The sequence below is a fragment of the Tinamus guttatus genome, unplaced genomic scaffold (genome assembly GCF_059628265.1).
Source record: "Tinamus guttatus ecotype Peru unplaced genomic scaffold, ASM5962826v1 Tinamus_guttatus_pri_ptg000282l, whole genome shotgun sequence".
Classification (NCBI taxonomy): Eukaryota; Metazoa; Chordata; class Aves; order Tinamiformes; family Tinamidae; genus Tinamus; species Tinamus guttatus.
The window spans coordinates 129,817-695,709 of NW_028288816.1; the positions used below are offsets into that span (position 1 = coordinate 129,817).

At 54.3% G+C, this 565,893-nt stretch overlaps 12 protein-coding genes and 2 pseudogenes across 12 annotated transcripts; 6 read left to right on the forward strand and 8 right to left on the reverse strand.

Annotated features, from left to right (window-relative positions):
- Positions 1-86,114: 86,114 nt before the first annotated feature.
- On the forward strand, positions 86,115-468,400 carry LOC148594213 (antigen WC1.1-like; annotated as a pseudogene).
- On the reverse strand, positions 110,428-113,908 carry LOC148594214 (uncharacterized). The gene is made up of 4 exons (XM_088527359.1): positions 113,453-113,908; positions 112,584-113,288; positions 111,964-112,023; positions 110,428-110,481 (listed from the first exon to the last, which is right to left on the reverse strand). Exons 1-4 carry the CDS (start codon positions 113,906-113,908, stop codon positions 110,428-110,430), a joined length of 1,275 nt encoding a protein of 424 aa, XP_088383485.1.
- Positions 304,151-305,110, reverse strand: LOC148594215 (olfactory receptor 14A16-like). Its single transcript, XM_088527345.1, has one exon. It carries the CDS (start codon positions 305,108-305,110, stop codon positions 304,151-304,153), a length of 960 nt encoding a protein of 319 aa, XP_088383471.1.
- Positions 321,528-322,448, forward strand: LOC148594216 (olfactory receptor 14A16-like). Its single transcript, XM_088527346.1, has one exon. The coding sequence runs from the start codon at positions 321,528-321,530 to the stop codon at positions 322,446-322,448; it is 921 nt and encodes a 306-aa protein (XP_088383472.1).
- LOC148594217 (olfactory receptor 14A16-like) lies at positions 330,281-331,045 on the forward strand. The gene has a single exon (XM_088527347.1). The coding sequence runs from the start codon at positions 330,281-330,283 to the stop codon at positions 331,043-331,045; it is 765 nt and encodes a 254-aa protein (XP_088383473.1).
- Positions 339,540-340,472, reverse strand: LOC148594218 (olfactory receptor 14J1-like). The gene has a single exon (XM_088527349.1). It carries the CDS (start codon positions 340,470-340,472, stop codon positions 339,540-339,542), a length of 933 nt encoding a protein of 310 aa, XP_088383475.1.
- Positions 355,159-356,118, reverse strand: LOC148594219 (olfactory receptor 14A16-like). The gene has a single exon (XM_088527350.1). The coding sequence runs from the start codon at positions 356,116-356,118 to the stop codon at positions 355,159-355,161; it is 960 nt and encodes a 319-aa protein (XP_088383476.1).
- LOC148594220 (olfactory receptor 14C36-like) lies at positions 370,607-371,182 on the forward strand. Its single transcript, XM_088527351.1, has one exon. The coding sequence runs from the start codon at positions 370,607-370,609 to the stop codon at positions 371,180-371,182; it is 576 nt and encodes a 191-aa protein (XP_088383477.1).
- On the reverse strand, positions 384,941-385,864 carry LOC148594221 (olfactory receptor 14C36-like). Its single transcript, XM_088527352.1, has one exon. It carries the CDS (start codon positions 385,862-385,864, stop codon positions 384,941-384,943), a length of 924 nt encoding a protein of 307 aa, XP_088383478.1.
- Positions 403,546-407,448, forward strand: LOC148594222 (uncharacterized). Its single transcript, XM_088527353.1, has 5 exons — positions 403,546-403,554; positions 404,839-405,012; positions 406,027-406,278; positions 406,449-406,745; positions 407,419-407,448. Exons 1-5 carry the CDS (start codon positions 403,546-403,548, stop codon positions 407,446-407,448), a joined length of 762 nt encoding a protein of 253 aa, XP_088383479.1.
- On the reverse strand, positions 439,491-440,451 carry LOC148594223 (olfactory receptor 14A16-like; annotated as a pseudogene).
- On the forward strand, positions 453,031-453,990 carry LOC148594224 (olfactory receptor 14C36-like). Its single transcript, XM_088527344.1, has one exon. It carries the CDS (start codon positions 453,031-453,033, stop codon positions 453,988-453,990), a length of 960 nt encoding a protein of 319 aa, XP_088383470.1.
- Positions 468,401-528,502: 60,102 nt separating the features above from the next.
- Positions 528,503-529,423, reverse strand: LOC148594225 (olfactory receptor 14A16-like). Its single transcript, XM_088527356.1, has one exon. It carries the CDS (start codon positions 529,421-529,423, stop codon positions 528,503-528,505), a length of 921 nt encoding a protein of 306 aa, XP_088383482.1.
- A 7,763-nt stretch (positions 529,424-537,186) lies between these two features.
- Positions 537,187-538,116, reverse strand: LOC148594226 (olfactory receptor 14J1-like). Its single transcript, XM_088527357.1, has one exon. It carries the CDS (start codon positions 538,114-538,116, stop codon positions 537,187-537,189), a length of 930 nt encoding a protein of 309 aa, XP_088383483.1.
- Positions 538,117-565,893: the final 27,777 nt, after the last annotated feature.

Genomic DNA, 565,893 nt, shown 5'->3' on the forward strand with positions numbered 1-565,893 from the left:
GCAGAGCGTGTCACGAGCAGCAGGGACCTCTGCACAATGGGTCCCAGGCAGAGGGTGTCTGGGAAAGGGGGGGACTAACTCTGAGGTATATGTTATATCCAGAGTGAGATCAACGTGCAAACGAGGTCAAACGCTGCCTATCAAGGAAATTTATGGAGCACTTTCACAAACAAAATGTTCATGTGTTGTACTGAGAAAATAGCGATAGCAAAGGGAGGGAAAGAAGGAAATCTAGCAAGCAGTTGGGATAGGATTGCAAGAGATAGGCACCACCATGAATCCAGCAGCGTCCCGTTGGTCCGTAGTCTCTGTGCATGTCAGTGGTGGGGAACTCTGGATCATGGTCTATTATTGCATTGCCCAGTCTTCTGTTGCAGTTCAAATGGCGTGGCAACCTGGTTCAGGGACGGCATGGCGACCATCAGCTCACTGACACCAATGTGGTGGACGGCAAATGGCGTTTATTGATGGGTAACACAGTGTTATATAGCTAAGGTTTACAACGTCACATCCGTCTGCTTACTCATAAACTAAACACTATTGGCTGTTAGGGGCCCTATCTTTCCGTACAGCACGATATCTTCCGGCCGCCGGACCCTAACTATCTGCAACAATTTCCCCCCTCCCTATGCTTAACAAAACTAGCCAAAATACAACTATCTTATTCTTACTTATTCTTATTACTATCTTATTCTATTCTTATAGTTTATACCAATCTTAAAATTATATATCATAAACTTGACATAAAACATAAGGCACAAAAAGAAGGCGCGTAGAAGGTAGGGGATGACAGGTAATACCAGGGTGTAGGAATAGGGTGTACCTTGGGATAACTTGGGGGTAATACTGAGTGGATATATTCTTAAAGCAGTTGTCGGTGTTCTACTAACATGATGTTAACCTTCTCTAGCCGATTCTTGACAAACGGCATGAGCTTATTCAATATACAGGCTCCAAAGATTAGCGTCATCATGATCATTGTGATCGGCCCTATCAAGGTGGATATCAGGGTGGTTAACCACGGCGAACCGGTGAACAAATTTTCGTACCAGCTGCGTTTGGAACAGGGTTCAATGGGTGTTGGTTGGCAAGGCAGGGCACTGAAAACTGGTGACCCTGTAGTTATTTTTGTACTAATTGCTCGAGATTGTTCGATCTGTTCAAGTACCCCATTTAAAGGGCTACCTGTCCTATAGTGACAAGCTGCAAAATTAAGATAACGCAAAGGCATCGCGGCCCCCTCTTGCTGAGGCTGTTTTGTTGTTTTCTGGATTCGGTCAGCGTGGAACTCACGGGCTCGGGCAGGACGCTTGTCACCGGGGCGTACGGGTTACGGGGGTGTCCGATGATCCAGTCCTGTGAACAGAAACTCACAATTTTCATTAGTTTTATTTTGAAGGTAACAGCCACCTGAATTGCGGTCAGATGCTCTTCCTTTGCAACATGTTTAATCATGTCTGCCCCAGCCGGTTTTTCTTTAATTCGAATGTTTACCTTCTTTTTCTCCTTCCTTAAGTTTGAATCAGTTGTGAGCCACTTGTCCTGAGTAGTGTCTGATCCGGAGTCGGAACTCGACTGACTGGTCACTTCCGGGCTCTGGTACCTTTTCGTTGGGCTCCAGCTCCGCCTACTTCCGTCCCACCTACTTCCGTTGCGGGCGGGCTGTTCCCCCCTCTTGGCTCGCCCCGCCTTCTACCCGCGGAGGCGCCTTTTGTGAAATGGCCGCTCTGATCGGTCCTCAGCGCCTCGCTGAGGTGTGCCAGGTGAGGTGAGGGGCCAGGTGTGCATGTCCTCAGCAGAGCCCTTGTGAGTTGGTGGTGTCCTGGGAGCCCCTGGTGCTGCTGGGCTCCTTCTCTTGTCCTGCCGCGCCCCTTGAAGGCACCATGTGCTGTGGCTGAGAGCAGCCTTGGTGCGGCTCCTGCACTGCTGCCCCTGCCACGGCTTCCTAGGGCTGCAGAGGGCAGAGCAGGCACAAATGTGCCCTCAGCAGCAGCAGGGACCTGCAGGTGATGCAGCTCTGCCCAGCACTGGGCTGCAATCCTCACCTGCTAACAGAGGTGAATTCCCGACTTTCAGAGTAGGACACGAAACCCAAGGGCTGGTGGTGCGGGGAATTGTCGGCAGGCATTTGTCTGCTGCCCTGGGAATGCTGGAGGGGCAGTGTGAAGCAGAGCAGTGTTCCCTGCAGGGAGGCACGAGCAGAGGGCTGGGCAGCGAGCTCAGCCCCGTGGCTGTGAGGGCCAGTGCTGGGAGCCCCCTTGCCTGCGCGCGTGACGCCTGCAGAGCCCAGGTGTGCGCAGTGCCCCCGGCGGCAGGAAAGGCGCTGGGAAGCCCTTGCCCCACGCAGGCTGCTTGCAGAGAAGCTGTGGCTCCTCTGCCTCGCGACTTGGGTACATGGGGACTTGCGAGCAACATCTATATCCTCTGTGTAGGTACTGCCCTCGCTCCGCACTGGCATTGCTCTGACTTGTCCATCAGCAGCTTTACACGTGGGGATTTCTTTTACATCTCTCGCTGGGAAAGGGGCTGTGGAGGTGCCATGCAAAGGAGTTGGAGGAGGTGAAGTGATTTGAGCAATTCCTTTTACACAGCTCTTGGCTGCCTCACTTTTTGCCTGCTCTGCTCGCACGACACCTCTGCCTGTTTTGCTGGTCTTGTTGGCTCCTTCTCCAGGTCTGAATATGAGAAATTCTCCTTTGGAGAGGAGGAAGAAAAAGTCCTTGTTCCTGGAGCTCCCTGCATTGTCATGCTTTCTGAGAGACCACTGCCCAGAATGGGGATTTGGAATAGCAGAAGAGAAAATCTTCCCTCAGCATTCCCAGAGGGTGCTTGGGGATGACTTTCCCCCCATTCCCAAATCCTGCACCCTGCATCAGCTCCGCACGGACCCGCACACTCGTTTCCAGGCCACGAGGGCTGTCCGACCAATGCAGCCTTCCATGCTCCTGCAGCTCCTGCCTTGCTGGGAGAAAACAAGGGAAGCCCCAGCCCTCTGCAGCACCAAGCGTCCCTGTGAACCCTGAGCTTTAGCTCCTTGTTGTGGCCCACGTGTCTTGTCGCGCTCTCTCCTGAGCGCGGCCAGGTGCTGCCTGTGCTGGCTGCAGTGGCGCAGGTTGCAGACGCCCCATGGCGAGATGAGGGCAGCAAGGAGGCGGCGCTCGTGGCGCTCCCGCGCAGGCTGCCTTGCCAGGAGGAGCGCTGGCCCCACGGGAGCTGCTCCCCTGCGCGCGCGGCCCTGCCCAGCGCCGGGGGCCTTGGCTCCCAGCACCCAGCACAGAGCCGTGCTCCTCGCTGCGCCGCCTGGCCATGCACCTGCTGCTGCAGCAGCGCCGCACAGCCTCGCAAGAGCAGCTCGCAATGCCCGCAGCGAGCGCTGGGCTCCTCCTGCCCCTGCAGGGACAGCAGCACAGCAGCCCTGCGCCCTGCACGCGCACGGGGCGGCTGCAGCCAGCGCTCTCCCAGCCTCCCCCTCCCACGGAAACTCCTCTGCTCACCCGCACGGACAACCCACTTGACCATCCTTGCTCATGTAGCCTCCTCTCCTCACTCTGTGCAGGTTGTCTTTGTGGTTGGAGTATTCCCACAAATTGGGTCCTGCAGACACTTGTACTCGTTCCTCAGTACCTGACTGGATCGATTCGCAATTTAAAAGTCATCGGATGGCCGGTGAAACTGTAAGATACATTGTACAAGGCAAGATCAGTGTAGAGTGGATGAGGAAATACACCAGGACACTTTGGAGCTTTGTCGGCCCATTGGGCACCGCTCCGCAGGCTCTGAGCTTTAGGATCAGTCCTGGCTCAGCGCTTATTTCAACTCTAATCCATTGGGAATCGTATCCAAAGGAAAACTTATTCTCTTTGGGCGACTCTTTAGCCAAGGAGAATCCCCAGCTCCACAGCTCCCATCTTGCAGACGTGTCTAGAAGGATCCTTGTCCCATTTCCCAAACAGAGAACTCCTGGCATTTACAGCTCTGCAAAGACAGAGCTCTCGAGAAGTTTTCAGTCCCTGCAGAGAGTCTCCCGGGCCTGCATGAGCATCGCTGGCCCTGCTGGAAGGACCCGGTCCCCCGGCCGCCTTGCTGCCTGCTGCACGCAGGGCCCCGCTGCACACTTGTCCAGGGCTGCACGCCAGGCTGCCCTTGGCTCTGCAAGCTCCTGCCCAGGCACAGAGCTGCTCTGGGACCTGCTCTCCCACCTCCTGGACACCACCTGGCTGGGTGACCCTGCTGAAGCAGGAGGATGAAGAAGGTCTCTGAAGGTCCTTTCCAGTCTGAGCCATCCTGGAATGTGTAAAGTCACGCAGGCAACGTGGAACTTCAGTCTTTCAGAGTGAAACTGATATCTGAGCTCCTGTGTTGGTATTTGTCCAGTGTAAGATGGTTATTGCAATCTATCTTATGACCTGGAGTTTCTAATTGTTTTGTTCTTTTATTTATTTATTTATTTTTCTTGGCCACATCTGGCTATGTTGTATGCTCTACCCCTTAGAAAAATCCTTATAGTCCTTGAAAATGCAAACATTAATTTCTAGGGTTTTTCTGTAACATGACAAGATCTACAGTTTTTTCTTTTTTTTTCCTTGCACTGACCAAGAAAGCCTAAAACGTTTTGACTCTTTCCTTTAGGAGGCCAAGGCAGGATGACCCACACTCTCTCCTGAGGAGCTCTCAAATCCACCTGAACTCTCTCCTTATGTCTGCTGTGCAGCCCTTGAGTAGCTACTGCCCAGGAAGCAGCTTGATATTCCTGACAGAGCAGGACATGCCTACATGTCCCAGATGGAACCTGGCTCAGCGGGTGGGTTCACATGCCACGCTTGCCACCACCAGCTCTGCTGGTCACTGACTGCTTGGGAGATGATCTGCAGGTGTCCTCACTACTCCTCTAACCACATCGGGGGGAAAGGAAACAACCGAATTCTACCAAGCAATTAACCTGAGCAAACTCAGGACATTGAACAGCATCAGCTTATCAATAAGGCAGCAGTGCAGTAATGGGAGGGTATGGTGAGAGAGGACACTCTGGCACTTAGCAAAGGCCGGGAATATTGCGCTGCTCTACAATCAAGCACATGTTGATGTGCAGCGTCCAGGGAATCTCACTCCACAGATACCCTGCAGACACGCGCCGTGCTCAGTAACACAGAGGAGAGGGGGAGCGCTGCGAGTGCCCTCTCCTTCCCTGATGAGCTCCGGAGAGGAGCGTCCCCAGCCCATGCCTGAAAACAGGTTGTGGTTGACCCTCTGTGTCCTCTGCTTTGCTGACTAGGCATAAGGTCTTCTGCAGTGCTGGAGAAGCAGATGATGCCTGCAGTGATGATCAGGAAAGTCACCAGAGCACAAGGATCTGCCGTGGTGTGTGGTCTCTGTCCCTTGAGGTGCTGAGGGACAGAGCAGCCTCCATTGTTTTCCCCAGCACGGGGCCCTTCCTGGCAGCAGCCCATTTCTGCACCAGCTGCCTCCAGGGACACTGCCCCCTGTGACGTGGTCCCTGAGTGTGTCCCAGCCCTGCAGGGCCCTGTGTCCCCCAGGGGCTCATGGAGCTCGGCCCTGCATCTCCAGGCCCCATGTCCCTGCGGTGCGACAGCTTCCCTTTGCCTGTGGCTTGGGCATTGCGGGGACACGTTGTGTGCGGCACCCGGAGAGTTGAGAGCTGCCCTGCGGTGGGACTGGGGCTCCTTCCCCTTTGCGCATCCCGTGGGACACTTGTGAAGGTTCTACATTTAGGGATTACTAGCAGGTTGATTTTTAATTGTCTTTGGTAAAAGTATTTAATAAGACACATTTTCAGGATGTCCTGAGTCCTTCCCATGTCTCGTACACAGGATTGCTAACATCAGACGAGAGGGAAGCGCTGCTTGTACATGGTAAATGCTAGGGCATTTCTTCCTGAGTTTGCAGGGGTGTCTCATCCTTGCAAGGAGTTTCCTTAGCACAGTGTGTCAGGTTAAGGGGAAGTGAGGGATTCTCACGGTCCATCCTCAGGAGTTGTTCAGGTGTCATTCCTGATTCTTGCCCAGCTTATCAGTGCTAGGCCCTGTCATTTATAGCATTAGGAGGAAGAAGACATGGCTGTGATATGGTCATCCTCATAAGGTGATTCTTCCAGAATCTTCAAGCAATTTGCATAATATTCTCCGCTCCTTGAACCGCAAGTGAGTTGAGTTGTGCACTGTCAGTGGGTGCCTCTGCAAGACTTCCCAGTTCCCTATTTGAACAGTCCTTGAAAAGTACATGCAATTTCCAACACATGTTTTTGTGGCATCAGCATCTGTTTGTGCTTTTTACACCCCCATTCCATACATATTGTTGGAGGGAGGAAGTGGAGTAGGGCAAGTGATATACCCTAGGCCTGAGGAGACAAGTATGTTGTTATCAGAGATTTTGTGTGCAATGTGTGGGTGTTGGGGACAGCTTTTTAGTAGCGTAATGCCGCTAGGGGAAATATGCGAGTAGCTGTGGTGCATGTGCTGGGAAGGGATGATAGGAAACAGGGGCAATGTTTGGGTCTTCACTAAGCATGCAATGGTTAGTGGTTTTAGCTGTGAGGCCTGTGTTTTCTGAGAGGTGAATGAGCAGAGTGACGCTGCTAATAGCAAGGTATGAGGAGGCCGGTATAATTGTTGGGAGAGAATGAAGCAGGGCAAGCAGGTGTTGTGAGGCTGCCCTCCTCATAGAGAGGGAAGGTTTTGTCCTGAAGCTGTGCTGGAAAGGACACGGTTGTGCAGAATGACACTGTAGGTAGCAAGGAATAGGCAAGTATGGTATAAGATTCAGAAGAAGAAAGAGAGGACAAAGAAAGAAGGAAAGAAAGAAGGAAAGAAAAATGGAAAGAATGAAAGCAGAAAGAAAGAAAAAAGCAAAAGAAGGAAAGAGAGAGAAAGAGAAAGAGAGAAAGAAAGGGGGAGAGAGAAAAAAGGAGAAAGCATGAGAGTGAGAGAGCGAGAAAGAGAAAGAGAGAGAGAAAGAAAAAAGAAAGAATAAAAAAGAAAGAGAGAGAAATAAATAGAGAAAGGAAAAGAAAAAAGAAAGAAAAAGGGAAAAAAGAAGAAAAAGGTGAAGAAGAGGAAGAAGAGAAAGAGAAAAATACTTAAAAAAGAAAAGGAAAAGAGAAAAAGTAGAATAAGCAAAAAGAAAAAGAAAATAGATGAGACAATAGATGAGAAAATAGATGAGATGAGAAAAAAGATAGACAAAGGGACTGTGGCATCCCCACGGCCACATGTGAGGGGAAGTCCTAGAGGGACCATTTCCTGGCCCTCACTTTCCCCTAGGGTCTGAAATCCGAGTGCCACAAACATACATCTTCAGTGGGGATGATTTTAGTGCTGGAGATCGCTTGGAAACAACACGCAACACTTAAGGAATGATACAGGAATATATATTTAAACAACAACAAAAATAACAATATAATAAACACTAACAAGAAAAATTACAGCAATATAATCAACAATAACAACAATAAAACCAACAACAATATTAACAACAATAAATGCTACTATAGAAGTGTATAAAGAAAAACCCAAATAAGAAGTCATTGCTGGTATCTCTGGGCCCAGCACTTCCAGGCAGCAGGCAGGGTGAAGGGGAGCTTGTCCTGCAAGGGAAAAGGAGGCGTGAGCAGGGCTGAGGAGCGGCTCGGGGGCTCCCGTGGAGCAGAGGCTCTTTGGTGGCTGCGCGGGCTCTTTGGCAGCAGCGCTGCCGTCATTGGTGCCCTGGCAGAGGCTTGGCGTGGCCAGCGCAGCCCAGAGGCCGGCAGAGGGGCTGAGGCAGCAGGTGCCCAGGCCTTGGGCGCTCCTGTGCCCTGTGCAGCTCTGCCCCGGCACCACAGCCCGCCAGAGCGCCCGCACACCTGGGCCAGGCTCCCGCGCGGCTGCTCCCCAAAGGCAGCGCGGAGCAGCGCCAAGGGGCCGGGCACAGCCCCAGCTCTGCCCGTGCAGCCGGCAGCAGGGGCCATACCTGGGGGCTGCAGCCGGAGCTCTCCCACTCCATGGGCTCCTCCTGGCTGCAGCCAAACAGGTTGCTGCTCCCCATCATCTGGTAGAGAGCAGAAGACCTTGGTGGGGACAGTGCATGGGGAAGAGGAAGGACACACACGTCCAGGGGATGCGGGGTCTGTACCTGGCTGCTGCCATAGCTCAGTCACTCCATTGGCTCAGGAGGGTCCCCTGAAGGCCCTCCATCTGCACGTGGAGCCTGTAAGAGAGAGGGAGGTGTTTGCAGGGCAGGTAGCAGAACCGGAGGACCCTGGCCCCAGGTCCCCTCTTCCTGCAGAGAGAAGCAGAAAAGTGGGAAGGGGCCAGGAGGAGCTCCAGCTCTCCCCATGCAGCCGGGGCAATACCTGAATGCCACAGTTGGAGACCTCCCACTCCATTGGCTCTTCGTCCTGGCTGCATCCAGCCAGGCTGTGGGTGCTTGGAGTCTGGAAGAGAGCAGGAGAGCTTGTGGGGATGGTCATGGTGGCAGATCTGGCTCTGTGCGTGGGGCCTCGTGTCCCCTGCGTGCGCGGGGCAGGCGGTGCACAGAGCCAGGGCGCCAGGCTCAGGCAGCAGCCCCCGAGGCCTTGGCCGCTCCTGGCCCTGGCGCAGCTCTGCCCCAGCACCCAGGCCTGCCAGAGCTCCCTGGTACCTCTGCCACCAGCCCTGCGGCTGCTCTCGCAGAGCCAAACGCCAGCCGTCCCCACACAGCCTCTGCCGGTGCGCACAGTACCTGTCCGCTGCAGCCATAGCTCTCCCAATCCATCTCTTCAACTTCACATTTGTCCATTTTGTTTCACTCTCCTGAGTCTGCAACGGAATGGAATTGTTTACATTTGCAGCCATGAGCACCAAGTGTCGCGCCGTGGCTTTGTGGCCTCCCCTGGGAGGCATCGCGCAGGCTGCCCTGCAGCCCCGCAGCTCCCCTGCATCTCATGGGCACCACGGGTGGCCCCTGGTGCTGCACGGCCCTGCTGCTCACCTGGCCTTGCTGCTGCGTGGCCAGCACTGGGGCCACTGTGAGGCGCAGCCCTGGGAAGCATCCGTGTTCCCGTGGCGATAACTGCCCCTCTGGGATGTTCCACTGCTCCGTGGGGGGAGGAGGGCAGCGGCAGGGCCAGGGGGGGCCGCTGTGAGGAAGGGTCTGCGTGTGCTGGACTCCCCCTGGCACTGCTGAGCCTGGCGGCAGAGAGCAGTGCGTGGCCTTGGACTTGCTGGGGGCCAAGGAGGGCTCCTCACAAAGCCCCATGGTGCTGCTGGCGGCTGCCTGCCCAGAGGCCGGGCTCCCCTTGGTGCTCTGCTTCCAACCCTGCAAGCAGCCTTGAACACCTTGCTCTTTCTTCCCTGCTCCTCTCCTGCCCTTACAGCCCGATGGACTCAAGAAAGTTTTGTCTTCCATGATTGAGACGTGTTCCTTGATAGCGCAATGAGCGCCAAGGGCAGTTATGCCCTGGGGCCAGGTGTGCATGTCCTCAGCAGAGCCCTTGTGAGTTGGTGGTGGCCTGGGACCTCTTTTTGCAGCTTCATCCACTTTCTGATTTCCTCTGGTTACATTGCTCCTTTCCTTCTAAATGGCCACAAGTGCATGTATTACCCCAAAGGTATATTTCAAGTCACATAGATATTGGCCCACTTTCCTCCAGGTAACTCCAGAGTCTGTGTGAAAGCAAGAAAATCAGCTTTCTGAGGTGACGTATTTACAGTTCATGGTCCTTGGTTCTTTGTTCTTTGTTCACAACATGGAGCTTTTTGTAGATTTTACATTCATTTTGGTGCATTTGCGCCCTGTTGTGGGCCTTCCCCATTCAAAAGCGAGCAGCTTATGACTTTGTTCTTCCCATAGGATACAAAAGAAAGTGTCTTTTAAATCCAAAAGTGTAAGAGAGAGGCTTAACACAATTTTGATTTTAAGAGTATACAAATTAGGTACAACAAGATATATGTCAAACACTCTTTGAATGATAGCACTTAGATCTCATCCTCTGATCGCCTTGCCTTTAATTCCACTCTTCCTGGTGAAATACCACTGGTCACAGGCCTGCAACTAGATTCAGCACCATTGATAACAACTCTTGAGGCTTGGCCATCCAGCCAGTTCTTGATCCACATGCTCTGCACTTAACTACACCAAACTGCCTGAGCTTCCCAGCATCCCTAGAAGGATGTTACAGGAGATGATGGGAACGAGAAGCTTGTTTCATGGGCCAGCTTTTACAAACAAGTATTCCTGGCTGTTTTTAAGAATTTCAGTTCATCACTGCAGTCAATAGCAGCTTCTCCAGCACTGTGAAAGTCACCTTCTCCGTATATCCTCAACTTTGCCTAAGGCAAAATGAGGAAGCAGACAAGACTCTTCCTCTCCATGGCTCAGCATGATTCCAGGCAGCTTGTCTCTCCTGCACCTCCAAACATCACTTCCCAAAGAGGGGCCGAGTGGAGACCCACATGTGTAAAGCTGCTGACGGACAAGCCAGAGCAAGGCGGGTGCTGAGTGAGGGCAGTGCCTGATCAGAGAATAAACACGTTGCTCACAAGGTCGCCAATTCCTCGCGCCACCAGCCCTGTGGCTGCTTGGGAGCCACCCAGAGCCCTCCGCGCACCTCTGGCACCAGCCCCTTCCCAGCAGCTGCGCTCTGCCTCACAGGGGCACTGCGGCATGCCAGCAAGCAAGCTTGGCCAGCAGCAAGATGCTCCTCTGGGCTCCAGCACTTTGGTGGCAGGCCTTGCGCTGCTTGCTTTTCAAGGGTTTTCCTCTTTGCAAGGGCAACACCTGATGGCACCGTGGAGATCCACTTCTCCATCTGCCCTTGCCTTTCCCACCTTACCCAAAGCCTGGGAATACACCTCTGTTAGCAAGTGAGCATTGTAGCCCAGTGCTGGGCAGAGCTGCATCACCTGCAGGTCCCTGCTGCTGCTGAGGGCACATTTGTGCCTGCTCTGCCCTCTGCAGCCCTAGGAAGCCGTGGCAGGGCCAGCAGTGCAGGAGCCGCACCAAGGCTGCTCTCAGCCACAGCACATGGTGCCTTCAAGGGGCGCGGCAGGACAAGAGAAGGAGCCCAGCAGCACCAGGGGCTCCCAGGACACCACCAACTCACAAGGGCTCTGCTGAGGACACGCACGCCTGGCCCCAGGGCACAACTGCCCTTCGTGCTCATTGCACTACCAAGGAACACGTCTCCACCATGGAAACAAAACTTTCTTGAGTCCATGGGGCTGTAAGGGCAGGAGAGGAGCAGGGAAGATCCAGGCCTTCAAGGCTGCTTGCAGTGGTGGAAGCAGAGCCCCAAGTGCAGCCTGGCCTCTGGCAGGCAGCCGCCAGCAGCACCATGGGGCTGCGAGAGGAGCCCTCCTTGGCACCCAGCAAGCCCAAGGCCACGCACTGCTCTCTGCCGCCAGGCTCAGCAGTGCCGGGGGAGTCCAGCACATGCAGACCCTTCCTCACGGCAACCCCCCTGGCCCCTGCCGCTGCCCTCCTCCCCCCACGGAGCAGTGGAACATCCCAGAGGGGCAGTTATCGCCACGGGAACATGGATGCTTCCCAGGGCTGCGCCTCACAGTGGCCCCAGTGCTGGCCACGCAGCAGCAAGGCCAGGTGAGCAGCAGGGCCGCGCAGCACCAGGGGCCACCCGTGGTGCCCATGAGATGCAGGGGAGCTGCGGGGCTGCAGGGCAGCCTGCGCGATGCCTCCCAGGGGAGGCCCCAAAGCCACCGCGCGACACTTGGTGCTCGCACCTCTCACATTGCCCTTTTCTGTCCTCCACATGGCACTGGGCTCCACAACTGCCAAAGGGGCTGCCAGGGGCAAGGAGGCTGCTGCGGGCAGGCCCAGCACTGCCTGCTCCGTGCCCCACCGCTACCGCGCATGGAGACACCAAGAGGCTCCTGGGACAGAGACTTTTGCTCTTGGGCCTGCAAATGACAGTGACTCGCTTTCTCTTGCAGTCTCTGAAGACTAAAAAAAATGGACAACTCTTCAGTTGAAGAAATGGATTGGGAGAGCTCAGGGCAGGTACTGTGCGCACAGGCAGAGGCTGCACAGGGACGGCTGGTGCTTGGCTCTGCGAGAGCAGCCGCAGGGCTGGTGGCAGAGGTGCCAGGGAGCTCTGGCAGGCCTGGGTGCTGGGGCAGAGCTGCGCCAGGGCCAGGAGCGGCCAAGGCCTCGGGGGCTGCTGCCTGAGCCTGGCGCCCTGGCTCTGTGCACTGCCTGCCCCGCGCACGCAGGGGACACGAGGCCCTGCGCACAGAGCCAGATCTGCCACCCTGACCATTCCCACAAGCTCTCCTGCTCTCTTCCAGACTGCAAGCATCCATAACCTGGATGGCTGCAACAATGAGGAGCGTATGGAGTGGGAAAGCTCCTTCTGTGGCCTTCAGGTATTGCCCTTGCAGCTGTCCGCACAGGCAGAGCTGGGGCTGGTCCCAGCCCCTTCCCACTTTCCCGCTTCCTGCTACAGGAAGAGGGGCGCTGGGGCCTGGGACCTCCCGCTCTGTGACTTGCCCTCCCTCTCTATTGCAGGCTCCACGCATGAATGGGGGGCCTACAGGGGACCATCCTGAGCCCATGGAGTGGCAAAGTTATGGCAGCAGCCAGGTACAGTCCGTACAGCCCCTGGACGCACGTATCCTTCCTCTTCCCCACGCACTGTCCCCACCAAGGTCTCCTGCTCTCTTCCAGATGGTGGGGAACAACGGCTTGGTCGGCTGCAGCACGGAGGAGCCCATGGACTGGGAGAGCTCCGGCTGCAGCCCCCAGGTATGGCCCCTGCTGCCGGCTGCACGGGCAGAGCTGGGGCTGTGCCCGGCCCCTTGGCGCTGCTCCGCGCTGCCTTTGGGGAGCAGCCGCGCGGGAGCCTGGCCCAGGTGTGCGGGCGCTCTGGCGGGCCGCGGCGCCGGGGCAGAGCTGCACAGGGCGCAGGAGCGCCCAAGGCCTGGGCACCTGCTGCCTCAGCCCCTCTGCCGGCCTCTGGGCTGCGCTGGCCACGCCAAGCCTCTGCCAGGGCACCAATGACGGCAGCGCTGCTGCCAAAGAGCCCGCGCAGCCGCCAAAGAGCCTCTGCTCCACGGGAGCCCCCGAGCTGCTCCTCGGCCCTGCTCACGCCTCCTTTTCCCTTGCAGGCCAAGCTCCCCTTCACCCTGGCTGCTGCCAAGAAGCGCTGGGCCTGAGGACTCCGGCCATAACATCTTATTTTGATTTTTCTTTGGAGACTTTTATAGTAATATTTGATATTGTTGATATTATTGTTGTTAGTGTTATTGATATTGTTTTTATTGTTGTTGTTAATAGTGTTTATTATAATTTTTTTATTGTTATTGTTTAAATATATATTCCTGTATCATTGTTTAAGTTTTGTGTCGTGTTTCCAAGTGAGGTCAAGCACAGAAATCATCCCCATTGCAGAGGTGTGTGTGTAGCCCTAAGATTCCAGCCCCTAGGGGCAAGGGAGGGTGTTGCAGATACTTAGGGTCCGGCAGCCGGAAGATATCGCGCTGTACGGAAAGATAGGGCCCCTAATAGCCAATAGTGTTTAGTTTATGATGTAAGCAGACGGATGTGACGTTGTAAACCTTAGCTATATAACACCTTGTTACCCATCAATAAACGCCATTTGCCGTCCACCACATTGGTGTCAGCGAGCTGATGGCCCGAGCGGCCTGGGGGTGGTCGCCGTGCCGTTCCTGAACCAGGTCGCCGCGCCGCTTGAACGGCAACAAGTGGTGCCAAAACCCGGCAATCATCGGCTGGACAGGTGAACGGCGGCCAGAGTGGCTGGACCAGCCCAGTGGGGAGGACGCTCCCGGACGAACAAGGAGGATGGAAGCCCTCGTGAAGGTCGTATCGCAATTACATAAGCATTGGGGGATTGATTGTAAGCCAAAAGATTTTACTCTCGCTGTTGCGAGGCTTTTGAAAATTAAGGTTATAGACCAGCCGGTGGATATTCTGAAATCCCTGAAGCGTGTCCCTGAAGTGTGGGACAAACGTACTAAGGCGTTAGCCGAGGAGATGATGTCTTCAGGTTGTGGGAAAAACCTTAAGGGTTGGGGAAAAGCTGTACAAGCCTTGCAGAAAGCTATAAAAGAGCAGGAGAACTGGGTAGCGGTAAGGGACTGTTTGTTGGCCACCCCGAAAATGGGAGTCGGGGCAGCCACACAGACTTTGCACCCCCCAGATGATGGTGATTCTGCTGACCCTAAAGATCTGCAAGAGAGCGACACCTCCCCTCCATCCCCGAACCCCGTCCCGCTTACAGAGGAGCAGAAACAGCCGAAATCTGTTTGGAGCGAGCTAGCCGAGGAAGCTAGGAACATTGAAAAGAAGTCAGAGCTTGGGGACATCTGGGCCAGGCCACCACCCTATGCCCCTCAAAATGGCGCCGAGCCACAAGGGGAAGGGCCGGGCGAGGGTGCCCCCGGCGCGAGTGAGGGGCCGAGAACCAATGGGGGTGACCGGACAGGGGAGGGAGGCCCGAGCGAGGGGCTGAGAACCAATGGGGGTGACCGGACAGGTGAGGGAGGCCCGAGCGAGGGGCCGAGAACCAATGGGAGTGACCGGACAGGTGAGGGAGGCCCGAGCGAGGGGCCGAGAACCAATGGGGGTGACCGGACAGGGGAGGGAGGCCCGAGCGAGGCGCTGAGGACCGATCAGAGCGGCCATTTCACAAAAGGCGCCTCCGCGGGTGGAAGGCGGGGTGAGCCAAGAGGGGGGAACAGCCCGCCCGGAACGGAAGTAGGCGGGACGGAAGTAGGCGGAGCCCAACGGAAAAGTACCGGAGCCCGGAAGTGACCAGTCAGTCGAGTTCCGGTTCCGGATCAGACACTAGTCAGGAGGAGTGGCTCACAACTGATTCAAACTTAAGGAAGGAGAAAAAGAAGGTAAACATCCGAATTAAAGAAAAACCGGCCGGGGCAGACATGATTAAACATGTTGCAAAGGAAGAGCATCTGACCGCAATTCAGGTGGCTGTTACCTTCAAAATAAAACTAATGAAAATTGTGAGTTTCTGTTCCCAGGACCGGATCATCGGACGCCCCCATGACCCGTACGCCCCGGTGACAAGCGTCCTGCCCGAGCCCGTGAGTTCCACGCTGACCGAATCCAGAAAACAACAAAACAGCCTCCGCAAGAGGGGTCCGCGATGCCTTTGCGTGATCTTAATTTTGCAGCTTGTCACTATAAGACAGGTAGAGTCACACCAGCCCTTTGAATGGGTACTTGAACAGATCGAACAATCTCGAGCAATTAGTACAAAAATAACTACAGGGCCACCAGTTTTCAGTGCCCTGCCTTGCCAACTAGCACCCATTGAACCCTGTTCCAAACGCAGCTGGTACGAAAATTTGTCCACCGGTTCGCCGTGGTTAACCACCCTGATATCCACCTTGATAGGGCCGATCACAATGATCATGATGACGCTAATCTTTGGAGCCTGTATATTGAATAAGCTCATGCCGTTTGTCAAGAATCGGCTAGAGAAGTTTAACATCATGTTAGTAGATCACCAACAACTGCTTTAAGAATATATCCACTCAGTATTACCCCCAAGTTATCCCAAGGTGCACCCTATTCCTACACCCCGGTATTACCTGTCATCCACTACCTTCTACGCGCCTTCTTCTTTGTGGCTTATGTTTTATGTCAAGTTTATGATACATAATTTTAAGATTGGTATAACTATAAGAAGAGAATAAGATAGTAATAAGAATAAGTACGAATAAGATAGTTGTATTTTAGCAAGTTTCGTTATGCATAGGGAGGGGGGAATTTGTTGCAGATAGTTAGGGTCCGGCGGCCGGAAGATATCGTGCTGTACGGAAAGATAGGGCCCCTAATAGCCAATAGCGTTTAGTTTATGATGTAAGCAGACGGATGTGACGTTGTAAACCAAGCTATATAACACCTTGTTAGCCATCAATAAACGCCATTTGCCGTCCACCACATTGGTGTCAGCGAGCTGATGGTCCGAGCGGCTTGGGGGTGGTCGCCGTGCCGTTCCTGAACCAGGTCGCCGTGCCATTTGAACGGCAACAGGAACCCGAAGGTCACGCAAGTGGAGCTCCTCAAAGACGCAAGGTGCAAGTGGGAGGTGCTGGAGCGGCTCTATGTCCATGCTCCCAAGAAGGAGTGGCAGGTGAGAAGTGGGAAGAAGGACCTGGGAGCAGAGCAGGATGAGCACATGAGCCAGACTGATGAGGAAGAAGAAGCTGCTGAAGAGGTTTTGCAAGGCCAGGAGGTGGAGGGAAGCATCTCCTTGCCATGGGTCAGACCCAGCCTCCGGAGCCAGTTCACAGACAGGGAGATGACTGACCAGAAGGTGCCCCCTGTGAGTGACAGCCCCACTCCAGAGCAACCATTGCCTGAGGACACGGCACCAGCAGCTCCTCCCCTGGCTGCAGGCCCTGCTCCCCAGGTGAGCAAGCAGCGCCTCACCTGCACCCACCATCCCAGGGAGCTGCCCTGTGAGCTGGGTCTGGGGGGAGCAGAGGGGGTGCCCAGAGCTGCCGAAACCCTTGGGACCCCTCTGCCCATGGCATCCCACTGTCACCCCAGGCATTTGCCCTCTGCCATGTCTCCATGGGGAGATGCCGGCTCCTCTCTGTTTCCAAGTGCCAAAGGCACAGGATGAAGTCTGCTCCAGCCCACGTCACATTCAGCCCTGGGATCTGGATGCCGAGCAAGGAGGGAAGAGGCAGCCCCAGCAGCAGCCCCCTCCACACCAGGGCACGAGCCCCCTTGTGCCACGCAAGCCCCCAGCTGCCTCCGTTCCCCCTGCCCAGCCCTGCTGCTACAGCCCCATAACGAGCCTTGTCTCTGGAGCGGGGCTGGTGCAGAGCGACAGACACTGTGTCCTGGGGGCTACAGAGATGCTGCTGCGTCGTGCCCCATAGCAGCCATGTGCCCACACAAGCCCTAGGTGGAAACAGCCATCGCCGGCTCCAAATAAACCCCTCAGAAGGTTTTTCTCCCCTTGTCAGTTGTTGTCAGAAAATCTCCATGGAAAGACTAGTGGGGCTGTGGGACCCTAAGGCCATGGGTGACTCCTGACTCCACACTGGCCTTGGTGGCTGGGGTGGGAAGCAGATCTAGCCAAACAGGGCTGCTCACGACTGACACGGCTGGCACGTGTCCAGGCTTTTGAATGGTTCTCAGAGTGACCCCTGGGCTCTTGCAAGAGCAGGAGATGTTTTCAGGTGTGCGTTAGCGCCGGCCTGTGGTGTTTCACTGCGAGTGCATGAATCACTCTCCAGTCCTCCTTCCCTGCGCCTCCTGGGTCCCCCCTGCTTCTCCAGGGACTGCCGAGCCCTCCTTTCCCCAGGCATGCCTGCATTTGCTGCGTGGTCTTTGGAGGACTCTACCATGGGCTGCCCCATGTTTGGTGAGACTGCACTCAGTGCCACCCCTAGGCATCCCCGGGGTTCCCCTGAGCTCTCCTGGAGCCTCAGGTTCCCTTCCACAAGGATGGGCATCTGTCATCAGCACTGTCCCCTGTGCGACAGCCCCAGGCATTCAATTCGGAGACCATTCTGCACCTCCAGTGGCAGTGCTCCCAGGGACAAGAACCCCGAATGCAGCCCTTGGTCCCTGAAAGACCACGCTGGGCCTCTGACCTCCTCCCCTGGAGCCCACAGAGCGCACAGGCAGAGCAGAGGCCCTTTCATGCTGCAAGCCCTTGGGTGCATTGGTGTACTGTTGACCCCAGCTTCAGAAGAAAGACACAAAATTAATGTTTTTCTGGAGGCTAAGTCTGGCGTAAGGCTGCCCATTGCCTTGTCCTGCTTTAGTTAGGAAACACATGGAAACACAACCCCACCACCACTCTGTCCCTTCAAAAGTCCAAAGGTGTCTGTGTGTGTCCAGCTGCCACCCTCTCTCTATCCCTGTGGATTACGAGCTTAGACAGGAAGCTCCTATGCAGAGAGACATAAAATTTAGTCAAGGGGAAACCTCCTGTGAACTTGCGGAGCACAGAGGAGGGAACTGAACCCCGCTGCATCCCAGGAGCTTCTCCATGGGCATTTGGTGCATGGATTAACTCCCCGTGAAGAGCCCGTGGAGCAGGAGGAAACGAACCAACTTCCTGCTCCTGGGCAGGTGTCCTGTCCTCTTCCGTGGCGGGAGCAGAGGCTTCTGCAGTGGGACATTTCCAGCCCACAGATGATCATCCCCTGCTGGCACCAGCCGCAGCGCTGGGCTCCAATGTTACCGATGTTATTGAATATTCATTAATCCGCAGCCAATCAGGTGGCGGCGGCGGGGCCCGGGGGCGGGGCAGGTACTGAGCACCGCTGGCAGTTGGGCGGGGCAGCGGCAGAAGCAGCCAATGAGCGCGCGGCGGGAGGCTGGGGGCGTGGCAGTGCGTGCCGTGGGCGGGGCCAGCGCGTGAGGCGGCCGTTGGGCAGCGGCGGCTGCAGGCGGCGGCAGCCCCGGGGCCGCAGCGAGGCGCGCGGCGGGCGGCGGCGACTGCGGGCGGCGCGAGTCCCGCGGGACCGATCCCTGCGCGATCCCTGTGCGGCCAGAGGCGCTCGGGGCCGCGGGAGGCGGCGGCTGGAGGCGGCCCGAGGCGCGAGGGGCCGGCCGGGGCCCCGCGGCCTCGCAGCCGGAGGCTGGGGCCGTTGCCGGCTGTTGTGGGCAGCGGCCGTTGGGCTGTGCGGGAGCGCGCGGCAGGCGGCGGGGCCCGGGAGCTGCGCGCGGCCGCCATGGGGAAGCGGAGCTCGGCCGGCTGCGTGCCGAGGTGAGCGGCGGCGGGAGCCGCCCCGCGGGTGCCGGCCCCGCTGGGCCCCCCTGGGTGCTGCCGTCCCCCGTGGCACCCCCAGAGCCGCCCCCTTGGGGCCGGGTGCCCCCCTGTCCATGGGTTTGTTGGGGTCCCATGGGTGCCCCAAGGAGCAAGCAGGGGGTTCTGATGAGTCTCTGGGGGTTCCATGGGTGCCCCAGGGTGCAGCAGGGGAGTCCCAAAGGATCTGGGTGAGCAAGGGAGTCCCAGGGTACCTGGTGGGGGGTCCCAGTGGGTCTGGAGGGCAACAAGGGTGTCTCAGGGTGCAGGCCTGGGGGTGACAAGAGGGCTGCAGGGGGGCAACGGTGCCCTGTCACCTGCGTTGGGTGACAGACACCCGGGTGCCCCTTCCCCCCTGTGCCTCCTGTGACACATGTGTGCTCATCAGCACACTCACATCCTGCGTGTGCAGGACACGTGTTCTCATGCATATGGTCACGTCACCCGTGTGTGAGACACGTGGGTGCCTGTGGTCACCGTCATGTCACCCGTGTGTGAGACACGCTGGTGCTCGTGCACATGCCCATGACACCTGCTTGCAGCACACACGTGTGCTCGTGCGCACCCTGCCCAGGGTCCCCATGTCTCCTGCTGGGATTATGGGAATGGGCCCAGGCTTCGGGGCCCCCGCTCTGTCCGTTGACTGCCCCCCCATCCTCCCCAGGTTCTTCAGAGCCTTCCTGAAGAGGCTGCGCATTGTGCGGAAAGTGGCCAAGAACCCCGACGCCACCACTGCCGAGCACCAGGTGAGACCCAAGGGGGTCCCGTGGGTGGGAGAGCCAGGACCGAAGGGTTCCTTCTCCCGGGGGGGACACCAGGGTATCTGGGGGGCTCAAAGAGGTCTGTGGGGAAGGTGCCGAAGGGGCCCCTGGCTCCTGAGGTCTGGGGGGTCCCATCGCTGTCGCAGGGCAAAGGTGGTGGGAGGGGGTACCAATGGGATGGATCATCGGGGCTTTTGGTGAGGGTCCCAGAGCACTGCGGGGTCCAAAGGGCACAAGGGTCCTGTCCCGGGGTGCAGGAAGGAGTTGGGAAATGGTTCCAGGTGCTTCCCAAGACGCTCTATGGTGCAAGAGGGGGATTCCGAGGGGCCTGGAGGGGCCCAGGGGTGCCCCAGGCTGCAGGCAGGAGAGTCCCAAGGGGATTCCAAGGGTGCAGCGTTGGGGTAAGACGGATTCGCGGGGGTGTCCCGTAGATGCCCCAGGGTACCACATGGGGGTTTAAATGTGTCTGGGGGGATTCCAGGGTGCAACAGGGGTGTCCTCAGCGGACTGGGACGGGGATGGGGGTTCAGTGGTGCCCTGTGGTACAACAGGGGGAGTCCCAAAGGGACTATGGGTCCTCCAAGGTGCACACAGGGGGTCCCAACAGGTCTTGAGGGGCACAGTGGTACCCTAGAGCATGGGCAGAATGGACCCCAGGGGTCTGGGAGCCGCAAGGATGCCCCAGGGTGAAACAGGGGAGCCCCAAAGGGTCTGGTGGGGCCCATGGGTGCCTCAGGGTATAGGCTGGGGGGTCCCAAGGGACCAGCGGTGTCCTGTGGGTCCCCCAGTTTACAACAGAGGGATTCCAAGGTGTCTGGGGATCCCAAGAGTGTCCCAGGGTCCAACATGGAGGCTCCAAGGAGTCTGGCGTCCCCATGGTGCAACACGGGGATCCCAATGGGTAATGGTGGCCCAGGATGCAGGCAGGGGGGTCCCAAGGGGTTGAAGGGTCCCATGGGTGTCTCAGGGTGCAACAGGAGGGGGGTCCCAGTTGATTGGGGGTGAGGAATGATGCCCCGGGTGCAGGTGGGGGGATCTCAGTGTATCTGGGATGTTCCATGGGTGCCAGAGGGTGCAGCAGGGGAGTCCCAAAGGGTCTGGGTGAGCAAGGGAGTCCCAGGGTACCTGATGGGGGGTCCCAATGGGTCTGGAGCGCAATGAGGGTGTCTCAGAGTGCAGGCCTGGGGGTGACAAGGGGTCTGCACAGGGGCGAGGAGGGCAAAGGTGCCCTGTGCTGCAACAGGGGGTCCCGAAGGATCTGATGGAGTCCCCTGGGTGCCCCAGGGTGCAGGCAGGGGATTGCAAGGGACCGAGGATCCCCAGAGTGCCCTGTGGTGCCACAGGGGGTCTTGAGGGATCTGGGGGTCCCATGGGTGCTTGAGGGTACAGGTGGGGGTACCAAGAAGTCTGGGGAACACCAAGGGTTCCCTAAGGTGCAACGGGGGGATCCCAGTGGGTCTGTGGGGTTCCCACGCTGCTCCAGGGTGCAGGCGGCTCCCAAGGCATCTGGGGCTCCAGTGGTTGCCCTGGGGTGCAGACATGGGTCTGGAGGGGATCCCATAAGTGCCCTGTGGTGCAGCTGGGGGTTCCAGTGGGTCTGGAGAGCTGCCAGGGGCTCCTGGGGCAGGAGGGAAACTCCATGGAGTGGCTGGGGCTCCAGGGGGAAGGGGGCCCTGCCCCCCTGCACTGCTGGGTGCCTCCTGGTGACACCGAGCCCGGCACAGGGCTCCCCGCGGGTGCTGCGCTCCAAGGAGCTGGAGGGGGCCGTGGGGCCCAGCGCCCCCCCCGTGCCGGAGCTGCAGCTGCAGACGGGGCCCGCGGCCCCGCGAGCCCCCACACAGGTGCCCCCGCGCGCGGCGCCCCTCGCCCTGCGGCCCCCGGCACCCAGTGCCCCTGGGGCGCTGCCACCGGGACCTGCCACCCTGGGGGTCCCAGCACGAGGAGCCCTCGCTGTGGGGCCACCTGCACCAGGAGCCCTCCCTGCTGGGTCCCAACCAGCTGGACCCGTCACCTTCGGGCCCTCAACACCAGGGCCCCCCACTCAGGGACACGTCCCACCTGGGCACCTCAACCTCGGGCTCCCAACCCCAGGCCCCTTCATCCCCAAAACGTCTGACCATGTGTATATTGTTATAGAATCCCCACCCACAAGACCCTCCACCCCAGGCCAATGTCCCAGCGACCATTCACCCGTGGGAACAAGTCCCCAGGATCCCTCAGCCGCCTGCTCTAAACATCAGGCTGCTTCAGGCCCACGGCTAGGCCCAGGGGACCCTTCATCCATGGGACGGCCCCCCCAGGACCACTTCACACACGGACCCCCATTCCCAGGAGCCCATCGACCTATGCAACCCATCACCCGTGGGCCCTGGTACCCGACACCCTTCATTTCTGGACCCCCACCTCCCGGCCCCTTCCCCCATGGACCCCCAACTGTCAAACCCTTCTCCCATGGGTCCTGCTTCCCTGGGTCCTCCTTCCGTAGTGCCCCCGGCCCTGGACCCTTCACGCGTGGACCCCCGCCCCCAGTAACCATCCCCCGTGGACCCCAGATCCCAGACCCCACAGCCGGTGTTCCCCAGCCTGCCGGACCCAATTCTCACAGGTGCAAAACTACAGCACCCATCAGCAAGGGTCCCCCCCCATCAGCACCCTTACCCCGTGGGCCCCCACCTCCCAAATACTTCCCCTGTGGGCCCCGTTTCCCTGAACCCATGACCCGTGGTCCCTGGTTCCCTGACCCCTTCATTCATAGACCTCCAACTCTCGAACCCGTCGTCCCTGGACCCTTCTTCCCTGCACCCGTCCTCGGAAGGGTCCCCTCCCCTGAACCCTTCACCCGAAGGCCCCAACCTGCAGGATGCTTTACCCGAAGGCCCTGTTCCCCTCGACCCTTCATTCGTGGACCCCCACCTACCGACCCCTTTCCCCATGGGCCCCCAACTGTCAAACCCTTCTCCCATGGGTCCTGCTTCCCTGGGCCCTGCTTCCGTAGTGCCCCCTGCCCTGGACCCTTCACCCGTGGGCCCCCGCCCCCAGTAACCATCCCCCGTGGACCCCAGATCCCAGACCCCACAGCCGGTGTTCCCCAACCTACAGGACCCAATTCTCACGGGCGCAAAACTCCCGTACCCATCACTAAGGGTCCCCCCCCATCAGCACCCTTACCCCGTGGGCCTCCACCTCCCAAATACTTCCCCCGTGGGCCCCGTTTCCCTGAACCCATGACCCATGGTCCCTGGTTCCCTGACCCCTTCACTCATAGACCCCCAACTCTCGAACCCGTCGTCCCTGGACCCTTCTTCCCTGCACCCGTCCTCGGAAGGGTCCCCTCCCCTGAACCCTTCACCCGTGGGCCTCCACCTCCTGACCCCTTCCCCCGTCAGCCCCCACCTCCTGAGCCCTTTCCCCATGGGCCCCGATCCCCTGCATGCTTCTCCCATAGGGCCCCATCACCTGGACCCTTCCCCCATGGGCTCCCACCTCCACGTCCCTTTATCCATCGACCCCCGCCTATGGAGCCCGTCACCCCTGGGTCCCGGTTCCCGGACCCCTTCATTCGTAGACCCCCGCCTCCTGAAGCCTTCACCCCTGGGTCCCGGTTCCCGGACCCCTTCATTCGTAGACCTCCGCCTCCTGAAGCCTTCACCCCTGGGTCCCGGTTCCCGGACCCCTTCATTCGTAGACCTCCGCCTCCTGAAGCCTTCACCCCTGGGCCCCGGTTCCCTGAACACTTCATTCGTAGACCCCCGCCTCCTGAAGCCTTCACCCCTGGGCCCCGGTTCCCTGAACGCTTCATTCGTAGACCCCCGCCTCCTGAAGCCTTCACCCCTGGGTCCCGGTTCCCTGAACCCTTCCAAAGGGCCCAAACCTCTGGACCCTTCCCCCATGGGCCCCCACCTTGTTCATATAGGACACGAAGACCCCAAGCCCCTCCACCTTTTATTCATAGGGCGCCAGGCCCTGAACACTTCATCCATGGGCCCCCATCCCCTGGGTCCTTCATCCGTAGGTCCCCCTACCCTGGGCCCTTCACTCACGGACCTCCACATCCCCAACACTTTGCCCGTGGACCCCCCTTCCCTGGACCCTTTACCCATGGGCCCCGTTTCCCTATACCCTTTATCCTTGGACCCCCCTTCCCTGGACCCTTTATCCATGGACCCCGCTTCCTTAGATCCTTTATCCATGGACCCCGCTTCCCTAGACCCTTTATCCGTGGACCCCCCTTCCCTAGATCCTTTATCCATGGACCCCGCTTCCCTAGACCCTTTATCCATGGACCCCGCTTCCCTGGACCTTTTATCCACGGGCCCCGCTTCCCTGAACCCTTTACCCATGGAGCCCAACCTCGCGGCCCCTTCCCCCATGGGCCCCCACCTCCCGAGGACTTTCCCTGTGGGTCCCGGCTCCCTGGACCCTTCTTCCATAGGGCCCCGACCCCCTGAACACTTCAGCCAGGGGGTCCCCATCTGCTCGGTTGATCCATAGGCCCTATGAGCCATCCCCCTTGTGCCCCCACCCCCAGGACCGTTGACCCTTGGGTTCCCTTTCCCCAGCCTGATCCTCCCCCCAGCAGCCGCAGGGCCCTGTTGCCAGGACCCCCCCACCCCCAGGACACTTCCCTCCCAGCCCCCGTCCAGGACCCCTCCCCCTTGAGCTGCCCCCAGCCCCCTTCACCCACAGACTCCGGTGCCCAGGACCCTTCCCCGCCTGGCCCTCGCCCCAGCCCCCTTCACCCGCACAGCTCCTGCCCCCAGCGCCCCTCGCTCCCCGCAACAGCCCCCGATCCCTCCTGCCACAGGCGCCCGGGACCCTCCAGCCGCCCTTCCCCTGGCCCCTTCACCCACAGCAGCCTCCCCCGTGCAGCCTGGATGCCCAGAGCTGGTGCCCGAGCCCCTGCAGCCTTCAGGGCAGGGGTGCCCACATTGTCCCTGCGGGGCCGTGTGTCCCGAGTGCCCTGCACCCCTGGGTGCCCACGTGCCGGCGGGTGCTGCCGGCTGCCCCAGCGCGTGCGCCCCTCGGGTGCCCTCAGGCAGGTGCCCCGGTGCCTGGTTCCTGGGGTGCGTGTGGGTGCCGGGACACCTGGGTGCGTGGGGGTGCCTGTCCCCAGTGTGCCTGCAGGCCGGTACCTGCAAGCCCGGGCCCTTGGGTTCATGCGGGCGCCCGGACGCCTGGGCCCTTGGGTGCGTGTGGGCGCCTGCTGGGGGCACCCCGATGCCAGGGTCCTCGGGTGCCTGCGGGTGTCCAGAGTGAGCAGCGAGCTCGCAGACACCCAGGTCTGTGGTGCATGCGGGAGGCCGGAGGCGAGCGTGGAGCTCCTGGGTGCCCAGCGCCCAAGGTTTGCAGGTGCTCGCGCAGAACGTGGCAGTGCCCCTCACCGAGCTTCGGATGAAGTGTCAAGCGGCGCATGGACAACAAGGACAAGAGCAGGATGCCAGGTGAGGCCCCCGAGGCACCCACGGGTGCCCCAAGTCCCCGCTGACACCGCTGGAGTCAGAGGGGAAGAGCAAGGAATGGGGACGGCCAAGGGCACAGGGCAGCTCCCCCAGCAGTGGCAGCACCCGCCGAAAAGGGGCATGGGAGCATCCCCAGGGTGGGCAGCCCAGCCAGGTGCTCACCCATGGGTGCCCCCAGATGACTCTGCTGACATGGCCAACTGTTCAGAGGAGGAGAGCATCTACGTGGAGCAGGAGGGCAGCGACGATGCTCTGCACAGCAGGTGGGTGCTTGACGGGTGTCCCACTGCCTGCACGGCACCCACAGGTGCCCCCAATGGTGCCACCCTGTCACACTGTCCCCCAGGACCTTTTCTACAAGAAAGAGGAGCTGCAGAAAGTGAAGAAGAGGAGGACGCTCCCAGGCTCTGCTTGGACCCAGGTGAGCAGGTGCCTCTCCAGGGTGGAGGTGACAGGATGCCCGGGGGGTCCTGCTGCAGCCTTGGGTGTTGTGGGTGCCGCAGGAGGAGCTGGGGGCAGTACCCAGGATGCTCCCCCACGTGCCAGGGTGCCAGGTCCTAGAGTTGTCCCCAGGATGTCCCCAGCGGTGCTGGGTCCCCAGGCTGCCCCTGCCTCTGCCCTGACCTACCCGCTCTCCGCAACAGCAGCCCAACATCAAGCAGAAATTGTTGGCCTTGCTGAGACACTTCAAAGTTTGGGTGAGGTAGGGTGTCCCCCCAGGCACCCATGGGTAGCCCTGGGCCCCTAGGCTCCCTGTGGAAAATGGGGCTCTGCAGATGGTCCCAAACACCCCCCAGCTCCCTCTACTCCCAATATTGAGGTGTCCCCAACCTCTCCCAGACACCCCTGGTATTGGGGTGAATCCACCTCCCTTCACCCCCACAGTATTTAGTTCCCCCAACCTTTCCCAGACCCTGCCCAGGATTGGGGTGCCCCAAGCTACATTTTCAGCCACTATTGGGGTGTCCCAGTTCCTCCCCAGGATTGCAGTGCCCCCAAAATCCCTTCACCCCCAATACTGAGGTGCCCCAATCCCTTCACATCTAATATTGGGTGCCCTAGGACCCCCAGCACCTTTTAATATGGATATTGGGATGCTCATCTCCCCCCCAATATGAGGTTCCCCTTTATCCAACATTCTGGGGTACCCCAGACTCCCCTCACTATTGAGGTGCCTCCCATCTGCCTCCCCCCAGTACTGGGGTGCCCCAGGATCTTCTAAGTGCTGGGCTGCCCTCTAATGCCTTCCTCCCATATTGGGGTAGCTCAGACTCCCCCAGTATCGGGGTTCCCCCCAGCTCCCTTTAACCCAATAGAAGGGTGAGACCCTCCCATAATGGAGTTCCCCAGGTTCCATCTCCTGATATGGGAGGGAATTGCCCCACTTCCCACTCAGGTTTGGGTTGCTCCCAAATCCCTTCATCCACAATTTTGGGCTACCCTGGGCCACCTCTGTAATGGGATGCCACCAGAAACCTTCATCCCTAATATTAGGAGTCCCCAGAGACCCCAATATTGTTGCCAGACCCCCCAGGTCCTGGTGGTTCCCTCAACTCTTTTCAGCCCTGTTCTGGGTTACCGCAGAGCCCTCCAGTTTGGAGGGTGCCCCCAGGTCCCTTTCCCCTCAGTTGTGGGGTGCCACAGACCCCCCCAGCATTGGTGATCCCCCCCCACTCTGTACACCCCTAGTGTTAGAGTGTCCCCAACTTCTGCCAGGCTCCTCCTAATATGGATCTGCCCCCTGCTCCATTTACACTGGATATTGGAGTGTCCCAGAGCCCTCCCCAGTATTGGGGGTGCCCCAGACTCCCTTCAGCCCAGGTATTGTTGGGCCCAGCTACTTGCACGGCCAATACTGAGGTGCCCCCCACATCTCCCAGACCCCTCCCTGTAGTGCAGGTGCCCACAGCTCCTTTCACCCAAAATCCTGGGGTGCCCCAGATCCCCCCAACATTTGGGTGCCCAAAGCACCCCTGGCTGCCAGTATTGGGGTCCCCTGGAATCTCCCAGTATTGGGGATGCTCCCAGCTGCCTTCACTCAAAAGTTGGGGTGCCCTGACCCTTTTGCCAAGTATGTGGGTGCCCCAAATCCCCCCCACACACATATTGGAGTTGCTCCTAGTTTTTTGAGACCCTACCCAATATTTCTCCCTCAAAACAAACAAACAAACAATACTGGGGTGCCCTAGAGAATTTCACCCATAATATTGGGTTATTCTGGACTCACCACCCCAGGTTTGGGTGCCCCCAGCTCCCTTTTCTCCCCAAATGGGGATGCGTAATTTCCACCCCCATATTGGGGTGCCCCAAGTGACTGCCCTAACCCCCCCCCAATGACCTTTCCCTGCACTTTGCAGGAGGAGGACCATAAAAAGCTCATGGATTCTGGAGGAATCCCCGAAAAGTTGAAGACCCAAGTGAAAAGCAGCCAAGAGGAGCTAACATCAGCCAGGTAAGGGGCAAGCTGGGGTGGAGGGTGCCAGGCAACCGAGGCTGGGGTTTGGGGTAGAGGGGGGATATGGGTTGAGTTGGGGTCCTTGGCTCCTGAGGTGTGGGGACATTGGGGTTGCAGGAGAAATTTGGGGCCCCTAAAGTGGGATTTGGGGTCCCTGAGTGGATAAGGGATTTTGGAGTGCGTAAGAAAGGGAGGAAACTGGGTTCCCAAGAGGGCTTGGGGGTCCCTGTCGAGGAAGCAAGAAGGGATCTGTGGAGTTGGGGGCATTTTGCATCTCAGGACAGGGGTCATCTCAGGCCCCTGCATGTCCTGAGTGGTGCCCTCATTGCCCCAGAGCTGCCAGCACAGGACAGAGGTGCTCCAGGCGGTGGAGGTGGTGGTGGTGGGTGCACAGGGGGGCACAGCCCCCTGTTGCCTTGTTTCCTGCGGCAGCTGCTGCTGGGCACCCGCCGTGCCGAGTGGCCGGGCTGTCTGCGCTGCCTCCTCGTGCTGCAGGTGCGTCACCTTGGTCGGGGACAGTGCAGGGACGCGGGGGGACACAAGGCATTGGGGGCCACGGGATATTGGGTGGACACCTGGGGGATGAGGGACACATGGGATATTGGGAGAACATGGTCAGGGACACAGAGGGGACTGGGGACATGTGGGATCAAGGAGACAGAGGGCAGGGAGAGAAACCTAGAGAACTGGGGACATGCGTGGCATGAAGAGTACAGGACATTAGGAACACATCAGGACCTCGAGGGGACAAGGGCATAGAAGGCACACAAGCCTTTGGGGACACATAGGGCATTGGAGAAACATGGGGAACAGGAGGAGACATAGGAGATCTGGGAACATGCAGGGCATTGAGAGACACAAGAGCTAATGGAGAGTACGGGACATAAGAGGACACAAGACACGTGTGGACACATGGAGCATTGTCAGGACAGAGGCCATGATGGGATGTACAGAGCACTGGGGATATGGAGGACATGAGGCACAGAGCATATTAGGGATACATAGGGAATTGGGAGAATTTGGGTCATAAGGAACACATTGAGACGCTGGGAGCACAAGGATGATGTGGGGCACATGGGCCATCAGGGGGACAGAACATCAGGGGTTCACAGGATATCTGGGGCCAAACGGAGCTTGGGAACACGTTTGCCACCAGGTACATAGCACATTAGGGACACTCAGGGCATGGACAGACACATGGGGAATCAGGGGGACACAGGACATCAGGGGACAGCCAGAGCATGAGGGACATGTGGAGCATTAGGGACACAGGACATTAGGGACACATGGGAGATAGGGGGGACATGGGGCACTGGGGACACATGGAGTATCAGGGACATGTGAGACATTGGTGGGTCACAGAGAACATCGGGGGGACATATGAAGCATTGGGTGGACATATGGTGCATCAAGGAGACATGGCAAGTTAGAGACACGCAGGACATTCAGTGACTTGCCGGGGAAGGGGACACGCCAGGGATGCAGGACGTCACAGCAGGGATCGGGGCAGTGAGTCTGTGACAAGACAGGGACAGGCAGAGTTTCCCCCGTCCCAGCCATGGGCATTATGGTGGTCCCTGGGGTGGTGACACCGGTGTGGGCACAGTGTGGGGACAACCTGGGAGCCACCAGCACTGGCTTCCCGGTTGTCCTCACCTCCCTGGGTGCCCCCGTGGATGCTGAGCATGTTGGGGCCCCCACAGGGCTCCCGCCAGGTGCTCCCTGAGCAGCTCAAGCAGCTCTGGGTGTGAGACAGCCCTTCCCGAGAGCATCGTTGTGGTAGAGACGGCCGAGCGGCAGGGCCAGGTGAGCATCTGGGCACCCCCAGGTCCTGCTGGGAGCAGGGGGACACGGGGACCCTGCCGGGCACGTGCTGACCCCTCTGCACAACCACCCCTGTCTGTCCCCAGCTTGTTGGGGACCTGCTGCAGGAGCAGAAGAAGCCACTGGTGGCTGCTGTCAAGCTGCAGGCCGAGCTCTCGGACGTCCTCACCCGCATCCAGCACCAGTGAGTGTCACCGCTAGGTCCCCAGGATTACTCCAGTCACCCTCAGTAGTTTCCATGTCTCATCTGTGCCAGGCCTGGAGTGCCCATGTTACTCATGTCCCCTCCATGTCATCATTGGGGTGCTCGTTGACCCAAGGTCCCCTCTGTGCCATGTTTTGGGTGCCCATGGTCCCCATGACCCCATTGGGTGACCCCACCCACCCCAACATGCCCCAGCGCTCCACGGGATTCCCAGTGGGTCCCCCCCAACCTGGTACCCCCCCGCACACAGTGGGAGCCACTTTGGGTGCCCACTCCCAACCCAACATGACAACCGCTGGGTTCCCCCGTGACCCTGCTCTGGGCCCAAAGGGGACCCCGACTGTCCCCTGCGTGTCCTGAGTGGTGCCCTCATTGCCCCAGAGCTGCCAGCGCAGGACAGAGGTGCTCCAGGCGGTGGAGGTGGTGGTGGTGGGTGCACAGGGGGGCACAGCCCCCTGTTGCCTTGTTTCCTGCGGCGGCTGCTGCTGGGCACCCGCCGTGCCGAGTGGCCGGGCTGTCTGCGCTGCCTCCTCGTGCTGCAGGTGCGTCACCTTGGTCGGGGACAGTGCAGGGACGCGGGGGGACACAAGGCATTGGGGGCCACGGGATATTGGGTGGACAGCTGGGGCATGAGGGACACATGGGAGATTGGGCACAGATGGGATCAGGGACACAGGGGGCATGTGGGATTAGGGATACAGAGGACAGGGGAGGGAAACATAGAGAACCGAGGACATGCGTGGCATGAAGAACGCAGGACATTAGGAACACAGCAGGACCTCGAGGGGCCAAGGGCATAGAATTCACATAAGACTTTGGGTGTGGGAATATATAGGATAAAAGGTTAATGAAGGGAACCTGTTGAAGATTGCAAAACTAGGACTGAGGAACTGCTGGTGAAGCAGAGGAGATCCAGGATTGGTCACTGGGATGCTGACGCTCCAGGATTGGTGGGTTAAGATGTGTGAAGGTTATATAAATACTCAACCCTGGTTGGGTATTTATACCAACCCTTCGGCCTTTAGCTGAAGACCATTGGCCCATCAATTACTCTACAGTGCTTATAACCTACTTTCCAAAGGAACTTCGTAGCATACGACAGTTTTCCTCTGCCTGAATTTGTGACACTTCTGAGGATCCTCACCTCCCTCAGCATCACAAACCTCAGCTTCTTCTTCTGATGATGATTCTATAAAATGAAATAAAATGGCAGAAAGTGATGTTTCACCTGTTTATAACTCCAGAAAGCAGTTTCAAGTGTCTTTTCTCAATGCATAGTACAAGGGAAACACACAGTAGCTTTTTTCAGGACACAAAGTGACAAGAGGGTAAGAGTACCATGTTGGGTTTATGACTTTTCTTTCAAGGATATGTACATATATCTTTTTATACTTCTCAGTGGAGATCTTTAAATTAAAATCAGTAAGTTTGGATATGGAAATAACAAAACTTAAAGGTTTTTGATAAAATTGTGCAATGAAAGAAAAAAGTCATTATAAACTAAACTACAAGTAGAAACAGATTTATAAAAAGTAGACCTTCTGAAGTGACCCTTTAGCAGCCCATTTGTAATGGGGCATTGACAGAAATGGCAATGGGCAGCTGAAGTGGCAAAGAAATGCAATGTACACAGGTTACATGCATGCAATAAATGCAGCAAAATGCACTTGCAGAAGAAATTTAAATCAAAGCTGAGTGTGTGTGTGTATATAAATATATTCAAGAAATTGTATCTCATTTATATGCAATCATTTAGCCCTGGAGAGTACCTGTGCACATAACCTACTTTCCAAAGGAGCTTGGTAGCATATGACAGTTTTCCTCTGCCTGAGGCCGTAACGCTTCCGAGGATCCTCACCTTCCTCAGCATCACGAACATCAGCTGCTTCTCACAATGATGATGATTCTGTAACTACAGCAGGAGGATACACTTCAGAGGAGCTCTCATGCACATCTCCCTTCCTGAAAATTCTTGCTGTGCTGCACAAAACCAGGAAAACTGCCCCACTATTGCTGTAGCAAGAGCACTGATTCCCATGCTGAGTAATACTGCCCATTTACTTGACTTCCCACCTGTCTGTGGCATCTGTTGCCTTTTATTTGTGTTTGGTCGTGAGCATGTTGTGAATGTGTTCCTTTATTTTTCTGAGCATCTGTCCTGAGCCCAGCCCAGCCCAGCCCTGACATCCATCCCTCTGGCTTGTAACCCCGATGGCAATAGAGAATTCTGCACACATGGAAATTATCCAGTAGTTAGCTCACTTCTGTGAGCAGTAAAGATAGTTTAAAGCCAGAATTAACCTATCACCTGAGTTGCATAAGCTTTTTCAGCAGCTTCATTCTTCTTGCAAGCATACATCAAGTTTCCCTGCTTAAAAGAACCAAGAAAATCAGTCACAAATATGCAGAGCACCTGACATGCACGTACTTTGTGCCTGTATAGAAACTTTATCAAGGCACTGCATATACACAAAAGATCAATTTTTCTGCTCTACTTGAAAAAAAAAGGAATTTGGACCTAAGCAGGAAGCTATGAAGGCAACTTTCTAGCCTGTTCACAAAATGAAGTGTTCAGCATCCCAAACGAAGAATTCCAGTTACCAGCAAAAGGAGGCAATAAGGATTGCTGTGTGCTTCAACAGCACCTCCTCCAGGGGCACAAGACTACTTAAGATGACGTGCAATGCAGGCACAGCAACAAATACATAGAAAGCAGGCACCAGGAAATGTGGTTTAGAAATTAGAAGGCTTCAAAACCCTCAAAAGGTAACTCTGGAAGTGGCTTTTAATCAGTGAATATTCTAAAATGGGCTTTAAGTCGACTTAAGAAAATGCTTACATGCTACATTTGCCTTTCACAGCTGACTAAACTACACGATACAGGACATTATTTGTAAAGTGAGGAGATTTTAAGAAAAAAATACAGGTCATGAGGAATCAAAGTTCAAGTCACGTCACACTGACAAACACACGGAGGCATTCTACAGTGCATTTTATAGGCTGTAACTTAACTGAGCTTTCCAAACTATTTTTTTTTCCCCCCATGATCAGAAACTTAACTTGGGAACGAAGGCTGAAAGGACAGACAGCTTGGTTGTGCCTATGTGATGAGAGGCATCGGGCAGTCTGTTTGCCTCTTTAATCCCCAGTCACAATTTTCAGTAAGTTTTGAAGCGAATACCCAAGTCCTAGTAAGTCTGTAATCAATTTGCCCATTCAAAAGTTGCTAAAAAGCAATTCAGGAAACATGGTGTAAGATGTATATGGTGGCATTTCAGTGCAGCTGATGAAGGCACAGAGTGCTCCCTCAGCAAGTTTGCTGATGACACGAAACTGGGAAAAGTAGCTGATACCCCAGAGGGCTGCGCTGCCATCCAGAGGGACCTGGACAACCGGGCGGTGAAAAAACCTCATGCAATTCAACAAGGCCAAGTGCAAGGTTCTGCACCTGGGGAGGAATAACCCCAGACACCAGTACAGGTTGGGGACTGACCTTCTGGAGAGCAGCTCTGCAGAGAAAGACCTGGGTGTCACGGTGGATGACAAGGTGACCATGAGGCAGCAGTGTGCCCTTCTGGCCAAGAAGGCCAATGGGGTCCTGAGGTGCCTTAAGAAGAGCGTCTCCAGCAGGTCGAGGGAGGTGATCCTGCCCCTCTACTCAGCCCTAGTGACGCCGCATCCGGAGTATTGTGTCCAGTTCCGGGTTACACAGTCTAAGAGGGATGAGGAGCTGCTGGAGAGAGTCCAGCGCAGGGCTACAAGGATGATCAGGGGCCTGGAACATCTGCACTATGAGGAGAGGCTGAGGGAGCTGGGCCTGTTCAGCCTGGAGAGGAGAAGTCTGAAAGGGAATCTGATCAGTGTCTGTCAATACCTCAAGGGAGGGAGTGAGGAGGATGGTGCTGGTCTCTTTTCAGTGGTGGCCACCGACAGAACCAGAGGAAACAGCCAGAAACTAAAGCATTAAAATTTCCACAGGAACTTAAAGAAAAAATTCTTAACAGGGAGGGTGACGGAGCACTGGAACAGGCTGCTCAGAGAGATTGTGGAGTCTCCTTCTCTGGAGATCTTCAAAACCTGCTTGGATGCAGCCCTGAGCCACATGCTCTAGGTGACCCTGCGTGTGCAGGGGGGTTGGACTAGATGACCTCAAGAGGGCCCTTCCAACCTTCAGCATTCTGTGATTCTATGATTCTATGTAAGGGGAAAGCTGGAGGGCGGGAGAGGCTTCGCTGACTGCTGCAAGGAGTAGCAAGTGGTCAGGTTATTGGCTGCAGCCTGCTGCAGAGAGTGCGTACCCATCTCCTCTAAGAGGGGGACCCCAATCCCTTCACAACCTGCGTTTGCTGCTGCTTGGTTTGCCAAAGAAAAGACACAACACACGGTGAAGAGACAGGAACGTTTCTTTAATGAGGCCTGTGCACAGAGCAGCCTGGCATCAGGACGTGGTTGAGCGCCAGCAGCAAAGACTGACACCTTGCAGAGGGCAGTGCAGCCTCTCCCACGCTCTCCTCAGGCGGTTGCACAGGCCTTCCTGGGCGCCCGTGGATGCAGCCCCCTTCCCTGCAGCTCTCAGGATCAGCATGGTTTGGGTGGCCAGGGAAGAGATGGATGGGCTGCTGTCCTCCTGCAGGCCTTTCAGGGCTGAGGGGGGAAGCACGAGCTCAGATGAAGCCCCCATATCCCCGCGGGCCCCAGGCCTCTCCTCCTAACACCACCAGTCCCACCCAGCTCTTGCCACAGCCAGGATGGAGCCAGGGGCTCTAATGGATCAGCTGGCAGCTGCTGCCCAGGAATGTGCCCAAGGTGCCTGAAATGTCTCTCCACTCTCCCCACACCACCCCTGCTCCGCTCCTCTCGGGCAGCAGAGCCCTCCTCACCTACACAGGGATGGGAACTCCTTGGCCAGGGTCTCTCTTTGTCCCCCCAGCCCCGTGTGACCCCCCGCTTGCCCTCACTCACTCTCACAGATGACCTCCACCGTCTCCTTGCTCTGCTCCCCGCTGCGCTGCCCAGCATGCCCTAGGCACACACACAGCGCCCCATTAATCCTGCTCCTCAAAGCTGTCCCCCCCAGTCCTGCCCACCTGGCCAGGCACCCCCGTCCCCTCGGGCAGGGCTCACCCCAGTTCCCTTTCCCCAGTGTAACCTGCAGGGCTCCTGCTCGAGGGACTCCCACCGGCCCCACCGCTGCAGGCAGAGATGGCTGAGGGTGCCCGGCGCTGCCTCAGGCACGGGGGCTGCAGCAGCTATGGGGCTGCTTTTGCTCTCAGCGCAGCCGCCGGGGCTGAGGCCGAGCTGTCCCAGGACAGCGATGGAGCCCAGGGCTCGGGGCTCACCCAGGAACCGCACGGCCGCCTCGCGCAGGGACTCCTGGCTGCTCTCCAGGTAGGACAGGCTCTGGCGCAGGTATTCGTCCGCCCTCCTCCTGCCCCTGCTCCCGGCCAGCTGGGGAGAGCACAGGGCTCAGCGCACACCATCCTCTTGCCGTCCTTCCCCAGGAGCAGCCGCCTCCCCCTGCCACCACACTCAGGACCCCCCGCAGAGGCCGGGCAGCGCCGAGCCAGCGTTGGAGGCAGCGGAGGGCCGGCTGCTGCCCCGCGCGCTGAGGGGCCCTCCTGCTGCAAGGCCCCACTGGGCCAGGGGCAGCTTCAGCATCCCAGGGCTCAGCACAGGGAGAGGAGCCTGCAGGAGAGCCCGCGAGTGCTGCTCCTGCACCTGGAGCCACCAGCCACACGCACTGGGCACGGAGGAGGAAAGAGCTGCTCCAGGCTGGGGCTGCGGTCTGGGGACTGTCCTTACCAGGCACTTGCTGATCAGCCAAGTCTGCTGGCTCTGAGCCAAGCGCCTCAGCTCCTTCCACCTGAGGAGCTTGGCGGCACCAAGGAGGGCTTCCTGAGCAGCCTGCACATGGAAGAAATGGAGAGATGCCACCGTAGCCCATGAGACAAGAGCCTGTGCCCTCCCACCCCCCTCCTCTTGACAAGACTCAAGGCACTTTCTGGCCCTTCATGGCAAGGGGAAGCAGCAGGGCACTGAATCTGCTTTGGGGTCCTTGGCCCCCCTCGCTGGGCAGAAACATGGAGCAAGCACCACCTGAGCCAGCCTGTCCTGAACAGGCAGCACAGCAGAGACTCCCGAGAGCTGCTGAGCTGCAGCCCAGGCCAGCAGGAGGCTGAAGGGCTGCAGCCCCAGAGACATCCAGGCAGGACTCAGCCAGGACCACCTCCCACAGCTATTCCCAACGTGGCTACTGGGCTCCCCAGCGTGCCCCATTGCTCAGCCGTACCTCCACCACGCTGGGGCTCTCATCCTGCAGGTGGAAGAGCAGTGGCAGCGTGCTCGTGTGCACTTGCTGCTTCATCTGCTCCCTGGCGGTGCCCGCTGCTGTCTCCACGAGTTTGCTGAAGAGCTGCATGGAGAGCTTTCGTGTGTGCTCGCGCTCCTGGTGGCAAGGAAGAGAGAGCTCCTCAGCACTGGCACCGCACGTGGCAGCTTCCTGCACAGGCTGCATTGGTGCAATGCAGCCCTGCAGCCAGGACAGCACGGGCAGCACAGGGCAGTATCCCAAGAGCCCCAGGCAGAAAGGCTCCTGGCAGCCTCCCACGCACACCAGCCAGCCCCACGGCTCTGCCCCCCGCCTTACATCCTCAAAGAGTGGCAGGAGCTTCTCAGCCAGCTCTGGAACCATGTCCGTGAGTGTTGGTCTCTCCAGGACACGGACCACACGGCTGAGCACGAGAAGGGCCTGGCTGCTCATGTTCCTGTCCTCGTCCTGCAAGTGTCTCATGAGCAGAGGCATCAGGACATGCATTTTTCTGACCTGTATGTGAGAAATACAAGTTCAATTAAAAAAAAAAAAAACACAAATAAAAGGCTACCCTGGCACCTTATTAGACAGCAGCTTCCCTCAGTCTCACACCCTTTCAGACATGGCTCGCTAGGTGCTGGGCTGAGATCTGCAGCCCCCTCAGCTCCCGAGGCCCAGCAAAGTCCAAGCCAGCCTGTTCCCCGGCACCCAGCCCCAGATCACACAGCTTCCCCCCAGTGATGCCCTGCTCACCATCTCCTGTCTGCTGCACAGCACGAGGAGGCTTCTGAGTCCCAGCTTATGCATTACCCTGCTGTGACTCTTCAGGGACACCACAGAGATTCCCAGGAAGACATCTTCATCTGCCTGAAGGTCACTGCAGGCCATAAGCTGCAATGCACAGCACAGAGAAGGTGGCAATGGCCGCAGCACTGCCTGTGTTGGACACCGCTGGATCCCAGCAGTAGCTCAGGGCAAGGGCAGCGGGCTCAGAGGAAGCCTGGCCAAGGGCAGCAGTGACTGCAGGGAGCCCCCGGGACCCCCTCCCTGCCTGGGGCCTCAGGACACAGCGCAGGGCACAGCCTTGGCCTGCTCCTCCCCTCCCTGCACCAGCCTCCTGTCCTCATGCCCTGGAGGAGCCCTTCAAAAGAGACGCGACACAAAGGAGGCATCAAATACACGTGGGGACAAGAAGGAGCCCGCTGCAGAGGGGTGAAGGCCGAGGGGACTCATGGCAGAACACCCACTGCCCCACTCGCGCTCGTTGCCCTCCATCCCACTGCTGGGGCTAGCAGAGAGCACTGGAGCTAGAAGCAGCCCAGAAGGGCAGTGCCCACACGAGGCTCACCTCCACCAGGAAAGCCATGGCAGGGATCTCTGTGCAGGGCTCCTCGCCCAAGAGCAGCACTGCCAGCTGTTGGAACAGCAGCAGGCGCAGCGCTCTTGGGCTCTTCCTCATCTCTCTGGCGGAGGGAAGAAGGCTCTGTGAGGCCTGAGCAGCCCAGGCAAAGCTCTCCTGAGCCTGCACCCTCACTGCCTCCCATCACATCCCTCGGGCCACCATGCACAGAACAAAGCCACCTTTGCGTGGAGAACTGGGCACCCCCGTGGGCTCTGAGAGTCACCCTGTGCGCAGGGGTGAAATGCTGCAGCAGAGCAGGGAGACAGGGGCTCTCACCTGGCCAGCAAACCCACTCCCTGGTGATGGGTCTCAGCGTGCAGGAGCATATCCCAGCCGCCCTTCCTTGCCATTGCCAGCATCACGTTCTCATAGCCGGCACGGCACAGCAGTGCTTTCATGGTCTGCACTGCAAGCCTGTGTGCAGAGAAAACACCCGCTCACACTCGCACCCCTGGCCCTGCCTGCAGCCCTGCCTGCCAGGGATGGCGGGGACGTGATGGAGCACCTCACGGGGCTGCTGCACGTGGACTCCTCCCTTCGGCATTTCCCCCACAATGCGTCTGACTCGTTCTGCTCCAGCGCTGCCATGAAAGAGCTTTGGAAGAGCAGCGCCAGCAGGAGCTGGGGGAAGAACGCCCCTAGCACGTGCAGGCAGTGAGGCTGGTGGAGGATCTCCTGGAGCGCACGCGTTGCCTGCAGAAAAAGCCCAGAGACAGCCCTTGCTGCTGACATGTCCCTCCTGTGCTGCTGGAGCTCGGGGGTGAAACTCCTAGCAGTGCCCTGCGCCTTGGAGGGGCTGCCTGGCCAGAGCAGAGCCATGGCAGCTCCTGGGGCTCAGCGCCTGGGTGCCACAAAGCCACCATGAGCCTTCCTGGGCAGTGAGGACATCCCCCTGGAGGGCCACACGTAGCCTGGAGGGCACCCTGGTTCCCCTGACTCGGCCCTGATGACGTTTCTGCTGCCTGGAACCCTAACATGGCCCTGGCCCCTAGTCCTGTCCCCAGCGCAGGCTGAGCGCGTGCCACATGAAGCAGGGCGATGCAGAGGCACAGGGAGACAGCCAGCCGCTCAGGCCAGCTCCGTGCGTCCGGGTGTGCAGAGGGCCCAAAGCAGGTCCAGCAGCCCAGCAAGCTGGTGCTGGCCAGGGCCCTGCCAGCCGTAGCCCCCCTCCCACGCTGGGCCTGGGTGTCCCGGGGAGGCCCTGGCCTGGGGCTGCATGGAGAAGGGCAGCAGGAGCCCTGCCTCTCGCCGCAGGGGCAAGGGCAGCCCGAGGGCAGAGCGGGGCTTCCCCCACAAACTCACGGCCAGGGAAGAGGCGGCCGAGGCCGTTTCCTCGGGCAGCCGCCAGTCCTGCAGCGCGCCGAGCAGCTCCTGCAGCACCGGCTCCGCAGCGCCAGGCCTGGACACCAGCACCTTCCACATGGCCCCGGCGGCGCTGCGGGCCCAGAGCGCTTTGTCAGCGGCTGCCGCAGCTGCAGCCCCGTGGCCTGCGAGGCCGCAGCCCTGTCCCTGCCCCTGCCCCGGCCAGCACAGACCTGTCACATGAGGGGCAGCAGCTCAGCAGGCTGGCGACCACCTTGTCCGGGCATGTGCTGCTCAGGAGGAGAAGAGCTCTGTCCAGGCTGAGCCGTGCAGATGCATCTCGCACGGCCAGGATGTTTTCCCATATGTTCTTTACCAGCCTTGGCACCTGCAACCCACATGGCAGAGTGTGAGGCTGCTGCCGCACTGCAGCCCTCTGCACAGCTCCCGTGGAGAATGCCTGCCCTTGCCACCACTCTGGGCTGGCCACAGAGGCAGTTGGGTGTCTGGTACATGAGCACTCAGGGGAAAAACAAGCCCCCAAAGGGGCTGAAACCCAGCCGTGCCACCCGCAGGCTACTCACATGCTCCAAAAGGCACGCGTCGTCCGTGACGAGCTCGTCCAGCATGTGAGCAGCCGCCTGTGGGTCGTAGCTGCTGCAGGCTCTCATGCCCCGGATGGCTACGAGGATGGCCTCTGCCTTCTCGTCTGGATGGAGGTGTTTCCCAAACATCTAGGACAGAAAAGAAGGCAGCCCTGAGGGAGATGTCACAGCCAGGCTCCCAACTGCGTTGCCTGGCTGAGCAGTGCGTGGCCTGGAGAGTGACATGGGGCAGCGTTGGCACAGCGAGTCCCTCCGAGCCAGGAGCTGGGGCTCTGCTGGCTGGGGTGACGGCACTGGGATAGGGCTGGGTGCTTGGGGTTAAGGTCCCCACCCGCTGCTCCTGCAGGGAAGCAGAGCTTGTGGGATGCACACAGGAAGCCCCTGGCTAGTCCTGGCCTAAGGAAAGTGCCAGCCCTCTCCTCAGCCCACCTGGCAGACACCCCTCTCCGCGTCCACGTTGCAGGCTGACACCACAGCTGGAATCCCAGCCAGGGAGGTGCTCCTTACCCTGCTCATTTCCCTGGTGTCCTTGGACCGGGAAAACCTCAAGGTGCCTGCGGTTTCCCACTCCTCTCGGAGCTCCTGCTGCCAGGCACTCTCCTGCGACGGCTCCCGGCCTGCGCGGGAGGGGAAACACAGAACACTCAGCATGAAGGCTGCACAGCTGGACATGGCCCATGGAAGGCATCAGGGACAAACCTCCCCTGGCAGGGGAAAAGGCCCTAGCAGGGAAGAGTGCACAGCAGGACGGCCAGGGAGGCACTGGGCCTATTGCAAGGGGTGGGCGAGGGGAATTGCTTGCAACCACACAGGAATTCTTACTCTCTCCCTGCAGGAGGAACTCATAGAGGTGCCACAGGGCCTCTGCGGCCTCGTCGCTGCGCCCCTCATCCTTGCAGGCACCGCAGAGGGTGAGATGTCCCACCAGCTGCCCCAGGACCGGCACGCTCCTCTCCAAGAAGCTGCCACAGCTGGCACCGCCCACTTGGAAGCATTCCCGGACCTGGGAAAGGGAGGCAGTGCTGCCACGAGGCCGGAGGGCAGCGCTCAGGATCAAAGCCCTGGGCCCACGCTCCTTGCAGGCTTGGATCCCGGCTGAGCCGGAGCCTTGGTGGCTTCCCTTGGAGGCAGCCTGGAGCTCCAGGACACGGCTGCATGCTGACAAGGGACAGGCAGTGGCTGCAGCTTGCCTGCACCATAGGCTCCTTACCGACACCAAAGAAGAGCTGGTCAGGAGATCCCCCAGCTTCACGAGGCGTCCCACAGCCCTCTCGTGCACAGCTGCTTGCTGGCACTCAGCGTAGGGCAGTAGGAGCTGCAAGGAGAAAAGCTGCTGCTCTGTCCTGTGTCCCAGAAAATGCCTGGCCACGTTTGTGCCTTGGAGCACCGGCAGAGAGGGGATCTTGTGTCCAGAGTCCTTTGTGACCTTGGGGCAAATCTCCCAGATGGGCCTGATGTGACAGCAGGAGCCCATGGGGGTTGTACTGAGTGCAGGAGCGGGTTGAGGAAGAGCAGATGCTGGTTGTAGCCAAGGGACACTGGGCTCACACAAGAGAACTGTGGGGATCCCAATTCCCATGCGGGAGCTTGTCCCCTCTCAGCACTGGGCTCTCTCCAGCTGCTGCTGGACAACTCCCCCCTATCCCACCACAGGACCCTGGAGCTGGCAACTCTGCTCCTGGCAAATAGCAGACCTGCAGGATGGTCTTCATGTCCACCACGCTGGAGGAAGGGCTGCCGAGCATCAAGGCCTTCAGCAAGCTGTCCATGGCATCCAGCAGCTGCAAGGGGGACAGAGGGTTGAGGCGCTTCTTCCCCATTGCCCCACAGCTGTCAGAGAGGGCTTTGAATTCCTCCTGTGCCAGCGGGGCATGTAGAGTAGTGCTGAGGGCAGGAGAGCCCCCAGGCCAGGGGAGCTGCTGCTGCTGCTGCACAGGGCGCAGCCTGGGGACACTGCCCATGGCCCCGGGGACCCTGCCCATGGCCCTGGGGACACTGCCCATGGCCCTGTCCAGGGCAAGGGGGACAGGGCAGGGGCGAGGGAGAGGCAAGCTGGGAGCCTGCCCTGAGCCTCACTTCAGCAGCCAGCACCCACCTGGGAGTAGAGAGCAGCATCCAGGTGCTCCCGTGGAGGCAGGGAGAAGACGCTGGAGAAGCAGGCTTCCAGCAGGCTCTCCAGCTCGCTCTCCAGCAGCAGCCCAGCTTTGCTGCAAGCAGAGAGGGACCTTTCAGTCCGTGGGGCTGGCAGCAGCCAGCAACACCCTTATGTGCTTGGAAGGTGGATGCACCCAGGGCTTGGGAGGTCCGTGAGCGATAGCAACGTCAGGTGGGGAGGGAGCCCCATAGAGAGTCACCTCTTCTCGCCAGCATGCTGTCCAGGGACAGAGGACACAGCGGGCAGGGGGGCCCAATCATCTCCCCACCTCCTGGCTCACCCCTGGGGAAAGGCCCGCACCCATGGGAGAGCTCCAGGGCCCTCTCTGCTCTCCCAGCTCCAACCCTCTCTGTCCCACTGGATGCCAATGGGAGACTCCCTCAGGACGAGGGAAGGCTCCCTGCAGGACTGGGGCCCTCTGGGGTATCTGCTGGGGAGGCTGTGGCCAAGCCAGGCTCTGGGGCAGCTACCTCATGGCACTGATGCTGAGCATGACCTGCTGCCGCACGGCCATGCCCAGGTGGTTCCTGGGCTCCTCTTGCAGCAGCACCTGGGGAGCACAAGCGGGAAGGCGCATAGGGAGCTGCCAGGGCCCCACAAGTGGCTGTGCCCACCAGCCAGCACCCCACACCTCCCCGCGCTCACACAAGCCCCTTCTGCTTGCAGAGCTGGGCGGTGCCCTCCCGAGCAGGCCTCTGGGAGCCCCGCGTGCCCTCACCTCCAGCGCCTCTGCCAGCTGGGATTTGCACTGCCACAGCTCCTGGCGCAGCAGCAGAGCAGGCAGGCTAGGCGAGCAGGACGCTGCGCAGAGGGTGCAGATGCAGGCCAGAAACTGCAGCTTCTCGGCCTCTTCCTGCTGCAGGAGCAGAGGGACAAGGAGAGAGCGTAAGAGGGGCCGGCGCGCGGCCAGCAGCACCAGCGCGTGGCAGGGGCTGCAGCGACACGTGGGCGCCTGCGAGGGAGCAGCCCCAGCGCCAGCAGCCCCGTGGGGCCGTCGGAGCACCCCGAGGGAGCCGGCAGGAGAGGCCGGGCAGCCCCGAGCGGGACGGCGACACTCACCTTCCCTCCACGCTGCAGAAAGGTGCGCACGCGCTCCAGGGCTTCCTCTGCCTCCTCTCCGGGCAGATCCGCACCGGGAGCTGATGGGGAAAGAGAGCGGGCAGAGCTGCAGGGCTGGCATGGAGAGGGCAGGAGGCAGCAGAGCGCTCTGCCCTGCGCACGCTGCTGCCGGCCGCACCGCGAGAGCTCGTGGCCCCCGGCGCGGCCAGCGCTGCCCCCGCACTCACCCGACGGCGCCTCCTCGGGCGCACGGCTCGAGTGGGGCTCCAGGTCGCACATGCTCGCTGCAACCGCCCCATCCTCCTCCTCCTCAGCAGCCACCGAGTGGTGGCCGGGGAGTCGCTCCGCCATCCTGGCCGCGTGGCCAAACTCCGCGGAGCTGCCCGGGGGCAACGGGGAAATTCCTGGGTGCTCAGGGGGCTTTTTGGCCAGCACCTTCGCTCCCGTCCTCTCCCGTCGCCGTCGTCCCGAACACTGTGGGCCGAGCCCGCCGGCCAGGATGTCACAGCAGCACAGTCACAAAGGGCCCCGCTGTCACCTGCGGCCACCTGTGACCCCGCTGGGGAGGGGCAGCGGGTGTCCCTTCAGGGCGCACACCTGTGGGGTGGCTGCAGCAGGCTGGAGACCTTCTTGCCCGTGCACATGCTGCTCGGCAGCAGAAAGCTCCGTGCCCGGCCACGCAGACGTGTCCGTGGCAGTGTGGACGTTTCTCCACGCGCGCTGCACCAGCCTTGGCACCTGCAGCCAGGATGGGCTGCTGAGTGTGGGGCTGCCACCAGGCTGCAGCCGTTTGCACAGCTCCCACCACCAGCGGCAGCCCTTGCCACCCCTCTGGGCTGGTCTCGGAGGCTGCTGGGGGCCTGATATTCTGGGCACCAGCTTGAATGTCAAAGTTTCTGAAGAGACAGGTCAAAAAAAAAAAAAAAAAAAAAAAAAGAAAAAAGGGGGTAGGATTGGATTTTCAACCCTGGCAAAATAATCCAAGAAACTGAAGACCCACCAGCTGACTCTTCCATGCATGAGTTGAGAATGCTTTAGAATCACAGAATGCTTAAGGTTGGAAGGGACCTCTCGAGGTCATCTAGTACGAACCCCCTGCACACGCAGGGTCACCTAGAGCATGTGGCACAGGGCTGCGTCCAAGCGGGTTTTGAAGATCTCCAGAGAAGGAGACTCTACATCCTCTCTGGGCAGCCTGTTCTGAACACAGATAAACAGGCATTTATACTACCTACCTGAGTTCTGCATCCCCAGAAGGACCTGCTGCCTGTGAGTCATAGCCAGGTTAGTTGGTGCACTTGTGTACTCGAAATACAGCCAGAGATCAAACACGGCATTCAGGCTGAACAGAGATGCAATTGCAAGTTCTAGAATAAAGAAAAAAAGGTTTTATAATGCTAGATGGTATGACCATGAGTAATAACTTATTTTTAATATTAAAAAACAACTTTAAAATACATAAACAACTGTTCTTGTAAGTGCCAGTCTGAGGACAGAGGTAAGGCTTCTTCAGGGGTTATTTTATACAAGAACCAGTTCAGACCTTTCTACATTAAAATTCACTGATGTGGCTAGAATTCATTTATGGCACTATAATGCCTATTTGTCAAAGTGCAAGGTATTTTCCAGGCAGAACACAAAGCTCTACAAGGAAGTTTCACACTCCTTTGCAAGGCTCTTCCACCAAACCTTCTGTCCCTCATCTTCGCATTTGCCTCACTCCTCCTCCTTTCCATCCTCCAAGAGGATTTGATACAGCTCCTTCGGAGTCTACTCCATTGAAAGGATCTTTCATGACCTGGAAATGTCACGCAGCCTCACAACAGGGCCGCCAAGAGACTCTTCCCTGTCACTACAGTGAGGAAATTCCCACAGCTTTAATGGGGGTAAAAGAAAATAAAATTAAGTTCTGCCTTTCTTTTTCCAAGCTGTCTTTAAAACAACTTCCCCAGGAAGAAAACAGAAGCACGAAATAGTCCCCTCTCCCCAAACTCATTGACGGGCAGCGACAACTCACCAATGAACCAGAGTGGCCAGAAGGGGATATTGTAGTACGTGCTGAGAAGTTTTCCAGTCCTGGTGAGGAAATACAATAAAACAGGAAAAGTTACCAACGGGCAGTAATGGGGTTCTGGGAAGTACCGAGGCCTGCACAAGGCAGGATGTTTTCCGTAACGCAGTCACATTCGCAGCCAACATACATGTCCACGCAGATCATGCCGGCAGTGCAGATATTCAGGAGCCCCCAGGCCCAGAGCACCTTCCGCTCTCCAGCCTCTCTCCTCATCCTCATGCTCCTGTCAACCTGTAAAAGTGACTTCAGCGAAATAATGGGGCTTTGAGGGGAAAAAAGGGAAAAAAACAGCTAAAGATGAGGGAGAAATGGAATAAAAAGGCTGAAAAATGAGGGGGAAGGAAAGAGAAAAGCTGAAAGAGGGAGAAAATGAAGGAAAAAGCTAAAACAACGAAAAATATAAAAGAGGAAAAAAAACATGAAAAAAGATAAAAGGTAGAGCCAAAGAGAAAACTGAAAGAGAGAGAGAAAGGAAAGAAAAAAAGTTAAAAGGGGGCAGAGAATGAAGGAAAAAATAAGCTAAAAGAGGGAAAAAAATAATGAAAACAGTTAAAAGGGGTAAAAACAAAGGAAAAATGTAAAAGGGGTAAAATAAGAAAAAAGGATAAAATGCATGAAAACAAACGAAAAAAATTAAAGAGGGACAACCATAGAAGAAAGCTTATAGAGGAGAAAAAAAGATAAAAATGCAAAAAAAAAAAGGAGAAAAAAAGGCGAAAAACAAACGAGGGGATGGGATGGGATGGCATTGGGCGGGATAAGGTGGGATAGGATGGGACGGAATGGGATGGGCTGGGACAGGACAGGACAGGACAGGACAGGGTCCCCTTGCAGCCACCGCCCTCACGCAGCTGGTGCCAGGGGGCACTTCCAGCTGTTAACTCTTTCCTTCACAGAATCACAGAATCCTTAAGGTTGGACGGGACCTCCAGGGATCACCTAGTCCAACCCCTGCACACGCAGGGTCACCCAGAGCACGTGGCACAGGGCTGCGTCCAGGCGGCCCTTGGAGATCTCCAGAGACGGAGACTCCACGGCCTCTCCGGGCAGCCTGTTCCCGTGCTCCGTCACCCTCACTGCTAATACGTTTTTCCTTAAGTTCCTGCGGAACTTTCGCTGTTTCAGTTTGCGGCCGTTTCCTCTCGCTCTGTCGGTGCCACCGCTGGGCAGAGGCCGCCCCCCGCGCCCCAAGAGCGGCGCCACCACGTGGGGGGGGGTGCGCGCATGCGCAGTGCGCTCTGCCGCGCTCGCTGCTGCCCCCGCGTGTCGGGGCGGAGGCGCTGCAGGAGCGGGGCGCGTGCGCGTGCGCAGTGCGGTCGGCGGCCCCTTGTGGCGCGCGGCGCATGCGCGGGGCCGGCAGGTGCGCGGCGGCGGCGGGAGCGCGCGGGAAGGGCGCGGGGGGGCGGCGCTCGCGGCCCGTGGGGCGGCCGCGGCCGCGTCCTGCCGGCGGGGGAAGCGCCGCGCGGAGGCGGCGGCGGGGCCGGGGGGCCGGGGCGCGGGGCCGGCCTGCCCGTGTGCGGGGTGTCCCGGGAGGGCTGCGGGGGGGGGCCGGGGAGCAGCGAGAGGTGGGGCGGCGGCGGGGCAGGACGTGGCCCCGGCGCTCAGCGTCCGCGGGCCGGGCGGCTCCTGCCGCTGCAGAGCGCTGGGGGCTGGTGACAGGAACCCGAGCCCTCGTTGGGGTGGGTTTGCAGGGCAGCTCCGCGGAGGGGGCCGCGCTGCAGAGAAGCGCCCTGGGTGTCGCGATGCCGTCGCTGCTGCTGCTGGTGGTGGGATCTGGGAGCTGCTGCCTTTGTAGAGGTGTTGGTTGAGCAGACATTGGAAACGGAGCGATGTATTAGCTGGTAAAGTGGCTTTCGTGGAGGCGTTCATGTTCATTTGTGATTCCCAAATGCAGAGGACGGAAGCGTGTCCGAAGAGGATGTCCTGTGTGCAGCGGGTGGGAGCGTTTCTGCCGTTGCCGTTGCCCTGGGCTCAGTGCGGGCTCAGGGCCGACCTGCGGGCAGCCCCGGTGGAGCGGAGTGAGCTCGGCCGTGGGGCCACAAAAGTGGCCACCAAAGTAAGTTTGCTCCAGCAGAGAACGGGGCTGACACAGATCCGAGCAGCAGCTCTGTGGTCAACAGGGCTGTTTTCTGAAAAAAGGCAGAAGGAAACATTTGGGGGGAAACATTCCTTTTCTTAGAAGGCATATTTTTTGAGGGAATTTTTGAACTAGGAATGGGAAAATGGATTTTTTTTTTTTTTTGGAGGGATGTTGGGAGATAATTATTTTGGGATGGGAGGGAAGTTATTTGGGGGAAGAATTTTGGTGGGGATTTTTTTGCGTTTTCCTGAGAATTGGGTCTAAGAAAAAGCTCCTGATGATTGGCCATATAAAGGCAATATAAATGATATAGGCTCTATAAATAATAATTTGAAGCAAAGAGATCAAATTTTAGAGATGGCATTTCTATGGCTTTGTTTAGTATTCCCAACATCTAAAGCAGGCTCCACTTAAGTGAATGTAGCAAAATAATTTTGGAGAAATATATAACTCTCCTTAAAAGTTATTGGTGTGTACTAGGCAAATATCCGAATTTGGGTATTTTTTTTCCCCTTTGGTATTACTCTTATCAAAGAGAAGCCAGTAACTGCTGTTCTTCTTCTTGTGGCCCAAATAAAAGCTTTCTCATGGTTCTTTCTTGCAGTAATAAGGGAGCGGTATGTTCTTGCTGAAGTGAGTGGAATTGTTGGAATGAGTGTCCCGGCAGTGACATTAAGGAGGAGCCCCAATGTGTGATCTGCTGAAATGAGGGCTGGGGGGCAGCATTGCTCTGGTGAGTAAATAGACGGTATTTCCAACCTCCGGAGTTAGTGGAAGAAGTTCCCTGTCCTTGTCCTTGAATTACTAAATCCCATGTCTCAAAAATTCTAATGAAGAAAAAGGTAATGAAGACCTTTTGAGTTTGGACATCCTTCAGTGTTCTTTAAGTGTTTCCTTTAGTAGGTCTGGGTATTACTTTGAAAGAAAAGTAGAAAAAATACCGATGCTTCCTCTTGCAAAGCTGGCACAAGCTGCAACGTTTAAATAGCCATGTTGAGGGTGTTAGTAATCTTAGAGCCTTGAGTCACTTTGTTTTTCCTTTACAGAGCTCCTATAGCCACCAGTAAATTCTGCTGGGAGGATCCGTCGGGGAGATTTCCTTCAGAAGGGATGAGGGCAGACGGCTTTGGGAACGGGAGGAATGCGCCGTTGTGGCCTGCTCAGTGCCAGGACGCAGCTGGGGCCTTCGCTAGCGGCGTTTTCATTTTCGCATGTCCCAGTTTGAGCTGCTCCTGCTGATGCCAAAGGAAGTCGTGCGGGTGGAGCCGCCAGCTCAGCAGGGCCGGTCAAGCAAAGAGCAGGAGAGAGCAGGTGAGAGCCGGGCACGGCTCGGTGGGGGTCAGGCCCCAGCCCGCAGGGAGGTGGTTCTTCCAGGTCTGCAGTGGGCATGGGAGGCAGGGGCTCCCCTTAGAGTGGGCCAAAGAACTGGATGTGTTAATTTTGGAGAATCTCCTGGTGAAAGTCATCTCTCTCTTCCTGTTAAGGTAAGGTGTAAATGGGTGCATGCTTTGGGAAGAGTTCCTGTTAGTGTATTTGGTGAGGGGGCTTAATTTCCCTGCCTAGTCGAGGCGTCCGGCCTCGGGGAATTCTGTGTGCGTGGGCGAGCTCAGCTCAGCACTTAGTGCCCAGCGTGGCCTGCAGCGGTGCCGGCAGGCTGGAGTTAACGCTCCGCTTCCCGCTACTAAGCTAACTCTTACCTGAAAATAAAGTTTCTCTTTTCCTCTTTTGGCTTGCTTACTTTTGAGCTTGACTTGCTTGTGCGAATGACAAGAAGTTCAGCATCATCTGCTTTCTAGCAATTGTCTTTCTCTGTTACAGTATGCAACCTGGACCAATAAGGAGACTCTAGGATTTATGGAGGGATGTCTCTCCAAGTTAAAAGCAGCAGATCCAAGTTTTAATGAGTGTAACCTTCTCTTCTTCAGTTTGATTTTACTGGATGATGCCTTAAAGCCTGGGACTGCTTTCACCTACATGCCATGGCTCATGGTTTGGAGCTGCTTGGCACTGCAAGTTGAGCGCAAGTGCAAAGTTACAGCACAGAGACACCCTAAAAGGGAGGAATAAAAAAAGGAGTATCCCCAGCTGCCTCTGGGTAACAAAGGGAGGACTTTACTTCAAAAAGTGCTTAATAGTGCTGTCCTCCCCCAATACCGAAACTGAGGAAAACCATATGCCAGTGATAAACAGCTTTTCAAGCCTCTCTTGGACTCAAGGTCACCAACCTGTAGGGTACGGCGCTCGGAAGATCTCGCGATGTACGGGAAGAATAGGGAACTAAGGCATATGCCATATTAGGTAAAGAGCAACGCTTATTGGCTATATAGGCATGCTTCCGCCTTCGCTACCTTTATAAGATCCAGCCTGCGTATATTAAACGCCATTTGCAGCATCCTCATATTGGTGTCTGTGCTCTCTGGCCCAGGCACGGGTGGGACGTGCCTGGCCGCCTCGGCAGACGGAGTCGATTGCCAATGTCAGGCAACAAGTGGTGACCCCGACGTGATACTCCGAGGCGGCGGACCGTAGGCGGTCGAGGGATCCGGATCATGGAAGGGATAATCAAGGTCGTATTATCGTGTGCTCGTGAATGGGTGATTTCTATGAAATCGAACGCAGTTAAGAGCTGCATTGAGCGGCTCCTTGAAGAAGGGGCGGTTAACAGTGCCGGGGAAGTTTTATTCCCCCAGCACTGGCAGAGATGTACCACCGCGTTAACGGAATATGGTATATCTAAAGGGAGTGCGAAAGATCTAAAGACATGGGGAGTGATACGGCAGGTCCTCCAGAGAGCAAGGGAGGAGAGGGAGACTTGGAGGGCAGCACGGGAGGCGCTCGGGAAGAGCGAAGCAGTGGGAGTGCAGACAGAGGCTGATGAACAGACCCTCTGCAAGCTTTCGATCTGGTGCAGAGAGAATGGGTTCAAAGCCGAACACCACCTAGTATTCAAACCCGATGTGAAAGCCAAAAGCAAAGTGGCCATCGGAGCCACGGCAGCCTTTGCAAGCACTTCAGGACCGGGACCACCACGCCACTGAAAACCGCTGGTGTTTGGAGATCCATCGCTAACCCCCCCGCCCGTGCCTGCCTCTGTGCCTGCACCTGCGGCGCCTACACTGTCTGTGCCCCTGCTTCCGCTTGTTAGATTGCCTTGAAAAAAGGAGAAAGGGGGGCTGGGGAAGAGAAGGCGAATGAGATCAAGGAAACTTATGTTGCTGAGGGCTTGATGAAAGCCAGGAGGGAGGTGCAGAGGAATTTGATCTGTCTTTAAAAGTGGGGGTTGAAGAACTGTAATGCTTTAAGTGAGGACGGAAACCGTTATTAGGGCTATTATTTCTATTTGCTATGTTCATCTCTATTATGTGTTGTATCCTTTGTATATTGATGCCGACACGAGGTATGGTTGAAAGGTGGAAATTTGTATGATCTGTAGAGTCATAAAACTATTGTGCAAAATAGGATCCAAGACCCTGAGAAAGAAGATGTTTGCCTGCCCGGGCTGAGCGATAAGGAGTGCGGAGGCGGCTGCCCAGCCAGGCTCAGAGCCGACCTCCTCCAAAAGCAGCTGAAGGCGGCTGCTCGACCGGGCTTGTAGCCAACTTAACTGCAAACATCCTCTAAATTAGTTTGAAGGTCAAACACCCGAGAGGGAGGGAGATGAGAAAGGCAGGACCCTCAGACTGACAGCTGGGACCACTTACTGGCATGCGCACTTGCGCACCCAGGAGGGAAGGTTATGTGACTGAAGGCGGAGTTTGTCCGCCCCCTGGTCTGCCTGCTGGCACGTACTGGCCCTACGTGGCAGGATGCACCGGGCATAAACAGACAGTGCAGAGAGAAAGGAGGGGTGAGACTCCTAACACTGAGACCCACGTTGTCCCTGCGGGGACGCCCGCTGAGTTGGGAGCCTGTCAGCAACCCTCTCATCTGCCAACTCAAGAGAATGTTCAGTCTCAGTGTCCTGCCAACAAGTATTACCTCACGAGTAATTAGGCATACTTTGCTTCTTTAACGTGCTTTCACCTGAATAGCCGTAGCCACTTTGTTCTGTGTGATTATTGCCGAATCCCAAACCCATTCGCAACCTAATTGGCAGCGAGGATGGGATTAGGCAATTGAGACAGTGGAACTCACTAGTGGAGTGCACAGCTACGTGAGGTCGTGCCACTGGATGGAAATTGTGTTTGTGCTGTTTGTATCTGTGGTTTTTAGATCTTTATTGTGTAATATATATCAGCAGAGAGGGCTAAATAAGCACAACAAGAAAGTCCAGAATTTGAAAGTGGGAAAGTCAGGAATAACTCAGACTACGGCGTTCCCCCCCACCTCCCCCGCCCACCCACCCCACCGATGGAGGACTGGGAGCCGTACTCTGACTTGTATCCTTGGAAAGAGACAGGGAAGTACTTCAGCATGGGAAACAAGAATGAAGCGATGGCCAAGCTCCAGTGCAACTGACACGGAAGGACCTGCAACAGTCCTTACAAATTGTAAAAGCCTCAATGCTACTGGAGCGGGCGCCTCCTTAATATACAGAAATCCCAAGCAATTTCTGGGGAGGAAACCAAATTGAAGCTATGCAAACATAAATAGAAATGGAAATTGAGAACCTTTCAAAATGATTCGGACATCTTAATAATCGATTTAAAAGATTGTTTTTTCACCATACTATTACATCCTGAGAACCATGACATAGTGGAACATATGAACCAAACGCTGAAACGCCAGCTACGAAAAATGAAAAATTGGCAAGAGCAGAATATGTTTTAAAATTTTGAGATTGCCCCAGGATAGCCTAGTCCCTCTGATGGTCAAACACAGGGCTGGGCTAAAGGGAGGCCTGACAGAAGTAAAGTCGGGTCCGAGTAAGGTGATGCTGAGAGACTGGAACACGGGAAACTGGATGGGACCCTTGGGCTTAATAACCTGGGGAAAAGGGTATGCTTGTATCGTTACAGATACTGGAACCAGATGGGTGCCAGCAAAAATGGGTGAGACCTTGGCTGGAAGCAAACTCGCATACATCAAACGTAGCAGGCAGGCAGCTGGTACCCTAGCTGTGGAAAGTGTGAGCCTGCAGAAGAACAACATGGGAGGAAGAAGTGTTACTGTTATTATTAGCTGTATATTGTGGCTTTTAGGAGGTAATATTACTTTTAACGCTATTATAGAAGCTGATGCTACTTTTAACACTAATGGATATGTTATGCTACTTAGGCGTATTGTTAATTATACCCAAATTAAGAGTTGTTGGCTTTGTGGGACAGCGGATCAATTGATGCACTGGTGTTAGGTATTCCTCAAAGCAACTGGACAGACCTGAATCCATATAGCCTACTCAATACATCATATCAGTGCACACAGGAGAATGTATGGGCGGGCACGCCAATAGCCATCATGCTGGAGGAGGCGCTGCAACAGCGCAGCACCACAGCCTCCATAGTCCATGTGAGAAGTCATGCCAGTATACAGGGATATTATCAGGAAGGCAACAATAAAGCTGATGCAGCAGCCAAGGGTGTATGGACAATAACACAAGCTCGTGCTATACACGAGCACCTCCACATAGGAGCGAGAGCCCTTGCAAAGCATTGCAACATTCCCCTTGCAGCAGCCAGGGATGTGGTAGCCACTTGCCCGTATTGCCAACGATCGACTCTATGGGGTGCTGGGGTGAATCCCCGTGGCCTAAAGGCAAATCAAATCTGGCAGTCAGACTTCACATTATGCCCTTTATTCAGACCACGACCCTGGTTAGCAGTTACAGTGGATACATGCAGTGGACTGATCATAGCCACACAACACCAGAGGGTTACTGCCCGTGCAGCTCACCAGCACTGGATAACAGCTGTAGCATGGTTAGGCGTTCCGCGAATAATCAAAACAGATAACGGCTCCTGCTTCACAGCCCAATCTACGCAAGACTGGGCTGACAAATGGGGAATTCAACTGCAGCACGGAATTCCCCACAATAGCCAAGGACAGGCAATTGTAGAGAGAGCAAATCAAACCCTCAAACAAAAAATCAAGATCCTTGGGGAGGGGGAAGGTCATACCCAAAGAATTCCCAGTATGAAGCAACCAGAAATTTTGATGCGAGCGCTATATTCGCTGAATCATTTCATTCGTGGAGATGAGAACAAGGCACCAGTGGATAAGCATTGGGCGGTCGCAGCTATAGAGGATGGGCCCCCAGTTCTGGTCAGGTTCCCAGAGAAAGGGATATGGGAGTCTGGGTGGAACTTGGTAACCCAGGGAAGGGGCTACGCGGCCGTAAGACAGCAGGAGGTAGTGAAATGGGTACCCGCAAGGTGGATAAGACCGAACCTCAAAACTCATGGCAACTATGAGCTTACCCCTACAGGAACAGCTGATGGGACGACCCCCACAACCCATACACCTCAGTGATGGAGGATTCGACTGGACCCCGACCTCCTAAGAAAGCACCTTGTCCGGTTGAAAAGGAAACAGCAAAACAAACAATCGACATGGCAAGACGAGGAAAGGCTCTCTTTGCATTACCCTGCTGATACAGGTTGTATGGAGTCGACCAGGAAACACAGAATCCTAGGCCCGACAATGGGCGAGAGGCGCATCCCATTATTGCCTCCCCACCGGGGTGGAAAAAGGGGAAAGTCCTGATCTCAACCTGTGTTGAAAATGTTGCAGTTTGAAAGCCGTAGTGGTAATAGTGGTGGTGGGGGGGGGAAGGAGGTATCAAAAAAGGTATCGGATTCACGAACAGTCTGTCAACTGTAGGTCCGATTGCCTCCCCCCAAACAAATAGTCGAGTTCACAAACAGTATGATTTATTCAAGTGCAGCATTTACAAAGCAGGTTTCGGATGTTAGTACAGGAAATTCTCTACTAGAGCATGGGGTTTTTAGCTAGCTCTGATGTACAAATATGCAATCATCACTCACCCCAGAAAATGGGAGAAGACGTCCAGTCTCGAGTCTCCTCGGGCAGCGTCCCGGCGCAGGGGGAGGGAAGGGGGCTCAGCCTCTCGACTGACCCAGGAGTTACGATGAATTCTTCCCTCCAGACTTTTCATCCTTAGTTCACCTTTTATACTTTTCTTTACATTCAGGTGGAGCTTGAGTGACTAAAGTCATACTTAACCTTGTTGTTAATTGGTGGAAAAGTTTCTCGCTTTCATTTAAAGGTACAGTCAACCGAAAATTTAAAGCGCATGCTCAGTGAGGGGTGGTCGTACCTCGGAGGCGGGTAACTTCTGAGATGGAGGTACGGTTTTCACATTATAATGAGCAAAGTTCAAGCAAAGTTCATCATTTGCCACTTTTGCTGGCTCAGCACCGGACATGTTATCGTATATCTCTCATTAGACAGCCACTGTGCAGCTTATCAGCAGCCCAGCAAAGGGAGTGCAACAGAGTTTGGCCGCGGAGCTTTCATCCCGCTCCATCCTCCGTTACTCCCTTTTGCAGCTGCGAGGAGGGCAGATTGCGTTGCCCAGGGAACCGTGGAGGAGCAGAGTCCGTGCATACCAACCATCCTGGAAGTGGCAACTGTGTAGCACCCCAAGCAGGCCTCTGTAATGCCAGAGCTATGTGAGGCCCTAGTTTTCCTCTCAGTTCCTGCTTTCAAACAATTCTTCTACAAACGCTCCTTCCACACAATCCACTAACATGCTTTGCTTTTGTAAGTTTTGCGGCTCCGCTAACAGATAACGCTTTATGCAAATTAATGGCACAAAGAGCAGCAAATCTCACAATACTGCCTAGTGGGACAGTGTATGGGGAATCATGGTCACCATATGGGTCATATGTTAATGTGACATACCGCTCCCATCATGTGAATTTCACAGGGTACCTAGAGATAGTCACTCAGAAGGCTCAGAAATGGGAGAGAAAGATTACATCAGACCCCTCTGCCACCTGTGAAAGTTATAATACAATAAATATAGGCAGAGGTGTGGGAAGATTTAGCTGCGGGGATGATGAAGGAAACAGGGAGTGGATTATACCCGAAGACTTGTTTAGACACTCAGGTACAAGATGGACGAACGGTACTGTAATTCTCCCCACCTGAAACGTTTCCTGCTCTAGCGCGCTATGCTTGCTGGCTGCTGCATACCTACCACCAGACAAAATACCCCCAACCCTTGTAAAATTTTTTGCCCCCATGTCACCTGGTGTCTTTTTACCGGGTAATATGAGCGAGGCACCATTCCTCGTCCTGGTGAATGCTAATATTACTTGCCTCGGCCTGATTTTAGGATCAACAGGGCTATACAAAATTCAAAGCTCGACCTGTCACTTGTTGCGGACGAATAAAGCAGTAAACACGTTGTCTCAACAGATAGCAGCAGGTTTTAGGGATGTCAACAAGATACTCAAAGCACATCACGAGGTCATCAACGTAATCTTCGAGATTCTCCAGGTGGGGGGAGGCCGGTCCAGAACATTCAAAAACCAAAATTTTGTTGCCTGACCACAAAAGACTACGAGAAGATCGACAAGAGGTCGGAGGACATTCAAAACGTAGGATCAGATCTGCTACAGATGATAAGATGTAACCCAGGAAACTGGAGATGGCTTGAGAACATAGGCAACAGTATCTGGACATGATTACTATCCTGGCTCAATTGAATTGATTGTGGAAGCTTGGGTTGATTATCATTATGGTATTGATTGGTGTCTTTTGCAGCATGCCTATTTTGTCATGTATAATCCACTATGTATTGCATCAGCTACGACGCTCACAGAAACAAGGCAGTCACAATGTACGCTATTAGCAGCTTGTTCAAAGTAGTGATATTTAGGATATTTAGATTAACATGGGGGGGGGAGATGTAGGGTACGGCGCTCGGAAGATCTCGCGATGTACGGGAAGAATAGGGAACTAAGGCATATGCCATATTAGGTAAAGAGCAACGCTTATTGGCTATATAGGCATGCTTCCGCCTTCGCTACCTTTATAAGATCCAGCCTGCGTATATTAAACGCCATTTGCAGCATCCTCATATTGGTGTCTGTGCTCTCTGGCCCAGGCACGGGTGGGACGTGCCTGGCCGCCTCGGCAGACGGAGTCGATTGCCAATGTCAGGCAACACCAACCCATGTCTTTCCTGAGTCTGCTGCATGCAGGGGGTTTATATGGCTCATCACAGAAAAAGAAACCCATGAGCTCCCCTCACAACGGGGTTTTATCTCAAACACCCTGAGCATTAGCTCAGGAGCATAAGCACTCCATAGGAAACTAAATCACTGAAATGAATAAAACAAAACAAAACAAAAACAAATTTAAACCCCCCCCCCTTTTTTTTTTCCTCAGATATCACTTTCTCATTAAAATTAAGCTAAGTGCAATCCACCAGCCCTGAATATATTTAATCAAAGAGAGTGTAGCTGAAGATGTTTCTGGCACGCTGCATGACATCCCAGAGGTGTGAGTGCAATGCAGGGTACTGAAAACCTCTGTCAACTACTGTTCATCCTCTGGCTGAATAGCTGACATCATTTATACGGGCTTTGTGCTCATATATAGCACATAAGAGTCGTTTCCATTGTTGTAGCTGAATTATAGATAAACAGTGGAAGGGAATAATAACCTTATAATAATAGAAGATGTGACAAATCTACTGCGGAAAGTCGTTCAGTTACTCTAGCAAGGAGCACAGTTCAAAGCCTGTCTAGAATAGGCTTCTACCTTCCCAATAAATATTCAGAAACTTCTTAAATCTTCAGGAACATAATATTGAACATCTGACATTTAGGAATCTGAACTGATTTTTTAGTGTTTTTAATTACATTTAATGAGAAGAAGATTTCATAATATTTTGTAATAAGCAGGATCTTTGCCAGAAGACACAGAACTCCCTCAGCTAGAGAAGTCATAGGTGGCCTGCAAGTCTGTGAAATAAACACAAGGCCAATTATGATTCAAGTGTAGTATAAGTTATATTCTATTCAGTGAGGAAGAAATGATTTTCCCAGCAGTGTTACTTGCACTATAATGATTATTGCATGTAAGCCGAGTTAAGGAAATGATGGAAAAACAAATTAGATGGGCTGTAGATCTGTGGCTTATCTTGACTGCTCACCTTGAAGGCACAGTTTGGAAAACATAATATACAGGACCAGGAGCCAGGATATTTGAAGCCTCTACTCTCCTTCCTTCCTCCTGATATTTCATATTAAAATTTCTCAACAGAAATAAACATTTCCAGCAGGGATAAACACAAGGCAGCACGTCTTGCCATTCTAAGGATGTTTGCTTAATTAAAAGCAATGATAACTTTGGTTTTAATGATCTTCTGGCAAAGATAATTAAGGAGGTATAAATGATATAAGAACTTACCTTTGTCTGATATTCTCATTTTTATATGCAGCTGTTTATGAGTCATACGAGAAAAAAAAAATTGCCAAGGCTCCTTAGTTTTTATTAGGGGACACTTCAGTACTAATGACCAAGTGCTAAGGCAACGCAATAAAACACAAGGCCCCATATTATGGCACAATCTGATGGAAATCAGTAGGAATTCTTCCACCGAAGAAGTAGGAATTCTTCCAATTCTTCCAGCATGCATTGTGTAAACTTTTTACTGCATGCATAAGCCTGAAAAATGGGAACAGAGGTGAACTATGTGTGACGTAATGATAGTCTCTTTATGCAGAGATGGAACTGTCCTGCTCAGAGCTTTTAACCAAAAAAGATGAGCTGGCCTCACATTCTTGGACTACATCCACAATCCGCAAATGTTCTGTACATTAAGTGCTGCATGTCTTATCTAGCTGATAGAATCCACTACAAGAGACTTAGTTAACTATGTTTGGTTTTGCTTTGGGCCAGTAAAAATGACAGTCAGCGTTACCACCAAAACTGAAACGTCATTACAAAAGGTTTCACACGGACCCTTCCAGAAGCAGGATTTGAAACACTGATGTGTTTCCAAGATCAGTCTTACTTGGCAAAAGGTCACTTAGGTTTCAGAGATGTGTTGGCCTTGCAAGGAATAAGAGACTGCACAATTTTTGTAGTTCATTGCTATGTTGAAAAAGTATGCCATTAATTTACAGCCCTTGAGCTGTAGGGTTAGACGTAGTGCTTGGTATTTCAGCACTTTTGTTTATTACCTTTTAGCCCTCAACCATTTTTCTTTAAGGTAACATCAATATCTGTTCTTGCAAACAGATCATTCAAATATTAGGCATGATACTGGCTATTCTCTCTCCTTTCTCAGAATAAGGCATGCTTTGCAGCAACGAAAAAAATGAGCATTTGCTCAGAGTTTGACAGTTGTAAAGGATGTTTATCTCCTAGGGCTTTGTTTACTGGATTGCAGTTTTTAAAAGATTATTTTATGCTGCAAAAGTAACGGTCTACATAACCGCTCTTCTTGTACTCTAAGGCAATATTCAAGGCACATATATTGAGTTGCAGAAGAGGAAATAATATGCAATGAAAGTACAGCAAGACCCAACTAACTTTGTGCTTGCGTTTTGACTTTTCACACCTCATTTACCCCAGGGTAATCCTCCGAATCACACACACGCTTCCTGTGCTCTCCACTTAATTCAGTGAATCTGTGATCATGCGCACTCACAGTAACTACTGGGCCAGGGAGGACTGGGAGGTGGATATTGAGTGCATCATTTTTCTGCCCGAAAGTCATTCCTTAGATGGAGTCTGCAAGAAGAGACAGCGCTGATGGGAACAACGTCTTTTTGGGAAGCACAGCATTTGGAGACACATCCGTGCAGCCTTTCCCTGCAAGACCAGGACACCAGAGTCCATCATTGCCAGGCAAAGGCCGCAATCTGCACATGGACTTGGCCATGATGGATCTTAGGTGCCTTGGGCTTCTCCTTGCAGTGCTGGGCAGTGTTGGTGTTTGGGTGATGACAATGTCAGCACAGCACAGGGGCATCACTGGGCCCAGGGATGTTGCCGGGACGTCTGCATCACACAACATTCCAAGCCCTCGGGTGGCACCAGAGTCAGGGATGTTGCCATGACGTCAGCATCGCATCAGAACCCCTGCGGTGTGGCCCAGGGCTGTTGCTGTGACACCGCTATTGCATCACAATCCCAGGCCCGTTATAAAGGTGGTGCTGGGGTGGCCTTGGGTCACTTTGCCCGTTCGCGAACGGGCAAAGACTTGACCTTGCGGTCAAGGAGTGAGGCTGTGGGGTAAGAGCCACTCCAGGGCCCCCTCTCCAGCCTCCCTTTGCTCAGTGACCTACCAAGGGCCCCCAGCTGCTGCCTGGTGCCAGGGAGGGCACATGGAGTGAGTACAGGGTGCCTTTCTCTTCCCAGATATCCTCTCGTCGGCCTTGACCTGATTTTATTATTGGATTTATTCTGCTGCGGACGCCAGGCGCAAGGGTGAGCCCAGAGCAGAGGGGCTGGGGCCAGGAGCGGGTGCAGTGGGTGGGAAGGCAGCTGGGCAGGGCTGTGGTGCTGCTGCCCAACCTGGGGCTGGGCTTGCGGGTCACTGCTGGGGCCACTAACATGAGCTGGGCCGTGTTTTCCTCTGCAAACAGGACTTGGGAGAAGAGCTTGGCGCCGGCCGCACGCGAGGCCCTGTCACCTCGGTGACATGGACTCTCGCGTGCGAGCCGCGTGCCAGCTTGTGGCCCTGAGCCTCGTGCTCCTTGCCATCCTGGGCATCCCCTCGGCCTGCCGCGTCCTGGCGTCTTTTTGGATGGCCTTGATGTTCATCCCTGGAGGTGAGCGGCCCTGTCCTGAGCGTAGCCACGGTAGTGGCTCCTGGCCAGCACCCCGGCTGCCAGCACCCACCCCTCTGCTGGCTGGGGTTGCGCAGGGGCTGCCCCATGGCGCTGACGGCCTCTTGCCTTCTCTCCCACAGTCTCCGTGTTCCCCTTTGAGCTCCTGGAGAAGCCTGCCGGGAGGGGGCTGGAAGGGTAAGTGGAGCCCGGCCCTGCCAGGGCTGCCCTGAGGCGCTGGCTTGGTCCCACAAGCAGGAGCAGGGTGGGCCAGGAGGCCAAGAGTTGGGCTGGGTTCCCTCAGACCCGCCAGCGCCAGGGCCTCCTGCTGGGGACACTGGGCAGCCCCGGGCCCCCTCCTGAGCTGCCTTCTCCCTCCCAGGTGCCCAGGCACGGACGGCGGGGTGACCAGGGAGCCTCATGGCCCTTCCCCACCTCGCTGCCGTGTGCAGTTGGGGGCCAGGCAGGTGGTGTTCCTGGGGCCGGGCAAGGAACTCCTTGGCTTCATCCCCAGGGAGCCCCACCTGGATTGGCCCCCAACTGCGGCGCGCAAATCCACCCTGCTGCGCCTCTGGGCACCCATCCTGGTGGTGGAGACCAGCCCATCTGGGTCTCCACCCCAGCCCGAGCCTTCCAGCAGCTCCGGGAGCGAGGAGCCCTCCACTGTCCCAGCGCCGCAGCGCTGGGAAACGGTGGACTCCGGGGACACGGAGGCTCCCTCCCCTCCTGCAGCCGGCTCCGGCTGGCGAGCGGCGCTTCGCTCCCTGCTCTGCCCCGGCTGCTCCTGCGGGGGCTGGCGGGCGCTGGGCAGGGGGCTCCGCCGCCGCGTCGCCGCCCTGAGGAGGAGGAGAGGGCGCAGGGACCGCCGGGCCGCCCATGACACCAGTGGGACGCTGTGAAGCACAGCCCCTGTACAGAGGCTGTGCTGAGCAGCGCCCACCGGCCCGGCGCCCCTGTCCCCCTGGGGTGAACATCTGTGCCCCGCAACAGGGTACCTGAGGCCCTTGTCATCTGGGAGAGGCGCAGCCCATCAGTGCCTCTCCCTGGGCCTCTTGGTACCCTGTCCCCTTGGGCGGTGCACAAAACATCTGTGCACCACAACAGGGTACCTGAGGCCCTTGTCATCTGGGAGAGGCACAGCCCATCAGTGCCTCTCCCTGGGCCTCCTGGTGCCCTGTCCCCTTTTGGGCGGTGCAAAAAACATCTGTGCACGGCGATGGAGAACACGAGGCCCTTGTCATCAGAGAGAGGCACAGGACTCCAGTGCCTCTCCCTGGGCCTCTCCTCTGCCCACAAAACTTCTCATCTTCACCAGACAGCCAGGCAGGGAGCACCAGCACAGAGCCACAGGAAGCCCCCCTGCTCCTGGCCCTGCCAACAGTGACCCCTCCCTGCACACGGGCTCCCATAAAAAGGATCCTCGGCCACCTCAGGAAGCGCGGGCGAGACGAGCAGCCAGAAGATGGCCTGAGAAGTGGCCGAACAGCCGAGCTCAGAGTTGAGCTCAGGACACAGAGACTTGGGGGAGGCCCAGAGCTCATGGGGGCCTCCCCGGCTCCTCCTGGCCTTGGTCCTGTTGAAGTTGATGGAGCTGCCAGGCCAGGAGGAGCAGCTGCGGGACACCGGAGAGCTCAGCGCGGGGCAGAGACACCGCTAACCAGCCCCGCGCTAAGCCGGGTGTCCCTCTCACCGGGGGCAGTGCAGTAAATGTGCAATAAACACTTGTGTGCTGTGTAGCAGGAGTCGAGTGATTCTTCTTCCCCAATCTCACCCTCCCCTTGATCTCAACAGTTGTACAGGCAGGGGACACTGGGATGGAGCAGCAGGAAGGCCCCCTGCTCCTGGCCCTGCTCATGGCAGCAGTGATGCCTCCCTGAGCACTCTGCCCTGCACTGCCTGCGCAGATGCTCTGGCTGCGGGACCAGCTCCTGCCAGGCAAGGCACCGCCATTGGCAACAGCAGGTCCAGCAGCCTCACCTGCAGCCCCGCAGAAGCCCCAGGGCACCCAACAGCTCCGTGGGCATGCCAGCTCCAGCCTGGGAAGAAGGAGCTCAGGGTAGTGACATGCATCCACAAGGGGAAACCATGCTTAACCACTCTTGAGAGCCCTCCATGATGTCTGGGTAGAGGAGGGGAGGGCAGAGCATGTGGTCTACCTCGTCTTCTGCAACACTTTGGACACTATCTCCTTTACTTGGCAGAAAGGCAGAGCTAAGGTTTGTACTTGGGGGCACAAAGTTTAGCTGGAGCCAAGAGATTTTGTGGGCAGAGGGGAGGCACTACTGTTCTGCTGGGCTTTATACTAGCAAAGAAAGACTGGCTGGAGATTTGAAGGTGAGATTGCTGAAGGCCAGTCTTGCCAGGGAAGACAGAGGCAAAAAAGGCACTAAGCATCTCATCCCTTCCCAAGTCTTTTGTCACTATCTTCCCTTTCCCATCTAGCAGAGGGCCTGGTATTTCCTAGTCCACTTTTACCCTGGTTCCTTCCAGAGCTGAGCTGAACTTGGAGGCAACCAGATGAGAATCAGAACAGGAAGCAGCAGCTCCAATCAGATCAATGATGGATGCAGGGGCTTCCACTCTGTGGGTGAGGAGGCAAGTCAGACCTATTCTCCCAGCAGGAGCCTCCCAAAACTCCATGTCCAAGACTGCAAGTCCGGGGCTGCGGTACAGAAAAAAGCATTAGACTGAATGTGCCAAATTAATTGGGAAGCATGCTGTTAGGCAGGCCAATACAAGAAGCATGGCTGTTGGCATCTGCTACAGCAGCAAGCAAAACATAGTTATGCTGAAAAAGGACTTTCCAAGTGACAGAACTCAATGCCATGAAAGCTCCCGTAGTGATGGGAGCAATACTTTATGAGGAAGATGAAATTTAAGTGTCCATACAGTCTAGATATACTTTCCTCAGAGTGCCTTATGAAAAAGAGGGAATATCATGTCAAAGACTAAGACTTCTGAGACTTGCAGACTTTTAGAATCTGAAACACACACAAACATATGGAGTTTGCACCAAACATTCAGCACTTCTACGCAACAGAAGCTGAAGCCTAAGCTGTTATTCATGAACGTACAATATCAGAATAAGGTACTTTACAGAAATGCATTAATTCCTTTGTATGACTGTAGAGACACTAGTAAAGCACTGCTAAAAAAAATAGCAGCTTCCCATCCCTCCAAAGCAAAGGTTAACAAGCTTTCTGTGGAAGGCAGAAAGTCTTCAAGGACACACTCGTGTCTCCTTGAAGTACCCCTTGCCTTATTCCCTGTTTTACCTGATAACCACCACCTTCGGCTTGGAGGACATTAAACAGATGAATCTACACCTAGAACCAAGGACGTTTCCTGTCAGCCTAAAACAAATAAAAAGATCAAAATCTTTCAAAGCCTTGAACAAAGAGCCAGCTCCCTGTTTTCTAGTGCCCTAGTGCATCTCTTCCAGAGCACATTCACATCTCTGACAGACAAGCAAAATGGCAAGTATAAGTTGCTGCTGCTCTTCCCTACCCCTGAAGCTACATGTCTGTCCCTGCTAGACCAGGGCAGCGCCACCTCTTCGACTGACGCTTTGCGGAGACACAGATCCTCACGTTGAGCTTGTGCAGCATTTCAGTGAAGCACTGTGCAAATGTACTCTGTGATGAATGAACTCAACCCAAATTCTGCACTTTAAGCCCACACACTACACAAATACCACCAACATTATGTGGCAGTAAAACCATACAAGTGATGAAAGCCAAAAGAGTAGTATTTGCTATATGTATACACCGCTACACTGTATCTAAAAAAAAAAAAAAAAAAAAGAAAAGAAAAAAGGAGACCTATAGATATATCATTCACATAGTTTTGAAGGAATGGAGATAACTATGGGGACACACACAGATAATAGCTGTATTTGTAAAGAGGTTAAATATTCACCTCAGCTGAGTGTAACACTACTGTAAAATACCTTTCTCCTAATAAAGTATCAGAAACTAATACAAGAGCAGAAATGAAAACAGTGCAAAAGGTGACGATGAAGAGGTACCGCGTCAATAAAGATATGGTATATGGAAATGGTATATGCATGGGAATGGTATATGCATCACTTCAGCATCACAAAATAGTAGAGCTATGATTTTGTACTATATTATTTAGGAGATTCAAAAGAGCAGGCTTGAATTGTGTGCTGCTGAGCACAAAGCCTCTCTGTGATCAGAAATGGATATTGGAAAGGAATATAAATGTGCAAGAGTTTCCCCTCCCACCCCAATATCTCTTTGTTCTTTTGAACATGGAAATTCATTCCCATAGGAGTATGATCTGGTGAATCAGGCCCCCACCTACGACACTGATTTGTGACCCTGTACTCTTAAAAATTGCTTGTCCATTGCATCCCATAAATTAGACTTTTGTGAAATGGATAAATGTATTTACCTACATACCAGGAATGTTACAAGATTTGCTAATACTTTAGAAATGTTTTGATATTCCTAAGAAAACTGAAAGTTTTCCCAATGGTTTATTAAAAAAGTCTCCCTACTAATTTAAACAAAGATGTATTTTATTTGTGCTTTCAGCAACCATTTTATTCTTCTCTGAAGTGGTTTCCTGCCTACTCCAACAGCATAAAGCCCTGAATCTGCACTTATGGATATCTGCACATATGAATCTGTACAGATGGATAGTTTGACACCTATGATCCATCCCACTGGAACTCAATGGAGTTCCTTGGGTGGGCAATTAGGATATGCATGTTTGTGGAACCAAACCCCAGATTTTATTGCGCCATTTTACCTCACAGGGGCCACTACCACTGACTTTGGAGAACTGAAAAATGAGGTTTGGGCTTCATCTGCCATGGCAACAATACACTGCAGAGAGGAAATTATAGCGCCAGGGCTGTGGATACAGCGAGTTTTGCCCAAATCAGTAATTCCACTTAGATAGAGTTGTTGCTCTGACAGGGCATTTCTTGTTTCACTATCATTTTCTGACATAGTCTGTGCTTCTTTTCTGACACTCCAACAGCCAAAAGAAAGAACCAAAACAGAATTTCCACTGCAGTTCTCTGCGCCAAAGATGACATCAGGGACAAAGCAGATTTTTAGTGTCAGCTCTCTGCCCTCACCTAAAATAATGTGGTTTTTTTTGTTTGTTTGTTTGTTTTAACAGCCTCTTTTTTATACCCTGTTTGTTCAGAAATTTTCATATGTCTATGAATAACCTTGCTGGAAGAAAGACTCTTTAAAATCAATCATATCCCCGTAGCTATCAAGAAGGAAATAATGGACTTGGCTCATCAGTTCTCCATTTCCACAGGACAGGAGAGCCTGGAGATGGCAGAGAAATCAGCCCAGACAGTGTTTCACTGCTGGAGCTGCTTTTGCTCTTAGCAGGGTGAGGATCTGCAGGTGTCAAGTGCTCCCTGTCAAATATTGGGCTCTTCAAAAAATATCTTTTCCTGAACATGCCTACTGAAGACCTGAAGGCAGTATCCTAATATATTTATATCATAGAGTGACACAAGTGAAAAAAATAAATCAAAGCTTAGCCTGAAGCCTGATGCTGGAAACTCTTGAGAAAACAACAACATGCTTTCTCTTCCTGTCTTCACAAAGTCGTTCTGGTTCCTTATTAAACACTATTACTTTAAATTCCTGGATTTGCTGACCAGCATTTCCATATTCCACCCTACACAAACTCTCTAGAGGAAGAATACAAAGTGTTCTGGTTCCAGAGAAATTTCATGACTTTTCAGTCTTCCACATCTTATGCAAGTAACCTGAATTTAAACACAATTACAACATGAGGATGTTGTAATGTACTTCCAATGGCAAGCAGCCATTAGCAACCTCCAACATTATTTGAGTGCAGAGATCAGCACAAAGATTTAGATCCAGGCAATTTTGGCCGAACACTGAGATTGATCTCAGGCACTTAGACACGTATTTAGTAAAAGCAGAGAGAAAAGGCAATCTTGTCTCAAATTTTAAACACACAGAACCATGGATCAAGTCTATCTCAAGAAAGTTAAAAGCTAAAGTATCTGATCTGAAAGTTCCTCCTGAGATTGTCACTCCTCAGAGCAGAATCTTCTGGTATCAGGACAGACTAATGTTTGCTTCTAATTTTATACTCCTGTTCAGATCTGGGATTCAAAGCTAGTGCAATTAAAAGTGTTATGAACTTTGGAGGCTATAAGAGAAACCTAATATTCAACAAAGCATAGAAAACATTTTTTTTTTCTCTCACTGCATGTTGTTCATACAATGTCTTCGGAAAAGCCCTGAAGATGCACAGATTAGTTAATACTAGATGACTATATTTGGACAAGAAATTGAATCTGAAATCATATCCTCAGCTACGTTAATTGAAATTTTATGTCAGCAAGAATATTACCAGGGCAGCAGTCACACAATAGCATTTCCAGGCGTAATATCATAAAATGCCGACTGGCAACTGCTGGCATTGGAGGAGAGGTAAGAGTGAATGCAAGGTCAAAACTTCAGCTTGCAGCTCACCCAGCTGAGCAGGTTCATGCTTGAGATCTAGCCTGCCCTGTCTATAACGAGTTTTGAGAATGCTACAAGGAGACCATAGCTAGCATGGGCAATGTTACAGCTTCAGAAAGCTCCAAATCCATGAAAATGTCCTTATATAAACAACTAGTTCATACTTGGTTAGTCTGAATCCTGTTTTCACTTCACTCAAACATCTCTCTGCATATAATAACAGTCTGTAAATTATCCTCTAGCTAACAAGAAGCAAATACACGGAATGGCCTGATAATGCACTGGGAGATAAGTGTGCCTGCCTTGCAGGGTGAGCCCATGGAAACACATCAGGGTGTCTGGAGGAAAACATCGTGTGAAGCAAACAAATTGCAGATTTTTCTAACGGAGACCCCACACGTCAAGGAAACTGCACCTGAATAAAGAGAGCAGCTGGGCTCCTTATTGCAGCTCATGTAAGACAATTAGAAGAAATCATTTTCTATACTCATATGTGAAATTCAGGCTTGACTCTGACCTATAATTTCAAAGACACTCCATTTTAATGACTTAAATTTCACTGCTAATACGAGCAGTCTAATCAAACCACAGGCAAAGAGTGTGAAATAATTTACAGGTTTTGCCTGGAAAGGTCAAGGTCTTAAACAATGAAAAGTGCTTTTGATATCAGACTGCTTGCCCTGCACAGTGTAAAACTAATTGACCATGATGACAAATAATGCAGGTCTTCTGTGCCCAAAGTATCTTGTTTACCACCACGCACGAATTAATTACCAATCAACTGCTATCAAAAGTAACAGCACATGGCTGGCAGAGGTCCCAAATACCAGGCAAAGAAAATGATCTTAGTTCTTTCCACTGAAGATGAGGAAGCCAGGACAATTTAAATTAAATTTTTAAATTTTTAAAATTTTTAAATTAAAAAAAAAAAAGCCTGGCCTGGATTTTGAGGGAGATGTAAGCTCTATTCTCCTGTACTTCAATGGTGATATGGCTTTGCTAAGGGCTAGATATAAGAGATTAATGGATTAAGTGTCATTTCTAAGATGTCATTTATAAATCTTAGTGAGGGGTTGAAAGTGTGTTCATGTTCAGTATAGGTAAATGTGGAATGGGGGAACTGTTCTGGTTTCACATCTCTTAAGAGTACAGCAACTTGTCCTTCCTTGGTGGATAGCTGGCAGTACAGGGATTCCTGCAGATACCTTAAGAAAAAATGAAGAGCTGCAAATGCCCCGATCAAGGAAAAAATTACAATGATTGATAGGAACTTTAGGATATTGGAGAAGCACCTACCTGGATATTCTATCACTGCTCGTCCTTTATATTCGCTCTTAAGGAAAGGCAAACCCTGGAAGTGGGAATTAGAACACAAAGAGGTAGTGAAAATTCCGACTGAAGAAATAGAAAAATTTCAGTCCCTGGGACCAGAACACCCCCACGAACCTCTAATAGCTGCTTGGGATTGCACTGAACATGCCACTTACTGTAAGTTACAGCAAGTAACTTATTGTTACTAAGTTACAGTAACTTCCTGTTGCTTACTGTAACTTACTTACAGGCTGGCCCTGGTGGAACGATGCAGCTTGACTGCATTTAAAGAAAGGGAACTACAACGTTCTGAATGGGAGAAAAAGGACTTTTATCCTTAGTCTGAGCAGTTAAAGAGGCTGAGAAAATACATCAAGGACAACCTGTGCAAACTAGAGGACCAATGGGCCTCCTCACAGGAGTGGAAGGGGTCTCTGGCTTGCTTACAGCAACTAAGTGCAGGAAAGCCAAGGGGCGGATTGTGGTGCAAGGACTGTTGTTTTGGTTCTCACACCTACCTGCTCCTCTTATTATCCAAAGTGATAACGGCTCACATTTCTCATGTAAAAAAGTGGAAGAATGGGCAAAGCAAGAAGGAATCCAGTGGGTATTCCACATCCCATACTATTCCCAATCAAATGGGATGGTAGAAAGAAATACTGGCTTGTTAAAAAAGAGCCTGAACCCACACAAGGCTCAATGGGACAGCCAACTTCCCAAAGTACTCCCTCAATTCAATAATCATTGTGGGCCTGCTGGAAGGCCTGTAAGCCCAGCATTCTTTGTGAAAGCTGAGCTTAGTGCTCAGCCTACAGGTAAAAGAGGATGTCCAACAACATTACAGCTGGACAGCCTGTGGTGGTCAATTTACCATCCATTGGCGCTGTGCCTAGGACTCTAAGTAAAGCTCGTGGCCCACCTGCCTGGGAAGCTACTGATAGCAGTGGTGCAAAACACAGAATTAGTGCATGATGGATTTTTCTTCTTTTTAAATGGGGTAACCTGTTCAGCCTCACCCCACCAAAACAAGTTGTTATTTTCTCTTGCAGCAGCGTGCAAGAGAAATTTTATTTTATTTAATAAAATATTTCCCGTGTAATTTAAAATTGCACATTACTTATCTCTTTATTGGTAAAGTCTTTGCATGGTTCCCTTGCCTGAGCTCTGCTTCGTCCAAGCAGAGCGTGTCACGAGCAGCAGGGACCTCTGCACAATGGGTCCCAGGCAGAGGGTGTCTGGGAAAGGGGGGGACTAACTCTGAGGTATATGTTATATCCAGAGTGAGATCAACGTGCAAACGAGGTCAAACGCTGCCTATCAAGGAAATTTATGGAGCACTTTCACAAACAAAATGTTCATGTGTTGTACTGAGAAAATAGCGATAGCAAAGGGAGGGAAAGAAGGAAATCTAGCAAGCAGTTGGGATAGGATTGCAAGAGATAGGCACCACCATGAATCCAGCAGCGTCCCGTTGGTCCGTAGTCTCTGTGCATGTCAGTGGTGGGGAACTCTGGATCATGGTCTATTATTGCATTGCCCAGTCTTCTGTTGCAGTTCAAATGGCGTGGCAACCTGGTTCAGGGACGGCATGGCGACCATCAGCTCACTGACACCAATGTGGTGGACGGCAAATGGCGTTTATTGATGGGTAACACAGTGTTATATAGCTAAGGTTTACAACGTCACATCCGTCTGCTTACTCATAAACTAAACACTATTGGCTGTTAGGGGCCCTATCTTTCCGTACAGCACGATATCTTCCGGCCGCCGGACCCTAACTATCTGCAACAATTTCCCCCCTCCCTATGCTTAACAAAACTAGCCAAAATACAACTATCTTATTCTTACTTATTCTTATTACTATCTTATTCTATTCTTATAGTTTATAACAATCTTAAAATTATATATCATAAACTTGACATAAAACATAAGGCACAAAAAGAAGGCGCGTAGAAGGTAGGGGATGACAGGTAATACCAGGGTGTAGGAATAGGGTGTACCTTGGGATAACTTGGGGGTAATACTGAGTGGATATATTCTTAAAGCAGTTGTCGGTGTTCTACTAACATGATGTTAACCTTCTCTAGCCAATTCTTGACAAACGGCATGAGCTTATTCAATATACAGGGTCCAAAGATTAGCGTCATCATGATCATTGTGATCGGCCCTATCAAGGTGGATATCAGGGTGGTTAACCACGGCGAACCGGTGAACAAATTTTCGTACCAGCTGCGTTTGGAACAGGGTTCAATGGGTGCTAGTTGGCAAGGCATGGCACTGAAAATTGGTGGCCCTGTAGCTATTTTTGTACTAATTACTCGAGATTGTTCAATCTGTTCAAGTACCCCTTTAAAGGGCTGGTGTGACTCTACCTGTCCTATAGTGACAGGCTGCAAAATTAAGATAACGCAAAGGCATCGCGGCCCCCTCTTGCAGAGGCTGTTTTGTTGTTTTCTGCATTCGGTCAGCGTGGAACTCGCAGGCTCAGGCGGGACGCTTGTCACCGGGGCGTACGGGTTACGGGGGTGTCCGATGATCCGGTCCTGTGAACAGAAACTCACAATTTTCATTAGTTTTATTTTGAAGGTCTGGTTTAATAGACTTAAGCGGGCACCACTTGACTCTGCCATCTTTCCTGACATTGACCTTTGGGTCGATCTTGGCATGGGGGGAGCGCTGCCAGCGAGTCCCCCAGCCAAGGGCAGTTTGCTGCAACGTGGCCGGCCTGGCCACATTTAGAACATGCCATTACGTTGGCTATTGTGGTGTGAACAGCCACCTGAATTGGGGTCAGATGCTCTTCCTTTGCAACATGCTTAATCATGTCTGCGATACTTGCCCCCGCCGGCAATGATCGCAGGATTTCTTTGGTTGCCGAATTGCATTGTTGGTGCAAACATTCCGCTACGACCGGGCCTTTTGCCTCCGTGGGCAGGGACGAAGAGTCGACCGCTGCTTGGAGACGATCTACAAACCGTGTAAAGCTCTCACTTTCACTTTGCTTTATTGTGGACCATTGCGATGGTTTGGCAACAACTCTAGAGGCTGTGTGAACAGCTTCTCTGGCCGCACGAGTAGTTGTCATAACCTCATGGGCCCACAGGCCCTGGGCCTGCGCCTGGGGTGTGATCATTGTTGGATCTGTACCCATTAACCGCTGCAGGCTGCAGCCGTGTAATGGATGATCTGCCCCAGTTACTTGGTCTAAATACTTTGTACAGTTGCCTTCCCATTCTTGTTTGAAAACGATCATCCCTGCTCCATCAAAGATCAGCCTACAAGTTTATTTTATATCGAACGGGAGCATATCGTCCCCCCCGAAGATACCATCTATGAGGGTTGAGACCATGGCAGAATTAATCCCTTTATCCGCAATTGCTTTAACAATCGCTTGTACGTCCTTAGATTTTATCGGCGAGTGGACCCTCTGTCCCCTCTCTGTCACCTGGACCGGGAACGCTAGCGTGGCTGATGGGCCCCAGTCGGCACATACGATCTTTATTTCCTTCCAGTCCGTGAGAGGAGTTTCTCCCCTTTGCGGTTTTTCTTTAATTTGAATGGGAATATCTTGGCTCTTAGTTCTGTTTACCTTCTTTTTCTCCTTCCTCAAGTTTGAATCAGTTGTGAGCCGCTCGTCCTGACTAGTGTCTGATCCGGAGCAGGAACTCGACTGACTGGTCACTTCCGGGCTCCGGTACCTTTTCGTTGGGCTCCGGCTCCGCCTACTTCCGTCCCGCCTACTTCCGTTGCGGGCGGGCTGTTCCCCCCTCTTGGCTCACCCCGCCTCCTACCCGCGGAGGCGCCTTTTGTGAAATGGCCGCTCTGATCGGTCCTCAGCGCCTCGCTCGGGCCTCCCTCACCTGTCCGGTCACCCCCATTGGTTCTCGGCCCCTCGCTCGGGCCTCCCTCCCCTGTCCGGTCACTCCCATTGGTTCTCGGTCCCTCGCTCGGGCCTCCCTCACCTGTCCGGTCACCCCCATTGGTTCTCGGCCCCTCGCTCGGGCCTCCCTCACCTGTCCGGTCACTGCCATTGGTTCTCGGCCCCTCACTCGCGCCGGGGGCACCCTCGCCCGGCCCTTCCCCCTGCGGCTCGGCGCCATTTTGAGGGGCATAGGGTGGTGGCCTGGCCCAGACGTCCCCAAGCTCTGACTTCTTTTCAATGTTCCTAGCTTCCTCGGCTAGCTCGCTCCAAACAGATTTCGGCTGTTTCTGCTCCTCTGTAAGCGGGACGGGGTTCGGGGATGGAGGGGATGTGTCGCTCTCTTGCAGATCTTTAGGGTCAGCAGAATCACCATCATCTGCGGGGTGCAAAGTCTGTGCGGTTGCCCCGACTCCCATTTTCGGGGTGGCCAGCAAACAGTCCCTTACCGCTACCCAGGTCTCCTGCTCTTTTATAGCTTTCTGCAAGGCTTGTACAGCTTTTCCCCAACCCTTAAGTTTTTTCCCACAACCCGAAGGCATCATCTCCTCGGCTAACGCCTTAGTACATTTGTCCCACACTTTAGGGACACACTTCAGGGACTTCAGAATATCCACCGGCTGGTCTATAACCTTAATTTTTAAAAGCCTCGCAACTGCGAGAGTAAAATCTTTTGGCTTACAATCAATCCCCCAATGCTTCTGTAATTGCGATACGACCTTCACAAGGGCTTCCATCCTCCTTGTTCGTCCGGGAGCGTCCTCCCCACCGGGCTGGTCCTGCCGCTCCGGCCGCCGTTCACCCGTCCAGGCGATGATTCCCGGGTTTTGGCACCACTTGTTGCCGTTCAAGCGGCGTGGCGACCTAGTTCAGGAACGGCACGGCGACCACCCCCAAGCCACTTGGGCCATCAGCTCGCTGACACCAATGTGGTGGACGGCAAATGGCGTTTATTGATGGGTAACAAGGTGTTATATAGCTAAGGTTTACAACGTCACATCCATCTGCTTACATCATAAACTAAACGCTATTGGCTATTAGGGGCCCCATCTTTCCGTACAGCACGATATCTTCCGGCTGCCGGACCCTAACTATCTGCAACACCCTCCCTTGCCCCTGGGGGCTGGAATCTTAGGACTACACACACACCTCTGCAATGGGGATGATTTCTGTGCTTGACCTCACTTGGAAACAGGACACAAAACTTAAACAATGATACAGGAATATATATTTAAACAATAACAATAAAAATAACAATATAATAAACACTAACAACAACAACAATAAAAACAATATCAATAACACTAACAAAAGTAATATCAGCAATATCAACAATAACAAATATCACTATAAAAGTCTCCAAAGAAAAATCCAAATAAGATGTTATGGCCGGAGTCCTTGTGCTCAGCACTTGCTGGCAGCAGCCAGGGTGAAGGGGAGCTTGTCCTGCAAGGGAAAAGGAGGCGTGAGCAGGGCCGAGGAGCGGCTCGGGGGCTCCCGTGGAGCAGAGGCTCTTTGGCGGCTGCGCGGGCTCTTTGGCAGCAGCGCTGCCGTCATTGGTGCCCTGGCAGAGGCTTGGCGTGGCCAGCGCAGCCCAGAGGCCGGCAGAGGGGCTGAGGCAGCAGGTGCCCAGGCCTTGGGCGCTCCTGCGCCCTGTGCAGCTCTGCCCCGGCGCCGCGGCCCGCCAGAGCGCCCGCACACCTGGGCCAGGCTCCCGCGCGGCTGCTCCCCAAAGGCAGCGCGGAGCAGCGCCAAGGGGTCGGGCACAGCCCCAGCTCTGCCCGTGCAGCCGGCAGCAGGGGCCAGACCTGGGGGCTGCAGCCGGTGCTCTCCCACTCCATGGGCTCCTCCGTGCTGCAGCCGACCAGGCCATTGGTGCCCCCAGCCTGGAAGAGCGCAGGAGACCTTGGTGGGGACGATGCATGGGGGAGAGGAAAGACGAGCACATGCAGGGGCTGCGGGGGCTCTACCTGGCTGCTGCCATAGCTCAGCCATTCCATGGGCTCTGGTACGTTCTCTGCAGGCCCCCCATTCATGACAGCAGCCTGCAAGAGAAAGGGAGGTGTATGCAGGACAGGTCTCACATCTGAAGAACTCTGGCCCCAGGACCTCTCTTCCTGTATTGGAAAACAGGAAACCAGAAGGGGCCAGGCCTAGGCCCAGCTCCCCTCATGCGGCTGGAAGCAGCAGTAATACCTGTAGGGCACAGCTGGAGCTCTCCCACTCCATAGGCTCCTCTTTGCCCAAGCTAACCAGGCCTTGAATACCGGGAGTCTGGAAGAGAGCAGGAGAGCTTGTGGGGACGGTCATGGTGGCAGCGCTGGCTCTGTGCGCAGGGCCTTGTGTCCCCTGCGTGTGTGGGGCAGCCGGTGCACAGAGCCAGGGCGCCAGGCTCAGGCAGCAGCCCCCGAGGCCTTGGCCGCTCCTGGCCCTGGCGCAGCTCTGCCCCAGCACCCAGGCCTGCCAGAGCTCCCTGCCACCTCTGCCACCAGCCCTGCGGCTGCTCTCGCAGAGCCAAACGCCAGCTGTCCCCGCGCAGCCTCTGCCGGTGCACACAGTACCTGCACCGAGCTCTCCCACTCCATTTCCTCAACTTCAGGGTTAGCCATTTTTTTTCACTCTCTTGACTCTGTAACGGAATGGAATTGTTTACATTTGCAGCCATGAGTGTCACACGGTGGCTTTGTGGCCTCCCCTGGGAGGCATCGCGCAGGCTGCCCTGCAGCCCCGCAGCTCCCCTTCATCTCATGGGCACCACGGGTGGCCCCTGGTGCTGCGCGGCCCTGCTGCTCACCTGGCCTTGCTGCTGCGTGGCCAGCACTGGGGCCACTGTGAGGCGCAGCCCTGGGAAGCATCCGTGTTCCCGTGGTGATAACTGCCCCTCTGGGATGTTCCACTGCTCCGTGGGGGGAGGAGGGCAGCGGCAGGGGCCAGGGGGGCCGCCGTGAGGAAGGGTCTGTGTGTGCTGGACTCCCCCTGGCACTGCTGAGCCTGGCGGCAGAGAGCAGTGCGTGGCCTTGGGCTTGCTGGGTGCCAAGGAGGTCTCCTCACGCAGCCCCATGGTGCTGCTGGCGGCTGCCTGCCCAGAGGCCGGGCTCCACTTGGGGCTCTGCTTCCACCCCTGCAAGCAGCCTTGAATGCCTTGATCTTTCTCCCTTGCACCCCTCCTGCCCTTATAACCCCATGGAATTGAGGAAGTTTTGTTTTCCGTGGTGGAGCCGTGTTGCTTGGTAGTGCAATGAGCGCGAAGGGCAGTTGTGGCCTGGGGCCAGCTGTGCATGTCCTCAGCAGAGCCCTTGTGAGTTGGTGGAGGCCTGGGAGCGCCTGGTGCTGCTTGGCTCCTTCTCTTGTCCTGCCGCGCACCTTGCAGGCGCCATGTGCTGTGGCTGAGAGCAGCCTTGGTGCGGCTCCTGCACTGCTGCCCCTGCCACGGCTTCCTAGGGCTGCAGAGGGCAGAGCAGGCACAAATGTGCCCTCAGCAGCAGCAGGGACCTGCAGGTGATGCAGCTCTGCCCAGCACTGGGCTACAATGCTCACTTGCTAAGGGAAAGAATTCCCGACTTTCAGGGTAGGACATGAAAGCCAAGGGCTGGTGGCACGGGGAATTGTCGGCAGGCATTTGGCTGCTGCCCTGGGAATGCTGGAGGGGAAGTGTGAAGCAGAGCAGTGTTCCCTGCAGGGAGGCGTGAGCAGAGGGCTGGGCAGCGAGCTCAGCCCCGTGGCTGTGAGGGCCAGTGCTGGGAGCCCCCTTGCCTGCGCGCGTGAGGCCTGCAGAGCTCAGGCGTGCGCAGTGCCCCCGGCGGCAGGAAAGGTGCTGGGAAGCCCTTGCCCCACGCAGGCTGCTTGCAGAGAAGCTGCGGCTCGTCTGTCTCACACCTGGGCCACCAGGGCTGTCTTGGACAGTCCCCTCTCTGGGAAGGTGCTTTGCAGCTGCTTGAAGGGACAGGCTGCCTGGAATCCTGCTGACCCCTGGAGGGGAAGGGGTCTCGCCTGCTCCATGGCCTCCATTTAGAGTGTTTTTTTTAACACTGCAGTACAAGGTCTGGTTGTGGGTGGTTGGGGTGAATGGAGGGGCTCCTGCACGCCTTTGGGTGTGCTCTGCGCATCCTGCTCAGAGCTTTGTCGCATGGATACGAACAGGTGAGCTGAATCTTCCCCTGCTGCTTCTTCACCTTTTCTCCATGCTCTGAAAGTCTGGACGTTCCTGGCAGGATGATAGGTGGGAGCTCTGTTCTTGACTTACTCAGCTTGGATTCTCCCAGAGGACTTTTCCTTCCTTGTGGCCTTCCATGGTCCTGCCTTGCATTGCTCCCCTCCCTGGGGATGGGCTCTTTTGCCCCCCACCTTGCACAATTCTCTGCTGAAGCTGCTGCAGGCAGAGGCCGGCCAGGCTGCTCTCCTGGCTGCTGCACTAGCACCCTCTGCGCAGTGCTTTCTGCTGACCTGTTTTGTAAGGCTCTTGCCTTGGAAGAGTGGATGTCGCTGTTCCAAATCCTTCTGCAGGATTTCCAGATCAGCACTGACAAAGGTCTCAGCATGCATGTTTAGATCTGAGTTGAGCTTGCTAAAGGAGCTGAGTTGCCAGCCCTCAGGTAAAGGCAAGGTGGACGGTGTAGGAGATATTCCCAGTGCTGGAGGAGCTGCTAATGTCTGAGCAGGCAGGAAGACAGGCATGGAAAAGCAGGGCTTTAAAGGAAGCTGCTCATTCCCACGGTTGCCCATAACCCTCCTAGTAAAGATCAGCAAGTGTGCTTCAGATGAGTGGACAGTGTGTGAATGGAGAACTGCTTGGATGGCAGAGCTCAGAGGGTTGTACTAATGGGTGCTGAGTCTAGTTGGAGGCCTGTGGCTAGTGGTGTTCCCCAGGGGGTCAGTACTGGGTCCGGTGCTACTCACCTATTTGCTCAGTGTCTTGCAGGAGGTGACAGAGTGCCCCCTCAGCAAGTCTGCACATGAGACAAAGCTGGGCGCAGTGGCCGACACTCCAGAGGGCTGCGCTGCCATTGAGAGGGACCTGCAGAGGCAGGAGAATTGGGCAGAGAGGAACCTCCTGAGACTGAAGAAAGGCAAGTGCAGGGTCCTGCAGTGGGGGAGAAATAACCTTGAGGCTCCAGTTCAGCTTAGGGGTGGAGCTGCTGAAAAGCAGCTCTGTGCAGAGGGGTTTGGGAGATCTGCTTGACAGCAGGTCAAGCAGGAGGCAGCAATGTGCCCTTGTGTCAAGGACGGCCAAAGGGATGCTGGCCTGCATGAAGAGGAGTGTTGGCAGCAGGTGGAGGGGGCTGATCATGCACCTCTCCTCCGCTCTGCTCAGGCCACACCTGGACTCTTGTGTGCAGAAATATTGTGGGCTGCCCAGGACAAGAGGGACGTGGAACTTGTGGAGAGGGACCAGCATAGTGCCACAAAGGTGATGAAGGAACTGGAACATTTGTCTTATGAGGAAAGAGTAAGCGAGCTGGGCCCATTTATCCTGTGGAAGACAAGAGTGAGAGGGGAACTTATCAACAGGTACAAACACTTTAGGGGAGGATGTAAAAAGGACAGGGCCGAACTCTTCTCGGTGGTGCCCAGCAATAGGCCAAGGTCTAAAGGGTGCAAATTGCAAAACAGTTTCAATGGGTACAAATTGCAACACAGTTTCAATGTGCATATGAGGAAGAGCTTTTTGACTGGTAGGGTGACAGAGCACTGTAAGCGGGTGTCCAGCGAGATTGTGCAGGCTCCTTCTTTGGAGCTCTTCCAAACCCTCCTGGGTGTGATCCTGTGCAACATGCTGTAGGGGTCCCTGCTTGTGCAGGGGGGATTGGACTGATGATCTCGAGAGGTCCCTTCCAACGTCAACCCTTGTGTGACTGTGTGACCTGGGAGCGCTCCGGGGCGCCCAGGGCGGCAGCGATGTTGGAAGGGCAGCGGTGGGGTTTTGTCAGGCCGTAAGGCCTCTTCTCCCATGGCACTGAGTTGTCGCCATCAGCAGCTGCAGCAGCTGTGAGACGGCCCTGGGAGGACAGTGGCAGCACCAGTCGTCTCCCTAGTGCTCCGTGTGGCCGGGTGCAGGCCTCAAACAGAGGGCTCTTTGGCAGGCTCCTCCCAGGAAGAAGATTGGGGTGGCTGGAGGCAGGAGCTGCTTGGCAAACTGCTAGACCACCAGAGGAAAGCGCCTGTGCTCCCTTCAGGCAGGGTTTGCATCGTGGTACATAAGGTGTCGCCGTGGGTGGACACGTCGCTGGAGGCTGCAAGCAGGGCCCAGCTGCACAGCGGTGCCAAGGTGCCCCCAGGCAGGCGGGCGCTGTCTCTGGAAGCTGCTGCCTGGCACAGAGCAGCGCTGGGAGACGCTCTGCCCTCGTGCAGCCCTGCAGTGCAGGGCCCTGCTCTTGGCAGCTCCTGCCTCCTCTGCGCGGCAAGGAGCTTGCAGCTTGCTTTGCTGCACTCTGAGCCCTGCGCACAGGGACCGCCCCTTGGCAAGGGCAGCTCCTCCTGTCCAGTGCTCACATGCAGTGCTCAGCATGGGCCTTCCAGGAGCTCTTTGTGCTGGAAATGGCAGGCGGCTCAGGACAGGGAAAGGCTGGGAAAGGCTATAGGCAGCGCAAGGACACGAGTGTCACACAATTTGACCAGAGCAAATGGCCCCTGCACAGAAAATGCCAGAGTCACCGTGGAGCTGCAGGACCTTCCTTGGTGACCTAGTCCCTGTTCCCGAGGCTGCCGAGGGACAGAGCATCCTCCCTCGTGGTCCCCAGCATGGGGCCCTTCCTGGCAGCAGCCCATTTCTGCACCAGCTGCTCCGGGGACACTGCCCCCTGTGACGTGGTCCCTGAGCATGTCCAGCCCTGCAGGGCCCTGTGTCCCCCAGGGGCTCGTGGAGCTCGGCCCTGCATCTCCAGGCCCTGTGTCCCTGGGGCGGGACAGCTTCCCTTTGCCTGTGGCTTGGGCACTGCGGGGACACGTTGTGTGCAGCACCCGGAGAGTTGAGAGCTGCCCCGCGGTGGGGCTGGGGCTTCTTCCCCTTTGCGCATCCCCAGGGCAACGTGTGAATGGAAGTCCCAGAGGGACCTTTTTACTGTCGCCCCCTGCCCCTGGTGCCTGAAATCCTGGGGCTCCACAGACACACCTGCAGTGGGGATATTTTTGCACCTGCGCTCGATTGGAAAAAACACACAACACATGAACAATGATACAGGAATATATATTTAAACAAGAACGAAAAAGAGTATAACAACAATAGAGAAAGAGAATAACAACAATAACAACAATATTAATAACAGTAACAACAACAATATCAATAACAATATAAAAATATCAAAAACAACTAAAACTACTGGGAAACTACATATATAAAAATCCACAAAATAGGCTAGGGCCGGAGTCCTTGTGCTCAGCACTTCCTGGCAGCAGCCAGAGTGAAGGGGAGCTTGGCCTGCAAGGGAAAAGGAGGCGTGAGCAGGGCCGAGGAGCGGCTCGGGGGCTCCCGTGGAGCAGAGGCTCTTTGGCGGCTGCGCGGGCTCTTTGGCAGCAGCGCTGCCGTCATTGGTGCCCTGGCAGAGGCTTGGCGTGGCCAGCGCAGCCCAGAGGCCGGCAGAGGGGCTGAGGCAGCAGGTGCCCAGGCCTTGGGCGCTCCTGCGCCCTGTGCAGCTCTGCCCCGGCGCCGCGGCCCGCCAGAGCGCCCGCACACCTGGGCCAGGCTCCCACGCGGCTGCTCCCCAAAGGCAGCGCGGAGCAGCACCAAGGGGCCGGGCACAGCCCCAGCTCTGCCCGTGCAGCCGGCAGCAGGGGCCATACCTGGGGGCTGCAGCCGGAGCTCTCCCACTCCATGGGCTCCTCCGTGCTGCAGCCGACCAGGCCACTGCTCCCCACAATCTGGAAGAGAGCAGGAGACATTAGTGGGGATGGTGTGTGGGGAAGAGGAAAGACAAGAGCGTCCGGGGGCTGCACGGACCGTACCTGGCTGCTGCCGTAGCTGAGCCACTCCATGGGCTCAGGATGGTCCCCTGTAGGCCCCCCATTCATGCATGGAGCCTGCAATACAGAGAGAGGGCAGGTCACAGAGCGGGAGGTCCCTGGCCCCAGCGCCCCTCTTCCTGCAGCAGGAAGTGGGAAAGTGGGAAGGGGCTGGGACCAGCCCCAGCTCTGCCTGTGTAGACAGCTGCAAGGGCAATACCTGAAGGCCACAGAAGGAGCTTTCCCACTCCATAGGCTCCTCATTGTTGCAGCCATCCAGGCCTTGGATGCTTGGAGTCTGGAAAACAGCAGGAAGCTTGTGGGGACGGTCATGGTGGCAGCGCTGGCTCTGTGAGTGGGACCTCGTGTCCCCTGCGTGCGCGGGGCAGGCAGTGCACAGAGCCAGGGCGCCAGGCTCAGGCAGCAGCTCCCGAGGCCTTGGCCACTCCTGGCCCTGGCGCAGCTCTGCCCCAGCACCCAGGCCTGCCAGAGCCAAGTGGCAGCCGTCCCCGCGCAGCCTCTGCCTGTGCGCACAGTACCTGCACCGAGCTCTCCCACTCCATATCTTCAACTTCACTGTTAGCCATTTTTTCACTCTCCTGAGTCTGCAATGGAATGGAATTGTTTACATTTGCAGCCATGAGTGCCAAGTGTCGCGCGGTGGCTTTGGGGCCTCCCCTGGGAGGAATCGCACAGGCTGCCCTGGAGCCCCGCAGCTCCCCTGCATCTTGTGGGCACCACGGGTGGCCCCTGGTGCTGCGCGGCCCTGCTGCTCACCTGGCCTTGCTGTTGCGTGGCCAGCACTGGGGCCACTGTGAGGCGCAGCCCTGGGAAGCATCCGTGTTCCCGTGGCGATAACTGCCCCTCTGGGATGTTCCACTGCTCCGTGGGGGGAGGAGGGCAGCGGCAGGGCCAGGGGGGCCGCCGTGAGGAAGGGTCTGCGTGTGCTGGACTCCCCCTGGCACTGCTGAGCCTGGCTGCAGAGAGCAGTGCGTGGCCTTGGGCTTGCTGGGTGCCAAGGAGGGCTCCTCACGCAGCCCCATGGTGCTGCTGGCGGCTGCCTGCCCAGAGGCCGGGCTGCACTTGGGGCTCTGCTTCCACCCCCACAAGGAGCCTTGAACACCTTGATCTTTCTTCCCTGCTCCCCTCCTGCCCTTGCAGCCCGATGGACTCGAGAAAGTTGTGTTTTCCATGGTGGAGACGTGTTCCTTGGTAGCGCAATGAGCGCCAAGGGCAGTTGTGGCCTGGGGCCAGGTGTGCATGTCCTCAGCAGAGCCCTTGTGAGTTGGTGGTGGCCTGGGAGCCCCTGGTGCTACTGGGCTCCTTCTCTTGTCCTGCCGCGCACCTTGCAGGCGCCATGTGCTGTGGCTGAGAGCAGCCTTGGTGCGGCTCCTGCACTGCTGCCCCTGCCACGGCTTCCTAGGGCTGCAGAGGGCAGAGCAGGCACAAATGTGCCCTCAGCAGCAGCAGGGACCTGCAGGTGATGCAGCTCTGCCCAGCACTGGGCTGCAATCCTCACCTGCTAACAGAGGTGAATTCCCGACTTTCAGAGTAGGACACGAAACCCAAGGGCTGGTGGTGCGGGGAATTGCCGGCAGGCATTTGTCTGCTGCCCTGGGAATGCTGGAGGGGAAGTGTGAGGCAGAGCAGTGTTCCCTGCAGGGAGGCGCGAGCAGAGGGCTGGGCAGCGAGCTCAGCCCCGTGGCTGTGAGGGCCAGTGCTGGGAGCCCCCTTGCCTGTGCGCATGACGCCTGCAGAGCCCAGGTGTGCGCAGTGCCCCCGGCGGCAGGAAAGGCGCTGGGAAGCCCTTGCCCCACGCAGGCTGCTTGCAGAGAAGCTGCGGCTCATCTACCTCGCGTCTGGGGCGAAAGAGCACCCTTGAGAGCAACATGTTTATTCTCTATGCAGCTACTGTCCTCTCTCAGCACTCGCGTTGCTGTGGCTTTTCTGTCACCAGCTTTACATGTGGGGGTGTCTGCCATGTCCCTCTCTGGGAAGGAGACTTTGGAGGTATCATACAGAGGAGGTGGAGGAGGTGAAGTGATTGGAACAACCCCTTTCCCCTGCTCTTGGCTCCATTACCTGTTGCCTGCTCCGCTCCAATGACACCTCTACCTCTTTTGTTGGTCTTCTTGGCTACTTCTCCAGGCCTGCATGTGCAGAATACTCGTGTGGAGAGGAGGAACAAAAAGTCTTTGTTCCTGGAGCTCCCTGCATTGTCATGGATGCAGAAAAGGCACACCAGGAGAGAAGGTCTTCCCTCAGAAATCCCAGAGGGTGCTTGGGGATGACTTTCCGCCCATTCCCAAATCCTGTACCGTGCCTCAGCTCAGCACGGACCCAAACACTCGTTTCCAGGCCGCAAGGGCTGTCCCGCCAGCGCAGCCTTCCCTGCTCCTGCATCTCCTGCCTTGCTGGGAGAAAACAAGGGAAGCCCCAGCCCTCTGCAGCACCAAGTGTCCCTGTGAACCCTGAGCTTTAGCTCCTTGTTGTGGCCCACGTGTCTTGTCGCACTCTCTCCTGAGCGTGGCCAGGTGCTGCCTGTGCTGGCTGCAGTGGCGCAGCTTGCAGACGCCCCATGGCGAGATGAGGGCAGCAAGGAGGCGGCGCTCGTGGCGCTCCCGCGCAGGCTGCCTTGCCAGGAGGAGCGCTGGCCCCGCGGGAGCTGCTCCCCTGCGCGCGCGGCCCTGCCCAGCGCCGGGGGCCTTGGCTCCCAGCACCCAGCGCGAGGGTGAGAGAGGACACTCTGGCACTTAGCAAAGGCCGGGAATGTTGTTCTGTTCTACAATGAAGCACATGTTCGTGTGCAGTGTCCAGGGGATTTCGCTCCACAGATGCCCTGCAGACACGCGCCGTGCTCAGTAGCACAGAGGAGAGGGGAAGCGCTGCGAGTGCCCTCTCCTTCCCTGATAAGCTCTGGAGAGAAGTGTCCCCAGCCCATGCCTGAAAACAGGTTGTGGTTGACCTTCTGTGTCCTCTGCTTTGCTGACTAGGCATAAGGTCTTCTGCTGTGCTGGAGAAGCAGATGATGCCTGCAGTGATGATGTGGAAAGTCACAAGAGCACCAGGATCTGCTGTGGTGTCTGGTCTTTGTCCCTCGAGGTGCTGAGGGACAGAGCAGCCTCCATCGTGGTCCCCAGCACGGGGCCCTTCCTGGCAGCAGCCCATTTCTGCACCAGCTGCGTCCAGGGACACTGCCCCCTGTGACGTGGTCCCTGAGTGTGTCCCAGCCCTGCAGGGCCCTGTGTCCCCCAGGGGCTCGGGGAGCTCGGCCCTGCATCTCCAGGCCCCATGTCCCTGCGGTGCGACAGCTTCCCTTTGCCTGTGGTTTGGGCACTATGGGGACACGTTGTGTGCGGCACCCGGAGAGTTGAGAGCTGCCCCGTGGTGGGGCTGGGGCTCCTTCCCCTTTGGGCATCCCTTGGGACATGTGTGCAGGTCAGGTGAAGGAAGGTTCTGCACTTAGGGATTACTATCAGGTTGATTTTTAATTGTCCTTTGTATAAGTATTTATTCTGACACATTTTCATGATGCCCTGAGGCCTTCCCACATCTCGTACACAGAATTGCTAACATCAGATGAGAGGGAAGCACTGCTTGTACATGGTAAATGCCAGGACATTTCTTCCTGAGTTTGCAGGGGTGTCTCATCCTTGCAAGGAGTTTCCTTAGCACAGGGTGCCAGGTTAAGGGGAAGTGAGGGATTCTCACGGTCCGTCCTCAGGAGCTGTTCAGGTGTCATTCCCGATTCCTGCCCAGCTTATCAGTGCTAGGCCCTGTCATTTATAGCATTAGGAGGAAGAAGACATGGCTGTGATATGGTCATCCTCATAAGGTGATTCTTCCAGAATCTTCAAGCAATTTGCGTAATATTCTCCGCTCCTTGAACCGCGAGTGAGTTGAGTTGTGCACTGTCAGTGGGTGCCTCTGCATCGCTTCCCAGTTGCCTATTTGAGCAGTCCTTGAAAAGTACATACAATTTCCAACACATGTTTTTGTGACATCAGCATCTGTTTGTGCTTTTTACACCTCCATTCCATACATATTGTTGGAGGGAGGAAGTGGAGTAGGGCAAGTGAATTACCCTAGGCCTGAGGAGACAAGTATGTTGTTGACAGAGATTTTGTGTGCAATGTGTGGGTGTTGGGGGTAGCTTTTTAGTAGCGTAATGCTGCTAGGGGAAATGTGCGAGTAGCCGTGGTACCTGTGCTGGGAAGGGATGAAAGGAAGCAGGGGCAATGTTTGGGTCTTCACTAAGCATGCTGTGGTTAGTGGTTTTAGCTGTGAGGCCTGTATTTTGTGGGAGGTGAATGAGCAGGGTGTCTCTGCTAGTAGCAAGGTGTGAGGAGGCTGGTATAATTGTTGGGAGGGAATGAAGCAGAGCAAGTTGCTGCTGGGAGGCTGCCCTCCTCATAGAGAGGGAAGGTTTTGCTCTGAAGCCATGCTGAACAGGACACGGTTGTGCAGAATGACACTGTAGGTAGCAAGGAATAAGCTGTATGAATAACTGTATGAAGGTGTGCCACAGGAATAAGCAGATATGGAATAAGAGTGAGAAGGAGAAAGAGAGGACAAACAAAGAAGGAAAGAAAGAAGGAAAGAAAAATGGAAAAAACGAAAGCAGAAAGAAAGAAAAAAGGAAAGAAGGAAAGAAAGTGAGAGACAGAAAGAGAGAAAGAAAGAGGGAGAGAAAGAGAGAGAAAGAAAGGGGAAAGAATGAGAGTGAGAGAGAAAAGGAAAGAAAAAGAGAGAGAGAGAAAAAAAAAGAAAGAAAAAAGAAAAAGAAAGAAAAGGAAAAAAGAAAAAAGAGAAAGGAAAAGAAAAAACAAAGAAAAAGGAAAAAAGGGAAGAAAAAGAAAAAGGTGAAGAAGAGGAAGAAGAGAAGGAGAAAAATAATTAAACAAGAAAAGGAAAAGAAAAAGAGAAAAAGTAGAATAAGTGAAAAAAGAAGAAAAAGAAAATAGATGGCAAAGGGACTGTGGCATGGCCAGGGCCACATGTGAGGGGAAGTCCTAGAGGGACCATTTCCTGGCCCTCGCTTGCCCCTAGGGTCTGAAATCTGAGTGCCACAAATGTACATCTTGGGTGGGGATGATTTTAGTGCTGGAGATTGCTTGGAAACAACACACAACACTTAATCAATGATACAGGAATATATATTTAAACAACAACAAAAATAACAGTATAATAAACAATAACAAGAAAAATTACAACAATATAATCAACAATAACAACAATAAAAGCAACAACAATGTTAACAACAATAAATGCTAATAAAAAAGTGTATAGAGAAAAATCCAAATAAGAAGTAATTGCTGGCGTCCCTGGGCCCAGCGTTTCCTGGCAGCAGCCAGGGTGAAGGGGAGCTTGGCCTGCAAAGGAAAAGTTACAGTGAGGTTAATTTATTTCTCAGAGGTTTACAGGCCAGGAGCAAGGATATGGCTATGAAGGTGACTGTGATGACATCTCATTTTGAGTCCCTGATAGACCAGCAGCTTGTATCTGGTGAAGAATTAACTTGGAGAGGTCACCCCTGTCCCAGCAGGCCTGCATATAGGCCTGCAGTGTTAGGAATCCCTGATTTCCAGGGTTTGTGTGCTGTAGGAATGACACCTGTCCAGCAGCAGGGAGCTTGCTTGAGTTGCCTGTGTGGTCTGTACCGGGTTTCTCTTCTCCATATGTACACCTGTTTTAATACCACCTTTGGGTCTGTAGCATGTCAGGAGTTTCCAAGTATGTTCTGACTGGAAATTGGGAGCAATGGCTGTTGGACGAGATAGAGGTAATCTCACTCCCAAGAAAAGACATGAGAAAAGTGTCCACAGAGGCCTCTTTTTGATAACAGAACAGATTCAAGACCAAGATTCAATCAGATGTCCCACCCATGTGCCAGCTTCTGGCCTATCAACTATCCTATGAGGAATGACATGAAAAGCACATGTCCCACCCATGCCCCTGTTGCTGGCCAATCAGGCACTCAGGCAGCAGTGACCTCACAATCAATATCCAAGGGAAGGGAAGGTGAAGGAGTTAAATGCAGACTGCAGTGGAGAGGATAAGGACAGCATCCCCTGGAAGGGTAGCATAACAAAATAATGTGGAAAAAACTACACAATAATATTTGAAGCAGCTCATAAAATGTCCAAACATATCTCAATAAAAAAGCACTCATTTTGTTACCAAAATAAAAAAAAAAGTAAAATACCCAACCATAAGGTTAGAGCCTTAAAGCCTAGAGGCATGGAACTGTATGAAGTTGTGCTACAGCAACAGGTGGGGAGAGATGCAGCATCACTGATGAGAAACTGCACTGCCCTTCTAGGACCTGCACTCAGTACCCATGAGTGCAAAGGCACCAGGAACAGCCCCTGCAGCCCCATCCCTGGGAGCAGGTCCTGGAGCTGCCACAGTGGCTGCATGCAGTGACACTGCTCGGGGAACCAAGGCCAGAGAGAAACCACCGTCTTCCTGGTTCGGTCGCTGCTGCAGGGAGAGCGCGGCACAGGCTGCCGAGGCCACGTGGGCTGTGGTTTGTGCACCTGCAGGCGAGGCTTTGATCTGCCGATCAGCCCCGGCAAGGGAATAACGGGCTCCTGGGTGAACACCCTGAGAGCTGGGGGGCTCTGAGCGCCTGGGCTGCCCTGTCTGCTGTCAGAGGGGTGAAATGTCCCAGCTCCCTGCTCCTGGCCAAGGCACCAGCACCAGGCTGTCCGAGAGGGGTGGACGAGACCGCACTCACAGGATGTGTCTCTGGCTGCGGCTAAGAGACCTTTCACTGCTGCTGCTCCCAGCACAGCGGGGCTGTAGCAGGATCAGGGGCTGTTCCTCTTTCTTTCCCTTCCTGACAGAGCCCATCCCAGGGACAATCCCAGCTCCACAGTTCTCATGGCATGGGGAAAGCTGGACACTTGCACCTTGGGCACTCGGGCAAACACAGCATGTGAGATCCCCAAAGTTCCCAGTCACCCAACTGTAATACAAAGTGTGACAGACCCATTTCCCTCCATGGTCTGCCCTGTTCCACTGGGATGGGCCCCATGATGATGCCCCAGAGCAGTGACCAGGACATCCGCAGTGGAGCCATGCTGCATATATGGTCATGAACGACGCTCGAGAAGTTCATTGGAGGGCTGGGCTGTGACAGAAGGGAGATAACTCCCGATAATGTCTAAAATGGTGCCTGCTGCTTCGATTGGCTCATCTGGGAGCTGGGCCAGCACCTGCAGATATATATTAGCCTCCCATCTTTGTTGTCCCGCACAAGTACCCAGGACCTGTGGCAGGGAGCGGGTGCATCAGGGCAGTGCCATCAGGGCAGGAGTGAATGGAGGCAAAAGGACTCTGCATCTCTTGGGTGCTGTGGCTGCTCGTCTGGGTGCAGCTGTGCTGGGGTAAGTGCCTGTTCCCTAGCCCATGGGCATGGGGCCAACGGGCAGTGGTGAGGTCATTGGGATCCCTCTGGAAATTTTGGATCTTCCCTCAGAGATGTGAGACAAGGGTTAGAAGTGCTCAAGTCAAGACCCTGTTCCCCTCTGGGTGGGAGAAGGGTATTGGTGCTTCCAGGGCTCCTCTGCTTCTGGCAGTCAGTGCCTGGGCGTTATAGGCACCTCGTCCTTGCCACCCTTTGGGGGCATCCTGTTTCCCCAGCTCTATGGCCCTGATGGTGGGTCAGCTGGTGACTGCAGCACTCAGTGATTCCAGGGCACAGCCAACCCCGGGGTTCCCAGGAGGGTTTCAATGCTGTTTGCTGCCCCCGGGTCAGGGTTGCCTGGCCCGAGAAGGGGCAGTTTGTGCCCCACAGAGAGAATGAGACCAGGGTGCCTTTGCTCACCCTCCAGCAGAGGTGCCCTTTGCAAGGGTCCTGGCCAAGGGCAGGGACTGAGCTCTTCCCTGTAAGTGAGGAGGGAATGAGGGTTGGGACAGAAGATGGGGGTCATCTCAATGCTCCCTGGGGACCCATAAAGCCCTGTAGGTGGTGGGTGCATTTGAGTGGTACCCATGGTGGATTGGGGTAAAGGAAATGGGTCCCTGGGCATCCCAAGAGTGCAGAGGGGAGATGTCTCACACCCCAGGGGCTGGGACTCAGCCCTGGGACCCTTCACACAGTCGCTCTGCTGGGGCTCAGTGCCCTCCTAATCGGCCCTGTGTCTGTGTTTGAAGGTGCTGCGGAGGTGAGGCTGGAGGATGGAGACAGCCGCTGTGCTGGGAGAGTGGAGGTGAAACACCAGGGACAATGGGGGACCGTGTGTGGTGATTATTCCTGGGACATGGAAGATGCTGCTGTAGTTTGTAAGCAGCTTGGCTGTGGATTTGCTCTCCATGCCCTTCTGTACGGACATTTTGGGCCAGGATCGGGCCAGATTTGGCTGGACTCTGTAAACTGTCAAGGCACTGAGACTGCCTTGTCTGAGTGCACACATGATGGTTGGGGTAACCATAACTGCATTCATGCCTGGGATGCCGGAGTTGTTTGTTCAGGTAAGGAGTCATCCAGTTCCCCACCTCTGGAGTGGGGCCTGGGATCAGGGGACTAACCAGGCTGTGCCCTGAAGGAGCAGTGCGTGGGTACCAGCTCAGGCCCTGACATTGCCACTTTCACTGCACTACTGCAGCTGCTGCTGTTCCTGGGGAAAGTCCCAGGTGAGCCCACCACGGGGTGCACAGACCCCATCAGGATCCTGGGGGCTCAGCCCACCCTCAGGTGGTGCCTGAGGCTGAGAAATGAATCCCTCGCCCTGTCCTACAGGTTCTAGGTCTCCATCAATCTCCTCAGGTTCTGCCAGGATATTCTGGCAGTGCTGGGTGTCCCTGTGCCTCAGACCTCAGGATGACTTGCTTGGCAGCCCATGGCTGGGGAAATGGTACAAGATGTCTGAGGCTCCTGCAGTCATTTTCCTCACAGACAGGAGTGCCTTGGCTGACCCAAAGGGGCTTTTCAGAGGGGACAAGAGCAAGGCCTGGGGCAGAGAAGCAGGGGGATGAGCAGGGCACCCCTTTTCCAGGGCCACCTCGTAAGGACCAGCCCCCCGCGAGCTCTGGGTTGGTGTCTGTGGAGCTGCTGGCTGCTCCCTCCCACGTCACCACAGGCTCAGGCTGGTCCCGTTGGGTCCCTGTCACTGACCCCTCCGACAGTGCAGGACACCCTGGGAACAGGGAGCATTTTGGGCTGTTCCGAGGCAATTCCCCAGGTTGTCTCTGAGCTCTGCAGGGCTGAACAGGCTGCAGCAACCGTTAGGGCTGCGGTGCTGGGGATCTGTGCTGAGCAGTGGGGCAGGCTGTGGGGCAGCAGCATTTCCATGAGCAGTGCCTGTGGCTATGGGTATGTGATTGAGACAAGCTCCAGAGCGCTGTGTGGGTGTGAGAGGAAGTGCAGAGGATCTTGAAGGGTTTGTGTCATCAGAACCTATTGAGAGCTGCTGTTTGACGTTAATGGGAGCCTATGAATGTGGCTGCCATGGTATGTAACTGCCACAAGCTTGTGGCAACTCCCTGTCATTGTGGGGTTTTTAATTTTTTTTTTTCCCCAGGATTTGTTCGGCTCGTTGGAGGAAACAGCCCCTGTTCAGGACGTGTGGAGATCAGAGATGCAGACCAGTGGAAAACAGTCTGTGACTCACACTTTGATGTGAAAGCTGCTGGCGTGATCTGCAGGGAGTTGCAGTGTGGTGCTGCCCTGTCTGTCCATGGGGGAGCTCACTTTGGAGAGGGGGTCGGTCCCATTTGGGATGGAGAGCTGCAGTGTGTGGGGAATGAGCCCTTCCTCTCCTCCTGCCCCAGGAGGTCCCTCAGCAACCAGACCTGCAGCCATGCCAACCACGCTGGTGTCACCTGCACACGTGAGCATTCAGGGAGGAGGTGTGAAATGCCACTCACAAGCTATATGCTAAGAGACAGGGGAGCAGGAAATTGACCATGCTGAGCATGGTGTGAGTGCGGGAGGGATGGAGTTGTTGTCTGCAATCCTGCAGTGCTGGAAGCAAAGGAAATTGTATCTCTGTGGCATTTCTATCTTGGGATGATGAGCTAGAGCACAAAGTGATCCTCTCCTCACTTTCTTTTGTAATATATCCAGGATTCAGGCTGGTGAATGGCAGCACATCATGTTCCGGGCGAGTGGAGATCGAGATAGAGGGGGCGTGGGGAACCCTCTGTGACTCTGGCTGGGACATCTCCGACGCTCATGTTCTCTGTCATCAACTCAACTGTGGATTTGCTGAGTCCATTCCTGCAGGAGGGCACTTTGGGAGAGGAACAGGCCCTGTCTGGAGAGACACTTTCCACTGTAATGGGACCGAATCCCATTTGGGACAGTGCCCTGTGACTGCTCTTGGGGTGTCCCCATGCTTGCCTGACAACAATGCTGGTGTTTTTTGCTCAGGTGAGTTGAGGGAAAATGGATTAACTCATTTTGCCCCTTTTGTGTGACTTGGAAACACAAAGCAGGGGAGCTCCTGGCAGTGACAAACTGAATTTCCTGCTGGAGAAACTATGGGTTCCCATGGAGGGATTCAGAGAGCTTTACCTGCTCCTGCAGAGCGCGTTTTGTTGGGGGAGATGAGAGCTGAGCAGGGAGCCGGCATCTCTGCTGCTCCAGGGCATCTGGTTCAGGCCTTGGGGCCACCACCAGGCCTGGGCTCCTCTGTTCTCTCCTGGGGCACAGGCCAAGGAGGGAACTGTGGGACACAGCTCCTCTCCCTGCAGCTGTGAAAGATCCTCTGCTCCCTCCTGCAGCCCATACCCCCATCCCAGACCATAACCTGATCCAACAGCCTGCGGGGACTGGACCATGAGTGCACCCAGCAGGAGCAATTCCTGAGGCTGAGCAGCACCTTGGGGCTGGGATTTGCCCTTGCTCCTTGTCAGTATGAACCTCAAACTTGTCCTGTTTTGTAAAGAAGGCCCTCATCCCTCTGCTTCTTGCTAAGGACACAAGCTCCATATCCCAGATCCACAGGGATGTAGAAGGGCAGAGCTGTCCCAGCAGGAGCCAGTCCCAGCTTGAAGATGGAGCAAGGCTACTGCTCACCCTGTCACCCAGGCCTCGTACAGGCCACTACTTCCTGCTGCTGAAGCTGCTCCAGATTCATCCATAAGGACATATCTGGTGGCTCAGGAATTTGGCTTGACCTCCAAAGCTTTCCCATTTCCATCCCTGAGATAATATTAGAGCTCAGAAAGGTTTAGGGCCTGGAAAACGAAATCCCTTGGAGCACTCCCATCCTTGAGCTCCTCACTGTGAGCTGGATATGGATAGGTGAGCTCCAGGATGTCCAAGGGCATGAGAATGGGAAACAAGGCAGCATGCAGGACATTTCCCCTCTCTCCGAGCAGGACTCTCTGGATCCCTGCGTCTGGTTGGTGGAGGGAGCCGCTGTGACGGGCGAGTGGAGATGCCCCTGAATGGGACATGGGTCCGAGTCCTGGATGACCAGTGGGACCTGAACGATGCCAGCGTGGTGTGCCGGCAGCTCCAGTGCGGAGAGGCAGAGCAAGCCTACAACCCGCCGAAGTCTGAGCGAGGGACGGGCCCCGTGGGGCTGAGAAGGGTCCAGTGTGCAGGGAAGGAGACTCGCCTGACCCTCTGCAACACCTCCCTGCCTGCGGCAGCGCCTGCAGGAATTGCCGAGGACGTGGGGGTGGTTTGCTCGGGTGAGTTGCTCTGACGGTCCCCAATGTGCTGTGCTCCCCAGGGCTGCGAGCCCCTCACAGCCGGGTTTCTCCTGGGTGCAGGGAGCCGGCGGGTCCGGCTGGTGCACAGGGCAGGGCGCTGCGCTGGGAGAGTGGAGATCTTCTACAACAGCACCTGGGGGACCGTCTGTGATGACTCCTGGGACCTGCTGGACGCCACCGTTGTTTGCCGCCAGCTGGGCTGCGGGGTGGCTGTGAATTTCACCGGCTCTGCTCATTACGGGGAAGGCTCTGGGCACATCTGGCTGGATGACGTGAACTGCTCCGGGGATGAAGCTGCTCTCTGGGACTGCCCGGCCAGGCCCTGGGGGCAGCACAACTGCAGGCACAAAGAGGATGCAGGAGTCGTCTGCTCAGGTCTGTGTGGGAAGCCGTGGTGGGAGCCTGGTGCTTCATGAGGAGGGGACGAGGGAGAAGCTGGACATGGTGGAACTGCCCCGACTGCCCTGAGCCCCCTTCCTGCCTGGTCCTGGGGACACCCATGCACAGTCCCCACTGGACCTGCTCAGGGCTATAGGGAGAGCACAGGTGTCCCCACAGATCAGGGGGGAGGGTAGTGCTGCACACTGGATGCTTCTCTCTACTCCCTTGGTAAAACAGTGCCTTGCTGGCAGTGCCCTCTGACTATCTGAGCCCTTGCATGTCTAGAAGACTCCCTGCTTCTTGGTGGAGGCACGAGGGCCACGTGGAGGGCAAGAAGGTGCTCAAGAGAAGTCAGGATGGATTTACCAAGGGGAAATCATGCTTGACTAATCTGATGGCCTTCTATGATGGAATGACCAGCTGGATAGATGAGGGGAGAGCAGTGGATGCCATCTATCTTGACTTCACCAAGGGTTTTGACACCATCCCTCACAACACTCTCCTAGACAAGCTCCAGAAGTGTGGGATAGATGAGTGGACAGTGAGGTGGATTAGGAACTGGCTGGATGGCAGAGCTCAGAGGGTGGTGATCAGCAGTGCAGAGTCTGGTTGGAGGCCTGTAGCTAGCGGGGTCCCCCAGGGGTCAGTCCTTGGTCCAGTCCTGTTCAATTTATTCATCAATGACCTGGATGAAGGCACAGAGTGCTCCCTCAGCAAGTTTGCTGATGACACGAAACTGGGAGGAGTAGCCGCTACCCCAGAGGGCTGCGCTGCCATCCAGAGGGACCTGGACAGACTGGACAACTGGGTGGTGAAAAACCTCATGAAATTCAACAAGGCCAAGTGCAAGGTTCTGCACCTGGGGAGGAATAACCGCAGACACCAGTACAGGCTGGGGACTGACCTTCTGGAGAGCAGCTCTGCAGAGAAAGACCTGGGTGTCATGGTGGACGACAAGTTGACCATGAGGCAGCAGTTGCCCTCGTGGCCAAGAAGGCCAATGGGATCCTGGGCTGCATTAAGAAGAGCCTCTCCAGCAGGTCGAGGGAGGTGATCCTGCCCCTCTACTCAGCCCTGGTGAGGCCACATCTGGAGTATTGCGTCCAGTTCTGGACTCCACAGTACAAAAGGGATGTGGAGCTGCTGGAAAGGGTCCAGTGCAGGGCCACAAGGATGATCAGGGGCCTGGAACATCTGCCCTATGAGGAGAGGCTGAGGGAGCTGGGCCAGTTCAGCCGGGAGAAGAGAAGGCTGAGAGGGGACCTGAGCAGTGTCTATAAGTACCTCAAGGGAGGCAGTGAGGAGGATGGTACTGACCTCTTTTCAGTGGTAGCCACTGATAGAACTAGAGGAAATGGCCAACAACTAAAGCATCAAAAGTTCCACAGAAACTTAAGGAAAAATTTATTGGCAGTGAGGGTGACAGAGCACTGGAACAGGCTGCCCAGAGAGGTTGTGGAGTCTCGTTCTCTGGAGATCTTCAAACCCCGCTTGGACGCAGTCCTGTGTCACATGCACAGCTTGCTGAGTCTTCTCACAGACCCCTCGCACGTGCCCTGTGTATGATCTGGAGCTGTGAGCAGACTTTACCCTGCAGCAGCCTCTTAGCAGCAGAATGAACCTGCCCTCACGGGTGTCTGTCTCCCCACGCAGCGCTTCCTCGCAGCGCTGTGGGGAGCACCCTGGGCAGTGCTGCCCCTCGCAGGCTGCAGAGTCACTGTCCCGGGCACACAGCACCCTGGGCCTGGGGGATGATGCTCTCAATCACAGCCTGTGCAGAGCTGGGTGCAGAGTGCAGTTTCAAACTCCTGTGTCTTCCCTGGGAGAAGGGAGCAGGATGCCCTGTCCCTGTGAGCGTGCGGCAGGGAATCCCTGCTCTGAAGCATCTTCTCCTCCTGCCATGTCCTGGATACTCCAGGAGAGAGACCTTTAAAATCTCGATCCATAATTACATGTATTGAGTTCAGAAGAGCCCTCCAGGAAGATCAGCAGCATTGCCCTGCAGCCAGACTCACCGTGTCAAGGGCTGTGAAGGTTGCTCCCACAACAGCTCTGCTCTGTCCTCCCACTCCACACTGCCGTTCCCCTCTCGCTGCCTTCTCTCCTCTGCTGTCCGCAGCAGCAGGCAGTGCCCGCAGCCCTGCTGCTCTTGGCACAGGAGCTGCTCCTGCACTCGGCTGTCTCTGGGCAGTGCTGCCACGAGTTGCATCTTTCTCCAGATGCTGCTCCTGAGCAGGGGTTCAGAAATAGAGTCCCAGCTGAATTCAACAATTTCTCTATCCCTTGTGCTCATTACTCCTGGGAACTTATCACTGGAATAGACTTCAACAGTCCCTGATGTTCCATCTCTAAGTATTGAAGGAAGACTGGTGCTAGAAGGACAATTGATCTCATCAGCAATTTTCCACCTCTTATTTGCAAGAGTTGGAAATATCCTGCTCTGAAAGCCCTCATACACATCTCTTAGCTAGACAGGACACCTAGGTAGGGACAAGAAGGGCGTTCATTTAACCATGGTTCAGATATTGATTCCAATCTGTCTATATGGATATGTCATGCTGGTTTAGAAGCCCCTGGCATGCGGTGGGGTTCAGCTCCCTGCTCCGAACTCCACAAACATAAAGGCTGTGAGATTCCCCTTTCCCAAGCTGAAGGATGAACTCCAACGATGACTGCATGGGAGGTCCTCGTCTAAGCTTCTGCTGTAACCACATCAGATGCAGGGTGGGAGTCAATTGCCTGGTGACACCAGGTGACATCTGAAGAGACAGGGGTGTCCCAGGCACGGGCTAGTGTCTATTGCTCTGATAGAGCAACTGTGATACTCACATCTTTCTAGAATGCCTGGCCAGGGCCCGGTGGGCATCTTCCTTGGCCATCTGAAATAGCACTAGATGCTCACTAGTGTTAGAGCCACACTCACTAGGAAGCTGAGACACATGGAGATGTTGACAATGTAAACTGTGACTGTAATTCATTTTGGACACTTGATTCAGTGACACTGAAGTAGGCCTGCAAGGCCATGATACTTGCCTGGGATTTTTAGCACATCTGCATGGGCAGGAGCTATGAGGAAACTCTGCCTTTCTTTAGTAGTTGCTAGGAAAAGACCCCAGGTTCTCTCAGCTTTTCCTACTTGTGCCCAGACATTCGAACAGTCTATTGGGGCCTGGAGCCAGCTGTGTCCCCCAGGGAGTAGTATTGGGTCCAATCCTATTCAACTTCTCTATCAGTAACCTGGAAGAAGGAACAGAGTGCACTCCTAGCAAATTTTGTGATGATACAAATGCGGGAGGCTTGGCTGATACACCAGAGGGCTGTGCAGCCATGTTCCTGTGTTAGGGAAAGAGGACTGGATTCACGTGCCACTTGTGGGTGTCCAGGCCCCTGGAGAGGGTGAGTGCTCAGGAGGGATCTGCTGAGGACAGTCCCACTCATTACAGAGCTGGGACAGATGCCCGTCCTCCTGGAAGGGGCTATGGAGCCACCATGGAGCACAGGAGACCTCCAGGGGCAGAACATGCCTGGAGTGGGGGTGAGTGCTGTGCTGGGAGAGGGGCTGCCCAGAGGGGCTGTGGAAATGATTAATGTATTCAAGACACAGAAAATATGGGTGCGATCACAGAGATTTCCTCTACAGCCCAATGGAGAGAGCAGGGGACACTAAAAGGCAAGGGCAGATAAATAGTTCTTCACAGCAGATTCAGCAAGTTCCTGAAGATTTCCACTCTTTCATCACTGGAAAACATTGAAAACAGTCCTTCATCTTTGCAGGCAGAGCTCAAGTGTTAGAGCACCAGCACCCAGTGGGACTTGGAGATTTCCCAGTGTCTCTGAGTGACCTGCGTGGGCCTGAGAGCTCTCGCAGGGACCTGCAGGAGAGCAGAGCTCCTTGGAACTGCAGAGGGAGGCTGGGGACAGGGGACCACGGCACCTGGAATGGCACCAGCTGTGCAGGACGCTGGGACTGCATCCCACCCACTTCTGAAAATCCCTTTTCACAAACAAATGCGAAAAGTATAACAAATGATGTTTTTGCTTTAATTCTTTCTCTTAATTTCTTTCTAGATTAGTTTTTAAACGCATTTTCTAAACCTTTCTGTTACCATCAGACCTATACCTGTTAGGTTTCCTTGTCCCACTCAGAGCCCAGCGCTCAGAAAAGCCCTGCCCACAGCTGTCCCTGCCACCCCTCACTCTCTGCACAGAGCACGTTGCACTCGGAGGTGTCATCCTCTCTCGACTGGTTCAGGAAGTTGGGGACCAGCTTCAAGGGAATGCTCTGTTTTGGCATGGCCAACTTTGCGCAAACTAAATCTACCCGAGTTACATCAACGCCCAGAGCCAGGAATAAATGAACCTTCCCCAGAAGAGCTCTCAACTCTTCCCTCATCCCGGCTCCCCTTCAACACCATCCTTGTGCTCCTCGTGTTGGTGCCATCCCCTCTGCCTGCCTCTCCCTTCAGCCCCACTGCCCACCTCGCTCCCGCTCTCCTGCAAGCCTGAGAGCCCGTCTGTGGGCTGGGAACAGCCGTTCGCCTGCCGCTCCTTGTCCATGTTCAGGATACTCTTGTGGGGACCTGACAGTGGCACCAAGGGGAGCTGCTCCCTCCTGATGGAGCTGCTGTCCCCAGAGTGGGGAGCCTGGGGTCTTTGTCCCCAGCAAGGGCATGGTCACCATGGGGCCCGTCCCCTCACAGCGGCCTTATGGACATGAAGCCACTGCCATCACAAAGCCCTGGTGGTTTCCATGGGGATGTTATTCCGATGCCCGGTGGAGACCACCAAGACCCTATCACAATGCCTCTGTGGGGACTATGGAGATCCCATCATGATGCCTTGGTGGAGACCATGGAGAAAGACGCCATCACAATGTCTTGGTGAAGACCCTGGGGACCTCATCATTATTGCTTTTTTTGAGATCTATAGCAGAGATCTTCACAAAGCCATAGCTGGTGCTCTGCCCACTAATCCTCATACCAACAATCCTGACTGGCTCTCTGTCCATCCCTAAGCCTCGCTCCCTGCATCCCACTGCTCTCTCACCTGCACCTTTCCCTATCATTTCAGGCCATCACCTTCTCTCTCTTGCTGGAGTCTTCTTCTCCCCTGACTCACTCCCAATTTAAGGCTCTCCTCACCGGCTTGGCCATCTATTTAATGACCTTCAAGTGGGCAGATGGGAAGAGTCTCCTTCCAAATGAAATGTGACACCCGGTAGCTTTGCTGCCTTGCTGTGGGCTCAGCTCCAGGTCCTCCTCCAAATCCTGTTAAAAAAGAAAAAGTAAAGTAAAAAAAACATCTTTGCTCATTGTTCTCTCAATTTTCAGCTTGTAATAAGCTGGTGTGAGTGTACAATAAAGCAATATGAATTATGATATCTGAAATGCAGAATTAAACCATGAATCCTTAGGACATGTTTCCCCTTGTTGCATGAGTGCATGCCCAGATGTGCAGGGATGCTGCTGCTGGAGGCATGTTCTGTGCATCACTGTGCCAGAGCAAAGGCCACCCCAAGGACACTGGCTGAAGACTCCAAAGCCCATGGAGAGATCAGCAGGTTGTGAGGAAGCTCCAGAAGGGCCTTTGCCCACTCTGCCTGTTGACAGCACCAGCAGCACCTTTGCTGGGCCTATCTCGCCAATAAGCACAAGAAAGGAGATACTCAAGGGGAGCCAGGCACCCAAAGGCCATGCGAATGCCATAGGCACCATGCGTGTATGTGTGCAGGTGCTGTAGGTGGGCACATGGAGCACTTGTGACTGTCACACCTGCATAGCCTGAGGGACAGGGCAGGATGGCAGATTTCTTGAAGCAATCTCTAGAAAAGCGAAAGTGCTACTGAAGAAGTCCCTGTTCATATAACCTAGCAGGGTGAGCAGGAATTCAGGGGAGGGGAGCTAGAAGGGTTTGAGAGTTCAGAGACCAGAGCACAGAGCTTGGAGTGATGTGCCTCCTCTTTTTGCAGCATTCTGCATGTACGTGGGACAGTTCTGCATGTAGGTGGGACAATTTTCCCTGCAGTCAGTGCTGCAATTCATTGGTTAGAGTAGAGGTGGGAAACTCAGCACAGCCTGGGGCACTTGCCCAGCATGCACTGCAATGGGGCATGGTTTTCCTGCAGGTGCCCTACTGTATCTGCTAGAGACATATGGTTTTGCTGGCCACCCCAGGCATCTGACAAGGCCCTGCCAGCATTTTTCTATGCCATCAGATCAAGTATCTGCATTGAATTACCAGAACTGCTGCTTTACGCCAGAATATTTCTATGCCTCATCTTGATATTGAATGGGGCTCCTGTTGTATTTAGCATCTGGGGTCATTTCAGATGGGCAATGCAATTCTCCTGAGGCCCCCACCTTGATGCTCTAGGATGATGCAGGTCTCTGAGGAGCTGCATCAGAGCAAGTGGGCACTGGCACATGCCTTGGACATTCTCAGTCTTTTCAGCTGTCCCCAGGTGTTTGTGCAGGAGCCACTGACTCCCATCCTCCATCTTCAGTTGTTGCAATTGCAGCTTAGACAAGGAGCTCTCTTGCAGACCACTATGTTGTGCTCACTTCAGTTTTGAAAGGGGAATCACTTGACCTGCCTGTGGAGTTTGCAGGATTTTTCTGAATCCCACTTCATGCCAGGGGCTTCTAGACCAGCATGAGATGGGCAGAGTGACTCATCCCCTGAACCTACTGTGAGGGTGACAGAGCCCTGGAACAGGCTGCCCAGAGAGGTTGTGGAGTCTCCTTCTCTGGAAATCTTCAAAACCTGCCTGTATGCCACCCTGTGCCATGTGCTCTAGGTGTCCCTGTTGGAGCAAGGGGGTTGAACTTGATCTCTAGAGATTCCTTCCACCTTAACCATTCTGTGATTCTGTGAAGAGATGAGCATCAGAGGTTCCACAGGAGCACATTTCCATTTCTCATAGGTAGTCATGCTCTGATGAACGGACTTGCAATGTTGGAAATAGTTCCTCTCCACTCAATGGGAAGAGACAACAGGTGATTACTTCAGTCTATTCCAGTGAACATTTCCCAGGAGGAGGGAGCACGAGGGACAGAGAAATTGGTGAGTTCAGCTGTTCCTCTGCTCCTGAGTGGGGCCAGGCTCCTGGGATGGAGGTAGCTCGTGGCAGCCTGTCAGCACTGCCCAGAGACAGCCGAGTGCAGGAGCAGCTCCTGTGCCAAGAGCAGCAGGGCTGCGGGCACTGCCTGCTGCTGCGGACAGCAGAGGAGAGAAGGCAGCGAGAGGGGAACGGCAGTGTGGAGCGGGAGGACAGAGGAGACCTCCACAGCTCTTGACATGGTGAGTTTTTGCTTACAGGACAATGCTATGGAGCTTCTTGAAGGGGACATAAGAACCCATCACACCCCAAGGCTGGCAGCATTTTTTGCTTCTTTCTCATGGCTTTTGCAGTGCGGAGGAAGAGAAGCTGCTTCAGAGCAGGGATTCTCTAACATACCACCTATGAGCAGGGTATCCTGCTGCCTTCCCCAACAGAAACAGCAGTGATGTGAAGTCAGGTTGTGCAGGCAGGGTGAGAGGTCTGCACTTCAGAGCAGGGTCCCTGCACCCAAAGGTGCTGTGTGCCCGCAGCAGTGACTGTGTCGCCTGTGAAGGTCAGCGCTCAGCCTGCCCAGGGAGCTCCCCACAGCACTGAGGGGAGAAGTTCTGGGTGGGAGGATTATCCTCTACCAGGACAGGCTCCTTCTCCTGCTGGGAGGTGCTGCAAGGGTCAGGTCTGCTCACAGGTCTAGCTGTGAGCACATTTCAGGGAACACTTTGCAAAAGGAAAGGCAAGGCAGGCGTTTCCTGAAGAAGAAGTTAGTGAGGTGGTCTTAAAATTTCCTTCCACTTGGTAAGAGGAAAATGGAAACAAATCCGGCAGATTTGGACAACAGATTGAGACTCATTAAGAGATTCAAGGAACAGCCAAAGAGTCTGCCAGGGATGTCTGAATGTCTCCTCACTCATCCCTTAGTCCATAGCCAGCACCAGCTTCTCCTGGGCTACTGTATCAGGGTCTATCTGAGCTGTCCCTTAGCACCTGCAAACCTGGGGGTGCCCCTGGACAGTCCCCTGCTCCTGAGAGGATTCTGCAGGGAGAACTGGGCTCACTTGTGAGTGTTGTCCTTCATTTGACTGAGGTGCAAGTACACGACAGTGAGGGGCAAGGCTCGGTGATGAAGCAGGTCCCATGACAAAGTCCTTTTTCTGCTGTTGGAATGCACAAGGGTTCATGCTGAGAGTGATTGAAATGCCAAAGATTTCTGTTCTATCTAAGAATGCTCCCACACTGAGTAGGCACCTTTGTGTGTTTCTGTGTGTGCCATCATATATATTATATATATGCACATTTCTATACCAACACACTCCTGCAGTGACCCTTTTGCAGAGAACACTGGATTTCTGCATATTGAAGAGCCCTGCCATAGAAGGGGAGGCTGTCGACTCCTGCAGATTTTGTGCAGCAAAGCTACTCCTTCTCTCTGAAGTTTCTGGAATACAGGTGCAGATGGTGAAGTGGCATGAGGACAAGTACTGTCTCTAGACATCTCGATATCTAAGAAGAGGTAAGGTCTTTCCTTGCTTCCATTTGACTGTCCTCCTCCCTGGCTGGAGTCAGATCTGGTGTGACAGATTCAGATACAAATATCTCTGTTGAGGAGGGCAAGATAGATGGGGACAAATCCTTCACAAAGCTCTTCACCTTCAGACACAACCGGTGTGAGCGCTGTATTCAGCTCTCATGCTGGTGAATGGAGAATATTCCCAGCAGGGTTTCAGGGCCAAGTCCCTTCCAAGCAATGCAAGACGCCATTCCCAGGAATCTCCAGAAATACTAATCAAAGAGCAGTTTGACAGTTTCCTCAATGCTCTCCTGCACACTGGGAACACATTTTCCCTACCCTTCTGCCAAGGCAATGTGGTGGAGCAGTTCTTCTGTGAGATCCCCCAGATCCTCAAGCTCTCCTGCTCACACTCCTACCTCAGGGAAGTTGGGTGTCCTGTGTTTAGTATTTGTTTATTCTTTGCATGTTTCGTTTTCATTGTGGTGTCCTATGTGCAGATCTTCAGAGCTGTGCTGAGGATCCCCTCTGAGCAGGGCCAGCACAAAGCCTTTTCCGTGTGCATCCCGCACATGGTCGTGGTCTCCCTGTTTCTCAGCAGTTGCACGTTTGCCTACGGGAAGCCCCCCTCCATTTCCTCCCCATCTCTGAATCTGGTGGTGGCTGTTCTGTATGCAGTGGTGCCTCCAACGGTCAACCACCTCATGTACAGCATGAGGAACAAGGATCTGAAGAACGCCCTAATGAAACCGGCTCAGTTGGTGCTAGAAATAAACTGCCTGTCCTTTCTAACAAGTGGTTCCTAATGCGTCTCAGATAGTTCTGTGCTTTGAGCATTCTCTCTGTGTTTATAATGATTTTTTTACATAAGTTTTTGAATGCATCCTGCTTTGCCAGAAGCATGATCCAGCTCTGTGTAATTGCCATACCTGCTGTAAATATGTCTGTCCTTGCGTTTCTGTGTCAGTCATGGCTTCGCTCAAATAAAAGTGAATTTCCTCACTGCAATACTTGAAGGTTGGCCTCTCCTTCCAAAGTCAGATTCTAAAATGTGCTCAGGGACTTTCGCCATCAAAGTATCTGTTTCTTTCTTAGGGCTTTCCAGGACCTCCAGCAATGATCTCATATATGATGTGTTAGGGAAGGAGGGTTGGTTTCAGTTCTCACTGTGGGTGCTCAGAGCTCCTCCAGATGGTGAATGATCAAGCACTATCTTCCATGTCACAGGGCTGAAGATGGATATGGAGCCTCCAGGAGAGCACAGGGCATCTGCAAGGGCACCATGTTCCTAGCAGTAAATGGACCTTCAGAAACTCAAGGGGAGCCACCCAAAGGGAAAGGGCTAAAGCAATGAATGTGCAGGCTAGGGAGAGCTCTGCAGTCCCACAAGAGGCAGTGGGGACCCAGGAGGCAAAGGGAAGGGAGCCCGGAGAGTCACTGAGGTCACCTTCAGTGTCAGTGTTTGGCTGCCTGGGCAGCTCCTTCCTGCCGCCCTCGTTGCCTGTAGCCAGAGGACCAGGCGGCCCTGCCCAGCCTCCCTGCCAGCTCAGAGCCCAAGGACGGCTATGCACCAACCCCAACGTGGCACAAGGCTGGGGCCAGCAGGGTTTGTGGGGGGACAGGGCAGTGCAGGCTGTCATGGGGACCATGTCAGAGGGACATTTCCCCAGGGCTGAGCACCCTGCCCTGGGTGCTGTCGGCACAGTGGAGCCAGGGAGCCGTGTGCGGGTGCAGGGATGGCACACATGGAAGCCCCTGTGTTCCGCTTGGGAGAAGGGAACCTGCCAGGAGCTCTCCCACCCCTGCCCCATCAGCACCAGTGATGACCAGCCCTGCTGCTGCACCCACACTTTCTCGGAGCTGAACTCGACCACGTCCCCAGGCTGCTCCCTACAGGTGGCTGCAGGGACACCCATGGGGCCTGGCCATTCCTGCTCCTCACAAGCCGCTTGTCCAAGGCAATGCTGGAAGAACAGGCCTGGCGTCATCCTCTTGGCCCTGCACTACCTGTGGCTGAGACAAGTGAGCAGTCCCCTCCAGAGAATGGTTCCTGGGACAGGCACTTGGGAACAAACAGCAGGCAACGTTGATGGGAGTCCATCTGGGACATGTCCTCTGGGTGGACAAGGAGGCCTCAGGCTCATTCAGCCTGTTGGGGAGGAGTTGGTTGCTAGGAGGAGCGCGGGGAGGAAGGACGTGAGTCCTCCTGTGGTTCGCGAGGTGAAGGCGCTGACATGTGGCGGAGACCAGGGCACTGCTGCCTCCTCGGCCCTCTCCCAGCTCCTGGGAGGTCATTGCAGGAGCCAGCCAGTCCCCAAGAACAACTATTCCCACAGCTTTGCAGACAGTGCTGGTAGGCTGTGTGCACATGGGGTGCCCTTTGAGCCGCACTCTTGCTCACATTGCTTAAAGGGGACTGTACCCACCTCCTCACCCTGCCTGGGTGCTTGGTCACTCCCATTGTGGCCTCACCCTTGTCACCTACAAGCTTGAACTCAGGCCCTAGCCCTCATGTTCAAAGAGCTCCACACAGCTGAGCTGCCCCTTCACACTAAGGGCAGCCCCTTTACTCATCTTCCTCCACTCACTCCGGAAGATCTCCTACCCTGCTACTGCATGAGATGTAGAATCATGTGTGAGATTCCACCACACCTCAGCAATATTTCTCAGTCAGATGGGCACCTCCATCTGCTCCTCTCTCTGCTCCAGGCTTTATGCACGTGTGCATGTTTCCATTGCAAAGCCTCAGCTGTGGCGCAGAGAACAGATTGGTGATGATGAGACTTGTTCTACACCAAGGCCCAGGACACAGTATTTCTCGTGGCTGCACTTCAGAGAACGGGCATGCTGTCATGGAGAGCAGGTGGCAACGTGATGGTGAGAGAGGGGTCCCACTAAGAGAGCAAAGCCTGCAGAGTCCAGGGCCAGGGGGAAACAGAGCTGGGTTGCCCAGCCTTGGCAGGAGAGGGTTTTGCTGCCTGAGCTCCCTCTGCAGCACCTTGGTGCCTGGGATAGAGCTGAATTGACCTCCCTGAAGGACAATGCACCAGGGAAGAAGGTCCTGGCTTGGACTGCCATCCAGAGACCCTGTGAACATCACTAACACTGCCCTTGCTCCTGTCATCCAATGGTGGAAAGGGGTCTCTTCTCTAGTAGCCTCATGCTTAAAATCTTGTAGCTCTCCCTCTCTGGAAACTCTTCACACCCTTAGATGAGGGAAATGGGCTAACGATGACCTCCGTGTGGTAAATCACAGCCTGCCCAGGTCCAGGGGCTTCTTCAGTGGCACCTTGTCCTTCCTGGAGAGGGGTTCCCCTCTGTCACAGGCCCAAGTTGCCGTTAATTATCCCTAGGAGGCAAATCCCTCTCCTGCTTCCCCCTGGCCTTGGGCATTCCAGACTTCGCTCTCTTGGTGGGAACCTTCTTTCAGCATAGCCCTGACAAGTGCTCTCTACACGAGCAAGTCACTGCTGTCAAGCGGGGCCGTTGCACACATGGTGTCCTTGGCTCTTGGTAACAGGTTTCTCCATTGCAGATCTCATCTTTGTGCCGCAGCTGAGGCTCTCCACCCCAATATCATACACAAGTGCATGCAGCCTGGGCCACAGAGGAGGACAGATGGAGAGGCACAAGCTGTCACTGCACTGAAACACGGTTGGAATAATTGAGATGCTTTGAGACCACTCACATGACTAGATGGCTGTGATGGCAGAGGACAACCTCCCCAGGCAGGAAGGCTAGCGAGGAAGAACAGGATGGGGTGGATGTCCTTGATGTGAAGAGACAGCTCAGATGGAAGGAGCTCTTGCATGGGATGGATCAAGGTCTAGGGGAGAGCTTGTGTAGGCTCCCTCCTGGTGGGGGAATCCTGCAATCTGAAGGGTGGTGGAGCTTAGGAAAGCCGGCAGGTCTTTAAGGAGCAGAGCCAGCCAGCACAAGGATGGTCCATCCTGATGCTCATTAAAACTAGAAGGGATCAGCTTGGCTACACAGGATAGTATTGTCTACTTTGTAGTGATGGTGTTCCAATAAGGACAAAAACCAGGTCCTGTCCTTGGGATAGACCAAGCCTTGCAGTGATATGGACTGGGGAATGTCCGGCTGGGCAGCAGCTCTTTGGAGAAGGACCTTTGTGGGCAGCAAGCTGCACGTGAGCCAGCAACATGCTCTGGAGGCCACAGTGTCCTGGACTGCATGAACAGGAGTCCCCCTACTCTGTACTCATTAGAGTACCTCTGGCTACTGCATCCAGTTGGGGCTCTTTGTAGAAGAATTCTGCTCATCACATGAAGTGAGTTCAGTGTCAGGCCCCCAAGGTGGTTGGGGGCTGGAGCACCACTTGCCCCTCTGTGAGGAGAGGGTTTGTGTTTGTTCAGTGCAAAGAAGTTACGACTTCTACTGATTTTTTTCCTTTTTTTAAAATTTTTTTGCCTATGGGTCAGTACCCGACCTGGCCTCCCCAGAGTCAGGCCCTTCTACTGGGGTGAGGTTGCTTTTTCAGGCCTGGGCAGCACATGGCCTGCATGGAGAAGCTGAGGACCATGAGCTTCTTTAGCCTGCTGAAGTGCTACAGCTAATGGGAAGAGAGCAGGAGCCTGTGACTGCCTGCAGGGTGGTTTCAGGGATGATGGAAGTTGTGCTGGTAGTGGGAAAGAAATAGAGAAGGGGAAAGAGCCACAAACTACAGCTTGAGGTACAGACTTGACTTGAAGAAAAAAGAAATGTCACCTAAGAGCAGTGCTGTGGTGCAAGAGGTCCCCCAGAGGGGACCTGAGATCAAGCCATGCCTTTGCGTTTCAAAGAACACTCATCAAGGACAGAGAGACATGGGAAAAGACAGAAAGATACTGGGGTGAGAACATGGTGGGGAAGCAGCCTGGGTGTCTACAGGCTTCAGGGAAACAGGCACAGGCATGGGAAAACGTGGGACAGCCGAAGGGGGAGACAGCTGAGCGCAGTGCCACAACCAAAACCTCCTCTAGAACTAGGTCTATGTCCTCTTGGCCGTGGCTAGTGTCTCTGCCATTGAGGCCTAGAAGAAGAAACTTCTTCCTTCTGGCAACAGGGCCTCCTTGCCTGCTTTCCCTCAGGCACACAAGGTGTCCTGGATCAGTGTCCTGCCCTAGGCCTTGAACACTCCCACACACACACTGCTCCAACCAAAAGCCTTGGGCAAAGCATGGTGGAAAGGATGCCTGTACTCAGGGACTGGGCACCTTTATTTGGTCATTCTGCTTGAAAACACACATGAAGGGTTGACTTGGCATCAGAGGAACCTGCACCTTGACTTTTCCTATCTGCAATCACGGCTTCCAACTCTCTGCTCTAATCAGCCCCTGGGGAGGCTTTGCTTGGTAATGAACCACAGTGGGACCCATTAACTCTCCAAGAAACTTGAGGACATGCTTCTGACTTGAACTTCTTGAGAAGTTTCTTCAGTCTCCTCTCAGCCTCAGAGGTTCATGGGCTCAGCACCAACTACTCCCAAAAGGTCAGTCAAATGCAAAACCCCTCAGGAGCCATGATTCTTGCCATAATTTTCTTCAATTTTCAAATCTGCTATAGCGAATTGGAAAGGAGTGTATTTACATTAGACTGATTACAATGAGCACCTGGAAAAGAAACATGGCTAATTTTTTTTTTTGAGCTTTCTTTATTCTTCCATTTCCTGAATCAGCCATATGCACTTTCTCCACTTCCTCGCGTGTCTCCCAACGAAGTCTAGACATGTGTGAAAAGCAGTGTTTTTGAGGGGAGACCTGTATGAAGAACCTCCTTGCTCAGCTCCCCAGCCCTGCCACTTCTCTCATCAGCCACAGAGGACTTGGATCACTCTGGCTAAAATCAAACTGTTTTTCTCACTCCAGTAGCTGAATGTTACAGCTCATGTGCACCAATTCCCACCTGAACTAGCTGCAAACATGTAAAAGTATGAAGTATGATAAAACAAAACAACCTGGATCCTATGTCAATAGGAAACAAAATCCAAACCTCAACTGTAGGTTGAGTCCTGAGTTGCCTCCAAGGAGCTTCACAGCCTACAAGGAATAACCTTCCTTGAACCGCTTTTCACAGACAGTATAGCCTGGATAGACACACGGTGAAGGAGCTGGTTAAGAGACAACAAGAGTCTCCTGAAAGACTCCCTGAAGCTCAAAGCAGCAAGGGAAGAGTTGAGAGGTGTCTGAATGATAAAGAGCAAGGGCAAGAGGAAGACTAAAACCACGGAAAGTGCAGATGTGCAGATCATCTGAATCAAAGCTGACTTTCAAAAAGTCCAAGTTAATCAGACATGCGGAGATATGTGAGGAATTGGTCAAAGTGTGTCTGTGAGCGGGTGGATTCCACCCCATGACAGACTCCATCCACACAGATGTCTCTGTCAAATGCAGTTGTCTGCATTTCCCTTTCTAGTCAATGCAGGGAAAATAGGAGGTCTTAGCTTTTTATTATTATTATTTCAGATATTTTTCCTAATGACAAGCTAAGGGCCTGCAGGAGACACCTCCAAAAATTTCAGCACCACAAGGGAACACAACTAGCCCATGGCACCTCCAACAGCACCAGCCTCTCTACGTGATCAAATTGAATCCATCTCCTAAAGCAGATTATAGTCATAAGTAGGAACATTCTGAAAGAATAACAAAGATGGCACTTTCCAAAACTTCAGGCAGTCTTTAACATTATGAAATACATTTTCATTCTTCTAATTTGGCAGCACCATGTTCTTGTACTACTTTCACCATGGCAATTAAGTAAGGCAGGAACCCTAGATAAAGTTCTCAGGAGGATCTGTGCTAAGGGTTCCTTTGCTATTTTCTGGACTATCATCTCTATCTTAAGTAGCACAGTGCATGAAACCCTGCTGAGGAAGTGAAGAACAGCAAGCTTGCTTTGGTGCCTCCAGGAGGAAGACTGTCTTCTGTCACAGACTGTCGTCCATTCCACTTCTACCCAAAGAGCAGCCCACAGAAGTCATCATGGAGCTGAGGCTCACCCTCATCTCAGCCTGTGCTCAGACTTCGTGCTCTTTCATCCCACAGGACTTTGATCCTGTCTTGTCAAATACCAAACCCTCAAACCAAGCCCCAACCCCAGGCAATCCCACAGGTCTGCCCAGGGCACACCCTTGCCAGGGCAAGGACAGAGAAGTGACCTCTCCGGTTGCCCCTTTCAGACATTTCTCAGGCTTCCTCAGTTCCTTCAGGCTTCCGCAGTTCCTTCACCCTTGTTGGTGAAGGTTGACTGAAGCCAAGCAGGGCTGCACTTGCGAGAATCCCAGTCCCATTCAGCAGTGAGCCCACATTTTATTTCTTCACTCTTTTACTCCCACTGAAACAGGAGCAGGGAGATTTGGCTTTCCCCAAACCATCCTTACTTTGCTGGACAATATTTGTGACTTCCTCCTTTGCAGCCTCTCTCTTCTTCCCCTTTCCACATGCTGCCTTATTGACATGAAGGCCACATGCCAATTCCCTCTTCAGGCTAGGTGGGCTCCATAGATGTTTCCTAATTTTAACAACTGTTTGTATGGAGCATTCTTCTTCTTGACAGATGCTTACTAAATGGCTGCCTTTCCTGAGGTCCCCCACCCTTCAGAGCTGCTTGGAGCTGCTCTCCTCAGAGTGGGGAACCTGGGGCCTTGGCCCCCAACAAGAACATGGTCACCATGGGGACCACCCGCTCACAATGGCCTTATGGGCAGGCTATCACTGCCATCACAAAGCCCTGGTGGTTTCCATGGGGACTCTATCATCATGCCCTGCTGGACACCATGGCAGACCCCATCATGATGCCTTTGTGGGGACTATGGAGGTCCCATCATGATTCCTTGGTGGAGACCATGGAGAAAGATGCCATCACAATGTCTTGTTGAAAACCATGGGGATCCCATCATGAGGTCTTTCTAGAGATCCATAGTAAAGATCTACACAAGGCCAACTCTGTTGCTCTGCCCACTAATCCTCATCCCTACAATCCTGACAGGCTCTCTCTCCGTCCCTAAGCAGAGCTCCCTGCATCCCCCTGCTCTCTCCAGGGGTTCCTTTGTCCACATCAATTGCACCTTTCCCAGCCATCCCAGGCCATCAGTTCCTCACTCTTGCTGGAGTCTTCTCCCCTGCGTCAGTCCTAGTTTAAGGCTCTCATCACCGTCTTGGCCACCTGGTTGATGACCATCAGGCCAGCAGATGGGAAGAGCCTCCACCCAAAGGATATGTGACAACCTGCAGTCTTGGTGCCCTGCTGTGGGCTCAGCTCCAGGTCCTCCTCCAACTCCTACTGAAAAAATAAACTGAAAAAGAAGAGAAAAAAGGGGGGAGAGAGCGGGAAAGACCCATGCTATTTGTCCTCTCCAATTTCATCTTGTAATAAACCAGTATGAGGGTACATGAAAGCAATATGAATTAGGGTATCTGAAATGCAGAATTAAACCATGAATCCTTAGGACATGGTTCTCCTTCTTGCATCAGTGCATGTCCAGATGTGCAGGGATGCTGCTGCTGGAGGCAGGTTCTGTGCATCACTGTGCCACAGCAAAGGCCACCCCAAGGGAACTGGCTGAAGACTCCAAAGCCCATGGAGAGACCAGCAGGTTGTGAGGAAGCTCCAGAAGTGCCTTTGCCCACTCTGGCCTATGGACAGCACCAGCAGCCCCTTTGCTGGCCCCCTGAGTCCACGAAGCAGGGTTAAGGAGATAACGAAGGGATCCTAGGCACCCAAGGGCCATGCCAGTGCCATAGGGACCATGGGTGTGCGTGTGCAGGGATTGTAGGTGGGCACAGGGGCCACTTGTGACTATCACAGCCGCCTAGCCTGCGGGACAGGGCAGGATGGCAGATTTCTTGAAGCAATCTCTGGGAAAGCAAAGGTGCTACTGCAGAAGTCCCTAGGCCTGGGTAGCCAGCGGTCCATCCACACTTAGGCCCTCATTAGCCCAGTCCCTGTTCATATCATCTGGCGGGGTGAGCAGAAATTCAGGGCAGGAGGGCTAGAATGGTGGGAGAGTTCAGAGAGCAGAGCACAGAGCTCAGCATCACAGAGTGTGATGTGTCTCCTATTTTTGCAGCATGCTGCGTACAGGCAGGATGGATTTTCCCTACAGTCAGTGTCGGAATTCATTTATTAGCGTAGAGGTAGGAAACGCAGCACAACCTGGGGCCCAGCAAGCACTGTAGTGGGACATCGTTTTCCTATAGGTGCCCTACTCTATCTGTTCCTGTCCCCACTGCTAACGCTTTCCTGTTTTCTTTCTGTAGAGAGAACTCTGTGGACAGTTCTTGTGTGAAATCCTTCAGACCCTCAAGCTCTCCTGCTCACACTCCTACCTCAGCCATGTTAGGCATCTTATTATTAGTGCCAGTTTAATGTTTGTTTCATTTTCACAGTGTTATCCTACAAGCAGATCTTTGCTGTTGTGCTGAGAGCAGGGCCAGCACGAAGCCTTTTCCATGTGCCTCCCGCACCTGCCCTCTGTCTGCCTTTCTCTTTAGCACTGGCATGTTTGCCTACCTGAGGTCCCCTATGTCTCCTCCCCTGCTCTGGATCTGGTAGTGGCCGTTCTGTACACGGTGGTGCCTGCAGCACTGAACCCCCCTCATCTGCAGCACGAGGAACAAGGCACTCAAGGAAGATGAGGAAAATAATTTCACTGATATTTTTCAGCCTGGGGAAACTGTCATTGCTCTCTAAAAAATGACTCCCTCAGCATCCCATACCAATGCTGAGCATTGTTTCTTCACTATTTTTCCTAATATTTATATTACATTTTTAATAGATTTTCACTTCATTTTTATTAACAGTAGTAGTATTTTATATCCTGTTGCTACCCAAACTGTTGCATATCTTCCACCTTCACTGAGACTTCTCTGTTGCATCTGGTGTCCACACTCCAGAAACCTTACGGCCTGTTTACATCCTGGTCTTTGCCTTTCCAGTGAATGTTAGGGGGATTCAAGAGCCTTCCAACATGTTCTGCCAGTAAGAATCAGGGCCTATGATCCACAGATTTTGTCATGTTGCTTAAAGATGTCATCCACACCATCAGCTTGACTGCATGGTCTGTAGCTCCCAGCATGATGTCACCCTTCATCTGATGCTCACCCACAAGCACATACCCAAACCTTGTCCATGCCATGGAAGTACTTTGTCCATCCGAGCTGCCCCTCCACACAAAGGACCTGCCCCCTCCTCCTCTTCCCTCACAGCCTCCCCTGAAGAGCTTTTACCCCAGCAGCGCAGGCCTCCAGTTGTGTGAGTGATGATAATGCATCTCAGTTATTGCAATGAGGTTGAGGGTCTGTGACAGCTTGTGCTTCTGTCTCCATGCCAGGCTACAGGAATTTGCATATATTTGGGCTGCAAAATATCAGGATGTGGCACAGAAGACAGATTGGTCCTGGTGAAACCTGTTACCAAGATCCAAAGACGCTGTGTGCAATGACCCCACTTGAGAGCAGAGCCATGCTGGCATGGAGAGCAGGGGTCAATGCAATGGTGAGAGGAGGTTCCCACTAAGAGAGTCAAGGCTGCAGTGCCCAAGACCAGGGAGAAACAGAGCTGGGCTGTGAGGGAACAACAGGAGAGGCTTTTGTTGCCAGAGCTGATTTGTAGCACCTTGGGGACTGGGACAGAGGTGAGCCCATGTCCAGGCAGGAGAAGGTGCCCCTGAAGATGTCCTTGGGCTTGAGCCAACTGTGATCCACCAATCCTGGGGTTATCATTAGCCCCATCATATTTTCCAGGGTGCAAAGAGGTTGTGTGGGAACAAAGCGAGAAGCTTTTAGTAGAGCAGAGACCAGTGCAGACCCCTTGGTGTGAGGTGCCTCTCCCAACTTAACAGACAAACGACAAAACTTAACAGACAAATGAGATGTCCCAACTCTGCACATAAGTGACTGTGGATGCATTCCTCTAAGGACTCAGAGTTGAAATGTGAAAGATTTGTCCTTTGGGGAACACTCCCAAGGAGTGACAAGGAGATCTGAAATAAACTAAAAATTACTGTTCCTCAAACCTCTTTGCTTACTTGGGAGTAAAGATGCTGAAAATTTCATCTACATTTTGAATGGATCTCACCTGCCAGAAAAGGTAAAACATCCAGAAGTGTGGCCTCCGTTCCTCACTTCCCACTACTGTCCAGCACAGACAGTTCACGAGTTGAGGTCTCTGCTCCTCACAGCACACACAACCAGTGAAAATGGAGCTCAAGCAAAGGAACTGCACTAAGACACTCTTACTAAAGAGAGGCAGTGGTGGGCAGTGTCATAAAGGAAATGACTTTGGAATTTTATTTCTTGTAAAGTTCCTCCTAACTTTTCATTGTTTTCTGTTCCTTAGACGGGTCCACATAACTGCAGTGAGCTAATGTCCAACAGCAGCTCTCTCAACGAGTTCCTCCTCCTGCCATTCGCAGACACACGGGAGCTGCAGCTCTTGCACTTCTCACTGTTCCTGGCCATCTACCTGGCTGCCCTCCTGGCCAACGGCCTCATCATCACAGTCGTAGCCTGCGACCACCATGTACTTCTTCCTCCTCAACCTCTCCCTCCTCGACCTGGGCTCCATCTCCACAACTATCTCCTAATCCATGCACAATTCCCTGATGGACACCAGAGCCATTTCCTACTTGGGATGTGTTGGGCAGGTCTTAAGTTTTACTATTTTCATGTCAGCTGAGTTTTCTGTCCTCACAGTCATGGCCTATGACCGCTACATTGCCATCTGCAGACCACTGCATTACGGGACCATCATGGACAGCAGAGCTTGCGTCAGAATGGCAGCCACTGCCTGGGCCACTGGTTTCCTCACTGCTCTCCTGCACACTGGGAACACATTTTCCCTGCCCCTCTGCCAAGGCAATGTGGTGGAGCAGTTCTTCTGTGAGATCCCCCAGATCCTCAAGCTCTCCTGCTCAGACTCCTACCTCAGGGAAGTTGGGCTTCTGGTGGTTAGTGTCTGTTTAGCCTTTGGGTGTTTCACGTTCATTGTGCTGTCCGGGGCTCTGGGCCAAGGGACAAAGCGTATTTACCACACACAAACTAAACAACAGGCATATGCAGTAGTACTGTTTCAGCTCTCCAAAATATGTCTGCAAGCTTTTATTTACTCCCATTTTAGATTTCCCCTGGAGTAACAGAGCTGTAGGACATGGTGCGGCCGTGCTGCTGTAGCCGCCCGCAGAGCATCCCCGTCGCTCTGGCTCTCTGCTCGGCGCTGGCCCCGTCTCAGGGCAGCTCTCAGTGCCCCGCGGCTCGGCAGCAGCAAAAGGCTCTGCGCAGGGCTCGCAGCGCTGTCCTGAGCCGCCCCAGCCGTCGCGCAGGAGCCGCAGCAGGCGGGAGGGCGCTGGTGCCTGTGGGGGAAGGAGAGCCGTGGGCGAGGGGCTGCGCAGGGCAGGGCCACCGCCTGCCTGTCCCCCACCCAGGGCTTTCCCGAGGCTCCTGGCCTGCGCATGGCAGCCCCAGGGCGCTGCCTGCTGCCAGCCTCAGCGCCGATCGCTGTCCCGGCACGGGCTCGCCGTGCCCAGGAGGGCTCTGCCCTCGGCTCCGTACCTGCCGCTACCTCTGGCGAGTGCCTGAAGGAAGACGCTGGCATCTCCTGCTCCTGTGGCTCGGGGGCAGCCTGCGTGGGGAGAGCGAGGACACAGAGCCGTGTGGTATGAGCTGGCCATGCTCAGGGTGCTGCTGCCCGGGATGGCCGGGGAAAGGGTTTGGTGCGGGGGCTGCTGCGAACGGCCGCGAGTCCCCAGGGGAGGGAGCAGGGGCTGTTCGGCAAGGGGACAAGGTTGTCTTGGGGCTGTAGCAGCAGGGCTGCGGTGCGGGCCCCAATGGGCGGCAGGAGCGGAGGCGGCCGGCGTGTGACACAAGGGGGCCGGGCGGGTGGGTGTGGAAGGGGCTGCTGCTGGGGCTGCCCCTTCCCTCCTGGCTCCACATCCGTGCCCCAGGATGCAGGGGACAGAGGGCATGGCAGCCCTGCGCCTTTGGCTCCTGCAAAGGGAGGGCAGGCGGTTTGCCCGCAGCAAATGGGCCTGAGGGTAAAGGGCTGGGGGTGGCAGCTTCCGACCACACGCAGGGGGACACGTGGCTGGGGGCAGCTCTGCACAGCCCCCCTGCAGCCCCCCAGCACTGCTCGCACGGCGGCTCCCTTTGGGGGTGGCTGCTGACGACAAGCTCCCCGCTCACCTGCTGAGGAGGCCCTCCGGGCAAGGCAGAGCTGTCTGACCCGGCACCTTCAGGCAGCCGTGTTCCGAGAGGGGGGCTGTCGCTCCCAGCACAAGGGCCCGCGGCCAGGGGAGAGGCCTCTGCCTGCTGCTCTGTGGGAAGTGCTGGACTGGCAGCTGCATTTTCCACAGTATCCTGGGGCTCTCTGAGTGCCAGGGGGGCATCTGCCTTTGTTGTTTCTGAAGTGTTTGATGTGTCTGATGGAGCGACAGGCGCATTTTCTCCCACATTCTGCAAGTCTCCAGCCAGAGGAAATGCTGCTACCTCGGCTCTGTGGGGCAGTGCTGGGGTGAGAGGTGAGCTCTGCAAGTCACCGGCTGCCTCCCTGGAAGCGTTTAGTTCCTGGATGCTGTTGGAGCCAGACAGCTCCCTGTGGCACATTGGCGGGTCTGCCAAAAGGCTCCTGAGGCTCGGTGTGACCCAGTGCATGCACACGGGGTTGTTCCTCTCCGTCTGGTCCCATTGCAACAGCTCTTCCTCAGCCTCCTCTTCCTCATCGCTCCACTCCACTCGCTCATGCTGCTGTGCTCCCACCTCATGATGGCCCTTGGGGGCATGGGCGCACAGCCGCTCCAGCACCTCCCACTTGGACCTCGCGTCCTTGAGGAGCTCCACTCGCGTCAGCTCCGGTTGCCACAGGTTGTGGAAGGAGTTTCTGGCGCACAGCTGAAGGGAGAGAGGGGGACTGGTGAGGGGAGCTGGTTTTCCGCCAGCAAATGCCCCCGTGGCCATGCCAGCCCCAGGACAATGTGGCTGTTGCATCAGGGCACAGTGGCTGGCCTCAGCACAGGGAGTGTTTCCAGGTGCCCCAGCCCATGCCTTGCACTCACCTCCTTGGGTCGAACATTGAGGCATCCTGACACTGTCAGCGAGAAACGTTTCCCCTTGGCCTCCAGTTCCTGGCCCTCGCTCTCCTTTGGGCTCAGCTCCTTCCTTTCGAGGCTGGCCTCTCGCAGCTGCGCCAAGCTCTGTCCAGTGCGTGCCAGGCAGCTCCTCTCAAGCTCCTCCAGCGGCTCCGTTGTGACTGAGAGCACGGACAGGTACTTTGCTGGGTTGCCTCTGTGTATGCGCTGCGGTGCGTCTCGAAGGCAGCAGAGGATTCCCAACGGCTGCTGTTTTGAGGCCCGCCATGCAGGTTGCCCTCGCAGTGGCACCGGCCCATAGCCACTGCCCCAGGAACTTTGTGTACCGGCCGCCAGGACCTTCCTTTCTCCATGGCAGACACTGCTCTCACCACGCTCTGCGCTCTCCCTCTGGGCTGCACTTGCCAGTGCTGCTCGCGCCATGGTGTGCGCCAGTGTCCTCTGCAGCACTGCTCCCCTCAGCTCCCGGCCATGGGCCGCACTCGTGTCCTCAGAAGGCCTCAAGGCTGCAGACACGAGTGCCAGCAGTGCGTCCAGCCATGCTGCGGCAGGGGATACACAGCTGTGCAGGGCAGGGCTGTGTCTCTCGGCACTCATTTCTGTGCAGACCTCTGCGAGAATGTTGTCAGCCAGGGCAGCGGGCTGAGGCGGCGAAGCTGATGTGGACTCCAATGGGGCCATTGCCTGTTGGGAGCTGACAGCGATGGCTCTGGCAGAGCTGGCTGGTCCCTCTGCAATGTGGGGGCTGCTGATCTTTGGATCTTTCAACGCCTCTGAAACCCTTCTAGCCATTGTCTCCCAGCATAGGAGCTGCTCCAGGCCAGAGGAGGATGTTCCTCCTTGGACATTCTCAGAGGTGGCCACTTGCCATTCAGGAGGCTGCAGGTTTCCAGCGTGGGCCACTGACACCTTACTTAAGGACTGAGGCAGAACCTGTGTTCCCAGCACAGAGAAGGAGTGTCCTGGGAGCTGCTGGCTTTTCATAGGAAGAGTTTTCTTCCTGACACCATCTTCTGGCACCATCCTTGTTTTTCCCAGCACGGAAGACCGAAGTCTGGCCTCAAGCAAGCAGTGGTCATGCTCTGGAATTGCCCGGTGGGGAACATCAGCATCTCGCTTGGCTTTTTGAAGGACAGGCAAATCAAGAGGCATGGACTCTTCCAGTCTCTTTCCGCACTCCAGAGACATCACAGCACCCCCAGCAGCCCCTGAGGGTTCCCTGGCAGCAGTTTCCCTGCAAGTTATTGCCACTGTCTCTAATCCCTCCATCACTATGTCCACCAGTCTCCTGGCCACATCTTCCGTATCGATGGCATTGGTCTTGCACCTGGCAGAAGCTCTGCAAGGCTTTTCTGGAGCAGGCAGCTTCTTTTTCCCTGTAGATCCTGGCATTTTGCGTGCAGGAGCCTCCAGGCCTCCATGTGCCTGGCTGGCTGCCCTGGCAGTGCGCGGTGGTTTGGGAGGCAGGTGTGGCACCTCCGCTCTTAGCCCAGCCCTGCTGGGCAGGGTCTCCCTGAGCCTCACAGGAGTCTTCTTGAGAAGGGCAGCAGAGGGATGAACAGCTTGCAGGGTGGAAAGAACATCATTGACAGTGTCCTCTGCCATCTGCAATGAAAGCGCACAGGAGAATTCCCGATGGCCTTTGCTCCACTCTCCAGCCTTCCACATGGGACCTTCCTGTTGCCCCTCATGCCCTTCATGACCGCAGTGCTCTCCCATGCACACGGACAGCTGGAGCCTGTTGCCAAAGGCTGGGAGAGGCCTTTGGAGAGGGGTGGTCACTGTGGGGCAGGCAGAAGATGGGCACATGGAGCAGTACCATGACCCAGCGTGAAGCTTGGCCTTGCAGAGTGCCGTGCAGAGCACGCGCTGCTGCTGCTCTTCCCTCCACTTCCCGCCTGCTTCCTGGCAGCTCCACGCAGTCAGGCAGGGCCTTTGCCAGCCTTGCTGCTCAGCTCTGTACCTTTGCGATGGCCTGATCAGTATCTTCAAAGCCCTGGGGGTCAGACAGCAAAGGCCGCCTGTCCTTTTGTGGGGATGAAGTCGGGGTCCGCCTGCGTCGCCTCACTGCGTGCGGCTCCCACTTGTCCACCTGCAGGGAGAAGGAGGCACATGATGGAGAGGGTTGTGTTGCTACAAGCAGCCCCTGCAGGATGGGAAGCCCCAGCCCCATGTCGAAGGGAAGCTCATGGTCGAGCACAGCCCAGCTACACGTGATTCAAAGAGGCTCTCTGATCCTTCGCACAGGGCTCCCAGGATCCATATGGGCTTTGGAGCATCCCAGTCATGCTTTGTGTTCGAGAAAATCCCCACAGCCAGCAAGAAGCAGCCCCTGGCCAAAGGAAGTGAGGTCTGGCTGGCTTGGCCCCCGCTGCTTGTGCTCTCCATGCAGCTCCCATCCCTGCTGTCAGCCTCCCCCTCCAGCCCCAGCACTCACTTTCCTTGTGCACTTGCACCTGGGAGGATGCCCATTGCTGGACTGGGAGCAGGCATTCGCCTGCCTCTCTTTCTCCATCTCCAGGGCACTCACTGCACCCAGGGACTTGCTGCTCTGGGGACCAACGCGAGCTGCTCCTTCTGCTGGAGCTGCTGTCCTCAGAGTGTGACCCTGAGGGTGGTGCTCTGGCCCAACACAGCCTTGGTTGCCATGGGCACTGCCCCATCACAATGGCCTTGGGGACATGATGCCACCCCCATCACAAAGCCCTGGCCGTTGCCATAGGGACTCCCAGGGGTATGTCCTGGTGGTGGCCAAGGGCACCCACATCTCATCTCAGTGCTTTAGTGGTCAGCAAGGGGAGGCCTTTTGGGTCCCTGTGCCATAGTTTGGCCATCCTCGCAGATTTTTATTTGGGAGAGCACGGCCAGTGGGGCCACATGCGTGTTCTACCGCTCTTTTTGGCACAGTGGACACCATGCCTCTATACCGGATCCCATTTTGGCTCTCCAATTCTGGAAGGAAACAAACAAATGGGAGGGAGTTCAGCACAGGGACAACAAGTTGGTCAGGTGCTGGAGCATGGGGCAGGTAAGGAGACCTGGAAGAGGGATGTTTGTTCAGCCTAGACCAGAGAAGGCCAGGAGGGATCTTCATGCTGCGCTCAAATACCTTGTGGAGGGCACAGAGCAGCAGGATTTTCTTGGAAGGCCACAGGAATTGCATGAGAGGCAGCAGCGAGAAGATGGACAATGGGAAATTTGCAGTGTATGAAGGATTCACAGACTTTGGTGCTGTGAAACCGAGAATCTTTATACACAACTTATAGAGCTCCTGACCCCAGAGACAGCCCCCGCCCTGCCCAGCAGGACGCGAAGCTCCCCACAGGATCGAGGGAGAAAGTTCTGTGTGGGAAGATCATCCTCTACCAGGACAGGCTCCTTCTCCTGCTGGGAAGGTGCTACATGTCTCAGGTCTGCTCACGGGTCTAACTGTGAGCGCATTTCAGAGGGCATTTTTCAAAAGGAAAGGCAGGGCAGGCGTTTCCTGAAAGAGTCGTTTGACACATTCATTTACACCTGCAGCACAGCAGAAAAAACTGCTTTGGAGCCATGGGCAGGGGTCCCTGCTGCACATGACACATTCAACCAGGGCAGAGCAGAGTCACAGAAAAGGGAGGTGAAATAAGGGAGAGAGAGGAAATATGGGTGTTTCCTTGAGAAACGGAAAGGATTTCTCTCCCCAGATCCATGGCCAATTGTGTGTGGAACAGCAGAGCTGTTTCCTACTCAGGATGTGCCGCCCAGGTTTTCCTGGTTGCATTTTTGTTTTCAGCAGAGTTTTCTCTCCTCACAGTTGTGGCCTATGACCGCTACGTTGCCATCTGCAGACCCCTGCACTACGATCCCTCCTAACAAGTGGTTTCTAATGCATTCCAGAGAGTTCTGTGCTTTGGGAATTCTCTCTGTGTTTATATATATATTTTTTTAACATAAGGTTTTTAATTCATGCTACTTTGCCGAGGGGTGAACCCACTCAGTCTAATTGCCATATATGCTGTAAATATGTCTGTCCTTGTGTCTCTGTGTCAGTCGTGGCTTCACTCAAATAAAAATGGATTTCCTCAGGACGGTGCTTAAAGGTTGGCCTCTCCTTCCAAAGCTGGAGTCCATAATGTGCTCAAGGACTTTAACCTTCACAGAGTCTGTTGCTCTTCTGGGACTCTCCAGGGCCTCCTGGCAATGGTGTGTTAGGTAATGTGAGTTGGATTCAGTTTCCAGCTGTGGGTGCTCAGAGCTCCTGTAGGTGGTGAATGGTTAAGCCGTATCTGTCATATGACAGGGCTGGAGATGGATATGGTGCTTCCAGGAGAGCACAGGGCATCTTCAAGGGCACTGTGTTCCTGGGAGTGAATGGAGCTTCAGGAACTCAAGGAGAGCCACCCAAATGGAAAGGGCAAAAACAACAAATGTCTACGCTAGGGAGAGCTCTGCAGTGCTGCAAGAGGCAGTGTGGACCCAGGAGGCCCAGGGAAGGGAGCCTGGAGAGTCACTGAGGTCACCTTCAGTGTCAGTGTTTGGCTGCCTGGGCAGCTCCTTCCTGCCGGCCTCGGTGCCTGTAGCCAGAGGAGCAGCCGGCCCTGCCCAGCCTCCCTCCCAGCTCAGAGGCCAAGGACGGCTCTGCTCCCCAGGGCTGAGCACCCTGCCCTGGGTGCTGTCTGCACAGTGGAGCCAGGGAGCCGTGTGCGGGTGCAGGGATGGGCACACATGGAAGCCCCCGTGTTCCGCTTGGGAGAAGGGAACCTGCCAGGAGCTCTCCCACCCCTGCCCCACCAGCACTAGTGATGACCAGCCCTGCTGCTGCACTCACAGTTTCTCGGTGCTGAACCCGATCACGTCCCCAAGCTGCTCCCTATAGCTGACTGAAGGGGTATCCATGGGGCCTGAGAAATTCCTGCTCCTCACAAGCTGCTTGTTCAAGGCAATGCTGGAAGAAAAGGCCTGGCACAATCCTGGCATGTCCCTTTGGAGTGGTGGCTGGCAAGAGGCCTACAGTGACTCATGTTTCTTACCAGTGTCCAATCAACAGGATGTCACCATTGCCTAAGGCCAAGTCCTCCTTATCTCCAGCCAAGCATGCTTCATAAACGGGAGAGTCACATCACATCAAGGTCTCTACTCTAGTTGCCGCACCCTTATAGCTCTCCCTCGGTGGAAACTCTTCCCACACTTAGATGAGGGAAATGGGCTAATGATGACCTCAGAGTGGCAAATCACAGGCTGCTCAGATCCAGGTACTTCTTCAGTGGCACCTTGTCCTTCCGGAGAGGGGTTCACCTCTGTCACAGGCCCAAGGTGCCATTAATTACCCCTAGGAAGCAAATCCCTCTCCTGTTTCTCCCTGGCCTTGGGCATTACAGATTTTGCTCTCTTTGTGGGAACCTCCTTTCAGCATAACCCTGACAAGTGCTCTCTACACAAGCGTGTCCCTGCTGCCAAGTTGGGCAATTGCACACAGAGTGTCCTTGACTCTTGGTAACAGGTTGCACCATTGCAGATCTCTTCTCTGTGCCACAGCTGAGGCTTTCCAACCCTAATATCCCACACAAGGGCATGCAGCCTGGGTCACAGAGGGGAGCAGATGGAGAGGCACGAGCTGTCACTGCATTGAAAGACGGTTGGAATAATGGAGATGCTTTGAGACCACTCACATGACTGGAGGACTGTGATGGCAGAGGACAAGCTCCGCAGGCAGGAAAGTTAGGGGGGAAGAGCAGGATGGGGTGGATGTCCTTGATGGGATGGGACAGCTCAGATGGAAGGAGCTCTTGCATGGCGTGGATCAAGGTTTGGGTGAGAGCTTGTGTAGGCTCCCTCCGGGTGAGGGAATCTGACAATCTGAAGGGCAATGGAGCTTAGGAAAACTAGAAGGTATTTAAGGACCACAGCCACCCAGCACAAGGATGGTTCATCCCAATGCTCATTAAAACTAGAAGACACCTTGGGAAAGAAGGACAAAAACCAGGTCCTGTCTTAGGACAGATGAACCCTCCCAGTGATATGGGCTGGGGAGCAGCTCTTTGGAGGACCTTTGTGGGCAGTGAGCCAGCAACATGCTTTGGAGGCCACAGTGTCCTGGACTGCATGAACAGGAGTCCCCCTACTCTGTACTCATTAGAGTACCTCTAGATACTGCATCCAACTGGGGCTCTCTGCTCATCACATGAAGTGAGTTCAGTCTCAGGCCTCCAAAAAGGTTGGGGGCTGCAGCATCACTTTCCCAGCCTGTGAGGAGAGGATTCGGGTTTATTCAGTGCAAAGAAGTTAAGGGTTCTGCTGAAAAAATCTTTTTTTTTTTCTTTTAGCCTGTGGGTCAGCACCTGACATGGCCTCCCCAGAGCCAGGCCCTTCTATTGTTGTGAGGCTGCTTTTCAGGCCTGGTAAGCACATGGCCTGCATAGAGAAGATAAGGGCCATGAGCTGCTTTAGCCTGCTCAAGTGCCACAGCTAATTGGAACAGAGCAGGAGCCTGTGACTGGCTGCAGGGTGGTTTCGGGGATGATGGAAGTTGTTCTGGTAGTGGAAAAGAGTTTGAGAAGGGGAAAGAACCACCAACTGCAGCTTGAGGTACCGACTTGACTTGAATAAAAGAGAAATGTCACTTAAGAGCAGTACTGTGGTGCAACAGGTCACCTGGTTTGGACCTGAGATCAAGCCATGCCTTCAAAGAACAGTCACCAAGGACAGAGAGACATGGGAAAAGATAAAGAGATGCTGGGGTGAGAACAAGGTGGGGAAGCAGCTTGGGTGTCTACAGGCTGCAGGGAAACAGGCACAGGCATGGGAAAGTGTAGGAGAGCCCAAGGGAGAGACAGCTGAGAGCAGTGCCAAAAATCTCCTCAAGAACTAGGTCTACGTCCTCTTGGCCATGGCTGGTGTGTCTGCCATTGAGGCCTAGGAGAAGACACTTCTTTCTGGCAACAGGGCCTCTGTGCCTGCTTTCCCCCAGGCACACAAGGTGTCCTGGATCAGTGCCCTGCCCTAGGCCTTGAACACTCCCACCCACACACTGCTCCAACCAAAAGCCTTGGGCAAAGCATGGTGGAAAGGATGTCTGTACTCAGGGACTGGGCACCTCTATTTGGTCATTCTGCTTGTTAACACACATGAAGGGTTGACCTGGCATCAGAGGAACCTGCACATTGCCTTTTCCTATCTGCAATCATGACTTCCAACTCTCTGCTCTAATCAGCCCCTGGGGAGGCTTTGCTTGGTAATGAACCACAGTGGGACCCGTTAACTCTCCAAGAAACTTGGGGATGTGCCTCTGACTTGAACTTCTTGAGAAGTTTCTTCAGTCTCTTCTCAGCATCAGAGGTTCATGGGCTCAGCATCAACTACTCCCAAAGGGTCAGTCAAATGCAAAATCCCTCAGGAGCCATGATTCTTGCCATAATTTTCTTCAATTTTCAGATCTTCTATAGCTAATTAGAAAGGAGTGTATTTACATTAGACTGATTACAATGAGCATCTGGAAAAGAAACATGGCTATTTTTTTTTGAGCTTTATTCTTCCATGTTCTGAATCAGCCATATGCACTTTCTCCACTTCCTAGAGTGTCTCCTAATGAAGTCTGGACATGTGTGAAAAGTAATGTTTTTGAGGAGAGACCTGTATGAAGAACCTTCTTGCTCAGCTCCCCAGCCCTGCCACTTCTCTCATCAGCCACTGGGTCCTCGGATCACTCTGGCTAAAATCAAACTGTTTTTCTCCCTCCAGTAGCTGAATGTTACAGCTCATGTGCACCAATTCCCACCTGAACTAGCTGCAAACATGTAAAAGTATTAAGTATGATAAAACAAAATAACCTGGATCCTATGTCAATAGGAAACAAAATCCAAACCTCAACTGTAGGTTGAATCCTGAGTCGCCTCCAAGGAGCTCCACAGCCTACAAGGAATAACTTCCTTGAACCTCTTTTCACAAACAGTTAGTAAAGGCTGTTAACAAACAGTTAGTAAAGACACATGGTGAAGGAGCTGGTTAAGAGACAACAAGAGTCTCCTGAAAGACTCCCTGAAGCTCAAAGTAGCAAGGGAAGAGTTGAGAGGTATCTGAACGATAAAGAGCAAGGGGAGAAGGAATACTCAAACCATGAAAAGTGCAGATGTGCACTTTCAAAGTGATAAGTGTCAGACCCCATCCATGCAGTTGCCTCTGTCAAATGCGGTTGTCTGGAATTCCCTTTGTAGTAGATGGAGAGGAATAAGTGGTCTAAACAAACACTTGACTTCAGCACCACAGGGGAACACAACCGCCCCAGGGAATCTCCAACAGCAGCAGCCTCTCTATGTGGTCAAATTGAATCCAACCCCTAAAGCAGATTTTAGTCATAAATCAGAACATTCTCATAGAATAACAAAAATTATCCCTTCCAAAACTTTGCGCCATTTTTAACATTATGAAATACATTTTCATTCTTCTTTTTTGGCAGCACCATTTTGGTGAACAACACTGACCATGGCAATGAAGTAAGGCAGGAAGCAGATTCCTAGATAAAGTTCTCAGGAGGATTTGTGCTAAGGGCTCCTTTGCTCTTTTCTGGACTATCATCTCTCTCTTAAGCAGCACAGTGCAAGAAACCCTGCTGAGGAAGTGAAGAACAGCGAGCCTGCTTTGGTGCCTCCAGGAGGAAGACTCTCTTCTGTCACAGACTGTCCTCCATCCCACTTCTACCCAAAGAGCAGCCCACAGCAGTCATCATGGAGCTGAGGCTCACCCTCATCTCAGCCTGTGCTCAGACTTTGTGCTCTTTCATCCCACAGGACTTTGATCCAGTCTTACCAAACGCCAAACCCTCAAACCAAGCCCCAACCCCAGGCAATCCCACAGGTCTGCCAAGGGCACACACTTGCCAGGGCAAGGACAGAGAAGTGACCTCTCCACTTGCACCGTTTAGACATTTCTCGGGCTTCACCTTGTTGGTGAAGGTTGACTGAAGCCAAGCAGGGCTGCACTTGCTAGAATGCCAGTCTCATTCAGCCATGAGCCCACATTTTCCTTCTTCATTATTTTCCTGTCACTGAAGCAGAAGCAGGGAGATTTGGCTTTCCTCAAACCATCCTTACTTTACCAGACAATATTTCTGACTTACTCCTTTGCAGCCTCTCCCTTCTTCCCCTTTCCACATGCTGCCTTACTGACTTGAAGACCACATGCCAGTTCCCTGTTTAGTCAAGCTGGGCTCCAGCGATGTTTCCTAATTTTAACAACTGTTTGTATGGAGCATTCTTCTTCTTGACAGATGCTTACTTAATGGCTGCCTTTCCTGAGGTCCTCCACCCTTCAGAGCTGCTTGGAGCTGCTCTCCTCAGAGTGGGGAACCTGGGGCCTTGGCCCCCAACAAGAACATGGTCACCGTGGGGACCACCCGCTCACAATGGCCTTATGGGCAGGCTACCACTGTCATCACAAAGCCCTGGTGGTTTCCATGGGGACCCTATCATCATGCCCTGCTGGACACCATGGCAGACCCCATCATGATGCCTTTGTGGGTACTATGGAGGTCCCATCATGATTCCTTGGTGGAGACCATGGAGAAAGACGCCATCACAATGTCTTGTTGAAAACCATGGGGATCCCATCATGATGTCTTTCTAGAGGTCCATAGTAGAGATCTACACAAGGCCAGCTCTGTTGCTCTGCCCACTAATCCTCATCCCTACAATCCTGACAGGCTCTCTCTCCGTCCCTAAGCAGAGCTCCCTGCATCCCACTGCTCTCTCCAGGGGTTCCTTTGTCCACATCACTTGCACCTTTCCCTGCCAACCCAGGCCATCAATTCCTCACTCTTGCTGGAGTCTTCTCCCCTGAGTCACTCCCAGTGTAAGGCTCTCATCACCGTCTTGGCCACCTGGTTGATGACCATCAGGCCAGCAGATGGGAAGAGCCTCCATCCAAAGGATATGTGACAACCTGCAGTCTTGGTGCCCTGCTGTGGGCTCAGCTCCAGGTCATCCTCCAACTCCTACTGAAAATATAAACTGAAAAAGAAGAGAAAAAAAAGGGGGAGAGAGCGGGAAAGACCCATGCTATTTATCCTCTCCAGTTTCATCTTGCAATAAACCGGTATGAGGCTACATGTAGGTAATATGAATTAGGGTATCTGAAATGCAGAATTAAACCATGAATCCTTAGGACATGTTTCTCCGTCTTGCATCAGTGCATGCCCAGATGTGCAGGGATGCTGCTGCTGGAGGCATGTTCTGTGCATCACTGTGCCAGAGCAAAGGGCACTCCAAGGACACTGAGTGAAGACTCCAATGACTGAAGACTCCAAAGCCCATGGAGAGATCAGCAGGTTGTGAGGAAGCTCCAGAAGTGCCTTTGCCCACTCTGGCCCATGTACAGCACCAGCAGCCCCTTTGCTGGCCCTCTGAGTCCACAAAGCAGGGTTAAGGAGATAACGAAGGGATCCTAGGCACCCAAGGGCCATGCCAGTGCCATAGGGACCATGGGTGTGCGTGTGCAGGGGTTGTAGGTGGGCACAGGGGCCACTTGTGACTATCACAGCTGCCTAGCCTGCGGGACAGGGCAGGATGGCAGATTTCTTGAAGCAATCTCTGGGAAAGCAAAGGTGCTACTGCAGACGTCCCTAGGCCTGGGTAGCCAGCGGTCCATCCACCCTGAGGCCCTCATTAGCCCAGTCCCTTTTCATATCATCTGGTGGAGTGAGCAGAAATTCAGGAGAGGAGAGCTAGAAGGGTGTGAGAGTTCAGAGACCAGAGCACAGAGCTCAGTGTCATGTGTCTCCTATTTCTGCAGCACGCTGCGTGCAGGCAGGATGGATTTTCCCTACAGTCAGTGTTGGAATTCATTTATTAGCGTAGAGGTAGGAAACCCAGCACAACCTGGGGCACTTGCCCAGCAAGCACTGCAGTGTGACATGGTTTCCTACAGGTGCCCTCCTGTATCTGTTCCTGTCCCCACTGCTAACGCTTTCCTGTTTTCTTTCTGTAGAGAGAACTCTGTGGACAGTTCTTGTGTGAAATCCTTCAGACCCTCAAGCTCTCCTGCTCGCACTCCTACCTCAGCCATGTTAGGCATCTTATTATTAGTGCCAGTTTAATGTTTGATTGTTTCATTTTCACAGTGTTATTCTACGAGCAGATCTTTGCTGTTGAGCTGAGAGCAGGGCCAGCACAGAGCCTTTTCCATGTGCCTCCCGCACCTGCCCGCTGTCTGCCTTTCTCTTTAGCACTGGCATGTTTGCCTACCTGAGGTCCCCTATGTCTCCTCTCCTGCTCTGGATCTGGTAGTGGCCGTTCTGTACACGGTGGTGCCTCCAACAGGGAACCCCCCTCATCTACGGCACGAGGAACAAGGCACTCGAGGCTGAGGAAAACAATTTCACAGATATTTTTCAGCCTGGGGAAATTGTCATTGCTCTCTAAAAAATGACTCCAACAGCATCCCATACCAATGCTGAACATTGTTTCTTCACTATTGTTTTAACATTAATATTATATTTTTTCACTTCATTTTTTATTAACAGTAGTAGTATTTTATATCCTGTTGCTACCCAAACTGTTGCGTATCTTCCACCTTAACTGAGACTTCTCTGTTGCATCTGGTGTCCACGCTCCAGAAACCCCACGGCCTGTTTACATCCTGGTCTTTGCTTTTCCAGGGAATGTTAGGGGGATTCAAGAGCCTCCCAACCTGTTCTGCCAGTAAGAACCAGGGCCTATGATCCACAGACTTTGTCATGTTGCTTAAAGATGTCATCCATCAGCCTGACTGCATGGTCTGTAGCTCCCAGCATGATGTCACCCTTCATCTGATGCTCACCCACAAGCACATACCCAAACCTTGTCCATGCCATGGAAGCACTTTGTACATCCGAGCTGCCCCTCCACACAAAGGACCTGCCCCCTGCTCCTCTTCCCTCACCGCCTCCCCTGAAGAGCTTTTACCCCAGCAGCGCAGGCCTCCAGTTGTGTGAGTGGTGATAATGCATCTCAGTTATTGCAATGATGTTGAGGTCCTGTGACAGCTTGTGCTTCTGTCTCCATGCCAGGCTACAGGCATTTGCATATATTTAGGCTGCAGATCATCAGGATGTGGCACAGAAGACAGATTGGTCCTGGTGAAACCTGTTACCAAGAGCCAAAGACACTGTGTGCAATGGCCCCACTTGAGAGCAGAGCCATGCTGGCATGGAGAGCAGGGGTCAATGCAATGGTGAGAGGAGGTTCCCCCTAAGAGAGTCAAGGCTGCAGTGCCCAAGACCAGGGAGAAACAGAGCTGGGCTGTGAGGGAACGACAGGAGAGGCTTTTGTTGCCGGAGCTGATTTGTAGCACCTTGGGGTCTGGGACAGAGGTGAGCCCATGTCCAGGCAGGAGAAGGTGCCCCTGAAGATGTCCTTGGGCTTGAGCCAACTGTGATCCACCGATCTTGGGGTCATCATTAGCCCCATCATGTTTTCCAGGGTGCAAAGAGGTTGTGTAGGAACAAAACAAGAAGCTTTTAGGAGAGCAGAGACCAGTGCAGACCCCTTGGTGTGAGGTGCCTCTCCCACTTATGAAGCACGCTCAGCTGTAGGAGGGATTGGACATGGTTTGCCATAGATCCCAGGCTGTGCCTCGTAGAGGAGACATCTGGTTATGCTGGACAAGCCAGACATCTATCTTGGCCCTGCAGCCTATTTCTATGTCACTGAATTAAATGTCTGCACTGAATTATATGAACTTTTTGCACTGTAATGATCCGCCAGTGTCTCTACATTATACTGCACTGTATTATGGTGCTCGCGTAGTTCCCCCTTCTTGCCCCTTTTTGGGTGTCCTGCCTATTACGGGCTTCATAACTAGGGCCTTCCAGAGTGGGACACTTCCAGCTTTCGTAGATAGTCATCCTCTGATGAAACAGACGGCAATTTTGGAATTCTTTTTTCTCCATTCATTAGGAAAGGACAACAAGTGTGATTCTTTTAGGTTACTTCATACATATTTCCCAGAAGGAGGGGGCACAAGGGACAGAGAAATTGGTGAGTTCAGCTGGGCCTCTGCTCCTGAGCGGGGCCAGGCTCCTGGGACGGAGGCAGCTCGTGGCAGCCTGGCAGCACTGCCCAGAGACAGCCGAGTGCAGGAGCAGCTAGTGTGCCAAGAGCAGCAGGGCTGCGGGCACTGCCTGCTGCTGCGGACAGCAGAGGAGAGAAGGCAGCGAGAGGGGAACGGCAGTGTGGAGCAGTAGGACAGAGCAGAGCTGTTGTGGGAGAAACCTTTCCAGCCCTTGACACAGTGAGCAGGGCAAAGCTGCTGAGGTTCCTGGAGGTCTCTTCTGAACTCAGTGCATGTAATTAAGGATTGGGATTTTAAAGTTCTCTCTCCTGGAGTATCCAGAGTTTAGCAGGAGGAGGAGATGCTTCAGAGCAGGGATTCCCTGCCACATGCACGAGGGGTCCTTTACTGCAGAAGAGCAAGAGAAGGGCTACTTGAAAGGGAAGGAGATTTTCTTCAGGTCTCTGCTCTCTCAACCTCCTTATTATGGCTGGGAGAAGGTTGAACAAGTTTTCTATTTTGATAAGGAACCGAGAGTACTAAACCTTCACTCTGAAAGATTAAGAGAGAATTAATAGTTCTGTGAGAAACCTCAGCAAGCTGCTTCATCCCCGTCTTAGCCTAGAGGCTGCATCAATATCATCTTTGTGGCCTCATAGGACTTTATGTGACCTACTTCTTAGGACCTGCAACTGCAGAGCTTACTTTGGACATTGCCCAGAGGTTTGTGCAGGGCAGAGCTGAGCACAGATAGGGTCATATGGGATCTGTGAGCAGGGACAAGACCCAGGGACAGAGGAAGGGCTGCCGGCAGGGACAGCTGCAGGCAGCAGAGCTGGGCAGGGAAGGGGCAGGAAGTGCAGGGCAGGAGCCGCCTCCTCTGCAGCCAGACCTGGACAATCTCTCCTGCCACGGGACTATCTCCAGCCTCCCCACCAAGGGACTAAGGTGTGCTCTCTGTGAGGTGACGTACTCATCTGGTAAGGTGAAGGTTTTCCAGAATGCCTCCCTGTCCCTCTCCCTTCCTCCACGCAGCACATTGAAGGTCTTGCTCCTTAATTCTTCTCCTGTCCATGCTGCTCCTGTTCTTGCTCTCAGCTTTCTGCAGCTGGATGTTCTCAGCTGCACTTCAGACATTGATGCTGCAAGGTGTGGAACAGAGGTGTCTGAATGGGAATGAGGTTCTTCCCAAGCCTACCCTGTAGAGCTGCAGGAAAAGCAGTCCCTGGGTCTGGGAATTGAGCTGACTCTCCCTTAAGGAGAGCCCCTCTTCAGTGTTGCCAGTCCTTTGGCTCTTGCCTTGTGGTGTCCTGCCAGGCTGCCCCCTTCCCTCCAGAAAGGCTCTGCTGTCTCATGGCCATTCTGTGATACCTGGATGACCCGTGAGGAAGCTGCAGAGATGCTGAGGGTATGGAGGTGGTGGTGGGAGGCTGTTCAGGAGCAGCTGAAATGAGCCCTGTGTGTCTTTGGCCAGGAGTGTGGAGCCCTCCCTCAGGGCCATGGAGACAGAGTGAGAAAGGTGGAGATGGGCACTTAGAAACTGCACAGCTCTGCTCTCAGCAGGGCCTGTCTCCTTTTAGGTCACCATATGAGCACGATCACGATCTAGCTCAAGGAGACAGGTGCACAGGACATCTGCAACAAAACTTAACAGACAAACGAGATGTCCCGATTCTGCACATAAGTGACTGTGGATGCATTCCTCTAAGGACTCAGAGTTGAAATGTGAAGGATTTGTCCTTTGGGGAACACTCCTGAGGAGTGACAAGGACATCTCAAAGAAAATAAAAATTAGTGTTCCTCACACCTCTTTGCTTACTTGGGAGTAAAGATGCTGAAAAGCTCATCCACATCTTGAATGGATCTCACTTGCCAGAAAAGGTAAAACATCCAAAAGTGTGGCCTCTGTTCTGCCAGAAAAGGTAAAACATCCAAAAGTGTGGCCTCTGTTCCCCACTTCCCACTACTGTTCAGCACAGACAGCTCTTGAGTTGAGGTCTCTGCTCCTCATAGCACACTCAACCAGTGCAAAATGGAACTCAAGCAAAGCAACTGCACGAAGACACTCTTACTAAAGAGAGGCAGTGGTGGGCAGTGTCATAAAAGAAATGACTTTGAAATTTTATTTCTTATAAAGTCCCTCCTAACTTTTCATTGTTTTCTGTTCCTTAGACAGGCCCACATAACTGCAGGGAGCTAATGTCCAACAGCAGCTTCTTCAATGAGTTCCTCCTCTTGGCATTTGCAGACACACGGGAGCTGCAGCTCTTGCACTTCTCGCTCTTCCTGGCCATCTACCTGGCTGCCCTCCTGGCCAACGGCCTCATCATCACAGCCGTAGCCTGCGACCACCGCTTCCACACCCCCATGTACTTCTTCCTCCTCAACCTCTCCCTCCTCGACCTTGGCTGCATCTCCACCACTGTTCCCAAAGCCATGCACAATTCTCTGTGGAAGATGAGGGCCATTTCCTACTGGGGATGTGCTGCACAGGTCTTAACTTTTACCTTTTTCATTTCAGCAGAGTATTCTCTCCTCACAGTCATGGCCTATGACCGCTACATTGCCATCTGCAGACCCCTGCACTACGGGACTCTCATGGACAGCAGAGCTTGTGTCAAAATGGCAGCAGCTGCCTGGGCCAGTGGTTTCCTCAATGCTCTCCTGCACACTGCGAACACATTTTCCCTACCCCTCTGCCAAGGCAATGTGGTGGAGCAGTTCTTCTGTGAGATCCCCCAGATCCTCAAGCTCTCCTGCTCCAATTCCTACCTCAGGGAAGTTGGGCTCATTGGGGTTACTTTCTCTTTGGGCTTTGGGTGTTTTGTTTTCATTGTGGTTTCCTACGTGCAGATCTTCAGAGCTGTGCTGAGGATCCCGTCAGAGCAGGGCCGGCACAAAGCCTTTTCCATGTGCCTCCCACACCTGGCCGTGGTGTCCTTGTTTGTCATTACTGTATTGTTTGCCTACCTGAAGCCCCCCTCCATCTCCTCCCCACTTCTAGATATGGTTGTGTCCATTCTGTACTCAGTGGTGCCTCCAGCCCTGAATCCCCTCATCTACAGCATGAGGAACAAGGAGCTCAAGGGGGCACTGAAGAAACGCATCCAGTGGGTACAAGGTCAGAGGTGACAACTGTTTCATTCACTCACCAGGATATCTGGCATTGAGGCTGTATTTTATCCATTTCTTTCATTTTTACTTCTCTGTTTTACATACATCTTAAAATAATAAATAATAAAATAAAGATACCTAGTTTTTGTCACGTCTGCACAGCAGTCTCTCATTTAGCACTTAAAGACAGACCATGATAAAGCAGGAAGCCAGGCTTCCCCCTTCACTAGCAGAGAGGGGGGATTCTCTGAGCCACTTCTTTGAGCTCCCTTGGATGTGCCCAGTGCAGGGAGGAGAGTTTCCCTCTGCAGCGTCTTTTCCAGCACTGACACCAAGGGACCTCTGGGGTACAGAGTCACGGCGGGACAAGGGCAGGTGGGTTGAGACCAGGGGTCCAGGTGGTTGAGACCAGAGATCTCAGCTCTCATGGCTATGGTTAGAGAGTGATCTCAAATCTCTCTAACATGAGGGAAATGACAACCAAGTGTCAGCACAGGTTTCCATGATTCCATGCAAAGCTCCAACACACAAAACTAAACATGAATGCATCGAAGGAAAGTCTAGAGGCAGCCTTCCCATGGCAGTTCATCTTTCCTGAAGACACATTCCAGGAGGGCAGCAGGACTTTCTCTATTTAGAGTTGGCCTCCTCATTTCCGTGCTGTCCTTCCACACTTTATTCTGCAGATATGGCCCAGGAACTCTCATCACCTGGAAGAGATAGGCTTGTTTTCCCTCATACCCTGGAAGAACAGGCAGGACCAGTCCTTGGGCTCCTTTAAGCCACAGCTGGATTGCAGATTAACATTTCCATAATAAAACGGGATCTGTCCTACGATGGTCCTGAATCTGGCCTCTCTTTAGAAACTGGAATCAAAAAATAAGCCCAAGGGTGTGCAGCCACAAAGGGGCCTGCTCTTCTGCTTGTGAACTCCATGAGATCCAGGGGATGACCTCAGCATTCCAGGGTGATCTGTTGGCCTCAATCCAGGGTTCATCTCTCAGTGACCACTGCAGACAGGCAATGGTCTCTGCATTGCCCGTGCCAGGCTGCCCCACACGTGACTGTGGTGATGAGAGAACCCCCAGGGGATCTCCAGGCACAGGGTTTGCCTGGGAGTGGGCACTGAGTGCAGCTTTAATGAAACAGGGATGACTCACAGTGCAGGGAGCAGAAGGCAGAGCACTAAACCCAGGTGCACATGGGGAAAGGAGGGCTCTGCAATCCCCAGAGAGGCAGTGGGGACCCAGGAGGCCCAGGGAAGGGGCAGTGGAGGGCGATTCCTGCACCCACAGTGAAACACCACAGCCTGGAGCTAGTGGCCACCCAAAGACATCTCCTGCCATTGCAATATTGTGGGGGCACTCTGAGTACTGTCAGACCTCAGCCACCAGTAGCAGTGGCCACAAGGGCACACTGATGGCTCATGCTCAATTTGTTGCCAACCACGATTCCCAGGTCCCTTTTTGTGGAGCTGCTCTCCAACAGGTCAACCCCCAGCCTGTCCTGGTGCATGGGGTTATTCCTCCCTAGCTGCAAGACCCTGCACTTGCCCATGTTGAACTTCATGATGTTCCTCTACCCCTAGCTCTCCAGGCTGTCCAGGTCCCTCTTAAAGCCTGCACAGACCTCTGGACTTTCAGCCATTCCTCCCACTTTTCTATCCTCAGCAAACTTGCTGAGGGTGCACTCTGCCCCTTCAGGTCACTGATTAATAAACTGAACAGGTTTTGACTGACTCCTGATACCAATAGTTGCAGGTCTCCAACTGGGCTCTGCGCCACTGATCACAACCCTAAAGCCTAAACCCCAAACCCAGCTGCTCACATGGAGGTGACCTCACAGGTGCAAACCCACCACATCCCTGCTGCTGCCTGTGGCCTTCAGAGACAGCAGCTTCCTCAACCCCCTTCCCCACACAGGAACCACTGCTGCCCTCTCAGCTCCTCTCACCACAGAGACCCCCCACCCACCGCCCACGCCTGCCTGCCTGCTGCCAGCCAATCAGGCACTCACAAAGACATGACGTCACAGCGCCGCCCCGCCCAGCTCTCTGGCCCTGCCCTCCAGGGCAGCAATGGCCTCCCCAGCCCTTCCCCGCCAGGAGCCCAGCCCGGGCTCAGCAGCTGTGTGGGGGGCTGTGTGAGCTGCTGTGTTGGGCTCAGCCAGCACTGCCCACCCCGGCGTGGGGGAGAAGAGGGGCAGCCAGTGCCAGGGAAACCTGCCCTGGATTCTCTCCTTCTGCCCCCAGCACCCACACAAGGGTTGGAGCTGCCCCACGGGAGCCTTGGGGCTCGGGGAAGCCCCAGCCCCAGGAGTCCTGGCTGCCACATTGTCCCCTGAGCAAGGTGGGACCCTCAGGCAGGACTCTTGTGGCAGCCCCCATCCCTGTGCAGCCACTGCCACAGCCAGGAATCCACAGGTATCTGCAGAGTCCTGGGGACCATTTTAACAAAGAGAAACCCCATGTCCCTGCAGTGCTGTCAGAGATGTGGCTTTCCAGGTCACTGTCAAAGGAAGGACTTCTTTGGGTTGCTTATTCAGTCTGTGGCGGCTCATGAGTGATGCTGTGAGCCCAGCTCTTCATGCTGGGGGTCTTTGCTCATTCTCTCCCCTGTCTCCTGTGCGTCTACCTAAGTCTCCCATTCCCACATGTCCTGTTTAAAGTGACAATTTCAAACATCCTCTTAGGACACCTTGTGGACACATTGTGACTCCTCCCGATACTCTGTTCACTCAGAGACCCAGCGGCTGGTTTGCCCTTTGGGGAGGTTAAAGCTTAGTCTGCCCCATTAGCCAAGTATGGATTGTATGGACTTAGCATACATTCAAAGAGTGTCATTATTTTCTGTGAAACTATACTTTGCTCTTTTTTGTTTCCTTGTAACTAAAACATGATCCTCCTATGGCTGTTTGCAGACAGTTGTCTAAGTAAAGCAGGTGGGAATTGGGGCAGGTGAGCTGTTACATTCAATGCAGACTTTGGTGGACTAAGGCTGGCTTTCAGCAAGAGTGACTTAAATTCCCAAGAGGCTGATGAGAGAAATGGCAGAGCTGGGGAGATGGGGAGGAAGATTGTGCATACTGTGCCTGATCTCTGGGACACGTTTTTTCCTGCCTTTCCTGACTTTATTAGGAGTCGCTCTGGATGGCTGTGAATTGGCAGTGTGCTATCACCTCTTCTTTGGAATAATAATGCAAAACCTTGAAAAGATGTTGTCTTCATCTTTAAGCTACACTCCCCAAACCTCTCCAATTAGCCACGGTCACTTGAAGGAAATTGCCAAGAGAGTCCTAGTTTATCACAGCTTTTTGCTTTTTAATGAGGTCCATGCACTACTTGGAGCTGAGTCCATGAACTGCAGCTATCGAAAGGACATTGAAGAAATCAGTGAAGAAGTCAAAATCAGAAGGAAACCCTAAAGTTTTGTAGAGCATTAATGGATCCCACTGAGGCCATTAACTACAACAACTCACCAGGGGCTGATTAAAGCTAAAAAATATAATCATTGGTAATAGTTAGGTAGAGGAAAAACTCATGTGGCTCTCATGCCGAATACCTTTGATGTGTTTTATCAAGGAAAATGGCAGAGCACAGGCAGAGAAACCCTTGGAAGGGAGATTCTTTCCTCCATGTATTGCCCTTGTCCTCCCTGGCATCAGTGTTTGGGTGAGGGTATGCAGTGCTGAGTGCAGGACAAACACGCAACACCACCCAGGGTCCCCAGAAGGATAAAGGGGGCAAAGAAGTCCTGATGATTCCTGATAGTGACAGACACAACAGCCATAGTCAAGAGCATAAAGACCTCCATTCTGTTGGGGCCTTGGCAGTGCCCTTGGCCATCTCTACCACAGGTCAAACTAGACCTGCTCCTGTGTCCCTGCAGACTATAGACACCCAATCTGCTTCCCCAGCAAGTTCTCACAACAGCTTCTCCTTCCCTTCATTGAGAGCTTTTCCCACCAAGGGGTAAAGGGAAGCAAGCTAACCATCAGGAGGCATGAAAGCAGTGCAAGATGCAGTGCCATAAATGCAGCATTCCAATGTGAGCCCCTTTTTGCATCTATCAGGCGGTGCTCAGAGAGTCTCTGATGTGTGAAGGTCGCTTGCTAAGGGCCAGAGGCACAAGCAGTGTAATTCAAGGGGCTTAATTTCTCCAATTCATGGAGCTCTGTCAGACGTGGGCGCTGAACAGTGCAAGAGAGTCCCCTCAGAGCCCATGGTCTTGTGGGTGTCCAGTTTGCTGAAGTGAGTGCTACTCAGATCCTCCTCCAGCAAGGGAAAGTCTTCCTTTCTCCATTTCTCCATGGTCTCCAGGGCCTAGGATTCCTGAGGGTCACTCTTAGCACTAAAGCCTGTGGCAAAGGTGGCCTTTTCTGTGTCCTATCTCACCAGGGCTCTTGGCCCATTTAGCAGCAGGCCCATATTTTGCCTAGTCAGCCTTTTGTTCCTGCTGTATTGTTGTATTGTATTTTAAATAATTATTTATTATTATTTTATCAGGAAGGTAAGAGTAAACATTGAGAAAGAAAGAAATGAAGCGCACATGTTTCATGCCAAGTACATGGGAATGACACGTGACTGATAGGTGAATTCCCACATCAGCCCTTGGTCTGTGAAAGATCATTACATGATTCTGAGCTCTGTGTTGCTGAAGCCATGGAGAATCCTGTGCAGCAGGCCCTTGAGGAGTGCAGGTCCTTGGGCCTATTCTTGACAGCAGCTTTGGAGGAAAAGCCCAGCTTTCACACACTGTACTCATAGAAATTACTTTATTACAGAGATACTGTTAGGGAGCCAGTCCTTGTCCAGCATTCAACAGAATTTAGGGTATCAGGTGAGACATAGCAGACACCGTAAAAAGCAGAATGAGTAAAAGTAGTTGTGTAACAACACAATAACAATTATTATCACTAGTAAAAGAAATAATAAAAATAACATGAAGAAACAATGCTCAATGCAGTTACGGGATACAGAAAGAGTCATCTGTGGAGAGATGTGGAAAAATTACCACTGCTTAAAAAGGTCCATGAAATCACTTTCCTAATGGCATCCTTGAGCTCCTTGTTCCTCATGCTGTAGATGAGGGGGTTCAGTGCTGGAGGCACCACCGCGTACAGAACAGCCACCACCAAATCCAGAGCTGGGGAGGAGATGGAGGGAGGCTTCAGGTAGGCAAATGCACCTGTGCTGAGAAACAGGGAGACCACGGCCAGGTGTGGGAGGCACATGGAAAAGGCTTTGTGCTGGCCCTGCTCAGAGGGGATCCTCAGCACAGCTCTGAAGATCTGCACGTAGGACACCACAATGAAAGTGAAACACCCAAAGCATAAAGAGATGCTGACCACCAGAAGCCCAACTTCCCTGAGGTAGGAGTGTGAGCAGGAGAGCTTGAGGATCTGGGGGATCTCACAGAAGAACTGCTCCACCTCATTGCCTTGGCAGAGGAGTAGGGAAAATGTGTTCCCAGTGTGCAGGAGAGCATAGAGAAAATTAGATGTCAAGACAGCAGCTGTCATTTTGACACAAGCTCTGCTGTCCATGAGGATTCCATAGTACAGGGGTCTGCAGATGGCAACATAGCGGACATAGGCCATGACTGTGAGGAAAGAATACTCTGCTGAAATGAAAAAGGTAAAAGTTAAGAGCTGCCCAGCACATCCCCAGTAGGAAATCACCCTGGTGTCCCAGAAGGAATTGGCCATGGCTTTGGGAACAGTCGTGGAGATGCAGCCAAGGTCGAGGAGGGAGAGGCTGAGGAGGAAGAAGTACATGGGGGTGTGGAGGCGGTGGTCGCAGGCTACAGCTGTGATGATGAGGCCGTTGGCCAGGAGGGCAGCCAGGTAGATGGCCAGGAAGAGCGAGAAGTGCAAGAGCTGCAGCTCCCGCGTGTCTGAGAACAACATGAGCAGGAACTCATTGAGGGAGCTGCTGTTGGACATTTCCTCCCCATACATATAGGGAATTCACCAAGGGAAAAAACAGACAGAGACAAGTTAGGAGACACTCTTAAAAGGAAAATAAAGAAATTAATGAAGTTTTCTTATCTTTTTGTCTCATTCCCAGATCTCTGAGGCTCACGCCTTTTCTAATAAGGAAATGTTACTCTGAAAAGAGAGCAGCCCCTGCTGAGAGCAGAGTCTGGTTTCAGAGTGCCCATCTCTGACTTTCTCACCCTTTCTGCATGCACCTGAGGGAGGTCTCCACACTCCCCTTCTAGCAAACAACACATAAGACCCTTTTCTGCTGCCCATTTACAGCCTCCCACCATCACTTCCATACTATCAGTATTTGCATAGGTTCCCCATGGGTCGCTGAGATACCACAGATATGCCATGAGACAGCAGAGGCTTTCTGGAGGGCAGATGGCAGCCTGCAGGACACCACAGGGTAACAGCCAAATGATTGTCAGGATTTAAGACGGACTTTCCTTAAGGGGACAGTCAACTCATTTCCCTGTACTGCATTTCCTGGAGATCCACAGGACAGAATGGGGCTGTGGAGACCTCACTCCCCTGGAAATCTTTCTTTTCCACTACTTATAGCTTTGGTGCCTGAACTGCAGCTGAATCCTCCCAGCCACAGGAAGCAGAGAGCAAGAACAGGAGCAGTATGGACAGGAGAAGGATTAAGGAGCAACACCATGACCCTGTTGCCAAGGGAGGCAAGGAGAGGGACAGAGAGGCATTCTGGAAAACCTTTACTTTACCTGCAGGGTATGGCACCTTGCAGAGGGGGACATTGCAGCACTGCCCCTCTCAGCCCCTTGGTGGGGAGGCACCAAAGAGATGCCCCTCTCCTCTGCCACAGCTCTGGCTGCAGAGTTCAGCCAGAGTCTCATGCCCTGCAGTTCCTTCTCCTTCCCTGCCCATCTCTGCTGCCTGGAGCTGTCCCTGCTGGCAGCTCTTTCTCTGTCCCAGTGTCTTGTCCCTGTCACTGCTCAAAGATCCCATGTCACCCTCTGGGTGCTCAGTTCTGCCCTACAGAAACCTCTGGCAATGTCCAGGGGCAGCTCTGTGGTTGCAGGTTGGATTGAGCAGGTCACATAAAGTCCTAGGATGCTGCAAAGAAGATGCTGATGCTGCCTTTAGGCTAAAGTGGCGATGAAGCAGCTCACTGACATTTCTCACAGACCTATCAATCTCTCAGAGTGAAGGTTTACAACTCCCAGCTCATTGTCAAAACAGAAAACTTGTTCCTTCATTCTCCCTGTCAAAATTAGGAAAGTGAAAGCACAGAGACCTGAAGGAAAGCTCCTTCTCCTTCCAGCAGCTCTTCTCTTGCTTTTCCTCTTGAAAGGACCCCTCAGACATGTCCTGCGCATGTGCTGGAGCTGTGAGCAGAACCTGACCCCTGCAGCACCTCTCAAAGGCAGAAAGAACCTGCCCTGCCAGGGATCTCTCTTCCCACCCAAAGCTTCTCCCCACACCACCACAGGGAGCTCCCTGGAGAGGCTGTGTGCTGACCCTCACGGGTGGCAGAGTCACTGCCCTGGGCAAACAGCACCATGAGGTACAGGGACACTGCTCTGAATCACAGCCCCAGGCAGACCTTGGTGCACTCCATTCCGTCACAGCCCTGTGTTCAAGTGGCATACCCAAGAGAAGCAAACCCTGATCCTCTGACCATGTGTCAGGGAATCCCTGCCCTGAAGCATCTCCTCCTCCTGCTATGTCCTGCTTACTCCAGAAGAGAGACAATTAAAAATCCTATGAGCCATGGTTTGGCTGGGATGCAGACACCCCCTCCAGGAACCTCAGCAGCATTGCCCTGCAGACAGAGACTCACTGTTTCAAGGGCTGTGAAGATTTCCCCCACAATGAGCTCTGCTCCCGCTCAACACTGCCGTTCCCCTCTCGCTGCCTTCTCTCCTCTGCTGTCCGCAGCAGCAGGCAGTGCCCGCAGCCCTGCTGCTCTTGGCACAGGAGCTGCTCCTGCACTCGGCTGTCTCTGGCAGTGCTGCCAGGCTGCCATGAGCTGCCCCCGTCCCAGGAGCCTGGCCCCGCTCAGGAGCAGAGGAACAGCTGAACTCACCAATTTCTCTCTGTCCCTTGTGTTCCCTCCTCCTGGGAAATGTGCACGAAGCAACCTAAAAGAATCACACTTGTTGTCCTTTCCTAATGAATGGAGAAAAAAGGATTCCAAAGTTGCCATCTGTTTCATCATAGGATGACTATCTATGAAAGTTAGAAGTGTCCCACTCTGGAAGGCCCTAGTTATGAAGCCCCTAATAGGCAGGACACCCAGAAAGGGGCAAGAAGGGGGCAGTACGTGAGCACCATGTAGTATAATGTAGAGACCCTGGCGGATCATTACAGTGCAAAAAGTTCATATAATTCAGTGCAGACATTTAATTCAGTGACATAGAAATAGGTTGCAGGGCCAAGACAGATGCCTGGCTTGTCCAGCATAACCAGATGTCTCCTCTAGGAGGCACAGCCTGGGGTCTATGGCAAACCATGTCCAATCCCTCCTGCAGCTGAGCATGCTTCATAAGTGGGAGAGGCACCTCACACCAAGGGGTCTGCACTGGTCTCTGCTCTCCTAAAAGCTTCTCGCTTTGTTCCCACACAACCTCTTTGCACCCTGGAAAACATGATGGGGCTAATGCTGACCCCAGGATTGGTGGATCACAGTTGGCTCAAGCCCAAGGACATCTTCAGGGGCACCTTCTCCTGCCTGGACATGGGCCCACCTCTGTCCCAGGCCCCAGGGTGCTACAAAATCAGCTCCGGCAATAAAATCCTCTGCTGTCGTTCCCTCACAGGCCAGCTCTGTTTCTCCCTGGTCTTGGGCACTGCAGCCTTGGCTCTCTTAGTGGGAACCTCCTCTCACCATTGCATTGACCCCTGCTCTCCATGCCAGCATGGCTCTGCTCTCAAGTGGGGCCATTGCACACAGTGTCTTTGGCTCTTGGTAACAGGTTTCACCAGGACCAATCTGTCTTCTGTGCCACATCCTGATGTTTTGCAGCCCAAATATATGCAAATGCCTGTAGCCTGGCATGGAGACAGAAGCACAAGCTGTCACAGGACCTCAACATCATTGCAATAACTGCGATGCATTATCACCACTCACACAACTGGAGGCCTGTGCTGCTGGGGTAAAAGCTCTTCAGGGGAGGCTGTGAGGGAAGAGGAGGAGGGGGCAGGTCCTTTGTGTGGAGGGGCAGCTCGGCTGGACAAAGTGCTTCCATGGCATGGACAAGGTTTGGGTATGTGCTTGTGGGTGGGCATCAGATGAAGGGTGACATCATGCTGGGAGCTACAGACCATGCAGTCAGGCTGATGGCGTGGATGACGTCTTTAAGCAACATGACAAAGTCTGTGGATCATAGGCCCTGGTTCTTACTGACAGAACAGGTTGGAAGGCTCTTGAATCCCCCTAACATTCCCTGGAAAGGCAAAGACCAGGATGTAAACAGGCCGTGAGGTTTCTGGAGTGTGGACACCAGATGCAACAGAGAAGCCTCAGTTAAGGTGGAAGATATGCAACAGTTTGGGTAGCAACAGGACATAAAATACTACTACTGTTAATGAAAAATGAAGTGAAAAAATATTAAAAATATAATATAAATATTTAAAAAATAGTGAAGAAACAATGTTCAGCATTGGTATGGGATGCTGAGGGAGTCATTTTTTAGAGAGCAATGACAATTTCTCCAGGCTGAAAAATATCCGTGAAATTATTTTCCTCAGCCTCCTTGAGCGCCTTGTTCCTCGTGCCGTAGATGAGGGGGGCTCAGTGCTGCAGGCACCACCGTGTACAGAACGGCCACTACCAGATCCAGAGCAGGGGAGGAGACATAGGGGACCTCAGGTAGGCAAACATGACAGTGCTAAAGGCAGACAGCGGGCAGGTGCGGGAGGCACATGGAAAAGGCTTTGTGCTGGCCCTGCTCTCACAGAACAGATCTGCTCATAGGATAAGACTGTGACAATGAAACAATCAAACATCAAACTGGCACTAGTAATAAGATGCCTAACATGGCTGAGGTAGGATTGTGAGCAGGAGAGCTTGAGGGTCTGAAGGATTTCACACAAGAACCGTCCACAGAGTTCTCTCTACAGAAAGAAAACAGGAAAGCGTTAGCATTGGGGACAGGAACAGATACAGTATGGCACCTGTAGGAAAACCATGTCCCACTGCAGTGCTTGCTGGGCAAGTGCCCCAGGTTGTGCTGCGTTTCCTACCTCTATGCTAGTAAATGAATTCCAACACTGACTGTAGGGAAAATCCATCCCGCCTGCACACAGCGTGCTGCAAAAATAGGAGACACATCACACTGAGCTCTGTGCTCTGGTCTCTGAACTCTCACACCCTTCTAGCTCTCCTGCCCTGAATTTCTGCTCACTCCGCCAGATGGTATGAACAGGGACTGGGCTAATGAGGTCCTCAGGGTGGATGGACCGCTGGCTGCCCAGGCCTAGGGACTTCTGCAGTAGCACCTTTGCTTTCCCAGAGATTGCTTCAAGAAATCTGCCATCCTGCCCTGTCCCGCAGGCTAGGCAGCTGTGATAGCCACAAGTGGTCCATGTGCCCACCTACAACCCCTGCACACGCACACCCATGGTCCGTACGGCACTGGCATGGCCCTTGGGTGCCTAAGATCCCTTCGTTATCTCCTTAACACTGCTTCGTGGACTCAGAGGGCTGCTGGTGCTGTACATGGGCCAGAGTGGGCAAAGGCACTTCTGGAGCTTCCTCACAACCTGCTGATCTCTCCATGGGTTTTAGAGTCTTCAGTCATTGGAGTCTTCACTCAGTGTCCTTGGAGTGCCCTTTGCTCTGGCACAGTGATGCACAGAACATGCCTCCAGCAGCAGCATCCCTGCACATCTGGGCATGCACTGATGCAAGAAGGAGAAACATGTCCTAAGGATTCATGGTTTAATTCTGCATTTCAGATACCCTAATTCATATTGCTTTCATGTACCCTCATACCGGTTTATTACAAGATGAAATTGGAGAGGATAAATAGCAACGGTCCTTCCTGCTCTCTCCCCCTTTTTTTTCTCTTCTTTTTCAGTTTATATTTTCAGTAGGAGTTGGAGGAGAACCTGGAGCTGAGCCCACAGCAGGGCACCAAGACTGCAGGTTGTCACATATCCTTTGGATGGAGGCTCTTCCCATCTGCTGGCCTGATGGTCATCAACCAGGTGGCCAAGCCGGTGATGAGAGCCTTACACTGGGAGTGACTCAGGGGAGAAGACTCCAGCAAGAGTGAGGAATTGATGGCCTGGGATGGCAGGGAAAGGTGCAAGTGATGCGGACAAAGGAACACCTGGAGAGAGCAGTGGGATGCAGGGAGCTCTGCTTAGGGACGGAGAGAGAGCCTGTCAGGATTGTAGGGATGAGGATTAGTGGACAGAGCAACAGAGCTGGCCTTGTGTAGATCTCTACTATGGACCTCTAGAAAGACATCATGATGGGAGCCCCATGGTTTTCGCCAAGACATTGTGATGGTGTCTTTCTTCATGGTCTCCACCAAGGAATCATGATGGGACCTCCATAGTCCCCACAAAGGCATCATGATGGGGTCTGCCATGGTGTCCAGCAGGGCATGATGATAGGGTCCCCATGGAAACCACCAGGGCTTTGTGATAGCAGTGGTAGCCTGCCCATAAGGCCATTGTGAGCGGGTGGTCCCCATGGTGACCATGTTCTTGTTGGGGGCTAAGGCCCCAGGTTCCCCACTCTGAGGAGAGCAGCTCCAAGCAGCTCTGAAGGGTGGAGGACCTCAGGAAAGGCAGCCATTAAGTAAGCATCTGTCAAGAAGAAGAATGCTCCATACAAACAGTTGTTAAAATTAGGAAACATCGCTGGAGCCCAGCTTGACTAAACAGGGAACTGGCATGTGGTCTTCAAGTCAGTAAGGCAGCATGTGGAAAGGGGAAGAAGGGAGAGGCTGCAAAGGAGGAAGTCAGAAATATTGTCTGGTAAAGTAAGGATGGTTTGAGGAAAGCCAAATCTCCCTGCTCCTGCTTCAGTGAGAGTAAAAGAATGAAGAAGGAAAATGTGGGCTCATGGCTGAATGGGACTGGGATTCTAGCAAGTGCAGTCCTGCTTGGCTTCAGTCAACCTTCACCAACAAGGTGAAGCCCGAGAAATGTCTAAACGGTGCAAGTGGAGAGGTCACTTCTTTGTCCTTGCCCTGGCAAGTGTGTGCCCTGGGCAGACCATGGGGTTGCCTGAGCTTGGGGCTTGGTTTGGGGGTTTGGTGTTTGGTAAGACAGGATCAAAGTCCTGTGGGATGAAAGAGCACAAAGTCTGAGCACAGGTCGAGATGAGGGTGAGCCTCAGCTCCATGATAACTGCTGCGGGCTGCTCTTTGGGTAGAAGTGGGATGGAGGACAGTCTGTGGCAGAAGACAGTCTTCCTCCTGGAGGCACCAAAGCAGGCTCGCTGTTCTTCACTTCCTCAGCAGGGTTTCATGCACTGTGCTGATTAAGAGAGAGATGATAGTCCAGAAAAGAGCAGAGGTGGCCTTAGCACAGATCCCCCTGAGAACTTTATCTAGGCCTCTGCTTCCTGCCTTGCTTCATGGCCATGGTGAAAGTAGTGCAAGAACATGGTGCTGCCAAATTAGAAGAATGAAAATGTATTTCAAATTGTTAAAGACTGCCTGAAGTTTTGGAAAAGGCCGTCTTTGTTATTCTTTCAGAATGTTCCTACTTATGACTATAATCTGCTTTAGGGGATGGATTCAATTTGATCATGTGGAGAGGCTGGTGCTGCTGGAGATGCCCTGGACTAGTTCCCTTGTGGTGCTGAAATTTTTGGAGGTGGCTCCTGCAGGCCCTTAGCTTGTCATTAGGAAAAATATCTGAAATAAAGAAAAAAAAAAAAGGCTAAGACCTCTTATTTTCCCTCCATTGACTAGAAAGGGAAATGCAGACAACTGCATTTGACAGAGACATCTGCATGAGGCAACTTTCTTTTTCAGGTGCTCATTGTAATCAGTCTAATGTTAAGACACTCCTTTCCAATTAGCTATAGAAGATTTGAAAATTGAAGAAAATTATGAAAAGAATCATGGCTCCTGAGGGGTTTTGCATTTCACTGACCCCTTGGGAGTAGTTGGTGCTGAGTCCATGAACCACCAATGCTGAGAGGAGACTGAAGAAACTTCTCAAGAAGTTCAAGTCAGAAGCACATCCCCAAGTTTCTTGGAGAGTTAATGGGTCCCACTGTGGTTCATTACCAAGCAAAGCCTCCCCAGGGACTGATTAGAGCAGAGACTTGGAAGTCATGATTAAACATAGGAAAAATGCAAAGTGCAGGTTCCTCTGATGCCAAGTCAACCCTACATGTGTGTTTTCAAGCAGATTGACCAAACAGAGGCCCAGTCCCTGAGTAGGGACGTCCTTTCCATCAGGCTTTGCTCAAGGCTTTTGGTTGGAGCAGTGTATAGGTGGGGGTGTTCAAGGCCTAGGGCAGGACACTGATCCAGGGCCTCTTGTGTCCCCGGGGGAAAGCAGGCAAGGAGGCCCTGTTGCCAGAAGGAAGAAGTTTCTTCTTCTAGGCCTCAATGGCAGAGACACCAGTCATGGCCAAGAGGACATAGTCCTAGTTCTTGAGGAGGTTTTGTGGTTGTGGCACTGCTCTCGACTGTCTCCCCTTTGGGCTGTCCCACATTTTCCCATGCCTGTGCCTGTTTCCCTGCAGCTTGTAGACACCCAGGCTGCTTCCTCACCTTGTTCTTGCCCCAGCATCTCTCCAGCTTTTCCCATATTTCTCTGTCCTTGGTGACTCTTCTTTGAAACAATAAGGCATGAGTTGATCTCAGGTCCCCTCCAGGTGACCTCTTGCACCACAGCACTGCTCTTAAGTGACATTTCTCTTTTCTTCAAGTCAAGTCTGTACCTCAAGCTTCAGTTTGTGACTCTTCCCCTTCTCCGTTTCTTTCCCATTATATGAACAAATTCCATCATTTCTGAAACCACCCTGCAGGCAGTCCCAGGCTCCTGCTCTCTTCCCATTAGCTGTAACCATTCAGCAGACTAAAGAAGGTCATGGTCCTCAGCTTCTCCATGCAGCTCATGTGCTGACCAGGCCTGTAAAAGCAACCTCACCCCAGCAGAAGGGCCTGACTCTGGGGCAGCCAGTTCAGGTATTGACCCATAGGACAAAAAAAAAAAAAAAAAAAAAAAAAAAGTCAGGAGAAGCCTTAACTTTGCACTGAACAAACCCAAAACCTCTCCCAACAGGGGGTAAGTGGTACTCCAGCCCCCAGCCACCTTGGAGACCTGACACTGAACTCACTTCATGTGATGAGCAGAGTTCTTCTACAGAGGGTCCTAAATGCAGTTTCTAGAGGTACTCTAACAAGTACAGAGTAGGGACTCCAGTTCATGCAGTCGAGGACACTGTGGCCTCCAGAGCACGTTTCTGGCTCACATGCAACTCTCTGCCCACAAAGGTCCTTCTCCAAAGAGCTGCTGCCCAGCCGGACATTCCCCAGCCCATATCACTGCAAGGCTTGGTCTGTCCTAAGGGCAGGACCTGGTTTTTGTCCTTATTGAAACACCATCCCTACAAAGTAGACACTGCTATCCTGTGTAGCCAAGCTGATCTCCCAAGGCGTGTTCTAGTTTTAATGAGCATCGGAATGGACCATCCTTGTGCTGGGTGGCTGTGCTCCTTAAAGACCTGCCGGATTTCCTAAGCTCCACCACCCTTCAGATAGCCGGATTCCCCCAAGGGGAGGGAGCCTACACAAGCTCTCACCCAGACCTTGATCCATCCCATGCAAGAGCTCCTTCCATCTGAGTTTTCCCTTCACATCAAGGACATCCACCCCATCAGCTTTCTTCCTGCGGAGCTTGTCCTCTGCCATCGCAGCCCTCTAGTCATGTGAGTGGTCTCAAAGCATCTCAATTATTCCAACCGTGTTTCCGTGCAGTGACAGCTTGTGCCTCTCCCTTTGCTCTCCTCTGTGCCCCAGGCTGCATGCACTTGTGTGCGATATAGGGGTTGGAAAGCCTCAACTGAGGCACAAGGAAGAGGTCTGCAATGGAGAAACCTGTTACCACGAGTCAAGGACACCGTGTGTGCAATGGCCCCACTTGACAGCAGTGACTTGCTCGTGTAGAGAGCACTTGTCAGGGCTATGCTGAAAGGAGGTTCCCACAAAGAGAGAAAAGTCTGGAATGCCCAAGGCCAGGGAGAAACAGGAGAGGGATTTGCCTCCTAGGGGTGATTAATGGCAACTTGGTCCTGTGACAGAGGTGAACCCCTCTCCAGGAAGGACAAGGTGCCACTGAAGAAGCCCCTGGACCTGGGCAGGCTGTGATTTACCACACGGAGGTCATCGTTAGCCCATTTCCCTCATGTAAGGGTGTGAAGAGTTTCTGGAGAAGGAGAGCTACAAGATTTTAATGGTGAGGCTACTAGAGCAGAGACCCCTTTTCACCATTGGATGACAAGGAGCAAGGACAACGTTAGTGACGTTCACAGGGTCTCTGGATGGGAGTCCAAGCCAGGACCTTCTTCACTGGTGCATTGTCCTTCAGGGAGGTCAATTCAGCTCTGTCCCAGGCACCAAGGTGCTGCAGAAGGAGCTCAGGCAGAAAAACCCTCTCCTGCCAAGGCTGGGCAACCCAGCTCTGTTTCCCCCTGGCCCTGGGCTCTGCAGGCTTTGCTCTCTTAGTGGGACCCCTCTCTCACCATCTCATTGCCACCTGCTCTCCATGACAGCATGCCCATGCTCTGAAGTGCAGCCACCAGAAACACTGTGTCCTGGCCCTTGGTGTAGAACAAGTCTCACCATCACCAATCTGTTCTCTGCGTCACAGCTGAGGCTTTGCAATGAAAACATGCACAAGTGCATAAAGCCTGGAGCAGAGAGAGGAGCAGATGGAGGTGCCCATCTGACTGAGAAATATTGCTGAGGTGTGCTGGAATCTCACACAGGATTCTACATCTCATACAGTAGCAGGGTAGGAGATCTTCAGGAGTGAGTGGAGGAAGATGAGTAAAGGGGCTGCCCTTAGTGTGAAGGGGCAGCTCAGCTGTGTGGAGCTCTTTGAACATGACGGCTAGGGCCTGAGTTCAAGCTTGTAGGTGACAAGGGTGAGACCACAGTGGGAGTGACCAAGCACCCAGGCAGGGTGAGGAGGTGGGTACAGTCTCCTTTAAGCAATGTGAACAAGTGTGTGGCTTAAAGGGCACCCCATGTGCACACAGCCTGGGCTGTGCACTGGGCTTTGCACTGGCTGCAAAGCTGTGGGAATAGTTGTTCTTGGGGACTGGCTGGCTCCTGCAGTGACCTCCCAGGAGCTGGGAGAGGGCCGAGGAGGCAGCAGTGCCCTGGTCTCCGCCACATGTCAGCGCCTTCACCTCGCAAACCACAGGAGGAGTCACATTCTTCCTCCCTGCACTCCTCCCAGCAGACAACTCCTCCCCAACAGGCTGAGGGAGCCTGAGGCCTCCTTGTCCACCCAGAGGACATGTCCCAGATGGGCTCCCATCAACACTGCCGGCTGCTTGTTCCCAAGCGCCTGTCCCTGGAACCATTCTCCGGATGAGACTGTTCACTTGTGACAGTCACAGGCAGTGCAGGGCCAAGAGGATGGTGCCAGGCCTGTTCTTCCAGCATTGCCTTGGACAAGCAGCTTGTGAGGAGCAGGAATGGCCAGGCCCCATGGGTGTCCCTGCAGCCACCTGTAGGGAGCAGCCTGGGGACGTGGTTGAGTTCAGCACCAAGAAAGTGTGGGTGCAGCAGCAGGGCTGGTCATCACTGGTGCTAGTGGAGCAGAGGTGGGAGAGCTCCTGGCAGGTTCCCTTCTCCCAAGCGGAACATGGAGGCTTCCATGTGTGCCCATCCCTGCACCCGCACACGGCTCCCTGGCTCCACTGTGCAGACAGCACCCAGGGCAGGGTGCTCAGCCCTGGGGAAATGTCCCTCTGACATGGTCCCCATGACAGCCCACACTGCCCTGTCCCCCCACAAACCCTGCTGGCCCCAGCCTTGTACCACGTTGGGGTTGGTGCAGAGCCGTCCTTGGCCTCTGAGCTGGGAGGGAGGCTGGGCAGGGCTGGCTGGTCCTCTGGCTACAGGCACCGAGGCCAGCAGGAAGGAGCTGCCCAGGCAGCCAAACACTGACACTGAAGGCGACCTCAGTGACTCTCCAGGCTCCCTTCCCTGGGCCTCCTGGGTCCCCACTGCCTCTTGTGGGAGTGCAGAGCTCTCCCTAGCGTAGATATTCGTTGCTTTTGCCCCTTCCATTTGGGTGGCTCCCCTCGAGTTCCTGAAGCTCCATTCACTCCCAGGAACACAGTGCCCTTGAAGATGCCCTGTGCTTTCCTGGAAGCACCATATCCATCTCCAGCCCTGTCATATGACAGATACGACTTGACCATTCACCACCTACAGGAGCTCTGAGCACCCACAGCTGGAAACTGAATCCAACCCACATTACCTAACACACCATTGCCAGGAGGCCCTGGAGAGTCCCAGAAGAGCAACAGACTCTGTGAAGGTTAAAGTCCTTGAGCACATTATGGACTCCAGCTTTGGAAGGAGAGGCCAACCTATAAGCATCGTCCTGAGGAAATCCATTTTTATTTGAGTGAAGCCACGACTGACACAGAGACACAAGGACAGACATATTTACAGCAGATATGGCAATTAGACTGAATGGGTTCACCCCTCTGGCAAAGTAGCATGAATTAAAAACCTTATGTTAAAAAATATATATATAAACACAGAGAGAATTCCCAAAGCATAGAACTCTCTGAAACGCATTAGAAACCACTTGTTAGGAGGGATGGGGAGCTTATTTCTAGCACCAACTGTACTAATTGCTTCAATGCATTCTTGAGACTCTTGCATCTCATGCTATAGATGAGGGGGTTGATCATTGGAGGCACCACTGAGTACAGAACAGAGAGCACCAGATCCAGAACTGGGGAGGAGATGGAGGGGGGCTTCAGGTAGGCAAAAACTGTGGTGCTGGTCAAGAGAGAAACCAGGTGCGGGAGACACATGGAAAAGGTTTTCTGCCAGCCCTGCTCAGAGGGGATCCTCACCACAGCAGTGAAGATCTGCACGTAGGACAGCACAATGAAAACAAAACATGCAAAGACCAAAGAGACAGTAACCCCAATGAGCCCAACTTCCCTGAGGTAGGAGACTGAGCAGCAGAGTTTGAGCATCTGAGGGATCTCACAGAAGAACTGCTCCACCCCATTGCCTTGGCAGAGGGGTAGGGAAAATGTGTTCCCGGTGTGCAGGAGGGAATTGAGAAAGCCACTGCCCCAGGCAGCTGCTGCCATTTTGACACAAGCTCTGCTGCCCAGGAGGGTCCCATAGTGCAGGGGTCTGCAGATGGCCACAAAGCGGTCATAGGCCATGACTGTGAGGAGAGAAAACTCTGCTGAAAACAAAAATGCAACCAGGAAAACCTGGGCGGCACATCCTGAGTAGGAAATAGCTCCGCTGTTCCACACACAATTGGCCATGGATTTGGGGAGAGAAATCCTTTCCGTTTCTCAAGGAAACACCCATATTTCCTCTCTCTCCCTTATTTCACCTCCTTTTTCTGCGACTCTGCTCTGCCCTGGTTGAATGTGTCATGTGCAGCAGGGACCCCTGCCCATGGCTCCAAAGCAGTTTTTTTCTGCTGTGCTGCAGGTGTAAATGAATGTGTCAAACGACTCTTTCAGGAAACGCCTGCCCTGCCTTTCCTTTTGAAAAGTGCCCTCTGAAATGCGCTCACAGTTAGTCCCGTGAGCAGACCTGAGCCATGTAGCACCCTTCCAGCAGGAGAAGGAGCCTGTCTTGGTAGAGGATGATCTTCCCACACAGAACTTCCCCCCTCAATCCTGTGGGGACCTTCGTGTCCTGCTGGGCAGGGCAGGGGCTATCTCTGGGGTCAGGAGCTCTATAAGTTGCATTTAAATAAAGGTCTTTGGTTTCACATCACTGAAGTCTGTGAATCCTTCATACGCTGCAAATTTCCCATTGTCCATCTTTTCCCTGCTGCCTCCCATGCAATTAGCATGTCCTTCCAAGAAAAACCTGCTGCTCTGTGCTCTCCACAAGGTATTTGTGCACAGCATGAAGATCTCTCCTGGCCTTCTCTGCTCTAGGCTGAACAAACATCCCTCTTCCAGCTTCTCCTTACCTGCCCCATGCTCCAGCCCCTGACCAACTTGTTGTCCCTGTGCTGAACTCCCTCCCGTTTGTTCGTTTCCTTGCAGAACTGGAGAGCCCAAGTGGGATCTGGTATAGAGGCATGGTGTCCACTGTGCCAAAAAGAGCGGTAGAACACGCATGTGGCCCCACTGGCCGTGCTCTCCCAAATAAAAATCCGTGAGGATGGCCAAACTATGGCACAGGGACCAAAGGGCCTCCCCTTGCTGACCACTAAGGCACTGAGATGAGATGTGGGTGCCCTTGGCCACCACCAGGACATACCCCTGGGAGTCCCTATGGCAACAGCCAGGGCTTTGTGATGGGGGTGGCATCATGTCCCCAAGGCCATTGTGATGGGGGAATGCCCATGGCAACCAAGGCTGTGTTGGGCCAGAGCACCACCCTCGGGGTCGCACTCTGAGGAGAGCAGCTCCAGCAGAAGGAGCAGCTCGCGTTGGTCCCCAGAGCAGCAAGTCCCCAGGTGCAGCGAGTGCCCTGGAGATGGAGAAGGAGAGGCAGGCGAACGCCTGCTCCCAGCCCAGCAATGGGCGTCCTGCCAGGAGCAAGTGCACAAGGAAGGTGAGTGCTGGGGCTGGAGGGGGAGGCTGACAGCAGGGATGGGAGCTGCATGGAGAGCAAAAGCATGGGGGTTCAAGCCAGCCAGGTGTGACCTTCTCTGGCCAGGGGCTGCTTCTTGCTGGCTGTGGGGATTTTCTCGAACACAAAGCATGACTGGGATGCTCCAAAGCGCATATGGATCCTGGGAGCCCTGTGCGAAGGATCAGAGAGCCTCTTTGAATCACGTGTAACTGGGCTGTCCTCGACCATGAGCTTCCCTATGACATGGGGCTGGGGCTTCCTGTGTCTCAGGGGCTGCTTGTAGCAACACAACCCTCTCCATCAGGTGCCTCCTTCTTCCCGCATGTGGGCAAGCGGGAGCCGCACGCAGCGAGGCGACGCAGGCGGACCCTGACTTCGTCCCCACAAAAGGACAGGCGGCCTTTGCTGTCTGACCCCCAGGGCTTTGAAGATGCTGATCAGGCCATCGCAAAGGTACAGAGCTGAGCAGTGAGGCCGGCAAAGGCCCTGCCTGACCGCTGCCCTTCTCAAGACGACTCCTGTGAGGCTCAGGGAGACCCTGCCCAGCAGAGCTGGGCTAAGAGCGGAGGTGCCACATCTGCCTCCCAAACCACCGCGCACTGCCAGGGCAGCCAGCCAGGCACATGGAGGCCTGGAGGCTCCTGCATGTAAAACACCCGGATCTACAGGGAAAAGGAAGCTGCCTGCTCCAGAAAAGCCTTGCAGAGCTTCTGCCAGGTGCAGGACCAATGCCATCGATACGGAAGATGTGGCCAGGAGACTGGTGGACATAGTGATGGAGGGACTAGAGACAGTGGCAATAACTTGCAGGGAAGCTGCTGCCAGGGAAGGGGGCTGCTGGGGGTGCTGTGATGTCTCTGGAGTGCGGGAAGAGACTGGAAGAGTCCATGCCTCTTGATTTGCCTGCCCTTCAAAAAGCCAAGCGAGATGCTGGTGTTCCCCACCAGGCAATTCCAGAGCATGGCCACTGCTTGCCTGAGGCCAGACCTTGCGCTGGGAAAAACAAGGATGGTGCCAGAAGTGTGGTGCTTAGCCCAGTGTGTCCTTGATGCAGAGGCAGGTATAGGCTGAGGACCCTCTGTTTAGGTGTGCAGGTAGTGGTGTGGAGGACTGTTGGTTTCCCTGTTCTCTCCTTGGAGCATCCTGGTGCGACCCAGGGGTTCTCACAGTTTCATGGTTTCTGTCAGCTGATGTTCAGGCTTGCAGTTTCTGATCGTCTTGATGATTACCTGAGTCTTTGGGATTTGAGTCACTCTGATGGAGTAAGTTATCTTCTCACTCCTTTTAAGGCTTTCTGTTGAAGCTGGACCCTCATTACATCTTCCCATCGCAGACCCTAATCCTTTGTGATCCCTCATACAAACTGGTAGTTAAACAAAGCAGTCAGAACCATTTCTGCACTTTGTGGATATGCAGACACTTGCAAACAGAGACATGCCCCCTCACAAGAATCAGGCCTCTCAGGGTGATGGATGGCTCTGCGATACCTGTTCTTGGTCAGTGGTGGAGGCGGCAGTTTGAAATCCACAGGTCCCTTTGGAAAGAGTCTCAGAATAGCAGATTCCTTGAGCCTGCTTTTAGGGAGCCATCTGGAGATAGGGATCCAACACCCTGCTGAAGACACTTCCCAGTAGAGGTGTTGTCTTAAGGCCTTTTCCAGAGAAATTTACATTATCTCTGAGGATAGGAGGATACCTGAGAACCTCTCTGGGTCCCCGTGCCATATTTTGCCCGCGATCCTGGATTTGTATTTGGGAGGACACAACCAGGAGGGCCACTGACACATTCTACCTCTGTTTTTGGCACAGTGGGGACCATGCCTGTAACCAGATCCCATTTGGTCTCTCCAGTTCTGCACAGGCACTAACAAGTGAAAGGGAGTCCAGCACAGGGACAAGAAGATGGTTGGGGGCTGGATTGTGGGGCAGAATAGGAGATGCTGGGAGAGCAAGGTTTGTTCAGAGTAGACCAGAGAAGTCCAAGGAGGATCTTCATGCTGTGCAAATCTCCCTTGTGGAGGACACAGAGCAGTTGGATTTTCTTGGAGGGTCACACAAATGGCATGTTAGGCAACGGTGAGAGAAAAAGAAATGAACAATGGGAAACGCTTCTTAGATACTAAGAACCAATCTTTTTGTCTATGAGCATGACCAAACTCTGGCACAGGATCCAAAGAGATTCTCAGATCTCCATCCTCAGAGATAACCCAAAGTTCACTGGAAAAGGCCCTAAGGACCTGCCTGCTGGGACCTGCCTTCAGCAGGATCCCCTGCTGCAACCTCAAGGAATCTACTCTTCTGAGAAAGGCTCTACAGGCTCTTTGCTTTTGAAAGTCCTCAGGAAGGTTTCTTGATCTGTGATAAGATAGAGATGATATGTCAGAAAAGAGCAAACACATTCTTAACACGTCTTCCCTCCAGAGGGCTTGAGACGGGACATTGGTTCCAACTACGTTCCAAAACCACGGGTCAGGCCAGGTAGAAAATCTGAGGAAGTTTCTTCAAATCCTATGAATTATGCCCAGTTTTCTTTCATCTGACCCTGAGGAAAGCCATTTCTGTTTTGCACCTTACTTATGCTTTGGGGTTTTCCGTTACACCTCCAAGTAGTGTTTCTCCCCTGGGTATAGTTCCTGGCACCTCTCTCTCTTTGGGATCTGTAGAGTCCTGGCACCCTGCATCTCCCACACTTTTGACCCTGGGTGTCTCAGGACAGGCCCACACACTGCATCACTGCTGCCCAGGCTCCTGTATGGAGCCTGTAAGGCACTGCTGTACCTCAGGAGCTGAATTTTGACTTGTTCACAAGTTGGTGAGATGACCATCTCCCCACTCCCCTACTGCTGAAGCTTCCAACAACCAACATTCCTCTTTCCATAGTGTTTGCACAGTCCTGGAGCAAATCTTGCTGAAGGGAGACTGCATCCCTCTTGAAGCTTTCAGATATGTAGCATTGCAGACACTGAAAAGCAAAGCACGCCTTTCCTCCTTTCTTTGGGTTGCGTATTCAGCCTCTAGCATCCTGACTTTGGCACAGGAAGGCATACTCTGCACCCTGGGGTCTCTATCCGTTCTCTCTCCTGTCTCCTCTGTGTCTGCTCAGTCTGTTCTATGCATGGGAAGTATTGGTTTAGGTTGCTCCCCTGAAGCCATGAGAAGCTGCAGAGCTGAGGGCCTGATGGAGGAAGTCTAGGACGTGGCTGTTTCCCCTTCCCCCTCCTGCTCCCATCTTAAGGGTCCAGGAGGGTCCAGTGCTTTTGGTGTTGGGGATTGAGTTTCCTTTGACAGCCCCAAGTCCTTCTTTGGGTTGCTCTGAGCAGCCAGGAAAATCCCTCTTCTCTAGGGTCTTGCATCAGGGCCTTTTCCCTACTTTTGTAGAGAAGAGCGGACAGGTCTGGGATCTCCAAAGCAGCAAGGCCCACATCATGACCCAGGGCCCCCAGGAGCTGTATGGCTCTCCCATTCCCACATGTCCTGCTTAAATTGACAATTTCTGACACCATCTTTACAGGCCACGAGTTGACCATTGTAGAAGCGCAGTTTTGTGACTCCCCCTGTTACTCTCTGTTCACTCTGGGACCCAGCTCCTGGTTTGCACTTCAAGAGTTTAAAGGTTGCTCTGTCTTTCAGGAAGGCTGTTCCTTGTAGCAAGGGAACCTCATTGTTGACATGCTGGACTTAGCCTACACTCAAAGAGCACAATTATTATTTATGAAATTATTTCATGCTTTATTTCTCTTTCTTTGCAATTAAGAAAAACCCTGTGTTTATTTGCAACTAGTTCTCTAAGGAACTCTCTAAGGAAGGTAGCTGGGTTTTGCAGCAGATGAGCTCTAACTTTCAGTTGCTGATTTCAGTAGAACAGAGAAGCTTCTAACAAGAGTGATGGAAGTCCCAGGTGGCTGATGTGAGAAATGGCAGGTTGGGGAGGGAAGGAAGAGTGTCCATACAGTGCTTGAGCTCTGGGACACTGGTTCTCCTAGATGTCCCAACTTCATTAGGAGTCATTCTGGATTGATGACAATTCAAGAATATTGCTGTTGATTACTCTGAAGGCTGGATATAAATAGTAACAATAAAAACCTGTAAAATCAGAAATACTTTTATCTTTTTGATGTCTCCACCTTTCAGCTACAGTCCTCAAGCCTCTCCAATTAGTCATGCAAGCCTAGACAAAAATTGCAGGGGGAGACATGGTTTGTGAGAGCTTTTTGTATTTTAATGGGTCTCGTGGTATATTTGGTGCTGAACCCCAGAAAAACAGTTACTGAGAGGAGAATTCAGAGTCAAGATCAACCCCCAACATTTTGTTGAGTTTTAATGGGTCCCACTGATAGTTGTTAGCAGTAAAGTGTCTCCAGGGGCTGATTAGAGCAGAAAATTGTCATCACTGATAACAGGTAGGCAGAGGGAACGTGCAGGTGGCTCTGATGCCACATTAACCCTTGAGGTGTTTTATCAGGCAAAATGTCCAAGCTCGGCCACTGCGCTTCTGGGAAAGGAGATCCTTTCTCCCACATGTTTTCCAGGTCCTCTTGGGGACAGTGTGTGGGTGGGGGTGTGCAGTGCTCAGTGCAGGACAATGATATGACACCTTTCGGGGTGTCAGCAAGAGGGACACTGAGGCCCAGTGTCTCCTGACAGGCCTTGGTGGCAGGGACAACAGCCATAGCCAAGAAGATGCTGACCTCCTCTGGTGTCTGTGAGCCTTGACAGTGCCTTTGTCTGTCTCCAGCAGAGCCTGTCCTGTGCTGTCTCATGCCTGCAGCTGTGTCCATGCAGCCTGTAGACACCCACCCTGCTTCCCCACTTTGCATGGGATCTCCTTCCCTTCACTGTTGTCTCTGCATCCCCACTGGCTGTTCCTTCCCAAAGCCATGGGATGATCCTTGGCTCCTCCTGGGTGTCCTGTTGCACCACAGCACCAGCCTTCAGGTGTCATTTCTTCATCCTTATGTCCAGTCTGAAATTCTCTAAACTGGGGATTTTGAGGGTTGTTTTGGCTATTCATACTGCCTCCCACTACCAAGTAAAGCTCCTGGCAGTACCACAGTGTGGGGAAGAATATAACCTTGTCTGTCAGTACAGATAGAACCTTGAGGAACTGAGGACAGGGCTGAGGGGAAGGGCCTTGGTGCTACGAGGGATGCCATATGAGGCAGTGGTGCATGGCCATGTGAATAATGCCAGATGCCTGTGGGGCTGCATTAGTAGTAGCATGGCTAACCAGAGGAGGGGAGCTGTTATCTGTCTCCAAGGGGGCCTTTTCCTGAAGGCAGTGGTGGCATTCAACTTTGGAGGAGCATGTATGAAACCCAGGTGTCCTAGGTGGTTGCCAACAAATTTGAAGGGCCTGATTTTCCTTTTAGTTCCCTCATAAATATGCTAGGAATGTGGTGGTTTTGCTGGATACCTCAGGCATCTGACACGGCCAAGTAGACCTGTTTTCCTTGCATGAAATCAAAGTGTCTGCACAGAATCATGCAAGCTCTTTGCAATGGACATGGCTCTCCTCATTGCTCTGTCAGAACAAGTGGACATTTGCACCTGTCTTGGACCAGCTCTGTCCAACATGGACTGCCTCCCCCTTGGAAAAAGCCCAAAGGGTCGAGTGTGTGTGCACAGCTGATTCACTTCTCCCAGTGACTGCAGTGGGAGCTCAGAAAACCAGCTCCCATACAGGCAGCCGTTTTGTGCACCCCAGCAGCTGGACAAAGGGAATCCTCCTCTGAGTTTGTGGAGTACCCAAGAGCAAACTGAATCCTCCTGCGCTCCTGGAGCTTCTCATTGGTCATTAGCTATACTGCTGAACTGCTCTGAATCACCTCCTGAAGCATGAGGGTGTTAACTCCCTTCTTGCCCCTGTGCAAGTGTTCTGAGTTCTTATGGGATGGAAGCAGAGGCTTCAACAGCAGGACATGTCCACTCTCCTAGACAACCATCCTCTGATGAGGCCAGCTGCATGCTGGGTTCGTTCCACGGACTCTCTCTCTTCACATCAGTGGACCTTTGCCAGGGATGACCTTGCTGCCTTGCAGGAACTGTCAGCCCTGGAGCCCCAGACCTGCCTGGAGGCTGCACAGGGGACAGAAAATGTCCCATCTGCAGCTGGGTCCCTGCTCCTGAGCTGGGCCTGGCTCCTGGGACTGCGGGAGCCCATGGCAACCTGACAGGTGCTGCAGAGAGACAGCTCTGCCCAGGAGCAGCTCCTCATAAAGGAGCACCAAGACTCAGGGCACTGCCCGCAGGCACCAGGCTGGGATGAGTCGCTCATAAGTGAAAGACAGTTGGGAATGGGAGGACGGCTGAGCTCACTGCAGGCAGAAACCTCCCCAGCCCTTGACACGGTAAGTCTCTGGCTGCAGGGCTACACTGCTGCGGTTCCTGGAGGGATCTTCTGAACCTGGTGCCTTCAGCAGCTGATTGGATTTGTCAGGGTGGCTCTCCCAGCTTCTCCTGTTTGGAGCTGGTCGTGCTTTAGAGCAGGGACTCCCAGCCACACACTCAGAGGGATTACGGCTGCCTTCGCCCACCCCTCAGCCTGCAGATACAGCCAGCATCCCCTCCCCGGCCTCAGCAAGGTTTGTGTCACCTGCTCTTTTGCACCTGCAAACACGGAGGTGCCCTGGGCAGGGTCCTGCCCCTGGCAGGTGTCTACAGGGCACAGCTGAGCACCCAGCGGGTGCAATGGGGTCCGTGAACATGGACAGGGCAGAGATGTGGAGACAGAGAAGCAGCTCCTGCAGGGAACGCTCCAGTTAATGGAATCATGGTGAGAGGAAACTGCCTCCTGCAGCGCCCCTTCCCACCAGCACAGCCCTCTGCACTCCAGGCCATGGGGGCCAGGGCAGGAGTTGTCCCAGAGCAGCCAGATGTCCAGGAGAGGAGACACATCTGAGTGCCCCTCTGTCCCTGCCAGGCCCTGCCTCCCTCGGCACAGCTATCATGGTGTTACTCCATGATCCCACCTGCCCACGCTGCCCTTCTCCTTCCATTGGACTCTGTGGGCAGGGGGTTTCTGATGCAGGTCAGACACTGGCCCTGTGGGTCCTGCCATGCAGAGGGGTCCTGGACTGTGAGGTGCCCAAGTGCCTTCTAAGCTGCGGGGCTCAGGGCAGTGCAGTTGGAGGAGCTTGGAACCAGCCACCTCTCTCATCAGGACACCCCATCCTTAGGACGTCCTGCCATCTCCCTGGGTGCCTGTCTGGGCTGCAAGCTGCCCTCCAGAAGAGCTCAGTTCCCCCGTTACTGCAGGTGCTGTCTGGGTGCCCCAGGGAGAAGCCTCCTGGAATCTGAGCTCACAGAATCGCTGCAGGGAGGTGGATGTGGGCAACTGGCAGGAGCCCAAGGTGTTGCTGGCTCCAAGGGGAGGGCGGACACCTGCCTGACATCCCCTCCAGAAGAGTGCTGGTGGACATGATGTAAAGGAATCCTCTGCTGTCCATGGGGTCATTTAATTGAGGGGTAACATGAGTGCAAGCATCCTACACCTCCAAGGTGAGAGCACAGGGCAATTGGGACCAATGCAGATGGAGAGGCCAGCTCTGCTCCCCCAGCATCGAGGCCAAGAGCTGAAGCCATAGAGCTCAAGGATGGTCCTCCTAAAATGGGGGGGGGAGGCAATGAGTGTGTGTTTGGGTAAGGATATGAGAAAGTTTTGCTCAGAGAAGTTTTCTCTAACTTGTCCATGTCTTTTCTTCCTCAGATATTGCCCCTATGCTGCAAAGGAACAAATGTCCAACAGCAGCTCATTCAACTAGTTCCTCCTCCTGCCATTCGCAGACACGCGGGAGCTGCAGTTCTTGCACTTCTCGCTCTTCCTGGCCATCTACCTGGCTGCCCTCCTGGCCAACGGCCTCATCATCACAGCCGTAGCCTGCGACTGCCACCTCCACACCCCCATGTACTTCTTCCTCCTCAACCTCTCCCTCATCGACCTTGGATCCATTTCCACCACTGTCCCCAAATCCATGGCCAATTCCTTCTGGGACACCAGGGCCATTTCCTACTTGGGATGTGCTGCACAGGTCTTTATGTTTGTCTTTTTCATGTCAGCAGAGTATTCTCTCCTCACAGTCATGGCCTATGACCGCTACGTTGCCATCTGCAGACCCCTGCACTACGGGACCCTCCTGGGCAGCAGAGCTTGTGTCAAAATGGCAGCAGCTGCCTGGGCTAGTAGCTTTCTCTATGCTCTCCTGCACACTGGGAACACATTTTCCCTGCCCCTCTGCCATGGCAATGTGGTGAAGCAGTTCTTCTGTGAGATCCCCCAGATCCTCAAGCTCTCCTGCTCAGATTCCTACCTCAGGGAAGCTGGGTTTCTTGGGGTTAGCATCTGCTTAGTCTTTGGGTGTTTCATTTTCATTGTGGTGTCCTATGTGCAGATCTTCAGAGCTGTGCTGAGGATCCCCTCAGAGCAGGGCCGGCACAAAGCCTTTTCCATGTGCCTCCCGCACCTGGCCGTGGTCTTTATGGTTGTCAGCACAGCAATGTTTGCCTACCTGAAGCCCCCCTCCATTTCCACCCCATTTCTGGATCTGGTTGTAGCTGTTCTGTACTCAGTTCTGCCTCCAGCACTGAACCCTCTCATATATAGCATGAGGAACAAGGATCTCAGGGATGCACTGAAAAAAATGATTCAATTGGTAATATTTCAGCAGCAGTAAGCTGCCCAACCTCCTATTCAAGTAATATCTAATTTCTCTCAGACAACTCCTGTGATTTCGGCATTCTTTCTTTAATAATGAGGTTTGTGCACAAGTTTCTGAATTCATCCCACTTCTCCAGAGGTGTTAACCACGTCTTTCTGACACAGAGGTCTTCTTTAAATGTGTCTATCATTGTGTCAGAGCTGTTGTTCCCCTAATTAAAGGGTATGTTTTCAGTGCATCTTGTGGACTAGGCTCTTCTTCCAAAGCTGGTGCCAAGAATTCCTCCATGACGTTCAGCCTGAGAGATGCTTGTTGCTTTTCTGGGGCTCTTGATGGGCCCAAGGCAATGATCTCCTGGGGGGATATGTTAGGGAATAAGGACTGGATTGAGTTCTCACTTGTGAGTGCTGGGTGCTCCTGATAGTGATGAATGGCCAAGTAGTATCTGCCTGGGACTGTCCCCCGTATGGTGGCCTATGACCACATTGGAGACCTTGCAGGCACAGGGAAAGGAGCTTCAAGAGCCGCCCATGATAGCTTATACCTGAAGTCATGGTCTGGATTTAGGCACACATGAACACAGCCTGAGCCATTTTATCTGCCCTGTGGTTGCTCAGAGCATCATTCACAGATAGAAGCCCCTTGATATGGTGTTCTCAGGTACAATGATGCCTGTCCAGCTGGGTCTGTGTCCAACCATGAGCACAACAACTGCAGAGTCACCCTGTGACCCCAGAGCACCACAGCCCTCTCACTCTGCAGAGCAGCACCAGCATCTCGGGGTCCTGCAGGGAGCACCGGGGAGGCTCCAGGACCTTCCAGGGAGACCATAACTAAGGAATTAACCTGGGGAAGGGTTTTCCAGGGAGCAGGGATATCCCTGGGGAAGGGGAAAAGGAGCAATTGTGCTCTTAGAAGGAGGAATAAATGGGGAAAAGAAATATGTTTCTGTGCATGTCAGCTAGGGGCTGGCTGCTGTGTCCCTGGCAGCAGGAGGTGCCAGCAGAGCCCCAGGACAGGAGCCTTGTGCTGTGCTGGAGAGAGGGGCTGGCATGGGGGCTGCAGGCAGCCTGGGGTAGAGAAGCTCTGGGATACAGGAACGAGAGGCACAGAGTGTCACTGTCCTCTGTGTCCGTATGGGGGCCAGTTCCAGCTTGGAGCCTGATGGGGCACCTGACACACACGGCCCTGTCCCCTGGAGCTGCTGTGCCCACAGTGGGGCTGGGCTGTGGGGTGAGTGCCCTGCGGGGGGCACTGCTGTGGGGCCACCCCCAGCCTGGTCTGCTCTGCTGGGTGGGCTGGGAGAGGGCAGGGCAGGTGGGGAGAGCTGGAGAGGGGCTGGGCTGGGCTGGAGAGGGTCCGGAGAGGAAAAGGACGTTTGGGGAGCTGGGTGTCCTTGGTTGCATGGCCTGACTGTGAACGGGCCGCAGGGCATTTGTCATGGATTGGTCTCTCACTTTGGCCATTTCCAGCACTCGTCCAACATTGGACATTTGCAGGGCTCAGCAGGGGCAGGTTGCTGAGGGTGGCTGCCCAAGCAGGAGGGCTGTGGTGGGCTGAGACACCACGGGTTGTTGCTGGGTCCATACTGGGGAGACCTTTCCCCATCCTGGAGTGCATCCTGCCCCATGAAGTGTCTGCACAGCAGGACCATGGAACACTTGTGATTCCTTCAGGATCTGAGGCTGCCCTTTTGGTCTGTCTTCCAAAGCAAGAGCCATGCAGAGATGCAGCAGAAGCAGGACATCTTCTTTGGGGGAAGCTGAAGAGAGGGCTAAAGCAGTGAAGCAGGACTGGGGTGAGTGTGTGCGTGAGGGCTGGTCCCTGCAGGTGGTCATTGGCTGCAATAAGCCAGGCTGTTGGGCGCACTCAGCTGCTCCCCGTGTGCCGCGCGACTCCCGCTGGGCCTGGCAGTGCTGCCTTCCAGCTCATCTGCCAACAACCTCCTTGTCTTCTTCCTTGCTTGTCCCGTTTTGCCAGGCACCATACACTCATTCCCAACTGCGTAAGGGAGCAAGAAATCCCACAGCCTGCCACTGGAATGGATACACATTGCTGGAAAAGAACCATTGTTCCTTTGTAGACCTGGCCTTGGAGGCTCCCTTCCTTTCCAGAGAGCAATGCCTGCTCTCCTGAGGATGAGCTTGTCCTCTCTTGGCACTGCTTGAGTGGAGGCATTTAGAAGGGGAGCACCTGAGTGTGGAGCAGAGCTGCGGTCCCTGCTGCCTGTGGGAATGCTCTTTGGCTCCATGATGTCCTACCTGCTTTTTCTCTGCCACAGTTTTCTCCCACAGATACAGCTTGAACAAAATAAATATAAAATAAAGAGGGGAAAACAAGGTATGAGAGTAAATAAAAGGAAAATAAAAGGAAAAGAAAGGAAAAAGGAAAAAAAATAAACAGTGAGAGGAAAAGGAATAGAAGAAAAGGAAAATAAGATAAAAAGAAGGCAAAAGAAGAAGAGAAACAAAGAGATTAAAAAAGAAACAGAAACACACAGGAAAAGAAAAGGAAAAAGAAAAAGAATTAGAAAAAGTAAGCGAAGAAGAGGGAGAAGAAAAAGACCAAAAAGGAATAAAAATGGCGAAGAGGAAAAAAAGAGAAAAAGAAGAAAAAAGAAAAAGAACAGGAAAAAGCAAAAAGATAGGAAAGGGATTGTAGCATTCCCAGGGCCGCGTGTGAAGGGAAGTCGTAGAGGGACAATTTGCTGGCCCTCCCTTGCCCCTAGGGGCTGGAATCTTAGGGCTACACACACACATCTGCAATGGGGATGATTTTTGTCCTTGACCTCACTTGGAAACACGACATAAAACTTAAGCAATGATACAGGAATATATATTTAAACAATAACAATAAAAATAACAATATAATAAACACTAACAACAACAACAATAAAAACAACATCAATAACACTAACAACAATAATATCAACAATATCAACAATAACAAATATTATTATAAAAGTCTCCAAAGAAAAATCCACATAAGAAGTCATTGCTGGTGTCCCTGAGCCCAGCGCTTCCCAGCAGCAGCCAGGGTGAAGGGGAGCTTGGCCTGCAAGGGAAAAGGAGGCGTGAGCAGGGCCGAGGAGCGGCTCGGGGGCTCCCGTGGAGCAGAGGCTCTTTGGCGGCTGCGCGGGCTCTTTGGCAGCAGCGCTGCCGTCATTGGTGCCCTGGCAGAGGCTTGGCGTGGCCAGCGCAGCCCAGAGGCCGGCAGAGGGGCTGAGGCAGCAGGTGCCCAGGCCTTGGGCGCTCCTGCGCCCTGTGCAGCTCTGCCCCGGCGCCGCGGCCCGCCAGAGCGCCCGCACACCTGGGCCAGGCTCCCGCGCGGCTGCTCCCCAAAGGCAGCGCGGAGCAGCGCCAAGGGGCCGGGCACAGCCCCAGCTCTGCCCGTGCAGCCGGCAGCAGGGGCCATACCTGGGGGTGCAGCCGGAGCTCTCCCACTCCATGGGCTCCTCCGTGCTGCAGCCGACCAGGCTGCTGCTCCCCATGGTCTGGAAGAGAGCAGGAGACCTTGGTGCGGACAGTGTGTGGGGAAGAGGAAGGATAAAGGAATCCTCTGGCTGCAAGGGCTGTACCTGGCTGCTGCCAGAACTGAGCCACTCCATTGGCTCTGGCTGGTACCCTGCAGAGCTCCCATTTGTGCATGGAGCCTGCAAGAGAGCAAGAGGCGCTTGCAGGGCAGGTCCCAGAGATGGTGGTCTCTGGTCCAAGGACCTCTCTTCCTGATTTGGGAAACAGGAAAGTGGGAAGGGGCAAGGCCCAGCCCCAGCTCTCATCATGCTGCCAGAAGCAGAGGCAATACCTGGATGCCGCAGCTGGAGCTCTCTCACTCCATAGGTTCCTCCGCGCAACTGCAGCTGCCCAGACCTTGGGTTCCCAGAGTCTGGAAGAGAGCAGGAGAGCTTGTGGGGTCGGTCATGGTGGCAGCGTTGGCTCTGTGCCTGGGGCCTCATGTCCCCTGCGTGCGCGGGGCAGGCGGTGCACAGAGCCAGGGCGCCAGGCTCAGGCAGCAGCCCCCGAGGCCTTGGCCGCTCCTGGCCCTGGCACAGCTCTGCCCCAGCACCCAGGCCTGCCAGAGCTCCCTGCCACCTCTGCCACCAGCCCTGCGGCTGCTCTCGCAGAGCCAAGCGCCAGCCGTCCCCCAGCCTCTGTCTGCGGGCACAGTACCTGCAGTGAGCTCTCCCACTCCATGTCCTCAACTTCACATTTCTCCATTTTTTTTCACTCTCCTGACTCTGCAACAGAATGGATTTGTTTACATTTGCAGGCATGAGCGCCAAGTGGCACACAGTGGCTTTGGGGCATCACACATGCTGCCTTGGAGCCCCACAGCTCTCCTGTATCTTGTGGGCATCACGGGTGGCCGCTGGTGCTGCGCGGCCCTGCTGCTCACCTGGCCTTGCTGCTGCGTGGCCAGCACTGGGGCCACTGTGAGGCGCAGCCCTGGGAAGCATCCGTGTTCCCGTGGCGATAACTGCCCCTCTGGGATGTTCCACTGCTGGCATCCACTGCAGGCACGAGCTCTTCTGGGGTGGGCTCATTTATTCTCAGCCCTTAGTATTTTTTCTCGGACAAAAGACACCAGCCGGGGTCCTCCCAGGGCCACCCAAACCCTGTGAGCTCTGTGCTGAGGCTCAGCGAGCAGCTCTAGACTGAGCTCAGCCAGGCTGTGTGCAGCCACGAGCCTCCCTTGGACACAGGGCTGAGGTTTCTTGTGCATCAGGGGCCACTTGCATCCATGCAGCCACCTCCATCACAGGCCTCCTTCTCCCCACAGGTGGGCCAGCAGCTCAAGGACCACAGCCTGAAGGCAGCGGTGCCGAAGCAGGACTTGTTGCTAAGCACATCCTCAGGGTGCCAAGGGGGAGAGCTGCAGTTTCCTCAAGTAGAAGGGCCACCCGTCAAGGTGTGCCAGGAGGAAAGAGCCTCTTCTGCCCCGCAGGATGCCCAGCAGTGCGCACCGGCAGCCAAGGAGGGATCCCGGGAGGCTGAACTCCCCAGCCTGCCCTTCGCAGAGGCACCACCCGGCTCTGCAGAAGACAGAGCTGCTGCCGGCTCACCCGGTGAAACGGCCTCACTGGAGGCCACGTGCTCATCCCTGCTTGAGCCTGCTGGCTTCGTGGACAGCATCTTTGCGGAGATTGCAGTGGAGCTGAGGGCAGAGAGCCGGAAGGCTGCCCCACCGCGCCGAGCAGGGACAGGACAGGGCCCAAAGCAGCAGCCTGTGGGCATCGTCTGCCACCTGGGAGCAGAGCCGCTGCGTGTGCACCCGGACAACACCGCGCGCTGCCTGTCCGTGCTCAGCATCCGCACGGAGCCGCTGGAGGAGCTCGAGAGCAGCTGCCTGGCGCGCACCAGGCAGAGCTTGGCCCAGCTGCGCGAAGGCGCCTTCCTGAGGAAGCAACAGAGCCTGGAGGAGAGCGAGGATGAGGAAGAGGAGGGCGAGGGGACACGTTTCTCCCTGACAGCCTCGGGATCGCTCAATGTCCGACCCAAACAAGTGAGCACAAGGGAGGGCTGGGGCAGCCATAACCCCACCGGTGCTGGGACAAGCTGCTGCGCTGCATTGTGACATCCCAGTTGTCCCTGTGCTCAGGAGGCCATTTAGGTGGGAAATGAAGCTCTGTTCACAAACCTCCCTCTCTCCTCTAGCTCCTCGCCAGAAACTCCTTCTATGACTTGTGGAACCCGAAGGTCACACAAGTGGAGCTCCTCAAAGATGCAAGGTGCAAGTGGGAGGTGCTGGAGCGGCTCTATGTCCATGCTCCCAAGAAGGAGTGGCAGGTGAGAAGTGGGAAGAAGGACCTGGGAGCAGAGCAGGATGAGCACGCGGACCAGATTGATGAGGAAGAGGAAGATGGTGAAGAGGTTTTGCAAGGCCAGGAGGTGGAGGGAAGCATCTCCTTGCCATGGGTCAGACCCAGCCTCCGCAGCCAGTTCGCAGACAGGGAGATGGCTGACCAGAAGGTGCCCCCTGTGAGTGACAGCCCCACTCCAGAGCAACCACTGTCTGAGGACACGGCACCACCGGCTCCTCCCCCGGCTGCAGGCCCTGCTCCCCAGGTGAGCAAGCAGCGCCTCACCTGCACCCACCATCCCAGGGAGCCACCCTGTGAACTGGGTCTGGAGTGAGCAGAGGGGGTGCCCAGAGCTGCCCAATCCTTTGGGACCCCTCTGCCCATGGTGCCCCACTGTCATCCCCAGGCATTTGCCCTCTGCCATGTCTCCATGGGGAGACGCCGGCTCCTCTCTGTTTCCAAGTGCCAAAGGCACAGCGATGAAGTCTGCTCCAGCCCATGTCGCATTCAGCTCTGGGGCCGAGCAAGGAGGGAGGGGGCAGCCCCAGCAGCAGCCCCCTCCACACCAGGGCACGAGCCCCCTTGTGCCACGCAAACCCCCAGCTGCCTCCATTCCCCCTGCCCAGCCCTGCTGCTACGGCCCCACAACGAGCCTTGTCCCATTGCCGTGCCAGCTGCAGGTCACTTCCCTTGGGACGTGCAGCCATGGGCAGCCTCCTCTGATCCAAACCCTTTGCCATTGTGCATCGTGGGGTACTGGGACCCTCAGCAGGGCCAGCTGATGGCTGACGGGTGCGTGTTCTTGCTCTGCCCATGCAGGTGGCCTTGGAGCCCCAAGAGGAGGAGGAGAAGCCCTCCTCCTGCAGCCCCACACCCGACGCTGAGCCAGGTACGTACCCGAGTGGAGAGCCCTGCTGGGGACAGTGGCCTGTCCTGGCACAGGGGGTGGCACTGAGGCTGGCAGCAGGAAGCGCTCAGGAGTTGCTGTGCCGAGGACAGAACCCCTCGGGAAGCCCTTGGCGGCAGGGACAGGCAGGTGCAGCCCTGCGCCCATGTAGCCCATTGCCCACAGCTCTGCTTCCCACCGCAGGCATCGCTGCCCTCCCGGACGTCGCGGCTCCCCGGCGATGGCGCTTGCAGCTCAGGACGGCGCTTCGGGCTCTGCGCAGAGCGTTCTGCTGCCGCTGCATCACGGGGCAGCGAGAGGAGCGGCGCAGCTGAAAGAGCCCAGCAGGGCCCCGAGAGCGGGGCTGGCGCAGAGCAACAGACACTGTGTCCTGGAGGCTACAGAGATGCTGCTGTGTCGTGTCCCATAGCACCCACACGAGTGCTAGGTGGAAACAGCCATTGCCGGCTCCAAATAAAACTCTTGGAAGTTTTTTCTCTCCATGTCAGTTGTTTTCAGAAAATCTCCATGGAAAGACTAGTGGGGCTGTGGGGCCCTAAGGCCATGGGTGACTCCTGACTCCGCACTGGCCTTGGTGGCTGGGGTGAGAAGCAGATCTTGCCAAACAGGGCTGCTCACGACTGGCACAGCTGGCATGTGTCTATGGTTCTCAGAGTGACCCCTGGGCTCTTGCAAGAGCAGGAGATGTTTGCAGGTGTGCACTAGCTCCGGCCTGTGGTGTTTCACTGCGAGTGCATGAATCACTCTCCAGTTCATCTTCCCTGCTCCTCCTGGGTCCCCCCTGCTTCTCCAGGGACTGCCGAGCCCTCCTTTCCCCAGGCATGCCTGCATTTGCTGCATGGTCTTTGGGGGACTCTACCATGGGCTGCCTCATGTTTGATGAGACTGCACTCACTGCCACTCCTAGGCATCCCCGGGGTTCCCCTGAGCTCTCCTGGAGCCTCAGGTTCCCTTCCACAAGGATGGGCATCTGTCATCAGCGCTGTCACCTGTGCGACAGCCCCAGGCATTCAATTCAGAGACCATTCTGCACCTCCAGTGGCAGTGCTTCCAAGGACATGAACCCCGAATACAGCCCTTGGTCCCTGAAAGACCATGCTGGGCCTCTGACCTCCTCCCCTGGAGCCCACAGAGCGCACAGGCAGAGCAGAGGCCCTTTCATGCTGCAATCCCTTGGGTGCATTGGTGTACTGTTGACCCCAGCTTCAGAAGAAAGACACAAAATTAATGTTTTTCTGGAGGCTAAGTCTGGCGTAAGGCTGCCCATTGCCTTGTCCTGCTTTAGTTAGGAAACACATGGAAACAAAACCCCACCACCACTCTGTCCCTTCAAAAGTCCAAAGGTGTCTGTGTGTGTCCAGCTGCCACCCTCTCTCCATCCCTATGGATTACGAGCTTAGACAGGAAGCTCCTATGAGAGAGACATAAAATTTAGTCAAGGGGAAACCTCCTGTGAACTTGCGGAGCACAGAGGAGGGAACTGAACCCCGCTGCATCCCAGGAGCTTCTCCATGGGCATTTGGTGCATGGATTAACTCCCCGTGAAGAGCCCGTGGAGCAGGAGGAAACGAACCAACTTCCTGCTCCTGGGCAGGTGTCCTGTCCTCTTCCGTGGCGGGAGCAGAGGCTTCTGCAGTGGGACATTTCCAGCCCACAGATGATCGTCCCCTGCTGGCACCAGCCGCAGCGCTGGGCTCCAATGTTACCGATGTTATTGAATATTCATTAATCTGCAGCCAATCAGGTGGCGGTGGCGGGGCCCGGGGGCGGGGCAGGTACTGAGCGCCGCTGGCAGTTGGGCGGGGCAGCGGCAGAAGCAGCCAATGAGCGTGCGGCGGGAGGCTGGGGGCGTGGTGGCGCGTGCCGTGGGCGGGGCCAGCGCGTGAGGCGGCCGTTGGGCAGCGGCGGCTGCAGGCGGCGGCGGCCCCGGGGCCGCAGCGAGGCGCGCGGCGGGCGGCGGTGGCTGCGGGCAGCGCGAGTCCCGCACGACCGATCCCTGCGCGATCCCCGTGCGGCCAGAGGCGCTCGGGACCGCGGGAGGCGGCGGCTGGAGGCGGCCCGAGGCGCGAGGGGCGGCCGGGGCCCCGCGGCCTCGCAGCCGGAGGCTGGGGCCGTTGCTGGCTGTTGTGGGCAGCGGCCGTTGGGCTGTGCGGGAGCGTGCGGCAGGCGGCGGGGCCCGGGAGCTGCGCGCGGCCGCCATGGGGAAGCGGAGCTCGGCCGGCTGCGTGCCGAGGTGAGCGGCGGCGGGAGCCGCCCCGTGGGTGCCGGCCCCGCTGGGCCCCCCTGGGTGCTGCCGTCCCCCGTGGCACCCCCAGAGCCGCCCCCTTGGGGCCGGGTGCCCCCCTGCGTTGGGTGACAGACACCCCGGGTGCCCCTTCCCCCCAGTGCCTTCTGTGACACGTGTGTGCTCGTCAGCACACTCGCATCCTGCGTGTGCAGGACACGTGTTCTCATGCATATGGTCACGTCACCCGTGTGTGAGACACGTGGGTGCCTGTGATCACCGTCACGTCACCCATGTGTGAGACACGCTGGTGCTCGTGCACATGCCCATGACACCTGCTTGCAGCACACACGTGTGCTCGTGCGCACCCTGCCCGGGGTCCCCATGTCTCCTGCTGGGATTATGGGAATGGGCCCAGGCTTCGGGGCCCCCACTCTGTCTGTTGACTGCCCCCCATCCTCCCCAGGTTCTTCAGAGCCTTCCTGAAGAGGCTGCGGATTGTGCGCAAAGTGGCCAAGAACCCCGACGCCACCACTGCCGAGCCCCAGGTGAGACCCAAGGGGGTCCCGTGGGTGGGAGAGCCGGGACCGAAGGGTTCCTTCCCCCGGGGGGGACACCAGGGGATCTGGGGGGCTCCAAGAGGTCTGTGGGGAAGGTGCCGAAGGGGCCCCTGGCACTTGAGGTCTGGGGGGTCCCATCGCTGTCGCAGGGCAGAGCTGGTGGGAGGGGGTACCAATGGGATGGATCATCGGGGCTTTTGGTGAGGGTCCCAGAGCACTGCGGGGTCCAAAGGGCACAAGGGTCCTGTCCCGGGGTGCAGGCAGGGGTTGGGAAATGGTTCCAGGTGCTTCCCAAGACGCCCGATGGTGCAAGAGGGGGATTCCCAGGGGCCTGGAGGGGCCCAGGGGTGCCCCAGGCTGCAGGCAGGAGGGTCCCAAGGGGATTCCAAGGGTGCAACATGGGCATCACAAGGAGTTGGGGGGATGGTGTCCCGTGGGTGCCCCAGGGTACCACATGGGGGTTTAAATGGGTCTGAGGAGATCCCAGGGTGCAACAGGGGTGTCCCAAGTGGTCTGGGGTGGGAGTGGGGGTTCAGTGGTTCCCTATGGTGCAACGGGGGGGTCCCAAAGGGTCCGAAGGGACCACGGGTCCTCCAGGGTGCACACAGGGGGTCCCAACAGGTCTTGAGCGGCACAGTGGTACCCTAGAGCATGGGCAGGATGGACCCAAGGGGTCTGGGAGCCCCAAGGATGCCCCAGGGTGCAACAGGGGAGCCCCGAAGGGTCTGGGGGGCCCATGGGTGTCTCGGGGTGTAGGCTGGGGTGTCCCAAGGGGTCAGCAGTGTCCCGTGGGTACCCGGGTTTACGATACAGGGATTTCAAGGGATCTGGGGATCCCGTGAGTCTCCCAGGGTCCAACATGGGGGTTCCAAGGGGCCTGGGGTTGCCATGGTGCAACATGGGGATCCCAATGGATAATGGTGGCCCGGGATGCAGGCAGGGGGATGTCAGTGTGTCTGGGAGGTTCCAAGGGTGCCCGGGATGCAGGAGTGGGTCCCAATGGGTGTGTGTGGGGCAGGGGGGCAGGTCAAGGGTGCCCAGGACGCAGGCAGGGGGTTACGAGGCATCTGTAGCAGGGGGAGGGTTCCAAAGGTGCCCTGTGGTGCAAGAGGGGAATCCCAAGGGGTTTGTTGGGGTCGCATGAGTGCCGCAAGGTGCAAGCAGGGGGTTCTGATGAGTCTCTGGAGGTTCCATGGGTGCCCCAGGGTGCAGCAGGGGAGTCCCAAAGGGTCTGGGTGAGCAAGGGAGTCCCAGGGTACCTGGTGGGGGGTCCCAGTGGGTCTGGAGGGCAACAAGGGTGTCTCAGGGTGCAGGCCTGGGGGTGACAAGAGGGCTGCAGGGGGGCAAAGGTGCCTTGTGCTGCACAGGGGGTCCCGAAGGATCTGGTGGAGTCCCCTGGGTGCCCCAGGGTACAGGCAGTAGGTTGCAAGGGACCAGGGATCCCCAGAGTGTCCTGTAGTGCCACAGGGGGTCTGAAGGGGCCTGGGGGTCCCATGGAGCCCCAGGGGCAGGTGGGGGTACCAAGAAGTCTGGGCAAGACCAAGGGTTCCCCAAGGTGCAACGGGGGGATCCCAGTGGGTCTGTGGGGTTCCCAGGCTGCTCCAGGGTGCAGGCGGGTCCCAAGGCATCTGGGGCTCCAGTGGTTGCCCTGGGGTGCAGACATGGGTCTGGAGGGGATCCCATAAGTGCCCTGTGGTGCAGCTGGGGGTTCCAGTGGGTCTGGAGAGCTGCCAGGGGCTCCTGGGGCAGGAGGGAAACTCCATGGAGTGGCTGGGGCTCCAGGGGGAAGGGGGCCCTGCCCCCCTGCACTGCTGGGTGCCTCCTGGTGACACCGAGCCCGGCACAGGGCTCCCCGCGGGTGCTGCGCTCCAAGGAGCTGGAGGGGGCCGTGGGGCCCAGCGCCCCCCCCGTGCCGGAGCTGCAGCTGCAGACGGGGCCCGCGGCCCCGCGAGCCCCCACACAGGTGCCCCCGCGCGCGGCGCCCCTCGCCCTGCGGCCCCCGGCACCCAGTGCCCCTGGGGCGCTGCCACCGGGACCTGCCACCCTGGGGGTCCCAGCACGAGGAGCCCTCGCTGTGGGGCCACCTGCACCAGGAGCCCTCCCTGCTGGGTCCCAACCAGCTGGACCCGTCACCTTCGGGCCCTCAACACCAGGGCCCCCCACTCAGGGACACGTCCCACCTGGGCACCTCAACCTCGGGCTCCCAACCCCAGGCCCCTTCATCCCCAAAACTCCCGACCATGTCTGCATCGTTATAGAACCCCCACCCACAAGACCCCCCACCCCAGGCCAATGTCCCAGCGACCATTCACCCCTGGGAACAAGTCCCCAGGATCCCTCAGCCGCCTGCTCTAAACATCAGGCTGCTTCAGGCCCACGGCTAGGCCCAGGGGACCCTTCATCCATGGGACGTCCCCCTCAGTACCATTTCACACATGGACCCCCATTCCCAGGAGCCCATCCACCCCCACCTATGCAACCCGTCACCCGTGGGCCCTGGTACCCGACACCCTTCATTTCTGGACCCCCACCTCCCGGCCCCTTCCCCCATGGGCTCCCAACTGTCAAACCCTTCTCCCGTGGGTCCTGCTTCCCTGGGTCCTTCTTCCATAGTGCCCGCTGCCCTGGACTCTTCACCTGTGGGCCCCCGCCCCCAGTAACCATCCCCCGTGGACCCCAGATCCCAGACCCCACAACCAGTGTTCCCCAACCTGCAGGACCCAATTCTCACGGGTGCAAAACTACAGCACCCATCAGCAAGGGTCCCCCCCCCATCAGCACCCTTACCCCGTGGGCCCCGTTTCCCTGAACCCATGACCCGTGGTCCCTGGTTCCCTGACCCCTTCCTTCATAGACCCCCAACTCTTGAACACGTCGTCCCTGGACCCTTCTTCCCTGCACCCGTCCTCAGAAGGGTCCCCTCCCCTGAACCCTTCACCCGAAGGCCCCAACCTGCAGGATGCTTTACCCGAAGACCCTGTTCCCCTCGACCCTTCATTCGTGGACCCCCGCCTCCCGGCCCCTTTCCCCATGGGCTCCCAACTGTCAAACCCTTCTCCCATGGGTCCTGCTTCCCTGGGTCCTCCTTTCATAGTGCCCGCTGCCCTGGACCCTTCACCCGTGGGCCCCCGCCCCCAGTAACCATCCCCCGTGGACCCCAGGGCCCAGGGCCCACAACTTGTATTCCCCAACCTGCAGGACCCATTTCTCATGGGCGCAAAACTCCCATACCCATCACTAAGGGTCCCCCCCCATCAGCACCCTTACCCCGTGGGCCCCCACCTCCCAAATACTTCCCCCGTGGGCCCCGTTTCCCTGAACCCATGACCCGTGGTCCCTGGTTCCCTGACCCCTTCATTCGCAGACCCCCAACTCTCGAACCCGTCATCCCTGGACCCTTCTTCCCTGCACCCGTCCTCGGAAGGGTCCCCTCCCCTGAACCCTTCACCCGTGGGCCTCCACCTCCCCGACCCTTCCCCCATCAACCTCCACCTCCTGAGCACTTTCCCCATGGGCCCCGATCCCCTGCACGCTTCTCCCATAGGGCCCCATCACCTGGACCCTTCCACCATGGGCTCCCACCTCCACGTCCCTTTATCCATCGACCCCCACCTATGGAGCCCGTCACCCCTGGGTCCCGGTTCCCTGACCCCTTCATTCGTAGACCCCCTCCTCCTGAAGCCTTCACCCCTGGGCCCCGCTTCCCAGAACCCTTCATTCGTAGACCCCCGCCTCCTGAAGCCTTCACCCCTGGGCCCCGCTTCCCTGAACCCTTCCAAAGGGCCCAAACCTCTGGACCCTTCCCCCATGGGCCCCCACCTCGTGGATACAGCACAGGAAGACCCCAAGCCCCTCCACCTTTTATTCATAGGGCCCCAGGCCCTGAACACTTCATCCATGGGCCCCCATCCCCTGGGTCCTTCATCCGTAGGTCCCCCTACCCTGGGCCCTTCACTCATGGACCTCCACATCCCGAACACTTTGCCCGTGGACCCCCCTTCCCTAGACCCTTTATCCATGGACCCCGCTTCCCTGGACCCTTTATCCGTGGACCCCGCTTCCCTGGACCCTTTACCCATGGGCCCCACTTCCCTGGACCCTTTATCCATGGACCCCACTTCCCTGGACCTTTTATCCACGGGCCCCGCTTCCCTGGACCCTTTACCCGTGGGGCCCAACCTCGCGGCCCCTTCCCCCATGGGCCCCCACCTCCTAAGCACTTTCCCCGTGGGTCCCGGCTCCCTGGACCCTTCTTCCGTAGGGCCCCGACTCCCTGAACACTTCAGCCAGGGGGTCCCCATCTGCTCGGTTGATCCATAGGCCCTATGAGCCATCCCCCTTGTGCCCCCACCCCCAGGACCGTTGACCCTTGGGTTCCCTTTCCCCAGCGTGATCCTCCCCCCAGCAGCCGCAGGGCCCTGTTGCCAGGACCCCCCACCCCCAGGACACTTCCCTCCCAGCCCCCGTCCAGGACCCCTCCCCCTTGAGCTGCCCCCAGCCCCCTTCACCCACAGACTCTGGTGCCCAGGACCCTTCCCCGCCTGGCCCTCACCCCAGCACCCTTCACCCGCACAGCTCCTGCCCCCAGCGCCCCTCGCTCCCCGCAACAGCCCCCGATCCCTCCTGCCACAGGCGCCCGGGACCCTCCAGCCGCCCTTCCCCTGGCCCCTTCACCCACAGCAGCCTCCCCCGTGCAGCCTGGATGCCCAGAGCTCGTGCCCGAGCCCCTGCAGCCTTCAGGGCAGGGGTGCCCACATTGTCCCTGCGGGGCCGTGTGTCCCGAGTGCCCTGCACCCCTGGGTGCCCACGTGCCGGCGGGTGCCTGCCGGCTGCCCCAGCACGTGCGCCCCTCGGGTGCCCTCAGGCAGGTGCCCCGGTGCCTGGGTGCTGGGGTGCGTGTGCGTGCCGGGACACCTGGGTGCGTGGGGGTGCCTGTCCCTAATGTGCCTGCAGGCCGGTACCTGCAAGCCTGGGCCCTTGGGTTCATGCGGGCGCCCGGACGCCTGGGCCCTCGGGTGCGTGTGGGCGCCTGCTGGGGGGCACCCCGATGCCAGGGTCCTCGGGTGCCTGCAGATGTCCAGAGCGAGCAGCGAGCTCGCAGACACCCAGGTCTGTGGTGCATGCGGGAGGCCGGAGGCGAGCGTGGAGCTCCTGGGTGCCCAGCGCCCAAGGTTTGCAGGTGCTCGCGCAGAACGTGGCAGTGCCCCTCACCGAGCTTCGGATGAAGTGTCAAGCGGCGCATGGACAACAAGGACAAGAGCAGGATGCCAGGTGAGGCCCCCGAGGCACCCACGGGTGCCCCGAGTCCCTGCTGACACCGCTGGAGTCAGAGAGGAAGGGCAAGGAATGGGGACGGCCAAGGGCACAGGGCAGCTCCCCCAGCAGTGGCAGCACCCGCCGAAAAGGGGCACGGGAGCATCCCCAGGGTGGGCAGCCCAGCCAGGTGCTCACCCGTGGGTGCCCCCAGATGACTCTGCTGACATGGACAACTGTTCAGAGGAGGAGAGCATCTACGTGGAGCAGGAGGGCAGCGACGATGCTCTGCACAGCAGGTGGGTGCTTGACGGGTGTCCCACTGCCTGCACAGCACCCACAGGTGCCCCCGATGGTGCCACCCTGTCACACTGTCCCCCAGGACATTTTCTACAAGAAAGAGGAGCTGCAGAAAGTGAAGAAGAGGAGGAGGACGCTCCCAGGCTCTGCTTGGACCCAGGTGAGCAGGTGCCTCTCCAGGGTGGAGGGGACAGGGTGCCCGGGGGGTCCTGCTGCAGCCTTGGGTGTTGTGGGTGCCGCAGGAGGAGCTGGGGGCAGTACCCAGGATGCTCCCCCACGTGCCCGGGTGCCAGGTCCTCGAGTTGTCCCCAGGATGTCCCCAGCGGTGCTGGGTCCCCAGGGTGCCCCTGCCTCTGCCCTGACCTACCCCATCTCGGCAACAGCAGCCCAACATCAAGCAGAAATTGTTGGCCTTGCTGAGACACTTCAAAGTGTGGGGTGAGGTAGGGTGTCCCCCCAGGCACCCATGGGTGGCCCTGGGCCCCCAGGCTCCCTGTGGAAAATGGGGCTCTTCAGATGGTCCCAAACACCCCCCAGCTCTACTCCCAATATTGAGGTGTCCCCAACCTCTCCCAGACACCCCTGGTATTGGGGTGAATCCACCTCCCTTCACCCCCACAGTATTTAGTTCCCCCAACCTTTCCCAGACCCTGCCCAGGATTGGGGTGCCCCAAGCTACATTTTCAGCTAATATTGGGGTGTCCCAGTTCCTCCCCAGGATTGCAGTGCCCCCAAATCCCTTCACTCCCAATACTGAGGTGCCCCAATCCCTTCACATCTAATATTGGGTGCCCTAGGACCCCCCAGCACCTTTTAATATGGATATTGGGATGCTCATCTCCCCCCCAGTATGAGGTTCCCCTTTATCCAACATTCTGGGGTACCCCAGACTCCCCTCACTATTGAGGTGCCTCCCATCTGCCTCCCCCCAGTACTGGGGTGCCCCAGGATCTTCTAAGTGCTGGGCTGCCCTCTAATGCCTTCCTCCCATATTGGGGTAGCTCAGACTCCCCCAGTATCGGGGTTCCCCCAGCTCCCTTTAACCCAATAGAAGGGTGAGACCCTCCCGTAATGGAGTTCCCCAGGTTCCATCTCCTGATATGGGAGGGAATTGCCCCACTTCCCACTCAGGTTTGGGTTGCTCCCAAATCCCTTCATCCACCATTTTGGGCTACCCTGGGCCACCTCTGTAATGGGATGCCACCAGAAACCTTCATCCCTAATATTAGGAGTCCCCAGAGACCCCAATATTGTTGCCAGACCCCCCAGTCCTGGTGGTTCCCTCAACTCTTTTCACCCCTGTCCTGGGTTACCGCAGAGCCCTCCAGTTTGGAGGGTGCCCCCCAGGTCCCTTTCCCCTCAGTTGTGGGGTGCCACAGACCCCCCCAGCATTGGTGATCCCCCCCCACTCTGTACACCCCTAGTGTTAGGGTGTCCCCAACTTCTGCCAGGCTCCTCCTAATATGGATCTGCCCCCTGCTCCATTTACACTGGATATTGGGGTGTCCCAGAGCCCTCCCCAGTATTGGGGGTGCCCCAGACTCCCTTCAGCCCAGGTATTGTTGGGCCCCAGCTACTTGCACGGCCAATACTGAGGTGCCCCCGACATCTCCCAGACCCCTCCCTGTAGTGCAGGTGCCCACAGCTCCCTTCACCCAAAATCCTGGGGTGCCCCAGATCCCCCCAACATTGGGGTGCCCAAAGCACCCCTGGCTGCCAGTACTGGGGTCCCCTGGAATCCCCCAGTATTGGGGATGCTCCCAGCTGCCTTCGCTCAAAAGTTGGGGTGCCCTGACCCTTTTGCCAAGTATGTGGGTGCCCCAAATTCCCCCCCCACACACATATTGGAGTCGCTCCTAGTTTTTTGAGACCCTACCCAATATTTCTCCCTCAAAACAAACAAACAAACAATATTGGGGTGCCCTAGAGAATTTCACCCATAATATTAGGGTATTGGGGTGCCCTAGAGAATTTCACCCATAATATTAGGGTATTGTGCAGGGAAGAACAAACACCCCAGGTTTGGGTGCCCCCAGCTCCCTTTTCTCCCCAAATGGGGATGCGTAATTTCCCCCTCATATTGGGGTGCCCAAACTGACTGCCCTAACCCCCCCAATGACCTTTCCCTGCACAGGCTGCAGGAGGAGGACCATAAAAAGCTCGTGGATTCTGGAGGAATCCCCAAAAAGATGAAGACCCAAGTGAAAAGCAGCCAAGAGGAGTTGACATCAGCCAGGTAAGGGGCAAGCTGGGGTGGAGGGTGCCAGGCAACCGAGGCTGGGGTTTGGGGTAGAGGAGGGGATATGGGTTGAGTTGGGGTCCTTGGCTCCTGAGGTGTGGGGACATTGGGGTTGCAGGAGAAATTTGGGGTCCCTAAAGTGGGATTTGGGGTCCCCGAGTGGATGAGGGATTTTGGAGTGCAGGAGAAAGGGAGGAAACTGGGTTCCCAAGAGGGCTTGGGGGTCCCTGTCGAGGAAGCAAGAAGGCATCTGTGGGGTTGGGGGGATTTTGCATCTCAGGACAGGGGTCATCTCAGGCCCCTGCGTGTCCTGAGTGGTGCCCTCGTTGCCCCAGAGCTGCCAGCGCAGGACAGAGGTGCTCCAGGCGGTGGAGGTGGTGGTGGTGGGTGCACAGGGGGGCACAGCCCCGTGTTGCCTTGTTTCCTGCGGTGGCTGCTGCTGGGCACCCGCCGTGCCAAGTGGCCGGGCTGTCTGCGCTGCCTCCTCGTGCTGCAGGTGCGTCACCTTGGTCGGGGACAGTGCAGGGACGCGGGGGGACACAAGGCATTGGGGGCCACGGGATACTGGGGGGACACATGGGAGATTGGGAGCACATGGTCAGGGACACAGAGGGGACTGGGGACATGTAGGATCAGGGAGACAGAGGGCAGGGAGGGAAACCTAGAGAACTGGGGACATGCGTGGCATGAAGAGTACAGGACATTAGGAACACACCAGGACCTCGAGGGGACAAGGGCATAGAAGGCACACAAGCCTTTGGGGACACATAGGGCATTGGAGAAACATGGGGAAGAGGAAGAGACATAAGAGATCTGGGAACATGCAGGGCATTGAGAGACACAAGAGCTAATGGAGAGTACGGGACATAAGAGGACACAAGACACATGTGGACACATGGAGCATTGTAGGACAGAGGCCATGATGGGATGTACAGAGCATTGGGGATATGGAGGACATGAGGCACAGAGCATATTAGGGATACATAGGAAATGGGGAGAATTTGGGTCATAAGGAACACATGAGACACTGGGTGCACAAGGATGATGTGGGGCACATGGGCCAGGCGTTCACAGGATATTTGGGGCCACACAGAGCTTGGGAACACGTTTGCTGCCAGGTACATAGCACATTAGGGACACCCAGGGCATGGGCAGACACATGGGGAATCGGGGGACACAGGACATCAGGGGACAGCCAGAGCATGAGGGACATGTGGAGCATTAGGGACACAGGACATTAGGGACACATGGGAGATGCGGGGACATGGGGCACTGGGGACGCATGGAGTATCAGGGACATGTGAGACATTGATGGGTCACAGAGAACATCGGGGGACATAAGAAGCATTGGGTGGACATATGGTGCATCAAGGAGACATGGCAAGTTAGAGACACGCAGGACATTCAATAACTTGCCAGGGGAAGGGGACACGCCAGGGATGCAGGACGTCACAGCAGGGATCGGGGCAGTGAGTCTGTGACAAGACAGGGACAGGCAGAGTTTTCTCCGTCCCAGCCATGGGCACTATGGTGGTCCCTGGGGTGGTGACACCGGTGTGGGCACAGTGTGGGGACACCCTGGGAGCCACCAGCACTGGCTTCCCAGTTGTCCTCACCTCCCTGGGTGCCCCCGCGGATGCTGAGCGTGTTGGGGCCCCCACAGGGCTCCCGCCAGGTGTTCCCTGAGCAGCTCAAGCCGCTCTGGGTGTGAGACAGCCCTTCCCGAGAGCATCGTTGTGGTAGAGACGGCCGAGCGGCAGGGTCAGGTGAGCGTCGGGGCACCCCCAGGTCCTGCTGGGAGCGGGGGGACACGGGGACCCTGCCGGGCACGTGTTGACCCCTCTGCACAACCACCCCTGTCTGTCCCCAGCTTGCTGGGGACCTGCTGCAGGAGCAGAAGAAGCCACTGGTGGCTGCTGTCAAGCTGCAGGCCGAGCTCTCGGACATCCTCACCCGCATCCAGCACCAGTGAGTGTCACCGCTGGGTCCCCAGGATTACTCCAGTCACCCTCAGTAGTTTCCATGTCTCCTCTGTGCCAGGCCTGGGCTGCCCATGTTGCCCATGTCCCCTCCATGTCATCGTTGGGGTGCTCGTGGTCCCGAGGTCCCCCCTGTGCCATGTTTTGGGTGCCCATGGTCCCCATGACCCCATTGGGTGACCCTACCCACCCCAACATGCCCCAACGCTCCATGGGATCCCCAATGGGTCCCCCCCAACCTGGTACCCCCCCGCACACAGTGGGAGCCACCATGGGTGCCCACTCCCAACCCAACATGAGAACCGCTGGGTTCCCCTGTGACCCTGCTCTGGGCCCAAAGGGGACCCAAAGTGTCCCCTGCGTGTCCTGAGTGGTGCCCTCGTTGCCCCAGAGCTGCCAGCGCAGGACAGAGGCCCCCCAGGCGGTGGAGGTGGTGGTGGTGGGTGCACAGGGGGGCACAGCCCCCTGTTGCCTTGTTTCCTGCGGCGGCTGCTGCTGGGCACCCGCCGTGCCGAGTGGCCGGGCTGTCTGCGCTGCCTCCTCGTGCTGCAGGTGCGTCACCTTGGTCGGGGACAGTGCAGGGACGCGGGGGGACACAAGGCATTGGGGGCCACGGGATATTGGGTGGACACCTGGGGGATGAGGGACACATGGGAGATTTGGCACAGATGGGATCAGGGACACAGGGGGCATGTGGGATTAGGGATACAGAGGGCAGGGGAGGGAAACATAGAGAACCGAGGACACGCGTGGCATGAAGAACGCAGGACATTAGGAACACAGCAGGACCTCGAGGGGACACGGGCATAGAAGGCACACAAGGCTTTGGGGACACATGGGGCATTGGAGAAACATGGGGAACAGGAGGAGACATAGGAGATCTGGGAACATGCAGGGCATTGGCAGATGCAGAAGGAAATGGAGATTACAGGACATTGGGGGACACAGGACATGCAGGGACACATTGTCAGGACCAGGACATCAGGGGACACAGAGAATTAAGGACATATGGACATGAGGCACAGAGCACATTAGGGACACACAGGAAAGAGGGGGAATTTGAGGCATAGAGGACACACGGGACACTGGAGAAACATGCAGAATGGGAGGAGATGCAGGAGATCAGGGAACACGCAGGGCATTGAGTGCAAAGAAGTCTTTGGAGAGACATGGGGCACTGCAGTCACATGGAGTATCAGAGCACACCACTGAAGGGTCACAGAGGACATCAGGGGGCACATGGAGCACTTGGTGGACATATGATGCACAGGGGACACAGGATATTAAGGACACATAGGACATTGAGGGGCCTGCCAGAGGAAGGGGACAGCCCAGGGATGCAGGACGTCACAGCAGGGATGGGGGTAGCAGGGCAGTGATAAGACAAGGACAGGCAGAGTTTCCCCCGTCCCTGCCGTGGGCACTATGGTGGTCCCTGGGGTGGTGACACCAGTGTGGGCACAGTGTGGGGACACCCTGGGAGCCACCAGCACTGGCTTCCCGGTTGTCCTCGTCCCCTTGGGTGCCCCCACGGTTGCTGAGCGTGTTGGGGCCCCCACAGGGCTCCCGTCAGGTGCTCCCTGAGCAGCTCAAGCAGCTCTGGGTGTGAGACAGCCCTTCCCGAGAGCATCGTTGTGGTAGAGACAGCCGAGCGGCAGGGCCAGGTGAGCGTCGGGGCACCCCCGGGTCCTGCTGGGAGCAGGGGGACACGGGGACCCTGCCGGGCACGTGCTGACCCCTCTGCACAACCACCCCTGTCTGTCCCCAGCTTGTTGGGGACCTGCTGCAGGAGCAGAAGAAGCCACTGGTGGCTGCTGTCAAGCTGCAGGCCGAGCTCTCGGACGTCCTCACCCGCATCCAGCACCAGTGAGTGTCACCGCTGGATCCCCAGGATTACTCCAGTCACCCTCAATAATTTCCGTGTCTCCTCTGTGCCAGGCCTGGGGTGCCCATATTGCCCATGTCCCCTCCATGTCATCGTTGGGGTGCTCGTGGTCCCCATGTCCCCCCTGTGCCATGTTTTGGGTGCCCATGGTTCCCATGACCCCATTGGGTGACTCCACCCACCCCAACATGCCCCAACGCTCCATGGGATCCCCAGTGGGTCCCCCCCAACCTGGTACCCCCCCGCACACAGTGGGAGCCACTTTGGGTGCCCACTCCCAACCCAACATGAGAACCGCTGGGTTCCCCCGTGACCCTGCTCTGGGCCCAAAGGGGACCCCGAGCGTCCCCTGCGTGTCCTGAGTGGTGCCCTCGTTGCCCCAGAGCTGCCAGCGCAGGACAGAGGTGCTCCAGGCGGTGGAGGTGGTGGTGGTGGGTGCACAGGGCGGCACAGCCCCCTGTTGCCTTGTTTCCTGCGGCGGCTGCTGCTGGGCACCCACCGTGCCGAGTGGCCGGGCTGTCTGCGCTGCCTCCTCGTGCTGCAGGTGGGTCACCTTGGTCGGGGACAGTGCAGGGACGCGGGGGGACACAAGGCATTGGGGGCCACGGGATATTGGGTGGACACCTGGGGGATGAGGGACACATGGGAGATTTGGCACAGATGGGATCAGGGACACAGGGGGCATGTGGGATTAGGGATACAGAGGACAGGGGAGGGAAACATAGAGAACCGAGGACATGCGTGGCATGGAGAACGCAGGACATTAGGAACACAGCAGGACCTTGAGGGGACAGGGGCATAGAATTCACATAAGACTTTGGGTGTGCGAATATATAGGATAAAAGGTTCGTGAAGGGAACCTGTTGAAGATTGCAAAACTAGGACTGAGGAACTGCTGGTGAAGCAGAGGAGATCCAGGATTGGTCACTGGGATGCTGACGCTCCAGGATAGGTGGGTTAAGATGTGTGAAGGTTACATAAATACCCAACCCTGGTTGGGTATTTATACCAACCCTTCAGCCTTTGGCTGAAGACCATTGGCCCATCAAGTACTCTACAGTGCTTATAACCTACTTTCCAAAGGAACTTCGTAGCATACGACAGTTTTCCTCTACCTGAATGCGTGACACTTCCGAGGATCCTCACCTCCCTCAGCATCACAAACCTCAGCTTCTTCTGACAATGATGATTCTATAAAATGAAATAAAATGGCAGAAAGTGATGTTTCACCTGTTTATAACTCCAGAAAGCAGTTTCAAGTGTCTTTTCTCAATGCGTAGTACAAGGGAAACACACACAGTAGCTTTTTTCGGGACACAAAGTGACAAGAGGATAAGAGTACCATGTTGGGTTTATGACTTTTCTTTGAAGGATATGTACATATATCTTTTTATACTTCTCAGTGGAGATCTTTAAAATCAGTAAATTTGGATATGAAAATAACAAAACTTAAAGGTTAAGTTTTTGATAAAACAGTGCAATGAAAGAAAAAAGTCATTATAAACTAAACTACAAGTAGAAACAGATTTATAAAAAGTAGACCTTCTGAAGTGACCCTTTAGCAGCCCATTTGTAATGGGGCATTGACAGAAATGGCAATGAGCAACTGAAGTGGCAAAGAAATGCAATGTACACAGGTTACATGCATGCAATAAATGCAGCAAAATGCACTTGCAAAAGAAATTTAAATCAAAGTTGAGTGTGTGTGTGTATATAAATATATTCAAGAAATTGTATCTCATTTATATGCAATCATTTAGCCCTGGAGAGTACCTGTGCACATAACCTACTTTCCAAAGGAGCTTGGTAGCATATGACAGTTTTCCTCTGCCTGAGGCCGTAACGCTTCCGAGGATCCTCACCTTCCTCAGCATCACGAACATCAGCTGCTTCTGACGATGATGATGATTCTGTAACTACAGCAGGAGGATACACTTCAGAGGAGCTCTCATGCACATCTCCCTTCCTGAAAATTCTTGCTGTGCTGCACAAAACCAGGAAAACTGCCCCACTATTGCTGTAGCAAGAGCACTGTTTCCCGTGCTGAATAATACTGCCCGTTTACTTGACTTCCCACCTGTCTGTGGCATCTGTTGCCTTTTATTTGTGTTTGGTCGTGAGCATGTTGTGAATGTGTTCCTTTATTTTTCTGAGCATCTGTCCCGAGCTCAGCCCAGCCCTGACATCCATCCCTCTGGCTTGTAACCCCGATGGCAATAGAGAATTCTGCACACATGGAACTTATCCAGTAGTTAGCTCACTTCTGTGAGCAGTAAAGATAATTTAAAGCCAGAATTAACCTATCACCTGAGTTGCATAAGCTTTTTCAGCAGCTTCATTCTTCTTGGAAGCATACATCAAGTTTCCCTGCTTAAAAGAACCAAGAAAATCAGTCACAAATATGCAGAGCACCTGACATGCACGTACTTTGTGCCTGTATAGAAACTTTATCAAGGCACTGCATATACACAAAAGATCAATTTTTTTTTGCTCTACTTGAAAAAAAAAGGAATTTGGACCTAAGCAGGAAGCTACGGAGGCAACTTTCTAGCCTGTTCACAAAATGAAGTGTTCAGCATCCCAAACGAAGAATTCCAGTTACCAGCAAAAGGAGGCAATAAGGATTGCTGTGTGCCTCAACAGCAGCTCCTCCAGGGGCACAAGACTACTTAAGATGACGTGCAATGCAGGCACAGCAACAAATACACAGAAAGCAGCCACCAGGAAATGTGGTTTAGAAATTAGAAGGCTTCAAAACCCTAAAAAGGTAACTCTGGAAGTGCCTTTCAATCAGTGAATATTCTAAAATGGGCTTTAAGTCGACTTAAGAAAATGCTTACATGCTACATTTACCTTTCACAGCTGACTAAACTACACCATACAGGACATTCTTTGTAAAGTGAGGAGATTTTAAGAAAAAAATACAGGTCATGAGGAATCAAAGTTCGAGTCACGTCACACTGACAAACACACGGAGGCATTCTACAGCGCATTTTATAGGCTGTAACTTCACTGAGCTTTCCAAACTTTTTTTTTTTCTTTTTCCCCCATGATCAGAAACTTAACTTGGGAACGAAGGCTGAAAGGGCAGACAGCTTGGTTGTGCCTATGTGATGAGAGGCATCGGGCAGTCTGTTTGCCTCTTTAATCCCCAGTCACAATTTTCACTAAGTTTTGAAGTGAATACCCAAGTCCTAGTAAGTCTGTAAACAGTTTGTCCATTCAAAAAAATCGCTAAAAAGCAATTCAGGAAGCATGGTGTAAGATGTATATGGTGGCATTTCAGTGCAGCTTCACATTTTCTAAAGATGAAATTTCCACCACCCTTGGAGAATACTTGTGGGAATACTTGTGTTGTGAATGAAGTTCTTATTCCACTACTATAAAATTGATCTTACTAGTGTTTATTTACATAGGAAGGTTCTTATAATGCATTCAGTTTTAATATCCTTCCCTTTCAGTTTTTGCATTGTAACAAAAATTTACTCAGCTCTGTAATTTCGTTCCACGTTAAACCACTGAAAATCAGTGAAACCTGCCAAACTCCCACGTTTCATTTAACTATCTATTCTCACAACAGCTTCAGCTGACTTTGGCCAGTGAATTCCAAACTTTGGGGGCTAAGTGCAATAGAAGGGCAAGGGTTGACCAAGTGCAACCCTCATCTAGAAGCCAGCCTCAACAGACATCCTGGAGATCCTTCGGGGTTGCTGTTACTCTCACCTTCTTCCGCTTCCTCATTGCTTTTGTCCTCATCTGCTGTCAGGTCTGGGGATTGCGTCCATAAAGAAAGAGGATGGGGAGAGAAGGGAGAAAAGAATCTCTGCATTAGTTTGTCAAGAGTAGTTTATCACTGCAAATGCGTTGGCGTACAGATAAGATCTCAGCAATCAATAGAAGAGGGATCCCAAGACAGGTCGGGAAAGAGGTAGGATTTTTATAAGAGCAGAAGATCTTCTCTGGAAAAGTCAAGGTCATTCCACTTCTAGGGTGCTGACATGAAAGTTAATGTAATCATGGTTCCTTTGTAGAGTTTTAGCTGCAGATTTAGCACAGCACCATTCACTGTATATGCTATTACACTTCCTTTTTAAAGGTATTAATTGACCAGACATAGCAAACATAGGAATATATTTCCTGGAAAAGTTAAATTCCCTGTCTAATGAAAAGGATGGAAGCACATCTGAGGACAATGACACATCTGAAGGTGGTGGAATCATTTCTCCAGCTGACATTGAATTGTCTTCATTGAACTGATGTCTTGAAGAAGATTCCTAAGAAAAGAAGGAAATTCAAATTCTACCCGGAACTGCGGAGACCCGGGATCTGAGCCGTCCAAAGCTGAGTGTCCAAGGCCAGAGCACAGGGACCCAGAGTGCACGTCTGTTTGATCTAGAGGTATATACACATATACACACATAGACACATTGTCTGGATGCATGAAAACCTGCTTGGCTTCAAAACAGAGCCAGGGAAAAAACTTCAGCACCTCCATAGGGCCACCAGGTTCCACCACTCCTGACAAACTTCCAAACAAGGAGCAACATTTAAAGGAGGGGTTTATTTATCAACACACAGCCAATCTAAGCAACTAAAAACCCTCTAGTTCTGCTGTATGAACCACGCAAGCTGGTGATTACCAAGGTTTTGCCCTTAGGTTGTTAAAGAAGAAGAAAAAAAAAACTTTAACCATTTTGGGCTATGCAAATGGGTGACATAATTAAGTACAAAATAAACGATTTCTAAGCGCTACTAGAACTAACTAACAATTTATGTTCGATAGGTCTAGTACCCATGGGTAGTCTTCATACACTCCTGGACTCCCACAGACCCAGCAACCCAGCATTTATTCTGCGGACCCAGTCCCAGCCAGCGGCGGTACAGATCTATGGAGAGTTAGCCGGGGCTTTCCATCCTCTTCCTTCAAGCGAGAAGTCCAGATTTCTGGGCTCCTGGAAATCTTAACTCTGGTATGATGAGTCCATCCATGCTCCGCTGTCTTGATTGATGTTTCTGTGGTTAGTAATACCTGATAAGGTCCACGCCACTTTGCCAGCAGCAGTGCTTCTTTCCATGCTTTGAGCAAGACTCAATCCCCTGGTTGGATATCATGGACTGCAGAATCCAAGGGGAAGGTCTGTGCGAGCTGGCCTTCTGTCAGAGAGACTTCACAAGAGAAAGTATCCTGGCCACATATTGTTTTAAATATATATCACTTATCTCTACCTCCCTGCCAGGTTGGGTGTTAGCAGTGTAGGAAATCCCAAACATGATTTCAAAGGGGGACAGTTGAATGTCTCCCCTAGGTTTTGCTCTTCTTTTTGCTAAAGCTACTGGTAGAAGTCGTGTCTACAGCATCTTAGTTTCTAACACCAATTTCAAAAGATGCTTTATAATGTTCCCATTCATCCTTTCGACTCTACCCGAGCTCTGGGGATGCCAAGGGGTGTGCAAGTCCCACTGAATCCCCAGGGCAGTCATGACACCTTGAAGGACCTTTCCTGTAAAATGAGTGCCTCTGAATCTACTGCCTCGACCAACCCGTATCTTGGCCTCTGTGGGCATTCCCTCCTCCAATGTCCTTCCTCTCTGCTGAGGGCAGGCTAAACTGCATTTTGGCCTGCCTGTGTGTGCTCATCCTCCCATAATTGACAAGCTTTTTGCAAGATTATCCTCTTTCCCTGGGATCCAAAAAGGATTCCTAAAAGAAAATCCCAAACCTGCCAAGTATAATCTGCATTTCTTAGATATTCAGTTATCATTTCCCCAATTCCTATAGGATCCTCTAAATAAGGGGGTAGTTCTTTCTTTAATCCCCTTCTATCTTGGGTGGTCAGTGGCACGATTACAAATCCAAATCCAAATCCAAACCATGCTCCCGCCGATCCTGGCCTCGCAGTGGAACCTGCTATTTGGCTTTGGGGCTTTTGGCACCTTGTACTACTGGCTTCCTTTTCTTGTTTTGAAAGGGACAAAATGTCCCATTCCTCCTCCTCTTCACTGTCACTAGAAGCAGGAGGTGCAGAGGGGACAGGAGCTGTGTGTTGCAGTTCAAACGGCGTGGCAACCTGGTTCAGGGACAGCACAGCGACCACCCCCAAGCCATTCAGACCATCAGCTCGCTGACACCAATGTGGTGGACGGCAAATGGCGTTTATTGATGGCTTACAAGGTGTTATATAGCTTGGTTTACAACGTCACATCCGTCTGCTTACATCATAAACTAAACACTATTGGCTATTAGGGGCCCTATCTTTCCGTACAGCGTGGTATCTTCCGGCCGCTGGACCCTAACTATCTGCAAAAACTTTCCCCCTCCCTATGCATAACAAAACTAGCTAAAATAAAACTATCTTATTCTTACTTATTCTTATTACTATCTTATTCTCTTCTTATAGTTATACCAATCTTAAAATTATATATCATAAACTTGACATAAAACATAAGGCACAAAGAAGAAGGCGTGTAGAAGGTAGGGGATGACAGGTAATACCGGGGTGTAGGAATAGGGTGTACCTTGGGATAACGTGGGGGTAATACTGAGTGGATATATTCTTAAAGCCGTTGTCGGTGTTCTACTAACATGATGTTAAACTTCTCTAGCCGATTCTTGACAAACGGCATGAGCTTATTCAATATACAGGCTCCAAAGATTAGTGTCATCATGATCATTGTGATCAGCCCTATCAAGGTGGATATCAGGGTGGTTAACCACGGCGAACAAGTTCTCGTACCAGCTGCGTTTGGAACAGGGTTCAATGGGTGCTAGTTGGCAAGGCATGGCACTGAAAATTGGTGACCCTGTAGTTATTTTTGTACTAATTGCTCAAGATTGTTCGATCTGTTCAGGTATCCCATTTAAAGGGCTGGTGTGACTCTACCTGTCCTTAGTGACAAGCTGCAAAATTTAGATAACGCAAAGGCATCGCGGCCCCCTCTTGCGGAGGCTGTTTTGTTGTTTTCTGGATTCAGTCGGCGTGGAACTCACAGGCTCGGGCGGGACGCCTGTCACCGGGGCGTCCGATGATCCGGTCCTGTGAACGGAAACTCACAATTTTCGTTAGTTTTATTTTGAAGGTCTGGTTTAATAGACTTAAGCGGGCACCACTTGCCTCTGCCATCTTTCCTGACAGTGACCTTTGGGTCGATCTTGGCGTGGGGGGAGCGCTGCCAGCGAGTCCCCCAGCCAAGGGCAGTTTACTGCAACATGGCCTGCCTGGTCACATTTAGAACAAGCCATTACGTTGGCTATTGCGGTGTGAACAGCCACCTGAATTGGGGTCAGATGCTCTTCCTTTGCAACAAGCTTAATCATGTCTGCGATACTTGCCCCTGCCGGCAATGATCGCAGGATTTCTTTGGTTGCTGAATTGCATTGTTGGTGCAAACATTCCGCTACGACCGGGCTTTTTGCCTCCGCAGGCAGGGACGAAGAGTCGACCGCTGCCTGGAGACGATCTACAAATCGTGTAAAGCTCTCACTTTCACTTTGCTTTATTGAGGACCATGGCGATGGTCTGGCAACAACTCTACAGGCTGTGCGAATGGCTTCTCTGGCCGCACGAGTAGTTGTCATAACCTCATGGGCCCGCATGCCATGGGCCTGCGCCTGGGGGGTGATGATTGTTGGGTCTGTACCCATTAACCGCTGCAGGCTGGAGCCGTGTAATGGATGATCTGCCCCAGTTACTTGGGCTAAACACTTTGTACAGTTGTCTTCCCATTCTTGTCTGAAAACGATCATCCCTGCTGCATCAAAGATCAGCCTACAAGTTTGCTTTATATCAAACGGGAGCATATCGCCCCTCCCGAAGATACCATCTATGAGGGTTGAGACCATGGCAGAATTAATCCCTTTATCCGCAATTGCTTTAACAATCGCTTGTACGTCCTTAGATTTTATCGGCGAGTGGACCCTCTGTCCCCCCTCCGTCACTCGGACCGGGAACGCTAGTGCGGCTGATGGGGCCCAGTCGGCACACGCGATCTTTATTTCCTTCCAGTCCGTGAGAGGGGTTTCTCCCCTTTGCAGTTTTTCTTTAATTCGAATGGGAATATTTTGGCTCTTAATTCTGTTTACCTTCTTTTTCTCCTTCCTTAAGTTTGAATCAGTCGTGAGCCACTCGTCCTGACTAGTGTCTGATCCGGAACCGGAACTCGACTGACTGGTCACTTCCGGGCTCCGGTACCTTTTTGTTGGGCTCAGGCTCCGCCTACTTCCGTCCCGCCTACTTCCGTTCCAGGCGGGCTGTTCCCCCCCTCTTGTCTCGCCCCGCCTTCTACCCGCGGAGGCGCCTTTTGTGAAATGGCCGCTCTGATCGGTCCTCAGCGCCTCGCTCGGGCCTCCCTCACCTGTCCGGTCACCCCCATTGGTTCTCGGCCCCTCGCTCGGGCCTCCCTCACCTGTCCGGTCACCCCCATTGGTTCTCGGCCCCTCGCTCGGGCCTCCCTCACCTGTCCGGTCACTGCCATTGGTTCTCGGCCCCTCACTTGCGCCGGGGGCACCCTCGCCCGGCCCTTCCCCTTGCGGCTCGGCGCCATTTTGAGGGGCATAGGGTGGTGGCCTGGCCCAGACGTCCCCAAGCTCTGACTTCTTTTCAATGTTCCTAGCTTCCTCGGCTAGCTCGCTCCAAACAGATTTCGGCTGTTTCTGCTCCTCTGTAAGCGGGACGGGGTTCGGGGATGGAGGGGATGTGTCGCTCTCTTGCAGATCTTTAGGCTCAGCAGAATTGCCATCATCTGGGGGGTGCAAAGTCTGTGCGGTTGCCCCGACTCCCATTTTCGGGGTGGCCAACAAACAGTCCCTTACCGCTACCCAGGTCTCCTGCTCTTTTATAGCTTTCTGCAAGGCTTGTACAGCTTTTCCCCAACCCTTAAGGTTTTTCCCACAACCCGAAGACATCATCTCCTCGGCTAACGCCTTAGTACATTTGTCCCACACTTTAGGGACACACTTCAGGGACTTCAGAATATCCACCGGCTGGTCTATAACCTTAATTTTCAAAAGCCTTGCAACAGCAAGAGTAAAATCTTTTGGCTTGCAATCAATCCCCCAATGCTTATGTAATTGCGATATGACCTTCACAAGGGCTTCCATCCTCCTTGTTCGTCCGGGAGCGTCCTCCCCACTGGGCTGGTCCTGCCGCTCCGGCCGCCGTTCACCCGTCCAGCCGATGATTCCCGGGTTTTGGCACCACTTGTTGCCATTCACACGGCGCGGCGACCTGGTTCAGGAACAGCACGGCGACCACCCCCAGGCCGCTCGGGCCATCAGCTCGCTGACACCAATGTGGTGGATGGCAAATGGCGTTTATTGATGGCTAACAAGGTGTTATATAGCTAAGGTTTACAATGTCACATCCGTTTGCTTACATCATAAACTAAACGCTATTGGCTATTAGGGGCCCTGTCTTTCCGTACAGCACGATATCTTCCGGCTGCCGGACCCTAAGTATCTGCAACACCTTCCCTTGCCCCTAGGGGCTGGAATCTTAGGGCTACACACACACCTCTGCAATGGGGATGATTTCTGTGCTTGACCTCACTTGGAAACACGACACAAAACTTAAACAATGATACAGGAATATATATTTAAACAATAACAATAAAAATAACAATATAATAAACACTAACAACAACAATAATAAAAAAAAATCAATAACACTAACAACAGTAATATCAACAATATCAACAATAACAAATATCACTATAAAAGTCTCCGAAGAAAAATCCAAATAAGAAGTCATTGCTGGTGTCCCTGGGCCCAGCGCTTCCCAGCAGCAGTCAGGGTGAAGGGGAGCTTGGCCTGCAAGGGAAAAGGAGGCGTGAGCAGGGCCGAGGAGCGGCTCGGGGGCTCCCGTGGAGCAGAGGCTCTTTGGCGGCTGCGCGGGCTCTTTGGCAGCAGCGCTGCCGTCTTTGGTGCCCTGGCAGAGGCTTGGCGTGGCCAGCGCAGCCCAGAGGCCGGCAGAGGGGCTGAGGCAGCAGGTGCCCAGGCCTTGGGCGCTCCTGCGCCCTGTGCAGCTCTGCCCCGGCGCCGCGGCCCGCCAGAGCGCCCGCACACCTGGGCCAGGCTCCCGCGCGGCTGCTCCCCAAAGGCAGCGCGGAGCAGCGCCAAGGGGCCGGGCACAGCCCCAGCTCTGCCCGTGCAGCCGGCAGCAGGGGCCAGACCTGGGGGCTGCAGCGGGAGCTCTCCCACTCCATGGGCTCCTCCGTGCTGCAGCCGACCAGGCCATTGGTGCCCCCAGCCTGGAAGAGCGCAGGAGACCTTGGTGGGGACGATGCATGGGGGAGAGGAAAGACGAGCACATGCAGGGGCTGCGGGGGCTCTACCTGGCTGCTGCCATAGCTCAGCCATTCCATGGGCTCTGGCACGTTCTCTGCAGGCCCCCCATTCATGACAGCAGCCTGCAAGAGAAAGGGAGGTGTATGCAGGACAGGTCTCACATCTGAAGAACTCTGGCCCCAGGACCTCTCTTCCTGTATTGGAAAACAGGAAACCAGAAGGGGCCAGGCCTAGGCCCAGCTCCCCTCATGCGGCTGGAAGCAGCAGTAATACCTGTAGGGCACAGCTGGAGCTCTCCCACTCCATAGGCTCCTCTTTGTCCAAGCTAACCAGGCCTTGAATACCGGGAGTCTGGAAGAGAGCAGGAGAGCTTGTGGGGACGGTCATGGTGGCAGCGCTGGCTCTGTGCGCGGGGCCTCGTGTCCCCTGCGTGCGCGGGGCAGGCGGTGCACAGAGCCAGGGCGCCAGGCTTAGGCAGCAGCCCCCGAGGCCTTGGCCGCTCCTGGCCCTGGTGCAGCTCTGCCCCAGCACCCAGGCCTGCCAGAGCTCCCTGCCACCTCTGCCACCAGCCCTGCGGCTGCTCTCGCACAGCCAAGCGCCAGCCGTCCCTGTGCAGCCTCTGCCTGTGCGCACAGTACCTGCCCTGAGCTCTCCCACTCCATTTCCTCAAATTCAGGGTTAGCCATTTTTTTTCACTCTCTTGACTCTGCAACGGAATGGAATTGTTTACATTTGCAGCCATGAGTGTCACACGGTGGCTTTGTGGCCTCCCCTGGGAGGCATCGCGCAGGCTGCCCTGCAGCCCCGCAGCTCCCCTGCATCTTGTGGGCACCACGGGTGGCCCCTGGTGCTGCGCGGCCCTGCTGCTCACCTGGCCTTGCTGCTGCATGGCCAGCACTGGGGCCACTGTGAGGCGCAGCCCTGGGAAGCATCCGTGTTCCCGTGGCGATAACTGCCCCTCTGGGATGTTCCACTGCTCCGTGGGGGGAGGAGAGCAGCGGCAGGGGCCAGGGGGGCCGCCGTGAGGAAGGATCTGCATGTGCTGGACTCCCCTGGCACTGCTGAGCCTGGCGGCACAGAGCAGTGCGTGGCCTTGGGCTTGCTGGGTGCCAAGGAGGGCTCCTCACGCAGCCCCATGGTGCTGCTGGCGGCTGCCTGCCCAGAGGCCAGGCTCCCCTTGGGACTCTGCTTCCCCCTCTGCAAGCAGCCTTGAATGCCTGGATCTTCCCTGCTCCCCTCATGCCCTTACAGCCTGATGGACTCAAGAAAGTTTTGTTTTCCATGGTCAAGACGTGTTCCTTGGTAGCGCAATGAGCGCGAAGGGCAGTTGTGCCCTGGGGCCAGATGTGCGTGTCCTCAGCAGAGCCCTTGTGAGTTGGTGGTAGCCTGGGAGCCCCTGGTGCGCTGCTGGGCTCCTTCTCTTGTCCTGCCGCGCACCTTGCAGGCGCCATGTGCTGTGGCTGAGAGCAGCCTTGGTGCGGCTCCTGCACTGCTGCCCCTGCCACGGCTTCCTAGGGCTGCAGAGGGTAGAGCAGGCACAAATGTGCCCTCAGCAGCAGCAGCAGGGACCTGCAGCTGCTGCAGCTCTGCCCAGCACTGGGCTACAATGCTCACTTGCTAAGGGAAAGAATTCCCGACTTTCAGGGTAGGACATGAAAGCCGAGGGCTGGTGGCGTGAGGAATTGTCGGCAGGCATTTGGCTACTGCCCTGGGAATGCTGGAGGGGAAGTGTGAAGCAGAGCAGTGTTCCCTGCAGGGAGGCACGAGCAGAGGGCTGGGCAGCGAGCTCAGCCCCGTGGCTGTGAGGGCAAGTGCTGGGAGCCCCCTTGCCTGCGCGCGTGACGCCTGCAGAGCCCAGGTGTGCGCAGTGCCCCGCCGGCAGAAAAGGCGCTGGGAAGCCCTTGCCCCACGCAGGCTGCTTGCAGAGAAGCTGCAGCTCGTCTGCCTCCTGACCTGGGCTCAAGGACCCTTGTGAGCAGTGTGTTTATTCACCGGGCAACTACTGCCCTCTTTCAGGTTGTCTGCTGTTATGCTCCCCTCAGGCTGTCTGAATTATTGAAATGCAACAAGAGTGCAGGTGGATGCAGAGTAACCCCTGTCAGACAGGGTGTCATGACTCCACCAATAATGAGGGAGTTGATGGTACATCCCCCTAAAAACACATCCATGGGGATTGAAGCTGAAGCTGAAACAGTGAAGAGATGCACAGGGGGAATCCATATGATTGCCAGAAGTGTTACCCAATGTCGTGAAATCTGCACAAAGAATAATACCAATGGTCAAAGGAAACTTTCTTCTCGGGAGGTGAAGAGAGGTTCTACACTTGGGGATTACGGGTAGGTTGATTTTTAATTGTCTTGGACATATGGAGTTAACTTGACACATTTTGAGGATGCCCTGATGCCTTCCCATGTCCTGCCAATAACGCAAGGGAGGTGGTAAAAAAAGATCATAGAATCATAGAATCATAGAATGCTTAGGGTTGGAAGGGACCTCTAGAGATCATCTAGTCCAACCCCCCCTGCATACGCAGGGACACCTAAAGCACGTGGCACAGGGCTGCATCCAAGCGGGTTTTGAAGATCTCCAGAGAAGGAGTCTCCACAACCTCTCTGGGCAGCCTGTTCCAGTGCTCTGTCACCCTCACTGTTAAGAAATTTTTCCTTAAGTTCCTATGGAATTTTTGGTGTTTCAGTTTCCGGCCATTTCCTCTAGTCCTATCAGTGGCCACCACTGAAAAGAGATGTCCTTTTAATTAATCATAGCTAGATTTGCATTACTGGAAGAGTAACCCAAGGATTCCTCTTGATCAAGAGCCTCATTTCATGATAAGAATCTGCATCTCCAGGCCCTGTGTCCCTGGGGTGCGGCAGCTTCCCTTTGCCTGTGGCTTGGGCACTGCGGGGACACATTGTGTGCGGCACCCGGAGAGTTGAGAGCTGCCCCGCGCTGGGGCTGGGGCTTCTTCCCCTTTGCTCATCCCCAGGGCCACGTGTGAATGGAAGTCCCAGAGGGACCTTTTTACTGTCGCCCCCTGCCCCTGGTGCCTGAAATCCTGGGGCTCCACAGACACACCTGCAGTGGGGATATTTTTGCACCTGTGCTCGATTGGAAAAAACACGCAACATATGAACAATGATACAGGAATATATATTTAAACAAGAACAAAAAAGAATAACAATAACAACAATAACGACAACAGTATTAATAACAGTAACAACAACAGTATCAATAACAATATAAAAATATCAAAAACAACCAAAACTACTGTGAAACTACATATATAAAAATCCACAAAATAGACTAGGGCTGGAGTCCTTGTGCTCAGCGCTTGCTGGCAGCAGCCAGGGTGAAGGGGAGCTTGTCCTGCAAGGGAAAAGGAGGCGTGAGCAGGGCCGAGGAGCGGCTCGGGGGCTCCCGTGGAGCAGAGGCTCTTTGGCGGCTGCGCGGGCTCTTTGGCAGCAGCGCTGCCGTCTTTGGTGCCCTGGCAGAGGCTTGGCGTGGCCAGCGCAGCCCAGAGGCCGGCAGAGGGGCTGAGGCAGCAGGTGCCCAGGCCTTGGGCGCTCCTGCGCCCTGTGCAGCTCTGCCCCGGCGCCGCGGCCCGCCAGAGCGCCCGCACACCTGGGCCAGGCTCCCGCGCGGCTGCTCCCCAAAGGCAGCGCGGAGCAGCGCCAAGGGGCCGGGCACAGCCCCAGCTCTGCCCGTGCAGCCGGCAGCAGGGGCCATACCTGGGGGCTGCAGCCGGAGCTCTCCCAGTCCATGGGCTCCTCCATGCTGCAGCCGACCAGGCTGCTGCTCCCCATCATCTGGAAGAGAGCAGGAGACACTGGTGGGGATGGTGCGTGGGGAAGAGGAAGGATAAGGGCATCCAGGGGCTGCAAGGACTGTACCTGGCTGCTGCCGTAACTGAGCCACTCCATGGGCTCAGGATGGTCCCCTGAAGGCCCCCCATTCATGCATGGAGCCTGCAATGGAGAGGGAGGGCAGGTCACAGAGCGGGAGGTCCCTGGCCCCAGCGCCCCTCTTCCTGCAGCAGGAAGCAGGAAAGTGGGAAGGGGCTGGGACCAGCCCCAGCTCTGCCTGTGCAGACAGCTGCAAGGGCAATACCTGAAGGCCACAGAAGGAGCTTTCCCACTCCATAGGCTCCTCATTGTTGCAGCCATCCAGGCCTTGACTTCCCAGAGTCTGGAAGAGAGCAGGGAGTTGTGGGGACGGTGATGGTGACAGCGCTGGCTCTGTGCGCGGGGCCTCGTGTCCCCTGCGTGCGTGGGGCAGGCGGTGCACAGAGCCAGGGCGCCAGGCTCAGGCAGCAGCCCCCGAGGCCTTGGCCGCTCCTGGCCCTGGCGCAGCTCTGCCCCAGCACCCAGGCCTGCCAGAGCTCCCTGCCACCTCTGCCACCAGCCCTGCGGCTGCTCTCGCAGAGCCGAGCGCCAGCCGTCCCTGTGCAGCCTCTGCCTGCACGTGCAGTACCTGCCCTGAGCTCTCCCAATCCATTTCTTCAACTGGAGAGTTGTCCATTTTTTTTTAGTCTTCAGAGACTGCAAGAGAAAGTGAATCACTGTCATTTGCAGGCCCAAGAGCAAAAGTCTCTGTCCCAGGAGCCTCTTGGCGTCTTTATGCGTGGGAGTGGTGGGGCACGGAGCAGGCAGTGCTGGGCCTGCCCGCAGCAGCCTCCTTCCCCTGGCAGCCCCTTTTTCAGGCGGGGAGCCCAGTGCCAAGCGGAGGAGAGAAAAGGGCAATGTGAGAGGTGCGAGCACCAAGTGTAGCGCGGTGGCTTTGGGGCCTCCCCTGGGAGGCATCGCGCAGGCTGCCCTGCAGCCCTGCAGCTCCCCTGCATCTTGTGGGCACCACGGGTGGCCCCTGGTGCTGCGCGGCCCTGCTGCTCACCTGGCCTTGCTGCTGCGTGGCCAGCGCTGGGGCCACTGTGAGGCGCAGCCCTGGGAAGCATCCGTGTTCCCGTGGCGATAACTGCCCCTCTGGGATGTTCCACTGCTCTGTGGGGGGAGGAGGGCAGTGGCAGGGGCCAGGGGGGCCGCCGTGAGGAAGGGTCTGCGTGTGCTGGACTCCCCCTGGCACTGCTGAGCCTGGCGGCAGAGAGCAGTGCGTGGCCTTGGGCTTGCTGGGTGCCAAGGAGGGCTCCTCACGCAGCCCCATGGCGCTTCTGGCGGCTGCCTGCCCAGAGGCCGAGCTTCACTTGGGGCTCTGCTTCCACCCCTGCAAGCAGCCTTGAATGTCTTGATCTTCTTCCATGCTCCCCTCCTGCCCTTACAGCCCGATGCACTCAAGAAAGTTTTTTTCCATTATCGAGACGTGTTCCTTGGTAGCACAATGAGCGCAAAGGGCAGTTGTGCCCCAGGGCCAGGTGTGCATGTCCTGAGCAGAGCCCATGTGAGTTGGTGGTGTCCTGGGAGCCCCTGGTGCTGCTGGGCTCCTTCTCTTGTCCTGCCGCGCACCTTGTAGGTACCATGTGCTGTGGCTGAGAGCAGCCTTGGCACCGAGTTGCCGCCATTGGCAGTTCGCAGATGGCCCTGCAGATGGCAGAGGGACAGAGCAGCCTCCATCGTGGTCCCCAGCACGGGGACCTTCCTGGCAGCAGCCCATTTCTGCACCAGCTCCCTCTGGGGACACTGCCCACCATGACACCGTCCCTGAGCATGTCCCAGCCCTGCGGGGTCCTGTGTCCCCCAGGGGCTCATGGAGTTCGGCCCTGCATCTCCAGGCCCCATGTCCCTGGGGTGCGACAGCTTCCCTTTGCCTGTGGCTTGGGCACTGCGGGGACACGTTGTGTGCAGCACCCGGAGAGTTGAGAACTGCCCCATGGTGGGGCTGGGGCTCCTTCCTCTTTGCGCATCCCCTGGGACATGTGTGAATGGAAGTCCCAGAGGGACCTTTTTGCTGGCCCTCCCCTGTCCCTGGTGTGTGAAATCCTGGGACTACACAGACGCACCTGCACTGGGGATGTTTTTTGTGCCTGAGCTCGCTTGGAAACAACACGGAACACTTAGTTAAACAATGATACAGGAATGTATATTTAAACAACAGCAACATTAATAAAAATATCATAATGAAAATAACAAGAATAGCAACAGCAAAAAGATCAGCCATAAATTAACTCCCACGCCATAAATTAACTCTTCATCTACTGCTGAACTGCTGCTGGAGCCAAAGCAACCAGGGTTTGACGTTATCCCAGTTCCCTGTTTCTAAGAATGGGCTCATGGAAGAAGGAGGTAGGGGCAGAGGAGGATAAATTACATTATCAAATCCCCTTTGGTCTAAAAACCCTGGCACATCGCCCTCTATAAAACTGGAAATGGACAATCAAACTGCACTTGCACTCCCAGCTCCAAGCGAGATGAGGGGACAGGCCGCCTTGCCTTCAGCAAGTCCAGCACAGGTTTCCATCCTTGGGAAAGAGAGTCATTGAAAATATATTTACCAAGCTTGGTCCCTGGATAAGGGGAGTCATTCTTTCTGAGCTGGCAATGTCAAAGATGCCAAGAGCCCTTCTGTTGGCATCAGACAGACCAACATGTAGGGAGCAGAATGGAGCCTGCTCCGTCCCTTGGCAGCCCCGGCTCAGGGACCAGGTTCCCAAGGCAGCTCCTCCCGCTCTGCGGAGGCTTCGGGGTTTCTGGGGCCCATTTTGGGAGTGCCTCTCGGCTCTGTGAAATGGAGGGTGAGCAGAGGGTGCTCCCAAGCCAAGCAGGGACCACACACAGGCCACACCGTGTTCAGCCTACTTGTGTTGCCACCCTCCCAAAATGCTGCTGACATATTCCAAGAGAGGAGCACACTTGAAAGGGACAGCGACATTGCCAAAATCATTTCCAAAATTCAGAAGTTCCACTCAGAATTAAAAATCTACGTGGAGAAATTTGTCCATGAGGCTCTGGAAACCCTGAAGGTTTACCCTGGTAAAGCCCTTGAAAGACAGGTCAGAAGACAGCACTATGGAGAGTGGCCCCAAGGAATGGTTAGAAGAGCAGCGTGTTTGGCCTCTGTCTGCAGGAGATACAGGCGTGCATTGCAGAAGACAGGTGGCGAAAGAGCCCAACTGGAGAGATGAGGACGGGAGCAACCTGGGGCAGGTCTTTGCAAAACCAGAAGCAGGGAAAACTCCTACTGGCAAGTTAGTGGAGAGACAACCAAGAACAAAGCTCTCTTCCATTATGATCCCTGGAATGGACGTGCTTTCAGAGCATGAGGCAGAGTCTCAAGAATCTGCAGAGAAACATTCAGCTCATCTGCTTCCATCCATCCACCAAAGCTCTGAGCATCTCGCTCAGAGCACACCCAAAGGCTGCAGAAACCTCTCGCTTTCCCCTCGCCACCTGCATCAAGACCTCGTTCTGCACTGCTGGATATCCAATCAAAAGCGAGGCCCGAGAGCACATGAGCTCCTTGCCCCTCCATGGCTCAGCAGTATTGCAGGCAGCTCCGAAGCCCCTTCCCAGAGTGGAGTCTGCAGGAGACCAATGCAGGTAAAGCTGGTGACGGACAAGCCAGAAGAACATGAATGCTGAGAGAGGGCATTACCAGGACAGAGCATAAAGATGTCACTTCCAAGCACTGCGTGGACGTTCCTGTATTCCTGTGCTGCTCTGGTGATTTACACCTTGTCATGACAAGGACCAACAACTGCTGCGAGAGCTGCACGAGACCTTGTGTCCAAGTCGCGAGGCAGACGAGCCTAAGTTCTCCTCAAGCAGCCTACATGGGGCAAGGGCTCCAGAGTGCCTTTTCTCGGGGCAAGGGACTTGGGGCACTCCTGGGCTGCCTAGGCATAATCTGAGCAGGCTACGGTGTTCCCACTGCTTGCACTCACACGTGTGCTACTGCGCTCGCTTCCCGTCCCTCCCTTAGGGTGTCAGTGGAGGCAAGGCTGCTCTGCTTCAGAGTCCACCTGAAGCTTTTCCACAGCAGCAGCCGAATGCCCGCTGTAAATTCCATGGTGGAGCGGGCTACCTGAATCTATTTCAACTGCACAGGGACTTGGTCAACTGTGAACTCCCTCAAGGGTAATTCCATTCCCTGCTCTAGCCCCAGCTCCATAGTCGTGTACGTACGCTGGTGGGACACAGGTCCCTGCCGAAGCAAGCGCAGTAGTGACCCTCTGGGGCTTAGGGCTTCCTGAGACAGGGGTTCCCCAGCACCAGCATTTTCATAGCTGCCAGTGGACTCACCTTACGTGCCCTTGTCTAATGCCCCCTTCAGCCCCATTTTGCTTCTGCCTGCCATAAGGCCCCCCAAGATTCTGTCACTGGGAGCACCACAGTTCAACAACACTTTGTCCAAAGTATTCATTTAAATGGAGACCTCTTCCTTACCTGGCCACTCTGTGTGCAGGAATCCAGCAACATGAAGCATGGAACAGGTAGCAGTAACAAACACCACGGCGACGCGGTACTTCCTGGGACACCCTGAGCAGCAGACTAAAGACAACAGCCCTCCCCAGCCTAGGTGCTTTATGCCTGTAGTTCAGCGGTGTTGAGAGACTTCTGTGGTCACACCAACCACAAATAGCATGTGCTCAGCAGACAACAAATGACACCTTATGTCCCACAAATGGCTTACCAGTATATGACACCTCAGAAGCCTCGCTGGTCCTCGTAAGAATCCTACCACATGTCACAGGAAGGAAGTTTGTTCACTTGTTGCTCTAGTTCTTCCTAGGGAGCATCGAGGCCCATGCAGAGCACCCATTACAGACAAAATACTTGTTTAGAAGGGATTGAGCAGCTGAAGACTTTCAACAGCCTCTCTTTCCACGTTCCCTTTGGTAACATCATGTAGGGGAAGGGACACGCTAAAGACCCATGGTCATAGCACCCATCTGGATGGACACGTCCTGTCCAACCCATTACAACAGCAGCAATCTCCCCCGCATCGCTGAGGCAGAGGTAGGAACATCTCTGGCACAAAGCGAGCTCTGAAAATGCTGCAGTGAGATTTGCCGTGTGTGCAACCTGAGCTCCAAGGCCAAGTCCTGCCTGCACAAGCCTCTGCCTGGGGAAGACCGACATGGTCTTCTTTTACTATTAATATCTCATAATCCAGGAATGAAATGATACAGCTAAAAAACCAATAATCTTATGATACACAAGGGTTTGGCAACAAACAAAATAAGCAAGGTAATGCACTTAACCGTTACTACACGAGCAAGAGAATAGCTATTAAGGAAAAGATACATCACCAATTGGCTAAATACATTACCATCATCCAGATCCGCAGTTGCTGGGGAGCCCCTCTTGAAGGGAGGATTTGAGAGCAATTGGGAGGTCTTAAATGGCGCGTCCATCCGTAACTGAGGTCTCCAAAGTCACTGCAAGAGTGTCCAGTTTTTACAGAACCAAATCATCAAAACGTGTATTTTCTTTGTGAGTGGTAATATCAGATATGACCTGCTTTCCCTATCATCCAGGACCTGGCCAGAGCCCTGGCCTCGGAGGGGAGAGTTCCCTTCAAGGTCCAAGACACCTTGCAGGCCCACGAGGGGAAGCAGCAGAGCTGCAGTTCGTGGGACGCAGAGCAAAGGGGTGCTGGGGATCTCAGTGCTGGGGCGGGATGTGTGTACGCAGAGCATCTGTCCCGCGGCGGAGGGAGATGGGCGGCAGGAGTCAGCGTGTCCCAGCACAAGGGAAGCCCGGAGGGTTCCGGTGGGCTGAGGGGCGGGAGGGCGGGCGCTGCAGCCCTCTGTGACACGGCCTGGGCTCACAGGGGGACATTGCGCACGGTGTTGCGGACGCTGCCCTGCGAGGCCGCGCTGAGCCCGGGCGCACGGCTGCTCTCGCCAGCTCTCCGCTCTCGGCAGCTGCTTTGCAGCCGGCAGAAGGCAGAGAGAGGCGCTCGCTGCAATAGTGCTGCGGGGCTTGCGGCAGTTGGGCAGGGGAGAAGCGTGTGCCAGGCGCGTGGCACCATGGACTGCTTCTCCTTCAGCTTCTTCCTGTCGCTGTCTCCACACCTGGCAAGGTTTCAGAAGGAAGGTAAGGCCGGGAGGTCCCCACCAGGTGGTGGTGGGCAGAGGACCATCCTCTGGCTGGGGTAGGAATGCACTGGCAGGTTTTGTCCGGACGAGAGTCAGTCAGTTTGTGAGGAGGTCTGAACAGAAAGGAGTCCCACACTTAGAAGAGGCTGGTGCTCCTGTGGGCTCTGCAGAGGCACTCGGCATTGCTTATGTTAGAGATGGATCATTTCCTTTGGAGGATCCTGCAGTGCCTCCTCCTGAGCTTGGCCCCTTGTGGGGCAGTGCAGCCTCTGCACCAGTTTCTGCTGCGCGCAGCCTCTGGAGGGGATGGGAATGGGCTCCGAGCATGGAGACACCTGCCCATTGCGGATGGGAGGCTCCCTCGTCACAAGGCTTCCCTAGGTCTGGAGTTTTGTCTCCATACCCCTGCTGGGATGAGCAGAGGGCTTCTGCTTGCGAGTCCGCTCAAATGTCAGCCCAGCAGGGCCCTCCAGCACAGGGCCCCTGGGGGGTGGTGGTGGTGGGTGCCACCTGCGGCTGCTTGAGCGGGAGCGGACGAGATAGGGGTGATCTTGCTGAATCCCAGCACGGCACGTCTTTCTCTTGCCCCACAGATGTCATTAGAATTTGGGAGAGCGTGTGCGAGTGCTACCGTCAAGCACTCATGCTCAACAAGGTGAGTCTGCATTGCTCTTCCCCGCGAAGAGCTGCCTGCCCCCTTCCATCCTGACGCTGAACATCACCATCCTCCTCCAGCAGCCCTGGAAGCAGGAAAAAAGTCCCCGATGGAGCCTGCAAAGCGCCGCTGCACAAGCAGTGTGTGAGGTTGCTTCTTTGGAGCCTTCTCGAGCTCTCCCCATCACACACAGCCACAGAGGCTGTCACGCTCCTCAAATGTTCCCACATGGTTGTCCCTGCTTGGAGCTGCTGAGGCTGAGGGTGGTTTAATACGCTTGTCCCTCACCAAGTGGCTCCTGGAAGTGAGGAGGAGGTTGAGGGGGAAAAGGGTGGAGTGCCGGGCTCTTCTCCAGAGCTCTCCCCAGTGCTCCATCTTGATGCCCTTTGGAACCTCAGCAGTGGAGAAGCCACCAAGCTCCCATAGCATAAGCTGTCAAGTCACCAGTGCCTTTTTGCGCTTGAAAAATTACCCTGTATGCTCCCTTCTTGCTCCTCTCTTTGCAGACTGTCAAGCTACCAGGTGTGGGTCACCTGTACGTCAAGCAGGACTACTTCTGCTATGTGAACAAGCAGGCGTTCAGTGTTCAGAGACCCATGTTTCACCTGTATGAGACAGTCGTGATGAAGAACAAGCTCCGCTACAGTAATAGGCCGTTTCCTGGTAAGAAGGGAGATTCAAGTGTGTGCTCGGCCTTGTACGGCAGCGGGGTCCGTGCTAACCCGTTTGGTAAAAGCTGAGCAGAGCGGTGAAGCAGAGCTGGGAGGGGTGGTCTCCCCCACGGCCATGCAGGGCTCGAGGACCCCGTTGGTGCTGGGTGTGGGTCAGCTAGGGGTAGGGGCCGTGTTGGGGAAGTTCTTCCCTTGCGCTGAGGCCGTGACCTCTTTGGAGGGAAGAGCCGCGCGTGCGGGGCCGGGGCCATTGCGCCTGCAGGCAGGAGGTTGGCGGCTGCGAGGAGACGGGGTGAAGGGGAAGGGGCCGAGACGCGTCCTGCGGGGGCGGCCGCGGTGCTTGCGCGGGGCTCGCAGCCGGCTGCAGGGCTCTCGAGGTGCTGGTGTTGCTCGCTGCTTTGCTTGCAGGCCCTTTGGAAGGCGCGGAGCTCAACTACGCCCGCATTGCGCTGCTCACGCGCATTCCTGAGCGCGACGTGCGTGCTTGCGTTGACGCAGCCCTGCAGTGGCTTGAGCAGGCTTTGGCTGAGGGAAAGGATTTCGACTTTGTTTTCCCGAACATCGGCGTTCTTGTGTGCCGAAAAAAGAACATCGTCATGAGATTCTTGGAGGAATTTATCCAAGAAGTGGATACGACGGGGAACCTGGCAAAATCCTTCCTCACGGTGCGTTGGGGTTGTTTCCAAGGCTCCCTCTGCTTCTTTGGGAATGGGCTGAGTGTCTAGCCCCTGGGGCTGCCCTTCATTTTGAGGAAGGGCCGGTGCCCGCAGAGCTCTGGCCTGGCCTGGAGGAGCCAGAAAGGCCGGCAGCACTGGCCCCGCTTGGCCGAGCTTTGCTGGGCCGTGGCCATGTGCTGGGCCCGGGGCTGCTGTTGTGGGAGAGCCCTTGGCGAGGGAGCTGCCGAGAGGCAGCTTCTCGTGCGGGCGCTGGGCAGTCGGTGCCGTTGTGAGCAAGGGGCCCGTTGTGTGCAGAGGAGCTCACGCGTCTCTGCGCCTCTTGCAGAAGCGAAAGCTGCGGCCTCTGATCATCAGCAGCGCAGAGAGGGCTGTTTTCCGCATGCCTCTGGAAGGGGTCTTTGTGTTCCCACAGTGAGTATGTTTGCTCGTGCCGGCGCTGACTGCGCAAGCGGCTTCTCCTCTCCCCTTTGTTAGGGCTGGCGAGAGCTGCTGAGGGCCCCATTGCCAGCCCGTGTCTCCTCCCGAAGCTCTGGGAAGACCTGGGTCCTGTGTGGGGTTGTCAGGGCAGTCCGTGCTCCCTCTTGCTTCAGTGGCCCTCCGTGCGTCTCGGGGTGGAATGACGTGTGGGAGGACCTGCTTTCCATTCCCACATGTGCTGTGGGAGAGATGCTTGGGCACTGCCTGGCATACCCACACCTTCATCTGCTGCTTCCCTTTCTCATGGGGAGTCTAAAAACAAGAGCCAACCAGGCAAAGCCTAAGATGTCCCTCCTTCCTGCATGTGTTTTGTCCCCCTGAAAAAGTGGATCCCTGTCTGACCTAGAAAGGGCCCTGGATGGAGCCTCTTGTGCCCACAGCTTCCCCAGCTCCACTGGCATCGTGTTCTGTCCTCTGCTTTGGAAAAGCGGAGGTTTGGGAGCAGCTCTCCACTCCATGTGTGAGCAGCTGCTCAGGGGAGGCCGCAGGGGCTTGTGCTGCCCCTTTCTGAAACTGCTCTCACCTTCTTGCCTCCAGGTTTGTGCGGAAATTCCTGCTTTCTGCAAAGAAAGCATCATCAGAGCGGGCTGGTAGAAAAGGTACTGTAGCACGGCACACACTAGAGGCAGGGTCTGAGGGACTCTGTGTGTGGGTCCCTGGGACACCAGTGGGTCTCCCATACGAAAGAGCCTCTCTCCAGTGGGGCAGGAGTCGAGCCGACCCCATTGCAGAGTGTGGAGTAGAGAAAGGAATGGCCCAAGAAGAGCCCGGGACCAGAGGGCCCTTTAGAAAGAAAGGGTTGGACAAGCTGAGGGGTGGGAGAGGACTGAGGAGTGCCAAGGAAGCCGGGCTGTGAGGCCGGAATAGCCGGTGCTCGGTCAGCCGCAGCCCGTGAGCGTGCAGGCCGGCACGTCCTGCTCGTGGAAGTGTCCCCGAGGGGCAGGTGTGCAGAGCGTCCTTGTTCACTACCCGCAGGGCGCCTTGCTGCCCAAGGCTTCCTTTCCCGCCAAGCTCTTCCTCCAGTGCCGAGAAGGGAGGAGGAGGAGGACATGGCAGAGAGGATGGCCAAGGACTGGCGGGCTGGAGCGCGTCGCGTGAGGTGAGGCTCCTCCAGAGGTGTCTGCGCTCGCGCTGGGCTCCGAGCCTTGTTCAGGGAGCTGTTGTGTTGCGCTCGCTGCCTGGTCTCGTGCTGGGCACTTCTTCTTGTGTCTTGGGGCCTTTAGCCTTCTGCTGCAGGGAGGCATGTGGCCGTTTTCAGAGCCTCCCACGTGAGACAGTTTTGCCTCTGTGCCCTCCTAATTTATAGGTTTGTAGATAAGCAGAAGATCAGAGAAGGCGACGCCAAGGAGAAGGGTGTCCAAAGAGGTGACGTACCCGGTGAGCCCGCTTTGCAGAGGGGGGACACCAGGCAGGGGTGGGAGGAGGAGCCCGTGGGGAGCAACGTGGTGCTCTGGAAAGAGAGGGCTGGGAGCCAGAAAGGGACAAGGGGCTGCTAGGAGGGCTGATTCAATCCCTGGTTGGCCTTGCATGCAGTGGGCAGCCTGTTCTCCTTGTGGGAGGTGTCCTGCAGATGCCCTTGTGAAGAGCTTCTGTGCTCTGTATTTGCAGGACGTCCTGCTGGAAAGCGCCTGCTGTCACGAGCACAGGTTTCTCCAGTGCGCCCCAGGCATGCAGGGGTGATGGGAGCAATGCTGCCCAAAGCAGGGTGTGCAATGGGAGCAGTGAGGTGAGGCTCCTGGCGCCACGGCTTGGGGAAGCCTGTGCTTGCGTTGGGTTGCTTTGTGAGCACAAGCTGCAGAACCTGCTCCTCATGGGAGCTCTGGTGCTTTTGCAGTGTGCTGCCACCAGCAGTGGGGAGCTGTGCACAGAGAGCAGGAGAATTTGTCAAGGAGACATCTCCTGAGGCCACACTCCCTGCTTTGGACAGGCACAAGAGAGACTTGGTAGGTGGTGGGGATTTAAGCAATGCTGGTGACAGCCTGCCGAGTAGAGAAGCAAATCTGTACGGCCAGGGAGGCCTGGAAGGCCCCTTCAGATGCGTTCATTCCCTTAGCTCCTTTGGCCACAGTCTTTGGTCTTGCGAATGGCTCCATTGTTTGTGCCCTTGGCGTTCCTGCTTGCCTGCCCATGGCCATGAGGGAGGGACAGAAGCGATGTTTGTGAAGGGAGCGGTGTTGCCCCTGACCTCCTGTCCGTCTGAAACGGCTCCTGTGTGCTTGTCTGCCACAATAGCTGCGACCTGAAGCAGAGCAGCGGCAGCCACAGCACCGCGGTGCCTTCCAGCAGGGCCACAGGAGGAAGGAAACTGGAGGCCGTCCTGCAGGAACGGTGGATCCTCCTGGCCTTCCATCTATATCGGAGAAGAAAGCGTCACCAGGCCTGGAGATGCCACGGCAGGAGTAAGTGTGTGGCGTGTCCCAGCATGGCCTGGCGTTGCTGAGCGCCCAGGAGCAGCGTGGGGTGCGCGAAGGCTCCTGCTGCCCGGGGAGGAGGTGCCAGGCGCCGCTTTGCCCGGCTCCGGGGTGGCCGGGCTCAGCTCCAGGGAGCGCATGGGGCTGGCGCTGGCTGCAGGGGCTGCGGGCGGCAGTGGGAGCGCGAGTTCAGGGGCTGCGGGCGTGCGGGGGCAGCCAGTGTGCAATTCCTCCCTGTCCTTGCAGCGTGCTGCTGGCGCCAGCCCGCCAGGGTCTGCAGCGGGCGCAGCCCTATGAAGCCTGCCTGGAGGAGTCGAGCTGGCTGCAGGCCCAAGGGCTGTGGAGAACGGGCCAGCAGCCCTTCCTCTGGTAAACGCGTGCCGGTGCCGGCGCCTCTCTCCTGCGGGGCCGCTCCGCTTGTCCCGCCGGTGGTGCCGGAGGAAACGCTGCGCTTGGCTGCGGGCGCCGTGGCCTGTGGAGCGGCGGCTGCAGGGATGGGGGCTGCAGGGGCTCTGCGCCCTGCGGCTGCCGGCACCAATGACTGAGCGGCTTTGGCTTTCCCCCGTAGTGTCGGGAAGAAGATGGAGACCCAGGAAAACAGAGCAAAGCGCGAGGTCTTCCCGGCGCTGCGGCACACGCGGGAGCAGTGCAAGCAGGAGAAACCCCAGAGACCTGCACCACGGCCCTGAGAATGACTCCCGAGGGGCCGTGCGGACACCGCAGCTCCCACTGGGGCCTTGGCAAACGCTTCCGTGCCCGGAGAAATGCAAAATAAAGAGCACTGCTGCCCGCTCCCAGCTGGAGGAACCTCACAGTGTGCGGGTCGGGAGGGTGTTGGAAAGGGAGCTCCGTTAAAGGTCCTGTGCCCTGGGCAATCCTGATGCAGGAGCAGAGCCGTGGGGCAAGGGCAGGGCCCGCGCAGGCCTGGAGGGGAGATGGGGCCACGTGAGGGCAGCTGGGGGCAATAGAGCAGAGCTGAGGCCTTGGCACTGGCCAGGGAGGAGATGGGAGCGCGCACGGAGGGGAAGGGTGATGGAGACTGGCTTGGAAAAGCAGCTCTTGGAGCTGTGTCGCGCACTCAGCTCCATAGGTGCCTCCTGGCCGTGCGGTGGGATTTCCTGTGATCTCAGGGCCCTCAAATGCCTCCTCTCTGTCGCAGTTGTGGTGGCCAAAAACACAAACAAATTGGGTAGATGCAACGCAAACCGCGCTTTATCGGTCTCCAAGTACATTATTTATAGCGAGCCTTCCTCGTCGTGGCTGCTGCTTATTGGTGAGGACTACAAAGGACAGTAGCTAGTAACAGAGTTATGATCGGATGATTCTGAGCTTGGCCAGTTTCTGTTCCGTGGCCAAAACCTCCTTAAACTTGTTAATAACTTTCTGCTGTCTCCGTATGAATTCCGTGTCTCATAGATATGCTCTAATCTTTTTAAGACTAACGTTCTCTGCTAAGGGAGCCAGGGATTCCACAGACTGGCTGTAATCCCTGACAATTCCCCTTTTTGTATCTGTGCTACAAAAATGGCACTAACTATGGATCATGCCGTGGATTGCATCAAGCCTAATTGACTAAGCGCCGAGCTGCCCTGGTGAAAAAAGTGATGAGATAATAAAGCCTGTTGGTGTTTGTTAGGGAGAGGACCCAAGGGCACAGCAGACACAAGGGCATCAGCCCTAGCATTGCCCTCAGTGGAAAAAAAGAAAAAAAGAAAAAAAAAACAGGCAATGCAGTATAGAATGCTTGAGGTTGGAAGGGACTGTAATCCCTGACAGTCCATGACTAGGCAGAAGATACTGTGGGGGCTGGCATGGTGATGGCTTTGGGGTTCCTACTCAGTTCTCTTGTGACCTCCAAAGGGGAACAAAAGTCCTTACAGGAGGAAAGAGAGAGGCCTGCAGGCCCCTCAGGAAGGCCCTCTCGGTGCTGCTCTTCTCCTTGGAAGGAGCATGGAGAAATGGAAGGAGCTGGGGCTCCTGCTCAAGGCAGCGCAGGCCTGGCAGGTTGGCGAGTGCCTGGTAAGGACAGCCCTAAAGCCCCCAAGACCTGCCCTGCAGAAGGGCCATCTACCCTTGTCCTCTCCCTCCTCGCCAGCCTCCCTGGTGCCAGCCCAATGCTGTGGGCTCTGGAGCTGCACATGCGCTCCCCTTCCTCCAGCACGCTGTCCCGGAGGGCTCTTCCCAAGGGCCATGATCTCTCACTGGCTCAAGGATGGGGAAGGAAGCCCTGGCCTAGGACATGACGTGATTAGCGTTGAGGTCCAGAGCGATCCCCCCAAAGCAGCCCGCTCTTCTGACCCGGGTGGCAGCATGGCCTTAGTGCCTGGCACTGTGGGAGCACGGCCAAGCTGCAGCATGGCAGGGCACCAGGAGATGGGGCACCGCAGTGATGCCAGGAGAGACCTCAGCTAATCAGTAGGCTTGGCGTGAAGCAGCGAGGAGGGGGGAAAGGGCCAGGGGTTGGTGGGGATTGACAAGGAACGGGAAAGACGCTCTCCTGCTCTGTGTGGGCTGCAGCTGTGCCAGATGTCCCCTGTGGGCTGTGGTGGATGCCTTTCACCTGGAGCAGGAGCAGGGCACTGCACTCCCCCAGGAGCCTAGACCCCGTGGCCTGTTGCAGAGCCCTGACAGACCCCGTCCTGCCAAAGCCCTTGGCCTTGGCAGTGTGTTGGGGAATTCCTGGGCACCAGTCAGCACCCATCTTGGTCCTTCTGGCCCTCTCTGGAGACCCTTGGGATTCTCCACACCTAAGGGTCAAAGCTGGGTGCAAGGCTTTGTGCTGGAGAAGCTCCTTTTCTGGTGCCGGCTCCTGACCGGAGCTGGAGCTCCATCCACCTCCCAGCCAGCCCAGCAAGCTCTTGAGAGCCTCAGCCTGTGTTTGACTGTGAGGGCTCAAATGGTTGCTCCTGACAGAGAGAGAGAAAGCATGCTAGGGAGAAAGTGGGAAAGAGGGAAAAGGCAAAGGAAAAGAGGGAGGATGGAAGGGAGGAAGGAAGAAGGGAAGAGAAGGAGAGAAGGGGAGAGGGAAAGAATGGGAGAAGGAGAGAAAGAAAGAAGGGAAGAGAAAGTGTAAGTGAATGAAAGCAAGCAGGAGGAGAGCAGCAGAGGGAAAGAGAAGGAGAGAGTGATAGGCAGATAGGAGAGAAAGAAAAGAGAGACTTGAGAGAAAGTGAAGTAGAGAAAGGGAGAGGGAGAAGGAGCGAATGAGAACAAAAAACAACGGAAAGGGCAACATGGGAGGGTTATCTCTGAACAACTAGGAACGCTCCTGTAACTTGCAGAGCTGCCGAAGGGGTAGCACTGGTGGCGGGAGGAATGGCATAAAGGCCTTGAAAGCAGTTCTATTGCTTCCGTCTTTTGGATAATCTGGTGAAGACGAGGAGGTTGTTTGGCAGCAGCTTCAGTGACACTGTTTGAAACTCCTAAACTGGGGCAGAAGGATGGTAACCTTGCCTTGCACCTGCATCAGCCTTTATTCCACGTCCTCCTAATGAATGAATACTGCGCAGGCACGGGTCGTGGCGGGTCACAGTGGTCCCCGTGGTCCCATCACCCTCCCGGGGCTGGCGGTGGCCCAGTGGCTCGTGACTCCTGCGAGAGGAAGTGCTTGCTGATGGAGCAGCGTGTCCATGGAAGGAGTATTGCCACGATGGGGGTGCTGCGAGCACTCCGAAGTGAGGGCCAGCACTGCGCTCGGCACCCTGCGTGCTCCGTGGGGGCGACGGGGACCTCCTGGTGCCTGTGTCCCCAGCTTGGAGAGCGAGGCCCCTGTCCCCAGGTTTCACTGGCCTGTCCTGGCACCCTGAGCTCTGGCTGGGGAGACCTGTCCCCTAAGGTCGAGCCCCTTCCCACAGCTGCTGGAGTGATGCAACCCTCCACTTTTCCTTCCAGGTTTCTTCACTTGCGCGGGTCCCCGGAGTGGATCTGTGCGCAAGGAGGATGGCAGCAGTGTGGCTGGGTCTGTCCCTGTGGCCATCACTACCTTTGCTGCCATGGTGATTTCTCTATTGGACCATCTGCAAGATGCCACTGTGAGTGTGGGCTGTCCCATGGGGCTGGAGGGTTCCCCACAGTGCCCCAGCTTTCCTGATGCCAGGGGAGATCCTGGCTCCACGGCACCTCTGCCCTCCTGCCATGTCTCACCGCAAACGCTGATCCTGCCATGGCGTTGGGCAGTCGCTCCCACATACCCTTCTTTCGTGATGGTGGTGCTGGTCTTGGAGCTTGGGTTGGAGTCAGGAAATCCCAGCACAGGAGTCTCGGCCGCTCCTAACAGCTGCGCTGAGTGGTGCCGACAGCTTGACCACAGCCTCATCATCCCGCAACTGCTGTAGGGCTGCATGTCCCACTGCACGGTGTGTGATGTGTCCGCAAGGCGGCCAAGAAGAGATCTACCGCCAGTTGGAGAGCATCTTGTGTGGCTCTCAGAGCTGTCTGCAGACCTCTGTTGCAGACAGGGTCATAGCAGCGGAGTCTGCAGACCTGCAAGCAGCCCAGGTGAGTTTGTTCTCTCTTAGGGAGATTCCGGATGCCAGTGCCCACCAGGGCTCAGGAGAGGGGCAGGATCCCCAGCCTGTCCTGGTGTACTCTCTCCCTGTAGCCTCTTTGTGGAGGTGTTGGAGCTGCTGCTGGCCAGGAGCCTGGAGTACCAGTGGCTGCAGCTGCTGCGGGAACGTGGGCATGGTTGGCAGCACCCCAGGCTCACATGGCCAGCATGTGTCTCCTGGTGAGGTGAGAGCCCCTGGTGGGGGCCATGCTGGAGAAAGGGCTGCCAGGAGCTGGGGCCTGCCCCGAGCTCTGCTCCTGTGTGAGTGGTGTCTGCACCGGGATGGGCGCAGCTGGGAGCGGTGCCGTGGGGCCATGCTGTGTGAGCACATGGGCGGTGAAAAACCAACAAGGCCAAGTGCAAGGTCCTGCACCTGGGGAGGAATAACCCCAGACACCAGTACAGGCTGGAGAACAACCTTCTGGAGAGCAGCTCTGCAGAGAAAGACCTGGGAGTCATGGTGGATGACAAGCTGACCATGAGGCAGCAGTGTGCCACAAGGATGATCAGGGCCTATGAGGAGAGACTGAGGGAGCTGGGCCTGTTCAGCCTGGAGAAGAGAAGGCTGAGAGGGGATCTGATCAATGTCTGTAAGTACCTCAAGGGAGTGAGGAGGATGGTTCTCACCTCTTTTCAGTGGTGGCCACTGGCAGAACTAGAGGAAATGGCCAGAAACTAAGCTCATTGTGGGGGAATCTTCACAGCCCTTGAAACAGTGAGTCTCTGTCTGCAGGGCAATGCTGCTGAGGTTCCTGGAGGGGGTGTCTGCATCCCAGCCAAACCATGGCTCATAGGATTTTTAATGGTCTCTCTCCTGCCGTAAGCAGGACATAGCAGGAGGAGGAGATGCTTCAGAGCAGGGATTCCCTGACACATGGTCAGAGGATCAGGGTTTGCTTCTCTTGGGTATGCCACTTGAACACAGGGCTGTAGGGCTGTGAAGGCAGGGAGTGCACCAAGGTCTGCCTGGGGCTGTGATTCAGAGCAATGTCCCTGTACCTCATGGTGCTGTTTGCCCAGGGCAGTGACTCTGCCACCTGTGAGGGTCAGCACACAGCCTCTCCAGGGAGCTCCTTGTGGTGCTGTGGGGAGAAGCTTTGGGTGGGAAGAGAGATCCCTGGCAGGGCAGGTTCTTTCTGCCTTTGAGAGGTGCTGCAGGGGTCAGGTTCTGCTCACAGCTCCAGCACATGCGCAGGACATGTCTGAGGGGTCCTTTCAAGAGGAAAAGCAAGAGAAGAGCTGCTTGAAGGAGAAGGAGCTTTCCTTCAGGTCTCTGCACTTTCACTTTCCTCATTTTGATAGGGAGAATGAAGGAACAAGTTTTCTGTTTTGGCAATGAGCTGGGAGTCATAAACCTTCACTCTGAGAGATTAAAAGGTCTGTGAGAAACATCAGTGAGCTGCTTCATCCCCACTTTAGTCTAAAGGCAGCATCAGGATCTTTGCAGCATCCTAGGACTATATGTGACCTGCTCCATTCCAACCTGCAACCACAGAGCTGGCCCTGGACATTGCCAGAGGTTTCTGTAGGGCAGAACTGAGCACCCAGAGGGTGACATGGGATCTTTGAGCAGTGACAGGGACAGGACACTGGGACAGAGAAAGAGCTGCCAGCAGGGACAGCTCCAGGCAGCAGAGATGGGCAGGGAAGGAGAAGGAACTGCAGGGCAGGGGACTCTGGCTGAACTCTGCAGCCAGAGCTGTGGCAGAGGAGAGGGGCATCTCTTTGGTGCCTCCCCACCAAAGGGCTGAGAGGGGCAGTGCTGCAATGTCCCCCTCTGCAAGGTGCCATACCCTGCAGGTAAAGCGAAGGTTTTCCAGAATGCCTCTCTGTCCCTCTCCTTGCCTCCCTTGGCAACAGGGTCATGGTGTTGCTCCTTAATCCTTCTCCTGTCCATGCTGCTCCTGTTCTTACTCTCTGCTTCCTGTGGTTGGGAGTATTCAGCTGCAGTTCAGGCACCAAAGCTACAAGTAGTGGAAAAGAAGGATTTCCAGGGGAGTGAGCTCTCCACAGCCCCATTCTGTCCTGTGGAGCTCCAGGAAATGCAGTACAGGGAAATGAGTTGACTGTCCCTTAAGGAAAGTCCATCTTAAATCCTCACAGTCATTTGGCTGTTACCCCGTGATGCCCTGCAGGCTGCCACCTGCCCTCCAGAAAGCCTCTGCTGTCTCATGGCATATCTGTGGTATCTCAGCGACCCATGGGGAACCTATGGAAATACTGATAGTATGGAAGTGATGGTGGGAGGCTGTAAATGGTCAGCAGAAAAGGATCTTGTGTGTTGTTTGCTAGAAGGGGAGTGTGGAGACCTCCTCAGGTGCATGTAGAAAGGGTGAGAAGGTCAGAGATGGGCACTCTGAAACCAGACTCTGCTCTCAGCAAGGGCTGCTCTCTTTTTAGAGCAACATCATCCTCTAGCTAGAAGAGGCAGGAGCCTCAGAGATCTGGGAATGAGACAAATAGATAGATAAAAAAAAATCATTAATTTGTTTATTTTCCTTTTAAGAGTGTCCTCCTGATTGTCCATGTCTTTTCTTCCTCAGATATTGCCCCTATGCTGCAAAGCAACTAATGTCCAACAGCAGCTCCCTCAACGAGTTCCTCCTTCAGCCATTCTCAGACACGCGGGAGCTGCAGCTCTTGCACTTCTCGCTCTTCCTGGCCATCTACCTGGCTGCCCTCCTGGCCAACGGCCTCATCATCACAGCTGTAGCCTGCGACCACCACCTCCACACCCCCATGTACTTCTTCCTCCTCAACCTCTCCCTCCTTGACCTGGGCTCCATCTCCACCACTGTTCCCAAATCCATGCACAGTTCTCTGTGGAACATCAGGGCCATTTCATACTTGGAATGTACCTCACAGGTCTTTTTCATATTTTTCTTACTTTCAGCAGAGTTTTCTCTCCTCACAGTCATGGCCTATGACCGCTCTGTTGCCATCTGCAGACCCCTGCACTATGGGACCCTCATGGACAGCAGAGCTTGTGTCAGAATGGCCGCAGCTGCCTGGGCCAGTAGCTTTCTCTATGCTTTCTTGCACACTGGGAACACATTTTCCATACCCCTCTGCCAAGGCAATGTGGTGGAGCAGTTCTTCTGTGAGATCCCCCAGATCCTCAAGCTCTCCTGCTCACACTCCTACCTCAGGGAAGTTGGGCTTCTTGTGGTTAGTGTCTGTTTAGCCTTTGGGTGTTTCGTTTTCATTGTGGTGTCGTACGTGCAGATCTTCAGAGCTGTGCTGAGGATCCCCTCTGAGTAGGGCCGGCACAAAGCCTTTTCCATGTGCCTCCCACATCTGGCCGTGGTCTCCCTGTTTCTCAGCACTGGACTGTTTGCCTACCTGAAGCCCCCCTCCATCTCATCCCCAGCACCAGATCTGGTGCTGGCTGTTCTGTACTCGGTGGTGCCTCCAGCAGTGAACCCCCTCATCTACAGCATGAGGAACAAGGAGCTCAAGGATGCCATTAGGAAAGTGATTTCATGGACATTCTTAAGCAGTGGTAATTTTTCCACATCTCTCCACAAATGACTCTTTTTGTATCCCGTAACTGGATTGAGAATTGTTTCTTCATGTTATTTTTATTATGACTTTTACTAGTGATAATATTTTTTATTGTGTTGCTACACAACTACTTGTATTCATTCCCCTTTTTGCGGTATCTGCTATGTCTCACTGATACCCTCAATTGTGTCGAATGCTGGACAAGGACTGGCTCCCTAACAGTGTCTCTGTAATAAAGTAATTTCTCTCAGTACAGTGCGTGAAAGCTGGGCTTTTCCTCCAAAGCTGGTGTCAAGAATAGGCCCAAGGACTTGCACCCCTCAAGGGCCTGCTGCACAGGATTCTCCATGGGTTCAGTAACACAGAGCTCAGAATCATGTAATGATCTTTCAGAGACCAAGGGCTGGTTTGGGAATTCACCTATCAGAGCCCAAGGATAGTGGAGATGCTGAATGGTCATGGATTTACACATGCACAGCTCTCCTATGTATTAAGGCACAGTGTCAGACGGCTGTTCTCATGGAGGGGAAGCTGGAGGTGTCAGGAGAGCACAGAGATCCTCCTGGGACAGCATCTGCCTGGGATGGACTGTGAGTAGAGCCTCATAAAGGGAGAGATCCTCAAAGATGGAGTTTCTTAGAGGTAAAGCACTGGGTATTCGCAGACAAAAGAGGACTCTGCAGTCACTGGAGAGGCAGTGTGGACTCACCTGTCAGGAAGAAGGGAGAATGGAGAGCCCCCTGGGTCACCATCTATGAAATACCACGGGCAGGATGTATAGGCACAACTGGACACAACGAGCACCCTTGGAAATGCTCTGCAGTCCAGGTGCCCTTGACTGTGCAGTCATCTGCAGTCCCCCGGAGGGATTAGAGGTCGTGATACCCATTTGGTTGGGTCTGACTCCCATCCCTGGTCACAGGGGCAGTGAAATGTCACCCTTAGCCACTTTATTCCCCCCTCCCCGCCCTCCATACTCTTCCCAGCTCTGGATCTCTCTGTACTGGCCATTCTGTACTCAGTGGTGCCTCCAGCACTGAACCCCCTTGTCTACAGCATGAGGAACAAGGAGCTCAAGGAGGCACTGAGGAAACTTCCTCAATGGGTACAATGTCAGTGCCAAAACCTGTCCTGTGTGCAGTCACTTGTCATTCCCATGTACTTGGAATGAAACATGTGTGCTTCATTTATTTCTTTCCCAATGTTTACTCTTACCTTCCTGATAAAATAATAAAAAATTATTATTTAAAATACAATACAGCACTACAGCAGGAACAAAAGGCAGACTAGGGAAAATACGGGCCTGCTGCTAAATGGGTCAAGAGCCCTGGTGAGAGAGGACACAGAAAAGGCCACCTTTGCCTCAGGCTTTAGTGCTAAGAGTGACCCTCAGGAATCCTAGGTCCTGGAGACCATGGAGAAATGGAGAAAGGAAGACTTTCCCTTGCTGGAGGAGGATCTGAGTAGGGCTCACTTCAGCAAACTGGACACCCACAAAACCATGGGCTCTGAGGGGACTCTCTTGCACTCTTCAGTGCCCACGTCTGACAGAGCTCCATGAACTGGAAGAAATCGAGTCCCTCCAGTTACACTGCTTGTACCTCTGGTCCTTGGCAAGCAACCTTCACACATCAGAGACTCTCTGATAACCCTCTAATAGATGCAAAAACGGGCTCACATTGGAATACTGCATTTATGGCACTGCTTCTCACACTGCTTTCATGCCTCCTGATGGTTAGCTTGCTTCCCTTTATCCCTTCTCTGTTTGTCACACTGCACCATTGCATGTGTCACGATCACATCTCAAAGTGCACAAGTGGCAGTTTCTCCTCTGGTGTTATTCCTGTGTTTCACACCTCACACAACTTCACCTGCCACCTGCATGGTCAAAGTGACAACTGGGAATAGAAGAAGCTGAGCGCAAGGAAGGACCTTGCTCTACCTTCCTTGGTCTTGTTACAGGCATTGCCTGGTTCAGGCTGGGCTGCTTTTTCTTGGAGAGCAGCAAGAGAAGAGGCATCTTTCCCTTCTTTCAAAAGTCATCAGGCAATAATTTGCATACTGCTTGTAACACACACTTGCTACTCAGGGCCATAAGGGCCCGGGGCTTGAGGCATGCAAAGGAGCACAATGAGAAAGAAGAGCACCGGCACAGCTCTGGGGCACACGAGGCGACGGAAAAAATCAGACACCCCTGGAAAGAATGGTCTTATTTCACTATTAATATTAAGGTGGTACAGAATAATACATTTAACAAAATCAGCTTATTACACACTCAGGTTTAGCAACAGACAAAATAGGCAAGGTAATGCACCTAACCATTACTATATGAGAAAGAGAATAGTGATTAAAAGATACATCACCAGTTGCCAAAATATGTTACTGTCATACAGATTGACAGTCACTGAGGAGGAGTCCTTGTTGTGGCGAGGATTTTGAGAACCTTCCTGGCAACTAGGAGGTCTTAGGTGGCGCATCCACCCGTGAGGTCTCCAAAATCACAGCAAGAGTGTCCATCTTTTATAGAGTAAAATCAGCAAATGATGATAACTTGCATTTTGTTTGTGAGCGGTAACATCTGATGTGGCATACTTTCCCTATCATGTGGGATGGGGATCTGGTCAGAGCCCAGGCCTCGGATGGGAGAGCTCCCTTCAAGGTCAAAACCAGCTGCACAAGAGCTTAAAAAAGCTACAGTTTAATAAGCCTCCGTGCAAGCTGGCATGAGAAATTCTACAGGCGAGTGTTGTGCACTGCAAAGGCAGTGCCGTATTCATCTCTAAGTCAACCCCGACTCAGGCCTGTCATTCAGGCCCTGGCACTTCAGTTCTTCACATTCCACTCTGTCGTGACACACCAGGTTATATTCGTCCCCACATTGTGGGGCTGCCAAGAGATTTCCTTGGTAGTGGGAAGCAGCATGGTAAGAGGAAACAGGACCAAAATACAGCTTGGGAAGCTCAGATTGGGCAATAGGATGAAGAAATATCACTCGAAGGGTAGAGCAGTGGTGCTACAGGGCACCCAGAGCGAGTCTGTCACCACCAATGGTTTTGTGTTTCAAGAAACAGCCACTGAGGATGGAAAAGCCCTCAATGAAGGGAAGGAGAACCTGTTGTGAGAACTTTCTGGGGAAGCAGATTGAGTGTCTATAGTCTGCAGGGACACAGGAACAGGTCTAGTTTGACCTGTGGTAGAGATGGCCAAGGGCACTGCCAAGGCCCCAACAGAATGGAGGGCTTTTTCCTCTTGACTATGGCTGTTGTGTCTGTCACCGAGGCCTACCTCAAATCATTAGGACTTATTTTCCCCATTTATCCTTCTGGGGACCCTGGGAGGTGTCGTGTGTTTGTCCTGCACTCAGCATTGCACACCCTCGCCCAAACACTGATGCCAGGGAGGATGTGGGCAACACGTGGAGGAAAGGATGTCCCTTCCCAGGGTTTCTCTGCCTGTGATTGGCCATTTTCCTTGATAAAACGCATCAATGGTGTATTCAGCATCAGGGTCACCTGAGTATTTCCTCTACCTCTCTATTACCAATGATTATTTTTTTTACCTTTAATCAGCCCCTGGTGAGTTGTCATAGTTAATGGCCTCAGTGGGATCCATTAATGCTCTACAAAACTTTAGGGTTTCCTTCTGACTTTGACTTCTTCACTGATTTCTTCAATCTTCTTTCAATAGCTGCAATTCATGGACTCAGCTCCAAGTACTGCATGGAGCTCATTAAAAAGCAAAAATTCCTGATACACCAGGAATCTCCCTGCTATTTCCTTCAAGAGTCCATGGCTAATTGGAGGGGTTTGGGAAGTGTAGCTGAAAGCTGAAGACAACAATTATATACAAGTATTTCATCTTTTTGAAGTTTTCTATTTTTATTCTAAAGAAGAGCTGACAGCACAGCATCCAAGTCATAGCCATCCAGAGTGACTCCTAATGAACTCAGCACATGTAGGAAAAGCAGTGTCCCAGTCATCAGGCACTGTACGCACAATCTTCCTCCCCACCTCCCCAGCTCTACCATTTCCCTCATCAGCCTCTCAGGAATTTAAGTCACTCGTGTTGAAAGCTAGCCTTAGTCTACCTAAGTCTGCACTCAATGTTATAGCTCACCTGCCCAATTCTCACCTGCTTTACTTAGACAACTGCCTGCCAAGAGGCACAGGGGGATCTTCATTTAGTTACAAGGAAACAAAAAAAAATAAAGCAGAGTATAGTTTCATGGAAAATAATGACACTCTTTGAATGTATGCTAAGTTCATACAATCCGTACATACAGCAAGGACTTGGCTAATGGGGCAGACTGCAGAAAGACAGAGCAAGCTTTAACCTCCCTAAAGGGTAAACCAGCCGCTGGGTCTCTGAGTGAACAGAGTATCAGGAGGTGTCACAATGTGTCCAGAGAGTGCCCTAAAGGGGATGTTAGAAATTGTCACTTTAACAGGACATGTGGGAATGGGAGATTTAGGTAGATGCACAGGAGACAGGGGAGAGAATGGGCCAAGACCCCTGGCATGCAGAGCTGGGCTCACAGCATCACTGATGAGCTGCCACAGACTGAATAAGCAACCCAAAGAAGTCCTTCCTTTGGCAGTGACTTGGAAAGCCACATCTCTGACAGGGTTCCAGGGAGATGGGGGTTCTCTTCTTTAAGATGGTCCCGAGGACTATGCAGAGGTGAGGAAGAGCAGGAACGGAGGTGGCAGGGATATTCGCCAGCTTCATCAGCTGCAGAGCAGGGAGCTGGTCACCTCACAAACTGCTGATGGAGTCAAATGAGATGGGGGACTGATGAGCAAGATGGGGACTGCTGGATTAACACCCGCAGCCTGGACCTCAGTTCTTGTTCCCAGTGATCCTGCTGCTCTCCAACAAGGCTCCCAGCTTCGGGAGCTCCTTCCCGAGGTGTCACACAGAAACTGCCACTGATAGGGCAGAAGGAGAGAATCCAGGGCAGGTTTCCCTGGCACTGGCTGCCCCTCTTCTCCCCCACGCCGGGGTGGGCAGTGCTGGCTGAGCCCAACACAGCAGCTCACACAGCCCCCCAGGCCCCCACACCAGCACCCCCAGCACCCGCAGCCCCGAGCTGGGCTCCCCTCCCTGCCCTGGCCCCACACAGCCCCCAGCACAGCCAGGAGCCCCGCGGGGCCTCACAGCCAATGGCTGCGCTGGGCACGAGGAGGTCACTGCTGCCGCAGCCCCTGATAGGCCAGCTGCAGGGAGAGGGCGTGGCTGCTGCTTGGGAGGTCCCCGCTGCGGGCAGAGCTGATTGGGCAGCAGCAGGGCTGGCTCTGCCTGGTGACTGTGAGGTCACCGCTCCCACAACGCCTCATTGGGCAGCAGCCGGGCCCTGCGGGGCTCTGCGCTGCTGAGATCATCTCCGCGGAGCAGCTGCTGAGCCCGGGCTGGGCTCCTGGCGGGGAAGGGCTGGGGAGGCCATTGCTGCCCTGGAGGGCAGGGCCAGAGAGCTGGGCGGGACGGCGCTGTGACGTCATGTCTTTGGGAGTGCCTGATTGGCCGGCAGCAGGCAGGCAGGCGTGGGCGGTGGGTGGGGGGTCTCTGTGGTGAGAGGAGCAGCAGTGGTTCCTGTGTGGGGAAGGGGGTTCTTCCCTGCCCATCTCTGCTGCCTGCAGCTGTCCCTGCCACCAGGTCTTCCTCTATCCCAGTGTCCTGTCCCTGCCATTGCTCACCGATTCCATATGGTATCACCCTCTGTGTGCTCAGTTCTGCCCTACGGAAACCTCTGGGCCACGTCCAGGGGCAGCTCTGCAGTTGCAGATCCTAAGGAGTTGGACACATAAGGTCCTATGAGTCCACAAAGACGATATGGATGCTACCTGTAGGCTAAGGTGGGCATGAAGCAGCTTGCTGAGTCTACTCACAGACCTATTGATCTCTAGGCATGAAGATCTAGGATTCCCAGTTCCCTGCCAAAACAGAAAACTTGTTCCTTCATTCCCCCTGCAATATTAAGGAGGCTGAAAGAGCAGAGAGAGGAAGGAAAGCTCCTTCCCTTCCAAGTGGCCCTTCTGATCTTGCTCCTGTAAAGGACCCCTCGCACATGCCCTGTGTATGAGCTGGAGCTGTGAGCAGACTTTACTCTGCAGCAGCCTCTTAGCAGCAGAATGAACCTGCCCTCACGGGTGTCTGTCTCCCCATGCAGCACTTCCCCGCAGCGCTGTGGGGAGCACCCTGGGCAGGTGCTGCCCCTCGCAGGCTGCAGAGTCACTGTCCCGGGCACACAGCACCCTGGGCCTGGGGGATGATGCTCTCAATCACAGCCCATGCAGAGCTGGGTGCAGACGGCAGCTTCACACCCCTGCGTCTTCCCTGGGAGCAGGGAGCAGGATGTCCTGTCCCTGTGAGCGTTTGGCAGGGAATCCTTGCTCTGAAGCATCTCCTCCTCCTGCCATGTCCTGGATACTCCAGGAGAGAGACCTTTAAAATCTCGATCCATAATTACATGCATCGAGTTCAGAAGAGACCTCCAGGAACATCAGCAGCTTTGCCCCACTCACCGTGTCAAGGGCTGGAAAGGTTTCTCCCGCAACAAGCTCTCCTCTCTCCTTCACACTGCCGTTCCCCTCTCGCTGCCTTCTCTCCTCTGCTGTCCGCAGCAGCAGGCAGTGCCCTCAGCCCTGCTGCTCTTGGCACAGGAGCTGCTCCTGCACTCGGCTGTCTCTGGGCAGTGCTGACAGGCTGCCACGAGCTGCCTCCGTCCCAGGAGCCTGGCCCCGCTCAGGAGCAGAGGAACAGCTGAACTCACCAATTTCTCTGTCCCTTGTGCCCCCTCCTCCTGGGAAATGTTTGTTAAGTAAACTAAAATAATCACTTGTTGTCTTTTCCTAATTAGTAGAGAAAGAAGGATTTCCAACTTGCCGTCTATTTCATCAAGAGAATGACTTATCTGTGCAAGTTAGAAAAGTCTCACTCTGGAAGTACCTAGTTAGTAAGACCCCGTAAGCAGGAGACTGAGACAGGGGCAAGAAGGGGGCTCATGGATTCAGATGAGTCAATCTGGGCATCCCATGCGGGTTCTGAAGCCCTTGGTCTGGGATGGGATTCAGATTCCTCCCCACACACAGAAGGTGGGATTCTGCTTCCCCATGCTGAAGTGTGCACAGCACTGACATCTCCACGGGAGCTCCTTCTCTAAGCTCCCCTTGTAATCACTGCTGATGGAAGGTGGAAGTCAGCTGGCAACACACAAACACCTGGGGACAGTTGAAGAAACAGTGGAGGTACCAAAAACCTGCCCATGTCTGTCTGCTCTTAAGCAGCAAATCTCAGACCCACATTCTCATGGAGCTCCAGGACAAGACCAGGTGGGGATGTCCTTGGCCATCTCAAATGACCCCAGGTGCCTTCCACTACTATGTGAGCACCATGCAGTATAAAGCAGAGACCCAGGCATATCATCACAGTGCAAAAAGTTAATATAATTCAGTGCAGACATATCATTCAGTGACATCGGAACAGGCTGGCTGGGCCAAGACAGATGCCTGCATTGTCCAGCATAACCAAATGCCTCCTCTAGCATGGGATCTATGAGAAGCCATGTCCCTTTGGAGTTGGAACTGGGCAAGCACCCCAGGACCTCTCGGGTTCGCTACCAGTGCCAAAACAACTGGATCCCACCACTGCCTTTAGGCCAATCCATCCCTCCTACAGCCAAGCGTGCTCCCTAAACGGGAGAGGCACATCACACCAAGGTGTCTGCTCTGGTCTCTGCTCTCTTAACAGCTTCGCGCTTTTATCAAACAGAACCTCCTTTCACCCTGGATGATATGACTGGGCTAATGATGGCCTCAGGATGGCTGGATCATAGACGGCTCCAGCCCAAGAACACCTCAATGATGCCTTCTCCTGCCTGGATATTGGCCCAACTCCATCACAGGCCCCAAGGTGCTACAAATCAGCTCAGGCAACAAAGCCCTCTCCTGCCATTTCCTCACAGTCACACTATGCTTCTCCCTGGCCTTGGGCACTGCAGGCTTTGCTCTCCTAGTGGGAACCTTCTTTCACCATTGCATTGACATCTTCTCTCCATGTCAGCATTTCTCTGCTCTCAAGTGGGGCCATTGCACACATGATGTCCTTGGCTCTTGGTAATAGGGTCTACCATGACCAATCTGTCTTCCGTGCCACATCCTGACCTTTTGCATTCCAGATATATGGAAATATCTGTAGCCTGGCAGGAGAGCTTGAGGATTTGGGGGATTTCACAAAACTACTGTCTGTAGAGCTATCTCTACAGAAAGAAAGCATGAAAGTGTTAGCAGTATGGACCAGGGCATTCAGAAACCCAGAGGCCCAGGCAGCTGCTGCCATTTCAACACAAGTTCTGCTGCTCAGGAGGATCCCATAGTACAGGGATCTGCAGATGGCCTCAAAGTGGTCATAAGCCATGACTGTGTGAAGAAAACATTCTCTTGAACTCAAGAAGACAGAGACCTGTGCAGCACATCCCAGGTAGGAAATGGCCCTGGTGTCTCTAATCACTAGAGAGAGATGGTAGGAGTCAGTAATAACACCTTGTAATGCCTGAGGGGCTGGGGTGGTCCAAGGCAAATGCAAGGGTCTGCAAATTCTCTTGGAACCATCCTGAGAGATGGACATCCTTCCCAAGCACCAGCTGATGCATATAGGGGCAAGGAGGGTATGCTTGACCACCTGAAATGGAACCAGACATGTGCATTTAGGGCATGTGAGCTCAAATCAGAGCAAAGCAAAGTGACACACACACACATCCCTGCATGACAGGCACCCAAGTTCAGTCCAAGGTCTCTAGAGCTGTGCCAGGTGCCTGGTGTGCCCATTACAGCCAGCCATGGCTGGCAAATACAGCACAGCACCTCCAGGAAAGACACAACCTCCTGGAATGGGTGCAGAGGGCAGGAACTCTGAGACCTCTCAAGGTGGTCCAGGGCCTATGGACCAGCAACTGAGCACCAACACATGAAAGGAGGAATCAGTAATGGGAGACACATGACACTGGGGTCTCTTTTCATGAACCTATGTTCTTAAAGGCTGATGAGTCTCCTCTTCCTGAACCTTCCTACTCATGGTGATCCTGACAGTGAGCATGCTACTGATGTCCTCAATGTGGCCACATGAAAGGCTGTCCTCATCCAGAAGGAACAGGAATTTTCTCAGCAGCAACTTGCCCTTCCTGGACATCCTCTTTACCTCTGTCACATGCCTCGAGGTACTTTAGAGTCCCCTGGGGCAGCAACTCCTTCTCCTGTTGGGGCTGCCTTACCCAGCTGGGCCAGTCTAGAAAGTTCCCAGGAGAGGAGGAATGTCACCCACGGTTAACCGTGCCAGGGAAGCACAGGGGAACACAGCAGTGTGCTTCTGGGAGCCGTCCTGCCCTGTCCCTCAGGCTAGTCCAGTGTGACAGATACAAGTGTGCCCACCTAGAGCGCCTGCACATGCACACCCATGGTCCCTACGGCACTGGCAAGGCCTTTGGGTGCCTGGCACCCCTTGGTTATCCCCTTTCCCCTGCTTGGTGACCTGCTGGGGCCAGCAAAGGTGCTGCTGGTGTTGTCAATGGGCAGAGTGGGCGAAGGCACTTTAGGAGCTTCCTCACAACCTGCTGATTTCCCTGTTGGCCTTGGAGTCTTCAGTGAGTGCCCTTGGAGTGGCCTTTGTTGTGGCACAGCACTGCACAGAACTAGCCTGGGCATGCACTGAAACAAGAAGGAGAAACATGTCCGAAGGATTCAGGTTTTAATTCTGCATTTCAGGTACCATAATTCATATTGCTTTCTTGTACCCTCATACCAGCTTAAGACAAGCAAGAAATGGAAAGGACAAAGAGCAAAGGGTCTTTTTTTTTCTTTTCTTTTTGTTATTTTTAGGAAGAGCTGGAGGAGGACCTGGAACTGGGCCCACAGCAACACTGCATGATGCACGTTTCATTTAGAAGGAGACTGTTCCCATCTGCCCACCTGATGGTCATCAACCAGTTGGCCAAGCTGGTGAGGAGAGCCTTAAATTGAGAATGACTCAGAGAAGAAGAAGACTCCAGCAAGAGTGAGGGAGTGATGGGCTGGGATGGCAGGGAAAGGTGCAGGTGACAAAGGAAACCCTGGAGAGCACAGCAACATGCAAGGAACTCTGCCTAGGGACAGAGAGAGAGTCAGTCAGGATTGTAGGGGTGAGGATTAATGGGCAGACCAACAGAGATCGCCTTGTGTGGATCTCTGCTATGCAGCGCCTGAAGAAGTGCAGCCTCTGCAAGGCCTGAGGAGTGCAGAGCTGGAGGGAGGAACATTCATCCTGCTCCCCTCATAGCAGTTCCCAGGCAGGCTCAGAAGCTGGAATCAGGACTTGAAGGTAGCAACATGGTGATGGGCATCCCCATGGAGATGGTCAGGGCATCATGATGGAGTCCCCATGGTCTCCACCAAGGCATCGTGATGGAGTTCCCATGGTCTCCACCAAGGCACCATGATAGAGTCCCCATGGTCTCCACCAAGACATTGTGATGGGGTCCCCATGGTCTCCACCAAGACATCGTCATGGGGTCATCATGGTACTCACCAGGGCTTTGTGATGGCAGTGGCATCGTGCTCACAAGGCCATTGTGAGGGAGTGGTCCCCATGGTGACCATGCCTTTATTGGGGGCAAAGACCCCAGGCTCCCCACTCTGAGGAGAGCAGCTTGATCAGGAGGGAGCAGCTCCCCTTGGTGCCAGTGTCAGGTCCTCACAAGAGGATCCTGAATATGGACAAGGAGCAGCAGGTCAACGCCTGTTCCCAGCCCGCAGACGGGCTCTCAGGCTTGCAGGAGAGCGGGAGCAAGGTGAGCAGTGGGGCTGAAGGGAGAGGCAGGCAGAGGGGATGGGACTGACATGGAGAGCACAAGGGTGGTTTGGAAGGGGAGTTGGGGTGAGGTAGCCAGGCAGGAGCTCTTCCGGGGAGAGCTCATTTATTCTCGGCCCTGGGTATTTTTTCTCGGACAAAAGACGCCAACCAGGGTCCTCCCAGGGCCACCCAAACCCTGTGAGCTCTGTGCTGAGGCTCAGCGAGCAGCTCTAGACTGAGCTCAGCCAGGCTGTGTGCAGCCACGAGCCTCCCTTGGACACAGGGCTGAGGTTTCTTGTGCTTCAGAGGCCGCTTGTATCCATGCACCTCCATCACAGGCCTCCTTCTCCCCGCAGGTGGGCCAGCAGCTCAAGGACCAGCGCCCGGAGGCAACGGTGCCGAACCAGGACTTGGTGCTAAGCACATCCTCAGGGTGCCAAGGGGGAGAGCTGCAGCTTCCTCAAGTGGAAGGGCCACCCGTCAAGGTGTGCCAGGAAGAAAGAGCCTCTTCTGCCCCGCAGGATGCCCAGCAGTGCACGCCGGCAGCCAAGGAGGGTTCCCGGGAGGCTGAACTCCCCAGCCTGCCCTTCACAGATGCACCCCCCGGCTCTGCAGAAGACACGGCTGCTGCCGGCTCACCCGGTGAAACGGCCTCACTGGAGGCCACGTGCTCATCCCTGCTCGAGCCTGCTGGCTTCGTGGACAGCATCTTTGCGGAGATTGCTGTGGAACTGAGGGCAGAGAGCCGGAAGGCTGCCCCACCGCGCCGAGCAGGGACAGGACAGGGCCCAAAGCAGCAGCCTGTGGGCATCGTCTGCCACCTGGGAGCAGAGCCGCTGCGTGTGCACCCGGACAACACCGCGCGCTGCCTGTCAGTGCTCAGCATCCGCACGGAGCCGCTGGAGGAGCTCGAGAGCAGCTGCCTGGCGCGCACCGGGCAGAGCTTGGCCCAGCTGCGAGAAGGCACCTTCCTGAGGAAGCAGCAGAGCCTGGAGGAGAGCGAGGACGAGGAAGAGGAGGGCGAGGGGACACGTTTCTCCCTGACAGCCTCGGGATCGCTCAATGTGCGACCCAAACAAGTGAGCACAAGGGAGGGCTGGGGCAGCCATAACCCCACCGGTGCTGGGACAAGCTGCTGCGCTGCATTGTGACATCCCAGTTGTCCCTGTGCTCAGGAGGCCATTCTAGGTGGAAAATGAAGCTCTGTTCACAAACCTCCCTCTCTCCTCTAGCTCCTCGCCAGAAACTCCTTCTATGACTTGTGGAACCCGAAGGTCACACAAGTGGAGCTCCTCAAAGACGCAAGGTGCAAGTGGGAGGTGCTGGAGCGGCTCTATGTCCATGCTCCCAAGAAGGAGTGGCAGGTGAGAAGTGGGAAGAAGGACCTGGGAGCAGAGCAGGATGAGCACGTGGGCCAGACTGATGAGGAAGAGGAAGATGCTGAAGAGGTTTTGCAAGGCCAGGAGGTGGAGGGAAGCATCTCCTTGCCATGGGTCAGACCCAGCCTCCGCAGCCAGTTTGCGAACAGGGAGATGGCTGACCAGAAGGTGCCCCCTGTGAGTGACAGCCCCACTCCAGAGCAATCACTGCCTGAGGACATGGCACCAGCGGTTCCTCCCCCGGCTGCAGGCCCTGCTCCCCAGGTGAGCAAGCAGCGCCTCACCTGCACCCACCATCCCAGGGAGCTGCCCTGTGAGCTGGGTCTGGGGGGAGCAGAAGGGGTGCCCAGAGCTGCCCAATCCCTTGGGACCCCTCTGCCCATGGCATCCCACTGTCACCCCCAGGCATTTGCCCTCTGCCATGTCTCCATGGGGAGATGCCGGCTCCTCTCTGTTTCCCAGTGCCAAAGACACAGGGATGAAGTCTGCTCCAGCCCACATTGCATTCAGCCCTGGGGTCTGGATGCCGAGCGAGAGGGAAGGGGCAGCCCCAGCAGCAGCCCCCTCCACACCAGGGCACGAGCCCCCTTGTGCCACACACACCCCCGGCTGCCTCCGTTCCCCCTGCCCAGCCCTGCTGCTACGGCCCCACGAGGAGCCTTGTGCCATTGCCGTGCCAGCCGCAGGTCCCTTCCCTTGGGACGTGCAGCCATGGGCAGCCTCCTCTGATCCAAACCCTTTGCCATTGTGCAGCCTGGGGCACTGGGACCCTCAGCAGGGCCAGCTGATGGCTGATGGGTGCATGTTCTTGCTCTGCCCATGCAGGTGGCCTTGGAGCCCCAAGAGGAGGAGGAGAAACCCTCCTCCTGCAGCCCCACACCCAACGTTGAGCCAGGTATGTACCCGAGTGGAGAGCCCTGCTGGGGACAGTGGGTCTGTCCTGGCACAGCGGGTGGCACCGAGGCCGGCAGCACGAAGCGCTCGGGAGTTGCTGTGCCGAGGACAGAACCCCTCGGGAAGCCCTTGGCGGCAGGGACAGGCAGGTGCAGCCCTGCGCCCTGCAGCCCATTGCCCACAGCTCTGCTTCCCACCGCAGGCATCGCTGCCCTCCCGGACGTCGCAGCTCCCCGGCGATGGCGCTCGCGGCTCAGGACGGCGCTTCGGGCTCTGCGCAGAGCGTTCTGCTGCCGCTGCATCGCGGGGCAGCGAGGGGAGCGGCGCAGGTGAAAGAGCCCGGCAGGGCCCCGAGAGCGGGGCTGGCGCAGAGCGATGGACACTGTGTCCTGGGGGCTACAGAGATGCTGCTGCATCGTGTCCCAGAGCAGCCATGTGCCCACACGAGCGCTAGGTGGCAACAGCCATCGCCGGCTCCAAATAAAACTCTTGGAAGTTTTTTCTCTCCATGTCAGTTGTTTTCGGAAAATCTCCATGGAAAGACTAGTGGGGCTGTGGGGCCCTAAGGCCATGGGTGACTCCTGACTCCGCACTGGCCTTGGTGGGTGGCTTGGGCGGCAGACCTGGCCAAACAGGTCTGCTCACGACTGACACAGCTCGCATGTGTCTATGGTTCTCAGGGTGACCCCAGGGCTCTTGCAAGAGCAGGAGATGTTTTCGTTTGTGCCGGCCTGTGGTGTTTCACTGCGAGTGCATGAATCACTCTCCAGTTCTCCTTCCCTGCGCCTCCTGGGTCCCCCCTGCTTCTCCAGGGACTGCCGAGCCCTCCTTTCCCCAGGCATGCCTGCATTTGCTGCATGGTCTTTGGGGGACTCTACCATGGGCTGCCCCATGTTTGGTGAGACTGCACTCACTGCCACCCCTAGGCATCCCCGGGGTTCCCCTGAGCTCTCCTGGAGCCTCAGGTTCCCTTCCACAAGGATGGGCATCTGTCATCAGCACTGTCACCTGTGCGACAGCCCCAGGCATGCGATTCAGAGACCATTCTGCACCTCCAGTGGCAGTGCTCCCAGGGACATGAACCCCGAATGCAGCCCTTGGTCCCTGAAAGACCACACTGGGGCTCTGACCTCCTCCCCTGGAGCCCACAGAGCGCACAGGCAGAGCAGAGGCCCTTTCATGCTGCAATCCCTTGGGTGTGTTGGTGTACTGTTGACCCCAGCTTCAGAAGAAAGACACAAAATTAATGTTTTTCTGGAGGCTAAGTCTGGCGTAAGGCTGCTCATTGCCTTGTCCTGCTTTACTTAGGAAACACATGGAAACAAAACCCCACCACCACTCTGTGCCTTCAAAAGTCCAAAGGTGTCTGTGTGTGTCCAGCTGCCACCCTCTCTCCATCCCTGTGGATTACGAGCTTAGACAGGAAGCTCCTATGCAGAGAGACATAAAATTTAGTCAAGGGGAAACCTCCTGTGAACTTGCGGAGCACAGAGGAGGGAACTGAACCCCGCTGCATCCCAGGAGCTTCTCCATGGGCATTTGGTGCATGGATTAACTCCCCGTGAAGAGCCCGTGGAGCAGGAGGAAACGAACCAACTTCCTGCTCCTGGGCAGGTGTCCTGTCCTCTCACGTGGCGGGAGCAGAGGCTTCTGCAGTGGGACATTTCCAGCCCACAGATGATCGTCCCCTGCTGGCACCAGCCGCAGCGCTGGGCTCCAATGTTACCGATGTTATCGAATATTCATTAATCCGCAGCCAATCAGGCGGCGGCGGCGGGGCCCGGGGGCGGGGCGAGTACTGAGCACCGCTGGCAGGTGGGCGGGGCTGCGGCAGAAGCAGCCAATGAGCGCGCGGCGGGAGGCTGGGGGCGTGGCGGCGCGTGCCGTGGGCGGGGCCAGCGCGTGAGGCAGCCGTTGGGCAGCGGCGGCTGCAGGCGGCGGCGGCCCCGGGGCCGCAGCGAGGCGCGCGGCGGGCGGCGGCGGCTGCGGGCGGCGCGAGTCCCGCACGACCGATCCCTGCACGATCCCCGTGCGGCCAGAGACGCTCGGGACCGCAGGAGGCGGCGGCTGGAGGCAGCCCGAGGCGCGAGGGGCCGGCCGGGGCCCTGCGGCCTCGCAGCCGGAGGCTGGGGCCGTTGCCGGCTGTTGTGGACAGCGGCCGTTGGGCTGTGCGGGAGCGCGCGGCAGGCGGCGGGGCCCGGGAGCTGCGCGCGGCCGCCATGGGGAAGCGGAGCTCGGCCGGCTGCGTGCCGAGGTGAGCGGCAGCGGGAGCCGCCCCGTGGGTGCCGGCCCCGCTGGGCCCCCCTGGGTGCTGCCGTCCCCCGTGGCACCCCCAGAGCCGCCCCCTTGGGGCCGGGTGCCCCCCTGCGTTGGGTGACAGACACCCCGGGTGCCCCTTCCCCCCAGTGCCTTCTGTGACACGTGTGTGCTCGTCAGCACACTCGCATCCTGCGTGTGCAGGACACGTGTTCTCATGCATATGGTCACGTCACCCGTGTGTGAGACACGTGGGTGCCTGCGATCACCGTCACGTCACCCGTGCGTGAGACACGCTGGTGCTCGTGCACATGCCCATGACACCTGCTTGCAGCACACACGTGTGCTCGTGCGCACCCTGCCCGGGGTCCTCATGTCTCCTGCTGGGATTATGGGAATGGGCCCAGGCTTCGGAGCCCCCGCTCTGTCCGTTGACCTGCCCCCATCCTCCCCAGGTTCTTCAGAGCCTTCCTGAAGAGGCTGCGCATTGTGCGCAAAGTGGCCAAGAACCCCGACGCCACCACTGCCGAGCCCCAGGTGAGACCCAAGGGGATCCCGTGGGTGGGAGAGCCGGGACCGAAGGGTTCCTTCCCCCGGGGGGGACACCAGGGGATCTGGGGGGCTCAAAGAGGTCTGTGGGGAAGGTGCCGAAGGGGCCCCTGGCACTTGAGGTCTGGGGGGTCCCATCGCTGTCGCAGGGCAGAGCTGGTGGGAGGGGGTACCAATGGGATGGATCATCGGGGCTTTTGGTGAGGGTCCCAGAGTGCTGCGGGGTCCAAAGGGAACAAGGGTCCTGTCCCGGGGTGCAGGCAGGGGTTGGGAAATGGTTCCAGGGGCTTCCCACGATGCCCGATGGTGCAAGAGGGGGATTCCGAGGGGCCTGGAGGGGCCCAGGGGTGCCCCAGGCTGCAGGCAGGAGGGTCCCAAGGGGATTGCAAGGGTGCAACGTGGGTGTCACAAGGAGTTGGGGGGATGGTGTCCCGTGGGTGCCCCAGGGTACCACATGGGGGTTTAAATGTGTCTGGGGAGATCCCAGGATGCAACAGGGGTGTCCCAAGTGGTCTGGGGTGGCAGTGGGGGTTCAGTGGTTCCCTATGGTGCAACGGGGGGGTCCCAAAGGGTCCGAAGGGACCACGGGTCCTCCAGGGTGCACACAGGGGGTCCCAACAGGTCTTGAGGGGCCCAGTGGCACCCCCGAGCATGGGCAGGATGGACCCAAGGGGTCTGGGAGCCCCAAGGATGTCCCAGGGTGCAACAGGGGAGCTGCAAAGGGTCTGGTGGGGCCCATGGGTGCCTCAGGGTGTAGGCTGGGGTGTCCCAAGGGGTCAGCAGTGTCCCGTGGGTACCCCAGTTTACAATACAGGGATTTCAAGGGATCTGGGGATCCCATGAGTGTCCCAGGGTCCAACATGGGGGCTCCAAGGGGTCTGGCGTCCCCATGGTGCAAAACGGGGATCCCAATGGGTAATGGTGGCCCGGGATGCAGGCAGGGGGATCTCAGTGTGTCTGGGAGGTTCCAAGGGTGCCCAGGGTGCAGGAGTGGGTCCCAGTGGGTGTGTGTGGGGCAGGGGGGGGGCAGGTCAAGGGTGACCAGGATGCAGGCAGGGGGTTACGAGGCATCTGTAGCAGGGGCAGGTTTCCAAAGGTGCCCTGTGGTGCAAGAGGGGAATCCCAAGGGGTTTGTTGGGGTCGCATGAGTGCCGCAAGGTGCAAGCAGGGGGTTCTGATGAGTCTCTGGGCGTTCCATGGGTGCCCCAGGGTGCAGCAGGGGAGCCCCAAGGGTCTGGGTGAGCAAGGGAGTCCCAGGGTACATGGTGGAGGGTCCCAGTGGGTCTGGAGGGCAACAAGGGTGTCTCAGGGTGCAGGCCTGGGGCTGACAAGAGGGCTGCAGGGGGCAAAGGTGCCTTGTGCTGCACAGGGGGTCCCAAAGGATCTGGTGGAGTCCCCTGGGTGCCCTAGGGTGCAGGCAGTAGGTTGCAAGGGACCGGGGATCCCCAGAGTGTCCTGTGGTGCCACAGGGGGTCTGAAGGGGCCTGGGGGTCCCATGGAGCCCCAGGGGCAGGTGGGGGTACCAAGAAGTCTGGGCAAGACCAAGGGTTCCCTAAGGTGCAACGGGGGGATCCCAGTGGGTCTGTGGGGTTCCCAGGCTGCTCCAGGGTGCAGGCAGGTCCCAAGGCATCTGGGGCTCCAGTGGTTGCCCTGGGGTGCAGACATGGGTCTGGAGGGGATCCCATAAGTGCCCTGTGGTGCAGCTGGGGGTTCCAGTGGGTCTGGAGAGCTGCCAGGGGCTCCTGGGACAGGAGGGAAACTCCATGGAGTGGCTGGGGCTCCAGGGGGAAGGGGGCCCTGCCCCCCTGCACTGCTGGGTGCCTCCTGGTGACACCGAGCCCGGCACAGGGCTCCCCGCGGGTGCTGCGCTCCAAGGAGCTGGAGGGGGCCGTGGGGCCCAGCGCCCCCCCCGTGCCGGAGCTGCAGCTGCAGACGGGGCCCGCGGCCCCGCGAGCCCCCGCACAGGTGCCCCCGCGCGCGGCGCCCCTCGCCCTGCGGCCCCCGGCACCCAGTGCTCCTGGGGCGCTGCCACCGGGACCCGCCACCCTGGGGGTCCCAGCACGAGGAGCCCTCGCTGTGGGGCCACCTGCACCAGGAGCCCTCCCTGCTGGGTCCCAACCAGCTGGACCCGTCACCTTCGGGCCCTCAACACCAGGGCCCCCCACTCAGGGACACGTCCCACCTGGGCACCTCAACCTCGGGCTCCCAACCCCAGGCCACTTCATCTGCAAAACTCCCGACCACGTCTGTATTGTTATAGAACCCCCACCCACAAGACCCTCCACCCCAGGCCAAGGTCCCAGTGACCATTCACCCATGGGAACAAGTCCCCAGGATCCCTCAGCCGCCTGCTCTAAACATCAGGCTGCTTCAGGCCCACGGCTAGCCCCAGGGGACCCTTCATCCATGGGACGTCCCCCCCAGGACCACTTCACACATGGACCCCCATTCCCAGGAGCCCATCGACCTATGCAACCCATCACCCGTGGGCCCTGGTACCCGGCACCCTTCACTTCTGGACCCCCACCTCCCGGCCCCTTCCCCCATGGGCTCCCAACTGTCAAACCCTTCTCCCATGGGTCCTGCTTCCCTGGGTCCTCCTTCCGTAGTGCCCGCTGCCCTGGACCCTTCACCCGTGGGCCTGCGCCCCCAGTAACCATCCCCCGTGGACCCCAGATCCCAGACCCCACAGCCGGTGTTCCTCAACCTGCAGGACTCAATTCTCACGGGTGCAAAACTACAGCACCCATCACCAAGGGTCCCCCCCCATCAGCACCCTTACCCCGTGGGCCCCCACCTCCCAAATACTTCCCCCGTGGGCCCCGTTTCCCTGAACCCATGACCCGTGGTCCCTGGTTCCCTGACCCCTTCATTCATAGACCCCCAACTCTCGAACCCGTCGTCCCTGGACCCTTCTTCCCTGCACCCGTCCTCGGAAGGGTCCCCTCCCCTGAACCCTTCACCCGAAGGCCCCAACCTGCAGGATGCTTTACCCAAAGACCCTGTTCCCCTCGACCCTTCATTCGTGGACCCCCGCCTCCCGGCCCCTTTCCCCATGGGCCCCCAACTGTCCAACCCTTCTCCCATGGGTCCTGCTTCCCTGGGTCCTCCTTCCGTAGTGCCCGCTGCCCTGGACCCTTCACCCGTGGGCCCCCGCCCCCAGTAACCATCCCCCGTGGACCCCAGGGCCCAGGGCCCACAACTTGTATTCCCCAACCTACAGGACCCAATTCTCATGGGCGCAAAACTCCCGTACCCATCACTAAGGGTCCCCCCCCACCAGCACCCTTACCCCGTGGGCCTCCACCTCCCAAATACTTCCCCTGTGGGCCCCGTTTCCCTCAACCCATGACCCGTGGTCCCTGGTTCCCTGACCCCTTCATTCGTAGACCCCCAACTCTCGAACCCGTCATCCCTGGACCCTTCTTCCCTGCACCCATCCTCGGAAGGGTCCCCTCCCCTGAACCCTTCACCCATGGGCCTCCACCTCCTGACCCCTTCCCCCATCACCCCCCACTTCCTGAGCACTTTCCGCATGAGCCCCGATCCCCTGCACGCTTCTCCCATAGGGCCCCATCACCTGGACCCTTCCACCATGGGCTCCCACCTCCACGTCCCTTTATCCATCGACCCCCGCCTATGGAGCTCGTCACGCCTGGGCCCCGGTTCCCTGAACCCTTCATTCGTAGACCCCCTCCTCCTGAAGCCTTCACCCCTGGGTCTCGGTTCCCTGAACCCTTCATTCGTAGACCCCCGCCTCCTGAAGCCTTCACCCCTGGGCCCGGGTTCCCTGAACCCTTCCAAAGGGCCCAAACCTCTGGACCCTTCCCCCATGGGCCCCCACCTTGTAGATACAGCACAGGAAGACCCCAAGCCCCTCCACCTTTTATCCGTAGGGCCCCAGGCCCTGAACACTTCATCCATGGGCCCCCATCCCCTGGGTCCTTCATCCGTAGGTCCCCCTACCCTGGGCCCTTCACTCACGGACCTCCACATCCCGAAAACTTTGCCCGTGGACCCCCCTTCCCTGGACCCTTTATCCATGGACCCCCCTTCCCTGGACCCTTTACCCATGGGCCCCGCTTCCCTAGACCCTTTATCCATGGACCCCACTTCCCTGGACCTTTTATCCATGGACCTCGCTTCCCTGGACCCTTTACCCGTGGAGCCCAATCTCGCGGCCCCTTCCCCCATGGGCCCCCAACTCCTAAGCACTTTCCCCGTGGGTCCTGGCTCCCTGGACCCTTCTTCCGTAGGGCCCCGACCCCCTGAACACTTCAGCCAGGGGGTCCCCATCTGCTCGGTTGATCCATAGGCCCTATGAGCCATCCCCCTTGTGCCCCCACCCCCAGGACCGTTGACCCTTGGGTTCCCTTTCCCCAGCGTGATCCTCCCCCCAGCAGCCGCAGGGCCCTGTTGCCAGGACCCCCCACCCCCAGGACACTTCCCTCCCAGCCCCCGTCCAGGACCCCTCCCCCTTGAGCTGCCCCCAGCCCCCTTCACCCACAGACTCCGGTGCCCAGGACCCTTCCCCGCCTGGCCCTCACCCCAGCACCCTTCACCCGCACAGCTCCTGCCCCCAGCGCCCCTCGCTCCCCGCAACAGCCCCCGATCCCTCCTGCCACAGGCGCCCGGGACCCTCCAGCCACCCTTCCCCTGGCCCCTTCACCCACAGCAGCCTCCCCCGTGCAGCCTGGATGCCCAGAGCTGGTGCCCGAGCCCCTGCAGCCTTCAGGGCAGGGGTGCCCACATTGTCCCTGCGGGGCTGTGTGTCCCGAGTGCCCTGCACCCCTGGGTGCCCACGTGCCGGCGGGTGCCTGCCGGCTGCCCCAGCGCGTGCGCCCCTCGGGTGCCCTCAGGCAGGAGCCCCGGTGCCTGGGTGCTGGGGTGCGTGTGGGTGCCGGGACACCTGGGTGCGTGGGGGTGCCTGTCCCCAGTGTGCCTGCAGGCCGGTACCTGCAAGCCTGGGCCCTTGGGTTCATGTGGGCGCCCGGACGCCTGGGCCCTCGGGTGCGTGTGGGCACCTGCTGGGGGGCACCCCGATGTCCTCGGGTGCCTGCGGGTGTCCAGAGCGAGCAGCAAGCTCGCAGACACCCAGGTCTGTGGTGCATGTGGGAGGCCGGAGGCGAGCGTGGAGCTCCTGGGTGCCCAGCGCCCAAGGTTTGCAGGTGCTCGCGCAGAACGTGGCAGTGCCCCTCACCGAGCTTGGGATGAAGTGTCAAGCGGCGCATGGACAACAAGGACAAGAGCAGGATGCCAGGTGAGGCCCCCGAGGCACCCACGGGTGCCCCGAGTCCCTGCTGACACCGCTGGAGTCAGAGGGGAAGAGCAAGGAATGGGGATGGCCAAGGGCACAGGGCAGCTCCCCCAGCAGGGGCAGCACCCGCCGAAGAGGGGCACGGGAGCATCCCCAGGGTGGGCATCCCAGCCAGGTGCTCACCCGTGGGTGCCCCAAGACCGCTCTGCTGACAGGGACAACTGTTCAGAGGAGGAGAGCATCTACTTGGAGCAGGAGGGCAGCGACGATGCTCTGCACAGCAGGTGGGTGCTTGACGGGTGTCCCACTGCCTGCACGGCACCCACAGGTGCCCCCGATGGTGCCACCCTGTCACACTGTCCCCCAGGACCTTTTCTACAAGAAAGAGGAGCTGCAGGAAGTGAAGAAGAGGAGGAGGACGCTCCCAGGCTGTGCTAGGACCCAGGTGAGCAGGTGCCTCTCCAGGGTGGAGGTGACAGGGTGCCCGGGGGGTCCTGCTGCAGCCTTGGGTGTTGTGGGTGCCGCAGGAAGAGCTGGGGGCAGTACCCAGGATGCTCCCCCACGTGCCAGGGTGCCAGGTCCTAGAGTTGTCCCCAGGACGTCCCCAGCAGTGCTGGGTCCCCAGGCTGCCCCTGCCTCTGCCCTGACCTACTCCCTCTCCGCAACAGCAGCCCAACATCAAGCAGAAATTGTTGGCCTTGCTGAGACACTTCAAAGTGTTGGGTGAGGTAGGGTGTCCCCCCAAGCACCCATGGGTGTCCCTGGGCCCCCAGGCTCCCTGTGGAAAATGGGGCTCTGCAGATGGTCCCAAACACCCCCCAGCTCCCTCTACTCCCAATATTGAGGTGTCCCCAACCTCTCCGAGACACCCCTGGTATTGGGGTGAATCCACCTCCCTTCACCCCCACAGTATTTAGTTCCCCCACCTTTTCCCAGACGCTGTCCAGGATTGGGGTGCCCCAAGCTACATTTTCAGCCAATATTGGGGTGTCCCAGTTCCTCCCCAGGATTGCAGTGCCCCCAAATCCCTTCACCCCCAATACTGAGGTGCCCCAATCCCTTCACATCTAATATTGGGTGCCCTAGTACCCCCAGCACCTTTTAATATGGATATTGGTATGCTCATCTCCCCCCCAATATGAGGTTCCCCTTTATCCAACATTCTGGGGTACCCCAGACTCCCCTCACTATTGAGGTGCCTCCCATCTGCCTCCCCCCAGTACTGGGGTTCCCCAGGATCTTCTAAGTGCTGGGCTGCCCTCTAATGCCTTCCTCCCATATTGGGGTAGCTCAGACTCCCCCAGTATCGGGGTTCCCCCAGCTCCCTTTAACCCAATAGAAGGGTGAGACCCTCCCATAATGGAGTTCCCCAGGTTCCATCTCCTGATATGGGAGGGGATTGCCCCACTTCCCACTCGGGTTTGGGTTGCTCCCAAATCCCTTCATCAACAATTTTGGGCTACCCTGGGCCACCTCTGCAATGGGATGCCACCAGAAACCTTCATCCCTAATATTAGGAGTCCCCAGAGACCCCAATATTGTTGCCAGACCCCCCCAGCCCTGGTGGTTCCCTCAACTCTTTTCACCCCTGTCCTGGGTTACCGCAGAGCCCTCCAGTTTGGAGGGTGCCCCCCAGGTCCCTTTCTCCTCAGTTGTGGGGTGCCACAGACCCCCCCAGCATTGGTGATCCCCCCCCACTCTGTACACCCTTAGTGTTAGGGTGTCCCCAACTTCTGCCAGGCTCCTCCTAATATGGATCTGCCCCCTGCTCCATTTACACTGGATATTAGGGTGTCCCAGAGCCCTCCCCAGTATTGGGGGTGCCCCAGACTCCCTTCAGCCCAGGTATTGTTGGGTCCCAGCTACTTGCACGGCCAATACTGAGGTGCCCCCCACATCTCCCAGACCCCTCCCTGTAGTGCAGGTGCCCACAGCTCCCTTCACCCAAAATACTGGGGTGCCGCAGATCCCCCCAACATTGGGGTGCCCAAAGCACCCCTGGCTGCCAGTATTGGGGTCCCCTGGAATCCCCCAGTATTGGGGATGCTCCCAGCTGCCTTCACTCAAAAGTTGGGGTGCCCTGACCCTTTTGCCAAGTATGTGGGGGCCCCAAATTCCGCCCCCCGCCACATATTGGAGTTGCTCCTAGTTTTTTGAGACCCTACCCAATATTTCTCTCTCCAAACAAACAAACAAACAATATTGGGGTGCCCTAGAAAATTTCACCCATAATATTGGGGTATTCTGGACTCACCACCCCAGGTTTGGGTGCCCCCAGCTCCCTTTTCTCCCCAAATGGGGATGCGTAATTTCCCCTCCATATGGGGGTGCCCCAACTGACTGCCCTAACCCCCCCAATGACCTTTCCCTGCACAGGCTGCAGGAGGAGGACCATAAAAAGCTCATGGATTCTGGAGGAATCCCCAAAAAGTTGAGGACCCAAGTGAAAAGCAGGAGCTGACATCAGCCAGGTAAGGGGCAAGCTGGGGTGGAGGGTGCCAGGCAACCGAGGCTGGGGTTTGGGGTAGAGGGGGAATATGGGTTGAGTTGGGGTCCTTGGCTCCTGAGGTGTGAGAACATTGGGGTTGCAGGAGGAATTTTGGGTCCCTAAAGTGGGATTTAGGGTCCCTGAGTGGATGAGGGATTTTGGAGTGCAGGAGAAAGGGAGGAAACTGGGTTCCCAAGAGGGCTTGGGGGTCCCTGTCGAGGAAGCAAGAGGGGATCTGTGGAGTTGGGGGGATTTTGCATCTCAGGACAATGGGTCATCTCAGGCCCCTGCGTGTCCTGAGTGGTGCCCTCGTTGCCCCAGAGCTGCCAGCGCAGGACAGAGGTGCTCCAGGCGGTGGAGGTGGTGGTGGTGGGTGCACAGGGGGGCACAGCCCCCTGTTCCCTTGTTTCCTGCGGCGGCTGCTGCTGGGCACCCGCCGTGCCGAGTGGCCAAGCTGTCTGCGCTGCCTCCTCGTGCTGCAGGTGCGTCACCTTGGTCGGGGACAGTGCAGGGACGCGGGGGGACACAAGGCATTGGGGGCCACGGGATATTGGGTGGACACATGGGGCATGAGGGACACATGGGAGATTGGGCACAGATGGGATCAGGGACACAGGGGGCATGTGGGATTAGGGATACAGAGGACAGGGGAGGGAAACATAGAGAACCGAGGACATGCGTGGCATGAAGAACGCAGGACATTAGGAACACAGCAGGACCTCGAGGGGACACGGGCATAGAAGGCACACAAGACTTTGGGGACACATGGGGCATTGGAGAAACATGGGGAATCAGAGGGGTTACAGGAGATCAGGGAACACGCAGGGCATTGGGAGATGCAGAAGAAAATGGAGATTACAGGACATTGCGGGACACAGGACATGCAGGGACACATTGTCAGGACCAGGACATCAGGGGACACAGAGAATTAAGGACATATGGACATGAGGCACAGAGCACATTAGGGACACACAGGAAAGAGGGGGAATTTGAGGCATAGAGGACACACGGGACACTGGAGAAACATGTGGAATGGGAGGAGATGGAGGAGATCAGGGAACACGCAGGGCATTGAGTGCAAAGAAGTCTTTGGAGAGACATGGGGCACTGCAGTCACATGGAGTATCAGAGCACACCACTGAAGGGTCACAGAGGACATCAGGGGGCATATGGAGCACTGGGTGGGCATATGATGCATAAGGGACACAGGATATTAAGGACACATAGGACATGCGTGGCATGAAGAACGCAGGACATTAGGAACACAGCAGGACCTCGAGGGGACACGGGCATAGAATTCACCTAAGACTTTGGGTGTGGGAATATATAGGATAAAAGTTTCATGAAGGGAACCTGTTGAAGATTGCAAAACTAGGACTGAGGAACTGCTGGTGAAGCAGAGGAGATCCAGGATTGGTCACTGGGATGCTGACGCTCCAGGATTGGTGGGTTAAGATGTGTGAAGGTTATATACTCAACCCTGGTTGGGTATTTATACCAACCCTTCAGCCTTGGCTGAAGACCATTGGCCCATCAAGTACTCTACAGTGCTTATAACCTACTTTCCAAAGGAACTTCGTAGCATACGACAGTTTTCCTCTGCCTGAATTCGTGACACATCCGAGGATCCTCACCTCCCTCAGCCTCACAAACCTCAGCTTCTTCTGACGATGATGATTCTATAAAAAGAAATAAAATGGCAGAAAGTGATGTTTCACCTGTTTATAACTCCAGAAAGCAGTTTCAAGTGTCTTTTCTCAATGCGTAGTACAAGGGAAACACACACAGTAGCTTTTTTCGGGACACAAAGTGACAAGAGGATAAGAGTACCATGTTGGGTTTATGACTTTTCTTTGAAGGATATGTACATATATCTTTTTATACTTCTCAGTGGAGACCTTTAAATTAAAATCAGTAAGTTTGGATATGGAAATAACAAAACTTAAAGGTTAAGTTTTTGATAAAACAGTGCAATGAAAGAAAAAAGTCATTATAAACTAAACTACAAGTAGAAACAGATTTATAAAAAGTAGACCTTCTGAAGTGACCCTTTAGCAGCCCATTTGTAATGGGGCATTGACAGAAATGGCAATGAGCAACTGAAGTGGCAAAGAAATGCAATGTACACAGGTTACATGCATGCAATAAATGCAACAAAATGCACTTGCAGAAGAAATTTAAATCAAAGCTGTGTGTGTGTGTGTATATAAATATATTCAAGAAATTGTATCTCATTTATATGCAATCATTTAGCCCTGGAGAGTACCTGTGCACATAACCTACTTTCCAAAGGAGCTTGGTAGCATATGACAGTTTTCCTCTGCCTGAGGCCGTAACGCTTCTGAGGATCCTCACCTTCCTCAGCATCACAAACATCAGCTGCTTCTGACGATGATGATGATTCTGTAACTACAGCAGGAGGATACACTTCAGAGGAGCTCTCATGCACATCTCTTCCTGAAAATTCCTGCTGTGCTGCACAAAACCAGGAAAACTGCCCCACTATTGCTGTAGCAAGAGCACTGTTTCCCATGCTGAATAATACTGCCCGTTTACTTGACTTCCCACCTGTCTGTGGCATCTGTTGCCTTTTATTTGTGTTTGGTTGTGAGCATGTTGTGAATGTCCTTTATTTTTCTGAGCATCTGTCCCGAGCTCAGCCCAGCCCTGACATCCATCCCTCTGGCTTGTAACCCCGATGGCAATAGAGAATTATGCACACATGGAAATTATCCAGTAGTTAGCTCACTTCTGTGAGCAGTAAAGATAATTTAAAGCCAGAATTAACCTATCACCTGAGTTGCATAAGCTTTTTCAGCAGCTTCATTCTTCTTGGAAGCATACATCAAGTTTCCCTGCTTAAAAGAACCAAGAAAATCAGTCACAAATATGCAGAGCACCTGACATGCACGTACTTTGTGCCTGTATAGATATCAAGGCACTGCATATACACAAAAGATCATTTTTTTTCTGCTCTACTTGAAAAAAAAAGGAATTTGGACCTAAGCAGGAAGCTACGAAGGCAACTTTCTAGCCTGTTCACAAAATGAAGTGTTCAGCATCCCAAACGAAGAATTCCAGTTACCAGCTAAAGGAGGCAATAAGGATTGCTGTGTGCCTCAACAGCAGCTCCTCCAGGGGCACAAGACTACTTAAGATGACGTGCAATGCAGGCACAGCAACAAATACACAGAAAGCAGCCACCAGGAAATGTGGTTTAGAAATTAGAAGGCTTCAAAACCCTAAAAAGGTAACTCTGGAAGTGGCCTTTAATCAGTGAATATTCTAAAATGGCCTTTAAGTCGACTTAAGAAAATGCTTACATGCTACATTTGCCTTTCACAGCTGATTAAACTACACGATAAAGGACATTCTTTGTAAAGTGAGGACATTTTAAGAAAAAAATACAGGTCATGAGGAATCAAAGTTTGAGTCACGTCACACTGCCAAACACACACAGAGGCATTCTACAGTGCATTTTATAGGCGGTAACTTAACTGAGCTTTCCAACCTCCCCCTTCCCCCCGCCATGACCAGAAACTTAGGAACCAAGGCTGGTAGTGGATAAAGTATTTTCTGAGGCCAATAATTATGGGAATAGTTAGGAGGAAAGGTTAATAAGGATCACCTGGTGAAGATAAAGAGATGTGGGGATATAGAGCTCACCTGTAGAAGATTAGGGAGTGCCCTTTTCTGGGATTGGTCACTGGGTTATTGGCACCCCAGGTAAGAAGGTTGCATAAATACTGAAACCCTGTAGTTAGAATGGTCTGCTGAGCTGTTCCTGCTCCTCTGTGATTTCCCCATGGGTTAGGCTGGAAGAAGCAGTGGGAAAGGGCTAGGGCTACAGCTTGGGGCTAAAGAGATAGGAAGAAAGAGTTAGAAATTTAGGCTAAAGGGATAAGGCTAAAGGCTCAGTATAAAGCCCTAGGGCTTTAGGGCAGGAGGGCCTTGGAATGATTAGCTTACTTGTACTTCCCCACATTTACTGCCATTCTCTAATCAGAGGGATGATACTGTGCGTAGATGCACAGCACTCCTGTTTGGTGGTAGCTGGGGGTGATGGGAGCCAGTGCTGCTCCGTTTTCTTTCCTTTGGCGTGTGTGTCTTGTTTTATTTGGATTTCATTATCACAGTATTCATAGACAGTCCCAATGCTGTTCTTGCCATACATCATGCGGCCTCAGCTACTTCCAGCAAACTCTCTTTTTTTAAATTTCTTCTCTTCCCTTTCTAGGTAGTTCCTTATCTTTTCTAAATAAAATGACTGGTGTTGTTCTTAAGTTACACTCTCGTGTGTGTTCCTTCTCGGCTATCGGATACAAAAAAAACTTTTTGCTCCTCTGTGTCGAATGAGTGCAGAAAAAGAGCAAAGGGAAGATAGGTGGCCCTGCAAACCTTGACTCACGTTAATCCTGCCAGATCGGTAACCACAGCCATAACCCTGGTGAGTAACTGATGGAGTGATGAGAGCAGCAGGAACATTTCTGGAGCGTTTCCAGAAAGGCCCAAGGGTAATTCAATGGCATCTTCCTGCCTCTTGAGTCCTGTGTTAGGGAGAGCACAGCTAAAGGGCATGTGCTTTCTTGTGCTTCAATCCTCCTCTCTTTCCCCTGCACACACTGAAGTCCCAGGGTGGCTTCCAGGAAGATGCAGTCCCTGTTTTCCTTCCAGGGCATTTCATACCTAGGGTGGCTTCTCTCTAGCTGAAAGCTAGATAGGTTTCATACAGAATTGTTTTAAGTCAATGAAATATAGTCAATGAAATATGCAAGCACTGAAGCTAAAGGTTAAGCTACCCTTAGACAAGTCCCTTAGACATGGTCAGGCTAACTTTCAGTCCTGCAGTGGGGAGCTGGACTGGCCTTTTGAAACAAAACACAGCAGAGAGCTGTTGTTGCAGAATTGACAGAGGTGCCTTTGGTGGCAAAGCACTTGCTATGGCTGGGAGCAGCCTCCATCCTACTGGAGAGGCCGTTGCTCAGGGATGGCGCATCGCAAAGACACCACACCAATGGCTCTGTGTTTGTGATATCCAAGGCTCAAAGGGCTGCTTGGCCCCCGTAGCTGGTTGCCAGCGGCTCTGGCGGAATGTTTGCTCTGGAACCTGCAGTCTCCCTGGACAGCGCTTGTGCTTCGACACCGTTTCCTCCCTAAGCTGGAGCATCGCTACTTTGCCCTGCCTTCTTTAAAGGATAACTATTCCTTTTCCCTCCCATCTCAACACAGCTAGAGCCTTCCAAGAGACAAGCGGCCTGGCTAAAGCAAGGGCTGAGCAAACGGAGCGCAGCGGCCAAGGTGCAGCAGGCGCCAGCATGCGTGCCTGCCCTGGAGAGCAGGAGCAGGAGCCGGGCGAGAGCTCCTCTGCTCCTCCGCTGACAGCCAGCCAGGCAGCCAGCGGCACCTCCGTGCAAGAGCTGCAGCCAGCACCCGCGCCTGCACCTCTCTGTGCTGCCCATGAGGGGCAGCAGCCCAGCTGCAGCTCCACCACAAGGGCTGACCACTGCCTCCAGGTGCCAGCTCCACAAGGGCCCTGGCATCTGGTGCCCACAGCTTGGCCAGAAGCACCGGGCTCTCCCAAGCACACACATGGAACATTGCCTCCCGAGACACATCCTGATCCCACCGGCAATGCCCCCGTGAACATTGTCTTCAACCGCATTGAGGATTTGGAGGAAATTTCTGAAGAAGAAGCAGAAGAGCCCTGGGATCTGACACCCCCATTTCTTTCAGAAGCACTGGGCTCTCCCAAGCATACAGATGGCTCATCGGCTCACCAGACCGACCCCTTTCCAACAGGCAACAAGCCACTGAACATCCCTTCCTACTGCCATGAGGATTTGCAAGATATCTCCAAGGAAGAATTTAAAGATCCCTTGGAAAAGGAGGAGTTCGTGCAAATCTGCATTACAGATTTGATGCTTGCAACCTCCACCAAGAAGAGGCCAAGGCTGTTACCCCCCCAACAGGAAGATGTATATCGAGGTGCGTTGTGACAAAGAAAGGGCCACAGAAGTGAAAAATAGCACTCTTCTCCCACCAGAGCACTGCTGTCGTGTTGAGGCCACGGGTGCAATGGGAGCTGCTGGCATGTCCAAGGCAGAGGCCTTTCACGGGACATTTCCTCCCTCACCACACACTCAGGACAGCGGCTGCAGCACACCCAATACTGCTGTTCAGCCACACAATGTGCTATGGACCGTGGCCAGCAAAGACACCGACCACCCTCAGCCTGAGCTGGGAGCAGCATCAGGCAGCAGCCACAAGCAGAATCCAAGGGGGAATCGCAAGAGGAGCCTCGCTTCCCCTCCGCCCCACACACCTACAGAGCAGTCTCCAGAGGAAAGGTGTTTTGAACAGCTCCCGCCGAAGAAGTGCTATCGCTCCTGCTGCCAGGAGGGAAGCAAGCGTTTCCCTCTGCTACGGCGAGCTGCCGCTCTCTTGCAGCGTGCCAGCCTCTGAGCATCTGCACCAACCTGCCCTTCCCCAGCACTGCTGCCTCAGTCATCTCCAGAAAACTCTCGTTGTTTTTTTCACTTCCTTTCCAGGTAGTTCCTTATGTTTTCTAAATAAAATGACTGGTGTTGTTTTCAAGTTACCCTCTCGTGTGTGTTCCTTCTCGGCTATCGGCTACGTAAAAACTGCTCCTAAACAAGCTCTTGGGGGAAGGAACAGGAGGCTACAGGGAGGTTCTACTACACCCGGAAGTATGGTATTCCAATTGAATAATTAAGCCATTCTTCACACTATGCTTAAATGACTATGAGGATTAGAGCGAATAATAGGAGAGCATGAATGAGAAGAGAATGCCGTGAAAAGCATTACACAAAATACTAGTTACTAGTGGAGTGGCTAGATTTAATGGATCTTCATTCAACGCTACTCCATCTCCAGCTCTGCCAAGGACAAAAATGTACTCTTACTAGAAGGGGTACAATTGTAATATGAGAACTGATTTCTATATGTCAGGATTAAATTAATTAGAATTGCATTAATTTTTAGAATTAAGGTTAGAATGTTTAAATAGCAGCCTTGTTAGATGAAAAGAACACTGTGCAATGATGCTTGGGTATAGGTAGTATTTCTACAAGCTGATGTCAGAAGAGGATCTGTTGATTCCAGTCCCAAAAGGGGCTCATACAGCTGCCATGAGTCGAGGCGGTGGGAATGCCATCCAAATGAGAGCTCTAACATGGTGAAAGGACCTAAATGAGAGGCCTCTCCATTCTGCAGCCTCGCAGCGTTATTGCAGGAAGCCAAGCTTGCGCAGGTCGGGTCACCTCTTCCTCGTCCTCCTGCCACCACCTATTTCTCTGTTGAGAGCACGAAAGCTGCCTCCAGCACAGCACGGAGACGGCACCAAGGCAGGCACCGTTCTGTCCTCCCACGCCTAAATCTCTCACTCCCATGGGCAGCACAAGGACAGCGTGCTCTCTATCTGCTTTCCTTTGCTCTGCTCTGCTTTGGACAAAGGCTTTGCAGACAGGTCAAGGTTATCGCCAGCAGGAGGGGCACACAAAGTGATTTTGGCCATGCAGCACGGCTGCCACAGTCAGTGGCAGAGGTTTCTCCCCTTCCTACGCTTTGCCAAAGCGGCTTTGCCAAAATAGGTCACGATGGGCTGGAGGCTCTTCAAGGCTCTGAACCCAAGGCACAACTGGAGCCCTCCATGTCCCTTGGTATTCCCATATCTTCTAAACCCAATTTACAATACTGATGCAATTAACTCATCCTATATGTTCCCATATTGGTTGGCCTCGGAAAAACCTTTATCCATCAAGCAATCAGGCCACTGTTTTCACAGCTGGCTACACCTACCTGTCTTCCTACATATTGCTATACTTGATGGTCCGTATAGATCAGCCCATGGAACTTCCTCAGGCTGCCAAGAGAATCTGCAGAGGCTCTCAGAACCAGAGCACTGCGGAGGCTCTCAGCTCAGGAGTGCTACATGCCAAGCAACAGCCCTTACCCTCTTTCTTTACAATTTCCTATCTCACAACACACAGTAAAGCCTAGAAGTGTTCCATGTCCTCAACAGTGCTCCATGTCCCAAGGAAGGAAGGAGACAATTCCATGGGAATGAGAGCCATTCCATAGCTGTCGTCTTCCCCTCCTGTTTGTTTTTTCTCTTCAATATTCAGCCCCAGTAACTGCTGCCATTTCCTACATTTATAGAGCTCAATGGGACTTCAGCACCAGCCTCTGCAGTAATTTTCTTCACCCAGCCATCACTGCCATAGCAGTGTTGCTTGCAAGAGTTCCACTACACATGTGAAAAGCCTTTCTAAGTAAGTGCCCCCTCCACACACTACAGAAGTCTACAGAAGTCCCTCCCAATTCTTGCAAACCCAAGCTGCCCTACATCCAGAGAGACTGCTGATGAAAGAGGCCAGCACAATGCAGAAGAAACGCTGGTAGTGCCTGAGCCCATTGAAGGCAGAGGAAAGGCTCAGGGGGCTTTTACACCCACTTGGACTAAGAGAGCAAGTAGATTGAGGCTTGTCAAGGAAAGGCTTTCGTGGCCAAAATCCAGCCTTTCTGTGGCAGTCAGGCACTGGCTCTGCCCTCACCACTTCTTTGGCTTCTCTTTTGTTTTTTCTCTTTCACACATCTCACCTACCTATTCTTCTCAGAGTGCCGAGGCACCCCACACACACTATACACACCAACAGATACAGAAATCAAGAGCTTCTTCGTGGCCAAGGGACATCTGCATCCTCTTCCAAGTGCAATGGAAACAGGTTGCTTTGATGGAGATGCTCCTCTGTCTTTACTGCTCCTTTCACTTTACTCTTGTTACTTTACTTGATATTTTAGGAAGTATTAGACCAGTAATAAAATAATTCCAAGGGAGAATGTTCTCTTTAGCCCCGCTGCACGCTAACGGCCCCTAAGGCCAGGAGTTCCTCCCTTAGCCCAGGTGCTCTTAGAGTCGTCCCAGGTTCCCCAGTGACCTCGCAATTTTTTGTTGCCACAGACTGGGCGTTCCAGTGAGCAACACCAAGGCCCTGCAGCTGGAAAGCTCTCTAACCCATGTCTCGAGCAAGCAGGAAAAACCTCAATGGAAAAGGACAGAGGAGAAGACGCTGTTTCTTTGCAGACTGCCTTTATTTCACGTTGCTCTCCACCTCCCTTTCCATCTCTCTCTTTCTTCCCTTTCTTTGTTTTTTATGTCTTCGGCCACTGAAGCCCAGAAGATCTTTTTCTCCTCCTTCAGGCAGTGGGTGCACATTTCCTGCAGGGCCACAGAAAGGCAATATCACAGAATATGAGTCTCAGCTTATGACTTTTTTTTTTCTCTTTTCAGAGGGGTAGCTTGTGCTCTTCTGTGCCTCCTCTTTGTCCCTTTCCATCAACAGTATTTTGCTCACAAGGCACAGTGCAGCGGCCCTTTCTGCATTGAATAGAGATCTAAACGATCACTGATCTACAGGGAAACTGCATATTTTCTATCACATAAAAGTTCACAATTAATATTACTAGGAGAAATATTGCCCCAAAAAATGCTCTGAAGCCTTTTCTGAGACTATCTGTAGGAAGAATACTCTGTCCAACTTTGGAGCAAGTGGCAGCTTTGAAAGACAGAGCCAGGAGAAGCTACTGCATGTTCCAGTGGCCTCATAGCAAGGGCTCACTCCTGAGCAGCCAGTCAAGTGTGTTCACAGAGCTGTCTCCAGGCTGACGCAAACATCTACCCATCCATTCAACCAACCTACCTGTCCTGTGGTTGCACATCCTGCACAAACAGGAGTTGCTGCCTGGCCTTGGGCTGCAGGGCCTGTCTGCCCGCGGGAGTTCCTGGGGCACGGTGGCAGTCTGAAAGCACACGAGGAGAGGAGGACATGGGAGTGTGGGGTGAGTTTCTTCTCCTCCTTGCACTCCCGGGCTGCACACCTGCTTCTGCAGCAGGAGGTGCTTCTGCACAAGTGTTTTCCTTAGCCAAAAAGGGGAAGGCAAATGCCCGAGCTGTCACACTCAGCTGTGCCCCAGCACTGCCCACCTACAGTGCAGGTCGTGTAGGCCTGGGCACCCTTTTGAACAGACAGGAGAATAAGAGGAGCAGGGTCAGTACTCAGATACCTGCCCTGTTAAGAAGTTACCCAGAGAACCTTTTGACTTCTTCCCCTGTCATGACCTGCTTCTAGACCCAGCACTCGGGACAGGTGCTCAAGCCCTACCAGAGCTCATATGGCCTCTGAGTGCTGGAGAAACCTCTCCCTCACACAACAGAAAATCCCAGAATCACCCCAAAGTACTTCTGCGGGGGTTCTCACTTGGAAGAAGGCACTGCTTTCTTGGCCACCTCCCTTGCTTCTTCCTGGATGGTTGGCAGCCCAGGAGCTTGTGCCTTCTTTTGAGCATGAAGCCTCCTCTGGGTAATGAGGCACCTTGCAGGACTCCCTGAAAGGATGGATCAGGAGAAAGTGCCACTGCGCAGCTGAAGACAGTCGCACAGGGCTCCCTGCACCGCCAAGGCCCTCTCCTCTGGAGGCTGAACAAACCCACACCTCCCAGCTTCTCCTTGACCAGCACATGTGCCTGTCCCCTAGGGACCTTAGTGGCAGTGCTCCCTTTTGAGGTGGCCTTTACCTTGCGCTGCTGCAGCGTGGAGGAGGCCAGATTTGGAGCCTGCTCTGTTCGGTGCCCTCTCAACCTCACACCTGCAAAGAGGAAGCATATAAGGATGCCTCAGAAAGGAGAGTCTCCAGGAAAGCTGCTCTGCGCTTGCCTGCCCAGCACCAGGAAAAGCCAGGTCATGGTGACAAGGGGGCAATAACCTTCCAGAGCACAGGGAGACTTTGTGTCCCAGCGAAACATCTCTGCCCACGTACAAGCACAGCATTGTCCAAGGCGCTCACCTCTCAGGAGACTCGTCTCTATAGGCAGTCTTGCCCATTTCCTCTGCCACCGCTCTCGCTCGCCGGGCCAGTTCCTCAGGTGTAATCCGCTTGCGAGCGAGGAGCCGCTTGCAGGCACGGGTTAGAGGGAGGCTACCTGGCAGGGGGAAAGAAGAACACTCTTCAGAAAGCCAGGCCAGCTTGGACCAGCGTTTTGGGTTCATGTCCTGCCAAGGGTGCTGTGTCACCAAGGATGGCCCTTGCACTGCCTCTCCTGGCACCCTCATTAAGGGCTGAATCACGCCCCCGTGAATTTCCCTCCTTCGCCTGCTGCTCTTCCTGCAGCTTCTCTCTCTTGCCTCTCCTCTGTTGCCTCTTTTCGCCTAGGTATCCCTGAGAAACCTCTGTCTCTTTCTACTCTATAATGAACCCCAGTGGGTGCAAGGAAGTGTCTGTGTGGGGGTGTCAAAGCAAGCAGTCAAGCCAGCCTCCCTCGGCCTTCCCGTCTCCACACAGAACAAACCGAGCTGCCTCAGGGTCTCCCAGTATGTCAGGCTCTTCCCCGTGTCAAGCTTTGTGGCCGTGTTCTCCCTTTCTGCTTTCTTTTTGTCATGGGAGGAACTTGTCTGAAGAATGGAGCTTTTGTAGGCTGCTCTTCTGGATGTTGTCAACCTGGAAACAAGGAGACAAGGACAAGCACAGCATGCATCACAGAACCACACAATGATTGCCCTTGGAAGAGACCTTTGGAGATCACTGAGTCCAACCCTCCTGCACAGGCAGGGTCAGCTAGAGCACACTGCGCTCGATCGTGTCCACGCGGGTTTTGGTGCTCTTCCTAATGCACCCCAGGACACCACTGGCCGCCTTGGCCACAAGGGCACATTACTGGCTCCTGGTCTACTTGTTGTCCAGCAGGACCCCCATGTCCTTCTCTGCAGAGCTGCTCTCCTGCAGGTCAACCCTCAGGCTGTCCTGGGGCATGGGGTTATTCCTGCCCAGGGGCAGGACCTTGCACTTGCCCTTGTTGAACTTCACAAGGGTCCTTTCCACCCATCTCTACAGCCTGTCCCGCTCCCTCTGAAAGGCTGCACAGCCCTCCGGACTAGTAGCCACAGCCCCAGTTTTCTATCATGAACAAACTTGCTGAGGCTGCACTTAGTCCCTTCAGCCAGCTCATTCAGGAATACACTGGACAGGATTGGACCCAATACTGACCTTTTGGGGACACCTACATCCACAAGCCTCCAAACAGACACTGCACCACTAACCACAAGCCTTTGAGCTCTGCCATTCAGGCAGTTTTCAGTCTAACTCAGTGTCTGCTCATCTAACCCACACTTCCTAAGCTTGCCTATGTTATGGGGGACAGTGTCTGTAGCCTGGCTGAAGTCAAGGCAGACAACATCCACTGCTCTCGCCTCATCTACACAGCCAGTCATTCCATCCTAGAAGGTTTGCAGGTTGATGAAGGATCATTTCCCCTGGGTGAATCCATGCAGACTACTGATCACCTTCTTGTTCCCCACAGGCTTACAGACAACATCCAGGACGAGCTCTTCCATCCCCTTCGAAGGGATGGAGGGGAAATTCACACAAGATGCTGCTAAACACTTGCTATGCACAAGAAAACAGAGGTGGTGCACGGTGGAAGGGGGTAATAAGCTTTCCGAGTCAAGAAGGGCTCTGTGGCCCAGTGACACATCTCTCTCCCGCAGTCAGCCCGCTTGTTGCCTTCTCCCAGGTTCTCACCTCACCGCAGACTTGCTCTCCTCCCTCGCTCTGGACGTCTCCGTGAGCCCAGTTACGCTCCAGGAAGAGCGGCTGTGATGAGGCAAGAGGTGCTTCCCAGGACGGCTCCCTGAAATGGGGATTGGAAGAGAGACCATCGGCTGTTTTAGTCCAGGCATCCTATTTCCCTCTTGCCTACAATTCCCTAGCAAGAAGAACAAAGCGAAAGCGTACCAAATCTAAGGAAGGTCCTGACACGGGTTACTTTACCTTTCTCTAAATTGTCAACACCAGCCTCTTCCTCCACGGTCTTTTTTGGCCTGGGCGTAAGAGGCGGATGGGGCACTCTTGGTGGTGGAGGTCTTGGCACAAGCTTGTATTCGGAGCTGGAAAGAGGAGGAGAAAAATGAGCCTGACGAGAGGCTTGCAATTTCCAGCTACACACTGTTGTGCAGCAAAAAAGCAGCAGGCATGAAGGGAGGAGGGCAACCATCCTTCAGAGGTCACAAAGACTTTGTGTCCGGGAAAACTATCTCCCTCCCACAAGTACCTGAGCACACGATCAGCCCAACTGCCTTCCCCCAGGCTCTCACCTTGCAGGAAACTTGCTGCTCCCTCCCACTTCTGCTCCTGCTGCAATGCCACGAACCCTCCGTGCGCAACGTCTTTCACTGGGAAAGAGGCGCTTTCCAAGAGGACTCCCTGAAAATGGGGACCATGAGAGCTCATCAGCTCTACTAAGCCACACAGAAGCTCTGTGCCTTGGCTAGAATTCCCTAGCAAGAGGAACAAAGCATAGGCCAGCAAAGCTCCAGGAAAATTCCTGTCAGGTTTTACATTACCTTTGTTTGCGGTGTCTTCGCTGCCTTCTTCCCCACTCCTCTTTGGGCTGGGGTTTGCGGGTGCCCGAGGTACTCGTGCTGGGGGAGGTCTAGGACAGAACTTAAACGCGCCCCTGGAATCAAGAAGCACAGATCACGAGCCTGAGAGGAGAGTCCCAAAAGGCCGCTACCTCCTTGCTGTGCAGGAACAAAGCGCCGGGCATGGGGGAAGAGGTAACCACCTTTCTGAATTGAGAAGACTTTGCGTCCGAGTGACCCATCTCCCTCCCGCAAGCACTAGAGCACAGTAATATCCCAAATGCCTTCCCTCTCACCTCGCAGCACCCTTGCTGTTCCCCGCTACTTCTGGCAATGTGACACCGCTTACGCTCTGGCCACAGTGCCTCCCTTGGGAAAACGGGTGCTTCCCAAGAGGACTCTCTGAAATGGGGAATGGGAGAGAGCTCATCAGCTTTACTGCTCCATACACCACCTTGGAGCTAGCAACAAGCAAAAGGACAATAAAGGACCAATAGACCTCTACGAAACTTCTGTTGGGTCTTAAATTACCTTTAGTGGTCTTCTCATTGCCACTCTCTTCTTGCCCGGTCACCTTTGGGCTGGGTCTTAGAGGTGCATGTGCCATTCTTGGCGGGGGCCTCGGATAGAACTTGACTGCACCTCTGAGAACAAGAAGAAGAGAAAAATGAGCCTGAGAAGAGGGTCACAAAAGCCTGCTCCCTCCTTGCTGTGCAGCAAGAAAGCACAGGGCATGGTAGAAGGGGGCAACCACCATGTCTGAATTCGGAAAGTCTTTGTGTCCAGGAAACACAGCTCCCTCCCATAAGTAGCAGAGCACAGTATTCACCCACGTGCTCGAACGCCTTCTCCCAGGCTCTCACCTCTCAGGAGACTTGCTCTTCGGGGCAAGAGCAAGTTCTTCTGCCTGGGATGTGGCCCCACTTACACTCTGGGAGGAATTGCTCTCTTGGGGCAAGAGGCCCTCCCCAGGAACACTCCCTGAATGCAGGATAGGAAAAATGTGATCAGAAGAGCAGCCCACGGTGAGTGTGAACACAAGCCCCATTTTCATCTGCTCCAGGCTCCTAAAACACTGTGCCAGCAATCTGCGTTTCCCCACAGACATGCTTCCAAAGACATTGTTAGTCTCCCTTTCACGTTGCCTGTAGTGACTCTGCCTCCTTTCCTCTTAATTTCTCCATGGCACTACTGCTAGAGTGCTATTATGTACCACAAGTATTTCCTGGGGAATGGACCTTTTCTGGAGCTCACATTCCCTGATGGCTCTAATTCCCGCTCCCAGGCCTGCCCAGACCTCTCCCACATGCACCGGGGTCTTCGTACCAGGTCTCACCCTCACTGCTCTTCACATACACACTAGAAATCGCTGCTGAAAGCCTTACCATCGATGGTGACTTCAGGGACAGTAGGGAACATGTTAGGCTTCGTGCCTTCCATATTTCCACACGCTCCCTCTAGGTGAGGACTGAACGAAGAAGGCGGAAAGGGACCTTCCTCCTCTCCAACCGTCTCTCACCTACACTTCACCAAACGGCCTGGCCCTGCTAGCCCACTGGCTCCCTTTGCCTTCCCCAACTCTCGGGAAAGCAGCTCCAGAGGATGGAAAATCAGCCCAGAGAGCAGCAGCCGGCGACCGGGATCCCACAGGCCTCACAGTGAAGTGTGCGCCGGGGCCAGGGGCACCGTGATATCAGGGGCCTTGTGGCTGTGACACGTGAGGGCCCCACTGTGACCCCACACCTTGTCACACACAGAGGGCTGCAGGGCCCTGACCACCCTCAACGACACCCACCCACATCACGGCCTGCAGCAGACAGGGAGGTGGCACCGCTCTTGTAGGGAGCTGCCCTCCTCCTCCTCTGCCTGTGCCTGGGTCAGGGAATGGAGAAGGAGGGCTGCGCTGTCACCCACGTTCACGCACTGCTGCCAGGGAAGGGCTGGCGCTGGTTGAACTTCCTTAGGCCAGGAGCCTGCAATGACACTGGCTGCCCAAGGAGCACAGCAAAGTCCTCTCTCTGCCCCTGGAGAAGGCTTACTTCCTTCACCACAGCAACGGTCAAAGACCTTGAAGCAAGTCTTACTGTGAACACCTCCAGCCAGAGGAAAAGCCTCTGAAACATCTCAAACAGGACTTGGACAGTTGCTTCCAATCCCTCCGCACAAGCCTTCCCCTGTATGAGGAGCAATGAGAAGGCTTGGGGTGGCAGGGCTTTTTTGGGTTGCCCTTCAGTTGTTAGTTTTTGTCTTAAGTGGTCACAAAAACATATGGAGGAGTCCAAGGAAAACTTGCCCACAGACTGGGATGGTTATGGGAGACAGAACACCAACTTCCGCTGCCAGGTGCTCCTTTTGTGCAAGCAGGACACGACACTCACTTGCAGCCTCCAAGACACCTGTCCCCTGGAGGGCTTCAGGACCCACTCCCATCCCACAGTATGGCAACACAGCACAAGAGACCCAAATGACACATGGAAATAACCTGCATGTGTCACATCATCTGATGATGTACAGCTCTCTCTGGGTACCTCTCCGTCACATAGGGGTCTCTAGCGCCAAGTCTCTAACCCGTGCTGCAGTAAGCAGTTTCTCCCTTGCACACCTCTGCAATTGTTGCATCTCTGGCAGGGAGAAGGAGGGGGAAGTATGAAGAGAAAAGATCTCGTTCTCAGAAGTGTTCAGTAATGTGAACACAAGCTCAAGTTTTGCCGACGGTAACTGCAATGACAAGAGCCTGGAGGAGTCCACCTTCCCAGCCGGTGCTTAGCCTTCCCTTTGAACCCTGGTGCCTTAGAAGATGGCACTGTTGGTTGGTACTTAAGAGAATGGTCCCCCTGACAGCAGTCATGTAAGGTGTTTGAAATTAGAGAAAAAGAACTGTTTATTGCAGTCACCTCCCTCTTAGGCAGAAGAAGCAGCTTCCATGCTCAGTGCAGCAATCATGGTCATGAGGTGGGTCAACACTTCCCAGAGATCCAGATAGTGTTGAAGCTGGACAGGGTGTTTCTGGCTGCAGCAGGGAAGTGACCTCAGCGCTGGGAAAGCCAGCTGCTATTCCCACACAGAAGCCCTAAATAAGGCTCCCCACCTTGGCTGAAAATCTGATTTCCTTCCTACACTGGCAGCCACTCTTTGCAAAATCTGTGTAAGCATAAGCAGATCCCCCACACTATGCATGAATAGCTGGCACACAAGCTATGTGCTCATTCCACATGCTGGGAAGGAAGCATGAGATGACCTTGGTGTCTCTGGGTGCTCTTTTGGTCCCTCTGTCGCTGCTGGAACATCCCAGAGGGGCACTTATCGCCACAGGAACATGGATGCTTCCCAGGGCTCCGTCCCACTCTGCCCCTGGGGCTGGCCAGGCAGCAACAAGGCCACGTGTGGAGCAGGGCCACACAGCACCAGGGGCCACCAGCGCAGTGCTGGTGACTCCCAGGGCCTTGGAGGTTCCCCTAAGGCATCTGGCACCCAAGCTCTGGCCAATGCCGCTCTTGTCTGCAGCTGCTGCTGTCGGGAGCCACAAGTGCCTGAGCAGCCGTGCGGGGCCAGGGGCAGCTGAGGCAGGTGAGGGAGGGCAGCCCTCGCGTCACACGCACACAGCAGCGCTGCTCACTCGTCCTGCGCAGCCCAGCCCACTCTGCTGTCTGGACACACACACAAGGGCTCACACTTGCTGCTGGCTGCAGAGCAAGTCCACAGCATGTGCCTCCCATCACTGGGAACACCCAAAGAAGACCCCTGCTCTCAGGTTTCTCATCACGCAAACATGTATCTGAGAGTGGTGACTGCCTCCCTCATCTTTTGCCCCACCAGCTTCTCAGAAAGAATGAACAGATGGAGATTCGCCAGGCATGAGAAGGTCACATCAGGTAAGAAAAAAAAAAAAGACTCCTACATATATTTTATGAGATGGGAATTGTATTAAAGCAGCTAATTCTGTGCTTGATCTTTAAGGAGGACCGGAGCAGATGGATAGTTATGATGAAGCACATCTCCAGAGCTGCTCTTGCATCTGCAGGGGCAGGAGCCTGCCCAGTCACGAGGGCACAGGGCAACTTCTGGGGCCCCAAGAGAGGGCCTTCAGCTGGCACAGGTGTCCATGGCCTCCACACTGCAGAGTCCTCATAGCCTGAAGGGCCACAAGCAGAGCCCAGTCCTGTTGTGGACGGCACAAGAGGGGCACTCGGCACTCCCCCGTCCCCCTCCCCGCTGCCACCTCACCCCATTGCCAAGGAGCTCCCAGTCACAGAGGAGCTGCTGCAGTCACAATGGAGGGGCTGCTGTGCTGTCGCCCTGGCTCGCGGCGCCTGCCAGTCTGCGCCTCCTGGCCACGGCGGCAGCATGGCGCACGTGCGGAGGCCAGGCCGTGCTGCGGGCAGCGGAGCCAGGGATGCGTCCCAGGCGCTCCCCGAGCCCGCCAGGAACGGGCCGCGCACGCTTGCGCGGCGCCCGGCACCTCCCCTGCTGCGTGCGCCCGACTACCAGAGCCTGGAGCAGGGCGGGCAGCGCAGGAGGAAGCTGGGGGCTCCCCAGGACAGGTGAGCGCTGCTCGTGCTGCACACCCAGCACAGGGCGCTGCCCTCGCGCAGCCTCCCGGCCCCCAGAGCCCCAGACGCCCCGGGCTGAGCTGCCACTTCAGCCTCTGCGGAGGGGCAGCTGCAGCCAGGAGCTGCCTGGGCCACCCCTTGGCCACCAGCTGCCCTTGAGCAGTGTCCTGGGCCCTGCCAAGGGAGCTGCCCGTGCCCATGTGTGCCTGCCCCGCGCTGACCCTCTCCGCGGAGGGCAAAAAGCCCCCGGCAGCTCTCGCACAGCCCTGCTCCAGGGCCAGCCGCACGCTGCGTCGGGGAGCACTTGCCCGCCCAGCTGGGGCGAGCTCAGCAGGCAGCCGGGAGGCCAATGCCAGCCCAGGCTGCTGCTGCCGCCCAGGGCCTGGCTGCCTCTGGGGCCCTGCCAGGTGCCCGGGGCTGCTCTCAGCAAGGACGCTGCCGCCCAACTGCACAACGTCGGGACTCTGTCTGCTCTCTTGCAGCACAGACACCTTCTCCCGCATCTTCCATCGGGAGAGAGAGCCGCGAAACGTCCTGGAGGCAGAGACACGCACCCCCAAGCCACCAGAAAGGCTCCCCGAGCTGCGCAACAGCCCCCATCCCCGCCACATCCGCAGGATCCCGGCCATTGGGCAGGGCGGTGCGCAGTGCGTTTTCCTAGTGGAAACAGAGGGCACCAAGGAAGAGCAGGTAGGAAGCGCTGCCTCGCGGGGCTGGGAGCGAGCAGGGGCCATGGGGAACAAGAGCCCTGGGCAGGCCACAAAGAGCAAGGAGAAGCAGTGGGTGCTCCGTGGCCTCCCATCCAGGCCAGGGGCCACTGCCTGCTGCACCCCCAAAGCTGCCTGCCCCGCGGAAGCCACACAAGCTCCTTCCGACCCTTCTCTTCCTCGGCAGGCTCGCTGGTGGCAGTGGGCGCGCACCTCCAGCCCCAGGGAGCGCTTCAGGAGGCCGGCGGGTAAGTTGTGTCCACCACAAAGAGCCCGCGCAGAACCGCCCTCCCCTTGGGGCTGCTGGGGAAGCCGGGTCCCTCGGCCCGAGCCCCTGCGGCGGGGGCTTCCCCGCTGCCCTGGAGAGGCGCCAACCCTCCCTCCGTCGCAAGGGCTCCAGGCGCTCGGCACCTCTGCTCAGGCAGCCGCGGCGCTGCTGTCTCTGGCTTGTCAGGGCTGCAGCAGGGCAGCCCTTCCTCACACACTGCTGGTCCCTCGGCCAGCCTTCCTGTGGCCCCTGCACGGGTCCCCCTTGCAGCCGCCTTGCTCTGAGCTTCAGCAGCTCTCAGCCTCCTCTGGGGGCCGGGGCTCCACGGTGCCTCCTCCTTGCCCTACAGGGCCCCTCGCAGCTTGACCAGCAAGAGGGAAGCAGCCTGAGACGAGCCTGCTCAACAGGCCCCGCAGCGTTTCTCACCGCTTGCCTTCCTCTCTTTTCCCAGGGCCGCAGGAAGCCTCCGTGGAGGCCGTCAGGTTTCCCAGTCTCTCCTGAGCTGCACGTGTCGTGCAGTCCCTGCCCAGGGGAAGGCAGGAGGCACGGGGACCTGCCCAGGAACACCAGCTTGGAGGGAAGCAGCTGGAGCAGCCCCCGAGTTACCGACTGCCCGTGCACAGCCCAGTCGAGCGGCTGGGAGCCTGCAGAGCCCTGCAAGGGCCAGCACCTCCTTTACCCTTGCAAGCCAAGGCTCTGTTCACGCTGGAGGCTGCAAGGAAGGCCCAGTTCATCAGGGCTCACAGCACTTACCTACTCTTTGTGCTGTTGTTATTGTTGATATTAGTGTTGCTGTTGCTTTTACTGTTGATATTGTTGATATTAGTGTTGCTGTTGCTTTTATTGTTGATATTGTTGATATTAGTGTCTTTATTGTTGTTTTCATTGTTGGTGTTGCTGTTCAAGTACATATTCTTGTGCCATTCTTTGGGTGTTTTGTGTTGTTTCCCAGGGAGCTCAGGCACAAAAGCATCCCCGCTGCAGCTATGTCTGTGCAGAGCCATCTTCTCAGGCTCCAGGTGCAGGGGAGCACCAGCAAAAAGCTCCCTCTAGGATTTCCCTTGGAACGTGGCTCAGGGGATGCCCAAAGAGGAAGGTGCCACAGCCCTAGTGCGGGGTAGCCCTGACGCTCTCAGAGACCTGAGACAACAAGTCCTCGCAGTGCCCAAGCCACGGGCAAAGGGCAGCTCTTGGGTGTCAGGGACACGGGGCCTTGAGATGCAGAGCTGAGTGCCCCAGCCCCTGGGTGCGCACAGGGCCTATCGGGGCTGGGACACGCTCAGGGACGGCAGGAAGGCGGTGTGTGCAGTCTCCCCACAGGAACTGCTGCAGAAATTGCCTCCTGTCAGGAACAGCCCCGTGCTGGGGACCATCATGGAGGCTGCTCTGTCCCTCTGCAGCCCCACGGACAGGGACCACATCACCAAGGCAGGTCCTCCCGCTCCATGGGTACTCTGGGCTTTCCTGTGCAGGGCCCATTTGCTCTACTGGAATTGTGTGACACCCAAGTCCTCGGGCTGCCAACAGCCTTTCCCAGCCTTTCCCTATCCTGGGCTGCCCGCCATTCCCTCTGTCAGGAGCTCGAGGAAGAGCTCAGCGCTGCGTGTGAGCGCTGGGCCAGAGGAGCTGGGCTGGCCAAGGGGCCGTCCCTGTGTGGAGGGCCCAGAGCGCAGCAGCGCAAGCTGCGAGCTCCCTGCTGTGGGGAGAAGGCAGGAGCTGCCCAGAGCAGGGCTCGGCACTGGCCACAGCTGGGAGAGCAGGTGCCACGGCTGCTCTCTGCAATGCACCACTTTGCAGAGGCACCTTTGGCACCAGTGTGCAGTGGTGCCCTGCGTGCAGCAGCCAGGGAGGTGTCCCCATGCTGGGAGAAGGTGTCCTGCCCTCAGCACCACAGGGAAGAGCTTGGCCCCATCCTCTTTACATTCTCCCTCAGCTATTTGGGCCTGTTGATAAAACCTCCTATCAATCTCTTCTTCACCCAAAACAGGCCCGGCCTGTTTAGTCTTTCCTCATAAGAGGGATAATGTGTCCCTCAATCACAAATGCTCACCATTGGGATGGAACTTGTCGGCTGTATGCTGCTGGCTCCGGAGAGCCCAGGAGAGGTGAAACGGCCTCTCCTAGAGCAGAACGAGGGCCTCGGGTGCCTCCTAGGACAGAAGGAGAGAAGCCGGGTGCAGTGTCTTTGGGCTGGAGAGCATTCCCCAGGGCAGCAGGACCTCAGCTCTACCTCAGCTCTACTGCACACCGAGGCACTCCCAGCTGAATGCAAGAGAGGACAAGCTGATCCTCAGGAGAGCACACACTGCTCTCTGCATGGGAAGGGACCTCCCAAGGCCCTGCCTGAAAAGCAAGAACGTCACCAGCGTTTCCTCTGTAGCCAAGTGGATCCATCGCACAGAGGGGCAGTAGAAGGACTCGCTGGGGTCGGGAGATGGGAGGGAGCGGGTGCTGCAGGGCAAAACGGCACAAGCAAGGCAGGAGACCAGGAGGCTGCGGGTAGATGAGCTCTAAGGCAGCACTGCCAGCCCAGCGGCGCACGGCACACAGGGAGCAACCGTGTGCGCGGAGCAGCCTGCGCCACTGCGGGCAACGCTGCAGCGACCACCCCTCAGGAATGAACTGGCCCCCGTTCTTGCTGGACTCATTCAGCCCTCTCTTCAGATTCCCACAACAAAGCTGCCGTGGTTCTTTGGCCTCTGTGCGTGTCTCTTGCTTATGGATTCAGGCCCAGAGGGCAGCCTGACATCCTCCAAAGGCCACATTGTCCTGATGAGGGGCAGGATGTTCTCTCCTTCCAGCAGCCTGGAACACAGGAATAAGGGGCCAGGGAAAGGAGACAGAGGAGAGGATGAGGGCAGCTTTGGCCCAAAGCGCGCTCTCTTGAGATACCCCAGGGCAAGAAAAGGACCCTACGCTCTGCAAAGCTCCAGCCCCAGCTGCGCTTCAGCTGTGAGCTCATTTTGTGCACACTGAGGCCTTGTGCTAGTTTGCCCATGAGCCAGGCCACAAAATGTGCTGTGGGAAAGAGGATGGGCTCTGCCCCCATCCCCTGCAGCCCCTGTCCTGGCCTGCTGGCTCTAGGCTCCCTGCTCTTGGAGGCCTGGGCTCCAACCTGGGGTTCTATTTGCTTCCCAGTTAAGAGCTTCCCATCCACAAAGCCATTGTGTGGCACCAGCCCAGACAGCATAGGAGCCTACACAGACAACCTTGCTCCATTTCGTGTAGCTAAAACTACTGCTCTTAACTCTCCTACTTGGGCACTGCCTTCACTTTCTTCTATTACTTCTTCACCAGTGGTAATATTTAATGCAACAGCCTTTTATAGCCATTTACCATTTAAACTTGTGCAATTCCTTCTGGGGGAGCAGTCCCCTTTAGGATTGCTTCTAGTAAATGAAACGGTTCTCTAGTTTGCACAGGTTGTCTTTGATGTGTTTTCTCAATCTGTTTAACTGCTCAGACTAAGGATAAAAGTCCTTTTTCTCCCATTCAGAATGTTGTAGTTCCCTTTCTTTAAACGCAGTCAAGCTAAACAATAAATATCTTTTTGTTCCATCAGGGCTAGCCTCTAAGTAAGTTACAGTAAGTAACAGTAAGTTACTGTACCTCAGTAACAGTAAGTTATTTACTGTAACTTACAGTAAGTAGCATGTTCAGGGAAACCCCATTCAGCTGTAAGAGGGTTGTGGGGGTGTTCTGGTTCCAGTGACTGAAATGTTTCTAGTTCTCCACTGGGAGTTTTGACTGTCTCTTTGTGTTCTAATTCCCGCTTCCAAGGTTTGTCTTTCCTTAAGAGCGAATATAATGGACGGGCAATGATAGAAAATCCAGGTAGGTGCCTTCTCCACTATCCTAAAGTTCCCATCTATTGTTGCAATTCTTTCCCTGATCGGGGCATTTGCAGCTCTTCAATTTTTCTTAAGGTATCTGCAGGAATCCCTACACTGCCAGCTATCCACCAAGTCCCTAGGAATTTTACCTCTTTGCTTGGTCCCTGGCATTCCTCAGGTGGTACCTCAATGTCAGCTTCAAGTAGGATTTGCCATACTGCTGTGGCTGCTTTCCCAACCTTTTGGGGAAAATCACCCCCAATTAGGATGCCATCTATGTACTGGCATATGCATTGGCATATGTATATGTATTATAAAATATAAATGGTCACATACTACTCTACCAGAAGCAATAACTGAAGGAAATGCTATTGCAGACAAATTGATGATGGCAGCAGTACTGCCGCGCAGTTTGGAGCAAGCCCGATTATCTCACCACTTCTTTTATCAAAATGCCTCTTCCTTACGTAAACAATTTGCTCTGTCCAGAGAACAAGCCACAGAAATTGTCTGTGCGTGCCCTGATTGTCAATGTATTACACCAGTATCATCATACACAGGAGTGAACCCTCAATGTTTACAAGCTAATGAATTGTGGCAGAGTGATGTCACACATATATCAACATTTGGCCGTCTGGGTTATGTGCATGTTAGTGTGGATACCTTCCCAGGGTTTCTGGTAGCCACTGCACATATTGCAGAAAAGGCACGCGATGTGAAACGCCTCTGGTTAAGAGGTTTTGCCACTATGGACATTCCGAAAGGAATTCAAGTTGATGCTGGTCCTGCTAATGTTTCACAAACAGTTTCTGTCTTCCTACAAGACTGTGGTATACAGCACGTTACAGGTATACCGCATTCCCCCACTGGACAAACCATTACTGAACGTGTCCATGGGACTCTCAAGGCTATGTTAAATAAACAAAAAAAGAGGAAATCCTAGGGACAGTGTTACCCCACAGGAACAGTTAGAGAAAGCATTATATGTGCTTAATGTTTTGAATCCTTCTGATCATCTGTTATTTACACCAGCAGCTGACCGACAATTCGAGATGGTGTCTGCAGTTGTGCCCCCATCAAAGGGATGGTATAAAGAATTGGGAGAACCACCAGGGAGAGGCTCCATAGAACTAATAACATGGGGAAGGGGATATGTGTGTGTTCTCCTTCCCACAGGTGCTCACTGGTTACCAGCAAAAGATGCAAAGCCTCAATTGGCGACAGAGCAGTCACAGCCACGGAAGAATTCCAGCCAAGTCCAGGAGCCAAAAACCATTGAGCTGTCGGAGTGAATCATGAATCATTTGTAAACATTTGGTGCAGCAGGGAATAGATGTAGTGATGTTTGCAATTCTATGCTTTTATGTATATTGATCTTAACCTATATAATTAAGAGTTTATGTTTCTATGTACTTTGATCTTCACCTATATCCTCTCTATATATAACCTATATATGTTCACTTTATTCATCAATGTCCTGGATGAAGGCACAGAGTGCTCCCTCAGCAAGTTTGCTGATGATATGAAACTGGGAAAAGTAGCTGATACCCCAGAGGGCTGCGCTGCCATCCAGAGGGACCTGGACAACCGGGCGGTGAAAAACCTCATGCAATTCAACAAGGCCAAGTGCAAGGTTCTGCACCTGAGGAGGAATAACCCCAGACAGCAGTACAGGGTGGGGACTGACCTTCTGGAGAACAGCCCTGAGGAGAAAGACCTGGGTGTCATGGTGGATGACAAGGTGACCATGAGGCAGCAGTGTGCCCTCGTGGCCAAGAAGTCCAGTGGGGTCCTGGGCTGCATTAAGAAGAGCGTCTCCAGCAGGTCGAGGGAGGTGATCCTGCCCCTCTACTCAGCCCTGGTGAGGCCGCATCTGGAGTATTGTGTCCAGTTCTGGGTTACACAGTCTAAGAAGAATGTGGAACTGCTGGAGAGAGTCCAGCGCAGGGCTACAAGGATGATGATCAGGGGCCTGGAACATCTGCCCTATGAGGAGAGGCTGAGGGAGCTGGGCCTGTTCAGCCTGGAGGGGAGAAGGCTGAGAGGGGACCTGAGCAGTGTCTGTCAGTACCTCAAGGGAGGGAGTGAGGAGGATGGTGCTGGTCTCTTTTCAGTGGTGGCCACCGACAGAACTAGAGGAAACAGCCAGAAACTAAAGCATTAAAACTTCCACAGGAACTTAAGAATTTTTTCCTTAACAGGGAGGGTGACGGAGCACTGGAACAGGCTGCCCAGAGAGGTTGTGGAGTCTCCTTCTCTGGAGATCTTCAAAACCTGCTCGGACGCAGCCCTGAGCCATGTGCTCTAGGTGACCCTGCGTGTGCAGGGGGGTTGGACTAGATGACCTCCAGAGGTCCCTTCCAACCTTCAGCATTCTGTGATTCTATGATTCTATGTAAGGGGAAAGCTGGAGGGCGGGAGAGGCTTCGCTGACTGCTGCAAGGAGTAGCAAGTGGTCAGGTTATTGGCTGCAGCTTGCTGCAGAGAGTGCGTACCCATCTCCTCTAAGAGGGGGACCCCAATCCCTTCACAACCTGCGTTTGCTGCTGCTTGGTTTGCCAAAGAAAAGACACGACACACGGTGAAGACACAGGAACGTTTCTTTAATGAGGCCTGTGCACAGAGCAGCCTGGCGTCAGGACGTGGCCGAGCGCCAGCAGCAAAGACTGACACCTTGCAGAGGGCAGTGCAGCCTCTCCCACGCTCTCCTCAGGCGGTTGCACAGGCCTTCCTGGGCGCCCGTGGATGCAGCCCCCTTCCCAGCAGCTCTCAGGATCAGCATGGTTTGGGTGGCCAGGGAAGAGATGGATGGGCTGCTGTCCTCCTGCAGGCCTTTCAGGGCTGACAGGGGAAGCACGAGCTCACATGAAGCCCCCATATCCCCGCAGGCACAAGGCCTCTCCTCCTAACACCACCAGTTCCACCCAGCTCTTGCCACAGCGAAGATGGAGCCAGGGGCTCTAATGGATTAGCTGGCTAATCCAGTTGCCCAGGAATGTGCCCAAGGTGCCTGAAATCTCTCTCTACTCTCCCCACACCACTTCTGCTCCGCTCCTCTCGGGCAGCAGAGCCCTCCTCACCTACGCAGGGATGGGAGCTCCTTGGACAGGGTCTCTCTTTGTCCCCCCAGCCCCGTGTGACACCCCGCTTGCCCTCACTCACTCTCACAGATGACCTCCACCGTCTCCTTGCTCTGCTCCCTGGTGTGCTGCCCAGCATGCCCTAGGCACACACACAGCGCCCCATAAATGCTGCTCCTCAAAGCTGTTCCCCCCAGTGCTGCCCGCCTGGACAGGCACCCACCTCCCCTCGGGCAGGGCTCACCCCAGTTCCCTTTCCCCAGTGTAACCCGCAGGGCTCCTGCTCGAGGGGCTCCCACCAGCCCCACCGCTGCGGGCAGAGATGGCTGAGGGTGGCACGGAGCCTCCAGGCGCCCAGGCGCTGCCTCAGGCACACGGGGCTGCAGCAGTCACAGGGCTGCTTTTGCTGCCAGCGGAGCAGCCGGGGCTGAGGCCGAGCTGTCCCAGGACAGCGATGGAGCCCAGGGCTCGGGGCTCACCCATAAACCTCACGGCCGCCTCGCGCAGGGACTCCTGGCTGCTCTCCAGGTAGGACAGGCTCTGGCGCAGGTATTCGTCCGCCCTCCTCCTGCCCCTCCTCCCGGCCAGCTGGGGAGAGCACAGGGCTCAGCGCACACCGTCCTCTCGCCGTCCTTCCCCCAGGAGCAGCCGCCTCCCCCTGCCACCACACTCAGGACCCCGCAGAGGCCGGGCAGCGCCGAGCCGGCGTTGGAGGCAGCGGAGGGCCGGCTGCTGCTCCGCGTGCTGAGGGGCCCTCCTGCTGCAAGGCCCCGCGGGGCCAGGGGCAGCTTCAGCCTCCCAGGGCTCAGCAAAGGCACAGGAGCCTGCAGAAGAGCCCGCGAGTGCTGCTCCTGCACCTGGAGCCGCCAGCCACACGCACTGGGCACAGAGGAGGAAAGAGCTGCTCCAGGCTGCGGCCTGGGGACTGTCCTTACCAGGCACTTGCTGATCAGCCAAGTCTGCTGGCTCTGAGCCAAGCGCCTCAGCTCCTTCCACTTGAGGAGCTTGGCGGCACCAAGGAGGGCTTCCTGAGCAGCCTGCACATGGGAAAAACGGGGAGATGCCACCGCAGCCCATGGGACAAGAGCCTGTGCTCCCCCACTGCCCTCCTCTTGACAAGACTCAAGGCACTTTCTGGCCCTTCATGGCAAGGGGCAGCAGCAGGGCACTGAATCTGCTTTGGGGTCCTTGGCCCCCCTCGCTGGGCAGAAACACGGAGCAGGCACCACCTGAGCCAGCCTGTCCTGAACAGGCAGCAGAGCAGAGACTCCTGAGAGCTGCTGAGCTGCGGCCCAGGCCAGCAGGAGGCTGAAGGGCTGCAGCCCCAGGGACATGCAGGCAGGACTCGGCCAGGACCACCTCCCACAGTTATTCCCAACGTGGCTACGGGGCTCCCCAGCGTGCCCCATTGCTCAGCCGTACCTCCACCACACTGGGGCTCTCATCCTGCAGGTGGAAGAGCAGTGGCAGCGTGCTCGTGTGCACTTGCTGCTTCATCTGCTCCTTTGCGGTGCCCGCTGCCGTCTCCACGAGCTTGCTGAAGAGCTGCATGGAGAGCTTTCGTGTGTGCTCGCGCTCCTGGTGGCAAGGAAGAGAGAGCTCCTCAGCACTGGCACCGCACGTGGCAGCTTCCTGCACAGGCTGCATTGGTGCAATGCAGCCCTGCAGCCAGGACAGCACGGGCAGCACAGGGCAGTATCCCAATAGCCCTTGGCAGAAAGGCTCCTGGCAGCCTCCCACGCACACCAGCCAGCCCCACGGCTCTGCCCCCCGCCTTACATCCTCAAAGAGTGGCAGGAGCTTCTCAGCCAGCTCTGGAGCCATGTCCGTGAGTGTTGGTCTCTCCAGGACACGGACCACACGGCTGAGCACGAGAAGGGCCTGGCTGCTCATGTTCCTGTCCTCGTCCTGCAAGTGTCTCATGAGCAGAGGCATCAGGACGTGCATTTTTCTGACCTGTATGTGGGAAATACAAGTTCAATTAAAAAAAAAAAAAAAAAAAAAAAACAGAAATAAAAGGCTACCCTGGCACCTTATTAGACAGCAGCTTCCCTCAGTCTCACACCCTTTCAGATATGGCTTGCTAGGTGCTGGGCTGAGATCTGCAGCCCCCTCAGCTCCCGAGGCCCAGCAAAGTCCAAGCCAGCCTGTTCCCTGGCACCCAGCACCCAGCTCACACAGCTTCCCCCAGTGATGCCCTGCTCACCATCTCCTGTCTGCTGCACAGCACGAGGAGGCTTCTGAGTCCCAGCTTATGCATTATCCTGCTGTGACTCTTCAGGGACACCACAGAGATTCCCAGGAAGACATCTTCATCTGCCTGAAGGTCACTGCAGGCCATAAGCTGCAATGCACAGCACAGAGAAGGTGGCAATGGCCGCAGCACTGCCTGTGTCGGACACCACTGGATCCCAGCAGTAGCTCAGGGCAAGGGCAGCGGGCTCAGAGGAAGCCTGGCCAAGGGCAGCAGTGACTGCAGGGAGCCCCCGGGACCCCCTCCCTGCCTGGGGCCTCAGGACACAGCGCAGGGCACAGCCTTGGCCTGCTCCTCCCCTCCCTGCACCAGCCTCCTGTCCTCATGCTCTGGAGGAGCCCTTCAAAAGAGACGCGACACAAAGGAGGCATCAAATACACGTGGGGACAAGAAGGAGCCCGCTGCAGAGGGGTGAAGGCTGAGGGGACTCATGGCAGATCACCCACTGCCCCACTTGCGCTCGTTGCCCTCCATCCCACAGCTGGGGGTCGCAGACAGCACTGGAGCTAGAAGCACCCCAGAAGGGCAGTGCCCACACGAGGCTCACCTCCACCAGGAAAGCCATGGCAGGGATCTCTGTGCAGGGCTCCTCGCCCAAGAGCAGCACTGCCAGCTGTTGGAACAGCAGCAGGCGCAGCGCTCTTGGGCTCTTCCTCATCTCTCTGGCGGAGGGAAGAAGGCTCTGTGAGGCCTGAGCAGCCCAGGCAAAGCTCTCCTGAGCCTGCACCCTCACTGCCTCCCATCACATCCCTCGGGCCACCACGCACAGAACAAAGCCACCTTTGCATGGAGAACTGGGCACCCCCGTGGGCTCTGAGAGCCACCCTGTGCGCAGGGGTGAAATGCTGTGGCAGAGCAGGGAGATGGGGGCTCTCACCTGGCCAGCAAACCCACTCCCTGGTGATGGGTCTCAGCGTGCAGGAGCATATCCCAGCCGCCCTTCCTTGCCATTGCCAGCATCACGTTCTCGTAGCCGGCACGGCACAGCAGTGCTTTCATGGTCTGCACTGCAAGCCTGTGTGCAGAGAAAACACCCGCTCACACTCGCACCCCTGGCCCTGCCTGCAGCCCTGCCTGCCAGGGACAGCGGGGACGTGATGGAGCACCTCACGGGGCTGCTGCACGTGGACTCCTCCCTTCGGCATTTCCCCCACAACGCATCCGACTTGTTCTGCTCCAGCGCTGCCATGAAAGAGCTTTGGAAGAGCAGCGCCAGCAGGAGCTGGGGGAAGAACGCCCCTAGCACGTGCAGGCAGTGAGGCTGGTGGAGGATCTCCTGGAGCGCACGCGTTGCCTGCAGAAAAAGCCCAGAGACAGCCCTTGCTGCGGACATGTCCCTCCTGTGCTGCTGGAGCTCGGGGGTGAAACTCCTAGCAATGCCCTGCGCCTTGGAGGGGCTGCCTGGCCAGAGCAGAGCCACGGCAGCTCCTGGGGCTCGGGTGCCACAAAGCCACCATGAGCCTTCCTGGGCAGTGAGGACATCCCCCTGGAGGGCCACACGTAGCCTGGAGGGCACCCTGGTTCCCCTGACTCGGCCCTGATGACGTTTCTGCTGCCTGGAACCCTAACATGGCCCTGGCCCCTAGTCCTGTCCCCAGCGCAGGCTGAGCGCGTGCCACATGAAGCAGGGCGATGCAGAGGCACAGGGAGACAGCCAGCCGCTTAGGTCAGCTCCGTGCGTCTGGGTGTGCAGAGGGCCCAAAGCAGGCCCAGCAGCCCAGCAAGCTGGCGCTGGCCAGGCCCTGCCAGCCGTAGCCCCCCTCCCACGCTGGGCCTGGGTGTCCCGGTGGAGGCCCCAGCTTGGGGTTGCATGGAGAAGGGCAGCAGGAGCCCTGCCTCTCGCCCGCAGGGGCAAGGGCAGCCCGAGGGCAGAGCGGGGCTTCCCCCACAAACTCACGGCCAGGGAAGAGGCGGCCGAGGCCGCTGCCTCGGGCAGCCGCCAGTCCTGCAGCACGCCGAGCAGCTCCCGCAGCACCGGCTCCGCGGCGCCAGGCCTGGACAGCAGCACCTTCCACATGGCCCCGGCGGCGCTGCGGGCCCAGAGCGCTTTGTCAGCGGCTGCCGCGGCTGCAGCCCCATGGCCTGCGAGGCCGCAGCCCTGTCCCTGCCCCTGGCCAGCACAGACCTGTCACATGAGGGGCAGCAGCTCAGCAGGCTGGCGACCACCTTGTCCGGGCATGTGCTGCTCAGGAGGAGAAGAGCTCTGTCCAGGCTGAGCCGTGCAGATGCATCTCGCACGGCCAGGATGTTTTCCCATATGTTCTTCACGAGCCTTGGCGCCTGCAGCCCACATGGCAGAGTGTGAGGCTGCTGCCGCACTGCAGCCCTCTGCACAGCTCCCGCGGAGAATGCCTGCCCTTGCCACCGCTCTGGGCTGGCCACAGAGGCAGTTGGGTGCCTGGTAGACGTGCACTCAGGGGAAAAACAAGCCCCCAAAGGGCCTGAACCCCGGCCGTGCCACCCGCAGGCTACTCACATGCTCCAAAAGGCACGCGTCGTCCGTGACGAGCTCGTCCAGCATGTGAGCAGCCGCCTGCGTGTCATAGCTGCTGCAGGCTCTCATGCCCCGGATGGCTACAAGGATGGCCTCTGCCTTCTCGTCTGGATGGAGGTGTTTCCCAAACATCTAGGGCACAAAAGAAGGCAGCCCTGAGGGAGATGTCACAGCCAGGCTCCCAACTGCGTTGCCTGGCTGAGCAGTGCGTGGCCCTGAGAGCGACATGGGGCAGCGCTGGCACAGCGAGTCCCTCCGAGCCAGGAGATGGGGCTCTGCTGGCTGGGGTGACGGCACCGGGATGGGGCTGGTGCTTGGGGTTAAGGTCCCCACCCGCTGCTCCTGCAGGGAAGCAGAGCTTGTGGGATGCACACAGGAAGCCCCTGGCTAGTCCTGGCCTAAGGAAAGTGCAAGCCCTCTCCTCAGCCCACCTGGCAGCCGCCCCTCTCTGCGTCCACGTTGCAGGCTGACACCACAGCTGGAAGTCCCAGCCAGGGAGGTGCTCCTTACCCTGCTCATTTCCCTGGTGTCCTTGGACCGGGAAAGCCTCAAGGTGCCTGCGGTTTCCCACTCCTCTCGGAGCTCCTGCTGCCAGGCACTCTCCTGTGATGGCTCCCTGCCTGCACAGGAGGGGAAACACAGAACACTCAGCATGAAGGCTGCAGAGCTGGACATGGCCCATGCAAGGCGTCAGGGACAAATCCCCCCTGGCAGGTGAAAAGGCCCTAGCAGGGAAGAGTGCACAGCAGGACACCCAGGGAGGCGCTGAGCCTATTGCAAGGGGTGGGCGAGGAGAATCGCTTGCAACCACACAGGAATTCTTACTCTCTCCCTGCAGGAGGAACTCATAGAGGTGCCACAGGGCCTCTGCGGCCTCGTCACTGCGCCCCTCGTCCTGGCAGGCGCCGCACAGGGTGAGATGCCCCACCAGCTGCCCCAGGACCGGCACGCTCTTCTCCAAGAAGCTGCCACAGCTGGCACCGCCCACTTGGAAGCATTCCCGGACCTGGGAAAGGGAGGCAGTGCTGACACCAGGCCGGAGGGCAGCGCTCGGGATCAAAGCCCTGGGCCCACGCTCCTTGCAGGCTTGGATCCCGGCTGAGCCGGAGCCTTGGTGGCTTCCCTTGGAGGCAGCCTGGAGTTCCAGGACACGGCTGCATGTGACAAGGGACAGGCAGTGGCTGCAGCTTGCCTGCACCACAGGCTCCTTACCGACACCAAAGAAGAGCTGGTCAGGAGATCCCCCAGCTTCACGAGGCGTCCCACAGCCCTCTCGTGCACAGCTGCTTGCTGGCACTCAGCGTAGGGCAGTAGGAGCTGCAAGGAGAAAAGCTGCTGCTCTGTCCTGTGTCCCAGAAAATGCCTGGCCAGGTTTGTGCCTTGGAGCACCAGCAGAGCCCAGAGAGGGGATCTTGCATCCAGAGTCCTTTGTGACTGTGGGGCAAATCTCCCAGACGGGCCTGATGTGACAGCAGGAGCCCATGGGGGTTGTACTGAGTGCAGGAGCGGGTTGAAGAAGAGGGGATGTTGGCTGTAGCCAAGGGACACTGGGCTCACACAGGAGAACTGTGGGGATCCCCATTCCCATGCGGGAGCTTGTCCCCTCTCAGCACTGGGCTCTCTGCAGTCGCTGCTGGACAACTCCCCCCTGTCCCACCGCAGGGCCCTGGAGCTGGCAGCTCTGCTCCTGGCAAATAGCAGACCTGCAGGATGGTCTTCATATCCACGATGCTGGAGGAAGGACTGCCAAGCATCAAGGCCTTCAGCATGCTGTCCATGGCGTCCAGCAGCTGCAAGGGGGACAGAGGGTTGAGGCGCTTCTTCCCCATTGCCCCACAGCTGTCAGAGAGGGCTTGGAATTCCTCCTGTGCCAGCGGGGCATGTAGAGTAGTGCTGAGGGCAGGAGAGCCCCCAGGCCAGGGGAGCTGCTGCTGCTGCTGCACAGGGCGCAGCCTGGGGACACTGCCCATGGCCCTGGGGACACTGCCCATGGCCCTGTCCAGGGCAAGGGGGACAGGGCAGGGGCGAGGGAGAGGCAAGCGGGGAGCCTGCCCTGAGCCTCACTTCAGCAGCCAGCACCCACCTGGGAGTAGAGAGCAGCATCCAGATGCTCCCTTGGAGGCAGGGAGAAGACGCTGGAGAAGCAGGCTGCCAGCAGGCTCTCCAGCTCGCTCTCCAGCAGCAGCCCAGCTTTGCTGCAAGCAGAGAGAGGGACCTTTCAGTCCGTGGGGCTGGCAGCAGCCAGCAACACCCTTATGTGCTTGGAAGGTGGATGCACCCAGGGCTTGGGAGGCCCATGAGCGATAGCGACGTCAAGTGGGGAGGGAGCCCCATAGAGAGTCACCTCTTCTCGCCAGCATGCTGTCCAGGGACAGAGGACACAGCTGGCAGGTGGGGCCCAATCATCTCCCCACCTCCTGCCTCACCCCTGGGGAAAGGCCCGCACCCATGGGAGAGCTCCAGGGCCCTCTCTGCTCTCTCGCCTCCAACCCTCTCTGTCCCACTGGATGCCAATGGGAGACTCCCTCAGGACGAGGGAAGGCTCCCTGCAGGACTGGGGCCCTCTGGGATATCTGATGGGGAGGCTGTGGCCAAGCCAGGCTCTGGGGCAGCTACCTCATGGCACTGATGCTGAGCATGACCTGCTGCCGCACGGCCGTGCCCAGGTGGTTCCTGGGCTCCTCTTGCAGCAGCACCTGGAGAGCACAAGTGGGAAGGCTCGTAGGGAGCTGCCAGGGCACGACAAGTGGCTGTGCCCACCAGTCAGGACCCCACACCTCCCCGTGCTCACACAAGCCCCTTCTGCTGGGCCGGTGCCCTCCCGAGCAGCCCCCGGAGCCCCGTGTGCCCTCACCTCCAGCGCCTCTGCCAGCTGGGATTTGCACTGCCACAGCTCCTGGCGCAGCAGCAGAGCAGGCAGGCTAGGCGAGCAGGACACTGTGCAGAGGGTGCAGATGCAGGCCAGAAACTGCAGCTTCTCGGCCTCTTCCTGCTGCAGGAGCAGAGGGACAAGGAGAGAGCGTAAGAGGGGCAGGCGCACGGCCAGCAGCACCAGCGCATGGCAGGGGCTGCAGCGACACGTGGGCGCCTGCGAGGGAGCAGCCCCCAGCGCCAGCAGCCCCGTGGGGCCGTCGGAGCGCGGAGCGCCCCGAGGGAGCCGGCAGGAGAGGCCGGGCAGCCCCGAGCGGGACGGCGACACTCACCTTCCCTCCGCGCCGGAGAAAGGCGCGCACGCGCTCCAGGGCTTCCTCTGCCTCCTCTCCGGGCAGATCCGCACCGGGAGCTGATGGGGAAAGAGAGCGGGCAGAGCTGCAGGGCTGGCATGGAGAGGGCAGGAGGCAGCAGAGCGCTCTGCCCTGCGCACGCTGCTGCCGGCCGCACAGCGAGAGCTCGTGGCCCCCGGCGCGGCCAGCGCTGCCCCCGCACTCACCCGACGGCGCCTCCTCGGGCGCACGGCTCGAGTGGGGCTCCAGGTCGCACACGCTCCCTGCAACCGCCCCATCCTCCTCCTCCTCAGCAGCCACCGAGTGGTGGCTGGGGAGTCGCTCCGCCATCCTGGCCGCGTGGCCAAACTCCGCGGAGCTGCCCGGGGGCAACGGGGAAATTCCTGGGTGCTCAGGGGGCTTTTCGGCCAGCACCTTCGCTCCCGTCCTCTCCCGCCGCCGTCGTCCCGAACACTGCGGGCCGAGCCCGCCGGGCCAGGATGTCACAGCAGCACAGTCACAAAGGGCCCCGCTGTCACCTGCGGCCACCTGTGACCCGGTGGGGAGGGGCAGCGGGTGTCCCTTCAGGGCGCACACCTGTGGGGTGGCTGCAGCAGGATGGAGACCTTCTTGCCCGGGCACATGCTGCTCGGCAGCAGAAAGGTCCGTGTCCGGCCACGCAGACGTGTCCGTGGCAGTGTGGATGTTTCTCCACGTGCTGCACCAGCCTTGGCACCTGCAGCCAGGATGGGCTGCTGGGTGTGGGGCTGCCACCAGGCTGCAGCCGTTTGCACAGCTCCCACCGCCAACGGCAGCCCTTGCCACCCCTCTGGGCTGGCCTCGGAGGCTGCTGGGGGCCTGATATTCTGGGCACCAGCTTCAATGTCAAAGTTTCTGAAGAGACAGGTCAAAAAAAAAAAAAAAAAAAAAAGAAAAAAGGGGGGTGTGGAGTGGATTTTCAATCCTGGCAAAATAATCCAAGAAACTGAAGACCCACCAGCTGACTCTTCCATGCATGAGTTGAGAATGCTTTAGAATCACAGAATGCTTAAGGTTGGAAGAGACCTCTAGAGGTCATCTAGTCCAACCCCCCTGCACACGCAGGGTCACCTAGAGCACGTGGCACAGGACTGCGTCCAAGTGGGTTTTGAAGATCTCCAGAGGAGACTCCACAACCTCTCTGGGCAGCCTGTTCTGAACACAGATAAACAGGTATTTATACTACCTACCTGAGTTCTGCATCCCCAGAAGGACCTGCTGCCTGTGAGTCATAACCAGGTTAGTTGGTGTCCTTGTGTACTCGAAATACAGCCAGAGATCAAACACGGCATTCAGGTTGAACAGAGATGCAATTGCAAGTTCTAGAATAAAGAAAAAAGGTTTTATAATGCTAGATGGTATGACCATGAGTAATAACTTATTCTCAATATCAAAAAACAGCTTTAAAATACATAAACAACTGTTCTTGTAAGTGCCAGTCTGAGGACAGAGGTAAGGCTTCTTCAGGGGTTATTTTATACAAGAACCAGTTCAGACCTTTCTACATCAAAATTCATTTATATGGCTAAAACTCATTTATGGCACTATAATGCCTATTTGTCAAAGTGCAAGGTATTTTCCAGGCAGAACACAAACCTCTACAAGGAAGTTTCACACTCCTTTGCAAGGCTCTTCCACCAAACCTTCTGTCCCTCATCTTCACATTTGTCTCACTCCTCCTCCTTTCCATCCTCCAAGAGGATTTGATACAGCTCCTTTGGAGTCTACTCCACTGAAAGGAACTTTCATGACCTGGAAATGTCACGCAGCCTCACAACAGGGCCGCCAAGAGACTCTTCCCTGTCACTACAGTGAGGAAATTCCCACAGCTTTAACAGGGGTAAAATAAAATAAAATTAAGTTCTGCCTTTCTTTTTTTTTTAAAGTTGCCTTTAACACAACTTCCCCAGGAAGAAAACAGGAGCACGAAATATTCCCCCCTCCCAAAACTCACTGATGGGTAGCGACAACTCACCAATGAACCAGAGTGGCCAGAAGGGGATATTGTAGTACGTGCTGAGAAGTTTTCCAGTCCTGGTGAGGAAATACAATAAAACAGGAAAAGTTACCAACGGGCAGCAATGGGGTTCTGGGAAGTACCGAGGCCTGCACAAGGCAGGATGTTTTCCGTAACGCAGTCAGATTCGCAGCCAACATACATGTCCACGCAGATCATGCCGGCAGTGCAGATATTCAGGAGCCCCCAGGCCCAGAGCACCTTCCGCTCTCCAGCCTCTCTCCTCATCCTCATGCTCCTCTCAACCTGTAAAAGTGACTTCAGCGAAATAATGGGGCTTTGAGGGGAAAAAAAGGGAAAAAAACAGCTAAAGATGAGGGGGAAATGGAATAAAAAGGCTGAAAAACAGAGGGGGGAGGAAAGAGAAAAGCTGAAAGAGGGAGAAAATGAAGGAAAAAGCTAAAACAACGAAAAAATATAAAAGAGGAAAAAAACATGAAAAAAAGATAAAAGGTGGAGCCAAAGAGAAAACTAAAAGAGAGAGAGAAAGGAAAGAAAAAAAGTTGAAAAAATAAGCTAAAAGATGGAAAAAATAATGAAAACAGTTAAAAGGGGTAAAAACAAAGGAAAAAATGTAAAACGGGAAAAATAAGAAAAAAGGATAAAATGCATGAAAACAAACGAAAAAGATTAAAGGGGGACAAGGATAGAAGAAAGCTTATAAAGGAGAAAAAAAGATAAAAATGCAAAAAAAAAGGAAAAAAAGGCGAAAAACAAACGAGGGGATGGGATGGGATGGCATTGGGCGGGATAAGGTGGGATAGGATGGGACGGAACGGGATGGGCTGGGACAGGACAGGACAGGACAGGGTCCCCCCGCAGCCGCCGCCCTCACGCAGCTGGTGCCAGGGGGCACTTCCAGCTGTTAACTCTTCCCTTCACAGAATCACAGAATCCTTAAGGTTGGACGGGACCTCCAGGGATCACCTAGTCCAACCCCTGCACACGCAGGGTCACCCAGAGCACGTGGCACAGGGCTGCGTCCAGGCGGCCCTTGGAGATCTCCAGAGACGGAGACTCCACGGCCTCTCCGGGCAGCCTGTTCCTGTGCTCCGTCACCCTCACTGCTAATACGTTTTTCCTTAAGTTCCTGCGGAACTTTCGCTGTTTCAGTTTGCGGCCGTTTCCTCTCGCTCTGTCGGTGCCACCGCTGGGCAGAGGCCGCCCCCTCCCACTCTCCCTCCCCCCGCCGCCCCCCGCGCCCCAGGAGCGGCGCCGCCACGTGGGGGGGGGGGGTGCGCGCATGCGCAGTGCGCTCTGCCGCGCTCGCTGCTGCCCCCGCGTGTCGGGGCGGAGGCGCTGCAGGAGCGGGGCGCGTGCGCAGTGCGGTCGGCGGCCCCGCGTGGCGCGCGGCGCATGCGCGGCGGCCGGCAGGTGCGCGGCGGCGGCGGGAGCGCGCGGGAAGGGCGCGGGGGGGCGGCGCTCGCGGCCCGTGGGGCGGCCGCGGCCGCGTCCTGCCGGCGGGGGCAGCGCCGCGCGGAGGCGGCGGCGGGGCCGGGGGGCCGGGGCGCGGGGCCGGCCTGCCCGTGTGCGGGGTGTCCCGAGAGGGCTGCGCGCAGGGCCGGGGGGCCGGGGGGCCGGGGCCGGTCTGCCGTGTGCGGGGTGTCCCGGGAGGGCTGCGCGCAGGGCCGGGGCTGGGGGAGGCCGGGGAGCAGCGAGAGTGGGGGCGACAGCGGGGGAGGACGTGGCCGCGGCGCTCGGCGTCCTTGGGCCGGGCGGCTCCTGCTGCTGCAGAGCGCTGGGGGCTGGTGACAGGAACCTGAGCCCTCGTTGGGGTGGGTTTGCAGGGCAGCTCCGCGGAGGGGGCCGCGCTGCAGAGAAGCGCCCGGGGCGTCGCGATGCCGTCGCTGCTGCTGCGGATGGCGGGATCTGGGAGCTGCTGCCTTTGTAGAGGTGTTGATTGAGCAGACATTGGAAACGGAGCGATGTATTAGCTGGTAAAGTGGCTTTCGTGGACGTGTTCATGTTCATTTGTGATTCCCAAATGCAGAGGACGGAAGCGTGTCCGAAGAGGATGTCCTGTGTGCAGCGGGTGGGAGCGTTTCTGCCGTTGCCGTTGCCCTGGGCTCAGTGCGGGCTCAGGGCCGACCTGCCGGCAGCCCCAGTGGAGCGGAGTGAGCTCGGCCGTGGGGCCACAAAAGTGGCCACCAAAGTAAGTTTGCTCCAGCAGAGAACGGGGCTGGCACAGATCCGAGCAGCAGCTCCGTGGTCGACAGGACTGTTTTCTGAAAAAAGGCAGAAGGAAACATTTGGGGGGAAACATTCCTTTTCTTAGAAGGCATATTTTTTGAGGGAATTTTTGAACTGGGAATGGGAAAATGGATTTTTTTTTTTGAGGGATGTTGGGAGATAATTATTTTGGGATGGGAGGGAAGTTATTTGGGGGAAGAATTTTGGTGGGGATTTTTTTGCTTTTTCCTGAGAAATGGGTCTAAGAAAAAGCTCCTGATGATTGGCCATATAAAGGCAATATAAATGATATAGGCTCTATAAATAATAATTTGAAGCAAAGAGATCAAATTTTAGAGATGGCATTTCTATGGCTTTGTTTAGTATTCCCAACATCTAAAGCAGGCTCCACTTAAGTGAACCTAGCAAAATATTTTTGGAGAAATGTATAACTCTCCTTAAAAGTTATTGGTGTGTACTAGGCAAATATCCAAATTTGGGTATTTTTTTTCCCCTTTGGTATTACTCTTATCAAAGAGAAGCCAGTAACTGCTGTTCTTCTTCTTGTGGCCCAAATCAAAATAAAAGCTTTCTCATGGTTCTTTCTTGCAGTAGTAAGAGAGCGGTATGTTCTTGCTGAAGTGAGTGGAATTGTTGGAATGAGTGTCCAGGCAGTGACATTAAGGAGGAGACCCAAATGTGTGATCTGCTGAAATGAGGGCTGGGGAGCAGCATTGCTCTGGTGAGTAAGTAGACGGTATTTCCAACCTCTGGAGTTGGTGGAAGAAGTTCCCTGTCCTTGTCCTTTGAATTACTGAATCCCATGTCTCAAAAATGCTAATGAAGAAAAAGGTAATGAAGACCTTTTAAGTTTGGACATCCTTCAGTGTTCTTTAAGTGTTTCCTTTAGTAGGTCTGGGTATTACTTTGAAAGAAAAAGTAGAAAAAATACCAATGCTTCCTCTTGCAAAGCTGGCACAAGCTGCACCGTTTAAATAGTCATGTTGAGGGTGTTAGTAATCTTAGTGCCTTGAGTCACTTTGTTTTTCCTTTACAGAGCTCCTCTAGCCACCAGTAAATTCTGCTGGGAGGCTCCACGGGGGAGATTTCCTACAGAAGGGATGAGGGCAGACGGCTTTGGGAACGGGAGGAATGCGCCGTTGTGGCCTGCTCAGTGCCAGGACGCAGCTGGGGCCTTCGCTAGCGGCGTTTTCATTTTCGCATGGCCCAGTTTGAGCTGCTGCTGCTGATGCCAAAGGAAGTCGTGCGGGTGGAGCCGCCAGCTCAGCAGGGCCGGTCAAGCAAAGAGCAGGAGAGAGCAGGTGAGAGCCGGGCCCGGCTTGGTGCGGGTCAGGCCCCAGCCCACGGGGAAGAGGTTCTTCCAGGTCTGCAGTGGGCATGGGAGGCAGGGGCCCCTTAGAGTGGGCCAAAGAATTGGATGTGTGAATATTGCAGAATCTCTTGGTGAAAGTCATCTCTCTTTTCCTGTTAAGGTAAGGCGTAAAATGGGTGCGTGCTTTGGGAAGAGTTCCTGTTAGTGTATTTGGTGAGGGGGCTTAATTTCCCTGCCTAGCCGAGGCGTCCGGCCTCGGGGAATTCTGTGTGCGTGGGCGAGCTGAGCTCAGCACTTAGTGCCCAGCGTGGCCTGCAGCGGTGCCGGCAGGCTGGAGTTAACGCTCCGCTTCCCGCTACTAAGCTAACTCTTACCTGAAAATAAAGTTTCTCTTTTCCTCTTTTGGCTTGCTTACTTTTGAGCTTGACTTGCTTGTGCGAATGACAAGAAGTTCAGCATCATCTGCTTTCTAGCAATTGTCTTTCTCTGTTACAGTATGCAACCTGGACCAATAAGGAGACTCTAGGATTTATGGAGGGATGTCTCTCCAAGTTAAAAGCAGCAGATCCAAGTTTTAATGAGTGTAACCTTCTCTTCTTCAGTTTGATTTTACTGGATGATGCCTTAAAGCCTGGGACTGCTTTCACCTACATGCCATGGCTCATGGTTTGGAGCTGCTTGGCACTGCAAGTTGAGCGCAAGTGCAGAGTTACAGCACAGAGACACCCTAAAAGGGAGGAATAAAAAAAGGAGTATCCCCAGCTGCCTCTGGGTAACAAAGGGAGGACTTTACTTCAAAAAGTGCTTAATAGTGCTGTCCTCCCCCAATACCGAAACTGAGGAAAACCATATGCCAGTGATAAACAGCTTTTCAAGCCTCTCTTGGACTCAAGGTCACCAACCCATGTCTTTCCTGAGTCTGCTGCATGCAGAGGGTTTATATGGCTCATCACAGAAAAAGAAACCCATGAGCTCCCCTCTCAATGGGATGTTATCGCAAATACCCTGAGCATTAGCTCAGGAGCATAAGCACTCCATAGGAAACTAAATCACTGAAATGAATAAAACAAAACAAAAACAAATTTAAACCCCCCCCTTTTTTTTCCTCAGATATCACTTTCTCATTAAAATTAAGCTAAGTGCAATCCACCAGCCCTGAATATATTTAATCAAAGAGAGTGTAGCTGAAGATGTTTCTGGCACGCTGCATGACATCCCAGAGGTGTGAGTGCAATGCAGGGTACTGATAACCTCTGTCAACTACTGTTCATCCTCTGGCTGAATAGCTGACATCATTTATACGGGCTTGATGCTCATATATAGCACATAAGAGTTGTTTCCATTGTTGTAGCTGAATTATAGATAAACAGTGGAAGGGAATAATAACCTTATAATAATAGAAGATGTGACAAATCTATTGCGGAAAGTCGTTCAGTTACTCTAGCAAGGAGCATAGTTCAAAGCCTGTCTAGAATAGGCTTCCACCTTCCTAATAAATATTCAGAAACTTCTTAAATCTTCAGGAACATAATATTGAACATCTGACATTTAGGAATCTGAACTGATTTTTTAGTGTTTTTAATTACATTTAATGAGAAGAAGATTTCATAATATTTTGTAACAAGCAGGATCTTTGCCAGAAGACACAGAACTCCCTCAGCTAGAGAAGTCATAGGTTGACTGCAAGTCTGTGAAATAAACACAAGGCCAATTATGATTCAAGTGTAGTATAAGTTATATTCTATTCAGTGAGGAAGAAATGATTTTCCCAGCAGTGTTACTTGCACTATAATGATTATGGCATGTAAGCCAAGTTAAGGAAATGATGGAAAAACAAATTAGATGGGCTGTAGATCTGTGGCTTATCTTGACTGCTCACCTTGAAGGCACAGTTTGGAAAACATAATATACAGGACCAGGAGCCAGGATATTTGAAGCCTCTACTCTCCTTCCTTCCTCCTGATATTTCATATTAAAATTTCTCAACAGAAATAAACATTTCCAGCAGGGATAAACACAAGGCAGCACGTCTTGCCATTCTAAGGACGTTTGCTTAATTAAAAGCAATGATAACTTTGGTTTTAATGATCTTCTGGCAAAGATAATTAAGGAGGTATAAATGATATAAGAACTTACCTTTGTCTGATATTCTCATTTTTATATGCAGCTGTTTGTTTATGAGTCATACGAGAAAAAAAAAATTGCCAAGGCTCCTTAGTTTTTATTAGGGGACACTTCAGTACTAATGACCAAGTGCTAAGGCAACGCAATAAAACACAAGGCCCCATATTATGGCACAATCTAATGGAAATCAGTAGGAATTCTTCCACCGATTTCCAGCATGCATTGTGTAAACTTTTTACTGCATGCATAAGCCTGAAAAATGGGAACAGAGGTGAACTATGTGTGACGTAATGATAGTCTCCTTATGCAGAGATGGAACTGTCCTGCTCAGAGCTTTTAACCAAAAAAGATGAGCTGGCCTCACATTCTTGGACTACATCCACAATCAGCAAATGTTCTGTACATTAAGTGCTGCATGTCTTATCTAGCTGATAGAATTCACTACAAGAGACTTAGTTAACTATGTTTGGTTTTGCTTTGGGCCAGTAAAAATGACAGTCAGCATTACCACCAAAACTGAAACGTCATTACAAAAGGTTTCACACGGACCCTTCCAGAAGCAGGATTTGAAACACTGATGTGTTTCCAAGATCAGTCTTACTTGGCAAAAGGTCACTTAGGTTTCAGAGATGTGTTGGCCTTGCAAGGAATAAGAGACTGCACAATTTTTGTAGTTCATTGCTATGTTGAAAAAGTATGCCATTTATTTACAGCCCTTGAGCTGTAGGGTTAGACGTGGTGCTTGGTATTTCAGCACTTTTGTTTATTACCTTTTAGCCCTCAACCATTTTCCTTTAAGGTAACATCAATATCTGTTCTTGCAAACAGATCATTCAAATATTAGGCATGATACTGGCTATTCTCTCTCCTTTCTCAGAATAAGGCATGCTTTGCAGCAATGAAAAAAAATGAGCATTTGCTCAGAGTTTGACAGTTGTAAAGGATGTTTATCTCCTAGGGCTTTGTTTACTGGATTGCAGTTTTTAAAAGATTATTTTATGCTGCAAAAGTAACGGTCTACATAACCGCTCTTATTGTACTCTAAGGCAATATTCAAGGCACATATATTGAGTTGCAGAAGAGGAAATAATATGCAATGAAAGTACAGAAAGACCCAACTAACTTTGTGCTAGCGTTTTGACTTTTCACACCTCCTTTACCCCAGGGTAATCCTCCGCATCACACACACGCTTTCTCTGCTCTCCACTTAATTCAGTGAATCTGTGATCATGCGCACTCACAGTAACTACTGGGCCAGGGAGGACTGGGAGGTGGATATTGAGTGCATCATTTTCCTGCCTGAAAGTCATTCCTTAGATGGAGTCTGCAAGAAGAGACAGCGCTGATGGGAACAAGGTCTTTTTGGGAAGCACAGCATTTGGAGACACATCCGTGCTGCCTTTCCCTGCAAGACCAGGACACCAGAGTCCATCATCACCAGGCAAAGGCCGCAACCTGCACATGGGCTTGGCCGTGATGGATCTTAGGTGCCGCTGGGGATCTGCTGCCAGAGCTGCCTTGGGCTTCTCCTTGCAGTGCTGGGCAGTGTTGGTGTTTGGGTGATGACAGTGTCAGCACAGCACAGGGGCATCACTGGGCCCAGGGATGTTGCCGGGACGTCTGCATCACACAACATCCAAGCCCTCGTGTGTCACCAGAGTCAGGGATGTTGCCATGACGTCGGCATCGCATCAGAACCCCTGCCGTGTGGCCCAGGGCTGTTGCTGTGACACCACTATTGCATCACAATACCAGGCCCGTTATAAAGGTGGTGCTGGGGTGGCCTTGGCTCACTTTGCCTGTTCGCGAACAGGCAAAGACTTGACTTTGCGGTCAAGGAGTGAGGCTGCGGGGTAAGAGCCACTCCAGGGTCCCCTCTCCAGCCTCCCTTTGCTCAGTGACCTCCCAAGGGCCCCCAGCTGCTGCCTGATGCCAGGGAAGGCACATGGAGTGAGTACAGGGTGCCCTTCTCTTCCCAGATATCCTCTCGTCGGCCTTGACCTGATTTTATTATTGGATTTATTCTGCTGCGGACGCCAGGCGCGAGGGTGAGCCCAGAGCAGAGGGGCTGGGGCCAGGAGCAGGTGCAGTGGGTGGGAAGGCAGCTGGGCAGGGCTGTGGTGCCGCTGCCCAGCCTGGGGCTGGTCTTGCGGGTCACTGCTGGGGCCACTAACATGAGCTGGGCCGTGTTTTCCTCTGCAAACAGGACTTGGGAGAAGAGCTCGGCGCCGGCCGCACGCGAGGCCCTGTCACCTTGGTGACATGGACTCTCGCGTGCGAGCCGCGTGCCAGCTTGTGGCCCTGAGCCTCGTGCTCCTTGCCATCCTGGGCATCCCCTCGGCCTGCCGCGTCCTGGCGTCTTTTTGGATGGCCTCGATGTTCATCCCTGGAGGTGAGCGGCCCTGTCCTGAGCGTAGCCACGGTAGTGGCTCCTGGCCAGCACCCCGGCTGCCGGCGCCCACCCCTCTGCTGGCTGGGGTTGCGCAGGGGCTGCCCCACGGCGCTGACAGCCTCTTGCCTTCTCTCCCACAGTCTCCGTGTTCCCCTTTGAGCTCCCGGAGAAGCCTGCTGGGAGGGGGCTGGAAGGGTAAGTGGAGCCCGGCCCTGCCGGGGCTACCCTGAGGCACTGGCTTGGTCCCACGAGCAGGAGCAGGGTAGGCCAGGAGGCCAAGAGTTGGGCTGGGTTCCCTCAGACCCGCCAGCGCCAGGGCCTCCTGCTGGGGACACTGGGCAGCCCCGGGGCCCCTCCTGAGCTGCCTTCTCCCTCCCAGGTGCCCAGGCACGGACGGCGGGGTGACCGGGGAGCCTCATGGCCCTTCCCCACCTCGCCGCCGTGTGCAGTTGGGGGCCAGCCAGGTGGTGTTCCTGAGGCCGGGCAAGGAACTCCTTGGCTTCATCCCCAGGGAGCCCCACCTAGATCGGCCCTCAACTGCGGCGCGCAAATCCACCCTGCTGCGCCTCTGGGCACCCATCCTGTTGGTGGAGACCAGCCCATCTGGGTCTCCACCCCAGCCCGAGCCTTCCAGCAGCTCCGGGAGCGAGGAGCCCTCCACTGCCCCAGCGCCGCAGCGCTGGGAAACGGTGGACTCCGGGGACACGGAGGCTCCCTCCCCTCCTGCAGCCGGCTCCGGCTGGCGAGCGGCGCTTCGCTCCCTGCTCTGCCCCGGCTGCTCCTGCGGGGGCTGGCGGGCGCTGGGCAGGGGGCTCCGCCGCCGCGTCGCCGCCCTGAGGAGGAGGAGAGGGCGCAGGGACCGCCGGGCCGCCCATGACACCAGTGGGACGCTGTGAAGCACAGCCCCTGTACAGAGGCTGTGCTGAGCAGCGCCCACCGGCCCGGCGCCCCTGTCCCCCTGGGGTGAACATCTGTGCCCCACAACAGGGTACCTGAGGCCCTTGTCATCTGGGAGAGGTGCAGCTCATCAGTGCCTCTCCCTGGGCCTCCGGGTGCCCTGTCCCCTTTTGGGCGGTGCAAAAAACATCTGTGCACGGCGATGGAGAACACGAGGCCCTCGTCATCAGGGAGAGGCACAGGACTCCAGTGCCTCTCCCTGGGCCTCTCCTCTGCCCACAAAGCTTCTCACCTTCACCAGACAGCCAGGCAGGGAGCACCAGCACAGAGCCACAGGAAGCCCCCCTGCTCCTGGCCCTGCCAACAGTGACCCCTCCCTGCACACGGGCTCCCACGACAACGATCCTCGGCCACCTCAGGAAGCGCGGGCGAGACGAGCAGCCAGAAGATGGCCTGAGAAGTGGCCGAACAGCCGAGCTCAGAGTTGAGCTCAGGACACAGAGACTTGGGGGAGGCCCAGAGCTCATGGGGGCCTCCCCGGCTCCTCCTGGCCTTAGTCCTGTTGAAGTTGATGGGGCTGCCAGGCCAGGAGGAGCAGCTGCGGGACACCGGAGAGCTCAGCACGGGTCAGAAACACTGCTAACCAGCCCCGTGCTGAGCCAGGTGTCCCTCTGACCGGGGGTCAGTGCAGTAAATGTGCAATAAACACTTGTGTGCTGTGTAGCAGGAGTCGAGTGATTCTTCTTCCCCAATCTCACCCTCCCCTTGATCTCAACAGTCGCACAGACAGGGGACATTGGGATGGAGCGGCAGGAAGGCCCCCTGCTCCTGGCCCTGCTCATGGCAGCAGTGATGCCTCCCTGAGCACTCTGCCCCGCACTGCCTGCGCAGATGCTCTGGCTGCAGGACCAGCTCCTGCCAGGCAAGGCACCGCCATTGGCAACAGCAGGTCCAGCAGCCTCACCTGCAGCCCCGCAGAAGCCCCAGGGCACCCGGTGGCTCCATGGGCACGCCAGCTCCAGCCTGGGAAGAAGGAGCTCAGGGTAGTGACACGCATCCACAAGGGGAAACCATGCTCTCAAGAGTGGTTACTCTTGAGAGCCCTCCATGATGTCTGGGTAGGTGAGGGGAGGGCAGAGCATGTGGTCTACCTCGTCTTCTGCAGCACTTTGGACACTATCTCCTTTACTTGGCAGAAGGCGGAGCTAAGGGTTGTACTCGGGGGCACAAAGTTTAGGTGGAGGCAAGAGATTTCATGGGCAGAGGAGAGGCACTGGTGTTCTGCTGGGCTTTATACTAGCAAAGAAAGACTGGCTGGAGATTTGAAGATGAGATTGCTGAAGGCCAGTCTTGCCAGGGAAGACAGAGGCAAAAAAGGCACTAAGCATCTTGTCCCTTCCCAAGTCCTTTGTCACTATCTCCCCTTTCCCATCTAGCAGAGGGCCTGATATTTCCTAGTCCACTTCTACCCTGCTTCCTTCCAGAGCTGAGCTGAACTTGGAGGCAACCATCCACAGACGAGAATCAGAACAGGAAGGAGCAGCTCCAATCAGATCAATGATGTATTTAGGGGCTTCCACTCTGTGGGTGGGGAGGCAGGTAAGAGCTGTTCTCCCAGCAGGAGCCTCCCAAAACTCCATCTCCAAGACTGCAAGTGCAGGGCTGCAGTACAGAAAAAAGCATCAGACTGAATGTGCCAAATTAATTGGAAGCATGCTGTTAGGCAGGCCAACATGAGAAGCATGGCTGTTGGCATCTGCTACAGCAGCAACCAAAACATAATTATGCTGAAAAAGGACTTTCCAAGTGACTTGACTCAATGCCATGAAAGCTCCCGTAGTGATGGGAGCAATACTTTATGAGGAAGATGAAATTTAAGTGTCCATACAGTCTAGATATACTTTCCTCAGAGTGCCTTATGAAAAAGAGGGAATATCATGTCAAAGACTAAGACTTCTGAGACTTGCAGACTTTTAGAATCTGAAACACACACAAACATATGGAGTTTGCACCAAACATTCAGCACTTCTACGCAACAGAAGCTGAAGCCTAAGCTGTTATTCATGAACGTACAATATCAGAATAAGGTACTTTACAGAAATGCATTAATTCCTTTGTATGACTGTAGAGACACTAGTAAAGCACTGCTAAAAAAAATAGCAGCTTCCCATCCCTCCAAAGCAAAGGTTAACAAGCTTTCTGTGGAAGGCAGAAAGTCTTCAAGGACACACTCGTGTCTCCTTGAAGTACCCCTTGCCTTATTCCCTGTTTTACCTGATAACCACCACCTTCGGCTTGGAGGACATTAAACAGATGAATCTACACCTAGAACCAAGGACGTTTCCTGTCAGCCTAAAACAAATAAAAAGATCAAAATCTTTCAAAGCCTTGAACAAAGAGCCAGCTCCCTGCTTTCTAGTGCACTAGAGCATCTCTTCCAGACCACATTCACATCTCTGACAGACAAGCAAAATGGCAAGTATAAGTTGCTGCTGCTCTTCCCTAGCCCTGAAGCTACATGTCTGTCCCTGCTAGGCCAGGGCAGCGCCACCTCTTCGACTGACGCTTTGCGGAGACACAGATCCTCACGTTGAGCTTGTGCAGCATTTCAGTGAAGCACTGTGCAAATGTACTCTGTGATGAATGAACTCAACCCAAATTCTGCACTTTAAGCCCACACACTACACAAATACCACCAACATTATGTGGCAGTAAAACCATACAAGTGATGAAAGCCAAAAGAGTAGTATTTGCTATATGTATACACCGCTACACTGTATCTAAAAAAAAAAAAAAAAGAAAAGAAAAAAGGAGACCTATAGATATATCATTCACATAGTTTTGAAGGAATGGAGATAACTATGGGGACACACACAGATAATAGCTGTATTTGTAAAGAGGTTAAATATTCACCTCAGCTGAGTGTAACACTACTGTAAAATACCTTTCTCCTAATAAAGTATCAGAAACTAATACAAGAGCAGAAATGAAAACAGTGCAAAAGGTGACGATGAAGAGGTACCGCGTCAATAAAGATATGGTATATGGAAATGGTATATGCATGGGAATGGTATATGCATCACTTCAGCATCACAAAATAGTAGAGCTATGATTTTGTACTATATTATTTAGGAGATTCAAAAGAGCAGGCTTGAATTGTGTGCTGCTGAGCACAAAGCCTCTCTGTGATCAGAAATGGTTATTGGAAAGGAATATAAATGTGCAAGAGTTTCCCCTCCCACCCCAATCTCTCTTTGTTCTTTTGAACATGGAAATTCATTCCCATAGGAGTATGATCTGGTGAATCAGGCCCCCACCTACGACACTGATTTGTGACCCTGTACTCTTAAAAATTGCTTGTCCATTGCATCCCATAAATTAGACTTTTGTGAAATGGATAAATGTATTTACCTACATACCAGGAATGTTACAAGATTTGCTAATACTTTAGAAATGTTTTGATATTCCTAAGAAAACTGAAAGTTTTCCCAATGGTTTATTAAAAAAAGTCTCCCTACTAATTTAAACAAAGATGTATTTTATTTGTGCTTTCAGCAACCATTTTATTCTTCTCTGAAGTGGTTTCCTGCCTACTCCAACAGCATAAAGCCCTGAATCTGCACTTATGGATATCTGCACATATGAATCTGTACAGATGGATAGTTTGACACCTATGATCCATCCCACTGGAACTCAATGGAGTTCCTTGGGTGGGCAATTAGGATATGCACGTTTGTGGAACCAAACCCCAGATTTTATTGTGCGGTTTCACCTCACAGGGGCCACTAACACTGACTTTGGAGAACTGAAAAATGAGGTTTGGGCTTCATCTGCCATGGCAACAATGTACTGCAGAGAGGAAATCATAGTGCCAGGGCTGTGGATACAGTGAGTTTTGCCCAAATCAGTAATTCCAGCTAGATAGAGTTGTTGCTCTGACAGGGCATTTCTTGTTTTGCTATTATTTTCTGACATAGTCTGTGCTGCTTTTCTGACGCTCCAACAGCCAAAAGAAAGAACCAAAACAGAATTTCCACTGCAGTTCTGCGCACCAAAGATGACTTCAGGGACAAAGCAGATTTTTAGTGTCAGCTCTCTACCCTCACCTAAAATAATGTTTTGGTTTTCTTTAATAGCTCCTTTTTTGTACCCTGTTTGTTCAGAAATTGTCACATGTCAATTGTCATATGACCAGCATTTCCATATTCCACCCTACACAAACTCTCTAGAGGAAGAATATGAACTGTTCTGATTCCAGAGAAACTTCATGATTTTTCAGTCTTCCACATCTTATGCAAGTAACCTGAATTTAAACACAATTACAACATGAGGATGTTGTAATGTACTTCCAACCTCCAACACTATTTGAGTGCAGAGATCAGCACAAAGATTTAGATCCAGGCAATTTTGGCCGAACACTGAGATTGATCTCAGGCACTTAGACATGTATTTAGTAAAGGCAGAGAGAAAAGGCAATCTTGTCTCAAATTTTAAACACACAGAACCATGGATCAAGTCTATCTCAAGAAAGTTAAAAGCTAAAGTATCTGATCTGAAAGTTCCTCCTGAGATTGTCACTCCTCAGAGCAGAATCTTCTGGTATCAGGACAGACTAATGTTTGCTTCTAATTTTATACTCCTGTTCAGATCTGGGATTCAAAGCTAGTGCCATTAAAAGTGTTAGGAACTTTGGAGGCTGTAAGAGAAACCTATAATTTCAAAGACGCTCCATTTTAATGACTTAAATTTCAGTGCTAATAAGAGCAGTCTAATCAAACCACAGGCAAAGAGTGTGAAATAATTTACAGGTTTTGCCTGGAAAGGTCAAGGTCTTAAACAATGAAAAGTGCTTTTGATATCAGACTGCTTGCCCTGCACAGTGTAAAACTAATTGACCATGATGACAAATAATGCAGGTCTTCTGTGCCCAAAGTATCTTGTTTACCACCACGCACGAATTAATTACCAATCAACTGCTATCAAAAGTAACAGCACGTGGCTGGCAGAGGTCCCAAACACCAGGCAAATAAAATGATCTTAGTTCTTTCCACTGAAGATGAGGAAGCCAGGACAATTTAACTTAGCTTCTGTGAACCTATCCCAATTACCTTTTAGCTCTTATACAAGGACACTTAGGCAAGTTAAGTAAAATTAACTAAAAAGCTATAAAACTAGAAGAGATTCCTTCATTCAGAACTTGGGTTTCTTTTGGTCCTCAGGTGGGTGCGTAACAGAGGTTTACTTGTTTTTCTTCCCTGTGCTAGATAATTCAGTTTGGCTTTGCAGAGACCCCTTCACACAAACTGCAGGCACTTAGGGCAGTTATTCTGTTCACAGCAGCATATTCACTTTAGAACCCTTTTCCCTACAACTGTTCTCACTGCTCCTCTTACATTCCCCATCCATTCTCTTTTATCCCTCTTACTGAGTTTTCCACGTACCTAATATTTTCAGTGGCAAATCAGCTTGGTTAGAACTCTCCAGCACTTGTATAAGAAACTCTGGAGCAGCACGACAGACCTCTTCTGCAGGCTTAGCAGATGACACATTTCTTTCCAAAGGCACTCTTCTTGAGGAATTCAATCTGGCAATCTGGCACTTTAAAAATGTCTTCTGTTGGAGATCACTTCTCCATCAGATGCTAGAAAAACTGTTTGCTGAAAGGGTAAATATTTCAGTTGTGTTGCAGATAGTTAGGGTCCGGGGGCCGGAAGATATCGTGCTGTACGGAAAGATAGGGCCCCTAATCGCCAATAGTGTTTAGTTTATGATGTAAGCAGACAGATGTGACGTTGTAAACCTTAGCTATATAACACCTTGTTACCCATCAATAAACACCATTTGCCGTCCACCACATTGGTGTCAGCGAGCTGATGGCCCGAGCAGCTTGGGGGTGGTCGCCGTGCCGTCCCTGAACCAGGTCGCCTCGCCGTTTGAACTGCAACAAGTGGTGCCAAAACCCGGGAACGTCATCACCTGGATGAGCGGCAGCCAGAGCAAGTGGACCACCCCGGCGAAGGGGACGCTACCAAATCAACAAGGAGGATGGAAGCCCTCGTGAAGGTCGTATCGCAATTACATAAGCATTGGGGGATTGATTGTAAGCCAAAAGATTTTACTCTCGCTGTTACAAGGCTTTTGAAAATTAAGGCCGGTGGATATTCTCCACCCTGAACTGTGGGACAAAGGTACTAAGGCATTAGCTGAGGAGACGATGTTCTCAGGTTGTGGGAAAAACCTTAAGGCTTGGGGAAAAGTTGTACAAGCCTTGCAGAAAGCTATAAAAGAGCAGGAGACCTGGGTAGCGGTAAGGGACTGTTTGCTGGCCACCCCGAAAATGGGAGTCGGGGCAGCCGCACAGACTTTGCACCCCCCAGATGATGGTGATTCTGCTGACCCTAAAGATCTGCAAGAGAGCGACACATCCCCTCCATCCCCGAACCCCGTCCCGCTTACACAGGAGCAGAAACAGCCGAAATCTGTTTGGAGCGAGCTAGCCGGGGAAGCTAGGAACATTGAAAAGTAGTCAGAGCTTGGGGACGTCTGGGCCAGGCCACCACCCTATGCCCCTCAAAATGGCACCGAGCTGCAAGGGGAAGGGCCGGGCGAGGGTGCCCCCGCCGCGAGCGAGGGGCTGAGAACCAATGAGGGTGACCGGACAGGTGAGGGAGGCCCGAGCGAGGGGCCCAGAACCAATGGGGGTGACCGGACAGGGGAGGGAGGCCCGAGCGAGGGGCCGAGAACCAATGGGGGTGACCGGACAGGTGAGGGAAGCCTGAGCGAGGGGCCGAGAACCAATGGGAGCGACCGGACAGGTGAGGGAGGCCCGAGCGAGGGGCCGAGAACCAATGGGGGTGACCGCACAGGTGAGGGAGGCCCGAGCGAGGGGCCGAGAACCAATGGGGGTGACCGGACAGGTGAGGGAGGCCCGAGCGAGGGGCCGAGAACCAATGGGGGTGACCGGACAGGTGAGGGAGGCCCGAGCGAGGGGCCGAGAACCAATGGGGGTGACCGGACAGGTGAGGGAAGCCCGAGCGAGGGGCCGAGAACCAATGGGGGTGACCGGACAGGTGAGGGAGGCCCGAGCGAGGGGCCGAGAACCAATGGGGGTGACCGGACAGGTGAGGGAGGCCCGAGCGAGGCGCTGAGGACCAATCAGAGCGGCCATTTCACAAAAGGCGCCTCCGCGGGTAGAAGGCGGGGCGAACCAAGAGGGGGGGAACAGCCCGCCCGCAACGGAAGTAGGCGGGACGGAAGTAGGCGGAGCCGGAGCCCAACGAAAAGGTACTGGAGCCCGGAAGTGACCAGTCAGTCGAGTTCCGGCTCTGGCTCAGACACTAGTGAGGATGAGTGGCTCACAACTGATTCAAACTTAAGGAAGGAGAAAAAGAAGGTAAACAGAACTAAGAGCCAAAATATTCCCATTCGAATTAAAGAAAAACTGCAAAGGGAAGAAACCCCTCTCACGGACTGGAAGGAAATAAAGATCGCGTGTGCCGACTGGGGCGCATCGGCCACGCTAGCGTTCCCGGTCCAGGTGACGGAGGGGGGACAGAGGGTCCACTCGCCGATAAAATCTAAGGACGTACAAGCGATTGTTAAAGCAATTGTAGATAAAGGGATTAATTCTGCCATGGTCTCAACCCTCATAGATGGTATCTTCGGGGGGGACGATATGCTCCCATTTGATATAAAACAAACTTGTAGGCTAATTTTTAAATGGAGCAGGGATGATCGTTTTCAGACAAGAATGGGAAGACAACTGTACAAAGTGTTTAGCCCAAGTAACTGGGGCAGATCATCCATTACACGGCTCCAGCCTGCAGCGGTTAATGGGTACAGACCCAACAATCATCACCCCCCAGGCGCAGGCCCATGGCATGCGGGCCCATGAGGTTATGACAACTACTCGTGCGGCCAGAGAAGCTATTCGCACAGCCTGTAGAGTCGTTGCCAGACCATCACCATGGTCCACAATAAAGCAAAGTGAAAGTGAGAGCTTTACACGATTTGTAGATCATCTCCAGGCAGCGGTCGACTCTTCGTCCCTGCCCACAGAGGCAAAAAGCCCGGTCGTAGCGGAATGTTTACGCCAACAATGCAATTCGGCAACCAAAGAAATCTTGCGATCATTGCCGGCGGGGGCAAGTATCGCAGACATGATTAAGCATGTTGCAAAGGAAGAGCATCTGACCCCAATTCAGGCGGCTGTTCACACCGCAATAGCCAATGTAATGGCTTGTTCTAAATGTGACCAGGCAGGCCACATTGCAGCAAACTGCCCTTGGCTGGGGGACTCGCTGGCAGCGCTCCCCCATGCCGAGATCGACCCAAAGGTCAATGTCAGGAAAGATGGCAGAGTCAAGTGGTGCCCGCTTAAGTCTATTAAACCAGACCTTCAAAATAAAACTAATGAAAATTGTGAGTTTCTGTTCACAGGACCGGATCATCGGACGCCCTGGTGACAGGCGTCCCGCCCGAGCCTGCGAGTTCCACGCCGACCGAATCCAGAAAACAACAAAACAGCCTCCGCAAGAGGGGGCCGCGATGCCTTTGCATTATCTTAATTTTGCAGCTTGTCACTATAGGACAAGTAGAGTCACATCAGCCCTTTAAATGGGGTACTTGAACAGATGGAACAATCTCGAGCGATTAGTACAGAAGTAACTACAGGGTCACCAGTTTTCAGTGCCATGCCTTGCCAACCAGCACCCATTGAACCCTGTTCCAAACGCAGCTGGTACGAAAATTGGTTCACCGGTTCGCTATGGTTAACCACCCTGTATATTGAATAAGCTTATGCCGTTTTTCAAGAGTCGGCTAGAGAAGGTTAACATCATGTTAGTAGAACGCCGACAACGGCTTTAAGAATATATCCACTCAGTATTATCCCCAAGTTATCCCAAGGTGCACCCTATTCCTATACCGCGGTATTACCTGTCATCCTCTACCTTCTACGTGCCTTCTTCTTTGTGCCTTATGTTTTTATGTCAAGTTTATGATATATAATCTTAAGATTGTTATAAGCTATAAGAATAGAATAATAATAAGAGTAAGTAAGAGTAACATAGGAGTAATAAGGATAAGTTAATAATGACAATAGGTAAGAGTAAGATAATAATAAGATAGCAATAAGAATAAGATAATAATGAGAATAAGTAATTAGATAAGAATAAGATAGTCATATTTTAGCTAGTTTTGTTATGCATAGGGAGGGGGCAGATGTTGCAGATTACTACATTGTTACAGATAGTTAGGGTCCGGCGGCCGGAAGATATCGCGCTGTACGGAAAGGTAGAGCCCCTAATAGCCAATAGTGTTAGTTTATGATGCAAGCAGACGGATGTGACGTTGTAACCCTTAGCTATATAACACCTTGCTACCCATCAATAAACGCCATTGCCGTCTACCACATTGGTGTCAGCGAGCTGATGGTCCGAGCGGCCTGGGGTGGTCGCCGTGCCGTTCCTGAACCAGGTCGCCACGCCGCTTGAGCGGCAACAGGGTGGTTAATGGCAACTTGGGCAACTTGGGTGAACCTCTCTCCAGGAAGGACAAGGTGCCACTGAAGACATCCACAAGTGCATAAAGCCTGGAGCAGAGAGAGGAGCAGATGGAGGTGCCCATCTGACTGAGAAATATTGCTGAGGTGTGCTGGAATCTCACACAGGATTCTACATCTCATACAGTAGCAGGGTAGGAGATCTTCAGGAGTGAGCGGAGGAAGATGAGCAAAGGGGCTGCCCTTAGTGTGAAGGGGCAGCTCAGCTGTGTGGAGCTCTTTGAACATGAGGGCTAGGGCCTGAATTCAAGCTTGTAGGTGACAAGGGTGAGACCACAGTGGGAGTGACCAAGCACCCAGGCAGGATGAGGAGGTGGGTACAGTCCCCTTTAAGCAATGTGAGCAAGAGTGCGGCTCAAAGGGCACCCCACGTGCACACAGCCTGCCAGCACTGGCTGCAAAGTTGACTGGCTGGCTCCTGCAATGACCTCCCAGGAGCTGGGAGAGGGCCGAGGAGGCAGCAGTGCCCTGGTCTCCACCACATGTCAGCACCTTCACCTCGCAAACCACAGGAGGACTCACGTCCTTCCTCCCCGCACTCCTCCCAGCAACCAACTCCTCCCCAAAAGGCTGAGGGAGCCTGAGGCCTCCTTGTCCACCGAGAAGACGTGTCCCGGATGGACTCCCATCAACACTGCCAGTTGCTTGTTCCCAAGTGCCTGTCCCAAGAATCGTTCTCTGCAGGGGACTGCTCACTTGTGACAGTCACAGGCAGTGCAGTGCCAAGAGGATGGTGACAGCCTGTTCTTCCAGCATTGCCTTGGACAAGCGGCTTGTGAGGAGCAGGAATGGCCAGACCCCATGGGTGTCCCTGCAGCCAGCTGTAGGGAGTAGCCTGGGGACATGGTTGAGTTCAGCACCAAGAAAGTGTGGGTGAAGCAGCAGGGCTGGTCATCACTGGTGCTGGTGGGGCAGGGGTGGGAGAGCTCTTGGCAGGTTCCCTTCTCCCAGGGGGAACACCGGGGCTTCCATGTGTGCCCATCCCTGCACCCGCACACGGCTCCCTGGCTCCGCTGTGCAGACAGCACCCAGGGCAGGGTGCTCAGCCCTGGGGAAATGTCCCTCTGACATGGTCCCCATGACAGCCCGCACTGCCCTGTCCCCCCACAAACCCTGCTGGGCCCAGCCTTGTACCACGCTGGGGTTGGTGCAGAGCCGTCCTTGGCCTCTGAGCTGGGAGGGAGGCTGGGCAGGGCCGGCTGCTCCTCTGGCTACAGGCACCGAGGCCGGCAGGAAGGAGCTGCCCAGGCAGCCAAACACTGACACTGAAGGTGACCTCAGTGACTCTCCAGGCTCCCTTCCCTGGGCCTCCCGGGTCCCCACTGCCTCTTGCAGCACTGCAGAGCTCTCCCTAGCCTGCACATTCATTGCTTTAGCCCTTTCCATTTGGGTGGCTCCCCTTGAGTTTCTGACGCTCCATTCACTGCTAGGAACATGGTGCCCTTGGAGATGCCCTGTGCTCTCCTGGAGGCTCCATATCCATCTTCAGCCCTGTGACATGGAAGATAGTGCTTGACCATTCACCATCTGGAGGAGCTCTGAGCACTCACAGTGAGAACTGAATCCAACCCTCCTTCCCTAACACATCATCTATGAGATCATTGCTGGAGGTCCTGGAAAGCCCTGAGTAAAAAACAAATACTTTGATGGTGAAAGTCCCTGAGCACATTTTAGAATCTGACTTTGGAAGGAGAGGCCAACCTTCAAGTACTGCAGTGAGGAAATCCACTTTTATTTGAGCAAAGCCAGGATTGACAAAGAAACGCAAGGACAGACATATTTACAGTAGATATGGCAATTACACAGAGTGGGTTCATGCTTCTGGCAAAGGAGGATGCATTCAAAAACTTATGTAAAAAAATATCATTATAAACACAGAGAGAATGCTCAAAGCACAGAACTATCCAAGATGCATTAGGAACCACTTGTTAGGAAGGACAGGGAGCTTATTTCCAGCACCGAGCCAGTTTCATTAGGGCATTCTTGAGATCCTTGTTCCTCATGCTGTAGATGAGGGGGTTCAGGGCTGGAGGCACCACTGCATACAGAACAGCCACCACCAGATCCAGAGCTGGCGAGGAGATGGAAGGGGGCTTCAGGTAGGCAAACGTGCCACTGCTGACAAACAGGGAGACCACGGCCAGGTGTGGGATGCACATGGAAAAGGCTTTGTGCCGGCCCTGCTCAGAGGGGATCCTCAGCACAGCTCTGAAGATCTGCACGTAGGACACCACAATGAAAATGAAACATGCAAAGAATAAACAAATGCTAAACACAAGAAGCCCAACTTCCCTGAGGTAGGAGTCTGAGCAGGAGAGCTTGAGGATCTGAGGGATCTCACAGAAGAACTGCTCCACCACATTGCCGTGGCAGAGGGGTAGGGAAAATGTGTTCCCAGTGTGCAGGAGAGCATGGAGGAAACCAGTCGCCCAGGCAGCTGCTGCCATTTTGACACAAGCTCTGCTGCCCAGGAGGGTCCCATAGTGCAGGGGTCTGCAGATGGCAACGTAGCGGTCATAGGCCATGACTGTGAGGAGACAATACTCTGCTGATACTGAAAAAAAGAAGAAAAAGACCTGCCCAGCACATTCCAAGTATGAAATGACCCTGATGTTCCACAGAGAATTGTGCATGGATTTGGGGATAGTTGTGGAGATGGAGCCCAGGTTGAGGAGGGAGAGGTTGAGGAGGAAGAAGTACATGGGGGTGTGGAGGCGGTGGTCGCAGGCTACAGCTGTGATGATGAGGCCGTTGGCCAGCAGGGCAGCCAGGTAGATGGCCAGGAAGAGCGAGAAGTGCAAGAGCTGCAGCTCCCGCCTGTCTGAGAATGGCAGGAGGAGGAACTCATTGAAGGAGCTGCTGCTGTTGGACATTAGCTCCTTTGGGAGTCCTGTCCAAGGAAGGAAAGAAAGCAGAAATTTAGAGCAGACTTGTCTGAGCTAAACCATTTCAGTTTCTCAAAAATCCCCCATATTTCCTCTCTCCCTTAATTCAGCCCCATTTCAGGTGATCCACATTGAAATGGCTGTATTCTCTGCAGCAGGGACCCGCTTCCCATCGCTCCAAAGAGTTGTTTCTGATGTGCTGCAGGTGTAACTGGATGTGTCAAACTACTCTTTGATTAGTATTTCTGGAGATGCCTGGGAATGGCGTCTTGCATTGCTTGGAAGGGACTTGTCCTGGAAAACCCGCTGGGAATATTCTCCATTCACCAGCATCAGAGCTGAATACAGCACTCACACTGGTTGTGTCTGAAGGAGAAGAGCTTTGTGAAGGATTTGTCCCCATCGACCTTGCCCTCCTCAACAGAGATATTTGTATCTGAATCTGTCACACCAGATCTGACTCCAGCCAGGGAGGAGAACAGTCAAAAGGAAGCAAGGAAAGACCTTACCTCTTTCTAGATGTCGAGATGTCTAGAGACAGTACTTGTCCTCATGCCACTTCACCATCTGCACCTGTATTTCAGAAACTTCAGAGAGAAGGAGTAGCTTTGCTGCACAAAATCTGCAGGAGTCGATGGCCTCCCCTTCCACGGCAGGGCTCTTCAATATGCGGAAATCAAGTGTTGTCCGCAAAAAGATCACTGCAGGAGTCTGTTGATATAGAAATGTGCGTATATATAATATATATAATGGTGCACACACAAACACACAAGGGTGCCTCCTCAATGTGGGAGCATTCTTAGATAGAACAGATATCTTTGGCATTTCAATCACTCTCAGCATGAACCCTTGTGCATTCCAACAGCAGAAAAAGGACTTTGTCACAGGACCTGCTTCATCACTGAGCCTTGCCCCTCGCTGTCATGTACTTGCACCTTACTCAGATGAAGGACAACGACACTCACAAGTGAGCCCAGTTCTCCCTGCAGAAACCTCCCAGGAGCAGGGGACTGTCCAGGGGCACCCCCATGTTTCCAGGTGCTAAGGAGCAGCTTAGATAGACCCTGATGCAGCAGCCCAGGAGAAGCTGGTGCTGTCTATGCACTAAGGGATGGCTGAGGGGACATTCAGATGTCCCTGGCAGACTCTTTGGCTGCTCCTTGAATCTCTTAATGAGTCTCAGTCTCTTGTCCAAATCTGCCAGTTTTGTTTTCATTTTCCTCTTACCAAGTGGAAGGAAATTCTAAGCACCATCTCAATGCCTGCCTTGCCTTTCCTTTTGCAAAGTGCCCCCTGAAATGTGCTCGCAGCTAGACCTGTGAGCAGAGCTGACCCCCACAGCACCCTCCCAGCAGGAGAAGGAGCCTGTCCTGGTAGAGGATAATCCTCCCACCCAGAACTTCTCCCCTCAGTCCTGTGGGGAGCTCCCTGGGCAGGCTGAGCACTGACCTTCACAGGCGACACAGTCACTGCTGCGGGCACACAGCACCTTTGGGTGCAGGGACCCTGCTCTGAAGTGCAGACCTCTCACCCTGTCTGCACAACCCGGCTTCACATCACTGCTGTTTCTGTTGGGGAAGGCAGCAGGATGCCCTGCTCATAGGTGGTATGTTAGAGAATCCCTGCTCTCAAGCAGCTCCTCTTCCTCTGCACTGCAAAAGCCAGGATAAAGAAGAGAAAAATGCTGCCAGCCATGGAGTGTGATGGATTCTTATGTCCCCTTCAAGAAGCTTCGTAGCATTGTCCTGTAAGCACAAACTCACCATGTCAAGAGCTGTGAAGGTCTCCTCTGTGCTCCCGCTCCACACTGCCGTTCCCCTCTCGCTGCCTTCTCTCCTCTGCTGTCCGCAGCAGCAGGCAGTGCCCGCAGCCCTGCTGCTCTTGGCACAGGAGCTGCTCCTGCACTCGGCTGTCTCTGGGCAGTGCTGCCAGGCTGCCACGAGCTGCCTCCGTCCCAGGAGCCTGGTCCCGCTCAGGAGCAGAGGAACAGCTGAACTCACCAATTTCTCTGTCCCTCGTGCTCCCTCCTCCTGGGAAATGTTCACTGGAATAGAGTGAAGTAATCACCTGTTGTCTCTTCCCATCGAGTGGAGAGCAACTCTTTCAAACCTTGCAAATTCTTTCATCAGAGGATCACAACCTATGACAGATGGAAATGTGCTCCTGTGGAACACCCAATTCTCATCTCTGACCTAGGCAGGACACCTAGTTAGGACATGAAGGGAGCTCCTTGACACATGGTTCAGGGATTGACTCAGATGTGTCAGTCTGGGCATCTCACGCTGGTCTAGAAGACCCTGACGTGAAGTGGGATTCAGAAAAATACTGCAAGCTCCACAGGCAGGTCAAGTGATTCCCCTTTCAAAACTGAAGTGAGCACAACATAGAGGTCTGCAAGAGAGCTCCTTGTCTAAGCTGCAATTGCAATCACTGGAGATGGAGGATGGGAACCAGTTGCTCCCACACAAACACCTGGGGACAGCTGAGAAAACTGAGGAGGTCCAAGGCATGTGCCAGGGCCCACTTGCTCTGATGCAGCTCCTTGGAGACCTGCATCATCCTAGAGCATCAAGGTGGGGGCCTCAGGAGAATTGCATTGCCCATCTGAAATGACCCCAGATGCCAAATACAATGGCAGCCCCAGGAACTATGAAGATGAGGCGTAGAAAGATTCTGGCATGAAGCAGCAGCTCTGGTAATTCAGTGTGGATACTTGATTTGATGGCATAGAAAAGTGCTTGCAGGGCCTTGTCAGATGCTTGGGGTGTCCAGCACAATCACATGTCTCTGGCAAATGCAGCAGGGCACCTGCAGGAAAATCATGTCCCTTGGCAAGGGCTCCAGGGCATCCTGCATTTCCATGCAGTAGCCAAACAAAGACATTCCAGCACTGGCTGTAAGGAAAGCCCATCCTGTCTACACCCAGGGTGCTGCATAAATGGGAGGCATCCTCACCCCGCCATGTCTCTGCTCCAGTCTCTGCCCTCTCAAACCCTTCTAGCTCTCCTCTCCTGAATTTCTGCTCCCCCTGCCAGATGATATGAACAAGGCCTGGGCTAATGAGGGCCTCAGAGTGGATGGAGCACTGGCTACCAAGGCCTAGGGACTTCTTCAGCAGCACCTTCGCTTTCCTAGAGATTGCTTCAAGAAATCTGCCATCCTGCCCCATCCCTCAGGCTAGGCAGGTGTGACAGTCACAAATGGTCCATGTGTACACCTACAGCACCTGCACACACACACCCATGGTCCCTACGGCACTGGCACGGCCTTTGGGTGCCTGGCACTCCCTGGGTATCCCTTTTGCCCTGCCCGGTGGCCTGATGGAGCCAGTAAAGGTGCTGCTGGTGCTGTCAAAAGGCAGAGTGGGCAAGGGCACTTTTGGAGCTTCCTCACAACCTGCTGGTCTGTCCATGGGCTTTGGAGTCTTCAGCCAGTGCCATTGTGGTGGCCTTTGCTCTGGAACAGAGCAGTGATGCACAGATTATGCCTCCAGCAGCAGCATCCCTGCACATCTGGACATGAACTGATGCAAGAAGGAGAACGTGTCCTAAATATTCATGATTTAATTCTGCATTTCATATACTGTAATTCATATTGCTTTCATGTACCCTCATACCAGTTTATTACAAGATGAAATTGGAGAGGACAAACAACAAGGGTCTTTCCTGCTCTCCCTCACTTTTTTACTCTTCTTTTTCATTTTATTTTTTCAGTAGGATTTGGAGGAGGAGTTGGAGCTGAGCCCATGGCAGGGCAGCAAGGCTGCAGGTTGTCACATTTCCTTTGGATGGAGGCTCTTCCCATCTGCTGGCCTGATGGTCATCAGCCAGGTGGCCAAGACGGCGAGGAGAGCCTTAAACTGGGAGTGACTCAGGGGAGAAGACTCCAGCAAGAGTGAGGAAGTGATGGGCTGGGATGGCAAGGAAAGGTGCAAGTGATGTGGACAAAGGAACCCCTGGAGAGAGCAGTGGGATGCAGGGAGCTCTGCTTAGGGATGGACAGAGAGCCTGTCAGGATTGTAGGGATGAGGATTAGTGGGCAGAGCAACAGAGCTGGCCTTGTGTAGATCTATGGACCTCTAGAAAGACATCATGATGGGATCCCCATGGTTTTCACCAAGACATTGTGATGGCATCTTTCTCCATGGTCTCCACCAAGGAATCATGTTGGGACCTCCATAGTCCCCACAAAGGCATCATGATGGGGTCTGCCATGGTGTCCAGCAGGGCATGATGATAGAGTCCCCATGGAAACCACCAGGGCTTTGTGATGGCAGTGATAGCCTGCCCATAAGGCCATTGTGAGCGGGTGGTCCCCATGGTGACCATGTTCTTGTTGGGGGCCAAGGCCCCAGGTTCCCCACTCTGAGGAGAGCAGCTCCAAGCAGCTCTGAAGGGTGGAGGACCTCAGGAAAGGCAGCCATTAAGTAAGCATCTGTTAAGAAGAAGAATGCTCCATACAAACAGTTGTTAAAATTAGGAAACATCTCTGGAGCCCAGCTTGACTAAACAGGGAACTGGCATGTGGCCTTCAAGTCAGTAAGGCAGCATGTGGAAAGGGGAAGAAGGGAGAGACTGCAAAGGAAGAAGTCAGAAATACTGTCTGGTAAAGTAAGGATGGTTTGGGGAAAGCCAAATCTCCCTGCTCCTGCTTCAGTGAGAGTAAAAGAATGAAGAAGGAAAATGTGGGCTCATGGCTGAATGGGACTGGGATTCTAGCATGTGCAGCCCTGCTTGGCTTCAGTCAACCTTCCCCAACAAGGTGAAGCCTGAGAAATGTCTGAAAGGGGCAACTGGAGAGGTCACTTCTCTCTTCCTGCCCTGGCAAGTGCGTGCCCTGGGCAGAGCAATAGGGTTGCCTGGTGTTGGGGCTTGGTTTGGGGTTTTGGTGTTTGGTAAGACAGGATCAAAGTCCTGTGGGATGAAAGAGCACAAAGTCTGAGCACAGGTCGAGATGAGGGTGAGCCTCAGCTCCATGATGACTGCTGTGAGCTGCTCTTTGGGTAGAAGTGGGATGGAGGACAGTCTGTGGCAGAAGACAGTCTTCCTCCTGGAGGCACCAAAGCAGGCTCGCTGTTCTTCAGTTCCTCAGCAGGGTTTCATGCTTAAGAGAGAGATGATAGTCCAGAAAAGAGCAAAGGAGCCCTTAGCACAGATCCCCCTGAGAATCATAGAATCATAGAATCATAGAATGCTTAGGGTTGGAAGGGACCTCTAGAGGTCATCTAGTCCAACACCCCTGCATACGCAGGGACACCTAGAGCACGTGGCACAGGACTGCATCCAAGCGGGTTTTGAAGATCTCCAGAGAAGGAGACTCCACAACCTCTCTGGGCAGCCTGTTCCAGTGCTCTGTCACCCTCACTGTTAAGAAATTTTTCCTTAAGTTCCTATGGAATTTTTGGTGTTTCAGTTTCCGGCCATTTCCTCTAGTCCTATCAGTGGCCACCACTGAAAAGAGACCATCACCGTCCTCTGCACTCCCTCCCTTGAGGTACTTATAGACACTGATTAGATCCCCTCTCAGCCTTCTCTTCTCCAGGCTGAACAGGCCCAGCTCCCTCAGCCTCTCCTCATAGGGCAGATGTTCCAGGCCCCTGATCATCCTCGTAGCCCTGTGCTGGACTCTCTCCAGAAGCTCCACATCCCTCTTGTCCTGTGGGGCCCAGAACTGGACACAATACTCCAGATGCGGCCTCACCAGGGCTGAGTAGAGGGGCAGGATCACCTCCCTCGACCTGCTAGAGATGCTCTTCTTAATGCAGCCCAGGATTCCATTGGCCTTCTTGGCCAATGAAGAACTTTATCTAGGGCTCTGCTTCCTGCCTTACTTCATTGCCATGGTGAAAGTAGTGCAAGAACATGGTGCTGCCAAATTAGAAGAATGAAAATGTATTTCAAATTGTTAAAGACTGCCTGAAGTTTTGGAAAAGGCCGTCTTTGTTATTCTTTCAGAATATTCCTACTTATGACTATAATCTGCTTTAGGGGATGGATTCAATTTGATCATGTAGAGAGGCTGGTGCTGCTGGAGATGCCCTGGGCTAGTTCCCTTGTGGTGCTGAAATTTTTGGAGGTGGCTCCTGCAGGCCCTTAGCTTGTCATTAGGAAAAATAACTGAAATAAAGCAAAAAAAAAAAAGGCTAAGACCTCTTATTTTCCCTCCATTGACTAGAAAGGGAAATGCAGACAACTGCATTTGACAGAGACATCTGCATGAGGCAACTTTCTTTTTCAGGTGCTCATTGTAATCAGTCTAATGTTAAGACACTCCTTTCCAATTAGCTAGAGAAGATTTGAAAATTGAAGAAAATTATGAAAAGAATCATGGCTCCTGAGGGGTTTTGCATTTCACTGACCCCTTGGGAGTAGTTGGTGCTGAGTCCATGAACCTCTGATGCTGAGAGGAGACTGAAGAAACTTCTCAAGAAGTTCAAGTCAGAAGCACATCCCCAAGTTTCTTGGAGGGTTAATGGGTCCCACTGTGGTTCATTACCAAGCAAAGCCTCCCCAGGGGCTGATTAGAGCCGAGAGTTGGAAGCCATGATTAAACGTAGGAAAATGCAAAGTGCAGGTGCCTCTGATGCCAAGTCAACCCTACATGTGCGTTAACAAGCAGATTGACCAGAGGAGTCTAGTCCCTGAGTAGGGACATCCAGTTCCTGAGTAGGGACATCCTTTCCATCAGGCTTTGCCCAAGGCTTTTGGTTGGAGCAGTGTGTAGGTGGGAGTGTTCAAGGCCTAGGGCAGGACACCTTGTGTGCCTGGGGGAAAGCAGGCAAGGAGGCCCTGTTGCCAGAAGGAAGAAGTGTCTTCTCCTAGACCTCAATGGCAGAGACATCAGCCATGGCCAAGAGGACATAGACCTAGTTTTTCAGAGGTTTTGGCACCACCCTCAGCTGTCTCTCCCTTGGGCTCTCCTACACTTTCCCATTCCTGTGCCTGTTTCCCTGCAGCTTGTAGACACCCAGGCTGCTTCCCCACCTTGTTCTCACCCCAGCATCTCTCCATCCTTTCCCATGTCTCTCTGTCCTTAGTGACTCTTCTTTGAAACAATAAGGCATGGTTTGATCTCAGGTCCCCTCCAGGTGACATGATGCACCACAGCACTGCTCTTAAGTGACATTTCTCTTTTCTTCAAGTCAAGTCTGTACCTCAAGCTTCCGTTTGTGACTCTTTCTCCTTCTCTGTTTCTTTCCCACTACCTGAACAACTTCCATCATCCCTGAAACCACCGTGCAGGCAGTCACAGGCTCCTGCTCTCTTCCCATTAGCTGTAACACTTCAGCAGGCTAAAGAAGCTCATGGCCCTCAGCTTCTCCATGCAGATCTTGTGCTGCCCAGGCCTGAAAAAGCAACCTCACCCCAGCAGAAGGGCCTGACTGGGGAAGCCAGGTCAGGTACTGACCCATAGGCAAAAGAGAAAAAAAAAAGGAAAAAAAAAAAAAAAACAGTAGATGCCTTAACTTCTTTGCACTGAACAAACACAAACCCTCTCCTCACAGTGGGGCAAGTGATACTCGAGCCCCCAACCACCTTGGGGGCCTGACACTGAACTCACTTCATGTGATGAGCAGAGTTCTTCTACAGCGAGCCCCAATTGGATGCAGTAGCTAGAGGCACTCTAATGACTACAGAGTAGGGACTCCTGTTCATGCAGTCCAGGACACTGTGGCCTCCAGAGCATGTTGCTGGCTCACATGCAGCTTGCTGCCCACAAAGCTTCTTTCCCCGAAGAGCTGCTGCCCAGCCAGACATTCCCCAGTCCATATCACTGCAAGGCTTGGTCTATCCCAAGGGCAGGACCTGGTTTTTGTCCTTATTGGAACACCATCACTACAAAGTAGACAACACTATCCTGTGTAGCCAAGCTGATCTCCCAAGGCGTGTTCTAGTTTTAATGAGCATCAGGAGGGACCATCCTTGTGCTGGGTGGCTGTGCTCCTTAAACACCTGCTGGCTTTCCTAAGCTCCACCACCCTTCAGATTGTCGGATTCCCCCAAGGGGAGGGAGCCTACACAAGCTCTCACGCAGACCTTGATCCACCCCATGCAAGAACTCCTTCCATCTGAGCTGTCCCTTCACATCAAGGACATGCACCCCATCCTGCTCTTCCCCCCTATCCTTTCTTCCTGCGGAGCTTGTCCTCTGCCATCACAGCCCTCTAGTCATGTGAGTGGTCTCAAAGCATCTCCATTATTCCAACCGTGTTTCCGTGCAGTGACAGCTTGTGCCTCTCCATCTGCCCTCCTCTGTGCCCCAGCTTGCATGCATTTGTGTGCGATATTGGGGTTGGAGAGCCTCAACTGTGGCACAAAGAAGACATCTGCAATGGTGCTACCTGTTACCAAGAGCCAAGGACACTGTGTGTGCAATGGCCCCATTTGACAACAGTGACTCGCTCGTGTAGAGAGCACTTGTCAGGGCTATGCTGAAAGGAGGTTCCCAGAAAGAGAGCCAACTCTGGAATGCCCAAGGCCAGGGGGAAGCAGGAGAGGGATTTGGCTCCTAGGGGTGATTAATGGCAACTTGGGCAACTTGGGTGAACCTCTCTCCAGGAAGGACAAGGTGCCACTGAAGAAGCCCCTGGACCTGGGCAGGCTGTGATTTACCACACGGAGGTCATCGTTAGCCCATTTCCTTCATGTAAGGGTGTGAAGAGTTTCCAGAGAAGGAGAGCTACAAGATTTTAAGGGTGAGGCTACTAGAGCGGAGACCTCTTTCCACCATTGGATGACAGGAGCAAGGGCAGTGTCAGTGATGTTCACAGGGTCTCTGGATGGCAGTCCAAGCCAGGACCTTCTTCACTGGTGCATTGGCCTTCAGGGAAATCAATTCAGTTCTGTCCCAGGCCCCAAGGTGCTGCAGAGGGAGCTCAGGCAGCAAAACCCTCTCCTGCCAAGGCTGGGCAACCCAGCTCTGTTTCCCCCTGGCCCTGGGCTCTGCAGGCTTTGCTCTCTTAGTGGGACCCCTCTCTTACCATCTCATTGACACCTGCTCTCCATGACAGCATGCCCGTGCTCTGAAGTGCGGCCACCAGAAATGCTGTGTCCTTGGCCCTTGGTAGAACAAGTTTCACCATCACCAACCTGTTCTCGGCGCCACAGCTGAAGCTCTGCAATGAAAACATGCACAAGTGCATAAAGCTTGGGGCCGAGAGAGGAGCAGATGGAGTGTGAAGGGGCAGCTCAGCTATGTGGAGCTCTTTGAACATGAGGGCTAGGGCCTGAGTTCAAGCTTGTAGGTGACAAGGGTGAGACCACAGTGGGAGCGACCAAGCACCCAGGCAGGGTGAGGAGGTGGGTACAGTCCCCCTTAAGCAATGTGAGCAAGTGTGTGGCTGAAAGGGCACTCCATGTGCACACAGCCTGCCAGCACTGGCTGCAAAGCTGTGGGAATAGTTGTTCTTGGGGACTGGCTGGCTCCTGCAATGAGCTCCCAGGAGCTGGGAGAGGGCCGTGGAGGCAGCAGTGCCCTGGTGTCCACCACATGTCAGCACCTTCACCTCGCAAACCACAGGAGGACTCATGTCCTTCCTCCCTGCACTCCTCCCAGCAGACAACTCCCCCCAACAGGCTGAGGGAGCCTGAGGCCTCCTTGTCCACCCAGAGGACATGTCCCAGATGGGCTCCCATCAATGCTGCCTGCTGTTTGTTCCCAAGTGCCTGTCCCAGGAATCGTTCTCTGCAGGGGACTGCTCACTTGTCTCAGCCACAGGTAGTGCAGGGCCAAGAGGATGGTGCCAGGCCTGTTCTTCCAGCATTGCCTTGGACAAGCAGCTTGTGAGGAGCAGGAATGGCCAGGCCCCATGGGTGTCCCTGCAGCCAGCTGTAGGGAGCAGCCTGGGGACGTGGTTGAGTTCAGCACCGAGAAACTGTGGGTGCAGCAGCAGGGCTGGTCATCACTGGTGCTGGTGGGGCAGGGCTGGGAGAGCTCTTGGCAGGTTCCCTTCTCCCAAGCGGAACACGGGGGCTTCCATGTGTGCCCATCCCTGCACCCGCACACGGCTCCCTGGCTCCACTGTGCAGACAGCACCCAGGACAGGGTGCTCAGCCCTGGGGAAATGTCCCTCTGACATGGTCCCCATGACAGCCCGCACTGCCCTGTCCCCCCACAAACCCTGCTGGGCCCAGCCTTGTACCACGTTGGGGTTGGTGTAGAGCCGTCCTTGGCCTCTGAGCTGGGAGGGAGGCTGGGCAGGGCCGGCTGGTCCTCTGGCTACAGGCACCGAGGCTGGCAGGAAGGAGCTGCCCAGGCAGCCAAACACTGACACTGAAGGTGACCTCAGTGACTCTCCAGGCTCCCTTCCCTGGGCCTCCTGGGTCCCCACTACCTCTTGCAGCACTGCAGAGCTCTCCCTAGCCTGCACATTCATTGTTTTTGCCCTTTCCATTTGGGTGGCTCCCCTTGAGTTCCTGAAGCTCCATTCACTGCTAGGAACATGTTGCCCTTGGAGATGCCCTGTGCTCTCCTGGAGGCTCCATATCCATCTTCAGCCCTGTGACATGGAAGATAGTGCTTGACCATTCACCATCTGGAGGAGCTCTGAGCACCCACAGTGAGAACTGAAACCAACCCTCCTTCCCTAACACATCATATATGAGATCATTGCTGGAGTTCCTGGAAAGCCCTGAGAAAGAAACAGATACTTGGATGGTGAAAGTCCCTGAGCACATTTTAGAATCTGACTTTGGAAGGAGCGGCAAACCTTCAAATACTGCAGTGAGGAAATCCACTTCTATTTGAGTGAAGCCAGGATTAACACAGAGACACAAGGATAGACATATTTACAGCAGGTATGGCAATTACACAAAGTGGGTTCATTCTCCTGGCAAAGGAGGATGCATTCAAAAACTTATGTAAAAAAATCATTATAAACACAGAGAGAATGCTCAAAGCACAGAACTATCTAAGTTGCATTAGGAACCACTTCTTAGAAAGGACAGGGAGCTTATTTCCAGCACCAACTGAGCCAGTTTCATTAGGGCGTTTTTCAGATCCTTGTTCCTCATGCTGTAGATGAGGGGGTTGACTGTTGGAGGCACCACTGCATACAGAACAGCCACCATCATATCCAGAGTTGGGGAGGAGATGGAGGGGGGCTTTTTGTAGGCAAACGTGCCACTGCTGAGAAACAGGGAGACCACGGCCAGGTGTGGAATGCACATGGAAAAGGCTTTGTGCCGGCCCTGCTCAGAGGGGATCCTCAGCACAGCTCTGAAGATCTGCACGTAGGACACCACAATGAAAATGAAACATGCAAAGAATAAACAAATACTAAACACAAGAAGACCAACTTCCCTGAGGTAGGAATCTGAGCAGGAGAGCTTGAGGATCTGAGGGATCTCACAGAAAAACTGCTCCACCACATTGCCTTGGCAGAGGGATAGGGAAAATGTGTTCCCAGTGTGCAGGAGAGCATTGAGGAAACCACTGGCCCAGGCAGCTGCCGCCATTCTGACACAAGCTCTGCTGCCCAGGAGGGTCCCATAGTGCAGGGGTCTGCAGATGGCAACGTAGCGGTCATAGGCCATGACTGTGAGGAGGGAAAACTCTGTTGAAAGTAAGAAAAATACGAAAAAAACCTGTGAAGTACATCCCCAGTAGGAAATGTCCCTGGTGTTGCTCAGAGAATTGTGCGTGGATTTGGGGATAGTTGTGGAGATGGAGCTAAGGTCGAGGAGGGAGAGGTTGAGGAGGAAGAAGTACATGGGGGTGTGGAGGCGGTGGTCGCAGGCTACGGCTGTGATGATGAGGCCGTTGGCCAGGAGGGCAGCCAGGTAGATGGCCAGGAAGAGCGAGAAGTGCAAGAGCTGCAGCTCCCTCCTGTCTGAGAATGGCGGGAGGAGGAACTCGTTGAGGGAGCTGCTGTTAGACATCTGTTCTATTGGGCTCAGGAAAACTGTGTAGGGAAGAAAAGGCAATAATAGCTTAGAAGAATTTTCTCTGAAATAAACTTTCCATTTTTCAAAGAAATGCTTCTCGACCCTGTCCCAGCTCTCAGTAATTCCTTCTTCTCACTATCACTTTCAGTCAGCTCCTCAGTCTCTGGCCCACCTGAGTGTTCTGGGAGGAGCCGGAGCCTGAGTTACTCTACGCCAATGTGTATAAAGGACTGGTTCTTGATATCTGTCCTTTTAGATTTGATGTCACAGGACATCCACCTTTAAGATAAAGGGTCTTTTAATATTCCCACACACACTTCCAATGAGTTTGGGGTGCAGCAGGGGTTTTTAGCATTTTGTTTTAGAATTACTTATTTTGGAAATATTTAGATTCTCTCACCATATCTGGTCAGGTTCTTTGCATGTCTTTATTGACATGCAAATAAATACAGTTGTCTCTATTTTTGAAAATGTGAGCATTAAGCAGACTGGAGATGGAATTGGGTTCTCTGCTGCTTAGGGAACAGTGAGGCGTGCTGTTGAGCCCATCTGTCTTGTTCCTGCAGACAAACTTGGACTCTGTTATCATAGAAGCACTCATTTAACTTTGCTCTCCCTCTAAGTTCAAGGTGGATACGTGATGGAGAGAACAGGACACTGTTACTGACATGGCAAAGACTCTATGCACTGAGTTCACTTACGCAGGTCAGCTCACAACCCCAACAGGACAACAGAGACAGTCAAGTGTCCTGACAGTCACAGGGTCTCCTAACGGGAGAGTCCAGCCCTTTGCAGCCCCTCCAATGACGCTGCCCAGCACCCTGGGCACATTGCCCATCTCCAGACACCTCCATGGCAGGACCTCAGGGTGAGTATCTGAATTTGTAGCTGAAGCCCCAGCTGACTGCCAGGACAAGAGCAGAAAGGAGAGGCAGGGAAACGAGGAGAAACACTGTGACTGCTGCCAAGGGAGGACAGAGAGACAGAGCAGCACCATCCCCAAGTTGCACTGCCCAGACAGTGTATCTTCCCAGGGTAGTGGTTCTCAGACCCTGCGCCTTGCAATGGGAAATGGGCACATGGCAGGAGAGAGGCAGCTCTGCTGTTCTGGAAATCTGACTGCAGAGGAGATCAGAAATGCCCTGGAGCCCTTCCCCTTGAGAGCAGAGTGAGACTAAGCACAATGAGAATGAGGAGAGCTGCAAAGCAGGTATTGCTGCTGCCCACAGGTGAAAAGGCAGTTGAAGGAATATTCTGGGGTCCTCACAGACCTATTGATCACACAAAGCAGCACTGCAGAACTCTCCTTCAGGCATCTAAACCTAAAATGTCCCATTCATTTGCTGCCTTGTCAAAGATATCAAACAAAATCCTAGCCTCTGGATATTCCCTTCTCTTTCATAGAAGCTTCCCAAGAGTGTCCTCTTGAAAAGCCCCTTCCAGATATGTTGTGGGGGTGAGGCTGAGCTGTGAGCAGCCCTGACCCCACACAGCAGCCTCTCAGCACGAGAATGAACCTGCCCAGGGGGGATCTCTCCTTCCACCCAGAGCTTCCCGCATTGCCCTCACTGTCTTGCACCAGCTCCAGAAGAAACAGCCATGATGCCCTGACCTTGTGATGCTGGGACAGGGAATTTCTGTTCTGAAGCATCTCCTTGTATGCAAAGTAGAAGCAGGGAGAACAATCCTCAGAAAAGAATGCTCTCCCGCATGCCCCTTTCCAGCCCCTCCACTGCTGCCCTATGCCCCTTGTGGTCTCACCCCCACCAATGACAGGATCACACCAACTCAGAAAGACTGTTTATTTGCGCAGGAAACGGCCATTTGTGTTTTTGCGGAGGGCTCCGCGCAGCTGGCGATTCTGCAGTTCTTGGCTGCGGAGGTTGCCCAGCACCAACATCCTGTGCGAATCAGGAGAAAGATGTTGAGCCACTCTGGATATCTAGGCACCCGCTGAGAATTTGATGGTGCATCCTAGCCCCCCAGCCCATCTCCATGGAAGGCTGTTTGAGGCCAGGGCAAGCTCCAAAGCCACTTGTGTGCCCTGGGACTGGGCTCTATTTACCGTTGAGCCTCTTCCTGCTCCTTCAGCCTCTGCCGGTTCAGCTGGACCTTGTCCTTCCAGGCGTCCCGAATCACCTTGTAGGATGCCGTGAGCTGCACATTCAGCTTGGCTCGCGGCGACAGATCCCTGCAGGGGGAGCGACCAAGTCCCTTTGCCACTCTGATGGCTCCTTCCCTCCCTGGCCCCATCCCCTCACAGCAGAGGACACCAGGGGCTCTTGCAGGACGTGCCCAGAGCAGAGAGATTTGCGGGCCAGTATCCACACACCATCCTGGTCCAGCACGGTCCAAGGACCTGGCTTGACGCAGCAACCCCATGGACACTCACGTTTTGGCTGGCTGGCCTGTGGCTGGCGAGCAGCGCTGCTCCACACGGAGCTGCTTGTTCAGAATTTCTATCTGTTTGGCAAGGGCAAGAAGAGCAAACGGTTTGAGGGCGGCAGGGGGAATGAGGGAGACAGGGCTGGCTCCCTGGCAGGGGAGGCGCCAGGTCCTTGCAGGCAGCAGCCACCTGCGCCCTGGCTGCCTGCGAGGCCCCACCACCCTGCAGGTGGGATATGGCCCTTTTCCCCAGGGCTGTCCTAGGCATCCCCTACCTTTTTGCACTGCCGGCTGCACTTGTCCTTCATTGCCTGCAGCTCCTCCAGGATTTCACGGTCCGCCTTCGCCTTCTCTTGGAAAAGGGAGAGGCGGGCGGCTCTTGCAGGGTGCTGCGGGGCAGGGAGGGCTGTTTCCTGGAGGAGCACAGGAAGGAGCAGGATAGACTTCATTTGGTGAGGGATCTCGTGGCGCTTGGAAGCCTTGTTGGCTTGTGCTCTTCACCCTTTCTCCAGCGCCTGCTCCTGAGCCTCCCAGACAGCTGGGCTGCTGCCAGCATGATGCAAAGCTGCTCTCTTATGCCTTAAGTGAGCAGACTCAGCAAAGCAGCCCCAGGTGTCCAACCCCATCCAAGCCAACCAGCACCATCTCAGGAAGGGCAAAACCCCAGGAGAGTTTCTACAGGCGTGTGGTGAGAGCCGACTGAAAAGGCTGATGCAAAAGCAGAGCCAAGCATGCAGGCTGTGGGGCCGGATCCCCCTGGGGATGCTGAATGTCCTAGTGATCCCACCCTGCGGGCCCATGGCACGGGGAGTCCCGCCAAAGCGAGCTTTGCTGCTAGCGGGAGAGATGCGAGTGTTACCCAGGGCCCCATCACGCACCTGCGCTGCAGTGCCTGGAGCGGCACTGGCAGGGCCAGTGCGAGGTGCAGCTGGGGGATGAGGCACGTGCTGCACCTGGGCCTCCTTTTCCCATGAGGGCACCAAGAACTGCCCCGATAGGTCTGTGAAGGTCCTGAGAAGAGAGTGTGGGCTGAATTAGGACGAGGTCAGGAGGTGTTGGCTCCCGCGAGCCTCACGATGGGATTCCTGAAACCTCCCGGGACTTGTTGCTGGAGCAGTAACTCCGCACCGGGCATTTGCATTCTGCTCCCCTAAAGCTCATGACCCTGGAGGAAAAGGAAGGGGATGGGAGGCTCCTTGGCAGAGTGACTCAATTTTGCTGCCCAGTGAGACAGCAGCCGTGGTTGGGAGCCGTGTGTCAGGAGGCACTGGGAGATCTTCGGGCCAGCACGTCCCAAGGGGCCCTCATCCCTCCTGCCCAGGCTCTGTCTCACCTGGCAGAAGGTGGCTTCTCCAAGCCTGGCTGCCTGCTGCGTGCGCCCCAGCTGGGCAGCAAGGGGAGGCAAACCTGCCTGCCATGCTGCAGGAGTGCGCCAGGATGCTGCTCTGTAAGCAAGAAACATGGGAGCTCTTCAGCACCGCTGCTGTGCAGCAGGCTTGGACCTGGCTGCTACTAGCCAGGGCGGTGGCAGAGGACCCCAAGCTGGTGAGGAGGCAGCTTTGGTCTTACCCTTGCTGGGCCTGGTGCTCCCGAGCTCTTTCCCCTTTTTCTTCCCGCCTGGGGAGCTAGCGGGGGCAGCCTTTGCTTCTGGGCTGCATTCCACCCTGACCTGAAACCTGGAAAGCAGAGGGAAGGCAGGTTGGAGGATAAGTCTCTTTCTCCCCTTGGCACCTTGTGGCCACTAATGTTCCTGGCTGCCCATGGAGGTCTCCTTGCCAGCCATCTACTTGTGTCCCTGCTGCTTCTCTGGGGAGATTTGGCAGTTTCCTCCAAAGGCAGCAAACCTGGCCTAAGTGGTGATAACATCTTCCGAGCTCCATGCTGAGCACTGAGCTCCAGTAGCGAGTACTCCCGAGCAGGAACAGGGAAGCTGTGCTCCGGGCGTACACTCACCTTGGGAAGACGTAGATACGCCGGGACGGGATTACTGGGATGTTGGCCGGTGGAGTGGGGACCACCAGTTCCTTGAGCCACGGTCTCTGCAATGTGGACACACACAGTGGGAGGTTGGCAGGGCAGCTTGGTGCCTGCTGCCCAAGGCAGCAGCCCTTGGTCCTGCTCCAAGGGGAGCCTGCCGCTCCAAGCCTTCTTGCCAGCCCTCTGCTGTGCATCTTAGCCCCTCGTTCTGGTGTGCACAGCCTGCCTGGCAAGGGCAAGGGGAGAGGGGCTAATAGCCGTGCCAGGCTGTAAGGAGAAGACTCAAGGAGTTTGGGGACTACTCTCTCTGTGAGAGGAGAATTTGGTGGGGCCAAGCACTGCGGCAGGGGTTGGATTATCCCACCAGTCCCCAGCAGGCCAAGAGAGGCCAGGTGCCACCTCCTTTTGCAGGATGCCCACCGAAATGGCTGTGGGCCCAGCAAGCTGAGGGACTTACACTGCGCAGGGCTGCAATGAGGCTTGCGGTGGTCTCCAGCTGCTGGATGCAGCTGCCAAAAAACTTCATTCTTATTACATCTCCCTCGCGGCCCAGGACCCCGACGTCCTTGAAGATAAAGGAGACATTCTCCTGATACTTCAGGTGGGATGAGAACAGGATGATGGTCTCATCCACACAGTCTTCCACCACAGGCCGTGGCAGGGAGGTGGCCTGACTCAGATGCCTGAAGTCCAAGGGCTCGATCTTGATGTTCTCTGCAGGGAAGAGGAGCAGGGTCAGCGCTGCAGCAAAGTGGGTGGCTGGAGCCAGGTGTTAGGGCAGCTGAGGGAAGAGCGCCCATCTTTACGGTGCCGTCTTTGCAACCCCATCCTGTAGAGGAGCACCCACCCACTGCCCACCAGAGGGGACAAGGGAAATGGAGGGTGGCCCAGTGCTGCCAACTCACTGGGGACAGTCACTTTGGGGCGTTTCAGCCACTGTTGCCAGGCTGGGTTCGTGGCCAGCTTGAAGATGGGTCTTCGGACCATCAGCACTTTTTCTGGCCCCAGCCACAGTGGCTCTTGCACCACACAGAAGGTGCCAAGCCCCGTAATCAGCACACCCTGCAGAGGCAAAAGACAAGGTGAAGGCATCAGCCTTCTGGAGATGGCCCAAGTGACAGGTGTCAGCGTGTGGGGCTGATGTTGCTGCTGCTGAGGAACTGTGGGGCAAGAGGGAGTCCTTGGGAGAGCTTTGGAGCAGAGTCACTTTTCCAGGATTTTGTCCTTGGCCTGATCCAAGAATTTCCCAACATCCCAGAACTTGAGAAGATGCCAGAGTTCACTGAGGACATAAAAGCAGGAAAATATCTCCATCTCTCATCTTGGTCTCCTCCCTTTTGTCACCATGGGGCAAAGAGCAGGCCGCCGAGGTGCCCCACAGTTTCCCCTACAGAACTGCACACGGTCTCTCTGCCGGCTTGCTGAGGAGCTGCTCTGGTGGCAGGGTGCTGCTGTGGCTCAGGGGGCAGGATTGCTCCCTGGGTGCCCAGACTCCCTGGCCAAGCGAGCTTCCCGACAAGGGGAGGGGAGCAGGAGAGCAGCCCACCTTGTTCAGCATCATCTGCTGCAGGATGTAATTGGACACTGCGTCCCAAATCGCCACAATCTCTGCAGAGCAAGGGAAAGAGACGTCAGCCCCTGTCAACCTGCTGATGGCTGATCTGCAAGCTGCCCAGCCCAGGGTGACACATGCAGGTGTACGCAAACCCTCCAAGATGCCCCAGTCCCAGCCCTCGAGGGGTCCTCAGCCCCCATTTTTAGACTGCCAGGCTTCCGCAGAGCCTAGGGCCAGTGTGGAGCAGGGAGAGGGACAGGGGGTAGGACCAAGGACTGTGGGCACCTGACCCCTGGGAAAGCAGCTCCCCAAGGCCTCACCCTCCATGGAGACTTTCAGGAGCGTGGGGTAGAGGAGCCTCATCTCCGGACGGAGGGTCTCAGTCCAGGAGCCCTGCATCTTGCTCGGCCCCTCGCCCTCGCCTCTCCTCTCCAGCAAGGCGCACAGGTCTCTTGCAGCCTGCTGGCCCCAAACCTCTCTGCACCGCGCTCGCCTCGCCTCCCGTTCGCGCTTCTCGCCACGCAGCGGCTGCACGGGGGGGCAGTGGGGAGCGCCACGAGCAATGGCCAGCAACAACCAGGCCTTGCAGAGAAGTGCAGCTGCTGCGGCACCGGTGGGGACATCTTATAGGAATATGTCCTTGTGATGAGATAAGGCCTGCTATGAGCTCAGCCCGTGTCATTGGGGGAGTGTCCCAAGCGGGGCTGTGAAGCCCCCGGCTGGACCTGGAGCCGCTCTCCGTCCTTCTGCCTCCCTGGCACAGCCATGGCCAGGGCCGCGGGCACATGGGGCTGGCACATGGGCACCGTCCCCGCGGGCAGGGCTCCCTGACACCCCTCTGGCCGTGCCCGTCGGCAGCGTCTGGGCCAGAGCGCCCTGGCACGGGGGACGCTGGGGCTGCCCCCTTGGTTCCATCACGGAGCTCCCCTCCTCCCTGCGGGTGCTGCTGCAGGGCGCCCGCGAGGGCAGCGAGTGCCCGAGGAGATGGGGGAGGCGGCACGGATGGGCACCTTGGTGGCTGGGTCCTCCTTGTGCCGCAGAGCCCCGTCCTGTGTATGACAGTTTAGCTTCTGTTTTTTTCATATTTTTCCTCCCTTTTTGCTTATTTTCATTTTTATTTTCATTTTTTTCATTTTTTTGCATTGTTTTCTTTTTTGTTTTCACCTTTTCAAGGTTTTCTTTTTCCTTTCATTTCCAGCTCCCTCTTTTATCTTTTTTCTTTTGTTATCACTCCTTTTATCCGTTATTTCCCTATTTCTCCCTTTTTGGATTTTTTCTTTGTTTTTTTTTCCTTTTTAGCTATATCCTTTTTTCCGCCTCTCATTTTTTCCTTCATTCTTTGCCCCCTTTTACCTTTTTCTTTCCCCCTCTTTCAGTTTTTTCTTTTGTTCCCCCTTTAATCATTTTTCATGTTTTTTCCCTCTTTTTGTTTTTTCCTTCATTTTTCCTCTTTTTCATTCATTCTCCCCCTCTTTCAGCTTTTCTCTTTCCTTCTCCCTCTATTTTTCAGCCTTTTTATTCCATTTCCCCCTCCTTTTTAGCTTTTTCTTTCGTTTTTCCCCCTTTTTTCCCTCATAGTACTATTATTTCGGTGAAGATACTTTTACAGGTTTATGCTCCTATTCAGAAAAGAGGTACTCACAGTGTTTTTAAGCCATTGGTGATGGAAGGAGGCTTAGGGAGGTACGACTGGGGGGACCGAGGCTCAGGAAAAGTCCCAAGTGTTGGGTCTGTCATGTGTAATTTGTGGGGACGCCAAGGCAGGACGTGGAGGTGCAGAGGGGGCAGGAGGCAGCTGTGCAGTTGGGACATGTCGCTTGCGGGCCTCCCAGAATGGGGGGATTTTCAGCAGGAAACGGGGAGGCAGCGCTGCCTGGGCCCCCTGCGAAAGGTTGGTTTTCACAAGCGCCCTTGGAATAGAAATGGGGCCCTGTACCTTGCAGCCCATTGGGGAAAATGACCATGTGATGGCGCTCGCAGGGTTTGCAAGAGAGTATTGCTGGCAAAAAGTACTGCTTGCCACTCGTGAATCAGGACCTGGAGGTCCTCAAGTTGAAGTCCTTTTTTCCAGATTGTTTTTGATTCTTGCTGTTTGCCTGAGTCTGGTGCTGAGTGAGGATCTTGCTGTCTAAAACTCTTGGATGTTTGTCTCCCTCTTGTTGCAGACCATGGCAGCCAAAGGGCTTTCGACAGATGCCGTCCTTGACAAGAGCATGAAGATGAGGAGAGAGTCTGGAGAGCAGAAAGTGCTCTGGGCCTGGCAACTCCTGAATATCTCCATTGCGGGCATGATCTCTACAGACATGTACGTTGATCATTAATCATCTGACTCAATTACATAAAACATCCTGCTATGTATAGGTCTCGATGTTCCCCAGAACCCAATTACTGACAATTGGTAACTTTTTTTTTGTCTTTTATTTTTCCTTATCAGGACTGGAAAATGTCCAAGCTCGTACTACAACATCCCCTTCTGGCAACTCTGGTATATTGGTGAGTTGTCAGTGCCCAGCAATGAGTTTTGGTGAGGAGGGAATGTTTTGTGCTTTCCTTTTCTTGCTGGAGAAAATGTTTTAAAGGCAGTTTAAAAAAAAAACCCTAAATATCAGAACTTCATTTAATTTGCTTTTATCCCTCATTGTAGTGACAGGAAAGGGTGTATGAGCAGCTGTGTTGTGGGGCTGCATGCCATTTCCAGATAATGGAAGTTCCTTTCAATGGACTAGACTCCAAAGGAGCTGTATCAAATCCTCTTAGAGGATGGAAAGGAGAAAGAGTGAGGCAAATGTGGAGATCAGTGACAGAAGGTTTGGCCTGTGCGGAAAATCTTGCTGTCAAGAACTGAATGTCCACAAAGGAGACAGAGGAGTCCTAAAACTTTATTCGAATGAAGGGCGAGTCTGTGACACTGTGGGGTCTCTCCAATTGCTGGAGGCTGCAGCCTCCCTTTATCCTAATTCCCCACCCGAGGGACACCCTCTCCTTTTCCCCATTAGCTAAGGTACAAACAGCCCCAGAGGTGCAGGAAACTCCAGCCCCACGTCGAAAGGAAGCTCATGGTGGAGGAGGACCCAGCTGCACCTGGCCCAGAGAGGCTCTCTGACCCTCCACACAGGGCTCCCAGGATCCATACAGGCCTTGCAGCATCCCAGGCGTGGTGCTTGGTGTTGGAGAACATCGCCACAGCCAGCAATAAGTAGCCTCTGGCCAGAGAAAGTCACTCCTGGCTGGCTTACCCCACCATCCTTGTGCTCTCCATCCTTGTGCTCCCATCCCTGCTGCCAGCCTCTGCCTCCTGCCCCAGCACTCACCTTCCTTGTGCGCTTGCACCTCACAAGATGCCCGTTGCTGGACTGCGAGCAGGCGTTCGCCTGCCTCTCCTTCTCCATCTCCAGGGCACTTGCTACAGCTGCGGATTGCTGCTCTGGGAACAAATGGGAGCTGCTCCTTTTGCTGGAGCTTCTCTCCTCAGAGTGTGACCCTGAAGGTGGTGCTCTAGCCCAGCACAGACTTGGTCGCCATGGGCACTGCCCCATCACAATGGCCCTAGGGACATGATGCCACCCCCATCACAAAGCCCTGGCGGTTGCCATGGGGACTCCCAGAGGTATGTCCTGGTGGTGGCCAAGGGCACCCACAACTCATCTCAGTGCCTTAGTGGTCACTGAGGGAAGTCCCAGAGCCCTCATTGCATCTTTCCATCCCAGGCCCTAATCCATTCCAATCCCTCAGAGATATGGGTGGCTCTGAGACCACTGACCTTGGCCAACCATGGAGCTGACAGCTCCAAATCCACAGGTCCCTTCTTTAGAAAGAGTGTCAGAATAGCAGATTCTTTGAGCCTGCAATGGGGGAGACAGCTGGAGGTAGGAATCCAATACCCTGCTGAAGGCGGGTCCCAGGACAGGTGTTGTCATTGGGCCTTTTCCAGTGAAGTTTTGATTATCTCTGAGGACAGAAGATTTGAGAACCTCTTTGAGTCCCTGTGCATAGTTTGGCCTCCCTCGTGGGTTTGTATTTGGGAGAGCACAGCCAGTGGGGCCACAGACATGTGCTGCTCCTCTTTTTGAAACAGCGGAGACCATGCCTGTATACCAGATCCCATTTGGGCTTTCCAGTTCTGCAAAGAAATGAACAAATGGGAGGGGGTTCAGCACAGGGACACCAAGTTGGTCAGGGTACATGCTGGAGTGTGGGACAGATAAGGAGAGGCTGGATCTTCATGCTGTGCACTAGTACCTTGTGGAGGGCACAGAGGGCACAAAGCACCAGGATTTTCTTGGAGGAGCACACTAATTGCATGGAAGGCAGCAGGGAAAATATGGACAATGGGAAATTCTTCTCAGATGTTAAGAACAAATCTTTTTCTTCACAAAGTGTGGGATAGGAATGCAGAGAGATTCTCAGATCTTCATCCTCAGAGATCCCCTAATACAGGCTCAGGGAATCTGCTCTCCTGAGACAGGCTCTACAGGGTCTTTGCTTTAAAAGTCCTCAGCAAGGTTTCTTGGTCTGTGGTGTTTGAGATGGAGATGATGTGTCAATAAAGAGCAAACATGCCCTTAACACGTCTTCCTTCCTTCCTTGCAGAGGGCATGAGACGGGCCCATAATTTCTGGTAGACTCCAAAACCATGGGTCTGGCCAGGTAGAAAATCTGGGCAAGTTCCTCCAGATCCCCATTAATTTTGCCCAGCTTTCCTTCCTCTGACCCTGAGGAAAGCGTTTTCTCATCTTGTACCTTAGTTAGTTCTCGACATATTCCATGACACCTGCAGGTAGTGTTTTTCCCCTGGGTTCAGTTCCTGGCACCCTGCCTCTCTTTGGGATCTCTAGAGCCCTGGCACTCTGAATCTCTCCCACTTTGACCCTGGGCGCCTCAGGACAGGCCCCCACACTGCGGTGCTGCTGTGCGGACTCCCGTATGGAGCCTGTAAGGCACTGCCGGCCTCAGGAGCTGCATTTTGTCTTGTTCAGAAACTTGTGGGGTGACCATCTCACCTCTCCCCAACTGCCAAAGCTTGTGAGCACCCCCACAACCAAAATCCCTGCTAGATGTTTTATGTAGTCCTGGGGCAAATCTTGCAGAAGAGACAACTCATCTGCCTTGAATCCTGTCAGAGATGTGGCATTCCAAGCCACTACCAAGGAAAACATGACCTTTACTCATTTCTTTGGGTTGCTTATTCAGCTTCGAGCATCTATTCTACGGCACAGTGAGTCCCACTCTACACCCTGAGTTCTCTGCCCTTCTCTCCCCTGTCTTCTCTGTGTCTGCTCAGTCTGCTCTGTCCACCAGGATCATAAGAAGTATTGGTTAGGGAGCTCCCTTGAAGCCACGACAAGTTGTGGAGCTGAAGGCCTGATGGAGGAAGTCTGGGACGTAGCTATTTCCCCGTCCCCTCCTGCTCCTGGCCTGAGGGTTCATGAAGGCCCAGTGCTTTCAGTGTTGGTGGGTTGGGTTTCCTATGACATCCTCAACTCCTGCTTGGGTTGCTCTGAGCAGCCAGAAAAATCTCTCCTCTCTAGGAAATAGCATCAGAGGATTTTTCCTACTTTTGTGGAAAAGCTGAGGCAGGTCTGGGATCTCCAAAAGGAGCATGACCCACATCATGACCCAGGAGATGTGTGGCTCTCTCATTCCCATGTGACCTGCTTAAACCGACAGTTTCTAACACCATCTTTACAGGACACGAGCTGGCTGTTGTAAAGCCACAGTATTGGGACTCCTTTTACTCTTTTCACTCAGAGCCCCAGCCACTGGTTTGCACTTCAGAGAGTTTAAAGCTTGCTCAGTCTTTTCAGTAAGGCTTTCCCTTGTGGCCAGGGGACCTCACTGTTGACATCGTGGACTTAGCCTACAGTCAAAGAGCATAAATCTTATTTATGGAATTATTTCATGCTTTATTTCTGTTTCTTTGTAATTGAGAAAAATCCTGGGGCTATTTGGAGCTAGTTCTCTAAGGAAAGCAGTTGAGAGTTGGGGCCGATGAGCTGTAACCTTCAGTTTCAGACATCAGAGGAATAGGGAAGCTTCTAATAGGAGTGATGGAAGTCCCAGGTGGCTGATGAGAGAAATGTCAGGGCTGGGGAGGCAGAGGGAAGAGTGTCCATACAGCACCTGAGCTCTGGGACACTCTTTTCCCTACATGCACAGACTTCATTGGGAGTCACTCTGGATTGATACAGTTTGGAGGATGTTGCTGTCACTTTGAAAGCTGAATATTAATAATAGCAATAAAAACCTTTAAAGGCAGAAATACTTGTATGTTGTTGATGTCTCCAACTTTCAGCTACACTCCTGAAACCTCTCCAATTAGCCTTGCAAGACCTGATGAAAATCACAAGGGCAGACATAGTTGGTCAAAGCTTTTTGCTTTTTAATGAGCCCCATAGTGTATTTGGTGCTGAGCCCATGAACCTCAGGTAGTGAGAGGAGACTGAACAAAATGTTCAAGAATTCAAAGTCAGAAGCAACCTCCAAAGTTCTGTAGAACATTAATGGGTCCCACTGAGAGTCGTTAGCAGCAAAGATTCCCCAGGGGCTGATTAGAGGAGAAAACTGATCACTGGTAACAGGTAGGCAGAGGAAATGTGCAGGTGGTTCTAATCCCATGTTAACCCTTGATGTGTTTGATCAGGCAGAATGTCCAAGCTCGGTCACTGAGCTTCCTCAAAGGGAGATCCTTTCCCCCACATGTTTTCCAGGTCCTCCTGGGGACGTTATGTGGGTAGGGGTGTGCAGTGCTCAGTGCAGAGCAATGATACGACACTTTCAGGGTGTTGGCAAGGGGGCAATGAGGCCCCAGTGCCTCCTGGTAGGTCTTGGTGGCAGAGAAAACAGCCATTGTCAAGAGGATGCCAACCTTATTTGGGGTGTTTGAGCTTTGGCAGTGCCTGTCCTATGCTGGTTCAAACCTGCGGCTGTGCCCATGCAGCTTGTAAACGCCCAGCCTGCTTCCTCACTTTGCTCTCACACGGGATCTCCTTCCCTTCACTAATGTCTCTCCATCCCCACTGGCTGTTCCTTGTAACACAAAGCCAAGGGATGATCCTTGCGTCCTGGTGGGTGGCCTGTTGCACCACAGCACCAGCCTTCAAGTGACATTTCCTCATTCTAATGCACAGTCTGACATTCCCAAGATGGGGATTTTCCAGGATATTTCATTTTTTCATGCGGCTTCCCACTACCAAGGAAATCTCCTGGCAGCCCCACAATGTGGGGAAGAATATAACCTTGTCTATGAAGACAGAGCGGAACATGAAGAACTGGGGACTGGCCTGGAGAGAAGGGCCTGCATGTTACAAGGGAGGCCATATGAGCCGTCGATGCGTGTTCACGTGAATAAGGCCAGACACTTATGGGGCTGCATTCGTGGTAGCATGGCTACCCAGAGGAGGGGAGCTGTTATCCCTCTCCAAGGGGGTCTTTGTGTGAAGGCAGTGGTGGGAATCAGTTTTGGGGAAGGTGTGAAAACCAAGGTGTCCTAGGGTGTTTGCCCACCAACCATTTCTGAAAGGCCTGATTTTTCTCTTTTTTTCCTTTTGAATGTGCTAGGAACATGGTGGCTATGCTGGACACCCCATGCACTTGACATGGCCTAGTAGACCTGTTGTCATTTCATGAAACCAACGGTCTGCAGTGAATTATGCAAGGTCTTTGCAATGCCTGGTTCTGCAGAGGTCTGAGTGAGTGGAGCTCTAGAGGGTCGTAGGCACTGAGATGTCAGATGGCCAAGAAGATTCTCCACCCAGCTGATGCAGGAGATGGACAAGGGTCACCTCATTGCCCTCTCAGAGCAAGTAGACACTTGCACAAGTCTTGGACCAACCTTTGTCCCTTCTGAAGTCCAAAGGGGTGAGTGTGTGTGTACAGCTGACTCTCTGCCACCATCTCCACTGACTACAGTGGGACCTTGGAACTCCCATGCACATAGCTGTTTTTCTGGACCCCAAAAGTTGGGCGAACAAGTTGTCTCTCTCTCCTGAGACTGTGGAGTGTTAGATGTGCTGGCATTAGATGTCCTGCTGTACTCCTCTAGATTAGGTCCTGAAGCATGAGGAAATGGACTTGTGCTGTTCTTGCCCCTGTGCATATGTTCGGTCTGCTTATGAGATGGGAGCAGGGTCTTGCAGAGCAGGACACGTCCACCTCTCTTAGATAACCATCCTCTGATGAGACCAACTGCAATGTCTCAGTCTCTCTCCACAGCTAACAGAGAGACCAACAGTGACCATTTTGTGGACGTGAGTGGACGTTTGCCATAGGTGGCAGGGGTGACTTTTCAGTACCTTTCAGGAACCATCAGCCCTGGAGCCCTGTGACCATCTCGGGAATGCACAAGGGACAGAAAACATCCCGTCTTCAGTTGGGTCCCTGCTCCTGAGCTGGGCCTGGCTCCTGGGACTGTGGGAGCCCATGGCAACCTGGCAGGAGCTGCAGAGAGACAGCTCTGCCCAGGAGCAGCTCCTCATAAAGGAGCACCAAGACTCTGGGCACTGCCCGCAGGCACCAGCCTGGGATGAGTCGCTCCTAAGTGAAAGACAGTTGGGAATGGGAGGAGACCCGAGAATCTCAGTGCAGGGAGAAATCTTCCGAGCCCTTGACACGGTAAGTCTGTGTCTGCAGGGCAACAGTGCTGTGGGTCCTGGAGGGATCTTCTGAACCTGGCACAGCACCTTCAGATCAATAGGATGTGTCAGGGTGTCTCTCCCAGCCTCTCCTGTTTGAATTAGGGGGTTGCTTTAGAGCAGGGATTCCCAGCCACATGTTCAGAGGGACAGGGCATCACAACTGCCTTCTCCCAGGGACGGTGCTGGGATGCACCCAGGGCTGTAATTCAGAGCCATGTCCCTGTGTCCCAGGGTGCTGTGTGCCGGGGCAGTGACTCTGCCCCCTGCGAGGGTCGGCGCTCAGCCTGCCCCGGGAAAGCCCCACGGTGCTGCAGGGAGATGCTCTGGGTGGGAGGAGAGACCCCCATCAGGGCAGGCTCATTTTCTGAAGGAGCCTCTCCAAGAGAACAGTCAAGGCAGTATTAATGTTAAAGACAAGGAGCTTTCACGAGTCTGTTTTCAGTTTTGTCCTGTTTGTTAAGGGCCAGGGGTGTGTGGAAAGGAGATGCCAGGTTGGGGCAGGAGACTGAGACTCCCAGTTCCTTAAATGGAGAGATCTGTGAGGAACTTCAGCAAGTCCCTTACCCCTCCCTGACTGCAGACAGCACCAGCATCACCTTCTCTGGCCTCACCAGGGTCTGGCTGACCTTCTCCTCCCCACCTGCAAACACAGAGATGTCCCTGGGCTGCTGCAGAGCAGAGTGAGTGTCCAGAGGATGGGACAGTGTCTGTGACACTGACAGGGAGAAGACATGGGGCAGAGGTAGAGCTGCCAGCAGGAAAAGCTCCAGCAGTGGAGATACAATCAGCAAATGGGAGGGAACTAGAAACATAATTGCTATGAGAGGTGGGATTTGGATCAACGCAGTCAGTCCCTGCAACGGAGACGTCTTCCTCTAAGCAAAGCCCCGTGTCTCCTCTCCCACCCCTCAAGGCCATGGGGTCCCAGCCTCGAGCCCCCTCCTTGGTAGAAGAGGGGCTGCGTCTCTCCTGCAGCCTGGTCCTTTCCCACTGCAGGACAAGGGGACTGAGAGGGACTGTCCTCAGATGTCACGGTCTAGGAGGTGGTGTGCACAGCTGGGAGAGGTGAAGGCTTTCCTCAGTGCTCCTCTGTCTGCTGCTCCTTACTTTCCCTTGCCAGAAGGTTCATACTGTTGCTCTTCATTCCTTCACCTGTCTGTTCTGATCTGGTTTTGCTCTCTGGAGCTAAGGAGGGGAATTCAGCTGCAGTTCAGGCAGTAACTTCCCTTTCCCACTGCATTCCCTCAAGCAACAGTGAAGACATTTAGGTGATGTGAGGACAGGGTCCGTCTTAGTGGAAATGAGATGCCCAGAAAGGGTCAGTTGAGCCCCTGCCTTCACTGCACTGTTCCTCTCCCTTGCTGGAGTGGGAACTGCGGTGACTGATTCAGGTTCAGACACCTCTGTTGAAGAGAGCAAACTGAAAGGGGGGTTAGATTAATCCCTCCCAGTGATCTTCCCTCTCAAACAGAGCTGTCATGAGTGTGGCCTCTCTCTCTCTCTCGCTGTTGCAATAGCAAGTGAAGAATATTCCCACTTGCCTTCACTCCACAGTTCATCAAATCCCCTTCACTCAGATCACAGTACCCATCCCCAAGTCTCGCCCGCAAATGCATGAGTCAATTTGACACCTCCATCTACACCCCCAAGTAGAGCAGGTCTGACTGCCCTGGAGCCCAGGCACAGAGGCAGAGCACACTCACCCAGCACAAACCAGAGGTCAAGAAAGGGATCAGAACAAGGTAAAGGAAAGAGCCAATGAGGGGGTACCATGAGGAGTGGAATGGATTTTATTCAGAGAAGCTTGTTCTAACTTGTTGATACTTTTTCCTCATTGGAGAGTGTGCTGAATCAAGATAAAATGTCCAACAGAAGCTCCCTCAATGTTCTCCTCCTCCTGGGATTCTCAGACAGGCGGGAGCTGCAGCTCTTGCACTTCTCGCTCTTCCTCGGCATCTACCTGGCTGCCCTCCTGGCCAACAGCCTCATCATCACAGCCGTAGCCTGCGACCACCATCTCCACACCCCCATGTACTTCTTCCTCCTCAACCTCTCCCTCCTTGACCTTGGCTCCATCTCCACAACTGTTCCCAAATCCATGGCCAATTCTCTGTGGGACATCAGGGTCATCTCATACTTGGGATGCGCTGCCCAGATCTTTCTGTTGGTCTTTTTTATGTCAGCAGAGTATTCTCTCCTCACAGTCATGGCCTACGACCGCTATGTTGCCATCTGCAGACCCCTGCACTATGGGACCCCCCTGGGCAGCAGAGCTTGTGTCAAAATGGCAGCAGCTGCCTGGAGCTGTGGGTTTCTCCATGCTCTCCTGCACACTGGGAACACATTTTCCCTACCCCTCTGCCAAGGCAATGTGGTGGAGCAGTTCTTCTGTGAGATCCCCCAGATCCTCAAGCTCTCCTGCTCACACTTCTACCTCAGGGAAGTTGGGCTTCTGGTGGTTAGTGCCTGTTTAGTCTTTGGGTGTTTCATTTTCATTGTAGTGTCCTATGTGCAGATCTTCAGAGCAGTGCTGAGGATCCCCTCTGAGCAGGGCCGGCACAAAGCCTTTTCCATGTGCCTCCCGCACCTGGCCGTGGTCTCTCTCTTTGTCAGCACTGACATACTTGTCTACCTGAAGCCCTCGTCTGTCTCCTCCCCATTTCTGAATCTCATGCTGTCCATTCTGTACTCGGTGGTGCCTCCAGCACTGAACCCCCTCATCTACAGCATGAGGAACAAGGAGCTCAGGGACACACTGGAAAAGATGGTTCAGTGGATATGAGGTCATTGCCAATATCTGCCCCATGTTCATTCACTCATCAGAATATCCCTCATCAAGGATGTGTGTTATGCATTTATTTCCTTCTTAGTTTTCTCTTGTACATCCATCTCAGACAAATATAATAAGTAAATAAATAAGTATATCCACTTCATTGTATGTCTCCTTGGGAACCTCTCCTTTGAATTGGACCCACATCCTGTGTTGAAGCAGGAAGCCAGGCTTCTTCCCCCTTCTCCAGCAGAGCGGGGGGACCTCAGAGCCCACTGCTCGAGCTCCCTCGCATGCCCCTCGTGCAATGTGGAGAGTTTCCTTGTGCAGTGTCTCTTCCAGAACTGGCCCCAAGGGAGCTCAGGGGGACAGTGTTAGGCTCAGACGAGTACAGACGGGGTGAGACCATGGGCCCCATGTCCATTAGGAGCACTCAGCTGCCCCAGGCACCGTCAGGGTGTCATCTCAAACCCCTCTCCTGTGATGGTGGCAGCCAGATGTCACTGTGGGCTCTTCCCTTCTGTCTCCAGTGCTGTAACATTACAAGTGGAGGGACAGTGGAGGGAGGAGACTCAGGCAGCAGCCTGTGGGGACAGACCCTCTGCTTGACAATGTCACCCCCACACTCCACAGCAGGCATTTCCTCACTGCAGCCTTCTCATGGGGACTGCAGCTTTCTGGAGACACATCCCAGCAGAGCAGGACTTTCTCTTTTAAGAGTTGTTCTCTTCATTTCCATGCTGTGCTTCTATGCTCTGTTGTGTGGATATTGCCCAGGAGTTCTCATAACCTGGTGATGACAGGGTTGTGTTTCCATGTGAACGTGTCCTGGAAGCACAGGCAGGACCAGGCACTGGGCACCCTTCTGTCAGTCCTGGACTCCAGAGTAACATTTCCTGTAATTAAAGGGCATCTCCTCTGTGATATGTCTGAAACCAGGTATTTATTCACAGGATGGATCTGTGAATCCAGATCACAGGATGGCTGCAATATGTCCAAGGTGGGGTGTAACTGCAAAAGGGCCTATCTTCTGGTTGTAAGATCCATGGCTTCCAGCGATGAGCTCAGAGTCCCCAGATGACTAGGGATTAGACTGGATTCATGGTTCATCTCTCAGTGACCAGTGGAGATAGGGAACGGTCTCTGAAGTGTCTACCTAGGACTTTCCCAGAGGAGACCATGTGGATGATAGATGCTTCTGGAGGGGCTCCCAGGAGAGGTCAGGGGATTTCGAGGGAGAGCATGTGCCTGGCGACAGGAAATGAGTGAAGCTTCACAAAATGCGGGACGATCGACAGTGGGGCAAGAAGAAGGTAGAGCACTAAATCCAGGTGTACATATCACAGAATCACAGAATGGTTGAGGTTGGAAGAGACTTAGGGAGATCATCTACTTCAACACTCCTGCACAAGGAGGGACACCTAGAACACATTGCACAGGGTCGTATCCAGGTGGGTTTTGCGTTATCTCCAGAGGAGGACACTCCACAACCTCTCTGGGCACCCTGTTCCAGGGCTCTGTCACCCTCACAGTAAAGAAGTTCTTTCTCACATGGCAGTGGAACTTCCTGTGTTTTAATTTATATCCATTACCCCTTGTCCTGTCATTGGCCACCATCCAAAAGAGTTTGGCCGCATCCTTTTTACATTCTCCCCTCAGATATTTATACATGTTGATAAAATCCCTTCCCAATTTTCTCTTCTCCAGACTAAACAGGTCCAGCTCGCTTAGTGTTTTCGCATGCAAGACATGCTCCAGTCTCTTAATCCTCTTTGTTGCTCTACACTTGACCCTTTCTAGAAGTTCCACATCCCTCTTGAACCGGGGAGCCCAGAACTGCACACAGTACTCCAGGTGCGGCCTCACCAGAGGTGAGGAGAGGAGCAGGATCCCCTCCCTCGACCTGCTGGCAACACTCCTCCTAATGCAGGCCAGGATTCCATTGGCCTTCTTGGACACAAAGGCACATTTTTGGCAACTGGTTAACTTGTTGTCAACCTGGTCTCCCAAATCCCTCTCTGTGGAGCTGCTTTCCAGCAGGTCAGCCCCTTATCTGTACAGAGTTATTCCTGTCCAGGTGCAGGATCCTTAACTTGTCCTTGTTGAACCCTATGAGGTTCCTCTCTGCCCAACTCTCCATCCTGTCCAAGTTCCTCTGAATGGCAGCACAGCCCTCTGGAGTGTTGACCCCTCCACCCAGTTTGGTATTGTCCACAAACTTGCTGAGAGTGCACTCTGTGCCCTCATCCAAATCACTGATGAATAAAGTTGAACAGCACTGGAAGCAGGACTGACCCCTGGGGACACTGCTAGCCACAGGCCTCCACTTAGACTCAGTTCCATTTATCACAGCCTTCAGAGCTCTGCCATCCATCCAGTTCCAGGAAGAATCATGGACTCCTTGCACAGAGGGTGGACGGGGCCTCAGGAGATCTCTGTCCCAATCTCCTTGCTCATAGCCTGGTCAGCCCTGGTGTCACACCAGCTTGCTCTGTTTTCATGCACTCTGGATAACCAATTCCAGTGTTTCATCACAGGGTAAGTGCTCCAGCTCCCCAGCTCTAGTGAGGGTCCTTGGCTTAATTTTCTCCCAGTTATCAACATCTTTCTTGTTCCAGGAAACCACACTTAGATGCAGTGTTCTCCATGTGGTCTAATGAATAGTGATTAAAGGCATTCACCATTTACCTTTACCTCCTGGCTGTGCTGCTGCTCATAGCACCATGATTCTTACGGCCTTCTCTGCTACCAAGGAATGCTGCTGTCTCATGGTTTTCCTCTGTCCCCCAGGATGCTCAGGTCTCTTCCAGAGAGCTGCTGCCCCGAGCTCTCTCAGCGTCTCCTCACAGGAGAGATCCTCCAGTCCCTTGATCATTTTTGTAGTCCCACACTGGACTCTCTCCAGTAGTTCCATGTCCCTTTTGTAGTGGAGAGCCCAGAACTGGAAACAAGACTCCTCATGTGGCCTCAGCAGGGCTAAGTAGAGGGCCAGAGTCGCCTCCCTCCATCTGCTGCCAACACTTCCTAACACACCCCAAGCACCTCTCCGTGAGCATTCTGAGATGAGGCAGAGTGACTTAGCAATAACATCCACCAGCTACTGCAGCACTCTTGAGTACATCCCAATCTCCAGAAAGTTGAACGAGTTTTCCTGAGTATTGGTGCAGACCATCTTTGTGCTTGGCTGGTGTTGTTCTTAAAGACCTGTTGGCCTTCCTGAACTCTTGGGCCCTTCAGAGCGGCCTTCTATGGAATCTCCCACCTGTCCCCTGAGGAGTCCGCTGAACAGGTCAGACCTCTTCCTCTGAAGTCCAGGGTCTCTGCTCCACTCCTGTCCTTCCTCTACTGGACCTGGAAATCTGCTCTTCTTACAGTCACTGAAGGAAAAGATGACACTGACTATTCCATCCCTGATGCTTTCCCTGATCTTTTTTCCTCCCCACTCCCCCACTCCCAAATAAGAGCCAGGGCCTTTGATCAACAGACTTTCTCACGTTGATTAAAAGGAGCTGTCATCCACCTGCTCACCCTGACTGCATGGTCTGTAGCTCCCATCATGATGTCACCCTTAATCTGATGCTCACCCACAAGCACCTGCCCAAAGCATTGCCCATCTCATGGAAGCTCTGCATACATCTGAGCTGCCCCTCCACACAAAACAGCCTCCTCCTCCTTCCTGGCAGTCTCCCCTGAAGAGCTTTTACCCCAGCAGCACAGACCTCCAGTTGTGTGAGCGGTCCTAATGCATCTCAGTTATTTCAGAGCCATGCTGACATGGAGAGCAGGTGGCAATGTAAGTGGTGAGAGGAGGTTCCCACTAAGAGAGCAAAGCCTGCAATGCCCAAGACCAGGGAGAAACAGAGTATGGCTGTGCAGGAATTGCAGGAGAGGGCTTTGTTGTCTGAGCTGATTTGTAGCACTTTGTAGCCTGTGATAGAGGTGAGCCAATCTCCAGACAGCACAAGGCATCACTGAAGGTGTTCTTGGGCTTGAGCCAGCTGTGATCCAGCCATCCTGGGGTCATCATTAGCCCCATCATATCATCCAGGGTGAAAAGAGGTTCTGTAGTAGCAAAGCGAGAAGCTTTTAAGAGAGCAGAGACCAGAGCAGACACCTTGGTGTGACGTGCCTCTCCCATTTAGGGAGCATGCTCGGCTGCAGGAGGGACGGACTTGGCCCAAAGGCAGTGGTGGGATCCAGTTGTTTGGGCACTGCTAGGGAACCTGAGATGCACTGGGGCACTTTTCCAGCTCCAGCTCCAAAGGGACATGGCTTCCCATAGGTCTGCTGGAGGAGACGTTTGGTTATGCTGGACAACACAGGCATCTGTCTTGGCCCAGCCTGCCTGTTCCTGTGTCACTGAATGATATGTCTGCACTGAATTATACTAACTTTTTGCACTGTGATGATCTGCCTGGATCTCTGCTTTATACTGCATGCTCCTCACATAGTAGTGGAAGGCATCTGGAGTCATTTGGGATGGCAAAAGATATTTCCAACCTAGTCTTGTCCCGAAGTTCCATGAGAATGTGGATCTCAGATTTGCTCCAGGAGAGCAAACAGACATGGGCACATTTTTGGTACCTCCTCTGCCTCTTCAACTGTCCCCAACTGTTTGTATGTCATCATCTGACTCCCACCCTCCATCACCAGTGATTTCAAGGGGAACTTAGTGAAGGAGGTCCCATGCAGATGTCAGTGCTGTGCACACTTCAGCGTGGGGAAGCAGAATCCCACCTTCTGCGTGTTTGTGGAGTTCAGGGGAGGAATGTTAATCCCATCCCAGACCAAGGGCTTCAGAACCAGCATGGGATGCCCTGATTGACTCATCTGAATCAATGAGCCTCCTTCTTGCCCCTGTCTCAGTGTCCTGCCTACAGGGTCTTCCTAACTAGGTACTTCCAGAGTGGGACCTTTCTAACTTGCGTAGATAGTCATCCTCTTGATGAAACAGACGGCAAGTTGGGAATCCTTCTTTCTCTACTCATTAGGAAAAGACAACAAGTGATTATTTTAGTTTATTTAACAAAAATTGCCCAGGAGGAGGGAACACAAAGGACAGAGAAATTGATGAGTTCAGCTGGGCCTCTGCTCCTGAGCGGGGCCAGGCTCCTGGGACGGAGGCAGCTCGTGGCAGCCTGTCAGCACTGCCCAGAGACAGCCGAGTGCAGGAGCAGCTCCTGTGCCAAGAGCAGCAGGGCTGCGGGCACTGCCTGCTGCTGTGGACAGGGGAGGAGAGAAGGCAGCGAGAGGGGAACGGCAGTGTGGAGTGGGAGGACAGAGCAGAGCTCACTGAGGGAAGAAATCTTCACAAGCCCTTGCGTGGTAAGTCTCTGTCTGCAGGGCAATGCTGCTGAGGTTCCTGGAGGGATCTTCTGAACCCATCCCACCCCATGACTGATAGGACTTGTCTCTCCTGGAGTATCCAGGGCACGGCAGGAGAAGGAGCTGATGCAGCGCAGGGATTCCCTGATGCACCTTGGCAGGGCAGGGCACGCTGCTCCTTTCTTCCAGATATCGCTGCAGGGGTGTCAAGTGCTGGGTGTGCACATAGGTCTCTCCAGGTTTCTGAATCAGAGCAGCATCCCTGCACCCGAGGGAGCACCCTGGGCAGTGACTCTGCTGCCTGCAAGGGTCAGTGCTGCACAGAGAAGCTCTGGCAGGGCTGGTCCCAGTCAGCCAGGATCATCTTCCTGTTGACACTGTGCTGCCTCGGTCAAGTCTGCTCACCTTGTTCATGTGCAGGACATGTCCCAGGAGTCTTTTCAAGAGGAAGGTCTAGAGAAGGGCTACTTCTAAGGGCAGGAACTTCCCTCTTCCTGTCTGCACTTTCAGTTATCTCCCTAACTGCTGCAGGGAGAAAAGAGGAGTGTATTCTGTTTTGCCAAGGTAGTGGACTCAAGCCTTCCCTCTCAGAGATCAATAGGTCTGTGAGAAACTTTAAATAGCCTCTTCAACCCACCTTAGTCTGCAGACAGCATCAGCACCACCTTTGTGCTATTTATTCTACTTGCTCTGTAAAGTGCCTGCACAGCGATGCCCCTGGACAGTGCCCTGTCCCCAGAGGCTTGTGTAGGGCAGAACTGAGAACACAAAAGTGATGTCTCTGTGAGCACAGACTGACAAAAATTGTTGGGACAGAGTAAGGTGCCATCAGGGACTGCTGTGGGCAGCAGAGATGGTCAGGGAAGGAGAGGGCAGTGCCCACCATGACGGGAGGATGGATTTGGGGAAGTCATGCTCAGTCCTTCCAATGCAGACACCTTCCTCTGAGCAAGACCTGCCACGTCTCCTCTGCCACCCAGCAGCCTCTCTGCCCTGACAGCCTTGGGGTCCAGGGTATCAGCCCACTCCACTACAGCCAGATCCCTGGCAAAGGACAGGGGCATCCCTGCTGCTATGGGCACATTTCCTGCTGCTCAATAATAGGGGCTTCAGATGCATGTCCTGCAATGTCACCATCTGTGAGGCAGCATGCCCACATAGGTGAGGTAAGGGTGTTCCTGAGCGCCCCTCTGCCTGTCTTTCCTTTCTCCCCTTGGCAGAAGGATCGCAGAATTGCTCCTTATTTCCCCTCCTGTTCTTCTCTTGGGCTCCCTGGGGTTTTCAGATGCAGTTCAGACACCTACCCTGCAAGCTGTGGAAGAGAGGAATATGGATGAGAGTGAGGCGCCTCCAGTACCCTCTAACCTGTGCAACTCCAGGAAATGCAGCCCATGGGTTTAGGAACTGAGCTAACTCTCCCTTAAGCACAGTCCATCTTCAATGCAACTTCATTTGACCCTTTTGCCTGTAATGTCTTAACAGACTTGGAGGTGCCCTCAGGAGGGACATTGCTGCCTCCTGCCATCTCTGTGATGTCCAGGAGACCTCTGAAGAATCTGTTACTGAGAGTATGAAAAAACAGTTTGGAAACTGCATATGGGCAGCTGAAAAGAGCCCTGCATGTTCTTGGCTAGAAGTGGAGATTGGAGACCTCCCTCAGGTGCCCTGAGAAAGGGAGAGAAGTTGGAGGTCGGAGGTTTTGAAACTGGACTTGTCTGCTCTTAGGAGGGGCTGGATTCTCTCTAGGGCAACTGATTAGGGTGATCACCATGCACCTCAAAGAGGCTTGGGCACACAACAGCTGCAATCAAGGCTAATAGGCAGAGGGGCTCTCCTCTGCATAACGTGACTATAAATGCATTTTCTCATGATTCCAAGTAGAAACGTGGAAAATTTCTGCCTCAGAGGAACACTCTGCAGAAGTGAGAGGGGCATCCGAAAGAAAATACATGTCAAAATAAATGTCAAAAATCCCCAAATTGTGCTCTCAATACACATTCATTAGAAGTGGTGCTGTAGATAGTGAAAAGCCCTTTTATAAACCAGGGGGATTTCACCTGATAAATTGTGAATTTCAGAGCTCATCACCCCTCTTGTCTCCTTCCCACTACTGAAGGGCTGGACAGACTTCTCTGGAGCCCATGGGGAGATGCCCTTGCTCCTCAAAGCACATTCAGCCACCCCACACTGAGGCTCAAGGAAGGGAGCTGCACAAACATCTCCATGAAGAGGCAATATGAACAGTGTATTAGAACTGGAACAAGTTGGGAGATATTTAACTTTGAAAATCTGGGATAATTGCTCAATAACTTTTCTTTTCTGAACAATCCACAAAGCCTGGAGAGAGTGAAATGTCCAACAGCAGCTCCCTCAATGAGTTCCTCCTCCTGCCTTTCGCAGACACACGGGAGCTGCAGCTCTTGCACTTCTCGCTCTTCCTGGCCATCTACCTGGCTGCCCTCCTGGCCAACGGCCTCATCATCACAGCCGTAGCCTGCGACCACCGCCTCCACACCCCCATGTACTTCTTCCTTCTCAACCTCTCCTTCCTCGACCTTGGCTCCATCTCCACGACTGTTCCCAAGGCCATGGCCAATTCCCTGTGGAACACCAGGGACATTTCCTATTTGGAATGTACTGCCCAGATATTTTTCTCCTTCTTCTTGTTTGGAGGAGAGTTTTCTTTCCTCACAGTCATGGCCTACGACCGCTACGTTGCCATCTGCAGACCCCTGCACTATGGGACCCTCATGGGCATCAGGGCTTGTGTCAAAATGGCAGCAGCTGCCTGGGCCAGTGGTTTCCTCAATGCTCTCCTACACACTGGGAACACAATTTCCCTACCTCTCTGCCAAGGCAATGTGGTGGAGCAGTTCTTCTGTGAGATCCCCCAGATCCTCAAGCTCTCCTGCTCACACTCCTACTTCAGGGAAGTTGGGCTTCTTGCGGTTAGTGCCTCTTTATTCTTTGGGTGTTTTGTTTTCATTGTGGTGTCCTACGTGCAGATCTTCAGAGCTGTGCTGAGGATCCCCTCAGAGCAGGGCCGGCACAAAGCCTTTTCCATGTGCCTCCCGCACCTGGCTGTGGTCTCCCTGTTTGTCATTACTGTATTGTTTGCCTATCTGAAGCCTTCCTCCATCTCCTCCCCAATTCTAGATATGGTTGTGTCCATTTTGTACTCTGTGGTGCCTCCAGCCCTGAATCCCCTCATCTACAGCATGAGAAACAAGGAGCTCAAGGAGGCACTGAAGAAACTCATCCAGTGGGTACAAGGTGAACGATAACAAATGTTTCATTCACTCACCAGGATATATGGCATCAAGGCTGCATTTTATGCATTTCCTTTTTTAATTCTCTCTTTTACATCCATCTTAAACTAATAAATACTAAAATAAAGATACCGAGTTTTTGGCACGTCACATTCCAGAACGGCAGCAAGACTTTCTCTATTTAGAGTTGGCCTCCTCATTTCCGTGCTGTCCTTCCACGCTTTGTTCTGCAGATATGGCCCAGGAACTCTCATAACCTGGTAGAGAGTGCCTTGTTTTCCCTCGTATCCTGGAAGAACAGGCAGGACCAGTCCTTGAGCTCCCTTAATCCACAGTTGGATTCCAGATTAACATTTTCATGTTAAAAGGGGATCTGCCATATGATGGTCCTGAATCTGGCTTCTCTTTTGAAACTGGAATCAAAAAATATGCCCAAGGGTGTGCAATCACGAATGGGCCTGCTCTTCTCCTTGTGAACTCCATGAGATGCAGGGGATGACCTCAGCATTCCAGGGTGGTCTGTTAGCCTCAATGATGAGAGGACCCCCAGGGGGTCTCCAGGCACAGGGTTTGCCTGGGAGTGGGCACTGAGTGCAGCTTTAACGAAACAGGGATGACTCGCAGTGCAGGGACCAGAAGGTAGAGCACTAATCCCAGGTGCACATGGGGAAAGGAGGGCTCTGCAATCCCCAGAGAGGCAGGGGGGACCCAGGAGGCCCAGGGAAGGGGCAGTGGAGGGCGATTCCTGCACCCACAGTGAAACACCACAGCCTGGAGCTAGTGGCCACCCAAAGACATCTCCTGCCATTGCAATATTGTGGGGGCACTCTGAGTACCAGCAGACCTCAGCCACCAGTATCAGTGGCCACAAGGGCACACTGATGGCTCATGGTCAATCTGTTGCCAACCACGATTCCCAGGTCCCTTTTTGTGGAGCTGCTCTCCAACAGGTCAACCCCCAGCCTGTCCTGGTGCATGGGGTTATTCCTCCTAGCTGCAAGACCCTGCACTTGCCCATGTTGAACTTCATGATGTTCCTCTACACCCAACTCTTCAGGCTGTCCAGGTTCCCCCTAAAGCCTGAACAGGTGTCTGGGCTACCAGCCATTCTTCCCAATTTTCTATCCTCAGAAAACTTGCTGAGGGTGCACTCTGTCCCTTCAGGTCACTGATTAATAAACTGAACAGGTTTTGACTGACTCCTGATACCAACAGTTGCAGCTCTCTAACTAGGCTCTGTGCCACTGATCACAACCCTAAAGCCTAAACCCCAAATCCACCTGCTCACATGGAGGCGACCTCACAGGTGCAAACCCACCACATCCCTGCTGCTGCCTGTGGCCTTCAGAGACAGCAGCTTCCTCAAAGCCCTTCCCCACACAGGAACCACTGCTGCCCTCTCAGCTCCTCTCACCACAGAGACCCCCCACCCACCGCCCACGCCTGCCTGCCTGCTGCCGGCCAATCAGGCACTCACAAAGACATGACGTCACAGCGCCGTCCCGCCCAGCTCTCTGGCCCTGCCCTCCAGGGCAGCAATGGCCTCCCCAGCCCTTCCCCGCCAGGAGCCCAGCCCTGGCTCAGCAGCTGCTCCGCGGAGATGATCTCAGCAGCGCAGAGCCCCGCAGGGCCCGGCTGCTGCCCAATGAGGCGCTGCGGGAGCGGTGACCTCACAGTCACCAGGCAGAGCCAGCCCTGCTGCTGCCCAATCAGCTCTGCCCGCAGCGGGGACCTCCCAAGCAGCAGCCACGCCCTCTCCCTGCAGCTGGCCTATCAGGGGCTGCGGCAGCAGTGACCTCATTGTGCCCAGCGCAGCCATTGGCTGTGAGGCCCTGCAGGGCTCCCGGCTGTGCTGGGGGCTGTGCGGGGATGGGGCAGGGAGGGGAGCCCAGATGGAGTGGAGGGATGTTCTTCCTTTTCCAACATGCCCCCACTCCTCACCCTGATGAAGGGGGCTCCCAGTGCGGCCCTGCTGCCTCCTGTCCCCACTCCATGCCATAGAGCTGCTGCAAAGAGCAGCCATGAGGTGTGTGGGAGCAGCGCTCAGGAGCAACAAGGACCCACCGGAAAATTAGGGTCTTCACCCATGTCACCAGGGAGACTTCCCTGTGGTGGGGCATGTCCCAGTGTGTCCTCTGGGGCTCAGTAGGTCACTGCCATGGAGGTGGACGAGGCAGGGGGAGAACAGAGACGTTTCCCTCTGTCTCCTGAAAGCAGTCACCTCCCACCAGTGATGTTATTTTCTAAAATTGGTCTTCCTCGTCTTGGACCTTAAGTGCTCCTCGTACTTTTCAGTGTACTTTTCCCTGGGATTTGGGATCCTCTTCTGGAGGTCTGCACAGCCGTGGAACCCTGGATCTCAGTGGACTAGATGATCTCCAGAGGCCCCTTCCAACCTCAACTATTCTGTGATCTCCTGCATTTTTGACCCTGGACAACTCAGGATATGGCTACACACTGCAGTGCTGCTGCCTGGGCTTGGTGCAAAGCCTGTAAGATGGTGCAGTGCTGCAGGATCTGCATTTTGATTCAACCAGCATTTTGTGAGATGACCACCTCCCTGCTCTGCAGCTGATGAAGTTGGAGAACATTCCCACAAGTTCCCTTTGTGGTCTTCCTCATCTCTGCAGAATCCTGGAGACAATCTTACAGAACAGAAGACCCATCCATCTGGAATTCTGTCAGAGATGTGACTTTCCAAGTCACTGCTAAAGGAAGGACTTCTTTGGGTTGCTCGTTTAAGTCTGTGGCACCTCATTCATGATGCTGTGAGCCCTGCTCTGCATCCTGGGGCCTTGGCCCTTTCTCTCCCATCTCCTGTGTGTCTACTCAAGGTCTTCACCATTCCCCAAGGCCATGGGAAACGTCGATTTAGGGAGTACATGTGAAGCTCTGACACTTTGTAGAGTTGAAGGTGTAATGGAGACTTTGTCCCCATGCGTCCTCCTGCTCCGAAACCTGAGGATCCAGATCTCTGGGAAGAGCCAACAGGAGAGCTCAGGTCCCTTGGGGCCGGGTATTTTCAGTCATAGGATCCCTCTACGGACTCCAGTGAATAATGTCACTTGCAGGGGGGTGTTTATGGGAGCTCACAAGGATCCTCAGAGAACGGGGCTCTGGGCCAAAGGGCAAAACGTATTTACCACACACCAACTAAATGACAGGCATGTGCAGTAGTACCGTTTCAGCTCTCCAAAATATGTCTGCAAGCTTTTATTTGCTCCCATTTTAGATTTCTCCTGGAGTAACAGAGCACACGGGCAGCTGCCAACCTGTCACCAAAGACTGAGAGAGGCCTTTGGAGAGGGCTCTTCACTGTGGGGCAGGCAGAAGATGGGCACATGGAGCAGCACCGTGGCCCAGCGCGAAGCTTGGCCTTGCAGAGTGCCGTGCAGAGCACGCGCTGCTGCTGCTCTTCCTTCCACTTCCCGCCTGCTTCCTGGCAACTCCGCGCAGTCAAGCAGGGCCTTTGCCGGCCTCACTGCTCAGCTCTGTACCTTTGCGATGACCTGATCAACATCTTCAAAGCCCTGGGGGTCAGACAGCAAAGGCCGCCTGTCCTTTTGTGGGGACGAAGTCAGAGTCCGCCTGCATTGCCTCCCTGCGTGCGGCTCCCGCTTGTCCACCCGCGGGAAGAAGGAGGCACATGATGGAGAGGGTTGTGTTGCTACAAGCAGCCCCTGAGGCATGGGAAGCCCCAGCCCCATGTCGAAGGGAAGCTCATGGTCGAGCACAGCCCAGCTACACGTGGTCCAAAGAGGCTCTCTGATCCTTCACACAGGGCTCCCAGCGTCCTTACAGACCTTGGAGCATCCCAGTTGTGCTTTGTCTTTGAGAAAATCCCCACAGCCAGCAAGAAGCAGGCCCTGGCCAGAGGAGGTCACACCTGGCTGGCTTGGCCCACCATGCTTGTGCTCTCCATGCAGCTCCCATCCCTGCTGCCGGCCTCCCCCTCCAGCCCCAGGACTCACTTTCCTTGTGCGCTTGCTCCTGGCAGGACGCCCATTGCTGGGCTGGGAGCAGGCGTTCGCCTGCCTCTCCTTCTCCATCTTCAGGGCACTCGCTGCATCTGGGGACTTGCTGCTCTGGGGACCAACGCGAGCTGCTCCTTCTGCTGGAGCTGCTCTCCTCAGAGTGCGACCCCGAGGGTGGTGCTCTGGCCCAACACAGCCTTGGTTGCCATGGGCATTGCCCCATCACAATGGCCTTGGGGACATGATGCCACCCCCATCACAAAGCCCTGGCCGTTGCCATAGGGACTCCCAGGGGTGTGTCCTGGGGGTGGCCAAGGGCACCCACATCTCATCTCAGTGCCTTAGTGGTCAGCAAGGGGAGGCCCTTTGGGTCCCTGTGCCATAGTTTGGCCACCCTCACGGGTATTTATCTGGGAGAGCACGGCCAGTGGGGCCACATGCGTGTTCTATCGCTCTTTTTGGCACAGTGGACACCATGCCTCTATACCAGATCCCATTTGGGCTCTCCAGTTCTGCCAGGAAACAAACAAACTGGAGGGAGTTCAGCACAGGGACAAGTTGGTCAGGGGCTGGAGCATGGGGCAGGTAAGGAGAAGCTGGAAGAGGGATGTTTGTTCAGCCTAGATCAGAGAAGGCCAGGAGGGATCTTCATGCTGTGCACAAATACCTTGTGGAGAGCACAGAGCAGCAGGTTTTTCTTGGAAGGACACGCTAATTGCATGGGAGGCAGCAAGGAAAAGATGGACAATGGGAAATTTGCAGCGTATGGAGGATTCACAGACTTCAGTGATGTGAAAGCAAAGACCTTTATTTAAATGCAACTTATAGAGCTCCTGACCCCAGAGAGTCCCTGCCCTGCCCAGCAGGACACGAAGGTCCCCACAGGATTGAGGGGGGAAGTTCTGTGTGGGAAGATCATCCTCTACCAGGACAGGCTCCTCCTCCTGCTGGGAGGGTGCTATATGGCTCAGGTCTGCTCATGGGTCTAACTGTGAGCGTATTGCACAGGGCACTTTTCAAAAGGAAAGGCAGGGCAGGCATTTCCTGAAAGAGTCGTTTGACACATTCATTTACACCTGCAGCACAGCAGAAAAAACTGCTTTGGAGCCATGGGCAGGGGTCCCTGCTGCACATGACACATTCAACCAGGGCAGAGCAGAGTTGCAGAAAAGGGAGGTGAAATAAGGGAGAGAGAGGAAATATGGGTGTTTCCTTGAGAAACGGAAAGGATTTCTCTCCCCAAATCCATGGCCAATTCCGTGTGGAACAGCAGAGCTGTTTCCTACTCAGCATGTGCCGCCCAGATTTTCCTGGTAGCATTTTTGTTTTCAGCAGAGTTTTCTCTCCTTACAGTCATGGCCTATGACCACTACAATGCCATCTGCAGACCCCTGCACTACAGGACCCTCATGGGCAGCAGAGCTTGTGTCAAAATGGCAGCAGCTGCCTGGGCCAGTGGCTTTCTCAATTCCCTCCTGCACACCAGGAACACATTTTCCCTACCCCTCTGCCAAGGCAATGTGGTGGAGCAGTTCTTCTGTGAGATCCCTGAGATGCTCAAACCCTGCTGCTCAGTCTCCTACCTCAGGGAAATTGGGGTCATTGGGGTTACTGTCTCTTTGGGCTTTGGGTGTTTCATTTTCATTGTTGTGCCCTACGTGCAGATCTTCACTGCTGTGCTGAGGATCTCCTCTGAGCAGGGCTGGCAGAAAACCTTTTCCAGGTGTCTCCCGCACCTGGTTTCCCTCTTGATCAGCACCACAGTTTTTGCCTACCTGAAGCCCCCCTCCATCTCCTCCCCAGCTCTGGATCTGGTGCTCTCTGTTCTGTACTCAGTGGTGCCTCCAATGATCAACCCCCTCATCTATAGCATGAGGTACAAGAGTCTCAAGAATGCATTGAAGCAATTAGTACAGTCGGTGCTAGAAATAAGCTCCCCATCCTTCCTAACAAGGGGTTTCTAATGCGTTTCAGAGAGTTCTGCGCTTTGGGAATTCTCTCTGTGTTTATATATATATTTTTTTAACATAAGGTTTTTAATTTACTTTGTCAGAGGGGTGAACCCACTCAGTCTAATTGCCATATCTGCTGTAAATATGTCTGTCCTTATGTCTCTGTGTCAGTCGTGGCTCCACTCAAATAAAAATGGATTTCCTCAGGACGATGCTTAAAGGTTGGCCTCTCCTTCCAAAGCTGGAGTCCATAATGTGCTCAAGGACTTTAACCTTCACAGAGTCTGTTGCTCTTCTGGGACTCTCCAGGGCCCCCTGGCAATGGTGTGTTAGGTAATGTGGGTTGGATTCAGTTTCCAGCTGTGGGTGCTCAGAGCTCCTGCAGGTGGTGAATGGTCAAGCCGTATCTGTCATATGACAGGGCTGGAGATGGATATGGTGCTTCCAGGAGAGCACAGGGCATCTTCAAGGGCTCTGTGTTCCTGGGAGCGAATGGAGCTTCAGGAACTCAAGGAGAGCCACCCAAATGGAAGGGGCTAAAGCAATGAATGTGCAGGCTAGGGAGAGCTCTGCAGTGCTGCAAGAGGCAGTGGGGACCCAGGAGGCCCAGGGAAGGGAGCCTGGAGAGTCACTGAGGTCACCTTCAGTGTCAGTGTTTGGCTGCCTGGGCAGCTCCTTCCTGCCGGCCTCGGTGCCTGTAGCCAAAGGACCAGCCGGCCCTGCCCAGCCTCCCTCCCAGCTCAGAGGCCAAGGACGGCTCTGCTCCCCAGGGCTGAGCACCCTGCCCTGGGTGCTGTCTGCACAGTGGAGCCAGGGAGCCGTGTGCTGGTGCAGGGATGGGCACACATGGAAGCCCCCATGTTCCGCTTGGGAGAAGGGAACCTGCCAGGAGCTCTCCCACCCCTGCCCCACCAGCACTAGTGATGACCAGCCCTGCTGCTGCACCCACAGTTTCTCCATGCTGAACCCAGCCATGTCCCCAAGCTGCTCCCTACAGCTGGCTGCAGGGACACCCATGGGGCCTGGCCATTCCTGCTCCTCACAAGCAGCTTGTCCAAGGTAATGCTGGAAGAACAGGCCTGGCACCATCCTCTTGGCCCTGCACTGCCTGTGACCGTCACAAGTGAGCAGTCCCCTCCAGAGAATGGTTCCTGGGACAGGCACTTGGGAACAAGCAGCTGGCAGTGTTGATGGGAGTCCATCTAGGACATGACCTCTGGGTGGACAAGGAGGCCTCAGGCTCCCTCAGACTGTTGAGGAAGAGTTGTCCGCTGGGAGGAGTGCGGGGAGGAAGGACGTGAGTCCTCCTGTGGTTTGCGAGGTGAAGGTGCTGGCATGTGGTGGAGACCAGGGCACTACAAGCTTGAACTCAGGCCCTAGCCCTCATGTTCAAAGAACTCCACACAGCTGAGCTGCCCCTTCACACTAAGGGGCATCATGAAATTTGCTGGGAGTGCACTCTGTTCCTTCTTCCAGGTTACTGATGGAGAAGTTGAATAGGATTGGACCCAATACTACTCTCTGTGGGACACAGCTGGCTCCAGGCCCCCAGTAGACTCTGTGCAAATGTCTTGGCACAAGTAGGAAAACCTGAGAGAACCTGGGGTCTTTTCCTAGCAACTACTAAAGAAAGGCAGAGTTTCCTCAGAGCTCCTGCCCATGCAGATGTGCTAGAAATCCCAGGCATGTATCATGGCCTTGAAGGCCTACTTCAGTGTCACTGAATCAAGCGTCCGAAATGAATTACAGTCACAGTTTACATTGTCAACATCTCCACGTGTTTCAGCTTCCTAGTGAGTGTGGCTCTAACACTAGTGAGCATCTAGTGCTATTTCAGATGGCCAAGGAAGATGCCCACCGGGCCTTGACCAGGCATTCTGGAAAGATGTGAGTATCACATTTGCTCTATCAGAGCAATAGGCACTAGCCCGTGCCTGGGACAACCCTGTCTCTTCAGATGTCACCTGGTGTCACCAGGCAATTGCCTCCCACCCGAACTGCCACAGGAAGGCGGCCTCTAGACTTTCTGTCAATTCACTAATGTTCAGTTTTGTGTGTTGGAGCTTTGCATGGAACCATGGAAACCCATGCTGAGACTTGGTTGTCATTTCTGTCATATTAGAGAGATTTGAGATCACACTCTAACCATAGGCACGAGAGCTGAGATCTCCTAAACAACACTGGACCCCTGGTCTCAGCCCACCTGCCCTTGTCCTGCCATGACTCTGTACCCCAGAGGTCCCTTGCTGTCAGTGCTGGAAAAGACGCTGCAGAGGGAAACTCTCCTCCCTGCACTGGGCACATCCAAGGGAGCTCAAAGAAGCGGCTCAGAGAATCCCCCCTCTCTGCTAGTGAAGGGGGAAGCCTGGCTTCCTACTTTATCATGGGCTGTGTTTAAGTGCTAAAGGAGAGATTCCTGTGCAGGTGTGGCAAAAACTAGGTATCTTTATTTTAGTATTTATTAGTTTAAGATGGATGTAAAAGAGAGAATTTAAAAAGGAAAAAAGCGAGAAGTAAAAAAGAAAGAAATGCATAAAATACAGCCTCGATGGCAGATATCCTGGTGAGTGAATGAAACATTTGTTATCGTTCACCTTGTACCCACTGGATGAGTTTCTTCAGTGCCTCCTTGAGCTCCTTGTTCCTCATGCTGTAGATGAGGGGATTCAGGGCTGGAGGCACCACCGAGTACAGAATGGACACAACCATATCTAGAAGTGGGGAGGAGATGGAGGGAGGCTTCAGGTAGGCAAACAATGCAGTAATGACAAAAAAGGAGACCACAGCCAGGTGCGGGAGGCACATGGAAAAGGCTTTGTGCCGGCCCTGCTCTGAGGGGATCCTCAGCACAGCTCTGAAGATCTGCACGTAGGACACCACAGTGAAACTGAAACACCCAAAGCCCAAAGAGAAAGTAACCCCAATGAGCCCAACTTCCCTGAGGTAGGAGTGTGAGCAGGAGAGCTTGAGGATCTGGGGGATCTCACAGAAGAACTGTTCCACCACATTGCCTTGGCACAGTGGTATGGAAAATGTGTTCCCAGTGTGCAGGAGAGCATTGAGGAAACCACTGGCCCAGGCAGCTGCGGTCATTTTGACACAAGCTCTGCTGTTCATGAGGGTCCCGTATTGCAGGGGTCTGCAGATGGCAACGTAGCGGTCATAGGCCATGACTGTGAGGAGAGAAAACTCTCCTCCCAACAAGAAGATGAAGAAAAATACCTGGGCAGCACATTCCGAGTAGGAAATGTCCCTGGTGTTCCACAGGGAATTGGCCATGGCTTTGGGAACAGTTGTGGAGATGGAGCCCAGGTCGAGGAGGGAGAGGTTGAGGAGGAAGAAGTACATGGGTGTGTGAAGGTGGTGGTCGCAGGCTACGGCTGTCATGATGAGGCCGTTGGCCAGGAGGGCAGCCAGGTAGATGGCCAGGAAGAGCGAGAAGTGCAAGAGCTGCAGCTCCCGCCTGTCTGCGAATGGCAGGAGGAGGAACTCATTGAGGGAGCTGCTGTTGGACATTAGTTCCTTAGGGGCACAGGAGTCCTGTCCAAGGAAGGAAAGAAAGCCGAAGGTTAAGGCAGGCTTTTCTGAGCCAAACCATTTCAGTTTCTCAAGGAACTCCCTACATTTCCTCTCTCCCTTATTTCAGCTCCCTTTCTGGTGCTCCACTTTGAACTGGCTGAGTGTGCCAAGTTCAGCAGAGACTCCTGCCCATAGCTCTGGAGGAGTTGTTTCTGCTTTGCTGCAGGTGGAAATAGATGCACTAGTCTTTGAGTGGTATTTGTGGAGATGCCTTAGAATGGCATATTACATTTCTTGGAATGGACTTAGTCCAGAGACCAAGTGGGAATATTCTCAATTCACCAGTATGAGAGCTGAATACAGCCCTCACACCAGTTGCATCTGAAGGAGAAGAGCTCTGTGGGGGATTCACCCCCATCAGTCTTGCCCTCCTCAACAGAGATATTTGTATCTGAGTCTGCCACACCAGATCTCACTCCAACAAGAGAGAACAACAGTCAAAGGGAAACAAGGATAGACCTTACCCTTTCTACATGTTGAGATGCCTAAAGATAGACCTTGTCCTCATGCCTCTGCACCCTGCACCCTGCACCCTTATTCCAGGCACTGCAGAGAGAAGGAGTAGCTTTGATGCACACAAGCTGCAGGAGACGATGTCCACCCCTTCTATGGCAGGGCTCTTCAACATTTAGAAATCAAGTCTTCTCTGCAAAAGGACAAGTGCAGGAGTCTGTTGATATATAAGTGTGCGTATAAATAATATATATGATGGTGCACACACAAACACACAAAGGTGCCTACTCACTGTGGGAACATTATTTTGTAGAGTAGAAGTCGTTGGCATTTCAATCGTTCTCAGCATAAACCCTCGTGCTTCCCAACAGGGAAAAAAAAAAAAAAAACTTGTTATGAGTTTGTCATGGGACCTGCTTCATCACTGAGCCATGCCCCTTACTGTCATGTAATTGCATCTCACTCAGATGAAGGACAACGACACTCACAAGTGAGCCCAGTTCTCCCTGCAGAAACCTCCCAGGAGCAGGGGACTGTCCAGGGGCACCCTCAGGTTTGCAGGTGCTAAAGAGCAGCTCAGATAGACCCTGATGCAGCAGCCCAGGAGAAGCTGGTGCTGTCTATGGACTAAGGGATGTCTGAGGGGACATTCAGATGTCCCTGGCAGACTCTTTGACTGCTCCTTGAATCTCTTAATGAGTCTCAGTGTCTTGTTTAAATCTGCCAGTCTTGTTTCCATTTTCCTCTTATCAAGTGGAAGGAAATTCTAAGCACCATCTCAATGCCTGCCTTGCCTTTCCTTTTGAAAAGTGTTCCCTGAAATGTGCTCACAGCTAGACCTGTGAGCAGACCTGACCCCCGCAGCACCCTCCCAGCAGGAGAAGGAGCCTGTCCTGGTGGAGGATAATCCTCCCACCCAGAACTTCTCCCCTCACTGCTGTGGGGAGCTCCCTGGGCAGGCTGAGCACTGACCTTCACAGGCGACACAGTCACTGCTGCGGGCACACAGCACCTTTGGGTGCAGGGACCCTGGTCTGAAGTGCTGACCTCTCACCCTGTCTACACACCCCAGCTTCACATCACTGCTGTTTCTGTTGGGGAAGGCAGGAGGATGCTCTGCTCATAGGCGGTATGTTAGAGAATCCCTGCTCTCAAGCAGCTCCTCTTCCTCTGCACTGGAAAAGCCAGGATAAAGAAGAGAAAAATGCTGCCAGCCATGGGGTGTGATGGGTTCTTATGTCCCCTTCAAGAAGCTCAGTAGCATTGTCCTGTAAGCAAAAACTCACCGTGTCAAGAGCTGTGGAGGTCTCCTGTGTGCTCCCGCTCCACACTGCCGTTCCCCTCTCGCTGCCTTCTCTCCTCTGCTGTCCGCAGCAGCAGGCAGTGCCCGCAGCCCTGCTGCTCTTGGCACAGGAGCTGCTCCTGCACTCGGCTGTCTCTGGGCAGCGCTGCCAGGTTGCCACGAGCTGCCTCCGTCCCAGGAGCCTGGCCCCGCTCAGGAGCAGAGGCCCAGCTGAACTCACCAATTTCTCTGTCCCTTGTGCCCTCTCCTCCTGGGAAATGTTCACTGGAATAGAGTGAAGTAATCACCTGTTGTCTCTTCCCATCGAGTGGAGAGCAACTCTTTCCAGCATTGCAAGTTCTTTCATCAGAGCATGACTACATATGATAGATGAAAATGTGTTCCTGTGGAACACCCGATTCTCTTCTCTGACCTAGTTAGAACAAGAGGGAGCTCCTTGACACATGGTTCAGGGATCCACTCAGATGTGTCAGTCTGGGCATCTCATGCTGGTCTAGAAGTCCCTGGCATGAAGTGGGATTCAGAAAAGTCCTGTGAACTCCACAGGCAGGTCAAGTGATTCCCCTTGCCACAACTGAAGTGAGCACAACACAGAGGTCTGCAAGAGAGCTCCTTGTCTAGGCTGTAATTGCAGTCACTGGAGATGGAGGATGAGAGTCAGTTGCTCCCACACAAACACTCCCTGGCGACAGTCCAAAAGACTGAGGAGGTCCAAGGCCTGTGCCAGTGCCCACCTGCTCTGATGCGGCTCCTGGGAGACCTGCATCATCCTAGAGGATCAGGGTGGGGGCCAATGGGGAATTGCCTTGCCCATCTGAAATGACCCCAGGTGCCAAATACAATGGCAGCCCCAGGAACTATGAAGATGAGGCATAGAAAGATTCTAGCATTAAGTAGCAGCTCTGGTAATTCAGTGCAGATCCTTGACTTGATGGCACAGAAAAGTGCTGGCAGGGCCTTGTCAGATGCCTGGGGTGTCCAGCACAATCACGCATCTCTGGCAAATGCAGCAGGATACCTGCAAGAAAACCATGTCCCCTTGGAGTGACTGCTGGATAAGTGTCCCAGGGCATCCTACATTTCCATCCTGTACCCAAACAAAGACATTCCAGCACTGGCTGTAGGGAAAGCCCATCCCGTCTACATCCAGGGTGCTGCATAAATGAGAGGCATCCTCACCCCGCCATGTCTCTGTTCCAGTCTCTGCCCTCTCAAACCCTTCTAGCTCTCCTCTCCTGAGTTTCTGCTCCCCCTGCCAGATGATATGAACAAGGATTGGGCTAATGAGGGCCTCAGAGTGGATGGAGCACTGGCTACCAAGGCCTAGGAACTTCATCAGCAGCACCTTCGCTTTCCTAGAGATTGCTTCAAGAAATCTGCCACCCTGCCCTATCCATCAGGCTAGGCAGGTGTGACAGTCACAAATGGTCCATATGCCCACCTACAGCACCTGCACACATACACCCATGGTCCCTATGGCCCTCGCACGGCCTTTGGGTGCCTGCCACTCCCTGGGCATCCCCTTTCCCCTGCTTATTGGCTTGATGGGGCCAGCAAAGGTGCTACTGGTGCCGTCAACAGGCAGAGTGGGCAAAGGCACTTTTGGAGCTTCCTCACAACCTGCTGATCTCTCCATGGGCTTTGGAGTCTTCAGCCAGTGCCACTGTGGTGGCCTTTGCTCTGGAACAGAGCAGTGATGCAAGGATTATGCCTCCAGCAGCAGCATCCCTGTACATCTGGGCATGCACTGGTGCAAAAAGGAGAAACATGTCCTAAATATTCACGATTTTATTCTGTATTTCCTATACTATAATTCATATTGCTTTCATGTACCCGCATACCAGCTTATTACAAGATGAAATTGGAGAGGACAAATAGCAAGGGTCTTTACCACTCTCCCCTCCCTTTTTTTTCTCTTCTTTTTCATTTTAATTTTTTCAGTAGGAGTTGGAGGAGGAGTTGGAGCTGAACCCACAGCAGGGCAGCATGGCTGCAGGTTGTCACATATCCTTTGGATGGAGACTCTTCCCATCTGCTGGCCTGATGGTCATCAACCAGGTGGCCAAGCCGGTGAGGAGAGCCTTAAACTGGGAGTGACTCAGGGGAGAAGAAGACTCCAGCAAGAATGAGGAAGTGATGGGCTGGGATGGCAGGGAAATGTGCAGGAGGTATAGACAAAGGAAACCCTGGATAGAGCAGTTGGATGCAGGGAGCTCTGCTTAGGGACGGACAGAGAGCCTGTCGGGATTGTAGGGATGAGGATTAGTGGGCAGAGCAACAGAGCTGGCCTTGTGTAGATCTCTGCTATGGATCTCTAGAAAGGCATCATGATGGGATCCCCATGGTTTTCACCAAGACATTGTGATGGCGTCTTTCTTCATGGTCTCCACCAAGGAATCATGATGGGACCTCCATAGTCCCCACAAAGGCATCATGATGGGGTCTGCCATGGTGTGCAGCAGGGCATGATGACAGGGTCCCCACGGAAACCACTAGAGCTTTGTGACGGCAGTGGTAGCCTGCCCATAAGGCCATTGTGAGCGGGTGGTCCCCATGGTGACCATGTTCTTGTTGGGGGCCAAGGCCCCAGGTTCCCCACTCTGAGGAGAGCAGCTCCAAGCAGCTCTGAAGGGTGGAGGACCTCAGGAAAGGCAGCCATTAAGTAAGCATCTGTCAAGAAGAAGAATGCTCCATACAAACAGTTGGTAAAATTAGGAAACATTGCTGGAGCCCAGCTAGCCTAAAGAGGGAACTGGCATGTGGCCTTCAAGTCAGTAAGGCAGCATGTGGAAAGGGGAAGAAGGGAGAAGCTGCAAAGGGGGAAGTCAGAAATATTGTCCGGTAAAGTAAGGGTGGTTTGGGGAAAGCCAAATCTCCCTGCTCCTGCATCAGTGAGAGTAAAAGAATGAAGAAGGAAAATGTGGGTTCATGGCTGAATGGCACTGGGGTTCTAGGAAGTGCAGCCCTGCTTGGCTTCAGTCAAACTTCACCAACAAGGTGAAGCCTGAGAAATGTCTGAAAGGGGCAACTGGAGAGGTCACTTCTCTCTCCCTGCCCTGGCAAGTGTGTGCCCTGGGCAGACCTGTGGGATTGCCTGGGGTTGGGGCTTGGTTTGAGGGTTTGGCGTTTGGTAAGACAGGATCAAAGGCCTGTGGGATGAAAGAGCATGAAGTCTGAGCACAGGCTGAGATGAGGGTGAGCCTCAGCTCCATGAAAACTGCTGTGGGCTGCTCTTTGGGTAGAAGTGGGATGGAGGACAGTCTGTGGCAGAAGACAGTCTTCCTCCTGGAGGCACCAAAGCAGGCTCGCTGTTCTTCACTTCCTCAGCAGGGTTTCATGCGCTGTGCTACGTAAGATAGAGATGATAGTCCAGAAAAGAGCAAAGGTGCCCTTACCAAAGAACCTCCTAAGAACTAGGAGCCTAGGGCTCTGCTTCTTGCCTTACTTCATGGCCATGGTGAAAGTAGTGCACGAACATGGTGCTGCCAAATTAGAAGAATGAAAATGTATTTCATAATGTTAAAGACTGCCTGATGTTTTGGAAAAGGCAATCTTTGTTATTCCTTGGGAATGATCTCACTCATGACTATAATCTGCTTTAGGGGATAGATTCCATTTGATCACATAGAGAGGCCGGTGCTGCTGGAGATGCTCTGTGTTCATTGTATTCCCCTGCAGTGCTGAAAATTTTGGAGGCAGTTCCTGCAGGCCCTTAGCTTGTCATTAGGAAATATATCTGAAATTAAAAGTCTGTTAAGAGCACTTATTTCCCTCCTTTGACTAGAAAGGAAAGTCCAGATAACTGGATTTGACAGAGACATCTGTCCGGATGGGGTCCGACATCGGGCGGAATCTCCCTCCTCATATACACCCTTTCACCAATCCCTCACATATCTCTACAAGCCTGATTAAGCTGAACTTTTTGAAAGGCAGCTTTGATTCAGATGATCTGCACATCTGCACTTTCCATTTTTTTTTTAAAGTCTTCCTCCTCCCCTTGCTCTTTATCGTTCAGACACCTCTCAACTCTTCCCTTGCTGCTTTGAGCTTCAGGGAGTCTTTCAAGAGTCTCTTGTTGTCTCTTAACCAGCTCCTTTACCATGTGTCTATCTAGGCTTTTCTATCTAGTTGTGAAAAACAGTTCAAGGAAGGTTATTCCTTGTAGGCTGTGGAGCTCCTTGGAAGCAATCAAGACTCAACTAGCAGTTGAGAAGTGCGTTTTGTTTCCTATTGACACAGGATCCAGGTTATTTTGTTTCATCACACTTAACATTTCCGCCTGTTTGCCACTAGTTCAGGTGGGAATTTGGTGCACATGAGCTATAGCATTCAGTTCCTGGAATGGAAAAATAGTTTGATTTTAAGCAGAGTGATCCGAGTCCCCAGTGGCTAATGAGGGAACTGGCAGGGCTGGGAAGCTGGGCAGAAAGGTTCTGCACAGAGGTCTCCCCTCAGAAATACTGCTTTTCACACGTGTCCAGACTTCATTGGGAGGCACTCTAGGAAGCGGAGGAAGTGCATGCCTGATTCAGAACATGAAAAAAATAAGAAAGCTGAAAAAAAAACCCAGCTATCTCTTTTTTCAGGTGCTCAGTGAGATCTGCCTAATTTAATACACTCCATTCCAATTAGCTACAGCAGACTTGAAGATTGAAGAAAATTATGGCAAGAATCATGGCTCCTGAGGGGGTTTGCATTTCACTGATCCCTTGGGAGTAGTTGGAGCTGAGTCCATGAACCTCTGATGGTGGGAGGAGTCTGAAGAAACTTCTCAAAAAGTTCAAGTCAGAAGCACATCCTTAAGTTTCTTGGAGGGTTAATGGGTCCCACTGTGGTTCATTACCAAGGAAAGTCTCCCCAGGGGCTGATTAAAGCAGAGAGTTGGAAGTTGTGACTGCAGATAGGAAAAGGCAAGGTGCAGGTTCCTCTGATGCCAAGTGAACCCTTCATGTGTGTTAACAAGCAGAATGACCAAATAGAGGTGCCCAGTCCCTGAGTACAGACATCCTTTCCATCATGCTTTGCCCAAGGCTTTTGGTTGGAGCAGTGTGTAGGTGGGGGTGTTCAAGGCCTAGGGCAGGACACTGATACAGGACACCTTGTGTGCCTGGGGGAAAGCAGGCAAGGAGGCCCTGTTGCCAGAAGGAAGAAGTGTCTTCTCCTAGGCCTCAATGGCAGACACACCAGCCATGACCAAGAGGACATAGACCTAGTTCTTGAGGAGGTTTTGGCATTGCCCTCCGCTGTCTCCTCCTTGGGCTCTCCTACACTTTCCCATGCCTGTGCCTGTTTCCCTGCAGCTTGTAGACACCCAGGCTGCTTCCCCACCTTGTTCTCACCCCAGCATCTCTCTATCTTTTCCCATGTCTCTCTGTCCTTAGTGACTGTTCTTTGAAGGCATGGCTTGATCTCAGGTCCAAACCAGGTGACCTCTTGCACCACAGTACTGCTCTTAAGTGACATTTCTCTTTTATTCAAGTCAAGTCAGTACCTCAAGCTGCAGTTGGTGGTTCTTTCCCCTTCTCAAACTCTTTCCCACTACCAGAACAACTTCCATCAGCCCTGAAACCACCCTGCAGGCAGTCACAGGCTCCTGCTCTGTTCCCATTAGCTGTGGCACTTGAGCAAGCTAGAGAAGCTCATGGCCCTCAGCTTCTCTATGCAGGCCATGTGCTTACCATGCCTGAAAAGCAACCTCACAACAATAGAAGGGCCTGACTCTGGGGAGGCCATGTCAGGTGCTGACCCACAGGCTAAAAGAAAAAAAAAAAAAGATTTTTTCAGCAGAACCCTTAACTTCTTTGCACTGAATAAACCCGAATCCTCTCCTCACAGGCTGGGAAAGTGATGCTGCAGCCCCCAACCTTTTTGGAGGTCTGAGACTGAACTCACTTCATGTGATGAGCAGAGAGCCCCAGTGATGAGCAGAGAGCCCCAGTTGGATGCAGTATCTAGAGCTACTCTAATGAGTACAGAGTAGGGGGACTCCTGTTCATGCAGTCCAGGACACTGTGGCCTCCGAAGCATGTTGCTGGCTCACTGCCCACAAAGGTCCTCCAAAGAGCTCCTGCCCAGCTAGACATTCCCCAGACCATATCACTGCAAGGGTCCATCTGTCCTAAGACAGGACCTGGTTTTTGTCCTTATTGCAACACCATCCCATTCAAAGTAGGCACTACTATCCTGTGTAGCCAAGCTGATTTCCCAAGGTGTCTTCTAGTTTTAATGAGCATTGGGATGGACCATCCTTGTGCTGGGTGGCTGTGGTCCTTAAATACCTTCGAGTTTTCCTAAGCTCCATTGCCCTTCAGATTGTCAGATTCCCTCACCCGGAGGGAGCCTACACAAGCTCTCACCCAAACCTTGATCCACGCCATGCAAGAGCTCCTTCCATCTGAGCTGTCCCATCCCATCAAGGACATCCACCCCATCCTGCTCTTCCCCCCTAACTTTCCTGCCTGCGGAGCTTGTCCTCTGCCATCACAGTCCTCTAGTCATGTGAGTGGTCTCAAAGCATCTCCATTATTCCAACTGCCTTTCAATGCAGTGCCTCTCCATCTGCTCCCCTCTGTGACCCAGGCTGTATGCACTTGTGTGGGATATTGGGGTTGGAAAGCCTCAGCTGTGGCACAAAGAAGAGATCTGCAATGGAAAAACCTGTTACCAAGAGTCAAGGACACTCTGTGTGCAATTGCCCAACTTGGCAGCAGGGACATGCTTGTGTAGAGAGCGCTTGTCAAGGTTATGCTGAAAGGAGGTTCCCACAAAGAGAGCAAAATCTGTAATGCCCAAGGCCAGGGAGAAACAGGAGAGGGATTTGCCTCCTAGGGGTAATTAATGGCACCTTGGGTCTCTGACAGAGGTGAACCCCTCTCCAGAAGGACAAGGTGCCACTGAAGAAGTACCCGGATCTGGGCAGCCTGTGATTTGCCACACTGAGGTCATCATTAGCCCATTTCCTTCATCTAAATGTGGGAAGAGTTTCCACCGAGGGAGAGCCTAAAGATTTTAAGGTTGCGGCGACTAAAACAGAGACTTTATTTGAATGTGGCTCTCTCATTTATGAAGCATGCTTGGCCGGAGATAAGGAGGACTTGGCCTTAGGCAATGGTGGCGTCCCATTGATTGGATACCCCTAAGAAACATGAGTCACTGTAGGCCTCTTGCCAGCCACCACTCCAAAGGGACATGGCTTTCCTAAAGCTCCCGTGCTGTATCTGCTGTGGTTGTGCAGGACACCCCAGACACCCCACATGTCCCTGCAGGTCTCTTTCTGTGTCACTGAATCAAGTGCCTGCTCTGAGTAACATTAACTGTTTGCAGGTTGTGCATGAGTGTCAGCTGCCTGGTGAGAGGAATCTGGTGGCGGTGGGCCTCTGTATCATTTCAGGTAATCCCTGGAAATGAAGGGTGGGAATGAGGTGGCCACACAGAAACACTGACTCCAGTATCAACCCCTGAAGAACATCACTGGTAACATGAGTCAGGTGGACTTGCCCCACTCTTCTCCCCTCTTTGAGCTAAATGACGTCCAGCTCCTTTCCCACATGCTCCATTCCTGATGCCTCCACCCTACATCTCCTCAGTCTATCTACAAAGATGTTATGGAAAAGCACATCAAGGGCATTCCTAAATGGTACTCTCCCCTTGTGCACACAACCAGTCATCCCGTCACAGAAGCAGTCACGTTGGGGAGGCACACGTTTGCCTTGAGGCCTTCATGCTGACTCTTCTCAAGCCCTTCTTGTGGCTGGAACGAGCTAACAAAATGATTTACTTCCCATGGACTGAGGTGACACTGAGCAGCCCACCACTGCACAGATCCTCTTTCCTGTCCTGATACTGGAGTCAATGCTGTTTGTCATTATGAACGGTGTAGACAAGGGGGCAAAGTGCACTCTCAGCCAGCTCATGGACGAAGCCGAATTGGGATGAGTGGCTGACATGCTGGAGGGGCAGCATGCCCTTAGGTCTGCTAAGCAGAGGGAGAGCAACAGGTCGCAGCTGATATGGACTGATGGAAACACGGGTTTCTGAAGGAAGTCCTGTAGCTGGGATGGAATAACCTCATGCAGGAGGATAACCTGGGGCTCAGTGGATGGAAAGCAGCTTTGCAGGAAAAGATGTGGGGGGCCTGGCGGACAAGAACATGACAAGAAGTCAGCAGGATGCTGAGGTGTCCTGACAGCCTCAACCAAAGAGAAGCAAAATAAAGAGAGGGCAGAACTGCAGACTAGCAGTCTGGGAGAGAGCAGTATGATCAATGGCTCAAGTGCTGCAAACATTTTAAAACAGCCAGTGCAGTCTAATTTTTACCCTGCATAATAGATCAGAACTTTGGAGAAGGAAATGAGTTCACAAAAACAACCTACTGATAATCTCGACAGCCTGGGAGTCCACTGAAGGAGTAAGAAGAGTAAGTGTATGTGACCTAAACCCACAGCAGAGGCCTGGGCAAGCTGAGCAGCAGTCACCCTCCTGAGGTGAAAGGGTCCCAGTGCCCAGGCTGTGCACGTTCTCCTCTGATTGCTCGTGATAAGGGCTCATGACACACACCACTGGGTCAAATGAATTTCTGTGGCAGAGTTGGAGGAGGAAAGCAGGAACAAAACAAGAAAGGGGGAATGCAGTCCAGGAGTCCTACCAGTACCCATCCCCAAACACAGGTGGATCTCAGACCCTCTCGGGCAAGCCCCTTTCTGCAATGATCTGCAGCAGCTGGGAGGAGATGCCTCTGGTGGGGTGGAGGGCAGCTGTATTGTCCTCTGGGTAGACAAAGAGATCTCAGGCTCTTGTCACACCAGTGCAGAGCAGCTGTCTGCTCAGAGGCCTGCGGGGGAAGAGGGACAGAGCTCAGGGCTCATGGGGTGAAGGTGGTGACGTGTGTCTGGGGCCAGGGCACTGCTCTCTGCTAGACCTTCACCTAGGAAAGCTGTGCAGGAGCAGGCATACCCTGGAGAAAAGCTTTTCCCATGTTCCTGGGACCAGTGACAGGGTCCCTTCTGTGTGAGAACATGACATGCTGTCAGCAGGGCCATGGCTGCCATTCGTAGTCTGAGGTCATTTCTGCCTGAGTACCTGATAGCCCCAAATTCTGACTCTGAGGACACTTATTGCTCTGGATAGGCCAAAGAGGGTTCTTAGCTCCCACAGGCTGTTGTGGTGTTACCTCAGTGTCTGGTGGTGACCAGACAGAAAAGCCCCATGGTTTGGATGTTGGTTGTATTGGCCTTTCTGCCTCAGGACCTGATAGGCCAGCAGCAGCCTGGATGTTTGTTAGTGAGGTCACTGCTGTGCCTGTTCCTGTTAGGCCAAAAGCAGGGATATGACCTGGATATTGGTAGTGAGGTCACGGCTGGGCCAGTCCTTGATAGCCCAAAAGCAGGGAGATGGCTCTGAGGGTGACAGTGAGGTCACATCCTTCTTTGTAGACCTGACGCCATCAGGAGGCTCTGGGATGCTTAGGTTTCTTGTGACGTCACCTCTGTCCCTGCTGCTGATAGGTCAGAGCCAGCTGAAGGTTCCAGGGCACATTGTGAGGTCACTTCTGCCAGTGTGCGGGATTGGCCAGCAGCAGGACCAGCACGAGCCAAGGGCCTGTGAGGTCCCGTCAGTGTGAGGAGCTGATCAGAGGACAGGGCTGTGACATGGACTGTGAGGACGTGTCTGTCTGTGTAGAGGACAGGCTGGAAAGGCGCTGGCTGTGCAGGGCTGTCCCCAGAGTGAGTCCTGGAGATGGAGATGGGGAAGGAGCAACAGGCGAATGGCTGCTCCTCATCCATGGACGGGATCACTGGAGCACAGGAGCGCACGAGGGAGGTGAGCGGTGGGGCTGGGGGGAAAGGTGGGCGGCAGGATGGGACCTGCATGGAGAGCACGAGGATGGTGGGGAAGGAGATCTGGGCCAAGATAGCCAGGCTGGAGCTTCTCCAGCAAGGGAACATGTATTCCTGGCCATGGGCATTTCCTCTCACACAAAGCAGCCCAACGGGCACTCTCTCCTGTGCCTGACACTGGTTCAGGAAGAACAAGGAGCCACTGAAGATGTCCATGGGCCTTGACAGCCTTCAGTGCAGCCACCCAGAGGTCCTCATTAGCCCATTGCCTGTTCATCTCATGTGGTGGGATGAAGAGGAGTTCAGGGTAGGAGAGCTAGAAGGGTTTGAGAGCGCAGAGCCTGGAGCAGAGACGTGGCAGGGCCGGGGTGCCTCCCATTTATGCAGCACCCTGGATGTAGACGGGATGGGCTTTCCTGGAGAGAGGAAGACTTGCCCTGGGTAGAGGAAGATTGGGTCAGAGAGCACCTAAGGAACCTCGATACCCACAAACTCATGGGCCCTGATGGGATGCACCCCAGAGTGCTGCCTGAGCAGGCAGAGGTCATAGCTAAGCCGCTCTCCATCATCTTTGAAAGATCCTGGAGAACGGGGGAGATGCTGGAGGACTGGAAGAAGGCCAATGTCACGCCAGTCTTCAAAAAAGGCAAGAAGGAGGACCCAGGCAACTACAGGCCAGTGAGCCTCACCTCCATCCCCGGAAAAGTGATGGAACGGCTCATACTGGCCGTTGTCTCCAAGCACATGGAGGACAAGAAGGTGCTCAAGAGTAGTCAGCATGGATTCACCAAGGGGAAATCTTGCCTGACTAACCTGATAGCCTTCTATGATGAAATGACCGGCTGGATAGATGAGGGCAGAGCGGTGGATGTCATCTATCTCGACTTCACCAAGGCTTTTGACACCGTCCCTCACAACATCCTCCTGGGCAAGCTCCGGAAGTGTGGGATAGATGAGTGGACAGTGAGGGATTAGGAACTGGCTGGATGGCAGGGCCCAGAGAGTGGTGATCAGCGGTGCAGAGTCTAGTTGGAGGCCTGTAGCTAGCGGGGTTCCCCAGGGGTCAGTCCTTGGTCCAGTCCTGTTCAATTTATTCATCAATCACCTGGATGAAGGCACGGAGTGCTCCCTCAGCAAGTTTGCTGATGACACGAAACTGGGAGGAGTAGCCGATACCCCAGAGGGCTGCGCTGCCATCCAGAGGGACCTGGACAGACTGGACAACTGGGCGGTGAAAAACCTCATGCAATTCAACAAGGCCAAGTGCAAGGTCCTGCACCTGGGGAGGAATAACCCCGGACACCAGTACAGGCTGGGGACCAACCTTCTGGAGAGCAGCTCTGCAGAGAAAGACCTGGGTGTCATGGTGGATGATAAGTTGACCATGAGGCAGCAGTGTGCCCTCGTGGCCAAGAAGGCCAATGGGGTCCTGGGGTGCATTAAGAAGAGCATCTCCAGCAGGTCGAGGGAGGTGATCCTGCCCCTCTACTCAGCCCTGGTGAGGCCGCATCTGGAGTATTGTGTCCAGTTCTGGGCTCCACAGTACAAGAGGGATGTGCAGCTGCTGGAGAGAGTCCAGCACAGGGCCACAAGGATGATCAGGGGCCTGGAACATCTGCTCTATGAGAGGCTGAGGGAGCTGGGCCTGTTCAGCCTGGAGAAGAGAAGGCTGAGAGGGGATCTGATCAGTGTATATAAGTACCTCAAGGGAGGGAGTGCAGAGGACGGTGATGGTCTCTTTTCAGTGGTGGCCACCGACAGAACTAGAGGTAATGGCCACAAACTGAAGCACCAAAAGTTCCATAGGAACTTAAGGAAAAAAATTTTAACAGTGAGGGTGCCAGAGCACTGGAACAGGCTGCCCAGAGAGGTTGTGGAGTCTCCTTCTCTGGAGATCTTCAAAACCTGCTTTGATGCAGTCCTGTTCCACAAGCTCTAGGTGACCCTGCGTGTGCAGGGGGTTGGACTAAATGACCTCTAGAGGTCCCTTCCAACCTTAAGCATTCTATGATTCTATGATTCTATGATTGTCTTGGAGTTTGCTGTAGTGCACTAGTATTATCTTGGAGTGAATGTCAGCATTTTTCTCTCCAAGACCCCTTCACATTCAGTTCCAATTCCTTGTCATTTCAGACAATGCCTCCTCTGATTCCGTTGCCTGTTTCCACCATTCCCTCCCCTGTTCTCCCCACAAGACCCTGAGCACACGGTGCTGCTTCACAGAGCAAATGGGCAGTTGAGCACACAGGGGTTAGGAGGCATCTCCACTGTTGCTGTTCTGCTCAGGGAGGGAAGCAGACTCAACCAAAGGGGGTTTGTGGCCTCAATTCCCCCCAAGAGTCTACGGATGTGTCAGGTGCTGGGAGGAACTACGGACATTTCTGAGGGTACTAGCTGTGTCCAGGTACACCTCTGGATCCTGAGGTCTGCCTTGCCCCCAAATACCTGGGTTTAGTGTGTTACCTTTAGGTGCCTCCACCTTGGAGGACCTCTCCCCTTATGAGGCTCTGCTCCTTGCTCTCCTGGCATCTCCAGCTTCCCCTACAGAAAGACAGGAATCTCACACTGTGCTTTAACATGTGGCACAGCTCTGGCCATGTAAATGCAGCACCATTCAACCTCTACACTATACCTGGACACTGATAAGTGCTTCCCATATCCACCCCTTGATCTCTGTAGAGATTGTTACAAGATGATGAGTTTTTGATGCTGAACCCATGGAGCAAGCAGCTCAGCAGGCCCTTCTGGTATGCAGTTTCTTGGGCATATTATTGACACCAGCTTTAAAGGAAGTCTACCCTTCAGGCAGTGCACTGGGCAGAACCTTTTCTATTATATAGGAGTCACTGAGGGAGCCTGTCCTGATACAGCATTCGACACAATTTAATGGACTAGGTGAGCAGTCTCAGACTAAATACCACGAATCCAAGAACTTGTGTAGCAACATGATAAACATTATTACTACTAATGAAAGACACAATAAAAATAACATGACGAAACAGTACTCAATCTGGTTGGGATACAGAAAGAGTCATTTGTGGAGAGATGTGGCAATTTTACCACTGCTGAAAAATGTCAATGAAATCACTTTCCTTAAGGCATTCTTGAGCTCCTTGTTCCTCATGCTGTAGATGAGGGGGTTCAGGGCTGGAGGCACCACTGAGTACAGAACAGCCAGCACCAGATCCAGAGCTGGGGAGGAGATGGAGGAGGGCTTCAGGTAGGCAAAAAATGCAGTGCTGAGAAACAGGAAGACCACAGCCAGGTGTGGGAGGCACATGGAAAAGGCTTTGTGCCGGCCCTGCTCGGAGGGGATCCTCAGCACAGCTCTGATGATCTGCACGTAGGACATCACAATGAAAATGAAACACCCAAAGGATAAACAGCCACTAACCACAAGAAGCCCAGCTTCCCTGAGGTAGGAGTGTGAGCAGGAGAGCTTGAGGATCTGGGGGATCTCACAGAAGAACTGCTCCACCACATTGCCTTGGCAGAGGGGTATGGAAAATGTGTTCCCAGTGTGCAGGAGAGCATTGAGGAAACCACTGGTCCAGGCAGCTGCTGCCATTTTGACACAAGCTCTGCTGTCCAGGAGGGTCCCATAGTGCAGGGGTCTGCAAATGGCAACGTAGCGGTCATAGGCCATGACTGTGAGAAGAGAAAACTCTGCTGAAAACAAGAAGAAGAAAAAAAATATCTGGGCAGCACATTCTGAATAGGAAATGGCCGTGGTGTTCCACAGGGAATTGGCCATGGATTTGGGGACAGTGGAGGAAATGGATCCAAGGTCGAGGAGGGAGAGGTTGAGGAGGAAGAAGTACATGGGGGTGTGGAGGTGGTGGTTGCAGGCTACGGCTGTGATGATGAGGCCGTTGGCCAGGAGGGCAGCCAGGTAGATGGCCAGGAAGAGCGAGAAGTGCAAGAGCTGCAGCTCCCGCGTGTCTGCGAATGGCAGGAGGAGGAACTCGTTGAGGGAGCTGCTGTTGGTCATTAGCTCTTTCAGGCTACTGCAGGACTGTCTGAGTAAAAAGAGTTGTTGAGAAATTAGAACAGATTTCCATGTGCAATTCTTTCTCATAAACCCTCCTCTAACACATGAATTTTATTAACTCCCATCTCAGTCAAACCATCATTGAGGTCCGTGTCTTGAGCTGTGGTTGGTGCTGGGTGAGTTTGCCATGAGGAGACAGAAATCCTCAGCACTGCTACTGCACTCTGAGTAAATGGCTGTGGTTATAGAGGGGCAAACGGGATCACTACAGCATTAATGCAGAGTGAGAAGAGCTGACCTGTTCCCAGCTGCCCTGTGTTCGCACCTCTGATATAGAGGACAATTTCACTGATTTTACTATAGAAAGAAATCACTCGATGGAGTGCAGAGGAATCCAGGTTCAAAGCACCGATCGCCCAACCCAGCGCCCTATCTGAGAGTCCGTGAGGAAGGTCTCAGCCCTCCTCTTCAAGCCGGATGCACATTGGACTTATTCCAGCTGTTCCCATGCACCTGCCCAGCAGCAGTGCTGTGGCCTCAGTACCTAGAGAGCTTCTCCATGGAACCCCTCCAGAAGACTCACCCGTAATGGGGGAGCTGTGCCCCTCTGGAGGGGCAGCTCGCAGCCCAACCAACAAAAATAAAGAGAAAAGGTCTAATTTCTTAAGGATGGGGTGTCCTGAAGAGAGAGTTGGCTCATTTCCAAACCCTCACTGTACATGGCTCCAAGCACCACAGGGCAGAGGGGCATTGGGCACCTCCCACTCAAGGACACATCTGCATGGCAGGACCCACAGGGTTGGTGTCTGGACTGCAGCAGAAACCCCCTGCCCAGAGAGTCCAAGGGAAGCACATGGTGAAACACAGAGCAACACCCTGATTTGTGCCAAGAGAGGCAGGGCCAGGCAGACCTGGGGGAAGGGAGCTCTCAGGGGTGTCTCCTTCACGTCCGTCTGCCAAGGAAATATGGTCTGGATGCTGCAGCTTGCAGAGCGTTGTGCTGGTGGGGAGAGGGGAGGAGGTCCTGGAAATGACAGTTTCCTCAAACCCTCTGGCCATGACTCTGCTGCCTGGGGAGCCATCCCCTGTGGGAGCTGTTCCTGCATCTGCGTGTCTGCCCTCACATGGCCAGAGACTCTCCTAGACCCCATCCCACCCGCTGGGTCCTCAGTTCTGCCCTGCAGACACCTCCTGGAGCCAGGATCCTGCCCAGGGCACCTCCGTGTTTGCAGGTGAGACAAACCTTGCTGAGGCTGGAAAGGGGATGCTGGCTCTGTCTGTAGGCTGGGGGGTGGGTGAAGGCATTTGCTCAGGTCGTGCCACTACTGCTCTTCTCTCAGTGTCACCGTTTATGAGCCTCCAACCTGTGTATAAACCTGACAAATCCATGCCTGTTTCACCCCCACCCAAAGAGAATAAAAGTCAGAGGACAGAGTTGTGACAATTCCCTCTCTATCAGGTGTTCCCTGCCTCAGTGTTCTTGATGAAAAGTCACCTCTGGTATGTCCCCAAGGCAGAAAATAGAGCATCCTCTTGATGGGAGGCTCCAGCTACCCTGCTGGGGGTTTCTCTTCTAACCCAGAGCTTCTCCCCACAGCACCATGGGGAGCTCCCCAAGCCAGCTGAGTACTGACAATTACAGGTGGCAGAGTCCCTGCCCTGGGCACACAGCACCATGGAGCACAGGGACACTGCTGTGCACACCCCAGCTTCACACCCTGCAGCCATCCCCAGGAGAAGAGAGCAGCATGTCCTGTCCCTGTGTTGGAGCGGCAGGAATGCTGCTCTGAAGCATCTCCCCGTTCTCTGCACAGGAGAAAGCAAGAGAATCCATGCCGATCTGTAATGGCATGGATTGGGGTCAGAAGACCCCTCCAGGAACCTCAGTAGCATTGCCCTGCAGACAGAGACTCACCGTGTCAAAGGATGTGATGATTTCTCCGCCAGTTCTCCTCTGTGCTCCCGCTCCACACTGCCGTTCCCCTCTCGCTGCCTTCTCTCCTCTCCTGTCCGCAGCAGCAGGCAGTGCCCGCAGCCCTGCTGCTCTTGGCACAGGAGCTGCTCCTGCACTCGGCTGTCTCTGGGCAGTGCTGCCAGGCTGCCACGAGCTGCCTCCGTCCCAGGAGCCTGGCCCTGCTCAGGAGCAGAGGCCCAGCTGAACTCATCAATTTCTCTGTCCCTTGTGCCCCCTCCTCCTGGGAAATGATTGTTAAGTAAACTAAAATAATCACTTGTTGTCCTTTCCAACTGAGTGGAGAAAGAATGATTCCCAGCTTGCCATCTATTTCATCAGAGGATGACTATCCATGCAAGTTAAAAAGGTCCCACTCTGGAAGTCCCTAGTTAGTAAGACTCTAATAGGCAGGACACTGAAACAGGGGCAAGAAGGGGACTCATTGATTCAGATGAGTCAATGTGGGCATCACATGCTGGTTCAGAAGTCACTGATCTGGGATGGGTTTCACATTGCTCCCCTGAATACACAGAAGCTGGGATTCTGCTTCCCCATGCTGAAGTGTGCACAGCACTGACATCTCCATGGGAGATCCTTCTCTAAGCTCCCCTTGTAATCACTGCTGATGGAGGGTGGGAGTCAGCTGGCAACACACAAACACCTGGGGACAGTTGAAGAGACAGTGGAGGTACCAAAAACCTGCCCATGTCTGTTTGCTCTTAAGAGGCAAATCTCAGACCCACATTCTCATGGAGCTCCAGGACAAGACCAGGTGGGGAATGTCCTTGGCCATCTCAAATGACCCCAGGTGCCTTCCACTACTATGTGAGCACCATGCAGTATAAAGCAGAGACCCAGGCAGATCATCACAGTGCAAAAAGTTAATATAATTCAGGGCAGGCATATCATTCAGTGACATCAGAATAGGCTGGCTGGGCCAAGACAGATGCCTGCGTTGTCCAGCATAACCAAATGCCTCCTCTATCATGGGATCTATGAGAAGCCATGTCCCTTTGGAGCTGGAGCTGGGCAAGCACCCCAGGACCTCTCGGGTTCGCTACCAGTGCCAAAACAACTGGATCCCACCACTGCCTTTAGGCCAATCCATCCCTCCTACCGCCACGCGTGCTCCCTAAATGGGAGAGGCACATCACACCAAGGTGTCTGCTCTGGTCTCTGCTCCCTTAACAGCTTCTCGCTTTTATCAAACAGAACCTCCTTTCACCCTGGATGATATGACTGGGCTAATGATGGCCTCAGGATGGCTGGATCTTAGACGGCTCCAGCCCAAGAACACCTTCAATGATGCCTTCTCCTGCTTGGAGATTGGCCCAACTCTCTCACACGCCCCAAGGTGCTAGAAATCAGCTCAGGCAACAAAGCCCTCTCCTGCCATTTCCTCACAGTCACACTATGTTTCTCCCTGGCTTTGGGCACTGCAGGCTTTGCTCTCTTAGTGGGAACCTTCTTTCACCATTGCATTGACATCTTCTCTCCATGCCAGCATTTCTCTGCTCTCAAGTGGGGCCATTGGACACACGGTGTCCTTGGCTCTTGGTAATACGGTCTACCATGACCAATCTGTCTTCTGTGCCACATCCTGATGTTTTGCATCACAAATATATGGAAATGCCTGTAGCCTGGCAGGAGAGCTTGAGGATTTTGGGGATTTCACAAAACTACTGTCCGTAGAGCTGTCTCTACAGAAAGAAAGCATGAAAGTGTTAGCAGTATGGACCAGGGCATTGAGAAACCCAGAGGCCCAGGCAGCTGCTGCCATTTCAACACAAGTTCTGCTGCTCAGGAGGATCCCGTAGTACAGGGGTCTGAAGATGGCCTCAAAGTGGTCTGAGCCATGACTGTGTGAAGAAAACATTCTCTTGAACTCAAGAAGACAGAGACCTGTGCAGCACATCCCAGGTAGGAAATGGCCCTGGTGTCTCTAATCACTAGAGAGAGATGGTAGGAGTCAGTAATAACACCTTGTAATGCCTGAGGGGCTGGGGCGGTCCAGGGCAAATGCAAGGGTCTGCAAGTTCTCTTGGAACCATCGTGAGAGATGGACATCCTTCCCAAGCACCAGCTGTGGACATAGGGGCAAGGAGGGTATCCTTGACCACCTGAAATGGAACCAGACATCTGCATTTAGGGCATGGGAGCTCAAATCAGAGCAAAGCAAAGTGACACACACACATCCCTGCACAGCAGGCACCTAAGTTCAGTCCAAGGTCTCTAGAGCTGTGCCAGGTGCCTGGTGTGCCCATTACAGCCAGCCATGGCTGGCAAATACAGCACAGCACCTCCAGGAAAGCCATGACCTCCTGGATTGGGTGCAGAGGCCAGGAACTCTGAGGCCTCTCAAGGTGGTCCAGGGCCTATGGACCAGCAACTGAGCACCAACACATGAAAGGAGGAATCAGTAATGGGAGACACATGACACTGGGGTCTCTTTTCATGAACCTATGTTCTTAAAGGGTGATGGGTCTCCTCTTCCTGAACCTTCCTGTCCATGGTGATCCTGACAGTGAGCATGCTACTGATGTCCTCAATGTGGCCACATGAAAGGCTGTCCTCATCCAGAAGGAACAGGAATTTCCTCAGCAGCAACTTGCCCTTCCTGGACATCCTCTTTACCTCTGTCACATGCTCCCAGGTACTTTAGAGTCCCCTGGGGCAGCAACCCCATCTCCTGTTGGGGCTGCCTGACCCAGCTGGGCTGGCCTAGAACGTTCCCAGGAGAGGAGGAATGTCACTGCAGTTAACTGTGCCAGGGAAGCACAGGGGAACACAGCAGTGTGCTTCTGGGAGCCATCCTGCCTTGTCCTTCAGGCTAGTCCAGTGTGACAGACACAAGTGTGCTCACCTAGAACACCTGCACATGCACAGCCATGGTCCCTACGGCACCGGCATGGCCTTTGGGTGCCTGGCACCCCTTGGTTATCCGCTTTTCCATGCTTGGTGGCCTGCTGGGGCCAGGAAAGGTGCTGCTGGTGCTGTCAATGGGCAGAGTGGGCGAAGGCACTTTTGGAGCTTCCTCACAACCTGCTGATTTCCCTGTTGGCCTTGGAGTCTTCAGTGAATGCCCTTAGAGTGGCCTTTGCTCTGGCACAGAAATGCACAGAACTGGCCTCCAGCAGTAGCAGCTCTGCACATCTGGGCATGCACTGATACAAGAAGGAGAAACATGTCCGAAGGATTCAGGTTTTAATTCTGCATTTCGGGTACCATAATTCATATTGCTTTCATATACCCTCATACCAGCTTAAGACAAGCAAGAAATGGAGAGGATGAAGAGCAAAGGGTCTTTTTTTTTCCTTTTTTTTTTTCTTTTCTTTTCTTTTTGTTATTTTTAGGAAGAGCTGGAGGAGGACCTTGAGCTGGGCCTACAGCAACACTGCATGATGTCACATTTTATTTAGAAGGAGACTGTTCCCATCTGCCCACCTGATGGTCATCAACCAGTTGGCCAAGCTGGTGAGGAGAGCCTTAAATTGAGAATGACTCAGAGAAGAAGACTAGAGCAAGAGTGAGGAAGTGATGGGCTGGGATGGAAGGGAAAGGTGTAGGTAAGGTGGACAAAGGAAACCCCGGAGAGTACAGCAAGATGCAGGGAACTCTGCCTAGGGACAGATAGAGAGCCAGTCAGGATTGTAGGGGTGAGGATTAACGGGCAGACCAACAGTGATGGCCATGTGTGGATCTCTGCTATGGAGCGCCTGAAGAAGTGCAGCCTCTGCAAGGCCTGGGGAGTGCAGAGCTGGAGGGAAGAACATTCATCCTGTTCCCCTCATAGCAGTTCCCAGGCAGGCTCAGAAGCTGGGATCAGGACTTGGAGGTAGCAACATGGTGATGGAGATGGTCAGGACATCATGATGGAGTCCCTATGGTCTCCACCAAGGCATCGTGATGGAGTCCCTATGGTCTCCACCAAGCAAGGCATCATGATGGGGTCCCCTTGGTCTCCACCAAGACATCATGATGAGGTCCTCATGGCACTCACCAGGGCTTTGTGATGGCAGTGGCATCCTGCTCACAAGACCATTGTGAGGGGGCGGTCCCCATGGTGACCATGCCTTTATTGAGGGAAAAGACCCCAGGCTCCCCACTCTGAGGAGAGCAGCTCGATCAGGAAGGAGCAGCTCCCCTTGGTGCCATTGTCAGGTCCCCACAAGAGGATCCTGAATATGGATGAGAAGCAGCAGGCGAACGCCTGTTCCCAGCCCACAGACGGGCTCTCAGGCTTGCAGGAGAGCAGGAGCGAGGTGGGCAGTGGGGCTGAAGGGAGAGGCAGGCAGCAGGGATGGGACTGACACAGAGAGCACAAGGGTGGTTTGGAAGGGAAGTTGGGGTGAGGTAGCCAGGCGAGCCAGCGAGCAGCTCTGGACTGAGCTCAGCCAGGCTGTGTGCAGTCACGAGCCTCCCTTGGACACAGGGCTGAGGTTTCTTGTGCTTCAGGGGCCACTTGTATCCATGCACCTCCATCACAGGCCTCCTTCTCCCCACAGGTGGGCGAGCAGCTCAAGGACCAGAGCCTGGAGGCAGCGGTGCCGAACCAGGACTTGGTGCTAAGCACATCCTCAGAGTGCCAAGGGGGAGAGCTGCAGCTTTCCCAAGTGGAAGTGCCACCCGCCAAGGTGTGCCAGGAAGAAAGAGCCTCTTCTGCCCCGCAGGATGTCCAGCAGTGCGTGCCGGCAGCCAAGGAGGGTTCCCGGGAGGCTGAACTCCCCAGCCTGCCCTTCGCAGAGGCACCACACGGCTCTGCAGAAGACATGGCTGCTGCCGGCTCACCCGGTGAAACGGCCTCACTGGAGGCCACGTGCTCATCCCTGCTCGAGACTGCTGGCTTTGTGGACAGCATCTTTGCAGAGATTGCGGTGGAGCTGAGGGCAGAGAGCCGGAAGGCTGCCCCACCACACCGAGCAGGGACAGGACAGGGCCCAAAGCAGCAACCTGTGGGCATCGTCTGCCACCTGGGAGCAGAGCCGCTGCGTGTGCACCCGGACAACACCGCGCGCTGCCTGTCCGTGCTCAGCATCCGCACGGAGCCGCTGGAGGAGCTCGAGAGCAGCTGCCTGGCGCGCACCGGGCAGAGCTTGGCCCAGCTGCGAGAAGGCACCTTCCTGAGGAAGCAGCAGAGCCTGGAGGAGAGCGAGGACGAGGAAGAGGAGGGCGAGGGGACACGTTTCTCCCTGACAGCCTCGGGATCGCTCAATGTCCGACCCAAACAAGTGAGCACAAGGGAGGGCTGGGGCAGCCATAAACCCACCGGTGCTGGGACAAGCTGCTGCGCTGCATTGTGACATCCCAGTTGTCCCTGTGCTCAGGAGGCCATTCTAGGTGGGAAATGAAGCTCTGTTCACAAACCTCCCTCTCTCCTCTAGCTCCTCGCCAGAAACTCCTTCTATGACTTGTGGAACCCGAAGATCACACAAGTGGAGCTCCTCAAAGACGCAAGGTGCAAGTGGGAGGTGCTGGAGCGGCTCTATGTCCATGCTCCCAAGAAGGAGTGGCAGATGAGAAGTGGGAAGAAGGACCTGGGAGCAGAGCAGGATGAGGGCCAGACTGATGAGGAAGAGGAAGATGCTGAAGAGGTTTTGCAAGGCCAGGAGGTGGAGGGAAGCATCTCCTTGCCATGGGTCAGACCCAGCCTCCGCAGCCAGTTCACAGACAGGGAGATGGCTGACCAGAAGGTGCCCCCTGTGAGTGACAGCCCCACTCCAGAGCAATCACTGCCTGAGGACATGGCACCAGCGGCTCCTCCCCCGGCTGCAGGCCCTGCTCCCCAGGTGAGCAAGCAGCGCCTCCCCTGCACCCACCATCCCAGGGAGCTGCTCTGTGAGCTGGGTCTGGGGGGAGCAGAGGGGGTGCCCAGAGCTGCCCAATCCCTTGGGACCCCTCTGCCCATGGCATCCCACTGTCACCCCCAGGCATTTTCCCTCTGCCATGTCTCCATGGGGAGATGCCGGCTCCTCTCCGTTTCCCAGTGCCAAAGGCACAAGGATGAAGTCTGCTCCAGCCCACGTCACATTCAGCCCTGGGGTCTGGATGTCGAGCGAGGAGGGAAGGGGCAGCCCCAGCAGCAGCCCCCTCCACACCAGGGCACGAGCCCCCTTGTGCCACACATGCCCCTGGCTGCCTCCGTTCCCCCTGCCCAGCCCTGCTGCTACGGCCCCACAAGGAGCCTTGTCCCATTGCCGTGCCAGCCGCAGGTCCCTTCCCTTGGGACGTGCAGCCATGGGCAGCCTCCTCTGATCCAAACCCTTTGCCATTGTGCAGCCTGGGGCACTGGGACCCTCAGCAGGGCCAGCTGATGGCTGACGGGTGTGTGTTCTTGCTCTGCCCATGCAGGTGGCCCTGGAGGCCCAAGAGGAGGAGGAGAAGCCCTCCTCCTGCAGCCCCACACCCGATGTTGAGCCAGGTACGTACCCGAATGGAGAGCCCCGCTGGGGACAGTGGCCTGTCCTGGCACAGGGGGTGGCACCGAGGCCGGCAGCAGGAACCGCTCGGGAGTTGTTGTGCCGAGGACAGAACCCCTCGGGAAGCCCTTGGCGGCAGGGACAGGCAGGTGCAGCCCTGCGCCCGTGCAGCCCATTGCCCACAGCTCTGCTTCCCACCGCAGGCATCGCTGCCCTCCCGCACGTCGCGGCTCCCCGGCGATGGCGCTCACGGCTCAGGACGGCGCTTCGGGCTCTGCGCAGAGCGTTCTGCTGCCGCTGCATCACGGGGCAGCGAGAGGAGCAGGGAGCGAATGCATGTGCCAGACAGGTCCCCTGAGATGGGGGATGGAGCAGAGCCGAGAGACAGAGCGACAGACGCTGTGTCCTGGGGGCTACGGAGATGCTGCCCTGTTGTGTCCTACAGCACCCATGTGCCCAGAGAAACAATATTTGCCAACATCACCAACAGCCATCGCCTGCTTCGAATAAACTGCTTTGGTAGCTTTTTCTCCCCGTGTCAACTGGTGTCAGAAAATCTCCAGGGAGACAAGTGGGGCTGGGGGGCCATAAGGCCATGGGGTGACTCTTAACTCTGCACTGGTCTTGGTGGTTGGGGTGGGCAGCAGACCCAGTGAAATGGGGCTCCCCGTCACTGATACTGCTGGCACGTGTCTGTGGTTCTCAGAGTGGTTCTCACTGGTTCTCAGAGTGACGCCAGGGCTCTTGCAATAGCAGCAGATTAGGTGAAATACCACCTGGGGAGTGTTCCTCAGAGGCAGAAATTTTCAGCATTTCTACTGGGAATCTTGAGAAAAATGGATTCACAGTCACCTTGTGCAGAGTGAGGACAGCTCACCTGCCTGCTAGCCTTGATTCTGACATCATGTGCCCACATCTCTTTGAACTTCATGATGATCACCCTAAATAAGTTCCCCCCAAAAGAACCCAGCCCTTCCTAAGAGCAGACCAGTCCAGTTTCAAACCCTCCCATCTCCAACTTCTCTCCCTTTCTCAGGGCACTTGAGGGAGGTCTCCAAGCTCCACTTCTAGCCAAGAACATGCAGGGCTCTTTTCAGCTACCCATATGCACTTTCCAAACAGTATTTTTCATACTCTCAGTCTTGTAACAGGTGACAGGAAAATATTGGAATTAAAATTACAACTTGGAGAGGCCCCAGCATCTCTGAGGGAGCTGCCTGGGCCTGGCAGCTCTCACAGAAACCTCGGGAGACCAGAGCCCATCAGAGCTGCAGAGGGAGGCTGAGCAGAGAGGATGAGGGCACCTGCAATGGCACCAGCTGTCCAGGACTCCATGACTGCATCCCACACCAGTTCTTCTCAGTTCCACCTGAGATTACCTCTCTATTCCACGTACTCCAAGATACATATCTGTATGTATTGCACAGACCACTTGGGATATCTGAATGCAGATCCTGGCAAGAGCTGAGGAAGCTTCAGGCCTGAACCTCAGTGTCCATCAGGCAGCAGGCTCCAAGCTCCCTTTTGTTGGGGGGACATTCCTTCTGTCTCCTGCTAAAGCATTTGTACCTGTTCTCCAAGGAGAAATTGCTTGGATAGAGAGTCACAGACCTCTAATGTCTTTCAGTACTACCTAGACCATAAAAGCAGGTGGACCCATGAAGGACAGAGACCCAGTTCGGACCCTGTAGGAAAATCACACAAGATCCCTCCTGTTGGACAGGGAGAAGAATTACTGCAGACAAAGAGCCTGGCAATCACAGATTATTAATGGTGCTGCTCTCGTTACAGCATGCTCACTCAGGCACTGGATTCATTTAGCAGCCTAAAAGATCTTGCTGGTCTCCCCGGTCCAATGGTAGCTGGCTGCAAGTCTCTACTCCTTGTCCATTGTTGCCAGAGAAGATCATGCTCACAGCAGCACAAATTCATGGTGCTGAGTGCTCCATCTCCCTCCTCTTGATTAAGGAGCTGCCTTTCTCCAGGGCTGCAGAGCTCCGCAGGTGTCAGCCCCTCCATGGGGCACCCTCAGCAAACCCTCTCGTCCCCGCCGCTGCTGCTGGCCCCTCACTGCTCTGGCAGCAGCGACCTCAGCGCCAGCACCCGCCGTGAGCCTCCTGCTGGCCCAGCAGCTCCTCGGGCAGGGGGACCTCGCTCGCACACAGCCCAGCGTGGGCTGCTGCCGCCGCGGGCTGCAGGGACACCAGGTTCCTCGGCAGAGCCGCCCCGGCCAGGAAGGGGCTGCTGACGTCACAACCAGCTGCGCGGCCTGGCCTATCAGGGGCTACGGCAGCAGTGACGTCACCAGCCGACGCCCACGCGTCAGCACAGAGCCAGCCCTGCAGAGAGCAGGGGCCTCCCGGCAGCGTCCCCGCAATGGCCTCCGTGTCCCTGCCCGCTGCTCAGACACCCCTGGCCTCACAGGCAGCGCCTGCTGCTGCCCCGGCAGCTCCGCGCACACAAGGGACCTCCCCGCGTGTCTGCACCAGACCCCGCTGCCGGCCGCGCTGCTGCTGGGACAGGAGCGGCCTCAGAGCCCGTCCCCAGCCATGGGCCAGCGCTGGCCTCGCAGCTGCTCTGCCAGCAGGGACCTCCCAAGGAACTGCCCAGCCAGGCGCCTCTTGCTGGCCTGCCCGGGACTCAGCAAAGAGCAGAGCTCACGGTCACCCTCACAGACATGGATGGACCTGCTAATGCCTGGTGCTGTCCAGTCAGGAGCACAGACAATGTGACCCCCCTCCCAAGCAGGAGCAGTGCCATGTGCCTGCTGCTGGCCTCCCAGGTGCTTACAAACATTGGCTTGACCATCATCTGACTAGATGATCTCCAAACGTCCCTTGCAACCAGAGAAAGGTGCCTTCTCTCACTCAAGCTGCCTTGGAGATTGCTTATGAGCCAGCAATGTCCCCTTCACACCAAGAAGGCCAGTGGTCTTCTGGGGTGTAGTAGGAAGACTGTTGTCAGGAGGACAAGGGAGGTCATCCTGCCTTTCTACTAAGTCCTGGGGAGGCCACCCCTTGAGTCCTGTGTCCAGTGCTGGGCTCCGCAGTACAAGAGGGACATGAAGCTACTGGAGAGAGCCCAGTATATGTCTATCTATGTCTAAAGTTGATCAGGGAGCTGGAGCATCTCTCCTATGAGGAGAAGGTGAGAGAACTGAGCCTGTTTTACCCTGGAGAAGAGAAGGCTGAGGGGGGATCTTGTCAGGGTGTGAAAATACCTGAAGGGAGGATGCCAAGAGCAGAAGAGGATGGCCCAGACTCTTTTCAGTGGTGACTAGTGATGACACAAGACGCAACAGACACAAATTGAAGCGCAGCACATTCTGCCTGAATTTGAGGAAAAGCATCTTGACTGTGAAGGTGACAGAGCAGTGGCATGGATTGCCCAGAAAGGTTGTGGAGTCTCCTTCTCTGCAGATATTCCAGACCTGCCTGGACAGAATCCTGTGCAACGTGCTGTAGGTGAAACTGCTTGACCAAAGGGGTTGAACTAGATAATCTGCAAAGCTCCTTCCAACCTCAACCATTCTGTGATTCTATAAATTGTCTCCACTGGAATAGATCAGCTTTATGAGCTGTAGGGATCTGCCTGTCCCTCAGCTTTATTGTGAGTGCTGCTCTAGTAGGATAGAAGGCATCCAGGGTCATTAGAGATGACCAAGGAAATTCCTGACCTGGCCTCCCACTGAAGCTCTATCTCCAGTGATTCCATTAGGACCTTTAGGCCAGGAGCTTGCAAGCAGACCATGTGCATGCTTAGCCTGGTAAGGGGGAATCCCACCTGCCATGTATTTGTGGAGTTCATGAGTTAGCTGAATCCTTCTCCAAACCTGGCTCTTCTGAACAGACATGTGCAGTACCAATAAGCCATCTAAATAAGTCATCCGAATCATATATGCACCATGTTTCAACAAGCTCCCTTCTTATCCCTGTCTGGGTGTACTGCCTAGTTTAGAGATGTGAATCAGGACTTCCCAAGGGACATTTCTAACTTTGGTAGATAATCATTGTCTGATGAAATAAATGACAATGTTGGAATCTGTATCCCTGTACTCTTTAGAGAAGGAAAACAGGTTACTTGAGGGAACATATCCCAGAGGGAGGAATCCCAAGGGACAGAGTAATTCATGGATTCAGCTGGGCTGCAGCTCGTGGCAACCTGTCAGCACTGCCCAGAGACAGCCGAGTGCAGGAGCAGCTCCTGTGCCAAGAGCAGCAGGGCTGCGGGCACTGCCTGCTGCTGCAGACAGCAGAGGAGAGAGGACAGAGAGGTGAAAGGCAGCGTGGAGTGGGAGGATAGAGGAGAGCTCATGGTGGGAGCTATCGTTGACATGGTAAGTCACCTGCTGCAGGGTAACGTTACTGAGGTTTCTGGAGGGGTCTGCAGTACCCATCCCAGCTGATGACTTCTTTTTTTGTGAGGACTGTTCTCCCTGCTTCTACTTTGCATACGAGGAGATGCTTCAGAACAGAAATTCCCTGTCCCAGCATCACAAGGTCAGGGCATCATGGCTGCTTCTTCTGGAACTGGTGCAAGACAGTGAAGGCCATGTGGGCACATAGGTTCTTCAGAGCACTGTTCTTCAGAGCAGTGTCCATGCGCCCCAGGGTGCTGTGTGCCCGGGGCAGTGATTCTGTGAGGATCAGCACTCAGCCTGCCAGGGCGCTGCAGGGAGAAGCTCTGGGTGGGTGGAGAGATCCCCCCTGGGCAGGTTCATTCTCCTGCTGAGAGGCTGCTGTGTGGGGTCAGGGCTGCTCACAGCTCAGCCTCACCCACACCACATATCTGGAAGGGGCTTTTCAAGAGGACACTCTTGGGAAGCTTCTATGAAAGGGAAGAGAATATCCAGAGGCTAGGATTTTGTTTTGTATCTTTGACAAGGCATCAAATGAATGGGACATTTTAGCTTTAGATGCCTGAAGGAGAGTTCTGCAGTGCTGCTCTGAGGGATCAATAGGTCTGCGAGGACCCCAGAATATTCCTTCAACTGCCTTTTCACCTGTGGGCAGCAGCAATATCCCCTTTGCTCTCCTCATTCTCATTGTGCTTAGTCTCACTCTGCTCTCAAGGGGAAGGGCTCCAGGGCATTTCTGACCTCCTCTGCAGTCGGATTTCCAGAACAGCAGAGCTGCCTCTCTCCTGCCATGTGCCCATTTCCCATTGCAAGGCACAGGGTCTGAGAACCACTGCCCTGGGAGCCCACACTGTCTGGGAGGTGCAACCTGGGGACGGTGCTGCTCTGTCTCTCTGTCCTCCCTTGGCAGCAGTCACAGTGTTTCTCCTCGTTTCCCTGCCTCTCCTTTCTGCTCTTGTCCTGGCAGTCAGCTGGGGCTTCAGCTACAAATTCAGATACTCACCCTGAGGTCCTGCCATGGAGGTGTCTGAAGAGGGGCAATGTGCCCAGGGTGCTGGGCCGCGTCATTGGAGGGGCTGCAAAGGGGTTGACTCTCCCTTTAGGAGACCCTGTGACTGTCAGGACACGAGACTGTCTCTGTTGTCCTGCTGGGGTTGTGAGGTGCCCTCCAGGGCAGGATTCAGTGCACAGAGTCTTTGCCATGCCAGGAGCAGTGTCCTGTTCTCTCCATCACATATCCACCTTGAACTTAGAGGGAGATCAGAGTTAAATGAGTGCGAAGAAGTAATTACTGAGAGTTCTGACAGGGTTGAGAAGGATTTCTATGAAAAATAGAAAGTTTATTTCAGAGAAAATTCTTCTAAGCTATTAATGCCTTTTCTTCCCTACACAGTTTTCCTGAGCCCAATAGAACAGATGTCCAACAGCAGCTCCCTCAATGAGTTCCTCCTCCTGCTGTTCTCAGACACACGGGAGCTGCAGCTCTTGCACTTCTCACTCTTCCTGGCCATCCACCTGGCTGCCCTCCTGGCCAACGGCCTCATCATCACAGCCGTAGCCTGTGACCACCGCCTCCACACCCCCATGTACTTCTTCCTCCTCAACCTCTCCATCCTTGACCTTGGTTCCATCTCCACCACTGTCCCCAAATCCATGCACAATTCCCTGATGGACAGCAGAGCTATTTCCTACTTGGGATGTGTTGGGCAGCTCTTACGTTTTACTATTTTCATGTCGGCAGAGTATTATCTCCTCACAGTCATGGCCTACGATCGCTACATTGCCATCTGCAGACCCCTGCACTATGGGACCATCATGGACAGCAGAGCTTGTGTCAGAATGGCAGCAGCTGCCTGGGCCAGTGGCTTTTTCTATGCTCTCCTGCACACTGGGAACACATTCTCAATCCCACTCTGCCAAGGCAATGTGGTGGAGCAGTTCTTCTGTGAGATCCCCCAGATCCTCAAGCTCTCCTGCTCAAATTCCTACCTCAGGGAAGTTGGGCTTCTGGTGGTAAGTGCCTGTTTAGGCTTTGGGTGTTTCACTTTCATTGTGGTGTCCTACGTGCAGATCTTCAGAGCTGTGCTGAGGATCCCCCCTGAGCAGGGCCAGCACAAAGCCTTTTCCATGTGCCTCCCACACCTGGCCGTGGTCTCCCTGTTTCTCAGCACTGCTCTGTTTGCCTGCCTGAAGCCCCCCTCCATCTCCTCCCCATCTCTGGATCTGGTGCTGGCTGTTCTGTACTCAGTAGTACCTCCAGCACTGAACCCCCTCATCTACAGCATGAGGAATAAGGAACTCAAGGATGCCCTAAGGAAACTCATCCAATTGTTTTAACATCAGCAATATCTGTACTGGGAGATTTGGCATCCAGGATATGTGTTGTTTTTTTGATTTATTTCTTCCTTTTGTGCTGTTACATTCCTGCAAAGGAAAATAAACTTTGTGTTTCATGCCATTTGTCCTGAAGAATCTCTCATGTAAATCTGACTCTTAGCCATGTTCAATTCCAGCTGAGTCTGTCTCCCATCGTGACAAGACAAGTTGCTGGAGGGGCTGCAGGCCCAGGGCTCTGGGGCTGTTCTGGGCAGTAGGGTGGGTATGGAGGGACTGCAGGCAGACAGGGAGGGGACCTGCTGGGCACAAGAGCTAGGGAGACAGGGAGTCACTGACCTCATTATGGGGCCTCCTGCCCCTTGTCCTTGCGCTTGCCCTGACTGATGCTGTGGACATGGCTGAGCTGGGTCCTGACCTGGTCTTGTCACCATTCTGCACAGATGACTTCCCATCTCCAGCTCGACTCAGCCCTCCTAATAGTTTGGAAAGTCTTGGCAAGGGAAGCTGGAACTGAGCAGGTCCCAGAGAGGGCTCTAGATACAAAAGCGGTCTGTATGTACAGGGCAGAAAATTTCCTGACAAACAGTTTAAAGGCGTGAGGAGAGCTTCAGATTCAGGGTGCCTACCCAGGAAGGCTGCATGCAGAGTCTTAGGTGCATGAAGCAAGAGCAGCCACATTGGTCTGAGCTTACAATGCCCAGGATGCAGGCAGGGCCAGTAGTGCTGGGATCTATGGACAGAAGACGCCATCCTCCAGTGCCCAAACAAGAGGAGCAGGGCAGGTTTTTGGATGGTAACGGGGGTCAGGCGGAGTCCGCAGTGGCCAGATAACACTGGAGGGCTCTAACCAGCCCTGCTCTGTGTAGGAGGTTGGACTGGAAAACTCCAGGGGTCCCTTCCCACAGAAAATTCTCTGCAACTTCACGATTTCTTACTCCTTAGCCACAGATCCAGAAGCACTGGAAGCTCACTCTGCGTTGGAAGCCCAAGAAGGTCCTGCTGCTCCTACCTTGAGCAGGTATCCACCCAACACATAGGGTTCATCTGGCCACAGAGGCATCGCCTATCCAATGTCCTGGCCAACACAGGCGATGGCAGGGTCTGTTCCTCTCATCACCGCTGCTGCTGTGCCCACATCAAATCCTCCTGCTGGCAGATGATCTCAAGGCCCAAGGTAGCTCCAGCTCCTCCAGGGCTGCACTGGAGCCATTCAGGATTGGGCTGAGGTGGGTCTGGCACCACCAGGTGGGTGGGAGAGGGCAGCCCCCTCTGCAACGCTGGGGCTGGTGCTGGGGCTGGGCACAGCTTTTCCCTGGGAGCTCCAGGGAGGGAGGTCGTGCAAGCCTGGCCTTTTCCTCTCCCTTGGGATATGGGGACCTGCAGGGGGATGGAGCTGGCCAGGGACCACCCCACAGCTGGATGAGAACTCTGGTGTGGGACAGTACAAATGGGATTCCCATTAACCTGTCTTTACAATACGCTCGTTGCCACCACACTGAGCATCCCCAGTTGCCAGAAAGGAATACGATGAAAACAGCTCCAGACCCCTTTTTTATTTCTTTGTTACATTTCAATTTTTATACCCTGTATTGAGCTGAGCCACGTCCACACACCCCCTACCCAATGCACGCTGGTCTGGCTCACTCAGGGAGACATTCACTCTCTTTTGATTAATATGGTCAAAGGCATTTGTGCAATCACTTGATCCACTCAGCTGCAAGATGGTCAACTGCTCCACTCAAGTGGTCTTGCAGCTCATCTAAAACAAGGGCCACCCTACAGGCCCACCCTTCAGCTTTCCTTGCAAGAACTGTGGTCCATCACACCCTATCTTCTTCCCAGAATCTCCTTCCATTGCAGGAATTTATTGGTCACTTGTGAAGGAAATTTATATTATACTCTAGTTTTACAGGAAACAACGTGCAAGGCGGTGTGCCCTGTGAGCAGGATATCTCAGCTGACCTTCCACAGCTCCGCTCTTCTTATAAAACAGAAGTGCTGCAAAGAAAGTAGTCTAATCCAGCCAGAGGCACAAAGGTTGTGCAAAGGTTACACTAGAAGCGCAAGATCAGCCCCAATGGCCCATTTCAGGTCTGCACAGAACTAACGCACACTGTAACATGGCAAAGGGATTGGTGGAACCAAGAATCATGAATGGATCTGATTCCTCATGTAAAATAATGCATATGTAAAAATTTACCCCTGCTTAGAAGTTAGACAGAAAAATGCTCAGGATCCTTCTTGTGCTCCTAGCCAAGAGGCAGCTTCTTCCTAGTAATCATATGTAGCAACTAAGAAATATGATTCCTTCTACTTAAAAAGTGCTCTGGGGCCTAAAGAAGGAAACCTCTGACCTGTCCCAGATTGTCTTACATGTGACTTGGACAACAAGAGCAACCCCCAGGAGAAATCCATATTGAGGCTAACCAAAGCATCTCGTTGCACGGGCACGCTTTGCGCTGTTTCATCCCACATGCCTTGGATCCTGGCTTTGAAAAATGCCCAGCCTGAAAGTAGCCCTGAAGTCCTGGTTCCCTCACAAAACACCAAATCTCTACGCAACCCCCAAAGTCCTGGCTTCTTGCACAGCTGTGCCCAGTGCAGAGGCCTGTTGGTGCAGGGGAGTAGAAAGGGCTTCTCCAGTGCCCCACTGGAAATAATTCACATCCTTTGGTACCATCTGGAGACACTCCTGAAGGATTTATCAGCAAGTTCTGGATAACAACAGGGCTGAAGGGAGGGGACTCTTTTCCAGGACTCTTCTCTGCCTGACTGGGCCATCTCCATGGCAGTGACCTACAGAGAGAGCCCCTGATGACACAGGCTGCCCTCCTCCTTTGAACATCCCCTCTTAAGGTATTTATAAACACTGATAAGATCCCCTCTCCAGCCAGGACACCATTGGCCTTCTCCGCCACACGAGCCAGCACATGCCGGCTCATGGACAACTTCTTGGCCACCAGGATGCATAGGTCCTTCTCCACACAGCTGAATTCCAGCAGGTCAACCCCCACCTGTCCTGGTGCATGGAGTTATTCCTCCCCATGTGCTACTCTTGACTGTGTTGAACTTGATTAGGTTCATCTACATCCAGCTCTCCCAGTCCCTCTCAATGGCTGCACAGCCCTACAAAGCATCACCACTCCTCCCAGTTTTATATTCTCAGCAAACCTGCTGCACTCTGTCCCTTCATGCAGGTCATTAATGAATAAACTGAACAGGACTGGACCTCTGGGGGACACTGCTAGCTACAGGCCTCCAACTAGGCTCTGTGCCACTGAATCACAACCCTAAAGCCTAAACCCCAAACTCAGCTGCCAACATGGAGGTGACCTCACAGGTGCAAACCCACCACATCCCTGCTGCTGCCTGTGGCCTTCAGAGACAGCAGCTTCCTCAACCCCCTTCCCCACACAGGAACCACTGCTGCCCTCTCAGCTCCTCTCACCACAGAGACCCCCCACCCACCGCCCACGCCTGCCTGCCTGCTGCCAGCCAATCAGGCACTCACAAAGACATGACGTCACAGCGCCGTCCCGCCCAGCTCTCTGGCCCTGCCCTCCAGGGCAGCAATGGCCTCCCCAGCCCTTCCCCGCCAGGAGCCCAGCCCAGGCTCAGCAGCTGCTCCGCGGAGATGATCTCAGCAGCGCAGAGCCCCGCAGGGCCCGGCTGCTGCCCAATGAGGCGCTGCGGGAGCGGTGACCTCACAGTCACCAGGCAGAGCCAGCCCTGCTGCTGCCCAATCAGCTCTGCCCGCAGCGGGGACCTCCCAAGCAGCAGCCACGCCCTCTCCCTGCAGCTGGCCTATCAGGGGCTGCGGCAGCAGTGACCTCCTCGTGCCCAGCGCAGCCATTGGCTGTGAGGCCCCGCGGGGCTCCTGGCTGTGCTGGGGGCTGTGCGGGGCCGGGGCAGGGAGGGGAGCCCAGCTCGGGGCTGCGGGTGCTGGGGGTGCTGGTGTGGGGGCCTGGGGGGCTGTGTGAGCTGCTGTGTTGGGCTCAGCCAGCACTGCCCACCCTGGCGTGGGGGAGAAGAGGGGCAGCCAGTGCCAGGGAAACCTGCCCTGGATTCTGTCCTTCTGCCCCCAGCACCCACACAAGGGTTGGAGCTGCCCCATGGGAGCCTTGGGGCTTGGGGAAGCCCCAGCCCCAGGAGTCCTGGCTGCCACATTGTCCCCTGAGCAAGATGGGACCCTCAGGCAGGACTCCTGTGGCAGACTCCAGCCCTGAACAGCCACTGTCACAGTCTGGGATCCACAGGGGTCTTTGCAGTGACAGTTTCTGTGTGACACCTCGGGAAGGAGCTCCCAAAGCTCCGAGCCTTGTTGGAGAGCACCAGGATCACTGGGAACAGGAACTGAGGTCCAGGCTGTGAGGGTTCATCCAGCAGTCCCCATCTCACTCATCAGTCTCCATCTCATTTGACTCAATCTGCAGTTTGTGACATGACCAGCTCCCTGCTTTGCAGCTCATGAAGCTGGCGAATATCCGTGCAACCTCCCTTCGTGCTCTTCTTCATCTCTGCAGAGTCCTGGGGACCTTGTTAAAGAAGAGAAACCCCATCTCCCTGGAACCCTGTCAGGGATGTGGCTTTCCAGGTCACTGCCAAAGGAAGGACTTCTTTGGGTTGCTTATTCAGTCTGTGGCAGCTCATCAGTGATGCTGTGAGTCCAGCTCTTCATGCTGGGGGTCTTGGCCCCTTCTCTCCCCAGTCTCCTGTGCATCTACCTAAGTCTCCCATTCCCACATGTCCTGTTTAAAGTGACAATTTCTAACATCCCCTTTAGGGCTCTATCTGGACACATTGTGACTCCTCATGATACTCTGTTCACTCGGAGACCCAGCAGCTGGTTTGCCCTTTAGGGAGGTTAAAGCTTGCTCTGTCTTTCTGCAGTCTGCCGCATTAGCCATGTCCTTACTATATGTACAGATTGTATGGACTTAGCATACATTCAAAGAGTGTCATTATTTTCCATGAAACTATGCTCTGCTTTTTTTGTTTGTTTGTTTCTTTGTAACTAAAAGAAGATCCTCTTGTGCCTGTTGGCAGTCAGTTGTCTAAGTAGAGCAGGTGAGAATTGGGGCTGGTGAGCCATAACCTTGAGTGCAGACTTTGGTGGACTAAGGCTGGCTTTCAGCATGAGTGATTTAAATTCCCAAAAGGCTGATGAGGGAAATGGTAGAGCTGGTGAGGTGGGGAGGAAGACTGTGCATACAGTGCCTGATCTCCGGGACACTGCTTTTCCTACATGTGCTGCCTTCATTAGGAGTCACTCTGGATGGCTATGAATTGGATGGTGTGCTGTCACCTATTCTTTAGAATAATAATAGAAAAATTTAAAAACATGAAATACTTCTATATGATGGTTTTCTTCAGCTTTCATGCTAAACTCTCAAAACCTCTCCATTTAGCCATGGACACTTGAAGGAAATTGTAGGGAGAGTCCTGGTTTATCAGGGCTTTTTGCTTTTTTATGAGCTTCATGCAGTACTTGGAGCTGAGTCCATGAATTGCAGCTATTGAAAGGAGATTGAAGAAATCAGTGAAGAAGTCAAAGTCAGAAGGAAACCCTAAAGTTCTGTAGAGCATTAATGGATCCCACTAAGGCCATTAACTACAACAACTCACCAGGGGCTGATTAAAGCTAAAATATATAATCACTGGTAATAGTTAGGTAGAGAAAATACTCATGTGGCTCTGATGCTGAATACGCCCTCGATGTGTTTTGTCAAGGAAAATGGCCAAGCATGGGCAGCGAAACCCTGGGAAGGGAGATCCTTTCCTCCATGTGTTGCGCACATCCTCTCTGGCATCAGTGTTTGGGTGAGGGTCTGCAATGCTGAGTGCAGGACAAGCACACGACACCTCCCAGGGTCCCCAGAAGGATAAAGGAGGCAAATAAGTCCAGAGGATTCGGGATATGCCTTGGTGACAGACACAACAGCCATAGTCAAGAGGATAAAGACCTCCATTCTGTTGGGGCCTTGGCAGTGCCCTTGGCCATCTCTACCACAGGTCATCCTAGACCTGCTCCTGTGTCCCTGCAGACTATGGACACCCAGTCTGCTTCCCCAGCTAGTTCTCACAAGAGGTTCTCCTTCCCTTCATTGAGAGCTTTTCCATCCTCAGTGGCTGTTTCTTGAAACACAAAGCCATTGGTGGTGACAGACTCGCTCTGGGTGCCCTGTAGCACCACTGCTACACTGCTACTGAAATTTTTCCTTAAGTTCCTATGGAATTTTTGGCCGGAAACTGAAACACCAAAAATTCCATAGGAACTTAAGGAAAAATTTCTTAACAGTGAGGGTGCCAGAGCACTGGAACAGGCTGCCCAGAGAGGTTGTGGAGTCTCCTTCTCTGGAGATCTTCAAAACCCGCTTGGATGCAGTCCTGCGCCACGTGCTCTAGGTGACCCTGCGTATGCAGGGGGGTTGAACTAGATGATATCTAGAGGTCCCATCCAACCCTAAGCATTCTATGATTCTATGATTCTATGATTCTACCCTTCAAGTGATATTTCTTCATGCTATTGCCCAATCTGAGCTTCCCAAGCTGTATTTTGGTCCTGTTTCCTCTTATCATGCTGCTTCCCACTACCAAAGAAATCTCTTGGCAGCCCCACAATGTGGGGACGAATATAACCTTGTGTGTCACGACAGAGTGGAACATGAGGAACTGAAGTGCCAGGGCCCGAACGACAGGCCCGAGTCGGGGTTGACTTAGAGATGAATACGGCACTGCCTTTGCCGTACACAACACTCACCTGTAGAATTGCTCATGCCTGCTTGCACGGAGGCTTATTAAACTGTAGCTTTTTTAAGCTCTCGTGCAGCTGTTTTTGACCTTGAAGGGAACCCTCCCATCTGAGGCCTGGGCTCTGACCAGATCCCCATCCCACATGATAGGGAAAGTATGCCACATCAGATGTCACCGCTCACAAACAAAATGTAAGTTATCATGATTTGCTGATTTGGCTCTATAAAAGATGGACACTCTTGACGCGATGTTGGAGACCTCACGGGTGGATGCACCACGTAAGACCTCCCAGTTGCTGGGAAGTTTCTCCAAATCCTCGCCACAACAGGGACTCTCCAGTGCCTGCCGATCTGGATGACAGTAACATATTTAGGCAGTTGGTGATGTATCCTTTAATCACTATTCCCTTTCTCATATAGTAATGGTTAGGTGCATTACTTATGCATTGGTTATTTCGTTTGTTGCTAAAACCGAGTGTGGAATAAGCTTATATTTTTAAATGCATCATTCTGTACTGCCTTAACATTAATAGTGAAATAAACCATTCTTTCCAGTGGTGTCTGGTTCTTTCCATCACCCTGTCTGTCCGAGTCAATTGGCAAAACACCGTGTTCTTTGCAGATGCCCATTGCAGCTCCCAGGATGCAAGGTTGGCCTCTGATTTTCAGCCTTGCAGGCCACAGTATTTCTGAAGGCAGCTGTACTTCTGGTCTGGTGCTGCTTCCTGCAGGTGGTCACCCCCAAATCAAGACCAGTTGGAGGGGGCCACAAGTGTTTCCAGCCAGCTCTGAAGAGGTACCAAGGACACAAGTTGCACCTGGAGTTCTCTCAGGCAGCAGTTGACTGCTCCAGGGTAGTGAGCAGGCAAGTGTTAGTGTACTCTTCATTTGGTAAATGGGTGTCCTGGTTTTCATGTGATGTTTCTTAGTTGGGTCACAAATTCTTCCTTCCTGGATCCTGTGGTGTAAAGAAAGAAGGAAAACTCTCCAGAGCTCCATGCTTTCTGTCCTTTCTTTTGTCCAGACCTGATTTCTGGGCTATACATAGCAGTCAGCAGATGATCTGGAGGTGTGGATCTTGTCACCACGGGTCCTCCCTTAGAGCCTATTCACTTACAATGCAGTGGGCATTGGCGGCAAGTAAAACTGTCTTTTCTTTCACCAGGGTCAAGGAGGACAAAGAGCAGGAGCAGTCCTTGTGGTTTTGTTCTGATTGCAGGCCAAGGTTGTTCAGTGTCTCGTGGCTCAACTGTGATTTAGTAACATCCACGAGCTGCTGTAGGTTCAGACAAGCCCTGGAAGCAGCAGTCCTCTTCCCCTGTCACCCTCTTCATCCTGCCGGGGCTCATTTTCAGCCAGAAATCCCTCTCAGCACACACCTCCCCATCCTGTGAAAGGCAGGAGTGCAGGACTGTAGAGGAAGGGCCACATGCTGTGTGTGACAGCATGGCTTTCCATCCCATGGGTGACTGTGACACCACTGCTAATCCCCCCTCCCGACCACCCTCCAAGGGGAAAAAGAGCTCAGTTCCAGTGCTGAGCTGTGCTGGTGCTCTTCTTTCTCATCGTGCTCCTTTGCATGCCCCAAGCCCCCTGCCCTTATGGCCCTGAGTAGTAAGTGTGTGTTACAAGCAGGATGCAAATTATTGCCTGATGACTTTTAAAAGAAGGGAAAGATGCCTCTTCTCTTCCTGCTCTCCAAGAAAAAGCAGGCCAGCCTGCACCAGGCAACGCCTGTAACAAGACCAAGCAAGGTAGAGCAAGGTCCTTCCTTGCGCTCAGCTTCTTCTATTCCCAGTTGTCACTTTGACCATGCAGGTGGCAGGTGAAGTTGTCTGAGGTGTGAAACACAGGAATAACACCAGAGGAGAAATTGCCACTTGTGCACTTTGAGATGTGATCATGACACATGCAATGGTGCAATGTGACAAACAGAGAAGGGGTAAAGGGAAGCAAGCTAACCATCAGGAGGCATGAAAGCAGTGCGAGATGCAGTGCCATAAATGCAACATTCCAATGTGAGCCCCTTTTTGCATCTATCAGGCGGTGCTCAGAGACTCTCTGATGTGTGAAGGTCGCTTGCGAAGGGCCAGAGGTACAAGCAGTGTAACTGGAGGGACTCGATTTCTCCAGTTCATGGAGCTCTGTCAGACATGGACACTGAACAGTGCAAGGGAGTCCCCTCAGAGCCCATGGTTTTGTGGGTGTCCAGTTTGCTGAAGTGAGCCCTACTCAGATCCTCCTCCAGCAAGGGAAAGTCTTCCTTTCTCCATTTCTCCATGGTCTCCAGGGCCTAGGATTCCTGAGGGTCACTCTTAGCACTAAAGCCTGCGGCAAAGGTGGCCTTTTCTGTGTCCTCTCTCACCAGGGCTCTTGGCCCATTTAGCAGCAGACCCGTATTTTCCCTAGTCAGCCTTTCATTCCTGCTGTATTGTTGTATTGTATTTTAAATATTATTTTATCAGGAAGGTAAGAGTAAAAATTCAGAAAGAAATAAATGAAGAGCATGTTTCATGCCAAGTACATTGGAAGGACAAGTGACTTCACACAGGACAGTTTTTGGCACTGACATTGTACCCGTTGAGGAAGTTTCCTCTGTGCCTCCTTGAGCTCCTTGTTCCTCATGCTGTAGACAAGGGGGTTCAGTGCTGGAGGCACCACTGAGTACAGAATGGCCAGTACAGAGAGATCCAGAGCTGGGAAGGATATGGAGGCGGGAGAAAGGGGAATAAAGTGGCTAAGGGTGACATTTCAGTACCCCTGTTACTGGGGGTAGGAGGTTAAAGCTTGCTCTGTCTTTCTGTAGTCTGCCACATTAGGCAAGTCCTTACTATATGTACAGATTGTATGGATACATTCAAAGAGTGTCATTATTTTCCATGAAACTATACTCTGCTTTTTTTTTTTGTTGTTTGTTTCCTTGTAACTAAAAGAAGATCCCCCTGTGCCTGTTGGCAGCCAAGCATCTAAGTAGAGCAGGTGAGAATTGGGGCAGGTGAGCTATAACATAGAGTGCAGACTTAGGTGGACTAAGACCAGCTTTCAACACGAGTGATTTAAATTCCTAAGAGGCTGATGAGGGAAATGCTGGGGCTGGGGAGGTGGGGAGGAAGATTGTGCATACGGTGCCTGATCTCTGGGACACTGCTTTTCCTACATGTGCTGATTTCATTAGGAGTCACTCTGGATGGCTATGAATGGGATGGTGTGCTGTCACCTATTCTTTAGAAGAATAATAGAAAACTTTGAAAAGATGAAATACTTGTATATGATTGTTGTCTTCAGCTTTCAGCTACACTCCCCAAAGCTCTCCAATTAGCCATGGACACTTGAAGAAAATTGCAGGGAGATTCCTGGTTTCTCAGGGCTTTTGCTTTTTAATGAGCTCCATGCAGTACTTGGAGGTGAGTCCATGAATTGCAGCTATTGAAAGGAGATTGAAGAAATCCGTGAAGAAGTCAAAGTCAGAAGGAAACCCTAAAGTTTTGTAGAGCATTAATGGATCCCACTGAGGCCATTAACTACAACAGCTCACCAGGGGCTGATTAAAGCTAAAAAATATAATCATTGGTAATAGTTAGGTAGAGAAAATACTCAGGTGGCTCTGATTCTGGGTTTTGTCAACACACATTGGCCAAGCACAGGCAGAGAAACCCTGGGACGGGAGATCCTTTCCTCCATGTGTTGCCCACGTCCTCCCTGGCATCAGTGTTTGGGTGAGGGTGTGCAATGCTGAGTGCAGGACAAACACACGACACCTCCCAGGGTGCCCAGAAGGATAAAGGGGGCAAAGAAGTCCTGATGATTCGGGGTAGGCCTCGGTGACAGACACAACAGCCATAGTCAAGAGCATAAAGACCTCCATTCTGTTGAGGCCTCGGCAATGCCCTTGGCCATCTCTACCACGGGTCATCCTAGACCTGCCCCTGTGCCCCTGCAGACTATGGATACCCAATATGCTTCCCCAGCAAGTTCTCACAACAGCTTCTCCACCGTGGCTGTTTCTTGAAACACAAAGCCATTGGTGGTGACAGACTCGGTCTGGGTGCCCTGTAGCACCACTGCTCCGCCCTTCAAGTGATATTTCTTCATCCTGTTGCCCAATCTGATCTTCCCAAGCTGTATTTTGGTCCTATTTGCTCTTTTCATGCTGCTTCCCACTACCAAGGAAATCTCTTGGCAGCCCCACTATGTGGGGACGAATATAACCTTGTGTGTTACGACAGAGTGGAACATGAGGAGCTGAAGTGCCAGGACCTGAATGACAGGCCCGAGTCGGGGTTGACTTAGAGATGAATACGGCACTGCCTTTGCAGTACACAACACTCGCCTGTAGAATTGCTCATGCCAGCTTGCATGGAGGCTTATTAAACTGTAGCTTTTTAAGCTCTCGTGTGGCAGTTTTTGACCTTGAAGGGAACCCTCCCATCCGAGGCCTGGGCTCTGACCAGATCCCCATCCCACATGATAGGGAAAGTATACCGCATCAGATGTTACCACTCACAAACAAAATGCAAGTTATCATGATTTTTTGATTTGGCTCTATAAAAGATGGACACTCTTGCCGCGATTTTGGAGACCTCACGGGTGGATGCACCACCTACGACCTCCCAGTTGCTGGGAAGGTTCTTCAAATCCTTGCCACAACAGGGACTCCCCAGCGACTGCGGATCTGGATGATTATGACATATGATGGCATATTTAGGCAATTGGTGATGTATCTTTCAATCACTGTTCTAATATACTAATGGTTAGGTGCATTACCTTGCTTATTTTGTCCGTTGCTAAAACCAGTGTGTAATAAGCTTATTTTGTTAAATGTATCATTCTGTACTGCCTTAATATTAATAGTGAAATAAGACCAGAAATAAGACCATTCTTTCCAGTGGCGTCTGGTTCTTTCCATCGTACTGTCTGCCCCAGTCAATTGGCAAAACACCATGTTCTTTGCAGATGCCCATTGCAGCTCTCAGGATGCAGGGTTGGCCTCTGATTTTCAGCCTTGCAGGCCACAGTATTTCTGAAGGCAGCTGTACCTCTGGTCTGGTGCTGCTTCCTGCAGGTGGTCACCCCCAAATCAAGACCAGTTGGAGGGGGCCACAAGTGTTTCCAGCCAGCTCTGAAGAGGTACCAAGGACACAAGTGGCACCTGGAGTTCTCTCAGGCAGCAGTTGCCTGCTCCGGGGTAGTGAGCAGGCAAGTGTTAGTACTCTTCATTTGGTAAATGGGTGTCCTGGTTTTCATGCGATGTTTCTTAGTTGGGTCACAGATTCCTCCTCCTTACATCCTGTGGTGTAAAGAAAGAAGGAAAACTCTCCAGAGCTCCATGGTTTCTGTCCTTTCTTTTGTCCAAGCCTGATTTCTGGGCTCTACATAGCAGTCAGTAGATGGCCTGGAGGGGTGGATCTTGTCACCTCGGGTCCTGCCTTAGAGCCCATTCACTTAAAATGCAGTGGGCATTGGTGGCAAGTAAAACTGTCTTTCTTTATGCCAGGGTCAAGGAGGACAAAGAGCAGGAGCAGTCCTTGTGGCTCTGTTCTGATTGCAGGTCAAGATTGTTCAGTGTCTCGTGGCTCAGCTGTGCTTTAGTAACATCCATGAGCTGCATGAGTGCACTCTTAGCACTAAAGCCTGTGGCAAAGGTGGCCATTTCTGTGTCCTCTCTCACCAGGGCTCTTGGCCCATTTAGCAGCAGGCCCATATTTTCCCTAGTCCTTCTTGTGTTCCTGCTGTATTGTTGTATTGTATTTTAAATAATTATTTATTATTATTTTATCAGGAAGGTAAGAGTAAAAATTCATAAAGAAATAAATGAAGAGCACATGTTTCATGCCAAGTACATGGGAATGACAAGTGACTGCACACAGGACAGTTTTAGGCACTGACATTGTACCCATTGAGGAAGTTTCCTCAGTGCCTCCTTGAGCTCCTTGTTCCTCAAGCTGTAGACAAGGGGGTTCAGTGCTGGAGGCACCACTGAGTACAGAATGGCCAGTACAGAGAGATGCAGAGCTGGGAAGGATATGGAGGGGGTAGAGGGGGGAATAAAGTGGCTAAGGGTGACATTTCACTGCCCCTGTGACCAGGGGTAGGAGTCAGACCCAACCAAATGGGTATCACGTCCTCTAATCCCTGCGAGGGACTGCAGATGACTGCACAGTCCAGGGCACCTGGACTGCAGAGCATTTCCAAGGGTGCTCGTTGTGTCCAGTTGTGCCTATACATCCTGCCCCGGGTATTTGATAGATGGTGACCCAGAGGGCTCTCCGTTCTCCCTTCTTCCTGACAGTTGAGTCCTCCCTGCCTCTCCTGAGACTACAGAGTCCTCTTTTGCCTGCAAATACCCAGTGCTTTACCTCTAAGAAACTCCATCTTTGAGGACCTCTCCCTTTATGAGGCTCTACTCACAGTCCATCCCAGGCATATGCTGTCCCAGGAGGATCTCTGTGCTCTACTGACACCTCCAGCTTCCCCTCCATGAGAACAGCCATCTGGCACTGTGCCTTAATATGTAGGAGAGCTGTGCATGTGTAAATCCATGACCATTCAGTGTCTCCACTATCCTTGGACTCTGATAGGTGAATTCCCAAAACTGCCCTTGGTCTCTAAAAGATCATTACATGATTCTGAGCTCTGTGTTGCTGAAGCCATGGAGAATCCTGTGCAGCAGGCCCTTGAGGGATGCAAGTCCTTGAGCCTATTCTTGACCCCAGCTTTGGAGGAAAAGCCCAGCTTTCACGCACTGTACTGATAGAAATTACTTTATTACAGAGACACTGTTAGGGAGCCAGTCCTTGTCCAGCATTCGACACAATTGAGGGTATCAGGTGAGACAGAGCAGACACCGTTTAAGGGGAATGAATACAAGTAGTTGTGTAGCAACATGATAACAATTATTAACACTAGTAAAAGTCATAATAAAAATAACATGAAGAAACAATGCTCAATTTAGTTACGGGATACAGAAAGAGTCATTTTTAGAGAGATGTGGAAAAATTACCACTGCTTAAAAATCACTTGAAATCACTTTCCTAATGGCATCCTTGAGCTCCTTGTTCCTCAGGCTGTAGATGAGGGGGTTCACTGCTGGAGGCACCACCGAGTACAGAACAGCCAGCACCAGATCCAGAGCTGGGGAGTAGATGGAGGGGGGCTTCAGGTAGGCAAATGCACATGTGCTGACAACCATACAGACCACGACCAGGTGCGGGAGGCACATGGAAAAGGCTTTGTGCCTGCCCTGCTCTGAAGGGATCCTCAGCACTGCTCTGAAGATCTGCACATAGGACACCACAATGAAAATGAAACACCCAAAGATTAAATAGGCACTAACAACAAGAAGCCCAACTTCCCTGAGGTAGGAGTCTGAGCAGGAGAGCTTGAGGATCTGAGGGATCTCACAGAAGAACTGCTCCACCACATTGCCTTGGCAGAGGGGTAGGGAAAATGTGTTCCCAGTGTGCAGGAGAGCATTGAGGAAACCACTGGCCCAGGCAGCTGCTGCCATTTTGACACAAGCTCTGCTGTCCAGGAGGGTCCCATAGTGCAGGGGTCTGCAGATGGCAACGTAGCGGTCGTAGGCCATGACTGTGAGGAGAGAATACTCTGCTGATATGAAAGCAGTAAAACTTAATATCTGCCCAACACATCCCCAGTAGGAAATGGCTCTGCTGTCCACCAGGGAATTGTGCACAGATTTGGGAACAGTCGTGGAGATGGAGCCAAGGTCAAGGAGGGAGAGGTTGAGGAGGAAGAAGTACATGGGGGTGTGGAGGCGGTGGTCGCAGGCTACAGCTGTGATGATGAGGCCGTTGGCCAGGAGGGCAGCCAGGTAGATGGCCAGGAAGAGCGAGAAGTGCAAGAGCTGCAGCTCCCGCGTGTCTGCGAATGGCAGGAGCAGGAATTCTTTGAGGGAACTGCTGTTGGACATTTCCTCCCAAAACATATCAAGGAAAAAAACAGAGACAAGTTAGGAGACACTCTTAAAAGGAAAATAAACAAATTAATGAAGTTTTCTTATCTATCTATTTGTCTCATTCCCAGATCTCTGAGGCTCCTGCGTCTTCTAGCTAGAGGATGATGTTACTCTAAAAAGAGAGCAGCCCCTGCTGAGAGTAGAGTCTGGTTTCAGAGTGCCCATCTCTGACCTTCTCACCCTTTCTACATGCACCTTATGGAGGTCTCCACACTCCCCTTCTAGCAAACAACACATACGACCCTCTTCTGTTGCCCATTTACAGCCTCCCACCATCACTTCCATACTATCAGTATTTCCATAGGTTCCCCATAGGTCACTGGGATACCACATATATGCCATGAAACAGCAGAGGCTTTCTGGAGGGCAGGTGGCAGCCTGTAGGACACCACAGGGTAACAGCCAAATGATTGTCAGGATTTTAGGCGGACTTTCCTTAAGGAAGAGTCAACTCATTTCCCTGTACTGCATTTCCCAGAGCTCCAAAGGACAGAATGGGGCTGTGTGGACCTCACTCCCTTGAAAATCCTTCTTTTCCACTACTTGTAGCTTTGGTGCCTGAACTGCAGCTGAATCCTCCCAACCACAGGAAGCAGAGAGCAAGAACAGGAGCAGCATGGACAAGACAAGGATTAAGGAGCAACACCATGACCCTGTTGCCAAGGGAGGCAAGGAGAGGGACAGAGAGGCATTCTGGAAAACCTTCACTTTACCTGCAGGGTATGGCACCTTGCAGAGGGGGACATTGCAGCACTGCCCCTCTCAGCCCTTTGGTGGGGAGGCACCAAAGAGATGCCCCTCTCCTCTGCCACAGCTCTGGCTGCAGAGTTCAGCCAGTCTCATGCCCTGCAGTTCCTTCTCCTTCCCTGCCCATCTCTGCTGCCTGGAGCTGTCCCTGCTGGCAGCTCTTTCTCTGTCCCAGTGTCTTGTCCCTGTCACTGCTCAAAGATCCCCTGTCACCCTCTGGGTGCTCAGTTCTGCCCTACAGAAACCTCTGGCAATGTCCAGGGCCAGCTCTGTGGTTGCAGGTTGGAATGAGCAGGTCACATAAAGTCCTAGGATGCTGCAAAGATCCTGATGCTGCCTTTGGACTAAAGTGGGGATGAAGCAGCTCACTGACGTTTCTCACAGACCTATTAATCTCTCAGAGGGAAGGTTTACAACTCCCAGCTCATTGCCAAAACAGAAAACTTGTTCCTTCATTCTCCCTATCGAAATGAGGAAAGTGAAAGTGCAGAGATCTGAAGGAAAGCTCCTTCTCCTTCAAGCAGCTCTTCTCTTGCTTTTCCTCTTGAAAGGACCCCTCAGACATGTCCTGCGCAAGTGCTGGAGCTGTGAGCAGAACCTGAGCCCTGCAGCACCTCTCAAAGGCAGAAAGAACCTGCCCTGCCAGGGATCTCTTCCCACCCAAAGCTTCTCCCCACAGCACCACAGGGAGCTTCCTGGAGAGGCTGTGTGCTGACCCTCACGGGTGGCAGAGTCACTGCCCTGGGCAAACAGCACCATGAGGTACACGGACACTGCTCTGAATCACAGCCCCAGGCAGACCTTGGTGCACTCCCTGCCTTCACAGCCCTACAGCCCTGTGTTCAAGGGGCATACCCAAGAGAAGCATACCCTGATCCTCTGACCATGTGTCAGGGAATCCCTGCCCTGAAGCATCTCCTCCTCCTGCTATGTCCTGCTTACTCCAGGAGAGAGACCATTAAAAATCCTATGAGCTGTGGTTTGGCTGGGATGCAGACATCCCCTCCAGGAACCTCAGCAGCATTGCTCTGCAGACAGAGACTCACTGTTTCAAGGGCTGTGAAGATTCCCCCACAATGAGCTCTGCTCCCGCTCCACACTGCCGTTCCCCTCTCGCTGCCTTCTCTCCTCTGCTGTCCGCAGCAGCAGGCAGTGCCCGCAGCCCTGCTGCTCTTGGCACAGGAGCTGCTCCTGCACTCGGCTGTCTCTGGGCAGTGCTGCCAGGCTGCCACGAGCTGCCTCCGTCCCAGGAGCCTGGCCCCGCTCAGGAGCAGAGGCCCAGCTGGACTCACCAATTTTTCTGTCCCTTGTGTTCCCTCCTCCTGGGGAATGTTCCCTCAAGCAAACTAAAATAATCATCTGTTTTCCTTTTCTCGTGAGTGGAGAGAGATTCCAACATTGCAATTTATTTCATCAGAGGATGAGGAGCTATGAAAGTTGTGAATGTCCCACTCTGGAGGAATGATTTTCATCTCTCAACCAGACAGGGACGCCTAGATGGGACAAAAGCCAACTCACTGAGACATTGGTCAGATTTTGATTAGGATTAATCAATCTGGGCATTACAGAATGCAGACCCCCAGCCCTGGGTCTGAAGTCATATTCAGATTATTCCTTTAAATTTCACAGATGCCATCGGTGGGATTCCCCTTGCCAAAAATAAAGTGAGCACAACATAGAGGTGTGCATGTGTGCTCTGTCTAATATACCACTATAATCATTGGAGATGGAAGAGTCAGTTGCTTACACACAGATATCTGGTGACAGTTGAAGAGATAGATGTGGTCCAAAGCAGATGTGCCACACACAGATGTGGTGTCAGTGTCTGCTTGCTCTGATGCAGGAACTGGGGGACCTGCAACATCCTAGAGGATGAGGTGAGGATCAGGTGGGGAATTGTCTTGGCTATCTGAAATGACCTCCTGGTGCCAAACACAACTAGAGCCCCACTCACTCCAGCTGAGGTGTAGGAAGATTCCAGTATTAACCAGCAGCTCTTGTAATTCAGTGCAGACACTTGATTTGATGGCGTTGAAAAGTGCTGGAAGAGCTTTGTCAGATGCCTGGGTTGTGCAGCTCAATCATATGTCTCTAGCAGATTGGACCTAGAGGGAAACTATCCCCTTTGGAGCACTTGCTGGGCAAGTACTCCAGGGAATCCTAGGGTTCCATCCTGAACGCAAACAAGTGAAATCCAGCACTGTCTGTAGGGAAAGTCCATCCCGTCTACATCCATGTGTGCTGCATAAATGAGAGGCACATCACACCAAGGTATCTTGAGATTCTTTGCACTCTCAAAACCTTCTTGCTCTCCTCCCCTCAACATCTGCTCATTCCATCATATTATATGAACAGGGACTGGGCTAATGAGGACCTCAGCGTGGCTGGATCACAGGCTGTCCAAGTCCATGGACATCTTCAGGGGCACCTTGTCCTTCCTGGAGATTTGTGCAAGAAGTCTGTCATAGGTCCAGTATAGCCATAGAGTCACCTCAGGCAGAACCCAGGAAAGCCTGCTGTTTCTCAGTGGCCCAGCTCTGTGTCTGCCTGGCCTCAGACACTGCTGGATTCACTTTCTTAGTAGGAAGCTGCTTCCACCATTGCATTGTTTCTGCTATATATGACGGCATGGCTCTGCTCTGAACTGGGCCATTGCACACACAGTGTCTTTGCCTCTTGGTAACAGGTTTCTCTGTGACCATTCTGTTCTCTGTGCCACAGCTGAAGCTCTATAGCCCAAATATATTCAAATGTAGGCAGCCTGAAGTAGAGGCAGGAGCACGTGAAGATGTGCAAGCTGTCACAGGCATGAAATATCATTGGAATGGTGATCAGTGGACGATGAGGGAGGATGCCTTTTGTGTGAAGGAGCAGATTGGATGTGTGGAGCTCTTCCTTGGAAGAGACAAGGTTTGAAGCGAGAGCTTGTGGGTGAGCATCTCAGGAGGGAGCTCTCCTATTTCTCGGAAATATAAAAATAGTCTGTGGATCACTGGCCCTGGTTCTTGTTGGGCAGACTTTAATCCCCCTATCATGACCTGGAAAGGCAAACTGCAGGGTGCAAGCAGTCTGGGAGGCTTCTGGAGGACATTAAGGAGAACTTTTTTGCACAGCTGCCAGATGGGCTGATAAGGACGATGCTTTCTGGTATCTGGACATTTCAAACAAGGACAAACTGATCAGGGATGGGATAGTCAGTGTCTGCCTTGCCTCCTGTGACCATGAGAATCTGGAGTGCCTAATGCTGAGGGACATGCAGAAGGACAGTAGCAGAATGGAGACGGGGCTTGAGAAGAGCCGACTTCCCGGCCTGTTCAGGGGACTGGTGGGAGATCCCAGGGGAGGCAGCTCTCAAGGACATCAGAGCTCAGGAAAGCCAACAGGTCTTAAGGACAGACCTGCCAAATATAAGGATGGGCCGTTCCGATACTCACTAAAACTATCAGACAGCTCAGGGCACTCAAACCAGCAGATACCCCTTGGGTACGCTGGGATCTCCTAACTTAGCTCCAGAGTAATAGGGCAATGTAGAGGAGAAAAAAGGCAGAGGCATTTAGAAATAATGCCCAGCATTTCATTAGAAGGACAAGTGCAGGGTCCTGCACCTGGGGAGGAATAACCCCAGACACCAGTACAGATTAGAAGTTGACCTGCTGGAAAGCAGCTCCGCAGAGAGGGATTTGGGAATCCTGGTTGACAAGTAGTTAACCATGAGTCAGCAATGTGCCCTCATGGCCAGGAAGGCTAATGGGATCCTGGCATCTATCGTACGAGGAAAGACTAAGCGAGCCGGGCCTGTTTAGTCTGGCGAAGAGAAGATTGAGAGGAGATCTGATCAACATGTAGAAGTAAGTACCTTAGGGGTGAATGTAGGGAGGATGAGGCCAAACTCTTCTTGGTAGTGGCCAGTGACAGGACAAGGGGTAATCGGTGCAAGTTGAAACACAGGAAGTTCCATCTCCATGTGAGGAAGAACTTTACTGTGAGGGTGACAGAGCCCTGGAACAGGCTGCCCAGAGAGGTTGTGGAGTCTCCTTCTCTGGAGATCTTCAAAACTCACATGGATGCCACCCTGTGCCACATGCTCTAGGTGTCCTTGCTTGAGCAGGGGGTTGGACTAGATGAGCTCTAGAGGTCCCTTCCAATGTTAACCACTCTGTGATTCTGTGAACTTGCTGCTGGGGACAGTGCCCATCATTTCCCTTACCACATCTTGAGAGTGCAATTCATTCGAGTTTACATTAACTCACGCAGCAGACAGGGATGGGAATTACTGCAGCACAAACAGCCTGGCAATCATCAATTACTAATGCCACTGCTCTTGTTACACCATGCTCACTTAGGCACTGGATTCATTTAGCAGCCTAAAAGGTCTTGCTGGACTCCCTGGTCCAATGGTAGCTGGCTGCAAGTCTCTGCTCCTTGTCCACGTTCGACGGAGAAGATCATAATCACAGCAGCACAAATTCCTGGTGCTAAGTGCTCCATCTCCCTCCTCTTGATTAAGGAGCTGCCTTTCTCCAGGGCTGCAGAGCTCCGCAGGTGTCAGCCCCTCCACGGGGCACCCTCAGCAAACCCTCTCGTCCCCGCCGCTGCTGCTGGCCCCTCACTGCTCTGGCAGCAGCGACCTCAGCGCCAGCACCCGCCGTGAGCCTCCTGCTGGCCCAGCAGCTCCTCGGGCAGGGGGACCTCGCTCGCGCACAGCCCAGCATGGGCTGCTGCCGCCGCGGGCTGCAGGGACACCAGGTTCCTCGGCAGAGCCGCCCCGGCCAGGAAGGGGCTGCTGACGTCACAACCAGCTGCGCGGCCTGGCCTATCAGGGGCTACGGCAGCAGTGACGTCACCAGCCGACGCCCACGCGTCAGCACAGAGCCAGCCCTGCAGAGAGCAGGGGCCTCCCGGCAGCGTCCCCGCAATGGCCTCCGTGTCCCTGCCCGCTGCTCAGACACCCCTGGCCTCACAGGCAGCGCCTGCTGCTGCCCCGGCAGCTCCGCGCACACAAGGGACCTCCCCGCGTGTCTGCACCAGACCCCGCTGCCAGCCGCGCTGCTGCTGGGACAGGAGCGGCCTCAGAGCCCGTCCCCAGCCATGGGCCAGCGCTGGCCTCACAGCTGCTCTGCCAGCAGGGACCTCCCAAGGAACTGCCCAGCCAGGCGCCTCTTGCTGGCCTGCCCGGGACTCAGCAAAGAGCAGAGCTCACGGTCACCCTCACAGACATGGATGGACCTGCTAATGCCTAGTGCTGTCCAGTCAGGAGCACAGACAATGTGACCCCCCTCCCAAGCAGGAGCAGTGCCATGTGCCTGCTGCTGGCCTCCCAGGTGCTTACAAACATTGCCGTAGGTGAAATGCCTTGATCAAGGGGTTTGGACTAGATCATCTGCAAAGCTCCTTCCAACCTCAACCATACTGTGATTCTATAAATGGTCTCCACTGGAATAGATCAGCTTTTGAGCTGTAGGGATCTGCCTGTCCCTCAGCTTTATTGTGAGTGATGCTCTAGTAGGATAGAAGGCATCCAGGGTCATTAGAGATGACCAAGGATATTCCTGACCTGGCCTCCCACTGAAGTTCCATCTCCAGTGATTCCATTAGGACCTTTAGGCCAGGAGCTTGCAAGCAGACCATGTGCATGCTTAGCCTGGTAAGGGGAATCCCACCTGCCATGTATTTGTGGAGTTCATGAGTTAGCTGAATCCTTCTCCAAACCTGGTGCTTCTGAACAGACATGTGGAGCCCAAATAAGCCATCTGAATAAGTCATCTGAATCATATATGCCCCATGTATCAACAAGCTCCCTTCTTATCCCTTGTCCTGCCTAGTTAAGAGATGTGAATCAGGACTTCCAGTGGGACATTTCTAACTTTGGTAGATAATCATTGTCTGATGAAATAAATTGCAACATTGGAATCTGTATCCCTGTAGTCTGAAGGAAAACAGGTTACTCTGCTTGAGGGAACATATCCCAGAGGGAGGAATCCCAAGAGACAGAGTAATTCATGAATTGAGCTGGGCTGCAGCTCGTGGCAACCTGTCAGCACTGCCCAGAGACAGCCGAGTGCAGGAGCAGCTCCTGTGCCAAGAGCAGCAGGGCTGCGGGCACTGCCTGTTGCTGCGGACAGCAGAGGAGAGAGGACAGAAAGGTGAAAGGCAGCGTGGAGTGGGAGGACAGAGGAGAGCTCATGGTGGGAGCAATCTGTGACACGGTAAGTCGCCGGCTGCAGGGTAATGCTGCTGAGGTTTCTGGAGGGGTCTGCAGCATCCCTCCAGCTGATGACTTTCTTTTTTGAGGACTGTTCTCCCTGCTTCTACTTTGCATACAAGGAGATGCTTCAGAACAGAAATTCCTTATCCCAGCATCACAAGGTCAGGGCATCATGGCTGCTTCTTCTGGAGCTGGTGCAGGACAGTGAAGGCAATGTGGGCACACAGGTTCTTCAGAGCACTGTTCTTCAGAGCAGTGTCCATGCGCCCCAGGGTGCTGTGTGCCCGGGGCAGTGATTCTGTGAGGATCAGCACTCAGCCTGCCAGGGCGCTGCAGGGAGAAGCTCTGGATGGGAGGAGAGATCCCCCCTGGGCAGGTTCATTCTCCAGCTGAGAGGCTGCTGTGTGGGGTCAGGGCTGCTCACAGCTCAGCCTCATCCACACCACATATCTGGAAGGGGCTTTTCAAGAGGACACTCTTGGGAAGCTTCTGTGAAAGAGAAGGGAATATCCAGAGGCTAGGATTTTGTTTTGTATCCTTGACGAAGGCAGCAAATGAATGGGACATTTTAGGTTTAGATGCCTGAAGGAGAGTTCTGCAGTGCTGCTTTGTGTGATCAATAGGTCTGTGAGGACCCCAGAATATTCCTTCAACTGCCTTTTCATCTGTGGGCAGCAGCAATACCCGCTTTGCACCTCTCCTCATTCTCGTTGTGCTTAGTCTCACTCTGCTCTCAAGGGGAAGGGCTCTAGGGCATTTCTGACCTCCTCTGCAGTCAGATTTCCAGAACAGCAGAGCTGCCTCTCTCCTGCCATGTGCCCATTTCCCATTGCAAGGCACAGGGTCTGAGAACCACTGCCCTGGAAGTCCACACTCTCTGGGAGGTGCAACCTGGGGACGGTGCTGCTCTGTCTCTCTGTCCTCCCTTGGCAGCAGTCACAGTGTTTCTCCTCATTTCCCTGCCTCTCCTTTCTGCTCTTGTCCTGGCAGTCAGCTGGGGCTTCAGCTACAAATTCAGATACTCACCCTGAGGTCCTGCCATGGAGGTGTCTGGAGATGGGCAATGTGCCCAGGGTGCTGGGCAGCGTCATTGGAGGGGCTGCAAAGGGGTTGACTCTCCCCTTAGGAGACCCTGTGACTGTCTCTGTTGTCCTGCTGGGGTTGTGAGGTGCCCTCCAGAAGAGGATTCAGTGCACAGAGTCTTTGCCATGTCAGGAGCAGTGTCCTGTTCTCTCCATCACGTATCCACCTTGAACTTAGAGGGAGAGCAGAGTTAAATGAGTGCTTTGAAACCAGCCTTCTATGATCTCAACAGAGTCCAGGGTTGTCTGGACGAACAAGGCAGATGGACTCGACAGCACTTCATGCTGTTCCCTAAGCAGCAGAGAGCCCATTTCCATCTCTAGTCTGCTTAATGTTCACATTTTCAGAAATAGAGACATCTGTCTTTATTTGCATGTCAATAAAGACATGCAAAGAACCTGACCAGATACGGTGACAGAATCTAAAAATTTCCAAAATAATTAATTCTAAAACAAAATGCTAAAACCCCCTGCTGCACCCCAAACTCCTTGGAAGTGTGTGTGGGAATATGAAAAGACCCTTTATCTTAAAGGTGGATGTCCTGTGACATCAACTCCAAAAAGGAGAGATATCAAGAACCAGTCCTTTATACACATTTGTGTAGTGTAACTCAGGCTCTGGCTCCTCCCAGAACACTCAGCTGGAGCAGAGACTGAGGAGCTGACTGAACGTGATAGTGAGAAGAAGGAATTCCTGAGAGTTGGGACGGGGTCAAAAAGCATTTCTATAAAAAATGGAAAGTTTATTTCAGAGAAAATTCCTCTAACCTATTATTGCCTTTTCCTCCCTACACAGTTTTCCTGAGCCCAAAAGAACAGATGTCCAACAGCAGCTCATTCAACGAGTTCCTCCTCCTGCCATTTGCAGACACACGGGAGCTGCAGCTCTTGCACTTCTCGCTCTTCCTGGCCATCTACCTGGCTGCCCTCCTGGCCAACGGCCTCATCATCACAGCCGTAGCCTGCAACCACTGCCTCCACACCCCCATGTACTTCTTCCTCCTCAACCTCTCCCTCCTCGACCTGGGCTCCATCTCCACCACTGTCCCAAAAGCCATGGCCAATTCCTTCTGGGACAGCAGGGCCATTTCCTACTGGGGATGTGCTGCACAGGTCTTAACTTTTAACTTTTTCATGTCAGCAGAGTTTTCTCTCCTCACAATCATGGCCTATGACCGCTATGTTGCCATCTGCAGACCCCTGCACTATGGTGTCCTCGTGGACAACAGAGCTTGTGTCAAAATGGCAGCAGCTGCCTGGGCCTCTAATTTTCTCTATGCTCTCCTGCACACTGCTAATACATTTTCCATTCCGCTCTGCCAAGGCAATGTGATGGAGCAGTTCTTCTGTGAAATCTCCCAGCTCCTCAAGCTCTCCTGCTCAGACTTCTACCTCAGGGAAGCTGGGATTATTGTGGTTAGTGTTTGTTTAGCCTTTGCATGTTTCATTTTCATTGTAGCGTCCTATTTGCAGATCTTCAGAGCTGTGCTGAGGATCCCCTCTGAGCAGGGCCGGCACAAAGCCTTTTCCATGTGCCTCCCACACCTGGCTGTGGTCTCCTTGTTCATGAGCACGGGCACATTTGCCTACCTGAAGCCCCTCTCCATCTCCTCCCCAGCTCTGGATCTGGTGCTGGCCGTTTTGTACTCGGTGGTGCCTCCAGCACTGAACGCTCTCATCTATAGCCTGAGGAACAAGGAGCTCAAGCAGGCACTGAAGAAACTAATCCAACAGCTACTTGTGAAGCAGCAATAAACTGCTTCTCCCTCTTCATTCATAAGTGACTTCCAATTTGTCTCACACTGCTTTTGTCCTTCGAGCATTTTCTCTGTGATAATGTTTATGTGTTTGAATTCATCCCACTTTTCCAGCAGCATGAATCCAGTCTCTCTGACCCAGAGGCCTTCTGTAAATCTGCCTTTCACTGTCAGAGGTGTTCTGCCTCTAATAAAAGGGTCTGTTGTGAGTCCAGTTCTTGCAAGTTGGGCTCTTACAGAGCTGAAGCCAAGAATCTGCTCTAGGACTGTGAAGCTGAAGGAGTCTGTTGCTTTCCAGGGCTCTCCATCGGCTGAGGGCAATGAGATCCTGGGTTGATGTGTTAGGGAATGAGGTCTGCATTCATCTCTTATTTGTGGGTGCCCAGTTTTTCTCCTGATGCTGAATGGTCAAAGCAGCCTCTGCCTGGGACTGTCTCATGTTTGATATGACTGGTGACAGATGCCCACAGTGGGGACCCTGTGAGCACAGGGGAGAGTAGTTTATGTCAGTGTTCAAGTCCTGGAAGGAAATGATTTACTCCCTGTGTTTGACCCAGGTTGCAAGCATTTCCCTACATAATGGTTTTCTCCTCTCTCTGCTGCTCATTGCTGTATCTCTCCTTTTTCTTAAATAAAAGTCAATAGGTTACATATTAATTGCAATTAATAAATAGTATTAACTCCCTTCCCCACTCTTGCCACTCAATGCTGCACCCACAGGGCAGTGTCGAGGGTCACTCGAATGTTGAGGCTCACTCCACAAATCAGAGTGAGCAGGACTTTAATATGAAGGTGGTTTAACTTGTGGCGAGTGCCGAAGCCTTCTCCACAAGCCGGAGAGAACAACACCTCTCTGGGAAGTGAAGTCAACTCCCCCCTGCTGTTGTCTGTAGCAGGGCTTTATACCGGTGCAGGTGGGTATGCGCTGAGGAGCAGCACTCATTGGCTACAGGCTTCCAGCTGATTGGTTCTCCTCCAGGTGTTCGGTTGCTAGGCGTCGGTCCAGTTCTCCACAAACTCTGCTTTCCTATATATTCTTACTAAGGCCCCAACATCTCCCCCTCTTTTTTCCAAAAAGGAAAAATTAGCAATAAACATTGCAACATTTACAAAAAACAAATTAACATAGCTGTAATCCTCAGCATTTCCCCTCTTTTTACAAAAAACAAAAATTGGCAATATCATGCATCAAATTATTACGAACAAAAACAAAGTAACATAGTTGCAAGCATAAATATAACCATTCTGGTTACGCATAAGTGTAACAATTTCTATAATTCATGGTCCATTAATTGTTTCTGTCCTTTCGCAACCACGGTCGTACCCACTTGGCTGGTACCCAGGTCGCTCCGTCTCTTCCAAGTATGCACGCATATCCTCGTCCCCATGTAACTAACTCAACTGGACCTTCCCAGATCTGTTTCTGTGGACAAAAGACTTCCACCTGTACTTTCTTTCCCGAAAGGTCAGCTGAATTTTTTGAAAAATGAGTGAAAATGGGTACGTTATCATCATTTCTAGGGTTGAGCCAATTCAAAACGTAGCATGCTTTACTTGTTAACTCATAGGGACCCATCTCCCCCTCTTTTTTCAAAACAGACAGTAATTGTTTTAAATTTCGATGGTGTCGCTCGATGATGGCCTGACCACCCGAATTATATGGGATACCCATCTGATGGGTTATTCCCCATTGCTGAAAAAAGTTTTTACAGATGTTGCTCTTATACGCCGGTGCATTATCTGTTTTTATGATGTCCGGTTTCCCTAAAACAGCAATTACCTGAGCCCAGTGTTTGCAGGCTGACTTAGCGTTTGTAGAAGTGGCTGGGGTCGCCCAGAGAGCCTTTGAGCAGGTATCCACCGTAACATGTAGATATTTTAGTCGGCCAAAGGGAGTGAATTCCGTAACATCTGTTTGCCATATCTGCCTCGGTTGTAGTCCTCTTGGATTGGTACCCATTTCCTGTAAAGGGGTCAGTCTTGCGCAATCCGGACAGGCAGCAATGATAGCACGAGCTGCCGCTCGGGAAATTTTAAATTCACGTTGCAACGCTCGAGCAGATTGATGAAAGAATGAATGAGACGTTGATGCCTGTTGTTCCGCCGAACAAGAAATACCCGCTGCTGACACGGCACTGTCTATGACTGCATTACCTTCTGTTAAAGGGCCCGGTAATGCAGTATGACTACGGATATGCGATACCCAAAAGGCATGCTTTCTTTGTTGAATGATGTTCCATAGCTGAACGAACAAAGCTTGAAGATTATGGTTATTTACGTGTCCTATAATTGCCCTATGAATTCTTTGAACGATGCCTACTACATATAGAGAGTCAATAACTATATTCATGGGCCGATCATGAAAAGTTAGAAATGCCCAAATTACCGCTTTTAATTCTAGAACCTGCACGGATGCAGTTTCCCGTCGAATCTGAGTTTTCCAACGATCTGACTCCCGGAAAGCGTACCCATATTTCCCGGTTTTGCTGCTAGCATCTGTGAATACAGTAATCGCGTTCGATAATGGTCTTAAACTCTGGATTTCTCGTTCTTCCAGCTCCAAAGAGGTGTGGAAGAGAGGATGCTTGGGATAATGATTGTCCACTTTAATGCCCTGAATAGCTAGAGCAAATTCTGCACTTTTTAAACACCATTCTTCAACTAACTCCAGAGTCTTTAGAGGCAGGATAATACTATCAGGCTCTCTGCCGGCAATTGTTCGTACGCGTTGCCGGGCTTTCAAAATTCCCAATCCAATTGCTTCATGCCTTTGAGTTAGGGTACGTCGCAAGTGGCTTGGGAGAAAAACCCATTCCAGTACAAACAGGATTCCTTTTTCATCTATCTGGGCGATAATTATCGCCACCTCCCTTTCCCGATTATAGACCACCAGGGATATCGGTAATCTTTCCTGGAACCTGTAGGCCGCTGTTTCTGCTATCTTTTCCTCGATTCGTTCTAAGGCTGCGACAGCCTTTGGGGTTAAGCTCCGCTTTTCTGCAGGCCCTTTAGCTCCCCTAAGCAGTTGAAGCAATGGCTCCATTTCCACATTTGTAATGCCGCAAAAATTCCTAATCCATTGGATGTCTCCTACCAATTTTTGTACACAGTTAACGGTGTCAATTTTCGTCTGCAATTTAAGCTTCTGGGGTCTAATTCTGGCTTCTGTGATGACCATACCCAGATAATTCCAAGGAGCTTGCCTTTGAATCTTTTCAGGGGCAATGACCAGGCCAAATTCCTTTAGACAGTTAATTAGCTCCTCTTCCTGCTCAGCTGGCAAAACTTCAGGGCTTGCTATTAAAATGTCATCCATATAGTGGTATGTGATCAAGTCGGGGTGCTTTTCCCTCCAGGGTTTTAGGGCCAAACTCACGAACCATTGACAGATGGTTGGTGAATTTTTCATTCCTTGAGGAAGAACTACCCATTGGTATCGCTCCGATGGGCCTTCCCTGTTAATTGTAGGCACCGTAAATGCAAATTTTTCACTGTCTTCTGGGTCAAGCGGTATATTAAAGAAGCAATCTTTTAGATCGATTACCAGCAAACTCCATGCCTGTGGGAGCATAACAGGTGAGGGCAACCCTGGTTGTAGAGCTCCCATGTTTTCCATGCATGCATTAACGGCTCTCAGATCCTGTAATAGCCTCCACTTTCCAGATTTTTTCCTGATGGTGAAAATAGGAGTGTTCCAGGGACTCGTTGACGGCTTAATATGACCCTGATCTAGCTGTTCTTTAACTAATTCCCTTAGATGATGCAGCTTTTCCTCCGGTAGCGGCCATTGGTCCACCCATACAGGGTCCTTTGTAATCCATTTTAGCTTTAAAGTAGGGCGGAAGCTGCCCCCAATGGCCGCTAGGGAAAATGTGACTGCAAAGTGACACCCCACTGGGCTAAAACATCCCTGCCCAGCAACCACAGTGAGGTACACATCACATACGGTTTTACCTTGGCCCTGTTTCCTTCGTCATCTATAACCGTCACGAAATATTGACTAACCTGCGTAGGAGATTGCCCCCCGATCCCTGTCACAGGGGTGTCAATCTCCTGCAGATCCCATTGTGGTGGCCATGCGAATTTAGGGATGATAGTAATGTCAGAACCGGTATCAAGCATCATGGCCACATTGGTAAGACGAGTGCCGTCTGGTCCTTCCATGCTCACAATTTTTGTCGGCCGCTGAGCAGTTATCTTTTCGCAGAAAGCAACCTGAGGGGGTCCGGAAGATCCAAAGCCCTTATTTCCCCGTCGGGCCTTTCCAGGATTGGGGATTGCAGCTCGAAAAGGTATCAGTTGAGCTATCCTGCTCAATGCCGGAATAGTGATGGGAGGATTAAATATTTTCACCATTATGCCAATATTGCCGGAATAATCAGCATCAATGCACCCTGGTAACACAAAAATACCCATTTTTGAGGCTGATGAACGGCCAATTATCAGAGCGGATAGGCCCCTCCCCAGAGGGCCAGTGCATGTTGATTCTAAAATATGCACGTCAGAATCTCTAATCACTGTGGATTTTGCCACATAGAGGTCGACTCCTGCACTTCCTCGGGTTGCGGCGGAGAGTTCGTGGAGGCAGCCATTGTCTGGGGATACTTGTTCGCCGCGTCCCTCACAACGCGGCGACTCCCGTTTCCCTGTATCGGCGTGCCATTCTTGCGGAACCGTGATCGGCACTCCGCTGCCTTATGCCCGAACCTTTGACATCTCGTACAGGTCCCATTAAATCCTCTCGGGGCCGTACCTTCCATCCTGAATCTATTAGGACAGTTCCTCCTCATGTGTCCTAATCGACCACATAGGAAACATGTCCCATGGAATCTCCTGTCTTCCTTTCTAGACATTCTTTCTCCTTTAATTGCTGCGGCCAAAGCCGCACCATGTATTTTTGCTTTTTGTTCTTCCTCCATCAATGGCGCTCGGGCACAGGTCTCTATCATTTGGACAATTGAAGCTCCTGGTGGCAAAGTAGCTAACAGTTGCTTGCAAGTTTGGTTTGCGTTTTGAACTGCAAGATCCTTTGCCAATATTGCTTTCATTTCCGCAGGCACATTAGGTGCCATATCCAAGGCTTCCTTCAGTCGATCAACAAAGTTGAAAAAGGACTCATTCGGTTTTTGTGTTATTTTGGTGTATGGCAACTGTGGCGTTCCTATTTGTGGTAGGGCAAGGAAAGTGGCTAGCGCTGCATTTTTCGATTGCTGTAGTATCCTGGGGTGGAGCGCTGCCTGGGCCTCGGTTGCCCGGTAACGCCCAGTGCCCATCAGTTGATCAAGGGTGGCAACCCTTAATGGATCGTCCATACTGCGATTTAGATTCTCCAACTGTTTTTCCTCTAATCTTTCCTGCCATTTTGCTAACCAAAGCATGTAAGCGGTAGAGGAAAGCAGGAGCTCCATTATCGCTCTGCTATCCGCAGGTACCATATGGGAATATTTAAACAGGGCGGAGACCTGATTTCTCACCAACTTATTGTCGTGCCCATACTGCATTACTGTTTTTTGTATGCCTTGAACAAATTTCCAATCGAGAGGTTCCCACCTGGGGCCCTGGGCTCCCGTTACTACAGGAGCTGCTAGTGGTGTAAATACAAATTCTCCTTGTAACTGAGCATTCTCTATGAGCCCTTTATACCGTGCTCCCGCATTAAATGTTGGATTAACAGGTGGCATTTCCTCATCATTACTTCCACCTGCAGTGGAAGTGGCTGGGAGCTCCGGCAACAATCCTTCTTCAGCTGGGTCACTTGCTCCAGCTGCTTTCTTTTGAATCTTAGGGGCATCTTTTCGTGCCTCCCACTGCTCTAATTGTTTGTCTACATTTTCCAACCCTTCGACTATAGCCCTATGGGCAGCCTTATAGGCTGCCTTCACATCTCTGGCCTTGGACCCACCGTCTAGTTGCCGCATTTGTTCTAATAATTCTGTCATTTTCTCTGCCTGTCCCCGAATTTCTTGTCGCATTTTTTGAACCACGGCATTATCATCGTCCGATCCATCTGGGATCGGTACTTTAACTGGGTCCACTTCCATTTCGGGCGCTGTGGGGGTTGGTCGCTTTTCCCCCTCCCATTCGGGCGCTGTGGGAGGTGGTCGCTTTTCCCATTCAGGTGCTGTGGGGGGTGGTCGCTCCTCCCCCTCCCACGGGGGGAGATACTCATCCACTCCCCCCCATACTTCTCGTTCCGCCAAAGTTACCGGACATGCCTGTTTAGGTGAGGTTACCTTCCTCTTATTATCTATTTTCTTACACTGAACTGGCTCAGTATTGTTGGTACATTCAGAACTTTCAGACCCATTTTCCTTTTCTTCTCCATGGAGCGCTTCCCAAAACGCAATAGCAACTAACCGCTCAAACATAGGCCATATTAGACGAAATGTCTTTGTGAGGCGCCACGCTTCCTCCGAGCCTAATTGTACACCGTCCCATAGTTCTCTTCCTACTCGCTCCCACGATTCAAATTTATATGCTTGGGAAGCTTCTTCTATGATTTTTCTCTTCTTACAAAAGAGTAAGAAATCAGTTAGCTCAGTTTTCGAGACCTCAATCTTAGTTTTTTGAGCAAGCCTTACGAAGCGTTCAACAGTATCATGTTCCATTGCTGTTGCAGCAACTTCCACTCTAGATGCGCCAATTCCCATTCTGACTCACCAGGTCGTGGTCACAATCCGCTTTTCTCCAGTAAGATCCCTCACGTTCTCGCACGATCACGTCGGGGTCACCAGATGTCGAGGGTCACTCGAATGTTGAGGCTCACTCCACAAATCAGAGTGAGCAGGACTTTAATATGAAGGTGGTTTAACTTGTGGCGAGTGCCGAAGCCTTCTCCACAAGCCGGAGAGAACAACACCTCTCTGGGAAGTGAAGTCAACTCCCCCCTGCTGTTGTCTGTAGCAGGGCTTTATACCGGTGCAGGTGGGTATGCGCTGAGGAGCAGCACTCATTGGCTACAGGCTTCCAGCTGATTGGTTCTCCTCCAGGTGTTCGGTTGCTAGGCGTCGGTCCAGTTCTCCACAAACTCTGCTTTCCTATATATTCTTACTAAGGCCCCAACAGGGCAGGAAGGATGGGGTGGTAAATGAGTGTGGGCAGAAACAAGCCCATGTTGGGAACCTAAGCAAAAGATTCCCAAGTGTTTTGGTGGTGGCCGGTTGGGGGTTGGCGTCACATGGAGCTGAGGGGGTGTAAAACACGGCTGTTCCCATGTGCTGACCTGATGGTTGAGCAGGTGGCCACACTGGTGAGGAGAGCCTCAAAGTGGGAGCAACTTGGGGAGGAGGAGGACTCCAAAAAGAGTGAGGAAGTGACGGCCTTCAATGGCAAGGAATAGTCACGAGGTGATGTGGGAAAGAGAAGCGCAGGGAGGGAGCAGTGGGATGCAGGGAGCTCTGCCTTGGGGTGAACCAAGAGCCAATTGAGAGCACAGGGGCGAGGACGGGGGTGGCCTCATGGTGGGTGTCTGCTATGGAGCGCCTGACGAGGGGCAGCCTCTGCAAGGCCCGGGGAGCGCAGAGCTGTGGAGGGGACAACTCGTCCTGCGCCCCAGGGACCTGCTCAGGAGTGGAGGAGGAGGTGCCTGGTGTCCCCATGGCGACTCCCAGGGCTTTGTGATGGGGGTGGCATCGTGTCCACAGGCCACTGTGATGGGGCAGTCCCCAAGGTGACCGTGTCCCTGCTGGGGTCTTCACTCTGAGGAGAGCGGTGCAACCAGCAGGGAGCAACTGCCCTTGGTGCCCGTGCGAGAGATCCTCAGAGAGGTTCCTAGAGATGGAGAAGGAGCAGCAGGGTAATTCCTGCTCCTCATCCACGGAAAGGAATTCCAGTGTGCAAGAGAGCATGAGTGAGGTGAGTGCTGAGGCTGGAGGGAGAGGTGGGAGGCAGGGCCAGGACCCACATGGAGAGCACGAGGATGGTGAGGAAGGAGCCCTGGGTCATGATAGCGGGGCAGGAGCTCCTCCAGTGAGGGGACTTTTATTCCTGGCTGTGGGAAAAGCAGCCCGGCCTGCACTCTCCCCCTGTACTCGGTGCCAGTGAGGACAGACCTTGAATACTGTATTCAGATTTGGGCATGGGAAAAACGTTGAGATGCTGGAGTATTTCCAAAGGGCAATGAAGCTGGTGAAGGGTCTGGAGCACAGACCTTATGAGGAGCGGCTGAGGGAGCTGGGGTTATTTAGTGTGGAGAAGAGGAGGCTCATGGGTGACTTTATCACCCTCTACAACTACCTGAAAGGGGGATGCACTGAGGCAAGGCTGATCTCTAAAATACTGATAGGAAAAGAAGAAATGACTTCAGGTTGCACCAAGAGAGGAACTGGTTAGATATTAGGAAAACTTTCCACATGGAAGGAATTGTAAAGCATTGGAAGAGGCTGCCCAGGGAGGTGGTGGAGTCACTGTTCCTGGCAGTGTTCAAGAAACATGTAGATGAGGCACTTAGGGATACGTTTAGCAGGCATGGTGTTGAAGGGTTTACAGTTGGCCTTGATGGTTTTGAAAATCTTTCCCAAACATAATTATTCTATGATCTGGATGCTCCAAGGCCCACATGAACCCCATGAGCTCTGTGCTGAGGGCAGAGAGCAGGTTGGGGCCAAGTATAGCTGCATTATGCTCAGACAGGAGGTTCCCTTCAACACGAGGCTGGGGTTTCCTGTGCTTAGGAGCTGCTCCTACCAGCACCAGTGCCCCCATCACGGGCCTCCTTCTCCCCACAGGTGGGCCAGCAGGAGCTGCCCGCAGCAGTGCAGCGCAGACGGACCCCAGCTTCATCCCATCGAAGGGACCGGCTGCCGCCGCTGCCCGCCCCTCAGGGCTCACGCTGCTCCCAACACGGCATCGCACAGGTACAGAGCTGAGTGGTGGTGACAGCCAAGCGTCTGTCTGGAAGGCATGGAGGGAGGGAAAAGGACACCAGTAACCTGGCCTTGTGGTGGGCTTCGATTGCAGGTTGTGGAGGACATGGCCAGGGATGTCTCCTGTGTGTTGCAAGATCTGCATCCCTCCACCGGCCCTGTAAGGAAGAGTCCTTTAGGATCCAGCAGGACATGTCTTGGCAGGACTCTTGGAAGAGCGGGGACATCGGATGTGCCCAGCTTCCCACCTCTCCCAGCCAAGGCATCTTGGCAGGTACAGGGAGGCCTGGAGGACTCTGCAGTGAAACCAGCAGGATCTGCAAGTCGAACCAAGCTGCCTGCTCTGGAAACATCCTATGGGTCTTCTCCCAAAGGCAGGGCCTTTGCCCTGGACAAGGAAGAGGTGGCCAGGAGAGTCCTGGAGAGAATGAACGTGGCTTTGGAGAGGGTGGCTGCAAATTCCAGCAAAGCTGCTGCCAGGGAATGCTTCCCACCTGTTCCTGCTGCTGGAATGGCTCTGGACTCAGGGAAGAGAAGGGAAGAGCAGAAGCTGAAGCCATCGCATCTTGCCCTGCCTCCACTTCAAAGAGCCCAGCAAGAAACTAGCGCTCTCATCCAGGTAAATCAAGAGCATGTGCAGTTCCTGCCTCGATCCAGGCCTGAATCTTCAACATCATCAGTGGGAGAAGGCAGGATATATCAAGGGGATGATGAGAGGATAAGTCTATCCCTGAAAAGCCAGCAGCTCTTGGGAAGCTCCTCCTTTTTCCTGAGAGCACAGAGCATTCCTCCTGAAGGGCAAGTGCCTGCGATGGAGAATCCTCAAGAAGCAGTGGCCTCTTCTGCCCCGGATGATCCCGAGCAGGGTGCGATGGCAGCTGAAGGTGTTTCGGAGGAGGCTGGACTCAGCAGCTCCTCCATTGCAGTGGTGCCACCCAGCTCTGCACAAGACGTCACTGCCGGGTGCTGCAGTGAAATGGCCCCACTGGAATCCCCATGGTCCTTCTCACCTGAGCCTGTCAGCCTCGTTCAGAGCATTGATGGAGAAACTGGCACGGAGCTGAGATCTGAGAGCCAGGGGCCTGTCCCACACGGCCCCACACCACCTGCTGTGGGTCTGGAGGACGCAGGCGTGGGGCTGGGGTCTGCCCCCTTGAGCCGTCCTGATGACGCGAGCCCTGGAGCCAGCCAGCAGCCAGCACAGCCTGATGCCTTGGCACACACCGTCGATCAGGGCACACAGGCAAGCTCGTGGCTGCTCCAGACCATGGAATGTGACCAAGGAAGAGCCCCTGCAGCTGAGGAAGGGCTGGATCCCTGTTCTCAAGGGGGAGAAAGGGAGGTGAGCAGGGCTGGGACACCAGCTTCCCCAGGCAAGGATGTTGGGACAGGGACACCACGACAAGCACCGGCAGGGCAGGACCCGAAACAACAGCCTGTGGGCATCACCTGCCACGTGCAAGGAAGGCCGCTGCGTGTGCACGAAGACAACACCGCGCGGTACCTGGGGGTGCTCAGCATCAAGACAGAGGCGCTGGAGGAGCTGGACAGGAGCTGCCTGGCCCGCACGGGGCAGAGCTTGGCGCGGATCCGGGAAGTCACTTTCCTGAGGAAGGAGCAGAGCCTGCAGGAGAGCCAGGGTGAGGAAGAGGAGGGCCATGGGGAGCGTTTCTCCCTGTCAGTGTCAGGATCCCTCAATGTGAGACCCAAGGAGGTGAGTGCAAGGGAGGGCTGGGCCAGGTGGGAACCTCCCTGATGCTGGGGCTGGCCCCGGTGCCACGCTGTGACAGCCGGGTTGTCCTAGCACTGGGGGAAGGAGCCCCAGGAGACCTTTCCTGTTGGGAAAAGAAGCTCCCTTCACAAATTCTGCCTTTCTCCTCCTAGCTCCTTGCCAGAAACTCCTTCCATAATCTATGGAAACCAGAGATCACGCAAGTGGAGCTCCTTAAGGATGCCAAGGGCAAGTGGGAGGTGCTGGAGCGCCTCTATGCTCATGCCCCCCAGCAGAACATTGAAACATGGAGGAGAGACCTGGAGGAAATAGCAGAGCAGAGTGATGATGAGGAGGATGGTGATGAAGAGCTTCTGCCAGAGGAGGAGTTGGAGAAAAGCAGCTCCTTGGCCTGGATTAGACCCAGTCTCCGCAGCCTGTTTGCGGAAAGGGAGATGGACCTCGAGAAGGTGCCCTCCTTGCCTGACATCAAACAAGCAGAGGCTACCAGTGAGGGACCTGGTGAGGTGGAGAGCCCCTCTGTTGAGCCAGAAGTGCCCAGAGGAGCTGAGGAATCTCTGCTGCAGGAAGCAACAGCAGCAGCTTCTCTCCAGGCTGCAGGCCCTGCTCCCCAGGTAAGCTTGGAGCATGTCACCTGTCCCCACGATCCCAGGAAGCTCCTATGTGAGCTGTGTAAGGGGGTTGCAGAGGGCATGCCCAGAGCTGCCCCATCCCAAGGGATCCCCCTGTCCATGGTGCCCCACTGTCACCGAAGGCCATTTGCCCTGTGCGGTCTGCCATGGGGAGATGCTGGGTCCTCTCCATTTCCAAGTGCCAAAGGTTCAGGGCTGATGTCCCCTCCACCCCTGCACCACGTTCAGCCCTGGGGCCTGGATGCCCAGCGAGGAGGGAAGGGGCAGCCCCAGCAGCAGCCCCCTCCTCACCCAGTGCACGAGCCCCCCTGTGCCACACGCCCCCATCTGCCTCTGTTCCCCTGTGCATCACGGCCCCAGCCCAGCCCTGCTGCTGTGGCCCCACAACGAGCCTTGTCCCATTGCCGTGCCAGCCGCAGGTCCCTTCCCTTGGGACACGCAGCCCTGGGCAGCCTTCCCAACCTCAAACCCTTTCCCCTGTGCACCCCAGAGCACCGGGACCCTGATCAGCAGCAGCTGATGGCCGACGGGTGCGTGTTCTTGCTCTGTCCATGCAGGATGCTTTGGAGCCCCAAGAGGAGGAGAAGTCATCGTCCTCCTGCAGCCCCACGGCAGACACTGAGCCAGGTACGTACCCGAGTGGAGAGCCCTGCTGGGGACGGCGGGTCTCTCTGGGACAGCGAGCGGCACCGAGGCCGGCAGCAGGAAGCCCTCGGGGGCTGCTGTGCTGAGGCCACAGCCCCTCGGGAAGCCCTTGGTGGCAGGGACAGGCAGGTGCAGCCCTGCGCCCTGCAGCCCATTGCCCACAGCTCTGCTTCCCACCGCAGGCATCGCTGCCCTCCCGGACATCGCGGCTCCCCGGCGATGGTGCTCGCGGCTCAGGACGGCGCTTCGGGCTCTGCGCAGAGCGTTCTGCTGCTGCTGCATTGCGGGGCAGCGAGAGGAGCGGCGCAGGTGAAAGAGCCCGGCAGGGCCCGAGAGCGGGGCTCGCGCAGAGCCACAGACACTGTGTCCTGGGGTCTACAAAGATGCTGCTGCGTCGTGCCCCATAGCAGCCATGTGCCCACACAAGCCCTAGGTGGAAACAACCATCGCCGGCTCCAAATAAACCCCTCAGAAGGTTTTTCTCCCCTTGTCAGTTGTTGTCAGAAAATCTCCATGAAAAGATTAGTGGGGCTGTGGGGCCCTAAGGCCATGGGTGACTCCTGACTCCGCACTGGCCTTGGTGGCTGGGGTGGGAAGCAGATCTAGCCAAACACTGGCACGGCTGGCACGTGTCTATGGTTCTCAGAGTGACCCCTGGGCTCTTGCAAGAGCAGGAGATGTTTTCAGGTGTGCGTTAGCGCTGGCCTGTGGTGTTTCACTGCGAGTGCATGAATCACTCTCCAGTTCTGCTTCCCTGCTCCTCCTGGGTCCCCCCTGCTTCTCCAGGGACTGCCGAGCCCTCCTTTCCCCAGGCATGCCTGCATTTGCTGCGTGCTCTTTGGGGGACTCTACCATGGGCTGCCCCATGTTTGATGAGACTGCACTCACTGCCACCCCTAGGCATCCCCGGGGTTCCCTTGAGCTCTCCTGGAGCCTCAGGTTCCCTTCCACAAGGATGGGCATCTGTCATCAGCACTGTCACCTGTGCGACAGCCCCAGGCATTCAATTCGGAGACCATTCTGCACCTCCAGTGGCAGTGCTCCCAGGGACATGAACCCCGAATGCAGCCCTTGGTCCCTGAAAGACCACGCTGGGACTCTGACCTCCTCCCCTGGAGCCCACAGAGCGCACAGGCAGAGCAGAGGCCCTTTCATGCTGCAATCCCTTGGGTGTGTTGGTGTACTGTTGACCCCAGCTTCAGAAGAAAGACACAAAATTAATGTTTTGTCTGGCGTAAAGTCTGACGTAAGGATGCCCATTGCCTTGTCCTGCTTTACTTAAGAAACATATGGAATCACAACACCACCACCACTCTGTCCCTTCAAAAGTCCAAAGGTGTCTGTGTGTGTCCAGCTGCCACCCTCTCTCCATCCCTGTGGATTACGAGCTTAGACAGGAAGCTCCTATGCAGAGAGACATAAAATTTAGTCAAGGGGAAACCTCCTGTGAACTTGCGGAGCACAGAGGAGGGAACTGAACCCCGCTGCATCCCAGGAGCTTCTCCATGGGCATTTGGTGCATGGATTAACTCCCCGTGAAGAGCCCGTGGAGCAGGAGGAAACGAACCAACTTCCTGCTCCTGGGCAGGTGTCCTGTCCTCTTCCGTGGCGGGAGCAGAGGCTTCTGCAGGGAGACATTTCCAGCCCACAGATGATCATCCCCTGCTGGCACCAGCCGCAGCGCTGGGCTCCAATGTTACCGATGTTATTGAATATTCATTAATCCGCAGCCAATCAGGTGGTGGCGGCGGGGCCCGGGGGCGGGGCAGGTACTGAGCACCGCTGGCAGGTGGGCGGGGCAGCGGCAGAAGCAGCCAATGAGCGCGCGGCGGGAGGCTGGGGGCGTGGTGGCGCGTGCCGTGGGCGGGGCCAGCGCGTGACGCGGCCGTTGGGCAGCGGCGGCTGCAGGCGGCGGCGGCCCCGGGGCCGCAGCGAGGCGCGCGGCGGGCGGCGGCGGCTGCGGGCGGCGCGAGTCCCGCACGACCGATCCCTGCGCGATCCCCGTGCGGCCAGAGGCGCTCGGGACCGCGGGAGGCGGCGGCTGGAGGCGGCCCGAGGCGCGAGGGGCGGCCGGGGCCCCGTGGCCTCGCAGCCGGAGGCTGGGGCCGTTGCTGGCCGTTGTGGGCAGCGGCCGTTGGGCTGTGCGGGAGCGCGCAGCAGGCGGCGGGGCCCGGGAGCTGCGCGCGGCCGCCATGGGGAAGCGGAGCTCGGCCGGCTGCGTGCCGAGGTGAGCGGCGGTGGGAGCCGCCCCGTGGGTGCCGGCCCCGCTGGGCCCCCCGGGTGCTGCCGTCCCCCGTGGCACCCCCAGAGCCGCCCCCTTGGGGCCGGGTGCCCCCCTGCGTTGGGTGACAGACACCCCGGGTGCCCCTTCCCCCCAGTGCCTCCTGTGACACGTGTGTGCTCGTCAGCACACTCGCGTCCTGCGTGTGCAGGACACGTCTTCTCATGCATATGGTCACGTCACCCGTGTGTGAGACACGTGGGTGCCTGTGATCACCGTCACGTCACCCGTGTGTGAGACACGCTGGTGCTCGTGCACATGCCTGTGACACCTGCTTGCAGCACACACGCGTGCTCGTGCGCACCCTGCCCGGGGTCCCCATGTCTCCTGCTGGGATTATGGGAATGGGCCCAGGCTTCGGGGCCCCCGCTCTGTCCGTTGACTGCCCCCCCATCCTCCCCAGGTTCTTCAGAGCCTTCCTGAAGAGGCTGCGGATTGTGCGCAAAGTGGCCAAGAACCCCGACGCCACCACTGCCGAGCCCCAGGTGAGACCCAAGGGGGTCCCGTGGGTGGGAGAGCCGGGACCGAAGGGTTCCTTCCCCCGGGGGGGACACCAGGGGATCTGGGGGGCTCAAAGAGGTCTGTGGGGAAGGTGCCGAAGGGGCCCCTGGCACTTGAGGTCTGGGGGGTCCCATCGCTGTCACAGGGCAGAGCTGGTGGGAGGGGGTACCAATGGGATGGATCATCGGGGCTTTTGGTGAGGGTCCCAGAGCACTGCGGGGTCCAAAGGGAACAAGGGTCCTGTCCCGGGGTGCAGGCAGGGGTTGGGAAATGGTTCCAGGTGCTTCCCAAGACGCCCGATGGTGCAAGAGGGGGATTCCGAGGGGCCTGGAGGGGCCCAGGGGTGCCCCAAGCTGCAGGCAGGAGGGTCCCAAGGGGATTCCAAGGGTGCAACGTGGGTGTCACAAGGAGTTGGGGGGATGGTGTCCCGTGGGTGCCCCAGGGTACCACATGGGGGTTTAAATGGGTCTGGGGAGATCCCAGGGTGCAACAGGGGTGTCCCAAGTGGTCTGGGGTGGGAGTGGGGGTTCAGTGGTTCCCTACGGTGCAACGGGGGGGTCCCAAAGGGTCCGGAGGGACCACGGGTCCTCCAGGGTGCACACAGGGGGTCCCAACAGGTCTTGAGGGGCACAGTGGTACCCTAGAGCATGGGCAGGATGGACCCAAGGGGTCTGGGAGCCCCAAGGATGCCCCAGGGTGCAACAGGGGAGCCGCAAAGGGTCTGGGGGGCCCATGGGTGCCTCGGGGTGTAGGCTGGGGTGTCCCAAGGGTTCAGCAGTGTCCCGTGGGTACCCCAGTTTACGATACAGGGATTCCAAGGGATCTGGGGATCCCGTGAGTGTCCCAGGGTCCAACATGGGGGTTCCAAGGGGCCTGGGGTTGCCATGGTGCAACATGGGGATCCCAATGGATAATGGTGGCCCGGGATGCAGGCAGGGGGATGTCAGTGTGTCTGGGAGGTCCCAAGAGTGCCCAGGGTGCTAGAGTGGGTCCCAGTGGGTGTGTGGGGCAGGGGGGCAGGTCAAGGGTGCCCAGGATGCAGGCAGGGGGTTACGAGGCATCTGTAGCAGGGAGAGGGTTCCAAAGGTGCCCTGTGGTGCAAGAGGGGAATCCCAAGGGGTTTGTTGGGGTCCCATGAGTGCCGCAAGGTGCAAGCAGGGGGTTCTGATGAGTCTCTGGGCATTCCATGGGTGCCCCAGGGTGCAGCAGAGGAGTCCCAAAGGGTCTGGGTGAGCAAGGGAGTCCCAGGGTACCTGATGGGGGGTCCCTATGGGTCTGGAGGGCAATAAGGGTGTCTCAGGGTGCAGGCCTGGGGGTCACAAGAGGGCTGCAGGGGGGCAAAGGTGCCTTGTGCTGCAACAGGGGGTCCCGAAGGATCTGGTGGAGTCCCCTGGGTGCCCCAGGGTGCAGGCAGTAGGTTGCAAGGGACCGGGGAACCCCAGAGTGTCCTGTGGTGCCACAGGGGGTCTGAAGGGGCCTGGGGGTCCCATGGAGCCCCAGGGGCAGGTGGGGGTACCAAGAAGTCTGGGCAAGACCAAAGGTTCCCTAAGGGGCAACGGGGGGATCCCAGTGGGTCTGTGGGGTTCCCAGGCTGCCCCAGGGTCCAGGCGGGTCCCAAGGCATCTGGGGCTCCAGTGGTTGCCCTGGGGTGCAGACATGGGTCTGGAGGGGATCCCATAAGTGCCCTGTGGTGCAGCTGGGGGTTCCAGTGGGTCTGGAGAGCTGCCAGGGGCTCCTGGGGCAGGAGGGAAACTCCATGGAGCGGCTGGGGCTCCAGAGGGAAGGGGGCCCTGCCCCCCTGCACTGCTGGGTGCCTCCTGGTGACACCGAGCCCGGCACAGGGCTCCCCGCGGGTGCTGCGCTCCAAGGAGCTGGAGGGGGCCGTGGGGCCCAGCGCCCCCCCCATGCCGGAGCTGCAGCTGCAGACGGGGCCCGCGGCCCCGCGAGCCCCCACACAGGTGCCCCCGCGCGCGGCGCCCCTCGCCCTGCGGCCCCCGGCACCCAGTGCCCCTGGGGCGCTGCCACCGGGACCTGCCACCCTGGGGGTCCCAGCACGAGGAGCCCTCGCTGTGGGTCCACCTGCACCAGGAGCCCTCCTTGCTGGGTCCCAACCAGCTGGACCCGTCACCTTCGGGCCCTCAACACCAGGGCCCCCCACTCAGGGACACGTCCCACCTGGGCACCTCAACCTCGGGCACCCAACCCCAGGCCCCTTCATCCCCAAAACTCCCGACCATGTCTGCATTGTTATAGAACCCCCACCCACAAGACCCACCACCCCAGGCCAATATCCCAATGACCATTCACTCGTGGGAACAAGTCCGCAGGATCCCTCAGCCGCCTGCTCTAAACATCAGGCTGCTTCAGGCCCACGGCTAGGCCCAGGGGACCCTTCATACATGGGACGTCCCCCCCAGGACCACTTCACACACGGACCCCCATTCCCAGGAGCCCATCGACCTATGCAACCCATCACCCGTGGGCCCTGGTACCCGACACCCTTCATTTCTGGACCCCCATCTCCCGGCCCCTTCCCCCATGGACCCCCAACTGTCAAACCCTTCTCCCATGGGTCCTGCTTCCCTGGGTCCTCCTTCCGTAGTGCCCCCTGCCCTGGACCCTTCACCCGTGGACCCCCGCCCCCAGTAACGATCCCCCGTGGACCCCAGATCCCAGAACCCACAGCCGGTGTTCCCCAGCCTGCCGGACCCAATTCTCACGGGTGCAAAACTACAGCACCCATCACTAAGGGTCCCCCCACATCAGCACCCTTACCCCGTGGGCCTCCACCTCCCAAATACTTCCCCTGTGGGCCCCGTTTCCCTGAACCCGTGACCCGTGGTCCCTGGTTCCCTGACCCCTTCATTCATAGACCCCCAACTCTCGAACACGTCGTCCCTGGACCCTTCTTCCCTGCACCCGTCCTCAGAAGGGTCCCCTCCCCTGAACCCTTCACCCGAAGGCCCCAACCTGCAGGATGCTTTACCCGAAGACCCTGTTCCCCTCGACCCTTCATTCGTGGACCCCCACCTACCAACCCCTTTCCCCAGGGGCCCCCAACTGTCAAACCCTTCTCCCATGGGTCCTGCTTCCCTGGGCCCTCCTTCTGTAGTGCCCGCTGCTCCGGACCCTTCACCCGTGGACCCCCGCCCCCAGTAACCATCCCCCGTGGACCCCAGATCCCAGACCCCACAGCCGGTGTTCCCCAACCTACAGGACCCAATTCTCACGGGCGCAAAACTCCCGTACCCATCACTAAGGGTCCCCCCCCATCAGCACCCTTACCCCGTGGGCCCCCGCCTCCCAAATACTTCCCCTGTGGGCCCCGTTTCCCTGAACCCATGACCCGTGGTCCCTGGTTCCCTGACCCCTTCATTCGTAGACCCCCAACTCTCGAACCCGTCGTCCCTGGACCCTTCTTCCCTGCACCCGTCCTCGGAAGGGTCCCCTCCCCTGAACCCTTCACCCGTGGGCCTCCAACTCCTGACCCCTTCCCCCGTCAGCCCCCACCTCCTGAGCCCTTTCCCCATGGGCCCCGATCCCCTGCACGCTTCTCCCATAGGGGCCCATCACCTGGACCCTTCCCCCATGGGCTCCCACCTCCATGTCCCTTTATCCATCGACCCCCGCCTATGGAGCCCGTCACCCCTGGGTCCCAGTTCCCTGAACCCTTCATTCGTAGACCCCCGCCTCCTGAAGCCTTCACCCCTGGGTCCCGGTTCCCTGAACCCTTCCAAAGGGCCCAAACCTCTGGACCCTTCCCCCATGGGCCCCCACCTTGTGGATACAGGACACGAAGACCCCAAGCCCCTCCACCTTTTATTCATAGGGCCCCAGGCCCTGAACACTTCATCCATGGGCCCCCATCCCCTGGGTCCTTCATCCGTAGGTCCCCCTACCCTGGGCCCTTCACTCATGGACCTCCACATCCCCAACACTTTGCCCGTGGACCCCCCTTCCCTGGACCCTTTACCCATGGGCCCCGTTTCCCTATACCCTTTATCCTTGGACCCCCCTTCCCTGGACCCTTTATCCATGGACCCCGCTTCCCTAGATCCTTTATCCATGGGCCCCGCTTCCCTATACCCTTTATCCGTGGACCCCACTTCCCTGGACCTTTTATCCATGGGCCCCGCTTCCCTGAACCCTTTACCCGTGGAGCCCAACCTCACGGCCCCTTCCCCCATGGGCCCCCACCTCCCGAGGACTTTCCCTGTGGGTCCCGGCTCCCTGGACCCTTCTTCCATAGGGCCCCGACCCCCTGAACACTTCAGCCAGGGGGTCCCCATCTGCTCGGTTGATCCATAGGCCCTATGAACCATCCCCCTTGTGCCCCCACCCCCAGGACCGTTGACCCTTGGGTTCCCTTTCCCCAGCCTGATCCTCCCCCCAGCAGCCGCAGGGCCCTGTTGCCAGGACCCCCCACCCCCAGGACACTTCCCTCCCAGCCCCCGTCCAGGACCCCTCCCCCTTGAGCTGCCCCCAGCCCCCTTCACCCACAGACTCCGGTGCCCAGGACCCTTCCCCGCCTGGGCCTCACCCCAGCCCCCTTCACCCACACAGCTCCTGCCCCCAGCGCCCCTCGCTCCCCGCAACAGCCCCCGATCCCTCCTGCCACAGGTGCCCGGGACCCTCCAGCCGCCCTTCCCCTGGCCCCTTCACCCACAGCAGCCTCCCCCGTGCAGCCTGGATGCCCAGAGCTTGTGCCCGAGCCCCTGCAGCCTTCAGGGCAGGGGTGCCCACATTGTCCCTGCGGGGCCGTGTGTCCCGAGTGCCCTGCACCCCTGGGTGCCCACGTGCCGGCGGGTGCTGCCGACTGCCCCAGCGCGTGCGCCCCTCGGGTGCCCTCAGGCAGGAGCCCCGGTGCCTGGGTGCTGGGGTGCGTGTGGGTGCCGGGACACCTGGGTGCGTGGGGGTGCCTGTCCCCAGTGTGCCTGCAGGCCGGTACCTGCAAGCCTGGGCCCTTGGGTTCATGCGGGCGCCCGGACGCCTGTGCCCTCGGGTGCGTGTGGGCGCCTGCTGGGAGGCACCTCGATGTCCTCTGGTGCCTGTGGGTGTCCAGAGTGAGCAGCGAGCTCACAGACACCCAGGTCTGTGGTGCATGCGGGAGGCCGGAGGCGAGCGTGGAGCTCCTGGGTGCCCAGCGCCCAAGGTTTGCAGGTGCTTGCGCAGAACATGGCAGTGCCCCTCACCGAGCTTCGGATGAAGTGTCAAGCGGCACATGGACAACAAGGACAAGAGCAGGATGCCAGGTGAGGCCCCCGAGGCACCCACGGGTGCCCCGAGTCCCTGCTGACACCGCTGGAGTCAGAGAGGAAGGGCAAGGAATGGGGACGGCCAAGGGCACAGGGTAGCTCCCCCAGCAGTGGCAGCACCCGCCGAAAAGGGGCACGGGAGCATCCCCAGGGTGGGCAGCCCAGCCAGGTGCTCACCCATGGGTGCCCCCAGATGACTCTGCTGACATGGACAACTGTTCAGAGGAGGAGAGCATCTACTTGGAGCAGGAGGGCAGCGACGATGCTCTGCACAGCAGGTGGGTGCTTGACGGGTGTCCCACTGCCTGCACGGCACCCACAGGTGCCCCCGATGGTGCCACCCTGTCACACTGTCCCCCAGGACCTTTTCTACAAGAAAGAGGAGCTGCAGGAAGTGAAGAAGAGGAGGAGGACGCTCCCAGGCTCTGCTTGGACCCAGGTGAGCAGGTGCCTCTCCAGGGTGGAGGTGACAGGGTGCCCGGGGGGTCCTGCTGCAGCCTTGGGTGTTGTGGGTGCCGCAGGAGGAGCTGGGGGCAGTACCCAGGATGCTCCCCCACGTGCCAGGGTGCCAGGTCCTAGAGTTGTCCCCAGGATGTCCCCAGCGGTGCTGGGTCCCCAGGCTGCCCCTGCCTCTGCCCTGACCTACCCGCTCTCCGCAACAGCAGCCCAACATCAAGCAGAAATTGTTGGCCTTACTGAGACACTTCAAAGTGTTGGGTGAGGTAGGGTGTCCCCCCAGGCACCCATGGGTGGCCCTGGGCCCCCAGGCTCCCTGTGGAAAATGGGGCTCTGCAGATGGTCCCAAACACCCCCCAGCTCCCTCTACTCCCAATATTGAGGTGTCCCCAACCTCTCCGAGACACCCCTGGTATTGGGGTGAATCCACCTCCCTTCACCCCCACAGTATTTGGTTCCCCCCAACCTTTCCCAGACCCTGCCCAGGATTGGGGTGCCCCAAGCTACATTTTCAGCCAATATTGGGGTGTCCCAGTTCCTCCTCAGGATTGCAGTGCCCCCAAATCCCTTCAACCCCCAATACTGAGGTGCCCCAATCCCTTCACATCTAATATTGGGTGCCCTAGGACACCCCAGCACCTTTTAATATGGATATTGGGATGCTCATCTCCCCCCCAATATGAGGTTCCCCTTTATCCAACATTCTGGGGTACCCCAGACTCCCCTCACTATTGAGGTGCCTCCCATCTGCCTCCCCCCAGTACTGGGGTGCCCCAGGATCTTCTAAGTGCTGGGCTGCCCTCCCATATTGGGGTAGCTCAGACTCCCCCAGTATCGGGGTTCCCCCAGCTCCCTTTAACCCAATAGAAGGGTGAGACCCTCCCATAACGGAGTTCCCCAGGTTCCATCTCCTGATATGGGAGGGAATTGCCCCACTTCCCCCTCAGGTTTGGGTTGCTCCCAAATCCCTTCATCCACAATTTTGGGCTACCCTGGGCCACCTCTGTAATGGGATGCCACCAGAAACCTTCATCCCTAATATTAGGAGTCCCCAGAGACCCCAATATTGTTGCCAGACCCCCCCAGCCCTGGTGGTTCCCTCAACTCTTTTCACCCCTTTCCTGGGTTACCGCAGAGCCCTCCAGTTTGGAGGGTGCCCCCCAGGTCCCTTTCCCCTCAGTTGTGGGGTGCCACAGACCCCCCAGCATTGGTGATCCCCCCCACTCGTACACCCCTAGTGTTAGGGTGTCCCCAACTTCTGCCAGGCTCCTCCTAATATGGATCTGCCCCCTGCTCCATTTACACTGGATATTGGGGTGTCCCAGCACCCTCCCCAGTATTGGGGGTATTGGGGGTGCCCCAGACTCCCTTCAGCCGAGGTATTGTTGGGCCCCAGCTACTTGCACGGCCAATACTGAGGTGCCCCTGACATCTCCCAGACCCCTCCCTGTAGTGCAGGTGCCCACAGCCCCCTTCACCCAAAATACTGGGGTGCCCCAGATACCCCCAACATTGGGGTGCCCAAAGCACCCCTGGCTGCCAGTATTGGGGTCCCCTGGAATCCCCCAGTATTGGGGATGCTCCCAGCTGCCTTCACTCAAAAGTTGGGGTGCCCTGACCCTTTTGCCAAGTATGTGGGTGCCCCAAATTCCCCCCACACACATATTGGAGTAGCACCTAGTTTTTTGAGACCCTACCCAATATTTCTCCCTCAAAACAAAGAAACAAACAATATTGGGGTGCCCTAGAGAATTTCACCCATAATATTGGGGTATTCTGGACTCACCACCCCAGGTTTGGGTGCCCCCAGCTCCCTTTTCTCCCCATATGGGTATGCGTAATTCCTCCCCCATATTGGGGTGCCCCAACTGACTGCCCTAACCCCATCAATGACCTTTCCCTGCACAGGCTGCAGGAGGAGGACCATAAAAAGCTCATGGATTCTGGAGGAATCCCCAAAAAGTTGAAGACTCAAGTGAAAAGTAGCCAAAAGGAGCTGATATCAGCCAGGTAAGGGGCAAGCTGGGGTGGAGGGTGCCAGGCAACCGAGGCTGGGGTTTGTGGTAGAGGGGGGGATATGGGTTGAGTTGGGGTCCTTGGCTCCTGAGGTGTGGGGACATTGGGGTTGCAGGAGGAATTTGGGGCCCCTAAAGTGGGATTTGGGGTCCCCGAGTGGATGAGGGATTTTGGAGTGCAGGAGAAAGGGAGGAAACTGGGTTCCCAAGAGGGCTTGGGGGTCCCTGTCGAGGAAGCAAGAGGGGATCTGTGGAGTTGGGGGGATTTTGCATCTCAGGACAGGGGTCATCTCAGGCCCCTGCATGTCCTGAGTGGTGCCCTCGTTGCCCCAGAGCTGCCAGCGCAGAACAGAGGTGCTCCAGGCGGTGGAGGTGGTGGTGGTGGGTGCACAGGGGGGCACAGCCCCCTGTTCCCTTGTTTCCTGCTGGGCACCCGCCGTGCCGAGTGGCCGGGCTGTCTGCGCTGCCTCCTCGTGCTGCAGGTGCGTCACCTTGGTCGGGGACAGTGCAGGGACGCGGGGGGGCACAAGGCATTGGGGGCCACGGGGTATTGGGTGGACACCTGGGGCATGAGGGACACATGGGAGATTGGGCACAGATGGAATCAGGGACACAGAGGGGACTGGGGACATGTGGGATCAGGGAGACAGAGGGCAGGGAGGGAAACCTAGAGAACGGGGGACATGCGTGGCATGAAGAACGCAGGACATTAGGAACACATCAGGACCTAGAGGGGACAAGGGCATAGAAGGCACACAAGCCTTTGGGGACACATAGGGCATTGGAGAAACATGGGGAACAGGAGGAGACATAGGAGATCTGGGAACATGCAGGGCATTGAGAGACACAAGAGCTAATGGAGAGTACGGGATATAAGAGGACACAAGACACATGTGGACACATGGAGCATTGTCAGGACAGAGGCCATGATGGGATGTACAGAGCATTGGGGATATGGAGGACATGAGGCACAGAGCATATTAGGGATACATAGGGAATTGGGAGAATTTGGGCCATAAGGAACGCATGAGACGCTGGGTGCACAAGGATGATGTGGGGCACATGGGCCATCAGGGGGACAGAACATCAGGGGTTCACAGGATATTTGGGGCCAAACGGAGCTTGGAAACACGTTTGCTACCAGGTACATAGCACATTAGGGACACCCAGGGCATGGGCAGACACATGGGGAATCGGGGGACACAGGACATCAGGGGACAGCCAGAGCATGAGGGACATGTGGAGCATTAGGGACACAGGACATTAGGGACACATGGGAGATAGGGGGGACATGGGGCACTGGGGACACATGGAGTATCAGGGACATGTGGGACATTGGGGAGGTCACAGAGAACATCGGGGGACATATGAAGCATTGGGTGGACATATGGTGCATCAAGGAGACATGGCAAGTTAGAGACATGCAGGACATTCAGTGACTTGCCAGGGGAAGGGGACACGCCAGGGATGCAGGACGTCACAGCAGGGATGGGGGCAGTGGGTCTGTGACAAGACAGGGACAGCCCGAGTTTCCCCTGTCCCAGCCATGGGCACTATGGTCGTCCGTGGGGTGGTGACACCAGTGTGGGCACAGTGTGGGGACACCCTGGGAGCCACCAGCACTTGCTTCCCAGTTATCCTTGTCCCCTTGGGTGCCCTTGCGGATGCTGAGCGTGTTGGGGCCCCCACAGGGCTCCCACCAGGTGCTCCCTGTGACCCTGCTCTGGGCCCAAAGGGGACCCCGAGCGTCCCCTGCGTGTCCTGAGTGGTGCCCTCGTTGCCCCAGAGCTGCCAGCACAGGACAGAGGTGCTCCAGGCGGTGGAGGTGGTGGTGGTGGGTGCACAGGGGGGCACAGCCCCCTGTTCCCTTGTTTCCTGCGGCGGCTGCTGCTGGGCACCCGCCGTGCCGAGTGGCCGGGCTGTCTGCGCTGCCTCCTCGTGCTGCAGGTGCGTCACCTTGGTCGGGGACAGTGCAGGGACGCGGGGGGACACAAGGCATTGGGGGCCACGGGATATTGGGTGGACACCTGGGGGATGATGGACACATGGGAGATTGGGCACAGATGGGATCAGGGACACAGGGGGCATGTGGGATTAGGGATACAGAGGACAGGGGAGGGAAACATAGAGAACCGAGGACATGCGTGGCATGAAGAACGCAGGACATTAGGAACACAGCAGGACCTCGAGGGGCTAAGGGCATAGAAGGCACACAAGACTTTGGGGACACATGGGGCATTGGAGAAACATGGGGAACAGGAGGAGACATAAGAGATCTGGGAACATGCAGGGCATTGGGAGATGCAGAAGGAAATGGAGATTACAGGACATTGGGGGACACAGGACATGCAGGGACACATTGTCAGGACCAGGACATCAGGGGACACAGAGAATTAAGGACATATGGACATGAGGCACAGAGCACATTAGGGACACAGAGGAAAGAGGGGGAATTTGAGGCATAAAGGACACACGGGACACTGGAAAAACATGCAGAATGGGAGGAGATGCAGGAGATCAGGGAACACGCAGGGCATTGAGTGCAAAGAAGTCTTTGGAGAGACATGGGGCACTGCAGTCACATGGAGTATCAGAGCACACCACTGAAGGGTCACAGAGGACATCAGGGGGCACATGGAGCACTTGGTGGACATATGATGCATAAGGGACACAGGATATTAAGGACACATAGGACACTGAGGGGCCTGCCAGAGGAAGGGGACAGCCCAGGGATGCAGGACGTCACAGCAGGGATGGGGGCAGCAGGGCAGTGATAAGACAGGGACAGGCAGAGTTTCCCCCGTCCCTGCCATGGGCACTATGGTGGTCCGTGGGTGGTGACACCAGTGTGGGCACAGTGTGGGGACACCCTGGGAGCCACCAGCACTGGCTTCCCAGTTGTTCTCGTCCCCCTGGGTGCCCTACAGGTGCTGAGTGTGTTGGGGCCCCCACAGGGCTCCCGCCAGGTGCTCCCTGAGCAGCTCAAGCCGCTCTGGGTGTGAGACAGCCCTTCCCGAGAGCATCGTTGTGGTAGAGACGGCCGAGCGGCAGGGCCAGGTGAGCGTCGGGGCACCCCCTGGTCCTGCTGGGAGCGAGGGGACACGGGCACCCTGCCGGGCACGTGCTGACCCCTCTGCACAACCACCCCTGTCTGTCCCCAGCTTGTTGGGGACCTGCTGCAGGAGCAGAAGAAGCCACTGGTGGCTGCTGTCAAGCTGCAGGCCGAGCTCTCGGACGTCCTCACCCGCATCCAGCACCAGTGAGTGTCACCGCTGGGTCCCCAGGATTACTCCAGTCACCCTCAGTAGTTTCCATGTGTCCTCTGTGCCAGGCCTGGGGTGCCCATGTTGCCCATGTCCCCTCCATGTCATCGTTGGGGTGCTCGTGGTCCCCAGGTCCCCCCTGTGCCATGTTTTGGGTGCCCATGGTCCCCATGACCCCACTGGGTGACCCCACCCACCCCAACATACCCCAACGCTCCACTGGATCCCCAGTGGGTCTCCCCCAACCTGGTACCCACCCCGCACACAGTGGGAGCCACTTTGGGTGCCCACTCCCAACCCAACATGAGAACCGCTGGGTTCCCCCGTGACCCTGCTCTGGGCCCAAAGGGGACCCCAAGCGTCCCCTGCGTGTCCTGAGTGGTGCCCTCGTTGCCCCAGAGCTGCCAGCGCAGGACAGAGGTGCTCCAGGCGGTGGAGGTGGTGGTGGTGGGTGCACAGGGGGGCACAGCCCCCTGTTCCCTTGTTTCCTGCGGCGGCTGCTGCTGGGCACCCGCCGTGCCGAGTGGCCGGGCTGTCTGCGCTGCCTCCTCGTGCTGCAGGTGCGTCACCTTGGTCGGGGACAGTGCAGGGACGCGGGGGGACACAAGGCATTGGGGGCCACGGGATATTGGGTGGACACCTGGGGCATGAGGGACACATGGGAGATTGGGCACAGATGGGATCAGGGACACAGGGGGCATGTGGGATTAGGGATACAGAGGACAGGGGAGGGAAACATAGAGAACCGAGGACATGCGTGGCATGAAGAACGCAGGACATTAGGAACACAGCAGGACCTCGAGGGGACACGGGCATAGAATTCACATAAGACTTTGGGTGTGGGAATATATAGGATAAAAGGTTCATGAAGGGAACCTGTTGAAGATTGCAAAACTAGGACTGAGGAACTGCTGGTGAAGCAGAGGAGATCCAGGATTGGTCACTGGGATGCTGACGCTCCAGGATTGGTGGGTTAAGATGTGTGAAGGTTATATAAATACCCAACCCTCGTTGGGTATTTATACCAACCCTTCAGCCTTTGGCTGAAGACCATTGGCCCATCAAGTACTCTACAGTGCTTATAACCTACTTTCCAAAGGAACTTCGTAGCATACGACAGTCTTCCTCTGCCTGAATTCGTGACACTTCCGAGGATCCTCACCTCCCTCAGCCTCACAAACCTCAGCTTCTTCTGACGATGATGATTCTATAAAATGAAATAAAATGGCAGAAAGTGATGTTTCACCTGTTTATAACTCCAGAAAGCAGTTTCAAGTGTCTTTTCTCAATGCATAGTACAAGGGAAACACACACAGTAGGTTTTTTCAGGACACAAAGTGACAAGAGGTAAGAGTACCATGTTGGGTTTATGACTTTTCTTTCAAGGATATGTACATATATCTTTTTATACTTCTCAGTGGAGATCTTTAAATTAAAATCAGTAAGTTTGGATATGGAAATAACAAAACTTAAAGGTTAAGTTTTTGATAAAACAGTGCAATGAAAGAAAAAAGTCATTATAAACTAAACTACAAGTAGAAACAGATTTATAAAAAGTAGACCTTCTGAAGTGACCCTTTAGCAGCCCATTTGGGACATTGACAGAAATGGCAATGAGCAGCTGAAGTGGCAAAGAAATGCGATGTACACAGGTTACATGCATGCAATAAATGCACCAAAATGCACTTGCAGAAGAAATTTAAATCAAAGCTGAGTGTGTGTGTATATAAATATATTCAAGAAATTGTATCTCATTTATATGCAATCATTTAACCCTGGAGTACCTGTGCACATAACCTACTTTCCAAAGGAGCTTGGTAGCATATGACAGTTTTCCTCTGCCTGAGGCCGTAACGCTTCCGAGGATCCTCACCTTCCTCAGCATCACGAAACATCAGCTGCTTCTGACGATGATGATGATTCTGTAACTACAGCAGGAGGATACACTTCAGAGGAGCTCTCATGCACATCTCCCTTCCTGAAAATTCTTGCTGTGCTGCACAAAACCAGGAAAACTGCCCCACTATTGCTGTAGCAAGAGCACTGTTTCCCATGCTGAATAATACTGCCCGTTTACTTGACTTCCCACCTGTCTGTGGCATCTGTTGCCTTTTATTTGTGTTTGGTTGTGAGCATGTTGCGAATGTGTTCCTTTGTTTTTCTGAGCATCTGTCCTGAGCTCAGCCCAGCCCAGCCCTGACATCCATCCCTCTGGCTTGTAACCCTGATGGTAATAGAGAATTATGCACACATGGAAATTATCCAGTAGTTAGCTCACTTCTGTGAGCAGTAAAGATAATTTAAAGCCAGAATTAACCTATCACCTGAGTTGCATAAGCTTTTTCAGCAGCTTCATTCTTCTTGGAAGCATACATCAAGTTTCCCTGCTTAAAAGAACCAAGAAAATCAGTCACAAATATGCAGAGCACTTGACGCACGTACTTTGTGCCTGTATAGAAACTTTATCAAGGCACTGCATATACGCCAAAGATCCAATTTTTCTGCTCTACTTGAAAAAAAAGGAATTTGGACCTACGCAGGAAGCTATGAAGGCAACTTTCTAGCCTGCTCACAAAATGAAGTGTTCAGCATCCCAAACGAAGAATTCCAGTTACCAGCTAAAGGAGGCAATAAGGATTGCTGTGTGCTTCAACAGCAGCTCCTCCAGGGGCACAAGACTACTTAAGATGACGTGCAATGCAGGCACAGCAACAAATACACAGAAAGCAGCCACCAGGAAATGTGGTTTAGAAATTAGAAGGCTTCAAAACCCTAAAAAGGTAACTCTGGAAGTGGCTTTTAATCAGTGAATATTCTAAAATGGGCTTTAAGTCGACTTAAGAAAATGCTTACATGCTACATTTGCCTTTCACAGCTGACTAAGCTACACAATACAGGACATTCTTTGTAAAGTGAGGAGATTTTAAGAAAAAAATACAGGTCATGAGGAGTCAAAGTTCGAGTCACGTCACACTGACAAACACACGGAGGCATTCTGCAGGGCATTTTATAGGCTGTAACTTAACTGAGCTTTCCAACCTTTTTTTTTTCCCCCGTGATCAGAAACTTAACTTGGGAACGAAGGCTGAAAGGACAGACAGCTTGGTTGTGCCTATGTGATGAGAGGCATCGGGCAGTCTGTTTGCCTCTTTAATCCCCAGTCACAATTTTCAGTAAGTTTTGAAGTGAATACCCAAGTCCTAGTAAGTCTGTAAACAGTTTGTCCATTCAAAAAATTGCTAAAAAGCAATTCAGGAAGCATGGTGTAAGATGTATATGGTGGCATTTCAGTGCAGCTTCACATTTTCTAAAGATGAAATTTCCACCACCCTTGAAGAATGCTTGTGGGAATACTTGTGTTATGAATGAAGTTCTTATTCCACTGCTATAAAATGGATCTTACTAGTGTTTATTTACATAGGAAGGTTCTTATAATGCATTCACTTTTAATATCCTTCCCTTTCAGTTTTTGCATTGTAACAAAAATTTACTCAGCTCTGTAATTTTGTTCCAAGTGAAACCACTGAAAATCAGTGAAACCTGCCAAACTTCCACGTTTCATTTAACTACCTATTCTCACAACAGCTTCAGCTGACTTTGGCCAGTGAATTCCAAACTTTGGGAGCTATGACCAAGTGCGACCCTCATCTAGAAGCCAGCCTCAACGGAGATCCTGGAGATCCTTCGGGGTTGCTGTTACTCACCTTCTTCCGCTTCCTCATTGCTTTTGTCCTCATCTGCTGTCAGGTCTGGGGATTGCGTCCATAAAGAAAGAGGATGGGGAGAGAAGGGAGAAAAGAATCTCTGCATTAGTTTGTAAAGAGTAGTTTATCACTGCAAATGCGCAAGCGTGCAGATAAGATCTCAGCAATCAATAGAAAGAGGGATCCCAAGACAGGTCGGAAAAGAGGTAGGATTTTTATAAGAGCAGAAGATCTTCTCTGGAAAAGTCACTCTGCTTCTAGAGTGCTGACATTAAAGTTAATGTAATCACGGTTCCTTTGTAGAGTTTTAGCTGCAGATGTAGCATAGCACTGTACACTGTATATGCTATTACACTTCCTTTTTAAAGGTTTTATTTGACCAGACATAGGAAATATAGGATTATACTACCTGGGAAAGTTAAATTCCATGTAAAATGAAAAGGATGGAAGCACATCTGAAGACGATGACACATCTGAAGGTGGTGGAATCATTTCTCCAGCTGACATTGAATTGTCTTCATTGAACTAATGTCTCGAAGAAGGTTCCTAAGAAAAGAAGGAAATTCAAATTCTACCCGGAACTGCGGAGACCCGGGGTCTGAGCCGTCCAAAGCTGAGTGTCCAAGGCCAGAGCACAGGGACCCAGAGTGCATGTCTGTTTGATCTAGAGGTATATACACATATACACACATAGACACATTGTCTGCATGCATGAAAACCTGCTTGGCTTCAAAACAGAGCCAGGGAAAAAACTTCAGCACCTCCATAGGGCCACCAGGTTCCACCACTCCTGACAAACTTCCAAACAAGGAGCAACATTTAAAGGAGGGGTTTATTTATCAACACACAGCCAATCTAAGCAACTAAAAACCCTCTAGTTCTGCTGTGTGAACCGTGCAAGCTGGTGATTACCAAGGTTTTGCCCGTAGGTTGTTAAAGGAGAAGAAAAAAAAAAAAAACTTTAACCATTTTGGGCTATGCAAATGGGTGACATAATTAAGTACAAAGTAAATGATTTCTAAGCGCTGCTAGAACTAACTAACAATTTATGTTCGATAGGTCTAGTACCCATGGGTAGTCTTCATACACTCCTGGACTCCCACAGACCCAGCAAACCAGCATTTATTCTCCGGACCCAGTCCCAGCCAGCGGCGGTACAGATCTATGGAGAGTTAGCCGGGGCTTTCTGTCCTCTTCCTTTAACCGAGAAGTCCAGATTTCTGGGCTCCTGGAAATCTTAACTCTGGTATGATGAGTCATAGAATCATAGAATCATAGAATCATAGAATGCTTAGGGTTGGAAGGGACCTCTAGAGATCATCTAGTCCAACCCCCCTGCATACGCAGGGACACCTAGAGCACGTGGCACAGGACTGCATCCAAGCGGGTTTTGAAGATCTCCAGAGAAGGAGACCCCACAACCTCTCTGGGCAGCCTGTTCCAGTGCTCTGTCACCCTCACTGTTAAGAAATTTTTCCTTAAGTTCCTATGGAATTTTTGATGTTTCAGTTTCCGGCCATTTCCTCTAGTCCTATCAGTGGCCACCACTGAAAAGAGACCATCCCCGTCCTCTGCACTCCCTCCCTTGAGGTATTTATATACACTGATTAGATCCCCTCTCAGCCTTCTCTTCTCCAGGCTGAACAGGCCCAGCTCCCTCAGCCTCTCCTCAAAGGGCAGATGTTCCAGGCCCCTGATCATCCTTGTAGCCCTGCGCTGGACTCTCTCCAGCAGCTCCACATCCCTCTTGTACTGTGGAGCCCAGAACTGGACACAGTACTCCAGATGCGGCCTCACCAGGGCTGAGTAGAGTCCATCCATGCTCAGCTGTCTTGATTGATGTTTCTGTGGTTAGTAATACCTGATAAGGTCCACGCCACTTTGCCAGCAGCAGTGCTTCTTTCCATGCTTTGACCAAGACTCAATCCCCTGGTTGGATATCATGGACTGCAAAATCCAAGGGGAAGGTCTGTGCGAGGTGGCCTTCTGTTGGAGAGACTTCACAAGAGAAAGTATTCTGGCCACATATTGTTTTAAATATATATCACTTATCTCTACCTCCCTGCCAGGTTGGGTGTTAGCAGTGTAGGAAATCCCAAACATGATTTCAAAGGGGGACAGTTGAATGTCTCCCCTAGGTTTTGCTCTTCTTTTTGCTAAAGCTACTGGTAGAAGTCGTGTCCACAGCATCTTAGTTTCTAACACCAATTTCAAAAGATGCTTTTTAATGTTCCCATTCATCCTTTCCACTCTACCCGAGCTCTGGGGATGCCAAGGGGTGTGCAAGTCCCACTGAATCCCCAGGGCAGTCATGACACCTTGAAGGACCTTTCCTGTAAAATGAGTGCCTCTGAATCTACTGCCTCTACCAACCCATATCTTGGCCTCTGTGGGCATTCCCTCCTCCAATGTCCTTCCTCTCTGCTGAGGGCAGGCTAAACTGCATTTTGGCCTGCCTGTCTGTGCTCATCCTCCCATAATTGACAAGCTTTTTGCAAGATTATCCTCTTTCCCTGGGATCCAAAAAGGATTCCTAAAAGAAAATTCCAAACCTGCCAAGTATAATCTGCATTTCTTAGATATTCAGTTATCATTTCCCCAATTCCTATAGGATCATCTAAATAAGGGGGTAGTTCTTTCTTTAATCCCCTTCTGTCTTGGGTGGTCAGTGGCACAATTACAAATCCAAATCCAAATCCAAACCATGCTCCCGCCGATCCTGGCCTCGCAGTGGAACCTGCTATTTGGCTTTGGGGCTTTTGGCACCTTGTACTACTGGCTTCCTTTTCTTGTTTTGAAAGGGACAAAATGTCCCATTCCTCCTCCTCTTCACTGTCACTAGAAGCAGGAGGTGCAGAGGGGACAGGAGCTGTGTGTTGCAGTTCAAATGGCGCGGCAACCTGGTTCAGGGACGGCACGGCGACCACCCCCAAGCCACTCAGACCATCAGCTCGCTGACACCAATGTGGTGGACGGCAAATGGCGTTTATTGATGGCTAACAAGGTGTTATATAGCTTGGTTTACAACGTCACATCCGTCTGCTTACATCATAAACTAAACACTATTGGCTATTAGGGGCCCTATCTTTCCGTACAGCACGATATCTTCCGGCCGCTGGACCCTAACTATCTGCAAAAACTTTCCCCCTCCCTATGCATAACAAAACTAGCTAAAATAAAACTATCTTATTCTTACTTATTCTTATTACTATCTTATTCTCTTCTTATAGTTATACCAATCTTAAAATTATATATCATAAACTTGACATAAAACATAAGGCACAAAGAAGAAGGCGTGTAGAAGGTAGGGGATGACAGGTAATACCGGGGTGTAGGAATAGGGTGCACCTTGGGATAACTTGGGGGTAATACTGAGTGGATATATACTTAAAGAAGTTGCCGGTGTTCTACTAACGTGATGTTAACCTTCTCTAGCCGATTCTTGACAAACAGCATGAGCTTATTCAATATACAGGCTCCAAAGATTAGTGCCATCATGATCATTGTGATCGGCCCTATCAAGGTGGATATCAGGGTGGTTAACCACGGTGAACCGCTGAACAAATTTTTGTACCAGCTGCGTTTGGAACAGGGTTCAATGGGTACTAGTTGGCAAGGCATGGCACTGAAAATTGGTGACCCTGTAGTTATTTTTGTACTAATTGCTCGAGATTGTTCGATCTGTTCAAGTACCCCATTTAAAGGGCTGGTGTGACTCTACCTGTCTTATAGTGACAGGCTGCAAAATTAAGATCACGCAAAGGCATCGCGGCCCCCTCTTGCGGAGGCTGTTTTGTTGTTTTCTGGATTCGGTCAGCGTGGAACTCACGGGCTCGGGCGGGACGCCTGTCACCGGGGTGTACGGGTTACGGGGGGGTCCGATGATCCGGTCCTGTGAACAGAAACTCACAATTTTCATTAGTTTTATTTTGAAGGTAACAGCCACCTGAATTGGGGTCAGATGCTCTTCCTTTGCAACATGTTTAATCATGTCTGCCCCGGCCGGTTTTTCTTTAATTCGGATGTTTACCTTCTTTTTCTCCTTCCTTAAGTTTGAATCAGTCGTGAGCCACTCGTCCTCACTAGTGTCTGATCCGGAACCGGAACTCGACTGACTGGTCACTTCCGGGCTCCGGTACCTTTTCGTTGGGCTGCGGCTCCGCCTACTTCCGTCCCGCCTACTTCCGTTCCGGGCGGGCTGTTCCCCCCCTCTTGGTTCGCCCCGCCTTCTACCCGCGGAGGCGCCTTTTGTGAAATGGCAGCTCTGATCGGTCCTCAGCGCCTCGCTCGGGCCTCCCTCACCTGTCCGGTCACCCCCATTGGTCCTCGGCGCCTCGCTCGGGCCTCCCTCACCTGTCCGGTCACTCCCATTGGTTCTCGGCCCCTCACTCGGGCCTCCCTCACCTGTCCGGTCACCCCCATTGGTTCTCGGCCCCTCGCTCGCGCTTCCCTCACCTGTCCGGTCACCCCCATTGGTTCTCGGCCCCTCACTCGCGCCGGGGGCACCCTCGCCCGGCCCTTCCCCTTGCGGCTCGGCGCCATTTTGAGGGGCATAGGGTGGTGGCCTGGCCCAGACGTCCCCAAGCTCTGACTTCTTTTCAGTGTTCCTAGCTTCCCCGGCTAGCTCGCTCCAAACAGATCTCGGCTATTTCTGCTCCTCTGTAAGCGGGACGGGGTTCAGGGATGGAGGGGATGTATCACCCTCTTGCTGACCTTTAGGCTCAGCAGAATTGCCATCATCTGGGGGGTGCAAAGTCTGTGCGGCTGCCCTGACTCCCATTTTCGGGGTGGCCAACAAACAGTCCCTTACGGCCACCCAGGTCTCCTGCTCTTTTCTAGCTTTCTGCAAGGCTTGTACAACTTTTCCCCAAGCCTTAAGGTTTTTCCCACAACCCGAAGACATCATTTCCTCGGCTAACGCCTTAGTACATTTGTCCCACACTTCAGGGACACGCTTCAGGGACTTCAGAATATCCACCGGCTGGTCTATAACCTTAATTTTTAAAAGCCTCGCAACAGCGAGAGTAAAATCATTTGGCTTACAATCAATCCCCCAATGCTTATGTAATTGCGATACGACCTTTACAAGGGCTTCCATCCTCCTTGTTCGTCCGGGAGGGTCCTCCCCACCGGGCTGGTCCAGCCGCTCCGGCCGCCGTTCACCCGTCCAGCCGATGATTCCCGGGTTTCGGCACCACTTGTTGCCGTTCAAACGGCGCGGTGACCTGGTTCAGGAATGGCACGGCGACCACCCCCAGGCTGCTCGGGCCCTATCTTTCCGTACAGCACGATATCTTCCGGCTGCCGGACCCTAAGTATCTGCAACACCCTCCCTTGCCCCTAGGGGCTGGAATCTTAGGGCTACACACACACGTCTGCAATGGGGATGATTTCTGTGCTTGACCTCACTTGGAAACACGACACAAAACTTAAACAATGATACAGGAATATATATTTAAACAATAACAATAAAAATAGCAATATAATAAACACTAACAACAACAACAATAAAAACAATATCAATAACACTAATAACAGTAATATCAACAATATCAACAATAACAAATATCACTATAAAAGTCTCCAAAGAAAAATCCAAATAAGAAGTCATTGCTGGCATCCCTGGGCCCAGCGCTTCCCAGCAGCAGTCAGGGTGAAGGGGAGCTTGGCCTGCAAGGGAAAAGGAGGCGTGAGCAGGGCCGAGGAGCGGCTCGGGGGGCTCCCGTGGAGCAGAGGCTCTTTGGCGGCTGCGCGGGCTCTTTGGCAGCAGCGCTGCCGTCATTGGTGCCCTGGCAGAGGCTTGGCGTGGCCAGCGCAGCCCAGAGGCCGGCAGAGGGGCTGAGGCAGCAGGTGCCCAGGCCTTGGGCGCTCCTGCGCCCTGTGCAGCTCTGCCCCGGCGCCGCGGCCCGCCAGAGCGCCCGCACACCTGGGCCAGGTTCCCGCGCGGCTGCTCCCCAAAGGCAGCGCGGAGCAGCGCCAAGGGGCCGGGCACAGCCCCAGCTCTGCCCGTGCAGCCGGCAGCAGGGGCCATACCTGGGGGCTGCAGCCGGAGCTCTCCCACTCCATGGGCTCCTCCGTGCTGCAGCCGACCAGGCCATTGGTGCCCCCAGCCTGGAAGAGCGCAGGAGACCTTGGTGGGGACGATGTATGGGGGAGAGGAAAGACGAGCACATGCAGGGGCTGCGGGGGCTCTACCTGGCTGCTGCCATAGCTCAGCCATTCCATGGGCTCTGGCACGTTCTCTGCAGGCCCCCCATTCATGACAGCAGCCTGCAAGAGAAAGGGAGGTGTATGCAGGACAGGTCTCACATCTGAAGAACTCTGGCCCCAGGACCTCTCTTCCTGTATTGGAAAACAGGAAACCAGAAGGGGCCAGGCCTAGGCCCAGCTCCCCTCATGCGGCTGGAAGCAGCAGTAATACCTGTAGGGCACAGCTGGAGCTCTCCCACTCCATAGGCTCCTCTTTGTCCAAGCTAACCAGGCCTTGAATACCGGGAGTCTGGAAGAGAGCAGGAGAGCTTGTGGGGACGGTCATGGTGGCAGCGCTGGCTCTGTGCGCGGGGCCTCGTGTCCCCTGCGTGTGTGGGGCAGCCGGTGCACAGAGCCAGGGCGCCAGGCTCGGGCAGCAGCCCCCGAGGCCTTGGCCGCTCCTGGCCCTGGCGCAGCTCTGCCCCAGCACCCAGGCCTGCCAGAGCTCCCTGCCACCTCTGCCACCAGCCCTGCGGCTGCTCTCGCAGAGCCAAGCGCCAGCCGTCCCCGCACAGTCTCTGCCTGTGTGCACAGTACCTGCACCGAGCTCTCCCACTCCATTTCCTCAACTTCAGGGTTAGCCATTTTTTTTCACTCTCTTGACTCTGCAACGGAATGGAATTGTTTACATTTGCAGCCATGAGTGTCACACGGTGGCTTTGTGGCCTCCCCTGGGAGGCATCGCGCAGGCTGCCCTGCAGCCCCGCAGCTCCCCTGCATCTCATGGGCACCACGGGTGGCCCCTGGTGCTGCGCGGCCCTGCTGCTCACCTGGCCTTGCTGCTGCGTGGCCAGCACTGGGGCCACTGTGAGGTGCAGCCCTGGGAAGCATCCGTGTTCCCGTGGCGATAACTGCCCCTCTGGGATGTTCCACTGCTCCGTTGGGGGAGGAGGGCAGCGGCAGGGGCCAGGGGGGTCACCGTGAGGAAGCGTCTGCGTGTGCTGGACTCCCCCTGGCACTGCTGAGCCTGGCGGCAGAGAGCAGTGCGTGGCCTTGGGCTTGCTGGGTGCCAAGGAGGTCTCCTCACGCAGCCCCATGGTGCTGCTGGCGGCTGCCTGCCCAGAGGCCGGGCTCCCCTTGGGACTCTGCTTCCACCTCTGCAAGCAGCCTTGAAAGCCTGGATCTTCCCTGCTCCCCTCATGCCCTTACAGCCTGATGGACTCAAGAAAGTTTTGTTTTCCATGGTCAAGACGTGTTCCTTGGTAGCGCAATGAGCGCGAAGGGCAGTTGTGCCCTGGGGACAGGTGTGCGTGTCCTCAGCAGAGCCCTTGTGAGTTGGTGGAGGCCTGGGAGCCCCTGGTGCTGCTGGGCTCCTTCTCTTTTCCTGCCGCGCAACTTGCAGGCGCCATGTGCTGTGGCTGAGAGCAGCCTTGGTGCGGCTCCTGCACTGCTGCCCCTGCCACGGCTTCCTAGGGCTGCAGAGGGCAGAGCAGGCACAAATGTGCCCTCAGCAGCAGCAGGGACCTGCAGCTGCTGCAGCTCTGCCCAGCACTGGGCTACAATGCTCACTTTCTAAGGGAAAGAATTCCCGACTTTCAGGGTAGGACATGAAAGCCGAGGGCTGGTGGCGTGAGGAATTGTCGGCAGGCATTTGGCTACTGCCCTGGGAATGCTGGAGGGGAAGTGTGAAGCAGAGCAGTGTTCCCTGCAGGGAGGCACGAGCAGAGGGCTGGGCAGCGAGCTCAGCCCCGTGGCTGTGAGGGCCAGTGCTGGGAGCCCCCTTCCCTGCGCGCATGACGCCTGCAGAGCCCAGGCGTGCGCAGTGCCCCCGGCGGCAGGAAAGGCGCTGGGAAGCCCTTGCCCCACGCAGGCTGCTTGCAGAGAAGCTGTGGCTCGTCTGTCTCGCATCTGGGCCACCAGGGCTGTCTTGGATAGTCCCCTCTCTGGGAAGGTGCTTTGCAGCTGCTTGAAGGGACAGGCTGCCTGGAATCCTGCAGACCCCTGGAGGGGAAGGGATCTCGCCTGCTCCATGGGCTCCATTTAGAGTGATTTTTTAACACTGCAGTACAAGGTCTGGTTGCAGGTGGTTGGGGTGAATGAAGGGGCTCCTGCACGCCTTTGGGTGTGCTCTGCGCATCCTGCTCAGAGAAGCTGCGGCTCCTCTGCCTCGTGACATGGGTGCAAGGGGCCTTGTGAGCAACGTGTTTATTATCTGATCAGGCACTGCCCTCACTCAGCACCCGCCTTGCTCTGGCTTGTCCGTCAGCAGCTTTACACATGTGGGTCTCCACTCGGCCCCTCTCTGGAAAGCGGTGTTTGGAGGTGCAGGAGAGACGAGCTGCCTGGAATCATGCTGAGCCATGGAGAGGAAGAGTCTTGCCTGCTTCCTCGTTTTGCCTTAGGCACAGTCGAGGATATACGGAGAAGGTGACTTTCACAGTGCTGGAGAAGCTGCTATTGACTGCAGTGATGAACTGAAATTCTTAAAAACAGGCAGGAATACTTGTTTGTAAAAGCTGGCCCATGAAACAAGCTTCTCGTTCCCATCATCTCCTATAACATCCTTCTAGGGATGCTGGGAAGCTCAGGCAGTTTGGTGTGGTTAAGTGCAGAGCATGTGGATCAAGAACTGGCTGGATGGACAAGCTTCAAGAGATGTTATCAATGGTGCTGAATCTAGTTGCAGGCCTGTGACCAGTGGTATTTCACCAGGAAGAGTGGAATTAAAGGCAAGACGATCAGAGGATGAGATCTAAGTGCTATCATTCAAAGAGTGTTTGATATATATCTTGTTGTACCTAAGCTGTATACTCTTAACATCAAAATTGTGTTAAGCCTCTCTCTTACACTTTTGGATTTTAAAGACACTTTCTTTTGTATCCTACGGGAAGAACAAAGTCATAAGCTGCTCGCTTTTGAATGGGGAAGGCCCACAACAGGGTGCAAATGCACCAAAATGAATGGAAAATCTACAAAAAGCTCCATGTTGTGAACAAAGAACCAAGGACCATGAACTGTAAGTACGTCACCTCAGAAAGCTGATTTGCTTGCTTTCACACAGACTCTGGAGTTACCTGGAGGAAAGTGGGCCAATATCTATGTGACTTGAAGTCTACTTTTGGGGTAGTACATGCACTTGTGGCCATTTGGAAGGAAAGGAGATTGTTCTGTTCAAAAGGGAACCCCATAAATACAGTAGGGAGATAAATGGTGCTGCTTGAGGCTGTTAACACACCTCGAGAGATAGCAGTGATGTGCTATAAGGCTCAGCAACCTGGACAAAGCAATGTAACCAGAGGAAATCAGAAAGCGGATGAAGCTGCAAAAAGAGGTCCCAGGCCACCACCAACTCACAAGGGCTCTGCTGAGGACATGCACACCTGGCCCCAGGGCACAACTGCCCTTGGTGCTCATTGCACTACCAAGGAACACGTCTCGATCATGGAAGACAGAACTTTCTCGAGTCCATTGGGCTGTAAGGGCAGGAAGGGAGCAGAGAAGAAAGAGAAAGTAGTTCAAGGCTGCTTGCAGGGGTGGAAGCAGAGCCCCAAGGGGAGCCCAGCCTCTGGGCAGGCAGCCGCCAGCAGCACCATGGGGCTGCGTGAGGAGCCCTCCTTGGCACCCAGCAAGCCCAAGGCCACACACTGCTCTCTGCCGCCAGGCTCAGCAGTGCCGGGGGAGTCCAGCACACGCAGACCCTTCCTCACGGCAACCCCCCTGGCCCCTGCCGCTGCCCTCCTCCCCCCACGCAGCAGTGGAACATCCCAGAGGGGCAGTTATCGCCACGAGAACACGGATGCTTCCCAGGGCTGCGCCTCACAGTGGCCCCAGTGCTGGCCACGCAGCAGCAAGGCCAGGTGAGCAGCAGGGCCGCGCAGCACCAGGGGCCACCCGTGGTGCCCATGAGATGCAGGGGAGCTGCGGGGCTGCAGGGCAGCCTGCGCGATGCCTCCCAGGGGAGGCCCCAAAGCCACCGCGCGACACTTGGCGCTCACACCTGCTCACACAGAGACCCCTGCTCTCAGCGCTGCAAATGCCAATGACTCCTTTTCTCTTGCAGTCACTGGAGACTAAAGAAAAATGGATAATTTTGGAGTGGAGGAAATGGATTGGGAGAGCTATGGCTGCAGCGGACAGGCAGAGGCTGCACGGGGACGGCTGGCGCTTGGCTCTGCGAGAGCAGCCGCAGGGCTGGTGGCAGAGGTGGCAGGGAGCTCTGGCAGGCCTGGGTGCTGGGGCAGAGCTGCGCCAGGGCCAGCAGCGGCCAAGGCCTCGGGGGCTGCTGCCTGAGCCTGGCGCCCTGGCTCTGTGCACCGCCTGCCCCACACACGTAGGGGACAGGAGGCCCCGCACACAGAGCCAGCGCTGCCACCATGACCGTCCCCACAAGCTCTCCTGCTGTTTTCCAGACTCCTGGCACCTGGAGCCTGGATGGCTGCAGCGTCGAGGAGCCCATGGAATGGGAGAGTTCGACCTGCAGCGTCCAGGTAGTGCCCCCGCTGCACGGGGAGACCTGGGGCAGGTCCTTGCCCGTTCCTGCTTTCCTGCTTCCTGCTGCAGGAAGAGGGACCCTGGGGCCAGCCTTACCTTGCTCTGGCACCTGTCCTGGAAACACTTCCTTCTCTCTCGCAGGCTCTGCACACAGATCAGGGCCCTGCATTGAATGATCCGGAGCCAATGGAGTGGCTCAGTTCTGGCAGCAGCCAGGTACAGCACCCACAGCCACTGGATGCGCTTGTGCTTCCTCCTCTCCACGCAGTGCCCCTACCAAAGTCTCCTGTTCTCTTCCAGGCTGGGGACACCAATGGCCTGGTCGGCTGCAGCCAGGAGGAGCCCATGGATTGGGAGAGCTCCGGCTGCAGCCCCCAGGTATGGCCCCTGCTGCCGGCTGCACGGGCAGAGCTGGGGCTGTGCCCGGCCCCTTGGCGCTGCTCCGCGCTGCCTTTGGGGAGCAGCCGCGCGGGAGCCTGGCCCAGGTGTGCGGGCGCTCTGGCGGGCCGCGGCGCCGGGGCAGAGCTGCACAGGGCGCAGGAGCGCCCAAGGCCTGGGCACCTGCTGCCTCAGCCCCTCTGCCGGCCTCTGGGCTGCGCTGGCCACGCCAAGCCTCTGCCAGGGCACCAATGACGGCAGCGCTGCTGCCAAAGAGCCCGCGCAGCCGCCAAAGAGCCTCTGCTCCACGGGAGCCCCCGAGCCGCTCCTCGGCCCTGCTCACGCCTCCTTTTCCCTTGCAGGCCAAGCTCCCCTTCACCCTGGCTGCTGCCGGGAAGCGCTGAGCACGAGGACTCCGGCCATAACCTTTTATTTGGCTTTTTCTTTGGAGACTTTCATAGTAATATTTGTTATTGTTGATACTGTTGACATTATTGTTGTTAGTGTTATTGATGTTGTTTTTATTGTTGTTGTTGTTAGTGTTTATTATATTGTTATTTTTATTGTTATTTTTTAAATATATATTCCTGTATCATTTCTTAAGTTTTGTGTCGTGTTTCCAAGTGAGGTCAAGGACAAAAATCATCCCCATTGCAGATGTGTGTGTGTAGCCGTAAGATTCCAGCCCGTAGGGGCAAGGGAGGCCCAGTAAATAGTCCCTCTAGGACTTCCCTTCACACGCGGCCCTGGGAATGCCATAATCCCTTTCCTATCTTTTTGCTTTTTCCTATTCTTTTTCTTTTTTCTTCTTTTTCTCTTTTTTCCTCCTTGCCATTTTTATTCCTTTTTGGTCTTTTTCTTCTTCCTCTTCTTCGCTTCCTTTTTCTATTTCTTTTTCTTTTTCCTTTTCTTTTCCTGTGTCTTTCTGTTTCTTTTTTAATCTCTTTCTTTCTCTTCTCCTTTTGCCTTCTTTTTATCTTATTTTCCTTTTCTTTTATTCCTTTTCCTCTCACTGTTTTTTTTTATTTTTTTTTCCTTTTTCCTTTCTTTACCTTTCCTTTTCCTTTTATTTACTCTCATACCTTTTTTTCCCCTCTTTATTTTATATTTATTTCGTTCAAGCTGTATCTGTGGGAGAAAACTGTGGCGGTGAAAAAGTAGGTAGGACATCATGGAGCCAAAGAGCATTCCCACAGGCAGAAGGGACCGCAGCTCTGCTCCACACTCAGGTGCTCCCCTCCTAAATGCCTGCACTCCAGCAGTGCCAGGAGAGGACAAGCTCATCCTCAGGAGAGCAGGCATTGCTCTCTGGAAAGGAAGGGAGCCTCCAAGGCCAGGCCTGCAAAGGAACAATGGTTCTTTTCCAGCAATGTGTATCCATTCCAGTGGCAGGCTGTGGGATTTCTTGCTCTCTTACGCAGTTGGGAATGAGTGGATGGTGTCTGGCAAAGCGGGACAAGCAAGGAAGAAGCCAAGGAGGTTGTTGACAGACGAGCTGAAAGGCAGCTCTGCCAGGCCCAGCGGGAGTCACGCGGCACACGGGGAGCAGCTGAGTGCGCCCAACAGCCTGGCTCATTGTGGCCAATGACCACCTGCAGGGACCAGCCCTCACGCACACACTCACCCCAGTCCTGCTTCATTGCTTTAGCCCTCTCTTCAGCTTCTCCCAAAGAAGACGCCCTGCTTCTGCTGCATCTCTGCATGGCTCTTGCTTCAGGAAACAGACCAAGAGGGCAGCCTCAAATCCTGAAGGAACCACAAGTGTCCCATGGTCCTGCTGTGCAGGCACTTCATGGTGCAGGGTGCACTCCAGGATGGGGAAAGGTCTCCCAAGTATGGACCCACCAACAACCCTTGGTGTCTCAGCCCACCACAGCCCTCCTGCTTGGGCAGCCACCCTCAGCAACCTGCCCCTGCTGAGTCCTGTGAATGTCCGATGTTGGACGAGTGCTGGAAATGGCCAAAGTGAGAGACCAGTCTGTGACAAACGCCCCATGGCCCCTTCACAGTCAGGCCATGCAACCCAGGAGACCCAGCTCAGCAAACGTCCTTTTCCTCTCCGGACCCTCTCCAGCCCAGCCCAGCCCCTCTCCAGCTCTCCCCACCTGCCCTGCCCTCTCCCAGCCCATCCAGCAGAGCAGACCAGGCTGGGGGTGGCCCCACAGCAGTGCCCCCCGCAGGGCACTCACCCCACAGCCCAGCCCCACTGTGGGCACAGCAGCTCCAGGGGACAGGGCTGTGTGTGTCAGGTGCCCCATCAGGCTCCAAGCTAGAACTGGCCCCATAAGGACACAGAGGACAGTGACACTCTGTGCCTCTTGTTCCTGTATCCCAGAGCTTCCCTACCCCAGGCTGCCTGCAGCCCCCATGCCAGCCCCTCTCTCCATCACAGCACAAGGCTCCCTGCCCTGGGGCTCTGCTGGCACCTCCTGCTGCCAGGGACACAGCAGCCAGCCCCTAGCAGACATGCACAGAAACATATTTCTTTTCCCCATTTATTCCTCCTTCTAAGGGCACAATTGCTCCTTTTCCCCTTCCCCAGGGATATCCCTGCTCCCTGGAAAACCCTTCCCCAGCTTAATTCCTTAGTTATGGTCTGCCTGGAAGCTCCTGGAGCCTCCCCGGTACTCCCTGCAGGACCCCGAGATGCTGGTGCTGCTCTGCAGAGTGAGTGGGCTGTGGTGCTCTGGGGTCACAGGGTGACTCTTCAGTTGTTGTGCTCATGGTTGGACACAGACCCAGCTGGACAGGCATCATTGTACCTGAGAACACCATATCAAGGGGCTTCTATCTGTGAATGATGCTCTGAGCAATCACAGGGCATATAAAATGTCTCAGGTTGTGTTCATGTGTCCCTAGATCCAGACCATGACTTCAGGTATAAGCTATCATGGGCAGCTCTTGAAGCTCCTTTCCCTGTGCCTACAACGTCCCCAATGTGGTCATAGGCCACCATACGGGGGACAGTCCCAGGCAGATACTACTTGGCCATTCATCACTATCAGGAGCACTGAGCACTCACAAGTGAGAACTGACTCCAGTCCTTATTCCCTAACATATCCCCCCCAGGAGATCACTGCCTTGGGTCCATGAAGAGCCCCAGAAAAGAAACAAGCATCTTTCAGGCTGAAAGTCATGGAGCAATTCTTGGCACCAGCTTTGGAAGAAGAGCCCAATCCACAAGATGCAATGAAAACATACCCTTTAATTAGGGGAACGACAACTCTGACACAATGATAGACACATTTAAAGAAGACCTATGGGTCAGAAAGACACGGTTAACACCTCTGGAGAAGTGGGATGAATTCAGAAACTTGTGCACAAACCTCATTATTAAAGCAAGAATGCCAAAATCACAGGAGTTTGTCTGAGAGAAATTAGATATCACTTGAGTAGAAGGATGGGCAGCTTATTGCTGCTGAAATAATACCAATTGAATCATTTTTTTCAGTGCATCCCTGAGTTCCTTGTTCCTCATACTATAGATGAGAGGGTTCAGTGCTGGAGGCAGAACTGAATAGAGAACAGCTACAACCAGATTCAGAGCTGGGGTGGAAATGGAGGGGGGCTTCAGGTAGGCAAACATTGCTGTGCTGACAACCATACAGACCACGGCCAGGTGCGGGAGGCACATGGAAAAGGCTTTGTGCTGGCCCTGCTCGGAGGGGATCCTCAGCACAGCTCTGAAGATCTGCACGTAGGACACCACAATGAAAATGAAACACCCAAAAGCTAAACAAAGACTAACCACAATAAGCCCTACTTCCCTGAGGTAGGAGCGTGAGCAGGAGAGCTTGAGGATCTGGGGGATCTCACAGAAGAACTGCTTCACCTCATTACCTTGGCAGAGGGGTAGGGAAAAAGTGTTCCCAGTGTGCAGGAGAGCATAGAGAAAATCAGATGCCCAGGCAGCTGCTGCCATTTTGACACAAGCTCTGCTGCCCAGGAGGGTCCCATAGTGCAGGGGTCTGCAGATGGCAACGTAGCGGTCATAGGCCATGACTGTGAGGAGATAATACTCTGCTGACATGAAAAAGGTAAAAGTTAAGAGCTGTGCAGCACATCCCCAGTAGGAAATGGCCCTGGTATCCCGGAGGGAATTGGCCATGGATTTGGGGACAGTGGTGGAGATGGAGCCCAGGTCGAGGAGGGAGAGGTTGAGGAGGAAGAAGTACATGGGGGTGTGGAGGTGGTGGTCGCAGGCTATGGCTGTGATGATGAGGCCATTGGCCAGGAGGGCAGCCAGGTAGATGGCCAGGAAGAGCGAGAAGTGCAAGAGCTGCAGCTCCCGTGTGTCTGCGAATGGCAGGAGGAGGAACTCGTTGAGGGAGCTGCTGTTGGACATTTGTTCCTTTGCAGCATAGGGGCAATATCTGAGGAAGAAAAGACATGGACGAGTTAGAGAAAACTTCTCTGAGCAAAACTTTCCCATATCCATGCCCAAACACATACTCATTGCCTCCCCCGCATTTTAGCAGGACCATCCTTGAGATCTATGGCTTCAGCTCTTGGCCTTGATACTGGGGGAGCAGAGCTGGCCTCTCCATCTGCCTTGGTCCCAATTGCCCTGTGCTCTCACCTTGGAGCTGTAGGACACTTGCACTCATGTTACCCCTCAATTAAATGACCCCATGGGGAGCAGAGGATTCCTTTACATCATGTCCACCAGCACTCTTTTGGAGGGGATGTCAGTCAGGTTTCCGCCCTCCCCTTGGAGCCAGCAACACCTTGGGCTCCTGCCAGCTGCCCACATCCACCTCCCTGCAGCGATTCTGTGACCTCAGGTTCCAAGAGGCTTCTCCCTGGGGCACCCAGACAGCACCTGCTGTAACGGGGGAGCTGAGCTCTTCCGGAGGGCAGCTTGCAGCCCAGACAGGCACCCAGGGGGATGGCAGGACGTCCTGAGGATGGGGTGTCCTGATGAGAGAGGTGGCTCATTCCAAGCTCCTCCAACCGCACTGCCCTGAGCCCCACAGCTTAGAGGGCACTTAGGCACCTCACAGTCCAGGACCCATCTGCATGGCAGGACCCACAGGGCCAGTGTCTGACCTGCATCAGAAACCCCCTGTCCACAGAGTCCAAGGGAAGGAGAAGGGCAGCGTGGGCAGGTGGGATCATGGAGTAACACCATGATAGCTGTGCCGAGGGAGGCAGGGCCTGGCAGGGACAGAGGGGCACTCAGATGTGTCTCCTCTCCTGGACATCCAGCTGCTCTGGGACAACTCCTGCCCTGGCCCCCATGGCCTGGAGTGCAGAGGGCTGCGCTGGTGGGAAGGGGCGCTGCAGGAGGCAGTTTCCTCTCACCATGATTCCATTGCCTGGAGCCATCCCTGCAGGAGCTGCTTCTCTGTCCCCACGTCTCTGCCCTGTCCATGTTCCAGACCCCATCGCACCCGCTGGTTGCTCAGCTCTGCCCTGTAGACACCTGCCAGGGGCAGGACCCTGCCCAGGGCACCTCCGTGTTTGCAGGTGCAAAAGAGCAGGTGAGACAAACCTTGCTGAGGCCGGGGAGGGGATGTTGGCTGTGTTTGCAGGCAGAGGGGTGGGTGAAGGCAGCCGTGACCCCTGTGAATGTGTGACTGGGAGTCCCTGCTCTAAAGCACGACCAGCTCCAAACAGGGGAAGCTGGGAGAGCCACCCTGACAAATTCAATCAGCTGCTGAAGGCGCCAGGTTCAGAAGATCCCTCCAGGAACCGCAGCAGTGTAGCCCTGCAGCCAGAGACTTACCGTGTCAAGGGCTGGGGAGGTTTCTGCCTGCAGTGAGCTCAGCCGTCCTCCCATTCCCAACTGTCTTTCACTTAGGAGCAACTCATCCCAGCCTGGTGCCTGCGGGCAGTGCCCTGAGTCTTGGTGCTCCTTTATGAGGAGCTGCTCCTGGGCAGAGCTGTCTCTCTGCAGCGCCTGCCAGGTTGCCATGGGCTCCCGCAGTCCCAGGAGCCAGGCCCAGCTCAGGAGCAGGGACCCAGCTGCAGATGGGACATTTTCTGTCCCCTGCGCAGCCTCCAGGCATTTCTGGGGCTCCAGGGCTGACAGTTCCTGCAAGGCAGCAAGGTCATCCCTGGCAAAGGTCCACTGATGTAAAGAGAGAGAGTCCGTGGAATGAAACCAGCATGCAGCTGGCCTCATCAGAGGATGGTTGTCTAGGAGAGTGGACATGTCCTGCTGTTGAAGCCTCTGCTTCCATCCCATAAGAACTCAGAACACTTGCACAGGGGCAAGAAGGGAGTTAACACCCTCATGCTTCAGGAGGTGGTTTAGAGCAGTTCAGCAGTACAGCTAATGCCCATTGAGAAGCTCCAGGAGCACAGGAGGATTCAGTTTGCTCTTGTGCACTCTATAAACTCAGAGGAGGATTCCCTTTGTCCAGCTGCGGGGGTGCACAAAACGGCTGCCTGTATGGGAGCTGTTTTTCTGAGCTCCCACTGCAGTCACTGGGAGAAGTGAATCAGCTGTGCGCACACACTCACCCCTTTGGAATTTTTCCAAGGGGGAGGCAGTCCACGTTGGACAGAGCTGCTCCAAGACAGGTGCAAATGTCCACTTGTTCTGACAGAGCAATGAGGAGATCCATGTCCATTGCAAAGAGCTTGCATGATTCTGTGCAGACACTTGATTTCATGCAAGGAAAACAGGTCTACTCGGCCGTGTCAGATGCCTGAGGTATCCAGCAAAACCGCCACATTCCTTGCATATTTACGAGGGAACCAACAGGAAAATCAGGCCCTTCACATTTGTTGGCAACCACCTAGGACACCTGGGTATCATACATGCTCCCCCAAAGTTGAGTGCCACCACTGCCTTCAGGAAAAGTCCCCCTTGGAGACAGATAACAGCTCCCCTCCTCTGGTTAGCCATGCTACTGCTAATGCAGCCCCACAGGCATCTGGCATTATTCACATGACCCTGCACCACTGCCTCATATGGCATCCCTCGTAGCACCAAGGCCCTTCCCCTCAGCCCTGTCCTCAGTTCCTCCAGTTTCTATTTGTCCTGACAGACAAGGTTATATTCTTCCCCACACTGTGGTACTGCCAGGAGCTTTACTTGGTAGTGGGAGGCAGTATGAATAGCCAAAACAACCCTCAAAATCCCCAGTTTAGAGAATTTCAGACTGGACATAAGGATGAAGAAATGACACCTGAAGGCTGGTGCTGTGGTGCAACAGGACACCCAGGAGGAACCAAGAATCATCCCATGGCTTTGGGAAGGAACAGCCAGTGGGGATGCAGAGACAACAGTGAAGGGAAGGAGATCCCGTGTGAGAGCAAAGTGGGGAAGCAGGGTGGGTGTCTACAGGCTGCATGGACACAGCTGCTGGCATGAGACAACATAGGACAGGCTCTGGTGGAGACAGACAAAGGCACTGCCAAGGCTCAAAGACACCAGAGCAGGACAGCATCTTCTTGGCTATGGCTGTTGTCTCTGCCACCAAGGCCTGTCAGGAGACACTGGGCCTCAGTGTCCCTCTTGCTGACACCCCAAAAGGTGTCATATCATTGTCCTGCACTGAACACTGCACACCTCCACCCACACATTGTCACCAAAAGGACCTGGAAAACATGTGGGGGAAAGGATCTCCTTTCCCAGAAGCTCAGTGGCAGAGCTTGGACATTTTGCCTGATAAAACACCTCAAGGGTTAATGTGGCATCAGAGCCATGTGCACGTTTCCTCTGCCTACCTGTTATCAGTGATGACAATTTTCCACTCTAATCAGCCCCTGGAGACACTTTACTGCTAACAACTATCAATGGGACCCATTAAAACTCAGCAAAATGTTGTGGGTTGATCTTGACTTTGAATTCTCCTCTCAGTAACTGAGGTTCATGGATTCAGCATGAAATATACCATGGGACTCATTAAAATGCAAAAAGCTCTCACAAACCATGTCCCTCCCTGCAATTTTTGTCTAGGCTTGTATGACTCATTGGAGAGGTTTGGGGACTGTAGCTGAAAGGTGGAGACATAAATAATATACAAGTATTTCTGATTTTACAGGTTTTTATTGTTACTATTAATATCCAGCTTTCAGAGTAATCAACAGCAATATTCTGGAATTGTATTCAATCCAGAATGACTCCCAATGAGGTCTGGACATCTAGGAGAACCAGTGTCCCAGAGCTCAAGCACTGTATGGACACTCTTCCTCCCCTCCCCAACCTGCCATTTCTCACATCAGCCACCTGGGACTTCCATCACTCTTGTTAGAAGCTTCTCTGTTCTACTGAAATCAGCAACTGAAAGTTAGAGCTCATCTGCTGCAACTCCCGTCTGCTTTCCTTAGAGAGTTTCTTAGAGAACTAGCTGCAAACAAACACAGGGTTTTTCTTAATTGCAAGGAAACAGAAATAAAGCTTGAAATAATTTCACAAATAGTAATTGTGGTCTTTGAGTGTAGGCTAAGCCCAGCATGTCAACAATGAGGTTCCCTTGCTACAAGGAACAGCCTTCCTGAAAGACAGAGCAACCTTTAAACTCCTTGAAGTGCAAACCAGCAGCTGGGTCCCGGAGTGAACAAAGAGTAACAGGCGGTTCTACAATGGCCAACTCGTGGCCTGTAAAGATGATGTTAGAAATTGTCAGTTTAAGCAGGACATGTGGGAATGGGAGACCCATACAGCTCCTGGCGGTCCTGGGTCATGATGTGGGCCATGCTGCTTTTGGAGATCCCAGACCTGCCCGCGCTTCTCTACAAAAGTAGGGAAAAGGCCCTGATGCAAGACCTTAGAGAGGAGGGATTTTCCTGGCTGCTCAGAGCAACCCAAAGAAGGACTTGAGGATGTCAAAGGAAACTCAATACCCAACACCAAAAGCACTGGACCTTCCTGGACCCTTAACATGACAGCAAGAGCGGGCAGGGGAAACAGCCACGTCCCAGACTTCCTCCATCAGGCCTTCAGCTCTGCAGCTTCTCATGGCTTCAGTGGAGCTCTCTAAACCAATACTTCCCACGACCCTTGTGCATCGAACAGATTGAGCAGACACAGAGGAGACAGGGGAGAGAATGGGGAAAGACCCCAGGGTGCAGAGTGCGCCTTCCTGTGCCAAAGACAGGATGCTAGAGGCTGAATAGGCAACCGAAAGTAAGGAGGAAAGGTGTGCTTTGCTTTTCAGTGTCTGGAATGCCACATATCTGAAAGCTTCAAGAGGGATGCAGTCTCCCTTCTTCAAGATTTACTCCAGGGCTGTGCAAACACTATGGAAAGAGGAATGTTGGTTGTTGGAAGCTTCAGCAGTAGGGGAGCTGGGAGATGGTCATCTCACCGACTTGTGAACAAGTCAAAATTCAGCTCCTGAGGCACGGCAGTGCCTTACAGGCTCCATACAGGAGCCTGGACAGCAGTGATGCAGTGTGTGGGCCTGTCCTGAGACACCCAGTATCAAAAGAGTGGGAGATGCAGGGTGCCAGGACTCTACAGGTCCGAAAGAGAGGCAGGTGCCAGGAACTATATCCAGGGTAGAAACACTACTTGGAGGTGTAATGGCAATCCCCAAAGCATAAGTAAGGTGCAAAAGCGAAATGGCTTTCCTCAGGGTCAGATGAAAGAAAGCTGGGCAAAATTCACAGGATTTGGAGAAACTTCCTCAGATTTTCTACCTGGCCTGACCCATGGTTTTGGAGCCTCGTAGGAACCAATGTCCCGTTTCAAGCCCTCTGGAGGGAAGATGTGTTAAGGACATGTTTGCTCTTTTCTCACCACAGACCAAGCAACCTTCCTGAGGACTTTTAAAAGCAAATAGCCTGTAGAGCCTTTCTCAGAAGAGTAGATTTTTCAGAAGTAGTAGATTTCTCAGAAGAGAAGGCTTTACCCTGCTGTTCCTTCTCCATGTCTAGGAACCTCTCTGAGGATCTTTCACACGGGCACCAAGGGCAGTTGCTCCCTGCTGGTTGCGCCGCTCTCCTCAGAGTGAAGACCCCAGCAGGGACACGGTCACCTTGGGGACTGCCCCATCACAGTGGCCTGTGGGCACGATGCCACCCCCATCACAAAGCCCTGGCAGTCGCCATGGGGACACCAGGCACCGCGTCGTTTCCTCCTCTCCCCACTCCTGAGCAGGTCCCTGGGGCGCAGGATGAGTTGTCCTCTCCACAGCTCTGCGCTCCACAGGCCTTGCAGAGGCTGCCCCTCGTCAGGCACTCCATAGCAGAGACCCACCACTAGGCCACCCTGTTGCTCTGCCCCCCATCCTCACCCCTGTGCTCTCAATTGGCTCTTGGTTCCCCCAAGGCAGAGCTCCCTGCATCCCACTGCTCCCTCCCTGCGCTTCTCTTTCCCACATCACCCCGTGGCTATTCCTTGCCATCCCAGGCCATCACTTCCTCACTCTTTTGGGAGTCCTCCTCCTCCCCGAGTTGCTCCCACTTTGAGGCTCAGCACATGGGAACAGACACGTTTTACACCCCTTCAGCTCCATGTGACGCCAACCCCCAGTCAGCCAGCACGACAAGAAAAAACACTTGGGACTCTCGTGCTTAGGTTCCTGACATGGGCTTTTTTCTGCCCACACTCATTTACCACTGCTGAACTTCCTGCCCTGTGGGTGCAGCATTGAGTTGTAGGAGTGGAGAAGGGAGTTAATCCCATTTATTAATTGCAATCAATATGTAAAGAAATCGGTCTTGTCCCCATCTAGGCACCCTGCCTAGCTAAGAGACATTAGATATCGTCTTAATATGTAAGAAATTGTTATAGGTTTTATTGATATGTACAGATTTTTTAACAAGGTCCAACAAGTGGAAATGAGTGGAAAGAATACGGCAAGGGTAGGCGAATAGTTAAAGGAAGGGAAAGAAGAGAAAGCATGGGAAAATTATGAAAATCATAGGGAAAAGTGCAAAAGTGTGGCAAATGAGTGCAAGAGTTGGAAAATAATAGATGGCAAATGTAAGCATTGGAAAAGAAATTGAAATGGCGGGAAAAAGTGCAAAAGTATTGGAGAAGTGTCAAGATTGTGGAAATTAGGGAAAAACATGGGTAAGGATCAATAATGTAGGAATATGGTCAGAAGTGTGGGAATGGTTACAGAAGTGTAAAGAGTGTGAAGTGATGGGAAAAAAAGGAAAGTGCAAGAAGAACACTGAGAGCTCAGTAATATCGAGGACGCATGGGAAAAGAAGGAGAGGTCGAGTAAAAGACGAAAGGGTAGGAAAATCTTCATAAGTGTGGAAAAATGGTCACCAGCATGGGAGGGAATGTTTGTCAAAGCATGGGAAAATTATCAAAGTAGAGCAGAATGTGGGAAAAATGTGGGAAGTGGCAAAGTGTAAGAATATTAGTGAAAATGAATCTGTGGGAAAAACATCCAAAGCAGGAGAAAAATAGACCGTGTGTGAAGCCTTGTGGAAGGGTCCAGGGTCCCCCACATCTCCAGCGTGCCCTTGCCCTCAGAAGGCGTCTGCCCCCAGGGAGGAGGGATGCTCCTGCCTTCTTGTCACCGCCAGGTGCCTGCAATGTGCCCCTGCTCTGCTGCCTGTTGCTGAGGGTCCCCAAGGCAGCCCCACTGTCTGCAGACCCCTCTCCTACCATGGAGCAGGCCTGCCCGCGCGGTGCCTGGAGACCCCAGCAAGGCTGCGCTTAGAGGTGGAGGTGTCAATGTCCTCGGTGAAAGTCTGGTTGGGGCCAAGGGCAGGAAAGGACAAGAGACAACAAAGACAAGCAGCAGCAAAGGGAATTTCAAGAGAATTTAAAGAAAAACTAATAATAATTTTTGTAGCTGAGCAGCACTGGGACAGGAGCTAGGAGATTTTCCTGGCAAAACCACCTACCAACCTGATACAAGAGTAAAGTTAGCCCTTCCCAGAGCAACCTGGTTGCCTTCCGCCTCAAGAAGAATGCCTGTGTGCAAAAGGACAAAGCAGGGGATTTTGTGAAGCCCCTGTTTGGCAAGGGCATTGAAAAGGTTTCTCATAGTCTCCTTCTAATCAAATTGTGAACTGATCTGCAGAGGATCAGTGGACCATAAGGGAGGTGGATGGAGTATCGGGCTTACTGAAAACACTGATCAAGCAGTACAGTGCTGCCAAGCAGCAGCTGGCTATTAGTGTCATCCCTCAGTGATCAGCATGTGGGACAGGATGGCTTCATCATAACATCATAACATCAAGTTAGTGAAGAAGTGCCTGGATGTAGGCAGCCTGTGATTTGGCAGCCTGAAGTCACCCTTAGCCCATTTCCTCTTCATTTCCTCTAGGGGTGTGAAGGGTTTCTGGGCAGGGAGTGATAGAAGGTGTTAAGGGTGCAGCGACTAGAGCAGAGACCTTGGGGTGATGTGCCTCTCTCATTTCTGAAGCATGCTTGACTGTAGATAAGGAGGACTTAGCCTAAGGCAGTGGTGGCATCCATTTGTCTGGGCGCTGTCAGGAAACTACTCCAAAGGGTCCTGGTTTTCCTATAGGTGCCCTGCTGTATCTGCTAGAGACATGGGGTTGTGTTGGACACCCCAGGCAGCCCACCTGTCCCTGTGGGCCTATTTCGGCGTCACTGAGTGAAGTGGCTGCACTGATTGACATCAAGTGCTTGCAGTGTCTGCATGTGCCTCAGCAGCCTAGTGAGAGAAGCTCTGGTGGCAGTGGGCATGTGGTGTCCTTTCAGGTCAACAACTCCCTACCTGGTCCCCAGTTCACGCTCTTGACGGAAGTAGGTGCATGCCTTCAAGCACCTCGCTCGCTTTCAGTGTCACCATGTGCTTGTATGTGAGCAGCGGGCTTTCCTCCTCCATCCCCAGTGATTTTAAAGGGAGCATAGAGCAGGATCTTGCTTGCACACAGCCTTGTTGTGCTCCCTTCTGCCTGCACAAGGGGAATCCCACCTCCTGGGTGCTTCTGTAGAGCATATGGGAAGGATCTGAATTCCCCTCCAGCCCAGGGCCTCCTAGGCCAGCCTGAGAAGCTCAGCCTGGCTCATCTGAGTCAACACCTGAACTCTGGGAAAATGAGCTCTATCCTTGTCCCCACCTAGGTGTCCTGCCCAGCTAAGAGATGCCAATAGGGTCTTCCAGAGTGGAACATTTCTACTTTTTGCAAATAACCATCCTCTGATGAGACCAGTTGCAATGCTGGCATCAATCTTCCTTCAGTGCTTAGACAGGGGCCGCTGTTGATTATTTCAGTCTATTCCAGCGAACAGTCCCCAGGAGCAGGGAGCACGAGGGATGGAGAAATTCGTGAGTTCAGCTGGGCCTCTGCTCCTGAGCAGGTGTGCTGGATGGGCTCGGGATTCGGCAATAAAAATACATCTGATGAGACAGACTTACTGACACTGACGCCTTTAATCAAAACAATAGGAAACAAGGTCATCATTGGCCCAAGTCCCATTCATGGCATCTAGGGGTGTGAAGAGTTTCAAGAGATGGAGACTTAGAAGGTTTCAAGGGTGCAGAGACCTTGGGGTGACGTGCCTCTCTCATTTATGAAGTAAGCTTGGCTGTAGACTGTTAGGACTTGGCCGAAGGACAGTAGTGGGATCCAGACATGTGGGCACTGTTAAGAAACCTGAGCGCCCAAAACCACTTGAAAGGGACACGTTTACCCTGTAGGTCACAGGGTGTATCTGCTAGAGACACGTGGCTGTGCTGGATACCCAGGCATCCAGCACAGCCTATTTCTGTGTCAGTGAATCAAGTGCATGAACAGACTGAGATGAACTATTTCAATGTCAGCATCTGCTCGTGTCTCAGCTTCCTAGTTAGTAGAGCTCTGGTAGCAGTGGGCATCTGATGACATTTTGGGAGACCAAAGCAATTTCCTACCCAGTCCCAACACATGCTGTAGAAGAAAGTAGATATGGTGATAACAGCAATCAGACACTGGCACATGCCTTCAACCACCTCTGACCCTTCCAGTGTCACCAAGGGTTTGTGTGTGTGCAGCTGACACGCACCCTGAACGACCAGTGATTGGGAGCATAGAGCAAGACCTCTCATCCAGGCATCCCTGCTGTGCTCACTTCAGCTTGGGCAAGGGGAATCCCACCTGCTGTGTGTTTCTGTGGAGCTCACCACAGAACACCATGGCAGCCCAGGGTCTTCTAAACCAGCCTGAGAATCCCAAACCGGGTGACATCAACCAATACCTGAACACCGGGAAAGTGAGCTCTATTCTGGTGTTTATTTATCTTGCTTAGCTAAGAGTTGGGAAGAGGGGCTTCCTGAGTGGGACATTTCCAGCTCTTCCAAGTAACCATGCTCTGATGAAACAAACTACAGTGCTGACACCAGTCTTTCCTAGTGTTTAGAGAGAGACAATCAGGGATTATTTTAATTGACTACAGTGCACATTTCCCAGGAGGAGGGAACCCGAGTGACAGAGAAATTGGTGAGTTTAGCTGTTCCTCTGCTCCTGAGCGGGGCCAGGCTCCTGCGATGGAGGCAGCTCGTGGCAGCCTGGCAGCACTGCCCAGAGACAGCCGAGTGCAGGAGCAGCTCCTGTGCCAAGAGCAGCAGGGCTGCGGGCACTGCCTGCTGCTGTGGACAGGAGAGGAGAGAAGGCCGCGAGAGGAGAACGGCAGTGTGGAGCAAGAGGACAGAGCAGAGCTCATTGTGGGAAGAAATCTTCACAACCCCTTGTGTGGTAAGTCTCTGGCTGCAGGGCAATGCTGCTGAGGTTCCTGGAGGGATCTTCTGAACCCATCCCACCCCATGACAGATAGGACTTGTCTCTCCTGGACTATCCAGGGCATGGCAGGAGAAGGAGCTGATTCAGCTCAGGGATTCCCTGATGCACCTTCACAGGGCAAGGCATGCTGCTCCCTTCTTCCAGGTATCGCTGCAGGGGTGTCAAGTGCTGGGTGTGCACATAGGTCTCTCCAGGTTTCTGAATCAGAGCAGCATCCCTGCACCCGAGGGAGCACCCTGGGCAGTGACTCTGCTGCCTGCAAGGGTCAGTGCTGCACAGAGAAGCTCTGGCAGGGCTGGTCCCAGTCAGCCAGGATCATCTTCCTGTTGAGACTGTGCTGCCTCGGTCAAGTCTGCTCACCTTGTTCATGTGCAGGACATGTCTGAAGAGTCTTTTCAAGAGGAAGATCAAGAGAAGGGCTACTTCCAAGGGCAGGAACTTTCCTCTTCCTGTCTGCACTTTCAGTTATCTCCCTAACTGCTGCAGGGAGAAGAGGAGTGTATTCTGTTTTGCCAAGGTAGTGGACTCAAGCCTTCCCTCTCACAGATCAATAGGTCTGTGAGAAACTTTATAGAGCCTCTTCAACCCACCTTAGCCTGCAGACAGCACCAGCATCCCCTTTGTGCTATTTATTCTACTTGCTCCATAAAGTGCCTGCACAGCGATGCCCCTGGACAGTGCCCTGTTCCCAGAGGCTTGTGTAGGGCACAACTGAGCACACAAAAGTGATGTGCTCTGTGAGCACAGACTGACAAAAATTGTTGGGACAGAGTAAGGTGCCATCAGGGACTGCTGTGGGCAGCAGAGATGGTCAGGGAAGGAGAGGGAAGTGCCCACCATGATGGGAGGATGGATTTGGGGAAGTCATGCTCAGTCCTTCCAATGCAGACACCTTCCTCTGAGCAAGCCCTGCCACGTCTCCTCTGTCACCCAGCAGCCTCTCTGCCCTGACAGCCTTGGGGTCCAGGGTATCAGCCCACTCCTCTACAGCCAGATCCCTGGCAAAGGACATGGGCATCCCTGCTGCTATGGGCACATTTCCTGCTGCCCAATACAGGGGCTTCAGATGCATGGCCTGCAATGTCACCATCTGTGAGGTAGCATGCCCACATAGGTGAGGTAAGGGTGTTCCTGAGTGCCCCTCTGCCTGTCTTCCCTTTCTCTCCTTGGCAGTAGGATCGCAGGATTGCTCCTTGTTTCCCCTCCTGTTCTTCTCTTGGGTTCCCTGGGGTTTTCAGATGCAGTTCAGACACCTACCCTGCAAGCTGTGGAAGAGAGGAATATGCATGGGAGTGAGGCGACTCCAGTCCCCTCTAACATGTGCAACCCCAGGAAATGCAGCCCATGGGTTTAGGAACTGAGTTAACTCTCCCTTAAGCAGAGTCCATCTTCAATGCAACTTCATTTGACCATTTTGCCTATAATGTCTTAATACACTTCGAGGTGCCCTCAGGAGGGACATTGCTGCCTCCTGCCATTTCTGTGATGTCCAGGAGAGCTCTGAAGAATCTGTTACAGAGACTGAGAGTATGAAAAAATGGTTTGGAAACTGCACATGGACAGCTGAAAAGAGCCCTGCATATTCCTGGCTAGAAGCGAAGCTTGGAGACCTCCCTCAGGTGCCCTGAGAAAGGGAGAGAAGTTGGAGATCGGAGGTTTTGAAACTGGACTTGTCTGCTCTTAGGAGGAGCTGGGTTCTTTCTAGGGCAACTGATCAGGGTGATCATCCTGCACCTCACTGAGGTTTGGGCACACAACAGCTGCAATCAAGGCTAATAGGCAGAGGAGCTCTCCTCACTCTGCATAACGTGACTATAAATCCATTTTCTCATGATTCCCAGGAGAAATGCTGAAAAATTCTGCCTGTGAGGAACACTCTGCAGAGGTGAGAGGGGCATCCCAAAGAAAATACATGTCAAAATAAATGTTAAAAATCCCCAAATTCTGCTCTCAATACAGGTTCATTAGCAGTAGTGCTGTAGATACTGAAAAGCCCTTTAACAAACCAGGGGGATTTCACCTGAAAAATTGTGAATCTCAGAGCTCATCACCCCTCTTGTCTCCTTCCCACTACTGTAGAGCTAGACAGACTTCTCTGGAGCCCATGCGGAGATGCCCCTGCTCCTCACAGCACATTCATCCACCCCACACTGAGGCTCAAGGAGCTGCACAAAGATCTCCATGAAGATAGGCAAGGTGGGCAGTGTATTAGAACTGGAACAAGTCGGGAGATATTTAACCTTAAAACTCTGGGATAACTGCCCAATATCTTTTCTTTTTTGAACAATCCACAGAGCCTGGAGAGAATGAAATGTCCAACAGCAGCTCCCTCAACGAGTTCCTCCTCCTGCCATTCTCAGACAGGCGAGAGCTGCAGCTCTTGCACTTCTCGCTCTTCCTGGCCATCTACCTGGCTGCCCTCCTGGCCAACGGCCTCATCATCACAGCCGTAGCCTGCAACCACCGCCTCCACACACCCATGTACTTCTTCCTCCTCAACCTCTCCCTCCTCGACCTGGCCTCCATCTCCACGACTGTTCCCAAAGCCATGGCCAATTCCCTGTGGAACACCAGGGCCATTTCCTACTCGGGATGTGTTTGGCAGGTCTTATGTTTTACTATTTCCATGTCAGCTGAGTATTCTCTTCTCACGGTCATGGCCTATGACCGCTACGTTGCCATCTGCAAACCTCTGCACTACGGGATGCTGCTGGGCATCAGGGTTTGTGTCAAAATGGCAGCAGCTGCCTGGGCCAGTGGTTTCCTCAATGCTCTCCTGCACACTGGGAACACATTTTCCCTGCCCCTCTGCCAAGGCAATGTGGTGGAGCAGTTCTTCTGTGAGATCCCCCAGATCCTCAAGCTCTCCTGCTCAGTTTCCTACCTCAGGGAAGCTGGGATTATCGTGGCTAGTGCCTGTTTAGTCTTTGGATGTTTCGTTTTCATTGTGGTGTCCTACGTGCAGATCTTCAGAGCTGTGCTGAGGATCCCCTCAGAGCAGGGCCAGCACAAAGCCTTTTCCATGTGCCTGCCGCACCTGGCTGTGGTCTCCCTGTTTGTCAGCACATGTGCATTTGCCTACCTGAAGCCCCCCTCCATCTCCTTCCCATCTCTGGATCTAGTGCTGGCTGTTCTGTACTCTGTGGTGCCTCCAGCAGTGAACCCCCTCATCTACAGCATGAGGAACAAGGAGCTCAAGGATGCCATTAGGAAAGTGATTTCATGGACCTTTTTAAGCAGGGGTAATTTTTCCACATCTCTCCACAAATGACACTTTCTGTATCCCATAACTGGATTAAGCATTGTTTCTTCATGTTATTTTTATTATGGCTTTTACTAGTGATAATAATGTTATCGTGTTGCTACACAACTACTTGTATTCATTCCCCTTTTTACGGTGTCTGCTCTGTCTCATCTGATACCCTCAATTGTGTCGAATGCTGGACAAGGACTGGCTCCCTAACAGTATCTCTGTAATAAAGTGATTTCTATCAGTACAGTGCGTGAAAGCTGGGCTTTTCCTCCAAAGCTGGTGTCAAGAATAGGCTCAAGGACTTGCACCCCTCAAGGGCCTGCTGCACAGGATTCTCCATGGGTTCAGCAACACAGAGCTCAGAATCATGTAATGATCTTTGAGAGACCAAGGGCTGGTTTGGGAATTCACCTATCAGAGTCCAAGGATAGTGGAGATGCTCAATGGTCATGGATTTACACAATGAGCATCCTTGGAAATGCTCTGCAGTCCAGGTGCCCTGGACTGTGCAGTCATCTGCAGTCCCCCGGAGGGATTAGAGGTCGTGATACCCATTTGGTTGGGTCTGACTCCTACCCCCTGTCATAGGGGCAGTGAAATGTCACCCTTAGCCACTTTATTTTTCCACCTCACCACCTCCATACACTTCCCAGCTCTGGATCTCTCTGTACTGGCCATTCGGTACTCAGTGGTGCCTCCAGCACTGAACCCCCTTGTCTACAGCATGAGGAACAAGGAGCTCAAGGAGGCACTGAGGAAACTTCCTCAATGGGTACAATGTCAGTGCCAAAAACTGTCCTGTGTGCAGTCACTTGTCATTCCCATGTACCTGGCATGAAACATGTGCTCTTCATTTATTTCTTTCTGAATTCTTACTCTTACCTTCCTGATAAAATAATAATAAATAATTATTTAAAATACAATACAACAATACAGCAGGAACAAAAGGCTGACTAGGGAAAACACGGGCCTGCTGCTAAATGGGCTAAGAGCCCTGGTGAGAGAGGACACAGAAAAGGCCGCTTTTGCCTCAGGCTTTAGTGCTAATAGTGACCCTCAGGAATCCTAGGCCCTGGAGACCATGGAGAAATGGAGAAAGGAAGACTTTCCCTTGCTGGAGGAGGATCTGAGTAGGGCTCCCTTCAGCAAACTGGACACCCACAAAACCATGGGCTCTGAGGGGACTCTCTTGCACTGTTCAGTGCACACGTCTGACAGAGCTCCATGAACTGGAGAAATTGAGTCCCACCATTTACACAGTTTGTACTTCAGGCCCTTGGCAAGTGACCTTTACGCATCAGAGACTCTCTGAGCACCCCCTAATAGATTAAAAAAGGGGTTCACATTGTAATACTGCATTTTTTCACTGCATCTTGCACTGCTTTCATGCCTCCTGATGGTTAGCTTGCTTCCCTTTACCCCTTCTCTGTTTGTCACACTGCAGCATTGCATGTGTCACGATCACATCTCAAAGTGCACAAGTGGCAATTTCTCCTCTGGTGTTATTCCTGTGTTTCACACCTCAGACCACTTCACCTGCCACCTGCATGGTCAAAGTGACAACTGGGAATAGAAGAAGCTGAGCGCAAGGAAGGACCTTGCTCTACCTTGCTTGGTCTTGTTACGGTCATTGCCTGGTTCAGGCTGGGCTGCTTTTTCTTGGAGGGCAGCAAGAGAAGAGGCATCTTTCCCTTCTTTTAAAAGTCATCAGGCAATAATTTGCATCCTGCTTGTAACACAAACTTGCTACTCAGGGCCATAAGGGCAGGGGCCTTGGGGCATGCAAAGGAGCACAATGAGAAAGAAGAGCACCGGCACAGCTCTGGGGCAGTCGGCACATGGGGAGACGGAAAGAACCAGACACCACTGGAAAGAATGGTCTTATTTCACTATTAATATTAAGGCAGTACAGAATAATATATTTAACAAAATAAGCTTATTACACACTCAGGTTTAGCAACAGACAAAATAGGCAAGGTAATGCACCTAACCATTACTATATGAGAAAGAGAATAGTGATTAAAAGATACATCACCAATTGCCAAAATATGTTACTGTCATACAGATCCACAGTCACAGGGGAGTCCCTGTTGTGGCGAGGATTTGGAGAACCTACCTGGCAACTGGGAGGTCTTATGTGGTGCATCCACCCGTGAGGTCTCCAAAATCGCAGCAAGAGTGTCCATCTTTTATAGAGCCAAATCAGCAAATCATGATAACTTGCATTTCGTTTGTGAGTGGTAACATCTGATGTGGCCTACTTTCCCTATCATGTGGGATGGGGATCTGGTCAGAGCCCAGGCCTCGGATGGGTGGATTCCCTTCAAGGTCAAAAACAGTCGCACGAGAGCCTAAAAAAACTACAGTTTAATAAGCCTCCGTGCAAGCTGGCATGAGCAATTCTACAGGTGAGTGTTGTGCACTGCAAAGGCAGTGCCGTATTCATCTCTAAGTCAACCCTGACTCGGGCCTGTCATTCAGGCCCTGGCACTTCAGTTCCTCACGTTCCACTCTGTCGTGACACACAAGGTTATATTCGTCCCCACATAGTGGGGCTGCCAAAAGATTTCCTTGGTCATGGGAAGCAGCATGAAAAGAGGAAACAGGGGCAAAATACAGCTTGGGAAGCTCAGATTGGGCAATAGGACGAAGAAATATCACTTGAAGGGTAGAGTAGTGGTGCTACAGGGCACCCAGAGTGAGTCTGTCACCACCAATGGCTTTGTGTTTCAAGAAACAGTGACTGAGGATGGAAAAGCTCTCAATGAAGGGAAGGATAACCTCTTGTGAGAACTTGCTGGGGAAGCAGTTTGGGTGTCTATAGTCTGCAGGGACACAGGAGCAGGTCTAGGATGACCTGTGGTAGAGATGGCCAAGGGCACTGCCAAGGCCCCAACAGAATGGAGGTCTTTATCCTCTTCACTATGGCTGTTGTGTCTGTCACCAAGGTATATCCCGAATCCTCTGGACTTATTTGCCTCCTTTATCCTTCTGGGGACACTGGGAGGTGTCGTGTGCTTGTCCTGCACTCAGCATTGCACACCCTCACCCAAACACTGATGCCAGAGAGGATGTGGGCAACACATGGAGGAAAGGATCTCCCTTCCCAGGGTTTCTCTGCCCATGCTTGGCCATTTTCCTTGACAAAACACATCAAGGGTGTATTCAGCATCAGAGCCACATGAGTATTTTCTCTACCTAACTATTACCAGTGATTATATTTTTTACCTTTAATCAGCCCCTGGTGAGTTGTTGTAGTTAATGGCCTCAGTGGGATCCATTAATGCTCTACAAAACTTTAGGGTTTCCTTCTGACTTTGACTTCTTCACTGATTTCTTCAATCTCCTTTCAATAGCTGCAATTCATGGACTCAGCTCCAAGTAGTGCATGGAGTTCATTAAAAAGCAAAAAGCCCTGATAAACCAGGACTCTCCCTACAATTTCCTTCAAGTGTCCATGGCTAAATGGAGAGGTTTTGAGAGTTTAGTATGAAAGCTGAAGACAACAATCATATATAAGTATTTCATGTTTTCTATTATTATTCTAAAGAATAGGTGACAGCACACCATCCAATTCATAGCCATTCAGAGTGACTCCTAATGAAGGCAGCACATGTAGGAAAAGCAGTGTCCCAGAGATCAGGCACTGTATGCACAATCTTCCTCCCCAGCTCCCCAGCACTACCAGTTCCCTCATCAGCCTCTTGGGAATTTAAATCACTCATGTTGAAAGCTAGCCTTAGTCCACCTAAGTCTGGCACTCAATGTTATAGCTCACCTGCCCCAATTCTCACCTGCTTTACTTAGACAACTGGCTGCCAACAGGCACAGGGGGATCTTCTTTTAGTTGCAAAGAAACAAACAACAACAACAACAACAACAAAAACAGAGTATAGTTTCATGGAAAATAATGACACTCTTTGAATATATGCTAAGTCCATACAACCCATACATATAGTAAGGACTTGGCTAATGGGGCAGACTACAGAGAGACAGAGCGAGCTTTAACCTCCCTAAAGGGCAAACCAGCCGCTGGGTCTCTGAGTGAACAGAGTATCAGGAGGAGTCACAATGTGTCCAGATACTGCCCTAAGGGGATGTTAGAAATTGTCACGTTAAACAGGACATGTGGGAATGGGAGACTTAGGTAGATGCACAGGAGACAGGGGAGAGAATGTGCCAAGACACTCAGCATGCAGAGCTGGGCTCACAGCATCACTGATGAGCTGCCACAGACTGAATAAGCAACCCAAAGAAGTCCTTCCTTGGGCAGTGATTTGGAAAGCCACATCTGTAACAGGGTTCCAGGGAGATGGGGGTTTTCTTCTTTAAGATGGTCCGGAGGACTATGCAGAGATGAAGGAGAGCACGAAGGGAGGTTGCAGGGATATTCGCCAGCTTCATCAGCTGCAGAGCAGGGAGCTGGCCATCTCACAAACTGCTGATGGAGTCAAATGAGATGGGGACTGATGAGTGAGATGGGGACTGCTGGATCAACACCCGCAGCCTGGACCTCAGTTCTTGTTCCCAGTGATCCTGCTGCTCTCCACCAAGGCTCCCAGCTTCGGGAGCTCCTTCCCGAGGTGTCACACAGAAACTGTCACTGCAAAGACCTCTGTGGATCCTGAGCTGTGGCAGTGGTTGCTCAGGGCTGGAGGCTGCCGCAGGAGTCCTGCCTGAGGGTCCCACCTTGCTTGAGGACAATGTGGCAGCCAGGACTCCTGGGGCTGGGCTTCCCCTGTTAGGTCCGGTTTTCAAATCGACAGAGGCAAACACCATCGATATTTTGTGCTTTTAATAATAGGAGAAAGATAATAAGTATTACCAGCTAGCTAGGGTCCGGGCTTTCCCATGCAGGGGTCACACCACGGACCCCGACTATTTCGGTCGTCCCACTTTTATACCGGTTTAACCCCAAAAATGTTCCCCCCTCCCGTTTCTCTGTTCTACTTTCATGTTAATGTTATCTAATGTTATGTGATCTCGAAGGGAAGGGCTCTGGAGCGGACGCTCGTCCCGGAGCTCCTTGTCTAGAGGCGAACAACAGAGCGAGAGGCAGCCCCAGCGCCGACCCCCGTGCGGGCAGTGCTGAGCTCCCGGCCAGAGGCGGCTCTGACTCAGCGGGGGCGGAGCCGGCAGGGCAGGCGGGAATTTAAAAGCTGTGAAACTGCCTTTTTGGCTCAGATCTCGAAGGGAAGGGCTCTGGAGCGGACGCTCGTCCCGGAGCTCCTTGTCTAGAGGCGAACAACAGAGCGAGAGGCAGCCCCAGCGCCGACCCCCGTGCGGGCAGTGCTGAGCTCCTGGCCAGAGGCGGCTCTGACTCAGCGGGGGCGGAGCCGGCAGGGCAGGCGGGAAATTAAAAGCTGCCCCCAGGGAGCGCGGCGAACAGAGCGTGGCGCGCCAGGGAGGGCGTGGCGCGGCAGTTAGCGCGGCAGTTTGCGCAGGGAGGAGGTGCGGGCAGGGGTCAGGGAGTAGGGGTCAGGTAAAGACATGGTCTCCACTCGGCAGAGAGCTTCCGCCAGGAAGACTGTGGCGACCCAGACTGAACCGCCACAGAAACATGCAGCGGTCCAGGCTTCTGGCTGCGGGGAATGCCTGGGCCTCTCCATGTTACCGGGGAGTGGCGAAAGCACAGCCTGCCTTAGGTGTGAGCAGGTGGATGACCTGCTCAGCCTGGTGGCGGAGCTAAAGGAGGAGGTAGAACGGCTGAGGGCCATCAGGGAATGCGAAAGGGAAATCGACTGGTGGAGCTGCATCCTGCAGTCTTCCCAGGAAAGCTACCCTGAGAACTCCCCAATTCAGTCAGAAAGTCCAGTGCCCTCTTGCCCTAGGGTAGAGGGGGTGGACTTAACATTATCCAGGGACGACCAACAATGGAAACGGGTCCCCACTCGAGGTGGCAGAAGATCCCCTCCACAGCCCACCTCACCTCCACCGGTGACCACGTTCAACAGGTACGAGGCCCTGGAACATGTGAATCAGATAGAGGAGGCCTTGAACCAAGGCCCGTCTAAGGGGATCTCTACAGAGGGGCAGTCTAATCCATGCAGTAAGGCTGCTCCCCCTAAAGTGAAAAGGAGCACCCGGAAGAAGCGGCGGGTGATCGTCGTGGGTGACTCCACGCTGCAGGGCACGGAGGCACCGATATGTAGACCGGACCCCTCATCCAGAGAGGTCTGCTGCTTGCCTGGGGCCAAAATAAAGGATATCACAGAAAGGCTCCCAAGAATTGTTCAGGAGTCGGACTATTATCCTCTACTATTGATTCATGTGGGTGCTAATGATGCCATGGGGAAAATGAGGGACGTCAAGCAAGACTTCAGAGCCCTAGGGATGGCCATCAAAGGTACAGGTGCCCAGGTGGTGTTCTCCTCCATTCTGCCAGCGAGGGGAATGGACTCAAGGAGGAGAAGGCGGATATGGCAGCTTAACAACTGGCTGCGCCGCTGGACCTGGCAACAGGGTTTCGGCTTCTACGACCATGGGTCTCTGTTTGATGACCAACAGCTAGTGGGGAACGATGGTACTCATCTTAGCAAGAGGGGCACACGTCTCTTTGCAAAAAGGCTGGCCAACCTGGTTAGGAGGGCTTTAAACTAGGCAAGAAGGGGGAAGGGGAGTGGCACACTGACACGACAAGCAGTACCGCACAGCCCAGGTCAGATGGCGCCCAGCGGGAGTATGGTAGTGGGGAAGTGAGGATAGGAAATGATCACAGAGGGTCCTCTTTCACCCCTCCTGGGAAACCTGTGGCCTCTGTTGCTTCCCTGAAATGCCTGTATACCAATGCGCGAAGCATGGGGAATAAGCAGGATGAACTGGAGATCTGTGTGCGGTCCCAGCGTCATGATCTCATCGGAATCACAGAGACGTGGTGGGATAGCTCGCACGACTGGAGCGCTGCCATGGAAGGCTATGTGCTCTTTAGGAAGGACAGGCTGGGAAGGCGAGGTGGTGGAGTTGCTCTTTATGTGAGAGAGCAACTGGAATGCATGGAGCTCAACCTGGGAGTCGAGGATGAGCGAGTTGAGAGCTTGTGGGTAAGGATTAGAGGGCAGGCTAATGTGGGAGACACTGTGGTGGGTGTCTGCTACAGGCCACCTGGCCAAGACGAGGAGGTTGATGAGGCCTTCTATAGGCAGCTGGATGTTGCCTCACGGTCACAGGCCCTGGTTCTCATGGGGGACTTCAACTACCCCGACATCAACTGGGAGGACAACACAGCCAGGCATAAGCAGTCCTGGAGGTTCCTGCAGAGTGTCGACGATAACTTTTTGACGCAGGTTGTGGAGGAGCCGACGAGGAGGGGTGGGCTACTGGACCTCGTGCTATCAAATAGGGAGGGCCTAGTAGGAGATGTTAAGGTGGGGGGTAGCCTCGGCTGCAGTGACCATGAGTTGGTGGAGTTCAGGATTCAACGAGGAGGAGGCAGGGCTGTAAGTAGCCTTGCGACGATGGACTTCAGGAGGGCCAACTTTAGCCTCTTCAGAGACCTCCTCGGTAGAATCCCATGGGCTAGTGCTCTAGAAGGCAGGGGGGCCCAAGAGAGCTGGTTAGTTTTCAAGCGGCACTTCCTCCACGTCCAGCAACAGTGCATCCCTGTGTGTAGGAAGGCAGGCAGAGGGGGCAGGAGACCTGCGTGGATGAGCCGGGAGCTTGTGGCAATGCTCAAGCAGAAGAAGGCGGTGTACAGAATGTGGAAAAAAGGACAGGCCCCCTGGGAGAAATACAGGAACGTAGTCAGGGAGTGCAGAGATGCGACAAGGAAAGCTAAGGCACGTCTGGAAGGCAAGCTGGCAAGGGACGTTAAAAATGACAAAAAAAAAAATCTTCAAACACATTAACAGCAAAAGGAAGATCGGGGAAAACGTGGGTCCACTGGAGGACGGGATGGGCACCTTGGTTACAAATAACACAGAAAAAGCAGAGTTGCTCAATGCCTTCTTTGCTTCGGTGTTTACCAAGGGCAGCCCTTTAGAGCCCCAGGCCCTAGAGGCAAGAGAAGAAGCGGGTGGAGAGGAAGACTTGCCCTGGGTAGAGGAAGGTTGGGTCAGAGAGCACCTAAGGAACCTCGATACCCACAAATCCATGGGCCCTGATGGGATGCACCCCAGAGTGCTGCGTGAGCTGGCAGATGCCATAGCTAAGCCGCTCTCCATCATCTTTGAAAGATCCTGGAGAACCGGGGAGGTGCCGGAAGACTGGAAGAAGGCCAATGTCACGCCAGTCTTCAAAAAAGGCAAGAAGGAGGACCCAGGCAACTACAGGCCAGTCAGCCTCACCTCCGTCCCCGGAAAAGTGATGGAACGGCTCATACTGGCTGTTGTCTCCAGGCACATGGAGGACAAGAAGGTGCTCAAGAGTAGTCAGCATGGATTCACCAAGGGAAAATCTTGCCTGACTAACCTGATAGCCTTCTATGATGAAATGACCGGCTGGATAGACGAGGGGAGAGCGGTGGATGTCATCTATCTCGACTTCACCAAGGCTTTTGACACCGTCCCTCACAACATCCTCCTGGGCAAGCTCCGGAAGTGTGGGATAGATGAGTGCACAGTGAGGTGGATTAGGAACTGGCTGGATGGCAGGGCCCAGAGAGTGGTGATCAGCGGTGCAGAGTCTAGTTGGAGGCCTGTGGCTAGTGGGGTCCCCCAGGGGTCAGTCCTTGGTCCAGTCCTGTTCAATTTATTCATCAATGACCTGGATGAAGGCACAGAGTGCTCCCTCAGCAAGTTTGCTGATGATACCAAACTGGGAGGAGTAGCCGATACCCCAGAGGGCTGTGCTGCCATCCAGAGGGACCTGGACAGACTGGACAACTGGGCGGTGAAAAACCTCATGCAATTCAACAAGGCCAAGTGCAAGGTCCTGCACCTGGGGAGGAATAACCCCAGACACCAGTACAGGCTGGGGACCGAGCTTGTGGAGAGCAGCTCTGCGGAGAAAGACCTGGGTGTCATGGTGGACAACAAGTTGACCATGAGGCAGCAGTGTGCCCTCGTGGCCAAAAAGGCCAATGGGATCCTGGGCTGCATTAAGAAGAGCATCTCTAGCAGGTCGAGGGAGGTGATCCTGCCCCTCTACTCAGCCCTGGTGAGGCCGCATCTGGAGTATTGTGTCCAGTTCTGGGCTCCACAGTACAAGAGGGATGTGGAGCTGCTGGAGAGAGTCCAGTGCAGGGCCACAAGGATGATCAGGGGCCTGGAACATCTGCCCTATGAGGAGAGGCTGAGGGAGCTGGGCCTGTTCAGCCTGGAGAAGAGAAGGCTGAGAGGGGACCTGAGCAGTGTCTATAAGTACCTCAAGGGAGGCAGTGAGGAGGATGGTACTGACCTCTTTTCAGTGGTAGCCTCTGATAGAACTAGAGGAAATGGCCAAAAACTAAAGCATCAAAAGTTCCACAGAAACTTAAGGAAAAATTTATTGGCAGTGAGGGTGACAGAGCACTGGAACAGGCTGCCCAGAGAGGTTGTGGAGTCTCGTTCTCTGGAGATCTTCAAACCCCGCTTGGACGCAGTCCTGTGTCACATGCTCTAGGTGACCCTGTGTGTACAAGGGGATTGGACTAGATGACCTCTAAAAGTCCCTTCCAACCTTAAGCATTCTGTGATTCTTAGAATAAACCTCCCTATTCATGGATGCCATAGAATGCCCTAAGGAATTCTTGTTGTGTTTATCTCTGCTCACTCCAGGACCAGCTTGTTCCCCCCAGCTTTGTGTTTTTCCTTCCAGAGTTTGTGGCCTTGAGGCTGGAGAACAGTGATGGCTGCTCTGGGCGCCTGCAGGTTTTCTACAACGGGTCATGGGGGAGTGTTTGCTCCAACTCGATGACTTCGAGCACCGTGTCTCTGGTGTGCAAACAGTTGGGCTGTGGAGATGGAGGAATCCTTGAAACAGACCTGCCATATAGGAAGGTATCTGGCCATACATGGCTGGATCATGTTGAGTGTGGGAAGAGGAACAGTTCCTTTTGGCAGTGCCCCTCTGATCCCTGGAACCCACAGTCCTGTGATGACCAACGAGAAGAGACCCACATCACCAGCAATGGTAATGCTGGAGCCACGTGGGCGCAAAGCTCACAGCAGGTCTTGCTCCCTGTTCAGCAAGGCACAATGTTGAGAAGGGGTCTGGAGTGGCTTTTACTTTGCATATGAGATCATTCTGCTGTCAGTGACACAAATACAACATATCCATGAGCAGTAGCTGCCTTGAGCTACCCCCATGGCCAAGGAGGGGAAGAGGCACATGCAGCCTCCACCTCACCTTGGTGATCTCCTCTACCACACCTTGGACACCTCTTGGAGGTGCCTGTTGATCTCTTTTGTGAATAGATGGGGCCCAGACAATTACCTTTTAGCTTGGGAAGTCCATGCAGAGCATTCCACTCATGGTCGTGGTTTGCTGAGGGAATGGGGAGAGAGAACGCGGTGCTGGTGGCTCAAGGTTATGTAGGAACCAGGCCGTGCCCGGGCAGTGCTGGCACCAGAGCTCGGAAACAGCCTCCCCCTGGGGACATGCTCCTGCTCCTCTGCTAACCAGGAAACCTCTTGGGGTCAGCAGCCAGGGTAACCCTGGAGTTCAGCACTGTTACACACTGCATTATCAGGGGGGTTCACCTTTGTCCACGAGCAGGGGGAGGTGCTGGGAGGTTCAAGCACAGCTCAGTCCTGATCCTGTCCACATGACCCCCATAAAGCAGCCCCTTCCTTCACTGTAGCGTTTCCTTCTACAGGGAGACGACCAGAAACCCCTCCAGCCCTAGCGGCAGAGTGCCCCAACTCTACGAGCTGCACAGGTAACTGCTGCTCCCTGTGCCCTTCTCACCTGGCCAGGCCCTCCCAACCACCCCAATGACACGGAGGGTTCTGTGTTTTCCAGAGATGGAGAAGATTCGTGTCGTGGGAGGAGAGGACGGCTGCTCGGGCAGAGTGGAGGTTTGGCACCGCGGCGCCTGGGGGACGGTGTGTGACGACTCCTGGGACATGAAGGATGCTGAGGTGGCCTGCAGTCAGCTGGGCTGCGGCCCTGCCGTGTCTGCCCTGGGGGAGGCTGCGTTTGGGGAGGGGACGGGTCCCATCTGGCTGCAGCAAGTGAAGTGCAGAGGGACAGAGCGGTCTCTCTGGGACTGCAATGTGCAGTGCGGCAACAGCGGTGCCTGCCAGCACAAGGAGGATGCTGCTGTGAATTGCTCTGGTGAGTGGCAGTGCTTGGTCCCCTTGTTTGGGGACATGTTATCCCAGCTGGGCCCCCACAGGGCCCCAGACTCCAGAATAGGGATGTCCCTGCAGAGGTTGGGTGCCTGGTGCCAGGTGGGGAGCAGATGTTACGGGGCAGGGTGTCCTCATGCCCTTTCCTGTGGGGTTCTGCAGCCCCCTGAATGCCTGTCCTGGGCTGTCCATGCTGTCCTCCCCATGGCCCAGAGCAGAGAGCCCAGGGCCTGTCATGGGCACCCAGGGAAGGACTGTTCTGATGGCACTTGGAGGGGACATGCACAGGCACAGCCACATCTCTCTCCCTGCTCTGCAGCTGCACCCAGGATGACAACAGCAGCCCCGCGAGCAGGTAACCTGCCCTCCTCCCTGGGTTGGGTCTCCCTGGGGCCAGGCTGTGACCTGCAGCCCAAAGGAAGGGGCCCTGTGCTGGGGTGCAGGGCCTCAGAGAGGAGGCCCAGGGGTGGGAGCGTTTGGCTTTGTGGAGGGATGTGAGTCACCCAGCAGTGTGAGAGCTGCCCCACAAACCAGCACAGGGTCCCCCAGCCCTGCCATGTGCAATGGTTCGGGACTGGGGTGTCCCTGGGCCCCAATGTGCCCCAGGTGAGGGCCTGCCTCGTCCATGTCACTGCCCATGCAGATCCCACCCAGAGGCGTGTGAGGGAAAGCGGAGGAGTCTCCGTGCCTGTTGTCATCTGCATCATCCTGGGGGCCCTGCTCTGCCTGCTCCTGGCCCTCCTGGCAGGGCAAGTGCAAAGAGCCAGGGCTCAACGCAGAGGTGGGTCCTTCCCCAGTGGTACCAGGGTGGACAATGCCTCTTGACAGCCCTGTGGGGGCTGTGGGGTGTGTGTGAGGGCACAGAGGGGCTGGGGTGGGGTGCTGCCTCCTGCCTTATTCCCTGTTCCTTCACTGTTTGTGGGACACCTGCAAGCAGGAGCTGTGGGAGTGCTGATGCAGGAGGAGGTGGTGATGGAGGAGGTGAGAAAAGGCAGCGAGGGGCTGGGGGAGATGGGAGCAGCAGGAGACATCCAGGGACGCTGCTGGCTGTGCTCTGGACAGTGCTAGGGGGAGGCTGTGGGGCAGGAGCGGTGCCAAGAGGAGCTCAGGGCAGGGAGTCTCTCAGAGTGGGAGTCGGTCCCTGGGCTGCTCCCTCTGTCCTGCCCTGTTCTCCCATGTCAGGGCAGGATCATTTTATGGACCAGTCTGGCAGAGAGTGAGAAGCTCCCTGGGGAGAGGAGCTATGGGAGCTGCTCCCTGGTCAGAGCAGGGACTGACTTGGAGCTGAAAGGGACATTGGGGTCTGTGTCTGAAAAGAGAGCATGAGGTTACATTGCCCCAGGCCATCTCCACGGGGGCGTTGCTGTCACTGGGGATCTGACTGTGCCTGGGCAGAGCAGTGGGTCTGGGCTGTGGGGTCAGTGCTCATCTGGCTAAGGTGGAAGGGCTGAGTGCCCACATCGGGGTCCTTCTCCTCTCTCCATGTGCCTGTGCTGATCTTGCCCATATCCTCAGCCTCCAGGAGGTCTCTGGAGCCCTTCTCTGAGGCCGTGTACCAGGAGATCGACTACAGCCAAGTGTGGGAGAAGCAGGCGAGGTTCGGTCCTCCAGGTCTGTGCGGTCGGTTCTGGGACAGAGCACATGGCAGGGCCCTTTCCACTGGCCCTAACCCACGATGGGACCATTGTAGCCCTCGGGCCAGTTGTCTCCTCAGTGCTGGGATCACGGGTTCCTTCAGGAGAGCAGCCCAGTGCTGGGCTCAGGTGAGGAGCTTCCTCCCGACCTGCTCTGCCCATCCCAGCCCGGGGGCACAGCTTCTCCCTGCCTGTCCTGCTGCCCCCATCAGTTGTACCTGTCGGGTAAAGGAAGGGGGTGGCCAGGGCGGCTCTGAAAGGCCCTTGGAGATGGGATTTTTCCCATGGGAGCAGGGCAAGCCCTGGGCTGTCCTCCCCATGCAGTCCCTGCTAGGTGGGTCCCCATCCCCAGCAGGGCTGACAATTGACAGGGTCAGCAGGGCTCATCCCGATAACACTCGCTGCTCCTCTTGCCAGGTTCCTCTTCAGAGGGCTCCCTGACCAAGCTGCAGCTCGAGCCCAGGGACAGTGAGGAACATCCTGGGTCAGCACCAGGTAACGGGCAGGGAGGCAGGGGAAGGGTTGGTCTCTCCTCCCCATAGCTGTGTCACTGAGTGTCACCATTGGGATGGGGAGGAATTGCCTTCAGGAATGACTCTGGAGTCATGCAGTGTAGGCAAGCATTGGACATGCCCCATTGAGCTGGGTGCCTGAATGGGGCCTTTTTGGGCTCAACTTGTCCCTGCCTCCATCAGGCTCTGAGTTTGTCCCAGGGAATCCCTAGCCCCGGTACAGACTCCAGCTCTGCTATCCCTGTGGCAGGGGGAGAGGGCACCCTGCTGCCTCACACACACTCCCATAACCCTGGATCCAGGATTCTGGACCTTCTGTGGCCCTGCCAACACCCGTGTCTCTGCCCTGTGTTCCTTCATGTCCTTCTTTCCTCTGCTCTGTGGGAGGGCTCCTGTCATCACCAGCTCCTCTCTTGATTCAGAGGTCCCTGTCCTGCCCACAGGTGACCCAGCGGATGGCTATGACGATGCCAGAGAAGTATCTGACCCTAGGGAGGATCTTGTTCCTGGCCAGCAAGACTGGGAAGTGCCCAGGGAAGCAGAGGATGGTGAATGGCTTGAGGAGGCACAGAGAGGTGAGGGGGGAAATGCAGCTGCTGGCTCCTGGGGTGCTGTCCCCAGTGCCAGGAGAGTGGCAGCAGCCTGAGAGCCCGGCCTCCCGGCATGGGGAGGGTACCTACCTCAGGAGTTTTCCTGGTGAGGAGACGGGGGTGGGATTAGGGGACTGAAGGTCTCAGGCAGTGAGAGACAGGGAGGAAGGGGATTCAGCCCAGGAGGGGCATGTGTGTGGGGCAGACTGCAATGCACTGGCCTTGCTGCTTCCAGTGGGGAATGTGCGCTGCTGGGGGTATGATGGAGCCCCCAGGGCAATCAGAGCAGCCCCATCCTTTCCTTTCGCAGACACAGCGTATGATGATGCTGAAGGAGCATCCCTGGCACATCCTCATGAGGACACCAAGGCTGTGAGACTGGTGCCAGACTGTCCGTGAACCCAGGTCTGAGAGAGCCCATCACTGCCATGAGGTTGGGTGCAGCTGGGACAGAAGAGAGGTCTGTGCAGCTTGGAGAGTCATGAGTGACAAAGGCTGCTCTCCCTTCTGCCACTAGTAGCAGAAAGAGCTGGACATTGCCTCTCTCATCTTTTCTCTACTTTTATCCCATGCATTGCTATTTGTTCTTATTAAAACCATGTGGGAGTTTGACCCAGAGATTGTGTTTCCCTCCCCAGGTGTTGGATGTCTCCCCAAAGCTGATCAGGGAAGGTGAAGCAGCACAAACCAGCAGTGGGTAAGGGGAACATCTTGGGAAGAGCAGGCTCTGAGACAGGCTGTGCTCCTGCAAGAGCCCATGATCTCTGGGGTGTGGGAATAGTGATGAGTCCAGCTGGAGGATATTTCTGCTGGCAGGGACATAGAATCATAGAATTATTAAGGTTGGAAGGGACCTTTAGAGATCATCTAGCCCAACCCCCCTGCACACACAAAGTCACCTAGAGCACGTGGCACAGGATTGCGTTCAAGCGGGTTTTGAAGATCTCCAAAGAGATTCCACAACCTCTCTTGGCAACCTACTCCAGGGCTCTGTCACTCTGTCAAGAAATTTTTCCTTGAGTTTCTGTGGAACCTTTGGTGCTTCAGTTTGTGGCTGTTTCCTCTTGTCCTATCACTGGCCACCACTGGAAAGAGGCTGGCCCCATCCTCCTCACTCCCTCTTAAGGTGTTTATAGACACTGATCAGGTCCCCTCTCAGCCTTCTCTTCTTCAGGCTGAACAGGCCCAGCTCTCTCAGCCTTACAGTCAGTCTTAGACATTCCCATCCTGCAAACCTCATGCAGGGTTTCCAGCCATATGTGCCAGTCTGCAGAGTCCTATTATGTCCCTCTGGGCAGGATGGTCCAATCTCCTGCCCCAACCTGCTCTTTTCCAAAGGGCTCTTCCTGGGCTACCCTGGTCCCTGGGACAGTTGCCACCACAGAGCTGCAGCACAGAGCTGCACAGAGCCTCGAGTGCTGGGCTGGGGCCCCATAGCAGTGAGCGCGGAGGTGACTGTAGGCCCTGAATGCTAGCCCATATTTCCATGGCCGAGAAGATGCCATGTCTACCCCTAAAGCAGGAGCCCATAGGAGCTGAGACAGGATCCCTGTTCCTTCACTGGGTTTTAAGCAGCTGCTCCCCAGTACGAATGGGTGAAAGACCTCTCCTGTGGGAGCTGAGTAGGGAGGAGGGTTCGATGGTTGTCCAGCATGTGGCACCCAAACTGCCTCCCTCCTCCCTTCAGGGTTCTCTGCAACTTGCTGACCCTTCCTGAGGGGATCTCACACACTGACAGGCAAGTGAGGGCTCAGGGCAAGCCCACAAAACCCTCCTCGTCCTTCACCCCGGCTCATTTGTTTCCTTGTGCTAACCTACTCAGAGAGCTGCTCCTGGAATAGTGAGAAAGGAGTCACACACATCTATTCCTGTATCTCTTTCTATATAATATATATAGATGAATATGTAAAAGATGAGACATCTGTGGCCAAACTATCAATTTCTGAGAGCTGATTTTTTTCCTCCTGCTTTAATTTTCCTTTCCTACAGTGCAGTTAACTATATCCCCTACTTCTTGTTTTCCTTTGCTTTTTTTGCCTGCCCATCACACTACCACTTGTGCATCCATCCTCCACTCATGTACGGGTTTCAGCCTTCCCAGCCACAGAAGAGCAGGGGCCACGTGGCTGCCACCACCTCTCCCTGCCTTGCTGCCCCATCACAGCTCACCTCTCCCGGCAATGGGTACCCTCCGCCGCGAGACAAAATCAGACATCTCTGCTCGGGGTCTAGGGTCTCTTTGGGGGTGGCAGAGGATAATGCTCCAGCCCCCTCTCCCATGGCAGCATCTCCCCACTGGGAGCTTCTCCAGCCCCAAGAGGCACTGAGGGACTTTCGGGGGACCCCAGAGGAGGTTCTGTGGGCCTCACCAAAGGACCGTATGTGCCAGAAGAGCAGTGGGTCTTTGCACGTCTCTGAGAAGGAAGGGGATCCAACGGGCTGCTGAGACACAGATGGAGACACATGGAGGCCCCCGATATTCACTGAGGCCTTCAGGGCACCAGAGCTCACTCAAGGAGCCTTGGGATGCACTGAAAAACTGACAGCAGCCCAATGAGGGAAATGAAAGGAACTCAAAGACCCATGAGATATACTGAAAAGCAGATTGAGGCCTCCAAGAATCATCAAAAACCAGACAAATCTCTGGCACACACCAAATGGCACCTGAGGCCCCAGGAATGGACTGAAAAATGAGGCACACTGAAAGGCACTCAGAGGCTGCTCGGACACACTGAATGGTGCTTGGGTCCTACGGTGCCCCAAGAAGCAGACAGAGACTCATGGGATGCACCAAAAATCAAGGGTGGGCACTGTGAAGAAACCAAAGGCAATCAGAGGCCTCTGAGAGGCTCCAAGTAGTGCTCTGAACACCCTGGAAGGGCCCACAACGCACACAAAGTCCCAAGACAGAGGTTCCTAGGAGCACCTGATAGACACACTGAGCCCTCTGGGAAGTGAGCAGACGTCCCTGGAGCAAACTAAAGAAACACAGAGGCCAAGGGAGCCCCCCAAAATGTGCTCAGAGGCTTCCAGGGAGCCCTAAAAGGTGCTTGGAGGCACCTGGGGCACACTGAGAGACACTCCAGCAGAGCAGCTGTCCCTTATAAGGCAGTGAGGAGCTGCAGGAACACCAAAACACACATGGAGGCACTGTGGAGAGCTGTGAACAGCGCATGGAGGGCCCTGGGATGCCCCAAAACACCAAAGAGTGGGAGTCCAGAGGGGCACTGCCAGAACAGGGAGCACGTCAAAGGGACATGGAGGTCTTGAGGGAGCACTCAAAGCCATGCAGAGGACCCTGGCAGGCTCTGTTCGCAAAGAGGGCAAAAGAAGGGAAACTGGCAAGGCAGACGGGAGGTTTGCATGGATCACTGGCAGTGCAGCCCAGCTCTTGGCCTGCTCCCAGCCACTGTCATGAGCTATCCAACTTCTTCTTTCCTAGAGGAGGTAATGACAGAGGAGGGATGGCTTTCTGGACGATGAGGCTTTTTCTCCCTGCAGCCAGCACAAGACAGCTGTACCACTAATGCCACTGCCACTAGCAAAGGAGTGCTTTAACCTGCCCTTGCTGCCTGGGCGCTGGTGACTCTGCCTAGGAGGCTTTTGCTTCCTGCCCCTTGTCTCCAGTACATCCCCAGGCTCTTGCCCAGTGGGGCTTCTTCTCCAAAAGCAGCCAACCGCTCCATGCAGGGCACGTGTTGTCATGGCCGGGGCAGGTGGGGAGCAGAGGGAAGAGGTGGCTTTTCTGTTTGGCAGAAGAAGTGCTCTAGTTCACAAGCAGGACTCTGGCTGTCTCTGCTGGCTGTCGGCCTTCAGCCTGAGCTCTGGTGATAGAGGAGGAAAGAGAAGGTAACTCAACAAATCTGAGATTTCCATGAACACAGCACCCCACACTGCCATTCCCATATTCTCCGCTGTGCAGGGACAGATGTGTGCTCATCAGCATGAATGGGGTATACAAGTGGGATAGACTGCAGTGACCAGGCACATGGCTTGGCCACACAAGTGCAGTGGTCAGGGTCTTGCTTACACACCACTGCCCCTTTTCACTCCCTCTGCCTCATTCTGTTAGCTGCAGTGTCCAGTGATTTCTTTTACCCTCTAGTTCTTCATGTCCTGTTCAGTTAAGTCCACACTGGGCCAGGGTTGAGGCATCTGCCTGCACACCCTAACTCTGCTTGGCCGGGGGAGCTGTGGGCCTGGATGGAAGATCCACGGCCACCACATCCTTCACTGTGGTGCGGAAGGGCCCATTTCAGAGCAAGACAACCGAGCTGCCCAAGAGCAGCTAAGTACTCGGTCAGGCTTTGGTCACCCAAAGTGCTGCAACTTCCCTGGGGCCCAGTGTGAGGATATGGAGTTTGCTTTAAAGAGTTCACAATTCCCTTGAGAAATGGGATGCTCACATACAGTTTATAAAAGATATTAACAGCAATTCTGCCCCTCAGAGGCCCTAACAAAATGAAACATGAATGCAAAGGAGTGCTTTCCATTCCTCTGCACTTTTTTGTTATCCCTGGTGCAACACAAAAAAAAAAAAAAAAAAAAGAGAGATTTCATCAACACTACATGCTTCTGCCCATCACTTTGCCATGAAAGGATATGGATGATAGAAGGTTAGTTTATTAGAAAAAATAGTTTATTTGAAAACATTCTCAAACATGGAGTACTTCTTCAGCAAAGAAAAAGACGGTAGGACATGCTTATGAATCCAAGATAAAACACTTTTTTTTTTTTTTTGTTAACAGAAATGCATCCTAGACTCATCAGTGGATATAAAATGGGGCTTCTAACAATGAACATGCTGGCAGCATGTTGTAAATATATATTTTTTTAAGAAACCTCCCTCAAAAGTGAATAAATAAAGCTATTGCCCACATGCCATCACTGGCTAATGAGTGAAGCTGTCTTCATCACAACAGTGAAACTGAGATTTATTTATGTATTTGAATCCAATGAATTTTAACTTATTGTAAGCTTAATTTTCTTGGCACCTTCTTAGCATCTTAAACTTAGCATTTTCTGTTCTTCAGGGAAGGAAGGTGTTTTGAGGTTTCCTCAACAGCCCTTGGTCATTGTTCCCAAAGTTTTCAGATAAACTTCCTGAGATGATTTATGAAAGTTCCTTGTGTCAACATGTACTGTCAGCCTGTGTTGCAGTCTGAATAAGGGGGGTTACATTTAGTGAACATATTTTCGATTTCATTTATAACAGTCCCTTGTAACCATGGCACAATTCACACCCTCCCCTGTCACCACTGCAATCCAAAGAGAACACAAATCTGCTGAGGCACCTGTATTAAATAGCTACATATATATATATATGTGATATAATAAATCATGCATATTTAGAATGGCTATTACGAAAAGCATCAAGGCAGCCAAAAGTTTGCATGTCCAATGACTTCCTTCAGGGCCTCAGGGCCTTTTTTTTTTTTTTTTTCCTGAGACTTTAGATGAAGGTGTTTGCAAAGAGGTGCAGGACCATGTTCAGCACAGCTGCAGTTCTGACGGTCTCCATGAAAACGTCTTCCATCACAAAGATCTTCCCAAGGATGGACTGGGCCTGTTTTTATTTTATCTCTCTCTGAGTCATGTTCCTGTCTGAGAGTGTAGTGATGTATTTGCAGCTCAGAAGAGGGTTCTCTGTGCCAGACCTTTGGGAGAGTATATCCTTCAGGGGAGGGCTGAGCTCAGCCCCACATCTTCAGGGCCAGGACTGACACAGCCCCAGGGCTCAGCTCCGGAAGACCCGCGCAGGTCCCAACAGCTCCCCTCATGCAGCCCCTGGTGACACGCGCTGAGGTCACACTGGCTTGTGCTGCATCACAAGGAAGTGACCCCAGCGATCAGCAGGGCCCTGTCACTTCCCTGCCAGGCACGCGCGCTGCTGGTCACTGCTCGCCGTGCTCTGCTCCACTGCTGCCCTTTGGAGCTTCTCGGTGACGAGGAGCGCACACAGGAGGCAGCGGGAGTGCTCGGGGAAGCTCTCCCTCACGGGCTGAGAACAAGGGGCTCGTTGGAGAGAGAGGAGGCCTTGGCGAGGTCGTGGGAAGAGAATTCTTCATCCCTGCTCGACTGGCGAGCCAAGGACAGCGGGGAAGCCAAGATGGAGGGCTTCTGGACTAAGACCGTTGGTCCGGAGCACTCATTTCTATTCCCCGTGCTCCTGCAGCTCTCCACTGAGGGTAAGGGTTTGAGGGCTGCTTTGCCAGGTGCCGCAGATCCTGTTAGGGGTCAAAGCAGCTGTGGCCCCGGGGCTGTAGCCTGCGGAGGGCTGGGGCCTGTTGGGAGAGCGTGGTCTGAGGGTCCTGCCTGGCTTGGGAGACAACGTGTCATCCGGGACTCGTGGGTCTTGCACCTGTGGCTGCCTTGGGTCCTAAGGCTCCTTTGGGCACAGCTCCCTCTGCTCAGGGAGTTGCAGTGAGGGGTCACGTCTGCCTGGGAAGGGGGAAGGCGTTTGGTGGACTGCTGCTATGAGGGAAGAGATCCCCTGTCCAGGAGATGGATGTGTCCCTGCATTCCCCCAGGGTTCTCAAGCGCTCACCACCAATGCCCCTGGTGGAAACAAATCCTTTGCTCTGGAGTAAATCCAAGGAGGTTTCTTGTTTGGGACAACCTCAGTTTCAGGCCCCTGCATCCTCACATGTGCTCTAGTGGGCAGAAGATGTTTTGAGTTTCGCACTTGCAACTGGCATCCTTTGCCAAGAGTCACTGGCCACTGATCTTGTGCCAAATCCTTCCCCTGTCCCGCCTTCTTCTCTGCATGTCTGTGGGGATCAGCGTAAGGCTGGCAGCCTGAAACAGGGGCACAGACCACCTGGGCAGCTCGGCCAGTGGCTTCTTGGTTGGCTTGCATGCACGTGCATCGGTCACCCAGGGGGAAGTCGTTTGCGGAGAGCTCGTGAGCTCTCTGACACAGGGCCTGACACATCTTTCCCTCATTCCACAGAGATTGTCACCATCTGGGACGCTGTGTCCCATTACATCCTGAAGCAGCTGAAGCTGAACAAGGTGGGCTGCAATCCTGCTCCTCCTCGCCTTGGGGGTTTCAGTTGTGCAGAGAGCCCTGGGCCCCTGGGAGCAATCCTTCCCCCGGCGCCATGGCAGCGCACTGCCACCAGACCGTGTGCCGCAGAGCAGCTCCTTGTCAAACTGGGGGAGAAACTACGGGCAGGTCTCGTGTGAAGAAACATTCGACACCTCGTGGGGCTTCCCTTTCCTGGTGGCTACAATGCAGAGGCCAAGCAGAGAGATGGAGGCATTTTCCTGCCTCTGTCCTCTTTGAGAGCCCTGGGATCTTGTTGTCCACTGCCATGGTAGGAAATACTTGGAGGACAGTGAGGACCAAATGTGGAGAGGAGGCTGAGGACAACATCCACAGCAAGGGGCTCTCCTCCAGAGCTTTCCAAAGTCTTGCCCTACTGTAGCGCAACAGCAGGGAGGGCACAGAGCAGCCTGCCCTCGCTCACACAGTCCTCCCCTTTTCCATCAACACAATGCTTACACGTGGCCTTTCTGTCTTTTCTATGTGCAGGGTGTCCTGCTCAAGGGTCTTGGCACCTTCTGCACAGTCCAGGAGCCAGTGAGCCTGGGTGAAGAAGGGGTGCTCATGGTTCGGAGACCCATCTTCAAGCTGGGCGAGCAGATGGTCTGTGTGCAGGAGTGCCCCGAAGTGACTCTCCCTGGTGAGACAGCAGGGACCACCCTCCGCTTCCCCTCTCCACTGTACCCAGGCTGGGAGTGCGCTCCCTGCGCTGTGCAGGGGCTGCCAGAAGCAGGCAATGCCCTCCACAGCTGGGGAACACAGAGAGCTCCCCCCGCGCAACCCCCCACACAGAGAGCTCTTTCTTGGGAAGGACCTTCGCTGCACTCTTCTGCTGCGAGTGTCGCAGCAAGTCGGGCTCTCTTGCCCTCGATGCCCCAACTCTTGGCTCCACGCCACTCCCATGCCTTGATGGCCCAGCGATGCCAGCTGCGGCCCCTGTAGCACTGACATTGCAGACTCTCTTCCTTGCAGATGATATCTGGATTGAGACGCTCGACTACCACCGCTTGTCCCTGGCCACCTCCTTTCCGTGGCATATCATAAAAGACTGCGTGAGAGAGACCATCCACTTGTTCAGATTGCACTTGGGCAAGAAGCAGGATGTGGCCTTTGCCTTCAGGGACATTGGTGTGCTGACCCAACAGGGAGACAGACTTTGCATGAGATTTTACGCCAGCTGCATCAAAAAGCTGGAAAAAACGGCAAGCTTAATTGCAGCCCTTCGCAGTGTAAGTTGCTCTACTTTCCAGGCCTACTTTCATTGCTTTGGGAGGCCTCAGTGGCTTCCCGCTCTGGGCAGGCTAAACAAACACCTTCTCCAAAGCTTGGTCCCACCAAATTCCCCACTCCCCAGGGGAGCGTCCCGCCCCACTTCCCTGCATCCTCGTCTCTACAGAATGACTCGCATGGATATTGGAGTCATTCCAGAGCCACTCTCAGGGCTCTCTCATGCAGCATCTGCTCGCCACATCAAGGGGCTTATGGGCACGGTCAGGGCTGAGGAGGCGGCTTTGGAGCGGCGACTCCTCCTGCAGCACCCGCAGGGGCTGCTGCCTTTGCCAGCAGGCAGGAAGCTGCCTCGGAAACCTCCCAACGGGCCTGTGCTGCCTTGCAGGTCCCTTGGGCAAAGGATCCCAGCAAGGCAGCTGGGAGGATGACTCTTCCCGGGACCTGCTCTCGCCCCGTGCGCGTCTTCCCCAGGTGAGTGCGTTTCCTTTGCAGCCCTTGGCTGGCTGACAGGAGGCCCTCGCAGCTGCTGCTCAGCCGGGTGCACTGCCGGGGCTCAGTGCTCACAGGCACTTACGCCAAGTTCCCTGGCTTTGGGGGACACTGCCAACCCCCCCAGGGAAGTGTGCACGGAGGCAAAGCATCTAGTAAACAAGGAGTTCTCCTAGGGCAGGAAGAAGCATGAGTCCTGGAGCAAGAGGCCAGGCAGACAGCCCCCTTGCTTCAAACCTGCCTCGTCCTCTGCTTTCCAGGTTTCGGCTCCTGGAGAAAGGCAGCCCAGAGGCCAAGGCTGTCTCCGCCGCCTCCCGCTCTGGCAAGACGAAAGCCGAGGAGCTCAGGAGCATGAGCCCCACCAAAGGTAAGGCCAAAGCTGCCGCCTGCGGGGCACGTTGGCTCCCTGTCCCCCCACGCTGCCTCACAGCAGCCCCCTGGAAAGGGGCTGCTCAGCAGGCTCTGCTCAAGAGCTTCCTCCCTTCCTCCCTGCAGAGCAGCAGCCTGGCAAGCGCCTGCAGCAGCGCCAGGAGCTGTGTCTGCCCGCGCTGCCCAACGCAGGCACAGGCAGCAGGCGGCAAGGCCTGGCGAAGCAGCCTGCTGCCAGGTGAGAGCCTTGGCGGGAGGGAGGAGGATCTGTGCTCCAGAGCGGGCCCCTTTGACCATGCTGGGCCTAGGGCCTCCAAAAGGCCTCCAACACACACCCCACTTAAGGCTGTTCTCCTGCTGGAAGGCAAGCATGTACCACTTTGCATGGGAGCCTCCCATGGCCTTAACTTTCCTCCAGCGCCAGGACGTTTTGGAGAGCTAAAAGGAAATGCCTAGTGCAGGAGCGTTTGTCCAGGAAGGAGTCCCTCGAGATTGCAGGGAATCCCATCCTTTTCCTTGTGGGATCAAAAGCCCCGTACCCTCAACCTCTTGCCTCCCACGGTGTCTTCTCAGCAACTCTGTCAAACAAGCGGGGCATGTGGAGGACCCTCTGGTGCAGAAGGAGGGTAAAGTGGAGCACCGCCCGCATCCTCCGGCCGCTCCTCGGCCTGCTGCTGCCCGTGCTGCTCCCAGGGCTGCCGCACAGGTGTGTGATGGGAGGTCGCGGAAAGGGCCCTCAGCGCGGGCTCCCTACAACCCCCAGTGTCCTTTTTGGGATGTGTCCTGCAAGGATGCAAATTTGGCTTTGTTCTCCAACACAAAACGCCTGCAAAAATTCTTCTGGGGTTTTGTTAATCGCAGAAACGGTTCTTTTTGGCATTGAAGGTGTAGAGGACAGCTCAGGGCCTCTTTGGTCCCTGCTCAGTTAGGGCAGGAGAGAACAGTATTCCCGCTGTGTTGAAAAGGGGCAAAGAGCCCGTGAGGCTCAAGAGCAGGGGCAGAGAGACAGTGAAGAGCAAAACCCATCAACTCTCCCTCCCAACCGCACAAAAGTGTAATTGCGTTGCCTTCCTGTGCCCTCGCCAGGAAACAACCACCCTCCCATGCAGTGCGCTCCAAGGGCTGCCTGCATCTCCGTCTTCAAAGAGAGGCAAGGGCAAGCCGCACAGAGGGGATAGCAGGCTGTGGGGGCAGAAAGGGCCCCACATCAGGAGAAGCTATGGGATGCCGTGCAGGGCCCTCTGAGACAGGGGCATCTCCTGCCTGCCGGGCAGGCAAGGGAGCTTTGCAGGCAGCCAGGGCCCAGGAGGAGGATTGCTGCCTGCCTGGGGCAGCAGCCAAGTTGGCTGAGCCCTTCCGAGGAGGGAGATGGCTGCAGTCAGGGAAAATGGGCGAGGGGGTGGCAACCTGTGGATCTGTGCCTGGACTAGGTGCATCCCCTGTGAGTGGGCCAGTGCCATCTCCCCTGTTCACTCCTCCCTCCTGAATGTCCTCCTGAAGTTTGTTCTTCTTGCCCTTACGAAACAGATGCAAAGGGTGAAGAAGCTGGAACCCCTTGGCCAGCGCTCCTCCGCAGACAGAGGCATGCCAGCGGACAAGTGAGTGTGCAAGGCACGCGAGTTGCAAGCTGCGGCCTGGGATAATGGTGCACCTTGACCCTCCCCGTCCCTGGGGCACCTGAAATCCCTGTGCTGCGGGGCACGCAGCATCCCCTGATACCTACCAGGATAGACAACATCCCCTGAATTCTGCTGGGGAGGGCGTGGAGGAACTGCAGAGGGGAAAAGTGCCAGGGGTCCCCAGGGAGCAGGACAAGGACTTTGTTCCTCCTCCTGCAGATATCACCTACCGCAAGTAGAGCAGAACGCGAAGGTCACCACCGCGTACAAACTGCTTCGGGACCGCTGGAAGGAAAGGGTGGAGCAAAACCAGCAGGAGCAGAAGCAGGAGGAGGAAGGGGCTCGCCGGTAAGTAGCTCCCAAGGCAGGCAGGGTCCCTGCTCCTGCCAAGCCCTTTGTGCCAAGGCCCAGGGGAGAGAGGGTCTTTCGCTGCCCTATACACCAGGGCACACAAGTGCCCTTGGAGCTTGGCCTCACCTGTGCTGTGCCCAGCCATCCCTTGCATGGAAATGGGGTGGGGGCTGGGATGTGCCTTTGGATTTCCAGGAGGCACCTGTGTGTCATGACGCACTCAGCATCTTTCTCCTCTACCCCGCAGTGCTTCGGTGATGCGCAGCCTCCAGAAGAAAGAGCAGCGGGGCCAAAAGCCGGACGGTTCCGGGAGAAAAGTCACTTTCTCCAAAAAATAAACTCCCTTTCCAAGTTCATGTGAGCCTTTTTTTGGTGCGGTGTGAAGCTTGCAAGAGTCACCAGGGCATCTTTGGAGGGGCAGGCAGGGGGCATAGGGCAGCAGGGAGAGCGTGGAGCCCCCATCCCGGGACACTCTCGCTCTGGGCCATGCCTGTCTTGACCAGAGAAAGGGAAGAAGAAAGGCCATTGGAAAGGCCCTCCAAGGCAGCCGTTTCTGAGATGACGCTGGGCGCTGCGACACTGCTTTCTGCACCCTGGGACCAGCCTTGAGCAAGGGCAGGCGGGCTCCTGCAGGGAGAGGACCTGCTTGCGAGGCAGAAGCTCTCCCCCATCAGTAGCCAAAAGCCAAGTGGGCGCCTGTGGGGCAGTCCTGCGCAGCCTGGCAACTCCTGCCTGTGGGCAGCTGGAATCTCAGCTGGACTCTGGGGAATCTCACACATAACCATTGGCCAGTTGAATTTCCAGCACTTCTCCCTCTTTGGGCGAAGCAGCCTCCAGCTCATTGCTCACATGCTGATGACTCCAGCTCACGTTCCCCCAGTTTGGCTACAAAGATGTTATGGAAAAACATGTTAAGGGCATTCCTTAATTCTAGGCATGCAGCGTGCACTGCTCTCCCCTTGTCCCCACAGCCAGTCATCCCACCAGAGAAGGCAATCAGGTTGGTGAGGCACAAATTGCCCTCGATGACTTCACGAGGGATCTTCCCACGGCCTTAATGTGTTCAGGAACTAGAACAGACCATTTCCCTGCTGCTTCTGCCACCCTCGTTGTGGACTGGGACATGCCAGGAAGGTGCTCTGCCTGTCCTGGTGCTCCGGGCAGCTCCCCAAGGCTGGCGCAGCTGTAGCTGAGGGATCTGCTGGTGCTCAGCCTCTTCTCTGCCATGGCAGGCGCAGGGACAAGAGCTCATCAGGCCGGGCTGGGAGAGCCCTCCTGGCTTTTCTTTTGGGCGGTGGAGCAGTGAGCAGCATCACAGCTCCCATCTCTGTCCCAGCTCCGTGCCCTCAGTATCCCTGCCCCACATCTGGAGTATTGTGTCCAGTTCTGGGCTCCACAGTACAAGAGGGATGTGGAGCTGCTGGAGAAAGGCCAGCGCAGGGCTACAAGGATGATTAGGGGCCTTGAACATCTCTCCTGTGGGAAGAGGCTGAGGGAGCTGGGCCTGCTCAGCCTGGAGAAGAGAAGGCTGAGAGGGGATCTAATCAGTGTATATAAGTACCTCAAGGGAGGGAGTGAGGAGGATGGTGCTGGTCTCTTTTCAGTGGTGGCCACCGACAGAACTAGAGGTAATGGCCACAAACTGAAGCACCAAAAGTTCCACATGAACTTAAGGAAAATTTTTTTAACAGCGAGGGTGCCAGAGCACTGGAACAGGTTGCCCAGAGAGGTTGTGGAGTCTCCTTCTCTGGAGATCTTCAAACCTGCTTGGACACAGTCCTGTGCCACGTGCTTTAGGTGACCCTGTGAGTGCAGGGGGGTTGGACTAGATGATCTCTAGAGGTCCCTTCCAACCTGGAGCATTCTAGGATTCTATGATTCTATGATATGTGGCAGCATGGACCCACTGTGCAGTCACCACATAGGACAAGGCGCATTCTGGCTTGGGGGAATGTCCCCAGCACAGTCCCCAGGACAACCCTTGGTGCTCCATCCCTCCACAACCCTCCTGCTTTGGCACCTCCCCAGCACCCGCTGCCTGCCCAGCCGTGGTCGGGTCTCAGGCCGGGGGAGCACACTGACATCCTCCAGGATCTGCCGCAGTCTGTGATGGGAGAGAGGTTGGGGAGATCTGACCGTTCCCATCCATACAGGCCGTGGACACAAGAGCTGGCCCAGAACCACAGACCCATCCATGTGTGTCCCCCCCGCTGCCTGTTCACCCCCCTTAGATAACACTGTTGTTTTCCTCTCGTGGGCCATGAGCAGCCCAGAACAGCCCCTTTCTGGCTCTCCCCACCTCTGCTGCCCTCTCCCCAGCCCGACCATCCATGCAGCCCAGGCTGGCGTGGCCCCACAGCAGTGCCCAACAGAGGATGCTGCAGAGCTCTGCACACTCACAGCACAGCCCAAGCCACTCTGGGCAAAGCAGCTCCAGGGTGCAGGAATGTGTGATCAGCTGCCCCACCAGTCCCCAAGCTGACACCAGGCCCAGTGCTTGGCACAAGGACACAGAGGACAGTGACGCTCTGCTTCCCTTATCTTTTTTTTTCCAGGGAACCAAGTAGTGAATGCTGAATCCAGCCCTCATGCTCTAACACATCACCCCATGAGCTCATTACCACGAGGCCTTGGAAATCCATGGAAAAGCAAAAGGTGTCTTTCATGCTAAAAGGCCTTGAGCAAATCCTCGGCTCCAACTTTAGAAAAAAAAAAAAGACCCTCCTCCAAAGTGACCTCCCTTTTATTGGAGAGAGGACAGCCCTGAATCACATATTTACAAGATATGACCAGCTCAGGTAGACTGTGGTGCATGATGCTGGGGAAGTGGGATGCATTCAAACACTACTATCAAGGAGACAATTTCAAAGGACAAAAATCTTTCCAAGATAAATTAGAAATCAGTTGTGCAGAGGAATGGGCAGCTGATTTCTGCTCAGCTAGTACCAGCTGAACTGTTTATTCAGTGCATGCTTGAGTTTCTTGTTCCTCAAGCAGCCCCTACCATTTTGACCCCAGCTCTGCTGCCCAGGAAGGTCTCGTAGTGCAGGGATCTGCAGAGGGCAACGCAGTGGTCACAGGCCGTGACTGTGAGGAGAGAATGATCATCTGAAGGGAAGAAGGCAAACAGGAAGAGCTGGGTTGCACATCCTGAGCGGGAAATGGCCCTGGTGCTCCGGAGGGAACTGGCCATGGACTTGGGGATAATGGTGGAGACGGTGCCAAGGTCCAGGGCAGGGAGGTTGAGGAGGAAGAAGTACATGGGGGTGTGGAAGTGGTGGTCGCAAGTTATAACTGTGATGATGAGACCACCGGCCTCATGGATTCACTCTTTTCCGCTTCTCCATCTCTCCTTCCCCTTCTGTCCTAATCACCTTTCCCCCTTCCAAATGTGCTCATGCAGCTCCTCATTGTGCATAAGGGCTAATAAAACCAAATCTCTGCCTTGTTTAGGGTTCTACTCTAATGGAGAACAAGAGCAGGCTTTGAACACAAGGAAGCCTGCCTCTAAAATCCCCTGTGCTGTGCTGTGGTCAGGGTGTTTCTGTGGCTCCTCATGGACCTCTCTTTTTCCAGACCAACCCCATGCATCCAAGGCTGAAGGAGAATGCATGTTTTGTTTGCCCATCCCATTTCGCCTTAGTGAAAGAAAAGCCAAGTGCAAACTTGGTCCCTTATAACGTTAGCAGTTGTTCCACTTGGTGCCATGACAGAGGGTTACTAATCCAAACCTTTGACCTCTGTGCAGGTGCACGCCACTTTCCCACTTGGCAATGGCCAAATGAATCCCTGTGTTGCAAGAGAAAAATGCCAAATGCTCCGCTCATGTTGCTGGCACTAGCACTCGCCCATGACAAAGGCTGGAACAGCTGCCGTTATGTCTCTGCTAAACCAGGGTGTGTTTTGACTAATACCGAGTGACGCTTAACAGAGTGGCCTTAAGCACCAACTAAAGACACCTGCTCCGCTCCCTGGTACGCTTCCTAAAAAAATAAATATAACAATAAAAATAAAAGAAATAGCAACACTTTTTGATAGAAAGCTACTGTTTTAATTTCCTATATGGTTGACTGGAGTCTATTCGGTTCTCATGCATTTAGTAAATTGATTCATCCAACCTGGATTGAATGAACCTAAGGAAAATGAATGGCACGAAGGATTCAGTTCTGGCAACCCCAGAAATTTTAGTCTGAGCTGATGGGAAAACAATATTTTAGCAGAGAGCTATTCTACTATTTTGCTGAGGCATAAAACCAAATCCCTCCCTGACAGTGCATGTAAAAGATTCATTAGACCTCTTCCTCTTGATCTTTGAGTGACTCTTCCTCTTGATCTTTGAGTGATCTGACCTTAGAAACAGCATTGACTCCCTAACATTTATGTTCATATCAGACAAGGGACCCTTGAGGGTTTTTTGGACTGGGAACTTGGAAGGGAGAGCAGAGAAAGATTTCAATATTTGTACAGAGTTTACAGAAATAAAGTCCTCCTTATAAGTATAGGTATATGGCAAAGCCAAATGAAGAACATGAAATAAAGCATTTTATTTGAAGGCCTGATATAGCTTATGAGAGCCTAAGATGGGACTCCTCAGCTTGAAAATTTTCCCACTTTGAAGATAAAAAATATCCTATGAATTCCCCCTCTAAATGGCAAGTAGAATACATCTCTGGCTGTCTTTGAACAGCATTAAGAAGCAAAAAAAAATAGCATAAATTTTGCCTTTATTTATTTTGGCACATTGCCTGTTCGCTGACATTGTATATATGCTGCTGTAGAGTGGATTTGTTTCAGCTTAGACTTTAGGAGTGGAGAAGCAAATTCTTTATGTTGGTTACCCCAAATAACAAGAGTGGATCATGCCCATGCAGGTTGCCTCTGAGCCCAAGGAGCAGGAGAAAACACCGTCTTCCCGCGAGAACACGCCGGAGGCAGAGGCAGGTATGTACTAACCCTTGTGTGCCAGCCCAGCTGCTCTAATCTCAATGGCCATCCGGCATCATGTCCTTGGGGCGGGCCCTGCACCTCCTGCCCGTGCAGCGCCAGGAGGGAAGAGCCGGAGCAGCAGCCCTGAGCACTGGTCACTGCAGAGCTGACACCGCAAGGCCCAGCCCCGGCTGCAGCCAGGCCACAGCCACGGCCAGCGGGAGCTGCTCCTAGGGCAGCAGCGACAGGGGCAGCAGGGCAGATAACCCTCCCCGAGCGCCCCTCCAGAGACCCCTGCAGCAACAGGCAGCCCATGGGGCAGCAGGACACCAGGCCGGGAAGTCGCGGGATGGGTTATCAGGGATTGCCCTTTGGGGATGGGAGCGGCTGCGCTTGGGCTGAAGCCGAAACCTACAGCTAAGGACGTGGGGATTAGAGGTCCCTGCTTGGAGGCCCCCACCTCAAGTGGCAACTTCATTCCGCAGAATAAACCTCTTTTTTAGCTGGGAAAGAGATTCACTGTTTAATTTGGGAAAGAAGCAGAGACCTGAGTTGAGGAGAAAGAATGAGGAGGCACCAGGCACATTTCTGTGCGGAAAGGTGTTAACTGCGTCATTCCTCCCACCGTCTCCCACCAGCCGTGGCAGCGGCCTAATTTCTGTCTGGATTGTGGCAGCTGTGTCATTCCTTCCACAATCCATGTGGCAGTGGCCTTATTTCTCTTGGAAAAGCGGCACCTACTACAATCCTCTGCCTCCGTGCAAGATACACTGGTTCAACGAGCCTTCAAAGACAGCCCGGAGCCTTGGCCGGGTGTTCTCTTAAGCACACACTGCAGTACAGAAGATGTACTCTCCAAACACATGGGAAACTCCTGGTGCCACCCCTGCCCCCACCTGCATCTCGCAGCTCTGGTACACACAGGGCAGAGGACAAAGAGTCCCCTAGACCTCGTCACTTGCTAGGACCCCCATGATGCAATCCTCTTGCTCCAGGAGAAAGCCTGACCTTTCAGGGACCCATGCGGAGGGCTCTGTGTGCTGTGGGCTTCCCCTTGGTGATCACTAAGCTCCTGAAATGGGGGTGCCCTTGGTCATCACCACGCTGTGGTCCTGGCCCCCCCCATGGCAACACGCAGGCCTTTGTGATGGAGATGACATCATGTCCCCAAGGCCATTGTGACGGGATGGTGCCCACGGTGACCGTATTTATGCCTGGGCAGAGTCCTCGCCCTGGCCCACTCTGGATGCGTACTCTGAGCAGAGCAGCTCCTTCCCGAGGGAGCAGCACTTCTCTGAGTCCAGAGTAGCCCGTCTCCAGGTGTAGAACCAGGAGATGGAGAAGGAGCGGCAGGCGAACGCTTGCTGGCAGCCTGTGGAAGGCCTTTCTGATGCACAGGAAGGTGGCAGTGAGGTGAGTGGTGGCTCTAGCGGGAGAGGTGGGCAGCAGGGATGGGAGCCGCACGAGAGAGCATGAGGATGGTGGGGAAGAGGAGTCGGGGCAAACCAGCCCGGCAGGACCTTCTCTCAGGTCAGGGTACTCGCTGCTGGACTCTCCACACAAAGCACAGTGAGCAGGACCATCCAAGGTGCTAAAGGAGCCTGCGAGCCTTGCCCTGATGTTCAGAGAGCATCTGTGGGGCCAGCACAGCTGGCCTGGCTCAGCTGTGAACGTCCCTTTGACGTGGGGATGAGGCTTTCTCTGCCTCAGGAGCCACTAGTACCAGCACAACCACCTTCATTGGTTTCTCCTTGTCCGCGCAGGGAGCCGAGCAGGATCCGCGTGCTGCACTGCATCACGGCGAGACCCTGGCTTCGTCCCACACAAGGGACAGCTTGCATTTGCTCCCGGCCCCACCGAGCTCACAAGACTTGGAAAACATCATCACACAGGTACAGGGCTGCACCGCGACGGTGGCCAAGCCTCTGCGTGACTGTGCAGCTGCTGAGGAGCAGGCAGGAAGCACTGGGGGAAACAGGAGGGCTCTGGCCCCACAGCCCAACTGCCTGCTCTGTGCAGGGACTGCAAGGAGCTGCCTCAGGGCTCTCTGGGAACGGCCTTTGCCCATCTCTTCCCCCATACTCACAATCCCCTCCCCACCCTGCCTGTAGGAGCAGGGCAGCATCTTCCTAGGTGGGAGAGCACTGCTGTTGTTCAGGCCCCAGAAGGGCAGGGAATTTACGGGAGGGGAGGGTGCAGAGTGGAAGGAAGGATGGCACTCACTTTCCTCATTACGATCCTTGGAAAAAACACAGGGTTTGGACACGAAGGCGCCCAGCCAGGACTCCGTGGGAGCCAAGACTTCAGTGTCCCCAGAGCCTGTGATGTGGCCTCCACGAGGCCAAGCGTCTGCTGTTGAGACTCCCCAAAGGGAACCCTGCACTGTGACAGAGGATGCCCTTCACAGGGAGGACATGGAGAAGAGCCTTTCAGTGGAGGCTTGCCTCAGCAGCCGCTACTTCGCAGAGGTGCCACCAAGCTCCGCACAAGCCAGCACTGCCGGCACCCAGGGTGCAGTGGTGTCATGGGAGGCCCCATTCAGCATCATCTGCAACCTCCAAGGCCAAGCGCTGCGTGTCCGCCCTGACAGCACTGCGCAGTATCTGTCTGTGCTCTCTTCCCCGGGCAGTGCCTATGGGCCGGTGAGTCTACACTGGCAGCCTTCCTGGCAGGCCTTACAACAGCAGCCTCCCGGAATCATCTGCTGCCTTCGAGGCACGCCGCAGCGTCTGCACAGCGACAACGCCGCGCAGTATCTGGCCGTGCTCTCCATCAGAACGGAGCCGCTGGAGGAGCTCGCGAGGACTTTCCTGGCATGCACCGGACAGAGCTTGGGGCAGCTGCGAGAAAGCTTCCTCGAAAGGACGGAGCAAGGGCCACAGGAGAGCGAGGGCCAGGAACTGGAGGTCAAGGGGAAACGTTTCACCCTCACGGCATCAGGATGCCTCAGTGTTCGACCCAAGGAGGTGAGTGCAAGGCATGGGGCGGGACAGGTGGAAACTCTTCTTGTGTTCAGGTCTGCTACCGTGCCCCACAGCAACAAAACGGTTGGACAGGGGTTCGATGGCTGTGTGGGGCATTTTCTGGTGGAAAAATCAACTCCTTTCACCAATCCCCCTGTCTCCCTTCAGCTCCACGCTAGAAACTCCTTCTATAACCTGTGGCAACCGGAGGTGACGCGAGTGGAGCTCCTCAAGGATGCCAGGTCCAAGTGGGAGGTGCTGGAGGGGCTCTACACCCATGCACCCAAGATGGAGACTGAGATGGCAGCCAGGAAGAGAGTGCAGAGAGCATGGCACAAGGAGCAGGAGGAGTGCAGTGAGGAGGACGAGGAGGATGATGAAGAGAGTTTCCAATGGGAAGAAATGGAGAGGAACACCACGGTGTGCACGAGTTGGGTCACTCCAAGCCTCAGGAGCGTGTTGGGTGGCAGAGCAACGTGCCTCAGGCAGCTGCCTGCCTGCAAAAGCTTTAATGAAGGAGACGATGTGCGGGAGGCAGACACCAACATGCAGAGATCGCCTTCCTCCCCAGCACTGCTGCAGGAAGTCGAGGCAGGAGCACCTCGTTTGGCTGCAGACCTGGTGCACGTGGGGGACAGCGTGCCTCTTGTCCCATCACACACCACCGCAACAAAGGCACACACAGAAAACAGTGATCTCTCTCCATCCATTGCGACAGACCAGGAGCCAGAGGATTCTCCGCTGGCTAAAGGCCCCTGTGCTCACAGAAACACCTCGCCTCTTGAAACAGCCGTGCCCAAAGACATTGCGTCAGGGAGCTCTGCCTTGCCTGCAGGACCTCCTCCACAGGTGAGCAAGAAACTTGGCATCAACAACACCCACCACCAAAGGGAGCTGCCCTCTGGGCAATGCTGAGGTGTTGCAGGGCGGCTCTGGAGAGGTCCCCCTGCCCGTGGTCGGCACCTGGCACCCCCAACCCTTCAGCCCCCGGCCTGTGTGCCATGGGAAGGACGCCTGCTGCTTTGTGTTTGCAGGCATGGCTGCCATGCCCTGCACGCCCTGCGCTAAGTGCAGCCCTGGGGCACCCGCCTCTGGGGCTTTGCTTTGCCCATGCAGGTTGCCTCTGAACCCAGGGAGCAGGAGAAGACAACATCTTCCCTCGAGAACACGCCAGAGGCAGAGACAGGTATGTGCTAACTGCAGAGCCACTGTGGGCACGGCGAGCCCGTCCCGACACAGCGGTCGGTGCTGAGGCTGGCAGCAGGATGCCCTCGGGGACCGGCTGAGCCCAGGCCAGGAGCCCTTGGGAAGCCCTTGGTGGTGGGGGACAGGCACCTGGTGCTGGCCCAGACCCTGACCCACGGCTCTGCTTCCCCCACAGGCACCAGTGCCTTCCCGCGTGCTGCAGCTCCCGTGAGACGGCCCTCGCGCCTCCGGGCAGCGCTGCGAGCTCTGCGCAGAGCTTTCTGCTGTTGCTGCATGTCGGCGCAGTGAGAGGAGGAGCGCAGCGACGCCGCTGCCAGGCAGCTCCGCTGACATGGGGGATGGAGGCCACCAAGGAGCCACCACCACGGACGCTCCATCCTGGCTTCTCCAGCAACGTTGGTGCATCGTGTCCTGCACAGCACGTTCTCCATCAATAAAGCCCTTGCGTGCCCTTTAGGCTGTGTTTGTGGGAGGAGAACAACCTGTTTTTCACTCGCAGTCCCGCTGCTCTCATTTCAATGGCCGTCCTGCCCCATGTCCTTGGGGCGGGCCCTGCACCTCCTGCCTGTACAGCGCCAGGAGGGAAGAGCCAGAGGTGTCGACGGTGCCAACGGTAGTCCGCCCAGGGACCAGCTCGCCTCTGTGGTTGCCGTGCCTCCGGCAGGGTGGCGAGCTGGCTCAGGACTTCCATCAATGAGGCCATTTGGGTTGTGTTGGAGAGGACTCCCCGCGGGTTGGCTCTTCCGTGCTCCGTGTCATAGGACACGTGGGGGTGTCTGATGTTCCGGCATGGGGGTCTGCTCTCCAGGACACGTCCTGCTGTAGCCCTGCTGGGGATGCTGTCCCGCTGGCTGAAGTGGTGGAGGGAGCTTGCCATGGTGCTTCTCCCTCCTGCTGTCCCTCCCGCCATCCCCAGTCGGCTTCCGTGCAGCTGTGGGTGCGTTGCCGCCTCGTGAGGAGGTGCGTGCCATGAGAGCGAAGACGCTGTGCAGCCGTCCTTGCTCCTTCCCCCGCCGGGGCGCCTTTGGTGGGGAAGGCTGGCGGGGCCACCGGGGTCGGTGCCGCTTCCCCCGGCAAGGGGAGCCGCCACGCCGCCTAGTCGTTCGGCCCCGTCCTGGCCGCAGCATCGCCCTCATCAGTACCACACTGTGCTGCCGTGCGCGGATCGCCGCTGCTCCTTCCCCCGCGGTGGTTCCCTGGACTCTGTCACCAGCGGCACCACCGCTTTTCCCTCCCCACCTGACTGCTTGCGGGGGATGGGGCAGGGAGGGGGCACACGGTGCCCTGCAGTGGCGGCAAGGGGGGCCCCTGGGTCTGGCGGACGGTCCCCCCAGCCCCCGGCGTGGCTCTCAATCGAGGCAGACTGTGCTCAGTGCGATGAACGATGTGCTCGTGGCGATGTCGGCTACCCACCCGACTCGTCTTGAAACACGGACCAAGGCGTCTAGCACGTGCACAAGTGAGCGACTCGCTTGAAAGCCTGTGGTGCAATGAAGGTGAGGGCAAGCGCGCACCAGGTGAGGTGGGATCCTGAGGTGGAGGCAGAGCCGTAGGCACACCACCGGCCCGTCTCACCCGCTCCGTCAGGGAGGTAGAGCATGAGCATCCGTGCTAGGACCCGAAGGATGGTGAACTATGCCTGGGCAGGGCGAAGCCAGAGGAAACTCTGGTGGAGGTCCGTAGTGGTCCTGACCTGCAAATTGGTCATCTGACACGGGTATAGGGGCAAAAGACTAATTGAACCATCTAGTAGCTGGTTCCCTCTGAAGTTTCCCTCAGGATAGCTGACACTCGGTGGGCGGCAGTTTTACCCGGTAAAGCAAATGATTAGAGGTCTTGGAGCTGAAATGATCTCAACCTATTCTCAAACTTTCAATGGGTAAGATCATAGAATGCTTAAGGTTGGAAGGGACCTCTAGAAGTCATCTAGTCCAACCCCCCTGCACACGCAGGGTCACCTAGAGCACGTGGCACAGGGCTGCGTCCAAGCAGATTTGGAAGATCTCCAGACAAGGAGACTCCACAACCTCTCTGGGCAGCCTGTTCCAGTGCTCTGGCACCCTCACTGTTAAAAACATTTTCCTTAAGTTCCTGTGGAACTTTTGGTGCTTCTGTTTGTGGCCATTCCCTCTAGTTCTGTCGGTGGCCATCACCGAAAAGAGACTAGCACCATCCTCTGCACTCCCTCCCTTAAGGTACTTATATACACTGATTAGATCCCCCTCAGCCTTCTCTTCTCCAGGCTGAACAGGCCCAGCTCCCTCAGCCTCTCCTCATAGGGGAGATGTTCCAGGCCCCTGATCATCCTTGTGGCCCTGCACTGGACTCTCTCCAGCAGCTCCACATCCCTCTCATACTGTGGAGCCCAGAACTGGACACAATACTCCAGATGTGGCCTCACCAGGGCTGAGTAGAGGGGCAGGATCACCTCCCTCGACCTGCTGGAGACGCTCTTCTTAAGGCACCCTAGGATCCCATTGGCCCTCTTGGCCACAAGAGCACACTGCTGCCCCATGGTCAACTTATCATCCACCATGACACCCAGGTCCTTCTCCGCAGAGCTGCTCTCCAGAAGGTCAGTCCCCAGTCTGTACTGGTGTCTGGGGTTATTCCTCCCCAGGTGCAGAACCTTGCACTTGGCCTTGTTGAATTGCATGAGTTTTTTCACCGCCCAGTTGTCCAGTCTGTCCAGGTCCCACTGGATGGCAGCGCTGGACGCCATCTGACCTGGGCTGTGCGGTACTGCTTGCCGTCTCAGTGTGCCACTCCCCTTCCCCCTTCTTGCCTAGTTTAAAGCCCTCCTAACCAGGTTGGCCAGCCTTTTGACAAAGAGACGTGTGCCCCTCTTGCTAAGCCACTAGCTGGTGGAGGTGCTGCTCTCCTTCTCCGTACCTCCAACTCCTGGGGTTTCTGTGTCCTTGTGGCAGAGAAGGCAACGATGGTGTTTGCAGCTCTGGCGTTTTGCCTCCCACTGCAAACCGGACCCTACGCTTTGAGTGAGCAGTGTTTGTGCTTGCTGTTGGCAGGAGCCTTTGAGTGGTGCGCAAGGGAAGACTTCCCAAGGAACCAGGCAGCTGCTCCTGGCATGTGCTGCAACTGCCAGCGTTGTCCACAGAGAACTTGGGCTGCTCTGATACCACATCACATTGCCCCTTAGTTCTCACTTCTTCACCGCTCATATCTTTGTAAACGGTCCTTGTTAATTTGGTGACAACCTGGGTCACCTCATTCTTTATCTGGTTAGCCAGCTCTACACCTCCATGCCTCTGTAGCAGAAACAAAGAAGATCAGTTGAGTGAATATAGCCATTTACTCCAGGGAGGTTTCCTTTTCCCCAAAGGGGAAGCCAGCTGAATCCCAGTGGAAAGGGCCTGCTGCTTTTCAGCAACACAAGCTGTTGTGAAGGGCACATTACCTGGGACGGAGGCTTTGGAGGTCTCAGACACTTGGAGATCAAAGGGCATTTCTGAAAACTGGTGAGGTGAGATTTTTTATATCAAAGGGGCACCCTGAGGTGCTGTTTGTGGATCACAGGCTGGTGGATGAAAGGGCTCAGGCTCTGCTTTCTTCACAGCACATGCTGGGAAGAAGAGTCTGAAGCGCCCAGTCCTGGTGGGCAAGAAATCTCCCAAGCAAGACTGGTGGGGGGCCCTGCCATGGCTCTGCATGAGCTGAGTGTTTTTCTACCTTCCTTTAGCTACTTCCTTTAAGGGTTTGGTGAGAGGCTTTGTGCAGAGAAGATGCATTGCACTCCAGGAAGACAACATCTCCTTGGGGAGCAAGTGCTGCTCCCAGGCCAAGACAGGCGGTGGGTGGTAGCGTTCTCCCGCGAGTCCCTGGTCCTGCGACACTGCAGGACCTGAGCTGTGACGCCCCGCGTGCCCCCTGCTCTGACTCACAGCTCTCCCTGTGAGAGCTCCTGTGCAGAGCCTGCGTACCTGCGCAGAGGACCTGGCGCTGGGGGCAGCGTGCGTGACCACAGAGCCCTCCTGGCAGACGGTGACAGTAAGTGCAGCCTTGGTGCCCTTCTGTCTGCTGCCTGAAGAGGGACTAGGCTGCTTAGCTCCTATGGGGAAAAAGAAATCATGCTTCGATTTGTTAAGGTTTACGTAGCAAAGGACATTAACTCTGGGGAAAGAGATTTGTCCTGGGACTGCAAGACCACTGCCATAGCCTGCATGGGCCTTATAGTCAGGGCAAGCAGGTTGAGCTCCTGCAGCTTGCCTATTTAAGGGTTTTAATGTGGTGGGGTCTCCTTGAAGGCCCAGAACTGTCCCATGCTAGAGATTGGCACAGAAAATGCCCGACATAAAAGTGCACAGAGTGAGCGGCCACAAAATGCTAATCCTGTCAGGCAACACTGAATGGCTACAGCATGAACCTGTGTGTCCTGAGTGCTCTCTGATTGACACTTTTGGATTCATAGTGGAGAAGGACACGAGCATGACCTGATGTCCTCCCACAAGGAAAGCGCACTGCACCCCTAAATAGTCATTGAAAGACCAAAACAGATCAGCAGCTCCAACCGCTCACAACTCACTCCTTGCCTCCAGAGCCTGAAGCTTTGCAAGGGAGAGCAGGTGACCCGGCAGAGAGGAGCAAGAGCTCATTCCACATACCGTTGGCACTACCGGTACCCGTGGCTTCAGGTGATGGGTCCTGAGACATCCACTTGCCTAAGGATTTCCCATCGCCTTCGGCCTCTGCATCAAGGGCAAGAAGAGCTTGTCCTTTCTGGAGCTGAAAGGCCATTTTTTTTTTCTCCAGCAAGAGTCGCTCCTATGAGAGTGAAGAAGAGCAGGGAAGATGAGATTACCCCAAGGTTTCCTTTGCCCACAGAAGCTCTCTCAAGCATCCTGCACACAGCTCACACGCACTCTTTTCTCTCTAAGACAGAAAGTGCCACCACAAGCCTCAACACATTTCCTGGCATGGCTTGTTCTTTTGGGAACAATCCTTGTGCAATATGGGTGCAATGAAGAATAAACAGGCAAGCAACAGAACTTCCAGGCAGCAAGACACACAGTTGGAAGAGGCAGAGGTACATGACATGCATGGAAAGGAGCACAGGTCCTCTCCTAGTTTACGTCTTTTTTGGCTGGGGGGACACAAGCACTTCCCCGGCTCTATCTTTATCACCCTCCTGCTCAGACTCCATGTTCGGACTAGGGTCCTGCTTGGACCTCCAGAAGCAGCAAAGCTTTTGCTACCAATTTGCCCGAGTTTTGTCCTCTAGACACTGCAACGTTCCCCAGTTTGCCGAGGTCAAAGGGGTGCCTTTGGGCTCCAAAGCACACTTGGTGTCTCTTTTACACACCCTAAAGATTTTCGTTAGGAAGCGCTCCCTTCCCTGCCACCTCCAAGGTGAAATGAATGTTCCTTCACTTGCCTTTCTGGCTTTCTCTTCTCTTCTTTTCCTCTGCAGTTCCCCAGTTCTCAGTTCCTGCTCCAGCTCCTTCTGGAGTTGCAGCCGAAGCAGCAGCTCTTTCTCCTCCCACTCCTGAGCATCACCCCATGGGGAAAAAAACACAGGTGAGGCTGCGGCAGAGCAATGTGAACCCTAGAGCTCTCTGGAAAGATTTTCTGCTTGAGGGCAGTGCCTGCTGGACACACTCGGACACATCAGTCCTTGGGACTTGGCAGCTCTCACAGGTCTTGTCGTTCACGCACAGCTCGTGGCCACATCTGAATTCTCTAGGGATTTTCACATGACTGAGAGAGCTGATGGTAATTTTAGTTAGTCCTGAGTCACCTTTTTCAGCTATGGGCCTTGCTGGGAGCCGTGGGGAGAGGCTGCGGTTGCCGTGGGGAGAAGGGAGCAGCTGCTGTGAGGTGGGACATCCCTGTGTGACCTCAGCGCACAGCCCTCCTGGGCACTCTGTCATGGCCAGGGTCACCAGGGGCCCTGCAGCCCCTCTGTGACATGGCCTGGCCTCACAGTGGGGCGTTCACACATCACAGCTGCCCTCTCCCCACGGCGCCCCACGACCGCCCCACACTTCCCTGTGTGGCCTTGGTCACAAAAGGCACAGGGAGCTGCTCTCGCCTCCGCCTGCTCCAGAGCTGCTGCTCTGCAGCCACACGGGCAAGGACAAGGAGGCGTCACGAGAGCGCGGGAGGTGCCTGCTGGAAGGGCTCTGCAGGACCAGGAGAGCCCAGAGGACCAGGTTCTTCTGGTCAGCGAGAAAGAACCTTTCTCCCACTTGACGGCATCCATCCGCGACCATGGGGATGCCGAACAGGAAGGGCAAGGAAAGCCTGGAGCGGGCCCTTGGAAAGGCCGGCCACTTGCCCCACATGGCGCTGCGTGGGCGCCGAATGGAGGGTAAGGCCTTGTGGAGCTCTGCCAGGAGGGCTGTCCAGGGGCTCTTCCCCAGGAAAGCTGCTGTGGAAAGCCTGGGGTATGGGGGGATGGCTGGAGAGGGCTGGTGAGCCCCAGAACCCTGGCCGAGGCTGCCTGCATGTGATAGGGGACAAGGTGGCCCCGTGGAGCCTGGCTGCAGTCGGTTTGCTGAAGTAACTCTGTTAGACAGGAGTCCTTGGCCTCTGTTCCCAAGAGATTTCTATTCTAGCCCATGCAGGGAAGAGTCCTGCCAGGGTCTCCGGCTCCCACGGGACATGTCACCTGCCCAGAATACCTCAGGGCAATCCATACAAACCCAGGGAGGAGAGACTCCAGCAGAAAACACCTCCCACCAGGTGAGACTCGTGCAGGAGGGTGCTGTTGTCCCCAGGACAGGGAGTTCCTGCCTTGAACACAGGGTCTCTGTGAAGGCTGAAGGGGAAGGAGCAGCTCCTCTTCCCTCTGAGCATGGGGTCATTTCTCCCCTCACCCTGCTCCCAGTATGCAGAGCATCTGGAGAGCCCCTGGCAATGCTCAAGTGGAAAGTGCAGGGTCTCCAGCTGCTCGTTCTATGGAGCAGCAGGACAGGTTTGCCTGAGGGACCCAGTGTTCCCAGTGCTTCACGAGTGCAGCAGGGACAAGGGTGCACATGCTTTCCCCCTCGCTTTGCTTGCCAAGTGTGCAAGCTTTCTCGGAGCTCTGCTCCAAACTGAGCTTCTGCTGGAGGTGAGTGCGAAGGGACTGAGAGAGGATGGAGTCCTTGGAGGAATGGACAGGATGTAGGTGGAGATGGCGCATGGCTCGTGAGCATGAACAGCCAAGTGCTCCAGTGCTCCTACCCACTGCCCATGGTGCTTCTCCCTAGAGTACACGTGCCGTGCCTGGCAGGCTCCCCCTGGGTGGAGGAGAATGGCAGGAAGAGACTCCTGAATCCTTGCGAAGTCCAAAGGATGGTGAAGGAGTGCCCAAACTGCAGGCTCATTGCGGAGGTAGGAGCTCTGGTTGGACACAATTCCTGTGGCACCTGTCCCTGGAGAAAGGCCTGGTTGCATGGCTGGCCCTTTCACAAAAGAACTTCCTTGGGTTCTACCTGCACAGAGGAGAGTCGCTCTGTATTTGTCTCTTGTATGCTCTGGCCTCTTGCATTTTGTGGATCTCATCAAACTCCCTTCCGTGCCCTCTTGATGCTGGCAGTGGCCGTGGGGGCTTCTGTTGGATGACCAGGCTCTGGTCTCCTGAGCGCTTGGAATGCAGCCCCCTGCTTGTGGCAGAAGATGCAGTTGTGACTAAAGGGGATTTGGGAGTCCACCAACTGTCTGGGCGCAAATGGTTGTGAGCCTCCTCCCTGGGCTCGAAGCTTCATGTTAAGCAGCAGGAGAGAGGGTGAGAGCTGCACAATTGATCTGGGGAGGGCGGTTTGCTTTTCTCTCTCCCCGCAGAATACCCGCAAGGTTCTAGAAAAGCTGGATATGGACTCCTTCTGGGAGGCATATGCCAATGAAAGTGCACATCTAAGGAACAAGGTAGTGGCAACCTTGGAAGTCTTTCAGCCTTGCATGGCTGTCTGATGCAGAGTGAGAGTTTCTCTCTCCATACCTTCATCTCCTCCACTTTTTCTTTTCCATCTCTTGCATGACAGCCTGCTACCAAGAAGGGAGGCATATGTGTAGAAGACTCTTCTCTGGCCAGAAGAGAAAGGCTACAGAGAACAGGAGGGATGCAGGACCATCATGTAAGAATTTAATTGGAAAAGGAGGCCTTTGGGAAGAGCATGGGAAGGAACTTCTCCATACAAGCTTGGGAGGTGTGCTCAAGAAACCTTGGGAAGAGGCACAGGAAGAGCAGCCAGGCTTGGCGTGCTGCAGGGAAGAATTTGGAAGGACATCCCATATTGGAGGCACAGCATGGGTGCTGGGCGGTACCTCTATGCAAGGTTAGCGGGAAACAGCCCCTCTGCTCTCAATGTCATTTCTGACTTTATTCCTTGGCAGCATTTGGGTGCTCCAGTGCAGAGGATTCCCCATCCGCCTGATGGGCCCAAAAAACAACCCAAATCAATACTGAAACGGGGAAATCGTCCCGCTCGAGGGAAGAGGGTCACGTTTAAGCTGCCGGAACCTGGGGAAGGGTAAGTGCGCACACCTGCGGCAAAGGCCTGGCAAGGCCGCGTACCCATTGCCCCATGCATGGGATGTCCCCTTCCCCACTCCCTCATCCATAGCATCAATAGTAGCATCCACTGGCATCTGCAAAACCCATAGGAGCAGGAAGACTCTCCCTCTGGGAGCCTCTGTGCTGCCCTAACTTTAAGGCTAAAGGCACTGGCGGGCCAAAGGGGCTCTGGGTACACAAGCGATGGCGTGTGCTGGGTGTGATGGGAAGGCTCTCAGGCACAGGGTAAGAGAGGATGTTTCACTGCTGTGGCAGGAGTACATCACGGTGGGGGTCACAGGCTCTGCTGCCCATCAAGAGGAATAGCTCTCTGGAGAAGGAGGTGCAGAAAGCCACCAGGAAGCTCCTGCAGCAATACCAGAGGCAGCAGCACTTTCCTGGGTAACAACCTGCTACCATGGGGAGCAGTTATGCTCCCTTCCAAATCTTTCCTTCTCTGGTGAGCAGCACCTGGGAAGGAGGATCTGCTCCTCAGCCCTGTGCTGGCACTGCAGCAGGCTTGGGAGCGTGGTACCTAAGCCACACAGCCCTGCTGTCCCCACAGAACTGTTGGGCACTCAGGAGGGGATGGGAAGCTGCAAGCATCTCCTCCTTAGGAAGGGCCTGAGAGTGGCCGTGAGCATTTGTCTGCTTTTCTCCTCACAATCAGCCTCTTTCTCTTGTACTCTGCAGCAGTCAACAGACATCTCGCCTCCTGGAGAAGAGGGAGAGGTACCGCTGATCTCCAGACAGGCTCCTGCACTCTCAAGTCTCCTATGTTGTATTAAATTATTTGTTGGAGTGGATGTGAAGCAGGAATCTGCAGCCTGGGTTCCTCAGAGGGAGACTGAAAGAAAGTCTAGGAGACAGGCACTGGGCTGACTCTTTGTGCACCCAGATCAGCAGCTGCATGTGTCCACTCTAGTGTCTTGGGGGGCTTTCTGTCCCCATGCTCTGAGACCATGCCATGTGGCAGTGGGACCCTTGGGGAGCTCCCTTGCCCTCTTTGGAGGGCATCTGTCCTGCATGTTTCCCCCACAGGAACATTCTGGCCCTCTGCCCTTCATTCCTTGGCAAAGCTCAGCCCAAGATATTTCCTGTGAGCCTGATGGGGTAGGCAGTGCTGCACGGCTGTCACAAGTGCCTCTTCACCTCTCTTGGGCATAGTGAACATGAACCTCTCCACCTCTCTGCCTCTGTTTGCACGAACAGCTGGCAGAAGACTCATGATAGGCAGCCTTTGTTCTTGTGGGAGACTTCGAACTACCAGATGTTTGTTGGAAATACTATAAGGCAGAGAGGAAAGAGTCTAGGATGTTCGTGGAGTGCATGAAGATAATTTCCTATCACAGTTGTTAAGTGGCCAAGCAGGGGAAGAGCCTGCAAGAGTGGCAGGGGCCGGGGCATGGCAGAGGGCAGGCGCGGCTGTGACACGGGACGTGCTCTGCGACGCCAACCTGTGTCACAGAGGGGGCCCGTCCCCCTGCTGCCCCCAGGGCGCAGGGCCAGGGCTGGCCCTGCAGTGGGCAGGGGCTGTACGGGGCCGCTGCTCGTGGGGCTGCCATGGGGCAGGAAGCAGCCCCGCGCCAGGATGGTCCTGCCTTCACAAGACCTCCCACCTCCTGGTTGTTGCTGTTTTTGAAGTGCATGTGGTTTCCAGCCCTTCTTGCCACATCAGCGTCTGTTTGTGCATTTTCAGATGCAAACTCCTTACCTGCCATCAGTATGCAATGAAAAGATTAATGTCAAGCAGTACTGTAACTATGTAAATAAATAGGGAAGGGGGATGACAGAAGCTGTCCTGAGGATGTGCACAAGGTCAAATCTGACACAGCCCCATGAACTAGGAGGCAACTCTCATCATCTAATGCACGCAGGATGGGAAATAAAGAAGGGGAATTGGAGATGTGTGTGTGATTGCAGGGACATGATCTCATTTCACTTACTGAGACATGGTGGGACAGCTCTCCGGACTGCAACGTGGCCATGGATGGCTTTAGGCTTTTCAGGAAGGACAGGCCAGGAAGGTTAGGTGGCCAAGTTGCTCTTTACGTGAGAGAGCAACTGGAAGGTATGGAGCTCAGCATAAGGGAGGGGGAAGCACAAGCCAAGAGCAGGTAAAGATTAATAGGCAGCCGAAAGGGGAGGCACTGTGCTGGGTGTTTCCTACAGGCCACCTGATCAGGAAGAGGAAGTGGATGAGGGCTTCTATAGGGAACTGCAAGAAGCCTGATGATCCCAGGCCCCGGCCCTCATGGAGGACTTCAACCACCCTGCTCTCTGCTGGAATAATCACACAGCTGGGAACAGACAGTCCAGAAGGTGCCTCGTCCCGGAGCTCCTTGTCTAGAGGCGAACAACAGAGCGAGAGGCAGCCCCAGCGCCGACCCCTGTGCGGGCAGTGCTGAGCTCCCGGCCAGAGGCGGCTCTGACTCAGCGGGGGCGGAGCCGGCAGGGCAGGCGGGAATTCAAAAGCTGCCCCCAGGGAGCGCGAGTGACCAGGAGCGCGGCGACCAGAGCGGGGCGCGGCAGTTAGCGCAGGCAGGAGGTGCGGGCAGGGGTCAGGGAGTAGGGGTCAGGTAAAGACATGGTCTCCACTCGGCAGAGAGCTTCCGCCAGGAAGACTGTGGCGACCCAGACTGAACCGCCACAGAAACATGCAGCGGTCCAGGCTGCTGGCTGCGGGGAATGCCTGGGCCTCTCCATGTTACCGGGGAGTGGCGAAAGCACAGCCTGCCTTAGGTGTGAGCAGGTGGATGACCTGCTCAGCCTGGTGGCGGAGCTAAAGGAGGAGGTTGAACGACTGAGGGCCATCAGGGAATGCGAAAGGGAAATCGACTGGTGGAGCTGCATCCTGCAGTCTTCCCAGGAAAGCTACCCTGAGAACTCCCCAATTCAGTCAGAAAGTCCAGTGCCCTCTTGCCCTAGGGTAGAGGGGGTGGACTTAACATTATCCAGGGACGACCAACAATGGAAACGGGTCCCCACTCGAGGTGGCAGAAGATCCCCTCCACAGCCCACCTCACCTCCACCGGTGACCACGTTCAACAGGTACGAGGCCCTGGAACATGTGAATCAGATAGAGGAGGCCTTGAACCAAGGCCCGTCTAAGGGGATCTCTACAGAGGGGCAGTCTAATCCATGCAGCAAGGCTGCTCCCCCTAAAGTGAAAAGGAGCACCCGGAAGAAGCGGCGGGTGATCGTCGTGGGTGACTCCACGCTGCAGGGCACGGAGGCACCGATATGTAGACCGGACCCCTCATCCAGAGAGGTCTGCTGCTTGCCTGGGGCCAAAATAAAGGATATCACAGAAAGGCTCCCAAGAATAGTTCAGGAGTCGGACTATTATCCTCTACTATTGATTCATGTGGGTGCTAATGATGCCATGGGGAAAATGAGGGACGTCAAGCAAGACTTCAGAGCCCTAGGGATGGCCATCAAAGGTACAGGTGCCCAGGTGGTGTTCTCCTCCATTCTGCCAACGAGGGGAATGGACTCAAGGAGGAGAAGGCAGATATGGCAGCTTAACAACTGGCTGCGCCGCTGGACCTGGCAACAGGGTTTCGGCTTCTACGACCATGGGTCTCTGTTTGATGACCAACAGCTAGTGGGGAACGATGGTACTCATCTTAGCAAGAGGGGCACACGTCTCTTTGCAAAAAGGCTGGCCAACCTGGTTAGGAGGGCTTTAAACTAGGCAAGAAGGGGGAAGGGGAGTGGCACACTGACACGGCAAGCAGTACCGCACAGCCCAGGTCAGATGGCGTCCAGCGGGAGTATGGTAGTGGGGAAGTGAGGATAGGAAATGATCACAGAGGGTCCTCTTTCACCCCTCCTGGGAAACCTGTGGCCTCTGTTGCTTCCCTGAAATGCCTGTATACCAATGCGCGAAGCATGGGGAATAAGCAGGATGAACTGGAGATCTGTGTGCGGTCCCAGTGTCATGATCTCATCGGAATCACAGAGACGTGGTGGGATAGCTCGCACGACTGGAGCGCTGCCATGGAAGGCTATGTGCTCTTTAGGAAGGACAGGTTGGGAAGGCGAGGTGGTGGAGTTGCTCTTTATGTGAGAGAGCAACTGGAATGCATGGAGCTCAACCTGGGAGTCGAGGATGAGCGAGTTGAGAGCTTGTGGGTAAGGATTAGAGGGCAGGCTAATGTGGGAGACACTGTGGTGGGTGTCTGCTACCGGCCACCTGACCAGGACGAGGAGGTTGATGAGGCCTTCTATAGGCAGCTGGATGTTGCCTCACGGTCACAGGCCCTGGTTCTCATGGGGGACTTCAACTACCCCGACATCAACTGGGAGGACAACACAGCCAGGCATAAGCAGTCCTGGAGGTTCCTGCAGAGCGTCGACGATAACTTTTTGACGCAGGTTGTGGAGGAGCCGACGAGGAGAGGTGGGCTACTGGACCTCGTGCTATCAAATAGGGAGGGCCTAGTAGGAGATGTTAAGGTGGGGGGTAGCCTCGGCTGCAGTGACCATGAGTTGGTGGAGTTCAGGATTCAACGAGGAGGAGGCAGGGCTGTAAGTAGCCTTGCGACGATGGGCTTCAGGAGGGCCAACTTTAGCCTCTTCAGAGACCTCCTCGGTAGAATCCCATGGGCTAGTGCTCTAGAAGGCAGGGGGGCCCAAGAGAGCTGGTTAGTTTTCAAGCGGCACTTCCTCCACGTCCAGCAACAGTGCATCCCTGAGTGTAGGAAGGGAGGCAGAGGGGGCAGGCGACCTGCATGGATGAGCCGGGAGCTTGTGGCAATGCTCAAGTAGAAGGCAGCGGTATACAGAATGTGGAAAAAAGGACAGGCCCCCTGGGAGAAATACAGGAACATAGTCAGGGAGTGCAGAGATGCGACAAGGAAAGCTAAGGCACGTCTGGAAGGCAAGCTGGCAAGGGACGTTAAAAATAACAAAAAAAAATTCTTCAAATACATTAACAGCAAAAGGAAGATCAGGGAGAACGTGGGTCCGCTGGAGGACGGGATGGGCACCTTGGTTACAAATAACACAGAAAAAGCAGAGTTGCTCAATGCCTTCTTTGCTTCAGTGTTTACCAAGGGCAGCCCTTTAGAGCCCCAGGCCCTAGAGACAAGAGAAGAAGCTGGTGGAGAGGAAGACTTGCCCTGGGTAGAGGAAGATTGGGTCAGAGAGCACCTAAGGAACCTCGATACCCACAAATCCATGGGCCCTGATGGGATGCACCCCAGAGTGCTGCGGGAGCTGGCAGATGCCATAGCTAAGCCGCTCTCCATCATCTTTGAAAGATCCTGGAGAATGGGGGAGGTGCCGGAAGACTGGAAGAAGGCCAATGTCACGCCAGTCTTCAAAAAAGGCAAGAAGGAGGACCCAGGCAACTACAGGCCAGTCAGCCTCACCTCCGTCCCCGGAAAAGTGATGGAACGGCTCATACTGGCTGTTGTCTCCAGGCACATGGAGGACAAGAAGGTGCTCAAGAGTAGTCAGCATGGATTCATCAAGGGAAAATCTTGCCTGACTAACCTGATAGCCTTCTATGATGAAATGACCGGCTGGATAGACGAGGGGAGAGCGGTGGATGTCGTCTATCTCGACTTCACCAAGGCTTTTGACACCGTCCCTCACAACATCCTCCTGGGCAAGCTCCGGAAGTGTGGGATAGATGAGTGCACAGTGAGATGGATTAGGAACTGGCTGGATGGCAGGGCCCAGAGAGTGGTGATCAGCGGTGCAGAGTCTAGTTGGAGGCCTGTGGCTAGTGGGGTCCCCCAGGGGTCAGTCCTTGGTCCAGTCCTGTTCAATTTATTCATCAATGACCTGGATGAAGGCACAGAGTGCTCCCTCAGCAAGTTTGCTGATGATACCAAACTGGGAGGAGTAGCCGATACCCCAGAGGGCTGTGCTGCCATCCAGAGGGACCTGGACAGACTGGACAACTGGGCGGTGAAAAACCTCATGCAATTCAACAAGGCCAAGTGCAAGGTCCTGCACCTGGGGAGGAATAACCCCAGATACCAGTACAGGCTGGGGACTGACCTTCTGGAGAGCAGCTCTGCGGAGAAAGACCTGGGTGTCATGGTGGACGACAAGTCGACCATGAGGCAGCAGTGTGCCCTCGTGGCCAAGAAGGCCAATGGGGTCCTGGGCTGCATTAAGAAGAGCGTCTCCAGCAGGTCGAGGGAGGTGATCCTGCCCCTCTACTCAGCCCTGGTGAGGCCGCATCTGGAGTATTGTGTCCAGTTCTGGGCTCCACAGTACAAGAGGGATGTGGAGCTGCTGGAGAGAGTCCAGCACAGGGCCACAAGGATGATCAGGGGCCTGGAACATCTGCCCTATGAGGAGAGGCTGAGGGAGCTGGGCCTGTTCAGCCTGGAGAAGAGAAGGCTGAGAGGGGATCTAATCAGTGTATATAAATACCTCAAGGGAGGGAGTGCAGAGGACGGGGATGGTCTCTTTTCAGTGGTGGCCACTGATAGGACTAGAGGAAATGGCCGGAAACTGAAACATCAAAAATTCCATAGGAACTTAAGGAAAAATTTATTGGCAATGAGAGTGACAGAGCACTGGAACAGGCTGCCCAGAGAGGCTGTAGAGTCTCCTTCTCTGGAGATCTTCAAAACCCGCTTGGATGCAGTCCTGCGCCACGTGCTTTAGGTGTCCCTGCGTATGCAGGGGGGTTGGACTAGATGATCTCTAGAGGTCCCTTCCAACCCTAAGCATTCTATGATTCTATGATTCTACAGAACATGGCAGATAACTTCTTGATACAGGTGGTTGATGAGGCAACACAGGGTGGGCGCTGCTAGACCTGATACTAACAAACAGAGATGGTCTAGCTTTAAGTTTTATGTTATTCTGCCAAAAATAGTCACATAAATAACTTGCAAAACCTATTTGTGAAAAGAGTTCATATGTTCCATATGATCAAAATTAAGGATTTCACTTAGCTAGTGGCAAGCACTCAGTTCTCACGGTCGAATTTCAGGTCGTCTCCTTAGACACAACGCTTGTGCTCTGAGAGAGGTTGCCCATGCCATAGTGAAGAAAGAAATGGATAAAGACTTGGAACAACTTTGTGAAGAAATTAGAGAGTGTTGTGAGAAAAGAGGTATGTATTCCAACCCTAGGGATTTGAAGACTTGCCTCAGTATTTGTAACTAGAAACGTGAGACCAACTGTTTAGCTGTCCGTTCTTCATTGCAAGGCTGCAGCTCTTCACAGGATGTGCCATCTCACTACGAGGTGATGCCACAGCAGCCCTCTGTTTCTGGATGTAATAAACAAGATAACAAGTGTAACGAAAGAATAGAGATGCCAGTGATGCTTGGAGCTTGCAGTACACCACTCTCTAATGGCAAGTTGCCTTTTCTTTTTTCTCCCCTGCCAACAGGCTTTCTGGGTGAAATTGCTAATGCCAGTGATACCCTTCTTGTAACAAGGTTTCTGCCGGTGGAAACTTTGCCAAGGATTTCACACGTATGTTTTGTGCAATATTCTATAAATAGAAAGAAGGGTGTTTTTTTTGTTGTTTTGTTGAAGGCATGAGGACAAAGACTGTTTAAAACAGTCACAAAACTTTACCTAGAACTTTCTTCATCCTTCAGTAAGTTTCTTGAAATCATCTCTTTTTAACTCTTCCCAACTTGTATTCAGCTTTTGATGTTTACTGGTTTCATAACAGATTTGAAGAAGAGCTTTTCTCCAAAGGCTTTTCTGCTATTCATCTGTATTAGTTCATGTAATGAGACAGTAAGTAACTTTACCTAATAGGCAGAAAATGGGACTACAAGCAAGGCTAAAGTAGTAATTTTCTGGGCATAGAATCTTAAAGTTCAATTTAAAGTCTTCAATTAATTTTAAAATTGACCACATTAACTTGCAACCCTTCCTTTAGACGTACATATGTAGCGAGATTTGACAGTGCTTTCAGTTCTTAGGTTGTTTTACTTGACATACAATGAAGATAAGAATACCAGATTTTAAAGAAGGAGTTGCTTTGGTTATGTTTTCAGATGTGTTTTCTAATATCTTACTGCAGTTCCGTCAACAAGAAAATGCAAAAAGAGCAAGTGCACTTCAAGTGGTGAAACAAAGAGAAGAAAGATTTTGCAGTTCAGTCAAGTGAATAAAACTGGAGAAGACCAAGAGGAAGCAGAGAGTGATGGAGAAGAGTTCCTGGAAAACGGTGTTTCTAGCATGCATCAGACTGAAGGTGAGTTCATAGGAGCTTCTCGTGTGGAAGAAAGCCACAATAGTCTTCCACGACGACAGGCAAATGTCTATGAAAATAAATATGAGACAGAAAACAAGAGATTTTTCTCTGCGACTAAATCTGTCTCTGAAAGGATGAGAGGCCAAGCCCTTCAATATTCAGGGCTAGGAAAGAGAAATGAGACTTTTGATTCCCAAAATACAGAAAGTTTTGAAAGGTAAGCGAAAGGTCTAGCAGACCAGTTAGCTGCATTTTGTTGTTGAGGGGTTTACATCAGCCTCCTTTAATTTCATCCTATTTTTTCTATTTCCCTTTACAAATCATTGTGTTGCTTCCATTAAGATTCTGTCTATGTTGCCAAACTCATTTTTCTTAAGCTGCTGTTTTTCTGATTCTGAAATCAGTTTTTGTAATTCTGTCTCCTTGCAAACCAACAATCATTTGCTTTCTTTTATTGCATGTGCATCTTTCTCATAATGAGCAGCTTAGGATAAGAAGCTGTAGCTCAGCCTGTGTAGATTTAATCATAATGTGGCAGAGATGACTTACATCCTACTGCTTGCTTCAGTGGGAGATGTGTTTTCTTAACATTTAACTTCCTTAAGTAGGCACTGCTGTAATGGCAATGTATGACTGTTGCTTTTTTTTCCTCTCAACCCTGGGTTTTTCTCCCATCCTTTTTTATCTTGGTTTCTATTTTTTATGGAGGAGAAAGTAGAAGCCAAGTATTTCTCAGTGAACTGCAGAGAAAGTTATCTCACTTGTGGGATAGCTGATGGATAGCCATGTTCCAGAGAAAGAGAAATCATGACTTAAGAAAAGGTTTTCATTCCAGAAACTAACATGCCTCATGAGAGTCCGTCAGAACGTCATGAGAGTCCGGTGGGAATTCCTGAGGAGCTGGATCCCCCAGTTGTGGTGGATTACAGCAAGCTTGTGGTATGTCTGTTTTCAGTTTTCTTTAGAACAAGGTAGGGAACTTTCTCCCCTCACTGCTGTGAGGGAAGCGGAGTTTGCTGGGCAGTTGTGGGCAGTATTTCCACTTGCCTGGTTGCTGTGTGTGGGTGCACTCTGACAGCCTCACTCCACGCACAGCTCCTGGACAGTGTTGGCAGTCAGTTGTGCTGTGATGGGACTGTTTAGCTCCTGAAGCCTTCAAGAGCTTTTGCAGAAGGTCTCATGCTATTTTCAACTCGTGTTGTCTCCATTTGGTTTTCAGCATCTGCTGGATTATGTCACTAAGCGAGCAAGGAGGTTCAACATCTCTTACCTAGAAAAAACAGATGCTCTTCTCAGCCAGTGCATTTACAAGCACCAGAACGATAATGTCAAAGCTAAACTCATTGTGGTAACTCATTTTATATATATTTTCTAATGGTTAGATATACTATTCTATCATTGTTACACAGTCTGCGTGCACTCTGGCTATCATGCTTACTTAATATTAATGCTTTAGTGCTTAGTTGTCATGTTATAAGTCTAGCTCATTTCCGACTGGAAGACATTTATCCATATTGCAAAACCATTGTTATATTTGGCATAATTGTTTGCAGTTTCAGCAGGAAAAAAAAGGATTGGACTTGAAGACAATGGTTCCACCCACCCAACTCCTTCAAAGAAATTAACCTTGGAGACTGTGGATAGCTGTTCTTTGTGTGTCTGTGTCTTTATGTGTCTGTGTGTGTCTCTCTGTGTGTGTCTCTCTGTGTGTGTCTCTCTGTGTGTGTCTCTCTGTGTGTGGGTCTGTGTCTGTGTGGGTCTGTGTCTGTGTGGGTCTGTGTGTGTGTGGGTCTGTGTGTGTGTGCCTGTGTGTGTGTGCCTGTGTGTGTGTGCCTGCGTGTGTGTGTGTGTGTCTGTGTCTGTGTGTGTGTGTCTGTGTCTGTGGGTGTGGGTCTGTGTGTGTGTGTCTGTGCGCGTGTCTGTGTGTCTGTGTCTGTGTGTGCGTGTGTGTGTGTGTCTGTGTGTGCGTGTGTTCGTGTGTGTGTGTGTCTGCGTGTGCGTTTGCGTGTGTGTGTCTGTGTGTCTCTGTGTCTGTGTGTGTGTCTGCGTGTGTGTGTCTGCGTGTGTGGGTGTCTGTGGGTGTCTGGGTGTGGGTCTCTGTCTGCGTGGGTGTGTCTGCGTGGGTGTGTCTGCGTGGGTGGGTGTCTGTGTGTCTGCGTGCGTGTGTGTGCGTGTGTCTGTGTGTGTGTCTGTGTCTGTGTGTGTGTCTGCGTGTCTGCGTGTGTGTGTGTGTGTGTGTGTGTGTCTGCATGTGTGTGTCTGTGTGTGTCTGGGTGTGGGTCTGTGGGTGTGTGTGTGTGTGTGTCTGTGTGGGTGTGTCTGTATGGGTGTGTCTGTGTGTGTGTGTGTGTCTGTGCGTCTGCGTGTCTGCGTGTGTGTGCGTGTGTGTGGGTGTGTCTGTGGGTGTGTGTGTGTCTGGGTGTGTCTGTGTGGGTGTATGTGTGTGGGTGTGTCTGTGTCTGCGTGTGTGTGTCTGCGTGTGTGTCCGTGTCTCTGTGTGTGTGTCTGTGTGTGTCTCTGTGTGTCTCTCTGTGCGCGTGTCTGTCTGTGTCTGTGTGTGTCTGTGTCTGTGTGTCTGTGTGTGTGCGCGTCTGTGTGTGTGTGTGTGTGTGTGTGTGTGTGTCTGCATGTCTGCATATGTATGATCTGCTTTTGTTAAAGGAAATGTTATTCTGAAGGCCTGGACTGGCTTAAGGGTGCCCAGTGCCTGCTTCTGCCTGTGCTTCCAGGACACAAGCACTTGGAAACACAACACTTCCACCATCAGGTTACGAGAACTCCTGGGCCATATTCGCACAGTAGAGCACAGAAGCACAGCATGGAAAGGAAGAGAAAACTCTAAAAAGAAAAAGTCCTACTGCTCTGTCGGGTCATGTCTCCAGGAAAGCTGCAGCCCTCACGGGAAAGCTGCAGTGGGGAAATGCCTGCTGCGATGCTGTGGGGATGATACTGTCAAGCATGGGGTCTGTCCCCACAAGCTGCTGCCTGAGTCCCCTCCCCTCCACTGTCCCTCCACTTGTAGTGCTGGAGCTCTGTAGGGGGAAAGGACAAGCCCACGATGGCACCTGGCAGTCACCCTTGCAGGAGAGGGGTGGGAGATGACACCCTGACTGTATACAAGGGAGCTGAGCTCTCCTAATGACTCTCCTAACATGAACTGCAATCTCACCTCCTCTGTGTTCCTCGGGGCCTGACTCTGTGCCCCTGAGCTCCCTAGATGTCGGTGCTAGAAGAAGCACTGCAAGGGGAAACTCTCCTCACGGCACAGGGGGCATCCTAGGGAGCTTGAGCAGTGGGCTCTGAGGTTCCCCCCTCTCTGTTGGAGAAGGGAGAAGAAGCCTGGCTTTAACAGGGTTGGAGCTCCTTGTTCCTCATGCTGTAGATGAGGCCACTCACTGTTGGAGGTCACCAAGGAGGACACCTGAATGTAGACTGTTTGGAGTTTCCCTAAAGGCAATGGTGGAATTCAGCTGTCTAATAGCAGACAGGAAAACCTGACAAAACCTAGGATCTCTATCCATCCCAAAAGGCAAAGTTTTCCCTATAGATCCCTCCTTTGTAGTTGTGCTAGAAACTCCAGGCATCTGACACAGTCCTGCTTCAATATCTCTGAATCAGGTGCCTACACTGAATTACATTAGCAATGTGCACTCTCAACATCTTCATGTGTCCAAGCTTCACTACCAGTAGTGGGCACCTAGTGCCATTTCAGATAACTAAGGAAGTTCCGCATCTGGCCCCCATCTGATGCTCTAAAAGAATTTGGGTATCACACTTGTTCCATCAGAGCAATAGATGCTAACTCATGCCTTGGAGCACTTCTGTCCAAGTGTCTCCAGGTAACTGACTCCCACTGTCCAGCTGAGGTGCTTACAGCAGGTGCTTAGACAGCAAGCTCCCATGCAGACATTGGTGTAGTTCAACCTTCAGCTTGGACAAGGCGAATCTTGTGACCTCCATGTTTGTGGAGTTTTGGGAAAGGAACTGAATCCTTCTGCAGTCCATGGGCTTCTAAATAAGTATAAGATGCCCAGATTGACTCATCTGAACCAATATCTAAAACATGGTTAAATGAACTCCGTTCTTGTCCCAGTCTCAGTGTCCTGCCTAGCTAAGAGATGTGATTCGGGGCTTCCACAGTGGGACATTTCCAAATTTCATAGTCATTGTCTGATGAAAGAATTTGTAATGTTGGAATACATTTCACTGCACTCTTTAGTTAAAGGAAGGAGGTGATTATTTTAGTTGATTGCAGTGAACATTTCCCAGGAGGAGGGGGCACAAGGGACAGAGAAATTGGTGAGTTCAGCTGGGCCTCTGCTCCTGAGTAGGGACAGAGGTAGCTGTGGCAGCCAGGCAGCACTGCCCAGAGGCAGCCGAGTGCAGGAGCAGCTCCTGTGCCAAGAGCAGCAGGGCTGCGGGCACTGCCTGCTGCTGCGGACAGCAGAGGAGAGAAGGCAGCGAGAGGGGAATGGCAGTGTGGAGCGGGAGGACAGAGCAGAGCTGTTGTGGGAGCAACCTTCACAGCCCTTGTCACGGTGAGTCTCTGTCTGCAGGGCAATGTTACTGAGGTTCCTGGAGGGGACTTCTGAACCCAGCCCAGGCCATTACTGATGGGGTTTTTACGGCTTGCTCTCCTGCCTTCTCCTGTGCAGAGCAGGGGGAGATGCTTCCGAGCAGCATTCCTGTCACCCCAACAGTGGGACAGGGCATCCTGCTCTCTTCTGCCAGGGGTGGCTGCAGGGATGTGAAGCCAGGGTCTGCGCCCAGGTCTGCCCAGCGCTGTAATTCAGAGCAGTGTCCCTGTGCCCAGGGCTGCGCTGTTCCCTGGACAGTGAGCCTTGCCACCTGCATGGGTCAGTGCTCAGCCTGCCCGGGGAGCTCCCCACTGGGCTGTGGGGAGAAGCTCTGAGTGAGAGGAGAACCTCCGGCAGGGCAGGTTCATTCTCCGGCTGAAAGGCTGGAAGGTCAGGGCCGCCCATAGCTGCAGCTCATCATGAGGACATTTTGAGAGTAGACTTTTCCAGAGGACTTTTGCCTGCATGGTGGAAATGGAAATGCTGCAGACGTGTTTAAACAAGGGCTCAGCATCTTCACCACCACCCTGAAGGATGAGTAGTTTTGGAAGTGACTTCACCACTCCTCAGTCTGCAGACAGCACCAGTGTCTCCTTTTCAGGCGCACTGGAGATTCTTTGATCAACTCTGTAGTACCTGCATAGAGGGAGACGTCCCTAGGCAGTTTCCTGCTACTTGGATTTTTCTATGGGACTGAGCTGAGTGCCGAGTGAGTGGGAAGGGGTCTGTGTAGGGACAGACGGACAGCTCCCAGCAAGGACACCTCCAAAGAGCAGAGAGATGGTTTGAGAGTGAGAGGAAACTGCTGCCAGAAACCTCATGGAAGGCTGGGGTGCAGAAGTTCTCTGCCAGCCCTTGCAGCACAGATGCTTCGCCCTGAGAAAGCGCCCTGTGTCTTTTCTCTGCCACCCAGCAGAGGAACAGGGACTGAGCTGATTGTCCTTCAGGAGATGCCACCTTTAAGACACTGGACCCTGTGTTGGGGTGTGGTGTTGGGCTGTGCCCTGCCCTGCGAAGGGTCACAAGTCTTCTGTAGGACATTTACATTGGCTGAATGTCCCCTGCAGAAGGCACAGAGGAACTAAGGAAATGGAAATGGTGCTGGTGGGTGGGGGGGATCTGTATGTGGGCAGCTGAAATAATCACTGTGTGTCCTTGCCTAAAAGCTGCATGTCCAAATCTCCCTCAGGATGAGCACCAGATTGCAGAGCCCTTCTTCTCATCATCAGAGCCATGCACTTTGTTAGAGCCTCTCCATCGCTCTCAGGACATCTGACTGAGAAACAGAGGTAAGCTTGGAGATCTGCACCTTGCAAGTGCACACAGTGGCTGAGATTGTTCCTTAGCTGAGAGCGGTGCATACCTAAAGCAGCTGGGAAATGGACTGATGTGGAGACCTGTTGGCTCTGTGCTAGGACACAGAGTGCTTTTGCCTTTCACAACTGAAGCTTCAGACAGGGAGCTAAATGAAGATCCTGCCAAGGATAAAAGGAATGTTTATGTGTGGAGGAGGGATATGTGTGTCTGTGTGTGTGTTTGTGAAAAAGGGAAAAGGTTTTGCAGAAACTTAGCTTCTTATTGTCTTTTCCTCCTTGGACTGTTGCCCATGACATGAAGGAGCAAAATGTCCAACAGCAGCTCATTCAGCGAGTTCCTCCTCCTGCCATTCGCAGACACACGGGAGCTGCAGCTCTTGCACTTCTGGCTCTTCCTGGCCATCTACCTGGCTGCCCTCCTGGCCAACGGCCTCATCATCACAGTCGTAGCCTGCGACCACCGCCTCCACACCCCCATGTACTTCCTCCTCCTCAACCTCTCCGTCCTTGACCTTGGATCCATCTCCACCACTGTCCCCAAGTCCATACACATTTCCCTTTGGAACAACAGGACCATTTCCTACTCAGGGTGTGCTGCCCAGGTCTTCCTGGTAGCATTCTTGTTTTCAGCAGAGTTTTCCCTCCTCACAGTCATGGCCTATGACCGCTACATTGCCATCTGCAGACCCCTGCACTATGGGACCCTCCTGGACAGCAGAGCTTGTGTCAAAATGGCAGCAGCTGCCTGGGTCAGTGGCTTTCTCCATGCTCTTGTGCAGACTGGGAACATATTTTCCCTTCCACTCTGCCAAGGCAATGTGGTGGAGCAGTTCTTCTGTGAGATCCCCCAGATCCTCAAGCTCTCCTGCTCAGACTCCTACCTCAGGGAAGTTGGGCTTCTTGTTGTTATTGCCTGTTTATTCTTTGGGTGTTTCACTTTCATTGTGGTGTCCTATGTGCAGATCTTCAGAGCTGTGCTGAGGATCCCATCAGAGCAGGGCCGGCACAAAGCCTTTTCCACGTGCCTCCCACACCTGGCCGTGGTCTCCCTGTTTGTCAGCACTGCATTTTTTGCCTACCTGAAGCCCCCCTCCATCTCCTCCCCAACTCCAGATCTGGTGCTGGCTGTTCTGTACTCGGTGGTGCCTCCAGCAGTGAACCCCCTCATCTACAGCATGAGGAACAAGGAGCTGAAGGATGCCATTAGGAAAGTGATTTCATGGACATTTTTCAGAAGTGGTAAAATTGGCATTTCTCTCCATAATTACTTTTTCAGTATCCCAACCAAACTGAGCACTGTTTCATCATGTTGTTTTTATCGTGGCTTTCATTAGTAGTAGTAATGGTTATCATGTTGCTACACAAGTTCTTGGATTCGTGGCATTTATTCTGAGACTGCTCTGTCTCACGTAGTCCATTAAATTGTGCCAAATGCTGGATCAGGACAGGCTCCCCCACTGACTCCTATGTAATAGAAAAGGTTCTGCCCAGTGCAATGCCTGAAGGCTTGACTTCCTTCAAAGCTGGCGTCAATAATATGCCCAAGAAACTGCACACCACAAGGGCCTTCTGAGCTGCTTGCTCCATGGGTTCAGCATCAAAAACTCATCATCTTGTAATGATCTCTACAGAGATCAAGGGGTGGATTTGGGAAGCACTTATCAGTGTCCAGGAATAGTGTAGAGGTTGATGGTGCTGCATTTACATGACCAGAGCTGTGCCACGTGTTAAAGCACAGTGTCAGATTCCTGTCTTTCTGGAGGGGAAGCTGGAGCTGCCAGGAGAGCAGTGAGTGGAGCCTCACAAGGGGAGAGGTCCTCCAAGGTGGAGGCACCTAAAGGTAACACATTAAACCCAGGTATTTGGGGACAAGGCAGACCTCAGGATCTAGAGGTGCACCTGGACACAGCCAGTACCCTCAGAAATGTCTGTAGTTCCTCCCAGCACCTGACAAATCTGTAGACTCCTGGGGGGAATCGCGGCCACAAACCCCCTTTGGTTGAGTCTGCTTCCCTCCCGGAGCAGAACAGCAGCCGTGGAGACATCTCCTGATCCCTGTGTGCTCAACTGCCCATTTACTCTGTGAAGCAGCACTGTGAGCTCAGGATCTTGTGGGAAGAACAGGGAAGGGAATGGTGGGAACAGGCAACGGAATCAGAGGAGGGATTGTCTGAAATGACAAGGAAGGGGAACTGAACATGAAAGGGTCTTGGAGAGAAGAATGCTGACATTGACTCCAAGACAATGCTGGTGCACCACAGCAAACTCCAAGACAATACTCAGGGTGTGGATGCACTACAGCGAGCGCCTGGTGCAGAGCCAGACAACCCTGCTGCGCTGGCCCACCCCATGACCTGGGGGGCAGATGAAGAAGGATCAATGCTGTCCATCCTCTTAGCTCATAGTGGCATCAACCCTCCTGAAGGGTGGCACCAAATATAAGGCTGAGACCCCTTTCAGAGACCTGCACTGAAGGAAGCAGGACCCAGGAGCTACATCACTTTGCTGCTGTCTCTGAGGACCTGCCCCCAGCACACGTCCCTGAGACAATCTCCCGCACTCTGCCTGCTGCCCATTGCTCCAGAGGTCACATTCCAAGAAGGTCCATGCCGAGATGGAGGACTGTGCGTGCAGCTGTGAGCCCTGGGAGGATGAGCCCTCCCCTGGCTCCTCTGCAGGGCTGGCAGGGAGCATTCAGTGATGATGCTGGAGCTGTCTACTGGGCCAATAGACCATCCTTCTGCCATGGGGACCTTCAAGTGGGGTCTGTCAGAAGAAAGATTGAGCCCAGACTACTTTTCTATTGTTTTGGAAGGAAGAGAGAGGTGAAACCAGCCTCAGAAACTCCTCCCAGCCCCAGCCCCAGCCCCTCACAGCAGCCATTCCCAGCACTGCCCATTCCCCATGGTCCCGGGAGGGCTCCTGTTTGGATGTGCCCAGCTCTGTGTGCCTGCCGGGCACAGCACATGTGTGGGGGGAATGGCCACCCTGCCTGGACTCTCTGTGGGCCCAGAGCCCGGCAGAGCTCTCAGCACGGCCTTCTGCCCAGCCCAGGGGGACAGGAGCAGGAGTGCACAGGGGCTGGGGGCTGGTGGGAGACCGCCGGGCAGGCAGTGCTAGGGGAAGGGGCACTGAGGGCTCTCATGGGAACCCTGCTGAGCAGATGTTTCCCTGCCTCTGCTCACACCGGGTGCTGGACGGTGCCTGCACAGGGGCCACGTGCAGGGCAGCAGAGCTGGGTCAGGGCAGGAATGGGGTAGATGGGAGCCAGGACACTCCAGAAGCTCCTGTCATTGTGGAAGGGGACTCAGTGCTGCTAGTGGGGCTGGGGGGTCTCTCAGGGGCCACAGCCAGCGGCACCACCTGCCAGGTGTCCCAGACCCAAAGCAGATGGTAGGTGCCAAGCTCTGCAGCTCCCAGTGTTCCCTCTCTTGTGTCACCCTCAGGAGCACCCCTAGGTTTGTCACCTCCTGCCTGAAGGCGGAAAGGAGCAGCTTGAGCTTATCGTCTCATTCCATCTGACTTAGGTTCTACCCTGGTGTCAGCCCACACACTCTGCCATGGCTCATCTTCTGTCTGCACACACTCTCTTCTGAGGCCAAATCAAGTCCTGCAGAGCAGGACTGACCACGATGGGGTGCAGACAGGAGCCATGACTCTCCAGAAGCTTTCAGGCTGTAGGGGCATTTGTGTCCCTCCTATGCACACCAGAGACCCACAGGACATGGGATTACTTTGGGATTACTTAGGTGAGTGTGAAAGAGGTATCTGCATGGACATCCCTTATGAAACCCTTGTCCCTAATCAGTAGAGATAGAAGGTAGGAGTCGGCTGCTCGGATAATGACACGTTGTGATGCCTGAGGTGCCAGGGATGGTCCAAGGCACATGCAAGTTCTCTTGGAACGAGACTGAGAGATGCACATCCTTCCCAAGCATCAGCTGGTGACCATAGGGGCAAGGAGGCCCCTTGGCCACCTGAAATGGAACCACATATGTGCATTTAGAGCACCTGAGCCCATCTTGGTCAGATATTTCAATGAAGCCTACAGGCCCATGCAGCTGAGCAGACAGAGGATCCCACCATGAGGAGGGCGACCTGTCTCTGCAGGTATAACCACAGGCTATACTAGAGCGTAAATCACAGCAAAGTGACATGTGCACAGCCCTGCATGGCAGGCATCTCAGTGTCCTGATCCACTGTCGGGGGAGATTTCAATACGATCCCAAGAGTGAGATTAAGACACAAATGGGATCAAATGCCATACAACCTTGTAAACTTTATTCTCATAACCACAGTAGGACAGAGAGAAGAAGGAGGGAAAAAGAAAAATGAACAAACAAGCGGGAGACATGCAGCAAGATTAGTTCCCACCACCACCAGTCCAGCTAAGTTTCATTGGCTCCACCTCAGTGCAGGTGATGTTCTCTTGAAGGAGAGTTCAGGAAAAGAAGCCGCACATGTATGTGTGTGTGGTGGTGGGGATATGCAGTCCTTTTATGTCCCAGTTCCTGAAGAGTTCCCCCACTTTCGTACATGCGGTGTGCTCTGGTGCTCCTCTTTACCCAACTCAAGTGTAAGTGCCGCTCAGTAGGCACTGCTGAGCATTATTTGGGTCTTGAGCTGATCTCCCCAGAGACAGGATGCCAAGGCCAAGAAGTTGTAAATTGTATGGAGACAAAACACCTCGAGCTGATATCACAGTCTTCCCAGAGACAGGATGCTGAGGTCAAGATGTCTTAAATGGTTTGGCAACAATGTCAAGACAAACACAATCCAAAACAGTCTTTTAAAGTGTGTCTGCAAACTGAAGTCCTGTGCTGACCCTGCGCACTGCAAAAGCTAAGTGGCGATGTAGAAAGTGTTGGGGTGGCTTGAGTGTGTGGCTTGAGTTTGTGGTTTCAGTGTGTGTCTCAGCTGCCAGACTGTCTAGTGCGGATGCCTCTTGTGGATGAGTGGTGTGCGAGGCAGGTGTTTTGGGTGTTGAGCAGGAGAATGTGCGGGAGCGCTAGGGCAGGCAGCTCCAGCCTGTGTTTCTATGGTGCGTGTTGTGTCTGCGCACTGTTTTGCACAGGTCCTGAGGTCATTCGTGTTCTTTCTTTTCTGGAACATAAAGTATCTTCTGTGCAGTAGCACTTCTTTTTGCAGAGGATTTTCCTCAGTTAGCATGCCATTGTTTGTGTGTGTGCCTTTCAGTTTGGGGCTGGAGTTGCCTTGCACGTGGGAGTTGGTTGTAGTAAAGTGAGTGTGGCAGAGATGGCCTGGAGTGGTGATTGGTCAGGGTATGTGTAATCGACTTGATATATTCATGTGTGGTATATTCAGTGTGGGGGGCAGGCATCAGTCAGTTGGGACAGTGGCAATTTGCATTGATTTTTCAATATCAATACAATTTGTATTGATTTTTCAGATGTAGAGCAGCATCCACGGGGGCCCCAAAAGAGAGATGGAGGAAGCAAAGGTCATGCCCCAATAATAAGGGTGAGCTAGGGAGTTGCTGGTGTTGTGGTCAGTGGGTTTTCTCAATGACATCCTGCTTTGTGCATATGGGTGCCGAGGGTTGTGCCATGCCCCTGCTTTGCCTTGTGCTGCCCCCGCTTTGCCTTGAAATTTATTGACCTCATCATTTGTTACCCATCTTGTCAAGGCCTAGGCTCTTTATTGCTGGTATCTTTTGCATCAATCTTATGAGCTTGGGTGGCCCCTTTTTGCCACGGTCAGAGGTGTTTGGGCTTCCCCAGAGCATCCAAGCGGCACTGCTGTGGTGGTCTAGGACTTTCTGGCAGACAGTATTGTGTGTGTGCATGCAGTAAGAGTCGTTTGCAGTGTAGAAAAATTTATCGATGTAACTTTTTAGAGGTTAGAGGGTTTGGAGTTAGAGTTAGGGGATTAGAAGTGGGGTTAGAGTTAGAGGTTTAGAGGGTTTGAGTGTTTAGGGTTAGATGTTTAGCATTTAGGGGTAGAGGGTTAGCGGGTTTGGGGTTAGGTTGAGAGGGTTTAGGGTAAGAGTGTTTAGGTTTTAGGGGGTAGAGGTTCAGAGGTTTTAGGGGTAGAGGGTTTAGGGTTTTAGGGTTAAGGTTAGAGGGTTTAGGATTTAGGGTTTTAGAGATAGAGGGCTGTAGGGTTTGGGTAAGGGTTAGGATTAGGGGGTTAGGGAGCTGGGGGGAGGGGTTAGAGGTTTAGAGGGTTTAGCATTAGGGTTTAGTGTTAGGGTAAGCAGGTTTAGCATTAGGGTTAGAGGGGTTAGGGTTTGACATTAGAGGGCTAGAGGGCTAAGAGTTTAGGGTTATTGTTTAGAGGGTTTAGGGTTTAGGTCCATGGGTTAGTGGGATTAGTGGTGTTAGGGTTAGTATTAGATGGTTAGAGGAGTTAGGGTTAGAGGGGTTAGGGTTACAGTTAGATGGTTAGGATTTAGCATTAGATTGCTTAGGATTAGAGTGTTGGAGAGTTCGAGGAGTTAAATGTTTAGGGTTAGTTGTGGTTAGGGTAAAGGAACCCTCTAATTAACCCTAAATGTTAAGGTTAATGTTAGAAGATTAAGGGGGTTAGGGCTAGAGGCTTAAGGAGGTTAGGACTAAGGGGGTTGGGGTTAAGGGGGCTAGATGGTTTAGGGGTAAGGGTGTAGAGCTGGGGGGCCTAGGAGTTAGGTTTAGGGCGTTAGAGGCGTTAGGGTTAGTGTTAGAGGGTTGAGGCGTTAGACTAGAGGGTTTGGGGTTACAGTTAGATGGTTAGGATTTAGCGTTATATTGTTTATGGTTAGAGTGTCAGAAGGGTTAGACGGTTTAGGGAGTTAGACAGTTTAGAGGTAAGGTTTTAGGCTAGAGGCTCTAGGGGAGTTATAGAGGTTAGAGAGGTTAGAGCGGTAAGGGTTTAGGGTTAGGGGTGTTACAGGGCTAGAGGGTTTAGGGTTAGAAATAGAGGTTGCGGGGTTTAGGGTTAAGGATTAGAGGGTAAAGAGTTAGAAGGTTTGGGGTTAGGGTTAGAAGGTTTGGGGTTAAGGGTGGGGTTAGGGTTAGGGGGTTAGGCAGTTTAAGGGGTTAGGAGGGCTATGGTTAGAGGATTTAGGGTTAGAGGGTTTCAGGTTAGGGTTTCAGGTCAGATGTTCAGGGGTAGAGGCTTAAGGGGATGCGGGGCTTTAGGGTGAAGGGGCTTTAGGGTGAAGGGGCTTTAGGCATAAAGGTTAGAGGGTTTAGAGCTTAGGAATAAAGGTTAGTTTTAGGAAGTTGGGGGTTAGAGGGTTTATGGTTACGTTTAGAGTGTCTAGGTTTTAGAGGTAGAGGGTTTAGGGTTAGAATTAGAGGGGTAGATGTGTTAGATGTGTTAGGGGTAGAGCGGCTAGAGGTTTAAGGCTAGAGGGTTTAAGGCTAGAGGGTATAGGGTTAGATGTTTAGGGGTAGAGTGTTAGAGGGTGAAGGGGGGTAGAAGTCTAGAGGGTTTATGGTTTAGGTTAGATGTTTAGGGTTTAGGGGTAGGGGCTTAGAAGTTTTAGGGGATTAGGGTGGGCGGTTTTAGTGTTAGAGGGTTTGAGATTATGGTAAGGAGTTAGGGTTAGTGAGTTTAGGATTTATAGTTAGTGTAGGTTAGGGTTTTGGATTAGATGTTTGCTGTTAGGGGTTTAGGTTTAGAGGGTTAAGGGGGTTAGAGGGTTAAGGGAGTTAGAGGGTTTAGGCTTTTGGGTTGGAGGGTTAGGGTTTAGGTGGAGAGGGTTAAGTGGGTTAGAATGTTAAAGGGGTTAGGGTTAAGATGCTTAGAGAGTTTAGGGGTTAGTGGTCAGGGTTAGGATTAGGGGATTAGGGAGTTAAAGTCAGAGGGCTAAGGAGGTTAGAGGGCTGAGGGGGTCAGATGACAGGGTTAGTGGGTTGGATTTTTAAGGGTAGATAGAGGATTTAGTCTTAGGGTTAGAGTGTTAGGGTTTAGCATTAGGGTTAGAGGGTTTATGATTAGGGTTAGAGAAGTTAGGTTTTAAAGTTAGGGGTCTTGAGGGCTTTAAAGTTGGAGGGTTAGATGAGTGTTTAGGGTTCAGAGAGGCTAGAGGGTTTAGGGTTTAGAGTTATGGATTTGAAGGATTAAGGTTAGAGGGGTTTAGAGGGGTTAGGGTTAGCAATAGAGGATTAAGGGGTTGCGAGTTAGGGGGTTTAGGGGTTACGGGTTAGCATTTAGGGGTTAGGCTTAGAGGGTTTAGGGTCAGAGGGTTTAGGGGTTCTGAGTACAGGTTAGGTTTAGAGGGGTAGGGGGTTAGGGTTAGAGTGTTAGGGATTTAGGGTTAAAGGTTAGGGGCTTAGGGGTTTAGGGTTAGAGAGTGAGAGGGTTTAGGGTTAGATGTTCAGGCGTAGAGAGTCAGAGGGTGAAGGAGGGTAGAGGGTGAAGGAGGGTAGAGGGTGAAGGATTAGGATGAGGGGGTTAGAGGGCTGAGGCGGTTAGAGAGCCGAGAGGGTTAGAGGTGTGAGGGTTAGCAGGTTAAGGGGTTTAAGCATAGAGGGTTAGCAGGTTTAGTGTTAGGGTTAGGGAGTTAGAGTTTAGTGTTAGGGTCAGGGGTGTTAGGATTAGGGTTTAGGGTTATGGGTTAGAGGGATTAATGTTTAGGATAATGGGTTAGAGGGATTAGGGTTAGAGGGTTTAGGATTTAGGGTTGGATGTTTAGAGTTTAGGGTTATGCTTAGAGGGTAGGGTTAGATGGTTAGAGTGTGGGGTTAAAGTTAGTGTATTTAGAGTTTAGGGTTAGAGGTTGTAGGGTTAAAAGGTTTTGGTAAAAGGGTTAGGAGTTTTAGAGGGTAAAGGGGTTAGAGAGTTAGTGGGATTGGGATTAGGGGGTTTAAGGTTGCGAGTTTCGGGTTAGGGTTTTAGGTTAGATGTTTAGGGGTTTAGAGTTAAGTGGTTGAAGGGGATTTAGGGTGAAGGATGTTTAGGGTTAAGTGTTAGAGCTCTTAGGATTTAGGAGTAAGGGTTAGATTTAGGAGGTTAGGGTGATAGAGGGTTAGGGGGTTTAGGGCTAAGTTTAGAGGCTTTAGTTTTTAGGCTTTAGGGGCAGAGGATTTTGGTTTAGGATTAGACGGGTAGAGGCATTGGGGAAGAGAGGCTGGGGTAGAGGGGCTTGGTGTTTAGGGCTAGAGGGTTTAGGGCTCTAGGGTGAGATGTTTAGGGTTTAGAGGTAGAGGTTTAGAAGTTTTAGGGGTTAAGGGTTAGAGTTTTTTGTGTTAGAGGGTTTGAGGTTATGGTTAGGGGTTAGGGTTAGTGAGTTTAGGATTTATGGTTACTGCTAGAATGTTAGGGTTTCAGGTTAAAGGTTTAGGGTTTAGGTTTAGAGGTTTTAGCAGTTAGAAGGTTAAGGAGGTTTAGGATTAAGGGAGTTAGAGGGTCTAGGGTTAGAGGAATTGGGGTTTAGGGTTAGAGGGTTAGGGTTTGGGGTTAGAGTGTTTAAGGTTTGATGTTTAGGGTTTAGGTGTGGAGGATTAAGGGGGTTTAGAGTTAAGGAGTTTATGGCTAAGATGGCTAGAGAGTTTATGGGTTAGTGGTAAAGGTTATGATTAGGGGATTAGGGCATTAGAGTTAGAGGGCTAAGGGGGATAGAGGGCTGAGGGGGTTAGAGGGCTGACGGTTAGCAGGTTGGTTGTTTAAGGGTGTAGATGATTTAGCATTAGGTTTAGAGTGTTACGGTTTAGCATTAGGGTTAGAGGGTTTCTGGTTCGGGTTAGAGGGGTTAGGGTTTAAAGTTAGAGGGCTAGCGAGCTAAGGGTTTAAAGTTGGAGGATTAGGGGGATGAGGGTTTAGGGGTTAGAGGGGTTAGGGTTTAGGATTATGAGTTTGAAGGATTAAGGTTAGAGGGGTTAGGTTTAGTATTAGAGGTTTAGGAGGTCAGGGAGTTAGAGGATTAGGGGGATAGGGGATTGAGGGTTAGGGTGTTGATTAGAGGGTTAGAGAGTTTAGGGTTTACTGTTAGAGGGTTAGGGTTTATGGGTGGGGTTAGGGTTAAAGGGTTTAGAGTTAGAGGGGTAGGGTTTAGGGTTAGATATCTAGGGTTTAGGGGGTTAGAGGATATGGGGGGTTAGAGGGTTTAGGGGTTAGCAGTTCCAGGTAAAGGTTATGTTTAGGGAGTTAGGGAGTCAGTTTAGGGGGTTAGGGGTTTAGGGTTAGATGGTTAGGTGTTTAGGGGTAGAGGATTGGAGGGTGAAGGCGGGTAGAGGGTGAAGGAGGGTAGAAGGTGAAGGGGTTAGGGGTGAGGGTTAGGACTGGGGGTTAAGAGGCCTGGGATGGTTTGAGGGATGAGGAGGTGAGAGGGCTGAGGGTGTTTAAGGGTAGTGGGTTAGGGGGTTTAATGTTAGGGTTGGAATGTTAGGGTTTAGTGTTAGTGTTAGGGGGTTTAGCATTAGGGTTAGAGAGGTTAGAGGGGTTAAGGTTTAGGCTTTTGGGTTAGAGGGCTAAATATTTAGGGTTATGGGTTAGAGGGATTAGGGTTAGTGGGTTAGAGGAGTTAGGGTTTGGGGTTAGATGTTTAGGGTTTACGGCTATGGTTAGAGGGTAGGGTTAGATGGTTAGGGTGTAGGGTTAAGTTTAGTTTGTTTATCATTTATGATTAGAAGCTGTAGGGTTATAAGGTTGTGGTAAAAGGGTTGGGGTTAGTGGGTTAGGGTATTTAGGGTTAGGGCTTAGGGTTAGAGTGTTAGAAGGTTTAGGGGGTGGGGGTTGGGTTAGACCGTTTAGAGTTAGAGGGTTGGAGAGATTGGGTATGGAAGGTTTGGAGTTTAGGTTTGGGGTAGAATGATTAGGCTTAGGTTTAGGGTTAGAGAGTTAGGGCTCAGGGTTAGGGTTAGAGGGTTTAGGGTTTACTGTTGGAAGGTTAAGAGGGTTTGAGAGTTAAGGGGGCTGAAGGTTTAGGTTTAGAGGGTATAGGAGTTTTAGGGTTTAGGTTTAAGGGTTAGGTTTAGGGCATTAGGCGGTTAGAGTTAGGAGGTTACGGGGTCAGTGGTTTAGGGCTTACAGTGATAGCGGGTTTTGTTAGCTTAGAGTGTTAGGGTTAGTGGGTTATAGGGTTAGTGGTAGAAGAGTTGTAGTAGAGGGTTAAGAGGGTTTAGGGTTAAGGGGATTGGAGGGTTGAGGGTTAGCGGTTTAGGGTGTTTAAAGGTAGAGTTTTAGAGAGATTAGGGGCAGGGTTAGAGTCTTAGGGTTTAGCATTAGGGCTAGAGAGTTTAGGATTAGGGTTACAGGGGTTAGAGGCTTTAAGGATTAGGGTTATGGGTTAGAAGGGTTAGTGTTTAGGGTCAGAGGGTTTAGAGTTAGGGTTACAGAGTTAGAGGGTTAGAGGGTTAGAGGGTTTAGTATTAGAAGTTTTAGGGTGAGAGGGTTAGAGATCTTAGGGTTAGGGTTAGAGGGAAGGAGGGTTAGCTGTAGAGAGTGGGAGGGTTTAGGGAAGAGTGTTTAGGGGTAGAGTTAGAAGTTTGAAAGGTTCGAGAGTTTAGGGTTAGAGGATTTAGGACTAGGGTGTTTAGGGTTAGCAGATTAGAGTTTGCGGGTTTAGGGTTTAGGGTCAGGGTTAGAGGGTTTAGGCTTAGGGAGTTAGGGGTTAGAGTTAGAGGGTTTAGGGTTTACTGTTAGAAGGTTAAAGAGTTTAGGGTTAGAGAGTTCAGGGTTAGAGGGTTTAGGGTAAGGGTTAAAGGGGATACAGGTTATAGAGTAAGAGAGTTAGAGAGTTGGGGTTAGTTTTAGAGGGTTTAGAGTTTACTGTTAGAGAGTTAGAGGGTTTAGAGTTAGAAGGTTTAGGTTTAGGGTAGACGTCTTAGGGCTAGATGTTTTAGCGTTAGAGGGTTGGGGGTTAGTGTTAGAGAGTTTAGGATTAGGGTTAGAGGGTTTAGGGTTAGAAGGTTATGGGTCAGGGTTGGGGGGTTGGGGGTTAGCTTGTTAGGGTTAGAGGGTTAGGGGTTAGAGGGTTTGAGACTTTAGCGTTTGAAGATTTAGGGCTAGAGGATTAAGGGTTAGAGGGTTTAGGGTGATGGTTAGAGGGTTAAGGGTTTGGGTTAGGGTTAGAGACTTTCAGGTTGACTGTTAGAGGGTTACGGGTTAAAGGTGGGGTTAGGATTAGAGTGTTTAGTGTTAGAGGGTGAGAGGGTAAGAGGGTTTGGGGTTAGTGTTTGGGGGTTTAGGGTTTGGAGAGTTTAGTCTTAGGGTTTTGGGGTTAGGGTGTTATGGTTAGTTGGGGTTTTAGGTTTGTGCTTAGGTTAGAAACAGGTTAGGGGTTAGGGTTTTAGGGTTGTGGATTAGGATTAGGGTTAGGCCAGAGGAGAGTTGTGTGATAGCACAGATATGAAGGGAGGCCACTGCTTTGCAGCATGTGCAAGGACACGTCTCTCCTCCCTGCCTAGCTCTTCTATCTCCACGGCAGTGACCTGCTGAGCTCCCAGTGACACGATCTGAGGTCACAGTGAGATGTGCGTCATCACAAGGAGGTCTCCCTGGTGCCAGAGTGGTGTCCTCCCTTCCCTGTATGGCCCAGGCTCTGCTGGGCACTGCTCATGTGCTCCCCAGTGTTGCCCTTTGGAGCCACATCCCAGAGCCAGGAGGAGCAGGGAGATGTCTCTTCATGTCCTGGAAAGCAGTCACCTCATTTCCCCCCAGATATTTCCCAAAACCTGCTGATAATCCTTCAGGAATATCTCCAGATGGTGCCAAAAGCTGAAAAATGTCTCAAAGGGAGCCCTGAAGAGGACACTTCTGCACTCCTGCACTGTCACATCTCTTCTCCGGGCAGTCCAGTGAGGGAATTTAGGGCTTCAGGGTGGTCCAAGACAGGATCAAAGTCATGGGGGATGAAACTTCACAAAGCGTGGCCACAGGTCGATAGGTTTTGGGGAGCCTCAAATCTCATTTCTGCGGTGAGTGACTCTTCCAGTAACAGCAGGATGTAGGACTGGACAGGACAGGACACAGCCTTCTTCCCAGAGGTACCAAGGGAGGATCTCTGTTTTTAAGGCTCCCCAGCAGGGTTTCTTACACTGTGATGCTTAAGATAGACATAAGACAGCAGAAAAGAGTAAATGGCAATGGCAAAAGCTGTGAGAAATTTTGGAGAGTAGGCCTTTTTTTTTTTCAATGATTGCATTGAAGATACTCTAGAGACTTCCTTAAAACATTGTTTTAACAGGAGTGTAGTCAATTTATTCAAAGTTGGCTACACCAAAACAGAGCATTTCCTTGAAGGTGGTCCCCTACTTTCCTCACCAGTTGAGAGACGACGACACCTCAGAGTGCGACGTGCTCAGTGCAAAGAGTGAGGGGTGGCAAGGACAGCTGTGGGCAGGGGTGGTTTTCTGAGCACTGGGCTCTGGGTGGGACACTGAAATATCCTGTTAATGGTGTAGACCTGTTTACAACACAAATGTTTAGAAAATGTCATAAAAATAGAAAGAAATTAAGAAAAAGAATTAAATAAATGCTTTGTTATACCTTCCACCTTTCTTCATTTGTTCTATTTTAGCACACTAGCCTTCTGCATGATCGTTTTTTCTTGAAAAGGAAAGTGATTTCCTAAACAGTATAGAATGCAGTCCCAGAGTCCTGGACAACTGGTGCCATTGCAGGTGCCATGGTCTCCCAGCCTCCCTCTGCAGCTCCAAGGGGCGTTGGTCTCCTGCAGGTCCCTGTGAGAGCTGCCAGGCCCAGGCAGGTCCTTCACAGACACTGGAACGTCTCCAAGTGCTGCTGGGTGCTGGTGGTTGGACACCTGAGCTCTGCCTGCAAAGGTGAAGAAATGTTTTCAATGTTAGGGAAAATATGAGCACACTTCCAACATCTCAAATATTTGGCTTATGTTTGGCTTATCAAGTTTTCCAGTGATGAAAGAGTGGAAATCTTCAGGAACTGTCTGAACCTGGTGTGAAGAATTATTGATCTGCCCTTGAGTTTCCACTGCTCTGTTCCTTAAACTGTAGATGGCATCTCTGTGATCTCTCACATATTTTACATGTCCTGAATACATAAATCATTTCTAAAGTCATATTTGCATCTAATCACTTAGACATATGCATTTCTCCCCCTCTCCCCCCCAATTTTTTCCCTTGCTCATTTTTCTATCAGAATCCTCTCAGCTCTCCAGTCATCTCTCTCAGATTCAGGGAGTTTAAACCTTGCCTTGCCTTTCAGGACTCTTGTTATGTCTTTTACTTTTCATGATTCTTTTATTTTGTTTCTAAATTTTACTATTAATGTGTCACAACTTTACTATTATTGTTTCTAAGCTTTACTATTAATGTGTCAAATCTCAACGAAGGTTATTCTTGGTGGACTTCATTGGAGGCAATGCGACATACAGTTGAGGACTGCAAGACAAATCCTTCTGTGCCTGCTTGCAGCTAGTTCACAGGGGGAATCGGTGCACACAAGCTGTAACATGCATCTATTGCCTGGAGTAGAAACAGGTTCAATTTGAACCAGTGATCCAAGCAGCACCCAGTGGCTGATGACAGAAATGACAGGGTTGAGGAGCTGGGCAGGAAGGTTCTTCATACAGGTATCCTCTCAAAAATCCTGCCTTTTTTTTTTATGTATGTCCAGACATCATTGGGAGACACTGTAAGCACTGGAGAATGTAGGTATGACTCCTTCTGAAAACTGAGGGATAAAGAAGGCTTAAAAAGCAGCCATCTATCTTTTTCAGGTGCCTAATGAAATCTAACTTCAACACAGTCTTAAAAACTCTCCAATTAGCCAAACAAGAACTGAAGCTCGAAGAACATTATGGCAAGAGGCATTGGCCCCTGAGGGTTTTGCATCTTAATGTCCCCGTGGGGGTATTTGGTACTTTGCACGTAGACCTCCAATGCTGGGAGGAACTTGAAGAAACTTCTCAAGAAGTTAAAGTCAGAAGAAAATCTTCAAGTTTCTAGCAAGGCTAATGGGTCTCGCTGAGGGCTATTATGAGCAAAGTCTCCCTAGGGGCAGATTCAAGCAGAAGGCTGGAGATCCTGATTGCAGGTAGGCAAAGGCAATGTGCAGGTGCCTCTGACGCCAGGTCATCTCTTTATGTGTGTTATCAAGCAGATGAGCCAGTCACAGGTGCCCAGTCCCTGAGCAGGTGGATCCTTTCCATCATGCTTTGCCCAAGGCTCTTGGTGGGGGCAGTGTTCCAGGACAGGACACCAACAGAGTACATCGTGTTTCCCTGAGGGAAAGCAGGCAAGGAGGACCTCTTGTCATAAGGAAGAAGCTTCTTCTCTGAGGCCTCAGTGGCAGAACCACTAGCCATGGCTAAGAGAACAAAGACCTGGTTCTTTTGGAGGTTTTCAGCAGTGCCAGGGCCCTCTGCCATCTCCCCATGAGATTGTTCTGCACTTTCCCGTGCTTGCACTTGTTTCCCTGCAGCTTGTAGATAATCAAGCTGCTTTCCTACCTTGTCCTCACTGCAGGATCTCTTCATCTTCCCCAATGTTTCTCTGCACTCACTGGCTGTTCCTTGAAACAGAAAGGCCTGTGCTGATCTCAGGTCTCCTCTGGGTGACCTGTGTGACCTGATGTCATCCTATTTCTGTCTGAAATACACCCATGGTCGCAGAAAAGCTGAAGGTTTTCCCTAAGGTCAACAAGGGAAGACCTGGGGTGAAGAAAGTAGAATGGAAGAATCATTCCAGCCATGAGGGTCCTCAGGGTAGTCTGGCTCCATCTTCTTCTTGCTATCCTGGTGCGCATGGGGAGGCTGTTATTAGGTCAGCCCACAGCCTTCCCTTCTCCAGACTGAAGAAATCCAGCTCCCTTGTCCTCCCATCGTGACAAAGACAGCATTAGCTGTGTGTTCCCTGGATGTTAATGCCTCTTCCAGTCCTGGAATCATTTTCATCTACAAAAGACCTTAAGAATGCCAGAGTGAAGTTGCTCAGGAATGATTCAAGTCCTTGCTGTCTGCTTCCAGGCACATTCACAGAATGACAGAATCACAGAATGGTTGAGGTTGGAAGAGATCTCTAGATGATCTCTGGATCATCTAGTCCAACAACCCTGCTCAAGCAGGGACACCTAAATTATGTTGCACTGGGTTGCATCCAGGTGGGTTTGGAAGATCTCCAGAGAAAAGACTCTCTAGGCAGCCTGTTTCAGTGCTCTGTCACTCTCACAGTAAAGAAGTTTTTCCTCATATGGAGATGAAACCTCCTGAGTTTCAGTTTGTACTCATTACTCCTTGTCTTACTGCTGGCCACCACTTAAAACAGTTTGGCCCCATCCTCTTTACATTCTCCCCTCAGGTATTTTGTACATGCTGATAAGATCCCCCCTCAATCTTCTCTTCTCCAGGCTGAACAGGCCTGACTCACTTAGTCTTTCCTTGTAAGTTAGATGCATGTTACTCATGTGCCCAGAAAGGGAGGACTTTCCTGCTGGACTACGGATGGAGCCATGAGCCAGTAATGTGCTTTTGTGATCTACAGGAGAAAAGGCAGAGATGGGATCTTAGCACTGTGCCCAAATACCTGAAGGGAGTGTGCTGAGGGATTGGGCCAGGCACTCTCAGTGGGGGGCAGCTATATGATAAGAGACAACAATCACAAACTGAAGCAGAGGAAGTTCTGCCTGAGTTTCAGGGAAAACCTCTTGAGTGTGAGGGTGACAGAGCATCGGCAGAGATTGTCCAGAGAGGATGTGGAGTCTCCTTCCCAAAGATATTCCAAACTGACCTGGGTGTGATCCTGTGCAACATGGTCTACGTGACCCTGCTTGTGCAGGGGGGTTGGACTAGATGATCTCCAGAGGCGCCTTCTAAGCTGAAGCATTCTGGGATTCTGTGGGATCTCCTCAGCTCCCAGCTTTCCTTGTCAAGGCTTTGTGGACTGCAGGGTGGTGGCAGGTGCAAGGCAGAGCTCTGCAGTCAGGTCAGCTGGTCAGAATGCGAGAGGGGCAGGGCCAGGCTCTGCCATGTCCATGGCATGACCAGGCCAAGGCCAAGGACAGCAGCTCCCTGGTAAGGGAGGTGAGACCCAACAGTGAGGCCAACCACTCTCTCTCTTCCCTGCTCTTGTGCCCAGCAGATCCCCTCCCTGTCTGCCTGCAGCTCCCCCAAGCCCACCATACTGCCCAGCACAGTCCAGCAGAGGACCCCAGGTCCTGCAGACCCTCCAGAAGCTCCTGTCCTGAGCTGGGGCACACAGAAACCTGGCTCTCCTTTGCATTTTCTATCGCAGGATGTTACCCTGCCTCTCTCCTGGGACATCTCTGCTCCCCACAGAGACTTTTCCCAGATCAGTGTCCCCATTGCTGGCTGGGCTGTTCCTGCACCTGCCCTGTTCTGGTGGTGCTGCTTTGCAGAGTGAGCAGCTGTGGGACTATGGTCCACGATGGTCAGAGAGAGAAGCAGACCCAGTTTGGCTGGGACTGCCACCACCAATACTGGTGACACACGACCCCAGAGTGTTTGCAATGACCGGTGTAGGGCAACACATGACTATGACCTCCACAGGAGAGCAGGAAAAATTGCCCCCTGATTGTGGCTAGGGGAGCTGAGTTCTCCTAAAGGACACAGGAGCCATGGTCTCACCCTGTCTGTACTCATGTGAGCCTGACTCTGTGCCCGTGTTCTCCCTTGGAGTCAGTGCTGGAAGAGACACTGCACAGGGAAACTCTCCTCAGTGCATGGGAGACATCCGAAGTTGCTTACTGGGGCTAAACATGGTCCCTGTGGCAGATTCAAATGAGACTTTCCTGCGGAGAAATAGCATGAACCAGACTATATATTTTTCCTTTATTGGAATATAAGAGAAAAAAAGCAAGCAAGAAATAAATGAACAACACTTATCCTTAATGCCAAATCCCCTAGCACAGATCTTGTTGCTGGCACTAGACCCGCTGGATGAGTTTCCTTAGGGCATTCTTGAGCTCCTCATTCCTTAGGCTGTAGATGAGGGGGTTCAGTGCTGGAGGCACCACCGAGTACAGAACGGCCACCACCAGATTCAGAAATCGGGAGGAGATGGAGGGGGGCTTCAGGTAGGCAACCATGCTAGTGCTGAGAAACAAGGACACCACGGCCAGGTGCGGGAGGCACATGGAAAAGGCTTTGTGCCGGCCCTGCTCGGAGGGGATCCTCAGCACAACTCTGAAGATCTGCACATAGGACACCACAATGAAAACGAAACACCCAAAGCCTAAAGAGATACTAATCACAAGAAGCCCAGCTTCTCTGAGGTAGGAGTGTGAGCAGGAGAGCTTGAGGATCTGGGGGATCTCACAGAAGAACTGCTCCACCATGTTGCCTTGGCAGAGTGGAATGGAAAATGTGTTTCCAGTGTGTAGGAGAGCATTGAGAAAGCCACTGGCCCAGGCAGCTGCCGCCATTCTGACACAAGCTCTGCTGTCCAGGAGGGTCCCATAGTGCAGGGGTCTGCAGATAGCAATGTAGCGGTCATAGGCCATGACTGTGAGGAGAGAATACTCTGCTGAAAACAAGAATGCTACCAGGAAGATCTGGGCAGCACACCCTGAGTAGGAAATGGTCCTGTTGTTCCAAAGGGAAATGCTCATGGATTTGGGGACAGTGGTGGAGATGGAGCCAAGGTCGAGGAGGGAGAGGCTGAGGAGGAAGAAGTACATGGGGGTGTGGAGGCGGTGGTCGCAGACTACGGCTGTGATGATGAGGCCGTTGGCCAGGAGGGCAGCCAGGTAGATGGCCAGGAAGAGCGAGAAGTGCAAGAGCTGCAGCTCCCGCCTGTCTGCGAATGGCAGGAGGAGGAACTCGCTGAAGGAGCTGCCGTTGGACATTAGTTCCTTAGGGGCATAGGAGTCCTGTCCAAGGAAGGAAAGAAAGCCAAAAGTTAAGGAAGGCTTTTCTGAGCCAAACCATTTCACTTTCTCAAGGAACTCCCCACATTTCCTCTCTCCCTTATTTCAGCTCCATTTCTGGTGCTCCACTTTGAACTGGCTGAGTGTGTCAAGTTCAGCAGGGACTCCTCCCCATAGCTCCGGAGGAGTTGTTTCTGCTTTGCTGCAGGTGGAAATAGATGCACTAGTCTTTGAGTGGTATTTGTGGAGATACCTTGGAATGGCATATTGCATTGCTTGGAATGGACTTAGTCCAGAGACCAAGTGGGAATATTCTCCATTCACCAGCACGAGAGCTGAATACAGCCCTCACACCAGTTGTATCTGAAGGAGAAGAGTTCTGTGAAGGATTCACCCCCATCAGTCTTGCCTTCCTCAACAGAGATATTTGTATCTGAGTCTGCCACACCAGATCTCACTCCAACAACGGGGAACAACAATCAAAAGGAAACAAGGATAGACCTTACCCTTTCTACATGTCAAGATATCTAGAGATAGACCTTGTCCTCATGCCTCCTTTACCCCTGCACCCTGCACCCTTATTCCAGGCACTGCAGAGAGAAGGAGGAGCTTTGATGCACACAAGCTGCAGGAGACGATGTCCACTCCTTCTATGACAGGGCTGTTCAACATTTAGAATTCAAGTCTTCTCTGCAAAAGGATAAGTGGAGGAGTCTGTTGATATATAAGCATGCGTATAAATAATATATATGATGGTGCACACACAAACACACAAAGGTGCCTACTCACTGTGGGAACATATTTTGATAGAGCAGAAATTTTTGGTGCTTCAATCGTTCTCAGCATAAACCCTTGTATATCCCAAAAGGAAAAAAAAAAAAAAAAACACCTTGTTATGACTTTGTCATGGGACCTGCTTCATCACTGAGCCTTGCCCCTCACTGTCGTGTACTTGCACCTCACTCACATGAAGGACAACAACACTCACAGGTGAGCCCAGTCCTCCCTGCAGAAACCTCCCAGGAGCAGGGGACTGTCCAGGGGCACCCCCATGTTTACAGGTTGTAAGGAGCAGCTCAGATAGACCCTGATGCAGCAGCCCAGGAGAAGCTGGTGCTGTCTATGCACTAAGGGATGGGGGAGGGAACAGTCAGAAGTGCCTGGCAGACTCTTTGGCTGCTCCTTGAATCTCTTAATGAGTCTCAGTCTCTTGTCCAAATCTGACCATTTCACTTCCATTTTCCTCTTACCAAGTGGAAGGACCATCTAAGCACCATCTCGTTGGCTTCTCTTCCAGGAAATGCCTGCCTTGCCTTTCCTTTTGCAAAGTGCCCCCTGAAATGTGCTCACAGCTAGACCTGTGAGCAGAGCTGACCCCCGCAGCACCTCCCAGCAGGAGAAGGAGCCTGTCCTGGTAGAGGATAATCCTCCCACCCAGAACTTCTCCCCTCAGTGCTGTGGGGAGCTCCCTGGGCAGGCTGAGCGCTGACCTTCACAGGCGACACAGTCACTGCTGCGGGCACACAGCACCTTTGGGTGCAGGGACACTGCTCTGAAGTGCAGACCTCTCACCCTGTCTGCACACCCCGGCTTCACATCACTGCTGTTTCTGTTGGGGAAGGCAGCAGGATGCCCTGCTAATAGGTGGTATGTTAGAGAATCCCTGCTCTGAAGCAGCTCCTCTTCCTCTGCACTGCAAAAGCCAGAAGAAAGAGAAAAATGCTGCCAGCCATGGGGTGTGATGGGTTCTTATGTCCCCTTCAAGAAGCTCCATAGCATTGTCCTGTAAGCACAAACTCACCATGTCAAGAGCTGTGGAGGTCTCCTCTGTCCTCCCGCTCCACACTGCCGTTCCCCTCTCGCTGCCTTCTCTCCTCTGCTGTCCGCAGCAGCAGGCAGTGCCCGCAGCCCTGCTGCTCTTGGCACAGGAGCTGCTCCTGCACTCGGCTGTCTCTGGGCAGTGCTGCCAGGCTGCCACGAGCTGCCTCCGTCCCAGGAGCCTGGCCCCGCTCAGGAGCAGAGGCCCAGCTGAACTCACCAATTTCTCTGTCCCTTGTGTCCCCTCCTCCTGGGAAATGTTCACTGGAATAGAGTGAAGTAATCACCTGTCGTCTCTTCCCATTGAGTGGAGAGCCACTATTTCCAACCTTGCACATTCTTTCATCAGATGTTCACTACCTATGACAGATGGAAATGTGCTACTGTGGAACACCCGATTCTCATCTCTGATCTAGGCAGGACAACTAGTTAGGACATGAAGGGAGCTCCTTGACACATGGTTCAGGGATTGACTCAAATGTGTCAGTCTGGGCATCTCATGCTGGTCTAGAAGCCCCTGGCATGAAGTGGGATTCAGAAAAATCCTGCAAACTCCACAGGCAGGTCAAGTGATTCCCCTTTCAAAACTGAAGTGAGCACAACATAGAGGTCTGCAAGAGAGCTCCGTGTCCAAGCTGCAATTGAAATCACTGGAGATGGAGGATGGGAGTCAGTGGCTCCTGCACAAACACCTGGGGACAGTTGAAAAGACTGAGGAGGTCCAAGGCATGTGCCAGTGCCCACTTGCTCTGATGCAGCTCCTCAGAGGCCTGCATCATCCTAGAGCATCAGGGTGGGGGCCTCAGGAGAATTGCATTGCCCAGCTGAAATGACCCCAGATGCTAAATACAACAGGAGCCCCATTAACTATGAAGATGAGGCATAGAAATATACTTGTATTAAGCAGCATCTCTGGTAATTCAATGCAGATACTTAATTTGATAGCATAGAAAAATGCTGGCAGGGCCTTGTCAGATGCCTGGGGTGGCCACCACAAGCATATGTCTCTAGCAGATACAGAAGGGCAGGAAAACCATGCCCCATTGCGGTGCTTGCTGGGCAAGTGCCCCAGGCTATGCTGAGTTTCCTACCTCTACCCTAATCAATGAATTCCAGCAGTGACTGCAGGGAAAATTGTCCCACCTACATGCAGAACTGTCCCACCTACATGCAGAATGCTGCAAAAAGAGGAGGCACATCACTCTGTGCTCTGGTCTCTGAACTCTCAAACCCTTCTTGCTCCCCTCCCCTGAATTCCTGCTCACCCCGCTAGATTATACGAACAGGGACTTCTTCAGTAGCACCTTCACTATTCTAGAGATTGCTTCAAGAAATCTGCCATCCTGCCCTGTCCCTCAGGCTAGGCAGGTGTGACAGTCACAAGTGCTCCATGTGCCCACCTACAGCACCTGCACACATACACCCATGGTCCCTATGGCGCTCGCATGGTGCCTGGCTCCCCTTGAGTATCTCCATTCTTGTGCTTATTGGCCAAATAGGCCCAGCAAAGGTGCTACTGGTGCCGTCAACAGGCAGAGACACTTCTGGAACTTCCTCATAACCTGCTAATCTCTCCATGGGCTTTGGAGTCTTCAGCCAGTGTCCTTGGGGTGGCCTTTTCTCTGGCACAGTGATGCACAGAACATGCCTCCAGCAGCAGCATCCCTGCACATCTGGGCACGCACTCATGCAACAAGGGGAAACATGTCCTAAGGATTCATGGTTTAAATCTGCATTTCAGATACCCTAATTCATATTGCTTTATTGTACACTCACACCAGCTTATTACAAGCTGAAAATGGAGAGGACAATGAGCAAAGATTTTTTTTTACTTTACTTTTTCTTTTTTAGCAGGATTTGGAGGAGGATCTGGAGCTGAGCCCAGGGCAAGGCAGCAAAGCTGCCAGGTGTGACATTTCATTTGGAAGGAGACTCCTCCCATCTGCCAACATGATGGTCATCAACCAGTTGGCCAAGCTGGTGAGGACAGCCTTAAATTGGGAGTGAGTCAGGGGAGAAGAAGACTCCAGCAAGAGAGAGAAGGTGATGGCTTGAAATGATAGGGAAAGGTGCAGGTGAGAGAGCAGTGGGATGCAGGGAGCTTGGCTTAGGAATGGAAAGAGAGCTAGTCAGGATTGTTGGTATGAGGATTAGTGGGCAGAGCAACAGCTATGGCCTTGTGAAGACCTCTGCTATAGATCTCAAAAAAAGCAATAATGATGAGGTCCCCAGGGTCTTCACCAAGACATTGGGATGGTGTCTTTCTCCATGGTCTCCACCAAGGCATCATGATGGCATCTCCATAGCCCCACAAAGGCATCGTGATAGGGTCTCGGTGGTCTCCACCAGGGCATCGGAATAATGTCCCCATGGAAACCACTAGGGCTTTGTGATGGCAGTGGCATCAGGTCCATAAGGCCGCTGTGGGGGCACGGGCCCCATGGTGACCATGCCCTTGTTGGGGACAAACACCCCAGGCTCCCCACTCTGAGGAGAGCAGCTCCATCAGGAGGGAACAGATCCCCTTGGTGTCACTGTCAGGTCCCCACGAGAGGATCCTGAACATGGACAAGGAGCGGCAGGCGAACGCCTGCTCCCAGCCCACAGACGGGCTCTCAGGCTTGCAGGAGAGCGGGAGCGAGGTGAGCAGTGGGGCTGAAGGGAGAGGCAGGCAACGGGGATGGTAGCAACATGGGGAGCACAAGGATGGTGTCGAAGGGGAGCCAGGATGAGGGGAGAGTTGAGAGCTCTTCTGGGGAAGGTTCATTTATTCCTGTCCCTGGGCGTTGATGTAACTGGGTAGATTTAGTTTGTGCAAAGTCGGCCCTGCCAAAACAGAGCATTTCCTTGAAGCTGCTCCCCAACCTCCTGCACCAGTCGAGAGAGGATGACACCTTCGAGTGCGACGTGCTCTGTGCAGAGAGTGAGGGGTGGCAGGGACAGCTGTGGGCAGGGGGCTTTTCTGAGCGCTGGGCTCTGAGTGGGACAAGGAAACCTTACAGGTATAGGCCTGATGGTAACAGAAATGTTTAGAAAATTTGTTTAAAAACAAATCTAGAAAGAAATTAAGAGAAAGAATTAAAGCAAAAAAACATTTGTTATACTTCCCGCCATTATTCATTGTTGTGTTTTAGTACGCTAGACTTGGGCCTGCTCATTTGTTCTTGAAAAGGGAAGTGATTTTCAGAAGTGGGTGGGCTGCAGTCCCAGAGTCCTGCACAGCTGGTGCCATTCCAGGTGCCGTGGTCCCCTGTCCCCAGCCTCCCTCTGCAGCTCTGAGGGGCTCTGCTCTCCCGCAGGTCCCTGCGAGAGCTCTCAGGCCCACGCAGGTCACTCAGAGACACTGGGACATCTCCAAGTCCCGCTGGATGCTGGTGCTCGGACACTTGAGCTCTGCCTGCAAAGATAAAGGGCTGTTTTGAATGTTTTCCAGTGATGAAAGAGTGGAAATCTTCAGGAACTTGTTGAATCTGCTGTGAAGAACTATTTATCTGCCCTTGCTTTTTAATGTCCACTGCTCTCTCCATTTGACTGTAGAGGAAATCTCTGTGATCGCCCCCATATTTTCTATGTCTTGAATACATTAATCATTTCCTCAGCCCCTCTGGGCAGCCCCTCTCCCAGCACAGCACTCACCCCCACTCCAGGCATGTTCTGCCCCTGGAGGTCTCCTGTGCTCCATGGTGGCTCCATAGCCCCTTCCAGGAGGATGGGCGTCTGTCCCAGCTCTGTAATGAGTGGGACTGTCCTCAGCAGATCCCTTCTGAGCACTCACCCTCTCCAGGGGCCTGGGCACCAACAAGTGGCAGCTGAATCCAGTCCTCTTTCCCTAACACAGGAACATGGCTGCACAGCCCTCTGGTGTATCAGCCAAGCCTCCCACATTTGTATCATCACAAAATTTGCTGGGAGTGCACTCTGTTCCTTCTTCCAGGTTACTGATGGAGAAGTTGAATAGGATTGGACCCAATACTACTCCCTGGGGGACACAGCTGGCTCCAGGCCCCCAGTAGGCTCTGTGCAAATGTCTGGGCACAAGTAGGAAAACCTGAGAGAACCTGGGGTCTTTTCCTAGCAACTACTAAAGAAAGGCAGAGTTTCCTCATAGCTCCTGCCCATGCAGATGTGCTAGAAATCCCAGGCATGTATCATGGCCTTGCAGGCCTACTTCAGTGTCACTGAATCAAGTGTCCGAAATGAATTACAGTCACAGTTTACATTGTCAACATCTCCACGTGTCTCAGCTTCCTAGTGAGTGTGGCTCTAACACTAGTGAGCATCTAGTGCTATTTCAGATGGCCAAGGAAGATGCCCACCGGGCCCTGACCAGGCATTCTAGAAAGATGTGAGTATCACATTTGCTCTATCAGAGCAATAGGCACTAGCCCGTGCCTGGGACAACCCTGTCTCTTCAGATGTCACCTGGTGTCACCAGGCAATTGCTTCCCATCCGAACTGCCATGGGGAGGCGGCCTCTAGACTTTCCTTCAATTCACTCATGTTTAGTTTTGTGTGTTGGAGATTTGCATGGAGCCATGGAAACCTGTGATGACACATGGTTGCCATATTCTGTCATATCAGAGTGCCCCCACAATATTGCAATGGCAGGAGATGTCTTTGGGTGGCCACTAGCTCCAGGCTGTGGTGTTTCACTGCGGGTGCAGGAATCGCCATCCACTGCCCCTTCTCTGGGCCTCCTGGGTCCCCACTGCCTCCCTGGGGATTGCAGAGCCCTCCTTTCCCCATGTGCACCTGGGTTTAGTGCTGTACCTTCTGGTCCCTGCACTGTGAGTCAAGCCTGCTTCGTTAAAGCTGCACTCAATGCCCAATCCCAGGCAAACCCTGTGCCTGGAGATCCCCTGGGGGTTCTCTCATCAGCACAGCCACGTGTGGGGCAGCCGGGCACAGGCAATGCAGAGACCATTGCCTGTCTGCAGTGGTCACTGAGAGATGAACCCTAGATTGAGGCTAACAGATCACCCTGGAATGCTGAGGTCATCCCCTGGACCTCATGGAGTTCACAAGGAGAAGAGCAGGCCCATTTGTGGTTGCACACCCTTGGGCATATTTTTTGATTCCTGTTTCTAAAGAGAGGCCAGATTCAGGACTGTCATGGGGAAGATCCCTTTTTATTATGGAAATGTTATTCTGGAATCCAGGTGTGGCTTAAGGGAGCCCAAGGACTGGTCCTGCCTGTTTTTACAGGGTACAAGGGAAAACAAGCCTATCTCTACCAGGTTATGAGAGTTCCTGGGCCATATCTGCAGAATAAAGCGTGGAAGGACAGCACGGAAATGAGGAGGACAACTCTAAACAGAGAAAGTCCTGCTGTCCTCCTGGAATGTGTCTTCAGGAAAGATGAACTGCCATGGGAAGGCTGCCTCTAGACTCCTTCAATTCACTCATGTTTAGGTTTGTGTGTTGGAGCTTTGCATGGAACCATGGAAACCTGTGGTGACCCTTGGTTGCCATTTCTGTCATATTAGTGAGATTAGAGATCACACTCTAACCATAGGTAGGAGAGCTGAGATCTCCTAAACAACACTGGACCCCTGATCTCAGCCCACCTGCCCTTGTCCCGCCGTGACTCTGTACCCCAGAGGTCCCTTGGTGTCAGTGCTGGAAAAGACGCTGCAGAGGGAAACTCTCCTCCCTGCACTGGGCACATCCAAGGGAGCTCAAAGAAGTGGCTCAGAGAATCCCCCCTCTCTGCTAGTGAAGGGGGAAGCCTGGCTTCCTGCTTTATCATGGTCTGTGTTTAATGCTAAATGAGAGATTCCTGTGCAGATGTGACAAAAACTAGGCATCTTTATTTTAGTATTTATTATTTTAAGATGGATGTAAAAGAGAAGTAAAAAAGAAAGAAATGGATAAAATACAGCCCTGATGCCAGATATCCTGGTGAGTGAATGAAACAGTTGTTATCACTGACCTTGTACCCACTGGATGAATTTCTTCAGCGCCTCCTTGAGCTCCTTGTTCCTCATGCTGTAGATGAGGGGGTTCAGGACTGGAGGCACAACAGAGTACAGAATGGACACAACTATATCTAGAAGTGGGGAGGAGATGGAGGGGGGCTTCAGGTAGGCAAACAATACAGGAATGACAAACAAGGACACCACGGCCAGGTGCGGGAGGCACATGGAAAAGCCTTTGTGCTGGCCCTGCTCAGAGGGGATCCTCAGCACAGCTCTGAAGATCTCCACGTAGGAAACCACAATGAAAACGAAACACCCAAAGACTAAACAGGCACTAATCACAATAATCCCAGCTTCCCTGAGGTAGGAGTGTGAGCAGGAGAGCTTGAGGATCTGGAGGATCTCACAGAAGAACTGCTCCACCACATTGCCTTGGCAGAGGGGTAGGGAAAATGTGTTCACAGTGTGCAGGAGAGCATAGAGAAAGCCACTGGCCCAGGCAGCTGCTGCCATTTTGACACAAGCTCTGCTGTCCAGGAGGGTCCCATAGTGCAGGGGTCTGCAGATGGCAATGTAGCGGTCATAGGCCATGACTGTGAGGAGAAAAAACTCTCCTCCAAGCAAGAAGACGAAGGAAAATATCTGGGCAGCACATTCCAAATAGGAAATGGCCCTGGTGTTCCACAGGGAATTGTGCATGGATTTGGGAACAGTCGTGGAGATGGAGCCCAGGTCGAGGAGGGAGAGGTTGAGGAGGAAGAAGTACATGGGGGTGTGGAGGCGGTGGTCGCAGGCTACGGCTGTGATGATGAGGCCGTTGGCCAGGAGGGCAGCCAGGTAGATGCCCAGGAAGAGCGAGAAGTGCAAGAGCTGCAGCTCCTGCCTGTCTGCAAACGGCAGGAGGAGGAACTTGCTGAGGGAGCTGCTGTTGGACATTAGTTCCTTAGGGGCACAGGAGTCCTGTTAAAGAAAGGAAAGAAAGCCAAAAGTTAAGGCAGGCTTTTCTGAACCAAACCATTTCACTTTCTCAAGGAACTCCCCACATTTCCTCTCTCCCTTATTTCAGCTCCCTTTCTGGTGCTCCACTTTGAACTGGCTGAGTGTGTCAAGTTCAGCAGGGACTCCTGCCCATAGCTCCGGAGGAGTTGTTTCTGCTTTGCTGCAGGTGGAAATAGATGCACTAGTCTTTGAGTGGTATTTGTGGAGGTGCCTTGGAATGGCATATTGCATTGCTTGGAATGGACTTAGTCCAGAGACCAAGTGGAAATATTCTCCATTCACCAGCATGAGAGCTGAATACAGCCCTCACACCAGTTGTATCTGAAGGAGAAGAGCTCTGTGAGGGATTCACCCCCATCACTCTTGCCCTCCTCAACAGAGATATTTGTATCTGAGTCTGCCACACCAGATCTCACTCCAACAATGGGGAACAACAGTCAAAGGGAAACAGGGATAGACCTTACCCTTTCTGCATGTCAGGATGTCTAGAGATAGACCTTGTCCTCATGACTCCTTTAACCCTGCACCCTGCACCCTTATTCCAGGCACTGCAGAGAGAAGGAGTAGCTTTGATGCACACAAGCTGCAGGAGATGATGTCCACCCCTTCTATGGCAGGGCTCTTCAACATTTGGAAATCAAGTCTTCTCTGCAAAAGGATAAGTGGAGGAGTCTGTTGATATATAAGTGTGCGTATAAATAATATATATGATGGTACACACACAAAAACACAAAGGTGCCTACTCACTGTGGGAATGTTTTTTGAGTGAAGAAGTGAGCCCAGTTCTCCCTGCAGAAACCTCCAAGGAGCAGGGGACTGTCCAGGGGCACCCCCATGTTTGCAGGTGCTAAGGAGCAGCTCAGATAGACCGTGATGCAGCAGCCCAGGAGAAGCTGGTGCTGTCTATGCACTAAGGGATGGCTGAGGGGACATTCAGATGTCCCTGGCAGACTCTTTGGCCGCTTCTTGAATCTCTAAATGAGTCTCAGTCTCTTCTCCAAATCTGACCATTTCATTTCCATTTTCCTCTTACCAAGTGGAAGGAAATTCTAAGCACCATCTCATTGGCTTCTCCTTCAGGAAATGCCTGCCTTGCCTTTCCTTTTGCAAAGTGCCCCCTGAAATGTGCTCACAGCTAGACCTGTGAGCAGACCTGAGCCCTGCAGGACGCTCCCAGCAGGAGAAGGAGCCTGTCCTGGTAGAGGATAATCCTCCCACCCAGAACTTCTCCCCTCAGTGCTGTGGGGAGCTCCCTGGGCAGGCTGAGTGCTGACCTTCACAGGCGACACAGTCACTGCTGCGGGCACACAGCACCTTTGGGTGCAGGGACCCTGCTCTGAAGTGCAGACCTCTCACCCTGTCTGCACACCCCGGCTTCACATCACTGCTGTTTCTGTTGGGGAAGGCAGCAGGATGCCCTGCCCTTAGGTGGTATGTTAGAGAATCCCTGCTCTGAAGCAGCTCCTCTTCCTCTGCACTGCAAAAGCCAGGATAAAGAAGAGAAAAATGCTGCCAGCCATGGGGTGTGATGGGTTCTTATGTCCCCTTCAAGAAGCTCCATAGCATTGTCCTGTAAGCACAAACTCACCATGTCAAGAGCTGTGAAGGTCTCCTGTGTCCTCCCGCTCCACACTGCCGTTCCCCTCTGGCTGCCTTCTCTCCTCTGCTGTCCGCAGCAGCAGGCAGTGCCCACAGCCCTGCTGCTCTTGGCAGAGGAGCTGCTCCTGCACTCGGTTGTCTCTGGGCAGTGCTGCCAGGCTGCCACGAGCTGCCTCCATCCCAGGAGCCTGGCCCCGCTCAGGAGCAGAGGCCCAGCTGAACTCATCAATTTCTCTGTCCCTCGTGCCCTGTCCTCCTGGGAAATGTTTGTTAAGTAAACTAAAATAATCACTTGTTGTCTTTTCCTAATGAGTAGAGAAAGAAGGATTCCCAACTTGCCGTCTATTTCATCAAGAGAATGACTATCTGTGCAAGTTAGAATGGTCCCACTCTGGAAGTACCTAGTTAGGAAGACCCCATAAGCAGGACACTGAGAAAGGGGCTAGAAGGGGGCTCATGGATTCAGATGAGTCAATCTGGGCATCCCATGCTGGTTCTGAAGCCCTTGGTCTGGGATGGGATTCAGATTCCTCCCCTGAACTCCACAAACACACAGAAGGTGGGATTCTGCTTCCCCATGCTGAAGTGTGCACAGCACACTTTGCTCCATGGGAGCTCCATGGGAGCTCCTTCCCTAAGCTCCCCTTATAATCACTGCTGAAGGAAGGTGGGAGTCAGCTGACGACACACAAACACCTGGGGACAGTTGAAGAGACAGTGGAGGTACCAAAAACCTGCCCATGTCTGTCTGCTCTTAAGAAGCAAATCTCAGACCCACATTCTCATGGAGCTCCAGGACGAGACCAGGTGGGGAATGTTCTTGGCCATCTCAAATGACCCCAGGTGCCTTCCACTACTGTGTGAGCACCATGCAGTATAAAGCAGAGACTCAGGCAGATCATCACAGTGCAAAAAGTTAATATAATTAACTCAGGGCAGGCATATCATTCAGTGACATCGGAATAGGCTGGCTGGGCCGAGAGATGCCTGCGTTGTCCAGCATAACCAAATGCCTCCTCTAGCATGGGATCTATGAGAAGCCATGTCCCTTTGGAGCTGGAGCTGGGCAAGCACCCCAGGACCTCTCGGGTTCACTACCAGTGCCAAAACAACTGGATCCCACCACTGCCTTTAGGCCAAGTCCATCCCTCCTACAGCCAAGCGTGCTCCCTAAATGGGAGAGGCACATCACACCAAGGTGTCTGCTCTGGTCTCTGCTCTCTTAACAGCTTCTCGCTTTTATCAAACAGAACCTCCTTTCAACCTGGATGATATGACTGGGCTAATGATGGCCTCAGGATGGCTGGATCTTAGACGGCTCCAGCCCAAGAACACCTTCAATGATGCCTTCTCCTGCCTGGAGATTGGCCCAACTCTGTCACAGGCCCCAGGGGTGTGGCCTCTCCCTGGCCTTGGGCACTGCAGGCTTTGCTCGCTTAGTGGGAACCTCCTCTCACCATTGCACTGACATCTTCTCTCCATGCCAGCATTTCTCTGCTCTCAAGTTGGGCCATTGCACACACAATGTCCTTGGCTCTTGGTAATAGGGTCTACCATGACCAATCTGTCTTCTGTGCCACATCCTGATGTTTTGCATCACAAATACATGGAAATGCCTGTAGCCTGGCAGGAGAGCTTGAGGATTTGGGGGATTTCACAAAACTACTGTCCGTAGAGCTGTCTCTACAGAAAGAAAGCATGAAAGTGTTAGCAGTATGGACCAGGGCATTGAGAAACCCACAGGCCCAGGCAGCTGCTGCCATTTCAACACAAGTTCTGCTGCTCAGGAGGATCCCGTAGTACAAGGGTCTGCAGATGGCCTCAAAGTGGTCTGAGCCATGACTGTGTGAAGAAAACATTCTCTTGAACTCAAGAAGACAGAGACCTGTGCAGCACATCCCAGGTAGGAAATGGCCCTGGCATCTCTAATCGCTAGAGAGAGAGGGTAGGAGTCAGTAATAACACCTGGTAATGCCTGAGGGGATGGGGTGGTCCAAGGCAAATGCAAGGGTCTTCGAGTTCTCTTGGAACCATCCTGAGAGATGGACATCCTTCCCAAGCACCAGCTGGTGGACATAGGGGCAAGGAGGGTGTCCTTGACCACATGAAATGGAACCAGGCATGTGCATTTAGGGCATGTGAGCTCAAATCAGAGCAAAGCAAAGTGACACACACACATCCCTGCACGGCAGGCATCCAAGTTCAGTCCAAGGTCTCTAGAGCTGTGCCAGGTGCCCTGTGTGCCCATTACAGCCAGCCATGGCTGGCAAATACAGCACAGCACCTCCAGGAAAGACACAACCTCCTGGAATGGGTGCAGAGGGCAGGAACTCTGAGGCCTCTCAAGGTGGTCCAGGGCCTATGGTCCAGCAACTGAGCACCAACACATGAAAGGAAGAATCAGTAATGGGAGACACATGACACTGGGGTCTCTTTTCATGAACCTATGTTCTTAAAGGCTGAGGGGTCTCCTCTTCCTGAACCTTCTTACCTGTGGTGATCCTGACTGTGAGCATGCTACTGATGTCCTCAGTGTGGCCACATGAAAGGATGTCCTCATCCAGAAGGAACAGGAATTTTCTCATGCACTGATACAAGAAGGAGAAACATGTCTGAAGGATTCAGGTTTTAATTCTGCATTTCAGGTACCATAATTCAGATTGCTCTCATGTACCCTCATACCAGCTTAAGACAAGCAAGAAATGGAGAGGATGAAGAGCAAAGAGTCTCTTTTCCTTTTTTTTTTTTCTTCTCTTTTTGTCTGTCTTTTTTTTTCAGCAGGAGCTGGAGGAGAACCTGGAGCTGAGCTTAGAGCAAGGCAGCAAGACTGCATGTTGTCACATTTCATCTGGAAGGAGACTGTTCCCATCTGCCCACCTGATGGTCATCAAGCAGTTGGCCAAGCTGGTGAGGAGAGCCTTAAATTGAGAATGACTCAGAGAAGAAGACTACAGCAAGAGTGAGGGAGTGATGGGCTGGGATGGCAGGGAAAGGTGCAGGTGAGGTGGACAAAGGAAACCCCAGAGAGCGCAGCAGGATGCAGGGAACTCTGCCTAGGGACAGACAGAGAGTCAGTCAGGATTGTAGGGGTGAGGATTAATGGGCAGACCAACAGCGATGGCCTTGTGTGGATCTCTGCTATGCAGCGCCTGAAGAAGTGCAGCCTCTGCAAGGCCTGGGGAGTGCAGAGCTGGAGGGAGGAACATTCATCCTGCTCCCCTCATAGCAGTTCCCAGGCAGGCTCAGAGGCTGGGATCAGGACTTGGAGGTAGCAACATGGTGATGGGCATCCCCATGGAGATCGTCAGGACATCATGGTGGAGTCCCTATGGTCTCCACCAAGGCATCATGATGGGGTCCCCTTGGTCTCCACCAAGGCATCATTATGGGATGAATCCCCATGGTCTCCACCAAGACATCGTGATGGTGTCCCCGTGGTCTCCACCAGGACATCGTGACGAGGTCCTCATGGCACTCAGCAGGGCTTTGTGATGTCAGTGGCATCATGCTCACAAGGTCATTGTGAGGGGGCAGTCCCCATGGTGACCATGCCTTTATTGGGGGAAAAGACCCCAGATCCCCACTCTGAGGAGAGCAGCTCGATCAGGAGAGAGCAGCTCCCCTTGGTGCCAGTGTCAGGTCCTCACAAGAGGATCCTGAACATGGACGAGGAGCAGCAGGCGAACGCCTGCTCCCAGCCCACAGACGGGCTCTCAGGCTTGCAGGAGAGCGGGAGCGAGGTGAGCAGTGGGGCTGAAGGGAGAGGCACGCGGCAGGGATGGGACTGACACGGAGAGCACAAGGATGGTTTGGAAGGGGAGTTGGGGTGAGGTAGCCAGGCACGAGCTCTTCTGGGACAGGCTCATTTATTCTTGGCCCTTGGTATTTTTTCTCAGACAAAAGACGCCAACCAGGGTCCTCCCAGGGCCACCCAAACCCTGTGAGCTCTGTGCTGAGGCTCAGGGAGCAGCTCTAGACTGAGCTCAGCCAGGCTGTGTGCAGCCACAAGCCTCCCTTGGACACAGGGCTGAGATTTCTTGTGCTTCAGAGGCCACTTGCATCCATGCAGCCACCTCCATCACGGGCCTCCTTCTCCCCGCAGGTGAGCCAGCAGCTCAAGGACCAGCGCCTGGAGGCAGTGGTGCCGAACCAGGACTTGGTGCTAATGACATCCTCAGGGTGCCAAGGGGGAGAGCTGCAGCTTCCTCAAGTGGAAGGGCCACCCGTCAAGGTGTCCCAGGAAGAAAGAGCCTCTTCTGCCCCGCAGGATGCCCAGCAGTGCGCACCGGCAGCCAAGGAGGGTTCCCGGGAGGCTGAACTCCCCAGCCTGCCCTTCGCAGAGGCACCACCCGGCTCTGCAGAAGACACGGCTGCTGCCGGCTCACCCGGTGAAACGGCCTCACTGGAGGCCACGTGCTCATCCCTGCTCGAGACTGCTGGCTTCGTGGACAGCATCTTTGCGGAGATTGCTGTGGAACTGAGGGCAGAGAGCCGGAAGGCTGCCCCACCGCGCCGAGCAGGGACAGGACAGGGCCCAAAGCAGCAGCCTGTGGGCATCGTCTGCCACCTGGGAGCAGAGCCGCTGCGTGTGCACCCGGACAACACCGCGCGCTGCCTGTCCGTGCTCAGCATCCGCACGGAGCCGCTGGAGGAGCTCGAGAGCAGCTGCCTGGCGCACACCGGGCAGAGCTTGGCCCAGCTGCGAGAAGGCACCTTCCTGAGGAAGCAGCAGAGCCTGGAGGAGAGCGAGGACAAGGAAGAGGAGGGCGAGGGGACACGTTTCTCCCTGACAGCCTCGGGATCGCTCAATGTCCGACCCAAACAAGTGAGCACAAGGGAGGGCTGGGGCAGCCATAACCCCACCGGTGCTGGGACAAGCTGCTGCGCTGCATTGTGACATCCCAGTTGTCCCTGTGCTCAGGAGGCCATTTAGGTGGGAAATGAAGCTCTGTTCACAAACCTCCCTCTCTCCTCTAGCTCCTCGCCAGAAACTCCTTCTATGACTTGTGGAACCCGAAGGTCACGCAAGTGGAGCTCCTCAGAGACGCAAGGTGCAAGTGGGAGGTGCTGGAGCGGCTCTATGTCCATGCTCCCAAGAAGGAGTGGCAGGTGAGAAGTGGGAAGAAGGACCTGGGAGCAGAGCAGGATGAGCACGCGGACCAGACTGATGAGGAAGAGGAAGATGGTGAAGAGGTTTTGCAAGGCCAGGAGGTGGAGGGAAGCATCTCCTTGCCATGGGTCAGACCCAGCCTCCGCAGCCAGTTCGCGGACAGGGAGATGACTGACCAGAAGGTGCCCCCTGTGAGTGACAGCCCCACTCCAGAGCAATCACTGCCTGAGGACATGGCACCAGCGGCTCCTCCCCCGGCTGCAGGCCCTGCTCCCCAGGTGAGCAAGCAGCACCTCACCTGCACCCACCATCGCAGGGAGCTGCCCTGTGAGCTGGGTCTGGGGGGAGCAGAGGGGGTGCCCAGAGCTGCCCAATCCCTTGGGACCCCTCTGCCCATGGCATCCCACTGTCACCCCAGGCATTTGCCCTCTGCCATGTCTCCATGGGGAGATGCCGGCTCCTCTCTGTTTCCAAGTGCCAAAGGCACAAGGATAAAGTCTGCTCCAGCCCATGTCACATTCAGCCCTGGGATCTGGATGCCGAGCAAGGAGGGAAGGGGCAGCCCCAGCAGCAGCCCCCTCCACACCAGCGCACGAGCCCCCTTGTTCCACACATGCCCCCAGCTGCCTCCATTCCCCCTGCCCAGCCCTACTGCTACGGCCCCACAACGAGCCTTGTCCTATTGCCGTGCCAGCCGCAGGTCCCTTCCCTTGGGATGTGCATCCATGGACAGCCTTCCCCATCCCCAAACCCTTTGACCCTGTGTAACCAGGGGTACTGGTACCCTGAGCAGCAGAAGCTGAGGGCCAACGCGTGCGTGTTCTTGTTCTGCCCATGTAGGAGGCCTCAGAGTCCCAAGAGGAGGAGAAGTCGTTGTCCTCCTGCAGCCCCAGGCCAGACATTGAGCCAGGTACGTACCCACATGCAGAGCCCTTCTGGGGACAGTGGGATTGTCTGGGACAGCAAGTAGCACTGAGGTCGGCAGCAGGAAGCAGTCGGAGCTCCTGTGCAAAGGCCACAGCCCCTTGGGAAGCCCTTGGTGGCAGGGACAGGCAGGTGCAGCCCTGCGCCCGTGCAGCCCATTGCCCACAGCTCTGCTTCCCACCGCAGGCATCGCTGCCCTCCCGCACGTCGCGGCTCCCCGGCGATGGCGCTCGCGGCTCAGGACGGCGCTTCGGGCTCTGAGCAGAGCGTTCTGCTGCCACTGCATCGTGGGGCAGCGAGAGGAGCAGCGCAGCTGAAAGAGCCTGGCAGGGCCCGAGAGCGGGGCTGGTGCAGCGTGACAGACACTGTGTCCTGAGGGCTACAGAGAGGCTGCTGCGTCGTGCCCCATAGCAGCCATGTGCCCACACAAGCCCTGGGTGGCAACAGCCATCGCCGGTTCCAAATAAACCCCTCAGAAGGTTTTTCTCCCCTTGTCAGTTGTTGTCAGAAAATCTCCATGGAAAGACTAGTGGGGCTGTGGGGCCCTAAGGCCATGGGTGACTCCTGACTCCGCACTGGCCTTGGTGGCTGGGGTGGGAAGCAGACCTGGCCAAACAGGGCTGCTCACGACTGGCACGGCTGGCACGTGTCCAGGCTTTTGAATGGTTCTCAGAGTGACCCCTGGGCTCTTGCAAGAGCAGGAGATGTTTTCAGGGGTGCATTAGCGCCGGCCTGTGCTGCTTCTCTGCGAGTGCATGAATCACTCTCCAGTCCTTCTTCCCTGAGCCTCCTGGGTCCCCCCTGCTTCTCCAGGGACTGCCGAGCCCTCCTTTCCCCAGGCATGCCTGCATTTGCTGCGTGGGCTTTGGGGGACTCTACCATGGCCTGCCCCATGTTTGGTGAGACTGCACTCACTGCCACCCCTAGGCATCCCCGGGGTTCCCCTGAGCTGTCCTGGAGCCTCAGGTTCCCTTTCACAAGGATGGGATGATCTGTCATCAGCACTGTCACCTGTGCGACAGCCCCAGGCATTCAATTCAGAGTCCATTCTGCACCTCCAGTGGCAGTGCTCCCAGGGACATGAACCCCGAATGCAGCCCTTGGTCCCTGAAAGACCACGCTGGGCCTCTGACCTCCTCCCCTGGAGCCCACAGAGCGCACAGGCAGAGCAGAGGCCCTTTCATGCTGCAATCCCTTGGGTGCATTGGTGTACTGTTGACCCCAGCTTCAGAAGAAAGACACAAACTTAATGTTTTTCTGGAGGCTAAGTCTGGAGTAAGGCTGCCCATTGCCTTGTCCTGCTTTACTTAGGAAACACATGGAAACACAACCCCACCACCACTCTGTCCCTTCAAAAGTCCAAAGGTGTCTGTGAGTGTCCAGCTGCCACCCTCTCTCCATCCCTGTGGATTACGAGCTTAGACAGGAAGCTCCTATGCAGAGAGACATAAAATTTAGTCAAGGGGAAACCTCCTGTGAACTTGCGGAGCACAGAGGAGGGAACTGAACCCCGCTGCATCCCAGGAGCTTCTCCATGGGCATTTGGTGCATGGATTAACTCCCCGTGAAGAGCCTGTGGAGCAGGAGGAAACGAACCAACTTCCTGCTCCTGGGCAGGTGTCCTGTCCTCTTACGTGGCGGGAGCAGAGGCTTCTGCAGTGGGACATTTCCAGCCCACAGATGATCGTCCCCTGCTGGCACCAGCCGCAGCGCTGGGCTCCAATGTTACCGATGTTATTGAATATTCATTAATCCGCAGCCAATCAGGTGGCGGCGGCGGGGCCCGGGGGCGGGGCGGGTACTGAGCACCGCTGGCAGGTGGGCGGGGCAGCGGCAGAAGCAGCCAATGAGCGCGCGGCGGGAGACTGGGGGCGTGGCGGCGCGTGCCGTGGGCAGGGCCAGCGCGTGACGCGGCCGTTGGGCAGCGGCGGCTGCAGGCGGCGGCGGCCCCGGGGCCGCAGCGAGGCGCGCGGCGGGCGGCGGCGGCTGCGGGCAGCGCGAGTCCCGCACGACCGATCCCTGCGCGATCCCCGCGTGGCCAGAGGCGCTCGGGGCCGCGGGAGGCGGCGGCTGGAGGCGGCCCGAGGCGCGAGGGGGCGGCCGGGGCCCCGCGGCCTCGCAGCCGGAGGCTGGGGCCGTTGCTGGCTGTTGTGGGCAGCGGCCGTTGGGCTGTGCGGGAGCGCGCGGCAGGCGGTGGCGCCCGGGAGCTGCGCGCGGCCGCCATGGGGAAGCGGAGCTCGGCCGGCTGCGTGCCGAGGTGAGCGGCGGCGGGAGCCGCCCCGCGGGTGCCGGCCCCGCTGGGCCCCCCTGGGTGCTGCCGTCCCCCGTGGCACCCCCAGAGCCGCCCCCTTGGGGCCGGGTGCCCCCCTGCGTTGGGTGACAGACACCCCGGGTGCCCCTTCCCCCCAGTGCCTCCTGTGACACGTGTGTGCTCGTCAGCACACTCGCATCCTGCGTGTGCAGGACACGTCTTCTCATGCATATGGTCACGTCACCCGTGTGTGAGACACGTGGGTGCCTGTGATCACCGTCACGTCACCCGTGTGTGAGACACGCTGGTGCTTGTGCACATGCCCATGACACCTGCTTGCAGCACACACGTGTGCTCGTGCGCACCCTGCCCGGGGTCCCCATGTCTCCTGCTGGGATTATGGGAATGGGCCCAGGCTTCGGGGCCCCCGCTCTGTCCATTGACTGCCCCCCATCCTCCCCAGGTTCTTCAGAGCCTTCCTGAAGAGGCTGCGCATTGTGCGCAAAGTGGCCAAGAACCCCGACGCCACCACTGCCGAGCCCCAGGTGAGACCCAAGGGGGTCCCGTGGGTGGGAGAGCCGGGACCGAAGGGTTCCTTCCCCTGGGGGGGACACCAGGGGATCTGGGGGGCTCAAAGAGGTCTGTGGGGAAGGTGCCGAAGGGGCCCCTGGCACTTGAGGTCTGGGGGGTCCCATCGCTGTGGCAGGGCAGAGCTGGTGGGAGGGGGTACCAATGGGATGGATCATCGGGGCTTTTGGTGAGGGTCCCAGAGCACTACAGGGTCCAAAGGGCACAAGGGTCCTGTCCCGGGGTGCAGGCAGGGGTTGGGAAATGGTTCCAGGGGCTTCCCAAGACGCCCGATGGTGCAAGAGGGGGATTCCGAGGGGCCTGGAGGGGCCCAGGGGTGCCCCAGGCTGCAGGCAGGAGGGTCCCAAGGGGATTCCAAGGGTGCAACGTGGGTGTCACAAGGAGTTGGGGGGATGGTGTCCCGTGGGTGCCCCAGGGTACCACATGGGGGTTTAAATGTGTCTGGGGAGACCCCAGGGTGCAACAGGGGTGTCCCAAGTGGTCCGGGGTGGGAGTGGGGATTCAGTGGTTCCCTGTGGTGCAACGGGGCGGTTCCAAAGGGTCCGAAGGGATCACAGGTCCTCCAGGTGCGCACAGGGGGTCCCAACAGGTCTTGAGGGGCACAGTGGTACCCCCGAGCATGGGCAGGATGGACCCAAGGGGTCTGGGAGCCCCAAGAATGCCCCAGGGTGCAACAGGGGAGCCGCAAAGGGTCTGGTGGGGCCCATGGGTGCCTCGGGGTGTAGGCTGGGGTGTCCCAAGGGGTCAGCAGTGTCCCGTGGGTACCCCAGTTTATGATACAGGGATTCCAAGGGATCTGGGGATCCCATGAGTGTCCCGGGGTCCAACATGGGGGTTCCAAGGGCCCTGGGGTTGCCATGGTGCAACATGGGGATCCCAATGGGTAATGGTGGCCCGGGATGCAGGCTGGGGGATCTCAGTGTGTCTGGGAGGTTCCAAGGGTGCCCAGGGTGCAGGAGTGGGTCCCAATGGGTGTGTGTGGGGCAAGGGGGCAGGTCAGGGGTGCCCAGGATGCAGCCAGGGGGTTACGAGGCATCTGTAGCAGGGGGAGGGTTCCAAAGGTGCCCTGTGGTGCAAGAGGGGAATCCCAAGGGGTTTGCTGGGGTCCCATGAGTGCCCCAAGGTGCAAGCAGGGGGTTCTGATGGGTCTCCGGGGGTTCCATGGGTGCCCCAGGGTGCAGCAGGGGAGTCCTAAGGGTCTGGGTGAACAAGGGAGTCCCAGGGTACCTGATGGGGGGTCCCAGTGGGTCTGGAGGGCAACAAGGGTGTCTCAGGGTGCAGGCCTGGGGGTGACAAGAGGGCTGCAGGGGGGCAAAGGTGCCTTGTGCTGCACAGGGAGTCCCGAAGGATCTGGTGGAGTCCCCTGGATGCCCCAGGGTGCAGGCAGTAGGTTGCAAGGTTTTGGGGATCCCCAGAGTGTCCTGTGGTGCCACAGGGGGTCTGAAGGGGCCTGGGGGTCCCATGGAGCCCCAGGGGCAGGTGGGGGTACCAAGATGTCTGGGCAAGACCAAGGGTTCCCCAAGGTGCAACGGGGGGATCCCAGTGGGTCTGTGGGGTTCCCAGGCTGCCCCAGGGTGCAGGCGGGTCCCAAGGCATCTGGGGCTCCAGTGGTTGCCCTGGGGTGCAGACGTGGGTCTGGAGGGGATCCCATAAGTGCCCTGTGGTGCAGCTGGGGGTTCCAGTGGGTCTGGAGAGCTGCCAGGGGCTCCTGGGGCAGGAGGGAAACTCCATGGAGTGGCTGGGGCTCCAGGGGGAAGGGGGCCCTGCCCCCCTGCACTGCTGGGTGCCTCCTGGTGACACCGAGCCCGGCACAGGGCTCCCCGCGGGTGCTGCGCTCCAAGGAGCTGGAGGGGGCCGTGGGGCCCAGCGCCCCCCCCGTGCCGGAGCTGCAGCTGCAGACGGGGCCCGCGGCCCCGCGAGCCCCCGCACAGGTGCCCCCGCGCGCGGCGCCCCTCGCCCTGCGGCCCCCGGCACCCAGTGCCCCTGGGGCGCTGCCACCGGGACCTGCCACCCTGGGGGTCCCAGCACGAGGAGCCCTCGCTGTGGGGCCACCTGCACCAGGAGCCCTCCCTGCTGGGTCCCAACCAGCTGGACCCGTCACCTTCGGGCCCTCAACACCAGGGCCCCCCACTCAGGGACACGTCCCACCTGGGCACCTCAACCTCGGGCTCCCAACCCCAGGACCCTTCATCCCCAAAACTCCCGACCATGTGTGTATCATTATAGAACCCCCACCCACAAGACCCCCCACCCCAGGCCAATGTCCCAGTGAACATTCACCCATGGGAACAAGTCCCCAGGATCCCTCAGCCGCCTGCTCTAAACATCAGGCTGCTTCAGGCCCACGGCTAGGCCCAGGGGACCCTTCATCCATGGGACGGCCCCCCCAGGACCACGTCACACATGGACCCCCATTCCCAGGAGCCCATCCACCCCCACCTATGCAACACATCACCCGTGGGCCCTGTTCCCCTCGACCCTTCATTTCTGGACCCCCACCTCCCGGCCCCTTCCCCCATGGGCTCCCAACTGTCAAACCCTTCACCCATGGGTCCTGCTTCCCTGGGTCCTCCTTCCGTAGTGCCCGCTGCCCTGGACCCTTCACCCGTGGGCCCCCGCCCCCAGTAACCATCCCCTGTGGACCCCAGATCCCAGACCCCACAACCAGTGTTCCCCAACCTGCAGGACCCAATTCTCACGGGCGCAAAACTCCCATACCCATCACTAAGGGTCCCCCCCCATTAGCACCCTTACCCCGTGGGCCTCCACCTCCCAAATACTTCCCCCGTGGGCCCCGTTTCCCTGAACCCATGACCCATGGTCCCTGGTTCCCTGACCCCTTCATTCGTAGACCCCCAACTCTCGAACCCGTCGTCCCTGGACCATTCTTCCCTGCACCCGTCCTCGGAAGGGTCCCCTTCCCTGACCCCTTCACCCGTGGGCCTCCACCTCCTGGACCATTCCCCCATCACCCCCCACCTCCTGAGCACTTTCCCCATGGGCCCCGATCCCCTGCACGCTTCTCCCATAGGGCCCCATCACCTGGACCCTTCCCCCATGGGCTCCCACCTCCACGTCCCTTTATCCATCGACCCCCACCTATGGAGCCCGTCACCCCTGGGCCCCGGTTCCCTGAACCCTTCATTCGTAGAGCCCCGCCTCCTGAAGCCTTCACCCCTGGGCCCCGGTTCCCTGAACCCTTCATTCATAGACCCCCGCCTCCTGAAGCCTTCACCCCTGGGTCCCAGTTCCCTGAACCCTTCATTCGTAGACCCCCGCCTCCTGAAGCCTTCACCCCTGGGTCCTGGTTCCCTGACCCCTTCATTCATAGACCCCCGCCTCCTGAAGCCTTCACCCCTGGGCCCTGGTTCCCTGAACCCTTCCAAAGGGCCCAAACCTCTGGACCCTTCCCCCATGGGCCCCCACCTCGTGGATACAGCACACGAAGACCCCAGGCCCCTCCACCTTTTATTCATAGGGCCCCAGGCCCTGAACACTTCATCCATCGGCCCCCATCCCCTGGGTCCTTCATCCGTAGGTCCCCCTACCCTGGGCCCTTCGCTCACGGACCTCCACATCCCAAACACTTTGCCTGTGGACCCCCCTTCCCTGGACCCTTTATTCATGGACCCCGCTTCCCTAGACCCTTTATCCATGGACCCCGTTTCCCTGGACCATTTATCCATGGTCCCCACTTCCCTGGACCCTTTACCCGTGGACCCCGCTTCCCTGGACCCTTTACCCGTGGGGCCCAACCTCGCGGCCCCTTCCCCCATGGGCCCCCACCTCCTAAACACTTTCCCCGTGGGTCCCAGCTCCCTGGACCCTTCTTCCGTAGGGCCCCGACCCCCTGAACACTTCAGCCAGGGGGTCCCCATCTGCTCGGTTGATCCATAGGCCCTATGAGCCATCCCCCTTGTGCCCCCACCCCCAGGACCGTTGACCCTTGGGTTCCCTTTCCCCAGCCTGATCCTCCCCCCAGCAGCCGCAGGGCCCTGTTGCCAGGACCCCCCACCCCCAGGACACTTCCCTCCCAGCCCCCGTCCAGGACCCCTCCCCCTTGAGCTGCCCCCAGCCCCCTTCACCCACAGACTCCGGTGCCCAGGACCCTTCCCCGCCTGGCCCTCGCCCCAGCACCCTTCACCCGCACAGCTCCTGCCCCCAGCGCCCCTCGCTCCCCGCAACAGCCCCCGATCCCTCCTGCCACAGGCGCCCGGGACCCTCCAGCCGCCCTTCCCCTGGCCCCTTCACCCACAGCAGCCTCCCCCGTGCAGCCTGGATGCCCAGAGCTGGTGCCCGAGCCCCTGCAGCCTTCAGGGCAGGGGTGCCCACATTGTCCCTGCGGGGCCGTGTGTCCCGAGTGCCCTGCACCCCTGGGTGCCCACGTGCCGGCGGGTGCCTGCCGGCTGCCCCAGCGCGTGCGCCCCTCGGGTGTCCTCAGGCAGGTGCCCTGGTGCCTGGGTGCTGGGGTGCGTGTGGGTGCCGGGACACCTGGGTGCGTGGGGGTGCCTGTCCCCAGTGTGCCTGCAGGCCGGTACCTGCAAGCCTGGGCCCTTGGGTTCATGCGGGCGCCCGGATGCCTGGGCCCTCGGGTGCGTGTGGGCGCCTGCTGGGGGGCACCCCGATGCCAGGGTCCTCGGGTGCCTGCGGGTTTGCAGAGTGAGCAGGGAGCTTGCAGACACCCAGGTCTGTGGTGCATGCGGGAGGCCGGAGGCGAGCGTGGAGCTCCTGGGTGCCCAGCGCCCAAGGTTTGCAGGTGCTTGCGCAGAACGTGGCAGTGCCCCTCACTGAGCTTCGGATGAAGTGTCAAGCGGCACATGGACAACAAGGACAAGAGCAGGATGCCAGGCGAGGCCCCCGAGGCACCCACGGGTGCCCCGAGTCCCCACTGACACCGCTGGAGTCAGAGGGGAAGAGCAAGGAATGGGGACGGCCAAGGGCACAGGGTAGCTCCCCCAGCAGTGGCAGCACCCGCCGAAAAGGGGCACGGGAGCATCCCCAGGGTGGGCAGCCCAGCCAGGTGCTCACCCATGGGTGCCCCCAGATGACTCTGCTGACATGGACAACTGTTCAGAGGAGGAGAGCATCTACTTGGAGCAGGAGGGCAGCGACGATGCTCTGCACAGCAGGTGGGTGCTTGACGGGTGTCCCACTGCCTGCACGGCACCCACAGGTGCCCCCGACGGTGCCACCCTGTCACACTGTCCCCCAGGACCTTTTCTACAAGAAAGAGGAGCTGCAGGAAGTGAAGAAGAGGAGGAGGACGCTCCCAGGCTCTGCTTGGACCCAGGTGAGCAGGTGCCTCTCCAGGGTGGAGGTGACAGGGTGCCCGGGGGGTCCTGCTGCAGCCTTGGGTGTTGTGGGTGCCGCAGAAGGAGCTGGGGGCAGTACCCAGGATGCTCCCCCACGTGCCAGGGTGCCAGGTCCTAGAGTTGTCCCCAGGATGTCCCCAGCGGTGCTGGGTCCTCAGGCTGCCCCTGCCTCTGCCCTGACCTACCCGCTCTCCGCAACAGCAGCCCAACATCAAGCAGAAATTGTTGGCCTTGCTGAGACACTTCAAAGTGTTGGGTGAGGTAGGGTGTCCCGCCAGGCACCCATGGGTGGCCCTAGGACCCCAGGCTCCCTGTGGAAAATGGGGCTCTGCAGATGGTCCCAAACACCCCCCAGCTCCCTCTACTCCCAATATTGAGGTGTCCCCAACCTCTCCGAGACACCCCTGGTATTGGGGTGAATCCACCTCCCTTCACCCCCACAGTATTTGGTTCCCCCCAACCTTTCCCAGACCCTGCCCAGGATTGGGGTGCCCCAAGCTACATTTTCAGCCAATATTGGGGTGTCCCAGTTCCTCCCCAGGATTGCAGTGCCCCCAAAATCCCTTCACCCCCAATACTGAGGTGCCCCAATCCCTTCACATCTAATATTGGGTGCCCTAGGACCCCCAGCACCTTTTAATATGGATATTGGGATGCTCATCTCCCCCCCAGTATGAAGTTCCTCTTTATCCAACATTCTGGGGTACCCCAGACTCCCCTCACTATTGAGGTGCCTCCCATCTGCCTCCCCCTAGTACTGGGGTGCCCCAGGATCTTCTAAGTGCTGGGCTGCCCTCTAATGCCTTCCCCCCATATTGGGGTAGCTCAGACTCCCCCAGTATCGGGGTTCCCCCAGCTCCCTTTAACCCAATAGAAGGGTGAGACCCTCCCATAACGGAGTTCCCCAGGTTCCATCTCCTGACATGGGAGGGAATTGCCCCACTTCCCACTCAGGTTTGGGTTGCTCCCAAATCCCTTCATCCACAATTTTGGGCTACCCTGGGCCACCTCTGTAATGGGATGCCACCAGAAACCTTCATCCTTAATATTAGGAGTCCCCAGAGACCCCAATATTGTTGCCAGACCCCCCCAGTCCTGGTGGTTCCCTCAACTCTTTTCACCCCTGTCCTGGGTTACCGCAGAGCCCTCCAGTTTGGAGGGTGCCCCCCAGGTCCCTTTCCCCTCAGTTGTGGGGTGCCACAGACCCCCCAGCATTGGTGATCCCCCCCCCCACTCTGTACACCCCTAGTGTTAGAGTGTCCCCAACTTCTGCCAGGCTCCTCCTAATATGGATCTGCCCCCTGCTCCATTTACACTGGATATTGGGGTGTCCCAGAGCCCTCCCCAGTATTGGGGGTGCCCCAGACTCCCTTCAGCCCAGGTATTGTTGGGCCCCAGCTACTTGCACGGCCAATACTGAGGTGCCCCCCACATCTCCCAGACCCCTCCCTGTAGTGTAGGTGCCCACAGCTCCCTTCACCCAAAATACTGGGGTGCCCCAGATCCCCCCAACATTGGGGTGCCCAAAGCACCCCTGGCTGCCAGTATTGGGGTCCCCTGGAATCCCCCAGTATTAGAGATGCTCCCAGCTCCCTTCACTCAAAAGTTGGGGTGCCCTGACCCTTTTGCCAAGTATGTGGGTGCCCCAAATTCCTCCCCCTGCCCCCCACATATTGGAGTCGCTCCTAGTTTTTTGAGACCCTACCCAATATTTCTCCCCCAAAACAAACAAACAAACAATATTGGGGTGCCCTGGAGAATTTCACCCATAATATTGGGGTATTCTGGACTCACCACCCCAGGTTTGGGTGCCCCCAGCTCCCTTTTCTCCCCAAATGCAGATGCGTAATTTCCCCCCCATATTGGGGTGCCCCAACTGACTGCCCTAACCCCCCCAATGACCTTTCCTTGCACAGGCTGCAGGAGGAGGACCATAAAAAGCTCATGGATTCTGGAGGAATCCCCGAAAAGTTGAAGACTCAAGTGAAAAGCAGCCAAGAGGAGCTGACATCAGCCAGGTAAGGGGCAAGCTGGGGTGGAGGGTGCCAGGCAACTGAGGCTGGGGTTTGGGGTAGAGGGGGGGTTATGGGTTGAGTTGGGGTCCTTGGCTCCTGAGGTGTGGCGACATTGGGGTTGCAGGAGAAATTTGGGGTCCCTAAGGTGGGATTTGGGGTCCCCAAGTGGATGAGGGATTTTGGAGTGCAGGAGAAAGGGAGGAAACTGGGTTCCCAAGAGGGCTTGGGGGTCCCTGTCGAGGAAGCAAGAAGGGATCTGTGGAGTTGGGGGGATTTTGCATCTCAGGACAGGGGTCATCTCAGGCCCCTGCGTGTCCTGAGTGGTGCCCTCGTTGCCCCAGAGCTGCCAGCGCAGGACAGAGGTGCTCCAGGCGGTGGAGGTGGTGGTGGTGGGTGCACAGGGGGGCACAGCCCCCTGTTGCCTTGTTTCCTGCGGCGGCTGCTACTGGGCACCCGCCGTGCCGAGTGGCCGGGCTGTCTGCGCTGCCTCCTCGTGCTGCAGGTGCGTCACCTTGGTTGGGGACAGTGCAGGGACGCGGGGGGACACAAGGCATTGGGGGCCACGGGATATTGGGGGGATACCTGGGGGACGAGGGACACATGGGAGATTGGGCACAGATGGGATCAGGGACACAGGGGGCATGTGGGATTAGGGATACAGAGGACAGGGGAGGGAAACATAGAGAACCGAGGACACGCGTGGCATGAAGAACGCAGGACATTAGGAACACAGCAGGACCTCGAGGGGACACGGGCATAGAAGGCACACAAGACTTTGGGGACACATGGGGCATTGGAGAAACATGGGGAACAGGAGGAGACATAGGAGATCTGGGAACATGCAGGGCATTGGGAGATGCAGAAGGAAATGGAGATTAAAGGACATTGGGGGACACAGGACATGCAGGGACACATTGTCAGGACCAGGACATCAGGGGACACAGAGAATTAACGACATATGGACATGAGGCACAGAGCACATTAGGGACACACAGGAAAGAGGGGGAATTTGAGGCATAGAGGACACATGGGACACTGGAGAAACATGCGGAATGGGAGGAGATGCAGGAGATCAGGGAACACGCAGGGCATTGAGTGCAAAGAAGTCTTTGGAGAGACATGGGGCACTGCAGTCACATGGAGTATCAGAGCACACCACTGAAGGGTCACAGAGGACATCAGGGGGCACATGGAGCACTGGGTGGACATATGATGCACAAGGGACACAGGATATTAAGGACACATAGGACATTGAGGGGCCTGCCAGAGGAAGGGGACAGCCCAGGGATGCAGGACTTCACAGCAGGGATGAGGGTAGCAGGGCAGTGATAAGACAAGGACAGGCAGATTTTCCCCCGTCCCTGCCATGGGCACTATCGTGGTCCCTGGGGTGGTGACACCAGTGTGGGCACAGTGTGAGGACACCCTGGGAGCCACCAGCACTGGCTTCCCGGTTGTCCTCGTCCCCTTGGGTGCCCCCGCGGATTCTGAGCATGTTGGGGCCCCCACAGGGCTCCCGCCAGGTGCTCCCTGAGCAGCTCAAGCAGCTCTGGGTGTGAGACAGCCCTTCCCGAGAGCATCGTTGTGGTAGAGACGGCCGAGCGGCAGGGCCAGGGGAGCGTCGGGGCACCCCCGGGTCCTGCTGGGAGCGGGGGGACACGGGGACCCTGCCGGGCACGTGCTGACCCTTCTGCACAACCACCCCTGTCTGTCCCCAGCTTGTTGGGGACCTGCTGCAGGAGCAGAAGAAGCCACTGGTGGCTGCTGTCAAGCTGCAGGCCGAGCTCTCGGACGTCCTCACCCGCATCCAGCACCAGTGAGTGTCACCGCTGGGTCCCCAGGATTACTCCAGTCACCCTCAGTAGTTTCCATGTCTCCTCTGTGCCAGGCCTGGGGTGCCCATGTTGCCCATGTCCCCTCCATGTCATCGTTGGGGTGCTCGTGGTCCCCAGGTCCCCCCTGTGCCATGTTTTGGGTGCCCATGGTCCCCATGACCCCATTGGGTGACCCCAGCCACCCCAACATGCCCCAACGCTCCATGGGATCCCCAGTGGGTCCCCCCCAACCTGGTACCCCCCCCGCACACAGTGGGAGCCACTTTGGGTGCCCACTCCCAACCCAACATGAGAACCGCTGGGTTCCCCCGTGACCCTGCTCTGGGCCCAAAGGGGACCCCAAGCGTCCCCTGCGTGTCCTGAGTGGTGCCCTCGTTGCCCCAGAGCTGCCAGCGCAGGACAGAGGTGCTCCAGGCGGTGGAGGTGGTGGTGGTGGGTGCACAGGGGGGCACAGCCCCCTGTTGCCTTGTTTCCTGCGGCGGCTGCTGCTGGGCACTCGCCGTGCCGAGTGGCCGGGCTGTCTGCGCTGCCTCCTCGTGCTGCAGGTGCGTCACCTTGGTCGGGGACAGTGCAGGGACGCGGGGGGACACAAGGCATTGGGGGCCACGGGATATTGGGTGGACACCTGGGGCATGAGGGACACATGGGAGATTGGGCACAGATGGGATCAGGGACACAGGGGGCATGTGGGATTAGGGATACAGAGGGCAGGGGAGGGAAACATAGAGAACTGAGGACATGTGTGGCATGAAGAACTCAGGACATAAGGAATACAGCACGACCTCGAGGGGACAAGGGCATAGAAGGCACACAAGACTTTGGGGACACATGGGGCATTGGAGAAACATGGGGAATCAGAGGGGTTACAGGAGATCAGGGAACATGCAGGGCATTGGGGGATGCAGAAGGAAATGGAGATTACAGGACATTGGGGGACACAGGACATGCGTGGCATGAAGAACGCAGGACATTAGGAACACAGCAGGGCCTTGATGGGACAGGGGCATAGAATTCACATAAGACTTTGGGTGTGGGAATATATAGGATAAAAGGTTCATGAAGGGAACCTGTTGAAGATTGCAAAACTAGGACTGAGGAACTGCTGGTGAAGCAGAGGAGATCCAGGATTGGTCACTGGGATGCTGACGCTCCAGGATTGGTGGGTTAAGATGTGTGAAGGTTATATAAATACTCAACCCTGGTTGGGTATTTATACCAGCCCTTCAGCCTTTGGCTGAAGACCATTGGCCCATCAATTACTCTACAGTGCTTATAACCTACTTTCCAAAGGAACTTCGTAGCATAGGACAGTTTTCCTCTGCCTGAGTTGGTGACACTTCTGAGGATCCTCATCTCCCTCAGCATCACAAACCTCAGCTTCTTCTTATGATGATTCTATAAAATGAAATGAAATTGCAGAAAGTGATGTTTCACCTGTTTATAACTCCAGAAAGCAGTTTCAAGTGTCTTTTCTCAATGCATAGTACAAGGGAAACACACACAGTAGGTTTTTTCAGGACACAAAGTGACAAGAGGGTAAGAGTACCATGTTGGGTTTATGACTTTTCTTTGAAGGATATGTACATATATCTTTTTATACTTCTCAGTGGAGATCTTTAAATTAAAATCAGTAAGTTTGGATATGGAAATAACAAAACTTAAAGGTTAAGTTTTTGATAAAACAGTGCAATGAAAGAAAAAAGTCATTATAAACTAAACTACAAGTAGAAACAGATTTATAAAAAGTAGACCTTCTGAAGTGACCCTTTAGAAGCCCATTTGTAATGGGGCATTGACAGAAATGGCAATGAGCAACTGAAGTGGCAAAGAAATGCGATGTGCACAGGTTACATGCATGCAATAAATGCAGCAAAATGCACTTGCAGAAGAAATTTAAATCAAAGCTGAGTGTGTGTATATAAATATATTCAAGAAATTGTATCTCATTTATATGCAATCATTTAGCCCTGGAGAGTACCTGTGCACATAACCTACTTTCCAAAGGAGCTTGGTAGCATATGACAGTTTTCCTCTGCCTGAGGCCGTAACGCTTCCGAGGATCCTCACCTTCCTCAGCATCACGAACATCAGCTGCTTCTGACGATGATGATGATTCTGTAACTGCAGCAGGAGGATACACTTCAGAGGAGCTCTCATGCACATCTCCCTTCCTGAAAATTCTTGCTGTGCTGCACAAAACCAGGAAAACTGCCCCACTATTGCTGTAGCAAGAGCACTGATTCCCATGCTGAATAATACTGCCCGTTTACTTGACTTCCCACCTGTCTGTGGCATCTGTTGCCTTTTATTTGTGTTTGGTTGTGAGCATGTTGTGAATGTGTTCCTTTATTTTTCTGAGCATCTGTCCTGAGCTCAGCCCAGCCCTGACATCCATCCCTCTGGCTTGTAACCCCGATGCCAATAGAGAATTATGCACACATGGAAATTATCCAGTAGTTAGCCCACTTCTGTGAGCAGTAAAGATAATTTAAAGCCAGAATTAACCTATCACCTGAGTTGCATAAGCTTTTTCAGCAGCTTCATTCTTCTTGGAAGCACACATCAAGTTTCCCTGCTTAAAAGAACCAAGAAAATCAGTCACAAATATGCAGAGCACCTGACATGCACGTACTTTGTGCCTGTATAGAGACTTTATCAAGGCACTGCATATACGCCAAAGATCCAATTTTTCTGCTCTACTTGAAAAAAAAGGAATTTGGACCTACGCAGGAAGCTACGAAGGCAACTTTCTAGCCTGCTCACAAAATGAAGTGTTCAGCATCCCAAACGAAGAATTCCAGTTACCAGCAAAAGGAGGCAGTAAGGATTGCTGTGTGCTTCAACAGCAGCTCCTCCAGGGGCACAAGACTACTTAAGATGACGTGCAATGCAGGCACAGCAACAAATACACAGAAAGCAGCCACCAGGAAATGTGGTTTAGAAATTAGAAGGCTTCAAAACCCTAAAAAGGTAACTCTGGAAGTGGCTTTTAATCTGTGAATATTCTAAAATGGGCTTTAAGTCGACTTAGGAAAATGCTTACATGCTACATTTGCCTTTCACAGCTGATTAAACTACACGATACAGGACATTCTTTGTAAAGTGAGGAGATTTTAAGAAAAAAATACAGGTCACGAGGAATCAAAGTTCGAGTCACGTCACACTGACAAACACACGGAGGCATTCTACAGTGCATTTTATAGGCTGTAACTTAACTGAGCTTTCCAAACTGTTTTTTTTCCCCCCATGATCAGAAACTTAACTTGGGAACGAAGGCTGAAAGGACAGACAGCTTGGTTGTGCCTGTGTGATGAGAGGCATCGGGCAGTCTGTTTGCCTCTTTAATCCCCAGTCACAATTTTCAGTAAGTTTTGAAGCGAATACCCAAGTCCTAGTAAGTCTGTAATCAATTTGCCCATTCAAAAGTTGCTAAAAAGCAATTCAGGAAACATGGTGTAAGATGTATATGGTGGCATTTCAGTGCAGCTGATGAAGGCACAGAGTGCTCCCTCAGCAAGTTTGCTGATGACACGAAACTGGGAAAAGTAGCTGATACCCCAAAGGGCTGCGCTGCCATCCAGAGGGACCTGGACAGACTGGACAACCGGGCGGTGAAAAACCTCATGCAATTCAACAAGGCCAAGTGCAAGGTCCTGCACCTGGGGAGGAATAACCCCAGACACCAGTACAGGTTGGGGACTGACCTTCTGGAGTCCAGCTCTGCAGAGAGGGACCTGGGCATCATGGTGGACGACAAGGTGACCATGAGGCAGCAGGGTGCCCTCGTGGCCAAGAAGGCCAATGGGGTCCTGAGGTGCCTTAAGAAGAGCGTCTCCAGCAGATCGAGGGAGGGGATCCTGCCCCTCTACTCAGCCCTGGTGATGCCACATCCGGAGTATTGTGTCCAGTTCTGGGTTACACAGTCTAAGAGGGATTTGCAACTGCTGGAGAGAGTCCAGCGCAGGGCTACAAGGATGATGATCAGGGGCCTGGAACATCTGCCCTGTGAGGAGAGGCTGAGGGAGCTGGGCCTGTTCAGCCTGGAGAGAAGAAGTCTGAAAGGGGATCTGATCAGTGTCTGTCAGTACCTCAAGGGAGGGAGTGAGGAGGATGGTGCTGGTCTCTTTTCAGTGGTGGCCACCGACAGAACCAGAGGAAACAGCCAGAAACTAAAGCATTAAAACTTCCACAGGAACTTAAGGAGAAAATTCTTAACAGTGAGGGTGCCAGAGCACTGGAATAGGCTGCCCAGAGACGTTGTGGAGTCTCCTTCTCTGGAGATCTTCAAACCCGCTTGGACGCAGTCCTGTGCCACGTGCTCTAAGTGACCCTGCGTATGCAGGGGGGTTGGACTAGATGATCTCTAGAGGTCCCTTCCCACCTTCAGCATTCTGTGATTCTGTGATTCTATGTAAGGGGAAAGCTGGAGGGCAGGAGAGGCTTCGCTGACTGCTGCGAGGAGTAGCAAGGGGTCAGGTTATTGGCTGCAGCCTGCTGCAGAGAGTGCGTACCCATCTTCTCTAAGAGGGGGACCCCAATCCCTTCACAACCTGCGTTTGCTGCTGCTTGGTTTGCCAAAGAAAAGACACGACACACAGTGAAGAGACAGGATCGTTTCTTTAATGAGGCCTGTGCACAGAGCAGCCTGGCGTCAGGACGTGGCCGAGCGCCAGCAGCACACACTGACACCTTGCAGAGGGCAGTGCAGCCTCTCCCACGCTCTCCTCAGGCGCTTGCACAGGCCTTCCTGGGCGTCCATGGATGCAGCCCCCTTCCCTGCAGCTCTCAGGATCAGCATGGTTTGGGTGGCCAGGGAAGAGATGGATGGGCTGCTGTCCTCCTGCAGGCCTTTCAGGGCTGACGGGGGAAGCACGAGCTCAGATGAAGCCCCCATATCCCCGCAGGCACAAGGCCTCTCCTCTTAACACCACCAGTTCCACCCAGCTCTTGCCACAGCGAAGATGGAGCCAGGGGCTCTAATGGATTAGCTGGCTAATCCAGTTGCCCAGGAATGTGCCCAAGGTGCCTGAATCTCTCTCTACTCTCCCCACACCACTTCTGCTCCGCTCCTCTCGGGCAGCAGAGCCCTCCTCACCTACGCAGGGATGGGAGCTCCTAGGACAGGGTCTCTCTTTGTCCCCCCAACCCCGTGTGACACCCCGCTTGCCCTCACTCACTCTCACAGATGACCTCCACCGTCTCCTTGCTCTGCTCCCTGGTGTGCTGCCCAGCATGCCCTAGGCACACACACAGCGCCCCATAAATCCTGCTCCTCAAAGCTGTTCCCCCAGTGCTGCCCGCCTGGCCAGGCACCCGCCTCCCCTCGGGCAGGGCTCACCCCAGTCCCCTTTCCCCAGTGTAACCCGCAGGGCTCCTGCTGCGAGGGACTCCCACCAGCCCCACCGCTGTGGGCAGAGATGGCTGAGGGTGGCACGGAGCCTCCAGGCGCCCAGGCGCTGCCTCAGGCATGCGGGGCTGCAGCAGTCACAGGGCTGCTTTTGCTGCCAGCGCAGCAGCCGGGGCTGAGGCCGAGCTGTCCCAGGACAGAGATGGAGCCCAGGGCTCAGGGCTCACCCAGGAACCGCACGGCCGCCTCACGCAGGGACTCCTGGCTGCTCTCCAGGTAGGACAGGCTCTGGCGCAGGTATTCGTCCGCCCTTCTCCTGCCCCTGCTCCCGGCCAGCTGGGGAGAGCACAGGGCTCAGCGCACACTGTCCTCTCGCCGTCCTTCCCCCAGGAGCAGCCGCCTCCTCCTGCCACCACACTCAGGACCCCCCGCAGAGGCCGGGCAGCGCCGAGCCGGCGTTGGAGGCAGCGGAGGGCCGGCTGCTGCCCCAGAGCGCTGAGGGGCCCTCCTGCTGCAAGGCCCCACTGGGCCAGGGGCAGCTTCAGCATCCCAGGGCTCAGCAAAGGCAGAAGAGCCTGCAGAAGAGCCCGCGAGTGCTGCTCCTGCACCTGGAGCCACCAGCCACACACACTGGGCACGGAGGAGGAAAGAGCTGCTCCGGGCTGGGGCTGCGGCCTGGGGACTGTCCTTACCAGGCACTTGCTGATCAGCCAAGTCTGCTGGCTCTGAGCCAAGCGCCTCAGCTCCTTCCACTTGAGGAGCTTGGCGGCACCAAGGAGGGCTTCCTGAGCAGCCTGCACATGGGAAAAACGGGGAGATGACACCGCAGCCCATGGGACAAGAGCCTGTGCTCCCCCACCCCCCTCCTCTTGACAAGACTCAAGGCACTTTCTGGCCCTTCATGGCAAGGGGAAGCAGCAGGGCACTGAATCTGCTTTGGGGTCCTTGGCCCCCCTCGCTGGGCAGAAACATGGAGCAAGCACCACCTGAGCCAGCCTGTCCTGAACAGGCAGCACAGCAGAGACTCCTGAGAGCTGCTGAGCTGCGGCCCAGGCCAGCAGGAGGCTGAAGGGCTGCAGCCCCAGAGACATCCAGGCAGGACTCAGCCAGGACCACCTCCCACAGCTATTCCCAACGTGGCTACTGGGCTCCCCAGCGTGCCCCATTGCTCAGCCGTACCTCCACCACGCTGGGGCTCTCATCCTGCAGGTGGAAGAGCAGTGGCAGCGTGCTCGTGTGCACATGCTGCTTCATCTGCTCCTTTGCGGTGCCCGCTGCTGTCTCCACGAGCTTGCTGAAGAGCTGCATGGAGAGCTTTCGTGTGTGCTCGCACTCCTGGTGGCAAGGAAGAGAGAGCTGCTCAGCGCTGGCACCGCACGTGGCAGCTTCCTTCACAGGCTGCATTGGTGCAATGCAGCCCTGCAGCCAGGACAGCACGGGCAGCACAGGGCAGTATCCCAATAGCCCTTGGCAGAAAGGCTCCTGGCAGCCTCTCGTGCACACCGGCCAGCCCCACGGCTCTGCCCCCCGCCTTACATCCTCAAAGAGTGGCAGGAGCTTCTCAGCCAGCTCTGGAGCCATGTCCGTGAGTGTTGGTCTCTCCAGGACACGGACCACACGGCTGAGCACGAGAAGGGCCTGGCTGCTCATGTCCCTGTCCTCGTCCTGCAAGTGTCTCATGAGCAGAGGCATCAGGACATGCATTTTTCTGACCTGTATGTGAGAAATACAAGTTCAATTAAAAAAAAACAGAAATAAAAGGCTACCCTGGCACCTTATTAGACAGCAGCTTCCCTCAGTCTCACACCCTTTCAGATATGGCTTGCTAGGTGCTGGGCTGAGATCTGCAGCCCCCTCAGCTCCCGAGGCCCAGCAAAGTCCAAGCCAGCATGTTCCCTGGCACCCAGCGCCCAGATCACACAGCTTCCCCCCAGTGATGCCCTGCTCACCATCTCCTGTCTGCTGCACAGCACGAGGAGGCTTCTGAGTCCCAGCTTATGCATTACCCTGCTGTGACTCTTCAGGGACACCACAGAGATTCCCAGGAAGACATCTTCATCTGCCTGAAGGTCACTGCAGGCCATAAGCTGCAATGCACAGCACAGAGAAGGTGGCAATGGCTGCAGCACTGCCTGTGTCGGACACCACTGGATCCCAGCAGTAGCTCAGGGCAAGGGCAGCGGGCTCAGAGGAAGCCTGGCCAAGGGCAGCAGTGACTGCAGGGAGCCCCTGGGACCCCCTCCCTGCCTGGGGCCTCAGGACACAGCGCAGGGCACAGCCTTGGCCTGCTCCTCCCCTCCCTGCACCAGCCTCCTGTCCTCATGCTCTGGAGGAGCCCTTCAAAAGAGACGCGACACAAAAGAGGCATCAAATACACGTGGGGACAAGAAGGAGCCCGCTGCAGAGGGGTGAAGGCCGAGGGGACTCATTGCAGAACACCCACTGCCCCACTTGCGCTCGTTGCCCTCCATCCCACAGCTGGGGCTAGTAGAGAGCACTGGAGCTAGAAGCACCCCAGAAGGGCAGTGCCCACACGAGGCTCACCTCCACCAGGAAAGCCATGGCAGGGATCTCTGTGCAGGGCTCCTCGCCCAAGAGCAGCACTGCCAGCTGTTGGAACAGCAGCAGGCGCAGCGCTCTTGGGCTCTTCCTCATCTCTCTGGCGGAGGGAAGAAGGCTCTGTGAGGCCTGAGCAGCCCAGGCAAAGCTCTCCTGAGCCTGCACCCTCACTGC

Excerpts from the sequence above, each read along its gene's own strand:
- LOC148594214 (XM_088527359.1), bottom strand. The coding sequence starts at position 113,908 with ATGGCGCGAGCAGCACTGGCAAGTGCAGCCCAGAGGGAGAGCGCAGAG. Across the intron at positions 113,289-113,452 it reads TCAATGTTCGACCCAAGGAG|CTGTGCGCCAGAAACTCCTT; the intron begins GTGAGTGCAAGG and ends CTCTCCCTTCAG. Across the intron at positions 112,024-112,583 it reads CCGGAGGGCCTCCTCAGCAG|GCTGCCCCCGAGCCACAGGA; the intron begins GTGAGCGGGGAG and ends CTCCCCACGCAG.
- LOC148594215 (XM_088527345.1), bottom strand. The coding sequence starts at position 305,110 with ATGTCTAACAGCAGCTCCCTCAACGAGTTCCTCCTCCCGCCATTCTCA.
- LOC148594216 (XM_088527346.1), top strand. The coding sequence starts at position 321,528 with ATGTCCAACAGAAGCTCCCTCAATGTTCTCCTCCTCCTGGGATTCTCA.
- LOC148594217 (XM_088527347.1), top strand. The coding sequence starts at position 330,281 with ATGTACTTCTTCCTTCTCAACCTCTCCTTCCTCGACCTTGGCTCCATC.
- LOC148594218 (XM_088527349.1), bottom strand. The coding sequence starts at position 340,472 with ATGTCCAACAGCAGCTCCCTCAATGAGTTCCTCCTCCTGCCATTCGCA.
- LOC148594219 (XM_088527350.1), bottom strand. The coding sequence starts at position 356,118 with ATGACCAACAGCAGCTCCCTCAACGAGTTCCTCCTCCTGCCATTCGCA.
- LOC148594220 (XM_088527351.1), top strand. The coding sequence starts at position 370,607 with ATGGCCTACGATCGCTACATTGCCATCTGCAGACCCCTGCACTATGGG.
- LOC148594221 (XM_088527352.1), bottom strand. The coding sequence starts at position 385,864 with ATGTCCAACAGCAGTTCCCTCAAAGAATTCCTGCTCCTGCCATTCGCA.
- LOC148594222 (XM_088527353.1), top strand. Across the intron at positions 405,013-406,026 it reads TGAACGTGGCTTTGGAGAGG|GGAAGGCCGCTGCGTGTGCA; the intron begins GTGGCTGCAAAT and ends TGCCACGTGCAA. Across the intron at positions 406,746-407,418 it reads GGGAGATGGACCTCGAGAAG|AGCACCGGGACCCTGATCAG; the intron begins GTGCCCTCCTTG and ends TGTGCACCCCAG.
- LOC148594224 (XM_088527344.1), top strand. The coding sequence starts at position 453,031 with ATGTCCAACAGCAGCTCCCTCAACGAGTTCCTCCTCCTGCCATTCTCA.
- LOC148594225 (XM_088527356.1), bottom strand. The coding sequence starts at position 529,423 with ATGTCCAACGGCAGCTCCTTCAGCGAGTTCCTCCTCCTGCCATTCGCA.
- LOC148594226 (XM_088527357.1), bottom strand. The coding sequence starts at position 538,116 with ATGTCCAACAGCAGCTCCCTCAGCAAGTTCCTCCTCCTGCCGTTTGCA.